The sequence below is a fragment of the Anopheles coluzzii genome, chromosome 2, assembly GCF_943734685.1.
Source record: "Anopheles coluzzii chromosome 2, AcolN3, whole genome shotgun sequence".
NCBI lineage: Eukaryota > Metazoa > Arthropoda > Insecta > Diptera > Culicidae > Anopheles > Anopheles coluzzii.
Window position 1 is genome coordinate 10373339 of NC_064670.1, and position 570406 is coordinate 10943744.

General features: G+C 47.3%; 20 protein-coding genes across 28 annotated transcripts; 8 read left to right on the forward strand and 12 right to left on the reverse strand.

The window, feature by feature from the left end:
- Positions 1 to 11690: 11690 nt before the first annotated feature.
- Positions 11691 to 120577, forward strand: LOC120947677 (uncharacterized). 3 transcript variants are annotated; one of them, XM_049605890.1, is made up of 5 exons: positions 11691 to 11961; positions 12947 to 13398; positions 84441 to 84507; positions 110846 to 111478; positions 116428 to 120577. In XM_049605890.1, exons 4-5 carry the CDS (start codon positions 111196 to 111198, stop codon positions 117888 to 117890), a joined length of 1746 nt encoding a protein of 581 aa, XP_049461847.1. In that variant the 5' UTR covers positions 11691 to 11961; positions 12947 to 13398; positions 84441 to 84507; positions 110846 to 111195; the 3' UTR covers positions 117891 to 120577. The 3 variants fall into 3 exon arrangements, with proteins under 3 accessions (XP_049461847.1, XP_049461848.1, XP_040219149.2); XM_049605891.1 differs by having other exon boundaries at positions 11691 to 11938; XM_040363215.2 differs by lacking the exons at positions 11691 to 11961; positions 12947 to 13398; positions 84441 to 84507 and adding an exon at positions 104725 to 105936.
- A 755-nt stretch (positions 120578 to 121332) lies between these two features.
- LOC120947676 (relaxin receptor 2-like) lies at positions 121333 to 151283 on the reverse strand. Its single transcript, XM_040363214.2, has 22 exons — positions 149301 to 151283; positions 145666 to 146060; positions 136969 to 137244; positions 136772 to 136858; positions 136561 to 136672; positions 136165 to 136236; positions 135422 to 135487; positions 133151 to 133222; positions 132993 to 133064; positions 132823 to 132894; positions 132522 to 132662; positions 132371 to 132442; positions 132203 to 132274; positions 132029 to 132100; positions 131841 to 131957; positions 131193 to 131378; positions 130634 to 131107; positions 130343 to 130416; positions 124067 to 124179; positions 123382 to 123449; positions 121996 to 122050; positions 121333 to 121876 (listed from the first exon to the last, which is right to left on the reverse strand). The coding sequence occupies exons 2-22, from the start codon at positions 145709 to 145711 to the stop codon at positions 121835 to 121837; spliced, it is 2361 nt and encodes a 786-aa protein (XP_040219148.2). The 5' UTR covers positions 145712 to 146060; positions 149301 to 151283; the 3' UTR covers positions 121333 to 121834.
- Positions 151284 to 168099: 16816 nt separating this feature from the next.
- LOC120952578 (intraflagellar transport protein 56) lies at positions 168100 to 172114 on the forward strand. The gene is made up of 3 exons (XM_040371974.2): positions 168100 to 168115; positions 168184 to 168324; positions 168387 to 172114. Exons 1-3 carry the CDS (start codon positions 168113 to 168115, stop codon positions 169899 to 169901), a joined length of 1659 nt encoding a protein of 552 aa, XP_040227908.2. The 5' UTR covers positions 168100 to 168112; the 3' UTR covers positions 169902 to 172114.
- A 292-nt stretch (positions 172115 to 172406) lies between these two features.
- On the reverse strand, positions 172407 to 174746 carry LOC120950011 (dnaJ homolog subfamily B member 12). The gene is made up of 7 exons (XM_040367717.2): positions 174446 to 174746; positions 174086 to 174253; positions 173780 to 173954; positions 173307 to 173703; positions 173107 to 173222; positions 172843 to 173006; positions 172407 to 172757 (listed from the first exon to the last, which is right to left on the reverse strand). Exons 2-7 carry the CDS (start codon positions 174210 to 174212, stop codon positions 172648 to 172650), a joined length of 1089 nt encoding a protein of 362 aa, XP_040223651.1. The 5' UTR covers positions 174213 to 174253; positions 174446 to 174746; the 3' UTR covers positions 172407 to 172647.
- A 925-nt stretch (positions 174747 to 175671) lies between these two features.
- LOC120950009 (cytosolic carboxypeptidase 6) lies at positions 175672 to 196259 on the forward strand. Its single transcript, XM_049605889.1, is given in 6 exon segments — positions 175672 to 176566; positions 190589 to 190654; positions 194140 to 194633; positions 194704 to 195131; positions 195133 to 195473; positions 195550 to 196259. Coding segments are annotated over 6 exon segments (1971 nt in total). The 5' UTR covers positions 175672 to 176547; the 3' UTR covers positions 196173 to 196259.
- LOC125906551 (uncharacterized) lies at positions 178402 to 179183 on the reverse strand. Its single transcript, XM_049605892.1, has 2 exons — positions 179020 to 179183; positions 178402 to 178941 (listed from the first exon to the last, which is right to left on the reverse strand). The coding sequence occupies exons 1-2, from the start codon at positions 179153 to 179155 to the stop codon at positions 178406 to 178408; spliced, it is 672 nt and encodes a 223-aa protein (XP_049461849.1). The 5' UTR covers positions 179156 to 179183; the 3' UTR covers positions 178402 to 178405.
- Positions 182924 to 185237, forward strand: LOC120948134 (ionotropic receptor 75a-like). The gene is made up of 4 exons (XM_040364141.2): positions 182924 to 182973; positions 183052 to 183231; positions 183297 to 183744; positions 183818 to 185237. Exons 1-4 carry the CDS (start codon positions 182957 to 182959, stop codon positions 184352 to 184354), a joined length of 1182 nt encoding a protein of 393 aa, XP_040220075.2. The 5' UTR covers positions 182924 to 182956; the 3' UTR covers positions 184355 to 185237.
- Positions 186275 to 189817, forward strand: LOC120950008 (ionotropic receptor 75a-like). The gene is made up of 6 exons (XM_040367711.2): positions 186275 to 187331; positions 187399 to 187526; positions 187605 to 187778; positions 187855 to 188296; positions 188367 to 188523; positions 188601 to 189817. The coding sequence occupies exons 1-6, from the start codon at positions 186690 to 186692 to the stop codon at positions 188978 to 188980; spliced, it is 1923 nt and encodes a 640-aa protein (XP_040223645.2). The 5' UTR covers positions 186275 to 186689; the 3' UTR covers positions 188981 to 189817.
- On the reverse strand, positions 190835 to 193819 carry LOC120950014 (histone H3.3A). Its single transcript, XM_040367722.2, has 3 exons — positions 193687 to 193819; positions 191991 to 192272; positions 190835 to 191871 (listed from the first exon to the last, which is right to left on the reverse strand). Exons 2-3 carry the CDS (start codon positions 192270 to 192272, stop codon positions 191743 to 191745), a joined length of 411 nt encoding a protein of 136 aa, XP_040223656.1. The 5' UTR covers positions 193687 to 193819; the 3' UTR covers positions 190835 to 191742.
- Positions 196146 to 197265, reverse strand: LOC120950012 (NADH-cytochrome b5 reductase-like). The gene has a single exon (XM_040367718.2). The coding sequence runs from the start codon at positions 197208 to 197210 to the stop codon at positions 196182 to 196184; it is 1029 nt and encodes a 342-aa protein (XP_040223652.2). The 5' UTR covers positions 197211 to 197265; the 3' UTR covers positions 196146 to 196181.
- A 100-nt stretch (positions 197266 to 197365) lies between these two features.
- Positions 197366 to 200936, reverse strand: LOC120950016 (uncharacterized). The gene is made up of 3 exons (XM_040367724.2): positions 199989 to 200936; positions 199237 to 199913; positions 197366 to 198182 (listed from the first exon to the last, which is right to left on the reverse strand). Exons 1-3 carry the CDS (start codon positions 200047 to 200049, stop codon positions 197466 to 197468), a joined length of 1455 nt encoding a protein of 484 aa, XP_040223658.2. The 5' UTR covers positions 200050 to 200936; the 3' UTR covers positions 197366 to 197465.
- LOC120950015 (uncharacterized) lies at positions 198710 to 199176 on the forward strand. Its single transcript, XM_040367723.2, has 2 exons — positions 198710 to 198973; positions 199047 to 199176. The coding sequence occupies exons 1-2, from the start codon at positions 198817 to 198819 to the stop codon at positions 199112 to 199114; spliced, it is 225 nt and encodes a 74-aa protein (XP_040223657.2). The 5' UTR covers positions 198710 to 198816; the 3' UTR covers positions 199115 to 199176.
- A 147-nt stretch (positions 200937 to 201083) lies between the features above and the next one.
- Positions 201084 to 202042, forward strand: LOC120950013 (uncharacterized). The gene is made up of 2 exons (XM_040367719.2): positions 201084 to 201728; positions 201811 to 202042. The coding sequence occupies exons 1-2, from the start codon at positions 201176 to 201178 to the stop codon at positions 201951 to 201953; spliced, it is 696 nt and encodes a 231-aa protein (XP_040223653.2). The 5' UTR covers positions 201084 to 201175; the 3' UTR covers positions 201954 to 202042.
- On the reverse strand, positions 201948 to 218684 carry LOC120950007 (TATA-binding protein-associated factor 172). Of its 2 annotated transcripts, none has more exons than XM_040367710.2 (6): positions 217936 to 218684; positions 210046 to 210157; positions 204690 to 209945; positions 204467 to 204607; positions 203396 to 203639; positions 201948 to 203238 (listed from the first exon to the last, which is right to left on the reverse strand). In XM_040367710.2, the coding sequence occupies exons 2-6, from the start codon at positions 210054 to 210056 to the stop codon at positions 202696 to 202698; spliced, it is 6195 nt and encodes a 2064-aa protein (XP_040223644.2). In that variant the 5' UTR covers positions 210057 to 210157; positions 217936 to 218684; the 3' UTR covers positions 201948 to 202695. The 2 variants fall into 2 exon arrangements, with proteins under 2 accessions (XP_040223644.2, XP_040223643.2); XM_040367709.2 differs by having other exon boundaries at positions 217000 to 218683.
- A 654-nt stretch (positions 218685 to 219338) lies between these two features.
- Positions 219339 to 221927, reverse strand: LOC120949570 (arrestin domain-containing protein 3-like). The gene is made up of 2 exons (XM_040366952.2): positions 220636 to 221927; positions 219339 to 220538 (listed from the first exon to the last, which is right to left on the reverse strand). Exons 1-2 carry the CDS (start codon positions 220769 to 220771, stop codon positions 219607 to 219609), a joined length of 1068 nt encoding a protein of 355 aa, XP_040222886.1. The 5' UTR covers positions 220772 to 221927; the 3' UTR covers positions 219339 to 219606.
- A 71-nt stretch (positions 221928 to 221998) lies between these two features.
- Positions 221999 to 223904, reverse strand: LOC120949569 (arrestin domain-containing protein 17-like). The gene is made up of 2 exons (XM_040366951.2): positions 223443 to 223904; positions 221999 to 223113 (listed from the first exon to the last, which is right to left on the reverse strand). Exons 1-2 carry the CDS (start codon positions 223585 to 223587, stop codon positions 222062 to 222064), a joined length of 1197 nt encoding a protein of 398 aa, XP_040222885.2. The 5' UTR covers positions 223588 to 223904; the 3' UTR covers positions 221999 to 222061.
- Positions 223905 to 224209: 305 nt separating this feature from the next.
- On the reverse strand, positions 224210 to 225442 carry LOC120949571 (V-type proton ATPase subunit G). The gene is made up of 3 exons (XM_040366953.2): positions 225216 to 225442; positions 224908 to 225008; positions 224210 to 224826 (listed from the first exon to the last, which is right to left on the reverse strand). Exons 1-3 carry the CDS (start codon positions 225295 to 225297, stop codon positions 224659 to 224661), a joined length of 351 nt encoding a protein of 116 aa, XP_040222887.1. The 5' UTR covers positions 225298 to 225442; the 3' UTR covers positions 224210 to 224658.
- Positions 225443 to 227105: 1663 nt separating this feature from the next.
- On the reverse strand, positions 227106 to 421133 carry LOC120948514 (hemicentin-1). 6 transcript variants are annotated; one of them, XR_005750957.2, is made up of 18 exons: positions 421068 to 421133; positions 408149 to 408804; positions 360813 to 360942; positions 354483 to 354612; positions 352307 to 352391; positions 347780 to 347890; positions 330560 to 330763; positions 330334 to 330485; positions 326895 to 327039; positions 310975 to 311105; positions 293136 to 293295; positions 274053 to 274261; positions 266249 to 266411; positions 260010 to 260231; positions 243457 to 243726; positions 242584 to 242711; positions 232545 to 233332; positions 227106 to 232467 (listed from the first exon to the last, which is right to left on the reverse strand). XR_005750957.2 is itself a non-coding variant. In XM_040364926.2 (18 exons), the coding sequence occupies exons 3-18, from the start codon at positions 408252 to 408254 to the stop codon at positions 232724 to 232726; spliced, it is 2955 nt and encodes a 984-aa protein (XP_040220860.2). In that variant the 5' UTR covers positions 408255 to 408804; positions 409921 to 409939; positions 421068 to 421120; the 3' UTR covers positions 227106 to 232723. The 6 variants fall into 6 exon arrangements, 5 of the variants coding, with proteins under 5 accessions (XP_040220860.2, XP_049461845.1, XP_040220859.2 ...); XM_040364926.2 differs by adding an exon at positions 409921 to 409939 and having other exon boundaries at positions 227106 to 233332; positions 421068 to 421120; XM_049605888.1 differs by adding an exon at positions 420167 to 420213 and having other exon boundaries at positions 227106 to 233332; positions 421068 to 421118.
- Positions 349137 to 350803, forward strand: LOC120948515 (phospholipase A1 member A-like). The gene is made up of 2 exons (XM_040364930.2): positions 349137 to 350172; positions 350265 to 350803. The coding sequence occupies exons 1-2, from the start codon at positions 349205 to 349207 to the stop codon at positions 350287 to 350289; spliced, it is 993 nt and encodes a 330-aa protein (XP_040220864.2). The 5' UTR covers positions 349137 to 349204; the 3' UTR covers positions 350290 to 350803.
- Positions 421134 to 446325: 25192 nt separating the features above from the next.
- LOC120953420 (apolipophorins) lies at positions 446326 to 458970 on the reverse strand. Its single transcript, XM_040373329.2, has 8 exons — positions 458640 to 458970; positions 456978 to 457004; positions 452900 to 456872; positions 452706 to 452835; positions 447322 to 452631; positions 447119 to 447251; positions 446717 to 447039; positions 446326 to 446627 (listed from the first exon to the last, which is right to left on the reverse strand). Exons 1-8 carry the CDS (start codon positions 458713 to 458715, stop codon positions 446601 to 446603), a joined length of 9999 nt encoding a protein of 3332 aa, XP_040229263.2. The 5' UTR covers positions 458716 to 458970; the 3' UTR covers positions 446326 to 446600.
- Between the last annotated feature and the right edge of the window lie 111436 nt (positions 458971 to 570406).

A 570406-nucleotide genomic window follows, 5' to 3' on the forward strand; every position in this document is an offset into this window, starting at 1 on the left:
ATTAGCTGGCGTCCTCGGCGTGGTACGTCTGGTGCAACTACTGCAACACAATCAAGCGGCAGCATGCTTTGCATACGCACTCGTGACGCAGCCACCGTTGCTTGTGCGTTGTGCTGCGTGTAGGGTGCGTTTTCTTGCACGACACGACACGACGTCCACGTACGCCAGCTAATGAGAAGGTTCTCGGGGGGTAGTCGCTTCCACGCAACGGTGAACTCGAGACCTGCCCCCGGTCGACCTTGGCCGGGGGTTAGTACCTTGGGCGAAATGTGCACCCATAATGCAAAGGGTGGAGCGGAGCGCAACGGTCGTTGCAATGCGCTGCACACACGTGCACACACAGCTGTGAGTCGAAATTTAATCACAACAGCCTCCAACGGCTCTCGGTGGCCGCGCCACGAAAGCGCCCAAGACATTCACCTCCCGCTCATCACTCACCTTCGCCACGAGTTAGATCGAGCGCGGCGTGTGCATTTGGGCTAGATTGGGCTGCAGGGCGCCCGAAATTATGACAGCTGAAGCTGCCATGCGCCCGCTGCGAAACGAATCGTGCGCCCTTGCTCACACCTACGCAGCGTGGCTCACAATTATTTTTCGGGGAGGCCTCGCGAGGTGCGGTACACTATGGTTTTGGTGGGCTGGTAGATTTCGCCATTGTGCCAGGCGAGCTACAATTTCGAAGACCTCCCTCCCCGGGTACATTTATACTGCTGGCAGGGCGCGAAAAGGTCATCGGCCATATTCGGTAAGGGTGTTCGTGTTAGAGAAAAAACTGTGAACAGCCAGAATTATAGACCGCCGGACCAGTTTGTAGTTTTGCGAAAGGTTAGCAAGGCGCCTTTAGTAAAGAATGCATGCTTCGGTAAACAATACGGCTTTGATCCGTTTTTTTAGTTTGTGGCAGTTCGATTAATTCGATGACAAATGGTCAATGCAGAATGAGATGGTGGGTAGTGTTGGGCGTTCACCCGTCCGCCTTGGCGGAAGTGCTGAAGCTGAAGAATCAAATTGTCGATCAAAACAAGAAACTGGACCTCACAAAACTCCCTATTCTGTCTCAGTGCTGCTCCACGCAATAAATGGTGTGGCGAGGTTGAAGCGAACTCGACCGCTCCATGTGCGTGGACGGTACCCGTGACGAGTTAAATTAATGCGCACAGAGTGTGGATTAAGTTGAATGCAAATTTATGAGCAAAACCTGTGGGTAGTGTGTGTGTGTGCGTGGTGTTGTTTCAGCAAAAGATTAAATTAAAATTAACACACGGCAGAGAGAACGAAGCAGAACGACGAATAACGGATAAAACAAATAAACAATATCTTCGTCCAGCGGGTACGAGCTTGCAATCGATTCTGCTAGATGGCGCTGTCCGTGTTAGTGTCCGATTGGTGAAAAGCTGAATAAATATAAATCAAACCAACGGAAGGGGTCTAGAAAATGACAAACTGGAGTTTGCTCTGTCGTCCAGGGGGTGGTTTTGTTTTACTTTCACATGAATCAGCAAAGCGGCTGGGGAGGATGAATGTTGCCTAGTGGCCGTACAACTCGTTATGCATTTACTAAAGTATCGTTCAATTGTGAGGAAATAATTGTGTTTAAACTAAAATAATAATAAGAAAAACAATCACATGACACTGACTGTTACATTCGAACCAGTTCGAGATGGTGTGACGGGGTTCGTCTAAGTAGTTTAGCATGGGCGGTCGGGATGAAGAAAGTCAAACAGTAGAGAAGAATGGCTCATAAAAACGCATCAAATTGTTACAATCACTACAATCGGCACAACAAAAAAGACAAATGCAGCCCGGCCACATTTGCCCGGCCCATTAACCGCAACTGAGGACGGTGCAGCAGTTTGGTCGTAACAAATGAACTGCCACTAACGCGTGATCGGCTAACGATTTTGTGAAGATCGCACCGGTGGTACTTTCCGAACTGTAGGCGACTCTATTGTTTGCCTCAATGTTGTGGGGTACGAGTTGTGGTGCGGTACACAATCGGTAATAATATTTACGATCGCATAAAAATAATAGTAAAACAGCATTTCAGCAAATGAAAAGCGAACCATTATGTTAAACGCGAGGTGTTTTGTTCGACGATGGGTGTAATGGTATTTACACAGAAGAAATTGTTGTCTGTGTGTTCGGTGGTGTTTTTTTGCTGACGTTAATGTTTAAAAAAAAATTGCTACAATTTATGGATTTCCATTTCCATAAATGCTCACGTGAGTCAACGACTACAGGACCTTTAAAACCCATTAACATCGGTTGGCGCAGTACCGGTGTAGATTTGGTAGTACCATTCATCATGCTTTCGGATGCTTTCGGTCGTAAATTATACTGCGACGTATATAAAATTCCAATAATCAACGAATTGTGCTGGCTGGCGGAATGTGTTAAAACAAAAGCAGCAAAGAACAATAGTGCAGTCGAACGACGATGAGAGATGAGCAGCAACAAAAAAAAACAAACCCTTAACGAACAGTAGTCAACTGTCAAACCAGCAGCGCAACGGATATGGCCGACGTTAGGTTGTCAAAAAGAAAGGGGTTTTTATTTATGTGCGCTACTACAGCAAAATGTCGAAAATGATACGCGCCATTCGTGGTAGAGAGAAAGGGAGAGAGATAGACACGAACACATTGTGAGTGAAAGAGAGATCTGAGACTGGCGAGAACCAGGCGCCACCATCATCAGTGTCGGTTCGGTTTGAGGACAAGGCGAACAATGACAAAAGTGTATCAATTACACTTTAATGGGAGGCTGTGGGCCACTGCAGAAGCAACGCAAATGGTGCGCAGAAGGGGCCAAGGAGACAAGGGCGGCGTGTCATTTGTGGCTCCGGTAATGATCGGCGTGTGTAATGCGTGGCCTCTCCGTCCCGTCTGGTGGGCCTTTGCGTAGCCATACGCGGCAGCCTGATGAATAAAATTGAACCTTTAATCTTGTCATTATCTCATTTTGAAGTCCACGTCGCCGTCCGGCATTCGACGCTGCAGGGCTTGTCCAACCCTGTCGCTACTTTGAGGGCATGGAGAGGGGGGAAGGACAAGGACGATGCGTAAATATTGATATGTCTGCACAGGACATTCTTTGTTCGATTGTTGAAGGGATGGTTTAACGTTGGATCACGTTGAAACGCTTTAAAAGCGGGAAGTGTTGTGTGTAGTACGGTTGTAGTATGGAATACAGCAAAAATGTAAATTCTACATCCTTCATCCCTGCAAGCCTCCCCTGGCTGGTTGGTTGAACAATGGTCAAGTAATGGTTTGTACAGTTGCCGCATTTTTTGTTGTTGTACCGACTCGGCGTCAACGAAAGGATGTGTGGTGTGTTGTTGTATTTTGCGACGACGCTGATTAACGCCATTGCGTGCTATTATTGCACCCATCGGTGAGAGATGATCGTTTACGGTGAGTCCTGCATATTTTTTGTGTGTCAGCTCACCCCACACCGATTGTTTTTTATCTTTCCACAGCATTAAATTCGATTGTTACCACACGCTATCATTACAGCAGGTGTTTTTTTTCTGTTCGTCCCTTCTTTTTATAAGCCCCGGTTGTACTCGAACAATTAAATCGGCGAGTTTATCCCATTACAGTGCGGGGCAATGCTTCGATAGCATTCCGGTGTGTGATTAAATATTTAACGCGTTTTGTTCACTTTCCGCACAGATTTATTGCACATTGTGTGCTTGTTTTTTGTTGTTGTTGTGCTATATACTGCCCTGCTATAATCCTATCTACCGTTGATGTGAATTATGATTTTTAGCCCTTTTGATTACGTTAAATAGATGCCGGTTTTGCTGCACGGTTTGTGTGATTCATGAATAGGAAATGTAATTAGTGCATATGATTATGACGGTTGCTTTAATTTATTAAATGGAGTAAAAAAACACGAGAGCAACATAAAATTGAAGTCATTTTGCTATTCAACCAATCGACTTTTATCCATCAGCAGCTCGCCCAACGCTCCGTAAAGGCAATCGTGCCAGGGAAGCAGAAGCTCTAGTAAAACCCTGCTGCAGAGTTTGATAAAAACTTTGTTCCAAAACTCGCTATCAGACGCGAAGCATAAAGGATTCTAACTTTCGGTTGGTTTTTGTCCAACGTGTCGCGTTGGAAGCTTTCTGGGAAAATGGGTTGCAGTTTCCCCAGCAATAAGCTGATGGCTGCAAATGGTGTTTTGCGAAACTGTGTATGTATGTATATTTTTTCAGCCACATTAGCTTTCGTGGCGATAAAATATTTTAGCGAGAGCCTGCTTCACACTGCAGTCGGGTGTGTGCACTTCGTGTGAGCATTAGTACGCCGTTTGGGAAACTTTGATGTGCTCTGATGAGAATTGTAATGTGCTGAGTTGGTTTCTGGGGAGCTTTTGTGGTGGAGTTTCAAACGAAAAATAATGCATAACATTGTTGTCTTTGATGTGCAGATTGTGGTGGAAATGCTGTGAATGGATGTGGATGTGACACACACACAATCCTTTTATTCTAGATTTAGCAGGTTGGAATTTGTGGTGGCAGTCTTTGGGCACATTGCAATCATGCCGATTGAAAGCTCTGAAATGGTTATTTAAAAAAGGGCAATGTTGTCAAAATAGTATCTTGTATGCGTCTTGATGTCCACGAAGTCAAAAAGGAAAAAGATGGCAGAGGTTCAAGTTTATTTATTTGTTTTGTGAAAAATCAGGTCGACAAGATCTGTCAGTGGATTGTCAATAAAAAAATCATTGAATGGGTTGCTGTCTTCGATTGATTTCCTTGCCTTTTCTTCTCCTAAAAGCATTGTTTTCTTAGAATCAAAACCATCGCACAGTGCTTACCGTGAACTGTAATTAATTGGTACGATTTCTCTCTAACGCCAATAGAAGAAAATGGGAGAAAAATCACAAAGTGAAATGATTCACGCGACCGAGCGATGCGCAACGGAAGTAGTAGAGATGTTTTTTCTTCTGCTCAACTCAGCCTTTCATTCGCTAGAACAATGTTGGACTTGACGTTTTACGTTTTCCATTTTCCTGCAGCGCAGGAATGGGACGATGGGCGAAGAAAGGTAGTAAAAAATCAGATTAATTTTGCACGCGAGTGCAGGTGGGATAGGGAATGGTATTTTTATTTCCAAAGCGAAGGATGGTTTATGTTCATAATGCTAATGCTTCTATAAGTATGGAAAGGTAAATAAAAAAAATAATTCGGTTCTAGGTTTAATCATTTTAAACTGTACTGAGCGCAGGATGGCAGGTCGGAGCGCGATGCCCGTTGTTTGCGTTCTGCGGTGAGGAAACTATTTTTCAAGAACCCAGCGCTACTTGAAGTGCAAATAAATTAGCTCCCTCTAGCTCTGGCAGAAGTGAAATCATTTAATCTTTTCCACCTTTTTCAATCTTTGCTGGGTGCTCCGAGCGAGAACGCTTTTTTGCTGAGCCGGTGCTGGTCCGCTAATGTCGGTAGCTTTCGCTTAATGGGAAGCAATTAGGATGTGAATGTTTTATTTCGTACGCTTTCAGTTCTGTTACTTTTGTGCGTAATTACAACTGTTCTTGGGTGGTGCATACTTGCCCCAGCCTCTTCAAGAGATGGGCGAGTAAAAAAAGCTCGCCCCACGTGCATAAGCGTATTCGTCGTAAAACAGCAACAAATGCGACAGCCTGCACGCGATCGCCATTTAATAATGGCGCTGACATTTACAGCGGACGAAGCTATTTGGCAAACAAAAGCATGTAAATCGGTACAAGTGTACGAAAACAAAGGCAGTGACAGCCTTACTCTGGTTTGCGCAGTGCCTTGAGGTGTTTTTTTGGGACAACAAAACCAAGCCAACGAAAAAGTACGCGTACACGTTTGAAGGATATCTGCGCGTCGAAGCTGAAAAGGAGCGCGAAAGCAGAACACGCAAAAGCAAGCTGTGATCCACTAGTGTGTGGCATTTATGCACCATCCTGCCGCGATGCGATTCGCTCAAGGTTGTTGCTACGGGTAACCACCGCCTTTAAAAAAAAAAACGATGGTACACGCGCTCGCTGGAAATGTCATCCAACGGTGGTGTGCATTGATGATCGTGCAGCAGGCAATTGATGGAAACGTGGAAGGCTGGAAGATTTCTTAAGGCGTCCACGTGTGCAACTGTCTTGGGATCAGTCTCTGCATCTGCTGTGTGAGCTCGGCTTGCTGTGTCCGTACGGAAAAGGGCACGAGCACCAGGTTGCGCAAAATACCTTCCCGCTGCTCCTGCTCGAGGCAAGGTTCGATCCGTCTGGGGACTTCGTCCAATGGCAAACGGTGATGGAGGCAATGGTTTTGTGGCAAAAGCGAAGGTCGTCCGGTTTGGATAGTTCCGACCGAGATGAGGTTTTCCGAGATGCCTTCCCAAGATCTGCACTTCGTGGGCAGGCGAAAGCGACGATGTTTCCACCACGCAGCTCGCCTGCCCGCACCGGTAAAAGGGCACTGCGGTGCGGCAACGATGATATTACGTTTGCCTCGGGAAGGCAACCACAATGGTTATTGTGGTTGCCCGGTCGTGCCGGCGGTCACGGAAGTAAAGGTTGATGATGCTGCAGCTCTTTTGCACCTTACGGCTCTCGATTCGTTCCACACAAACAAGAGCTCTCTATCTTGTTATGGCATCGTATCGTATCGATGTTCGTTTGAAAGATGATTACACTCTTCGGTACGGGCCCCCGTTTTTGGAGGGTTTTGGGATGGCATTTTCTCAGTCGGAAAACATATTGCATACGGGGCACGGTGGCTTTCCGAGACTCAATTACAACCCACTCCACGGCACAAGTACGTCTCAACGGACACCTTCGGCACGCCGGGAACAAATCTCGTCCCGGGAGTGGTCGTCCAAGTATTTCATGTCCATGTCCCGCGTGTGGAAGTGCTCGTTCAGAAGCAATTTTAGCGTCGGAACATCATCGCCCGTGGGATCGTGTTGCTGCTTGTATGTTGGGTTTGGGAAAATTGAATGTTTGAATTCAAAATTAAACAACAATCGATGCAGCATTCCTTTGTCCCGTGCGATGCTTGCTTAGCTTAGCCAAACGATTACAGCGTTTGCGTGCCAGGGCGGTACGTGCTGGCGGTGTACATTCCGGAGCGGACAAGTGCACAACCGGATCCGGAATCGGGATTGTTTGGAAACACGGAGAAGGCTGTACATTTTGACGGTGGCCATATTTTGCACTCAGATTCCATCCTTGAGCTTATCCTAACAACCAGATGCAATGCGATTCTATCACATCGTGCGTACTGCTTCAAAACAATGGAGCTCACGTGTCGTAAATAATAAGCACCAAAGGACGAATTTTGGAGCCTGGAATGTCTCCATCGCCAAACAGGAATTTGTAGGCACACGAGTGTGTGTGTGCGTGTGACATTTTTGATAGCCTGATTTCATGATTAAACATTCCACTCGATTGCATGGCGGGAATTTGGAGTTTTTGAGCTTTTTTCCGGCCACGGGACAACTTGATCGTTCTACCGAAACGGGTTTTCACCGAAAGTGGCCATTAATCATACAGCATAATTGGTAGATTCTAATTGTTACCAAATGTCGCGATTGAGCATGGTCGCGCACGGTGTTGCAAACGAGCATGCCGTGAAATGCCACGTGATGGAATTTATTACGAATGGATGGCGGCGCATCCCCGGTACGGTTACGGGTATACAGGGGTATCGCTCTCTTGTTTTTCCAATGAGCCAAACATTCAGCACCGATTCTGAGCCAGTTTGTGTGCCCTCTCTTCGGCCGTGCAGCGACAAAAGTGTAATTAAAGCGATATTCATCTCTGGTTGAGCAAAAAGAAAAAGGACGATGACGAGGCTCGATGACAGGAGCAAATATTTATATCTTCCCCTTACCCCGTGTTTCCTCCTAGTGATTCTTCCCCCTTGATTTGTGTGTTCTCCGGACGGTTGGTGTATAGCGTTTGTAGTGTTTTTTCCTCCATCTCTGTCACTCTTTCTGCTTCGCTGCTGCCATTTCCCTCTCAATCTGGTGAGTGAGGCTGAGTGGTTGAGATCCTTGTTGGATGTTTTTTTTCTTCCTTCTGCTGATTGCTCGTTCGCAAAAAGGTTTAACAATGGCAGGATTAACGATCACTGTAATTAACAGAAGCCTAGAGGCGGCCGAGGTTGTTAGCGGCGACAGCGGCACGGTGATCCTGACAGCAATTCTGCAAGGATGGCAGAGCATGGCTGGAGTTTTGCTGCTGGGTTGTGGTTGGCCAAACCGGAAGAAAGGGCAGGAAGGGGTCCAACAATAACGATCCAATTTCAAGGGCTTTATACAAAAGGGGCGTGAGTGTGTGTGTGTGTCCATAGCCGGCAGAAGGGTTTGATGGCAACCTGGTGATGACAGCGTCGCAGTAGGCGCGGAACCCTGGTCGCTGTTTGCTGCCTTGCACAGCAACGCAGCTGTCAAATCAACAGGTCGCGCGGTTGGCAGCGGGTCGTCGGGCACGTATCGTATGCTGTGGTGGAAGAATTTGGCCGGTTGTGATGTTTTGGGAACGCGATTCGATCAAACCGTGCAAGGCATAGTGGTGAGATTTTACATTGCAATGGAATATGTAATCAAATGGCAGGGGGCACAGTGTTTCATACGGTACATTTCCCCTGTGTGTGTGTGTTTGTTGGAGTTACCGTAGTGGCAGTGAGTTGGTAAAATATGAAGCCATCAAGATGGGAAATAAAAACAGAGGGCGAATTTTGATGTACGAAAGATTGGATGCTAACAAATGTTGGCGCTAGTGCAGCTACACCTCTTTTTAACCTTCGTCTAACTTTACTTTTATTTTCATTCTTCACAATCTCTATTTTTTTCGCCCTTGTTGTAGTTGGATGGTGTAAGAAGGTCGGAGATCGCTGTCGGAACCACCATGTCGAGGTGGGTTGAAAACACGGCTCGCGACATCATTTGAGCAATTAATCAACCCGTGGCCCCCGTGCCTGAACAAATAGGCGCGTCCTCCAGGTGAAACGAAAGGTAAGGGTTTTCCATTTTGATCTGCCACACAGCCGGCCTTTGTGTGTTTGTGACTGTGAGGCGAAGAAAATTTAGATGGACGGTCGTGGAGGACAAATACACAGCATCCAGCAACGGGCGGTTTGTTTTGAGTCTTGAAATTACCTCCACTCTACCCGGCGTATGCGTATGTTTTATTCAGCGTTGGCGGATTGGGTCCGCCAATTTGTGGTTTTGGGTCTGCTGGGTAAATACACTTTCCTTTACCCGATGGAATTTGGTGCTTTTGTGGCAGCGAAATGATGTTAAACATTTTCGGTAAAACAAAAGCGTGATGAAGCTATGTTTAGAGTCTTTTTTTTCTGTAGCACCTAAACATGATTATATATTTAGCGCAACAAAAGCTGAAATTGTCCCTTTGAGTTGAGTTTTATCATTACCCTTCGGATTGCCGGTATGATGGGTTCGATTCCTTCGATCAATTGGGTTATAATTTTCCCTAAATTTTCCCAAAAATCGGAGCTTCTTCTCCTCTCCCCAATAATAGCATCCTCGCTGTTTCCAATTAAGCAAATGAAATGAACCCAATCTTCACTGTTGGCCCCTCATTTACCACTCATAAATAGAAAATGCAAATAGGCATCATTTGGCATCACCGAATCATGCAAAATAAACACACAAAAAAAACCACCGCGAAGGACGCAGCTCCATTTCATTTCAAAACCGCCAGAGACGTGCTTTATCCCAAAGAAGAGAAAAGAACGAATAATACTCCGACATTCCATTAAGTATCGAAATGGGGGAAACCGAGGGCAGTCCCCGCCCCATCAGGCTGAATGGCCTCATCAATTCTGAAAGCTGCGTTTTGCAATTTCATTCATTCCTCACAGCTCATCGAATTAGTGCGTGATTTTTTCTCCTCACCACCAGCAACCCAAGCTTCCCCGACATATCGCTCCCTCTTTTTTTTTGGGGTCAACCAAACCGAACACACTTTCCGATACGATTCCGCTACCGTGGACGCGCGGTCGCGATCGATCAAAAATCGGTGATAGAATGTCAAAGTTTCTGGAGCACTTTTACGGTGGCGCGTTAACTTTCGCTCATCTTGCTGCAAACGGTGCTGCGCTGTCAATCAAAGTGCCGCCGATAATACCGCTGGGGGGGGGGGGGGGGGGAAGTTCAGGAGGAGAGAAGCTGAAGTTTCGTAATTCGTAAGAATGGTGCGGTTTGAAAGTTCGACTTCGGTCGGGAGGGAGGTCGGATGGGTTGCAGAGGAGGAATCCTTACCATGATTCGGTTTCACGCGTCCGTATTTTATTTCCATCCCTTCGATCGAAATGTTCCGCTGTCTAGCGCACCGCACCTCCTGCCCGTCACCACTGGCCCGTGTGTGCCGATATCGCCGGAGTGTCTTTCGAACGGTGGATCATTAACAGTGCGGCGTGCACGAGGCGTGAAGGCTGCAAGCTCTCACGAAGTTGCGCTTTGCTCGATCCGATATTCGTACCCACGAGGCCTATCAATTAATCTCGGTTCGTTGTCGATAGTGAGGCACTCGCCGAAAAAAAAAACAAGCGAAGAAGAAACAATATTGCTGTACGCTTATATACTGCAGTGATGCTTATTGCAGTAGAGGAAATGATACTCTTGTAGTAAAAATGAAACATCACTATTCAATTTCATCAAATCATGCAGTATAAAAGTTTTTCCTTTTGCGCCGCATTTGTTTAGTATGTTTAAAATGATCGAAATCAATCAAAACCCTCATTTTCAATCATCTATGCTTTACCTTTACCTTTACCAAAAACCATTATCTTATCTTAGATGTCGCTAAAAATACACAGTGAAACCCCGTTTATCGCATCTGTTCAAAGAGTTATGCTTTGATCGGGACCGCCGCGTTGTTGCAGCATTAACCCTTTTCTGCCTCGCCTGCTTTATGCTCACCGAGAAAGCATAACCCACCCTGCCTTCTGTGTGTTGGTGCGTATCGAGAGCCGGCGTATTTATGTGCCGATGCTGGCGGTCGGTCTCTGCACGTTCGGCTTCGGCGGTTCGGGCATGAACGCGTGTTCTCTCGCTCTCTGGCTTTGCGTGTGTTTTGTGACTCTCGCGTTCATTTTTGTTCATTTCGATTTCAAACCATGATTTTGATTCATTTGTATCCACTGTTTTCTGTTTTATTTTGTCGAGTACTTCTTTATATTAACTATTATATTAATGGTTTATACTTTAATTCATTTTTTAATTAATGTGTAATATAATTTATGTTGTTCTTCAGATGAAAGTAGACTTTGCTTTCCTCGTTCATTTAATGGAATATTGAAATGCTTGTTTGAAGTACGATGCTAATGCATTATTAAGCCAATGTTAATCTTTTACGAACGTAATATTTAGTTTAAACTTGTAAGGCATTTCAGATAGTTGCAATTTGCTACCTTCAAAGGATTTTTCCTGTGCAAAATAATTTACCATTTAAACAATATTAACATTAAAACGATTCAAATACGCTAACAAACGTGTTGGCCGGTGGTGCAGTCAGCGTTCGTTCACGCTTTCCAGCGTCGTGCAGCCCGAGTGCGCGTGCCTTGGCCGAACGGAACACGGTTCCGTTCATCGCGCGTTCATCGCGCTGCTCTCTCCGCGGGTCCAAAAGCGCGTGGTGCGGCCACGCCGGTGCATTCCGTTCGGCTTCTTGAGCCTTTCGCCAGTGCATGAAGAAATGCGCGTTCAGTCTACGTAAAACAACCGCCAGGGAAGGTTGCCGTCGGTCCGCCCGTTCGCAAGCGAAACAACGCGCTGTGTGTGTGTTTTTTTTTAAAGCAGCCGCACGAGTTTCGGAACTTGGTGGCGAACGTGTTTTGAGCGTGGGGCGCTTGTCGTTCGTCGTAGCGATTGAAAGCATGCTTTGTGTGATTGTGGTTTTGCAAGCGTGAACGAGAAAAATATGCATTTTTGTGTGGTGTAAGGTGTGCTTTGAGTGTATTGCTAGGTCTTCATGTTTTTAATAACCATTAAGAGAGTATCGAAAAAAACAACAAACAAACATATGTTGTTCTCTCACCACTTCTTCAGCACTGCTTCCAAAGTTTCCCCAAGTAAAGGAAACGATCGTGAAAGGGGAAACTCGAATCAGGGTGGCAGTTAAAAGCTTGCTTTCTTGCGCCAACGGGGTGGAGATCTCGATCGACGGGCGAAGGTAGCTAGTAATTTTTGTGTGGATCCGGTTTATCCCCGCCGCCGAAGAAGCTCACCTTGGTGAAGATCTTCCGTGAAGGTGTGTTTGTGGCGATGGTTCGATTTATGCTTTGCACGGTTCCCCATACCTATCGCGCTCCCAAGCAAACGTGTGTATTGGTGAGAGTTCCACGCCGGGGCACATAACGCTGCGATGCGTACACACGGTGAAGGAAGAAGCGCTAAAATCCTAACACAAACATCATAATCGCCCTTCGTCGCGAAGGGAAGGGCTGTTGCCTGATAACGATGATCGCATGTTAAACTCCCCGTTTCGTACGATGAAGTTTTGGAAAAATCTGCAACGCAAGCAACATCTCTGGCGGCTGCTGGCGCACACAGTGCAAGCGAGTGTGTAATGTGCAGTTTTGAACCGGAAACCGGATTGTAGCTGTGCTTCGTTTCGTAGGCGCATGGGGGAGTCGCGGCTTTTAGCCCGAGACAGTTCCAGTAGGGAAAACCGGTTTTTCTCGACCCAACCACTCGTTGGTTGGTTGTTGCTAATTTCCCCCTTCGCCGTCGATCGTCTCGCGGGGGGTGTTTTTCGTTGTTGCATTCCTGTGGGAGTTGATAAAGCATAAAAATTGCAAGCAAACGTGTAGCTCACCTTCGATCGAATTGCACTGATTCCACCCACCTTTCGTGCGGCAGGAGAAAGGCGTTCCATCCTGTGGCCCGAGCACCGAAAGAGTGCGCATAGTTTGGGTGTAGTTGTGTTTAATTGTTTCTCGTTTTTCCAGTTGCTGCAGTGTGCGTGGTTTCGTGAGCGTATGAAATGCTCCTTGTTTTGCTACCCGTGCAGGACACGATCGTCCATTGTCCTGTTAGTGTGTTTTCCCCCGTGTCATTATGGTTATGAGCTGTGTTGAAGGCTGATTGTTGAAAGAAACGAAGTGCTTAAAGGTGACGGGTGGGGCAAGTGAGAGTGTAAAGCGAGCAAAGCGAGCTCAGTGCCACGCCATAGTGTGCCGGGAAGCCTTGTGCCGGGTGGAAAACTGCATTTTTAGTAAACCTGATTCTGATCCGGCCGTCAACTACCGGCTGGAAGTGAACCAACCCCGTTCGAATCCGAAAGACCCTTTCCCCCCGGGGTGTGGAACGAACCCCGAACGTCACCATCGCAGCAGATCAAAAGGCGCAGACTACCAACAGGACAGCGCTGAGAAAGAGAGAGAGTGCTGGACATCACAAGGTACGGAAAAGTTGATCGTCCTGCCCGTGCTGGCGTACGTATGGAGTGAACAATTATCGCATTACATTTTTAATTAACCCTACTCCCCCCCTCCCCCCCACGGTAATGGAGCATAATGGCGCACGGCGTCGAGGTTGAGTGTGTGAGTTAACCGTTTCTTTCTCGTCGGCGGGTTCTTGTTGCCTCTCAGTGCAGCGGAAGGAAAGGACCTTTGCGCTGTTGTGCTCAACAAAATGAACCGACTGCGCTTGGACAATCTTATAAACTAACACACTTGCACTCAAACACACACAAGTAATGCTCAGGTGACAGGGTTTGGGTTATTTCTCTCTCATTTCCCGGAAAATACCTGTCCCTCCCAGTGAAAGCCCCGTGAGGAAAGAAAAGATTCCAATCACTACCACTAAAAGGGGTTTTCTTGGCAGATGAAAAGCAAAAACCAGTGGCAGCAGCACTCCATGACCACCCTCAACCAGCTGGTTTGGGTAGTACACTGCACCCCCGGCATTCTGGAACGTCTATCCAGCGCAGGGAGAAAAATCTGCCACGAGGTGAATCAACAAGTGGTTCCCGGGGATTGCTCGCATCACTGTGTTCGTTTGGAGCCCAAGGGCGGTAGCCTTCCTGCTAACGGTACGGTAGGGGTTGAACGGCAGACAGGGACGACTAGAATGGGAAAATCGAAGGAACAGGGGCGATTGCGGGAGAGTTTTGTTTGATGTGCTTCGCACGTTTTATCAGGTGTGAGGTGAAAGTAAAGCAGCCACTGGTGGCTGAAAGATTTGTTTGTTTTAGCGGGTTTAATTAGTATTTGAACTAAAATGTTGCAATATACGGTATAAAAATCATACTTTTTAGCACGATCTCTTTCATGAAGTGACCTTTTCTATTTGAATTACACTGCCTTGGGGATAATGAATATAGTATGAAAAACAGTTTCCTCTTATGCTGTTTGCCGAATGTAGTTATTTACGATTTTGCGTGCTGCTCTTTCTTTCCTTGCCTGTGAAAAATTATTTATTTCGTTCATTTGTTTTTGGTAAAACATGTTTTCGATCACGGTCTCCCCCGTCCCCCGCTGTTGCACTGTCCATTGATTCGTCCCTTTGCTTCCATTCCCATCGGTCATCCTGTCCACACGGTTGAATCTTCTCTGCTTTTTTCGCTCTCTTTGTACGGCGTTCTGTAGTGGTTGTGTTTCCTGCTCTGCTTTCGAACCTGCATCGAACGGCAAATTATGCTAGCACCACCATGTTTTTTCTGTGCGTGTGTTTGTGTTCAGTTCCGCAAAGCTCAGACGAACAAATTACGCGTGAAGAAGAGCCACAGTAGTTTTGGTGCGTTAGTCGAACTTTTATTTTTGGTTCGTTCGTTTTCTGCTGCTTTTGTTTCGGCCGGGCGGGTCAGATCGTTGAACCTTTTGGGGTGAGCATGTGCCAGCGGCCCGAGCAAACGCGCACATACAAGCATAATTGCGGTCCGCGGTGTGTGTGTTGTATTATTCGCAGGTACGCTTTGTTCGAAGTTTTCGGTGCCCTATCCGGTTCGGTGCTTTTCGCCCTGCGAGGGGCGGAAGTCGGCAAGACGCTCGATGTTGGTCGTTCGGTCCGATAAATTAGTGGTCATGCGTTGTGGGGCTGGTTGGATGGTTGAGTCCCGTAGGCCCAAAAACCGGTCCCCCACCCAGAACGATGGCACGCGGCTTCGGGTGGACAGCATAGACCGTGGCTCCGAAATGCGTGTTGGAAGGTGTGTATTGGACGCTTTGGACAAATGGTTTTCACCTTCCAGTTAACGGAAGTGGCCAGTGTCATTGCACTTCCATTTGGATTTAACAACTGGATGGGAAGGTAGCCGACAAGCCACTGAACATGTCACTTCCAAAAGATGCATTGGACAAGATTAACTAAACATCATCCCAAAGGTGTCAATATGTTTGGGATGTAAAATCCTATCTTCTTATAGGTTCTGGACGTGTGTACCAATGCAGGGGGAGTGTGTCTTAATGCACTGCACTTAAATGTGCCGATAAGTTAATGACCCTATAAATACGGCATCCGTACCTAGATGCCAGAGATAGATCGTCTGCTTTTGACCGCTTAGACATGGCGAGCATAGTTGCTGCTCCAAAATCGCTTTGATTTGATAAAATTGAACGTAGAATGTAAACAATGAAGTGCTGTTGCCCATATTCAACTCCAAAAACTTTCCCAAAGTTCAGCCCAGGTTAGGGAATGTTCAACGAAATAGATTATTCAGCACAGTACGGGTACATCCGACCCGCCTCTGCTGCCGACGGACGGTGTTGTGTACGGGCGCTCGGACCTGGCCCCGGCAATAGATCAAACTTTGCCATCCTACCGCCACAGTCACAGTCGTTTAGCTAGTCAAAAGCTTCGACTTTTGACTTTATTGAGTGAAGTGCGCTTCACAGACACGGTGCAGCACGTTACCGAAAAGCGCTCCGAAGGTCAACCTGTCCGATAAGACAAGCGTGAACTGGACGGGAGCTGCACGTGTCGCTCGAACGTCCAGTGTCCATCTCCGCCGAGCTTAATGGTAGAACCGCTCACGAACATGCTGCGCTAGAACGGTGCAGAAGTTTGTCCGTGTTTGCCTGTTCCCGTTCCCGGCGAGGAAATAATTGTATCCGATTTGTTGTCATATTGAATATTGCATTTCTTTCCGGCGCAGGTCCGAGAGACGAGGACTATCCTCCGTCCGAAGTTTTTCACTTCCGGCCACAGTGTCGGAAGTTTTCAATCAACTTTATGGAACTTTATCCTACCCGCGCTGGCCCGTGCAGCATGGCCTGTACTCTGCCGTCCGTCTGTACGAGCGCATTGGCACGGGACCCAAAATTGAGTAAAAAGCAACCAGGAAAGCTTTAAATATTTAGCCACGTCGGCTCTTGAGGGCAGAGCAGCACGTTCGGGTGCCATTTTCCTTTGCCGATTTAAGAGAGAGAGAGAGAGGGAAAGTACTGCAGCACTGTGCGCGCGGGCTGATGCCCGTGTTTGGTTGAATAAAAGTCCGATCCGGAGGAAACGTACACTCCAATTAAGACATCTTAAGTGAGCGCAATAAATGTTGCCCAAGAATGATGACTCCCGCGTAACGTCCGTGCAGCATCGTACTGGAATCCTGCAGCGCGAGTCAAGTCAAGTGAAGTCAAGAACCGAAGAAAAACTGAAAATGAAAAGCCATACCCGAAGATGGACGAAATGCTACTTGGCCCCAGCGTAGCTGCCGGTTCGAGTGCTGGTTGCAGATCTGTTGTTGAATATTTCATTGTGGCGCGCTGTTGGCGAAATGGATTTTTCACTTGCTTGTTCATCGAAGTTCCCGAAGCGTTCGCCAAGCGTCGTACTGTCCCTAGCCTCTTTCCGCACGGCAACGGGTGGTCCTTTGGTTGGGCCGTGCCAAGACGGGACAGTAAGCTTTGCAGCTGTTGTGAGTGGGAAGTGTTTGCCAGTGGACATACCTTTTCGGTTGTCGCGAGAGACTGCGTTGCTTTGTGGCTCCAAATCATTACTTCTTGTGACGGGACGCTGTGCCGTGTGGGCATCCTATGTCCCAAGATGAGCAGCCGACTCACACTGGGATGGAAAATCGACTTTACCAGTCAGCCAGTTTGTGTAACGAGAGGAAGGAGAAGTTTTTCAGAAAAATAAACTCGCCCGGTGGAAACGTTTTTGGGTGAAAAGAATTGCAAAATTGCATTTCCCGAACTCCCCTGGTGAGGCACGTTTCGTTCACCATTTTTGACGTTGCTGCGTTCCTGCCACGTGCCGGGTGTAAAAGCTACAACCTGCTGGCACGGGTTGCCATTTTTCTCTCTCTTCACTTTGGGGCTTTATTTTCTGCCCGTTCCCCAACCGGTGGAAAGTTAATTTCCCCATCAAATTGAGCGGGGACTGCCGGGGTAAAAAAAAAAAACACGGCGCATCAAATACGGGTAAAGTGATGTGTAAAGTTTTTGCACTTTCCTTCGTTAAGCTTGCAGCGTATTTCGTATTTCGTGCCGCGGGAGATTCCGGGAAGCAGCTCCATCGGCGATCATGATCGTTAGGTAATGAGAGTAATGACGATTTCCATCCCGGGAGAGTAGAATGGCTTCACACTGACACTGACATTCCACCATTCGCTCGATGTACGTTTTAAAGCGCAGCGAGTGGCAGTCTTTAATTTCTCTCCACCGCGGGTTAATTACTTCTGCACATTTCGCAGACCCCACGACTCGCGGTCGCGTCTAATTTGGTGCGATGTTGCAAACGAGTCGCTCGTTGATGAGTTCTTCTTGTGCCACAATCACTCTCCGCCACAGAGCAAGCACAGAACTTTGCTGCGCTGTGTCGCAAACTGTGTGACGACCCGAAATGAGATAATTTCCCGTTTGACGTGCCATCGAAACAACTTCTACCCCCCTTTTTTTTTGGCGTGGCGTGAACACCGAGGGCCGAAGAAACCGCCAACCGCCGGTCGGCTATTTCGGTGTTGCAGTTTTCTTCTCGTCTCGAATTTTAAGATGATTTTGAAACCACAAAACGAAAGAATCAAACCCAAATGAGGCCACGGCGGAGCGGTTTGTGAAGAACTGCAGCGTTTGTGCGACTGCTGCACGAGTCGCCAAACCGATGGGCCGATTCTGCGTTGCCGCACCGGTGAGCATGGCGAACTTAAAAGGTCCCTCTCCTCGTTACGGGCGCATATTCTTGAGTGCCCTTTGGTGGCAACAATTAATGCTGGATGCTCTGCGGAGTTGTGGATAAGTTGCTAGAACTTGGGAAAGGTGAAGCTGTGATGGTGCTTACGTTTGTATTGAGTTGGCCGTGAAGTTTCTTGCGCACAAACTTATCAACTAAACTGAAGGGGTTTGCCTCAGAACATCAGCGCATTCGAAGTATTGCTTCACTGCAAACCCAAACCGTGTATAGAGCGTTGATCACGACGCTTCAGTGTTTCAGCGCTCTTCAATTGCCGCTCGTCATTCTTAAGTGTTTGTGCTAAGAATTTTGCATAATTAAAACAGTCACCATCGTTTCTGCAAGTCTGCGAGCGTGTGAGCGAGCGAGAAATTTCATTACCATTTGTCACGACCGAAAACGAGGGGAGATGGGTGAAATCAAACACACTTTTATCGAGGTTTTGTTGCGGTTGATGTTGACTGTTCTCTTTGGGTTCGGGTAGGGTTTGAGGGTTATCTTTCCACCCCCCCTCGGAACGATGTACTCGAAAGGAGCATTCGCCAGAGAGGACTTTCAACAGTCGTTAAGAGCTGCGTTTTGTCTCTAACGAAGTCAACCGGTAAACGTGGTAGCATTCGTTCCGTTTCCACCTGATTGGAGATCTCTCCAAGAGCGCGACAAACTGGAACGTTAAAACTCGCTAGTTTTACTGCGCGCGTGCTCTATCACGGCATTCGGATGGTATTTTCCCCCTGGGCGGTAGGATGTGTTATGAAGTTAGTTTGAAAAGCAAAAAAAAAGAACCATTTGCGTAGTGTGTGTTTATTAAAACCGTTCAGGCTTAATTAATCGATCTGTGCTGGGGGAGGGAGAGGGAAAACAGTGCACCGCTAATCTCCGGTAGTCACTCCAGTTTCCCGTTTATGACGGGTGCTGTTGCCGTCTTCGTACGCTCCGGTTCGCCTCGCGTACGGGCCGCGTTAGGCCGAATGCAAACACAAGCATCCGGAGGAAGGCCACAGTGTATGTGCATTTCGCTCCATTCGCTCAATCAATCATGGCCGCAAGCATAGACACAGCCCGGGCTGTTGTGCTGGTCCACTGGTTGGAAGCGAGCGAAGTTCCGGTGTTTTCGACCGTTCCGCGAGTGGCCGGCCGGTTGTCAATTAGTGGATCGATTTCAGCAGCTTTCCAGTGAAAATTATTGGCTACTTTTATGCTGGTAGATTTTCTAGTGTTTCTGCTTGCTACGAGAGGTTTCGATGCGTGTTTGCCAGTGTTGTTTTACTGTTTGCTGGTTACTTGCAACGGGAGTCAGTTGTCAGATGTAACCGGTAGGGATGTATTTTGGACTGTTTTTTCCACAGTTCCAACACTTCACTGCCACCCGAATGACAGAACTAGACACAGTGTGTTGACTGTACCCAAATGAAAGAAAAATATGGTTCACTGGTTTACATTCATCTCCATCAAAGCGTACAGCAGCGCTTATTTAGCTTGTCCGGTTGTCCGACATTCCTTCGGAAGCTTGAAAAAATTTAACAATTTGACGGATTAGTGATATTTCTTTTTTTTAGCAACGGTTTAGGACAAAGCTTTGCAGCAAATTTCCTTAATTTCGGGGTAGCATTGAACAATCGGTAGTTTTTGTATGAGGCAAACCGACTTTGTAGTTCATAATTTCGCTGAATGTACATTAAACTATGCGCAACAACGTTATTAGGGGTGCATCTGACACCTTTTAAATTAAACAAAATAAAATATAGCTTGCGAATCATAGCCAAAATGTCGCTTTTTTCCATTCTGTAGATAACACACGCTAGATAAAGGGCCCCCCCGTGTACCCAAAAACACATACACGTCGTTATCGATGTTACGCACGAAACACTGACAGTGGTTTGCTGCTTCTGACGATGCAGTGTCCCAGTGGACAGCGACAGGAACCTGCTGACAGGACATAGTAGTACGAGCGGTGTTTGTCAATTTCCCGTCGCTTTCATGGTTGTAATGGCTGGGTGTACGGTGTACGTGGCACGTGGTTAGCATGGTTGACCTCTTTGGCGGTTGTCACCGCTTGGGGCGAGGGTACACTAGACACCGCAGACTAGCAGCGCTGGTTGGTTCGGCGTGTTTTTCATCGCCAGCCCATACCAATCCGGTTCCGGGGTGCTTTCATTTCATGGTTTAGATTGCTTTTCGTGCTGCTCTTTTGTCGGGGAGCTGGGAAATGGCTGGTATTTTTCTGCCCGATACTTTATGGGATGAACGAGTAGGGAAAATGAATTGTTGTGCACTTGGAATATTCGTTAGTGCATTTTTATATTTAAAAAAAGAAACATTGAGGAATGGTCTGAAAAAAAGGATTACATTTTTTGTTTACAAAATTTGATCGTGGCTTAAATATGTATACCAAACTTTGACTAGGATTAACCTGTAACATTCGCAAATAAAATAGTGACGATTTTTAAAATAAAAACCTTCTTTATCACTCGAGGAATCGTTTACATGTTGCATACTAATGATCCAATAACCGTGTGCCGTTCCAGCAATCCATTAACCCGACGCTGGAAGCTTATGTAACACGTTTGTTTTTAAGGAAGGAAGACCAGGAAGCGAACATCAACAACCTCTCCACCTCTTCCTTTTAGAAGTTGAATACATTTGAAGATTAATCTGCCGGCATCGGTGGCATCGTGTTTAGTAGACACTCCATTAGCGCCGATCATATCACATCGGCATTTCGCGTGGTGCCTTCACCTCACTCTGGTTCCCCCCGTTTCTTTTGGGGAAAGATCGAAGAGGAAGCGAAAAAACAAAGAGCACACAACAAAATCAATCTTCTCACTTGCGATGCGATGGGTGTGAGATCGAAAGTTGCTTCCCGCCCGTGTCCATTGATCCAACACGGGGGTAGACACACGATCATCGCGAAGGCTTGGTCGCGATCGCTTCGATGCACTTCACCGAACGAAAGAGAAATCCCGTTCCCGGGAATGCAAGTGAATCGATCCATTGACTGAACCATCCCAACTGTTTGGAAGAAAGCTGTTGCGCGGGGCAGGAAAGCAAAAGAAAGAAAAGTGACTAAAAGGGGTGTAAAAAAAACAGTAAGATTGACACTGTAGAAGCCAAACCTTACGTTTGTCTGGCTTGTTTTGAAGCGCAGTCGCTTGTAACGTCACAACAGCAAGGCTTTCGTTTGTTGGCGTGTCTCCCATACCCCTTTACACGGGACGGGATCGGGAAGGAAATGTTCCATCCCCCCGAAAACGTCCGGATCGGGTCGGGTGTGTGGGTGTGTTTTTGTGATCGCTGATGAAACCGGATGGCGGACAGTGACTGTTTGAAATGGTCGTGATCGCGAGAGCGCACTCGTGATTGCTCGTAAGTCATGGGAAACCGTGTGTTGGCGAGAGCCAGCCCTTCGGAGGTTCATTTCGATGCCGTAACGTGACATTCGATGTGTTTGCCGGTATGCCGGGCTCACCGGAGCGCAACATGAAGTGAAAGAACTCACACCTGAAGAGCGCGTGGATAGGGGCGGAAGCAAATGCAGCTCATACAATTTTTGTTCGCCGGGGAAAAGAATGCCGGAACGACCGTACGTAGCATGGGAAGCGCCCTTAAGAACTCATTCATTTTGAAGCGTTTCTTTTTTTTTCATTCTTTACGGTGTAACGACACGTGCTTCTTCCCATCAAACTGCGCCCGGTGCGTTGTTCGTGTTCCGTGGAGTGGAGTTCGTTCACGTGGCCACTGCTGCTCGTTCTCGATTGCGCCCTGCTTGTTGACGGGCTCGGCACGGTGATGATGATGATGTTGTTCTCGCTTAAAACCCCTCACCAGCCATGATATATTGGCAATTTATCTTCACTTTTATGTGCTCCGTACCGGTTCATAAACTTCGCCCGGAATGGGAACCTTGTACAAACGCAAGGGGGAGGGCAGTAAAACACAGTAAAACAACTGGTGCCAAATTCTCGGTTAAGATCGGGGCGGCCCCGGGTTTGAAAACAAAAACCCGTGTCGTTAAGCGCGTAGCACAATTTTAAGGTGCTGCCAATTTTTGGGGGATGAAATATGTGCCGATTAGAAGCCGTCGTCGAACGGTCGTAGGCGCATTGTGGATCGCTAGAAGTGTACCGCTGGAGCGGAGTGCGTATGCATGAGTCTTTATTAGCGGCGGCAGCTGCTACCATTGGTGCAACAACGTGAAGGAACCCCTTTGCATGTGGGCCGACCCGTTTCAGGCCCATGTTGTTGGTGCGTTGTTTGACAAGCATCGGCGCATTGGGTGGCTGCACGGGTAATGCCGGAAATGTATTCCCCGCGGATCAATTAAGCGTGTCGCGGGCAGGGTGACAAATCGGTGGGTGACGTTCACCTTTCAACAGCTGCGATACATTTATAATATTTTTTTTCGAAATGAAAATTCAACATGAACACACGCTACGAAAACGGGGTGTAGAAAACAACTCCAAATGCAACTGATTTTTTTTGTTTTGCTTCTGAACTTGATTTTGAGTGCAGCTCAACGGTCGTGTGGCGAAGCATTGGTTGTACAAATTGGCGGCAATTTGAGCTCATCTGTCTGCAAAGTATTAATAATTGCCACCTTCAAGGTCTCTTGCGGTGTGCGGTGTGCGCGTCTGCAGTTACGTACCTCCGGTGCGCGACCGTTGTGCTCTGCGCCTCGCTAATACTACATGCAGCATTGAACCACATTTCACTTTTGGTTCGTTCGTCGGTTCAGCTCACAGAGTTCACCGAAAAGCAGATGAAATGGGCGCGCGAAATGAGTTTTTGGCAATTGTGCAACGGACCCGACCGCCACCGATTGAAGCGAAGGCACACGGCACGGCCATTTTGGGGGGGGGGGGGGGGGGGGGGGGGGATTATAATTTCAATTTGCCGGTTCGACTTTTACCCACCATATCGGAGTGTCGGGGCTTTTTTGTTGTTGTTGCGCTGACTCAGGGCTGGGAAAGAAAATGGTTAAACGATCTCAACCGAGTCAGGCGCGTTGTGCCAATTGTCTTGCCGGCTGGTAGCGAAAATCCCTGCCGTGCGGGCAAATAACGGGCGAGCAAAATTGGCCACATCATTGGGGGATTTTAAGGGTCTGTGGTAGTTTCCCAGCCGACATGACCTCTTCAGGCCGGGTTCCTCTAGACGCGGTTGACCTTTTCCGGTTGGAGGGCGGACGGTTTGCCGAATCGTGTGTGGAGTGTGTGTGTGTGTGGGATCTTCTCATCCAGACAAGCACGCATCTTGGCGGCGTCCAGTTATTAAGTACCGTAAAGCGACCGCTAATGAAGCCACCGCCAAACGTGCCCGCTAATTATGCACACGAAGTAGTTGCAACGTTTTGACAGTTTGCTGAAGGTGCATCCGACGCAGCTGCTCCGTTCCAGACGGGGAGGATGTGAGTGAGTGCGTTTGGGAACAGTGCCACAGTGCACAGGCCCGCGCAGTCGCTTCCGCCATGTGAACGATTTCCCATTCGCACGCAATTAGGCACGACCCGTTGGTAATTTGCTGTCGAACGGCATGGGCCAACAGGCAGTGGTCGGCAACCGTACCCAACCAACAATCGCCCTGCTGGGCTGACGTTGCATCTTTTCAATGCCAATGCGTGTGTGTGTTGCTTAGTTTTATTTTGTTTTGTGTGGCGTTTATTTATTCCGCTACCAGCCGCACACCGGTTAGGGATTGCATGATTCGGTCGATTATTATTTCATATGTTTTGTGGGCGTGTGTGTGTGTGTGCATGTTTTTATGTTTTTGCCTCGCGGAAGTTTTCCTTCGGCACTGGCGGGGACGGCGTGGTGGAGCTGACAGTTGGCAGACAGGCGCTGTTGGCGGACTGTGGCTGACATTGCCGACGCCTTTTGGGACGAATTATTTATTTTGATGTTAATGACCGTGCCTGGCTGTGATGGGAGGATAGTGTAAAGAAAAGAGAAACAAACCGTTCACGGTTACTGTTGATCGACGAAATCCGAAATTCGGTGGAAAACTAAGGTTTTTTTTTCGTTGAGTTGATTGCTTAAGGGCATCAGGGACGATGAATGAACGCCAGAATGCTGAAAGAAACTGTTCATGCATCAATTTGCTGCCATCGAACTCCAACAGTGATGTGGACGTCTGAAAAGTGCGTGAAGAAGACGCTTTGGATTCGCAGACACGTTTAAAGTGAGCCGGAGCCGGGCAGGAGCTGCTTTACGATTATTTTTTACGAAACCTTGCATGTCCTAAATTGGCGCTGAACGTGGCAGTTTTTGTTTGCAGGATTTTACGGAGAAAGGTAATGTGCTTTCATTGTGAAAGTAGTTTTCATCAGTGCATGTCAGGGTGGACTGTCAGATTTGGTTGTTATTTTTTTGTGGAGCATTTTGGAGCTCTCTGGACCTGGCAAACGGTCCTAACGGAGACGCTCGGCACGTTAACAACAGGTAGCCATCAATCGCCACTCGATTGAGCCTATTATGAAAGGTATTGCAATCAGTGTTACATGATGCTCTCAAACCGGTGTTGAATGAGCTCTGGAAAGACAATGCTGTGATCGCACCACCAACAAAAAAGCAACCATCCCCAATTCCCTTGTGCTGTCAACAATGCACCATTCCAGCCTTGACTGGTTCGCCCGTTGTTTCCCCCCGGTTGAGCAACTGGGGTTTGTGCTGGAGCATTTTTGTTGCGGCTGTTTGACAAGTCGTTCGCTGCTGCTCTAAACCGATAGTAAGATTTATTAGCGAAATTTGTGCCAATTATCAACCACCAAGTTAGGCGGCAAAAGAGCTAGGGTAAGGCCCGCTCGCGTGAGCCAGTTTCGGTCGCCTGAGTATTAATGCGTGCAAGGAAAGGAGTTGTTCATGTGCTGTAAAAAAACAAACTTGCCCCAGCGAAAGGTACTCGCCGTTGGTTCAAATCGCGTTGGAAATGCAATGAAACGGAGAGAGAGAGAAAGAGAGATGGAACAACATTGAATGTGAAAAGTGGTAAGAATATGGCCAAGGTAGACGAAAAGTAGAAGCACTCGGCCCGTTGTAGATACCGGTCTTCCCAACTGCTCCACCGACCGACCAACGCCAATGGTCTGTGGCGCGACTGTCTGTCAAAAAATCCATTTTAGAAAGGAAATTACTCTCGTTACCAGCAAACTAGATCTTTGCCCCTCCACCAAACGCACAGTGTGTGCTGGGATTGATCCCGTCCGTCTTCCGCTCCAAGACTGGAGACCAAGACTCTGTTTACCTGCCGCGCTATGCTTTCGTCAGTGAACGGTTTCGGGCCGGGGTTTAGGAATTTCGGCAACGATTTGAGACTCGAGACGAGTAAACAGTCTGCTCCGTGGGCCGACCTTGCAGAGTACGGCGTGGTACGGCCGCCACGCAAGGGACGCAGAATGTTCGAATTAAAGAGGAACGATCTTAATGAAATTAGAGATGAAAAAAAAAAAATGTACCATCTCACGCACACCGAAAACGCGGAGATGCTTTTCGAGCGCTGTACATGTTCGAGTTTAATAGCGTGTAAAACAAATTAACTCTTCATGCCCGCGCCGGGTTGATTCGTCCCCGGCACGGCTCGGCAGTGTCCGTGAAATGCTGGCGGATCATGACGGGGTCGATGATCAAATTCGCTTTTTCTCCTCCAGCGAAGGCGCGTAGACTCGATTTCCTTCCGGAGCTAGAGGTGGAAAAAGTGTAATAATGCCCCCATTAACGCACCGGCTCGGCCTCGGTTCATTAATCATCGATTTCTTTCTCCCCTTCTCGCCGGGCTGCGTTGCGCGCGTGACGTTGGGTTCGTGGCTCTACACTCGTTATCCTATTTCGTCACCAGCACACGGGGCGTTCCCTGTCGCAGCTGAAGGACGTTGGCAAGGTAACGGTGAAGGTGCTCGCCTTAGCGCACAGGTCACCACAACAAACCGCGTTGCGTTGCGGCCATACCATACAGGAAGACGCGAACGATTCGTACAATCCATTCGCCACGACCTTGATCCGGCGTGTTTCACGGATTTCCAATATGGCAGCGTGCGCTGCATGAGCATTAGTAAACAGAGCGAGCTGTCAAGTTTGACAGCTTCGGTGACTGGAGGCGGAGGGTGCAATGGGCAATGTTTACTTAGACACCACGTGGAAGCAATTGATTATCATTACGGCGCACGGCTGACATAATGAACGATCTGAATAATGTGTGTCAATGTGTGCCGAAGGGGGGGGGGGGGTAAGATTGCCATCGGCCGTCAAAAATCGAGTCTTTATGAGTCATAAAACGCCGCTTGAAACGTGTGGTAAAAAGGGGGGCAAGCAAATAAGTGAGCGACCGTATCTGTCCGCCCGACTACGTCAGCCCCCTGCAGCCTGTGCTCAATTTCGATTTCCACTTCCATTTTTTTTCGCCTCATTTGCCAAAAAAAACGAAGTTTGATCTAGGCCGTTGAGATATTAGCGCTGCTATACAAATTGCGACGAAATTTAAGATACGCTGTGCTTTCGGGGCGCCATTTGCTGATTCGTAAGTATTTGTGAATGAGCTCAAACCTGCCGGAAACACCAATGGATTGTGTGCCAGTGGGCGATTTTATCTGGCGTGGCTGAAGGTAACGCTTGGGTAGAATTTCTGCAACGCACTCCGGCGGCTTGTTGCCTTTCCTTAGGCGAGACCTTACACCTCATTGAATTGCTTCCACGCCGCGAAGAAGTTTCGGTTTGGTGTGCTTGCTGGGTCCTTTTTTGTTTGTTTGGAGCTAGGTTGTGAGAAGCAGCTGAGAATTGTGTTCTAAGCCGGATCCGAAGTTCCGGCGATGCGTTACACCACCACCTCCAGCAGCATCAGCTACAAAACTGATGTCAATGTCGGCGTGTTAGGTTCGCTGTTCCCAAAAAAAAAACGACCCAAGACAAAGGGAGGAAATAGCGCGTTGAATACCATTTTAACATCAGCCTTTGCCACGGTTCCGTGAACAAGCTAGTGCGGAGATGTTGCTACTATCTTACCGGTGTAGCCACCGTCCCGCGATTTGCCGATCTACTACCGGGCTCGTGGCAACCCTTCTACAGTTGCTGGTGGGCAAGCTGCTACGGGCAAGAATTTATGAGCGCATGTGGGAGCATGAGAATCTCATCGTTTTGACAACGGCAGATAGGCAGCAGTATGCTTAAAAGTAGCCGCACCGAAGTTAGCGAAGGCAAAACTACGCAGCTGTTACATGCCGGCCGGAAAAGAGGGTAAACTTCCGAACGGAAACTTCCTGCCCCTGGTCAGGTGCGTTAGAAAAATTAGAACTTCGAGTAGATTTTTGTTGCGAGATAGATCCGTAATGCTATCTCCTCCGCTTCCATTGGCGGTTTCCGGATGCGTCGATTTATCTGCCGCGATCGCAAGCCGCATCTGTGGGGAAACGCGATAAGATCCGGCAAGCCTCGCGGGAAGTATTGTCTATTTGTTCGCAGCTGCGGCAGCAAGAACTACAAATGCTTCAACAGTTCTTTCGATCTCAGTGGAGATTTGGTGAATTGCTTCTGCGGCTGTATGCAGCCGCGCGCGGTGTGATGTGCTGGATCGAAAGCGAAATCCGCTAATCCGTTGAATAATTTAAGACATTCTAAGAGCTCACTCAACCGTGCGATAAAATGCGGTGGATGACGTACTGACGAGTCTTGGCTGTTCCGCTGGCCTTCCACGGGACGGCCAATGCCTTCAGTTCCCAAGCGTGGGATGTACGTACAAGAGTGTACCATGTGTAACAAGTGATTTTCCCATCCGCTCCCGACTACGGTGTTATGTAGCGCTGTCAGTCAGCCCACACCCTGCAATCGGTTGGGGAATTTTGTGCGTATGGGACTACCCGCGTGTATGATTCTTGTGCAGTGAAGTTTGTAGCATAATTTCTCCTAATCTCTGACCATTATCACCATCGTCGGGGGGGGAGGATACGAGGGAACCGACGGCAGTGGGAGCCACCGAATGTAAAGCTAAAGGTAATGATGATCCGACCGAATCGAGCCGGGACACCGTCACACGGGACTTCACGTGCGGATAACTAGAAGCGAGACTTCCCTCCCCCCCCCCTCAACTCGCTACCCAAATGTGCCAACTCAGAGCTAATTCCCGTTGCTGACTAACGGGAAACTTTGGGGCGTTGGAGTGTTTTCATTTGCACCTGTAAGAGCAACCATAGCAACACATACCGAGAACATTACATGGGAACGCTCCCACCGCCGCCCTGCTTTAGAATGGGTAGCGTCATAACAGAGCGATCCAGTCCAGAACTGAACGAACAACTGCCATGGAAGGGGGCACGTGGGAGCAGCATAGCAGCAAACCGGGACTGGAAGAGTGCTGTAAAGCTGGTGCGTGGCGTTGCTCGCTTGCACAAATATAACCCCGAGTGCTGGAACGGGTGATGATAGTGTAATGCGATTAAATGTGTGATCGTTTACTCGGAAAGCTTAGCCAGCACTGTGTCAGCAGGTGTGCCAGCACCGTGCGTCACCCATCCAGAAAGGGGGGTACATCACTCCCGGCCGGCCGTCATCTCTCACAATCGATTGGTCCGATCCATCGGTCCGCTGTCCATCGGCTGACGGGCTGAAAGTCGGCTGGCACTGAAACACTTACACTCAACGTCACCACGCGTGAACTGGACGGCGCACCTTCAGCGCCAAACCGTGTTGGAGTGTTTAGTGACATTCCACTCGCCGAGGGATTGCCGAAGAATGTGTGTTACTGGTCAGGGCAGGGAAGCGATGGCTGAGCGAACGTGTCATGTTCCGACGTGCTGGGTGCAGTTCGACGCAATTTCGCATATTGTTTTGCGGTTTGTCTGTTGGCGTCCGTCTTCAGTGGTGTAATAGCCAGGAGCGGTATTAGAAAGGCAGGCAACACTATACACATATACCTGAGCTGATGCTTCTGAAACCATCAAGGAGTCGGGATCATTGTTGCGCGAGGGAAGTATAATCGCGATAGAAACTGGTAATGCTTTTAACTTTATTGAGAGGAGCACATGGGGGATATTATTATAATGATGTTCCTCAGCCTTAAACTAGACGAAGATTGTAAGCATTTCATGTAATAATTACATATACCAGAAGCCTTATGGATATTCCATTTTTGGATGATCCAATTTGATGATAAAATGAAATACTTAACATCTCCCTACAATGTATGTTGAACGACCGTCGATTGCTCTCACGTGACATTGCTCGGTCGTGTGAAAGCATCGCTCGGTCCAACCACACCTCCAACACGGCCGACGTGAAGAGTACACAATTTGTCTCCAATAACGAAGCAGCAATCGACCGCTGTTTGCTCATGTTTCGATTGATACGCATCGTTTGTAGCGGGCATTTGCTAACGTAAACAGTGCGCGAGCTTATGCGGACGTGTACGGTATGGCCAAGCCCACAGCCGGCAATTGGGTACACTTGAAATCAACCACCGAAATTGTGCCCAGTTTTCTTTGTTTTTGTTTCGCTTCCATTCGAGTATCGTGTGACCACGTATCGTACCTCAAAACCCATCGAAACGTGTGTTGTGGAAAAAGTGCCTTTCGATGAGGGAGGATGAAACATATCCTATATTTTAGCGTGGTTGGATGGAGACTGGTCGGGTGCGCGGTAGTTTTTTTTTTACGAAGCACCACAAACAGGGTTTGGCTCTCCAATGGTGGCATAGTGCCAGACAACTGTGTGCATTCGACAACTGTGCATAAAAACGCGGGGCATCGTTTCGGTAAGCGAGCTAACATTACAGAGGGCAACAAGTGGCAATTTTTCACTCCATGATTTGGATGGTAAAACCACACAGTGTGGTAAAAAATACTGTTTTCCTCTCCCCTGATACAGATATCACTAAGCAAAGATTCTAAGCTCTTTGCAGGGTGTTAGTATTGAGCGATGGTAAAATAATTGCAATCGTTACAACAATCTCTCATAGCTTCGAATCATTTTACGATGAATTTTAAAACGCTTTATCATAACCCCCGCGCGAGTTTACAAGCACCACCGCCGTGTGCTCGGCGGACAATCAAAGCCAGCACGTGCGTTCAACACGCAGACAGAGCGATGTCCCTGCAGCGAGTGCAACGACACTGTGTTGCGTTCTGGCGCGCGCAGAGCGACCATATTACCGCCAGCATAGAATGTTCTATGTTTGTCCCCCCCCTTCTTGTCACACAAAGCATAATGTGACGCGATCGTACGGCAAACACGATGTCAGTGAGCGCTGTCGGTCGGATCGTTTGTAATTTTTTGTTGTTGTGTCATCCCGACACCTCATCCTGCGCTCCCCCGGGCCGGTCAACCGGTCGCACAAGCGAGATCGAAAGCGACGGCAAAGGGTGCGCTCGGTTGCAATCGAGTTAAACCCGATGCCGGTGGGTTTGTTTGTTTGCATGTTTGTTTGCCTCCGCGACTGTTCTTGAAGCGTTTGCTGTGAGCAAATCAAGCTGTGGAGCCAGCGGGGTAAATGGTTAAGCATTGAAAGGGCCCCGCGCAAACGGATGCGAGCAGAGGAGCATTTGCGTGCAATTGAGTGTTGGCAGCGTCGTTTGTTGGTTTGGACGGTACATCGGTAAGAGGGTGAATGGAATTGCAAAAGGAAGGGTTGAATAAAATGCATTAGTTTTGTTTACTTTAGTGCGTTCTTTGCTTATGTTAATCATATCCAAAGTTGAGCGAAAAACTGATTGTAGCTGTTATTTAAAAAATGAAATTAGCTAAGCAATTTTATTTGTATGTTCGTTCACGATGTTGTTACATTTTGTACAACTTACAGCATGAAAAACAAAGTAACAGAAATAAATTCCTTTTACATGTTGTCTTGTTCACTAACACGTTGGTTGTAGTTGTACGAACAATGCATGATTTAAAAACAATAATCATACAGCAGCAGCAATGCTATAGGCAGCAACGGCAACTCACACCATCCGCCTCAGTAATAACATAAATATGAACCACAAATGGGATGAATAAAAAAGGGCACAGCAGCAAACATCCCCCGTTGCCACAGCTACTTCATTGCAACATAGCTAATAAACCGTTGAAACAGCTAAGTGATCGACGGGCGGGAGGGTAGACTATCGAACCCCGATGGGGCAATGCAGTTTTCCATGTGAAGCGGCACTGCAGCTGAGCAGAGATGGTTGACAACAAGCGCAACCGACGTATCCGTATCCCCAATCAACCCACCCGCAGTCGGTGGGTGTCAAGTGCTGTTTTGAAAGCATTTTTGTGTAACGAAATCATACCCGATCGCACACACACAACACAGCACGCCGTATGTATGCCTTTTTTGTTGTTGTTGTTGTCGTTGTTGGCCTTCCCTTTGCTTTCCCGTGTGTGTGTGTCAATCGTCGATCTTGTTGATGGGGGGGCTGCACGCCGCTGAAAGGTTGGGCGCAGCATGAAACTATATGCTCAATCGATGACAGCGGCAGGGAGCATAATGGCTGGTGGGGTGTGGTGCCGCTCGAAAGCGTCACTCTAGAGCTCGGGGCTGCGATCGATCTCAGATTGAAAGAATGCACAAACGAATGACCCCGCACGGGTAGTGTGAGCTGGTCGGCATTGGTCGCCATTGGACGATGATGATGGGAAGATGGGGGGGTTAATGCTTCCGAGGCCCATTACGCCACATGTGTGCGATGGATGCGATTCGCTTCGGGATGGGTGGGTGCAGTTCTGGGCGGCGAGCGGTGCCGTTATTAAAGCCACTTTGTTCGCACAAGGCCGGATGCTGCAAGGATGGCGGGACGATGCGCTTGGCAGCAGTTTTCACACTTTCATCACATTCGAATGGTTGTTGGAAGAAGGTCCATTGGAAATACGCCAATTATAGATAGAAGGCATATTTGGGCAGATTGGGGGGGCTTCGTGTTCGACGTGCAACAATTATTGTGAAGTTTATGGACGATTAAGGGTAACAACACTCAAGAAATTATGGTAAAAAGGTTATTTTGAGATACATTTTAAAACTAAAAATAAAAAAGTGTAATAATTCCGTTCGTATCGAATGAGTTAAACTCTCAAACAGCTTGACGATTGCACCCGACTTACACACACACACACACACACACACACACACACACACACTGAACTGACTCACCCGCAGCTCAGCGTCTCAAGGCCTTTCTAAAAGCAGGAAATGCGCACGGCGACAAAATGCGCACGGGAGTACAGTCGCGCACGTGTGTCGGCGCACTCGCGCTCGCTTCGTTGCAGTTTCCCTTCGATCGGCGCTTTGGGGTGGGTTGTGGAACTGGTCCTTCCAACCCCGTCCAACCGAATGCACCTGAGCCAATTGCCCTGGGCGCGTTCACCACCAGTTCACCAAAAAAAAAAAAACGACGCCACCACCGCCAGCAGCAACGACGGAACGGAACCGGTTTCACCGTGTCGGTAGAAGGGTTTTTTCGTGTGTATTTGTGCCTAGTTTGTTGTTTTTTTTTTAACTTGCTCCCCTTCAACACAGTCTGCGTGGAGTTGCTTTCTATGTGGTTGAGGTTTTGGTTCGATCTAGCTGAAAAAAACAAACAACAAACACACAAACACATCAGCCTCCGCGTGGCAAAGCCCTTATCGCGGCGCAGTACAAACTTCTTCGCCCTTTGGAAAGCAAACCTTTGCGACCGTGTGTGTGTGTATGTGTGTCTTCCTCGGTAAGCTGTGGGCTTGTGTTGGGCACGTGTGCCACGGTGGTTGACGTGAGTCTGTACGTCCTGAGCATCTGTAAGCCGGTAACTTTCGCTGCTCTGAGCTAGTATTGCTTAGTCGACACGTGAATGCAACTGTTTTTACGCTTTTTATTTACAATAGTTTTTTTTTTTGCGGGAGATTCGTTACCATTTGGAAGCTTTAAGGTAAGTCTTTGGATACCAAATAAGCTAAGCTCTACTGGGGGTTCAGGTAGAATGTTTGCTTCTTGAAGGCAAGACATTAATTGAATATTTCAATTACAATCAAAAGCGTCCCCGGTGAGCTTAATTTTTCCCCCGCTTGCGAGATCATTTTCCCCGAAAGAGGCGACAATGCATGTTTTTCGCGCATTTTCCTTGCTTGCTTCGGAACGACATCAATTTCGCGTTTTTTTTTTGTGTGTGGGTGATGTCGGCTTCTTGCTCGCTTTAAAGTGCGGAAGCGTCGCAGACAAACCCCCGGACACAGCGCGAGCACAAGCGGGAGCGGGAGTCCCAACAATGTGAAATAATTTTATTAGCAAATTTATGATAATTACCCAGCCCACCCAAACGGCGGCACCCCTTGGCGGAGCAAAAAACGTCGTCCGTTTGCGATGGGGGGAACGTTGCTGGTGCTGCAGAAACCGTTCGAAGGTGTTTTCCCTGGTTTCACTTTTCACCGCTTTTCTGTTGAAGTTTGCCATGGGTTCCGTGATATGTTTGTTGGTTTATATTTGTGCTGGCTTGCTTTCCTTATTCTTTTGCCATTTGCGGATGTAAAAGGAATGGAGGAGATTGGAGCAGGTTGGTTTGGGGATGGTTTCGTGCAGCAAAAATGGCGAAAACATCGCACCGTTTTACAGGGTTTCCCACGATTTTTTGGTCGGTTCCCATTAATTTTTGGTGGGTTCCCATATGTTTTTGGTGCGTTCCCACGATTTTTTGGTCGTTTCCCAGAATTTGTTGGTCCAATTGTATCGATATCCAATCGGAAATTATCAATAAAGTATGGGAACGAACCAAAAATCTATGGGATACGACCAAAAAATCGTGGGAAAGCACCAAAAAATCATGGAAACTGACCAATAAATCGTGGGAAACCCTGTATGAGGTGTCCTACGAGACTCTTTAAAGGATGTAGCGAAAGGAAAAGTGCTATGAAAACTGGAGCATTTATTTATTATGAAACACGATTTAAACCTGCCTGAGCAAGGCTGGTGGGTAAGAATATATTAATCGAACGTTTGTCCTAGTATTTGCCTCATTTTCATCTCTAAGCAGCTTCATTGAATCGTTTTGTGGACAAAGTTCTTAATTGGCCTGTTATTAAATTAATGGAGATGTTGTTTTTCTCTCTCGGGGAAACAAAAAAACTGTCCCGATACTCCTGCTCAACACGCTTAATAGGCTAGAACGATGGCAATTTTTCAGCAAAAAAAACCTCATTTGTTTGGATTTTATTTAACCATGTTTGGCCGAATTCAAGCTTACGCTGCTAAAACATAATCCTCGCAATCAGTCTTCGTGGTGAACATTTTCACGGAAAACACAGCATCCATGGAAAATCCTAAAAAATTGTTCTCGGTTTTTCCAAGTAGGAGTGTGCTTTATATTGTAGTAGAGAGTCTGAAACATAATTTTGTTTCCACAGCGAATAAAAAGGGAAAATTGTCCCCCGCCGAACATGTAAAATGTATAATCCAAATTTTTAACAAATCACCCACACAACCCCACAAAATGCACACACACACACTCACAACCCCACACAATGTGAGCTCGGGAAGGGATAAAACACATGCTTTCTTTGAATGATGGCATACTACGCTGCAGGCAAGTTAGCAAACCATGTACCGTTCTATCGTAACGGTAGCATGTTATAGAAACCGATGGCGTCGTTTTCTTTTTTTTGGCGTCTACGTTCCACAGATTGCATATTTCAATAGTTCACTTTTAATTAATCGCCTCTCCCTCTCCCGTCACTTATCTCTCACGGTTTCTGTTTCGGGTGGTGATAGCAGTAAGTTACAATGCGTTGAGTAGAAGTAGAGAAAAATCCAAACCATCGCGACGTTTCCTCCCAAGCCATCGTTCCAGCTTCAGCGGGTTGCATTGTGTCGCATTTGCCTGGGGTGGGGTGTAGTTTCAGCTACAGAAAAGTATGACGAGACCTGCGTTAATTAAAACACGCCAAAAGCACAACGTTAGCATAACACAAATTCATGTCTGCACCTCGATGCACCAAGCATTGCGGACCAACAATTAAAACTTGATTCGGGAACTGAAAGCAAAGCACAAGAAGCCGGGTTGAAATGTTAGTTTCGAAAAGACACTCATTTTCCAACAACAAACACAAAAACAACCATAACGTAATGAGTTGCTGCGGGCTGGCTGAGCTTTTGACACTTCGGTGCGGCATGATCACCCTACCCTGCCAATCGGGCAGTGGTTCGATGGGAAACGCTTCTGGGTGGGAAAATAAACCCCACCTGCCAATGAATGACACCGGGACACGAGCGCAAAGACAAAAGACGACCTGTGCTGTTGCTCCCTGATGGTATCACGGCGCACGTTTCCAGGTCGGTCGGTTTATGTTGGTCACTGTGGTTGACTGATTTCGACATCGACTCCGGCCCAACGTTGGTCGTCTCAATTTGGGTCATTGGGCTGACCATTTGATAATGCCGCCGACGCCTGGCGGTGAGCATCTGGATGTTTACTACAATCGGCACTTTACGCTTTAAAAGGCAATGCCGAAGAAAGCTGAAATGATGAAAAGATCATAAAATTGGACCGAAAAGAAACAAGCAAGATGGGGGTCGATTCTGTGATGAGCGGACCATTTTCCCGCTTTTGCGGCCTTTGCTGCTTACCGTAATGAGTGTGTGTGTGTGTGTATGTGAGCTTGACCTTAATTGAGCCCTTTTTTCCGATCATACGGCCCCTTCCCGGGATGGTTTTCCACCCATCAATGGTGATTATCATTTTCGGCTGCGGAGGAAAAGTTACCGCAACTTCTTGGGGTTCCTATCACATTTTTCGGGGTTTCTCTCCCTATAAACTGCACCACACCTCAGCCGTGGACAGTGTGCAGTGTGAGAAAGTGGACTGAAAAACAAAAAAAAAAGCATCAGCCCAAACTTTGAACCGGTAGAACCCTAATTATTGTGGCCGTGTTTTGGAACAAACCGCCTCGTCCATTTTACCCCCAGGCCCTAAGACTTTTATGGTTCGTGCCGTGCTGGAAAAGATGACGGATACGGGACGCCACGGTGGACGCTAATTAGTGTGGTTAGTTCCGCTGCACCGTTCGCGGGTGGCTAATTGTAAACTAATTTGGTGCAGTTTTATTCGCCTTTCTCGACTCTTTTCTCTAACGCTTCAACGTCAATTATACAACGCTAGTGTTGTGGTTAGGTCGAATTTTCTTTGTACCTGCGGGCAAGTGGAAAGATCGCAAGACGCTGGCTACGCTTTGGAGTCCAATTTATTAAGGGTCTGCGCTAAACAATTATCCCATTCTCGGCTAATCAACCCTAGCACCGGGTTGACACAGTTTTAATTCAATTTTCAACCTCGCTCGAGCATTTGCTAGGTGTTTATTTGTTTGTGCGTCTTCACTCCACTCTTCTCGCTTAAGTCGATGTTGCTAAACGTTGCGCGCGTTTTCTCATTTTAATTTCACATTCATTCTACGCTATATTACCACTCTTACCACGCTTTCCTGCCTTCGACCCACTTGTTGGGATCGTTTCCGCTTTTATCTTAACACTTTTTCCAAAACATTTTCCATTCCGCTGCCTTGGTGTAAATTTTGCGAAACGATTAAGCCGTTCACGATTGCCCAAGCAGCTATTTTCCCGTGTTTGCTTTCGATGCTCTCGGTTCGTTGTTGTTGTTTGTCTGCCACGCCACGCCTTCGCGCCTCAATTTTCCACCTCATCCATTTGCCAATCAGCCAGCCAGATTTCACAACGTCGTTTTAAACGTATTAATGATTTTCGTTTTACCTGTTTCTTTTCCAATCTGCTTGCAGGTGAGTTCGATTTCCTCATTTCCAGTGCGACCAGGTTCCATCGTCAGATGTGTCCGCCGGTATCGGTCCAAACCGTCCAGCTGGATTTCCCAAGCGAAATCCCCATTGCGCGCTGGTTGCATCGTGCAAGCGGCAAATGCCGGTGCAGCGTCTCGTTCTCGTTTGTTTCGCCGTGATTCAATGCAATAGCGGCGCCCACACCGTACCGACAACCCCTCCTGCCTCCTTTCCACCCAACCTCTTTGGGTGCTCCTTGGGTCAATCGTGAGGTCAGGAAATGAACTGTCGAACGTCGTTAAGGTAAGGCCGTTCTGCGTGGTAGGAGGATGCGCCCGTGCGCTGGTTAAATTAGAAACTCGGAACGGTCAACCAGCTCACTGGGCCCGGCAAGCGGGCAGAAATCCTACGGCCCACACCGGTTGACCGGTTGAAGAAGATTTCCCAGGCACATCGCAACGGTGCAAAGTTGGGCATGCGGAAATCGGCTGAAATTCGTTTCGCCGCCATCGTGTCGGTCGGATTCCCGCAGACGACAAGTTGACGGACGGTTGGCTTCGAGAGCGATTTGATGCTATCCTCCCACGGGAAAGGTGTGTGTGAGAGGGAGAGAGAGAGGTGGTAGAAAAACAAACGCAGAGCAAGGTGGCAAGACTCAGAGATGCTCAGGGCATCGTCACCCGGCACCGTAAACTATCGTGACCGTTTCGCGAAAATCGAATGCCACGCTTAATGTTGCAAGGCTTTTGGCCCGTTTGTTTACCTAAACCCCTGAGAGCTGTTTGGGGTGCTGAGCTTGGAGCCTGGGGTTGGAAAATGCCAAAGGAACAGCATCACCCTCCCACATGATGCAATCATGGTGGCTTTCGGGTGAAACTTTGGCATCGTTGGTGGTGTGGGATCGCTTTGTGGGATAACTTTTTCGATCGACTTTGATGGATTGACTTTGGTGGGTTTGTTTAGGTAAAATACACCTTACTGTTGTACATTCTTCGAAAGGCAAACCCAACAATTTGCTCATATCTAATTAACTTTTATAAGAAATTTTCCAATTTTAACTCTTAAAAACCCACAATACTTAATGTAGCAGTTAATAAACGATTTGAAAGCGTTCCCTAATTGCGCCCAATGCGTTGGCACGCATAAGCGCGTCCAGCGGTTGCGCTTATTGACTTCGTTCCAGAAAGGAAGTCGTGAGAGTGCTGATAGCTGCGCAAGACCCTGCGCAGCGTTGAAGGGAAAAGCCTTGCCTCGGCACTCTCCGCCGAATCCACAATGCGTGATTTGCAACCGAACCGGAAACGCGGTCACTCGGCTGGTCACTTTCCTTGCTTCGTTCTGCAGCAGTGCGCTTCCGGCACATTCGCCACACATCTTTCCCGGGAAAACGAGCGCCCTCGCGGGAAAATCGGGTCACTTTTTTTCCCGCACATACGGCATCCACACACGGCAATGGGGTGTGTGCGTTGATATCAGGTGGAAAGTTTGAGCGAAGCAGTTTTGTGAAAGCGAATCGATGAACACGCTGCACGGCTATCGGTAATGGAGGATAAGCAGATGGAAAGGCGAGGATAAAGCGGTGCTATATTGGATGGGATGGGGAACGATGTGACGGAGGGAGAAATTCGAAAATATTAAGCGCAGAGCAATAACAACGAGGCCCTTGCTATAAGTGGGTGTTGTATTTAAAGCAAAATAAATAAATACGGCAGGGCGTCCCGATGCGTGCATCCCGTGGAAAGCGTCGGATGAAATTATCACCTGCATCCCTGGTGGACCGATGGCAGGAAGTATTGATCATTTTATAGAGGAAGAGTGAGAGAGAGAAAGAGACGAAAAAAAGCATCGAAAGGAAAGCCCAATCCACGATCACGATTTTAAACACTCTCACACAGAGGCAGTTGCCCGTTCTGTTCGGAGGGAAAATCGATCGCCCCCTCCCCGACATCGCGCGGAACTGTTCAAGTGTGGGTTAAGGGTCGGATGGGGTGGAATGTCCGGTGAAAGTTTTTGTTGTTGTTGTTGCTCCCACCTGTGTGTGCATTTTTCAGCAGCAGTGGGTGGGTTTTTGGTTTGGTTTTGGTTCGATCAAGCACACTCGCTCTCTTCCTGCCTGTCTCTCCTTCTCTCGTGAAGGGAAAGCCACCGTCGGCTGACCGGATCGAACCGGCAGGGTGGGAAATCTCCTCCTCGGGTGCGTTTATTCGCCACACTCACACACAAACACTCCGGTGCAGGTTAAAAAGCACAAACGTAAAACAAAAAAAGCCTCCCAAAACACAACACAGGTAAGCAAAACAAAATCATCAGCGAATTTAAGCGCTACGTGCTGCCGGTCAGCGATCAGCGATTTGCGAACGGGCTTTTCCCAACCGTTCTTTTCTCCCCCCACCGCAGTGAGCTTTCTTTGCCACGGGACGGAACTCTTTTATTGTTGCTGCTGCTGCTATGCAGTGAATTATGCGCCATTAAAGCGAAACACAACTAATTACCAGTGCGGGGGAGTGGAATGGCGCAAAAAATAGGGTGTATGTTTGTCTGCTGTGGCTTGCTGTAAGGGTAGGGGGGGACATTGGGATGCTGTTACGGTTGCTGCCCCCTTTCGGACCCGCTGGGGATGTTGCATTTAATGATTAATTGCATGTGCAAAATGTGAATTTCGTGTTTCAATAGCGTATTTGCTCGGGCTGCGAGAAACTGTTTGGTAAGGGAAAATCTTTATTCTTGCCCTTTTTTTGTTAAATTGTTAAGCTTTTTTTTTCATTGTATTATTAAGGAATATCTTTGAACTGTCCTGTTAAATGGCAGGAAATTATAATAATTACCAAACGATGCATGTTTGAATTGAAAGCATATGCTTGGTTAATGGTTTTGTATGCTTTTAACCGATGTAGTGCACGCTAAACAGGCTAAAATTTACATACTATACAGTTTCTTCAACACCCTTGTTTCTTCAATATTCAAAATAGAAACAAGCCATCATAACGCTCTCGTTAGTGCTCTGCCAATGTTCATCCTCTCTGTCTTATCTATGTATCTCATGCGCCAAAAAAGGGCTGCAACATTAAACAAGAACTCGCTAACAACGCCCGGTAATAACTGGGTTGACGGTAACTATACCCAGCAAGAACTTTGTCCAAATCCATCCTGAAAGATCCGTGAACGGGGTTGCTGATTGGTGTTGTTTTTGCACCGGTAGCTTCATCTTGATATCGTCTAGTTCGCTTCGCGAGCTTAACGCGCTGTACGGCGCTGATGGTCGATTGAGTTGTTCGGTTTCGGAAACACTTTCATTGCGAACAGCCTCACACACCGCTCCCCCGTTGCGCTGCGGTGGATAGTTTTCGCGCTTCATTCTTTAACGAGTCGCCTTTGAGATGGAAAACACAACGACTTATCGTTCGGACGAGAGTTTTGCAAACTCGAACAATCAGAGCGTGCAGACCGTGTTCGACGCCATCTGCAGGTTGTAGTAAGGGTGAAGGTGATCGTCTTCACAGGGAAGGCGAGCTCTTGTGGGCGAGTGAAGAAGTTCGGCGTGTTTTTCTTTCCAGCTGCAGCGAAACACATCTTCTCTCGGTTGGAGGAGCATCCACGTTTCGAAACAAGCGCCAGTTGAGGTGGAGGATAAGCAAACCATTTCACTGGGTTATTCGCTGGTTCCGTTTTTTTTTTGTCGGTTGTTGTAAAGTCTTCGTCTTCAAGCTCTCGTCCGCGTGTCTTTGGCTGTAACGCGTCATCGCCCAAGCGTAAGTGTCAGCATGGCACTTTTTGTTCGCGCTCCACGTGCGGCCGGGTGCTGCGCAAGCGTTTGCATTTTATCACCGACACATGTACAACGGCGGCAGCGTATTCTTGCGTGTACGGATGGGATCAAACGCAAACAACAGATTCATAAAAGAAAGTAAAAAAAAAAAACAAAATACAAACCGCCACTGAAACTATGCGACGTGCAGACGATGAAACAATTTATCTACATTTCTTTCTAAGAATTGTGAACGAGCGGGTCGGAAGAACGCGCGGTGCTTTCGATTGACGCGGGCGAAAGTTTCTTGGCCCGCAGCCAAACTCGACTTTCTTGCCGTGCTCGATGTGGCTGGGTAAGAATGCACCGATGCTTCTCTGCTTCTCGGGCCGTGCTCTTACGGTGGATTAGGATGTTTGTTTGGATATCCTTTCGTTTTATGGTTGGTTTTATTCGGGCGTGGAGCAAAAATTAGCACCCATTAGCTGCATTGCGATGGGAGGGTACGCGTTCGATACTGGTGGGATGGTGGGTGAGTGTCTTGTTGCTGTTGGGAACGATAGCCGTAAAATGGTATTCATATTGCACTACTGTTTCGAACAAGTGTAAGAGGGAGAATTAGTATAGGAGAAAGTAAGAGAATAAAGTTGACACTTTGAGACGATGTACTCACTGATGATTTTATGAGAGGGAATAAGTTACTAAGAACTGCAAACTGTTTATTCTTTGATTTTTTTTTTTAATTTTATAACAATTATCCTGAAGGCATTAGTGTATTATATTTATATTCAGATAGGTAACAGTGGAAGTTTTTTACTGTCTGCCGAATATTGTTTAAGGCATCTTGCAATTTTTTGACATCGTTACAAAAATCGTTTTTGAGCAATTGAAACAATCAAAATGTCGTGACTCATATCCAACATATTTGAAAATTACTAGATAAATGCTATGACGAAACCTTTTGGAAGCAGTGAAAACCTTGACAAGGTGTCAAAAATCCTTGCAAACCCGTAGAAAATGCCTAAAATAAACACTAATTGGTAATTTTGGGGTTTCCTCCGAGAAAGAAGTAAGCTTTTCTTCTGAATGCTAATTCCAGCCAAATAATATCTTTTGCTATTAAATTATTACTGAACAAAAGCTTTAATGCTTCAGGTTTTAATCTGACACAATTCTCGTCTGTGCAGCTCCTAATTTCCCCATTCTTTATCAGACAACTCTAAACATTTCCTTCAAATCATCCTACCACCACAACCGGATGAACATGGAACAGCCAAATGCCCGAGCGTGATTGAAAAAGGAAATACATATAGGCTGTCACGAAATATGACCATCGTTACCACCTACCCCAACGCCAGAGATGCTCCAATGTGTTTTTTTCACTTTTGATCTTTCCTAACACCTCTTCTGCTTTGTGTGTGTGTTTGTTGCCTGTACGCTGTTGCGATATTAAACACCTCGTACCCGTGCACTACACCATGCCTTCTCTGCCTTCCACCGGGCGATCCTAACCGCAAGCTGTACCGCAACATGCTCCCCGACCCACCGGACCGGACGGACACACGTTGTTACAAATGTGCGGGCGGGTTCTTGCCAAATCGCCCGCCGAACCCAAATTCGGACACGTCGGCACGATAAATTTACCCCCCTCCACCCCAAACCTCCGGGAATATGTGTGTTTTCACTGCCACAAAACGATGTTCCATCGCTTTGCGCGTTGTGCTAGGATTTTCCTTCGTCATTTCTTTATCTTTTTTTTTCTCGTTTCCCACTGCCCTGTGGCGACAATTATCGGTTATTCGATAACATTGTCGTTTTGAAGGCGTCCTCTGGCTAGTGACATTTTCGGGTTTCTTTTTTCCTCGCCACCGCGACGTTTACCTGCTCCCGCATCGCTGTGCCAGGCGCACGCTGGAGAGCAGCAAAACTGCTGACACGTACTGTGGTCATTTTTCTCGCAAATGTGCCCTCTTTTGGAATGTCTTTGCAGATGGCAGGAGCGCACAAAAGAAAGAAAAAATATCCCGAGATCCTGAAACGATTCCGAGCACACACTCACACACACACACACACACACACACACACACACACACACAGACACAAGTATGCAATGTGCAATGGGAAAATGGATGGGAGTACGGGCAGGAGACGGAAAAAGCTGCCAGGAAATGGCAAAAGAAATAGGAAAGAGTTACAACTTGTCGAGCTGGTTCCGCTTCCTATCAAGGCGACTTTTTTTATCGAGCGATCATTTGCATGTCGTTACGGATGTCGTGAACAACTAGCCAGTTCTTCCAAGCTGGTCCTTGCGTGCGTGTGTGTGTCCTTTGCGCCCTTATCGGCTATTCTGTTGCTCCTGGTCGGTCGGAGATCATTTCGGTACCATTTTGGATTGATTCATCCGGGAGACACGGCTGCAGCAGCAATGCTATTAGAGCTGCTTTTTCTGTCCACTGTTTCTCGTAGGAAAGGGTCCTACTTTTTCGGAGTTCCCTCTCTATGGAGTGCACTTAAGGACGGAACTTCTTCCGACCTATCTCAACCCGCGCCCTCCAGCTTTTCCGGCAGTGCACGATAACGGGGCCGCACCAGAACGACCGAACGAGGTTCAGAGAATGGTTCTTTCCACTGCCAAGGTGCTTGGGTTACTTGGGGGGCACTGTTGCCTTTTTTTATTCGTGGGCCCACTCCGGGTTTGTTGTATCAAGCATTTCCGTTGGAGGTTTTTCGATCCAGCAAAGGTTCTGGTGGAAGCTCTTTTTTTTTCGTTGTTGCTATTGCTGCTACTAGTGTTCCGTGTTCGTTCGTTTGGACCGGAAGTCCAGCTGATGGGCGTTAGTAATGGGTTTGACCAACTTCTTTTTTGTTGTTGTATGAACACTTTACCCCGTGCACCTCCGGGTTGGAAGGGAAAATGGTGCAGGAAGGAAGGCATAGAAAGGGACTAACGGGCTAAAGTTTTCCCGTCCATCGCCTTTTCTTTCCAACGCCAAATGAACTTCCCATCACTCGGATGTGGGTATGTGTATGTGTATGTGTGCGCGTGTGTGTGTGGAAGGTGTTTTTTGTTGTTACAATATTTTTTGTGCCATTTTTTTCGTTCATTTTTTGACCACCTCCACCACGCCACATCCTCATTCTTGAATGTTCACAGCCCTGGTGTGCTAGTCCGTTCGCATGTGCATTGAAAGGAACTGGAGCTGGTCGAACCGTTTCGGCAAAATGTCCGCTACAGCGGAGTGTGCACGTGTACGCCAAGCTTCAGCGGAGTGCTAGTGGGTGGAGTCGTTCGTCGGGAAACTTTTCTTACGACTATTTCAGCTATGAATGGTTGAAAGCTGTTAAAATTTATATTTATTCATAGTGTTGTGGGGGGACCCGGGAAGCAAAAGTTTGCTTATTTTTCAGCTCCGTGTGTGTGTGTGTGTACCGGTCGTGCCTTTTGCTGGATCGATGATGATGGTCACTTTGGACGGGGCAGCCAGCCAGTTTGAGCTCGAGTTTGAGCCACGGCTTGTTTGTAAATCAAGCTAGAACCACACACTCACACACAAAGGACACATTTTCTCACTGTGCAAAGTAAATTTGTTATTGTTGTTGTTGTTGTTAGGGCGCCCACGCACATTTACCGGCTCAAAAATTATTGAAAGAGACACGGAAAAAAGGCACAGCAAATAGAAAATGAAAACATTTTCCTTCCCGAGCCATAACACACCGCTATGTCGTGCAAGCAGGCAAAGAAGAAATAGCACCATCACCACTCAGGTTCACTTTCGGAGAAGCTTTCGGCAGTGCGAGAAAACAGCACCGCCCCGCCGATCTGCGTTCGGGTGGAAAATGGCCGGAAAAGTAAAAAACTTTCACATCAAACGCACGATTCGGCGAATTCTCTTCTTGTTTTTTTTTGTTGTTGTGTGCGGGTGCCAGGGGAATATACTAAACTAGAGAAGGGCTGGGGGGGGGGGGGGGGGGGGGAATGGGAAGACACACAAAATAAATGCAAGTGTGGAAAAACAGTATCGCTTGCTGTTGCTGGTGTTGTGCTTAGAAGTTTAGTTGTGGAATGAAAATTATTTAAATACAAACGCGCTTCGGACAACAACAACTTCGGTGGTTTCGGTTGGCTTTCTTATGAGCGTGTGTAGGAAGTTACATCGTTAGAACAACAAGACGGTCAGAGCTAAACAACATTAAATTCCTAATAACGCGCAACGGCCAAACGGTCCAAAGGTAGCGGGTAAGTTCTGCACCGGAGGGAGAACTGCTTGGAGCGAGAGTGTTGGTTTGTTGTTTAATGTTTGTTTTTACTTTTTTTTTCCTCCGGCACGCTACTCGGGGTCGGGTGGTCGGGGGGGATTTAATTCAATCATGTTTGCACCACGGTCCGACGGTCACTTTTCATTTGCGATCATGACTGTCGCAGTAGGCGCTGTGGTGCCGGTGCCAAGCGATGAAAATGGCAGCAAGGACGATCGGCGAAGGGAAAGTTTTTGCAAGGAAAGTCAAATTCAGAAAGGAAATGAGAGATGTTGAAAAAAAAAATCGTTCAGGTAATAAAACATTACCAAAAGAACTAGCATTAGGATTAGCAGGAAACGAAGATATTGTAAATTTGAATTGCTTTTAATTCATCAAATATCCAAGCTGCTTCTCAAGCTTAAAGTAAACAAAGAGATTACTATCCATAGCACTAAATCCAAGTAAATCAGTCGCTGGAATTTCTCTTAGCATTTGTTATGAAATTTTGATCCCAAAAGAATTCGTCCGTGCAGAAAGCTGGCTACCGCTTTCACGCTGATTAATTGTACAAAGGAAGCTTTAGCGCTTAGCGACACACACTGATCGAGCATCGAGCCGGCAGCCAGATTGAAATTGAAATCGATGCGGAAGGAAAAAGCAATGACCGATCCAGTCGGGCATAAATTAGTGCCAACGGTCGGATTGATGGGGCAGCATGCTTTTGTGTGATGCAATCGTCTGCCAGTGCTTGCCCCCAAAATGCAACGGGGCAGAGGGTGTTGTTCTTCTCCGCACCGGCGGCAAGTCTGGTTCGGGTTTTATGTTGCCTTTACAGTACATTGATTTCAATGAAACTTATCGCGGGATGAAAATCAGGGCGCCCGTTTTCCGTTCGGCGTCACCCGATAGCATCTTGCTAAACAGCGGACCTTCAGCGACGGAAAGTCACAAAAATTTGTTGTGAGTAAAGATGGGCTTCGCTTTTTTATGACTATTGTATGCCAATGAGGCAGAAGGCCCTTCCAGGGGGAAGGGAGTTTTATGTCTGCATACTACGCACTGCCGTTTGTTTTTCGTGCGTATACTTCGTCACAAAGAAAGCTTTTCCTTGCAACCCTTTTCTCCGCTGTGCATGGAAAACCGCTTTACCTTTTCGAGAGAGGGTGGGGTGATGATCCTGTTCAATACAATTTGGCGTAGCTTTTCCGCCAAAGGGACCGATTGTTCAAGCGCTCCGGTCGAAGGAAATAAACAAGCGCAAGAAAAACTTACCAACAAAAAAAAAGTACGACAACGAAACACAAGGATTAGCATAAACTATAATCACGGCTTTCCATTTGTGCCCACCTTCTGAGCGGAATACGAAATGAGCGGATCGGGTTGTTTCATTGACGAGGTTTTGTTTTTCCCTGTTTTATTCTAACCCTCGCTCTACTGTGTTACCCCCATCGCACAGTCAGCCAAACATGGAAAGCCAACAGAAAGCGGAAAGAAAAATCTAAAACGGACCCGGCTCGCCTGTCCCTTTCACATTTATTTTCGGCCGCACAAGCTGATAATGAATAGGATCAATGGAAGGAAAACGCATTCGACCACTTCAAGATCGGTTGTCTTTGTGTTTTTTCCCCTTCTTTCTTCTCTTTTCTAGGCTGTTGGCATGAAAAGCTCCATCCCGGTCCGTGTTCGAATGCCGTCAGGATGGAGATTGTGCGGGATTTGTTTTGACATTTTTCAATCGATTCCTGTCGAAACGGAAGTCGAGCGTATGGCAAAGCTCACCGTTTTAAGGGTTGGCGAGACGAGCGATTCGTGTCGAGGGAATGTCGGAATTGAATTATGGGTGTAGGTAATTTTCGAATCTACTCAAAGGATTGCCCGGAGTGTGTGTGTGTATGTGTGTGGGGCGGAGGTGTTGTTTGAATATCAAATTTTCATGCTTTTCATCGTGTTTTCCCTATCGCACACTCCATTTCCCGCGTTGCGCAAGCAATCATGACGCGGCGAGGCGCCAACGGCTTCCAATTCATGATGCAAATTTATCACGCTCACGGGGCTGTGCTGTTTTTTTCTCTTTCCTCTTTCCCTGGCTTCTATCTTCGGCCCGTCGTTTTCCACAGGTGCGATGTGGAGAGCGAGACAAACACAGCAAAAAAAAAAATCCAACTTCCAATTTTATGCTCCGGTGGGCCTAGTTTGCATCTTCGCGTCAGCTGTGCCACCCGTCGGTGAACGTCACGATTTTTGGGGCCCGCTTTTCTTGGCTTTGATTGAAGGGCTGTTGGAGAGGAAGAATTTTCTGTTGGAGTTGTTTTTCTCCCCCCCCTCCCTGGCCTGTTCATTCCCTTTCCCTACGCCTGAGATATCCACGCGATTCCGTAGGTCGAACGGACGGCAAAAAGAAAACACAGCACACGGAATAGGGAAAAATTGTTAGAAATTGTTCAATCGGAACGAACCCCGAACGAACGCCCGGGCGATATGGCTGTTGTCAGCCGGGCTGGGATGGAGTTCTCGAGCCCGAAAATAGTCTGTCACAATCAGGAATCGTTGCTCATTCCTTTAGGGCGCTCAGGCAGGGAGGGCAGCAGCGATGCGATGGTTATCGTACGAGTGGCTGTTTGCTTGCCGACTCGAGTGCGCCAAATTCTTATAGTTTCTCTGCCTTGCGAAAGATCGATGTGTTTGCTTAACGTTTCAATGGTAGGAAATACCGTGGAGGACATTAAGTAGGGGTGCAGGGCACCGTAAACGGTAACATTTCTCTACACATAAGTTGCATAGGAGATTTGGGCCAACTCGTTTACTGCAAGCGGGAAAGACTTATAACACACATTGATTGGTTTTTTCGTTAGTTCGTTCGTTTTGTGTGTGTGTATGTATGTCCCAATACCCAACATGCATCCATGGTGGGGCCGTCCAGCAAAGGACATACTCAACAGAGAACCAACCAAGCCTTGGGAGAAGAATGGAGGCTCTTCCAGACCAACCAACTGGAATGGTGATAGAAAAATATGCTCCCAGCTCTAATCCCAAGAGGAGTTTGTGTACTTGAAGCACTAGCTTTGCGTTTAACTTATTTTTTATCCACCACTCCTTCCATCTCGGTACACTTCCCCATTCCATTCGAGCAAATTTATCTGGATTTTCCACCACCTCTACAATATCGCAGGGCTGAGATATCCCGGAAGAACCGTTTAGTCGAGGCTGTCGAACAGGAAGACCTCTGCTTCCGATGAGCCTTGCCGAGATTCCCGTTTGCCTCGGGGGAGCGTTTCTAACCTTCTAAAAAAACCCGGACCACCGTGTACCCTCCGTCATGCCGAGACATTTCTTCTGTTCAACCTTTCCTCCGTACTCGAACAGCTAAAGAAGACGAACGCCTTACCCGGAACGGAAACTCACGGAAGTGGAATAATTTATACAAATTTATTGATTACGATCGGTAGTTCCCTTTGGAGCGCGTATGTGTGTGTGTGTGTGTGTGTGTGTGAGCGGGTATCGGTACAGCAGCACGACAACACAGTTGAGGCTGGCAACCGTGGGGCGGGCACATGTGATGAGTGTGTTCCCCGAACACAAAAGCGTCTCGAACTACATTGTAAGACGGAGGTCCTCGAGCGCCCACATCAGCCTGATCGGAAGAGCTTGCACTTCTGCTGGAATTTCTTCGCTTCCCGCTCCCCAATCGTCCATTGAATGCAGGGGGGGGGGAGGGTACAGGAGCGGGAGGTCACGTTCGGTCGTGTCCTTAGAACATACCACAGCAGTGGTACCACTTCCACCCCGGGAGTGTGTAATTTGAAAAGGAACAAGTCAACGATACGGATGCGAACAACAATGGTACCCTCTGCTCGAGCACTGGGACGGTTCGATTGGGAATCGGTTCTTGATTGAACGTTACAATGTTTTCGTTGCTGTTGTGCATAATTTATGAACATGCTGTTAAATGTCAATGCGCTATCAGGTTACCGGAGGTTGAAACTGGAAGCGGTGAATGGTGGTCGAAGGCGTACGGAGTCGTCGAAATACAAAAGCTTGTTCACATTGCTACCGGAGCGGAAGGCGCATGCGACGATGAGGGTGGTGAAACATTTCCAACAAAGCTTGATGGTTTCTAATCCTTTCGTCGAACAAAACTGGGGACCACCCGTGGGGCTCGGTAACGCAAAAGCCAAAACCCGTTTGCAGATGTATTTAATTCACTCCTACACTTGCATTTAACTGGGTACACACAAAAGCATGCCCTTCGCATTAGCTGCTCTGTGTTGGTTCATTCAGCCAAATACCGATGGTACATCGGTAGAAAGAAGCCGAACACCAGCAGTAGTCGTCGCACACGGTACAACAGCGGTGCTCCAGCGTGTTAGATAATAGATATCTCTGATGATGCGCGTAACAAACGCAAACACGGACAGAATAGCGCCGCCGATTCCCAAACTCCCATGGAACATCTGGTACAAACGCCAAAACGACAGCGGCGCGTGAGAGAAGGGAATGACTTATCCCCTTCCCAGTTGTTGTAACACAATTGTGAGAATTTACCGCCAGGTGTCGCTGGCGGGTTTTTGGTGCGGGTGAACTGTCAAAACAGTGCAGTGTGATCGGTTACATCTGACACTTTAGGCTGCTACTTGCGGCTGCTGCTAGTGAGGCAGATTACGATTTGATTTAATGTTACGAGTCATGTTTTCCATCGCTACCGTTTGATGGGAGGGAGAAAAGTGATGATGAACAATAAATGATATATCTTTAAAAACAGCGTTCAGTGTACTTGTGTAACCGATCACACCAAAACAGAGTGTAAGTCTCTCGGGACATATATTTGTCTGTGTCCGGATCGATATGGGCGATGTGGCTACCTTGATTATTTGAAGTAATGATTATCATCAGAGATAGATAAGCTTTGAAGGTTTGCAGCCCAACATTTTGACAAGGTGGTGGAGTAATTTAAAATCCATGTACCCTGTTAGACATCTCGTGAGATCTCTTTCAGTGCGTGTAAGTTCTCATCACCCGTATGACACGGCTAGACAGACCTGTAGCTTTCACGGCAACCTTCCGCGAGCGAATGAACCACAAGCCCAACATTGATGAATGTTAGATTGTATTTTATGGCACCACCGAAAAAGAGCATTCATAATTCATGATGTGTTCATAACGCCACTAACCAACGGTCATACACCCCTTTCCCCTTGGCTGGCAGCATTGCGCCTCGGTCGTGGAATGAGTTGTTTTCCCACTCTCCATTACTCGCTGGGGGTTTTCGCACTGTTTTACGTGTAACGCGACCACAATTCCACACAGTTCCCCGTCTGGGTCTGGACGGCAGTGAGTGTCCGGGTAGTGGTGAAAGGTAAAAGTAACTGAGTCCATTTCTCCACTCCAGAACATCCCGACCGGTGTAACGAACCACATTTCGGCCACGAACCGCCCGCCCGCGCCCCCATATGGATGATGAATGGAATTACTTATTCATAAATCTTTCACTTGCCCTGACATCTCGTCAGGTGGCGGCACGCGTTCAGCGAGACGAAACTGGATGTTGCGTGTTGCTGCAAACGCGGTCTAGCCGTTTTACGGAGTTGAGCTGGCTGTGCGCAATGTTAGATTTGTGTTTTTTTACTGCGCTTTCTTGCTGCTTATCACTTACAGAATACGTGTGAAGCTCACCAGACTTCACCTGAGTAGCGTCAGGTGCAATTTTCACCATGACGAATCATCCGGACATCGGGGAGGACGAGGGTACCGTTGAACGTGGGGCTGTACGGGATGCAGGATGCAACAGTGCATCCTCTCCTGCACAGGGTTTGCACAACGGAAAGGTGGCAAACGGTTGATGGGTTGAAATTTAATTTATTTGCACCGGTGCGAGTGCAAAAACCTTTCGGTTCTGTGGGCAAATAATAACCTGTCTGCTATTGCGTTACGGAATGCTACCCGTCGGCAGGCAGCCAGCAAGCACAGTTTGCAACACGGGCTCCGGACGGATGAGTCGGAATTGCGTAATAAAATTTCATCTACTTGAGCCGCTGTATCCCTTTGCCGGAATATCCACATGGGTGTGTATGTATGTACGTGTGTATGTATGTCTTATGATTTGCTCAGCCAGATTGTACACGGCCGAGGCATTGCAATTTCATTTGTCGCTCGGAATCATATTGCCGGCACACTTTCATTTGTGATAAGCATTTTTCTGATTGCGTACAAAATCAGTGAAATATTAAATCCAGCTTCTTGACTGATTCATTACATTTATTCTGCAATGGATCCAGGCCTTTTTGCAGGGTTTTTATACTTCCCTTACCTGGAATTACCCTTAGAGACCTTTCAAAGAATGGGTAGAACAGGTACCTTTTGCTTATCGATACGATTTCATTTGCTACATCATGCACCATGAAAGGATCAAACAGGGGAACTTCCAAGTTGGCTTGAATATTATGAGCACACAAACACACGCGATCCAGACATTGCTTCAGGGGATGCACATTAATATGAAGTCCGTTGGCATCAACATACTCTATATAGAGCATAGTGTTTGCCCTGCCGTAAGCGCTTGTCTAGTCAAGTCGCCTGCATTTCAGTGCGCTGCAAGACTTCAAAGGACACAGACACGTGTGACATAGGCTGTTTGGAAATTGAATACCCCGGTATCGTGCTGGGAGTTGCAAAGGCACAAAAAGTCCACACCAACGCGTTCCATACGTACTCCGCAATCTGTCTTCTGGGGTCTTCGGGGTTTGCTGAAAGTTGTCCTGCTAGCCGGTGGGTACAGTCGATGATATGAGGAGCATGTCACAGTTAGCTGCAATATTGATATGATGGATTGACAGCTAGTAGCCGGAAGTCTGTTTTGAATGCTGAATAGTTGAACCTTGTGCTGGACCATTCAATGCATTCTATGGAATGTATGTTACCTTGATTGGGCGAAAGAAGCCATGTTTAGACAGATGAGTTTGTTGATTATTGGTTTCTTTGAATTTACGGCATCTTTAACTTGGCTGAGCTCAAGCGTCTCTTGATTGAATGATATTATATTTCACACTACAAAGAAACAAACTAATTTACTTTCCAATGTTCTAATCTTGTTTTCTGCTATTGTTCCGTGGTAAGGTAGAAAACTCGATCCTGTTGATGCTCAATATTTTGCAACCATATCACAAGCAGCTTTGGTAACATCGGAAAAGACAGGGATTCCAGGCTCTCAACCCCAAAACTCATGACCGTTGTGACAGTACGGGAAATGCTGAGAAACGCTTTTCTATCGTATCCATCCTGGGTACTATTTTCGTATGAGTGTGTGTTTATGTTCTGACCATGTCAACTGCCCATGTCCTCGAGCACAACGTAACGATTGAAGTGCTCGTGTATGCCACAGGTCAAAGGCAATCGGCTTTTTCCGCTTATCCATTTTCAACAAGAATAGGGAACATTAGTTCAAGTTCGATGAAGCGCATGACGTAGAAGGAATGAAAAAAAGGCCGGCAAGAACCAATCGTTTTGCGTAGTTTTTCCTCCACCAGTGCTTAAAGGTGATCGTCGGCTACTGAAGGACACGAAAGGACACGGTGCACACGGTTATCCCACATTCCGGGAAAGTTCCAGACCGTTCGAGATGACTGTCAACGAAGCAGGCACAATACTGAATAAGAATAGAAGGAAAAGCAAGCGAGAAAGAGGAAGTGTGCATAGTGCGGAGTCAAAACATCCGGCTCATCGTTCTGCGAACGGTTCTACTAGTTTTGGGCTGAGCCCGGTGAAAATTGCTTTTCAATCGTGTACCACCTGCTCGGCGTCAGTCACAGGATGGGCAGGATGAAAGTCCTGCCCGGTGAGGAGAGGAAGATGCTCTTGTTTACGAGTTTTCCATTGCAAAGCAGACACTTTGCCTTGCGGGTCTGGGTAGGTTTGCGTACAGTCCAACTGGGCGATATTTTTTTATCAACTCGCTATCTTTGTTGTTCCGGTTGGACGAACGTGGTAGGTTGACTTTTTTCAGAAAGTGTATCACCTGCTAGAACAAAAGTGAACCAACGAAGAAAAAATTGTGTCATTGTTCTTTCAACGTTTATGGAGAGTTTTGCTATGTTGCACTATACGAGTAAAAAGAAGAAGAAAGAAAAACATGAGCTTGCAATAAAAGAGAGTTGTTTTAGCTCTTGCATCCTTTCACTGGAATATACAGCCATGAAACACATACACAATAAATCGATCTATAAAGGGTCTCCAACACAACCCTCATCTTCATTTGAGTGGAAAAACTTGATGGTAAACCCATACAGTACTGCTCTTATCAAAAGCTTCCTTTGAAGTTCGTTTACATTTTGTCTGCATCGCGAGCAAGGGACGAATTGACGATCGACAAAGAAATAAACTTACGCCTTTTTCTTGTACTAATGCGACGGTTTAACGATGGATGATCAAATTCCATCCCGGAAACCTATATCGTGCGGTCTTTACCTGGCTGCATTCAGCATGCTGTAGCTCCTCAAAAAAAGAAATGCAAACTGGAATAAAAGACCACCTTGATGGAAAATATGGTGTTCGTGCTAAAGAGCAAAAAAAACCCTTACTACTATGCACTTCCTACCTATTTCGCTTCCTAATGGCATGATCCATTAGTATTCCACTGGATACTGCTGCACCTGCAGTGCAAATGGCAGTCTGCCAAGTTTTGCTGTCTCCTTGCTGTCGCCTTACTTTCTTTTCGTGTTCTTCAAAAAAAAAAAAAAAAGATTATCTTCTTGCTTGGCCTTTAGCCGGAAATGGGTGTAAAAGAGGGCGGAAAATGTACGTGCTGACTAAGACCGTGCCGGAATGACCGAAACACGCGGTACAGGGAGCAAGTTTCCCACACTCTGGTACAGGTCAAGAAAAAGGGTAAATTTAATTGTAGAAAACAAAAATAGATGATGGCTTAATGTAACCATCTCATAGGGGAGATGTATGTTGAGATGCTTTTGTTGCGTTTCTTTTTATGCTGAAAGTCTCTAGAGAAGTTATGCAAAGTTATGCGATCCCGGTGACTCTCCCACTGTGGTCAACATGGCGAAATACTGCAAGAATTTACGCGATTTGAGCTATGCTGCAAATTGATGTTCCATTTGCATTTATCAGCTGTAGAGTCAGTGATGGATACATCAAAAGTTTTTGCAAGCACTTGCAATTAAGCTCTTAAACGTTGTGTTATAATATTACTTAAAACTTGACAAAGCGTTTATGGTGGCCGCTACGTTTAGTAATCTCTCCAAGAAACTATCATCTCTCGAATAGATCCACATACACACAAGATTGTAAAAAAAATCTTTTCCAACTCTCCCGGTAGCACTTAGAAAAGCTTGAAATATCGAGGCCAATCCGCTTATAGTTCCATATTCTCACGCCGCGCCATTTCCGCGATCTTACGACCTGACCATGCGGCGAACTTCCTGCATGCTACCATCGTCAAAAGCCAGAAGAAGCATCGGATGCACTACGTGCCTAATGGTGCCCAGTTTTTCTAATGTTCACGGCACCCTTCCACCGACCATTGTTATCGAATGTATCGATTACCATAAATGCGTATGCAGCCAAAGTAAGGGCACAAAACGAGCCAAACCGAAGGGTGTCTTTCTTTTCCCCTGCCCCCCCCACCCCCTGAGTATCGGGTGCAATCGAACTTCAGCTTCATTGTCGAACGATGTGCAACAATGCAACCGACCGATACGACCGGTTTTGCGATGCACAAACGTTGAATGCACAAACCCATCCGGCCGGTGAGCTAAGAGCAGTCCCGCGTACGGTTGCGAGCAGGCGGCTCTCGGTGAACTATGAACATTGTGGTCCCGTTTTTGGCTTTTATGCAATTAAAAGGACCATCTGCGGGTTATGCCTTGTTGTGGTTTCTTGGTTGGTGTTGGGGATTTTTGGAGTTGGGGCATTTTATCGAGAGGATTTATTTTAAGCAAGACCTTTGTTTAATGAACTTTAAAGACCACAGTAGTAGTGCTTAATATGTTTGAAGTTTCAACGGGGATTAATATTTCAAAAATATTTTCAAGAAACAGCATAACACGAGCTTCTCAAACAGGGAATGCCAACAACACGAAGGCAAATATCCCACAATTTTCATAATAGCAGCACAGCGGTCAGTAAAAACGAACAGAGAAAAATGATTGCATTTTCATTACTTGCAGAGGTCGCCCGGTCTTTCTCCCTGGGCAGAGTTGCATCGTAAACAGGAGCTACAAAGGATGAATTATTTTTACCGCCCGTTGTTTCACGGAAGGAATATCAATTTATGACTTCCGGCTGTACGAGGTGAACGTAAAATCGTTCCCTATTCGTCTCTGTTTCTGTGCATCGAAATGTTCCGAAACGGGGTTTAACGCCGCAAGGATACGCGGGCCGAAGGAAGCTATACAAAACGTTTTCATCCGTAGATTCGATTCGGGAGGGCTGGGAGTTTGTACCCCAGCCAATCCGGGGAGTGGGAGTAGGGTTGAGTTAGTCCAGGTGGCATTGAAGCTTCCGGCAATTGCCCAGGACTAGCATCTCTATCTTGCAATTTCGTTCCTCTGCTCTCTTTATCCATATACAGACACCCGAGGAGCACTGTTTTTACTTTCGGATGAAGGTTTGTTGCTCCCCGGGAGCTGTTTTTTTCAAAAGGCTGGCTAGTCGGTTGGTACAATCTACTTGGATGAGTCGGTTCGTACAATTGCTTCCCTTTAGCCACAGTAATGTAAGCATTGCTGCAGCACAGAATCGAGAAGCAGCTTACCTGCGCTGTGCTCCATTTATCACCACGTTTCGTTGAGTTTTGCATCCCAGCTTGTCCCAGCTGCAGGCCACAGTTAGCAGGGTGGCTTACAAAGTGGTAAAAAGGGAAATGTATTCTATGCTGTAAGAGCACTCCACTCTAAACGCCTGCACGGTAAGCAGAGTGAAGAAGATTCCTACTGCCAGATATCGACCGTGCCTCATAACGACGGTGCAAAGTCCCCGAGTTCCCCGTTGACTGCAGCTGCACCCCGTCGACGGTTGTCTGCCTGCTTTGTTCGCTTTGGTGTGCGATTCTTTGCAATTATTGGTAAATAGCAAATTTACACAATTAGCATGATTAATGGCTTCCTTTCGTTTTCAAACGCTCTCCGGTGCAGTCGTTCGCATCGGAATGCATTCGAGCGGCCCCTCTCGATGCATCATCATCATCATCATCATTCTTCTGTGGCCGTCCAGCGCAAGTGGAGTCCGAGGGGAGGATCGTAGAGTCGTTGCTCCCAAACGTTTATCGTCTGTTACGTTGCCCGTCTTTGCTCCGATCGGTGGCTCATGGCTTGGCAAGTCTTGCCAAAGGGGAGCTCACCGAGTGCCTCATGCCGAAGAAAGCATACCGTGCTATTGTTCTTTGTAACGTGCGCAAACACTGTGTCTGTGTGTGTATGTGTATGAGTGTGTGGGTGCAAAATGTAGAAAAGTTATGAGCTTTTCATTCATTCACGCGCAGTTGCCATCGATGGTTGACGAGCTAGTGACAAAACGTCCGCAGCATAATGATGCGATGTGCGGGCCATCACGGGCAAATGTGAGGTGTTGGTGGCAGATTCAACTCTTGTTTGGCATAATAAATGATGCGACATGATAGATGCTTCGCTGTCACTAATCGGCTGGTTTGAGTGCATGCACAAGGGAGAATATCCATGAAACTTTAATGCTTACTGGCATAGGGAATACTGTGCAATGTTGACGTCGTTCGTGTGCACCGCATTGATTGATCTTATTTTCCTTAGTTCTATCTTATTTTTATTAGTTTTTTTCTATTCTATTAGATTCCTAATAAGAAAAAAATACAAGACTACACTCGAATCATGCGACAATCGCTGCAACGAGCAGCTTTGCTATCAAATGAGCTTTTCCTTGAAATTGGCGGCCTGTCGTGAAAAGCTTGCAGTCGTCCCTGGATCGTGCAGATTGAGCTGCCACCCAGGGAACAAGCTGTCGCATTCATTCACTTTGGCACTGTTGGCACTGGCATGTGTATATGCGCATCTTCGTTTCATCCCCGTCCTCCTCGAAGGCTGAGCTAATATCGGTGAAAAATCTGTGCAGCATATATGTATATATGCACTACATAAACCTCACACCCTTTCCAATAACACATTCTACTGCAGCCTCAAACGTCAAACGAATTGTGTGCTTACGTTGGGAACTAAATCGTTTTCGTGTGTGCGGCGTTGTGTTTTTTGTCGTCTTGTTTTGTTTTTTTTCGCTACCACTGCCCGGCCCTATCATTCTGTGGCCCAAAAGTGTGTCCTTTGCCGGCGCTGTATTATGCAGGCAGGCTGCAGCAATCAGGTTTCACTTGCGACGGTACCTACATTATCCCACCGGGTGCCGTTGCAAGATCTAAATATTTATCCCTTCATCCTTTCTGCTTCATTCCCACCGTTTTGCACCGATACAGAGTGCCGGATTGCAGCACTGTGTGTGTGTTTTTTCTGTGCTCCTTTCGCTTAAAATTGTTGTTGAAGGCTTGGCTCCTGCTGCGATGCGAGTGTACATGAGCAAGTGGGGGCAGAACGATTCCCTGAACGAAGTAAGAAAGACCTCCTCACCAAATGGTTTCCGAAAGAAAAGCTTCCACAGCCCAACAACGGACCATTTTTGCACATTTTTAGCCGTGGTCTGTGTGTGTGTGTGTGTGCCGGAGAGCATAAAATACATCAAAAAGGATATAAACAAATCTGGAGCGCATGAATAGCGATAAATAACCGAAATAGCAAGCGATATGGTGGAGGAAGTTTGTCTGGGAAGGAACCGAAAGACGCGGTAGAAATGTGCACGAGTGCAACGAAGCGTAGACTGTTTGTTTGTGAAGCATCTGCAACCATGCCCCTCCGGACACAGACATTCACATACACACACACAGTCTTGTCCTACTGCCGCTTTCGGAGCCGAATGTCTTGGGCAAATGGAAGGAATGATTCCTTTAAGGATGTAGCAGAAGACGAAGGATTGCGTTTGAAAATTCGTTTGATTTATCTTATCTTATGCAAGAGGACAAAATCTCTGCCGGGTTGTTTGATGAGATTTTGAAGCCAAAGCATCCGTCTCCCCAGAGGATAGTTGAGCTAGTCGCAGGGAGCGGAGGTTAATTTAGTTTTGAAGCAGGGCAATACGCTGGGACGAAACATATCTGGGCTTGATTAAATCTTAAACGAAGAACGAATCATGAACGGGGTAAGATATGTCAGAATTGCAAATAGATTGAATATTGCGTATTGCAAATGATGAGCTGATGGAGATATGTGGAAGTTGTGATTGCACTGAACTTGGAGATGCTTGTGCAAGCTTTACCACGGCAAAGGAGTGCACTTGTGTTGCTTGTTCAAGTATTGCTACAGGACCATCCATACAAAAGAGTTTTTGAATGAATTTGTAATACTCTTTACATCTAGATGCGTATCGAATCGTTTCTGCTTTATAAATTTAATTGAAATAGTTCATGTTCTTCAGTTTGTATGATGTATTAAGCATACCTCCTGGTTTGAAAGAGCATCTCATTATAAACACAATATAAAAATCCTTCCGTCATCCATCATTTGCAGTTATACCTCCAAACAGTTGTACTGAACAGTTGAAACAAATCTGGAAACGATTCGTTGAAGCATCCAGCCATCAGTAACAAATGGTTTAAAAACAATGCAAAAAAAGTGTACCATACTAAAGTAACATTCTTGGGATTGTGCAAAGGCAAAGAAATGTCGGGTTTACCATTGCGCTCTGCCCAAGCTTTCCGCACTTTCCAGCAGCTGAAAGTGTGTCGTGTGCGTCCCCGCTGCATGGATGACAATTTATAAGGCACCCGGCACAGACGATCACCTTCTACACAGGACGGCCGCAGCTACACGCGGCTTGTGCTGTGTGACAGACAGCGAAGTTTATTTATTTACTGTCATGCCGTGTGTTTGCTAGCAGGCGAACGCGAAGCTTTTAGAGCCTTTCGCTGCTTTATTTTCCGGCTTGACTCGGCTTGACTGATGCGGCTGATTGGGAGCAAGTGAACAAGTAGTAATCCGTTTCACATGTACATTATTTAATAGTTTTGCAACACATTTTCTGTTACGGTACACCGGGGAAGTCTTGACAAAAACTTTCCATCTTCAAGCTAGTAGGTCGCTTACACGACGGAAGGCGAAGGAAAAACACAATATCGCAGAATTGTATTGAATTAAATTATCGTGAGGCTCCATTTGGATGGCTTTTCGCTTGTTCTTCAACTATATTCGTAAGCCTTTTTCCTTTTTGTCTTGATTGCGATTGTACCATCCCTTTGTTTTCATCCGTCAAAAGCAGTCGCTTTCCATCCAATCCAAGCCCCCGTTCCATCGCGGCGAAAAACGTTTGCGTGCTTTCATAAACAATATTTTTACAATTTCATCTGCTCTCACTTACGGCGAATCAAATTATGTCAAAAAGGGGCGGCCAACTGACCCGGCCCCATCCCGGCAGAACTCCTTGATTGATTGTGCCGTGCCGTGCGCTTGGCGCGGGTTGCAAAATTGCGTGTAGCGTCTGTCAAGGAAGCACAACGTCTTAACACAAACAGAAACCCTTGAATGGCGGTGCCTAGATGCCTGTGACAAATTGTGTCACATTGATGACGAGTTGGAGGGATTCTGGTTGTTGTACTTTCGTGTTTTTTTTCGTGTACTTTGCCGTTTGAAGGAGAAAAAAGGACATTGACCCCTTACCGGCTCGTTGGCGGCCAGCATCCAGCAGAGCGTATATTATGCTTTCATCGAGCTAATGCACTTACGATGGACCCGGGTTTGGGCTGAGGCCGTGGCCGTACCATACTGCTGACGTGACTATTTTTCACAAACACATGCACACACACACAAAGCCGTAGAAAAATATTGTTCCTTTCATAGCAGCGCTTCCCCAGACTAACTGGCTTTGTTGTTTCTTCCCATCCTATTTTCTTATCTTCTTTTCATTTCACTCGTTTGCAGGTAATTATCGTAGATGGATCTAATCGGAAGGACAACGTTTGAGGAGCCACCCAACCCAACTGGAAGTCTGCAGCCAACACATACATACATACACCCAAGTATGTGAGTGAATGGGCGCTGCTTAAGTGAATGGTTTTCCCTTCCGGTATGTCACACCCGGCCGTATCCGGCCGGGGAAATCGGAAGCCATTCCGATGAGCTCATGGATACTGGCTTCCGTGGTTCACAAGCTTATTGGGAGGTTTTGTGTGAGTTCTTGTGTGTATGCTTTTTTCCGTCCATTATATATATTTTTTCTGGTTTCTTGTCTTCACCATTCAAAGCTTTTCCTTGTTAGCGGCACGTCCCTGTCCTCGATGCTCTAGTGAATGTGAAGTGTTTGAACGACCACTCGAACCGGCGGGTACAGCGGCTTCAGCAAGGCGCACGAAAAATTGGACGCTAGTAAACGGGGAAGGCTTTCAGCCGGTTGGAACAGTGTAAACTGGGCCCGCTGGCAAAGCCCCGGACGGTTGCAGGCTGTGGGAAAATAACTCAGCTTAAAAATATGATACGCTTTCCCGCAAACGTGCCCTTGCGCAGGTTTGTTTTTGTCCTATTTCTGGTACGGACATTTTTTTATCCTTCTCGCAATTCAACCCTAACCTTAACCCCTCGGTTCTGGACTCGGTTGAATTCGTTGACCGTACCGTCCAACCTCGGGATGGATTTGATTAGAGAAGAGCCTTACCCTCTGTTCAAAGCTCCAGAGTCTATTCATTTCAAAACAGCAAAACAGAGAGTCGAAACAGCAAAAAAAAGGAGGGCCATGATGGACATAGGACACATTCCTCATAATGTCAGTCGATGGTGGGAGAGCGGTGAGCGGAAGCCAGTATAAACATGTAGTCCTCCCGGGGCAGCTCGAGCAGCCAGCCCCAGAACGGCAAGTCAATGAGTGGCAGAAGTTGAAGCATTTTTAACATCATCGTCATCACCGTACCCCGGGCACCGGTCGTCACTGGCGCATGTGGTTTATGCTTTGTGTCCGTCGCTCGCCAAGTCGGGCTTTTGTTGCTGGTCAAATTTGTTCAGCGTCCAATTTAATCACTCGTCTCGTGTCTGGATTCTGGAGCCACTGCGAAGGTTAGCACGGGATCGCTGCCGCGCGTTGCGAGTGGCGCACTGTTCAAAGCTAGGTGAAACATAAATATCCCGAAACCTTCTCGCAACTGTATTGACATGCTTTCATGGCTGCCTACCGCTTTAACTGCGACGTTTGGTAGGGTTGGTGCGCGAGGACCGAGTACGCTCTGCCAAGCGTCTCTGCTCGTCTTTTTGCACTGTTGAACGAGCTGGAAATTGTCACATCGCTGGACGCAGAGTCGAACAAAAGACTGACGCTCATTTTAGGGGCGCACGGCTTGTTTTCCTTTTTACTGTCTCTAGTGTCCGAGAATTCGCTGCCTCAAGACGGTTGGAATGTTTCTGGGCCACTGCCCAGGATGGCGTTTCGCTTTAAGCTCGTTGGGAAGTTGATGACTGGCCGCAGTTCACAGTGATATCAAAGCGATACACCCGAGGACTTTGATGTCTATGATGATGTGTAATGATTAGGAGACAAGTGGCTTGTCCTTCTGGAGCTCATTCAGGACTTTTGGAATGGACTTCATGGAAAGAAAGATGTGTACACGAATGTTGATGCCTTCCTTTTTGGGATATGAAACAAACATAAAAATGGCCAACCGTTCCACGGAGATACAAGAAGCTAAATGCTTTAATTTTGTATGCTTCCCTCTATCTGATATGGTCTAAACTGTTATCAAATTCTTTGCCTAGTTTAATTCAAATGCTTGGTGCAATTGGGTGCTCGATGTTCATCGACATTCAGGGCTTTTCAAGCAGTGTAAAGTATTGTCCTCGCACGATGCTACTTTTCATCTCATGCTCCAGCGAGCATACGATTTTCTCTCAAACTCCGTAATACAGCGGCAAAATTATGTCTGCACCAAGTCTGCACCAAGCATCAACAAAGGTTATCAGGAGCTAGAGTTTATTTTAGGAATTTATCAGTCCCGAGAAAGTGCTGTATTAGTTTGCACCGGTGGAAACCGGTCAAGAGTGTTCGGTTGTGTTTTTCTCGCTCATTGAAGTATTCCAACTGGAAAAGGTACTTGAGTAAATGGGAGAAATTTTCGTTTAACTCTAGTACAAAAAGGAAAGAAAGACGACATCAGTTCTCTCGCTTTGAATGAGGAGGTGCCAGCTAAACAGAGCATAATGCCCGGATTATTTTATGTGATTAAAATCGTTGTTGAAACACGGATAATTTTTATGGTCGTGAGTCAGACGTTTTCACCGCCATTCGTGTGAAGGTGCATTCAAAATGGTAGAATGCCGGTTCTCGCCGTCGTCGCCGTCGTTTTCTTCGTGTTCAACGCTACCGTGGCGTGGTTTGAGTGTGTCCATAATACAAGCTAATGGAAGGAATGGAAACAAATATCGTAAACCTAATGGGACCATTATCGTACCACCATACATTGTGATTATTGAATCGTTATTTTTCAGCATCACAATGATCTTTCCGGCTTTGTCCATGTGTATGTGTGTGGAATGTCCAAACGTACGTAGGTCCGAACAAGCCAGCTCCCTAGCGAGCAGGTCATGGGGCGAATGTTTTGAAATGTCAACGAGTACTTACACTTTGGAGAGGTTGTTCTGGCGCTCGAGCAGGTGCTAGCGTTGGCCCGAAGGTGTGATATTCATTTGCAGTGAAATGCTCCGAGTGCTCCGAGTTGTTGTTATGACAATGTCCACTTGGTGGGTCGTTCAAACGCAGCACTCCCCGACCGACGATGGAGGCGCCTGTTGTTGTACTTCTTCGTGGAATTGGGAGCTGGAGTGTGTAAACTATGAAGTTTCACTACCGAGAAGCGCTGGTATCTAACCATGAACGAAATTTGGCAAAGTTCGTTCTGGTGACAAATATTTTCGTCGTTATTTACTTTCGTCAAAATTTATTAAATTGTATATGAAAAGCAAACAATTTTCGAGGAAATTTGTATTGCTTTTTAAGTGAGGTATTTTATGCGTTTTTTAGAAAACAGAACTAATAAAGTTCCGCGAAAAAAATGGCACAATTTACCTAACAACCAACGGTTGCATTGCAAACCCCCGTGCACAATTGGCAAACGTTCGCGTTTTTCCCGCTGAATTATACTGCTTCTTCAACCATCCATTCCCATTTCCAGGCGACAAACGCAATTTAGTGCTGCACCGAAAGAGCAATATTCATCCCGAAAATTCATTTCAATTTATTGCCCCGCTTTCAATTAAACCTTTCCCCATTGCTGGGTTTCGCAATGGTGCACCCGTGTTAGTTCGTTTTTTCCTTCTCACGCGGCTACCCAAAACGCTACTGGAGCGCCAGCTTTCTAAACATTTTGCTACCACATTTTGCACACCAGCCGTGCGTTTCACCCGTGGCTCCAGTTGACGCGTTCTCGCTTGAACTGTCGCTCACGCCCTCGCCCGGAGGCTGTTAATAAACAAAAAACAAAAGCAGGAGCAATAGCACCAATATTACCTTCTATCAGTTGGGATAAATTTGCGAACGAATGCAGACGAATGTGTCGCACGAATTGGGGGAAAAAAGGTAAAGGAGAGCAAAACAAAAAAAAAACGGTTAAATTAATTCATCTGTCACGTCACGACAGCCGTCGCTCAGCACGTCCCGTGCTGGAAGCTGGAACCCTGGTGTTGGGTTGGAAAATTTGGCCCGCTTCCGCTCGGGCTGCAATTGTTTCGTTCGGTGCAGTTTCAACGGCACCCTTTGCTCGTTCTGCTTGCCGCCGGGATAATGCTTGGCTGTTCAGGGGTTTTTTTTCTATCGTCCAGTGCCATTTTGCATCGCTTCAATGTGTCGTCGTGTTCGTTTATAATGCACAATTCGGCAGCCAAGTGGGACTTTTTGTGGGTGTAGTAAAAAGAAACCAACTAACCATTCAATCCGTTTCTAGTCAAAATATTGTGAATAGTATCCAAAAATCTAACTTGCATAATGCACGGTCGTGCTGGGAGGGGCTTTGGGAGGTGAGCGTTAAGCGTTTTTCGCTTTTTCGTTCGTTACCAATTGTGTGCTGAAGTTTCCCCAATTCCAATGGTGATGGACACGAGCAGGAAATCAAATTTTCCCAGAAAAGTTGTTACCGTTTGTTTCATTAGAGCGTCGTGCTCTTTTTTTTTGGTCTATTTTGTATGAATTCGTTGGCATGGCTAACCAAAATGTGTGGCTGCTCCAACTACTGTACATGTGTGCATCGGTGGAGCAGGAAAGCATGTTATTCAATTAGGTTTAACAAACGGTGACAGGCATTTTAACAAAGTTTTAATGACGTTTTCTGCCATGGCTTGGAGCTTTTGCAGCGACCCGAAATCGATAAAACTAATACACAGAAGTAAATTGTCCATTAAAATTGCTGATCGTTTTCCACGCGAAAACACAAATCACAACAGTTTCGATTCAAATGTAACCTAGAAACGTATGGCGGAATTGAAAATTCAGTTTTCCACATCAAAGACAAGCCATTAGAATACTACAAAACAACGCACAGGTTGACACCCGGCAGCGGGTGCTTTTGTTTAGCCAACAAACACCGATCCTTCATGAATATGTAACATTGTAAAATCCAAGCGCAAGCCCATAAATCCTCCCACACGAGCATGTGAGCCTGAAAACCTCAAGCACACTGCAAGCCGCAAGTAATCACAAATTATCTAAACTCCACACACACACACACACACATACACAACTCTTTTTTTGTGTGAAAAAAACAGGAAAAGGTAAGAAAATGCATTGAACCGTTGCTTCACTTCGTCTCGCGTTGCTGTTTTTGTGTCGGGCAAAATTTGAACCACTTGCCCACCAAAGCCATACCGCGACACCAGTTTGGTGTAACTATGTTTGCCCCTCCGCATCGTGTTGATAGCGGAGGCGAAAAAGGTGAAGGAATTTCGTACCCATGCTTCTTTACCACATCGCACAACACGGCAGGATGGCTGCTTGTACGTGGGAAAAATGCCCTGCCCTTACGGTACACAGTGTGCAGCTTCAATCTTCAATTTAAATTTAAAATTTTATTTATGAATTTATTCATGATGAAAATTGTTTTTCATTCCGTCCAATCCGGATGTTCCTGTCGGTGCTCACTGCAGCCGGTAGTGGTGGAGTGTTGTGTGTCCTAGGGTGTTGGAACGGGATGTTGTTTTTTTTCGCTTATTCCCCGTCTACCGTTTTGTTTTCCCTCTCCCTGAGTAATATCCCTTGCGGGTGCTTTGACACTGGGTGAGCTTTGTGTTACTAAGGAAGCTCTTTACACGATTACACTAGTCTGTAGCAGGGACGTCCCAAAAGAATTGTTTGCAAAATTGGATAATAACAACAAAAAAAGCCCCACAGAAATTCACACACTACCAGGAGAAACGAGGTAGAGCCTTCTTCCCGTGGGAAGCAATGGTGTAGGTGGAAAATAAAATTCTCTCCTTTCCTTTCGCCTTCCTTGCTCGCACACTATTTTATTTTTCCGGCTTCGAAACAAAACTGCATCGTGTGAGGTTTCCAAAAATTGACGCCACAGGGAAACATAAAAATGAACCCGATGGCATCGCCCGGAAAAATGGCCCCTCGGGCGTACAACCGTCCAACACGGGCTGGCACCGCCACAATCCGGGTATGCAGTGGTACGGCCGTTGGAATGAAAAGCATCACCACGACCAACACAAAAAAGCGCTCTACCCTACGAACATTGTATTGTCGGGCAAATAAATTACCACAATGGAATTGCTGCACTGTCCGTGCGGCTGCCGCCGGTTGGTGTTATTACTGGCCGTTTTTGTTTTGCATCTCGTAAGCTGCCGTGCTTCGTCCGACCGGCACGGAATCATAACGGATAACAACATCCGGTCGGGGCTGAACTTTCCGCCCGCGGTGAGAGGCAAAGCCTCTTCAAAGGGAACAAAACCATCCGCTGTAAGCTCGAGTGGTACACTTGGAGGATTGCACCACTATCTTATCCCGCTGGGTGGCTTCCCGGGCAGGTCCTTTGTTTCCAATCTGGGTGTGCAAAAGAAGCTGCTCGTGATGGGCAGTGTCGTTATTTTTTTTGTTTTAATTCTAGCGTTCGCATTTCCTTCCTGGTACGACATTTTCAGTTATCTCGCGTGAACAAAAGCTGCTGAAACGGATGCAACTTTGCAATAATCGAATCATACGCCAAGCTATACGCCAGGAAGGGCGAAAGAAGTTGGTCAGTCAATTCAGATTATGGTGAGTTTTATTTTCTTGAATACATAGATTGAGCTGTCAGCTGATAGTGTCATAGTAGAGCGTGGAGCGAAATGTAATGAGAAAATGTAACAATAGGATTTTTTATTGGGTGACATGGTAGAAAGAACATATCCAATTGGAAAGGGTCTAGCCTTAAGCATTCAAATGGATTATTATATGACGATCCTTGGAAATGGAATCAGTCGTACTTTTTTAGTGGAATTTACTCTTTGTAACTCTCGTATTCCGCACAAAAAATCAATTTTATTTAAATGGAAAAATATGTGCCCTAGAAATCGTTTCACGCAATTCCGTACCACATCAATCAAAGGTGATAAACAATCCGATAATGCGTGCATTTGTGCCCTCCCTCGAACCAATGAATTAAGCATCGGACGCTGTTGTACAATTTAGCATATTTCTGTTGGATCGTGCCGGATTTAACCGAGCATTGCACGGTGACAGGATATCGATTGTAAATGTGTTTTGTACAGCTGTAGTACAGATTGCGCAATGTGAAAAGAAAAACCACAGATGAACACATGCAAAAATGGATGCAAAACAAGCAAATTTCATCGTCCGTTGTAATGCTCTTCGTGCTTCATTGTAACACAAGATTGGGATCAACCGATCCGTCCAACTACTGGGTATGGTGAGAACATTTCATGATTTTAATTTTATGGTTTGAATAAAAATACTTTTGTTGCAACTGCAGAACCGGATGGTAAAGAATTGTTCATAAAAAAGGAACAAATGTCTAATAGATAAGGACACTGCTGGGACTCATTCCTGTCGCGTGTGCGGCGTTATCAGTTAATAACAACAAAAATTGCCCCATTTTGATCCGACATGAAACGTATTTTAAAGTGGAATTTAACGAGCGATGGTATAAATATATTTTTGTTGATATTTAAATCCACTACTAAAGAGTATATAAGCTAAATTTTGTTTATAAAAAGTGGTTCAATTTTTTAAACAACTTTAAGGTCGTGTAATATATATTAAAAAAAAAGATGAAAAAAAACTTGGTTAATTTAAGATGAAATGAATCACAAGCCGCAATCTTAACATGCCGCGTCCGATTTCAATTTGTCATCCGATTTCCGCTGCTGGACCACTTTTGCGCCCCCCTTAACCTTAACCGTGACCGTCATATATAATCACCGGCTTACGCCCAACACGAGCTTGGTGACAAAAGCAAGCTCCCCCGTAAGAGGAACATAATGCTGCGGCATGGTGAAGCGGAAAGATTTCCGGTTCGTTTCGGCTCGTGATGGACGGATTCGGTGGCGTGTGGATGGAATAAAACTTAAGGCTGACGGTACGGTCAGGTGAGGTTAAAAATAACCCAATCCATGGCCATGGTCGACACGATACGATCGGTTTTGTTTTCATTCAATTAAAACGGAAACTAGTGCTAGTGCTGTCTGGCAAAATAGGATGTAACAGAACGTAGCACCTCGGTGCGGTTTGTACTGTAACCATGTACATCCGTTTGGTCGAAAGCGCATTGAGTGAGGTAAATATTTCTGCATGGAATTTTTAATTAATTCTGTTCCGGTACACCTTCTGTGGGTTTTACGGCATTCGGCTACCTGGCTATCCTTTGCTAGTATATTTTTTATTTCAACGAAAATAAGCCACATGAACCTTAACATCGGTTCACCTTTCGGTGGCACTAGCAGACCGGTTGTTAAAAGACTTCCCACAGACGGGCGTCCCTGAAACACAAGGAATGCGACCTATGCACATACTTTTTGACGAAAATGTACCGAGTGCATGAATGCATGTGTATCGTTTTGAGGTTTAAAATTCATTTGCAAAAGCATCGGAAGAGCGAATTCTCGGTGTGACCTGCTTTGCCGAAAATAAACCATTGTACAGTGTGCACCGCTGCTGAAGGATGGTTCGGAGCCGAACACGTCCTACTGCTTTGGTCCTTGCTGGTTCGTGTGCTCGTCCGCTCGTATGCAGCCGTATTTAGTCTGGAAAAATAAACGGACCAGAAATAATGGCTATGGTCACGGTGCAATCAAGCCGCTCTTGCTAGCTGGCAAGGAGGGCCGGGCTCAATGCTTGTTATCTGGTAAGGCAGAGCACAGCCACCCGCATCGGATCGTGTTACTCGCTCGTGTACGTTGATTAAAAGTCAACTGGACGGGAGACATCCTTTATGGGAAACGGGAATTTATGTTTATTTAAACGATTACTTTAGCTGAAAAAGTGGCCAGCTTCGGCAGTGGCAAGGGGTCACTCTTTTTTATCATCTCTGCTCATGCTTGGGTGCGGTGCAAGTTCAAACGAAAGCCTTAGAATGACACAGAATGCGAAGTCAAGTAAATGGAATCACTTCACAGGACCATAAAGAATGAAGCTTTATGCTATAGATCCTATTATATCCACCCTTACAACAAAAGAGATCCTAATCACCATAATGAATAGCCGTAATTGAATCCAGCCGACGGTGATTTCTTTATTCGCACCTTTATGCCTATTAGTGTACCAGTGCTGCGTGTGCACTAAATTAGATTTTCCACCCACGGCCCAAAACAAGCCCAAAAAACGGAACCCCCGGTAGGCTCCGCTACTGCCGCTGCATCATTAACCACGTGTCGATTGGCCCCCTGACTTTGAGGATTCGAGTGTTGCGGGCAAATAAGGCTAATTGTTGTTTACTGTTTACCTTTTATCCTTCCATCGCCGTGCTTCCGATTGTGCGCGGCTCCCGCGCACGCATTGTGGCGTAAATGGTGGCGAACGCTCCACCAGGTTCCGAGATTTCCTTTCGCAAGACAGAGTGTCTATTAATCCGCCCATTAATTTGCAATTATAATGGCCTCCGCAGTTTGGGAGAGGGGAGAGGGATTCCTTTGCTGGGGACGCATCATTACAGCCAGCGCACCAAATCGAACGAGCCCCCAGTGTTTCGTAGTGTTTGCTGATGGCCACACAAACCGGCAGTGGGCAAAACCGCATACCGGTGGATAATAGAAGCCCTCGCCAGACTGACGCGTTGAGCCTGGGGCACGATTCTTAATTCTTTGTTGTTTGGATTTTGTTTTTATACGTAGGATTTTTATTTTTGGAGGAGCGCAGGGTTTGGGAAAAACAACTCCCGGAAGCCAGGTGGCACTGAAGCAAAGTAATACTTACAGTTCAAATGGAAATTGCTTGTGTTTTGTTAAACTAGTAGAAATTACTACTACTAAAACTGGAACATGTCACAATTGTCTCATACATTTTAAAATTACAGCTTAATTCAAATTCCAATTGAATGCTCTTCGTTTGCATTTTCTACATAAGTAGGTTGTTTAGACAATATTTTCATTTTACAAAATTACATAACTGTTATATCCATTAAAATATTGATATGATTCCCGACATTTTCAATAACTTCATTAATTTCTACCGCTTTTCACGAATCGCAACATTTGCATATGTTTTATTAATTTGCTTTAAAATATTTGAAAACCGCCAAAAATGTGCAACCCTAGCCCGCCACATCACATAAGTGAACCTGCCTGCCAGTAATCTACCTCCAACTCGTCGGTCTAATTAGTATATTTACGACCGACTTTGTGCCATTTGGGCCAAACACCCATCCAGTGGCCAGTGAGGCCAGAGCGCACCGTACGCCTAACCGCAATCAGCTCGTTAGCTGCACGGTGCCGGGAAAACAGATTGACCCTTCTCATCCAACCGAACGTTGGTCACAAATCGTGCCAAACCACGCGCGAATCCACCGGAACCAACCGTGCACGCCGGGCAACCGTAAACCGAACGCTGCCAGGAAAATTGGGCCAGGAAAAGCCGGAAACGGAGCAAAACTAATTTAAATGCTCCCTCCCCGAATCCCCAGGAGCAATGCTGCGGTTCCGTTGAAAACTACCCCCGAAAAGTCGCCCCTCAAGCAAGGCTGCTGGTACCGCCGTTAAAATGCAGAACAAATTGTATTTGCTTTGGTTGTGTGTGTGTGTGTGTGTGTGTGTGTGTGTGTGTGTGTGTGTGTGTGTGTGTGTGTGTGTTTGAGTGTATGTGTGAGCCGGGCTAGGATTAACTTGCTTGCGGTCGGATACAATTGTCATCGCGCTGGCCAACTGGGCAAGCTGTGCGTAATTAGGCATTAGTGGCACGTTATGGTCGCTAATAATAATTGGCATCTGATCCTTTGGCGCGGCTTTATTTGGACACAAGTAGGAGGGAAACTGTACTTCCAGTCACGACAAACTACGTGGCGGATTTTGAGGGTTAGGATTACGATTGAATCTAGGTGGAATGAGGAAATGTAAATCAAATGTGTTCACCAATTGGAACTGGTCGTGCCGTTTTTCGAATTCTTATAGTAGTTTTTGAATCTTTTTGCCCAAAACCCCTTTGACATACGTTTCTTTAGATAGTGGGTTTGAATTGAAATGAAAATTCAAATTTGACAGATTGCACCAATTAAACTCAAATATATAATCAGATCGACAGTCAATTGAATCTCACACGTGCTAGCAGAACTCTGCTGCAAATATATTCTTAACAGCCTTCTATACACCCAAGCAATCCAACAAACCTAAAACAACAACAAAAAACTCATCATTGAACTCCTCCTACCCCCGTTTCCTACACCCCGACTAACGACCCAAAATGCATTTGGTTAGTGTTCGCGCTGGGGAGATTTATTCCTTTTTATCCGATCTCAATTTTCACAATCCCTCTGAGCGTGCCGACGGTACATTCGTTTATTTGGTACAATTTAGACCAATCCATTAGATGTGTGCAAACTACCACCGACTACATACACCAGCAAAGAGGACGATAAAAGGAAGGATTGAGCCGTAAGGTGGGAAAGAGGTTCCGCCTTGGGTGAAGGGTGTGCATCCCCAACCCGGGAAAAGATTAACGTTTCTGTGGTGCTTGATAAAGACATGACACGAGAGCAGGAAATTAAACACAAGTGTGAATGGAAAGCTCCCCTCTGCTGCTGCTGCTGCTGCTGCGGCCAATAAATTCAGGGAGCACACACCCACACACACCACCGCCAGTCGGCAAACGTTTCCGATTTAAACTGACGAAATGAATTCTTTCCAAAAAAAGGAGTGCAAAGCTTTCCGACACTTAAAAACGGATTCCATTTCCACTCCCTGTTTTATTCCAGCCCAAAATGACAGGGCGGCTTCCATGAGGTGTCGGAAGCTTTTGGCAGAGTTGAGAATGCTTATCTTAAGATCATAGTACTTTCTGGTCGCAAACTGCTCCCCCCGTGAACCAGGCGGGAGCAAATTTCCCGGAATGGGTAATTAACGTACTTTCGACGAAGTTGCACCCCGGCGAACCCCTGGGGAGAAGTGTACGGAAGCTTTTGTTTATTGTATCGAAAATTTTCCGAGAATTTTCACCAGTTAATCCGTGATCCAGAATGTCCTTCGTGCGGGAAACTTTTCTCCATTTCCAACCGTTTCAGAAGCAGCTCTTGTTTAGGACTTGTTTTGTAGAGGGGGGAGTATATCGGCCCGTAGGCTCTATAGGGGTAGAAATGCGACTGCCACCGCTCCTACTGCCCCGTGCAACTTCACCTTCCAAAGTGTCTAAAAACTGTCGTTTTTACAAAGATTTCCCCAAAAAAGATGTTTAATTTTAATTAATTCCCAACTTGAAGAAATTAGCAAAATCAACTTTATCCGACGCGGGCGCTGCGAACAGCGCGAAAGTTCACCCCCCATCCCTGGGTGATGGTGAGCAGTGCTATTGCCATTTAAACAATTTAATTTGCTAATCTCGGGTGTCGTTTTGTTTTATTTTATTCAGCGTCCGTGTACTTAGCCGCGTCCGCTTTATCGCCGGTAGAGCCGGGATTTTGCCCCACCCCGGGGGAGTTGTTTCGCAAAGTTTCGGTTCGACCAGACACGATCGGGACCCACCAGTATGCCGTATGGTTTCCGTGGATGCGAGTTCTAACAAAATCCGCCCGGCTCCACCGCCGCGCCACAACGCACAATAAAACGCTAAAGTTTTGCGCCCCGAAAATGTCAAACTTTGACAATGCGTGCAGTATGTGTGTGTGTGCGTGCGGCGTGTCCTGACAATAAGATGCTGCGGGAAATGCGGGACACATTGCATTGTTTCGATCGTTAAGCATCGCTCTAAACGAACGCCATTCGTTTGTGAGGAGTTGTGATTTCTTTCATCGTTAGTGGAAAACTTTTGCCCCTCGTTTGCTTTGCACACCCCCCCCCCCCCACCCTCCCTTCCCACCGTTTCCCGTGTGGGAAGGATTTGCATAGACGCTGGCTAATTGGGGGTACTGAGGTTGCTGTGTTCGAGAGGTTTAGATTTACGGTGCAGAAACGATCGACCAGAACACGCTTGGAAGCAAGTGCATCGCGCAACCGGCGAATGCTTCTTGTCGGTGAAGTTGACCGGGGAGCCTTGCGAAAGGACACTAAGAGCAATGTTATTTATTTAAAATTTGCATACCATTTCAAATCAACCGGGGGGGATTCTGCCCACCGTCCGCCCGTTCCAGTCCTGCCTGAAGCTTCGACCCACTTTTTTAGAGCATGCCAAAGGATTGCTTCTTTCGCCAGCAAGAAGCATGCTCCTTTTGCCGAAGCTGCGCTGTGCGCGCAGGCGGAAGCAAGCAATTGTTTTCCCAGCGCTTTTTGTTTAGTTTATGGTACAGCGCGCGCGACACAACGGTGACAAATGTTTCGCGCTCTCTGTACAGGAATATTTCGTAGCTGAACCCGAACGGCAAACTAATCCGCTGGGCAAATAAAGCTGAGCTGCGGAGGGTGGGGGGCGGGAGGGGGGTGGCAAGAAGGGGAATGTTAAATAAACACTTAGTAGCATAAATAAATGAAGTATTTTTCCTTCCGATGCAAGCACGCTGCTGCGTCTGCTGCAGCATGATTGGAGAGTGCATTGGAATTATTTGCGTACCGACGGTTGTTGCAGCTGGTGCAGGCGCTTTGTGGCGCTTGGTTTTGGTGCCTCCATTTATTATGCAGCTTTTGCGCGGTAAAACAAACCACTTATCATAAAAGGGAATGTTGAAGGGCAATTCACCATCGGAATAAAAGAGATGTGTCGTCGCAAAACTTCCATCGTTAGTAAAATAATTCTAACTTAAGAAAACAATATTTTTATTCCAAAGTCGGTTCATTTTGCTCTAGTCACAATAATTCTGGTTAAAAATAGTCGTGGAATGGTTTTCAAGCTCAGTTCCACAAAAATGGCTGTTACAATTTTGTAGATCCCAACCTGAAAAGCATTAACTGAAAGCATTCAATTTCTACTAATGTAATCTCATCTCGCAACCACAAAATATCATTCCAGCCACTGGTTCGGATTTGGCCAACCATGCCCATTCATTTATTATCGGATTACATCGCAGTAATTCTGTAAAACAACTCAAACTGCCGGAATGGCAACGACAACAAAAAAAAACTCCAACATCCAAAGCACTTCTGCTTGCGCGAGACCATCATAACGCTGAAGAATTATTACACCATAATCCAGCCGCCAGCCATTCACTTCGATGCGACTGGCTCGTCGATCGCGCGCACTTGCCTTACCGGCAACACGCCCCACCACGCCCGGGACACATTCCAGTCCATCTCGAACCAGAATTCCACCTCCAGAACTCGACTGCTGTAAGGGGATTTTATTCGCATTTTTCTTACCCCTTTTTTCCACCCCTCCCCGGACACTACAAAGCCTGGCCAACGACACGATTCGAACGAAGAAACAAATAGGAAGCCCGGCCCGCGAATGGAGTGTTTTTCTTGCGCCACCTCACCGCACCGGGAAGCGGCAAGTGGAAAATTAATTGATGTAATCCGTGAATTTATTGGCAATTGATAATTTCACATGTTTCATAACTTCCGCCCCATCGTCCGGGCCCATGGTAGTAACCTGAACGCTGAAAGGTAAGCGCCTTCGAAATGCCATTCGTTCGAGTTCGTTCTGTTCGTTGGGTGGTTTTTTACCGAGACGAACGACGGAGGCTTTCCATGTACGCAAGCAGTAGCAGCAGGCAAGCAACAACAACAACAACAATAAATATGGACGACAGGACAGAAGAATTTTAATTGGCGGCATTTTTCTCCTGACTACCGGACCGGATTCAGAACGAATGGAGTTTTTGCTTTTTTTGCTGTTCTTCTTCTTTTTGGCTTTCCTTTTTTTGTTGCACTTTGTTTCAACAGTCTCTCTCTCTCTCTCTCTCTATGTTGTGTTTCATCTTTTTGCTTGGTTGTAAAACACGACCCCACGACCCTGTTCAACCCTGGTTGCAGCCAGCGGCAGCGGGAGCTAAGCACAAAAGGCACAAGACGGCCGGAGCCGCCGCTACGAAACAACAGCGCCAGCCCAGAACGGAACTGTAATTTTCCGGCCCTGCGGGAAGGAAAAAAGCCTCATTCTAGTCCGCTTTCCCGAACAAACGGGTCGGCGGTACTTGGTACCGTGTACAAAAGGAACCAAAATCGGTAACGCTGGTGTACTGTAGTGCCATGTTTTTATTTTGCGCTAACTTCCCCCCCGGCGGGGCACACATTCTGTTTCACTAGACACAGGTGTGTTGTGTAGTTTGCGTTTGGTGGGAAGGATACTCCACGCTTTCAAAACCAAAGCCGATCGAAACTGAACTGAAAGCGAAACAAAGCAAAGGGAGAAACAACGGCAAGGACTACAATTAGAGCATGTTTCGCTCAATTCAAATCAGTGAATGGATGAGTTGCCTGTTGTTTTTTTTTCGTTGGGATATATTTTTAATTTGCTTTGTTCTTTGCTCACATAGACACTAGCAATAGCTTTTTGGGCGTGCCTGTTTTTTTGATACATTTGTCAGGCTCAATTTTCCGCTCGAAAAAGGACCACTTTTGCAGCAGGTAAACGAGGAAAAGTTGGCGTGTTTTTGTGGGATCTTTTTTAAAGCATCGAACCAATGGACAAATGCCCCACAACACGCACAACTAACCGATGGACAGCACCCCACAGCTCGTGGTATTCTTCAAACAACCCAACAAAACATAAAAATGGACTCTCCGAGGGAGGTCTTTTACGCGAAAAAAAAAAAAACGCGGGAAAAAACGAAACATAAATCTTCCACTCATTTAGGCTGCCACCGACAAAACCCATTAAGTGAAACATCGGATCTCCCGCTTTCGATGTGGATGTGGTTTTCCTCTTTTCGTGTTTCCGTTTTCTTGACACACACACACACCCCCGCATTGCCCTTCTCGGTGTGCTTTGGTTTTGTGCCGACACTTCGATCCGTGTGTGTGCAGCCCTTGCCGCCACACAGCATGAAATCGCTCTTAATCCTTGACACATGAAATTCGGAATGCCGGGGTTTCCATCCGGCGCCAACCGTGACTGCCCAGAGCCAGAGGGTGGTGTGCTTTTACCTGTAAGTGGGAAACATCCTTCGATCCCTTTCCACTACGCGATATCCAAAAGTATCGCTTCCCATTGGAAAACAGGGCTAGAGCTTGGGAGGAGATTTTCACACGATCCTTCTCATCCCTTTCCGTTTGAAGTGTGAAGGAGCTGTTCCGGGCATGATACCGCACGGTTGCGAGTGAGTAAGCTTATTTTAGACGAGGGCTAGCAAAGATGGCCACAAGAAAAGTAACCAAGTAATTGAATTGAAATGATTCATTATTTAAATGTTGTTCGTAATAGTTTGAATTAGTAGCATTTTCACTGTACCATATGAAAAGAAATTAGAGTAATCTCATTCAGCAAACTAGGTGTAACTACCTTGAACTACCCACAGAGCATCGCAACAATAATTCCCAGTACTTCTCAATCTCTGTCCAGCAGCTTGTTTTTCCTTCTCAAAAGTCACCCTTCATTCCTGCTAATACCTCAACCGGTGGCAAAACAAAACAGCGAGAACCTTTAAACGCTCCCCGAACCCCCGCAGCCACGCAGCCACCGCAAAATCTGGGCCAGCAGTGAAGTGTTTCGTTTTGTTTTTCGGAAAAACAACCCCCATTTCCATCACACCCACCCACACACACTCGCATTGGTGGTGGGGATACTGTCTGGCCCGATGAATCACGGGGGGGCCGCTCCGTTTGGAAGAAGGGATCAAGCTCGGCAGCCAAAACAAAGCACCGTCGGCGACGGGTGCCACAGACACAACAGCGCCCGGAAATAAAAACTCCATTCGATGCGGTTGGATGCTAAATTGAATGTATTTAAAAGGATTTATCGTCTGAGTGTTCGCGGGTGTGTTGTAAATGTTTTTCCGTTTTTTTTTTCTTCAGTGGGTAACAGTCGCCTCCATCCAGCTTTTCCCTTCATTGCCTCGCCTCAATTGCATTAAGCTGACTCACTTTCTCGCTCTTCTCCCTTTTCTCTCGCCCTTTCTTGCTGGGATACGACTTGCTCGTAAACCCTGCACTGTCGGGAAATCCTTTCACCGAACTTTTGCCTCCGTTCGTCATCATCCCAGCAACAAGCGCTTTTCCCATCGGTTTCAGTTTTTCAAAGTTTCCCGCCTGTGTTAATCCTGCCGCTCCTCGTACCCCACCAACTTTGGTTCTGCGGTATGTCCTTACATGAGCTGCGATGGAATGAAGACAGTGTAAAACCGAGGGTGAGAAACAAAAATGTCTCGATTAAGATTCACCCCCAGCACATTTTGAGCATAACGCGGGAGAGAGAAAAAAAGGAATCAAACCCATCCCAGTGTGCGCCTCTTAGCTTTCCATCCCCGTTTCGGGAAAAATGTGAATAGCGTCCCGATGTGTGTTGTGTGGTTTGCGTTGTACGAGGCTAGGGAGAGGAGCAATAAAGTTTTGATGCGAAATTTCGAGGAAAAACTTTTCACACACTCCCTTTTTACGCTGGCGCTGTCTTGCTTTCAAGGGAGAATGTTTGCTGGTTTGCGCCATTAGCTAGCGTGCTGGATGTGTAGATGAGAAGGAGCTTTGGACGGGCCGCGTAAACTTTCAGCGTAATGTATGAAAGTAAATAAAAAACAACGTCTTGGAAATGCACCGGATGAATTAAGGCATACTTTTTCGCCGCCGGAAATTGCTCGAATAAAGATGAGGATGGTGACATTTTTTGAAAACATTTTTTTTTTCATCGGAATTGTTTGGAATTTTAAGGACAGCATGATTTCCCCCACATGTAATGCACTCGTTGTAGGCGCGAAAGTTGAGCGCTTCAAGAGCTTTCAAGCCAGGTCTCAAAAGAATAAAGACACCACAGAAAGATCATTTCCATTTTCCTCGTCGGGCTGCCCGATCTTGATGAAACTTTTTTACACAATCCTAAACACAAAATTCCATCGCATGAAACGAAAATTCTTCCCCGGCTGGGGAAAATTGCTCACTAATTATCTGCCAGCGTTCATGGCACAACCAATGAACGGCAAACCAATCGCAAAACTTTTACATTGCTCCAGCCGAACTCGGGTGCGTAAAGAACGTGAAAGGAATCCTATTGTTGTTGTTCGTCCATTGACGTGCCTGCTGTAGACATTGTGATTGGAAATGGCTGGCACAACCATCGCCGGCTTAAAGCACAACCGGACAGGGACAGGGTGGTTGGGGTTTTCCAGTAGCAGCAACCACTGCCCGGTAGCTGGAAATGGAAATTCCATTAACACCTACGACCACAATGTACCGACCGACGCACGGCACACGGTGTACATATCATTGAACCCCGGGGCGCGTAAGGATTATCAATCAAAGCTGCCCGGTCCGGCGTGTCCCCTTACGATTGCTTGCCTAATTGAGATGTCACATTCTGCGGTCGGTTTGTGTAATGGTTTTTGGACAATTCCTGGTAATGTCCATCCATTAGCTTCGGTTGTTGGCTCGACTATAATTTAATGAAGCAAATTATTGGAAGCGTTCGAAACTGAGCTAAGGCACAAATGGGGTGCATTAATTAGCTAAAATGAGGTGACCAAAATTAAAGCACAATCATATCTATTTCCTATCCTTTGAAGCAATGTCAAGAACTGATTACGCAATGTTTTACTTCACATTCGCTTTATGGTTTCAAATTTAAAGTGCAATGTGTATCCTTGCGCTCTCTCGTATCGTTAATTATTTCATCAGTAAATAATAGCCACCAGCGAACGTGGTTCATCATACACTCACGGGTGACTGTGAATGTGATGTGCACCATTCCGAGAGGTCTTCCGCTCGATCAACCTTGTTGCACAGGTTGCAAAAGCAATTAATAACTAGCACAATCTCCCACCGGCCGCTCGCTTTAAAGGTCACGTTCCTGTCATAATGAGCAGTCACTCACACCACGGTTCAGTGTATTTCTTTTTTGCTATTTGACAGCTCAAGTGACAGGTGAAGAAGACACTAGGATAAGCGATAAAAATGTGGTGGGCTTTGCCCGACTTGCTCCATTTAAATTATTACATTACTTTTGCCATGTTCAACAAGCACTCTTCTGCCCCATTTCACATTCCCCCCCTGCATCTTGGCGAGTCTTCCAAGTGGACGGGTTGTTTCCGTTTTATAATCAAGATAATTGATACCACAAAACCACCAACACATGCTGGCACGGTAGCGACGGCAGTGTTCGTGCTACCATCGGTTGCGGTGCCTTAAAGTGCCGGTAATTGGTTGCAATTAATTTGCGCACCGCAAACACACAAAAAGAAGAATGAAACTATCTCCACGCAAACGGTTAGAATAATTCAAACCCCGAAAAAGCCAGTCCGCCTGTGTTGCCCCACCGTACAATTCACGTACAGCGGTTGGTTTGCGCAACAACGACTGTCTCCAACCACCGGGCACCAGCAGAGGCGAATATTAATGACATACAATTTGTGGTGCAATCGGTGTATCCGAAGCCAAAAACCACTTCTGACCCTTAGAAACACACGCACACACACACACACCATACCTTAGAACAGCAACAGGCCCGGTGTGTTTGTCGCGTGAAAGGCTGGTGCCGTGCCCGGCGGAAGAGTGCCATTTATTTATTAGAGCGCTCCGGTCTAATTTGAACCCGCGAAGGAAACGAATCGTTGAGTGGGGCAAGTGGCAAGATTTTTGGACGCTACACGCACACTTGAAGATGACGACCGCAGACGGCGGCACTTCCTTATTGTACCCGTTCGGTTGCGTCAGGTTAACAATCACGGGACTGATCACGATGGCAAACGATGGCAACGACCGTCGGTAAGCAGATGATTGACCAGCCAGAGAAGCCCGAAACCGGGCCCCGGACAATGGAGGTTTGGTTCTGTCTGGTCTCTGGCGGTACGATTCGAGGTGTTGTAGCTGGCTGGCGCAAAGCACACCCCTCGCCAGACACACACACACACTGCTTGGGCGACAGCTCCATGGGGCCAGTGCGCCACCGGACCGGGTAATAAATCGGACTAATTTCAGTGTGCGGTTAAGTGAAATGATAAATCATTCGGTGTGCGAGGAAAAAGACCAACGTACACCGTGCGCGCTTCTTGTTGGTTTTTTAAAGTTGTCACACCCGCTTCGTGTCCCGGGCAGTCGGTCCACACCGTGGTCTTTGCAATGGTCATCGTCGAGGCGGATAGTTGGTCGTTCGAGCGATAATGCTTTACTTTCATTCTCCGGTTGAGCTCACCCCACTAAAGCTAGTTCCAAACGAGAATAAGGGTGGAAGCTGATGGCCCAAACCTGGCTGAACAGCTGTTACTTCGTGCCGTGGCTAGGAGCTTGCTTGAAAGTTGAAAAAACAGGCCACAATGCAACATGAAACTAGCAAAGGCAGAACCAGACTGCACAATAACAGCTGATCGAGTTGTGTAGTTTGCGGTTTAGCGTAGGTTGACAATGGTGAGTTAGTCATCGTGTGAGCTAGTGGGTATGCTAGACAAGATGTTGGGGATAGAGCACGTTCGAGAAATGGGTGTCTTGAAGACAGCGATTGAGGTCCTCCGCCACTGCTTCTCGCTCTATTGCACAATCCCATATGGTCAGTTCGCTGAGTCACTTATACAATTGGCCAACAGCCCTTTGCCAAGCGAACCAACCAAGAAGCGGAAATAAACATCCAGTTGCCAAGCTCAATTACCGCGCGTCAATCATCAAGCGTCGGAGTCGACGGCTGAATAGCCTCCATGTGTGGGTTGTGTGCGGTAGAACTTTCTCTGTGGCACTTTCTATCGACTCGCTCCCGAGTGCGGCCTCCCGATGGTGATAGAATGAACGATGGGGACACATTTACGCGCTGACAGTTATTGATAAACCTATCTTCAACTCATCAACTGGTTTTCCCCCACCATTCCACGGCACATTGAAGCGCTCCGCGCGCGCTGTATCAATACTTATCTATCCTGCTATCTTTTGTCGGCTTCTTCTTCCGGCTGGTGTACTACCTCCCGGCATGGGCGGATGTGATTTATGATTTGATTATAGCACATGATTAGTTTCGATTTTCGATTCATCTGTCCCACTCCGCCACGGTCCGGTAAGTTGGCGAACCAGTCGGTGCTGTCAGCAGACAGATTAGTTTTGGGACTGTCACTTAATGTCACACCGTCACGCCGTTGGAAGGTGACAAGGTGGCGTTATGGCGTGACGCCGGATGGACGCGAATAAAGGCTGCTACCGCCTAGGAGCCGAGCCGAGTTCCACGAAAGCTATAAATGCTGCTAGCCAACGCCACTAACAGCGACTGACGGGGAAGTGTCTATTATGTCTGCAAGGGATGGCTTTTTTTGCCAACGGCAGCGATGTGCGTGGGCTATTGATGCTTGCAGCGAGAACAAGCTTGATAAGCTGCCCCTTGGTAGAACAATACATCCCTTCGCTGTTAGTGGGGCTGGATTCGAGGGGAGACATATTTACTCGCAGGCATCAAATTTCCTCCCCTCACCAAACAAGGCCTCGCCAAACAGGGCGACGTGAGACAGGCGGTGACAATGGCTGAAAGGTGCCTATCTTGTTTGTTCGTATCGCACCGAAAGCACCGTCCGACGTCAGACGTCAAAGGACGCCACACCGTCAGCGACTAAGCTTTCACCTCTAGCTGGGGGAGATTATGTCCTTCATAAGAAGATTTCCGATCTCAGGGACGTTTGATGGAAAGTTTGTACTTCAAAAAAAAAAAAACAGAAGCAGCGCACACAATGCTGCGCTGTGTTGGCGACCCATTCTTTGGACCTTTCCGTCTGCTCGTGCAGCTCTGGATGTCTCAGCAAAGGATGTTAGGTCGCATTGTACGAGTCCGGGAACGGCTTAGCTCAGTAATCTGAAAGCCTGCGCGTGTGTGTGTGTGGTCCAAGGAAATGACAATGCCAGCACGTGCCTGCAAAAAGAAAAACATATTAGTGCGTGCAAAACTGGTCTCGAAATAGTCGACGCTGCTGAACAACACGTTGTTGAAATCGTCCACAAATGCGTTACATGAGACTTCAAACTGTTCTAACTTTTATTGCTTCCGTGTGGCTTCTTGCATGCCAAACACAGCTTAATTAGGGTACTTTAAATGGTAAAAAAACTAATACAGACATAATTTTATGCAAAATGCCTCATATTACCTTCGTTTAACGTTCTGCCCCAAAACCCCCAAACTTTGCACCCCATCCCAAAAGCTCATTACATTCCACTCACCCAAAAATCCACGGATCGCCGCCGTATTGGGACGAAATTAGCTATTCACCCATGGTTGGTGGTGATAAATTTGCCATCCTTCTACCCTATTACCGGAGGAAAGACACCTTCGGAAAGGTGCTTAACGTCTGCTCTAGAGTAAAGGGAAATCTCTTGTACTCAAACGAGGTGCAAGATGAATCCAAGGATCCAAGGAAATACCATGGAGACAGGCTGCTATTTGCATAAATCTTCGCCTCTAATTACTTTTCGATTCAATGATCGTTTAAGCAAAGATATATATTGTACAAATAATGAAAAAAGGACGGTGCGACGGGAGGTGCTTCAAGTGGAAGGCTTCCACGGAAACGCAAATGAATTGAATAATATTTGCATTTATCGGCGCACAAAGCGGGATTGATAGTGAAGCGAAAACAAAAAGGGCAAAACGGATACATTGAGGAAAGGTTTCGGTCCTGATTGAAGCGAAATTCAATCAAACCTTTCAACCCGTTGAGCACACACACACATAATCTCTAATGGTGTGAAATCAAGCGTAGTGTGTTAAGCTGCCAGAAGCGCTTCGTTGCATAAAATGTACAATCTCAGAGGAAAGATAAAACAGCTAAACGAGATTTGAACGAGAAAAGGACGAACGACGTCCGGTTGAAGCGACGTACCGAAGAGACCGGGAACGGGTTTGTATGCTGTACCGTAAAAGGGTAAATAAAATCTGATTTAATGCTGGCAAACACAAATTATTCCACACAGGAGGTAAGCGGTAACGCACCAAGTTCGACCGAAGCGTAAAATGGGGGTTTATCCGGTTTAGTGTTCATACGATTTTCCGTGCGATCCGTGTTGCTTGGCGTCACCGGAACGGCTTCAGCGGCTGCTTGTCGAAGATTGTCGGTACCGCTGCCAAGCCCAACACCAACTTGCTGATTAGTGTTTATGTTTATGATCACCGAATCACCGCCAATTACTGGCAGGTGTTTGGTGAAAGTTTTGCTCCTTCTACCGCCCTCCGTACCACCACACAGAGCGTAGAAAACGTTCTGAAGATTTGCGAATGAGGGCAGGATCCGCATTCTACAATGCAGCGGGAGAAAGGGCAAGTAATGAAAACCACTCACCCACTTGCCAATCGTAAATAGAATCGTTTTATCGGTTCTGTTTCGTTTCACGGTTGAGTTGCTAATCGCCTGTCCGGGAGGGGGAAGAGAGGGCATTGTCGCTCGTGATTATTATTTTATTGCACAACAGCAACATTGACGTTCATTATCGGCTCGACACGGCTATGCCAGTTTTATTATCAAACATTTCGACCGTAGACAGCAAACGGTGTCAATCACGGTGGTTATAAAGCCGCACCAGCAGATAGTGCCAGGTGTCAGTGCTGTAAACTGTGGTTTCAATTACAGACAGCAGATATGTTAACCGTTTTATCGGCGTTTTCGATTTACTGCTATCTGGTGTGTGTGCGTGATTTAGTGCCCTTTAATGCTCCAATTCTCTACCGTGTTTTGCTGTCGAATGTTCGTCTCTTCTGCTGTCGAGTTTCATCCCCTAAAATTTGGTACAAAAATAAATCATTCATACAGTGCCAAGGGAAGCCGAATCGAAAATAGAAACTGCTCTACAAGTGTTAGATACAAACAAAATCTCTTTCAAAAAATGCCACACATATTCCATGACATGTTTCGTTATCTAATTCGACATTGGCACCGATCCGTGAAAAGGGCCATCCTACGCCCCCTAGCGAACGGATGGAGAATATGATTGAGGGTCCTTTAACACGCCAACCGTTTTGCCCGCTGCTTATCATACGTGCAGTTAGTGGCTTCCACCGGTCTGGACATAATTCTACCTTGTTGCTTCCGTCCATTTTCATTCCCCCAACAACAGCATAAAAAAGCGTACAGGCCAAGGAATTCGTTTCCACTATCAATAATTCACTGCAGGGTAGGCGGATGAAAAAGGGAAAGCCTCGCCACGTTTTTTTTTTCTCTTCTATACACCACCTGCAACTTTCCGTTGAAGCACAGTTGGAAAAACAAAATTCATAAAGTAAAGCGACGTCGTATTTTTCGGGTGCCTCCCTATCGGGAAATATTTCTGTACGTTCGGGTGGGTATGTGTTTTTATCCCCTCCCTACTCCCCTCCCTACTCCCCCCCCCCTCTCTCTCTCTCTCTCTCTCTCTCTCTCTCTCTCTCTCTCTCTCTCTCTCTCTCTTTTTGATAACGTTTAACACTCCATTTCCGTGTGGACTGTGTGGATTCCTTCGTTCGTTCCCACTTCAGACGGCATGACATCGAAACATAACCACAGAACGATACGTGTCCCCTCCCCCAAAGCAGGATATCTTTCCGCGCTTTTCCACCCGAAAAGCATCGGGAAATTAATTACCCCGTGAAAAGTTACTCCATAACACATAATTTTGCCCACCCAACGATTAAAGGAACGGGAAATGAAGCACAGCGAAGGGTGCGGAGGCGATTTTTCGTACTGGCCATATCGGAGTGTGTTTCTACCAGCAAATACACACACACGCGCAAACCCCTCCCCCGTTAGCAAATGTCTGTGTCGTTCCGGGTAACGGACGAGAGGGATGGGGAGGAATGTTTTACTTATCTTTTCCATCATCACGCCATCATACATGGGCGGTCTTTATTTTTTCGTAATATTGTATTTTTTCCATCATTTCCCCCAACTTCTTGCTATTCCGTTATTAAAGGTAAATACTTCTGCTTTAACAGGTTTGTTTTTTGTTATGTTTTGTTTAATTTCAGTCCCCTTCGACAGCAGCCGGTATACATTCGACGAGAAAATAAAAATGTCATAAGCCGATTAAGCGTGGTAAGTGCGCCTTGATTTATGCAAAACGCAATCCACAAACCCTTATTGTAGAGCATTTATTGGGGAAACTTTTCCCGTTTGCGTTTGCCGATTCCAACTACACTGTTGAACAAAAGAACAATTATAAAGTTGCTTCTTCAGCCGGCAGCTCATAAACCAAAAAAAAAAAAGGAAACCATTCCCACAAAGGACGATGAACGGAGTCTTATTGAAGAGGGAAATGAAATTATTTTCCTCCATAATGCCCAATATATTACGCGTTCGTCGGTTGCACCCGTCCGACAGCGGCAAAACGTTAAACAGTCGTTCCGCTCGTAAATTGCTCTCGATTTGTCCTTTATCGACTCGGAAGCCACCGTTTTACACGTAATCCACCGGCGTCGCGCCACTGAATGATTGGTCCATTTGTATGTCCTTTCTGCACAGCCAAACGGTAGTAACAACCTGTATAGGGGTTTCTGCTACAAGTTCGCCTTCCACTCTCCCATTCACACAGAATCGATTTGCACCGACATACGACAAGCCCGTTCTAGTTCTTGGGAAACTCTCATGAAATTCGCCGGAAAGAAGTCATTAAAAAGCTTTAAATATTAGAGCACTCAACTCACTGGCTCTGCCCAGCGTGTGTGTGTGTGCGGGAGTTTCTTTTTTGTATCGGGAAAAAATACACCCCTTCGCACACACTCGTGACAACATTTCACCAACCCGATGTCTTCTTTTTTTTGCAACTCTCCATTCGGGCAGGCGACTCCCGGTGGCATCGTCAAGTGGAACGCTCCATTTGCACCTTTTTCCTGTTTATTTTTCACCCCCCACTATCCAACACTGAAGCACGACGGTGCTTTCAGAGCTTTTCCAACCGCGGCAAAACCCGTGTCCGCCTCGCTCTTCATGTTCTGACACCGGCGAATTAAATTATTGCCTGTAAATATCGTTTTCTGTTTGCTTCCGGTGCTTACGACGGCAAGCAGGACGACCACGAACCGGGGAATCGACGATGTCTGCTGAAGAAGTCGCGCGTTTGTTTGTGCGATAAAATGCGAATCGATACGACACGAAGGTGGAAAACCGTTTAGAGACGAACAGAGGGTGAGCGTTGGATGGGACCGGCACCTCTCCAATGCCTCGGGCACGTTATACCCACGGGCGCTTCTGTTTATTTTATCACCTGTTTATTTTTTGTTGTTTTTTATTACACTGCCGTTCCGAGGTCCTGGAGGATTGTGCTTTTGTATGTTTGTGTGTGTGAGTTAAACCAATGAAGCCATGAATCGAATAACATCGGGCTGGGAAAATGCGCCGGAAATGGGGCTGCGTTCACGGACTATCTTGCCCGTACCGCACACATCCGATGCGTTAAAAGGCAACCCCTGGGCCGAGAAGTGATGATGGGTTTGCTGATCGTCCGCAACCACCTTTTACGCAAACGGTTATTGTAATGGGTCTTTGATATCCTTGCGTTAGGCGTGCCGAAGAAGGCGCTTGCTTCCTTGCTTTGGGAAAATGGAAGTAAAACATTGGCACGGAAGGGGAATGCGATAAAGCATCTGTGTGCTTGTGTGATTTAATTAACTGCGCTCGAAAGGTGGCCATTTCTTTCGATCGGTGGGGGGGAGGGGCATTGGAACATTTCTTAGGGCGTAGTTGCGGCTACAGGGCTCCTCGGTCGCATTCAGAGCGTTTATAAAGATGCTAGCTTATTGTGCTTGCTTCATCGTTTTGTTGAAGAAAATGGATTGTTACTTGGTTTTAATGTATCCCTAAATATCTTACCAACCTCGAGAGAGAAAGCAAAACTACCCCTAACACACCGAGAAACCCTACACGGTCTCGCACATCGGCGAGGACTATAGTGCGCAACCCCCACGGCGATACCTAATGAATTAAATGCCATTTCCGATTGCGAACGTCAACGTTTAATGGGAGTATTTATCAGAAAGAGAATTTGGAGCGGGGGTTTAATATTTCTTGCCTGCTCCTTGAAGCGCCGGCTTCCCTCCATTGCCTTAGTTCGCTGCTCCACTTGCGTGCGGAGCAAAATGAATTGTTCAATCGTGCGCAAATACTGCTGACTCTTACCCGTCCATCGGCACAATCGACGAAGCATCACGTACCAGCCAAGGCTCCTTAACCGTGTGTCCCACTTTATACACACACACACATAGAGGGAGTGAGGGTGAACCTACACCTTCATGCCATCTACCCCGGCTCCGGCTTCTCCCAAAAGGCGTCCTCAAAGCTCTGGTGCGCCCCGTCATCGTTTTCCTTCGGCCGTGAGATGATGATTTGCACCACTCCGTCTTTTTTTTGTTTGGCTCGTTGCCTTCGTCGTCGTTGTCGTCAGCAGCAATGCAGCTCCAGTAAAGTGCACGCTTTATATTCCTCTTCCGTAGGTGCCACGGCTGCAAAATATAAACTTGGAAGGGAAGCAAACAGACTCCCCGAAGCGGAGGAAGCAATGGGATGAAAAAAAAAACGGGCACGGTCAGTGGGCAAATAAAATTGTAACATTACGCCCGCGTGACAGTACACTCAAGGAATGTACTAATAATAAAATAAAAATCCCACCATTCACACACACACACACACACACACACACACACACACACACCCTGTCGTTGGATTTGCCCTACTTGCTGCTGGTTCCATTTTTGGGGGTGCTATGGGTTTGCATTCAGGTCCCCGCCCGCCAGTGCATTCCGCCGCGGCTGCTGCCTGTTGACTCATTGCAGCTTCGTTTCGGGAGGGAGGGGGGGGCTGCAAAAGGAGTTGCCACTGCATTCTTGTGCACCACTCCGGTGCGGTTCAAGACGTGCCGCACGGCCGCAATGAAGATTTAATAGCGACGTGCACCAGCCAGTGCAAATGTGCACCGAAATGTGCATTCCCCGCGAATGCTTTTACACTTTCCCCTGTTCTTGGCAGCTGGAGAGGCTGTGGCGTTTGGCTGCGGGATAAATAAATATTCTCTGGTGGGGTGGGCGAAATGGGTTAAGATGTTTGCTTAGAAGGCAAAGAGCTTCACAACACACAGCGAAAGCATTGGCCAGGCTTAATGGGAAAACTGCTACGGGATGATTAATAAATGAGCTAAACCCCAGGACGCGCTAAACCTTTTTTATATTCAATATAAAACTCCGTCGGCAACTGTTATAAAGCGGAAGTTTTATATGCTCCTCTGTTGTTGTGGTACGTTTGATTGAAATTTATTAGTGCAGATTGTGTCATTTTTCTTAGCCTAAACTAAACAACCCACATAACATCGCGCTTGTTTTGGTTGCATAAAAGAGTAATTACTTTTAAAGCTTTCGAGGGGGATGTTAAAAAGGGAGCCATAACACTCTGATGCTGTGATCAGTGGCTTTAAACATTTCACTAAGCCAAACCTGACCACGGATTACGGGTTATATGCATGTCCGAGTTCCAGAACACCAAAATGACCTGCCCTGAGAGTTTATGCTCCAGATGGTTCTGGGCGATAAACAAAAGGCAAAGTTTATGTCACAGCACGAACATAACGATTACGGAAGTATGGGATGAGACTAATATTGCACAGAAAGACTCGATGCAATGACTGGCCAACAAGGCTGGCAACAGTGACTTGTGCTAATCACAGAGTGCGATAGAAGTACAAAAAGCTCTTCAATCAGTTTCGAAAATTTCAAGCTCCGTGGTACTTCCTGCAATAGCAGGAGCTATCACAGTTTCCAGCAGTATCAAACGCTGTGAATCATGATTAAAAGACCCAACACTACCAAGGCTTGTTGTTGTTGTTGACTTATAAAGCACTATGAAATATGCCATTGCTCTACATTCGTGCTGTGTTGTACCCGGCCGCAAGACGCATGTTCCACATTTTTCTAGCATTGAGTGCATCGCTGCGATGGACACTCATGGTGGAAGAACGCAAACGCCGGCCGGCAGGGTGCCGGAAGCGGGGAGAGCATGAAAAGCCATAAAGTACACTTTCTTTGATCAAGTGAAAAACCGGTTCCGTGCCTTGCCACAGTGGCCACATCTACGTGACATTGATATTCGGTTCACTCCTCCGTTTCCCTTTCCTCCACCCCCAAAGGGAGCGCAGAAGCTGCTCGCGCGCGTTTGCCCGCCGGCAAGGCAAGGGCGAGTTATGACGGTACTGCTACCACAAAATGCTGCGGAACCGCATTCTTGCCGACCTGATGCAGCGGCAGCCCTTCCCTTCGGGTGTGTGTGTGTGTTGGGGTGGGATTAATTTACGACCTACCTTATGCCGGCAGGCAGCTACCTACTACATGCTTGAGTTTGTGCTGCTGCAACCACCGCCGGTGCCGGCGTTTGTGCGCACCAAATGATAGGTTAAGTTGTGCCATACTGCCGCCATTGCAACGGCCCAAGATGCGCACTGCGTGTCTGTCTGTCTGTGTGAGTGCTGCATCCCTTCTCCAAGGGGGGGGGAGGGGAGTTGTCCAACGGCTTACCAAGCTACTAGCCCCCCTTAGGTAGGTTGATGTAATCGAGTATCGACGATTGAGTCGTGCCGGAGCTGTGCTCGAGCTGTTGGGTGGGAAGCGCGAGGGAAGAAGATTACGTGTGTTTGGCGTCCCAATCGACGCGTATCACCCACAACAACAAGCGAAGGTTTTAGTGTGTCCATCTCGAGGCGGATGTAAACACTGTCTACCTGCGACAGTGACAGCTGTCATTGGAGTCGTCCCGGCCGTTGCACAATGCAAATGCTGCAAGCCACGTTTCCACGCTAATCTGACAATACTTTTGGGAGGAAAGTCGGTGTTTTTTTTCTTTAGCAGCCTCCAATGACGATCCACGTGGGAAGTACTCGGCGCGGGAAGAGCTTCATTATATGTGAACGATCATTTTCTTCTTATGCAACTCGGGTAGGGGCGAAAGAGAAAGGAAGAGCTTTGCGTTGTGGACGGTTCTGCTACAGTCTGCTGAAAATATATTCCATCGCGTTTCTTCAATTTTAATAAAGCTCCCTTTTGATAGTGATCACACTCTCCAAAACACATCCAAGCTGATCGATTGCATGAAGATAGATCACTCAAAATCCGAAAATAATGCCTTCACCCTTAATGCCTGTCAACCTGAGGTATCACAAATCTAGCATTCCCACTCGTTTATCCAGTGCCGTACTCGATTTTGCATACAATAGTTGATTTCAGCAGATTTCTCATCTCTCTTTTAGCTTCAACAGTGCTGTGTCAGTTTGCTCCAGCCGCGGGAGTGTGTGTGTTGGGCAGAGTGATGTGTTTTTATTCATTTCCTCCGCAATTTTTTGCGTCTCTTCCCATCTAACGACTTCATTTGCTTTGATAATTATCATTCTGATTGAATGATCAACGCGTCATCCGGTACCGGGGTTCGATCGCGGAAGGCCGTCATTCGGGAGATGATGCAGCGCGTCATCGCTCGCGTCGTCAGGGGTTTTTTTTTGTTGGGCTTGCACGGTGGTTTGCTTTGTTTATGGAGACGGTTCCAATCCGGACGTTTGGTTGGCTGTGCTGTAAATTAATTACCTCTGCTCGTCCGGTACAGCGAAGCCCTACGATCGTATGCCAGTCGGTTGCTGGCAGAATGATTTTATCAGAATCGCTGCGTCTAGCACTTTAGATGCCAATTATAGTTTTTAATAGCTTACATACAAGCCATCAAACCGGCACGATTGCTCAGTGTAAGACTGTACCTTCTAAGACTGTTGCGAGTGGGGTGTTCATCTGGAATGTGTTTTTTTTTTGTTTTTCCACCGGCTATCTTCACCCTTCGTATTTCGATTCCATTACGATGTCCATCGGATAAACGACTCGTGCTTCCTGTTTCGTCAACGTCGTGATGTTCCATTGTAACGCCGTGTCGCCATAATCGTCGGACAAGACTTTGGAACACATCTCGCTCGATTCGCTAGTCTGAACTATCTATCTCCAGGCGGCATTTAGTGGATCCATTGTTTAAGCGATTCTCGACCAACGTGGAAACTCCTCCCCTGGTGGCGCAAATGCACCATTCATTCGATTCATTGCTCTTTTTCTCCACCTCCACCGACACCGCGCAGGCTGTGTGGCACGGTTAGTGATGATCGCACGTGGTTGAAGGTTTTTCCGCGGTCACTTGTCATGGGGCCATGGGAGAGCGAGTGCACGAGACGCAACCCGGGGTTCAAATTTTGTCTGCACACCAAAAACTTGTTTATCGACTTCGACTAAACACGGCCAGAGCGGCCTGGAGCTAGCGAGAACAGCTCGCTCATGACACGCCAACTTTTGCCCCATTATTAAGGCCACATGCTGATGACAGTCTGGACTGTGCGCCGATATGGTGCCGCAGATGTACAGCTTCCCTCGGGCCCCCGTAGGCACCAATCAGGCGAAAGTTTGCAAGTTTTGCCCCGAATCGACTATGGCCCTACGCCTAATCAGCATCCAGGTTGGGAAGTCAGCCTTGGGCCTTTCCCCTGCCAGGATGTACACGGTGGGAGTCACACAGTCACTGCTCCAACACTGACTAACCGGCTGTAGGAAACAATGAGCCGGAACAGAAGCGCATCGCTGCCGGTGGTCCACGTCAAACAAAGTCTCGCTGCATCGCTAAGACCTCACGCTGACAGTGAGGCAAAAGGCTTCAGCAGCGAAGGTGACTTTAGCTGCTGCCGTTTCGTGATGATCAAGTCTAGCTCGCTGGGGATTTTGCTGCGTAGAGCGAAAGGGCCGGAACAACTGCTGACTCGTGTTTGCTGGCTCGCAGGGCAAACGTTTTCGCACTCCCGCACTGCTGTTTGGACGGTTCGCCAACTCGTTCGCTTCGATCGACCAGCCAAACAAGGTCGAATAGGTTACGTTACCATCCAGTGAGCCATAATGGAGCCATCACATTTGATTTTAGGCAAAGCTCATTTCAATTTTAACCCCTGCGTCCGGTACAACCAGCGAACACATCCATCTGGCCTCCATCTGCACAGGAGCGTCGGAGTTGGCTCGTGCCTACACACAGCGGAAGCCAACGGATGCCGTTTTATCTCAGTGAAATTGACTCTCGCTGGATGGATTGTGTGGCAAGTCACAGGAAGTTAGCCTGTGGCTTGGTGTGCGTGTGTGTTTGTGTCCTGGAGTGGTACCTTTTTGGAGCGGCCTGTTCCACACGCGCCTCACACAGCGAACGCGACCCAGCAAGTGTTGCGGTCAATGCGGTGTGGTTTTTGGAACATTTATCATCACATCCGTTTCACGCTTCCGCTGCACGATGAAAATGGCACGTTGGGATGGTGGTGGTGATGGTGGCGATGAAACTATTGTGTAAGAGAAAAGCCTTGCTGGCGTTAGATGGCGACACGCAGCGAACCGAACCATCAGAGAATGCTGTGTCGTTGGGGTCGCCGTGATTCTAGTCGCGGGTTGAGAAGTGATGAAGCGAATGTCAACTTTGCAATGGCGCCATAGGGCGAACAATACTTTAGAGCCCGGTGTGTGTGTTTACAATGCGTTACTGACATGGCATCGTGTGGCTGCAAGATCAGTTGTGATTTTTGCATGATGTTCATGCAAGAAGAGCAGTTAAATAATATTAAAAGCTAGGCCATTTTGCTCTTAAACATAGAAATAGACCCCTGAAATCGTCTTAGTCACGGAATATGTAATCTTCTCTCTATTTAACCTTTCGTGACATACTGCTGCTAAAGCATCCTGTAAGCAGCAGCTAGTTTATGACGCTCATCAAACACTGGCAAGCAAACAAGCGCTCTTTGCTGCTCCAGCCACAAAGCCAAATTTCAAACAAACACACTTCACTCCACCAAACACACCCATGTCCGCTTTATCCTACATGGGATTCAAATTTTCGAGACAACTCTATCCTTCCTGCCAGGCAGCATCCCATCTCTTCCCCATTTTAAAATAATAACTCGTCATTTAGCACCCATCATCATCGTTCCGTCGCCCCGACACCTTCCTTTGCACCAACCCCACAGCAAGCGTTCTATGGAGCTGCAACCAACAAAGCACCACTTCCGCCGACCCGGACACAATTTGGGATGGCAAAAGGGATCCCATCTTCAAATTACTCACACCCACACACACATATATATATACATGCTCGTGTACGTTGGGGAAGGTTTTCTCCTCTCAAGAGCGATTACGGTGTAGACCTTTCTTCAAAGCGACCAAACCGTCCGACCGAGTCCTTTTCACTAGCAGCACGGGGGATTCTTTTGGACGAAACAGGCGCAACGCCCCACACATCCTGACCGTCTCTATGTCTCTCTCTATCAATCTATCTCGCTCACTTTCTCTCTCTCGGATCCAAACGCTCTTCCCAAGAAACTCTTTAGCGCCACTTGGAGCACCAGACGATCCATTTCCGCCCGGTGTAGTGCGTCCGCTGGCAGCAACCATTTCCAACCAAGATGCAAAGGAACGCGTTATGTACGCCCGGGTGTGTATCGTTTTTCTTCCGATATGAGCAGCCTTTTTCCGACAACTGTTCGTTCTCTTTACGTTTCTGGATGTGTGTGTTTGTGCAGTTTTCTTTCAACCTCCACACTGCCAGAGAGTATGCAGTTTCACAAGTGCATGATGCACGATGCCATAAAGGAAGGGCACAGTGGGCAATAGTCTCCGGCTGTGATGAGCCAGTGGCAGTAAATCATGTGAGCTTTTCGTGTGTGGGGAGGATATAATTTATCTTTCACACTCGAGGACGGGTAAAGATGCGTTCTTTGCCAGCCATTTTTCACCGAGATATGCTGCACAATGCACGAGCAGCCGTCTGTCAGTGCCTAGGCATCAACACTGAAGGGAAGGAAGCCTTGTTTCACACGAGTGGTTGGGTAATTTTGCAAAATCAACTAAAAGCCCCGGTAAACGGTTCCGCTCTTCCGGCCCTGGGTCACACAAAACGCTCTTCCGTTTGGACAAGGCTTAAGCGAGCTTTACGTTCTTGAGGACGTTTGATCGTAGAGTGGGCTGCTTTTTCGGCAGCTTTTTTACGTACGTTGCTATCGTCTCAGTGGAAGTTGCTTTAAAGCAGCACATTAAAACGAGTGGGCAGAACCTCCCAGCAACGGTGTGTCTTATGAGAGCGTCTTGTTGTTGTCGGTACAGAAAAAAATCCGGCAAGATCGTTTAAAGTGAACATCTTCACAAAGCCAGCGATGTAAACCGCGGAAGTGAGCTTTAGGTGAGGCTCTTCTGTGCTAGCGATCTTGGTCCACACTTGAAGGTCAGTGGCTTTACAGTGGCTAACATTGCGTATCCATTCCACAAACACAGACACAGAGAGAGGCTCCAACGAGAAGTACGGTCTGTTGCAGAGGCACGTTAGTTACTTCAGCCTTCAACCCATCAATTATCAACACCTTTTTGCACTATCCGCTAACGGTGCTGCGCTCATCGGTTAGGCATGAGCTCATCCACTGGTTCTAGCTCGCAGCAACAGTTCTTGGACAGGATGTTTGCTTCCTCTTTGCGTTTGCTCATTCGAACCCTCCCCTCGGAAAGGTGGAAGGTAGCGTCTTCACTCGCACATCGGCGGGGTTCGTCCGATTATCGTCATCGTCTAATTAAGCCGTGTTTATGAGGCATCGCGATGGCTGACCGCCGTATTCCGTTGCGTCAGGGTACATTCCATCAGTGCGCTGCAACAGCCAACTACAAACACGATCTTGAACCTGAACTTGCCGCTTCGGTTCGCCAGCCTCCAAACAAACCTTGACCCGCACGGTTGCCCCCTAGCAGCCTGACGATCGGGTTCGATTTTAGATCTTCTCGAATCGTTCTCGGAGAGGATTGCAGGTTGTAGCTGCTGCTAATACGATGGTCTCGTTGATGTCGGCTGAAATCGTGAGTTCGCACAAATCATACACTCATCAATCTACGCCGCATGCTGTATCGGTCCAGGGATGAGTCATCGCTATTTTGTCTTCAAACATCCGACGATGACTCGCTCGCAAACTGTTCCGTTGCTCAAGCAAAGCCTTCCGAAAAAGATGGCCACATTATTAACGAACTCAGTGGTGTGCTCAGTTCCGTCACCACAAGGCTCGCTCCTGCTCCAGCTTCCCAGCCAAGGGACACACAGTCCTGCTGCATCTGAGCTCATAGGCTCAAGCGGAAGGCTGTCGCAGGCCTTCCATACAGTGCTGACTGTAACAATAGCAATTAGCACCTTTCGGGGTTTCGTCCCGCGACGTGCCCTGGCTAAAGATTGATGATCATTGGCGGCGTTGAAGGGGGGGGGGGGGGCGGGGTAGACGCACGTGGAATTGCGCCTTGCGATGCGATGATTAAACGGTTTGTGCTTCACGTTTGCGGAGGACTCACCAGACTGAGCCGTGGATTAAGAATCAATTTGTTGCGACGCGAACGGGCCTAATGCCCGGTAGCTGAGTTATGAAATCGTAATTTGATGGCTATCACGATATGGATGGTTTGTGTGTTGATCGGCTAATAACAAGGCTTACACGCGTGCTCTTAATTGGTGGGCCGGTTTTACCGAGGACAGGGCAATCAAATTTTGAATGATAAACGTTTATTATGTTCGGAGTCTAGGTTCCGGGAGGCTTGCGTTAATCGCTTCAAGGACGCTCATTCTCGCTTGGCTCAATGTCTATAACGTTGTTTGCTTTCCTTGAACAGATGGTTACCATTTAAGAACAAGGAAACAGCATTATTTAGTATAAAGATTCAGTTTGAAGCTGAAATACATATATTGCGGTTAATTTCTTTGATTTTAAACTCCGCTTTGAAGAAGATTAATATGATTTGCACGACATCAAAGCATGAATGTACCGCGTTTGCCTATAAACTATCACTAACCTAACAACCAATAAACATGTCAAGCCGTCCATAAACGTGTCACTGCAACAATGTTTTCATTGATTCGCCTACAATGTGCCGCATAATCTGTGTAGTGCGGGCAACGCGTTACCCAACCGATAATGATGTTTTAATTACCGGCTCCCCAATTCTCGTGACTTTCGGCGTTATGAATTTTGCTTCCCCGATATATTCTTCTTACGTTTTCCACCATCGGAAGCCACGTTTGAGTTTTCCTTAGCCGGGTTTGTTTTGCCGTCGTAAAGCGTTAGCATAAATGTTTACATTAACTGCCCGGGGGTGAGAAAGATGAAACACACATCGGCCACACATCAACAAAATCCAAAGGCTGCGTTTGTGAGCGTTCGTTTTACGCAGTGATGGGCGCCAGATGTTTTCCGAGCATTGATTTTTTGTTCATTTTTTGCCTTGTCGCTTTCAGTTTCTTCCATTCTACAAAAGCCGTTTCTCGTTCGGTTGAAGTTCGGAAGTTACTACGCTCGTTACTTAATTTATCAACAATTTGCCATCCCGCTGCACTACCGTCGCCGTTCCGTTTTACATACCCCACGAAGAGGGCCACAAAAAGTGACAAATAATTGACATTTCAACGCTACGGTACAGCTCCTGCCAGTGCTTCCGTAGGTGTTTTGGGAGATGAAAAATGGAACAGATTTCAGCCTCATTTTTCCAGCCCGCTGATATGATTATTGAAGTGGCAGGAAATGAGTGTGTTTCATGTGATGAATTTTTGGTACCCTACAGCAAGCGAACTGGTATGAAAGTGTTAGCGAAAACAGCTTCCCAACTGTGCCGGTGCCGCTTCGTAATCAATCGAATAAATGCTCCTTTTGATACGCGAAGGAAATTCCACGCGTAAATGCACCCTCCTCCCACACGCAGCGAAACATAACCGTTCACTTCAGTTGGTACAGTAATTTTCCACCATTTTCAATTTCCTCTGCTCACGTTTCCGTCCTTGCCACTCGTCGGTGCGTGGTGTGAGCCATTCTTTTAACCCGCACCTTCATCACTTGTCATCGCTACCGATACGGAGCGCCTACAGCCGATTTCCATCAAGGGGAAACAGCAGCAAAGGATAACACTCCTCCAGATGTAGCACCAAACGCAAAGAGGAAGTGTGAAGTCGTTTTTCTTCGGTTTCTTGTAGCCCGGGTGGTTTATTATCCCAGCCTCCCAACTGATTCTCCCCGGGTCTTGCGTCTTGAGCTGGAGCTGGAATTTCTTATCAACATCTTGAAAAACTCGATTGCTGCACGATTGCTCGTTGGGAGAAAAATCGAGAGTGCGACACTCGAGAAGTTGGAAGATCATTCGACGGGGCGCACTTAAACCGGTAAGCTTTTTTTATCGCACTTCGTTCTAAATTGTAAGAAAAATTCAGACATCGAATGTGGTTACATTTTTTGAAGCGAAATTATTGGAAAATAAAGGAATCCTAGTGTTCAGCAGTCTTTGTCCCAAGAGACTTTACTCTCTTTAAAGAGTGAGCAAAGAATACAACCTTTTCAATCCTCTCAATGTGACTTTGAGCTTAAACACCTCACTCGTTACCATCCACTCGTCCAGCTTAGTACACAGTGCTGCATACAAATTTAAGCCTTAACATCCTGTACCAAGCGAGATAGGACATGGCGCAGATTTTTTGTTTTGTGTATTCGTTACAGAAGCGGGAAAAGTTTCGTTGAGTTATGCGGCGAAGTAAATATTAAGTACCATCTGTTCCTTATCGGTGCGACTTCATCAAACAGCAGTTGAGCTTGTCATCCATCGAGGTCCATGGAGTCATCCATGGAGCAGAGGTACGGGCTGGTGAAAACTCAATAAAGCAATGCAACAACAAAAAAACACTCTCACACACCAAGCCATTTAAGTGGATTGTACTCCGGCTGTGCTCAGGTTGCGAGGAAAAGGGGGCAAACACCACCATCGTCGGAAGGCGGAAGTATGATTTATTCAAACTTCTTCATGCGATCGATTCGGCCCGGCAAACACTTGGGTGGGCAAATAAAACGAGACTTCAGCACATTCGCAAAAACCTCAAAAGGCTGCTAGTGGAAGTTGATCAGCGTGCGCCTGGCTGTGGGGACTGCCAGGACGGACAGGATAGGCTGACACTTGCCAGGATACTGCCTGCCCAAATGCTCGGTCAACCGAACCATCCGGTATGAAATTCGATCTTCATAATTGAGGAAGAAAACTATTATCCTTGCACGAAACTTGCTCGACGCAAAAACTCACTCCGGCAGGCGTATTCGTACCAGTGCAAGGACATTCCAGGCGGATGTTATCGCCATCGTCTTTCTCCTCCTCAACACTGGGCTTGTCTGACTGAAGGGTGCTTGCGGAAATGGAGATAGAACAACTTTTCTTGCACAATTTTCTAATTGATCAGGTTTTACTCCCTGCCCTGCACTGATGTGTCCGCCCACATGCTCACGGTCTTAAACGATTCTGTGCACTGCCGCCCAGTTGACACTTTGATGGGGTGAATCGATTCTTGCGGTTGTTTATCCATGAGTATGCGTGTGTTTAACTACCGGACGATGCCGAACGATGCCTTGCAAATCCGTACCAGCTGGTACATACGGATCGGTAGCAGCAGCATGAAGCGATTATTTATGGATAAAGTTGTCAGAAAAGTCAGATTGTTGAGTGGATGAGATTAATGGTGGATGAGATGCTTTGCAACTCGGCACTGCAGTGATGTCTCACCGTACAGTGTGGAAAGCCTTACTTTTGCAATGAAAAATGTCACAAATTTTAGAACGAGCTGAGGGGGTTTCGAACTTCTCCTCGCCTATCTCGAGACAATCTTGTCGTGCCGAAATTAAATCATCTTGCTCCGAAAAATTCCAACCGATTCTCGCCCCAGCGAATCACATTACGTGATTAATGCGGTCGTCGAGCAGCGCACGAATCGCACCAAGAAGCTCGCTAAGAGGAGGAGGGAAAGAAGGATAAACTTTCTAATTGATCCAAAAGCATTATCCTCTGCGGGTTCGTTAAATTAATCCCTTTCTCCATCTAATGTTTGCTCGCATTAGAAGGCGGCCATTGCACCAGCAGCAAGCCGTACTCTTCGGCTAGCCAATTTTATTGCGTGTCCTGAAGGAACAATGAAGAACGCCGGGGTCATAATTGAGTCGGGAAGGGGCGGAAAACTTATTATCCGCTTTCAAAAGGGAAGCACAACATAAAGCACAAAAGAAACAACCGTTCCACCAAGCCCAACCTCCTGGCCACCCAATTCGTCTCAGCTGCAAGAAGTTTCCGTGCTTCCGGGTTTTAAAAAGTAACGTACCCAGTGGGAGCTCCTTCTCAATGCTTCAATTGCGTCCGCTCTATTTGTTTGGCTTCGGACGGGCTGGGGATTGGTTAGAAGCTTCGACCTCGAATGCTTACTTAGCTGCATTTTGCACAAAGACCGAAACGCTTCTAATTAATTGAGTTGCTAAGAAGCTTCCCTTGCTGCTTCGCCGCGGTTACGATCGAGACTCTTTGTTGTGGGCCTTCGTCGTTCGTCGAAAGGGTGCGGCCGATCCGGGCCGGACTGCCACCGGGGCGAAAGCATTTTCGATTGAGTGGAAACTCATTTACGCGGCCGTAAGCGTCGGGTCCATAGCCCGACCGCACTGAACCCGTCCCACCTGCCCCGGTGCTGGCGGTGGGCATCTCGATTCCCCGGAATTCTGTGTACGGTGTGTAGTCGATTTGCCGGTTTGCAGCCTTGCTTCAGTGTTGGCCCCAACGAAGATGAAGCACTTTCTTCATGCCCGTAACACAAACCCGTAACGTAATGCGCCTGATAGTTATCCGATTATGCGACTGAAGGAAGCCTAGCATTGAAGCAGCCCCAGTAAACCTACACTACAGCTAGTTTTCCAGCATCTCCGTACCCCGGAAGCTGGCCAACTTTTTGGTGCGAGCACACGCCAGTATTCTTCGGCCCGGGCTTTCGCAAAGAGTGGAATGCATCATGCAAATGCTCTTATCTACAAAATACCTCGGGAGCCGGCACAGACATTCGTGCAAGGAATGAGGCTTTGCGTATCGCTCCAACTGCGGAGTCTCGGCTTCTCTCGCTTCCATGCAGCGCACAAACAGTCTCACCGGGGATGTCTGATAGAGCGAGATGTTTTATCGCATTCAGTTGCTAATGAAATTAGTTTCGTTATGACAGTGTGGCTTTGGTTTTGTGGCTCTGACTGCACACTGTACTTGCAGCTCGGGACTGGGGTAATCCGGATATGAAATGAAATCGACCGGCTTCTGCTCGTCATCCCCGAGCCTGGGCCGGAGGTTTGCTGTTTGAAGCTACTGCTGCTGCTGCTGCTCCTCGTTGCAGCTCGTTTCCAGGTAGCTCTCGTTTTGTGTCTGGGACTGTTCCTCCTTTACTGCCATCACACACGGAAGCGTGTGGCGTGAAATTCTGGACTAATTAGAAACAATATGCCAAACCTGGTCCTACCCGCCGTGCCTCCCGCAGGACGGTGCTAGTTAGTGCACGTAACGTGAGAAGTTTTCTGCTTTGCTCATATCGTACCGGATGCAGGAATATTTCAATTTCCACACCGAACACAAACCGTGGATAAATCTATTGCTGGCTTGTGCATCCTCACACACAATCCAACATCCTCCAGCTTCCGATTCGGGCCATCCGGACCAATGTTTGCTCATTTATAATGAGTTCCCTGGCTAATGTCATAGCCTTTTAATTACACACATTCCGTCGGCGTGCGAATCGGCAGGATGCGTATTGTTTCAGCTGCTCCGGTCCGATTGTCCGGTCCCAGTGTCGGTTTTGCTCCGGTCGCCAAACGCCGTCACCCAATTATTTTCCCGCGTAATTATGTATTTGCAACCGGGGAGCTAGCTAGAATAAATTCCGATTTTGCCACAAACTGCATCAGCGGTTGCGCGCAGTAATTGGAAGTGAAATTTAACCTGCTACCTAGGGGCTGATTAGAGTGCGTCTCGCGTAGATCTGACAGAAATAGTTGAGAGTTTCTAATTGGCTCGTCAGGCAGACGCTGTTGCTGCAAAAGTGACCGATAATCCGCGGAACACCTAATGAGTTCATCGAGTGGTTTAATTGGAGCTCTCGGTTCAATGGGACAAACTTCGGTTAGCTCACGGAATTGCGAAGGTCTGTCTTATCTGTCTTTTGTAATTCCAACATGCTGCCACTACCATCTGACATGCTTAATTGTCAATTCATACTTTTTAATATGCCTCTTCACACATCACAGTGAAGATATCCCAAATCCGGTAGCCACCGATCGAGCGCCCAATCCAGCAGATCCCCTCCGGCGCAAGGTCACATCGAGTGGGTACTTGCGAACAATGGTTCCCAAAAAAAAGCACAACCCGCAAGACGTCAGTAGCTTTATTGCCGTCAAATTAAGACTGAGAAGCCGTCAGTCGGTACTACCGTCGGTGGTGTCAAGTGGCTGCTTCCCCGAGGCGCTTGTGCAAAAGGCGCATCAAGTTAATGCCATCGCTGGGCCACAACAAGCCACCAACTGTAATTCTGTATCATTATGAATGCGTCGTCTTATCCGCCGCGTCAGACAGTTGCAATGCAACAGGAGAGTTATCTGCAAATCACACCGGATCCTCTCGTAATTTCGCAACCCTCCACCGGCGAGAAGAACGATAAAATGTACCACCAAGGTAGCAGCACTGACGAAGTGTGTGTGTACACAACGTGGCGAAGAAAAGTGAAAGAATTTCTTTCTCCCCGGTGGCCTCTTGCCCTCCGTTTGCACGAGGCAGCTGCCACTTGTTCACAAAGCGTCAAGTGTGATAATCACGGGGCTTGCTTGAGGGTGCCGTATTTTATTCCCACAGCCACACTTGAGCACTCATCGTTACGCCTGATGAGAGTGGCTCCGAGTCTCCGTACGGAGACGGAGATACGGATATAATGAGGCACACTGGATGCGCTCCCGCGCCAAGTCCCGCGCGATATGCAATCCACGTAAGAGGTATACAATCCTCTTGGCGGTTGAACACGTGCAGCAGGACGCTACAAAGGAACCATACCCGAAAGAGGGTTTCATATCTACCGGTCGCAAGGGCAAAGCTAGGTCCCGACTGTCAGGTGAGCTGAAGTTTATAATTTTTAATTTAATCCTGTCACGACCTTTTGAAATTCTTCCAGCACAGCGGTGGAATGAGCATTCTGTTGGAGTGAAGTAATCATTTCCTCTCTAATTGCATGGAAGATGATCATTTGCATACCCTGGTGACTCTTGTGTTTTATCTAATGAGGACGACCACACACACACACACACTTAATGGATGTGGGGAAGACTGAAAGTGGAATGTTTGAAATGTGCCAAATTGTGGACAGATCCACTTGTTTTTGTTCCTTTCTGAAGTATTCGTTCCATACTGATTAGTTTTTCTCCACGGCACGAAGAGGAACATGATGTTGATTACTAAACGGCTTGTTATTCTTGAATCGTTATCAGCAACCGTACTGTCACTCAACTCTGACAGGTGCTAAAACCATCCCTCTCCCATCATAACACTGTCTAAATCACTATCCCAGGCCACTGGTTGCTACACCGACTGTGTATAAGGCTTTATTTTGGAGGATTGGGAGTTCCGCAACAACAAACGGCAATGAAAAAGAGTCCACTCATCATGCTGAATGTTTTGAAAGAAGCACGAATACGCAATGAGAAGGCTTGTTTGTCTTGCGTCTTCAGCGAAGGAACACAAACAGCTCATTCGCTTTGTTGTTGTGGTTGCTCTTGCAGCGAGGTTTTGAAGAGCGCCTAATAAACGAAAACATAAGCAAGATGAAGAGCGATTAAGCAAATCTTATCTTTACCGAATGATATCATGTACATTTTAAGCCCGTAACATTGCGGCCCGCATCGGGGCTCGTTCTCTGCTTTTCCGCTAACCTCCTGCCACTTGGCTGTGTTCTACACCGTACTGTGGGGCTGTGAATAATGGTACGAGAATCTGCTTAACCTTCACCGGTTGGGTCAAGTTTAGTCGCACTCGTGGATTGGGTAGCCCTTTTTTGCCCTTTCGCGTGCCCACCTCGAGTAGGGCGAGCTGTTCGAACGCTGGGAGTAATGAGTCACGATCATAGGTAGTGCAGAGTGGAGAAGAGTCCAACGCTCACCACAGACCTGATCGTTCCTATGATTGATGATGTAAACGGAGATGATGGCCGGGAAGTGAGTAAGAATAATGGGCCTCAGTTGGCCGAGAACACGGCACGGCACACGGGTACAGCAAAAACTACATCCCCGGGGCAGCCCAAAGCACCCAGTCATGTCAGCGTGGTGTTCTTGGGATAGGCACCTCCTGCGGTGGTCACCGCATGGTCCAAACGATGGCACAACACAGTAAAAAGGTCTCGAGAACAAACTCACACATACACACACATACACCGAATGGTGGAAAGAAAAAGAAAAGAAGGGAAGCGATGAGAAAGACTCACAAAGAAAAGTTTGTATCAACAGGGTATAGAGTAATGTGATTTGATGTTGAAAATATCCCTATTGTGGGTTCGCTTCTCTTTCGGAATTTACGGCAGTGTATGCGTGTGTGTGTGTGTGTTTGTGAGAACGAGATGTGCTGACCGGTTTCTTGTAAAACTTCCCGTAAAGAAAAGTCATCTTGAAACAGATGCCGAAAGATGGTACATCGGACTGGGCCGTATTCTGGCTGTTGACCGGAGCATAAGAGTCAGGAACGCATTTTGAAACTGCAACCGAAGACTGTGTTGCCTGTGAGTGTTTAAATTGCGCTCTCATTAGCACTGTGTTGCACATTTTGACTTTTGGCATCGAGGTGCATTGAGCTCGCCTTTATCGGTTCTTTTGTGTTTGATTGCTTTCGGTCTGCTGTACGTACATAAGCCTATTGGAAGTGAATCTTCCAGAAGAAACTTTTATTTTCCTTCTTTTTTTATTTCTTATCAAAACAATTTTTGAAATGATCGGTATTTGTTCGGCTGCCATTCGACGTCTTCCCGCAAGGCGATAGAAAGCCAAACTTGCAAAGAAATGGAATAATTTGCATCCGATTATCTTTCACTCCGATCACTCCCGTCCTTCGCCCGCCTTGTCTGAACCGTTCCAACCAGATCCCAATTACAGCCGATATCATCCTCACCCGGGATGTGTGGGGCGTCGGAGTGGTGACGCGTTTATCGGCCGTTACATAACGTATAAACAAGCGCCTCCCCCGGGTCTCGGGACCAATCGCTGAAGTTCGATTATTCAACCGAAAGCTGTCGCGCTTTCGAATCGAACAACTCACCAACTAATACACACACACACACACACACATACAACTTCAGCAACATGTTTTTTCCACCCTTGTGTGTAACTATCGCTGGCCGATGCGACATCGTGGTTTTATTTGCCTAATATTTAACGCCCCTTCGATGACACTGAAATGGAAACGAAGCCACACAAAAATCTGCGGCTTAAACGGGGAAACGAACGAAAGATACGCTGATGCTAACGGCCCACTGACGACGAGAGTTTGCTGGACATTCCCGGCATCCATGGATCTGTGTCATTACGTGTTGGTTGAGTCAGTTGGTTGGCGTGATGTTAGTCATTTGCTGCTCAGTGAGATAAATTTGTGGAACTAGAGGTGTGGTAACCATGCGACATCAAGACTGTGAAGATAGAAATGCAAAACTTGCTTATCTAGATTCAGGTCCGATACGCGCTTATCAACGGTTTCCATGCGCACGGGTGCGCTATGCGCAGAGGCTAATTTCGTACCGCTGGACAAAATAATGCCGATAAGGTGTTGTGATTGTGAAGCGTTTTCAACTGCAACTACGTCACTGCGTCTAGACGTACGACTCGTGGCTATTGGACCGAAATAAAACAAAACACAAGCTTCAAACTGCACCAAAACCGTTGAAGCCTACAAAAACCAATTAATTCTTGATCGATTTGTAACGCATAGCGTAGGTCAGCCCTGTAAACATCGCCAAGGTGATGAACCAGAGTACTCATCACGGTGCGTATTTGCTGCTGCTCGCACGACCCTGGCACGAAAGACACAGCATACACAATCCACTCCACACGCTTTGCACCTGACGCGTCCGAGAGGTCGTCTCTGGGCTCCGCGTTTCCTTTTTGTGTCTGAACGCACTGCAGAGGTCGCACACACGATCGCGTCGATCGTTCGATCGGTTCGACTAAACGCGTCCCCGCGGGGTGCTGTCCGTGAGCGAAGCCCAAAATCAAAGCCGAGACCGCGGTCAGGTTAAGCCGGTTTTCTTCCGGGGACTGGCTGCAGGAGCGGACCAACCGAAGAGAGCGAGAAACTTTAAGCCACTCTCACACCGCACTGCGTGTTATAGTGCGGGGGTTTCGAACGTCATCGTCGACGTCATAACGCTGTATCGGGGAGGAGGTCAAAGACGAAGACCGTGTGATCTCCGTTGCCCGTTATCTCGCGCTTCTCTCGCACGATGCGTGATTTCTCCCTCTCGAATGCCTCTCGCAGTGTGTCTATGTGGAGGTCCCTTGTGCTGCAGCGTATACACGCGCCGCGCAGCAGTGCGTTGTCCCGAGCGTGTTCGAGAGATCGTCGATTCCCTTGCCGTGGCAGTTGTGTGCCGTCTGTCGGTAGGTTCTGTTCGTGCGGTTGACGCAGGGTACGGATTTGTGAACGTCGCGTTTTCTGTGCGCGCCCGACGGTGTAAGCAACAAAAAGCGAGATAGGAAAGAAGAATAAGCGAGTACCAAAACACGATTTCAGCTAGCTCTAAACGATGCGCCAATCTCACCGGGAGCACGTGAGATTTGTTTTGTTAGAATAAACCAAGAGCAGCAACACAAGATAAGCTCAGTGGATAAGTGGAAGAGTTTCTAGCGAAAATGTGTTCTTACTTACGAAGCGGGAAGCGGTGAAGAGGAGTGAAGAAGCTGCATGCACAGCAAATCAACCATTGATCACGTTCATCTTTGCTGCTAAAAGAAGAGCCGTTGAAGTGATTTGCTCGCAGCCGTGTGTGTGTGTGTGTGTGTGCGTGCGCGTGTTTGTGTGTAGCGAAACGAAGCAACGAAGAATTAGCGCGAGTGCTGGGTCTGTGTGAAGGGAAGAGACGGCAAAGGGAAAGATCTTAAGCATCGTAAGATTTTCTTCACCTTTGCCTGCGTCTCAAGTGTGGCCGCGAGCAGCATAGAAACGCGAAATTCTCCAAGCAAAGTCGAGTGATGAGTGGAAAATTGCAGCATCCAGCGGCGGTTGTGTGTGTGTGTTTCTGTACGGTTAAGGAAGATCGTTCTGATCGTCTGCCCATGGGCCATGCAAGCTAAGCATCGGAGTGTGCAAGTGTCCGTGTGTTTGCATTGCCATCTACGTGTTTGTGTTTGTTTTTTTTTGCTGCTAATGATTTTTTGCACCATTTTGAATGCTCCGTGTGAATGATGCGATAAGAGTGACGGGCCAAGTGTTGGAAAGAAGAATTTTGGGTTTTTTTTTAAGAAAAATTCCAAACACATACACACGCACACGCATCGTGTTTCGTGAGAGCGGCCTGCCGAAGGTCGAGCCAAGCCGTAAAGGATACGTCTATCCCATGTCAGCAGTGAACCTGTAGGTACGTCTCATGTTGCTAGGTAGAAAAGCGAGCTTTGCCGTCAATTTGGCTTTTGTGGCCCCCGAGGCGTAATCGATAGCCCATCATCCTTTCTACTACCCTTCGTAAGGTTTCCCTCACATCAACTCAATTGTTTCGTAACACACACACACACACATACACCAATAGAAATGGACAAAAGGAAAGGATCTCAAGGACAATAGTGGGATGTGGCGGTGAGGCAAGAAATGATCATGGAGCGAAGGATGGAATGAAAAAAGGGATCACCAAACCCCGGTTTATGAGTCCACAACAGCCGTTTGTTGGGAGCGCTTTGTTGCTGCAATGGCCACTCAACAGGCCGATGATGTATGGTGGTTCCGTTGTTCGGCGGGTTGATTGAATTGTTGTGGTGTTTTTGTGCCCGCCACCAAGCGGAGAGTGTTCAACCTAATCGTACAAGTGGAGAGCTGATAGCGAAAGGTCACTGCGGCTGATTAACAGCGGGCAGGATCGATTACACGTTACAGCTCGTCCATGGTCGAAAAAACGCACCCTTGGAATGCAGTGGAATGCAAAACGATTGTACCAAATGAACCACCGCACAGCCATTGGCCAGCCATTTGTTTGGGGAAACACGGTCAAGGGTTAACAACATTGAAACGGTTTTGTATTTCGGAAACCATTTAAACGATTAAATCAGTTTCACAACAATGTTGTTGTGCCGACCGGGCGGAAGAACTGTTCATCCCTGTAATAGAATTATCAGCTTAGGCTACTCTATTCCAAACTATCTACGTTTCCGGGGCGTTGGTAATCCGAGAGCCCGATCGGGACCAGGCGTTATCCTTCCGGGAAGGATGTTTCATTTAAAAGTTGCTCTTTGCTATCTCTGGGTTCAGTTCCGTTTCAATCTCTTTTTCTTTCACTCTGGCTCTCTCAGACTCTCTCTCTCTCCATCTCAGCAACGATCAATGATTCATTATAATTGTTTCAACAAGCAGCACAAAGAGGCAGGCATGTTTCCATTAAACAGTGAAGATCACTCTTTAATGCAAATCACACTGTATGATAAATCAGCACACATACACACACATACACGCCAACACATCTTCCCATTTGCATGAATCATTAAAATGCTTCCTGAGAGTGGCGGATGGAGGGGAATAAAATTCGTCAAAACCCTTCAGCGTGCGGGTATAAATAATTCCTCCTCTACCCCCTCCTCTCCCCACGAAAGGTGATGCTATAATTATCACGTGAATGGAATTGAATTGCGTGTGATAAATATGGCGCAAACACACACACACACACACACACACACACACACACACAAAACAGCTGAACATACGGGACTGTTCCGATTAAAGATTTTTTACACACAACCGACAACAACACTGATTTGTTCAGCCGGTAAAGCACCGACCGTGTGCCCTCAAAACATCATTTTGCGCTCGCGCTGGTACCACCGAAAAGTGGCCTCCTTCACAGCGAACTTGGGCCTGCAAAAGGGGCCGTGGGTGGATCGTCCGAGCCGATCTTCCACCTGTGTAAACCTGCGGCTGGACTACGCGCGAAACTAGCTCCATCGCTCCAGCGTTGTATGGATGTACACCAGCATGTATGTGTGTGTGTGTGTGTGTGTGTGAAGACGTGCCAGATCTTGTGCCGATCGGACAACTTTTTCGCCTACTTTTACGAATTAATAATTGGCTGTAAACACATCCGGACGAGAAAGCCCCGCCGACACCGGCACAGCAAAACCAAAAAGGTAGACAAGATGGGGGGGGGGGGGGGGGGGGGGTGTGACTTCTCCACCATTCCGTACTGGTCTTTTCCCCTTCCGCCAGTGCCATGCTTTTCGGGTGGGTTTGCCATAAACAAATAAATAAACAACGGGCAGAGTGAAATTTGAATTCAAACATGCCCCGCACGCGCATCAACCGGACCGATGTGTGACGCATGTTTGTAGAGCACGCAGTGACTAAGAAGAAGTTCACGGTGCACGGTTTGCAGCATTTTAGTTCAAATTGTGCAACTATTGAATCCAAATGCGTCACTATTTTATTACTTAGTGAATTTGTTTCAGCAAAAAAGACTGTCTGAAGCTTCTTTTAAGCAATTTTAGAATAATTTCTACATCCAAAAAGAACATGTACTTAAATGGAATTAATTAGCAAAAGTTTTAAGCAACCTTGAGCACGGTACACCAACTGCCACTGTCGCAAAAGAATCCGTGCAAATGTTTGCCATTCTCAACCATCCACTGCCCTTTGCGCTGCTGCTATCAGAAGGGAAAGGAAATGTGTGTGTGTTTTCGCTCGCAAAATCCACAACGCGAGCACGAGTTCCAAGGAAATTGTAAACCCCGTACCGTACCTTCAGCGAGGCCGAACGGCATTGGAACGTGGACAGGGCGGACAGGGGGAAGCTGTAGCCAATGTATCCTCCCGTGCCATCCTCCCACAGTGCCGCAACTGCAAACGGATGCAACCAGATGCAACCCGAACGAATGCAGCTAGGCGAGCAGGGGGGGGGGGTTTTCTTTCGCTCGACTCGAATTATGCTTCCTCTTCTTTGGGCGGGTTGTGCTGTCTGTTTGCTTTTAAAATTTGTACTGCCCCACGAGCGCGTCATACACATGTGCCTGTGTCTGTGTGTGTATCTGTGTATCGGCTTACATTCGGTCTCGGGCCACCTCGGTCCGCCCCGTCGGTTATGTCAGCGAAACGAGATATGGATGCAACGCTTCCCATGGCCAAAACCCGGTTTGATAGGTAAAGAAGAAGAGATGGTAAGCGAGATGGCCGTGTACAGGGGGAGGAGGATGCTTTGCTCTGCCGGTGCAGCAGTGTTACAGTTTGTCGTTTTTCGTCGACGTCGTGTGCTGCTTGCATGTGGGACGGGCAAGCTTGTAACTTCTTTCCCCCCCCCCCCCCTTTAACTTACATGTTTCATTTGCATCCAATCCAATGGCTTGTACATAGTTGCAACTGCACATTGCCAGAGGGAAAACATACAAAAAGAAATAAATCGGTAATGATACTTACACACACACACACACACACACACACACACACACACACACACACACACACACACACACACAAACACAAACGGAAGAGGAAAAGTTTCAGCCACTTTCCTTCTGGACGGGCGAGCTCCTACCGAAGGCCAATGCTAATATTTATGTAATTCCAATGCACTGCAAACGGCACCGATTGGCGGGACGAGATGCTGTGATTACGAAATATCGAGGATCAGATTGGGTGTGCAAGGAGGTGGGAAGGTACAAAAGGATTCCCACTGTGTGGGTATACTAGTAAAGGAGATTAAAACCTGAGCACGGCTAAAAACTGGGCCGTGCAAGGCCGCCTTCATTTCCCTATTTGGAGGAAGTCCGAGCCCGCGCTCCAGCAACCAGTTGAGCAATTTTTATTGGTATCGAAGCGCGCCGGGAGCTTTCAAGCTCGTCTCGATTCCCCTGAAATGTGTGAGGTAATCGACAGTTTTGCATACGGACACACTGGACTGGACTGGACACGGGTATCGTTTATCACCTGCCTGGTTCCACTTTCACTTTCGAGTGAAGTGCCAAGGGAAGCAAGCACACAGTTATTATTTGGACACATTTATGCCGGTCGCAAGAGAGCGTAATCCTTCAAAATCGGATGTATTAGTGGCGTGCAATTTAAGGTCCCCTATAAGCCATTGATTTATTTTTATTTGTAAGCTGACATTAACTGCAATCAATTTGTTAACAATCAGCGTGCAATTAATCATAAGTAAGTAGGCTTATCGTTGCACAGCATCGTTCAGACTTTACACCGATCAATGGGTCCCTGTAAGTGCTAAGAAATATGTCCCAAGAAGCTTCCCCAGACCGTCCCCCAGAGTGACCTCCGGGCGAGGTGAAACCATATGGCATTCGATGTGCAATGCGTTTCCAGCGTTACGCACTAACTCACCTGTTCCGTAAATCAATCGTTACCCTGAACTTGTCCGATTCGGACAATTTGGGGACTACCAAGCACGTACCACGTGTACAGCCGGACACGTTTTTCCACTACCACCTTAGGGGGTTCATTACGCATGCACCGATTGACGCCGTGCCAACGATAATATTGTATTGCACCTTCCGCCTTCAATTCCACCTATCCGCCCCCCGAAGGCTAATTACTATCAATCGCGTCCGATCGACGTCAAACAAATGGTTCGGGTCCGTTCTTGACATTGACATCGTTACGAGCGATAACCGTCCGGGCGACATGTGGCAACGCACCGGCACCGGTGTGATGCAACGCACTTATTCTGCCCTTCACATGGACGTTTGCGTTATGCAAATGGCTTACGGAATGATTGCAATCAAAGTAGGCGGTTTCGGCGGTGGTCCGTCGTTTCAACCCCGATCCTTGAAGCGCTGTTGTCAGCAGCACATGTCATCTAAGCCGGCCTTGGGTTCGGCACGAGATGCACTCTCCATGAAAGGACAGGTGTTTGGCGGGCGATAAGGTGGAATTTACCGTAAAGGTGACTGGCATCAAACTCGCCTTAGAAGGCGGACCTTCTGCCCCAGACCTTCTGCCTAGAAACGTCAACGCCAAATGTGAAGCGCACTCGCGAAATGGTAAGATACGGTGGCTTTGGCGTGGACGACGTGTACAGGCAGCGGGCCGCGGGAATGGGTTGAGTTTTAGTGACCAGCAACTACCTTCACCTGTCCATCAATCGGTTTCATTTACGTGCCCGTCACATAAACGGAAGCCAAATGCTACAGCCCTTCCCGCGAAACGCGTAGCGTCGCAAACACGTTGCATTTTAGTGTCTAATTATGTCCGCCGACTACGGGCTACGCCGATATGGCTATTAGTCGCCAAACAATGCCGCTAGAGATTGCCTATTAACGTGCTGTGTTCATTTCTCGTTGCAGAATTCTGCCGCTATTTGTCGTCGATGTTGCTGCTAGCGAAGAGCATCAACCCGCCAACAACCGAGCCGGTGCGATGAGCCAGCTGCCGCCTTCCGATGCTTCGTTCGAGAAACAGCAGCAGCAACGACCGCAGCCTCACGTCTGAAGGATTGCTTCAACCACAACCATAAGGCCGCACACGCACATACGCCGCGGAATTCGCTGCAGTGCAGCAGCAGCATTTCCCCCTTTTGCCGATTAGGTGTATCAATTTGGCGTTCAAGCCTCCCTCCCCCCCTCTAATTGTGTGATAATCACACACACACTTATATACACCGGTCAGCCATACAGGCACGCAAGCAGGCACCAGCATGTCGCACCGAATGTCACCCAAGACGCGGGTCGTGTTCAAGTTCATCTTCGGCCTCGGCATCTGGTCGTTTCTGGTGCTGGGCTTCTTCAAGCTGAACGGCGACCCGGTGATGCCGCACCAGTTCCAGCAGTCGCCCATCAACGGCCGGCTGCTGCTGAACAAGGACAACCGATGGACCGGAAATGAGGCCACCTCGACCACCACCGACCGCTACCTGTCGCCGGCCGGGCTCGCGGGCGCAATGGCCGGCGTGGACGAGGTGCTCGTCGATAATCGTGCTGGTAAGTCGCTGCTTCTTCTACACGCCGTGTTTGTGTCTCCCTCTTTCCCTCTGTCTATCTCTCTCTTTCCCCTATCCAATCTCCGTCGCATCGTGGAATTGCATGCATGATTAGCATTCTTTAGCCACATCGGGCGAGGTAATAAAATGCGAAACCTGTCCGGCCCATTATGGCGCTGCACGGTCCGGCCGAACTGTCCACACAGTGACGAAGAGTGAGACGAATCAGAAGACGGTAGCTAGCGCTCGTCAAGAACCCCTCAACCTCTTGATGTGCTGGAGTAGTCTTCTACAGTACCGCAGAGCTTCCTGTGGCAAGTGTAGCGCTTCTTCTTCCCTCCACTCCCGGGGGATGTTGTGCCCGGATGTTTGATTCGTGATCGTCGGTATGCAAATGGTCTGGCTGGGGCTTTTTTTACTGCCTTTAAAGTTTGCATTGCCGGGGAGCTCTTAGACCAATCAGCTATTCTGAGTTTTGTTGTGTTAATAATTGAGAGTTTAAACCATCTGCAGAACAGTGTTGCCTCCTCCACTGGAGGAGTGTGGAGTACACTTGCTCGAATGGCAAACCTGGGAAAACGTTTAACTGCGAGGCTAATAACTTCTTGCATTGCGTTATGGTGCTTCAGGTTTTGCTCGGAGAACACTGCACTAGGAATTCCCAGCAAAAACCAAGTTTGATCACACACATGCTCTATCGACTGGCCTAGCTCGCGCTACTTCAAACCAGCGAATCGTAACGTCTGTCGTGTGTTAATTGATCAACTGATCACACATCTGTTTCCTTATTGATGCTATCACACGACGCTGTAAACGTTCGCAGAAGAGTTGCAAGTTCAAAGAACCTCACCGCACATTGGCACATTTATCCACTCGATCTGGTTGACGGTGGGATGGTAGTGTGGTTTCCGTTCTTAAAAGGCCTAACCATTGAATTCGCTGCAAAGTTTGTTTACCCACGGTAAACATCAACTTCCCGTGACTTCAATCCAGTGTGTTATTTCTTCAGCAGTTCTGGGAAGCGTCGCGAAAAAGAGACGGCAAAAGAAGTGTCCTATCTTACCGTTTTCCTTACCGGAGGTGTGGTTGTACAGATTTCAAGCGCTTAGCAAACAATAAATAAAAAAAGGGATTTAAATCGAATCGTTCAATCCTACAGCGTTGGTAAACTTTCGGCCACTTTTGGAACTGTATCTTGAGCCTGTGTCATAAAGAAAAGAACGTAGCCGTACTCTCACACGCGCTGTGATTGTAGCAGTTTTGTTTGCTGGTGTGAAAACAAATCCCGATCCCCTGGTGTGGGGGGATACGTGTTGCTCTCATCTCTATCTCCGCGTCTGCCTTTGAGCATCGAAATTTATTGCGTCTGTCATCTCGGAGCAATTTAACGCCTACTTCGTCTCGCGACGCGGTTGTCGCTGTGTACCCACCACACAGCAACATGGTGTAGCCGTGCTCTCTTTGCCACCTAAACCACCGATTATCGAAGATGTCACCCAGCCGTTTTGGATTTTCGGGCAAACGGACCCAGCGGAACAACATCTCGACAACAGTCGTAAACTATGCCGACAAAAACATTATTTACATACACACGCTTCTTCCAATCACCGAAAACTTATGTCTTCTAGCAAGTACCAGCAACAGGACGTTCGTTCGTGTTTGGAAATCCCCCGGAGTAAAACCTAAACTCCCCACTCCGATGAGTCCATCCGAGCAATATCTGAGCGCAATACTTAAGCTTGAAAAGTTTAACAACCGATCGATCGTAAATGTTTAATGACACTGGCGAAGCCTATTTACGGTCTACGTTGGAGAATCGATGGAAAGGAAGACCAGTTTGAGCTGAGGCACGATTGCAGTTGGAAGAATTTCTCTATATTTTCTACTAACGGTGAAATTTCTTTTTTTTATTATTATCACACAAGAACATGTTTAAAACATTTCCTGTACGTCTCATGGAGGTCTTGAGATATTGACGGCTTGACCTATTTCTGCAATGGGGACAAAATCCCTCTCCTGATTTTTGTTTGGTCAGGTGTACCTTGTTTTCCATAAATACAAGATTTATAAGCTTTTTTTAATATATCCCTTGCATGGGAAGTAAGGCAATGAATACTCGCAGGAAATTAGCATACAAAATTTGCATAAACAAAAACAAAACATAAAGAACATAAATACTACCTTACATGGAACGCTTTTGGTTAAAAATGACGCGAAACCAACGGGTGAACACGATGGCTTGACCTCAACCACTGCAGCGAAGAACCTACCTTTTGATCTTTGCTCGTAAGATGTCTCTCGTACACCTGTGGCAGAGTAGTTTCTGAAGCGAAAGACCACACAAAACATCAGGAAACTAATCGGCAACTCGGGGATTGGGGAACTCAAAATACGAAGATAAACTACCGAACCGATCTCTCCCACGTCGGCCGACCACATACCAAACTGTGACATTCGGCACGTCGATGCCAAAGCATTCGACTCCACTACCAGTGGAATGCGTTCCTAACTCCCCCCCCCCCCCCCCGCTTCGACCCCCTGGAGCCCTGGAACCTTTGAATAGAGGCCATCATCTTTTGAGGCCGAAGCGATCAGGCTGGAGGATAGTGATCGTGTACCCATGGTCCATCAAACGATACGATTCGTTCCCGATTTTCGCCTATTTTTGTCCACCCGGGTCCAACACCGGCATCGTCATCGTCATCGGTGAGCTGGCCGCCGTGTGAGTGCTTTCGTCGTGTGCGTTTCGTCTATTGATTTATTGCCCGGTTTGCCTCTGTCGGAGGCAAAGGCAACGGGCGATCGCACGCTGGCCCCGGGCGGCCCGCGGCCACGAGAAGAAGCCAGGCTCGGAATGGGTTTGGGATTTAGATCAAGTAACTGTACATTGACTGCCGTGGACGTAGTGCGGACCGAGGACCGCGAGTCTCCACCCCCTTGCTATCGATTCTGATGGCATTCTGAAGGCGTTCGGCCCCCTGGATGCCCTTGGGCATGGGAATGTTCGGCGCCTAGCTGCTATTAGGCGAGGCAGAGTCCCGGGTCTTCGATTTCGTTTTCGATTCCCGATTCTCTTACGTTGAGACGAACGTGCTTCTGCTGCTGACCTGTGTAAAGAGGACGGCAAAGTGTGTTGCATTCGGACGGAATTGAGGCTAGAGATCGCGGTCGGGGTCGTCGTGCCTTTGTGGATACTTGAACACCTACAACACGTAGCTGAAATTCAACACGTTCCACATTCATTCAAATCACAGACACACACTCACACGCACACAACTCTTGCAGATATTCATACGCAGAAGCCATACCTTGACCGACGCAGTTTTTTGAAGAAGGAACAGAGCGATCTGCATCTAGATCTCGTTTGCCAATTCCAAGCGTCTTTGGTAAATAAAAAGTCCCGTTCTTCGATTTGCTCTTTATAATCTGTTCCATGTCGGTCAGCGTTCAGCGACGGTGAAGCGAATGGCTAATTAGCCGGCGACGGTTGTTTTGCGTTGGTTCAAACGTGTTGGTCGGTCGGGGATGGGCTAGCGGCAGCAGAAGTAGAACGGTTGACCGTATCGGATGCGCCATATGATCTTCGAAAGGGACAACACACACACACACACACACACATACACCAGAACGGCTAACGGTACAATGAAAAATGATAATTCCAGTGTCCGAAAAGCATCGGTATCCGGTCGTGTGCTTTTGCAAGGTTTGTTGCTTTCGCGCAAAGTGCACGGCGTTCCGCGGCGTATCATTTACACGCAGTTCAGAATTGGATGCTGCCCAGGTGACTCGGCACATTCGAGCGAACTACGTTTTCGTACGTTCTGATGCGACTTGACAAGCTCAATTAGGTCCTTAGCAATCAACTTTTTAGCGTCGTCGTATGCTTCTCATGTGCTTTGCTTGCTGGAACGCCGTATCAAGCACGCAGTGTTGACAAGGGTGTTATTAAAAGGGAATGTTTATTTAAAATTAAATGTACATTGTGACATTTATTTAATTTAGCTAACTGTTCATTTTGGTAGAAATGAAAGGAAATACTTGATAAGCGTATATTATGCGCATTTCTTATTTTGTTGGAAGAGAAACCCAGAACCATTCTCTTGTTGAACAGGTGAAAGCATTCTCTTTTTTGAAAGTAACTTTTTTTGTATGGAATGTGGAAATTTTTAACGCAGCTCATGTTTCAAGAAGCTGTTACGAACACGAACGTTTAATACTCGAAATAAGCAATTCTTTTCCATGCCGATCACTGATAACACCAGTAAGAATATACCAAATTGCACTCAAATTCTTTACATGCGTTTCATGACCTCTCCCTAAATTTAAACCTAAACTTCCAACCGAGACGGAAAATAGTTCACAAGTACGCCGCTTCCCCGTGCCATCCTACGGCGTACTGACCGGCTTATCGCGTAATACGTAGATGGGCACGTTTGGTCATGGTCACGGCGTTTGAGTTTGCTTTCCGTGCGTGCGGCCTAGACGGAGGCGTTTATTTGCCAAGCTTTATTTACTTGCATCAGCACGAACTATGTATGTACACACTTGAACATTTGAGTTGTAAAGTACAATTAAAGTAAGGATTATGTGCATTGTTTGTTTGTAAAGGAAGGAAGTTGATGGTGCAACTAAATATATTTTCAATCCCCAAACATTCACGAGTAGCTCAATGCCGTTTCTTGGCAATCACATCACATTGCTCAAATTCCTCACATTCTCCTTTCAACTTGACGTCACGCATCGCGGGCTACGGACAGTGTCGCGTACGTGACGGCACTCCAATCTTTACAATGTTGCATATGTTGCGCTTAATCCATGTTCTTGCGTATGTCGCCTTTCCGCGCAAAAGGCAATTAATATTCATATCGTTTGATGGTAAAATTAATTTGCTTTTCTTGACTTCTCCATCTCTCTCTCTCTCTCTCTCCCATTCTCCTACCGTTACAACAGTGATCGATGATGAGCAGCTGGTGCGGGACGTGGAATCACGGCTACCCTCCCTGCCGATTGCGTACTGGAGCAAGCACAAGAACGTGGTGCAGAAGAAGGCATCCTGTGCCCGCTACCCGTCCATCTTCGAGCTCGAGTTCAACAACATCTACTGGCAGACGCTGCGCAGCTCGAACGGCACGTTCCAGCTGTTCGGTGCGTACTACGACATCCGGAAGCGGTCGCGCATCGGGCCGGCGGTCCGCATCCTCGGCATGATCGACCGGATCGAGCCGCGGGTCAAAACGTTCTGCCAGCTGTGGTTCGACGGCCAGAAGGAACCGTTCATCGTGAAAACGTTCGAGTACAAGTACATCTGGTTCAACAAGTGGGGCAACTACAAGCAGGGCATCTACCAGCCGTACCTGATCGCCTGCCAGATCCCGAAACCGTTCCGCGGGCTGGTGCCGGCGTCGGTTTCGCTGGTGGAGAAGCAGTGCGACACGGCGACCAACAATCTGCGCGTGCTGTACAATCGGCCGCTGGACGACGAGAAGCGCGGCTTTGCCGTGTGCGTCAAAGGGCTGGACTTCCTGTACGACGATCTGTCCGTGCGGTTGGTCGAGTGGATCGAGCTGCTCGGCATGCTCGGTGCGGACAAGGTGTTCTTCTACGAGCTGCAGGTGCATCCCAACATTTCCAAGGTGCTGCGGTACTACGAGGAGCAGGACCGGGTGCACGTCACGCCGCTGACGCTGCCGGGCGGGCAGCCGAACGTGCCCGGCTTCCAGCATCTGTTTCTGTCGAAGAAAACGACCCACAAGCGGCAGAACGAGCTGATCCCGTACAACGACTGTCTGTACAAGAACATGTACAAGTACAACTTTATCGCGCTGCTCGACATTGACGAGGTGATCATGCCCCGCCGGCCGGAGGATCGCACCTGGCACGACCTGATGGAGCGGGTCGTCGCGAAGGGCATGAAGCTGAAGAACGACACCTACCCGAGCTACAACGTGCGGAACGTGTACTTCTTCGACCGGGGCGACCAGCACGAGCACGACTGGGCGAAGGATACGCCGCGCTACATGCACATGCTGCAGCACGTGACGCGCGCCAAGAACTACACCAAGCCGAACCAGTACGTCAAGTGTTTCCACAATCCGGAGCGCGTGCTGACGCTGCACAATCACTTCCCGATCGCCTGTCTCGGCGGCACCTGCCACTCCTACCCGGTGTCGACGGATGACGCCCAGCTGCAGCACTACCGGGCCGACTGTGTGCGCACGCTCAAGAAGAGCTGCGAGGAGTTCAAGGAGAACCAGGTCCGGGATACCACGATCTGGAAGTACAAGGACGAGCTGATACAGCGCACGCGCCGCACGCTCGATGTGCTCGGGTTCTTCAAGCCGTCCACGGCGGGGGGCGGTGGCGGGGGTGGGTCGCTGTTGCGCGGTGGCAAGGACTCGCTCTACAAGCGGTGACTGTTGGCACGGGTCCGCAGTCTGTTCAGTCTCTAGTAGCAGCGCGAACTGTGAGCGGTTTTGTGGCGCATACACACCACTGTTACTACTACTTTCCTAGTGTCACTACTATTACAATTACTACTACTACTACTTCGACTACTACCAGTACGAACGTAAGGCTTTTAGGTTAGGTAGGAACGAGATCGAGTTGGTGCGGAGAAGCAGGCGCAAATGTATAAAGTGAATACTCCATTCGAGGGAACGGTGGGTTCGTAGTGAGAGAGATAGTAACTATTGTAAGTGCTCTAGAAGAATCGTCGGGGCGTGTTCTGACAGTTCGAACCTGTTCAGAAACTAAACAGTAGCCAGAGACTGTTCGAAACGGGTTGAACCTATGAGGCCTTCCCGCTAAACCTGCCTGGCTCGGACTGTATGAGTGTATGTTTGTTGTGTGCGTTCGCGCGTGTGTGTGTGTATAACCTGTGTGATCACGTAGCTAAGTAGGTTTGTGATAGTCACACTGTCATCGTCTGTTCGATCGTCCGGGGGAATGAACGAGCTTGTATGGATGAGTATTGCGTGGTTGCGAACTGTACAAAGTAATATCAGTGTGGATGAGTGTAGCACAGTACCAGAGGACTACGAGTTAGCAAACGGACTGGAGTCTCATTTCAGGTTCCTCACCACTAGAGGAAGAAGCTCTCCTAGTTCATTTCGATGCGGCTCCCTTAAAAAATCAAACTTTCCCCGATTATTCACAGTAGGCTGGTGCTGGTTGTGACGAAGGAGATTTCCTTCTTCCCCGTACTATGGCACCGTCGAAGCCTGCTTTGCTCTACCCAGTAGCTTCGTTAAACGCGCCTATTGCCGGAGATACGATTTGGGCAGGCAGTAAACCCCATCCACAGCATCACCCAGTTCACTGAATCGATTCACTCACCCGCACTAGAGCGCGGTGCACGTTAAAGCATACACACACAGGAGCGCACTTTCGCTCGCGCTTCGTTAACTCCTTTTGCCTCGTTGTTCTATTTATAAAGCGATACATAAATAAATATACACATACGAAGTAAGTAAGTAAGTAAGAACAAGGTACAGGGACGCAGGGGAACGTGGTTCAGCGATCACCCGAAACGGGATGAAAGGCAAAGTTGGAGATACCGGCTGCTGTCTACTACACCACGCCGGCTAGAGTAATACACGGTGTGTACGGTGTCGGTGCTGTTTTCCGGGTTTATTGGGGTGTGAATAAGCGCTACCGAACCGTTGAGATTGTTGTATAAATAAAAAACTGCATACTAGGTAATACGGTAAAAATGGGGTGAAAAAAAACCGCCCAATAGTGGATTCGAGGCGCAAAATGTGACAATGTTACGCACGCACATATTAGCTAGGAATTTTGTTAATTAGGTACTACTATTGATGCTATTGAAAAACAAAGCAGCACACTAATGGCTCTGATCGAATACCTTTGTACATATGAAAGACTGAATTCGAGAGGTTAATCGGCACGCGGAGAAATGGGTGCGAAATCAAGGAACGGGCAAATATCCCCCTGGTTGTATGCAATCCGCAGCACATTAGGCTCCCAATACGGGGCAGTTCATTTTGATTTAGCGTGCTGTTAAATAATTGTTAAACCAGGAAAGTGGCAATGATTTCCGATAAAACAGCAAGAAAAGGAGAAGGCACACGAAAAAGAAAAAAGACAGATACGTATTTAAAAAAAACGAATCACGTTCAAGGCACGACGCTGATGGACGCTGTAGATGGAGTTTGTTATTTATTATGTGTATGTGGGAATGTACATTCTTCCAACTTAGCTGTTTATTTCTTTCATTTAAGTACGTGTAGCTGTCTCATTTACTACCGTCGTGGTGGTGGTGTCGTTTGCATGTGTAATAGAAGATCAAGGATTAAGCCGTTAGTCGCCCACACACCGATCCCGATCTGACATCACTAAATGGGCACTAAATGCGGCGTAACGTGAATCTCGTCGCTTCCGTTACCAGCCAGTCAGTCAGTCTGTCCTTACCAGTCCTTTCCTTTGTTTTCTTTTACGATTTCCCCCACAATGAGCTGTGCATAGTTGGAAAGAGGGAAGGGGGAAATGCAGCTAAGGAATAAAGCGAACTTTAAAAAGATTTCCTACCTAGAGAAGATTGTTAAGCATTGTTTGCGGAGTGGTACCGCCCGGGCGCACACCAGTAGACCTCCCGATTGGCGCCAGTAATGGGTGAGCTTATTGTTAGTGGAAGGTGTTACTAAACACACGGTTGAAGGGCGCATCGAATGCGACATATATAGTGTGACAACGCGTTGGGAAGAGAAGAGACAGAGACAGAGCAGCAGAAACTGCCCTACGGTTCGGACTGGAGTTCGTTGCGGGTCTAAAAGTTCCTCGCACGGAAGTCTCCGGGACAGGAGTATGATGGTAGCGGGGTATACCCGGGGTGTGAGGTACGTTTGTGAAGCATATCCTTAGGCGCGAAAGCAGTCATTTACTTGTAAAAGCTAACGTAAACAGTAATCTAGGCAATTGGGACCGAATCATCACCGGAGTTGAGTGGCCGGCAAATCCACCAAGTGTATTGTGAGTGATCTGAATCAATAGAAGAAGAAGAAGAAGAAGACGCGGGGGGAACAGATGGGCCGGGCATAGAACGGAATAAATTATGAAACGAAGAAATGTGTCGAAAACTTAACCCGTTTGTTTATGTGTTTTTGTGTTGCATTATTATGTGACAGATATCACCTCTTTTCCGAAAAGAAATCAAACAAACTAACAAACTTTGCCCTTGAACTTGTTTTAGTATTAACAACACCTGTTCGTTCCACTCGTTTCCGCTAGAGAGCGCTAGCGTATAGAGTAGACTAAATCGAACAAAAATCGAATCTGTTCGACGCGTATTTTACTTGTAATTCTAACAGTGAAGATAAGTTTCAATCCTGGACCTTCCTTACCATAACATGTTTATGTATGTTTAGCGAATTAAAAAAAAAAACAATCAAAACACATGAACATTTCATGCTCGATCACATCCGAAGTTCCACTTCGAGCTTTACTTCACAGTTTGGTGTACACAACAGTTTAACTTTTTTTTTGTATAAAATTAACTTTTCTTTCTATTCAACTATGCTCATTTTGTTGTAGTTCATTTCATCTGTAAAACGTACAGCACGTACAAAGTGTTGCGGGAGTGCAATTCTATCCGCAACCTTCGTATGGCGCCATCTATCGTTAAAATGTAAGCTCCTTGGAAGCGTTTGAGAAAATATGGAAATAGCATTCGACCCGAATGATCGACGTAACGACGTGTTTCGGTAGGCAAATAAGCTTCTCCTTGTTGGGTTGTTTTTCACCGCTCCTCCTCTTCCTCCCTCCCGCTCAGTTTCAACCATCGACCAACCAAAGCGGCTAGTTTCTTTTATCACAGTCATTTCTAGGCTTCACTTCGCTCCCCCCCCCCCCCCCCCGCGGCTCAAAAGTCAAACGTTTCCGTGCTCGAGTTCGAGCAACGTTCCATCAGCATCAGCACCGCGGTGGCCGATCGATGCTTCCGGTGGCCACAGCCGCCGGATCCTCCCTGTCCCTGCTGCGGGCGCTCGTAGCCAGCGGGCGGTCCGGCACACACAAACCGGTTCTGGTGTTGCGGTCCATGCTGCCCATCAAACACAACCAGTGCGGCCATCTCCATCGGTATGTCGCGTTCCGCCCGATCCTGCTCGATGTTGGTGATGATCGTCGAGGGGGAGGAGGGCAACGAGGAAGGCACACGCAGCATACCGGTCCCGCAGCCCGCCGCTGACCCCGGATGGCCCTGCTTCGATGGGTGGTGCACACTGTTGGGCAGGAAGCAGTGCCGATGGTTCCGGTGGTCGGAGGTATCGGACGCGTCGGAGGGCCGGTGCCGAACGCTGCGGATACTGCGCCGGTCTGGTGCACCCCCGATCGACAACTGCTATTTAAACTCGTACACCTTCGTGTTGGATGACATGCGTTCCTATTTGGTGGTGTGTGTGAGTGTGTGTTTGTGTGTGAAACAATTAGGGACAAAACAAATCACTTTAATCTTAATGGGTTCTTTTTTGTTATAGCAAAACTGTAAGGAACGCTACTTACCCTTCGGTTCATCATACGTTTGCTTCCGTTGTGCGAAAACTGTGCCATCGAGTTCCTAGAAGGAGCAAACCGGACCGAGTTCAACGGGGAGTGTGCCAAAAGGAAAGGACAAACATATTAAATGTATTAATCGAAGCGGGTATCGTGTAGCTAGGGGCTGGACGGAATTCTACGAAATTTGAGGAACAATTTAACCTACTTTGGCAGCGTTTTCAACTCAGTTGACATTGTACGGTAAGTAAAGGCTGAAAGCAAGTGCTCAAAACGGCAACCTTAGCAAGCGAGCTGCATACTTTCAGGCGCTTTAGTTCAGTGTGGCTGTAAAGTATGCAATCCGCACGTCATATAAAGCCGGTTTGTAACTTTTTATGCAATGCTAACCAGCTTTCAGTCCTTTCGTGCTTGAGTGCGTTTGGATGGAATAAATTTCTCCGAAAATATAGCACCCGTGTTATTGTGGGAATAAATTCAAGCTGGCCTCGGTGTAGCAGCTTGAAGAGTTTCACAGAAATATATCCCTTGAACAAGATAAATCGAAAATACAATTTCAAGAACAGGCTGGTCTCCAGTCAACCATTGTGGGAAGGACTCTCCTTCTAATGAAATACAATATGTTGCTCTATCTTGTTCCCAGAGGTAAGAACTCTTCACTGCCGAGAGTCGATCTCACCGGATATATGCCATTACGCTGCTCTGATCCATTATTACTTCCGCAGGTAGGAAATTGAAAGCGAAACACTGGTTGGTGGACATAAAAAAGGATTAAATACATCCGAACGCCGTACCCAATCTTTCCCGGCTGCTCTTGGGATAATGAACCGTCCGTAAAAAAACGAACTCATTGTTCACCTGCTGGATGCAGCTGAGCGGTAAAAGGCGAAAACGGAACAACCCCTGGTATCCTTTACACCTGCAACGAAGGTAAGGATTTTTTTTGCCGCTATCAAACGTTAATTATCCTTCGCCTTGAAGAAAAGGTGCTGCTTTCGCGCGCTTCCCATCCCGGGCCCGTGTACGAGTTCTGATCTTCATCCGGACCCTTGCAAATTGAGGCTCACTAAATCATTTTATTCGCGTTTCGGTTACGCTCCCATGCCGTGCGTTTACAATGTTTGCGTCGTCCCACCAGTCATTAAAACATCATTAGCCCGATATCCTTCCCCCGCGTGGTGGTCTTTTAAGGGGATGGAGGGAGGGGTGGGGAGAGGAGTGGCAGAACGATACCGAGCGCTTCGCACGCTACGGAACAGGAAAGCGAAGAATTGGTCACGCGAAATTTGTAAACTAACTATGGTGAGTGAAAGCAGACGTTTCGGGAAAGCTGGCCGGATGAACTAAATAGCAGCAAAGGAAGAACATTTCAAATTCATTTAATCCTCAACTTACCGCGAGTCGATTGCTGAATCATATTCAGGATGAGCGCCACATGGTAGCGAGTAGCAGAAGCGCGCTAGCTGTGAAATGAAATGGGAAACGATATAGTAGCGCCATCTAGCGGTGAATAGTTTAAGCCAGTGTATGACAGCTGTAGCACAGTTCGAACAGTTTTCTGAGCACTGTGGTATTAGTTTGGAGATTTTGTTTGTTTTTGTGATAAAATTATTAACTAAATATTGAAACGTTTACAGTTATTAAACGTTTTACAGGGTTTCCCACGATTTATTGGTTGGATCCAATAAATTTTGGCGGGTTCTCATATTTTTCTTGGTGCGTTCCCACGATTTTTTGACCGTTTGCCAAATTTTTTTTAATGCAATTGTATTGATATCCAATTGGAAAATACCAATAAATTATGGGAACGAATCAAAAATCGATGGGAACCCACCAAAAAATCATGGGAACTGACCAATTAATCGTGGAAAAGCCTGTATAAGCAACTAAATCGAAAAATTGCCATTCTTTGCGGGATGCCGAATTAGCTGAATCACATATCTTTCTAATTACGCATTAAACACAATATTTTTTTATCCCTGATAAAAGCTACCCTAAATAATTTTAAATGTTTAAATCTCTCAGGCAATACATTGCACAGAAATAATACTAACGTTACTCCAACGGCAACAAAACTTACCTGTTGCTTGAACTGTGCCGTCGTCAGTGTGTACAGTACCGGGTTGAGGGCGGAATTGATCGGCAGTACCAGCACCGCTAGCCACGCGTACAGGGACGGAGAAATTTCATACCCTAAAAAGGCAACAAAAAAAAAGAAAGGAAACAGTGTACAGGATCACGTATGGAGCGAAGCTCAGCGAACGCAAAAGCGAGCGTGACTGAACGGTTCGCTTATTTGCATTTCTTATTTGATGTATCCGCACAGCTGGTACAGCAACACATTTCCAGTAGGAGAAGGCGATACGACGCGACTGTCAATGGTGTAAAGGAAAAGTTTGCAGCTGATGAAGAAGGTTCCTAATGCAATTAATTCAATTTTGCAATTCATATGGAACACTACTTCGCGATGAATTTGCTCAACACTGCTCATCAACAATCGGTTTCGTGAACCGCAATGAATTTAATTAAAATCGAATAAAACCATACCAATCCTTACCGACTGCCGTGAGCATGATAAATGGTTCCGTCAGTTTTTCCCAGTGGCGCCCTCAAATGTCACTCGTTTCACACATATTCCTGCTTTTTTCACACACACACACACACACACATCCTGCTGTGATCCTTTCAACTGTCACTCAAAACTTATCGATGGAACAGAACTGCGGTCTATTACTGTGAGACCGCCCGCGCACAGCAGCCGTCAAAAACCATGGTTAAGCTTATTGCAATGCAAGACGATGCTGTCATGCAAACCTCTCCAGGGACACTGTCTACCACTGGGCGGTGGTGTGTTAAAAGCTCCGCAATAAACCTTATCCCTTCCCACGGAAACTATTCCCCCCGCTCAATGAAAGAGAGAGAGAGAGTGCGATGAGATTAAGAAGTGTGAACAAGGATAAACGCGACACACTCGCATTGGCAACCATTGCGTTGCGTTCATCATTAATCATTCGAAATGTTTCCGAGCGACTGGCCGGTGTAGATAACTGGCGCAATTTCGGTGCGTAATTGTGATGAATGCTCGCGTGCGGAGTTTGCGGAGGTTTCGGGTGCGAACAATTGCGTTCTTTATTGAGTGCTACTGTCTCACAATGTTTACTAGAATAAGGCAACTATGTGTCATAATTATGCAACCAAAGCTTTAATGTTATAGAATGCACTGTAATATCGCACGGAAATGAGTTCATAAATAATACGCAAAAAACAAAACAAACAAAACCCATAAAATACCATCAAAATGTGCACGGTGAACGGAAAATTCGCATTAAAAAGGCAAAGCTCAAAAACACGTAAACTATCCGATCAAACGAGCTAATGTGTAGGTGGTCTTGTAGAGCAACTAAAAATAATAAAAAATGGATAAAAAACTCTACCCAAAAAAAGAGACCGAGACCGTGAGGTTCCACTTTGGCGAACCGCCAAAAAATATGCCACCGGATACGTGACATATCTTGTTTTGCCTAACGAGATGCCGGTCACCCCCTCCTCACGGTAGCCATTGCCGGTTGAATGGAACAAGAAGGTTAAAATAACTTAAAAAAAAACACACATACACACTGCCCAAACTCTCAAATAAGCATGAAAAACAACCAACAAACCGATCGGTGGTTGATGATCAAAGGGCAGAACGTGAAGACGATCCTAGAGCCAGGGGCTGGGGGTATGCGGCAAGCATCAAAAAGTCAACTACACACTCGACCGGCAGACCAAGCGAGTTCCGTGGACCGGTCGAGTTTCGAGCAGCTCGGAGCAAAACCTCACATTACACGACACCAGGCGCCTCCATTCAACCTTTCCCATACACCTTCTACGGCGGGATAGGCGGGACGGCGGGCAGCTACGGCGGATTGATCGTGCCCGTGGCTGGTGGTGTAGGAAGAACAACAACAAAAAAAATGTTCCAAAACGATGCCAAACGGGGTAAACGGGGGAAAAACCACAGAAGCCGTGGGCCTTGGGGCACAAACCCGTCGTAACACGATAATAGGAGTAATGCCATTTTATTTATGGTTCGGGGTTTCGTCGTCCCGGCTATCCATGACATGGCTTTGCGTGGCGACTGCCCGAAAGGAGGACAAGTTTGATGAGCAAGTGAGAAGTGAAGAGAGGGATTGTGTGTGTGTGTGTGAGAGAGAGGCTGTGAAAGGAAATGAATGTGTTAGAAAGACACGGAAGGAAGGAAGGATCTGTTCCAGCTTCCGGTTCCAGCCCATTTTCTCTCACGCTCGCTTCCTATCACTTCCAATCCCTCTCACTATCGTCCCATTTGAACAGTAACGTGCATGCAGAGGTAATGGGACCATCGTCGTCGTTGGTGGTTATTTCCTTGTATCTTTTTTTGTTTTTGCTGCTCCACTGCTGGGAAATATTTCAAAATGCTTTATAGTAATAATGGTCTGATTTGTACTTTGCCACACGGTGCGGGGCGTGAAAGTGTAAGTGCAGCCAAAGCGCTAAAGCGACCGTAAGTATGACAAAATGTTTCATCAACATTTCACAAATGGCGTTTAATATGGGAAGTGGTTTGCCAGCGTTGCGCCATTGAGCATGGATGGTGTGCACTTGTACTGCGAGTGTGCCTGTTACAAATGGAGGTGGAAATGGGTGGAATGGAATTGGTTGGCGGCTTAATTTTATTTCTAATTTTAATAAGGTATATAACAAATCAGCCGAAAAGCTCTCCGTGGGCTGAAGCATAACAAGGCACCTGTAACCGACGGAATCGCAGCTGAACTGATAAAAAATGGAGATGCACACTAGCCAGGTGAAGGAGGATGGAAAACTCTCAGGGCCTTTTGCAACTACTAACGGTTTGAACCATGGGGCTTGCCTGTCTCCTATTCAACTTGGCACTAGAAAGGGCCATCAGAGACTCGAGGGTGGAGACTACGGGAACCCTCTTCTATAAGTCAACCCAGATCCTGGCATACGTCAGCCTACCAAGGGATCGAGCAGGCGGCAGAAAGCCTCGGACTTCAGATAAACCAAACTGATGGTGGCAACATCAGCTGCCCTTTCAATCCAACTAATCCAAACTTACGCAGGCGTGACGTACTGATAGGGGAACGCGCTTTTGAAGTCGTCATAGAATTTACCTATCTCAAAGGTCAAAGGTCAGCAGCGACAATAGTATGGTGGTTGAGTTGCGCCCAAGGTTGCTGGCTGCCAACGGGTCATTCTACAGCCTGAAAAATCAGGTCACCTCAAAGAACATGTCGCGACGGACGAAGCTGAGACTATATAGTACCTATATAGTACCGGTACTCACATACACCTCTGAGACATGGACACTGTTAAAATTTGACGGAACCCTCTTGGGCTCGTTCGAGATAACGATGCTCACAATGATTCGTGGCCCCGTGTGTATGGAAGGACAGTGATGGAGGTGATATACAGGGTTTCCCACGATTTATTGGTCAGCTCCCATAGATTTTTGGTTCGTTCCCACAATTTATTGGTATTTTCCGATTGGATATCAATACTATTGGACCAAAAAATTCTGCGAAACAGCCAAAAAATCGTGGGAACGCACTAAACAAATATGGGAACCTACCAAAAATTGATGGGAACCAATCAAAAGATCGTGGGAAACCCTGTAATGACGAGTTATACGAGATGTACGGCGAACTCACTGTCGTTCATCTAGCTTTCAGGCTCCGGTGAGCATGGAAACGGATGATCCAGCCCGTAAAGTTAGAAGTTTGAAATGTGGTAGGCCCATTCTGAGGTGACAAGATGGCGTGTAGGCGTTCACCCCTAAGGCCGGGATAACGGACTGGCAGACGTAGATGCGAGACCGTGAGCGGTTTCGGACATTCCTGAGACAGGCCAAGGCCACGAAACATTTTTAGTGCCGGATAAGTATGTAAGTAACATAACAAATATTGAGCTCAGAATGGATTACAGTAGGTCCCCGATGTACGATTTGGGTAGTTCGGAAATCTTCATGAATGTTTATGGAACGGCTATCGGAAAGAAATTTAAGAAAATCAATCAATTGTAGCTAGATGACAGCTGTCAAAATGAGAAAAAAAATGCGAATCGTCGTATCTCGTTGTAGCTCGAGCTAGATTAGCAATGAATGGAGACGCATGGTTGTTGATGTCACACTCCTCACTTTCAATGAAATGATGAAAATGCTAGCATATGCTAGCATTGCAGCTCACATCGCAAGCTGACTCGGTAAACCTTGTAACATATTGTGCTATGAACAGATTAAATGGAATAACACCGATTATAAACGACTGCAGAAAGCTTCTTGAACTATAATGTGTAATGGTTAAATTTAAACATTTGAACAAAAACCAACAATCGCATCAACGTCACTCCCAATTTCGGCTCCATTGAACCGCGAACAAACCACGAACTAGGTCGGTCCCCAGTTTGCCTCGATGATGCACATTTGTAGCCATTTGAAATGCATTCTGTCCTACTGCCGTGTTCCAGAAACCAAAGCTCATCCTCCAACGAACCACACCACACAGCGAGTACATGACCGCCAACCATTGCGATCGAAACGTTCGCGCTACTCCGGAATGGAGTTGGCCCGCCTGTTTCCCTGCCATTGTATCATTGTGACAGTGTGTGACCATCTTCAGCTTCAGCTGCAACTGTGTGCGACGGGATTGGTAGTGGTTTTTCCTCCAATTTTCCTCATACCAAACGCGTAACGACGAAATTCAATTAATTGTAACCTCATCAGTGAACCGGCGGTTGCGGCAAGCCACCCAGCGGAACGGTAGAGGCAGCGCAAATGCTTTAATTATTTCGACGCAACGAATCGGAAAAGTGAACGCCCGTGTAAGCCCCCGATCGATCCGATAAATCAAACTACACACAGCTAGTTCGCAGCTAAACACGGCGCCTTACCACCGAAAAGCTTTTCTCCACCGTTTTAATGAGACTGTTTGCATATGGAAACTCCAGCACTGGAGCTTGCGTTTGTGTGTTGTAACAAATCATAGCCTCGAGCAGACCACCACTGGCACAAACAGGGCACGATTGTTCGCGTCCCATGTGCCGAAAAGGTTGAGTGGCTGTTTCTAAGCGTACGTTCAGCCCAACTTTTCGATGACTTTCCGCGTGGAAATAAATTGGAATACCGTTCGTACTGCGATGCACAATCCAAACGACCCAAAACCACAACACCTCACACAAACAACAGTACGAGAGCGAGAGGAAATGTTTTTCTCGTCAATCGAACAAAAAGCCGCGCCCCGGTGGCACGTTGTTCTTGTCATGGTAAATAAATTGAAAAACAGTCTGCGCCCAAGCTTGTTGTTTCCCTTGGACCCTTCAATTAGCAGGCAGCGACCAGTGCTTCAGTTTGATACAGGCTGGTCCAATGTCCGTTTTGTCTGGCTTGATGATGATTAAATTGTTTCACGCCCAGCGCCAAATTTCGAAATTGTAAAGAAAAAAAAAACTGTATTTCTACACCCCCAGCGACTAACTTGGCATCGTCTTGGCACCAGACAGCCGAGGCAAGCGATCGAATAAAAGAGCCACATTTCTTGTGCGGTTTTTGTTTGCATTTTTTAATGTACACTTATTCTTCCAATCTGCTTAGAGCAGAGAAATAGCAGCTTCTTTGGTGCTGTGTGTGTGTGTTTTCCGCTAAGCTACTTTTTGCTAATGTGGGTGAGACGAAAATGAGATTTTCCATGACAGAAATTAGCTTCAAGTTGCCTTCCAAGGGGCGTCCTGCTTCGTTTAACTGTGGCTAATTCTTTCACCCACCCCTTGACACGATTCTTCCATCGGCTTATTTCCAGCGGTCAGCCGTAGGCTAATTGCTTCCGGATGAGGGTGCGCTGTGGACGCAGTGGATAAGGCAGCAGGCCTCGGGAAAGCCAAATCTTGTCGATTGGAAAATTGAATTAAATTACAGGTGCTGTAAAGTGAAGTTGACCCGATTTAGGGCGAACGGCGAAATTAGCAACACCGAGACGAAAATGGTGGCTTTCGGCTTAACGGGTTTTTTTAAACTTAAAGCTACAAGCTCTTAGCGCAACTAGTTGATTCATTCATCACCCTTTTCCAACAACTCGCTATAAAGGGCTTTTCGTTACAAAAGAGCTTCAAAATAGCGACGCAGGTACATTCTTTGATTACATCAACTCCAATTATCGTATGCATAAAGCAGCTCTCCCTTTGCGGCATCCCGGCTACACTATCAACATATGCAAAGTGGTCTGCCCATGCTGGAGATGTTATCTATTCCCCTAGAAACCAACAAATAACATTCACCCTCCCTACGCTACACCGAAGCAGCGTCCGGCTGTGAGTCTCTTACCTGCTAGCGCAACTAATTTCACTACAATCACCGGCATCCAGCAGACACAATCCGTTGCAACGATGATGGCGAACCTGTAGGACGGGGTAATAAAAGAGAACCAAGCAGTGAAGAGTGTACTGGTTAGAGAGAGAGAGAGAGAGAGAGAGAGAGAGAGAGAGAGAGCAAAACTCCACAGCACGATGCTTTGCATACTCCGAACGAGTGCTGCGTTGCGGAGTATCGGTAACACTGTACACAGGAGATTGACCATCCACCGACTGTCGAGGTGCAGGGGCTCGTACCACCTACCTTCTCGCGACCACCTTCTCCCGGCAGTTCAGCGTGTTGCGCGTTTCGTTCCGGGAGACGCGAATGGCCTGCAGCATCCGCAGGTACGAGATGCCGATGAACAGCAGCGACACCGTGTTCACCAGGATGAACAGCCCGGCCGAATACTCCCAGCCCATCGCGTACGGGTCGTGTATGTGCACCGACAGGCACACCCCGTTGCTGCCGTAAAAGTGTGGCCCAAAGTACTCGGTCGCGGACAGTGGGGCGATGGCGGCGGCCGTCGCCACGCCCCACAGCAGGGCCAGCCGCAGGATGACGCGCGTTTTGCTGCTGGACCGTTGGTAGAGCGGTCGCGTCACCGACACCAGCCGGTCCCAGGTGACGAGCGTCAGCAGCAGCGTGGACGACTGGCAGCTGAGCGTGCTGAGAAAGCCACTAAACGCACAGATCGAGCTCATGCGCCACTCTTCGTCGTGGGTAAGATATTCACCTCTGGGGAGAAAAAACCATGCGAAAAACCACCGTTAGCCACCGCAATGGAGCACCAAAGTTTGGTGCTTACAGGGCCCCGACCTACCTGAAGATAATGTCAGCGGTTGCTATGATGCCGAGGTACACGCCCATCAGCAGATCGCTAGCCGCTAGATGCCGCAGGTAGAGCGAATGTTCCGCGTGCGCTTGGCTGCTGCGCGACCCGACCACATAGCGCCCGAACAGGACTAGCAGATTGCCCACGATACCAATGGCCGCCATTATCCACACACTGTGAGGCGCGCGCGGGTGGTGGAGCAAAAATAAACAAGAAAAAAATAAATGCACGTGATGCACAGTGCAGTCGAAAATGAGAGATGTGCAACGAATGGAAAGAACGATATTAATATCTCGTTAAGAAAGCCACCGCAGCTCGCATTCGCGAACACATCACGCTTCGGGGTACGTGTCGGCGCACGAAAATGTACTGAACCGTGCCCCCCAATCAACTAGGCAACCTTAGCGCGAGAAGATAATTAAAATTTTAATTAAAGAACGTTCCACGTTTGAAAGCAATTTTCGTCCCACTCTATCCCCCAAATCTATGAGTAATTCGTATAAGATTCTAATAAGTACATTGCCAACAGCTTCTCTAGCCGCGCTTCTTCATTCACAAGCTTAACGCCAATTGGAAAACACTCATCGGTGTCGCGATGTGTCGCGACCGAACAGAGCTTTCGGCGGCCGTTCGTACCTTGCACGCAGCACAGGATTATCGAGCAGATGCCGGTTGCTGCTGATGCCGTCACCCTTTGGCTCGCAGACACGCACGTGCAGGGCCGCCTTGCAGTGATGGAACTCGGTGAAATGGCTGCCAAAAAGGGGGTTAGAAATGAGGGATGAGCATTTTAGCAGCACACGTCCCGTTAACGACATACGTACATGTGGTGCAGGTTGGTAAGGTTATCCAGCACGCGCCGATCGATCCGGTCAAATTTGTTCCCCTGCAGGTTGCTGTGGTTTGCGCAAAAAAGGAGGCGACAATGTGACAGCAGTGTGGCAATGATAATGGAAACCTATTTCCGCTCTCTCTCCCCTTCTATCAACCATACTTACAGTGTTGCCAGCTTGGCTAGGCCGCTAAATGCATCCAGCTCGAAATGGGTTATTTTGTTGCTATTTAAAAATCTGTTCACAGGGAGCAGAGAAGGAAGCAAAGTGTACGATTGGTTAGCAAAAGTGTTGATGCCGTTTCCGGGCGCGCACAGTGGAACTATTACGTACAATCCTACTAAATTCGTTAAGTTGCCGAACGTGTCGTTTCGGATCACTGTTAGCAGATTCTCCGACAGGTAGCTGAAACGAGCGGTAGGAAAACTTTGTATCCTTTTGCAAACGGTACGTGGGCGCGTCCGCGCCCAACCCAAATGCTTACAGATGCTCCAGCGACGGCAGATCCAGCGCACACACCTCGATCGTTTCGATTTGGTTCCGCGCGAGCGAGAGTGTTTGCAGCGTTACCAGCGCCGGTATCATGCCCGGGACGAGCTTCCGCAGTCGGTTGTTGTTTAAGTAGCTGCAGTGACACACACACACACACACACACACACACACACACACACACACACACACACACACACACACACACACACACACACAAACGCATACAGCGAATGTGAAAGCATAAACTTTAGCATCTTAACTACTCGCAGCGATTAGAAGTGGGGCTTACGTACAGTATGCGAAGATTCGTCAGCGGCATCAGCACATCCTCGGTGAGTGCATCGATCTGGTTGTCTTTCAAGTCACTGCGATGAGGGGGGAAACGAGGTGGAAATAAATCAACAGTGACAGATCGCACCGGTGGCTCCTCATCCATCATGGTTTGTTTGGGGCGTATACTTACAGCTCCTCGAGAAACTCCAGATTGACAAAGTTCGTCCTTCCCAGCTGGTTAATTCGGTTGCCACTCAGTACACTGCAGGAGGGGGTAAGCAAAACAGTGTCTCATCGATCATTGGAACAAATGGTTGTTGGGTTTTTTAATTTATAGAAATCACTTACAGTATACGCAGCACCGTCCCGGGTGGAAAAAAATCGTCCGGCAGCGTCGTCAGCCCGTTCTGGTCCAAATGTCTTGGAAGAGGGAAGGAAGTATTTACAAAGAAAGCTCATTTTGTATTGTATTTTTGGGATTTTTCTTAAAAATGTGCATTTTTGTAAACGATTGCACACATTTAGACGTTAAATACATTTTTAAAACACCTGAATGTATGCAATGCTTTTATACATTAGTGTTACCCGTATAGTCAAATAAAAAAACGCCTAAATCTATTCAATCTGCAATACAACTGACTCCCATTTACAGTTTGGTTTTATTATGCGCTCTTGAAATTATTCTCATAATCATGTATGCTATTGCATGAATCGTGGCATTTAAAGAAGACATACATTGAGGAAATTACGTGTGATGTCGTATGAAAAAACGCCTAAATCTATGCAATCTACGAATCAATTGGTACCTACTAACTAGTGATGTGCTCTCTACAGCGCACTCACGACTACGATCCGACTCAGACTATTGTTAGTCCGAATCCGACTCCGACAAAATGGGAACCACTAGTTCCACCCGGAATCAGAGTCGTTTGAAGTCGTACGCAGTCGTCCGGAGTCGACCGGAGTCGTCTGGCTACAGTTGACTCCGACCGACTCCGCTTTCGGTTGACTCCAGACGATTCAGACACTGGAGGACTCTGGACGTCTCCGGTCAGCTCCTAATTCGAACGACTCCGGGCGATTCCGGACGACTCCCAACAACTCTGGACGTCTCCGGACGTCTCCGACTACAGGAGATTCCGGATAACTTCAGGCAAATTCCCGACGGCTCCAGACGATTCCGAACGACTCCGAATAATGTTGGGTGGACCTAACTTCTGGAGTCGGTTCAGAAATTGTAAGAGTCGGATCGGTGTCGACTCTAGATTTTTGACCACTTTAACCATCACGTAGCGCTGGATAAGTAACCATCACTACTACTAACAGCAATCATGTATCTCACACGTTAGCTTTTGTATTCAATGACTCACAAGGCAATATTCAAAAGACCAAAAACGACCTAAGCTGTGACCGTGCTCCCGCATTCCTCAGTACTGAGCGAACCACAAATTACCACTGGAGAACATGTGTGCGGTTGCATCAGCTAACCAAACGTCCGGAGTAAGTGCAGCTGAAGCTACCTTTCCCCATTTACCGGCAATAAAAATTGCACCAACAAACTGCAACAATCCCCACATTTCCATTCCACCCGTGGCCGTCTTAAAACAACCCATCGAGAAACAAATAATCGCACCGGCTGGAGTGGGTTGCAATCGAATCAACGGGCAGTAACGATCACTACGACCCCATTGCAAACAGTACCTTTGCAACGAGTAAGCTGGTGAAGAAATATGGCACCAACACACCCCGCCTCAGCCTTAGACCATCTGCATCACTGGCAGAGGGGCTGGTTTGGCTGGCCAATAAAGTAGCACAATTTATTAGACACTTGCCACTGCGCCCTTGCGCAAGTCGGCTTTTTATTGTGCTGTTCAATAAGACACCCCAACTAATGGTGTGGAGCATTTGTGGTGAGCGAACGCGCGAAGGTAAAGATCGAGCGTATTAGCGCGCCGTAATGAGTGAAGCCAACGGTAATGGCAACAAACGGCAGCAGCGATAAAACGGTACTAGACAGCCGGAAGACTTCCTTCTTCCTTTCCTTATTTTTGCAAGGGAGCAAGGGTAACACGGAAACTATTACTAGCGCTTTAGGCGCTTAGTTTCTTCGTTTCCTTTTCCCCGAAAAACACATGTAAATGAAATGAACATACTGTCAGACCATTCCTACGAACGGTTCGAACGGTCGTTATCTTGCGCACTGCAGATAATTCGCTTAAGCTCTTGTGTGTGTTTGTTTTTGTTGGGTTTCGTAAGCTCTTTATTCTGGGTTTGATGGACACATCCAGACAAAACAACCAACTCCACACTCTCAGACGGACATTATCAGCATTTCTTGCTGCCAGTAACGCTACCCAGCTCTCCGGAGAACTTCACGCGCTCTACTTAGCCTCCCACTACCAGCTAATGGAACAGCGTTCCCTATCCTGGCGGTATTTCATCCCGCCCCTACACACATACGAGCGTTCTATTTGTAGGCAGCAATCCTATCAATTAACCCCACCCCAACAAAACGTTCATAAACTCAGCGTGGCGGAGCCTCATACTTGACGACGACTCTAGGGCAGACTCTGCTCAACTTGTATGCACATTCGAGGCCCCCTGCACACCCATACTTACAGTGCGTCGATGTTGCTGGCCAGCTTGACCGGTTCGATACGCTCGATCGAGCAGTGCCGCAGGACTCTGTATCCGGTGTTGATGGGGTGGGGGGCATAGCAAAGGAAGCAAACAGACATCAGAAGTAAGTCAAACAGTGGAAACAATCAAGCACACTTAACGGGAAAAAGTAATTTATCGGACGGAAGCGGCGGAACGGAAGCAAACGCGCGCGCGTTCTGGGTTTGCTGCAGATTTAATTAAGCTCTTTCTCGTGCTGCTAACGATAATGAACGTGGAAAAGTGGATAGGGTGAATGGGGCTGGATACGTTCTATTTGTGTCCGTAGTGTCTCTCTGGGAAGCAACAAACAAACCAAAAAAGAAACGGAACGCTTAGAGACACGTCCAAGCGACAATAATTGTACGTGATGTAATTTTTAACGTAATTGTTAGCCGTTCGGGATGAGCTGCAGAGCTTCGGCATAAGGATCGAAATGCATCCATGTGTGCATTTCCGGCTTCACTGATAATGTGGAAAGCAATGGATGAAATTGATTTCGGATTGACGGGCTTTTGCGGTGCCATTTCCCATACTTCCGCCACTCTTGCACACACGCGCTTTGGGTCAGTGCTTCAATTTGATTCCGACACAAGCTGGACACAAGTGGAGCAATGTTACTATGGATGACACATGACACATATTGGGACGGGGAATGGGCAAGCAGGAATGTGCCGTGGCACGTAGATCCGGTTCATACTTACAATGTGCTGAGCTTCGGGAAGCGCTGGAACACATTCATATTCAGCTCGATAAACACATTCCCAGTGAGATCGCTGCAACGACAAACACGAGAAAAGCATGAAACGAAGCGTAGCGTGGAGTGGTGATTTGTCATTTCTTTTTTGTTGCTAATCACAATGCATTCCTAACCCCCGTGCTAGCAAATGCACTCGGTGGCGCACGAGCTAGGACTATTACACCCGTACGTGGACCCGTGATCAAGCCACCGCGTGCTGTCAGTTCTTGCTGCTGCCCACACTCTGCGGAGCTCGAATGATGATATTATCACATTCGAAAACAACCACAAAAAAACTGATTGCAGCAGAGCTTTGATTCACGACCCCACGCTCCCGCTGTACAGTTCAACACCCACTTACAGCAGCGTGACGTTCTCCGAGGTCAGTACCGATGGCAGCCCGGTAAGGCCCTTGTACTCGCACAGCACGTCCGTTCCGCGACATTTGCACGTGTTGTTGGCGTCGTTCCAGTCTACACCCCGGAGGGCCCAAAAAGGTGTTGAAGGATTAGTGTGTGTGTGTGTGTTTTTTTTCCTTCCTGCTTGCAACAACGCTCCACTGGGCTACTTACTGCACGGTGTGTAAGGCAGCTGGTCGTTGATGGCCGCCGGTCGCTTGCGGAAGTAATGGTCATAATAATTCCGTCCCACGTCGTCATCTGATCGTGTTTTGTGGCGAAAGAAGGGGAGGAAAAAAAGCAAACAAACAAATCAAAATTGGGCTGATTGTAAACAGGCGGTGGTTTTCTCGGTGGCGAAGATTCCTTACCACACTCCAGCTCGTCCGAGCCGTCGTCACAGTCGGGAAATCCGTTGCAGTTTTTGCTCTGCTCGATGCACTGGAGCGTGTTGTTGCACCGGAAAAATCCATCCTCGCAGCGGAACGCCACCGTGCCGGGTGGGTACGGTTCCGCCCCGTCCACGGTTACGGTGTTCCGGTTGAACGGGCCGCCCAGCTGCTGCTGCTGCTCGAGAATTCTTTCGTACTCCGTCTCGGGCAGCACCAGTGCGCGGCGCAACGTGCCGGATGCTTGCGCCGGTGTGGCTTGAAGAGTGGGAAACAAAATTCAATCAGTACAAAACCCATGGCACGGCTGTCACGCGACGCGATGGATGTATATTTATGCGATTCTCGTTATGTATTGGCCACGGTGAGCCGCGGATGCTGCGACTACGCTCCCGAGTAAGCTCATTCAGCACGAGCTCGAGGACTGCGCGCTCTGTTTTCTTTTCTGTTCTTCAAAAGAATGACATTTTGTCGTGCTTTGTTGGGTGTGTCACTATAGTAGATGAAGTTACAATGAAGAAAAAAAAAAAGCGAAAAGTGCAGAAACAAAACTATGTTTCTTAGTAACAATGGAGGAAAATCAATACGACTGGGACAATTTGTACGACATCTGTACGACAAACGAAGCAAACTTGAACGGTGAACGCTTTGCCGAAAACATCGTTCTTAGAAGAATTCTTCAAAAAAAAAAAGAAAATTATAAATAATCGAAAAGTTATTCTGCTCAATTTTCCCGAATGTTTACACCTTGAGTGATTTATACCAATTGTTACTACAACGTCAATCAAAATAGTTATTTCCATTCGCGTCCTTCACATTACTATACCGCTTTATAGCGACTGCAGACACTTGAAGCACCTGCAGAACACACCTGCCTTGTTCTGATATAATAAAAAGCTTATTTTTTTACGACTCACGCACCGTCCCGCTGTACAATGTTATCAAAATATGATCCTTGGTTGCCACACACGTGTGTGTGTGTGTGTTTCATACCCAAATTCAGGTCAACAGCTGGTGCACGGATTTGCGAACGAACGTACGCTGCACTTGATATCTTCGCAGCAGACAGCAAACATGAAACACGAAAAAACGGAACCGAAACACCGCGATGCTTGCCAAAGACAAACACACACACACAGGTTTGATAAAACCAAACCGATCCAAACAGTACGATCCATCAGTAAACTTTACGAGCACGAGTATGGTAAATCGAAAATCGAATCGAAGCGAGTAAAAAATGGAAGAGAAAAACAGCACCAAAGAACAGCACGCAAACAGCCGGAAAAGTCACATGACTGGTTTTGGCAGTTAAGCTGCGTTTCAAGTCGGAATGTTTGTTCAGCCTCACACACGGAGGGGATGTAAAATATTACGTTCCGGTTGGGGTAAAGCTAAACGAAGCGAGATGTTTGTTTTTTTTTCTTTGCAAAACTTGTCGTCTCTTGCCGTAAGCGCTTAGAGCCCCTTAAGGTTCAATCAAATCATCCCAAAGAGTCAATTAGTTAAATCTACTGCCGCTTTTTTTGTTGTTGTTGGTAGTTGATGCTCATTTCTTAATCAACTTAAACATTCTCTTCCACTGCTTAATCTAATCAACGATCCAAACGAACCGTAACGCTGCTTTCTAAACACTCGTTTGCGTGTTTGTAATCCATCGCTTTTGGTGGCTGTGCCGAGAAGAACCAGAGAGGGCGCCCCCCTAAACTACTTAACCCAGAGACACACTCATCCTGGTTGACCCACTTTACTTCGCTGATGACAACAAAGCACCCCACGACACTTAATGACTTCCGAGGCCCGTGTTTCGAACGCATCCCTTTAAAATCTCATTTATTCACATGCGCTACATTAGCTCGCAGGCTTCACAATCGCTGTATCGTAATGCTGTTTATTTCTCAGGAGAATTGACACCGAAAAGAGCAACGTGAGATTAACTTTTTAGCCTCACGGAGTGGCCTTCCTCCTTGCAAAACGGAGGCAACATACGTTGCGTTGCTCGGGAGTGCTTTTAATCATGACCCATGCGTATTACCGGGCGGTCACCGCGGCCCTACACAACAACATTCCAATGAAGGAAAGTCAACTCGCAAACAGAAAGACCCATCCGCCTGGCTATGGGTGCAACACTGCATTCCGGTATTGCCATACCTAGATAATCAAACTCCTGTGACCCACCAACGTGGAAACACTGGGCAGACCTATCTAATGAACGAAAGAAGTTCGTCGCTGACTGCACGACGGAAGGAGAGCTACGTGCCACGTCCATGCTGGAAACGAAACGGAAGCGAAAACTATGCACCGCCCTGTGCTTATTAGGCAGCTGCCAACATCTTATCGGTGGGTCATCCATTTGCGGTCAAGGTTTGGGTTTGGGGTGTCCCTGTCGTCCGGCCGTGCCGTGCACCAAAAGCTCCAGGGCTCTGTTTTATTGCGCTCCGGGAAAGTTGCATCGTCGACTGCGTCTCCATTTCTCAGGCCCAAAAGGCGACAAAGTGACAACCACAATCAGTTGCTGCTTAACGTCCGGCATCCGGCTGCTGTGGAGTCTGCCGCACAGTGAAAACGTCTAATGTGAGTGATAAATCAGAATATCCATTTTATGCATGAGCATTTGCTTCCGATCGTCCTCCACCGGCAAGCACAAAGCGGACGGTAAATAATACACCAGCACTAGCGAATTGGCTAATACTCCTACGTTGAAAAATTGCTTCCGGGCAGTACGTTTTATTTTTCATAATACTTTGCACCCCCCCCCCCCCCCCACCTTACAATACAATACACCCAACAATTGACTCCTGAACTGGGAAAAACCCGTCCGAATTTACCACTTCCGTAGTGGATTTCATCTACCGATTTGGGAGTTGTTCTTTTTTGTTTTGAGCGGGCAAGCTGCAAGGCACAAAACAACAATTAACGACTAAAAGTCTCGCACACTATCTGGGGGGAAAATTTACGACCCCACGCACACCACACACGCTCCTTTGCTTTGCTTGCTCTAAGAGTCTAGGTTTTGCGTGCTTTAATTGCTGTTTTGCTGGACGCTGGCCTACGGCGCTGGAACCACCCCCGGGGGCCGGGCACGATAAACGAAGAAAAGGGCTCGAATTGGGCTCCTCGTTCGGTGCGGTCAGCGTAATTATGCTCGTAAAAACGCAACCTGGGACCAATTTCCGACTTCTTGGGGGGGCAAAGTGTGACAAACTGGTACACACGGTCGGCGTACGGTATTATGGTTGTTTGTTTGCGGTTTGTGATATTGTAGCGTGGGCAGCAGCCTCCCTCCCTCCTGCGCCGTGTGATGTACGAGCGTGGCAGATAATGGGCTAATTTATTGTTATGATCTTTCTTTCGAGGACAGTTTTGCATTTTTGTTTGAAAGATAACTGCGAAAGCGGGAAGCTGTACTGTTACTTCTAATAAGCTGGTTTTATGTATTTAGATTGGTTGCAATTAATTAACACGTTATGTTTTATGAATTACGTGAAGTTACTTTACGGACAGTGGCTTTATTAACAATAATATATAATAAATCTAATCTGATCCGATAAATGGGAAGGCAACCTGTTCAAAAAGCTTCTTATTAACACTTAGCAACGATCTAACATGGAACCATGGCTCCTTATTTACAAATCGTTTTCATGCTTTATTCCGTTAGGCACTATCAACCCACACCGAGCTTAAGAACAAGTAAGCGCCCATCCCCATCCAACAACCCATCCAATAAACTTCATCTTTTAAATACTGTTTCCACTCCCAGCGCACCTGCGAAAAAGGTGCACCGTCGTTTGGTATTAAAAATCATAAATATGCCCGCCACCCATATTTCCGATCGGCAACACAGCACCGCCTGTCAGCTACGGTACGAAGATAATTGAAATATAAAGGCAAATCGGTCGGCTACCGCGTGCACACAAATAAAAAGGGCAGTAAGACTCCCACCACGGACAATCCAAAGGAACGTGTGCGGCAAACGGTAATGCTTAATAATGCATCCATTACTAGTGCGGCCCGGCTACCCGGTCAAGGGACCGCAGGCGCCCAGGCTAAGAAAAGTTATCGCTGGCACGAACACTACCCCAACAGGTCGTTACAGTGACCGTGGTCATGGTCACGGGCGTAACTTGAACTCCGCCGTGCCACCGTCGGGCGAGCTGTCCACGTCCACGTGTCGTCCAAAAACCGGCCTGAAAACGATGCTCGCCGCCGCTGTGCGTCACACGCGTACCCGGAATGGTGATGAACGCGTTCATTCCCGGATCCCGGTGTTTACCTTCCTTCGGGTTACCCCGATGTGTTCAACAAGTTTCAAGTGCGTCGGCCTGCTGATGCTATTCTCCGCGTTTGACGCGTGTTTCAGATTACGCACCAAGCGAACGGAGATCCGCGGGAAACGGAATCGCAAAGATGGAATATATTACTTACACTTGTTTTACACCCTCATCACTGTAGCTGGTGGTGGTAAACAATGCTTGGCGACCGACGGCTGCAGGGATTATCATCTCATCCGCCATTGCGTCTGAATATGCAAAATGAGACACCGCCGACCGCACGGCACAAACACACCGCTTCACCGCGTACTGTCTGTACTGTAGTGGTAATTTGCAAGTCTCGGCTGATCAGGATTAGGTCAGATCATGCTGGCCGCTTAACTTTCTCGTTGACAAGGCGGTACCCGTGTTGATGGGTGGGATAATGACCAGGCGCTCAAGAGACGCGCAACACCCATTCTGCCTTCTGAGTTTCTTCCAGCAAGGATAAAGTGTTAGTTGAATCTGTTTCGCAATGCTTTGCTTCGTTTTAACCGTTTTTTTAAATGACTAACACTCGTGCCAATAAATCTTACGACAAAAACAGAATGCATGATGTGCCTTATTCGAGTAAAGCTCTTTCTAAAGCTTACACCATTTCCTTTCCAAGTACAGTATTTCCCTCTTTTCATATCATTATCATCACCGGAAATGCAAATAGCAACCAACTGTCGTAATGATTGGCAATCAAGATAATTGGAATGTTGCTTTTTTTGACAACGACGTTGCCACCCAACCTGCTTCAACCACCACCTCCTATCGCCACGCAACAATCATTATGGGGTTTATCAAACAGCGCTCAAAATACGCAACAGCACGCAGTACCTCTGTGCGGATGAAAACAAAACCCATCCATTACTGCAACCTGTTGTGGCAACCTGTTGGTGTGACCTGAATTTCCCTGACAAAGAAAAGCACCACCATTCCGGCGATGGCGATAAGATCAAACCGATCCGTTTCAATCCACCCGTCGTCGGCCACCCTGCTGTTGAAGGATGATAATTTGGCGAGGTTTACCCTTGTGGCGAGGTTTCCTCACTACACGGTTTTCCTTTCCGACCATTTATCCGAACGACCTCCAGGGAACGGAGGAGGGGAGGGGGGTCATGCAAATGGGTCGTATTTTAACCCCCATCGCACTATCATCGATTCGGGGGAGGTGAATCCCCACCCAACGCCGGATAAGCCAATAAATGATAATCCCACCGTTCGATTACGTGGATAAATATTTACATCCATTAGTCGGAAGGCCGTCCCTCTCACTCCCAACACACAAAAAAACCATCAAAGGGGGTTCCGCATCCATTTCATTCGCCCTTCCCATTTGGCGCTGCCCCCCCGAAATGAGGAAATGAATGATAAATTGCTGTGCAAATGACGGTCGAAGGAAAACTCCCTTTTTTTTTCTTCTTCTTCTTCTTCTTCTTCTTCTTCTTCTTCTACCAGACGGGCACAACCAAAGGTCGGCCAATGAAGAGTAAAAAAGCAGGGGGGATGCAATCCATCGTCGCTCTTTTGCCAGGTGTAAAACGGATTTCCAACTCAGAAAACGGAAGATCCCACTGGATTCTATCGTGTTGGAATTTCGAGGCCACGTGATTGGCTCCGATCGGTGGCGCGTTGTATATATCGTTGTGAAGTAAACCGCGTGCGGATCCACCGAACTGTTTATTATTTCGGTGCGGTATTTCGTTCCGGTTATCTCACCCCCTCATCCCCCCACGTCATGATCATGCCAACGTTTCATCATTGAACAAATACTCAAACGATAAATTTGGCGTGGTTAGGGAGGCACCACCAGCCGCTTATCTGCGCCACGCCATGCTGCGCCACTTGGCAACGGGAAAAACCCTTTCCATTTGCGCGGGTATTTTATGTCTCCACGGAAATGGCTCACGATGTGTGTTTTCTTTGATTTTTTCGAGCTCGTGTTGGCTTAGTAATCAGACGTTGTTGTGTATTTTCTGCTGAAAATCTTGAGAAGTTCTTAAGGTGGAATGAGATCAAAACAGACAATTTGGAGAGTAAAATATTACAATCACAATGTTGTACAAAAGACGCATTGATTGGTTTGAACGATAATTGATAGGAAAGGTAAATATTGCGTCGTTTAAAGTTCTAAACAAAAATCGGGAATACTTTCGTGATGTTTGCATTGATATTCTTTCGCTAATTAATCAAAATCAACAAAAGTGGTTAATTATTTAGTCATCAGCATTCCCAAGAGTATAAATATAACCCTTTTTAATTGTTTGAAAAGGTTCACTGCAAACGTAATGTCTGTTTTTAGCTTTTTACGCTACACCCTAGCGTAATTCTTCAACCGTTGTGCTATTTGTTTTCCATACAATGATATCCGAGAAGGAAATTCCCTTTTTTTCGAAGGTAAACCTTTCTCATTATGCCATTTCCGTCTGTCATTTTAGCAAGTGGTGCCTCCACCGCCACTCCACCACACTTTCCACATTCGCTCGTGCAATAATCATGCGATCGGTGCGCTATTACATACCCTGCCAAGTAGGTGAGCCCAAACCAGGTACCGCAAAAAACCCTTGTCACGTAGCATGGCAGACGATTGCAATGAAAGTGACAGTGCAATCAAACCACCGATGGGACGGGAAGGGTAGAATTAACTCCAAATTCCAAATCCATATCCAAGAAAGAGAGAAAAATGCGGATCAAATTTGTATGATCCAGTCCCATCGCTGAACACGTGACGTTCCGTGCAGATGAATAATTGAGGACGATGAAACAAACAAGTTCTGCCAGCAGAACTTGTTGATCGGGGCTAAACATGGGCAGGAGAAGTCGTTGTGAGAAATGTTGGAAAATAATTACACAGGGCGTTGTGTGTTGTTTCTCCTCCTTCTTTAGATAAAACAAAATTATACATTCGGCTCGGTATCGCCGTTGAGCCACCCACATCCGTCAATCATCTACAGCTAAAAGCTTACACTTTCTGTGTAGCTCTCTCTCTCTCTCACACACACATACACACACACCCGTACCGGAGTAACGGAACGCAAATTATGTTTGCTTGCTGCAAACACCGTCCTGTTAACGACAATGGAACCGGCAGCAGCAGCAGCTAACTCTGCGTTGGTGAAGAAATAAATCGATCTTCACAGCCAGCCAGGGGGAGTGCATGGAACATGAAATTCAAGGCCTACGCTCGTTTTTTTTTTCACACCCCTACGGCTGGGTGAAGCTGCTACCCCTGCTTCCCGTCCTGTCCAGTGCGGCTGCGACATGATTGAATGTCAAACAAAGGTATCGTTCGTCGTTTTAATGGAATATGACGCGATGCTGTCTGACGCTGACCAAACGCTGTTTGGCTTCTGCTTTTGTGTGTGTGTGTGGATGTGTTTGTATGTGCGTTCAACCAAATGGAGTTCATGTTCGGGAATAAATTGCATAGCCGGTAATGACCTCATCGTATCATCCGTTACACTGCCTAGGGCCAGCAAGTTCATGGTCAGCATGGGTTAAAATTATTACGCGCACTAGTCGTGAAGAATAAACAGCAGCGTGTGTAATGACATTCGTACTTTTGGAACAGTTTCCCACAAACCCAATCATTTCTTTATAAAACATTCAGCGTGCACTATGCCGCCACTATCTATCTCCAAATAGTTCAATGTACTATAATACTTCAAGGAGAATGAAACAGTTCACTAAAAATGAAAAAAAGAAAAGTTTATCTATTACTCTCCCTCAGCAAAAGACTTAACCAGTACTATCATTGGAAGGCAATTTAAAACAAAGCACAGAAAGCCGTAATAACTCCACCGGCCGTACTTGGCTGCAGTTGCAAAACAATGCCACAGATTTTGCCTTTTCCCCGCGAAAGCATTATTCAACCTCCGCGCACTGCTTCCTTCGCTTCACGACACACCCGAGCCGAACCTTTCGCTATTGTTTTAACCTAACCGAACTACCCGAACAGATCCATATCAGTGCAAACAGTTTCCCTCGATTTTCAAAAAACCTCATAAAGCTGCATCTGTTTATGAGCGTCTTGCCTTCCGTAGGCGCGTTGGCACGACCCGCAAACCGCGCGTACGCCGGAAATGAATTGCCACCGATATATACCGTCGCTTTTCGAACCCCAATTTCCCCAGTATTGTACAGATGTAGATGGTGAAGAGAGAGAGAGAGAGAGAGAGAGAGAGAGAGAGAGAGAGAGAGAGAAAGGGCAGGATTTGCCTTTAACGGCGGGTAAGCTTGTGTTTTACTTTCACCGACTTATTGAGCTTACGCGCAGTGTAGCGCCGGAGTAAGTAAAGCCTCAAAGCGGGCGAATGATCAATATTTTCCACAGATTGAATCTTTTGTTCTCCTGCTACTGGATGTGGTGGAACGGGGAACTTACCAAAGTTGACTGCAGAAAGGAACAAAAGTCCCACCAGTAGCTTCATGGCTGGAGTTACGATTATAACCAGCAAACACGCTGACTTACGCTGAGCCCCGTCTGTTACGCTAAGAACCCCGCACGAAGAACACACGCGCCTCTAAACACTTAATTGCGTTACTGCTGGCCGGGCGGAGCGAAGCGTGGAAGGATTAATTTTCTTTTTTCCGATCACTGACCGACCTTCCAGTAGGGCGTCAACGGGATTAGTCGTCCGGTCCACTTTCACACCAATTCGCTTTCCCTTCCCCCGGTGAGCTTAATCCTTCCCAGTGAGGCACAAAACAGTGACGTAGAGCGCTGGCCTTGGAAGTTCGTTGTTTAGCGTGAACACAAACACGGTCGTATCGAGTCCGCTGCAAAGAGATAGAGGGAGAGAAAGAAAGAAGAGACATAAAAGTGAATGAGTTTTTAACCATTAGAGAAACAGGGCAGCTTTTCAGCACTGATTTGATGCGCGCCACCTCAATGAGGTGGAAGAAAAGGCACCATTTTACTGCCACCAGCCGGAAACCGAGGGAGCCTCCATTCCCCATAAACAGTAATGAATGAATGAATGAATCAGCGCAACAAAACAATGTGGAACAAGCGCGACTGGAAGTGGAAAACGATTTCTTGTTTCTTGAGCGGCAGCCAAAACTCTTTCGCCCATCTCTGGAAAGGGGGAAAATGCATTTGCGCTTACTTTGATTGCTTTTCCGTCCGTCGGATTGGTTTAGCGGTAGGGACAATGAGTCGTGTTGTTGCCTTGCTGATGGGGACCGCGCGATGCGGGTAAAAGTTTTTGGTGATCGCGTCCCTTATCAGTGTTTCGTTATCGGTTGGCATAATCGTATTTTTTTTCTATTCGAAAAATCGATTTTTGCATTCACCAAAATACGCTTTTCGCTTCGGTGGGAGCGAGTACTTTTCCACCATTTAAACATAAAGATGCAAGATATGCTCCCGTTGTAGTCGACTGCCCAACAACATCAACCGCAACACAGCGCAGTGAACTGTTGTGTACGTTATCGTACCATCGCTTCGTAGTTCCAACAATAGGGGGAAGGTTAAATCATACGCTCTTCAAATATTTCCCCATCCACATCCTGCCCCATCCTGTGTGTTTGTGCGTTTAACCACCATCATCAACAAAAACTCCACCAAAGTAAGATTGGCTTTCTTTACGATTATTAGTGCAGTTTAGTAACCTCTTGCTGCGTACATGTGCCCCGGGAACTTATGCTGTAACAAGCGTGTTTACAGTGCTCGCGCAAACCCCGTGCCCGTACATACCCGGGCCAGCCTTTCCCGCGCGTGAGATATCGCCGAGCTGCAAACCACATACACACACAAGAACGCAACTTGTTCGCTCAACAACCATTGAACTTCTTATCTAAACACATTGCTTTCACTGTGTCCGATGACGCTGACGAAGCGATGCGCGTAGTGGTGCGTTACGATCGTATAAATATTTATCATGCTCGTCTAGACGGCCGCGTACTAGCGCGGACTGGCTACCTCCAGCGCCCAAGGAGGTGAAACATACATCGCTCGAATCACCGGCACACACACACACGCACTCCTCGCTCTCATTTTTCAAACCGCTAAAATCACATTTTTCATCCAATTAGTTTTCAGCGCGTTCTTATTGGTAACGGTCGGGCGGCAAAGGAAAACAAATGGCCACCGCCGGGCCAAACCGATTGGATTAATTTGATAACGTTCGCCCGCTTTCGGTTCGCTGTGTATCGCTAACACATTACACTGGCGCGTCATTTGCGATCCGCTGAAACGGTGCGGTTGTAACCAGGCATTATGTGCAAATGTACGATCACGAATTACACTGGTAAAGCTGGAAGAGTCGCATCACCTCCCGCCTTTAGCTCCCAAAACACCCAGATCAGTGCTGGGGAAAGGAATGTGCACTTGCGAGCGTTTTTGGCAGGTGTTCAATTTTTCGCGTAGCAAAATCGAATAATCGTAATCGGTTGTTTATTGGATAGTATGCGGCACGCGGGGGCTGTGTTGGGCGTATATTATTGAATATACGGCTGAAATTATGGATCGTTGTACTTGCTTAACGATGTGGCAGATGTTCCGACAGGGGTCACTGTTAAGGTGCCGATAGGAGGCGTGCAAGCAAGTTGGTAAGTATTGTTGCAGAACTGTTAATTCAAACAACCTCTTGAATGAGCTGTAAATCAATCTTAATCGAGTGATAAAGAAAGCATTAATAAAAAATCTCACTTACGCTTACAGATAGATTGAATCTGAACCAAATTCGGATTGGAAAGTTATCTGGTTCAAATGAGAATTGGATGCGTAAACATAATCCATTGAAATTAATTACAGCTCTGGTGATTTCAATTCCAATTAGAAGCAAAGCTATATGAACAGTATGTTAACGTTTATAAATTGCATGAGCTTTATAATATTCTAGGATCATTTCATATTGGTAAAGACCTCTTCAAACTGAAATTCAACTGATTAAACATGGCTACACAACTATTTTAGTCACCTTTAACGCTAATTTAAAATTCAATCAATTCATTTCCTCCAATGCGTAGTGCATTGAATGAATATAACGTTAATAAACTACACAAAAAGTACAGTTTATTAAGCTTTTCCACGAAAAGTTTTTTTCCCTTCCAACTCGAAGCAACAGTCAAGTGCAGACATATACGAATGCAATTGCAATCGGGAAAAATTGGACTGTGGATTGTAAATCAATTGCCGCTATAATCTTCTCAACAAAACTTCTCAAAGCAGGAAAGCCTTTCCGGAGCACAGCCCCACCAAACGGTCCTGTTCTAGAACCATCTCTATCGCACTAGGTCCGTGAGTTTGAAAGGTTCAAGTGTGGGGAAGAAATTTGCAAAGATTCATAACCGCGAGAGCTCTCTCACCAGCCCTCCTTTCCACTGGTCATCCGACGAAGTGATGCTTTACAGCTGGTGTGAAATAAGTTTGCCAGTGACTTGTGGGTTTTCTTATTCTTTTTTTTTTTTTTTGGTTGGTTTGGTTTGCTTTTGTCTGCATCTTAAAAGCCACGAAAAGACACAAGCAGCCAGCTAGCAACAGCAAGTCCAGCATCAGCACGAGTCGCTTTTACTGCATTCATCGCTGAACATCGAGACCGTGCCCAAGGGGGATGGGTAGTAAATTCATTGGAAAAGCTTTACATAACCGCAACCGTTGTTGGAAGTTTTCAGCCCAACTTCCACAACCACACAGCGTGGAGGCTTCCTGGCAGCCCCGGGGTCACCGAACAGGCAGTGTTGTTTAGTTACGGCTTTAAGCTCCAGAACACATCGCCCCGCTGTCTCGTGCGGTAAGGAAACATTGACCGAAAGTGCCACTAACAGGTGTTTACTGATAAGTTAAATGTCTCAGAGCACTGCATGATGGAGGACGTTTGTTTGTTTGTTTTTTTTTTTTTGCTTTACATGGCAGTTTTGCTATCACTTTGCTTCGGTCCCGAACATGATCGAGTTGCCGTTATCTAACAGCCAGGTGGGTCCAGGTTGAAACATTTTAACGGAGATAAAAGGTATCTGTAGTGCACACAATCGAAGTGAATGTAGCAAACGCTAGACGCAGACCATTTTACCTACCTTTTTTCTCGTATGGCTGGCGACGTTTGTTTTACGCTTAGCGCCAAACAATCAACAGCAGGTGCAGCTCGATGCAACCGAGACCGATTAGCTCATAAATTTACAAACAATCGGATTAGAATGGCACACTCTGGGTAATTAATTTATGACCCACTCGGCACGGTAACGGCCACGGCTTAATTTTTGACTCCAAAACGGGGATGAAGCTTCACACTAGTGCTTTTAGCATCAGATCGTTTCTTTTGTATATATTTTTGTATTTTCATCACACAAAATCGATTCCGTTGGTGGATTTATTTTAATGGAATGGAAGAGCTTTCGCTACAGTGCACACAGTGCGTGTTTATGTTACAACGAGACAACGGGTCATAAATCTATGCAAATGCTTTATCCTCCTGTCTGCCACAGCCGGATTTGATACTCTCAATTTTTGTTCAATCAGCATCAACAATAAACACACACACGCGCAGCTTATCGATCGTACTCAATATGCTTTTATTACACACTACAATTCGTTTTACGATTACAAACAATTCACACTCCATTTTGTACATTAAAACACGCTTTCGCACTTTACAAAAAAGGCTGCTGTATCACATTATAGCTCCTCGCAGGATGTAACACGCATTACCACGGGCACGGTAACGATCAACTTCAATACCGCACGCTCACCAGTTGCACCCATGCCAGACAGTAAAATGGCAATTTTACAGCACCAATTTTGACCATCTTTTATGCGTGCGCCGTTAAATTATGCTCACGAGTTATTGCTCCTGCATGTAGCGATAAATTCACACCAGGACCCACACACGCACACACATCCACTGATCACACTGAACAAGAATCGCATATACACACACACACGCACAGGTCGTATCGATACGAGATGCAGGATGGAATAAAATGGTACGATGAGCCGTGAGGAGAATGGTCGCCGAAAAACTCTCGACAGCGAAAGTTTGCGGTTAGTGGGATGAAATTGACATTAAGATTTGCGGCTTGCACGGTGACCACGCGGCACTGCGTGGACGGTCGTGGTAGGACAAAAGGAGAAAACACACGCACACACACACACACACGAGAGGGAAATGGCGAAGAAGGTTGGAGAGACGGAGAAACATTGGAACCGCTCTAGGGACTACATAGGTTTTAAAATCTTACGATCGTCTGTAGGTTACGATAAAAAATACAGCACATTCATATTTACACGCAACACGGCACTGTTTGCACGAAACTTTTGACAAGCACAGGTCGCGTTTTGGGCGTTGGTAGAGGTGTTAAAACTTGTAGCAGAATATTTACAGGCCATTTGTACTACTAGGTAAAAACTACGGCTACATTCACTACAGAAAACACGATGTTGAAGTTGGATAATAGTGCCAGAAAATGGCATGTATAAAACACACACGCACACTCACACACACACTAGCGAAGGACACGCAGCGAGTGAAGTAACGACAAATGTGCAGCGATGCACTTTCTACACTGCCATCCGGATCGGTGGTGTTGCACTGGTTTGTGACTGTTGGAACCGCTCGGTACCCTCCCGAACGTATCCATGGAAACGGTGAGTCACGCTTTGTGTGTAGTGTACGGGTAGTGTGTACAGCAAGCAAGGAAACTGCGCCACGGCCCAGTAGATGAGGGCGAAAAGCCGTGAATGCTAAACCACGGTCACGAACGCACTGAAACGATAGCCGCACCGCTTGAAGACGCCACGGTTGGACCGCGCTGGTTGGTTTGGCGCTCGTGTTTTTGGCCACCGTGCATTGAGTGTGTGCCGGCAGCACCAGCAGCAACAGCATCAGCACTCATGTCGTGGGTGAGTTTCGTGAGTTCCTTTCCAATGCGTGCGAGTGAGCGTAATCGGGTGGGGAGTGGTTTTGCTTCCAAGTGAGTGCAGGAATGTTTACAAATAATTGCTTCATTTTGGCCAATTGGATTTAATTTAGTAGAATTTGAAGATTGAATCTTTACAAAAATTAACAAAAAATATTACAAAGAATGAGAAATTCTAAAAATATTAACATGTTTCCTCTCTTGCATCAAAACATAAGGAATTCCAAAAAGTGATAGTGATGCTGTCCATTTGCTTAATTATTAAAACCTTAAAATTCAAAGCTTTTTGTAGATTTTATTCTTCACACAAAACTCTGCTATGATGATGTAATAAAAGCATATAATATTGTAAGCTATCAAGTATAACACAAATTCAATGTTAACAAATTTGAAGGATAGTCAAACCAACCTCAAACCTAACTATATACGCACCTTCAACATGTTTTTCATGTTTGTTTTTATTTACTTTCAACATACCATATCTTATCATCATGTTTAATTATTTTTACTCAAAAATTTACCATTTTTTAGGATTATATTAGATTTTGGATCAATCGTGAGGACCACTTCAGCTTTACCCAAAACTAGCTAAGTTTTTTGTGTTTGAAAAGCAGTCTTTTTTACGCTCAACAACGAAATCAATTTCCTATGCTTTCCGCCGCTCATATATCAAAAGGTAACTGTAGATTTTAAAACAACAACACGATAAAGAGGAAGCTCATATTAGCAAATTATCATTGCGGCCGGAATCATTTACCACACACCTCGCAAATGAGACCCCATTAAAATAACACACAATAATTAAGCCGCTTAGCAAAAAGACCTCACCTCCTGCACTTACACTCTACTGAGCCGTACCTTCGCCATAATCAACCAGCGCTGAATTATGGCGTAAAGTATTAACCATAATTTTCGCTACTAATCTGCGCACTAAAATCAGCACCGTGTACGATTAGTTTTGCGGAACCAAGCTGTGGAAAGGTTTTCCCCCCAATGACACCCCCCAGGTGCGATGGCCCCCGCTTAATGCACTCGACATAAACCAGACGATGATGCCCGTGATAATGATGATGACGGTAGTAATAAATTTCGCTCCGGCAGTAAAAGACTTCTGCTGGGAGATAAATTTTCTTCTCCCCTCCCCTCCTCGCCCCCTCAGTTTGGCCAACTTTCAGCACCCGGTTCCGGGCTGGTACTGCCTAATCCTGCCGACTTTTAACAGGTGGTAGTCAGTCGGGTGTTGAGCGGCCGAAATCTGTGCGCCTACCGGGATTGGACCTTTTGGCTGGAGATCTAAACGGGTACGGTTAGGTGCATTTGTTTGCATCACCCGTCAACTGGGTCATGGCAAAAATCAAGCACGTGTGCATGCTGCCCGCTCCGGAATGCATCCAGCCGAGCGGAGTATCATTTGGCATGGCATCCTCCGCCAGCGCCATCGCATCGTGATTAATGGCTACGAACAAACGGACCGTGTGCCTTCCGGGACTCATCTAATTTGTCGCATTTAATCATGGAAATAAAGAGAGAAAAAAACCACCTCACTCCCTTCGCCAAACCTCGATGTGGGCCAAACCAAATGCCAGCTGCTCACTGGGACGCTGGCTGTGCCGTTTGCGCTGATAATAAAACCATTTTCCAGCGATGGCGCGAGCCATCCGGTGGACGCCGTTCTCCCAGCGGTATTTAAATAAACGATTATAAACGATAATCGACGAGCGAGCCGAGCCGTTTTTTGCCGACCCTTTAACCGTTTTGTCATCCAATTGGAACATAATTTGATGGTAGCGTTTTGGTTTTTTTTGTTTGGGGCAGAGTGGATTTTGTGTCGCTTGCGTGGATTTAATTAATTGTGCTGTGCTGATTACTCGCATCACGCCAATGGTCGTGATGCGGTGACAAATGGTTGCGGTGAACGAGCTCTAGCGTAACAAATACGGTTCGGCACTTAAACGATGGGTTGCATTGGTTTGTGCCGCGTGGAATAAAGGCAGAGTTGTTTAGTGTCCCGATTAGTGCGTTACAAAATGGCTTTTTAATATTTTGAATTGTTTTTGCTGCAGCATCCATCATGACGAAGGGTTGTTTAGAGTAAAGGCAACATTTGTTTAGGAAGCTTGAAGAACCGCCCGCAGTTTCTCATCAAAGTGCGCCCAAAAGTATGCAATTTGCTGCACAAAATAGCTTCAATTTTAATTTTCCAAGTTAAACCACCACTTTCAAAACAGCTGGCCACAATTGCACTTTGTATTTATTAAATGACTGCAGAAACTTTTATCGCACTTTTCTCCTGTTCAATTACTACGATGAAAGTGGTTCTCTCTGTTTGCGGCATAGTTCCGTATCGGGCAGATTCTTCCTGTTTTTTCCCCCAACACCAGTGCCATTACACTCCATACATATGCATGAACCGGAAGCTTCACATACTGCCCCAATAAGCAGCCCGACACTGGTGTACTGTCTTACTAAGAGGCAGATTGGTGACTTTTGGCACCAACTACTAAGCTAGAACACGCTTCATATGGTAACACCGTCTCGCAATATACCGGCAGGGATATTCGCACCGTCGTGGAGAGTGGGGCAAATCGTACGCCCACTTCTAATCTATTTCCACTTACGCTTCTCCGCGGGTTTTACGAGCGACTAGCGTTGCGCGGGTGGAGCGATATGAAATATGGTCGCATATAAAAACGAACTGCTTCCCAAAAAAAAACCAACCTTCCCACCCGTACCGCACCAAACGCGTACAAAAACAGCTTGTCTCGCCGCGGTGCAAATGGTTCGGGCCGTCGGTCCCGGTGGCGCCAGCGACAGCACATGGTACTTGGCCCGTGCACTTGGCGGAAGAAAATACAGGAAGTAACACGCACATTGACAGCGAAATCAATCGAACCAATGTTCGCTTGCTTCTTACGTTTTTGGCGTAACCAGTCAAACACGTTACGCACGAAAATCGATGTGCCGTACGTGCCGGCTTTAACATGCCGGCAAGCAGGGAGTCACTTTAAACTTGATCTACTACCTCCGCATTTTGCGCCATTGCATACGAACCGCACCAAGCATCGTTTGTTTCTTCCGATACATAAAAATCTAACCGACCTGCCGGTGTCGGTGGCATCAGCAGCAACAAAAAGGCAGTTCCAGCGTGCGGTCGTCGGCTTATGGCGTCCAGCGTCTGCAGATCTCCTGACGATCCAGACAGAATACTTATACGCTACAGCTACAGCTCGCTAGCTAGCACATTCAAAGGGGCGAAAAAAAAGGGATACGATGATTTCGTTGCTTTCGTTTCGGGTTTTTTTTTCCTTGCTTTCCTTCGCTTCACTGGTGCGATCCGGAAAACAAAGTGCTTCATTCTAGTTGCCAGTGACCGTAAGCAGCTCGAGCCGGTATTATATCGTAATTTAAAGCTGTACGACTAGCACACCGCCCAGCCTGCATGTGGTCCGGAAGTGTAAGTAAAGCTACAGACGACTAGCTGCTTGGCTGCTGGCTGCACGAAAGGGTGTGGTTTATTTTGGTTTACGATCGTCTGAGTGAGGATGCTGCCACTGCTTGCCACGCACCCCCGGAAGAAAGAGGACCTCGCGTTGGCAAAAAATAGGGAGAGAGCTTTTTTTTTTTAAAGCTCACAGGAAGATTAACCATGTGGTAGCAGATGTGGCAAGTACGACAATCACGTCAGAGGCGGAAGATGTTCCTGGAAAATGTGGTGAATTTAGTACCTATTGGAACACGGGAGTACCACGGCAACAAGCAACGACAAATCGTAGATTGTACAGTTTTCGTAGAATTTATCAATGAAATTGTTTATAAAGCAGCATCGCAAGTCAACGTTCTTCTTGTTTCAAGGGCCAGCTTAATCAGCATAGCGTAGAAAATCATGAGTTTTTTTTCAGAAATCAACTCCTTCCGTGTACGGTTTTAATAACTATGCCGAGCTTTTGATGTCAAAAGAACAAAATGCTTCCAATTATAAAGCTTACAAGATGTTTCCAGTTACAAGATCATGCCATTTAATGAGCAAACATTTTTATCACATCTTTCACTGGAAAAGTACTTTTCATTGAAAAAAAGCCACACTGACGCTCAACCGTCCATCGCTGCTGTTCATTTCTGTTGAAAGAATTTCAATTAAAATTTTGCAAAAGCTGCCTTGTACTGATTTTTAAAACTATTTTTGTGCAAAAAAAAAAATGACCAAAACTGTAAGTAACCACCGAGCTTCGGCAAAACTTTCTGCCTCAAACGTCATCCCGTAAAGCTTACCGTAATGAACCTTTTACCGGTACCGGTAAATGGCCGAACGGAGCAGTTTGAAACCATGTTGGCACCCCGTTTGCCTGCTCCAGCTTAATGGAAAGGTAAGTCAATGGAATGAGTGCACTCTCTCTCTCTCTCTCTCTCCCTATTTGGCTTCTCCATGCTTGTTCCGAATTGCAGCAAAAATGTGATCGTTTTCGTCGTAAAAATTTAAATCTTCAAGCGCTACATCCGCAGCTAGCAAGCGTAAAAATCACTTACCCTCAATGTCCCTTTTAAAGCCAATTTCTCCATTAGCTGACACGGTGCAGTGAATGAGCTTTAAAATGCAGAGCATTGTGCCAGTGTGCCAGGATTTTTTTGACTTTTTGTACGGTATGTTTGCCCATTCCAGCGGATGGAGCAAAAACTCATCCCTCCGATCTGTTAGCGATAGTGAGACCGTAGCACACACGATGCGCGATGGGAAGGAAAATGCAAACGAAGCGTAAAATTGATTCTTTTACATTCATTCCTGCCGGCTAGTGTATGCTCCACGCCGTCATTCTTTAGAGCAGCATCATTTCTTTTCGCTGCTGCCATGAAACCCATTCAATAATTGAGTTTAAAAACCGATTTTCATAGCTTTATCGTAATGGATTGAGCGGTGCTGTGAATTCGCCTAGAATACTGGGCACACTCTGTACATGGGTTTAATCAACAATGACAATAAAGTGTAGCAATCGCTTTCAACGCGCCTGTAATGCCGCAGTAATACAATTATCTTCGCCCCCGGTTTTGCTGATCGTACAACCCGTCCGTGATTTATTATAACATCACACCCACCGCGCGTAGTAAAATTATTACATCTGTCACGCGGAGGAGTTCCAAGGCTGGATGTCCTTTTCGCACGACGTCCTTCTGCATCCTTTGCCCTATCTCGCGTGCACCCCGGGGACGGAAGGGACGAAACTTAATTTGATTTTAATTCCAGATTGCAATTGCAAGTCACATATCCCTTGCCTACTCGGTCCCTTTTATGGCTTTGGTAGGGCTCTTCCCGCAGAAAGTTCGCCTGCTTGTGATTGTGCATGTGTGTGTGTGTCTGAATGAGAGAGACAGAAAAGCCCATTTTCAGCTATGACGATCGGATCCAGCCGGCCCTACGGTCAATAATCTGTCAAGCAGTATGGATCCGTTTAATTACATTATCACTGGCGGGCACCAGCGTAACGCACGCCGCTTGCGTTCTGTTCGTGCTTCCCCGTAAGCTTCCCTTTCCGCTCGGACATTAAGGGGTTGTAAAGGCGTTCCGCAGCACGACTGTTACCTGACTGGCACCGATAACGAACAGTCAACTTTTGCAAACTGTCCGATAATTGACATCTGGCTCGAAAGGGCCTCGGACCGGAGCCGTTCCACAAGCGAATCTGGTAGCTGTAGTGTTTCGATGTGCCGAAACGTGAGAGCGTAAATTTGTGGGTGCAGAATGGTACATTAAATGTGTGTCAATGTTACCATGTTTGGCTTAGGGGAAATGGAACAAACCAAACGTTTTGACAATCTAAAAGAAAGGCATTATGAGATGGAGCTTGTAGTTCAGTTCTATTTTTGGAGACACTCTGTGAAACTGTGAAACACCCAACATACAATATTCCTCATATCGATTGAATGCATATTGCAATGGTTTGAGTTGAGCGTTCCTTTTCTATTTTACATTTTAATTGCATTTCTGAGCAGAAATGCGCAAGCTTTTCGAAACAATGCACCACAGTTTGTAGCTTCAGGAACAGGCACAGGAAGACATCCTCGCAGTCATCTTTCCGCTCCGAGACGAAATGCCAAATGCTCCGGTTCACCTAATGCTGGGACAAAATTTATCATTCATTCCATTTCATCCACTCAGAATATTCCCATTCGAAACTTTGCCCAGGCAACGGCAAACCGTCGAGCAAAACTTTCTCCCTAATGCCCGCTCCAGCATCATGGTGTGTGTCGTGTGCCGTGAAGCGAACCAGCCGTCTGGAACTGGAATCTAATCCTTTTGCCCTTGATTCTATTTTGCATGCTAAGTAGAAACAAGACAAGAACATCGTGACAGCTTCTGAAGCCTTGAAACAGTTTAGCAAAATATGCCCATGCACGGTCGTTTGTTTATGAGCAAACTTTTTTTGATTTTGTGACAGGCGCAGGAATTTCATCACGACGTGTGAGGCGACAGCCGAGAGCCGGGGGTTGGTTTTTATTTTTCCGCGACATAACTTTTCCAACCCTTGGCCACCCTGGTACGCTCTAGAGTTTGCTGGTTGCAAACTGTTCAATGAAGTGGTAAAACTATCCCCATTCTTAGACGCTCCTGTTGGCCCGGCTGGAGATGTCTATTCAATTTGAAACGCAGTCTGAAACGATGTAGTGTGCTGGATTTTCCAACTGTTTGCTTCGCGTCCGGCGTCCGGTAAGCTTGATACACATTGAAGCGATATGCACGTGCGATACAAACGTTCCGGACTGGTTTCGTGGGACGATTGCCAATAGACGCGCGTAATTGTGGGCGAGAAACAGCAATCGAAACGGACAGCTACTTGTGCAGTTGTTCGTGGCCGGACCGCATCGGGTGTGTTTGGAAGATATAGCTTGGCATGTTCCACCCGCTCTGCTGACTCGCTACACACTCTGTAACCAGGTTCGGTGGGAGCGCCTTGCCAACGGTAGCTACATTTAGAAACACAAGTGAAGTGAGGGAAACGGAACCGTTCCAAGAATGCGGTGCAGTGCTGACGTATTTGTTTAAAGCTGCTGGAACACGGACGAATTAGCGGAACAAAGTTGTAATACCATACCGCTCTGCTTTATAGGAGACATTGTACAACAGCAAAATAGGCGATATAAATGTTAAATATTTCTAAATTTAGCCCTTTTCTACTTGCTATAGATCTCTTGTTGATTCTATCCTTAGCTACCCCACCGACTGCTACACCTGGCGTTCATCGTCGTTCTTAAGTGGTTTCCCTTGAATGCTTCACCTTTACCGAGACACACCTAGACGATTGACTCCTCAGGCAAGTACTTGCAGCTTTGCTTTCTTCATGAATATTGGTATAATCCAAACATTCAACCAAAACTGCTCATATTCCCGCTGGCATGTTTTACCACGCTCTACAAAATAATAAACAATCCACGGTAAATCTTCTCCTCTCACGTGCTGGAGCGAACAGGTCGAATGAAACGAGTCTCACTCACACGATCGTCTTCCAAACTTCAAACCTCATCAGCACTGTCTCGACAAATGGGAGAGAAGAAGACGAAAGATGATTCACTCTGGTGTGAACGGAACCACTTCTTTAGGGGCTTACCCCGGGTGGAGGTCGTACTGGTGGTCATTTTATGTAAATATATCGTTCACTACTGGGCCATCATCACTCTGCCCACACTGTGACCGCGCGTCCGTTGATGTCGGGACCATGTCGTGCCTTTAATCAATCACTGGGGGAGAGCATTCTTGCTTTACATTACACCGAGCAAGCGAGCGACAGCACGCTGTAATCAACATTACAACGCGTTCGTGCAATTTTAAATTAATGTGACGCAAATAGGAATAATTACAGTGAATTTTGCGCTTCCTTTTGTGGTATGCAATTCGGGACCAAAAAATGTACGATAAATGGGTACCATTTTTCATGGCACAAATAAACATGACTGAAGCCTGTCCTTGAAATGTGGCGGTTACTAGCAAAATCCACCGCAAAGATCAACTTTATTTCAGTAACATTGACAAGAATAGCACAAACTTGGCAAACAAAACTTCTCTCTGCCACTCATCATCTACTCTATCATCGTAGCCATCAGCGTTGGAGGTATCGCAATCAAAGTTATCACCGCCATTAGGAGTCGTAATGCTTGCGCATCATTCATCAATTTACGTGGAATTTTTCTATACTTCCAGGTAATTCGTGGCAGAAGGTATTCAGCTACAACAAAACAAATCGTTCACAATCTTAGCAAGATGAGGCCCAGGACCGACGTAAAGAAGCAGAAAGTTTCGTTGTTTGCTTAAGACGTAATACATTCAACCATCCAAACGGTCGCGTTGATCCACAACACCAGCTACTACTTTATGTTGCACTTTAAAGCATTGTCCTTTGACCTGTGTTCACCGTGTTGGAGCTCAATTTCGAAAAGAATTTCGAATGCCTTAATAATAGTCAACAAGTTGCGTCACGCCGCTGGCGGTGAAGCGTTTCGTTGAATTTCTCGCTTCAGAAGCAATTGCAGAATACAGTTACTGTTTATGGTTTCATGTTTACTGATTCAACAAAACAACTACACACTCATTAACGCTCGTTTTCATGTTTGATCAACCCGCCAAAGTCCCATAAATAGGCTCAATCCATCACAGAACGCAGCATCATTGCGCTTCATTAAAGGAAACAATAATTTCATCTTATTATCATCGCCCCACTTAGCTTTGTAAACGGGAAAGCGTTCCGGAAACGCGGCAAAAACCATCTTTAACCTCGAACCCCCCGTACATTAAATTCCAATTTCTCGATGAATCAGCAGGACATTCTGACCAAAGCAGCGAGAAACGGCTGGCATAAAGCAAACCCGTGCGCCTAAGCCAGCGTGTAATAAATATCGGCCTAATGAGATATAGCTGCGCACAGTATAATTCATCTGTGATTCCACACAAGAATGTAGCTGTAAATCATGAGCCACCGGGCGTCTCCATGGAAAGCTTGCCTCTACCCGAAACCTTGCCGGAGACGTTCATTGGTTCATCAGATTAATCTGTCGGTTAGCGCCTTTTGACTTCTCCATATGCACACCGGGCACACAGGATGGGCCATCGAGTTGGGCAAGCAAACGGGTCCGTCCAAAGCGCTTTATCGCACGCAATTCTCCCGGGAGAGCAATTTTCTTCACTAATATGCGTTTGTTTTGATGAAAACTCTTAACGATAAAGCTAACGAGCCAGTTATGATTCGGAGCCTTCGATTGGTTTCATTTGGTCACAAGAATTGCGTTATTTTCTTATCTTGAAGGACTGGGAATTGGTATGGTCACGGAAGGTCCAATGGGAAAGAAACTTACTAAGAATATTAAGGAGTTGGATCGTTACGGTGTCCCTTAGTTATAATGGTTAGCCTACGAGAATTTTCAAACCACTACAATGTGGACAATACAACCCACTGCATGCCAAAACTATGCTCTCTGGTCATGAGTGACTTTTGAACAGAGTCAGCAGTTTACAGGATTCTCATTGAATTTTAAGTGGTAAAAAATGCTATCCCTTGAGGCAATCGCCAAGACTCAATTCAAAGGTGAACTAGCGTAACGGAGATAATGGAACTTTTAATTGAATTTCACCGTGTCCGGCTTAACGTGTCCTCAGTGTGTGTAATTTCTTTTTCTTTCGTATCGATTGACTTTCCAGTCCAATAATCCTATCTGAATCCTTCACGTCACGAATTCCCTTATATCTAAAGCAATCCACAAAGTGAACAATCATTGTAGACTCTGGAGCATTGCTTAGCCACTTGTAACTTACTCAGGAAGATAGGTATACAAAATAAATCACATCTTATGAAGCTTAATTATGTAAACCATTTTCGGAGATGTTTAATGCACAATCATTTCGATGTGGTTATTTGAAATGTTCAGATGCTTTAATAGCTTCATACTGCCCATGTTGCTCTCTGCTCTGTGAACGTTTCAGAAAGCTCTTCCGGAAGAGCATCTACATTGTACGAAAAACTAATAACCAAACCTGACGCAATCACACATTCAGGGTGAAACAATAATTCACCACCAGTGCCACCACAATGTACCCCGCCAGGCATCTTGACGGTGTGTTTGTGCAGCAGTTTTGATTTGTTCCAGTCGATGGTCCTACTTTATATGCTACATCATACACCCGTCGAGTGGCAATGCAACTGCAATTGCAATCGCTGCTCGGTGCTGCTGTGCATTTTCCTCATGTGCACGTCGCGCCCGGAGCAAAGGATTTCAACGACCCGAACGAACTTTTATTGACTCCCATTCACACACACACATTGCCGTTGCTGGAATCCCGTCCGATTCCATTACAAACTGTTGACCTTGTAAGCGTACCTTACCATTACCATTGCCAGGAGCTGGGAGGAGCTTCAGAGCGGCAAGGAAGAACCGAATGGGTCCGATTGGAAACTGTTGAACTAGAAATTCAATAGGTGGCAAAAGAAAATGTGAATGATTGATTAGTAGTTGATTAGTAGCATAAGCACTTCGAACACTATTTATTGAAAGCTACCATTATGCATGAGGAAATGAAATGGGAAAATTAGTTCCTTTCAAACAACCTATGCCGATTTAGGAAAAGCATTACTGTTTAAGCATGAGAATTGAAACATGAACCTCAACGGCCTAATAGCAAAAGAGAAACATTTTCTTTTCACCTTATCTCGGAGACTATCGCGCTATTGCCTGAGACTCTTCCGGCAAGGTCAGCACAACGACCCCAACCACACTGTGTGCTGCAACAGCAAAACCAGTCATGTCTAAGCAGACCGAACCGCAGAAACCGCACTGGTTATGAGATCTCGTTTACACTACCCCATAACAATGTCCTTCAACGAGTGCGATGACAAGAAATCTACAAAAGACTTCTTGCTTCCGATGCCATTACATAAATCAACAGTCGTGCCTGCATCGACGAAGCACGCTACACCGGCACAGGGAGACTTTCATTGTTAAGTATTATTACAAAACCCGTTCAAACCGAACTACACAGCAGCCCTGGAACGGACGAAAATGCCACCGTACTGGTGGAGCGACGTACATCATATCACGGCGTATTATACAATCATGCAATTTGCCAGCACTTCAAATGATGCCAATGATTAATTTCTCACCATCAAGTGAAACTTCAGGGTAAGGGGGTCACTGGAATATTTCATTCGGGCATTTCATTCAATTTTAATTGATCTTGTCTCACCCTTGAATTAATTACATTCAAATTAACTTCACTGACCGTTACCGTCGAGGATTCTTTTGTGAATGGGGATTGGTTTTTGCTATTCTGCGTAACAATTTATTATATAAATAATACAAACTTATTGCAATGCAGCAGGATGGGAAAAAACGATTCAAAAATAGGTACAAAATATAACAGAATTCAATAGTTCATGCACAGAAATGCATCTCATGCACGCCTTGCGGCGCTGCTGCTTTGTAATGCAAATGCGTTGTCAAAGCCCTCGGTACTGTACGATAAATCTTACGGCCCCATACGCCTCTCAATCTCAATGCGGAGCCGAAGTGAATGTGTTTGTGTACAGTGTGAATAAATCATTCTTCCAATTCGACGCCAGTTAAACCGACCTTACTGAAGTCCTAAAGAAAACCTTTTAAAGTCTGTTGCCATGGAGGTAGGCCGAGATCACGGTGCGGCTGGATGAAAATTCGTTGTGGCGGAGTAAATATTTTACCAATACCAACAATCAAACTAATTTCAAACATCAATCATGCAACCCCGAACCACAATAAACAAATGCGTGGAAACTAAAGCGAAGGTGCGCTATTTACTCCAAAGCCTAGTGTTTATTTCACATTTAACGGTTAAACTATGCCTCTCGTTTTTATGAGATGTTTATCGGATTTCGGAAAACCGTTAAACATGGTCGATAGCAACGCGTAATCGGCAACTAATTTGTTGCCCACCGTTGCTACCGTTATGTAAGTGTGCTTTTTTAAACTGTATTTATGTATTTATTTATTGTAAGCCTTTTAAGCACGACCGAAAGGGGAACAAACAGCTGTGTTGTCGTCATCGCAGGACGTAGGAGTCGCTGCTCCATCTCTGAGTGTTTCAGAGCAGCGCGTGCTCTCTCTCTCTCTCTCTCTCTCTCTGATTGAGTGCCTGGAAAGTGAGTGCCACAAATGTATGCCGTTCACATACGCGTGGCCCACTCACGTTTTCCCGCGTTTTGCAACAGAAACAACGTTCAAAAACAACACCTGACTCATCAAAAAACAGGCGAAAACGCACACGCATGTTTATGAATGCACAAAGTTCGGACAAATGTACTACACGGCACGTCACGGTCTTAAAATGGCTTGTAAAAAATGCCTCCCTGACTTACGTTCAGCGTAGAAAATCACAAATATTTCACACGAATTGTCTGCTGATGAATGAAACCGTCTATCAACTGGTTTCGAGCGTTACTTTTGAAATGTTTTGCACACAAGCAACGATGGTAGGCGGCACACGTGAACGAACGCACGCGTCCATTACGTCAAAGGCCGGTGTGCGGTATGGTGGCAAAGTTTAAAAACGATAACAGATCATAAATTGCAAACGTTGGCCATAATTTTGCACCTCACCGCCCCTGTGTTATTGCGCGTTCTCGCCCGACGAACGGTTGAACGTGGCCGTAAAGCGTTCGCAAAGTTTCATAGTCACTCATCACACTCTTTGCCAGTTTTTGACCTCGTTCGAATGCGGAGATGTGTTCTTTGCTTACTTTTACATGTAAAAAAAGGAAGCCACCACTTGCGATAGTGTTGTTTACCCACACGCACAAAGTTCATTCTCTTGCTTTGCCTTTGCCTTTCGCAACTAGAAAACTACTTTCTGCATCCAATCGAATCATTCGATGAAACATGAACCCTTTGAACCTTCATAAGAAATCATTGCTTTCCATCAGCGTGCAGGAATCATTGAAAATTTCCCTGCCAGCAGTGTTTCACTCTCGCAGCACTCTTTCGTCCTGTTTTAAAATTTGGGTTTAAAAAGCTTCAGTTTTTGAGACCAATGGGAACCAATGAACTTGCCTTTTGCTCGTGTACCGCACATACAAAAAAATCATATTTCACAACACACATTTATGGGGGCTTCCTGTTGGTGGTGTTGAAAAATGTGTCCAAAACTTTTACCCTTCCGTCCTACTCAACCGATTGCCCAATTGCGGAAATGCAAAGTTCGGCCTGTTGACCTGCTCTTGCAAGCTGTCGAAAACGGTCACCAGCACTCAAAGGCGTAAAAGTTTTATCGTTTAAGGTTAGCATACATACACGGTAGCTTAATGGTTGGGTGGACAACGTTGCTGGAAAGCATTACATGTTGCTAATTCATCTCTTGTGGCAGTGCATTTCGACGGAAGGGTAAGCGATGGTCCCCGGAAATGTATTTTCCGGTGCAAAAGAGGTATCAATTGTGAAAATAATGCTGTGGGTGCAATTGGTGTAAAATAACTAGAGTTTGGTTTTAGTTGTGCTCACAACCCCATACTTGATATAAGGATTTTGTGGTATTGTTTTAACGAACACATTGTAGCTACTTGTACAATATTTCAACTACTTGAACAAAACTACAGAATATAAGGGAATAAATATAGCAAACATTTCTCCCAAAACTAAACATCACAAACAAATAAAATAATATTATTTCCCTAAAATCACTCTATCCATTCCACACAGCTTTTTTTACAATTGATTTCAACCCCCCACAAATAATCCGCCGTAACAGCAGCCATTTTCCATCAATCTCCGCTGGAACACGCTGGTGATGCGTTGACCTGGATTATGCATCCCTCGCACAAAACCCGTTTTCTATTTGCATTCTCGTTCCGCGCATGAAAAATACGATCCGCATCAAAACCGGTCACCTGCAGCTGGCAGATGGGCCGGAAAACATGCAAAACGGATACACAAAATACTTCTGGACAGACACCGAAACAAAGCAGAAGCAAAGCAGAAGAACAAAAAACAACGAACCCCGTCACGGTGACTAATTGATGCTGTGCAAAGGGTGCATGTGCATGTGCGAAAGTAAACATTTAATTTGCAACGGTTCGATAGACGATTGGGGTACGGGGTTTGAGGGATGAAAGGGGCGAGATAGCCAGGCAATGGCACACACAATCAAAACTAAAACTCAACATGGCAATATGGGTCCCTCGGCTTATGGCATGGGCGTCGTATTTACATCACCTATTAGCAGTGGAAAGCAGCTTGACGCGTCGTGCACTAAACCCCCCTCTTAGTCGGCTTGCTTGTTCTCCCATCTCTTTGTTCTCTGTTTGTGGCTCACATTAGGGCCACCCAAAACATGAACTCCAGCTAAGCTCCCGTGTTAGTGCCGACGACACAAAACCCGAACCCGAAAACGGTACCTATCTAGCAGCTGGCTCCGGAAGTGTTCGGTTGAATTACACTCACTATCATTTATGCTGCCGGGCACCGAGAACACCGATGTAATGGGGGGGGGGGGGGAGGTTTGCTTCAAAGTTTCCAAAATAGTTCCTCCCTGCTTTTTTGTGTGCTGTGTCCTTTGTTTCCTAAGGGCTGGCCATGCTGTGGGCGACAGTCACTCTATCTGTGTGAGGAGACTGAAAGCCGAGCTTGTTTCATTGGCGACATGCCGATGAATCTCGAGCATGGTTGCCGGATCAATGTGAATCAACAGTGTTTGTGTGTGTGTGTGTGTGCGGCCCCCTTGGATGGTCCAACATTTTCTTTCAACCCGTACAAATTTTGTTGCCGAATGGTGCGAGACTTTCGGTGCCAAATTAAGGTAGAATCGTTCATGAGCGTACAGCACGCACCTAAACTAATCCTCCACAAAACCCCTTTTCCGCAGGAAGTTCGCACTAGAAGCCAATGTTCCACGGGAGAACAATCGGTTCCTGCTGGTCGGTCACCGGACATGAGCGTGTGAAAATTATTCCACCGGATGCATTTCACCGACCGGAGCTGCAACCATCGGCCGGTTTCGATGGAGGTAAAAATCAAGCTCAACCCTTGCCGACCCAACATGCTGTTTCCCCCTGTTCCGGTAGCCTTTATCACCTACCCCCACGGGAACATAATGACCACGGTGGGTTGCCCTGCTGCAAACAACGTTTAATGATTATAGCCCCATCGTTTAAAGCTGGTCGCACGAAATGAACAGGGGATTGAGTTGTTTATAATGCACATATCGTAAAGTCATGACTTTGTTTTTTCCGTTCTACCTATTATCAGAACGTGGGCACTGTAGCGTGGACAATATTTGGTGAAATAGTGTCTCCATCCACCGGGGAAAAAACCGGGTGATGGCTTTCAGGCTGGCATGTTAATCCTGCTTCTATAATCCCTAACAAGTTGCTGTTGTACCGGATTTTGGGGGGCATTAAAAAGCACGCCTGACACGGGATCAGGTGTCAGCTTGGGGTAAAGTTGATTCAATTGGCAAAATGATTTATTTTTCTATGCGTTTTTTTTTCGTTCAACAGTCACGTATTTGGAATCGCTTAAAAACAATACGAGAGTAGTATGAATATCGTCACGAAGGAAATTAATCAATCCGAACGTGGTAACTATTTGAGTTGAGTTTCTTGCAATTACGTTCATTAAATTGCCATTAATTATATATCAATTATTATTTTTGATTATTATAATTGATAAATTGTATTGAATTCACGCCTAGATTATTAAAGAACAACTGTCGGGCGTGGACCGGGACTGGTTCATGATTTATTCCTAGATCGGGTTTACATTGGGGTGTAATTTCAGGACCGAGATAAGTTCAAGGACGAATCCAGGAATTGTGTAATGTACGATATCAGTGCGATCAGGAGCGATAAGTCAGAATAAGCTCCAGAATCAGTATGGATTGTAGAATTTTATTTCCAGGACCGGTATGGGTTCAGGATTAGCCCCAGGGTAGCTTTGGGTACAGTATCTATCCCACTGGTAGGAGATTTGAATCAGTTCAACAATGGATAAAGGTCCAAAAGCAGTATCAGGGCCGGTATCAGTTCTGTATAACTTCTAAGTACGGTGTAGGTCCAGGATCAGCTCTGGGTTAGGTATTAGATTAGTATCTGTTACAGAACTGATAAGGGAGCAGGAATAATTCCAATACCGGTATGGATTCATGACCAGTTCCAGAGCCGGTATGGGTTTAGGTCCACGAAACAAAGATTCATGAATCTTCAAAGATTAATGAATCTTCAACGATTCATGAATCTCAAAACATACCTGAATATCAAAGAAGTAATTTCTTCCTATTATCGTACCACGCAGTCGGATAGTCAGTCCTAACTAGTATGAAGTGAATCTGATTCAGATTCATGAATCTTAATTGATGATTCAATGAAACTGTATCACAGTTGAAAAGATTCAAGAATCCAAAAGATTCGTGAATCTCAAAAGATTCAAGAATAACATAGGATTGATGAATCTCTTATGATTCTTGAATCTTAATTGATTCATGAACATTGAAAGATTTAAGAATCTTGAAAGAATCATGAATATTAATATTCAGATTCAAAATTGTACTAGTGATACGAATGAATCTTCATGAAAGATTCATATGAATGAATCTTGTCAAAAGATTCATGAAACACAACGCTAGTTCAGGATCAAATCTAGGACCGGTATGATTTGGAGATGAGTTCCAGAAATGGTATGAATCCAGGATGAATTCAAGAACTGATATGGGTTCAGGATCAAATATAGGACCGTTATAGGTTTGGGAACAGCTACGCGTTTGGTTATTACCCTGGATTTAATGTATTTTTCCATTTTTTTGCGTTTTCCCTTAAATTCACTAGTTATAATAAAAGCCAATGCAACCGTTAAATGTCAACCCTCACACCAAGCACGCTTGCGCCAGCATTCGGTTCCGTAACCATGGTAATAACCAATAAAGCAAACAAACCAGTTTCGCTGCTCTTGGTCATTACAGTAACGTTACCCGTAACGCAAACATGGTAAGATTCAAACTGCTCACAACTATTATATTTCCTTCAATTGTATCTAAAAATGCATACCCTTGCAGATACTTTCCCGCACAAAGTCCGAGTCGGCCAAGGGTAACCGCAATTCTGCCGGCTCCGGAACCGTGCGCACCGTCACCATCCCTTCGTTCGAGGAGTTCCTGCTGAAGCGAGACTACATCGGTGCGAAAACAGTCCTGCAGGTACGAAAAGCTCGAGGTTAAAATTGACTTCGTCTAGCTAAACCCCGTTCCCTCTCTTGTAGTGCTCCAAAGATTACGATGAAGTGCCGGAGCAGCTGAAGCAACTGTGGACGGGATTTTGTGACTTTCACGTCGGCGAGTACAAGCGAGCGCTGCAGCTGTACGAGAAGATCTACGCAGCGGACGGGTCGCTCAAGGACGTTGCGCTCAACATCTGCGTGTGCATGTTCTACCTCGGCATGTACGACGAGGCCCAGAAGCTGGTGGAAGAGCTGCCGCAAAGTCCGCTCAAGATACGGCTACTCTTCCACCTGGCCCACAAGCTAAGCGACGAGGACCGGCTGATGGAGCTGCACGGTTCGCTGCGGGACGTGGTGGAAGACCAGCTCAGCCTGGCCGGGATGCACTACCTGCGCTCGCACTACCAGGAAGCGATCGACATCTACAAGCGCGTCCTGCTCGACAACAAGGATCTGCTCGCGCTGAACGTGTACGTCGCGATCTGCTACTACAAGCTGGACTACTACGACATCTCCCAGGAGGTGCTCGATCTGTACCTGAACCAGTTCCCCGACAGCACGATCGCGATCAACCTGAAGGCGTGCAATCGCTTCCGGCTGTTCAATGGTCGCGCGGCCGAGCAGGAGATAAAGCATCTCGTCGAGAGCGGCACGTTCGGGGCGGACCTGATCCGCCACAATCTGGTCGTGTTTCGCAACGGGGAAGGGGCGCTGCAGGTCCTGCCGCAGCTGATCGACATCGTGCCGGAGGCGCGCCTCAACCTGGCCATCCACCATCTGCGGCGGGGCGAAATCCAGGAAGCGCACCATCTGATGAAGGAGGTGCAGCCGACCGTACCGCAGGAGTACATCCTGAAGGGTGTGGTGCACGCGGCGCTCGGCCAGGAGACGGGCTCGAAGGAGCACCTGAAGAATGCGCAACAGTGTCTGCATCTGGTCGGCGGTTCGGCGTCCGAGTGCGATACGATCCCGGGCCGGCAGAGCATGGCGTCCGCCTTCTTCCTGTACGGCCAGTTCGAGGAGGTGCTCGTCTACCTCAACTCGATCCGCAGCTACTTCGTGAACGACGACACGTTCAACTACAACTACGCCCAGGCGAAGGCGGCCACCGGGTACTACAAGGAGGCGGAGGAGCTGCTGCTGCAGATCCACGACATTACGATCAAAACGGACAGCACGTTCTCGATGGTGCTGGCCAAGTGTCACATCCATGCCGGCCATGCGGACCAGGCGTGGAACATCTTCCTGACGAAGGATTCCACGCCGGACGCGTTCGCGCTGCTGCAGCTGATTGCGAACGATAGCTACCGGGTGGGCGAGTTTTGGATAGCGGCCAAAGCGTTCGACACGCTGGAAAAGCTGGACCCCAATCCGGAGTACTGGGAGGGCAAGCGGGGCGCGTGTGCGGGCGCAGTGCAGGCCATTCTGGCGAAGCGTGGCAGTGGCGCACCGCCGGGCGGCGTGTCGGAGATTATTTCGCTGCTGCGGGACTCCACCAATGCGCAGGCGGAGGGGATGCTGCGCGTTGTTCGACGGTTCGCCAGCAGCATCAAGTAGGAAGGGGCGTTTTTTCGTGTTGATTTTACCTTGATATTGGGAGAGCAGCATGCAAACAAAATAATGTTTTCTTTGGCTTAACACACACCATTGCTGTGGAGTGTGTGCAGCATACAGCGCTCGATCGATTTATATGCAAATAAAATGGCACGCTGAATCGGAAGGTGTATATTGTGTGTGCATTTAACTCCCCAAACCACAGTGTAGCAATAGCTCTTCCGACTCGAATATGGATTTTAAACTCATCTTTTATCGCTTCGTTCGGTCGAAAACGCGTAAAGCATTACAGCACGTTTTTAACGACCGCTCGGGGCTCAATGAACTGGCTCAAATCTTGCACAGCCAGTGCAGCAACCATTTTTCACCCGGCAGGGATGCAATCGATTGCGACCATCCATTCAAAAAACCCCGTGTCCGTTTGGCCCTGCTCAAATTTTATCACATTTTTCGCGGTCGATTTATTGTCAAGTGTATCTACCATCTCCCAAGCGGGTCTGACCACTATGAGCGAAAGGGATTTGTTGCTTCTTATCGTGGAAGCCTTTGCATTTGACGCAACAACAAAAAAGAAGGAAAAAATTAGCATTTGTTGCGCAAAATTAATTAAAACTTTTACCTAATTAGGTTCGGTTGTAAGGCAAGAGAATATTTTACGATTCCGCTTTCAGGGATGTTGTGGGCAAAGAGTTTATCTGCGACATTTTATCATTTCTACAAACACTTTTGGGAAAACTCTCCCCTACTCACATTTTTTTTGTGCGTTGCTTTGCTGATTCTAAAGCGATACTGCATTAAATTTATTGCTTTTGTCCAGTTTGTGTCATAATTTGTTTAATTACCTGAACTTGAAAACAATTTACTCGATCGCGTTTGTTAATGTCACGATGAGGTGAGACGATACCTTAAATGGTGGTGACATCTACTTCCGGCACCGGTTTGCCAGTTACTTCACAATTCCGCACAAAACGAAAGGAACACTTTTCTCTATACACACGCACACACATTGGCAGGAAGGAAGCCAAAGCTCAACAATTTGTAAAGAACCAGAACCAGAAAGCTCTTTAACCAGGAGCAGGAGAAAAAACACTCACACGACAAAACCCATCTGCCACCGCTAGACGATGAATGGAGAGTAAACTTTTGCCCCACACAACCATATCGGCCAAAGGAAAGGGGAGGTGGACAGAGCATAAAGGAGCTAAGTAAGATGCAACCGGGTACAGTGCATCGAGTTGTGCATAACAAAGAAAGCAAATAAAACCACCGAAACGACCCGGTGAGCACTGTGAAATGGGGGGGCGAACTTTTCGAAAAGCGAACCGGCACGTGGTCGCTGCATGGCATGGTTTTGTGAAGGTTTACGAGGCGGAAGAAAACATGCTCGAGAGGAGCACATCGGTGCAGGCCAACTTGTAGATGTAATTTACGGTGTAATGTTTAGCAAAATTCAATAGAAACTGGTGCAAACACTCGGGTAAAGGGTACACCAATTTCATGCACTGAAGCAATAATTTTTCAAATTGTTTCATATAAATCATGCATTTCACAGGTGTTGTGCAGCAATGCAGCAAACTGGCAAAAGCGTAAATATTTAAAGTAAATAAATCAAAAAAACACTCAGCACTACATTTGGCCACTGCTCACTGTCATTGCAATTGCTTGACAAACACAATCGCAGACACATTCCATTAGGCAGATCGCGTAACCTAAAACGTTCTCGTTTTTCTTCTAATAGTCTTCCACAGCCCTTCAGAAGGTTAACAAGAAATTAGGGCGGCGCCAAACGGTTATAGACACATTTGCTTCCTTTCTTCCACGCCCCGGACAGGACAATTAGTCCGTTCGGTTAATTACGGTACAAATTGTGCTTTACGACAATCCCGCAAGGGGCAATAGGGGGATGTATTTCACAGCAGTGGATGGTCGTTTTTCCTCTTCTCTTTCTCTTTTGCGTTTGCCAAAATCAATAAGGTAAAACGACAAATAAACGTAAGATATGTAGGATTGGTTTTTTTGTTTTGTATTTATTTCAAAGAAGGAAGGTTTTGGTTTTTGCATAAATTAGACCGCACCCGTGCATTCGTAAGACGGGGCTGGTATGCGGCGGTTTTTGCTGATAGTTTACGCCCTTTTACGCGTGAAGTATTTCTATGTCTTTGCCACCGTGCGACCGGCTTGTGTTGTTAAAGAGTACCCTTCGTTTTTTTTTATTTGAGAATTGCTTCTGAATTTCCTACTACAAAAATGAAAACAACAAATTTGCCTATCACTCACCATTTTCATCCTAAAAGCCCCACTTGCGCCACGCGCCTTTCTACAATGAATTATCTAAGCTGCCGGTTGTAGCCGGCGTTATCGTCGTGATGAAGAAATGCCGTACCTAAAAACTGGGACGAGGAGAGGAGTCTTTAAGCACAATCTAAGCACGGTCAGGCACGTGCGTGCGTGTGTGTGTGTGTGTGTGTCTGTGTATGTCTTTCCTGCTGAACCAATGCAATCATCGATAAAAAAGGGGGGAGGGGGGAAACATAGAACAAACTACTGCATCACCGTAGAAAAACGCCGCCACTGCACGAACACACACACACACACACACACGCACCGCCGCTCTTTCCACGTGCTGCAGAATTAGAAAAAGGGATGGTGGTCCGCCCGTATGCACACACTCACACACACACACACGTACATTGCACACGTACATTGCTCAGCTGTCGTGGTCGAAAAACCACGATTTGGCTGCATTTGACTAGTTGTGTAAACTTTGTAATTTATCACAAGACGGTGTGTTGATGCTTTGCGCCTTATGGTAAAGCTCTCGGTCGCCAAAGTTCCGTGCCTTCATTAGCATCGTGTCTTCTGCGATGTGGGAAGCGTACAGGAAGAAAAAGGCATACGTTAATTAACAAACGGAACATCCCAAAACGTGGAAAAAGGCTCTTACTGTAGTTCCGCTCTCGGTAGCAGGAATGCTTTAGATTGTTCAAATATTCCTCCTCCACCGATGCTTCCAGCCGGCCGACCGACCCCTGGTACTCGGAGTGAAAGTTATCCTTCACGTAGTACGGTATCTTCAGCTGGTTCGTTTTGCGTGCGACGGAGAATTTTCTGCACGAGTTCGAAGAAGCAAGAGAAAAGAAAAAACAAACAGAGGTAAACGGACTGCACATGGCAAATTTGGCAGCTCGCAAAGCGTCCCGCTACTTACTGGCTCGGCGTAAGGCTGTAGATGGGATCCGAAATGAAGAACGACGACATCATCGACAACGCGATAAGCAGTATGATTGGCAGCAGGTTAATAAAGGCGGCAATCCCTGACTGGGGCTGAAAAGAGGGAGCAAAAGCAGAACCGCAATGAAAAGCGAGCACTTTCCAACGTGTACTTGTGGACAGCCCGCACCGCCGTACCTCCCTGTACTGCTGCTGTTCCGCCCGATGAAACCGTCTCTGGCGCGTGTACACGTGCTGGGTGTTAATTTCGGCCCCGAAGAACATGTTGAACAGCTCCTCCGCCGTAAATTCCGTCTCGAATCCACGCGAGTACGCGTAGTCGTGGTGGTAGCGCGCTTTGCGCGCCGTCGCCGGCTGATGGTGCTCCTCCGAGCCGTACAGATCGTACGAGCGCCGCTTCTCCGCGTCGGTCAGGATGGCGACCGCATTGCCGATCGCTTTAAATGCTTCCACCGCGCCGGGCGCATGGTTTTTGTCCGGGTGGAGCTGCAGCGCCAGCTTCTTGTACGCTTTCTTGATGTCCGAATCGGTCGCATCCTTCGCTACGCCCAGCACCTCGTAGTAATCTTTGCACCTGCACCAAAGAGGACACACAAAAAAAGGAGAACGATCAGCGTATGATCAATTACATGCTCGCCGGCACCACCTACTTCTTAATCCGCTTCACCGCCTCCAGCTGTTCCGGTGTGTATTCCGCCTCGTTGCCACTTTCCGCTTTCGGTGCTGCTCCCTTGGCCGTGGTCCGCTGCCGCACGCCGTCGTCCGACGTGTTGCCGGAGGTGGCACTTTCCGCGTACGCTCCACATTTGATTTTATTTAGCAGCTCTGCAAGAGTACAAATCGGATCAGCACTGCCCATTCAACGTGTCTGTCTGTGTTTGGGTGTGTGGGTGAGTGGGTGGGTAGGTACGGGTCAGGGTTGAACCATGCACGCAAAACCAAAACCCAATACTCACCTTCGGCCCGTTCCGTCCGATGCAGAGTAATCGATTTGTTTAGTAGTTTTTCCGCTTTCTCGATTTTCCCCTCGGCCAGGTACTTCACCGCTCGCTCCACACAGTCCTCGGCTGCTTCCTTGTTCATGGTTTATTTTTATCCACAATCCGGGTGCTATCCCGAACCACCTTTAATTGGGTGATTGGGAGGGGGTGAAGAGGGAAAGAAAAAAGCGCACACACACCACCACCACAGTCTGGTTAGTAAAGAATGGCCCTGTCAGCACACGCACTACGCAGCACGCACGGTTCTAATACGCCAACAAATTGCTGGCCCCGAGCGCCGACCAACGGGGACCAACCTCGGGTTTTGATACGTACCCCGCACAGAAAAGATGCCCTGTTACGACGACACGACGGCTGCAGACGGGGAACGGCGAAGGAGGTGTCTACGCAACGAAGCGGCAATACACACGACGGCGACGGCGGTGGCGGAGAAAAAAGGTGGAAATCAGCTCAAATCTAATGGACACAGTTCACAAACCGTGTCATTATCTTGCCACTGTTGTCTTTTTCTTGTTCTTCTTTTTTGGCAGGCAAATTCGAGGGCCTTCCACCGTGTATCCTAGTTGCTGCTGATAATCCATGGATTGCACTACCTTTCTCGTTTGCTCCTATAGGGTTCGGTCGGCTGTGTTTATGTCGTGGCGTCACTGTCTCGCACTGTTCGTTGTTGTTGAAAACGTCAAGCGACGTGTTTAGTGCGGCTGGTTGAGTACTTTCCCATTGCGAATGGACACACGCGCGTGCAAAGATAAACAGCGCCAAAGGGTACATTTACATTTCGTCTTAAATCTCAACAATTGTACATTTGCTGTAAATGGAAAGTAAAGCGATTCGCTCGAAATAGTTGTGGAATCAACAAGAAACTTGTGTTTTAATCGAACATAATCTTTTGTTATCTTTCATATGCTTCGTTCAGTGTGAAGTGTTCCTGCTTGAAGAATACAAACACTCCTTGGTAAAAGCCAGAGAACAGCCGCTATGATCGCCATGGTCACTATCCGCTTATGATTGTCTATTATTATGGAAATTAAAATTTTACAACACTAATTTTCTATCCATCTCACTATAAGCACGAAGGGCAAATGCCATTTTCTATTACGATCCCCTTGTTGCAACACGTACTCCACAGCGCACATATCCCATGCGCCGGCACCCGAGAAACAGCAGAAAATGATGTCAATGCTCACGAAAGGCTAAAGCACCTTAGGGCTCCCCCATATGCACAGCCTACACACGTTTCGATACACGCATTACTTCCGGAGGCATCGCGACAGTTCCGTGCTGTCCCGGTCGGTGCAACACGGGAGTGCCCGCTATCGATCAAACACGGACGGACGGACGGACCGGTTCGGTGCCGGTCGCAATGAATGAAGTTGCTCGAACACCCCCTGGCTGATAGTGACCTGAAGCACCCCTTTTCGATGGCGTGCCTGATTTCGGGGCCAGCTTCTGGCACACTTCCCCTTTTTTTTCGAGGTTTTGTGCCCTGTCTTGCGCCTGACGACTGAGCGTGCAACTCCCCCCTCCCCCCCGCCCAGAAAAGGCAATTTGTCATACCCGTGTTGCCGGCATCATCAGACGCAAACACACAAAAAACGGCATGCCCAAAACTTTGGCTCCACGGGGGCTGGGTGGAACTTTTTTATCACCGATTTCGTTCGTCCGATGCGAGCTAAGCCAGCAGACGGGCGTAGCTAACGCCATCAGTACCGTGATACCACTGATCGGATGTTGGTGGGCCGTATTAGAAGTTGGGCTGAATTATTTATGCAAAATTAGAATCTTCAAATAGAATCTTAAGGTTCAAGCAAACAACAGGACGGCAAGGATATTACCTTTCGTTGATTCTCTTCCAAGCTTTCTGTGCAACCCCGTTAAAGGCCATTCTCTCGTACAGTTTGTAGTATCCCAGTACACTAACCTTAGCGCGAAAGTGAAACACCTAGCAACGTGTACAAATCCTGCGAGTGCTCCGTGCTCAAAGCTCATAAATCATACAATTTTCTTTAAATTATCAGTTAAGCTATAAAGTGCGGGCAATTCGCGGCCTCAGATAATCTCGCGAAGACGGTCTACTACCCCGGGAGTGCTTTCCTAGTGTCAACTTCCGTTGCGAGCAAGTGTGTGACATTCGACAGTAGTGCGGTGGTGGAACGTGGCATTGATTTATGGAATGATGAGTAACGATTGACGGAAAACGATGTAAACGTCTGTTCCGTGTTACAACTGCGGTCAAATTGGAGTATCCGGCACCCCTGGGAACGCGACTAACAAAACGCAAAAAATCACTATGGTGTCGGTCGTTGTTCCCACTTCCTGTTCTAACCGTGCCCGGTGTATCGATTGCGTGTAAATCGGCATCGTAAGCTTTTGCGCACAAAAAGAGAAACCCACAAGCCAGCAAGCACTGCCACAGGATGGGTGACTTCGGATCAGGTGAGTAGCGCTTTGGCCGCCTTTTTATGACGTCTGCACGCGGTGTGCTTTTACAGCTTTCATCGACTAAACGGAGGTGGGGTGAAGCGTGAGCCATCGTGTCGTATTGCCTTTTTTAGCCTTTCCTGGATTACACACGCCAGGCAAGATTTTTTTTTTTTGGTTTTGTCTGTCTACTATTAAAAACGGTCTGCTGCCTTTTTCTGTGTGCATGTTAAGTAGCACAAACTGTGCAGCCATTTTTGCCAGCCGAAGAATGATTGATGTTTGCTATGAGGAGCAGGTGTTAAAGTTTCCGGTTCATGCCGCTGCTCGGCACGACTCTGTGTCGCCCTGGCCAAACCCGGCTGACAGTGAGCTCCAGCAGCAGCACGGCGATACTTCCGACAATCGCGCCCAGCAACAGCACCATCACCGAGGACACCTGATCTAGGTTAACCTCCGGCATTTTAACCTCATTTTCGGCACACCTTGGCTTGTCGGCGTAGCAACGGCTCCGCTCGTACTGCATCACACCGTTTCCGGCGATTCGGTGCACCGTGACGCGAAACAGCTCCCGCAACGGATTATCCTTCGCCAGGGCCAGATGGGTAGATTTTTTGCTGATCAGTACCACTTCCTGTAGTGCGCACCGCTGCTCGTCCGTGAAATGGGCTAGAGAGGGAGAAAAGTCGGTTCACGAGATAATCGACACGTTTTAAAGCTTCTACTCACTCTGCATCATTTGATAAGCATGGTGTGCATCGCACAGAAACGCAACCCTTCCGCGAAGAATGAGTTCAAGTCCTTCCGCCATGTCGTAGTACAGAGTGTCCGCCTGTGTGAGTTGCTTTTGTACCAGCGCTAGCAAATGCTCATCATCCGTGGCCTACTGGATCAGACAAGAAAAGAGGAGAAGAACGCGCTTCAATGTGTTGTCTTGTGTGGCGACAGCTAATAGCAAGCGATGCTCCCGAGTACGCTACATTTAAATATTCCACGTTTTTGGGCACGTTTTCCAGCGCTACGGCAAATCCATTTTCTACTAGCTGGTGAAGCGTGTGGATGCTTTTCGGTGGTACGACCAGCAGAAAGCTTACAATGTACGTCAGATAAAATTGATAAACCAGCATGCTAAAGAGTATCATGGCGAAGACCGTGATTCTGCTTGCGTACGAGTGGAACGTTTCGATGAAGCCTGCAAGACATTCGCGTAAATATGTTTTAAAAAATGAAGCATTTCTTCTATGCCAATTTCTTAACAAACCTTGCTGGCACAGTATTCCCAACACTAACACCAAAATACCATTTTCTCTATCCTGACCCTCCAGCCGATCGAGGTGTAGTATGCAGCACATTAGTAGTAGAAACGCAAGAAATAGCGCAGTGATTCCCAGCCACGAGAGAACAGTAAAGGGGCGCAGAAAAAAATTTCTCGTCCAGTCCACATTAGGATGCAGGAAAAGAAGAATTGTCCTGTGCAAATATGAGAAAGGAGAACACTTAAATATAGCTTGAATGTTAATTCAACCCTTCACATTGTAACATACTGGGTATCGTGAACAGCAGCAGTATAGTGGAGTTTGGAGATGTCTTGCTGTTTAATTTCGACAGGGTTGATAATTAAGTCAAACGGTTGTTGATTCCCTTCATTAACAAGATTCTCAGTGATGCTGTAGGAAAGGTTAGTTTAGGTTTAATACTCGCATTCACTTTTTTCGCTATAAGTTGAATACCTTAAGTTGTGCATCGTAGACAATACATTCCACAGACGCAATCCATAAGCTCGACCACTCTGCAGCTCACCAGTCACCGTGCTAGCACCTATTGCTGTTGCCTAAAAAGCGGAGTTAGTACATTCTAACTAATTCTAGCACTTGTCCAAACACTTGCCTTCGCTATTCCAGTCAGTTGCATTCCGAGCAGATTTTGTCGCCTCTCGTACACGCTCCGCTTATCCCACATCGTCAAACCGGCGGACGTACTCCAGGCTCCGATCTGAAGAAAGCTTAACTCCCACCGAGTACCCACACGATGTCCACACACGTCAAGAATTGCAAAGTTTGTGTCATTATTGCTAGTCCTCATAGGCAGCGTGAGAAGCACCATAGAGGACGCGGTAATATTGAGCTTCTCCAAAATCATCCTACTCTGCTGCAGCGTCTCCAAACCGCCCAACAACCACCTAAATCGTGCACCATTAAAGAAGCCCCTTACGGATAGCGCCTTCAGTACACCTGCCAGCCCGTCACAGTTTAAATCGGCCATCAAACCAACGCCAACATGCACCGACTGAAGTGAGGCCTCGAATTTCGACCCGCTGAAGCTGGCCACATTCAGGAAGGACATACTTGCTGGGTGATTTTTCCTCGCACTGTGCAGCTGGTGGATGAGCTCTGAAATTGCACAAAACACGAAGAGAAAGTTTTCGATTGCATCGCCAGTCGCAACTTTCCGTTCCGTTCCTCACGAACCATCCTGCAGGTGGAAGCAGTGGAAAACGTACACCACCTTCAGCTGTTGCCATTTCATTAAATCGAACAACACAAGGTCTTTTTGTACCGCGCTGGTAAGCGCAAGGCAAGTGAAGGAAAGGAGCAAGCACCTCATGTCTCAAAGCTTCTTTAACAACTGATCGTATTGCACAGGGTGAGCACAGAGTAGTGCTATCTAAAAGTGCAATCAACAGCAAACTATTTCCCATGCAAGTATGGCACACAATTATCCTGTCCGCCCAAGGATAATTAGACTAATCGAGACAAAAGCGAATGGTTGGAGGTTGCGTACGCCCTCTTGTGTTCGTATTCTCCGTTTCTAACTTTGTGCAAAATAATTCGTGTTTGTTTTCTGGTCTCTTTCGTCATTGTCATTGACAACAATCATCATTGAAAATAATCATCTATCAACTGCTTTAGCGTGATCGATTGCTCCTACGAAATGTACGTTGTGTACGGTAGCGTAAAGATACGCGGTGGCATGAGCAACGTTGACCTCCTTGGCCCCTCCGACCGACTGGTGGATGGTGAAAATCTTCAGCAAGTGGGGCTACGTGCTGTTGAATCGGTAATTGATATTAAACGGGATCGTTTGTCCGTGTTGAGATGTGCTCCAGTTCGAATTTCCTTCGAAATCTTGCTTCAACATCAACCCAACAGTATCGACACGTTCCTCACGACGATCCCTGCCAGGACTATTTAATGCACTCCAAACCCCGGACAACAGGACCGGACACGACCTTTACATTCTTTCACCATCCAAGGTATGCGTGGGACAGGCACATTTTCCTCCATCTGTTTGATACGATGAGCTGGATCGCAACTGGCCTACTGTAGGGCGATCACATACTAGTGGACTGACGATCGCTGTCCTTTTTACGCTCAGCATGCTGGACGTAACGGCACACCGTTGATCACTTATGGCCAGCGAGGAGCACTTATGCATTCTTCATCTTTAGCTATTAGCTGGTCGTACGATTCGCACTCTGGAGAAACTGATTGCTACCGGGACGAACGTTTCGATTGATGTACAGTACAATAGAATGATGACTTTTTGTCTGGTAACTGGTCGCTGGTGAAACTTCCCGACACAGTGTGGTATATTACATTTCGGCCTTCTCCACTCTCCGAACCATTTTCCAGCGAACGAAGAACCCAGTAGCGATCGGGCTCGCCTTTGTCCGACAGGGTAGGCATGCCTTCCAACTGTGACACGTCTTACGGAAACGCAGACGTGCTGGGTACGGGGTAACAGTAGCAATTGTGTAGAGCACCAACAAAACGCAATCCTTCCCCTTCTTGTTATTTCTAGAAACGTTTACCGAGAGACAAATTTGCGAGCTGCATAATGTCATGCGCAACCCACACCGCGTCTCCCAGCTTGATCAAGGGATGCCCGCTGAAGGACCTGTTCAAGTTGCAGCTACAGATCATGCGAGAATCCGGCATCTGTACCGGGGAGCAGAATTGTACCGGTAGGGTTTGTCTAAATGGATTGAGTTCTGTTACGTGGAGACGGGTTTTGGAAGTAGAAAGTTAAAATGAAATTAAATAGTATTACTTTGTATTTCACCTTTACTGGTTTAATTTCTTGGTTGCCGGTCTCGTGGTACATTCGTCAAATCGTACGACTTAACAACATGCCCTTCATGGGTTCAAGCCCCATATGGACCGTGCCGCCATACGTAGGACTGACTATCCTCCTATGGGTGGTAATCCATAAGTCACTGAAAGCTATGCCCACAAGTGGTACAGGCAGGCCTTTACCAACAACAGGCGAAAGAACTCCGTTGGAGCCAAAGCCTTGCCAAACTATTCGAACAAACAACTTCACCGACAACGGTTGCTGAGCCAAAGAAGAAGAAGAATTTATTGGTATCTTTTAGCGAGAGATACGTACACGTAGATCATGATTGTATTTGAACTCATGAGCACCATGTTTTCAACCAACTTGTGCCGGGAATTTCGTCGAATGTCGGGTTCTTTGATAGAGATCAATTCCAGGACATGTATGAGATTAGTATCAGTTCCACAAGCGGTGTGGGATCAGCTCTGTATGGGGTTGATATTAGTTCCTGGAGCGGTATGGGTTGTGTAAAAGTTTCAGAGTATGAAATGGGTTTAGGATCAGTTCTAGGATCTGTATGAGCTCTGAATCAGTTTTTGTTGACACACCCTTTGGAATTAAGAGTCACCAGGGAATTGGCTTAAAAAACCTTGAGTGACACGCACGCTAGAGTTACTACATAGTATATTCAAAAGTAGTATTCAAAATTTATTTGCGTAGCTCCGTAACCAGGCAAAATATCCAAAATGAAAAATATGCAAAAAGGCTAATAAATTCACCATATGAGCAGCGTTCTTTTGTAGACATATGTAAAGTAATTATTATATAACGCTGATAATATCTAAACATTTTCGTTGGAATTAAGTTGATTTAGTATGGTCAGTTAAGTGTTTTAATAGCATATTAGCTCGTTATTACGTAATTTTATTGAATACCCTACTCATCTATAATACCAAGGACACTGCGTGCTATTTACCTCTCACAGTCTTGTAAGATATAAATTGAGGTTCATTATCTACATTATCCACTTTACAGGGTTTCCCACGATTTATTGGTTGGATCTCATCAATTTTTGGTTGGTTCCCATATTTTTTTAGTGCGTTCCCACGATTTTTTGGCCGTTTCCCAGATTTTTTTGGTCCAATTGTATTGATATCCATTCGGAAAATACCAATAAATTATGGGAACGAACTAAAAATCCATGGGATACGACCAAAAATTCGTGGGAATTCACCAAAAAATCATGGGAACTGACCAATAAATCGTGGGAAACCCTGTAAGTTGGCCTAGAAAAAAGGACCTAAGTTAAAATACTGGTATTGTGGTACCATCATCAAGGATAACCATAGTCCCTGGAAGCTAATTATCGCATTATTATGCCCATCGTCATTTAAACCAAATCAAACAAGCATTTCTTATCCTAAAAATAACCATTTTATGTATTTTCTGTACCAGTAATTGAATTCCTCTTAAGTGAGGATTATTTCCCTGTAATGTGAATTATTATTTCAATTTGTTAGTTCTTGCGCTCAACATACCAAAGCACATGTGTTACCTCTCCTCTGACATGATAATTGTATCAGCAAAGGATTCATCACAGCGAATATTTAAAGTGCTTCAGTCCGAACATGTGTCTCAGTGACTCTGCAACATGAAGGTGTTTGTTTGTGCCCTGTTCCTGCTAGGACTTTTAACTCCAACTCGATGTTCGTCCCGAACTCAACTGATCGAAGAGTTTCTGGAGAAGCGTTCCATTACCAGCCTGATGTTACTCCACTGTGTCCAGGAGCCGGTTGATCAGGATGTGATCCGCATCGCCTCAGCCCTTCGCCAGTCATTCCATGGCAGCGTGTACTACCTCGACGTGACCGGCACCCACTTTCGACGGCACTTCCAATGGCACATGTTTTACGAGCGCTACAAAACGGCCATCACTCTCAACCTGGAATGCTCCGGAATAGAATCAGTTCTGAGTCACCTGTCCGATAATGCTTACTTCAATGATACCTTTCATTGGCTTATGTTTGGTGGACGCAACTTTGAGCAGGTGACCTGTTTGCTGTCGGCTCAGAACATTAACTACGATGCCTCCATCATGCTTGTGTTCGATCGTGGCGATCGTGCAGATGTTCCCAAGATTTTCGAAGTGTATGATGTACGGGGGACCGTTAAGCGCCGTGGAGGCCGGGTTAGTTTCGAGCTGTTGGGAACAGTTTCTTCGTTGAACCAGCTGCCCAAAAGTGCCCAAAACATCAGCCGCGACCATTAATCGAGTACCTCAACACTGTAAAGCGACAGACATCGTACACTGCAACCATACACAGCTATCAGCTGGTGAAGTTGCTTGAGATGAAGCTGAATTTCAAGTAGCTCACCTCACTTCCTGAAAGGCATACATTTGTCCTAATAGAAATATTTGTCCATGGTCCATCTCTCTCCAACAGGCTCATAGTGATATTAACCGAAGATTGGCGATTTGATCTGATCGGCAAAAACTCATCACGAGGTGTAGTGGGCCAGATACAAACCAAACAGGTCGATTTTGCGACCACTCCCTTCGCAATCACGCCGGAGCGTATCGCGATCTTCGAAACCACCATCGAAATAGCGCACGGAACGTATGAGTCTTACGGGGCACTAAACTGCGCACTGTTATCTCCATCTTTCAATCTCTCTGTCTTTCCCGCAGCTTCTACACCGTGTTCCGGCATCCGAAAAGTTTAAACAATAGCAACATCTTTATGCTTCCGTTCACGACCAATGTTTGGCTTGCTATTACCCTGATCTTTGGCGCGGTAGCACTACTGATCGCCCTGCTGATCGTCTGCTTCAACCGGACAGGTCGCAGTAGGTCGCAGTCAACCTTCGAATGGCTGGTAGAACAGTCGCTGCTCGGTACGCTGGGGATGGTGTGCCAGCAGGGCATCCACCATCGCATCATTTGGTGGAGCTCGAACCAAGTGCTGGTACTGGTCGCGATGTGCTCCTCGATGATCCTGTTCCAGTTTTACTGCTCCTTCATCGTGGGCTATCAGCTGATCACACCGCCAAAGACGATCAACACGCTGCAGAAGCTGGTGGACAGCGAGATACAGATGACGGTCGAGAATCTGAGCTACCAGCATGACTTTTTTCGCGTAACGCCTTGGGGGAGCGGGAGTGTGAAGGGCTGTTATGGTTTATACGACTGTTTACCTACCTTTTTTGCAGCGTACCAACAATCCGGCCGCCTTGAAGCTGTACGAAACGAAGATTCTGCCCAACAGGTATGGAGGATTCGTGAACCTGTCGTTCGGTATGCAGCTGGTCCGGCAGGGCGGGTATGCGTTTCACTGTGAAACTTCGTACGGCAATGCACTCATCATAGAAACGTTCACCGAGCGGGAAATCTGTGATCTGCAGCAGGTCCAGCTCTATCCCCAGCGTCCCGTCCATCTGCCCCTGATCAAGGGCAGCCCATTGCGGGAACTGTTCAAGGTGAACCTGCAGCTGATCAAGGAAAGAGGTCTGCTGGCGTACCATCACGCTCGATACTACACGCCCCGGCCCAAGTGTAACAAACAGAGCAGTACGCACACCGAGCAGATCTATCTGGCGGATGTGAGGTTCGCGTTTGTACTGCTGGCCGCTGGTATGGCCGCCAGCGCAGCATTACTCGGGTCGGAGCTTGTATTCTTGCACCTACGTACCTGGTGGCACGAGCGGCAGATACGAGCCATTCCGGCGGGGTTCCGTTGGCTTAATTAAACAGGCACAATGACGATGGGCGGAGTGCCCCTTCGATATGCGATGCTTAACACAACATGCAATTGTTCGCGAATTTCAAAATGGTGTAAAACTAGCGTAGATTCCAGCACCATATTTAACAAACTCCAGCGGGTAATCACAACACTATGAACTCGTCAGCACATGTGTTATCCTTAGAAACTACGGCACACAGCACTACTTCTTTATCAAAACCACTTAATCGTTGACTATCCCAAACTAGCCCGTCGGAACACGTTGCATATTAAACGCAAATACACGAGAACTAGTCGTCAACGCTGCCGCTTATTTCGCTATTTCCCCCGAGAAACAGAAGGTGAAACTTTCTCAAAATTTATTTCCTACAACACTTGCTGTACTTAGCCCGGCTGCAACGACGGACCGGTGGTAATTGTCACATTGTACCTTTTCTGTTGATAGTAATCATGCCGAGGGATTGGTTTCGTTTGTCGTCACACGGTGTAAAGGCTGGAACGTTTGGAAAACGTTAAGGCCGGGCTACATTGATCGTACTCGCAAGTGTAATTTCGATTTTCACTAGCGCATCTGGCGGCGGCTGGTGGAAGCTTTGTTTGGTCGTCGGGGGAATGGTCGTGTTGGATCTCAAAGTTAATTAGTTTTTTCACCGTTTTTTGATGCGAAAACGGCTGAAATACTTGCAAAACATATTCATCTATCAATTACAAAGCTTTTCCAATCCAGTTAAGGTAAAAAACATGGAAAAATAACATATTTTCTGAAGCGGCTCCAAATTGTTTGGAAAAATGCTTCGGTCAGCCGCCGCCAGATGCGCTAGTGAAAATCAAAATTACACCAGAGAGTACGATCAATGTAGCCCGGCCTTTACATCCGTTGCCACGCGGGATATGTTGCACGAAGGACGACGTACCTTGGAGGAGCTTCATTAACTTGACGCGTCGAGGCTTGGTTGTGTGCATCTGGGCGGTCGCCGCTCGGGCACCCCCAGGATGGTTCATGCATTTCCACCGTTGCTACTGTACTAGAAATGTGTGATCAGATCCGGATCCGCTCGGATGGCCCGGGTCTTTAAAATGAGCGAGTGAAACATGGATCACTTTTTGAAAGATCCGGTTCACCGCTTTGCTGAGGGAATTTGAGGCAAATAATCGAATGACCAAGTGAGCAAGAATCATTTTTCCCTCTTTCTAATTGCCCAATCAACTTGAATCAACATCAGCCCAACACCATCGACACGTTCCTCAGGACGGCCCCTGCCAAGCCGAGAACGTTTGATGCTACTACTCGGAGCTACTCCAAACCCAGGACAACAGGACCTACAGGTTCTTTACACGGTATCGGGTATCTTGGTTCGGTATCTTTTGGATACCGGTATGAGATCAGGATAAATTCCAGCATCTGTATGGATTTAGGATCTTTTCGATTCTGTTCATCCGTTCCAAAACCAATTCTCAGACCTGTATGAGGTTCATATAAGGTCCTGGAGCGGTATGGTTTGTTTAAAAGTTTCAGAGTATGAAATGAGTTTGAGATCAGTTCCAGGACCTGTTCTAAATCAGTTTCTGTTGATATACTCTTTAGAATTAAAAGCCTCGAAGAAATTGCCTTTAAAAAACCTTGAGTGACACGCACGCTGGAATTATTATGCATCATGATGCGTAGCTCTGTAACCGGGTCAAATAAACGAATTCTATGAAAAGCATGCAAAAAGTATTACAAATTCAACATATTAGCAGTGTTCTGTTATATCCATGTGTAAAGTAAATATTACATAAGGTTAATTATGCATTAGCATTTTCGTTGGAATTAAGTTCATTTTAACTATTTTAATAGCATATAAGCTCATTTCTACGTAATTCAATTAAATACCCTACTCATCTATAATACCAAGGACACCGCGTGCTATTTACCTCGCACAGTCTTGTAAGATATAAATTGACCTTCATTATCTACATTATCCACTTTAAGTTGACATATAAAAAAGGGCCTCAGTTACAATACGCGAATTGTGGTACCATCGTCAAGGATAACCATAGTCCCTGGAAGATAATTATCGCATTATTATGCCCATCGTCGTTTGAACCAAATTAAACAAGCGTTTCATATCCTAAAAATAACCTTTTGATACAATGTTGCTATCAGTAATTGAATTCCTCTTAAGTGGGGATTATTCCTCTTTAATGTGAATTATTATTGCAATTTGTTAGTTCTTGCGCTCACCATACCAAAGCACATGTGTTACCTCTCCTCTGACATGATAATTGTATCAGCAAAGGATTCATCACAGCGAATATTTAAAGTGCTTCAGTCCGAACATGTGTCTCAGTGACTCTGCAACATGAAGGTGTTTGTTTGTGCCCTGTTCCTGCTAGGACTTTTAACTCCAACTCGATGTTCGTCCCGAACTCAACTGATCGAAGAGTTTCTGGAGAAGCGTTCCATTACCAGCCTGATGTTACTCCACTGTGTCCAGGAGCCGGTTGATCAGGATGTGATCCGCATCGCATCAGCCCTTCGCCAGTCATTCCATGGCAGCGTGTACTACCTCGACGTGACCGGCGCCCACTTTCGACGGCATTTCCAATGGCACATGTTTTATGAGCGCTACAAAACGGCCATCACTCTCAACCTGGAATGCTCCGGAATGGAATCAGTTCTGAGTCACCTGTCCGATAATGCCTACTTCAATGATACCTTTCATTGGCTTATGTTTGGTGGACGCAACTTTGAGCAGGTGACCTGTTTGCTGTCGGCTCAGAACATTAACTACGATGCCTCCATCATGCTAGTGTTCGATCGTGGCGATCGTGCAGATGTTCCCAGGATTTTCGAAGTGTATGATGTACGGGGGACCGTTAAGCGCCGTGGGGGTCGAGTTAGTTTCGAGCTGTTGGGAACAGTTTCTTCGTTGAACCAGCTGCCCAAAAGTCGGGCTCGCAGCCACGACCTGGAGGGCATTGAGCTGTGGACAGCGCTAGCGGTGAGATGGAGTGTTCTTGGTTGGAAATTGTTTGGAGGATCTAAATGCTGCTTCCTCCTCTTTGTAGACCATTGACAAACTACAGTCGCAATCATTCATCGAGTACCTCAACCCTGTAAAGAGACAGACATCGTACACCGCAACCATACACAGCTATCAGCTGGTGAAGTTGCTTGAGATGAAGCTGAATTTCAAGTAGCTCACCTCACTTCCTGAAAGGCATACATTTGTCCTAATAGAAATATTTGTCCATGGTCCATCTCTCTCCAACAGGCTCATAGTGATATTAACCGAAGATTGGCGATTTGATCTGATCGGCAAAAACTCATCACGAGGTGTAGTGGGCCAGCTACAATCCAAACAGGTCGATTTTGTGACCACTCCCTTTGGACTCACGACGGAGCGTATTGCAATCTTCGAAACAACCATCGAAATAGCGCACGGAACGTACGAGTCTTATGGGGACACTACACTGCACACTGTTATCTCCATCTCTCACTCTCTCTTTCTGTCTTTCCCGCAGCTTCTACACCGTGTTCCGGCATCCGAAAAGTTTGAACAATAGCAACATCTTCATGCTTCCGTTCACGAATATTGTTTGGCTTGCTATTAGCCTGATCTTTGGCGCGGTAGCACTACTGATCGCGCTGCTGATCGTCTGCATTCACCGGACAGGTCGCAGTAGATCAACTCTCGACTGGCTGGTGGAACAGTCGCTGCTCGGTACGCTGGGAATGGTGTGCCAGCAGGGCATCCATCATCGCATCATTTGGTGGAGCTCGAACCAAGTGCTGGTACTGGTCGCGATGTGCTCCTCGATGATCCTGTTCCAGTTTTACTGCTCCTTCATCGTGGGCTATCAGCTGATCACACCGCCAAAGACGATCAACACGCTGCAGAAGCTGGTGGACAGCGAGATAAAGATGACGGTCGAGAATCTGAGCTACCACCGTGACTTTTTTCTCGTAACGCTGAGGGGAGCGAGAGTGTGAAGGGTTGTTTTCTTATACGACTGTTTGCCTGCCTTTTTTGCAGCGTACCAACAATCCGGCCGCTTTGAAGCTGTACGAAACGAAGGTTCTGCCCAACAGGTATGGAGGATTCGTGAACCTGTCGTTCGGTATGCAGCTGGTCCGGCAGGGCGGGTATGCGTTTCACTGTGAAACTTCGTACGGCAATGCACTCATCATAGGTGCGTGTCCGGACCTTAGGGGATCCGTCCACCTACAGAGCTTGACTAACCTTATACGGCCCAAAACGCCTTTACAGAAACGTTCACCGAACGGGAAATCTGTGATCTGCAGCAGGTCCAGCTCTATCCCCAGCGTCCCGTCCATCTGCCCCTGATCAAGGGCAGCCCGTTGCGGGAGCTGTTCAAGATTAACCTGCAGCTGATCAAGGAAAGCGGCCTGCTGGCGTACCATCACGCGCGATACTATACGCCCCGGCCCAAGTGCAACAAACAGAGCAGTACGCACACCGAGCAGATCCATCTGGCGGATGTGAGGTTCGCGTTTGTACTGCTGGCCGCTGGTATGGCCGCCAGCGCAGCATTACTCGCATCGGAGCTTTTGTTCTTGCGCCTTCGTACCTGGTGGCACGAGCGGCAGATACGAGCCATTCCGGCGGGGTTCCGTTGGCTTAATTAAACAGGCACAATGACGATGGGCGTAGAGGGGCGGCTTCCAGGTGCCCCTTCGATATGGGATGTTTGGCTCAACATGCAACTATCCACCCATCTCAAAACGGAAAGAAACTGGCATACATTCCAGCACCATATTTAACAAACTCCTGCGGGTAATCACAACACTATGAACTCGTCAGCACATGTGTTATCCTTAGAAACTACCGCACACAGCACTACTTCTTTATCAAAACCACTTAATCGTTGACTACCCCGAACAAGCCCGTTGGGCTACAAACAACACGTTGCATGTTAAACGCAAATACACGAGAACTAGTCTTCAACGCTGCCGTTTATTTCGCTACTTCCTCCGAGAAAAAGAAGGTGAAACTTTCTCAAAATTGATTTCCAACCAACACTTGCTCTACTCAGCCCGGCTGCAGCGACGGATCGGTGGTAACTGCCACATTCTACCTTTACTGTTTGATGGTAATCGTGCCGAGGCATCGGTTCGTTTATCGGCCACACGGTGTAAAGGTGCCGTTTGAAAACCGTTGCATCCGTTGCCACGCGGGAAATTTTGCACGAAGGACGACGTACCTTGGTGGAGCCTCATTAGCTTTGACGCGTCGAGGCTTGGTTGTGTGCATCTGGGCGGTCGCCGCTCGGGCCCCCCCAGAAAGGTTCATGCATTTCCACCGTTACTGCCCGTTCACACCGTGACATCACGCACCCTCGCTCTCTTTCTCCTCTTCGATAGGCGCAATAGAATATTGCACATTATGTTTGATAGACAGGCGAACGCAAACGAGGGAATTCCCGTAACCCATAACGTCCCCAAGTGGGCCTGGTTCACCACACCCAAGCCCACCCAAGTGTGGTTCCAAGCATAGAAACTCGCACGAGACCACGTGGCCAATGTACGCAGCCATTACCACCCCAATGATGGTGGTAATGGTGGTGTGTGCATGCATTATGGGCCTGCCACACTTCACACACACTGAGTGTGGCTGAGTCGCGTTTTGCACCCAACGTATGGGCTCCATCTCCCTGTAATGGCCCCATAAAGGAGGAGTGCGTATGTGCGGGTGTGTGTGTGTGCTGTGCGGCACACCTTTTGCACCAACATCTCCATCATTCCCATCTGTGGGGCTCCACACGGGTTAGAAGAGAAGGTCCTGCCTTCTTCAACTTCACCAAGAAAAATGGGGGCTTTGGCCGTTGGGGGTGGGGGTGTGCGGCTTTGAGATACCCCCGGGCTCGGCAAGACACATACACACACACGGTCGGTCGTCTTTGGTGTGATTTCGATCTGTTGGAGGGCTTCAGTAAGTTGCACCCATTCGATCCCGACGGACCTCCGGTGCAAACATTGGAGAGTGAAGGATCGTCGTCTCGCGAACAGGGGAATCGTTGTTTTTGGGTGGCTCCACGGACAGGCACACCTGCCCACCCCGCCCAGCATGAATCCGGATGCGTGTGATCCGCTCGCCCATACGAGCATGTATCAGCGGGCGGAAGAAGGTGTTGCCACTGCGCTAAATCCGAAAAGTTCTAAATGTAGTGTTTTCCCTTCGCTGGCAAACGCGCTAATACGTTTTGTGTTTGTGGTCTGTTTTTCATCCTTTTTCAGACAGTGACGACAGCGACGGTGAGGGAGGACTTGGAAATGTGAGCCGTGTTATCGTTCGACCTCCAGGTAAGTGGTGCAATGCTGTAGCAGTAGTAGTAGTAGTAGCAGCACTCACTCGAAGGAAACGCTTTGCACTCAGGCTGCAGTGAATTACTAATTACTATTACACCTTCATCTCTTTGCACCATCATTTTTCGGATTGGAATTAGCTGACCGTACTTCGGAGAAAAGAAAGTGCCACCGAAATTAACCATCTAGAAAATGTATTTTTCCATTAAGATTTTATTACGAATTACTGTGAAAATAGGGGGGCCTCAATTATATACGGTTGACGAACTGCTAATAATTGTGTGTTATAATTAAGCCATTGTTTGCCGGTACTATTTACTGGACACGCATTGGTTACGGTTAATTTGCTTCGGAAACGCATCTCGCCATCCCAGGCAACGACAAATCAAAAGCTTGCTTGCTCTGTCAGGTTTAGTGGTCTGTTGGACACAGCGAGAAAGGATGACTGTGCTCCCAGGGATGAAATACCGGGGTTTCCGAGAATGTAGAGTAATAGTGTTTGTGTTGTAAGATGAAGAGAAATGCAGAATATGTCTAGATAATTGTTGTATTCTTTTTTTTTTTTTTTGCTGTTTGCATTAATATTATCGATAATCGTATGTTATTGTAATTTGCAACATCGAACGTTGACCTATTTATTTTTCCAAATACTTATGAATGTACGGTTCAATCAATCCAATCAATCAATTGGCGACAGACAGAGCCTGTGCGCCACATATACGTGCAATCGCATCTACTACCCATCGCAACTCTTTCGTTTGCTGCCCATTTCAAGCTGATTTGGGAGATCGAATCTTGTTGGAAAATATGCAGCGCCAAATCGATCGAACGATCGGTTTTCGTTTTGCTGATTTCATTTTTTTTTTTCATGTTTTATTTTTCAATGTTATGTGTTTTTATCAAAGTTCTGGTTCATCAAAGTTTGTGTTCAATGTTTATCAAAGTTCTTGCTTTGCTCTCCTCCTTCTCCTGCTCCTCCATCCTTTCCTCCATCGCGCATTGTACGCATATGGTAGTTGCATCATTTTGTTTAAAATTATAATATAGTGTTTTAAGAAAATTTTATTACTAATCCAATATGCTTCTTAAGCACGTTCGCCGCGGATGCGGCGTGCCAGCTGAATGTCCTTCGGCATGATGGTGACACGCTTGGCGTGGATCGCGCACAAGTTGGTGTCCTCGAACAGACCGACCAAGTAAGCTTCGCTGGCCTCCTGCGGATGTGTGTGTGTGTGTGTTGTTGGTTGGGAAAAAAGGGTATTAAAGAAAGGTATTACACTACGGAAGAAAGAGTTTTTCCTCCCCCCCGACTGGCAAAAGAAACGTTTTTTACCTGAAGGGCGCCGATGGCGGCCGACTGGAAGCGCAGATCGGTCTTGAAATCTTGCGCAATCTCACGCACCAGCCGCTGGAACGGCAGCTTGCGGATCAGCAGCTCCGTCGACTTCTGGTACCGACGGATTTCACGCAGCGCGACCGTACCGGGACGGTAGCGATGCGGCTTCTTCACGCCACCGGTGGACGGGGCGCTCTTACGGGCGGCCTTGGTGGCCAGCTGCTTGCGCGGAGCCTTTCCTCCGGTCGACTTACGGGCGGTCTGCTTGGTACGTGCCATCTACATCATATTATTTACCGGGGGATTCGATGAAAAGAAAAAAAGAAAAGTTTCATTAGAACAAAACACCAAAATGCAGTAGTAGAAACGAGTGGTGGTGGACTCGATACAACCTAATCGCTCTCTTTTTCTTTCTCAAACACGCGCTGAAATTCTGCCTCCCTCTCGCTTGGCATGAAAAAGAAGGTGAAAAACCGGTTTCTGCTTCTTCGAAAGTCAGCCAGCCGCTTGTGAAACGGGGCGACATGCGCACTGACGCTCCCCGCCAAAAAGCTCGAGAAAATCAATAACCCAAGCCAACCAAACACATACTTTTCCTCCTTAAACCACAAGCGGTGGAATTAATTCCAGCCCTATTCTTGCACGGTGATGAAACCCCTAAATCCAAGATGTCGGCTGCCCTTTATCCCAGTAGGCCATAACATTCAATCAAAACAAAAACATAATTTCAATATAACGCGGTGGGGTGTAGAAATTAACAATAGAAAATGGGAAAATGTTTTAAATGATGTTAACACGCAAAAGTGCGAAAATCGCCGTTTTCAATTCGATTTAAATTTGATAAACTAAACAAAACAAACATTAAAAATTAATTAACGTTGTTTCAACAAAATTATCAAAACAATGCGAAAAGATAGCAAATTTATTAAACAATCATTCTTTTTCCATAATTCTGCACGTTGCGTGTGTTGTTTAAATTTCATTTCATCAAACTTCACACGCACACACACACACTCGAACATTCTCTCAAAACAACGATTGCGCACAATACCTTGAACCGCTTTCCCGTCAAGCAAATGCAGTTAAAATGACGCGAAATTCAATCACACGAACACAACATAATTTTGTGCTTCAAATTGTGAGAAAAACTCAACTCCACTTGGTGGGTTGGGGGAGAGGAGTTCGACAAAGCAGTCCACAATTGAAACGCATCAGCACCAGCGCCTCCCCAACCCCCTCCCCATCCATCAACTACTTCCAGCTTAGTATCGCTGCTCTCACAACAAAATGGCGTCGCTGGCGGTGGAACATCGCGCGCGCGATCGAGGCACATTCAAAAATTGCTGCCCAACATCATGTTCATTCATCGCCCCACCGTGTCAATGTTCAAGCGCGCGAGCCTTCACAACACATTGCGAAGCATATTACCAGCACACACACCTCGCTAGTGTCCCTTCTGCAGCCACACACATACACACACACACACACACACTAATGAAAGGGTGAACGATTGCCAATAGAGTTTTCACTTTTCGCTTCACTCGGGGGGACACGAAGCGCGTTCTTTTCTTCCCGGGAATAACGCGCCTTTGGTTGACCCTTGTGGAGCGCTAGCGCTACCGCTCGAAGGGGGAAGCGGACTGGCCCACCACTACCCTTCGGGAGTGAGTGGGATGGGGGGAACACTGCTTACCTCTCTCTTGCTCTACTTGCTTTGTTTAACGCACAACAATCGTAGCTCACACGGGCAAAAGTAGCTTCCGCTCGTCAAGAAGATCCAAGAAGTAATGACGTCTCTGTGTGTGGTGTGGCTTTTCCCGACCTGCAAGTGCGCACACCAACACACCAACGTGCGGGGTGGGTAGATGGTGCTGTTTCGCTTGCGCGCACGCGGCACTGCCGGCGAGTGGGAGCGCTATCGTGCTCGCTCGCACTCTCCCGCGCTAAAACACGCATGCGTTTAGCAGGTGCAGCTGTGTTCTCAGCCCGTGTGTCTTTGCATAGTTTTCGGCGTGTTTTTGAAATTCAAAAAAACAGGAAAATGTTAAAATTTCTATTTTACGTGATTTCTATTTCAAGTAAATTTTAAAAAATAATGCCATTTCGCTCCTTTTGCCCTCTCTATCTCTCTTCGCCCCCAAACCAGGACACAGTGGCAAAGCGAAACGGGGCCACCTGTGCTTCGATGCGGCGTTCGAAACGGGCAACCTCGGGCGGGTCGACCTAGTAGGCGAGTTCGAGTACGATCTGTTCCTGCGGCCGGACACGTGCAATCCGCGGTACCGCTTCTGGTTCAACTTCACCGTGGACAACGTGAAGCAGGACCAGCGCGTCATCTTCAACATCGTCAACATGAACAAGAGCCGCAACCTGTTCAAGGACGGCATGACGCCGCTGGTAAAGTCGACCAGCCGGCCCAAGTGGCAGCGGCTGCCCCGGTGCGAGGTGTTCTACTACAAGTCGCCGGTGCACCAGAACCACTACGTGCTGAGCTTCGCGTTCGGGTTCGACAAGGAGGACGAGGTGTACCAGTTCGCGCTTACCTTTCCCTACTCCTACTCCAAGATGCAGGCGTACCTGAACGCGGTCGAGCTGAAGTTTCCGGAAGCGTTCGAGCGGTCCTCGCTCGGCATGAGCATCGTAAGTGTGGTTTGGGACTTTGTTTGGGGAACATTTCTACTTAAACAGGGCGTTCGTGTGTTGTTTCTAGCAAAATCGCAAACTCGAGCTGATCACGTTCGACGACGTGAAGAAACCGGACAAGATGGACCCGAAGAACGTGATCCACATGGTCGTCATACTGGCGCGCATACATCCGGGCGAGTCGCCCGCCTCGTACGTGGTGCAGGGGCTGATCGAGTTTCTGGCCGCCGCCAACCAGCCCATCTCGAAGGCGCTGCGCGAGCACGTGGTGTTCAAGATCTTGCCGATGCTCAACCCGGACGGCGTGTTCCTCGGCAACAACCGGTGCAACGTGATCGGGCACGATCTGAACCGCTCGTGGAACCGGCTGTCCCAGTACACGCACCCAACCCTATCGGCTGTGATGAAGATGTTGAAGGAGTACGACAATTCCAGTGTAAGTCCGATGGGGGGGGAGGTTAGGACGAGGGGGTTGGGCAGACCAGTGGGTTTGATATTGTTGCGTTTCCCCTTCCGGGCAGTGCTATCAGGTGGACTTTGTGATCGATCTGCACGCCCACTCCAGCCTGACCGGGACGTTCATCTACGGCAGCACGTACGACAACGTGTACCGGTACGAGCGGCATCTCGTCTTCCCGAAGCTGTTTGCGACCAAGTGCGAGGACTTCTGCCAGGAGCACATGATGTTCAACGCGGACGACCGCAAGTCGGGCACGGCGCGGCGCTACTTTGTCGAGGCGCTCAGCGACAACGTCAACACGTACACGCTGGAGGTGTCGATGTGCGGCTACTTCCTGAACGGGACCAACATTCTCACCCAGTACACGGAGGATGGGTGTAGGTGTCGCGAGCAACACACTTTTTTCTTTTACTGACGCGCTGATTATCTCCATTCCATCTTTTCTGCTTACAGACATGCGAATCGGAAGAAACCTCGCCCGCACGTTTCTGGAGTATTACCGGTTTACCAACATTCTGCCCATCCCGCCCGTCGACGAGCTGCGGCCGCGCAAGGGCCGTCCACGGACGCACCGCCCGCGGGCACGGTCGAAAACGCGCAGCGAGGTGCGGGTGCGCCCCAAGACGACCCGCGCGTACGCCCCGATCAGCTACACAGACCTGTCCATCTGCTACGACAGTGCCACCTCGGAGGATGGGTCGCCGGTGCGGTACATGTACGGCCATCCGGGGCACGGCGGCGGTGGTGGTGGACTGCGGATGCGGCCCCACATCCACCAGGACCAGTTTTCGCTGTCCAACATACAGGCGGCCCGGTTCAGCAATCTCGACTTTTCCAGCGACTTCCGGCTGAAGGTGGGCAGCAGGGGCAAGGGCCAGGCGGGGTCGACCGCGACGGATCCGAAGATGCCACCGATCGAGATGCTGAGCGTGCCGCCGAAACCGCACCTCACGATCATCGACTTTAACCAGCTGACGCGCGGTGGCCTGGAGGAGGCCACGGCCGGCAAGACGCTCGAGCGGGAGAAGGAAAAGATCCGCCGGCACACGGTCAAATCGTCCTCGCGCAAGGCCTAGACCTCGGTGCTAAAACGTGTAGCAATTTTCTATTTCCAACTTCTCCACGGTAGACTTAATAAAGCTAGTGAACGATTCGGTACCGCAGAGTAGCACCAGCAGCGAAGGTTTGCCATCAGCTAGGGGTCGCTGGAGCAATCGTTCGATTTCCGCCGCTGCTAGCCGCCGGTCGTGGATGGGTTCGTTGTAGCGCAGGCGGGCGGCGAGACAATTGCATCGCTCCACCCCCGCAGCAGCACACGCGCAGGTACGCCGGGACAGGTAGATGGCATACGCGAAGTTCCAGTAGCCGGCCAGTGAGCGCAGTTCGTCCCGGAGCAGCACACCGGCAAGGTTGCGAAAGCATGCGCAAAGCGTCAGCCGGGTCTCGTCCCCTTCGTCGTCGAGAATCGATCGCAGTGTGCTGTACACCGGCGCTATGGCAACGCCCTGCACGAAAGCGACCACATGGCGATACCGATTGCGCGTCCACAGGAAATCTCCATACACACCCTTCCACTCGGTGCGCGATCCGGCCGACAGCGTTACGAGGTGGTTCGTCATTTGACCGCCCGGTTCCAGCTTTATCAGCACATCGAAGGTGCCGTGCTCCTGGTCGAACGCAATCGGTGTGTAGGGCCGGCTGAGGTACAGGTCGTCTTCACTTTTGTCGTACTTTTGATGCGTTTGTTTTGCATGCTCCTCTCCCCCGGGCTGGACGGGATTCGCTTCCCACCAACGTAGCAAGGGGTTATCTTCCGCACTCCTGACCGGTTTCCGGTCGGGCTGGTGGAGGGCGGATCGAAGCGCTCGCAGCATTAGATGACATCCGGGAGGTACGATCAGCTGCTCGCGCTCGTCACCGATGGCCGGAACGTAGCGAAAGCGAAACCGGAACACATTGTCCGCTGCCGGGGTAACGCACTCGCACCGGAATTGTTTGTACGTTCGATCGAACACGTTGACCACATCGGGTGGGAGCGTGTGTTTGGATGGTTTCACGTCCAGCACACAGTTGGTACAGCCGGAGCCACAGCAGGCCGGGTCTTCTTGGCTCATTTCGCAATGTCGGTCCGAAGGGATTGCAAAAAAAACTTTGTTCCATTTGACAGGAGATGGCTGTTTACATGCACACACACTTCAACAATGTGTGTGCTGACGCAACTCGACAACTCTACCAACACCCAAGGAGCTGGAAACGAACAACCATTCCATTAAATAGAAACAATGATTGACCGGAGTTTTATTAATTAATAACATAGTTTAAGTATGTACGCAGTTGTACGTATCACAAGTATTGCTTCCCGCTGCCCACTACACGCCCACCTTCCCCAGCGCCGAGTCCGTCTTCGGATCGGCGGTCACGTTCTGCACCGCCACGATCGTCTCGTTTATCGTCGTCTGCAGCGAGCGCATGTTCCGTATCTGCAGCAACCGCAGTATCTGGGCGGCCTTTTCCACCTCCCGTTCGGTGGGCGCGGGTGTCGGCGGTTTGCCAGCCGGCGTTCCATTGCTACCGACTGCGGCGGCCCCAACCCCAACGTACGGTTGCCCGGTGATGAGCGGCTCCTTCAGCGCTTCCCGGTTCAGACAGTCGTGAATGACGCGGCCGGCCGCCCGCAGCGACACCAGATGGTCCGGATGGTAGGCTATGCCGAGCCGGTCGGCCAGTTTGCGCGCACCCTCCTCGAACTGGGCGTTGGTGAAGTCGAGACTGTCGAACGGGTTGGTCGACTTCACCTCCGGCGCGGTCGCTTTCTGCTGCTCGGCCTCCGCCTTGCGCGCCCCGCTCAGCGGCCGGTACGTGTCCACGTTGTCCGAGTACTCGAGCCGAACGGCGTGCAGCAGCAGCCAGGTCAGCTGCTCCTGGCGCGTGGCCAGCTCGTACGGCAGACCGACATCGGTCTTGTACTTGTCGTACGCCGCGTCCCACACGTCAACCGAGCCGAGCTGCTTCAGCTGCTCCCGGTTTTCGATCGTGTAGTGGCGTATCTTCTGGTCCTCCAGCCACGAGATCAGCGAGCGAAATTCCTTCGGATCTGCAAAGAAGCAATGGAAGGAAGTTTTCCGGAGGAACGGAGCGGTTAACGGGCATGTCGATGTGTGCGTGTGGGGTTGTGGAGGCCAAGCAACGCGTTTCACCTACCATCGATATTGACGGGCTGGGTGCCGGTGTACTGCAGGGCAGCTAGATACCGTTCGAACATTTTCATTCGCCACGAACAATTGCGAAACAAATAAAACACCGTTGAGGGGAGTTGCTGTGTGTGTCTTTCTTCGTCGCGGGTCTTGTTTTGTATTGTCTGCGATACGTCAAATGGATGAATGACAGTTGGGAGTTGCGTTTAGAAGAGGGAGTTCAAGGGCGCACCTTCTTGCCAAGATGAATAGAGAAGAACAATGCCACAGTTGAAAAAGCAAAACAAGAGAAAATTGATCAAAATCAAATCGAATAATCGTTTTTTGATGTGCCAATTCAATAATTGTTTCTAAACAACGTTTTGGCTTGTGATGAGGACAATATATCACCCTAAAAAAAAGCAATCGCGAAGCCGGACTTGACAGAACGTGACTTGTGGCTCGGTGACAACACGAAGGAAAACAAACTCCTGCAGAGCAACATCTTCTAAAACCGGCCAGCAACCATCTCGCAGAAGGACTAAAAATGACCGATTCCGTTGTTTCCAACCGACACAAGGACTGTTTACCCTGTCGCCTAGTTAGCGGGTTCGGTGTAATCGGCATGGGCGTCTACATAGCAGTGCAAGCACAGAAAAGAACGAAACCTCTTGGCCGCTTCACCATGCTGGGCATTGCCGCCGGTATGTGTACTGAACGCAAACGCGTACGCTTTCCAGCAACGATTATAATAAACGAACATTTCTTTCCTTTCAGTCGCCGGCAGTATAGGCATTGCACGCCTAGCCGATGTGTACCCCTTTGGCGAAAGAGTGCACAAATAGCTTTTTCAGTTTAAGTTGAGTTGAGTTTAGTATTAAAATAAAAGATCCTCCTTCCACCCCGAGCCCCGTTGTGTCACAATAAAAAAATAAAGAAAATTGCCTACCAGTTACTTCATCCCCACCTTCCCCAGCTTCGTGTCGGTGCGCGGATCGGCTGTCACATTCTGCACCGCCACGATCGTTTCGTTGATCGTCGTCTGCAGCGTGCGAATGTTTTGTATCTGCAGCAGGCGCATTATCCTTGCGCACTGCTCCAGCTCCTCGTCGGCCTCCAGGCCCATCCCGCTGCCCTGCTCGATCGGGAACGGCTGCCCGGTGATGGGACGCTCCTTCAGCGCTTCCCTGTTGTACGCACCGCTGATAACTTTGGCGGCCGCCCGCAGCGACACGAGATGATCCGGATGGTAGGCGATTCCCAGCCGCTCGGCCAGCTTCCACGAGCCCTCCTCAAAGTCCGCGCTGGTAAAGTCAAAGCTGTCGAACGGGTTCGCCGACTGTACCTCCGGGACGGTCGTTTTCTGCGACTCTTGCTGCAGCTTGCGTGCACCGGTCAGCGCGCGGTACTGGTCCGCGTTGTCCGTGTACTCGAGTCGGATCGCGTACAGCAGCAGCCACGTTACCTGCTCCTGCTTCGACTTCAGGTGCTCCGGCACCTTGATGTCTTTCTTGTACTTTTCGTACGCCCGGTTCCATTCGTCCGGTGCGTTTACCTTCCGCAGCGGTTCCCGCTCTTCGATCGGCAGGAAGCGAATCTTCTGATCCTCCAGCCACATCATGAAGCAGCGGAAATCCTTGGGATCTGTGGGCATGTGATGGTTGTGAGAAGGGGAATGAATGTGAAAATGTCCAGGGCGAGGACTGTGGACCATCTTACCATCGATATTTAGCTGTCCTACGCGAGGATACTGCAGGGCTGTGAGATAACGTTCGAACATATCACTGGGGAGCGATTGATGTTTGTCCTTTTTTCTATTTCCTGATGGTATGGTGGAGATTGGCGTCCTCGCTTGTTTTGACAGTTCACCTTTTGTAAACAACTTTTTGTGAGTCAAGGTTTGTATGTGCAAAGGTTTCTGCACGAGATAACTACAATTTCAAATTCAAATTTCATTCACAATTCTAAATGTAAAGCGCGGCATAATTTCAGTGTTATGATTTACTGAACATGATTCAAAATTAAAAGCAAAATATATGCTCTTTTGGAAGATAAGTTATGTCTAAATACGCGTCACTAACTAAATGACCGTTTATTTTGTATTTGACCGTTGCAAAAATGGTTCATTTCTAGGAACTAGCCCTAATCCTGCTTCGTTTTACTGTTTTATGGACTACGTTTCTTCTCGATGTTTTCTGCAGATTATCACAAACACTCTTAGGCAAAAAAATATGAATGAATTCACTGGTCTTCCCCTCGGATCGAGTGGATGCATCATCCACGGCCCCTATCGCTCTCAAGTATATGGAGCAATTCTCTCTGTCCTCTAGCCAAACACCACCTCCTAACAATAAAACTAAAAATCATGCTCACGCGGTGCAGCACCGTTGGCCAAACGGTTCCTTTCGTTTTGCAAGGGCAGCGCGCCAACGTGCACAGTTTCCGCAATACTGATAACGATGATGTGCAAACAACGGGTAATAAACCCAATTTTCGGGCCTTATTAACATTACGCCATTGCCCCGTATTTCCCACTTAATCTGCAAAGCAAATTCCGGTTATCATCAAGCAACGAATTTCGTGAATTCACACTTTCTTCCTTCCGGCCCTGTGCTCGCAGTGTCTCGGAGTAATGCAAGGGAGGTAGTAGAGCACACACAGTCTCCAATCTGAGGCTCAATTCTGAAGTGCTGTTTAGTTGTGAACAACCATCGCCATAAAATCGATCGTTATCTCTCCAGACGCACATATTAAGCTAGCCGAGTTTGCCTTTCTCCTACAGTTGCAAAGATAACACGCTTGCAAGGCGCGCTTTAAAAACGTGTCACAGCGCGCGAATTCCTCTCAGTCAAACATTGAACACTTGCCGAGACATTGTGTACACACAAACAAAACAAAAAAACACCATGGCAGACCGATTAGCGGTTTCGGCTGCACTACTCTGGATCAGCTGTGCGCTTCTTGCCAGCGTCCATGGGCACGGTATGGCGCTGGATCCGATCGCACGAGGATCACGGTGGCGCTGCAACCCATCCGCCCTGCCCAACTACACCGACAACGAGCTGTTCTGCGGTGGCTTCCAGGTGCAGTGGGGCACGCACAACGGCAAGTGCGGCGTGTGCGGGGACAACTACGGGGATGCACGGCCCCGTCTGCACGAGCTGGGCGGACCGTTCGGCCCGGGTGACATCGTGCGGCAGTACGTGCGGGGAAGCGTGATCGAGGCGCGCATTCGGCTGACGGCAAACCACCGTGGCTACTTTTACTTCGACCTGTGCAATTTGGATGTTGGTGGGGCAGAGGATGAGGCGTGCTTCAGCCAGTACCCGCTGTCGTTGGCTGATGGCAGCAGGAACTGGGTTCTGCCCTCCACGGCGGTGGGCGAGTATCGGATCAATCTGAAGCTGCCCGATTCGCTCACCTGCAGCCATTGCATCTTCCGCTGGACGTATGTCGCGGGTAAGTGTGCTTTTCCAGCAGCCATGTGCACGGAGACACAGGAATAATCGGGGTGTGTTTGTGTTGTGCTTATCACTTGCAGGTAACAACTGGGGCTACTGTGAGGATGGAAGTGGCCGGCTTGGCTGCGGACCGCAGGAAACGTTCAAGACGTGCTCGGACGTGCGGATAGTCGCTTCGAACGATATCAATCCCAGCTTTGCATACTGCACGAAAGCGGTTTAAAACGGGATCTAACGCGAGCTTAAACTCTGTACAGCAATTATAAACAAGTATAAAGGAATAAAGGAACGTAGCTGATAGTTGCACTGTGATATTATCGATTGCTCTACTCTCTGGATTTTTGGGAAAAACAAAGTTTGATTTTAGCTCACGAAACTCACTCTTTATATATTCTAGGCATTTAAATACATACTTTCCAGTTCTTCCCATTGCGCGGGGAAACTTACAAATGTACGACATGTAGTGGCAACTAGTGTGTGTGTGTTTGTGTTGTTGTATGTTTTAGCATTAGGTAAAGGACAGGGGACAGATTGTACATTGTACGCTACAAAAATAAGAGTTGCTTCTTTTCACGAGACTAAAGAAAAGGCTTATAAAAGGATGGAATTCAAAAACACTAAATAGAAGAGGAAAAAATTGAATAGAAAGATAGCAAATTATCGATAGTGGAAACAAAAACGGTTTAAAGACGAAACGTACCTCGCTAGGCACATAGAAATGTAACGTAATAGATGAAAATGAGATAAGAAGCACTCGACTCTCGGATTTTTCTCTACTTACAGTAAGTTATTCTTCACCAGCTAAACAGCTCTTACCGCTTTCTCTCTCTCTCTCTCTCTCGCTAATGACTACATTATCGCCTGCTTTGCTATGACCAGATACACACATTCCATCATCCTAGGAGGCGCGGGGGACTCAATCTCGGCGCCTGTCCGTTTCTAGACTTGGTATTCCAATGCAACGGTTACGGTTGGCGGTTTTTCTTCAGCCCCTCGAGAAACTGGGACAGATCGTACTCTTCGTGGTACTGGCTGTCGTCCCACAGCTCCGGCAGGTTCTCGAGCACGGTCTTAATGGCCGCTCCGCCGTTGCTACCGTTCGCTTCGAGCTGGGCCGCGGCATTGCTGGCGGCGGCCGCCGACCGTAACGAGCCGCGCCGATCGGAGACGGCTGTGGTAGCACCACCACCACCACCACCAGTACGCTGTTGCTTACCGCTGTCATCCGCCAGCGTGAACAGATCGAGCAGCTGGTCCGTGCCCATCGTGTCCATCGAGGCGTTCTCGTCGCTCACCACCGTGTTGGCGGTCAGCAGTTTGAACTTTTGCAGGCCCATGATTTTCTCCTCGAGCGATTTGCGCGTTATCAGCCGGTACACGTTCACGACCTTCTTCTGGCCGATGCGGTGCGCCCGGTCCATCGCCTGCAGGTCCTTCATCGGGTTCCAGTCGTGCTCGACGAAGATGACCGTATCGGCCCCGGTTAGATTTAACCCCAGCCCGCCGACCTTTGGTCCAAGCGAGAGCGAGAGAGTGCGAGAGAGAGAGAGAGAGAGAGAGAGAGAGAGAGAGAGAGAGAGAGAGAGAGAGAGAGAGATATTGATTGGTTAGTGGGGCTCGGGAGCACTGTGCTTGTAACGCTGTCGCGGTTTGTGCGGGGCTTACCTGTGTCGTTAGGAGCAGCACATCGATGCTAGGATCGCCGTTGAACTTGGTGACGATGTGGTGCCGCGTGCTGGGCGGTACACTGCCATCCAGCCGCAGATACGATACGGCCGGCAGATGCTTCTTCAGGAGATCGTTTTCGACGATGTCGAGCATCGCCTTCAGCTGGCAAAAGATCAGCGCACGGTGCTGGTTCACCGACACATCCTCGTTGGTGCCGATGCCGCAGTCGAGCAGTAGTTGCCTGTTGGTTGTGAGAGAGAGGGAGAAAAAAACGAAGATTCAGGGTGAGCAAAAAGGTACTAAAAGGAAAACCAATAAGCTTACTTCTAGTGGTGGGAGCTCCGAATCGATCCTACCCGATTCAGATTCCGTGTTCGGAAACAATTCCGGAGTCGATTCCGATTCCGGAGCTGATTGCCGAGCCGATTCTGATTCCGGAGCTGATACCGATTTCTGAGCCGATTCCGGAATCGGAATTGGTTTCGGAATCAGAATCGGCTGGGAAGCAAAATCGACCTGGAAATCGCAATTGGCTCTGGTAACGGAATCAGAATTGACTCAAGAATTGAAATTAGCTCCGGAATGAGAATCAGTTATTGAATTGAAATAAGAAGTTTCAAAAGCGCAATCAGCCCGGGAATCTCCTTGAGAATAGATAGTTTACAAGTTTACAAGCAGTATTCGTATTGGACCCAAACGTCTATTCTTATAAGGATGCCGAAACCGATTCCGATCTCGGAGCCGATTCTGATTCCGGAGCCGATTCCTATTCCGGAGTCAATTCCGATTACGGAAGCTGAATTGATTCCGTATCCGGAGCCAGTTCAGGTTCTGATTCCGGTTCATATTCCGGTTCCGGTTCCGATTCCGATTTCGATTCCGATTCCGATTCCGATTCCGATTCCGATCCCGATTTCGATTACGGAGTCGATTTCGATTCCGGAGCTGATTCTGGAACCGATTCCGGAAACTGATTCCGAACCTACTATCCGGAATCGAATCCAGACAAGTTCAGAGCTATCCGGAATCGATTACGACGAAAACTTCATTTTTCCCATCACTACTTACTTCAAAACCGGAAGCTTTGCTGAATGCTCAATGTCGTCCATGGACGAGCCGTTGCGCGTAAACTCGCCCACAATCATCTGATACTCCGGATGGGACGGCGACAGTACCAGCTTTGGATGGTTGCATACATTTTGCAGATATCTGTAACGATAGAGAACCCAGTATCGAATGAGTATTACCAATAGTGGGTGGAAACAACAGCTTCCTTCCTTCCCACACCCACCTGAGTGCCTGGAACACGTGCGTCTTCTTGTTGGCCGGTCCGGCCATCTGCCCGTCGATGTTCTCCAGGCACTCCCGTATGTCGGACGAGTGCAGATGCATCCGACTAAAGTCCTCGTACAGCCGCTCCTGCAGCGGGCTCAGCTCGCACAGCAGGTCCTGCGTGATTTTGGGCGGCAGATCGGTCAGCACGTCCTCCTTGACGCGGCGCAACAGGAACGGCAGCACCTGCCGGTGCAGCGCTTCCATCGCGAGCGCACCGGCCTCCTGCTCCTTGGGGGAGCTTTTCGGATCCCGGCTGGCCAGGATCGGGCGGCTGAACCGCGTACTGAACTGCTTCTCCGTGCCGAGAAAGCCGGGCATCAGGAAGTCGAAGAGTGACCACAGCTCGAGCACGTTGTTCTGGATCGGCGTGCCGGAGAGAATGAGCCGATGGTTGGCCACCAGCTGCTTGATCGCTTTCGAGCTTTTCGTCCGCCCGTTCTTGATGATGTGACCCTCGTCCAGTATGCAGTAGTTCCAGTTGACCGAGCTGAAGAACTCGATATCCTTGCGCACGATGTCGTACGACGCGACGATCAGGTTGTAGGTGCCGAGCTTCTGGCGCAGCTGCTCCCGGTTGCCCGGCAGCCCGACGTAGTGCAGTGGCCGGAGGAACCGGCTCGGCAGGAACTTCTCCACCTCGTACACCCAGTGGCCGGTGAGGGTCGGCGGGCAGATGACGATGCTCGGCAGCTGGGCGCAGCCGCGATCGAGGCTGCGCTGGTGATGGTCGGCCGCCAGTATGCAGATCGCTTGCAGCGTCTTCCCGAGCCCCATGTCGTCGCACAGGATGCCGTGCAGCTTGTAGCGGTTGAGGAACCAGAGCCAGTTCACGCCCGACTGCTGGTAGCTGCGCAGATCCGCATTGATCTTGACCGGCAGCTCAACGTCCGGTATCGTTTTGGGCGAGAACAGATACTCCAGGAAGCGGCGGTCCTTCATCTTGCGCTGGCGCAGATCGTCGGACAGGTGGCGCCCGCTGGCCCCGCCGTCCCCGGACGTCCCGAGGCCGTCCAGCGGCATCAGCTGGATGAGCGTCGCGAAGCAGTGCGTCGACACGAGCCGCACCGACTGGTCCGGGTCGCTCATGCGCCCGAGCAGCGGCACGACCAGCAGTACCACGTACGGCACTATCTCGAACTGCAGCCGGTTGACGATGCAGGTGATCGCTTCCGCGGCGCCCTGCCGCTTGATCACGCTCTCGATGCAGGACAGCAGCGGCACGACCTCGTTGATCACCATCGTCATCACGCTGGCCGCGTCGACCGCGGCCAGCGTCGCCAGACACCGGCCCACCATGTGCCGGACGCCCTTGAGCGGGTGACGCAGCAGCAGGCACAGCTTGGGCAGCAGCTCGAACAGCTCCCGGTGCAGGGCAGCGTGCAGGTACGGTGCGGCCACCTCCAGCAGCTGCAGCGCGGTCATGAAATCGTTCGTCTCGTCCTGCGCGATCACGTCCTGCGCGAGCCGCTCGACGTACGGCTCGTCGACGCGCGACTGCAGCTTGTCCAGCAGCAGCTGCCACAGGATGGGCAGCTTTGCGGGCAGCTGCGCCCCGAACTGGGCACAGATCGTGGTGATGGCGGCCGTCGCACCGAGCCGCTGCGTCCGTGCGTGCTTCCGCTGCGTTTCCTCGCTTTCCGACGGTCCGCCCAGCAGCTCGTCCAGCGCTGCATTCGTCGTGGCCGTGGCGGCGCTGCTAGAGGACGCCGCTGACGACGACGATGCGGAAAGGTCCAGCGCGGCCGCTACGGTACTGCTAGCGGCGGGTCTGCCCGGTCCGCGAGACGAGCTTCCGCCACCACTCGTGCCACTGTTGGACGACGTACCACCACCACCACCACCGCCGCTCTCCTTGCAGCGCTGGTGCTGCTTCGCCAGCGTCAGTATGCCGTGGTACGGGTTCGAGTCGTCCGTGTTGGCCGGATCGAAGTGCTGCAGCTCCTGGTCCGGGCAGAGGACGCGCGGCGTAAACTCGGCGTCGCTTTTCAGCAGCGTGCACAGGTTCGTCACGATCTTGCTGTTCGGGCAGGGCGTGCGGACGGTGACCTGGTCGAGCAGATCGCTCAGATACTTCGCGGACAGGCGCTGCAGCAGCTCGCACTCCTCGCGCTTGATCGACTCCATCAGCGGCTTCACCACGGGATTCAACCGGTCGGGCAGGCAGCGCAGGCTGACGACCGCCCCGGACACGGACGACTGCGTGCTGACGTGCAGCGTCGTCTGCTCGAGCGCGGTGGCCGAATGCGACCCGAGCAGGCTGCGCCGGCGCTCCTCCAGCAGCTCCGCGACCTTCGCCTTCAGATTGTACCGGGTGCGCATCTCGTCGGCCGACCAGCCGCCCACGGCGGTCGCTATCTGGTAGATCTGGTCCAGCGTCAGCACCTTCAGCTGCTCGTACTCGGCCAGCTGCACCCGGTGCTGCTTGAGCGTGGCCAGATAGTCGCGGCACTCCTGCAGCAGGCGCGTGAACAGTATGCCCACCTCGTCGTAGTACACGTACTCGGTCAGGCAGGCGCGCAGGCGCTCCTGCAGCACCGGCGGCCCCGGCTGGATGGTGCCGTCGAACGAGCACCAGTACGCAATGACCAGGCTGCTGATCAGGCGCTGCAGCGCCGACCGGGACTGCAGGTAGCCAACCAGCACCTTGGTGTAGCAATCGATCGGGCTCTCCGTCTCGGGGGTGTAGGTGACGCCCGGTGCCGGCAGCACCAGGTACCGCGACAGCAGCCCAATCATGCGCGCTGCTTTGCAGCGCGCCCGCACCACGTTCTTCTCCCGCACGTCGAGCGGCACGGTTTCGGCGCCGCCGAGGAACAGCTTCTGGTGCAGCGCACCGGCGGAGGACGAGAGATGGCCACCACCGCACGCTGCCGTCCCACCACCCGTGTCGAACGAATCGAACTGACGCGGTCGGCGCTCGCGGTTCGGCCCGCCGCCCGGCTGGTTCGGCTTGGCGTAGATCAGCGAGCCCGGATCGAACGCCAGCCGGACCGGCTGCATCGCGAGACACAGCCAGCTGGACACGTACGGGCAGGAGGCGTGCAGCAGGGCGGACAGCTCCGCGTTCACCACCAGATTGTTCCACACGTCTTCCGCGAGCGCCTGTATGTCCTCCACATGCTCGACCAGCACGCGCTGGAAGATGTGCCGCAGAGCTTCCTGCAGCAGCGGCGGCGGCCAATCCTTCACGCCGAAGTTCAGCCCGAGCCGGGACTCTTCCGTGTCCGGCACGGTCAGTACGGCGACTCCGCTGTCGGTCGGTTCCGATTTGCCGTTCGAGGGCGGGGTCGGGGTCGCCGGGGTCGCCGGACTACCACCATTCGTGCCCCGTCCCTCCTCCTCCTCCTGTTTCTCCTCCTGCTCCTCGGTGCGGATGGCGGTGGTAAGCGTTTTCAGCGTCTGCAGCGTCGAGCGCCGGACGGAGGAGCTGCAGTGGCTGAGGAAGGGCCACAGCCGGGGCACCAGCATGGACATCGGCTCCATCTGGATCCAGCTCGAGGCGGACGGCAGGCTCAGGATGGAGGCGAGCAGCCCCATGAAGCTGTTGCAGGCGGACGCCAGCTCGTCCTGGTCGAGCAGCAGATCCCACAGCAGCTTCACGATGTGCGACACCTGCGCCCGGCTCAGCAGCTTCGGCAGCCAGGTCGCGATCGGGATGAGGGTGGAGGCGGCGACCGCCCCGACATCGTCCACCGCGTCGAACAGCCCCGTCAGCACGTCGTTGATGATCACCGGCAGAAACGTTTGGATCAGGTCCTCGCGCACCACCAGCATGTACTTGATGCCGAGCAGGCCGCCGTGCCGCACCTCCCACTCCTTCTGCTTCACGAACGTCAGCAGGATGGCGACGGTTTGGTGCACCTTGGCGAGCGGCAGCTGGCGCAGCACCGTCCCCAGCACCTGGGCGCACGTTTCGCGCACCGGCGCCACCACCTGGTCCGACACGAAGTCGCCGAAGCGGTCGAGGGCGAGCACGCACAGCAGCCGGAGCGTGGCGTCCTCCAGCCACAGCTGATGCTGCCGCTCCATCTCCGCCCGCGTCATGTACACGCTCTTGCCGCCGCCGTCCGCGTGCGACTTCAGCAGCTCGCGCAGTGCCGTCGCCGAGCCGTGGCGCGTCTCCCACCGCGGGCTGAACAGGTCGAGGAACAGCTTCGAGCAGAACGAGTCGAGCGGCCAGTCGACGGCATCGACCCAGGCGCCGGTCAGATCGGGCACGGCCTCGCCGGTCCACGTGCCGGCCGCCGGCACGCTGTTTGCCGCGCCCCCGGGCGTACCGGGCTCGCCGCCCTTTTCCGTCTTGATGCGCTTGCGGTCCGGTTCGAGCGGCTCGTTCGCCCCGATCGTCGCCGTGCCCGGCGCGGTCGCACCGTTCGAACCGTTGCCCGCAGCAGGTCCACCACCCACCGTCGTTGTGCCCCCGCCCCCAGCTCCTATTACCGCAGCGATCGGGTTCTGGAACGCTTGCTGCTGCTGGCGGGCCTTCCGGCGGGCGCGATTCTTCTCCCGGCAGCTCAGCCCCTCGACCGAATCGGCCCGGCTCAGCTTCAGTATCTCCTGCACCGGCACCAGCCGCTCCCCGGTCGCACCGGTCTGGTGGTGATCTCGGTTGCTTCCTCCACTACCACCACCCCCATTGTTACGCACATCGTCCAGAGTGACCAGCTCCTCCAGGTTGAGCCCGCTGCTCAGGCCCAGCTTTTCATTCAGCAGCGCTCGCTGGCGGGCCAACTTTTCCCGCAGATCGACCACCTCGCCCTCGTCCAGCGGATCAAACTCGGACCCTTCCGAGCCCATCAGCCGGGCGCCCTTGAACAGGACCGCGTTCAGGTCGAAACTATCGAACGACAACCGGTGGTGGTGGTGACCGTTCCGGCTGCCGCTCGCGTGCGCGCTGCTGGACGAGTCGCACGATTTGTCCTCTTCCTCGTCATCGGCCGCCGCCGCCGCTTCCTCTTTGGTTTCCATCTTCAGCAGGTTGGGCAGCGGTTTCGGCTCCCACTGTGGCACATTTTCCAGTATCGCCTGCACGGCCTGGGACGCGGCGATGCGCGTGTCCCAGCTGTTGCTGTGCAGGTAGGTGAGCAGCCGGCTGAGCAGGTTGTGCAGCTCGTGCGGGTGGAGCTTCTGCACCTCGCCGATCTGCTTGGCCGCCGCCTTGCGCGTCACCGCGGCCGAGCCCGACTCGAGCAGTATAAACAGCCGATCTAATCTGCAAATCAAATGAGTGGGGGAGGAAAGCAAGTTAGTGGCTATCGATTCTAATAAGAGCGTTTGGAGAGAGAGAGAGAGAGAAACGCGATCAAACTTACCTCGAAGTCATTTTTTAAATATATGTTTTCTAGCGTTTGTTAGCTGGCGAGGAGTCGTCTCATCAATTGTTCTCCTTCACTGCAAACGTACTAATCAAATACAGAGTGTAACCTGCAAAAAAAAAAGAAAGAATAAACATAAAATTATCGGTTTTTTTATGTGACGTTTTTCCATTGAAATAAAATCGATTTAAACGAAGACAGAAAAAAAACGGAAAACTTTATCTCCTAACCACTACACTTTGGCTTTGGAGCTTCTGCAAAAACAACCTCGAACCTTGGAGGGTGTACGGTCGTTCCAATGGCGCGGGTTCTACCGGGAAAAAGCGTCCAAACAACTCCAAGTGCAGATGCACACTGGCGAGCAGAAAATCTATCCCCAACGACCACCAACACACACACACACGCTCATCGTTGTATGGCACATCTCACACGTATGGGAGTGAAATAACAAAACAATAAAAAAATGCCCCATAATTTAACCATTTCCACTGGCGACGAGAACACACACAGAACTCCAAACCTTGCTGTGCGTGAGTGTATGTGTGCTGAAAAGCGCAAGTGCAGTCTGGCTGGCGTCTGGCGTTCTCGCTACTGCTGCTGCTGCTACTACTGTCCCGGAATGTTCCTCCCTGCCAACGAGAACGAGGCACACCAGAGCAGCCTCGGATTGGAGCTCGGATTCTAACACGGATCTTTGCCAAGGGAGTTCCAATGCGTACGAATGTGTGTTTGATAGAGAAAGAGAGAAGGAGAGAGAGAGAGAGAGAGAGAGAGAGAGAGAGATAGAGAGAGAGAGATAGAGAGAGAGAGAGAGAGAGAGAAATAGAGAACGGATGACTACATACCGAACCGAAAGCGCAATTCTCGGGATCTTCAAGATGCCGTCGCGCTTAATAGTGTGTTCTAACCCTGCTCCGGGTTCAGAACACTTCAGAGCTTACTATGCTTACACGAGGAGACGATACTGGGGAGGGATGGGGGGGGGGGGGAGGGGAATAAAACATTTATTCTGCGCAGAACGCGAACGTGCCCCACCTCCTCTGGCCCTGCACAGGAAGAAGCGGCGCTGGCTGCCGACCATGCATGGTTACCATGGTGCACTACGACCAACAAGCCACGACGACAGCAATAGTGACAAACATATATCACACACTATCGCGAGGCACCGATCCATTGACCTCGGGCGAGCTGGTGTGTGTGTGTGTGGGGACAAGAGCATAACTTATATGGGAGGATCGAAATGATGGATCTGTTGTGTGGTAAGGCACGTTTGTGTTTTTTTATTGCTTTTTAACCTATTTTCCAGGCAAACAAAACAAGTGCAATAAAACGCTGAGAAAACTTCCTTCCACCAGCCACGATGGCGTTTTGCTGCCGAAACCAATGGAACGTGCTTGTAAATCAATTAACTCCCCCCCCCCAATCCAGAGAGAAGGGGATGGGGGCGTGTGTGTGTGTGGTGGTTTGAGATTATCTCGGACACGTCATCATCATCGTTTCTTCCTCCGCTCGCTTCAACAATTTGATCAATTTACCCCGTTTCCCAGTCCGATGCCCTTCTGCTGCAGTTTTTCGCTTTCGTGCAGTCATCGCGACGGCGAGCGAGAGAGAGAGAGAGAGATAATTTAATAAAAATCGATTCAATTAGCGTTGATTTGGTGAAGGAAAGACAAGTTCAGCACTCGCCGGGTTGACGGAAGAGAAAGACGGAGGAAAGATGTGACACACCGCAAAACGTCCACATTAATCTCTTATTCAAAATTCAAAATAATCTTGGCACCGGAGGTCACAACACTGATCTTCGGCACGCGGTTTGGAGGGGGAGTAGGTAGTACGGGCTATCTATCATCTCGGAAAAAACCCGCTCGTTGCAAAACAATATAAAATAACAGTATCATAGACAATATAGAAGCCACACCGATTTTGTACATTATTTAAATTTTTTGCCATTGTTATACAGACAGCGAGAGAGAGAGGGAAAGAGAGGCAACTAATCACTTCCGGCCACATGTGCGTTGGCTCGTGACGCGCCCATATTCATCCCTCCTCCCCTTTGCGACGACAACAACCGGAAGTGATCCACATCTGGGGTCCACCGGGGCGGGAGGGAGCGGCACCACCACAGAGCGGTGTCGGTGATACCATTTAGAGCAGTGGTCTCCAACGTGTGGTCCGTGGTGGTAGCAGCAGTGGTCCACGCAAAAATTGATTAAAAAAAAAAACTTATTACAACATAAATTGTAGGATATATATTTCCCCCACAATCAAGATTAAATTTTCAAGAGGAATGTGTAGCATAAGATTTACACATATTTTTGATGAAACACTTTGAACTAAGTCAATACAATGTATGCCCTCAATAGATGTGGGCCCCGCGACAAATGTATTTTGAAAGCCAAGTGGTCCACGATCCTTAAACAGCTGGTTGGAGAGCACTGCATTAGAGAGATGCCTCACCGTTTCTTGCCACAGTGTGCGCGGACAAGGAGGATATATCATGCTCGAAAGGGGTGTTTTGGGGAAGCGGATTGAAACCATTCCGTATCACATATGCTATCATTGCCAGAACGGCCATTCTCGGTGCTACTGTGATGCATAGATGGATGATGGCTTCCTTTTTCTGGCCCGTAAAATCTCCATAACGATCGAAATACATAGAAACCGGGTAGAAATGAGAAGGATCCTGCGGCAGCACTGAACATTTATCGCGTTATATACAATTGTGGAGGCAACACATTGGAAGTGACATCGGTTTCCGGGGATGATGACTGGCCCCCAATTAAAGGGTGAAGAATTGCAATCGTTCACTGTGGAGACTAGTGATGGGTAAAGATCCCATAAAAAATCCGGAGTCGACTCCGATCTGAGTTCGAACATTTCGGAACCGATTCCGCCCATCATTATGCGGAAACGTTTGGAATCGTCTGGAGCCGTTCGGAATTGCCGGGAGTCGGAGTCATCCGGAGTTCCTGAGTCACCAGGAGTCGGAGTCATCCGGAGTTGTCCTAGTAGATGTCATCCGTAGTTGTTCTGAGTCGGAGTCATCTGGTGTTGTCCTGATTCGGAGTCATCCAGTCCTGAGTCGGAGTCATCCGGAGTTGTCCTGAGTCGGAGTCACTCGGAGTTGCCCAGAGTCGGAGTTATCTAGAGTCGCCGTGTGGAGCCGTTCGGAATTGCCGGGAGTCGGAGTCATCCGGAGTTGTCCTGAGTCACCAGGAGTCGGAGTCATCCGGAGTTGTCCTAGTAGATGTCATCCGTAGTTGTTCTGAGTCGGAGTCATCCGGAGTTGTCCTGAGTCGGAGTCATCCGGAGTTGTCCTGAGTCGGAGTCACTCGGAGTTGCCCAGAATCGGAGTCATCCGGAGTTGTCCTGAGTCGGAGTCATCCGGAGTTGTCCTGAGTCGGAGTCACTCGGAGTTGCCCAGAATCGGAGTCATCCAGAGTTGTCCTGAGTCGGAGTCATCCGGAGTTGTCCTGAGTCGGAGTCACTCGGAGTTGCCCAGAGTCGGAGTTATCTAGAGTCGCCGTGTGGAGCCGTTCGGAATTGCCGGGAGTCGGAGTCATCCGGAGTTGTCCTGAGTCGGTGTCATCCGTAGATGTTCTGAGTCGGAGTCATCCGGAGTTGTCCTGAGTCGGAGTCATCCGGAGTTGTCCTGAGTCGGAGTCACTCGGAGTTGCCCAGAGTCGGAGTTATCTAGAGTCGCCAGGAGTCGGAGTAATCTTTAGTTAGCCAGAGTAGGAGTCATCCGGAGTAGGTTTCGTGGGTTCCACACCACTAGTCGAGACACTGTAAAGAGCGCACCTATCCGACTCCGATCCGACTCCGATCCGACTCCGCCTCTGATAGAATCGAAACCACTCTTACCGAGCGGAGTCGGAGTCATGCGAAGTTGGCGGGAGTTGGCTTTAGTCGTTCAGTGTCGGAGTTTTGAGGAGTCGGCTGTAGTCGGCCGGAATCATTGAGAGTCGTCCGGAGCCTTCCGGAGTCGTCCGAAGTCCGCCGGAGTCGTTCGGAGTTGGTTGGAATTTTAGAAATGCGCGAACTAAGCGAAAGAGGAAAAAAACACCACGAAATGAAATGCCTGACCACACATACATTGCACCGGCCGTCTCCAGCTGATTCCAGGCGATTCCGAACGACTCCGACGCCGGTCGACCCCCAATCAAGGATATTCAAAACAACTCCCAACGATACCGAACGGCTCCCCGGGTAATCCGGGAACGCACCTACTTTCCGCAGTCGAATCGGAGTCGACTTCGGATTTTTGCCAACTTTCACCCATCACTAGTTACCATCCATTGCCTCGTGCCCAGTTTTATTATCTCATGAACGTTTTATAGTACGATTATTTTGATTATTTTAGCAATCTCATGCTGTCTATACTCCCAACAATCGCAGTACTACGTTGCAAATAGAGCTTCAATACAGCCACGAGCGAATTGTAAGGCTTAGGCCTCCGGGACAAATCGGACCAGCAAAGAGACCGGCTGAATAAATAAATCGTTACCAATTGATTAGACTCTCCCTGCTGCGGGTTCACGAGGGCGGGGAAGGAGATGGAGGCAATTGTTTCAATCCGGCACGGGCGGAGAACGATCATACTTCACATGCTTCCCAATCTGATCCAGACAGATCGTAGGTACGCACAGCATCAGCATCAGCATAGAATGTAATCTACTGCTGGCCATACAAAAACGGCACAGCTTCGTTGGTGTTGATCGTTCTGTTACGCAAAAAAAACGGCGATAGAATCATCCGGCAGCAACGACAGCCGGCACACGAACGGCGTTCGCAACCAATATGATGATGATGATGATGGTGGGCAATTCGCGTGCATCAACACCAGATCTCGTTTGTAAAAGGCCAGTAGATCAGACAGTGAGAGAGGCAGACATGCAGAGAGAGAGAGAGAGAGAGAGAGAGAGAGAGAGAGAGAGAAAGAGAGAGAGAGAGAGAGAGAGAGAGAGAGAGAGAATATGTTTCTAACCCCATTCTGCAATAGATCCACCATCCCAGCACAATAGTGTGTTTGTTTGTTTATTGTTATTGTGTCGCAACTGGTCAATGCGCTCCTGCTGCTGGTGATGTATCCGGTGGCGTAATATAGCTTTGGAGCAGGGACAGGGAAGCAGTGAGAGTGAAACAACATAGGGAAGGAATTTCCGTCGACAATCTGCACCCATCCATCGCGCAACACACCAGAAAATCGTTGCGAAAGACAACAAAACGGGGTTCGATTTGGTGCTAGAATGCGTTAATAGGAGTTGTTTTGAGTTAATAAAAAAAAGCATGCATTTAGAACAATTTCATATGTGCAATTGACAAATCCAGACAAAGAACGCGAATCATTAATACGATTTTAATAGTTTTTTTCCACTCCAGTTGTCGCAAAAGCGTTCTAAAAATATTTACCAATTACCTTCTAGCGAACCATTTAAAATGTTGTTAGGGTGCCATGGAAATGGTTTTCAAAACAACTTCTTCTACAACTGGAGAAGGGGGTGGTGGTGCAAAACTGTTTTTGCAGCAAAAGGAGCACAATTTAAAATAGGTTTGTTCTAAACCGCGCTGTACACGCGAAATCGGCACCGAGCTCTAACCCTCCCCCCATGACAGACGGCCGCGTTCTTAGCCGCCTTTGATTGCGCACACCAACACAGCAACACGCATACACAGAGACAGACAGGCACGGAGAGCACATGTTGCGATAGTAGCAGCAAGCGAAACGTGTGCCAACGAGAGGTGTGGAAGCTGGGGGTTGGAGTGCATGTTGGGGTCAGGTTTTTACAATCGAGGCAGGCTTTGCCACAGCAGACCGTTTGCCGCTGGTGAGTGAGTGTTGGTGAGGCTTCCCCATCGGCAACAGCAGCACCACCGACCTTCCCCTTATTGACCCAATCGAGACCGTTGTGCTCTCTCACTCACTCTCTCTCTCTCTCTCGATGCGAAAACAATAGAACATTTGCAAACGAAACAAGCAAGAATATACATCCTATGGTGGAACACTAACACTCAGCAACAGAAATCCGATGCCCTACACACACAATACACATTCAAAAAAGGGGGTCGACGTTGGGCAGGCAAAAAATAGCGCTGCGCGCGTTTAATCGATAGTTTTGCCTCCAGTCGCCCCACACAATTACACCCTTCCTTCAAAACCCTCCTTTCTACCGTTCGAACAGAATTACTCTTTTCTTTGAAATCGTCCCTTTCATCCGCATTACTACGGCATAGTAATTGAAACCATCGCCCGGGCCTTGGACGGTCGGTTATTCCCGGTGTGTGGCAGTGTATTGCGCGCGCGACCCTTCTTCGCTCTCCCCTTGGATCATCTCTCGCTCACTGGTTCTAATTATAGCTAGCCGTCATCTTGCCGGCGGCCTATCGGGCACCACAACCCACAAGAGACAACGCTCGAGGGGCGGAGGGGGACGGGGGAAGTACGAGCATTGGAAGCACAAAACAAACAAATGATTTTCGGGCGACTTTGAGGAGCAGGCGATGGACAAACCGATACGTTGGAAAGAAGGACATCACAGCTACAAACACACACAAACACACACAAACACACAAACACACATGAAACGATGCCCGAAAGGCAAGCAATTTTCCTTTCCCTCGCCGCAGCAGTAGGCTACGAATCCCCCATGGCTGTGGCGCGGTTTTAGAACCCTTTTTGATTGTACACGAGTACACAACTGTACGTGTCTCTCTATGTACATGTGTGTGTGTGCGCGTGTTTCCGTTCTAGCTGTCTCGCTCATACATTATTTTCACACTTCATCATCGAACGGGTGTGGGCACACAATCAAAAACGGTTCACTGCACGAGTATGAAGCGCTGGGCGAGGGGGAGGGGAAGAGAGGCTGCCACATACGCACCCAACAAAAGAAAGGAACACCAAAGAGAGAGAAAGAGAGAGAGATGAAGGTTAGGGAAAAACAGGCTTACCTTTCGCTTTCTGGCGCAGCATTCTTCGTCCTCCCCAAAAAGCCACACAGCGGAGATGATGGGGATTTAATGAGGAAAGCAAGTCTTTTTCTCTCTCTTTTGCACCTCTTCTTCTTTCACAAATTTTCCCACCGTACAAACACTACCCGTACACACCCATACAGGTACGCGGCACTACTATGCGTTCTAATTCTAACCGAAGCGCGCTGTGGTGGTGGTGTTGCTGCGGCTGCACTTTTCACGGTACGTGCCGATTTTCCACCACACACCAATACACCGCATCGTGCGGCACCGCGGCACCAACAACAACAGCACCGCAGCCAGCCATTCCAAAACCACACACACACACACACGTTTGTTTTCCCTGCTCAATGCGCACTTGATCCGATTTTCACGCACACTAATCACGCACTCGCTGAACACGGTTGTCCCAGGTGCAAGCTCACACACACACACTCACGCACACAGGTAAGCGTAAGATGAGAAAAAACACACAACGTAGCGCGTGTGTCTTCTTGGTTGCCGTTTCGCTTGCCCTCACACCACCGAAAGGGACTGATTTTCTCGCGATGGTGTCGCACGGTTCTGAAAATTAGCTGTCGCACACATTGGCTGTGTGAATGGTTGTGGTAAGAATTATTTGCTGGGTGCAACACGGCGGCAGTGTCGTCAGCTGCCTCCTCCCATTGGCTCCATTATCGGTTCTCGAGTGCCGAAAAAAGGGGGCAAATTCACTAGTACCGCTCCCCTTCCACACCTAGCCCGCGGACACCGTTGGTGGTGGTGGTGGTTCCACCTAACACGGTTACCAGCTGCTACTTCACCGCTCTCTTTCTTTCGTTCACACACATGCGCTCACTGCAGATGGTGATCGTTGGTGCGCACACTCTTTCTCTTTCACTCCGGCACGCACACAGCGCGAGAACAAGTCCTCACCTCCGCTCAGCCGCCATCGTCCGGTGGACGGCAGAGATAGTGGCGGGATGAGAGCGATACTGCCGACCGCGGATCCGGTGGCCACGGTGGCAGCGACGACGACGGCGACAAGGGCACCACGACGGCAGCACCCCGGGCGGACGGAGCGGTAGCGGCGGACGGCTGCTGCAGCTGCTTGACCGGAACAACACCAACACCACACCACCAGCGAGGGAACACTTTCACGACCGATTCACGAGCCCGGGGGCCAATTGAATTTTCAGAGAATTTGTGCATTGTTCGGAGATCAAATTTATACTGTTCGCCATTCCACAACGTCAACTGACTTTTCTTGCGTTTCGCTTGATGGTGTGCGTGCGATCCCGCGTACGGCTGTCGGGTCGGTACCGGTTGTGTCATCGCGCTGCCGTCTGACAGTGGGAAAACAAATGGCGGTGCGTTTTGAAAGGTGTGTTGCGTTGTTAAAAAGGAGAACAATTTGATGAGTTTCGAATCGGAGAACCGTCGTTTTTTTATGTTTTATGAGCAGTTTGTGAAACGGTAGATGTTTCTTTTCTTTCTATTGTTTTTGATGCTAAAATTAGGATATGTTTACATCGCTCAATTCCTATGCCATCACCTCTTGTACACATGTGCTAAAGCTAGCTAACTTTGACATATCTGTCACGGAGCATTCAATTTGGACAAGTGCGGAATTTGTGAGAACGTAATTATACAAACAAAAAAATAATCTAGATCGTAACATAATTTGAACAAAAATCAGTAATTAATAGCTAAGGCCACACCACGTGTAGAAGGTGAACATAGTTTTATCGATTTGGATAAAAAAAAATGGATGAAAAATAAAATGAAATAAAATGAAACCTGAATTCACGTTTCCTTGTGACTAAACTGACAGTCTACTATAAACCAAATTGGCCTTGAAAATTGAACAATTTGCTATCTATCAACTATAAACCATCAAAACGCCTCAAACTACTCCAAACTAAAAACCATTGACTGTTCCTCAAACTCCAGCAGTATTCTTATCTTCCTTGCCGATGGCCGATTCTAGGCCAGCGGCCGGCAAACTTTGCGACCGAATGAGTCAATTTCTACAAAACGGTTCGTGTAGCTCCATGTCAAGAGTCAAATAGATAAATCAACAGTATAAATAGTGTGAAATGTCTATGAAGTATTTGAACGTTTAAGAGCCGACATATCAAAATCAAAGAGCCGCAAGTGCCTCGTGAGCCGTACTTCGCCGATCGTTGTTCTAGACAGTTACGTGCTTATTCGCCTAAATGTATGCAACCGATATAGCAGTTTATCAATTTTACGTATTGATAATGGCATTTTATATCAATAATTAATGAATAATAATATTTACCACAAAGAAACACTACTACTTCGACAGAATCAAGTAAAAGTAAAGCAATGCGATTTATTTTGGTACTTGTTTCATGTAAATAAAATCAGTTTTTGTGTATTTATTGAAGAAGTTTTCATAAAATGCTCACTGCTGCTTAAATAGGTAGGATATAATCACTAGTACGTCACATGTTGCCCGCTCGATTGCTGCGCTTTTTTCGTTCCCTAAATCACTATCACAAGGTTGCCGCCAGGGGTGGCCCTCCGCAAATGTCCTCTCACTTTTTCGCCAGCCCTCTGCAACTGTCCTCCCACATTGCCCTAAGCTTCATATGCCGGCGGGGCACTGCTGTGCTCGTTCAGTGTGTCATTCAGCTTCTGCAGCCCGCCGGACATCGCGTACGGCATGGCGGATCCCGCCAGCGGAATCTGCCCGATCGTGATCGGGATGTTCAGCTTCATGCGCTTGGTAGAGGCCTGCGGTTTCACGACCAGTGCCAGCTCGTACTCGACCGCCACGATCCGGCTGTGCGTGGTTTCCGTCGATGGGACGGGCCCGACGACGAACGACTCCACAAACCGTGCATCGTTCTCGCCCTCGATCGACGGTATCTTGCGGACCTCCAGCACCTCGTACTGGACGTTCGACTCCTCCTTCGGTATCTGCGTCTGGCCGATGACGCGCGTCTGGCTCGTAAACTTCAGTATCTTCTGCCACCTGATCTCGATCACGCTCACCGTCACCTTGCTCGAGTTCTGCACGAACACCTCCAGCTCGATCGTTTCGCCCGGCGCATAGCCGGACTTGGGCGTGGTGGCCGACACCATCAGGGGCCGGGACCGGCACAGCCCACAGTAGAACGTCATCATGTTCTCTGCCCGCGTCGGTATGCACAGCACCTCGTTGCTTTGGTTCAGATCCGCCCGACAGACGACGGTGAACGGTTGCTGGAAGTTGTGGTCAAACTTCCAGGGCCGCTCGAGCGTCACCTGCAGCAGATAGCGCACGTGCCCGTACTTGCCCTCCATCGAGGTGGGCGCCGAGGGCGGTATGCTGAAGTCGAACTTGTACCGGACGAGGTTCGGCGGCAGCTGCATGCCGGCCCCATTCTCCGACCCGGCCAGATACTGCTTCTGCTTGATGAAGTCCTCCCGGCCCTTGAACTGTGCCTTCACTTTCTTGTTTTTCGGCCCATCCGGTACCTTGGCCTCCCAGAGCACGGCCGAATAGCCGGAGATAAGCAGACAGACACCTGAAAGGAGGGTCAGATTCATTCGGTCGGATTAGTGGGTAACGATAAGGATTTTCACACACGAGCTCGCCAAAAACACATCGAATTACGCACTAACCTCGCACTTTCTTGATCTTGGTGAGGTGCAGCTCAATCACGCCCGTGACACGATCGCCGGCCGTAAATATGCCGCTCGAATTGTCATCAAACAGTATGTCGCACTTCACATGCTTCGACGTCTTTTCTTTGGGCATTTTCGGTGCCTTGGCCCTGCCCGCAAGCTTGAACTTTCGCCCGTAAACGTTCAGGTGCGTGATTGTGGGTCCGGACGGTGGAACCAATGCACTACACCGTTGCCCGCCGAAAATTGCGCTCGATACCGTGAAGTGATAACGCTTCGGGTGGCAGCTCGGCGGGCTTTCGGCATTTATCTATGCCCGGAGGAGGGGGATAAAGATAGCTTAACGGGTTCAAGATAAACGGGGTCGGGGACGGTAGAAAGCGCGGCCGGAAGATGGAAGGGGTCACCGCAGGGGCACCAATCAATCGGTGTGGATCGATAAAACTACGAACCCATTGCCAGCACGCATTACTCACTCACGCTCGGTATGCTCGTTTACGGACGGAGATAACTAACTCCCCGGATGACATTACGCATCGGGACGGAACGGCAACGGAGATGAACACACAGGCGGCGATGATGACGACACTTTGCGGGCACGTTTGCTGCGCGTGTAGAAGCAGCACTTGCGCGGCACCAGCAACAAGACTTCAGGAATGTTTAGGTCCTCTAGTGCGATCAGTCACACACGCGCGAGATCATTAAACACACTGCGGTCAGACGGAGTTAATGAAACAAATTGCAATGTATAGCAAAGGCCTGGGGCAGGCAAACAAAGACATCCAGTTCTTCCCGATGGCCCCTCAGTACGCGCAGCAACAGATGAGCAAGCAGCGAACCTCGCGCTGGTGGGAGTTGACGCAGCGCACGGCACGGTACCCGACCCGACTAAAAATACTCACCGCCACGCAGCGTTGCTGAGAGAGGGCCGCTGAGATTGAGCGCTCTGCAGGGAGCTGGACGAAGGTTTTTGGTCCGTCTTCTACGCACACACACAGCAACACCCTGCGGCTGCCAGGTTTATTTGCGTGCTGTCGAATGCCGTCGAACGGTACAGTTTCCCACCGTTTCTTGGCCGTTTCTTTTCGGGGCCGTGCCGCCATGCTTACTATGCGCATTGGGCAACAGTCTCTCGTGGCGGCGCTGAGTACACGATCGAGCGTGCCTATGCGCGGTGAGAGCAACCTGGCAACCCTTCGCGTCGTTCCCCTTCGCTGCTTCCGTGGGGCGGGTTTTGTGTCAGGTCAGTTATCAAGGGCAAGTGGTTTTCGTTCCTTTGCGCTCTCTCGTTCTCTTTCCCTATCCAGAGCATTATCCCAGTACCGGGGCTTCGTGAGAAAAAGAAAAAAAACTCCAACAATTCCCTTCGAAACAACAATTTCTTTATACATATCACACATCTTAGCTGCTTAAGATCTTAAGGTTAGTCATTCTCGTCGAAATCGCGCGGCGTGTACGGTTCGGAACCCTTCTCAAACTCGTGCTCCTCGGTCGAGGTCGGTGCGGTCGGTCCGTCCGCCGCAAACGCCCGCGAGGTGGACGGTTGCGCATCGTCCGGGTAGGGCGGGGGTGATTCCAGCGGTATCGGCGTAAGCGGTGGCCGATCCAGCCCCAGCGCTTCCCGCTCCTTCTCGAGCAGCTGCATCGGGTAGAGCGTCTTCGGCAGCCCGACCGTGCCGACCACGATCGGTAGCGCGAGCAGCAGCTTCTTGCGCGACCGTACCGGCCGGATCATCACCTCCACCTCGTACCGGGTCATGATGATCCGGCAGCGCTCCTCGTCGGACGGTACGGTCGAGCCGATCAGTATGTTCTCCTCGAAGACGGCATCGTTCCGGCCGGCCACCCGGCCAATCGTTCGCTCCTCCAGCACCGTGTGCTCCAGGTGCTGCTGCACGACCGGCACCTGGCTCAGGAAGGTGTCGACGCGCTGGAACTTGACCGTGATGCTGCGCACGTCCACGCTGCTCTGGTTGTTCACGTGCACCGTTACCTCGATCACCTCGCCGGGGGCGTAGCCGGTGCGCGGGGTCGTCGCGGTCACGATCAGCGGATCGGTCAGGCCGAAGTAGAACGTCTGCACAATTTCGGCCCGGGCCGGCTGCAGCATCCGGTCCGGGGCGAGGGCAAGATCGGCATGGCTCTGCACGATGAACGGCACCTGGAAGACGTGATCGTACTTCCAGGGACGCTCGAGCGAAAGCTTCACGACGTACCGGATGTGGCCGTACTTACCCTCCTTCGACGAGGGTGCGTTCGGGGGGATTTCGCACGTGAACGGGTACCGGTACACGCCGGCCAGCACCTCGAGCGGGTTGCCCACGTCCGAGCCGACGAAGTACGTGATGCTGCCGAAGTAGTCCTCCCGCCCGTTGAAGTGTGCCTTTTTCTTGCTGGCTACATTTTTGGCATCCGTTCCTGTCAGTTTCGCGCTCCAGGACGTGGCCGCGAAACCGTTGATGCGTAGGGCGATTCCTGCGAGGAACGGGGGGGAAGATGTTGTTAGCGATGTGAATCATTCGGATCTTTTGACGAGATGTAGCGAGATACGGCCAATTACGCTCCCCTTGATTGTATTAATAACCACCATATCGATGTGTCATGCACAAGATAAGAGGACCAGATTGTGAAGGTGTGCTGGAATTTGCCGTTTTGTTGTAACTCCACCACAAACTAATCTCAACCGGTACACCAAAAACACTCCGCGAAACATTTCATTCAACACAGCGGTTTGAAATGTTTCACGATCCAGCCTTTCATTTACCCACTGCCCCGGCACATCTTCTAGAAGTTCGCCTATTTACCTCGAAATTTCTTGGGCTTGTCCAGCTGTATCTCTACCGTCCCGCTGACGGTATCGCCCGCCCGGAACACACCCTGCGGATTGCCGTCGAACTGGACGTCGCACCGGATGTGCTTGGACGCCTTACTCTTCTTGTCCTTGCCCATATCCTACCGCACCGGAGGATCCACCGTTTCAACGCAAATGCCCGCTCTACGCCCTACAGTGCCACACAATCCGATGCTCGACTTTGCTCCACCAGGCTCGGCGAACGAACTGATGAGTAAGAACAGCCGAAACCGAAGGGTTATAAGGCATTTGCTGATGCTTCTTGCCAGCACCCCGGGGACGCCGATAAGCAAGCCGAATATGATATGGTTCAGATATATGTAGGAGCCAGCCGAACGAAAAACCGATTACCGATAAGAAATTGGTAAAGATTAGTGTTATCAGATGGCCGGGGGAACTGTGTTACGTTTTGTGAGCGTTTTTTCCCCCTATACATCTGGACTAAACTGTGTGCTTGTGTGTAATAAAAGGACAATACACTGTAAATCGTATGAAATCAAAGCAGATTCGTTTCAATTTTTAAAATTAAACCGTTACGTCCTGCAACGTGTGCGCTCACGTGCGTCGTCATGGCAACGCTTTAACGATTTCTAGCGGTGGCTCCCTCTAGTGCCGCTTCGCTGCAATACAGCAATCATTTAGCTACCTGCGAGCACTATCTCAACAACAGGTAAAAGATAACAACCGTGACTGATAAGAGAAACAAGCGCTCTGGTGCCATTTGTTTTCCTAACACTTACTTTATTTAAGCATAACCTAAAGCGTTTCCTTTTTACATATTCTTACAGTTAGTGAATTACAGTACAGTACTTTGCTTGCACCCCGTCGCCATTCTAAGGCAGACGACAAATGGTACAAAACAAAAAACAAAATAATTTGCGAATAGATATCCGCCAGGAGAACATGCACAAGAGAAAAAAAAAATGAAAAGATGGTTCGTCCGTTTGGCGCGGAAACCAGGTGATCCAAAGGTCCAAAGCCGACTGTTCCTAATTAGCGAGCCAAACGTATGCCGCGTTGCCAGTTGCCGTGGCCCCGGCCATTAGCTCGGAAAGAAGGAACCGGCCATGAAGGGGTTGTCGTTTGTACGTTCGGAATGTTCGTGTGTGAAAATCAACCCATGCAAGATGACAGTGCGGGCGATGCGGATGACAGTCGTGTCGGCTGCTCTATTCGCGCTGGTTTTTGTGCACCTCCGTCTTGATGGCGTACACGAACGACAGCACGTCCTGGATGACCGGCTCCTTCTGGGTGGCCAGCGCACGGTTCATCTCGTCGATGCGGACGCGCGTGTCGGCGTCGATCTTGTTCGAAACACCCTCGCGGGAACCGACGTGCTGGGAGGAAGAGAAGCAACAGAGAGATAGTTGTAGCAAACGTTCTCGAGACACTGGTTTTTTTTGTCGTGTTTCCCTTACTTTGGCCTCGAATTCCTTGAAGGTACGCTCCCGCTCGGCACGGTACTTTTCGATCTCCTCCGTGGCCTCATCCTTGGCCTGCTTCAGACGACGTGCCTTGCCTGAAAACCAGAACAAATAGCAACAAAAAAACCGATCCAAATGTTAAAAACCCATCACTTGTGCGTTCGTTTCTTCCAATTTTCGGTGCACAAAACGCAACAGCACGCAAACAGGTGGGTCATGTGACCGGAGTGGTGTGTGTTACGTTGTTGCGTTTGCGTTGGTTGTCACTCGAAGTTGGGCTTCCTGCTTTCCCACACACTTACGTTTGCGCGCCTCGCCAACCTTATCGGCGGCCTTCTTTTCCGCGGCCAGCAGCTGCTGGATACCCTGGGTGTTGCTGGCCATCGTCAAAAGTCCACGGGCACGGGATCTTTCTCTCTAGTCGCGAAGCGAACCGAAACGTACCGACGAACTGAAGGGAAAACGAGTCGCGCGCAGTTCCGTCCGTGTCGAAGTCACAAGTTGATTTGGTCTGTCTGCCTTTTTTCTTCGCTGATCATATGACAACCCCCGGGTTTGGCACAGCCGTTCCTCTCGCCCCACGGTGGTTCACGTGATTGCAAGTGCGCGGGCCTATAGCATCGCACGTGCCAGAGCGAGAGCACGATATGGGGTCGAACCGGGAGGGAGGGTTAGCGTTTGTACTCGTGGGTTTAAGGGCGTCGAGTTATGGTTGGTGGCGTAGTTTATGAAGGTGCCATTACATGACAATGCTGCGCACAGGGGGGAAAGGAATGCGTGCGTGAGTCCAATGATGGTAAAAGAATAGCGAATGATATCTAGTACACCAATAGTCAATTGATACATGAACGAAATTAACATTACACAAAATGTAAGCAACAATTTATGTAATGTCATCGTCACATTCGTCGTGCCTGCGTACGAGCAATAGCGCTTTAGTATGCAAGTTCGCTTGCAAGCTGGGCGGTAGAAAGCTTTGTAAAAAGCTTCTTTGCTGCATGCAACTGCAATGCTGAAAAGCTTTTGACGTTACAAAACACGTGGGGTCGGTACATACAAAATCCAGAACATTAAACAAACATTTAATTGTGGATGCCCTGATGTGCGATACCACGATTCTGATGTCGACAGTTGACCGTTGTCGTCTGCATCAATCCCCTAGTTAATTTGGATAGGTTACAGGGCTACTCATACCGGTCCTCGAACCGATCACGAATCCATACCACTCATGGAACCGTTCTCAAACCGGGATTCAATCAAAAACCTACATCATTCCTGTAACGGATCATGAACCCATACCGGCTCCGGAACTAATCCAAACCTCTTACCGATGTTGGAACTGATTCTTCTTCTTATACTATAGCACAACAACCGTGGTCGGTCAAGGCCTGCCTGTACCGCTACTAGTGGGCTTGGCTTTCGGTGACTTATTGATTTACCCATAGCAGGATAGTCAGTACTACGTATGAAGCCTCGGTACATGTGGGGCTTGAACCCATGACGGACATGTTGTTAAGTCCGGCCATTGGAACTGATCAGAGTTGAGCGGTTCATTTTTATGAACTGTGAACATACTAGTTCTTTCATTTTGATGAACTGTACATGAATGGGATAAATGGGATTTAGATGAACTGTACATGGGAAATGGTAAATGGTTTATTACCTCTTGTACCTTATTTGGCATACCAGGACGATCTTTAGTTCTACAGCAAGGACATTCTTTGTATGAACAATTCTGTACATTACGATTGATAAAGATCCGATGACCGTTGATTAGATGAACGTAGGTTGTTCGTTCTTTATAGTGAACTGAATGAATCCTACGATTCTGCTTCTTGCGGCATACCTCTAGAACTGATCACGAATCATTATATACCAGTCCTAGAACTGAGATTGAACCCGTACCGTTGCTAAAACCGATTACGTACCCAAACCGGTCAAGGAATTAATACTGAACCCATGACAGTCCTGGAATCGCTCATAAACCTATAACGGCTCGTGAACCTGTTTGCGGGTTTGGAACCGATCCATTGCCTGCTTCGAACCAGTATCAGACAGATGTTTACACCTTGCAGTAAGACCTTTGTGTTCAGTCCCATATGCAGTCGAATGTCGAAGTTCTGCTGTATTTTTGTGAAACCAACATTTCTTTCAATTCCATTACATTCTACCATCCAAAGCGAAGCAATGGGTTCACAATTTAGAAAAAATGTTTTTATTTAAACCGACCGTTTTTCTCTGTTGTTGCTGTTATTTTCTTCTCCCTCAATATCCATAGCGTCAACAATTCACCTGTACGGCTGTACGACTTTCCATTTTTCAAAAAACCAAAAACGAATTTGCTGTATCGTTTCTGTAGGCGTTGCGTGCTGTGTGAGCGTCGCTTCACCCGCTGCTATAATAATTCCCCATTTCCTTTCGCACGCTCCTTCCCGACCGTTCGTCTCTTCTGTACAAATTAAACTAGTGTTGTTTTTGTTTTGTTTTACTTCCTTATTAAAAAGTTTCAAAGAAACTGGAATCCTTCACCACTTATCATTATCGCCGATTGGTTTTTTTTCCCCTAGATGCAGCGCACCCGTCCGCTGCAGCAGGTGGCAGCTGCTCGCTCAGGTAATGCGCCCCTGTCCCTGGAGTACTGGTGCGTTAGTTTTATAGAATTTCAAATAGTAAAACAAGTAATACGGCTGGCGGAGATTGCAGCAACCGAGCTGTGCTTCATCTGTTTGTAGGACTTTTACATTCCCTTCTTGCACAGTTTGCTGTTGAGTGTTTCCTTTGTTGAGTGGTTGCACTTACACGCTAGTATGTATAACTATGTACAGTATCGTGCCGACGCAGGTTTCGAGATCGAGATAGTGTTGTGTTGAGATTGTGTGTTACATTTACGTTTACCGTTTGCCGGACAGTGTGTGGTGTAAGAATGATTGCAAACCAGGAACCCGACCGCAGAGGGCGCAGCCCTTAAGGAGCCCTTAAGGATCTTAAGGAGTGCGAACGCGCCAACTCGATCGTTCGATCGTTTGCCACCGTATTTACAGTATAGATAATTGGATTAAATGCTACCCTAGTGTGAGTTGGAGTGTTTTGTTAACCTAAAACAGATGGCCCGCCCGTCTTAGCTGCGCTGCCATCCGATCGTGTGTATGTGCTCTGTTGTTTTTTGTTTGTTTGCTTAAAGTGATGCCTAGCAAATGGATGACATTGATGTGTACGATCGATTCATAATTCCCTCGTTTTTTTATTTTTCCATTTCTTATGCTACACGTAGAAAAACCGAAAACGAAACCAAAAAACAAACGGAAAAGCAAAAGTAAATCCCATATCCCATTTTCTAGTGCACGGTTCTGGTAAGAATAATTATTGTTACGTTTGCTCGTATGTACACAATTACCCTAATCCTAACAACGTGTTGACGAAGGTTGATTTTGCCTCTTTTGTTTTTTGAAGTATTAGATTTGTGTGAAAATGTTTTTATCTCGTTCTTTTTTTTTTGCTTTCGCTCGTTTTGGGTTTCCCTTTTTTATTCCATAAATTGATTTGGTTACTTCCACTGTTTACACTTTTGCGGATCATATCGGGTTTCCACCCACTGCCCGGAGGAGAGTTTGTGCACCTTTGTGTTGGTGTGGTTTGTTTGTTTGTTTGTTAGATTATTTAAAGAAATTAAAGGTCAGTTCTTTGCTCACTCAGTAGGTTTTTGGAGCGAGGTGATACTTAACGTACGCTTACGCTAATGCTTCGTTTCTTTTCCCTACCCCTCCCCCGATATTTGCGCTAATTTTCTCCACGACTAATACTTGTTGTTCGTTTCCCATTACAATTCGTTTGATTTTGAAATACTTTCCATGCGGTTTTGCTTCATTCACTTCCCGTTGTTTTGTTTGTTTGTATGATGCATCACTTTGCCTTTCCCCAGCTTTATTGTATAGCTTTAGATTTCATGTTGCGTTGCGCTCTCTGCCACCAGATCGATACAGCGTAATAAATGACAAAAGAAAATGGGAAATAACCCCCACGGGGTAAGTACCAGCGCAGCACATCCTTTTATTTGTGTGGGTGTGTTTATTTAATTTGATTTTATTGGAAGTACGGAAAAGAAAATATCTCGCTTTGTGTTTCGCTTGCAAACAGTTCCAAAAAAAACCCAAACAAAAACAAAAAAAGAACAAACGAAAGGTGTGTGCATTAAATGAATAATGCGATGTGTCGCATAAATAAACACGAATTGCATGGCCCCCGAAAAAAGGGGTGCTCCGGTCACGAAGCAGCAAAAAGAAGGCGAAAAACATGTTCCCTACCAAGCAGAGAACGAGACCCGGCAAAAGGGAGGGAATTAAAAGCAAAAAAAAAAAAACGTAAAACAAAACAAAACAGCACCGGCACCAACATTAAACATCACGCATATTGGGCACGTGTGGCACGGGCTCGCTAAAAGCAAAAGCGCATAACATTTTAGGTTGATGAAGAGAGCACTTCCGACACAATGGGAAAACAGTGGACGCAAACGCACCAGGGTGTCGGAGAGGTGCCGGTGCCCGCTGCCAGTAGCCGGTGCCGGTTTCGGACGCGCTATTTAAATTAATTATTAATTTTAATACTCGCCCGAAAGCTCTGCGGAAGTCGATAAAGTGAAGCAAAATATGAGTGTCCCACCGGAGGGGGAATTCGGTGCGTATCGTGTGTGTGTTAGACGATGCTGAATAGTTGGATGATGCTGCGAGAAGTTTTTCGTGCTGTTATTGCAGCGGATTGCGAAAACCTTTGCCTTCTGCATGCAGCGAGAAAATAGCAACAAATAGTGTACTTTTCACGAAACTTTGCGGTAACGTACCAGGGTGTGTATATGTCTATTTTTTTTTAATTTCCTGACCGTATTTTCCCGTGTGCCGGGTAACCGAGTTATGCTGCCCATTTTATTGCATCGTTCAAGCATCATTAAAGGAGTTTTTTTCTTCATCTGTATCCATAGCACAGTGTGAGCAAGCGAAGGGCCTTTATTATTCCGCGAATTGAGCCCACTCGCGATGATGGTAGGCGATGATGAAGATGATATTATGGGCGTTGTTGAGTTTGGACGTGGGGATAAAAGGGTTTGAAACCCAAATAAAAACAAAAACCAAAACAAAAAAAACACTCTCACTCAAAAGCAGCTAACGAGAGTGCATTTGTGTGTTTTTCGGGATGCGAGTTGGCCCCGTAAAAAAGGCCGGCTCAGTGGTGTAGTGTCGGTACGAGTTTCGGAGCGCTGCTGCGTTGCTTTCAATTAATTCGAAGTTAGTGAAGGACTCACCGGTTTCACCGGTTGCTCGCAAATTGGTGGTATGTTTTTTGGCAATTAAAAAAAACTCATAGAAAAGGCAAGGTTTTGCCTTCTCTGAATAGACTCTGTAGCTTTTGAAACTGATCAGCGGTGTTCTTTTGCATGTTGTGAAGTGTTGCTTGAACCTTCAGCCCACGAAAGCTGTATCGGGTTCTATCGGGCTCCATCGGTTATTCAAAAGAAAGAGAACAGTGGCTATCAGAATACAAAACTTGCCTCAAGGCATTGATATGGCCTCCCGTGGGACGTGGTTTGCGCTGTCGGCGTAAGAAAGCGAAATGATAAATTACGACCACACGACCATATCGATAGCAATCGTGGAGCTAGTTCGACTGCTCTGCCAGTGACTGGGATGACTTTGCGGTACGGGGCGTTGGTGAGTGGGCAGTTTTTGCTTGTGTGGTTCGTTTTGTGTGCAAAACAGTTTAGATCTGCAATTGGGAAATCGTTTCCGAAGCAGGTAAGTCATGTTACACTTTGTGCTAACAACCCGCGAAGAACTGTGCTGCCGAGCATTGTGCTGTCACTTGCTGGCTGGAGCAAGATGTGATGCGAAATAGTCGCCTTGGGCAACAATTGATTCCTTTTGCTTTCTGAATCCTAAAAATGTCTGTAGGTTCGTAAACTAAAATCTCGAGCCTTTCAACAGCTTTTCTCCAATGGACGACCGGTACGTAAATCTTACGCGTTGCGATAACTTATACCACCGCAATCAATTGGTCTGAAGCGTTTTCATTGCGAGGAACCAAATGCGCGCTGCACCCGTTAATCATGCAAGCAGAAAGTGAAACTTTCCATTCACCTACCTTCAGTCCTTCCCTATCGGTCGAAATACAACCAACGGATAAAGGGCATGAGGTGGCAGAAACTAGAATCACGCGAGCACCAAACCAGTATCAGCCCGGGGACTTCACCACTCTGGCAAAGCCGCACTGGTTCCAACCGGTACCGAGTGACACCGTGGCGCGTGGAGCAGGTGGTGTCACCGGTCGCCCGACTAGGGGGAAAATCTACATAAATTTTCCATTAAGCAGAAACATGATAATCTTAGGTTTGCTGCCATCATGCGAACCCATACACGGCACGAAAACACACACACACCATTGTAGTTAAACGCTGGAAATGGTCTCTGACCACCATGGCACCTCTCCCCTTTCCCGCGGCTGGTTACAATCGAGACAAGACAATCAGTACTATTATTGGCCGGGAATTATCGCGCCGGCCGAAAGCGAACTACAAATGGCACAACTGATTGCATGTCGATTGCGCTTTTCCAATACAAATAAGGGCGTCCCGCACAACGCGCGCATCCCCTCGCACCCAACAATTGAGGTAAGGTGGGAGTGTCGGAACGTAAGTCATCGTCTCTCCCGTAGCCTGGTTACTGTTCCTGTTAAACGAGAGAAAAAAAACTCAAGACGTTTGTGGTTCACTGGCGGCATCAAATACCAATCGGTGCATTGGAGTGTTTGGTTTTGCGGTTTCGCTGCGCTTGATTTGATGAATCGCTGTCAATTAATTATGAAGCGACCGCATCCGTACTGCGGAATGCTCGCTGACCATGCCGGAAATAATCGAGCAGGAGTACACACTCACACACACACACATCCGGGACCGGGCGGTGTGCGATTCGGGGGAGGAAGACGTTCTACCCCGGTTTTGGTTTGATAACAATCGATCAGTAGCGTGGAGATTGGTTAATTAAATTAAAGCAACTTTGGAGCTGATGGCAGGATGGATGTACAGGAAATGATGGCGGACACTGGGTGGAATATTGGGAACTCCTAACTATGAGACGGTGTACGTGGGGAAATCGAAAACAAATGCTTTAACACCTTGAAAGCCCTGACGTTCAGTTATGTTTCCTAGGGGACCATGGTTAGAATACAATGCTAGCCAGGGATTAGTGACTTTAAATCCAAATATCTTGTAACAGATAAGGCGTATTAGTGTGAAATTATGCAGCAAGATCAACAAAATGCTAAATTACTGTATAATGCATACGGGTTTTGCAAATTATTGTTTTTTCCTTTTTATAGAATTTTCCATAAATGAAATCTTTGGCAAAATTGAAATCTGTTTGCAGCAACCATACGTCGTGCCGATTGCATACCGTCTCTACTCGTTCAGTAACACTACGCCTAAAGGTATGCAAAGTCGCATTTGATCATCGGGCTTTTAAGGCTCATTTCGCCGTGCCGATCTGGGCAGGGGGGGGAGGAGGGAGATTTCTGAAACAACACCCAACGATAAGTATTTGAGAAACGAACACATTGGAAAAGTTTGCAACATCGGACATCTTGTTTACCGTGTAATTTGAGCAGTTGAGCGTCGGTGGAGCGCCCTTTCGAGCCATTCCATTCTCGCCCCTTCTTTCTATACTTCACTCTTGTTTTTCTTCTCATTTTTTCCACCACACACACGTTCTCCCTTCATTACCATTCATTCCCTAACCCCCCTTTTCCCCTTTCCCCGTGTGACGCAGCTTTAGACGCAGCTTTCCTGCTGGGAAAAGGCGAGCGGCGTCCGCACGGTGACGATCTCCCTCAGGTATTGCTTGCTGCCGCCACCACCGCCGTTGGCGCTCGGCAGGCTGGCGGAGGGTGACTGGGGCAGCGCGTGGGACAGCTGCAGTGGCGAGTGCGCCAGGACGGCACCGGGATGCTGCCCGAGCGGCTGCGATAGCTGCAGCAGCGAGGCAGTCGTCGGCGTGTGGGGCGTGTGAGGCGCGTGGTGCTGGTTGTGCGGGGGCGCCGGCTGCGTTGCGTCCTGCTGCAGCTGCAGCGTGAGCGGATGGTGATGGTGGTGGTGCTGCTGCTGCTGCGACACCGGTGATATTAGCGGGAAGGAGGAGCTGCCGGTCGACCCCACCCCGCCTATCGTGGACCCGGGATGGGATTGGGTGGGCGGTGGCGGCACCCCCTTCCCGAAGCTGCCGCCGTGGTCGATCTGGGCGTAGATCGTCGGCTCGTCGAAGTAGTTGTAGGCCGGCGGCGGCGGCAGCTTATTCAGATGGTTGTTGAGGTGCGTTTTGCCGCCGGTGTCGTCGTGCGGTATTGCCAGGGCCAGCTCCGCGTAATGCACTTCACTAGCTGACTGCTTGCGGCGATAGAGGGGAAGGGGGGGGGGGGGGGGGGGGGGGAGATGCGAGGAGATAAAAGAGAGAGAGAGAGCGGAAAATTAGATTATTTTTAGGTGCTTTGCTATTACATGGCCGCATGCAAACATCAACACGTGTATCTTCTATCCGGCCGGTTTGCAGAAAGTAAAGCACAACACAGTGAAAGCAAACGACCGCTGTGCCAGCGACATGAGTGATATAAAGTGTGTTTGGGTGTGTGTATGTTGACTGTAAAAGCATAATGGGTAATTTTGCTAGCGGGTTTGGAAGCTATTTACGCACGTGAAAGGTTTTTTTTTCAAATGAAAATGAAACTCCATGCCCCAGAAATTGCAACAGGGCGGCTCATGTGGATGATGGAAACTTTCCGCAACAAACAGCGCCATGTTTGCACTGCTCTCGCCTATCGAATTCGCTTCCAATGAAATTGCGAGCTTATTAAAAGTTTCCCGTAAACACTGGTTGGGGAGTTTGTTTTTTTCTGGTTTGGGACGCCTTCAGGCACGATATTTACTAGCATATGTTCAGTAGCTTGCGGGTGCTGGATGCTTTTAATTTGGAGATTAATTTATGTTCTGCCGGCCGCGCATCTGCGCAATGAAGCTCAACCCGTCAGTGCCATCGGCTCGCCCTGGCCCGAAACCCGTCAGTGCTCGTTTATAACAACTTTTGATTGGATTGATGACTTGCCCGTTTGTGCGGGCGGCGGACATTTATTGCAACCTACTCGGTCATCTTGGCGCTTCACCTGGTTTCAAATGCTCGCCAACCGAGGAAGTGGATAACCTTCCCCCGGGGTGCGATGCGTTACACGTTCGGCATGGCGCGGAAGGGAACGTTTTGGAACAAGTTGCGAGTGTCATTCGCTTTGATCGAACCACCATGAGTCGGCTGCTTTTCTGCAGTGGCCGTACCGATTGGGACACACGGGGGCAGCCACCAGCCAGGCGACAAAGTGAGTCAAAATGAACGTGAAGTACGGTACCGTTTTTGTCTGCTGGTTGCTGGGCTGCTTGCTTACAAAATATCACCAGCGCAACAAACTTTCTGCCCGCAAATCCCGGGAAACCCAGCCCCCAAACAGCGACGATAAGGCCAGAATGAACGACTGGCCGGCAGCGTCCCCTTGCACTGTAAAAGCAGGGGTTGCCCACCCGTCCCGAGGGGGGGGGGGGGGAGGGCATCCGTCACTACCGACCGCGCTCCTTCGCCGAGCCGAAACTTCATTGCAGAAGTGCATTACCGTGCATTGCTTTCCAACTGGGGCCCCCGGTTGGAATGTTGTTGTTCGCCAAAACCTTCTGCTGTCTAGCGTGCCGTTGCTTTTGATTTGCCGCATTCCGTCGCGGACGGGCGGGTGCGGCTTTGTTTTCGCCATGCATTAAGGGCCGGTGGCCGGTGCGTTCGTGCGTGCTGTCGCCGACCCGGGCCCCAGCCCGACATCGGCAATCGCAGCCAGAGTCACATTCCACGCCCTTAAGCGGACGCTGTCGGCGTTGCGCGACAGCTGCATACGAAATGGTGTCGTTTACAGTCGTATCGCATGCGATGGTATGTGCCTTTTGTGTGTGTGTGTGTGTGTCCGTGTGCGTGCTGATGTCCTTTGGGTGAATTGCGACTCGGGAAAGTCGGCAAGTCGCCATCAAACGTGCGCTTTATCTAGTGAACAACCCCTCACCCCATGTGCGGGTGCAGATGTGCATCATGATTTGTGATCCATCCACCGAACGTGGCCTCTGTGTGTGTGTGTGTGTGTGTGCGGCACGATCAACTGTAAGCAAGATGGCGCTCGTCCCGGTGGTACGAGCGCGCCTAAAAGTAGGCAAAGCGTGTACGCCTGTGCACGCGCTGTGCTTGTTAACTCGTTAACTCGGTAGATATGCCCGCCGAGCAAAGCGGACTGTTTCAGTGTGGGTCTTTGTGTGCCCTCTATACCCCCCCCTCTCCGCTACTACGATGGAAAGCAAAATGTTTTCGAATGCAACGGCGTACCCAAAAGGGGGGGGGGGGGGGCATTGCTAGCGATAGAGCAGATGGGGCAGGGGTGGAATTTGAAAACTTTTGAAGTGTGGTCCCGTCCCGTCGAGCCGCACACATCCGTTGGAATTCGGATGGAATGGATTTCCCGAGTGAACTTTGCCATTTTGGGCCACGGTTCGGGTGTCTGTGGTTGGAGCTGTCAGCAGGCTACCGGGGGAGGCAGAGGGGATGAGATGTGCTGTATGATGCACGGCGATAACGATTCTATCCAGAGACGTTTTGCTTTAAGTAAATATTTGGATGCGCATTAACTTTTGTGTCGCGGTTAAAACCCCTCCGTTTGCTGTCGTTTTTGTCTGCTCCCGAATCAAATTACAGGTGTGCGCTTAAGTCTTTGTGTATTCGTCATTTCATGTCGAGATGGTTTTCAGAGATAAAATGGTTACGCACCGTAGCACAGGAATTGAATAAAGAATTATGAAGTGCGAAAGGAGGCCATGGATTTAATATGCAGCTCCTGAGAGCATAACATGGGCCATATTGAGCAAATTAGCACAGTAAACGATTAGCGGAAGCATTGAAAGTTGAATTTAATACTGCAAACTGCATACTTTTGGGCGTTTAACTTAAAAATATCTACATTCGTTGAATCTTAAAGACGGTGGCTTTTTAAAGAGTGCTCTATACCATATTACATACATTTGCAGGTACGGAGAACAAATAGATTGCCTCTTTACGGTTCCGATTTACTATACCCAAATCTAAACAACGCTCTTCTTGCTGTCTTTAGGGAGAGACCTTTTTTCTATCATAATAGCTCTTCCATCCTCTGCGATAGTTGCTGCAACACCCGACGATAGTGAAAGGGTAGTACCAGGAGCGATTTTCTTTCGCTACGGCACGCCTTAATTCTATCGCACAACTGACCTGAGGCAAGATTTCACCTGCGCAGATGAGCACAGGTAATGGAGAAAACCCGTCACCATTTACACTGATTGCACCACGTGGATCGAGCTGGCCAGTTCTGCTGGTCACCTTGCGCCATTGTCCCATTGTGTCGACTTCCGGCAAAGTCGTTCTGTTAGCTTCCCCGGGCGCTCTTGCCATGGCTGGATGGGTTTGAGATCTCGTAAATGGATCTGGGCAGGAATGAAGTCCAACAGGACATGTCGTGCCGTCCGTGAAGGAGCTTTTCTTAGCGGATGATGCGAGCGAAGGAGAGACACGGCAACAAGCAATAAACGAAACCGGGACACATACAGTACACATACACTGATCTCCGCTGTCAGCTGCACACACAAACCCATATCGTTGTGTGTGTGTGTCTTTGGGATGCGCTCCGGGAGACAGTCTATTAATAGTGTCAGCCACTGGTTCTGTCTGCTCGTTACGCGGAAGATTCGTCCAAGCACAGAATGGAGGAAATTGTCTTGCGATACGGGAACGCTGCTAAAGCTGCAGCTTGCGAGCATTCATCGCGGTCGTCTTCGGTCCCGGTACGCAGCCCAGAGATACGACAGGGTCCTGCCAACCCACCAACGTGTCCATGCGTGATGGGCGATACACGGAAACAGTATAGGTGGAAAAGGATCTTACCGATAACGCCAAGCACAGTGGGATCAATAAAATTTAAGGATTTTTTTTAAATAGCCTGAACATCTCCTTTCTTCTGTAAATCATGTATTATTATTATATTGAAGCCAAAAGCGCCCGAAAAGGAAAATAATACAACCTCTCCAAGGTCTAACCCAAGTCAGCATAATTCTTCCAGTACAAATCTTGTTTTGGCACCACTAACCTTCCCCATCACACGGAGAACTATTGCCGGTGGTGGATTTTTTTGGACCCGTCCGGGTGGGAAAAAAGTCCAGGAGTTCTGGGTGACACATTCGAGCGATTTCATTAAAAAATATATATAACGTTATCCAACTAGGTCATCTTGTTATGTTCGTGCTCGCTTCTGGCGGGTACTGGATTGGAAGCTCTGCTTTCTTGCTCTTGTATCCGCTCCGAGTGACCTTCCTTTCTGATTGTGGGGGGAGAGGGGAGAGATGTTTGAAAAACTGCCAGCGGGGTCTTTTCCACCGGCAGTCCTGCCTTCACGATACAATGTTGCAATGAAGCAGCTGAGAGAGGAGGACGGAGGGATAATTCGCCCTGAGAATGACTCGCATACGGTACCGTGATCTTCGTGATCCTTGAGCTTCGCCTTTTCATCCTCTCGCTTTCCTTCTCTCTCTTATATGCTCCCTAACGTGGATGCGGGCTACCCGGATGTGGACACATCCTGTTGAGTGTCGTCTGTCTGCCTTCAGGTGGTAAAACTGTCCTGCTCCCGTGTCCTTACCGAACCAACCATTCGTTTCTTTATCTGTTTTATATACATTGCACATCCGTGAGTCACACGGATTCCTCTTTCCAGCGCAACGGGGTCCTTTGGACAGTAAAAACAGCCTCAACAACAAAAAAAAGTAAGCAGAAGAAGCAAAAAAATGGACACTAAAACACACCTCTCCCTTTCGGTCAAGCTGAGAAAGCAAACTGCAGCAGAACGTACTGGCACTACGGGCCAACAAATGCAGAAATGTTTGCATTTTTGCCAAGCACGCTGACGAATTTGCAGTGCGCTTGACCCGGTTTGACACGCGGCGGCCTGCGGGGTAATCGACGTAGTCGCCATCGTTCCCTGACAATTGCCTGCCGGCGTACTGCGGCAACCCAGCACGGTTAGTGTTTGTGTGAAACGAAAAAAAAAACGGACGGAAAAACTTAACTGAACCAAATCAACTGACCGAAGCGCGCCAGCAGATTAGGTTGAGTTGGTGTCGTTGGGAGGGTTTTTTTTGCTGCGTACGTTGTAGTTGTGCCACTGTCATCTAGTGGCAATCTGAAGTGGTCATTTCTTGCTGGAGCCGTAGAGCACAGAGCAGTAGAAATCATGTCACAAAGCTGAGCTGCTCTCGGGCTTAAGAAATAGGGGAATGGGGTTTTTTGCGCAAACAACAAAAAACAGGGCAACAGGGCTTTTTGTTTTATCTTCCACTCCTGATAGTACCGACCACTGGCAACCGCCGGCTAGCTTGATTGGCCGGTAGATGATGGAGCAAAACACAGCTTAAATTGCTTACGCCGTGGTAGTTTGTTGTGGTAGGATTGTGTTTTTTTATGCTGCAAACGGTGACATTTGCTTCAAATTGCAATCAACTCGTTGCAGTTGAGCTTTTGGCTAATGCGTGGTGCGCAACGGTCCCGCAACAGCGCATAATTGGGTTTTGGGGAAATGATTGGGTCCCGTAAATAGCTCATTAAAACGTAACGTAACTCACTAACGATTTCCTGACGCTTGTCTGCACTGGGCTATTGGCCAGTATTAGTGCACAGGTAGATGATTCGCATGTTCAATTGGCAACCATAACGTGGCGCCCCTCGTATTTGCTCGTATCGCGGCACATTACTCTCCAGAGGGCAATGAGATTGGCTTCTACCGGAACGCTACGCGTACCCCTAAGCGGAGATAAATATGTGCACTCAAGTACCCAGGAGAATTTGATGGTACTCATGTTGGTTCGGTTTTTGTGCATGACGTTTTTTTTTCTTGCTCCATCGATTGACGTTTCGGATGTTACCAGTATCTACTCCAAACCTTCGCCAGTGTTCGGCCGACCGAGCTATCTTTCCGGTTCGATACGCAGGCTCGGATGCCCATAATTGGGTGCCCGCATCGCACTGGACCGGTTGGGGCAGAGGGTCAGGTCTGTGTGGCAGCGAAGGTGCGCTTCGATGATGTGAGCTGGCACAGATCGCACTGCGCTTTTGAACGGACCATAGTGCCCGCCCTTTGCACTCTGTTCGTGTGCTTTGGTGCGTATCAGTACATGCGTTACGCGGTCGTGAATGGTTCCCGGGTGAAACATATCAATAATACAGAAAGTTGAATAAGAAAAAAGGGCGTGAGTGAGTGCGCCCCAGCATGAAGTGAACTTGGGCAAGAGTGCTGCCGCCGGCCACATCAGATACAGCCGCAATGGCACATACACACACACACACACATACATGTGGGGCTAACGATTATTGCCCAAAGTCGTGTATCGCGTTAGAGAGTTCGCGAGAAATCCAATGCTCAACACGCTCCATACGCCAATGGTGCCCGCTCGCCCGATGGGTCCCATTTTGAAAAAAACAGGGCAATATAATCAGAAGACTTGACCCCGGGAGGCGACAGGATGGGATCGTGTTTTTTTGTCCTGTTCGAGGGCGACCGATGTAATGGGTACGTTGAATAGGGTCGTGCCCACCGTCGCGTTCATAAAACGGGCTCCATAAAGCGCGATACGGTGCGCCCGGTCCGTGCTGGTCGACCCCGTGTTTGCAATTGTCGTCATTATGCGAATTGTTTGCTGCCTTTGCTGTTGCTGTGCCGTTTGCTCTCCATTCCGGAGGGATGGCTTCGAAAAGGGTATAGTACACTGCCATGACTGCAATTCTGCTGTAGGCTGCACGCTGGAGCCTACGAGGATCATTGAACAGCATGCAGATGAGCGGCGTTTGTATCGTGCACTACTTTATTTGATTCCACGCCGCTATTTGAGAGGAAGGCGCCTTTCTAAGGCAACATTAATTGCCATTTGCATGCTATATCTACATGACTTCTTACGATCAACCAGCATACCCTTGCAATGTCGTGTTATTCCGCTCCAGTGTTGCGCTCGTTGTAACGCGAACAAATTTATCAATATTTTCCGTTACTGCAGCCCGCGGAAAAAACTACTTCATGCTCCGATAGCTCAGTTGTGCTTCCCTAAAGCCATTCAAAAGCCATACAAAATAGATACGAAGTAGTATATAGTATCATAAAGAAACGAGAAGAACGGATCTGCGGTTGCGTACAAATGAACATTCACGCATCCCTCCCCAAGGGACAGGCGTGCAAAGGGGTGGAAGCGTGCTACCATGATTAATATCTGCTCGAATGGGCATGGGGTTTCTACTTGACTCACATTCAGGTGGCCGCTATTAAGTGGACGTTAAGGCCGGATTAGCCGACGCATACGGTTACGTCGGTCGGTCGGAGTCCGGTGCTATGCCATGTGTTTGCGATCAAGTCTCCGGTCGAGTGCGGATGGTCTGAGCTCCGGATGACTCTGACTCCAAACGATTCCGGACGACTCCGGATGACTCCAGACGACTCTAGACGACTGCAATTCCGAACAACTTTGGGCAATTCTGGACGATTCCGGACGACTCCGGATGACTCCGGGCGACTCTGGACGGCTCCAACACCGCTCAAATCGGGATGATTCTGAACGTCTCCGGTTAGTGCTTTGCGGGCCTAATTTCCATAGTTCGTTCCGAAATTTTCGGAGTTGGATCGAAGTATTCTTCGAATTTTTGCCAAATTTACCCATCACTGGTGTGAAACAATGGCTGATGACTTATCTGGTGGTACAGTCGTCAACTCGTACGACTTAACAACATGTCCGTCATGAGTTCTAGCCCCGAATATACCACGCCCCCATACGTAGGACTGACTATCCTGCAATGTTAACAATAAGTCACTGAGAGCCAAGCTCACTTCACTAGCGGGTATAGAGGCAGGCCTTGACCGACAACGATTGTTGTGCCAAAGAAGAAGAAGAAGAAGAAGAAGTGTGAAATATGAGTCGTCCGTTGTCGTCCAGAGTCGGGCGAACTCGAAGTCGGTCGGAGGTATTTCATTTATTGGTGTTTTCCTTTCTTTCGCTTTGCGCCTGCACCTCTTAAACAGACCTTACTTTCGAAGAGTAGCGGTTTGAGTCGACCGGAGTCAGCAAGAGTCGGAGTCGGATATTAAATGACAGACAAGCAAAAACATTGCACCTGGCGACTCCGCCCGGACTCCGCGTCCGGACGACTCTGGACGACTCCGAACGACTCCAGATGGCTCCGGCTCCGAACGACTCCGGACGACTCCAGGCGATGTCAAACCTACCTTTCGGAGTCAGAATTGGTATAGATTTCGGATTTTTGGCAACTTTACCCATCACTAGTACGGGCGATAGAGTTTGTAATTCGCGCCTGCGTGCCCCCTCCGGGAGAGCCGATCGGTTAGCAATGCACACCCGGTGCGCCGCAACATTCCACGGCACGGTGCTGCTAACGAACGTTCATCAGCGGTATGCTGTTGTACGCACAATTCTGCTCACACATGCAACACGGAAGCTGCCATTTCTGCACGAAGGGAATATGATGGCCAACATATGGGAAACGCATGAATTGAAAGGTGGGCTGCCCTATCAAACCCCCAGAATACCACATTCCTAGCTGACTTGACGAGAGAGAGTTATCGTCAGGTTCATGGCAGCAATGTCATCCCCGGGTTCCCTGCGGGCAGATAAACAGGTGAGGCCTGTGACAAACGAGATTGAATGTGCACCGGTGAGTGGATGGTGGAGGTCTGAGGTCTGAAGGCGAAACCGGTACCGCACAGCAACAGGGGTCGGCAACACACGCACGCACGCAGCTTGTGATTTCACCTTTGTTCGGTGGCACGGAGTGGAGCCAAAAGCCGCGGTGAAATGGCCTGGTCGGAACGGCGACCGGGAGATGACTTTGTGTCATCCGGAGTGTTTGCTCTACTCCCGTACTACTTTGCCGCAATGGAAGAAACCGGGCAGAAAGGATCGCTCGACACACGCACGCACCGCTAGCAGTATGTATTTCAGCAGCCCGAGCGCATTCATTCGTTGGCCCAGCCGGGGGATGAACCGACAGCATCTCGTTAGGCTGTAGAGCAGAGGTCGTTGATTTGAAAGTAAATATGATGCGCTTCAATCTGGGACCGATGTTTGCTTCCGATTTGCAGCTGGAACTCGGTACGATTGGTGAGTCGGCGTGTTTCAGCGCTCAAAAGTCGAGGTAATTAATTGAAACCCGTCCCACTTGGCTTGCTCATCCAACCAATACTAAGATGCAACATGCAATGCTTAGGCTTCGAAGGTAGTATTTTAAACATTTTAATTGAACTTAAACAAACAAAAGTAGCATATGGTGAACATCGAGCGGATCAGAAACTTATCATATTAAGTGTATTAATGTGTGTTTGTGTGTGTTTTGTGTAACTACAAAACGGCCTGTGTGCGTTGCAGATGAGAGCAGCAAAAAAGGGAACCCCCCTTCCAAAGCTCGCGCCCCCTTTCGTGCATGCGTGAGGCGTTGCGGTCGTTCTATATGCGCATGCAAAAAAAAGCTAGTGACATGAGGCACCTACCCCGGTTAGGTACGTTTTCCGGCTATCGTCTAGTATCGTCCTGCCGATAATGTCATGTTTGCTGTTGCATAATGAATTATGCAGCGCTGTGGGTGTCTGATTTGCTGATATTAATTTGTAATCGGGATCTGGAAAATGTTAAATGGAGAAAGAGTGAAATAGAGATAGAGAGAGAGATAGACAGAGAGAAGATAGCGAGATAGATAGTGTGATTGTGTGTTGGTGTGTGTGTGTGTGTGTTTGAACGATAGAGCGACAGCGCGTACGGCGTTCGAGATGGATGGATGGAAGGAAATAATGAAGCTAACTCGACTGAAAGATGAACCGAACGAAAGCCGCACTGTATTGCTCCTCCGCTTCGGGCGTAAAAGAAAGTCTGCTTCATTAATGCTTCCATGTGCGAGGGGAAATGGGAGAGGGACGGAAACCAATGAGCTATGCATACCGGTGCACAAGCGACACACATCGTACGCGGCTGAATGAGAGCGCGGAATAAAAAGAACAACAAACAAAACCTGAAACTGAAAGCGTAAGAAAAAGCGAAAAAAATATATATAAATGCAGACAGACAGGATCATGAAGGACCTCTTCTTGCGAGGGATCCTGTTTTGCTACATTCGAAGCAGCATGTAGTGCGAGTAAAACAAAAACATATAAATCGAACCAGTGGCGCTCAAGCAAGCGAACAGCAACGAAAGAACTAAAAAGCTGTACGGTACATTCCGAGAGGGAATGTTATCGATACAGGGATTGCACGAGGGCTTATGCACGTCGCGACTATGTCTGTGTGTGTCTGTGTGTGCCTGTGTGTTACGGATTGGTTTGTGGGCGGGCGATTCGGATTCGGAACCGGGTGGGGATGCAAACGCTTACCCTCGTTCGATGGGACAACGTCCGGGTTCTTCTCGTCGTACATGTCTTCCGACTGGCTGAGCGGTAATGAGATTTTCTCCTTAATTGGCAGATTACCGGGCCGCTTGCCGCCGGCCGTGGTGGTGGTCGCGGTGGTGTGCTGTTTCGCCTGCGTTGCCCGCAGCTTGAAGGCGGCCGCGACCGCGATTATAATGCAGATAAGCACCGTTAAAATGCCAATAAATATCCCGATCGATACGATCGGCGTCAGCTCGAACTCGGCATGCGGTCCTGTGCAGAAAGGAGAGAGAGAGAGAGAGAGGGAGAGGAAGAGAAAGAAAGAAAACGCACACATATATGAGAATCGGATGAACGCACTCGGTGTCTAGGAAGTAATGAGCTGCGATAGAAATGTGATTCGAGATTCGAGGCGGCTAGAGGGTGGACGATCTCTCACGTACATTGGGTGTGGGATTTTCAGTTACAGTTTAGCTTTTGTTCTGGAGCTGATTGTACTCTTGGATGTAAAGGATCAACAGAGTGAGAGAGATGCAGCATTGTAGAGGTGCAAAGGTGTATTACACTAATCCCTCGTTAAACGAGATCTTCGTCCGGTCATCGATTTAGTACAATAATAGCACAAACAATCCTTTTCCCTTTTAGTGAAAAACATGAAAAAAAAGGTTGTTACGCTCTCCCAGCGTTCGATGAAGCCACTAGCGGGCAAAGAAGCGGATCCACGCCAAACCGAGCTTCCAAGAAGTCAATAAAAAGTATGTACAAAAAAACCGAAACGCACCACCACCACGATAAATGGGCTGAGTAGATTCAATGTCAACATTTTCCACCCCTTTTTCCACCCCCTTTTCCATCCCTTTTTCCACCTTTGCCGCTTTCTGCTCGTCGGCTATGAACGATCGGTGCATCGAACATTCGCGCCTGCCGGGTATGCAATCGCATTTTTCACGAGCAGTGTTTGCTGCCCGTTTGGCCGATTCCGGTGTGGAAATTGGAGTAAATGGAGTAATTGCATTTACGTGGAAATTTATTTTGGGCTTTGCTGCATCAAGCCCTACCCCCTACTCCTCCCGTTTTGCACGGTGCGATGAGCTTTTACTTTTTTGTTGTTGTTGTTCGATCAGCGCCAATGAGGGGAACATTGCTGCATCGATATATTGCGTATCGTGTGTGTGTTGCTGCTGCTGAGCGGTCAGTCCTTTGTGCGCTTAATTGTTTATGTGTATTTATTTATTAAATAAATCTGTTAAATTAAATTACGACGATAAGGCCGCGAGCGTCCAATGCAGATCCCGTCCGAATGCCGGGGTTCGATGTGGAAGTGAGTGGGGGATTTTTTGTCGTTGTTGTTGTTGTTGCTTCCCTCCTTAACACGGTTGATTTCCTATTATCCTCTTCCAGGTTCGGTTTTGGCGTGTATTATGGTTCCAAAATTTATTTTTGAAGCCCCCCAGAGTGGATGTTTTTTTCTGTTTTCAAGCAAACGAAATCTCCATTCCTTTCGCGCAAATGCATTCATTACCCTGCCAACAGCACGCTTGTTTCGGATGCGTTTGTGCGTGTGCTCAATTGAGTGGAATAATTATATGGTGCAGTTTTTTCCCCCATCAGCATTGGTTGAAATTAATGAGGAAACAGACATCCAAAAGCATACATTGGTACCAAAACACACATTGGCGCTTGGATTGAATGCATCTTTTCGGCGAAGAGCGTTTGGTAAAAGCAATATTTTCTGCAACGAGCTCGAAAATGCAATCGTTGACATGTGAGAGAAAGCAGCGCTTCGAGCTTCTCCCGCGGTCAACGGCTGCACTCCATCCTGCTCGAGCCATTGTTACGGGCCGGATCAGTAAACGTAAGCTGCCGCTGAGCCGACATTGGTAAATAGGATTGGTTTGGCGATTATTGCAAGCGAACCAATCGCGTCCCCCGGCCCGGACCGGAGCTCCTAGACGCACAGGCAGTATTGTTGTTGATGAAAGAATGATATAAATATATTTCTACCCAAAAAAAAAGGACCAAAAAGCCGGCGAAGGGATCGACGGGTTGTCGACGACCACAAACGCTTGCGCTCGGCCATCGCTGCGCCGGGGGGGTAGCATCATGTAGGAAAATCGTCAATAAATCAATCAACTGGGGCAAAATTTATCGACATTATATGGTGTACACTGTGCATCCCATGCGCTGGAACCATGGGCTGGGGTGTACCTGGGGGGCGGAGCGAGTACGGGTGCCGATCGTTTGCCGCCTTTCGCGCAAAGGCGGGCGGTGACAGTCTTGCTGCGATGATGAGCTTTTCGAGAGCACGCCGAAATGAATGCTCGATTGATGTACTGCCGTTGGCAGGGACGCTTACCGAATGATGATGAGGGGAGGGGGGGGGGGAGGTGGGTGATGTCGGTTCCAGCATGGCGGTACGAGGCTATGAATGGCACCCGGGAGCAGTGCAACCGGGCTGGTTTGCTGTTATGAAAAAGGTTATGCGAGCGCCCAACCATGACCCAACAATGGATTATGTTGCATCCAACGTTTACAGCGGGTGAATCAGTTTTACCAGACAATTCCGGACAGGGTTAAATGTATCTTTCAAAACCCCCCTTTTCGCCCGACAATGAAGCTGGTGCTGCACGTATTGCATAGCTTGGGGCGTAGCGCGGTAAGCACTGCGCGTTGATTTCATTTAGCGCTTTATTTTACTTTATAGGTACCATCCTCACACTCACCCTTCCTTCCAACCCAACACGGACCGTCATCTTGTGCTCGGGTGGTCACCAACACCGAGGGTGCTATAAATTTGCACGATTTTCGATTTAAATCTCAACCCCATCGGCGCTGAGGTTGAACCAGTGCAGAGCAGCTTGAAGGAAGCTTCAGCAAGCTTCACGCTCCTGGTTGACGGCGCTCCAACTTCTCTTTTGAAGCTAGTTTTGAGCAGTAGGAGGATTACGCTTTTGTTCGGTTGCACTATCGAAAGTTAGATCAAATAAACCGAACCGAAGCACGGCGGTGATGGATCATCGATTGCATTTTGCAATCGCTTCTTACCACCCAGCCCGTTTCCGATTAACGTTCCCGTTCCGTGCGGAGAACGGGTTTCTGCAGCGAGCGGTAAAAAAGGAGGGAGTAAGTTCTCTAACGCTCGGATGAAATAAAGGGGGGGGGGAGGCTCCACACACACACACACACGCTCGCTGCACGTAGCCGGCTGGCGGCGGAGAGTTGGAAACAAAGTTCGTAAACTGCAACGCTGCACACTTCTGGCGAACGCTTTGTAGATGAAGTTTCCCAGTCCATATAACACCTGTTTCGGTTTATTAGAGATTAGAGGGATAGAGGCGAGTGCGAGCTGAGCAATAGATGTGTATGAATGTGCAGGGATGTGTGTGGGTGTGGGTAGTTCGTTCAAATCGAATTAAAATTTCAGATAGCACATAATTCATGAGCGGTATGTTTGTGGGGTTTTGGGTGCAGTGCGGAGCGGCAATGAAACACACACGACCAGCCACTCCGCCGTCTCCGGACGATATACACTTAATCTATACGATATGATACACTTGCATCGGGCCGAGCAGGTAATACCACCGGTAAATCCATTTCGATCAACAATTGAGCCATTGTTTTTAGTGAATAGCTTCGCAACAGAAGATGCTCCCACTGCCGCCGGGTGCAAGTGGGAGGCAGCTTTGCTCTGGCTTTTCTTTGCAACAAGCAAGCATTGGGAGGGTTTGTGCGCTCTGTCGTTTCAGAAGCTGCAGCTGCTAGCCGATACGATATGTTTACCATCCTGCCAGAAATCAACACTGCCAGCAGCATACCACACAGCCCTGACCGGGGAGTGTTTTAACGATCGTCCTGTGTGGCGCATCGCAGCAGCAGCAGCAGCGACGACATTGGTTGGGATGTTGTTTTTGCGTTGCCGGGTTCACCTGTACCCTTGGTGGATGAAGTGGATGGAAATTTTCATATCCTTACACTGCTTTACACATCGGTACTTCGGGGGTCTCAACCGTACTGCCACGTAATATCCGTTCGATGAGTGCTTTCCAGGGTTGCCGCTGCGGCTGGGAGTTTGAGGATGAGGATCGGAACGGGCGTGGAGCCGTGTCGTGTCGGATTCAGTCATAAATTCAAATATTTGCTGGATAAATTTAGAAAGCTCATGTACTGGTTGTAGCTCACGCTACGAACGGTACGCCCGCAGCTCTGGGACTAGCTACGGTGGTAGCATGCACACTGTCAGTGCTTCGGTGATGGTTGGGTGCCTTATTGCATTGCAAGGTTTTTGGGCAAAGTCGGATGTTAGAATTTGGTAACGTATTTGAGAGTTTATTGAATATTTGGTATTACTTAATTTTAATGTTTCTCTTGATTTCAATTTTCCACGAAACATTAATCATAAACTAAGGTTTATTGCCACTCCCAGGCAATTACCAAAAAAAGAAAAGTTAAACCATTAAAATCTCTTAAAACGCTTAGTTTGTGCAGCAATTTGCATACTTCACGGCGCATTTGCATACACCGCATTGCAGTAAAGCATTTGTACAAGCTTTTAAGTAACTCGGTGATTGAAGCTACAGCCCTATTAAAATCATCCAACAGAATTTGCTAGCTTCCAGTGTACGAACAGCAGCCGAAACATCAACACTTCAGAATCCACCAGAAGCTTACACAAACAGTCTTAAAAGCGATTAAGCTTCTATTAAGCTTGCTTGTTTACCGAACGTTGCTTTCGCCCCGTTTGCGTTGGGCGTTATTGAGGATGAGAAAGTTTCCCGCAGTAAGCAGGAGCGAGGGAAGGAGAGAGAGAGACGGAGAGACAAAGACAGATGCGTCTGATACGTGCCCCAAACTAGCAAACAAATTCGCTCGTCTCGTCTCGTCCCGGCAGCAAACGCCCGCATTTGGGGCCGATTGTGATTGTGCGAATGAAACTGTAATGAACACTGGATGCATGAGTTATCGCTGCTTAGGTATAAAGTAATTATAATGCACCACTGTTGACCTATGCTTCGGATGGCTGGGCGGGTGCGTTAGGGCCCCGGTGTTTGCACATCGAGATGTGCAGCGGGGCTCGTTTTCTGTTGCATCGTTCATGCTTCGGTGCAACAGAAGAATGTGTGTCTGTGGGTGAGAGTGTGGACGCAGGTGTGCGTGGAACCGGTCGAAGGAAAGCAACTCGTGCACAACTCATGAGTGGCCCGAAGCAGTAGCACCGGCCCAGAAGTGATAGTAGATAAATTACTGTAAATATTTTGCAACGAATGAGAAAGTTTTCCAACATTCAACATACACGCTGGCGTAACACCACCTGTTCATAGCTGGTGTGTTTGATCGCAGACCAAAGCTGCTGTTTCCCCCCCCGGCATATAATTGGTTCTTGTTTACACTGAGTGTCCGTGTGTCTGTGTGTATGAGTGCGCAGCCCGAAACCGCTTTCGGAGGAGCAATTTTCAGGCAACGTTCTTTGAATCGAGCGATGGCACCCACCGGGTGGCTGGTAGCAAACCTTCGCATGGATCGCAGGTGCCGGTACCATGTGTGAGCCGGTTAAAATGGTGCGGAATTATTTATAACTTTGTTTGACCCACAGACGCTCCGCCACTGCCGCTGGACAGCACGCCAAGAGCCTGCGAATGTAGTAAGGCTAAATTTAATTTCCAACTTGCAGCTAGCAGCGTTGATTGGCCCCGAGGCAAAGCGTTTGGATGGGAAGGTTTTACGGAGAAATTAAACCTGTTATCAGGTAATATTTTTTTTCTTTTGGGAAAAGCTAATTTAAGGTGTCAAAATTGGCCTGCGAGGAACAGTCTTGCTTGTACAAAAAAAAAGAAGGATCATGCTAAATTAATGTGAAGCGATGGTGGGTTATTATAGCAGGTGAAAAAAGCTTATTAAATACGGGTAAAGTGTGCCGGTGATTTAAATGACGTTTGATTATCTTTCCCCAACCCTTAGCAGCTCGGACACTTGACTGTGCCGCATGGTCGAGCCGCCCATCGAGTTCATTATAATCGAAGCTCGATCGTAGCGACACTATATTGTGTGAATAAACTGTGCGTGCTGATGTTGATGTGTGTGTGTGTGTGTATGTCAATGGCTCATTGATAGGCTCTATTCGAATAAATTACCCTGTACAGTGTACAGTGTACCAGCGGGGGTAAAAACATAAAAGAAGAGAAATGAAAGGCAAAACATGATGAAAAAAAACCACACGGAACCACCCTCGCCGGGCGTGATTCACGAGCTCGCGGTCAATTTACTCGTTGGCACCCATCACCGAATTGGTGGTCATTTCCTGTCCATCGTTTCCCCTTCTCATCCCTACCCTCTCCACTTGGAGTGGATGCGTGGCACGTAATCATCGATAGTCGTAATTTTTCTGCTAGTCGTGAAATGAATATTCATCATCGGTCAACGGGCGCGAACTGTTTCTCCGGTCTGTGTCTCTGTGTGTGTGTGTGTATGTATGAGTGTGTCTGTGACCGTTTGCTGGAACGATGAACCGCCGGAAATGGACCGACGATGATGATGAACCGAGGCGCGCATATCCTGCGGCTAGGATATTCAGATGATTGAGCCGGCACGGGCTCGGGGTTTCCCGGGCCACCGGGTACGGTTTGGATGGGCTGGACGATAAATTAGATTTTTATTCGATTACCTTTTCAAGAGGGCGACCGGGCCCGGGCTGGGTGTGGGTTTAAGATTCGGGGGAGTTTTTTTTTGTTTGTTTGTTCGGTTTGGTTCACTCTTCAGGACCACTCTACACAGGCACGTAATTTGCGGGAGTTGACGAGATCGTTTGCTTGTTGACATTTTGCCAAGGAAAAAAAAAAAACATAATAATAACGGCCTGATGTGATTTTCATTAAAGTGTGCACCGTGACGACTCATGTGACAGATTGGCCGGGTCGGGTAATTGGGGTGATTGGCCAACTGTCTAAAATAGCGCCACTGGGTATGGGGAATCATGCCGGGCGGGCTGTTTGTCAACCAGTGAAGTGTATGTATTTATTTAGCTTGATTGTATTGGCCCGGTGATGTTGGGACGAGATTCGCTTGGTGTAGCAATTTGGTACGATATAGCGTTCTTGTTCTTTCAATCTGTTTTGCTTTATTTTTGTTCTTGTACCAAATGACCAAACGTTCAGTGACCGATGGAGGCGCCTAGTACCTCACGTAGAAGCTTTGAGGAAGGCTTCCCATCGAATCACTTTCACAACCACCGATTTATTCAAACGGACCCATTAGAAACTTTCAGCTCACCAATGAAAGCCTGCTAATCAATTACGAGCAGTACATGACCGACCGGGTGGGCTCGTACGGGCGGCGGCACCGGTTAGCCGGGCCGAACCTCTGCGCTCATGATCACGGTTTAATGCGCACGCATCGTTATTATGAGCTAAATTACTTTACGACGGCTTGATGGGTCGGAGCCTGCGTGCGATGGGATTAAATTTTCCGCTCAACTGCATTAAATAATAAGCACGCTCAATCTCGATCCGACCAATTAGCTTTTAATCCCAGCAATTGCCGAACGGTTCATCCCGGCCCTGGGGCCGAGTAAGGGAGACGGGTAGCCCGGGTGGTCAGGTTTAATATGCAGCTATTTTTTTAACACCTTTTGCTTGTGTTCTCCACCTCACCCCCCCCCCCCCTCACTCGAGTACACTCCATTCTGGAGAGGAATTGGTTTTGGGCTCGGCAGTCTCGTGTCGTAAAAATGATGGCCGAAGGACCGAACAAAACCAAATCTTCTGCAAAAGTGGCGCAGGAAAAACAACGAGTACAAATGAAGTTGGTAGAGGCGTGAAAATGGCCTGAAGCTTTTTACGGGGCGGGGGAGCGGAGGTTTCCATTTCACTGCCCCGCTTTGGTGCTGCCGTTACTGGCGCTTCACACCGACCAATTATGCCATTAGTATTATCATCGGGCAAATGACGAGACATAAAGCAACATTCATTTGCCTTTGCCGGGTGGGAGGATTTTTGTTTTGCAATCCGTTTCGACGGCCCTGGTGGCCAGATTTTTATGCTCAACATTCCCCTAGACGACCCTTTTGCGATTGCACCGATCTTGTCCGGTGGCCGGGCGTCAGTGGCCTTGGCACCCCGTTGGCGCTACGCTCAATTTCGTTCGTCTGGTCGGCCACTGACACTGTCTGATTTCCATTTCGTGCTGGGAAATGGGTAGGAAAATTCATAGAACGGATAGGCCAGAAGAAAAAAAGAAACCAGATGGAATGATCCAATGTGCGGCTAAACAAAAACACACTTTCGGGCACGGGATGGCTCATCAGTGCGGCCCCTCGAGCGAGCTGCGGTGGCGAGGAAAATCGTAAAAATAAATTACTCCACTCGTAAACATAAAAACACACATTTGCACATTTGTAAGACTATAAAAGCTAATAATGCTGCTGGTGGTGGTGTTGAGGGCGGTGGTTCGGCAAGGCAACGCCGTGGGGTATTACCAATCGGGCGATCTGACTTACTCACGTCCCGCCGTCGGATTGGGAAGCGAGCGATCCCACCGCACGATCGGAAGGAAGTTGGCGCCAATATTTTACGCGTACCCAGCAGCGACAACCTTCTCCCGGTGTGTGTGTGTGTGTGTGTGTGTGTGTGTGTGTGTGTGTGTTTGCCACCTTAATGTATCATCATTTACGTACCATAGCTTACGAACCATCTCGAACCACGGAACCATCGAAACATTGACCGTGAATAGGGAAAATCTCGTGCCGCGTGCGAAAGTCTCTTTTCCGAATTCGAGGCGCAAAGGGGGAGAAAAATTGATTGCCGTTCCATTTGCTTTGGCTGTCTTTCCTGTGGGAAGCCATTATTTTCACGTGTCTGTTCGGGTGTCTATTTTTGTTGTTTGAGGGTATTGTTGTCGTCATTTTTGTTGGTGTCGTTGTTTGCCTGCGCTTGGGCTCCTTCGCAGGGCGTGCGGTCGTTTTTAAAATTGATCCATATTTCGCGGCCCGCGTAGAAGTGAGAACGATAAATGAAATAAAATTTTAACTTCCCCAATAACGGATCGTTATCCGTTTGTCGTTTTATCGTTTGTTTTCGCCCTGCCGCCTCTCCAGGGTGCGCCACCATTTGGCTTCGTTTCGTGCTTGGTTCGTTATCGGAACCGTGTCATCCGAAGCGTTTGTGGCGCGGGGGGTTTTTTTTTGCTGCTCTATATTGCCAACGGAAAAGCTTTATCTTTTGCGTTTCACCTTTTTTTTGTGTGTTCATTTCCTCGCTTACGCTCAATGGTTTCAAACGGCGCTGGTGAATGGTTTTATTCGGTTCATCGAGAAATGGCAGACGAAACGTATAAAATGGAGAATAAAAGTCCAAATTCAGTTGGGCCAGAGAACAAAAAAAAAGTAAAAAAAACACAACCCACCCATTCCCAGCAAACTTGTAGGTCGTTCAATGCGCTGCGGGTGAAGGTGTACTTGAGAAGCGCTGTGTGTGAACGCGCGCGCGCGTTTTTTTTGTACCGTTCGCCGATGCTCAAACGATCGGAAAAGCGGGCGGTCATTAAAAAAATAGTCCACTAAATTTGCACCTAATTCAGCGCGAGAGTGAATATAAATTTTATGGCAGGAGCTTATGGTAGAGTGTGTGCTTTTTTTGTGGGTTGTTGCCTGCCTGCCCTTTGCTAACAACTGCCGGGCGCATTTATGGCACCCAAATTCGATTGCCGCGAAACTGAAGTGCGATGTCCGTGTGGGGTGGGAATGGCTGCGATGGTGGATGTGGTGGGAGTGTTTTGTTCAAAAAGGGAGAGAAAAAAAAACTAAATGCAAAACAGTTGAATAAAAAGAGAGAATAATTTGCATCTCGAAACGAGCCCGAGTTCAATTGGTTTAACAAGTTTTTTGGATAGCGTCGCCCTTTGGCGACGATGTAACCGATCGTGAGTGGTTTCGGTTTAATGAAGAGGTTATCGAAAGTAAACTATGAAGCGATGGAGAAGGAGAGAGAGAGTGTGTGATATAGAGAGAAAATGGATTCAGTAGATGATTAGTTAATGTTAAATAGTAAAAAAGCCACATCAGCTTGAACGAAGCTCGGTGCAACGTGAAAACGTTGTAGGATTCTTATAAGAAAAAGACGCATCAGCTTAATTTTCTATTAAGGAACGAGCAACATTTCACCTTTCAAACAACCGATTTCCGGGAACGGAATCAAACGTCGCTGGAAGGCCAGAGGATAGGTCTCTCAAGCACCAAAAAGGATGGCGCTCCAAAAGCGCGTGTATTTCATTTCATTGTGCCTGTCTGCAGGGAACTTGTTCCCCGAATCGTATTTTCATGGAAGGAAGAATCCATGCTTAGCAACGATACACTCACGAGCGTGTACGGCAATTCAAAGAAACTTTCTACCTTTTGCTACACAAAAGAGTTACAAGTTGCTTTAGCAAATTGTTTATACACTTTTTTGTGTCATCTTTTTTTGAAAAAAAAAACACAAAATTTGCCACACCTTCGCGCGATATATAGAGCCAACGGAACACAAGGGCCTTCAATTGCGCGCGTTATCGAACTGTTGCGAGGTTGATAATTTGCCAACCATAGGCTAAAATCTCTTTCCACCAGCAAGGGCGACATTTATCGGTGCTTTGAGGTTTGAAATGTCGCAACATCGACGCTTATCAAAGCCACATTTTCCGAGCGCGGTATAATGAAATATTTTTTTTTTTTCAAAATTATATCTATTTCTGATGCCCCATGTGCTCCGGTGTGTGGGCTTTGCGGTCCACCCGTCATCCCGGTGGAGCTAGAGCCCATGCGTGTGCCAATAATGAACCCCACGTCAAATGGCCGTAAGCAGCGGTATCGGTTGCTGATCGGTTGATAAAAACCCCGGTTACCCACGGGGCCCCGGGACCAAGGCACAGGACGACGCATGCATAAATTTATTAAGCTGTACGTTTGTGCTGTTAAAATCGGGACGCGTGCAGTCCCAGGGTTTTCCCCGGCAACCAATTGACCCACCGTTATGAGTGCGTTTGTGTGGGGCCATTGTGATAAGGGATTTGCACACCGAAGCTTCCTCTCTTTTGCTCTTTCTTGTTGTTCGCGTACGGCGTTGAGTTATTTTTAGTGGCTCATTAAACTGACAGCGACTTTGCGTGACGCCGTCATGGGGAATGGGAGGGGGAAAAAACAAATCGATAAACAGCGAAACGCAATATTGGCGCATTACTCCGATTGCGGCGATGGAGGCGTAATCTGATTAAGTTTCAATAAATTTACAGGGCTTAGCGTGTACAGGGGGAGGGGAAGGAGGAGGAGGAGGAGGAGGAGGAGGTTGTCATGCGCTATCGTACTATTATTAGTACTATTAAAAGCGTCCCGTTTGTACGCGCCACTCTCGTCGACGGTTCGCTTCGATCATCATTTAACCCGATCGAAAGCTTAAGAACCGTTTCGATACCGTACATAAGCGAGTACCTACAATCCGTGATTGGGAGCCATGTTGCCTTTCCACTCCACTGTCCTGCCCTGTGAGGATGCCTTCGCAATCGCTCCGGGATCATAATTTACCCAGCACTGTGCCGGTGCCATTGTTCGTTCTTGTTATTATTATTTTTTTTGGTTTGTGTTTTGTTCTGTTTTCGGTGGCCACTAATGGGAGATGGAAATCGCGCTGCTGCTGCTGCTGCCCGGTACCTAGACGCGCGGATTCGTGTCAATAGTACGTTAAGGGTCGGGCTGGTTGGGAAATCATATTCCGCAGTACGCGGTCGAACGGATCGCAATATTGTAAATATGTCTGTATGTGTGTGTGTGTGTGTGTGGGGTAGGGTGAGTTGTGTATTATTTATGACCGAACGGTACCACTTTCCCCCGCTCCGGTTAGTGCTTAAGCTTCGGCCAACGGGTGGGATGAAAAATTGAGAAAGAAAAATAAAATCTTTGTAGGGTTTGTAGTTTCGACATGGAGCGCGAACAGAAAAGGTGTACTATAGGTTGCGCAAAAAAATTGATCCAGCACACACACGCACACACCTTCCTACAGTATGCCCTTACGCCATAAAAAAGAAAACATAACATAAACCAAAAAATCGACATGGCGTAATTAAACGGACGGAACAAAAACAAAGGAAAGAAATATAAAAAAAACACACTTTACCTGCGAATGTACTTTAGTAACGAAGTTAAATAATTTAACCCGCTCGAAACACGTCCGTGCTCCTACCGCACGCTGGCGGGGCTGGTGGCATGACGCAAGCGGTGCCGCACCCGAGACATTTTATTTTACCGAATTATTGAATAATTAATCACGCTGCTAATAATAAATAATTTGGATTATTCAACTATTTCAGTTCGGCCAAGTTGGCACCGGTGGGAAGCGAGAGAAAGAGAGAACTGGGAGAATTTGGGTGCGATGGTAGGTGCCAGCCAACAAACTGGCGGCTTATGGCGCCTACCACCCCACGCAATGGGGCCTGCGGAGGTCGCGTTTGAACCCACAATCCAGCGCACGGGCAGATTTGCGCACACATTTACGCTCTTAGTCAAACGGGTAAGCATGGAAACGGAATCGGCTATTGAATCGCGCTTTGGTGGGTGGTGGCAGGGCGGGAGGGTTGGTTCAAAGCGTACATACATATTTGGCGAATTATAATTATCCGTTTATTTGATTAGCAATCGATTCACCGCGCTTGCGAGCGTACCGGGTGAGATAATGTGATTTTTTGTTTATTTATCTGCAAGCAGTGTGTGTGTGTGTGTGTGTGTGTGTGTGTGTGTGTGTGTGTGTGTGCGGTCGTGACACGGGCGTGTGCGTGTGTGAAACCTCAGGTTGGTTGTTTGGTTTGGCAGAGTATATCGCTAGCTGCAGTGCGTTTGAAGTGGGCACCCAGCTGGCAGACGGGTTAGTCGGTGCGTGTGTGTGAGTGAGGATACATTTAATGATGTTCTAGATATGCTGAATGTGGCTAGGGTACAGCCGTGTACGTGTTTAATGAGCTACTCTGTCAAATGTGTAGTGTTTTTGTTTGGTTTTCTTTGCTTTCGCAATGGCACACATACACACTCTCCGCATGCGTTCGTTTGATCAACACGGGTTCAATGTTATTGCAAACATTGATTTCGGGATGGGGTAGCGGAGATGAGGGTTTTTAGGGTTAGGAGTTGGTGAGACGGGCTTCCTCCCTTTCGTTTGCTGCACCATCAGCGACAGTGTTTTGCACTGCAATGCAATAAAGGGTGTACAAGCAAAACAACTCTAGCGCTGATGAGTTGAGTTGAGACAATGATTGTGGCAGAGAGCGAGAGAGAGAGAGAGAGAGAGAGAGAGAGAGAGAGAAAGAGAGAGAAAGGGCAGTGTTTGGGGAATGGGTCACTTTGTTGCCCGAGTGTTTGTTGCGGCCCTTTGGTACACTAAAGCGTTGGAGCTGCGATTGCCCTTTGTTTGGACGGAGTTTTTACGCCTGCGGTTTTTGTAACTCCTGTAGGATAAAGTGTTTAAGCAGGACGATAGTGACGAGCCGCTTAGAAGAGAATTGTTTTCAAGGGCAGACATTGTGTGCCCGAAAGTATTGCCAGTTGAAGGTGCCCGTTATTATGCGATTAATATGGGCTCAATATTTTCCATGGTAGTGAAAGCATTTTAATTTGTTTGGAAATTGCAAGAACACTGTTATCGATTTGTGTTCAATCAATAGAAAACTGCGCAATTGCATTGGCCAATATAACTCATTCACGGAATAGTGATGCATCACTTTCCCTCCAGAGCTTAATTCATTAGGACTTTACCGTATCCTATACTGTACTATTCATTCAACTATATTTCGCCAAAGCTCGCCACAAACGCTGCCAGTTTACACACCCACCAGAAGCAGCCTTTGCTGGGTGTGGCCTAGAAACAATAGGGGCAGCTTATTTACCATGCCAGCTTAAGGTATAATCTACTTCTCAGCACCATTGTCCACGGCTAAGCGAACACCCCGCAGGAGGCGCTTTGAAGCTGTACAAACTAGAAAACCCGGGTCCGCGGCAAAATATTCTCTATGGAGTTTTCCGACCAGCACCTGGACGCATGGACGCAAAATCCTCCCAACGGCTCACCATTAAAACCTTTCCAAAGCTTCCCTCTAGGGATTAAATCTAATACAATATAATGGTATTAATTAAGATTAAACCACTCTTTACAACTACCCCGTCGCTGGGTAGTTGGCCAGCCGAGCGTTGTTGTCTAGAGCAAGTGCAAACCATCTGCATTGTCGCGCGCGGATGTGTGTGTGTGTGTGTGTGTGTGTGTGTGTGTGTGTGTGCCTGTGCTATCAATCCTCTTACTTTCTCGCGCTCTCAGCTTCATCCAGGAAAAAAAAACTCCAGTTTTCCCAGTGTATAATTTCTTCGCTGCTCAATCACAATACCCGGCAGCAACTACGCCTGTTGGCGGAAGTGTTAACGAGCTGCCTGTCCGAGCCGATACCATCCACTTACGCTGGCCCGTTTTGTGCTCCAGTGCTAGATGGAGCTCTCTTTTTTCTCTATGACGGCGCGAGGAAGAGAGATTGCGAGGGGAAACTTTTGTAAAATTTCATTACAGCTACACCGGTTCGTGCAATGCATCTTGGCCCTTGAATGCTAGTGGGTTTGTTTCCACTGCTGGCGATGCAGAAAGACAAAATAAGCCTCCCCGCGCGAAGTGGCATCAGAGATCTTGTTGGGAAAATTTGAAATTGTAGTTGAACAGCCGAGGTAAGAGATTCCTATGCCGCGAATGTTCTCAAGCTATGAAACCAGGTCGTGAACAACGTGCACTACTCCACATTTAACAGAAGAAAAAATCATATCTGCTGTCCGATACAATGCTATTGTGGGCATATGGTATGCCACACAAACCGAGTGAACAAAAATCCACAGCGTTTCAGTTGAACTCGACGACTGCAACCATCAGTCTGAATGGAACTCACCTGAGGTGCGATTTATTATTTTTATTGCATTGAAAAGCATGCGGCATGAACGTGCCAAAGCTTTTGTGGTGTGAAAGGGGTAGGTAAAATAGCGCGATGATGATGTAGAGTAGATATGTTGGCCCGGTGAGCGCCATCGTTAACTATCTAACTATCGCGGCATTACATCGCTAGGGGCCATTGCAAAAGTGCTTGAGCTGCTTGTTTATGAACCGTTACTGGCCTCTGCCCGCAATTACATCAGCCCGAATCAGCACGGATTTGTCCCTAACAGATCAACAACCACAAACCTTATGCAATTCGTCAGTAGCTGCCATAAATCCATTGATGCTTGCCTTCAAGTAGATGTCATTTACACCGATTTAAAAGCCGCCTTCGATAGGATATCTCACGTCATATTACTAGCAAAATTCGACAGACTTGGCCTCCCAGATCCCCTAGTTGCTTGGCTGAGATCATACCTAATGGGCCGCACTAATTCCGTTAGGATGGGGCTCCATTTATCTAGATCCCTCCGTGCTTCTTCTGGCGTCCCTCAAGGCAGCAATCTGGGACCTTTACTATTTGTTCTTTATATAAATGATGTCTCCACGATCTTTCCTGCGGATAATCACCTGCTCTATGCGGACGACACCAAAATCCAAAATACCAAAATACACGCTAAACGGGCAAACTTTCCAGAGAGTCGATTGTGTCAAGGACTTGGGTGTTTTCGTCGACGCGAGACTCACGTTTGAGCAACACCTTGATCACGTTGTGACAAGATGCAGTCAATTGTTAGGTTTAGTCGTTAACATGACTCGCGAGCTCTCTGATCCAATCTGCACCAAAACTCTTTATTGTGCTCTTATTCGATCAGTGCTGGAGTATGGCAGCGTTGTGTGGTGGCCCTCCTCTGCTCGGGGGCTTGCGCGCTTGCAGTCCATCCAGCGTAGGGCTACCCGTTTCGCGCTCCGTTCGTGGGGCAGCAACAACGACTACACAACAAGGTGTTTGTTCCAACTCGACGACCGAATACGAAATGCTGGGCTGGCTTTTATCGTTGGGCTTCTCAATGGTAGCATCGATTGTCCACAGCTCTCGTCGATACAGCTGTACGTGCCCGCAAGAACTCTCCGCCCTCGGGCGATGCTGGCCATCGCAGAGACAAGGACCGCCTTCGCCTCCCGAGACCCGTTTTTGCGTATATGTCTTGCTCTGAATGCGGAATCTGATGCGTATGAGCCCGGCATGACGATGGCAAATGTGTTGAGTCGCATTAATTTACTTCGCGCCTCTTGCCAGAATCTTTAGCGTGCTTGTAATTGTTATTGTTGTTATTATTGTGTTATTGTAAAGCGTGTGACTATTTATGTTATATTCTTATTGTACCCTTACATATATCGAGAGGGCTTTTGAGGTCCGTCGATCATTCAATAAATATACAAATATATGCCGCTGCATGTTACACAAGCAAGATGTAGTGTTTGTGTCTTGTTTTGTTCTAGCTAACTAACCGCATTGCTACGTTCTGATGCGCTTTTACTCAGCTAGTGAGGTACTTTCTTTGCTGTCAACGGCTGTAAACCGCTCAAGTGCCTGTGCTGCAATGTATGACGCCTTGAATCAACCATCAGAGCAGTCGCTCTTACCTGTCTGCTTTTCTGCCGCCTTGAGGGTGTACGCCTGCAGCAGGATAGGTTCGCTGCGGCCGCGCATGTTCGTGGCGTAGATGACGATCTTGAGCAGCAGCCCGGCGTCCAGCCCGTTCACGGTGAAGATTGGCAGCTTGGAGGACACGTTGGCGAGCAGGGCGTGCGACTGCAGGTCGTAGATTTCCATCACGAACCACTGCCGTTGGCCACCGTCGAAGCCTGGGGGGGAAGTGAGAAATGGAGAAATACAAAAAGGTGAGAATACAAAAAGAAGCTATATGAAGCATTGGTCCGGAAGGATGAAAGCCTCTTGAACAATTATCTGGTTCGGTTAAGCTACAAAATAAGCTCGCAAAATGTGTTTCGCACCTCTAAAACAAAGCTTGCCTTCATTGCAATAGAACCAGATGCATTCTGGCCGAGAGATGGTACGTCAGGCTTGTACGTAATCCCTGGAATAGGAGATTGTGCGTACCGAAAGAAAAAAAAAAAACACACACACACGCACAAGCTGCTGGTTGGAAATGAATTTAATGACCAAATGAAATGGTTCGTTTCACTCGGCTGCAAAAAGCTATTTTTCCTAGTTGTTTGTCGCCCCAAGGCCGTGCCGGCCATTCAATAAATCCGTTGCTTCTGGCACACCGCCTGCCGCATGAACAACCGCACTACGCGTGTGTTTTTGTGATGAGCTGTCATTTTGAGGTTCTGTTTTGTAACGTATCAATTTGCTCGCCCACGCAAGTGAACCAAAAAAGGGGCAAACGGTTGACTCGTGAGAGCAATGTTATTTTGCTTTCCCCTTGCTGCACTCCCATGTACGCCCATGGCCGCATGCAAACAGCCAGCTGCTTCGGGCGGACGGATTATTGTGACGGTATCTGTAACAATGTTGTTGTAGCCCGCATAATGGCTCGCGATTGAGTACGGGGTTTTGCAACAATGAACCGGAGCTAACTGTTTTTTCCTTTGAATCATACAAAAAGTGCAATGCAAATGCATTTAGATGCGGGAGTGTTTTTGAGCGTTTTTTGTTTGCTTTTGTTTTTCCACTCAACCATGTGATACAATGTTACCGTGCTGTTTTAAGTTTTTGTTCCATTTCGAATCCGTTTCCACGTCCCAATTGCGTGTACAGCTAGGGAGCTGATTCAATCTGTATGGAATTTACAGTGGATCAGCTGTACTGGATTTTGTTCACTGGTGTGATTTGAAAGTTAAAGTGTCTTTAATTTGGTTTTAGCATACAAAAAGGGCACAAAAAGCAATGATATTGATCATCATATTCAGAGGATTATGTAAATAAGTTACAGTCAATTCTAAAATTGAGTTACTACACCGATCACCATCAGTTGCTGATTGGTTGTTAAAGGTACGCAACCAACTGATAAGTCTTTGCAGGATAAAGAATATAACACAAATGAACAATTAATTAAAACAAAAATGAACAATTTTGTTGTCATGGGTGTACCTTCACCCGCACTGAAATGGTGAAACTGCGCTTCAAATATTAGTAATCCATAAATTAGCAGCTAAAATATTTGTGCTCGATCAGTTGAACACCGCGATAGCCAAAACATTGAAGCAACTTCGTTCAGAAGCGTCAAAGCGATCAAAGAACGACACTCCGTAGAGTCTAAAACGGACTTTGTGCGGCAGTTTGTGGACGTTTTGTAAGCCTGTTCCTTGCAGCTATAACATCTTGTCACTTTTAGAAAACAATCGGAGCATCGACAGCAAGCTCGGTTCCGAATGGCCTACGACCCTGTGCGATAACAAGCTCCAAAGGACGCTGAAGATGAAGACTAAGGAAAAATGCGGCTACATCGCCGCGTGCGCTTGGCTGGGAATTCGATGCAACCGGACAAACAGTGCAACAGTGTCTGCAAAAGATGTACTCCAACAATTTTCCATCAATCCAAAACTGAGGAGGAATTGATAACAATCGAAGATAGAACATTAAAACATGCCTGAAAAAAGTCCATTTGTTCAATGCGGTTCTTATTACCAAAATAATGTTTATGATGTTTATGTTTATTAAATATAGTTGTTTTGACTCTTGGGCTACGAAAATGGTATTTATGTTGGGGTAAATGTCTGAATAGACCGTGCTCCCATACGTAGGGCTGACTATCCTGCTATGGTAACAATAACTCACTGAAAGCCAAGCTCGTTTCACTAGTGGGTACAGAGGCAGGCCTTGACCGACAGCGGTTGTTGTGCCAAAGAAGAAGAAGAAATGTCTCTCATTTCATACACACGTAAAACACACACACACGTATACTCAACACAGTACTGTCCCCTTAATTAAAAAAAGAAAATATTCCGTTTTTCTCACCCTGCTCATTGCTTGTTTTGTTTCCCTTTTCTCGTTTCCTTTCTCTTGGTACGACATTAACTAAACCGTCCAGCAAGCGCACGGCTTACCACTGAGTCAGCTGAGCATCGTGCTTGGCTGCATTGGGTATCGTTACTCTAAACTCGTAACAAAATGGCTGCTGTGCAGCGAGGAAGGGTGAAGGTTCGACTTGGTGGCATTCTAGACGTTAATTTTATTTGTTGAATTCCAGCGCACAACAAACCCACCCCGCAAACAAGGGAACGAAGTAGGGGGCACCGTTGCATCCTTCAGCCATCCGCCAGTGGGTGGATGAGAGCGCTCTAAAGAGTTTGTGGTAATTCGATGACTTTACAGTAAATTAAAACTGTCATGAGATGCGACGTTTGAATGAGATATTCGCACAGTGCAGTGTGCGGCCCCGGGCACTTGTGGGGCGAGCCATAGTTTTTTTCCATACAGCAGCTCCGGGGCACTATCCCTGGGCTCCTTTCTTGTGCTGTGTGCCGCACTTGTGAATCCGCGCGACTAGGCATTGGTTTGGGGACTGAGGCGAAGCGAAGAAGCACCGGTGGAAGACAAACATCGTGTCTGGGATCGCTTAAGGATTCGTTCACTTCCTCGGAACGTATTTCGAGGTGGATGAAAAGTTCAGGTAGTTCACAGGTATGGCAACGTCAAGACCAGCAGCAGCAGCCAAGAACTTTGAACCACTTTAATGATGTGCCGCCATCATTTAGCTGGTTGAGGTTTCTGGCGCTGCTTTTCGGTGTTGGTTTGCTTTTTGCTTTTGGGTGGGTTGGGGTTTCTTCTTTACCTTCCTCCTGATCACATCTTCATCTTTTCCATGGATGCGGGGATGACAGTTTACGGTGGTTCTTGCGTGTGTGTGTGTGTGGACAACTTGGCTGGGCGTCGCCTGGGTACGGGGTAACAAGTCGGTAATGGTATTTGAGGAACGTTTGGAGCGAAGTTTATGTGGGTTGCTGTGCAGGAGCAGCAGGAGCAGGAGCAAGAGCTAGTGTAGCAGGAGCAGTGAACAGCGAGTGTTTCCCGTTTACGTGCACCCGTTTGCCCGTGAAGGGTTCGGGTTTTCGAGTGTTGCTTGCCCTGCAATGGACGCCGCCCATTTCCATGCCGGTGGCTGATAAGGAATGTGAAAATTTAATTTACCAAGCAATGAGTGTGTATGTATGTGAGAGCATATTTGGCTGCCGGTGCAGGAGGACGGATGTAACGAGACAAATACTTTAAACGTTAGTTGAAAGTTACGCTTAACGACCGATGAGTAGAAATCGTTTACGCCGCAAAAGAGCAATTTTTAATGGAAAATTGCATTGAACGTCGCATTGATTTTTTCCTGTTATATTGAATACTTCATTGCTTTCGGTGTGCATTTATAAAATACTGAGCCATAACCTGCTCAGTAGAAAACAACGCTCTAATGGGTGCCACATTGCTTCGGCGAACTGAATCACCGCTCGGGCGGTGGTCTGCGTGTTTCCAATATCAAGTGGAGCGTTTGGGCATTTATTCCCCTGCACATGTTTACACCCGGGCAACAACAATTACCAGGAAGCTAATGTGTGCCCCGACCAGCCTACCCTCCCCCTTCGCCGAAGGGGTATGTAAAAGTGTATACGAAGAAATTTTCCGCCAAACCCACGGAGACCATGGCAATCAATCGAGGGAATCGGTTTTATTGCACCATTAGGCACCTGCACCCCGTGCGGAGAAATTGTGTACGGCGTTCATTGCTGCCCTTTGCCAGCGCGGGCAGGAGGTGAAGAAGCAGGCTCGGTCAGCTATCGAGAAGGGAGAAGGCCACACTGCCCGTAATGGTGGACGCGTGCGCCATCCGAAAGGTTGAACCATAAAGAGAAAGAGTTGCCACCCTTGGGAGTAACGGGTGTTAATTCCTCGCCATCGACATTCGTCGTGATGGATGGCTTCGGTCGCTAATGGTACGCACCGAAGCTCAACACGTTTGCTTCCCTTCCCTCCTTGGTGAGTTTCATTGGTGACTGTAGGAATTGTACTGGTGTGCTTTCTGGTCCGTTCCTTCCCGACAGTCGGGGGAAACATTGGACTGGAGGTTCTAAAAATCTAATCGCAGGATCCAACATCCAACACAGCCATCCAAAAGTGAAAGAGCAAGAGAGACAGAGAGAGAGAGAGAAAGAGAGAAAGAGAAGCGGCCACATGTTAAGGACGAGTGTCGCACCATCCCACACCGTAGTTCGTTATCGCTCGTTCGTGGATCGGGCGACGCCTTCGGGAGTTTCGTTTTGGTTGCGTGCGCTCAACGTATCGTCTGCCGCGTTTCGTCGGGGCGCTCCCCGGGTTCTGCCTACCGCACTGCCAACAAGGATTCGAATGTACTCGGCCAGCGGGACACAATTCGTAGGTTCGGTGGCACTTCAACACCTCGGCCACTTCACCAAAGTCATTTGCTGCTGGATCCCCCAGCTCCCACTTCCAATGGTTCAAGCGACGGCACCATCATGCCACGGTCCACGGTCATGGTTTGCGATGGAAGTAATAAAAGTCCTTCTGGATCCATGGATAGCGTGTGTGTGTGTGTGCGTGTCGTACCTTTATTGGTTGAAGGTAGAGACGAGGCAGAGGTGGTTTGCCTTGCTTTTTTTTTGCGCGCGACCTCGGTTTAAGGTTGCTCCAGTCGGTGGTGACCTAAGCCGGGTTAATTATGTGCGTGCGTGAGCGTGTGTGTGTGTGTGTGTGGTACGAATGGAGGGGAGAGTCGTATTGATTAAAGTTAATTTCTCCTGTGACCTTGACAGCATAGCACGAGGATTTTTTTTCTTCATTTCGATGTAATGCCCACCAACAGAAGCCGGGTTATCGGTTGGTGCGGCAAAAACCTTAGTGTCCCACAGTGGAAGCCACTGTGCGATAGGTACGGGGCAACCCTTCAGCCATTCCCGTGCTCGCAGAACGCTTCGGCTGAGCCCGTTCAAGATTAACGCTCCGCGGCAAAGAAAGCATGTGTTTGACCTTTGCTCTCACCGCGAAGGGCAAAACATGTGTTAACGGGACGTGTTAATCGGGAAAATGGTAGGAATTTGGGAAGAACGTCGACAGGATGGCTTGTTTGATTGTGGGTAGGGAGCTACATGATTCGAGCGTGCCATTCCGGCTTAATGTCGTGTTCTATTTCTTTTACAACAAGCTACGTTGGAGCGAAAAGAAAATAAAAACCCGCAGAGCTCGTTAGTAATGAAAAGGACAACAATTTTTATTTGCAGTCGCACTCATCATACACACGATTGATGGAAACAAGTGAACATGCAAAACCGGGATGTACTTTTCAGTGTGTGTAGCTCTGCAGGCCAATGGACGTGTCCGCTCTGCCATGTCCAGTCATACATATCCATTGCAACTTAATTGAATGGCTTCCGCCCATACTGCCCATCTGGGTGGTGCAAAATAAATGAATCAATGTAAAACATCGAGCCATCAACCACCGGCACCGTCATCATCAACAACAACGACATCATCGTTTTCTGATTGATGCATTCCTGATGGTACCGCCTGATGGGGACGAATGGAGCAGTTCGCCTCAGGGCTTGACCACACCATTCAAGACATGGCGACCGAGCTGGGCTGTGAGGTGTGTCCAGTGGCCAGCACCATTCCGAATCGATGTATAGTCATTCCGGACCGGTCCATTTCACCAACCTAAACCACTTCCTCGCAAGGACCTCACACAGACCAGGGGTGCGCGCGTGTTCGGATGATGATGGTAAAGGTTCAGTTAATCCATTGTCCACACATAACTCGATTCGGAAGCGGGAGTGGCTCCGATAATGTGTGTGTGTGTGTGTGTGTGCAATAAACTGAAGCTGATGAGATAAACAAATGATGGTGAAATAATTACCTTCGGCACAGTCGACCTCCAGCGACTCGGACGTCTGGTTGACGAGCGAACAGTTGTACGGCATCTCGGGCTTGCCGGCCGCAATCAGATGAAACACGCACGGTTCCTTCTGCTGGCCGACCACATTGTCCGCCCAGCACATGATCGTACCGTAGTCGAGCTCCTAGAGTGTCGGTGGGGGAGAGAAAGCGAGAGAGAGAGAGAGAGTTAGAGAGAACGCGGGTGTGTGGGCACATTAGTGGGACGATGAGTTCGATGCGAGACTGTGGGAGATGAAATAATAAATGCGTGATTTATGGGCGTTTCATTATGCTGACTGCTTAATAAGGACTGTCGCTATTGCTGCCATTGTTTTTGGCGAGTGGCATTATCGAGTGACTGGGGAGGGGGGGTGGGGGGTGGGAAGAGGGATGGAACTAAAATGTCGGACGCAGTTTCGCAGTGCCGGTGCCAGCCATGTGGCTTGTTGCTGGCGAACGAGCGTGAACAATAATCGCTTGCTGGTTTGTTTGGCCACCGAGGCCGGCAAGCGCCTCCCCCCCGTAATTACTATCCTGCCCCAAATCCGGCAAAGCGTGTGCGGGCTGCGAGCTGGCTAGTGTGGTTATGATTTGCTGCCGCGAGGTCATGTTTACATGACAGAACTGTGCGCGCAGAGCTAGGCGGGAGTGGCGCTGGCCTATCTTAGGCGTAGCTCGCTTTCGATCGCTCCGGGAGCGTGTGTGTTTGCGTTCGCCTGCTCGCACCGGATGCACACGGTGCCGCACGTAAAGTAATGCTGCACCAGCAGCCAGCCGACGCGTTCCGTTACGACTGGCCAGACAAAATATTTGTGTTTTGTGCCTGTGCGCTGTGTCGTACGGTTTACGGTCGATGGGTTCAGCTCGCTTTTTGCAAACAGCACCCAGTCGGCGGGAGGGTTTACTTTCAGGTGAATCACATACACGCGCAGCACAAACAGCAACTCATCGGCAACAAGCTGATCAAACAATGCACAGTGTCCAGCGTCGGCAGTTAATGTAGCGCCCGTGGGGCATCCAGGGCACCGAGCGAAGTTTATTCAGCGCGCTCTACACGCAACGCTACTACGAGGTGTGTGTGTGTGCTTTGTTTTGGTATGCGTTTAGAAAACATTGCCTGTAGACAAACAAAAACGCGAAACCACCCAAACAGTTGGAGTACTGCTCCCACTGGAAGGACACTCATCGCCGGCACAACCATCAGTGCATCAGTAGGCGCGGGCATACTTGGAAAAGGGGCCAACGTATGCATGGGGAGAATTGAGCCTGGTAAATCTATTAGTTTGAAGGTTTGGTGTGTGGGCTTTTGAGTAAGTTGGCCATGCTTTGCACGAGTTAGAATAAGTGTTTTAGTGTACCGAATAGGGTAGGGCTGAGTTACAGACAGCAGCGATCAATTAAACCGATTAATGTTACTGTTTACTTGACCTGCCTGTATCCGTAGCGTAGCCGTGCGATGTTCAGTTTGGAACCTTCCCATCAGCATGGATTAAACTGTATTTATGCGAAAGAAGTAACGGCAGAACGGTAATATTATGATCAACCTGTTATTAAAAACAAAACCAAAAAAACATTGAGCTCACTGTTTCACCTCAGTGTGCCACAGTGTGAGTCATTACCACGTCCAATAAACAGACTTATTTTACGCGCTTGTTCATTTGACAGTTTTAATGCCCTCCACGCCACACGTGCGAAAGCCACGCGGGACCCAGTTCGTAACTGAATTATGCCTGTAACGTAATCCAATTTCGACACGAACCACACATAATAGATTTAATTGGAATAATTCAAAATAACCGCATTGGCAATCGGTACCGCTCGATCGAGCCGCGGACACTACTTTGACGAAGGTTTGCAAACAAATGGGTAAAACACGGACAGCATAGCCTCCAAAAACAAAACAAAAAAACACACAAAAACTCTACATCGAACCCACACCCGGATGGATGGATGCCGTTTCGATCAGCATGATAATAAATAACGAGCTTAATTGCATTAAGTGGTTGTGAGGCAACGTAAACCATCGAATCGAACGGACTATTAATCGCTGCAAATGCCACCGCAGCCCTCCGCATTGCTCTTTTGCTCCCCCCTCCCCCTCTCTTTCGTTCCCACGCTTCTTGCAGCCCCAAAAGTATGGACCCTGCGCCAAGCTTGATCTCATTTTAATTTTCCAATCCCTCCACAACCCCCCTTTCCCCCGGCGATTCATCAAAAGGGCGAGAGGACAAAAAAAAAGGGAGCAATCGACTGAACAGTGCCAAAGTGTTGTACACGTGATTTATGAGCACGATAATTGAATTCAGCACACAGTTTTTTTTTGTTTGTTTCCTCCGACCCAACCCAACACGAAACCGACCGACGGGTCTGACCGGGCCACTTATCGGCGCGCGCTCGTGTGTGTGTGTGTACATACAGAAGGGGTTTGTGAAGGTGTTACAGGGGCGCGCGCCGGGGCCGTGGCGTAAATCAAACAAACGCAAACCAATCTCGCAAACGGCACTCGGATTGCGGGAACGCTTCGACCGGGTCAATGTATTATGTGTTGCGCGGTACGGAATAACATGGACAACAATAAAAGCCCCCTCTAAAGAGCACAATAATGGGCAAAATACAGAGGAAAAAAAAAATAAGAAGGAACCGTTAAGACACCGCTCCAAAGGCAGGTTGGCAAAAGTGGAAATTATTTTTCAATTACAGCACCCAGCTGAAGCGGGCAAATTATCTTTTTTTTCCCCGCCGCCGTCGAACGTGTTGCCGTTGATTAATAAATTCTTCACGTGCCGAACTGGGAACTGTTGGCACGAACTGATCGTTGCTGGCCGTGTGCGGGTGTTTTGTTTGCAAACACAATAATTAATCAAGCGTCGGTGGTGAGAAATTATAAACTCACATTTGACTGCCGGCATGTCAGTGCTGATGGGAGCCGGAGCGTTTGTTGGCTGCTCGGGGTCACCCGTCTGACAGTGAAATGAGCGGTGAGCGATTTGTTTTGCTAAACGGTCAAACAGCGTCGTGATGGCAAGCGAACGGCAGGAACGCGATGCACCCGACACTGCGCTGACAGGACACGGGGCGGTGTACCGCGCGAACAAGAGACGGGCAGAGTGGGCCGGCTGGCGCCCCGTGTTTAATCTGACAGGCAAACAGCAGCATTATGTTCAGCAACCGATTGCGATTGCTTTCCGTTCGAAGGATGGAAGGGTTTAGAGTTTTTTTTTTGCAATTTGCCAACGTTACTCAGAACGTCAAGCAGTCTCTGTCGTCCCGTGTAGCTCCGGATGATGTAAGCCCTTCTTGAGGGCTTACAGGAGACAAATGATAGAACCACAAAACGATTCGACCTTTGACCCAACGGGGAGAAGTAGCACAGCAGTGGGCAGATGGCAGAGCGATGAACCGCAGCAGAACGCGATCCATCCAGCAACCGCTCTTCAATCACAGCACGAAACGGACGGCACACCTGGGCGCCAACTCGTGACTGGGCGCAGGAGAGAGAGAGAGCGGCCAAAGCCAGCCATAATGGTGGCCAAATTATGATTGATCGAGCAAAGGTGCTTGAGTGGGCGCCACTCTGTGCGCGCGGGCGCAGGGTTGGCTTACAATCCCCTTACGAGCTTGTTGCGTGCCCGATGTGCTGTGGTGGCCGCAGCCGGTTTCGGGAGAAATTTTCTAAAGAGCAATTAATATCGATAACGCCACTGGCACAGGAAGAAAATGACGAAGTAACGTCGCACTGTGACCTTGTTTGCTCCATTCGTCAAAAGTCGTTCTATTTGCGTGTTTGGCGGTCGGTCTTGCTGCTGATCACATCACGAGGGTTCCCTGCGGACGGAACGGCACGTTGGAGGCTGGTGTGGAGATTCGAGTGAGCAGGAATGAATGCTACCGTTGGTGGCTTCAGCAGTTGACGGGGTCTGTTTGAGCCTGGACCTGGATGATTAGTGTGCGTTAAAAGCTTTGACGAGAACCGCAGTACGCACGCTGTGTCAACTCATAATGAGCTGTAAAGCATCGTAGGAGATTAAAGCAAGTTCAAAAGCATCCTTTTGTAGCTCAAGCTACCAAGCTAGTGAAAATATAATAACACGAAAACACTTCAGGCCACTACACCACAACAACTTTCTTCTCTGAAAGATGAACAGTTGCTTTAAATACTGGGACAAAGTAATATTAAAATAATTTCAGCAATGTAGCATGAAATCTGAAGTTGTGACAAGACATTTGAGAACCATTTTTGGAATAATTACGGTCAAAATGGACAAGTTTGAGAGCAAAACAAATCATCGCGTGTGGATCTAGTTTGACTACAACGGATATAAAGCTTTAAAACGGACGGACTCTCTGTCATGGCGCAGGATGAAAATCGACAATCTTGAGATGTTTTGAGATATTTGAGTTACCAATTGTTGATTTGCAGATGGCAACAAATAACCTTAAGAGTACATAAGAGTAACAGGAAGCCAGATGGATAAACCAGCCATTAGAATGGAGAAAGCTTTATTCTGTTATTCTTACGACATGCTTAAGATGCACCTCACAAAACGTAAAAGTCTTGCCAAGTCTTGGACCATTTCTGTGTTCAATCAAATTAAAGAAGTGGAACTGATACGACCTCTTTCGGAAATAGATAAGTGAGCCTATAGCTCATCAAAGATTGATTTTTTTTAAATAATGGCCTTAAGCATCTATTAGCAACTCCACCTAACTGGCTGGAGTTGCGTACGTGAGTTATTTCCAAAGCTTAAATTCGACATGGTGGCTGTATTTATATTTGTTTAAAAGATTTTTACCATTTTTCTGAATGTGTCCGTCTTTACCTTCCCTCTCCTACAAGGATCCTTGTGCACACAGTTGAGTGTGAAAGAACCAAACGTAAAAAGCAATAACATTTGATTGTTTAACTCAGGGGTCTTTAAACTTTTCAGTTCGCGGGCTGCATTGCTTCGCAAATAACTTTGTAGAGGACTATTTCGCCGTTTCTTTTAGCTAATGGAACGTTAAAATTTTGCTTTAAAAAAATCTGAGTTTTGTCTTTAAAAAGCAAAAAATAATTTTAATCTTATTATATCTTAATCTTATTATAATCTTATTGTTTTAAACATTACCAAGTCTTCACGGGCCACACTAACGGCTATGGAGGAGCGCATGGGGCCCGCGGAGACCCCTAGTTAGCAGAGCCCTGGTTTAATTCATTTAACTATGTTTGAGTTGAATTCCGTTTCAACTATGTTTGCATTGCAAACTGTAGCCAGTGACTCGTACGTGCAGCTTAGCAACCGTTTTTTTACACAATGTTTCAGCTCGTCCATAAGCACCGAACCACACTTAATTCGTTTTAAATTACATGCCCGCTGGTCCAGACTTCCCGCAGGCAACGATCGCAACGCCAACGATGATGAGCATGATGTCGATGATGATGATGATGGGGGCAGTGGTGTTGGTGCAGTGTTATTTTAACACACTTTAGCCTCACGGCTTTTTCCAAAAGTTATTACGCTCGAAATTGGAACACAAAGTAGCCAACACAGCCCGGTGCAAAAAAAAAGGCTGCAACGACCCGTGCTGCGCCCGCAACGTATGCAATCTGCGTGAAGGTTAACATTTCGTACCATTCGCGGGGGCCCGCGAATGGTAATAATTTAATCCTTTTCCATATTTCACGTAATGTTCTTGCTCATTGCAGCTGCTGCTGCTCCTAGCAGCTCCTGGGTACGGTTTACGGCATGCGGCGGCAAAGTGCTGAAATTGGGCCATCAATACGTCATGCCATCACCGTCACCGGCTTGCCCTCATACCGTCTTTCGGGTAAGTGAGCGTAATGATACACTTTCATCATTTCCCATTTGGTCCCGTTTACGGTAAGAGCAATGGTAGAGTGAGGGGTAGAATAGCTGCCAAGCATCAGACCACAGAAACGGGGCTCAACTGCCCCAGCGAAAAGTGCATTGGTGTGCATCCGGTCGCGAATCGCGTTTCTGGCTGCCCGCTGAGGACCGTTTTCATTTTCCATGAATGAACGACGACCCCTGGGCGAGCTTGGCGTGCCGCTTGGCGGCGCCTCTCGTACGTGTACCCTTTTTTTGGCCGTACACGTTCGGTCGGATCGTATGGATTATGCTAATAGTATGTTAATAATGGCCCAGTGTTTATGAAAAATTATAGCCTGCCTGCCAATGTGGCCAAGTGAAAAGGGGTTTTCTGCGCCCATCGGGCAGCACTTTCGCCGATCGAAAGCGTTCCTGCACTCTACGCTTCTCTTTTAACTCCAGCAACGGAGCAATAAAGAGAGAAAGCGAAAAACACACATACAAACACGAACACACATTTCCCTGGCACACGGATGGAAAACAACTTCGGACGCTTCGCCATGGCAACATGCAACAAATTTGCCTTTAATGGTAAAATGCTTTTAAAAGTGATGAAAAATAAAGTATATTTTCCGCCACGTTTCCACCATGGTTTCCCGCGCCGTGTGCAAAAGGGCAGGGCATGGTGCTCACGCGATTCGGCGTCGGGTGTTTGGTTTGGTTCAGCCCTTTGGAGGCTTGGTGCGAAAACGGTGTGGTTGTGTGTGTGTGTGTGTGTGTGTGTGTGTGTGTGTGTGTGTGTGTGTGTGTGTGTGGAGCGATTGCAAACAAATAAACGAACGACAGTGCTTAGCGGACGCTGAACACTGGGTGTGCGCGGGCAATGGAGGCATGCAAACAGGCACGTTACGACTATCACACTAGTTTTTCTTCTTCGCTTACTTTCCTCTGCTGGTTGCCGCTCACACGTTCGCTTAGGGTTTTGTTTTTATTTCCTTTGCTTCCGTGGTGACATAAAATCCCGACCCAGGGCCGTACCGAGTCTTGCTCCTATTCAGCTCACCTGACTTCGGTTGCAGAGAAGGGGATTTGCACTGGCCCCTTCCTTCGTGCCCTCGCGTGCCCCCGTACTGTAATATTGACCAGAAAACACAACCCCAAAAACTCGGTGAAATTTTTGCTCCGAAGGAAATGTTTTAATGTGACGTTGGACGCTTTGGTGGTGTGCTCGTGTCGGAAAAGGTGGCCCTTTTGTCGCACCTTGCTGTGCGATCGGAGGGGGGCTTTTTTATAGGTCAGGTGATTTAAATATTTAATTAAATGTGGACAACCGTTTGCACATGTGGTTCTGGTGCCGGAGCTGGGGCTGCTTCGCCCGGTGACAACTGCAAGCATAGGCGAACCAAGTGGGAGGAGGCGATCAAGCAGACCCGAGCGGCAGATGAGCCTGCAAAGGTAAACCTCCCAAATCCTCCCATTGCGGTAGTGTTACCAAGCATCGAGCCTCGTCCGTTAGTGGCGTTAGCCAGATGGAAAGCGACAACGGCTAGCCCGCTGTACCCGCTCGTCCCGCTCAGTTCGGCTTCGGTTGATTATTTATGCACATCAACAATTTCCCACCCCTGAGCCCCCTACCTTCCCAAACCTTGTCCTGTGTCGGTGTGTGTGTGTGTGTTTGTGTGGTTTTGTGCACTGGAGTTTGTGCCTTCTAGCAGCTGCGCACCCTTAAAAAACCACATCTGTCAGCCAGAGCTTGCCCATGTGTGTGTGTGATTTTTGGGGGGAGTTTTTCCGACCGTCGTTAGGACATACACAAACACATTCGCTCATGCCGATTTGGCGTTCGAGTGGCATGGAGGGTTCGCGTAGGAAATGAAACTCTAGATAGTCGAATGTTTGTGGTTGCAGGTGAGAGCTGTGTGTGCGCGCGTGTATGTGTGATGGTCCCTTCAAGGGCCTGTTTGAAGCGTTTACCTTTACTGGGGTGTAGGTCAGTGACGAGGCCTGCTCGGCGTGCACGCGGTATCCGCTCTGCGGCATATCGATCGTTTCGGCGGTGTTGTTGAAGGACCACTTGAACGATTCCGGCGGTGGATAGGCATCGACCTGGCACAGGATCTCGGCCGCCTCGTTCCGGGCGACGCCGTAGATTTTCTTCTGATCCGGCCGGCAGATGGGCTTGTCTGTAATGATTCCAAGGGCAGGGAAGGGCGATGATTAGTGCACGTTAGAAATAGGTGAATTATTTGCGAAGATCAATTTGAATTTGCATGAACTAAACATCAGGAAACTTAGATTAGGGTATAATCTGCTTGGAGTGAAGAACTGCTCGAAAACGAATCATGAATTACAAACTGCATGAATTATTGTATACAAAAGGGAAGACGCGAGGAGCTGAAGAAATTCCTTTAAACCAAATACAAAATTAACCTAATCAAATTAAGTTGGACAGTTGGAATCAGTTTAAAAATTTCCAATGTAATGAATTTAAATAAAATCGATCTGAATCTATCACTTAATCATGCTTTAAACTATTGACTGCTCGTTTACTATATTGAGCATCAAGTCATGAAAAATGGGTCGTCTTCTATATTTGCAATGCGAAATTAAATTTACAGCGTCAAAAATCCTTAATTCTAAACCAAATCATGCACTCATTTACCTCAAATATAGATGGAAAGTTTATGTCTTTAAAATGGAAGTTTTTTTTTACTTATTCATGACGTTTTCTGCACTAAGTGGAATCCATTTACATGTAAAATTGTGTTTGATTTAGTTGACGGATAAAATAAAAAAAAGCAATCAATCCTTCGATCACAATTTCAATCAGCGGCTGTGGTGCAAAATAATACTTTTTGTTTCCATTACGCACTCTTGCAAAACACAATCCAACACATTACTGCAACAAAAGCTCGAGCATTCTAAATCCCCCCCGGCGGTACGTGTGCCCGGGCATATGATGGTGGTGCATTGTGGATAAATTACAGCTTCCCCGATACGACGCGGACTCGCCCAACCGCGTGCAGAAGGGAACGCAGTAACAAAGCAACAAGAACTGACGACCAATTCCATCCATTTCTTTTTTAGCTGTCGGCCTATCTACCGATCCGATGGTCGCACGTACGTAGTGATCCGCGAATGAATGAATTCCGCAAAGAAGGGAGCGCAACGGGAACTAGCGGGGAGCAATATACCATAAGTGTACTTTTGAATTGTGTGAAAGCCCATTTTAGTTGCCTTTGCTGAGCAAAGGGCAGAAGGTGCGGGATTTCAGTTTTGTTTTATGGGCGCTTTTAATCCTTCTAAATAGCGATATACCATGCGGGTGGAAGAGAGGGAACTGTAGAAGGGTTCATTAATAAAGGAAGTACAATCGGAAAAGCGCATGTAAACGGGGAGAAAATAAATCAAAAACGTATGTTCCATTTCTAACTCACTCCGGCTGTATCGATAAAGATAATAAATGGGTTTTATTTTCTACAACTTGTACAATCGTTTCGCGAGAATTATACCCTCACCCCTGTCGAAGAGTGCTGTTGTGATACAGGGGTTTTCAGGAGTTCTCATAGCAGTGGGCACTTTGTTGACTGCTTCTTACGTAAAATGAACTTAATGTAATAGGAATTGGACTCTATAGCACCCTTGCTGGACAAATCCAACAGGAATTTCCTAAGAGCCTGTGCAAAAAGGGTGCCAAGAGTCCAATTACCATCATATAAAGTTCATTTCCAATCAGAAAGAGTCAACGAAGTGTCCTACAACTATGAGGACCCCTGGAAAAACCTGTAAGATTGTTGTGGGAGCAAACATGAAGTTCAGCTACATTTGTTTGTACCAAACGCTATGAGGGGATGATCGTTACATTCCACAACATGGATAAAATATAAGTACATTTTGTTTCATAAATTGTCCAGGCTCTCTCTCTTTCTCTTTCGGTAGCACAATTTCCAATACATCATTGACTGAAGCGAACAGTCAAAAGGTGCTGGAAGAGCAGGAAAATCAGTGAAATAAAGCTTTTAAACAGAGCCGTACAACCCATTCATCAAAGCAGGCCACAGAGCCGACGCTTTGCTTGCTTTGACGGTTTATTGGAATGCGCAATGCGCAAGCACAATCCCATACAGGACAGTTTCCAATCACCGTCCTCCTCTGCTCTGTCTACTCCTTCCCCGTCTTACCTACTCTCTATCTCCGTGTGTGTGTATGCGGTGCAAAAGAATTACGAGCCGAAACCGCTCATCCACCCGGTGGCCTCGGCGTTCCAAAACTATGCTTTATGGTCATGCCCTGTTAGCAGTATCGTCGCAGTACCCCTCAGCGCTACACAGCCCAGTGGGGCGCGTCTTTTGCAATCCTTTACCTACCGGTTAAGAAATCGGGCTGTGCAACAATCCCGGCCCTTGCCGTAGCGTAGCCATCGGGCGGACGGATCGAATCTATAAATCAACCGAATGTGACGCAATTGTTCTTTATTACTTTTCCGAACGCGCGCGGGGGATGTTTCTCCAGCTCCGCCTTTGCTAGCTCGACGGCGAAGTAGGGTAACCTGTTCCGTACTTCCGTGATATGTTGCTTGCGCACCATCCTTCCGGCCCTTCCGTTCGACGAGGCAACACGTGCGCTTGGTGACCGGGGAAAGGCGGGTTAAAGTATCGAATTGCGGTCGCGAGACGACGACGACGGGCCGTCCCCGCGCTGTGCTTTGCGGGCTGCGCCGGATTCTTAATTGTGATCGCGTGGGCTGAGCGTTCGGCGTAGGGCATCGCATAGGGCATAAATTTTAATATCAGCCAATGTAAGTCACAGATCGCACCGGAGTGGAATATCAGGACAGGGAAAAGGAAAACGAGTAAAAAAACCCGCCAGTCCACACATCAATCCGTCCAAGGTTTGCGACACTACGGATCACAGGTAGGCGACACGGAGCGTGCCTATGCAATACTTTCTCTTTTGCACGAGAAACATCACCAAAAACATACACAGTCACAGTGGCTTAAAAAAAGTGTGTTTCATTTTGCGAAACCCTGCGGTACGCACGGGCGTAACCGGGTACGGTTTTGATGTATTGGAAACCCATTCGGCAGATGGATGGGACAATATTTGCATGCTCGTTTTGGGGCAACCACTACGGTCCGGACTAGCGGTCGTAGAATTACAAATGCAATGTCGTGCAATGACAGGGGCGCCCGTTGTGATGATTGATTTGTACGCAGGCCTAGCCGAAAGCTGGTGGAAATCAGTGGCGTAAGTACCTGTCAGTTGAGCTTTGGTGCTAGATTTTGGGCAAGGGTTGCCGCTTTTGATTGGAAAATGGTCGAATAGTCGGGTGTTCGAAATTGGGATTCAGGATTAGTAATTTCTCTTTTGCAGTAAACATGAGTCACCAAAGGCACCTGGCAACTGTCATACCGATTGCGTTTAAAAAGTCTTACAGTTAAAGTCTCTTTATTGGACAAATCCCATTCGAAAAACTTTTAATGCAAACTGTCTGCGCATCGACATCAATGTTGAAAAAATCCGTTTCAAGGAAATTTATTCATACGCAAAGGACGGTTTGCATATTGTACCTGTGTGTGCCGATTCGATGTTTCATTGTAGTGTTAAACTGAGAGTTAATAAGAGTTTCTTATATCCAGTTGTAACATATACTGTGCTGTTTAATACCTGGTAAGCTTTTGATTCCTCCAGTAGAACCTTTCAAACGGTAGTAATTCGTGGTAATGGAATGACAATCAATGAAAACGTTTATCAATGTTTTTGAAAACAGTTTGGACTCTAATAACTTCGCCTTTTGTCTTCAAGAGCGATTGGCCGCAAAATATGCAAGCATTAGAATCTTTCTTATAGTAAAATCATCTGCTTTTTCGATTTAGCTATTTCATGTTTGTTTGTAAACAGTTTTTCATGAAACTGTCCAAAAGCAAACTGAAAATGGCAACCTAGCAACAGGTTCGATATCGACCTGTTCTGTTTCAAAAACATAGGACGTTAATGGTTTGGATCCATAGTTTCCTAAACATAGTTACATGGATCATTTCAACAAATACATCATTGCGCTAAAAACAACGTGGAAAGAGAAAAGATAAACGGCAATATAGAGCGTAAGGTGCATTTGAGAGATTTGGCAGGAATAATGCTCTCAAAATGCGGCAATGCGACGAGCGTTACATTTTCATAGCCAAAACAAAAGCGACTGCATTAAAAAGATGTAATAATAAGAAAAAGGTTAATAAAAATAACATTTATAATAATTAATAATATCTTTAAATAACATAAATAGCTTTAAATAGCTTTAAATAATGCGCCCTGTGATGTTGTTGACATTGATGTACGCGATATTATTATCTCGGTAGATACTGTACTACGTGCTCTGCAGCAGGTCAAAACCTCATACAACCCTGGACCCGATGGTATTCCTACGGCAATCCTTGCCAAATGCCGCGAATTTTTAGCAAAGCCTCTATCTCAAATCTACCAACTCTCTTTTGCACAAAGTACTGTACCCACGGCCTGGAAATCCTCTGTGATGTTTCCGGTGTACAAAAAAGGGGATAAAAACTCTGCTGAGAACTACCGCGGTATAACCACCTTGCCTTCTTGTGCCAAGGTGTTTGAGATCGTCATACAAAACTCGCTAATGTATCACTGTCGTTCTTATATTTCTACACGCCAGCATGGTTTCTTTCCTCGACGCAGTGTTACCACAAACCTGGTGGAATTCGTCTCCAACTGCCACGCAGCCTTTACTTCCGGAGCTCAGATGGATGCAGTATACACTTAAGGCTTAAGGCTGCGTTTGATCGTGTGAACCATCGCTTGCTGTTGGCTAAGCTCGCCCGGATCGGTCTCTCTACTCCGCTGGTGAATTGGTTCAGGTCCTATATCTCTGAACGTAGCTACTACGTACAAATCGATGGTGTCTCCTCTAACGTTTTCGAGAGTTCATCTGGCGTCCCTCAGGGCGGCAACTTGGGACCACTGCTGTTCTCGCTTTTTATTAACGACGTCACACTGGCCATTACGGAAGCAGATTGTCTGCTTTATGCGGATGATGTTAGGCTGTTTCGTATCGTACGTAACACTTCCGACTCTCTTTCTCTGCAAAGATCGATTGATGTTTTCTCTGACTGGTGTATCAATAACGACCTGCTAATTTCTGTTGATAAGTGTACGTCAATGTCTTTCTTTAGAATAGCTAGTCCGATAAGGTATATCTATAGCATATCAGGGACACAACTACCGCGGTGCAATACGGTCAGGGATTTAGGAGTCACCCTGGATCGCAAACTAGATTTCCGACATCATTACTGTGATATTTTAGACAAAGCTAACAAAATGCTAGGATTTATTCGTCGACATTCGAGAGAACTCAATGACCCACACTGCCTGTTAACTCTGTATAAGTCCTATGTTCGTTCCATCCTCGAGTTTAGTTCTACAGTTTGGTGTCCATTCTCTAGTGTTTGGTCCAATAGAATAGAAGCTGTCCAAAAGAGAGTTACTCGTATTGTCCTACACTTCACTCCGTGGCGTAATGTAACCCCTCGTCCATCGTATCATACTCGTTGTTTGTTGTTTGGTCTGGACACACTTGCTAGGAGACGTGATAATGCCCAATGTACGTTTTTGTCCAAACTTATTGTCGGTGAGATAGATTCGCCAGAACTACTGGCTAGAGTCAACATAAATGTCCCTCCTAGAGTGTTCCGTAACTACAGACTAATAAGAACTGACCTTACAAGACGTGCATACAGCGAGAACGACCCAATGACTGCGATGGCCCGTAAGTTTAATCAGCGTTACATTTTATTTGACTGGCACCTACCTACGAGATTTTGTTGATCCGTTTTGTCATTGTACAGTGCGTTAGTTATTTAAGTTTTAGTTTTAATTCAGTGATAAGGCCGCTTGTTTGGCCAATCACTTAATACAATAAACAATACAATACAATAATACAATACAATACAATAATAATAATAATAATAATAATAATAATAATAATAATAATTATTATTATTATTATTATTATTATTATTTTAATAATAATAATAATAATAATAATAATAATAATAATAATAATAATAATAATAATAATAATTATTATTATTATTATAGTAATAATAATTCTAGTAAAAATAATATCGGGAATATAATAATCATGGCATTTGAATAGCCTGGGGTAGGTAAAAATGTCCCAGCAAATTGCTGAGAATTGACAAAAATCGGGAAATAATAATGATAAAAATAATAATAACAATATTAATAACAACAAAATAATAAAAACAATCCCATCGTGACGTATAAGGTATAGCATTTATTTTCTAATCTAACCCCGTGCCGTATTAAAAAAAACCATCGATTCTCTTGCACAACTGAGCGACAGAAAGCTCTAATGTATTTCCAAAGAGACCATAATTTAAACAACAAGTCCATCTACCGTGTAAGTTAGCTGGAATCCTTCATTACGGTGAATTCATTTGGCATCACCAACCACCACCACCTGCCGGGGCTAGAATTTATTTTGATAAATGAAAATTAAGAAATTTATGACCTTGTTATCGGCGGTGCCTCTGTGACACTCTCTCTCCCTCAATCTCTCGCTCTCTTTCTCTCTGGTTGTCCGTCGTCACACGTGGCGTACAACGTTGGGTCCTCTGTCCGGGCTAGTAGAAAAGTGATAAAAATCACACGCTGGGCCGTTGGACGCACCGGGACGTCTGCCATACGGGAAGCCTACGTGTAGCGTATCGTGTGGTTGTACGTGTGTGTACTATGTGTGTATGTGTGCCTGTGCACAAAGTCACGGACCAACCTCAACAAACACACGAGAACCATCGCAAAGGACAGAAACGCGCGGGCGCTGGAGGAAAGGGCAGGCTAATCAATCTCCTAAATGTCCTGCGGGGACACTCCTGCGAATGCTGTACCGCACACACACACATACACGCCTTGGGGGTCGTTTATCGTTACCACACAGCGAGGTGCGAGATGCACAGCGACAGCCACCCCGGGACCGGCTGACACGCATAAAACAGCCCACAAATTATGTCCCAACAGCAGCACCCACGTCGAGCAGTTTAGCCCGATCGATCCATTAGGGAGCGAGAAAGAGAGAGACGGAGCGGAAGAGTAACAGAGATAGGTGGTTCCGCTGGGAGTTGGACAGTTGTAACAGGGTGTTTGTTTTTATTTGACCTGACGCGAGCTACTAGCGGTGAGTTTTGTTGTGTTAGTCCGTTCGTTCGCGGCGAAAGGTTTGCGGACCCTCGAAATGCTTTTATTACGATGTCGTAATTCACCCTCGATGGGGTAAGAGATCTTGCGAGTTGAAATGAGGGTGATAAAGAGGGAAAAACAGCACACTTTTCCCTAACATCGAACATAGGTGCTAAATGCATCACCGAATCCGCCAAACCCGGATAATGATGCAGCACGCCGGTAGAGCGTTGAAATCCTTTTCTCATTTCATTTCATTTCATTTCCCTTGAATAAAAGCGACAAAAAAGGGTGACCACCACCACCCAGTCAGCACGTTTCCTTTATTTTTCACACCTAACCCTGTGCACGTCCCGTTTCGCAGCACTCCGCTTCAGGTCCGATAACGTTTCGTTCGTTGGGAAATCCATCAAAGCCGAAGGTCTATCTGGGATGGTGCCCGGTGTACTGGGCAGCTTTATTTGCGGCCCCCCTGTGGGAGGCGGTGAAGCGCTCGAGGCGGCGATGAAGCGTGGAAGTAAAAGCTTTCCCACAAAATTAGAACCATTAAATCATTTTTATTAGCTTTTGCCATGCAAATGGAGGTTCGGCCGGTCGATTGCAGTGGGATAACTGTGTCTCTTTCTTTCCTCCCCCTTTTCTGCTGGCGTGCGAGTGGTTTGTTTTCCTGGTGCGGGTTTTTGAGTTGTGCCTTTTTGTTTTCTCTTCCTTTTTTTCATTCCACGGTTGTGTTATTTTGTTGATGTCCTTGCCCATTTTGTCCCCTTCCGCAACCGGTGTCGTGCCTTCGGTTGTGCTTTGATTGATTTTCCGGTAAAGTGGGGAACATAATTATGGGGCTGTGTTTTGGATGCGTTTTTTGTTCTCCACCTCCCCCCTCTTGTTTCCGCTTGTTTGTTGCCGTTTGTTTGTGTGGAAAGTGTTGTATTCGCTTGCGAGGAAAGCATGTTTACGGTTTTATTTTCAATTATCACCGATGTTTTTGTAGGCGCGCGCGCCCTCTCTATCTCTCTCTCTCTCGCTCTCACACACACCATCATTATCAGCGTGGTGGCGGTGTCGGCACATTGTCACGTCATGGGGTGTGTTTTGTTGTGTGTACGTTGTTGATAGATGGAACCGTTTTGTTCGATGAAGTTGTATACTTTCCCACGAACTTCGGGGGTTCGCTGTTTACGTTGTGGTTGTTGCGGTGAACTGTTGTTGATGCGTTTTGCAGCTAGATAGATGTTTGTCGATTGCACAGAACGATACTTTGTGCCCAGAGCAGTATAAATAATTGTGTTACGATAATTAGACAAAACGACAAATGTGGCACACATCAACACAGTGGATAAAGCGTGTAGCTGGATGACCTTTAAACCGCTAGCAACTAATTGAATTTCCAAACAAAAATATCCCCTTTTTGAATCTCAATTTAAAAGCTCCCCCCATGAGCTTACCAAAGCTTATCATAGTAATAGGGTAAAAGTTCTAGCCGTATGCCCCCTCTCATAGATTACCTTTAAATATTGTTTGCTGCACATTTAATATTAATCACCTCACTCTAAATGTGCTCCCGAAGGCTCTCAGCGAACGAACCGTTTGCGTTTGAATGTTTTATGAGCAGTGTGTCCGGTGGAAAGTTTGTTTTGCCAGTGGATGGAAATTCGCTTCCAATTCCATCGCACCACCGCTCTAGGGACAATCGTTCGCTTCCCACGCCAGTGTCCATCGAAATTAAGTGTGTGTGTGTGTGTGTGTGTGTGTGTGTGTGTGTGTGTGTGTGTGTGTGTGTGTGTGCTTATTTAGAAAGTTCCCCCCCTTAGGGATCGGACCCGGTTTCTCACACTACAGCAACTGCTGAAACTGTAAAGCGAAGTGTAAACGAACCCGTTTGATTTGTAGCGCTCCGAACCAGAGATGGACTTGGTCTTTTACGGACGGACTGTTGTGTGTGTGTGAGTATGTGTGTGTGTGTGAAAGTAAATCACCGTGCCGAAAATGTTGCACTAGCTTAGCGGTGGCAGTGTTGCGATATCGAAACACTGTCCATCATGCCCTGTGCGCCCGCGTTTTGTTTAACATTTCATGCAAAAAGCTGTTGTTTATCGTGCTGTTGAAACGGTTCGCACATGTAACCGTTTCACCTTTTCCTCACCGGAGCCCGTCCAACGAGGGGGGTTGGCTGTGTGGCTAAATTTCGATTTCCGACGAACATCCTGCAGCCCTTATCGTGTGGGGAACAAACCCCTTTCGGTCGGTTTAGCGGGCGAGCGCCCGGGTTGTGATGATGTTTGGTGTTGCGCGAGAACCTCAACCAAATGTCATCTGTCCAGCAAATGCTGCCACGGTAACCCCGTTGGCCAACGCAGGGGTGTGTAGATGTGGTACGTAATGCGAGCTTTACGGACGGTTGTGATGCTTTTACTTTTCAAGCATGTGTTCCCCATAAATATGCTGTGCCCCGCACAGTTAGACGGGCACGGCGGTACCCTCCACACCTGCAGCACTGGGGAGAGGAAGGAAGGTGTGATTGTGGAAAATTTATTTGCCCCTTGTTCACACACACGCACACATAGACGGATGGAAGCTGCAGTGTTGTGGATGATGCTGTGCGATGGCGATGGTGCCAACGAACGTGTGGAACGCGCTGCGCCCATGAAACGTACCGGGCGCCTCCATCGGCTTTCCATCGGGGAAGCAGAACGAGAGCGACATGCGAATGTTTTATTACATCTGCATAAAGTGCTAACATATTCATATCAAAATCAAATAACATAAATATATTTGCAATAAAATATCTCGCTCGCTCTCCCGATGCCTCGGAATCGGCGCTTTTCGTATGTGTATGTGGCTAGGGTGATTTTTTTTTGTTGTAGCTTTGCTTCTGCTGCTGCTTGGCTTGGCCCTTGTGCATAACGGGCGACATGTGGTGCCGTTTGCCATTCGTCTCGGTACAATATCGCTCTAAGCAGCTGCTGATGCTGTGTGTGTAGATGTGTGTGTTTGGCTTGCAACCGATGGCACGATGTGGTGCGTTGGTACGGTAGGTTCGTTTGAGCTTTCTCATCGTCCCTAGCCCACGATGACGATGATGACGGGCAATGGTGATGATGTAGGTGATGGTTGTGTGTGATGGTTCGTTAGCGTTCGTTGACGAGCGCTCTCGTGCGCTTAGTTTATTCGTACCATACTGGTAACATTCCGTCCATCCCGTTTGGGTTGATGTGCGGTGCAGTGTGTGTGTGTGGTAGGACAGTTCGACTAGGCGACCCATTGCCTACTTTTGTGTGGTAGCCTTGGTTTTGAGCTTCAACTTTTGTGTGACGATTGCCGAAATTTGGTAACTTGTCGATCGTTGGACGGGTTGTAGAGAATGGTCTTTAGAAACAAAAATGTTCTTTTTTTGTTTTATCCAATTAACTTCAATGGACACTCACTCACTCTACTATAAATAATAATGAAATGCAGTTCAAACTGTTCTATTATTTCATCTCAAATGAAATGAAAATAAAAACTTCCAGTGGAACTGTTTTACATAAAAAAGATTGCTTTAGAACAGTTCCCATATTGAAATGGTGAAATCTTTGTCTTTAATGGCTTCCTTAATGGCAAAACGTTAATCGCTCTGGAATCGGTTCTAGAATTAGCGCTGGAATCAGAATCGGCTCTGGAATTGGAATCTGCTTCGGAAATGGAATCGGCTCTGGAATCGGAATCAGCGCTGGAATTGGAATCTCCATGAGAATGGATCGTTTTGGAGTGCGTTTGGAGCAAGTCGCAGTCGGGTTAAACATTAAAGGAATTAAACGTTCAATGCATGCTGCAATGAAACGATGAATCCTTTCTCATCTAACTGTCCAAATGATTCCACTGGATGCTTTGATGCCCTATTTAATAAGCTGCAAAGGATCCAAATGTACTTCAAACCGATTAATTCTTATGAAGATTTTGTTATTTGTTATTTATTTATTAAAATTCAACGGACCGCAAGTGGCCCACTTGAAGCGAATTCGATTACAGTCATTATATTATGGTCACGTTTCGGTCATCCATTTATCTTAGTCTTAAGTAAAATAATTAACACGTAAAAGGTCGCACGAAACGGATACTATTTAGCAATGCGGTGCGCGACATGTCAGGTTGATGACGATCACAAATGACATTAAACTCACGGCACATACGCATAAACGGATCAGAGGAGCCAAAGCAAGTGCGGCGTTCCTCCACGTCAAGTAGCGATCTAGCTCGAAGCGATCTCGGCGGGATTCCAGAGCCGAATCCGATTCCGTAGCCAATTCCGGAGCCAGTTATGGAATCGAGTAGTTCCGATTCCGAGCTCCCACCACTAGTAGCTGCAGCTCGTGTGGAAGCGTCTGCACCTCCATGGGTTACACGCAACTCGCCCTAATACGCCGACGGGTGACTGCACCGGCTTGACATTTCGTGCAAAACACATCAATGACAGGCCGTAAAACATCGGTCAGCTTTATTCACAGTCCACCGTTCGATGGATGGGCGTTGTTAGCAAAGCATTTCATTGGCCGCTTTTGCTTGTTGCATGCCCCCCCCCCCCTGGGTCGACAGCCGGGGATTGACGTTCAATTCTGCTCGCCACAATAAACTATAACAGCAAGTTGAAATGTTTTATTTAAACGAGTTGTGCCTTTAGTCCAGCACAGGGTGGCGCAGGGCTGTTGCAGCTGGAGTAAACCATTCCCCTCCCTCGCTCCATCAGTAAGTGCATGGAACTCCCTCTTCTCGCTGCTGGGAGGAAGGATGTTATGCACATTGTACATAAATTTCATTTGATGAATGCACAAACTCCTCCGCTTCGCTGTTATCTGATTGGGTGGTTTAGGCCCGGGGGAGGGAGGGGGGCCCTGGTTGGCTGAATCTTCGTCCAAGCACACCGTGATAGTTGCGATGGCAAAGGCAAGTCAGTAAGTAACTTTTTCTCGTTCGTTCTGTCGCCTCCTGCCGTCCCGCCCGTTCCGTTACAGAAAGCCACAGCGGGCACGTATTACGTACCGCAGTGGATGGAAAAGTTTTGCCAGTCAAATTTGCCTACCACCACGAGCGTCTGCAACACGGACCCGCTCGGCAGCAAATCCCGTTTGCGGTTGCGGAAATGTGTGTGTGTGTGCGGTACGCACAGGCCAGCAGGCCACCGGCAGACATATACATTCTAGCTTTGTACTCGCCAAATCTATGGCTGGCTGAGGCGTTCGCTTCGATCGAGCGGATGAAATATTAACATATTAGATGGAAAATAAGTTTCCGAACTCCTGCACCGTCCCGTGCCGGCAATGGTTGGTCGGGGGCCAAGGGGAGAAGTCAATTGAATTGTAAATAAAATTTCGTTTGAAGTAGCGCTGCCACATTCTGGAGCGTCCTCTCCTTCGGCTTACCGCTGGCAAGTGGGGTGTGGGCTGGTGCGTTTGGAACACTTCGGCGGTACGTATGCTTTGGAACAACTTTTCTGGGAGGGGGAGGGGGGTGGATGAACCCCATCCCCCCTACTCGAAGAGAGCACCTTCTCGCCCCCCCTTAGAACGACAAACAGACGGGCGGATTTGAAAGGGAAAACTTTCTCCAGCCCGTGTCTTTGCTGCTTCGGCTGCTTCTCACCTCTCACTCTGAGGGTGGGGGTAAAGTTGCTCCCTTTCGAGTTCGGTTCTGCTAGAAATGTGTCTGTGTGTGTGTGTGGCAGTGTGTTTGGGAGCAAACTGTAAAATCGTATTTGTCTTGCACAACATTTCATGCGTTTCATCGATGAATGTGTTTCGCTACGAGCAGAGCACCGCCGCACATGTTTCGGGCCAGATTTTGTGGCAGATGGGGGGGAGGGGGGGGGGGTTTCAACGATAAGAAAGTTTCCTTAAAATATGCTAATATTTTCCAAGCAGACACACCCACACACTTACTGCACACATTCTTACTTCTCCCGGTCGCCCCAAAAAAAAAAGTACAATTCAGTCCGGTGGAAAATGAGTTTTTATTGATGTTGGGTTCGTAATGGGCCGATGGGAAATTTGGGGAAAACATGGGGGTAAGGGTGCCCCCTGTGCGAATGCTTCAAAGGGCATAAAGTTGATCGTAACTTCATTTACACCGGTAACGGAATGTGAACCGGAATGCGGCGCGTCGGTTGCCTTTCGATGCCGGTTGCTTGAATATGTTTGATCTTGTCCATGTTGTCTCGATGTGGAATGATGGGGTAGAAGGAAAGATGTTTTCTTTTTTGGCTTTATTATTTGATAAATTAGAAAGCATTACGCTTGAAAGTACTTCAAAGGAGTAAATTATATTGAATATGATTTGTAAATGAGATCCACCGAATTGATGATGAGTGAGCTGAGTAACCTGTTCAGCCCTGTTCTTCATAATGAAGTTTGTGCAGTTAGCTTTTGCTGAATTTAAACAAGAACAAGTTTAAACCCCTTTCTTACGAAAGGGTAACCTTCTGCCTTCCGGGGCTGTTATTACAATGATGAAACTGCGCCACCCCCTGGGGCATTCTTGCCCGTAGCGCAGAATGCATAAAATTACCTCGACCGCAGCCGTTTGAGGCAAAACGTTTGACCAAAATTCAAATTCGGCAGCCTTGCAACGTGCGCCAAAACCAACCCCGAAATGCTGGTGGTAAGTAAGTTTGGTGCCGCTGCTTTTCTAGGGGACGGTCACACAAACACACCCACACAGTCACACATATACAGTCACAAAGAGGCAACAAAGTTTACGGCTTAACGCCACTGTTTACAAAACGGTGGTGGCTTGCGAACTGCTCGAGCCCCGGATTTGTAACCACTCGTGTGTAGCGCTTGTGCGATACGAAACAAGAAACAGGGCGACCGAAAAAGGAAACGTTAGCGGCAAAGTACACACAGCCAGAGCTGTACCGAATGCAGCCCCCGGCCCCAAAAGCACCACAGCACCAAGAGCAAGTTTTAGAGCGCAAGAAGCTCGCCGCATGCACGCTGCAACTTTCGCGGGGGTGAAGAGGGTGTGGGTGAGGAGCAGCGGGTAGAGACAGGGGAACGATGGAGAGTGTGTATGGTTGAAAAGAAAAGTCGGACACGTTTGGAAAATTTTAAAATAAACACAATAATTTACATGCAAAAGTGTTTGTGTGTACGTGTTTGTGTCTGTGTGTGTGAGTGTTTGTGTGGACGCGCGCGATTTCCTTAACCAACTAGGTGCTGCCGGGTGATACTGTGCTCGCAACCCGAGTCGTTTTTTTGATATTGAGTGATGGAGAGGGTGGGCGGGGGTGAAGTTGTGCTCCACCCTCATCGAGTGCACAACCGCACACAACCCGGCTGAATAGCATTGCTTGGAACCGCACGCGGTCGTGGAAGGAATGCTGCTGTCTGTGTCGAACCAGTGCTATGCGTGTGTGTGTGTGTGTTAGTGCACGGTACGTGAAATTTTACCCAATTTTGGCGAGCGAGCCCGTTGCGACCGGGTCGCCGTTTCGCACTCTGTCCCGGGCCCGGGTGCGACGTAAATATTTTGCAAGTGCAGCGAAAGTTTTGTGACTAATGAGTTTTCTCTGGTGAATTTTTAGTCGCTTTTTTTTTGTTCGTTGCTGCACGACCGCCCGAGTTGTTTGCGTCATTTGGCAATACGCTTTTCCGAAATTACGACCCGATCGGTTTGGTGGTGGTGGTGGTGGTCGTGGTGGTGAGACAGACAGAACAGGATAATGAAGAGCATTTGCTTGTTCGTTTGCACTGTCGACAACAGGGCCGGCTTTACTTGTGTCTCGCTAGCATTTGGCGCGACGAAACAGACACGATAGCGAACGAGAAGAGTGTTCGTGATGTCGCAAAAATTATGGTAAAAACAAAGAAAGGTAAATTTGACTCAAAAGTAAGTGATTAGAAGTTGCATGTCGGATCAATTTGAATGACCAGTTTGCACCGAGCACGATGAGGTGTTATTTTGTAAACTACTTGAGGGTGGTGATTACTTGATGAGGTGAGTGTATGGCTGAGCCGCACAAGCATTACATGCAAGCAACTCATTGGAGTCCATTTTGCTAGTGTAATGTATACATAAATTTGTAAAAATACTTTTTCAACGGAATTCTAATCAATGGGTCCTATCCATAAATTCCCTTCGCAGGAAGGAAAATTGTTCAAAAGATAGAACACTGGGTCAACATATGGGAAATGGTCAACAAGCGACGAACCCCGTTAGGTCACTTTTGAGAAGTACTCCTGCGGCATCGTTGAAAAAAATACTGAGAAACTCTGAAAATGGAGACTTTAACCCCATCCTCCCCTCCCCCTGTGTAATCTAGACATTGATCCTTGTGATTATTGTCTTTTGTAGTCACGGAAACTTGCTCTGGCAGACCAGCACGTCTCTAATTCCAATAAGATAAAACATAGACCGCTTGTTTTGCGATGAAAGCCGTTGTGTCCCAAAAAGATAGTAATGAGAAAATACTTCGAACATTGAATATGTTAGCAAATTGTGACAATTAAGCTTCCATTTTCGCAAAGAAAACCGCGTTTAGCTAATTTTACAAGCAAATGCGAACAAATAGGTAAACCTTAATAAGATGGTCTTTGATGTGTAATTATGTTCAATTTAGACCCTGTTTGAAAAGCTTTTTTCATACTTGTGTGACCAATAATGTAACTAATTTATAGAATAGAATATTTTCTAAAATTCCTTCATTTTGGTGTTGTTTTGTCTATTTTTTTAAAAACTATAAATAAAAACCAATGGTATTTGAACATCAATTTCCTGCCAAACTGCCCTCCCTGCGTATGATCTCATACACTGATTACAACAGGCAACATATTAAACCCCATCAACATTGCAAGCTTACCAAGATTTACACCAAGCAAGACTTGTGCAGTACGATGGCCGCTACGGTTGTGGGTCATAAATTGATCTGCTGAACATTTTCGCGATGTGCCGAGGGCAACCGGCGCCAACAAGATTGAACTTAGCACACGGCCGCGGGTCCGGATCGTACCGCTAGCTAGCACCTAAAGACGCCTTTCCTCCCCTCACATTATAGTGGCAGGAAAATGAAATTATCAACATTATGGTACCAAATATTGCAAAACAAACGACAGCATTTTATGGGCGCAAATGGGCAGCAAGAGGGTAGAAAAGCTGTGCTGAGTGGCGGAGACGAACAAAGCCGTGGGTGAAATCGTTTTATGTTTTGTTTTGCTACCAAGCTGCTTGAAGGTAGTGGTAGTACAATGAGATGCTACTGCAAGGAGGGAGAAGAGAGAGAGTGAGAGCGAGAGCGAGAGATATTTTCAATAAAAAAGTTTAATAAAATACCGGAACGAACGACCTGTGCTGTCTTGTGTACAGGAAAAAAGGTGTTAAGAAAAAGGGTGTCTTCCAAGGGTTTTGCTTCGAGCTTACCGGGGTGTACGGGTACAAGCTGCACAGGCAGGGGAAGATTGACGCATAAAAATCCATAACCTAGTACAGCATCCCGCGTTTTTTTTTGGCCACCATCCACCGTAACAACAGTGTGAAATGAAGTTTTGCTCACTTGGCTGAGGGGAAGGAAAAACAACGAACGAGAGAAGAACAACACAGACGTGGGAAACAAAATACAAATAAAGCGTAATCCGTTTCATAAATTGCCACCACTATAATCATCAATAATGGTTTGCCCAGGTTGTCCTCCCCGAGTGTCGCCTGGCATCAGTGACCTGGAGGGGATGACGTTTTGCTGTCATCGTTACCATCGTCATCATGCGAGCGTCGTCGTCGTCGTCGTCGCCCGTGTTTGATTGGATGGCAACGTCTCCTAGCGCGCGGCTCTAGCGCGTTGCCTTGGCGTAGGTAGCTTACCGTTGGAGAAAAGGATTCATTCCGCCGGCTGCTACAGCCTGAGCCGGGTGCGATGTCAGTGACGCAGAGGCGAAACGCGTGAAAAATCTTTCCCCCACACGTGCCAGCTTGCTGCAGTGACAGCCAATGAGCGTGTGCGCACTTTTACATCGTTCGTACATGGAGTTTTGTGTGTGGCGCAAGGGAAGGGAAGGGGTAGGGCAGGTGGATAACACTGGGTGGTAGCTTTGTACACAGCTTCTTCCGGTTGACGTCTTGCGGGTTGAGTTTGTTAGCGAGCGGTAGTGTGTTGTGTTGTACGCTGCTCGGTCTGCGTAGTTTGCGCTCGTCGTCACCTTTAGCTTATGGGCTGGCGTGTGCACGACGTACCCGACCTGGCAGGTGACAATGTGACGCAGCAGCTTGGTGCAGTAGAAGGTGGGAGGGAGGGAGGAAATGTTGCCGTCATATTCACGCCAGTGCAGATGAAGCCTTCCATATCTAGTGAGCTGAGTACGAAGCGAGGCACTGTTGGGTAAGAAGTTTAGCGTCACCAAGAGGACAAAAATGCTCGAAGGTAATTCGAGAGCTATACACAACTTTTCAGCTAATTGTGTGAGTGTGTGTGTATGGGTTAAGTAAATCAGAGAACAATCATTATGGCGCTGAGATGTTTACCAGCATCTTGGCTTACATCACTCATGCAAAGAGGAGATTTAGTTTTGCACAACACTACTAAAGACCGCAGCTAATATTGACGTTTATTCAGCATAACTAAGATAACAGATAAACAATTCATTAGAAATCAGAGGAAAACATTTGTGGTGCCCATTCTTTCCCTTTACGATGCTGATTTACGATTCAATTGATTTCATTTTATTTTATTTATTTATTAACAATATGTTAATAAATATCAGTGGGAATGATGGCCTTTACCAGCTTTCGATACATTTTTAGTACTACGTAGCCGAATAGTCAATCCTTTCTACGAAGGGACGGTCCATACGAGGCTTAAACCCATGACTGGCATGTGGGTCGTGCATGTTAACGTCTATACTACGGGATCGCATCTAGACTTAATCAGATATAGAGCTAATAAATCACGTAAAAAAAACACTTTTAACATAAACCTCGATTTCTTCAGTATCTCGCAGGAACGTACCAATAGAGTTGCCGGTAAAGAAATATCCCTGCCCACACATATTCAAAACATGAAGCGTGTTGGATTTTGTGATAGGCAGAACACACCCGCAAGTTAGGCAATCAATTAACAACGCCCATGCATAGGCAACACGCATTACATATATTTTACCATTAGACAGAAATCCCATTTAAACCAGTTCCAACAGAATCCATTTGGAATATTGTCAACTTAACAAGAATTAAACAAGAAAATGTATGTGTCGCTAACGGAGCACTTAGGCTCCTGATAAGAACACCCCAGAAATCACAAATAAATCGAGTTAGAATTCCAGTATAATTAACTTAATTCTTCCCCCAAGTTTTTTTTGTGAGCATTGCTCTTAATGAGAAATTCGATTCTTATTAAGAGTGGCAAGACCTCTTTGGCAAAATCCGTTGTTAGATAGGCGGAAGTTTGCATCGGGGTGCCAGCCTTTTCCAAAGCTTTTGCTCGGGAGTACTGCTCCCCTTTCTTAATACAGTCCACGAGACGGAGTAGGCCGAAGAAACCTACACAGCGTGTACACTTTTTTGCACTGCTTCTAGCCAATTATTCCATCCAATTCTGGAAGGAACATTATAATTCTGCTACGTACTTGAATATAGGATGTGCTAGAGAACAATAAAGAGATTTAAGACAACGTGCATTTGATTGGCCCTTCTAACGATTGATGCTAAGAGTGAATCCTAAAACATATCACTATCCAAAATGACTCCTAGATCACGAATACACAAAACGCGACTCAAATCGATATTCATTTACGGATTTATGTTTCAAAAATGAACCCATTTTGTGACCATTTCCACTTCAGCTTTGACTACAATCGAAAGTATTTTATACGCAAGAATACTTACACATCACTTTCAGGTCCACCGTATTGCTCTCGCCGTCACCCTCCACGTTCGAGGCGATGCAGGTGTAGTTGCCGGCCTGGTGACGCGTCACCGTTTGCAGTGCCAGCGCGGTGCTGCTCATGATCACGCCCGACTTGGAATTGTGCTGTACGACTTGATCCTGTAACGACAAAAAAAGGGGCGCGAAAAACCCAAACGGAGTGAAATTAGACATTTGATTTGCATCACTTTGCGCGGCAGCGCACACTTCAAACAGAAACCCTCGCTGTGCCCTTGGCGAAGGTGATCCGTCGCCCCGACAGTGCCCCCAAGGCAAGTTTAGCCCGGCCTGGTAAGTGGTAAGCGCCAAATGTTTGCGGTTTCGTGCGCTTCCGTTCTGTGTCACAGCGCTTCAAAGCGACCATCTCTACCTCCCGGCCACTCCACTCCCTAGACGGGAAGCACCAATGAAGCTTGTGATCTTTGGCACGAAGGTGTCGCCCGGTTGTTTGCCCAGGAGCCGCCGCCGCCGCCGCTTACCGCCACCGTTCGCTCACTGCGGGGATTCACTTTGAAGTTATTAGTCCGCGAAATGGTCCGCGAGCAGCAGTGGTGGTGGTGGCAGCAAATGACAGCCAGCTTCTGGGGAGGGTTGGTACATTAAGTGAAATAAAATTTTCGTTATGATCATAAAAATATGCTACGGTGAGCGAACGACGGAGTGGATGATGTCTCTCGGTACACGATGTTGCTTTTACACGGGCGCTCATGAACGTTTCAGCAAGGAGCAAACAATCTTCCCTCGCGCCCTGGCGCCTCAGCCTCCGACCGAGCGCGGCCGGGAGCGAACAAATTCGGTGAAAAAAAAAGGTAACGGCCTGTCTTCTTCTTCGGCCCGTCCCGGACGGCAGGCAGCCCACGGCACGGATGAGCAAAAGTCAAACGCGGGAAAGGAAAAACAAGTGCGTAGGCAGTAAATTTGAGCTTTATTATTATGATTATTTATTTAGAGTCTGCAGCGGGTGGTCGGCAGAATTTTGGCAGTTCTGCGTCGTCGCCTCCTGGCCGCTTGCTGCATGATGCTACGCCAAACCGCACCACGTGATGGCAGTGCTGCCACTTTGCGTTTTACAGGGGCGCGTCGTACGTTGCAGGTTTATCGTTTGCTTCCCGGCAACTTCCCGGTGCTGCCGTTCCGGTCGGACGGCATGAAGATCCACCGTTTAGTGTAGCCGCGCGTCTCAGCGTAATTTGGAAGCAAAGGTGGAATAAATGGCAAAGGAAGGCACAACACACGAGCACTTTAACGGGCAACAGGGCGGTTCCTTGCGTGGTTCCGCTGCAGCAGTGCCGCGGGCGCATGGCGAAGAGTCCGCGACCGACGCGCGGGTGTCGTAAAACGGGCATGAATGAAAACGGCCCCGGGCCCCGGGTTCGGGATCAAACATCGCCCCTCGCGCCCTCGGTTGCCATGCTAACACCGCACCAGGTGATGGTTTAGTTTATATTGTTTCCCTCCCCTATCTGTGCGACTCCCAACGAGCCCTCCCCCACCACGTTGGGCGGAAGGTGCGGTTTTGTGCGTTCGCGTCGGGTGAGATTATGAATGTTTCCAGCCAGCGTCACGCGTACATTGTGATCATGGCCGCCCGGAGCAACGCCCGGCGTTAAGCGCACAAATAACGCATCATAATGCGGCGTATGGGTGTGTATGTGTGTGTTTGTGCGATGGGTTCATAACATTGTAGGGTATGTTTCGGCACTGCAGCAGCAGCAGGTACCGCGTTGCCATGTTTCACTCGGGCAGTGGGATCGATTTTCGTTCAACGTTTGGATGCGGAACCGGCCCTGCCACGGGGTGAAGTATTTGCCACGTTGCGAAAGTAGTAATACTTTGGGTGAGCATTTCATTAAAATTGAGCCGCCAAAATTGGCGCGGCCACCGGCGCGTTATTGCAAATGCGCGCCGCGAACGGCAATGCCGATTGAAAGGGGTGGGTCTAGTGGGTCGGATGCGTGTGAGGTTACGATGAATATTTATGCGTGTGCGTGGTGCGCGTGCGAAAGCTTACAGGCTCGGAACAATATTCATGTTTCCAGGTGTTGAGCTGGTTGTAAGCGTTAGCTAGCAAGGTTAGTTGTTTTAAGCAATGATTTAACACGAGGCTTAGCGTCTGTTAGCCTTCAGATGTTGGAGCATTTGCTCGAAATTTCGACAATCTGCAGTCACGGCACGCGGTAACAGTGTTGAGCATATACCAATTTGTCTTAATTTCGATCTAAGCAACATCATATCATCATGCTATGCAAAAAATGTCATGTCTTTTGATACTTCAACAATTTTTCTGTGATTAAACGATGCTTGGAGGATAAATTCAAACACACAGAATTTGTTTCCGTTACCAGCCAAGCATTTTATTAGCAGTTGGTTGTGCGGCACAAAGCAGTGAAACTGAGCTAATTTTGTCCGAGCACTAGTTTATAGCAGTCCTCCATAAGGAAAACAAAAAAAAAACGCCACAAAAACGCTACTAAACTTTGTTGTGCTCGTACAAAGTTTGCAACCGAAGTTGAAAAAAAGGGCAAATACTTTTATGCTTCAATAAAACGAAAAAAAAAACCTTTTGCAAACAGCAAAAACGGTTTGAAAAGTTTGGAAGCAGAAAGCGAAAACAAGCTCCCTCCATTCGGTATGCACTGTATTTTGTTCGCTTTTTTTACGTTTCTACCGATAAATTGCAGCTGGATGAGTGAAACCGATGTCATTGACGTTCTCATCTCATCTCGCGGTGAAGCGCCTGAGTTAGCTTGGCCGAGAACTGGGCCAAACTGGGGCCGAATGTTTCGTGGCGCTTCGGAAAGCAACACACACGAACATGAGCAGGCGAGGAAGAGTGTAGAGCGCAGTGAAAACATCCATCGAGGCACTCTCCATTGACTTCCATACGGTGGCCTCCCCGGGTTTCGGGGAAAAGACAACACGAAGCTCAGGACCACTCAGGACGGTGACGGAAGCGGACATTTTGTGCCAATTTCACGTCATTCGCTCGAAACCCGTGGCAATGTATATTTATGCATCTCTCTCAGGCACACTTTCACACACACATACTTTGGCTCATGTTGTCCTACTTCTTCAAGGTGTTTTTTCGTGTGTTTTTTTTTATAGCAAAGACAGGTCGTTTAGGGAAAAGTACAGCAAAGAGCTCTAAAACGGTCCGGTGTTTTCCATCTCGCCATCTCGGTGTTTCCGCTCAATTCTCGCGGTAGCTATTACCGCCGGTAGGGCGCCCGGTCGTACACCGTCCCGCGACGCGCAATGATTACAAAAACAATAAAGTAATAAAAGAAAATTAAATTCTAGCGGGAAAATGTGTTCATTCAACGTTTATTTTGGACGCGCGGAAAAGCGCTTTTATGGTGCAGCATAAACAAGACAGTGCGAACGAGTCTAACGCTATCTACCCCCTCCCCGGTTGGGATTGGTTGTTTTTTCTTCTGTTGCTTTCGCTGCTATTGTGGCGGCTGTGGATCCTCACACCCACAGACACACACAAACACGCCTGGAGAAAATTCGGCAACTATTTGAAGGCCGTCGCATCCTGGGTAGAACGGGTGCAAATCCTATACCAGGAACGATTGTGCTGTTACCTACGTTCGATGTCGTTCGAGAAGTGTTTTCACAGTAGCGAAGTGACTGGAAGGAAACATTTTTTTGGTGAAATGTCGTTTTTCTTTAGCTCGCTTTTCCTTCCCTGAACGGGTTTGAGCTTGTTTTTCCTTCGTCTACGCTAACGGCAACAGAGGTAAGCGGACTAGCTGGCACTGCAGAAGGATCAGTACAGTGTTCGCTAGACCAGGACGGAGGGCTGCGTGTGTAGCAGTTTGAAATGCTGGCAAGGAAACGTTATCACTCGTTACTGGAAGCCATGTGTTTTTTTTTTGCGTGGCTGCTTCCTTCTCATCAAAATGGGGCTGCGTGTGGTTTTTGCTGCCGACGGTGTCAGCGTGGAGCAGCGCTGATAACGAACATGATAGTATCGTTCACGTCCTTGTGACGCTGTTAAACAATGCCGTTTAAAACATGCACCAAATTGGGGTGGAGCAGTAGATTTAATTATGATTGTCATTACACATTACACAGACCATCCCTCTCCCCTCTCCCCCGTCTACCCCCGAATCGCTCAGTTTGCTGTAGCCATTGCTATGATGCTTCGGTTGAAGGACGCTCCTGCTCGACGCTGATTCCCGTTTCCGGTGGAACAAAAGTAAACTGTTCGTGCAGCAAAACCAAAGTAGAAAAAAATAAAACGTTACAACAAATGTTTCTTTTCCTCTCCTTGCACACACGGTAGGACCGAGGCTGCTGATAGGAACGGCAAACGCGACCCAAACCGGAATGGAGTAATCAAGAGTGCAGTGAAAATGAAAATTACACTCCTTTCCGGCCCGTCCGGAACGGGTGGTGAGTGAGACTGGTGGGACTTTCTCCGCTCGGTCGTTCATTTTAAATGGCTGGCCATTACACGGAATGGCAGATTTTTCCTTTATTTTGCGATAGTATTTTTTTTTTCTGCCGATGCTGCTGTCTTGGTTACGGAAAGTGCACTTTAGTTTTTAATCGTTTCGAATCGTGGTACCGTCCAGTGGCGGGGAAGGTATTGGAGGGGTGCCAGGGGGGGGGTGGTGTCCGCGGAAAGGGTCCCTCTTTGTGTGGAAGGCGTTAATTGTGGCCGGAGCTTACGTCGCGTTGAAACAGAGGAAAGAACGAAAGGTTACCGGTCATTAAAATGACCATTAGCATCTTTAAGCGCCTTGTCCTGCTGCTGCTGCTGACGATAATGTATAGTACGTGTACGCAAATTAATTGTTGTCGATCGAAGGAAACAAGTGATAGGGGGTTTCTTTCAATTAATGGAAAGTTACTCCTAATAGATGATATTGTATCAAGCAAGTGTAAGCACACCGGGGATGAAAAAAAAAACACGAAAAAGGAGACGCATGGTTGTTGATACAGTGAAAACAACCATGCGTCTCCATATTTCCCTTTGTGTATGAAATTTACAATGATCCTAAATTTGTATACATAGTATCCGTTAGCGTCCAGTCCAACTATCAAATGTTGATACTATTTCAGTTCTTTATTCACTGAAAACAACCATGAAAACAATTCGATCGATTCGATAATGTTGATTAACAAACAGACCTTACCATAAAGAATAACCCACACAGACACAAAATTACCAAAGAGTCCATAGTCCATTTGTCTTTCAGCTTGAATCACATCAGATCCGAGATGCACGCTCTTTGCTTTACTTTGCGATTTTGTGGAGTTCTTGGTAAACAGTGCCAAAGTTTGGTTTGAAGCTGAACCTCTCCTACACTCACGCTGCATTGTTCTGGCCTAGTGAAACTGCTGAGAGGCTAGCCTGAGGACTACCGACTGAACTCGAATGCTGGTTTTGGGAGCAATAGCAGCAGCAGTAGCAGCTCCCGTTAGCTCCGGATAAGATACGGTCCCGAACCCATTCGGGGACGGAGTCAAGCAACTGTTCAAGAGCACTGCTCAACTTGCAATAAAACCGCGTTATGTGATGCGAGAAATATGGTGGCCGTGGAATGAATGCGCCGGGTGCGGGGGTTAGACAACGAGGGTTGAATTAAATTTAATTGAAAAACTACTCGACAATCGATGGTGTGGAACTTTTCCAATCAAATTGTTCGTTCATAGTTTTTTAATTGATTCCCGTCAGCCCGTTCGGTGGCCCGCGTTCGTTTCTAGCTGGCCCGAAATTGTCTTTGACCGCGTATGAGTGGCGGGCTTATTTTTCTAACTGGGGGGTGCTACATTTTACTGTCCTATCGCTGACAAGCGACCAATAGCTCATTTATTTAAGCAAAAAAAAAACGCTGTGATTAATTTCAAAAGCAGCTTATGGAAGCTCAAGCGATAAACCTGTTTGGAATCGGATTGGAAAAAACGTACAATAATCCATGCGATTATTAACCGAAGCTCGTAATAAATCCAGCAAAACATACTGATATAAAAATAGGATTTCTCTATGCCATCATTGCAAGAAAAAGAATAATTTAAAAGTAGCTTCTTTCGATGACTTTCCACCCACTCACTTGACCACGCAAGCAAACATCTCCACAGCGTTCGTTTCCTTTCGCTCGTGCTGCTGGAAAGTTCCTCTGTCCACCGGCGGCGAGAGCATTTTGGCTGCCCTGTTTCCAACTTTTCTGCTATTTACTTTCGTGTTGATTTGTTTGCTCATGTGGCCGTTACAGCTTGATGGTTTTAAATTTCCGTCCCCGTCCGTTTCTTTGTGTGCGAGCGCAAAACGTTTTCTTTGCGGAAGTGAATTCCAATAAGCAGTAAAATCGATGTAGGCAATAAAATGTTATCAAAAAGGTTTGGCCTTTCTTTTCCGTGTGTGGTGCGCTGCAAGTACGATTGATGCTGAACCGTAACGGTTTGGGAGGGTTTTTTTTGCGCTTTTTGTATCTGTTTTCTTCCGTATGTTTCCACCCCGAGCAAGAAATGTTCAAAAAATCAAAGCGACGATTATGGCCACCGGATGCACTGCACCATCCGGTCGGAAAATGGTGCAAACGTGGCGCTGAGCGCTCGTCCGGTTTCGCGCTTCGGACCGATTGAATTTTATCAACCATTTCCTTGCGCCTTCTCAATTTGGTCCCCTTGCCGTCTAGTGATCTAGTGCGCTGAAGTGTGCGAAAACGGGATGAAAAGATGCAGCGAGGAAGGGATGGGCTACGGAAACACGATGTTCGAATGGTTTTGCAAGCAATGTAAAATTTTATTGCCAAAACAGCTCCACTGTCACCACTGCTTGCTTCCCCGATCGGATCGCAGCTTGGATCGCATTTGTCGCATTTGTAAGGACAGCTTCCGGGCGGGGATAAAACCGCGCAAGCAAAGCACCGAGACCGAAACAATCTGTGCCTGCTGGTGGGATGGGAGGAAGTGCTTTACGGGCGAAGCGTACGGGCTGGAAGGCACGAATGGGCATCCAGTAGCAAAAGGGAAAGTATTAAAAGTTTGTCAAATGGAATAATGGAGCAACGTGGACACTGCGCTTCGCTTGCCCTAGTATCGCTAGCGGCCTGCGTTACACAAACATCGATGAAAAGCTCGTAAACTTAGCGCCATTGATCCATAAAAACGCAACGACAGCAATTGCCAGCCATTGGAGGACGGTCGTGTCCAAGCGCGAGTTGGAAGCGAGACACAGTGCAGGAAGTTGTGGGAGGGGGGGGGGGGGGAAAAAGAATCAGCTAATCTTTATCCAAAGAGCTGCGAATCAAAGAAATCAAACGGGTCATGGGTGTTGGCACGGAAATGTCTCAAAATAACACAGAAGATTGGTTTTGGGTGGATAGTTTTGTTTTTGGCACATTTTGATACTTTGGTATTGTACGGAACCTCTCCATATTGATATCATAGTTTTCTGTCAAGTAAGCACACAAATCATTAGACAAAATCGGAGAAAGACATGTCATGATGATTTATACCCCACTCAATTCAGCATAACAGTCCAGATACTGACAGTTTTTATTAAAAAATGCTTTGATTCTTGGAAATCTTGGATGTGACAAGGATTGACAGTACATATCAAACTTTGCATTAGCTGTCAAAATAAAGGCCAAAACATAACTCGACAGCAAACTGTAAACGACATAGCTAGGTGAATTCAAAATCGCATAAAAGTTTTCTTATTAAACTTGATTGAATTCATGGCATTGACATTGATGGAATACAGTCTATACTGTCAGCCAAAAAATAAGAAGAAAACTCAAGATTTCACGTGCTTTAGCCATATCATATCATTTTAATTTATTCTTTGTGTTATGCATACACTCGTTGCACTGCACATTGACTGCTCCGATTCGACGTTATTTCAGACATATATACTATAAAAGGCTAAACAATAATTGACGTTAGTGGAGAGATCTATCTCATTAAAGTTCTTCCATAGTTGGTCACTAGCGAACAAACCATCAATGAAAAAAAGTCCATATCAATGAAGAGAGTAAGTAAGTAAGTAAGAAACGAGCATTTTGACCGTTCAAGACAAGAGGAAGATAATAAATCCACTGTTTCATTTCATTACTTGTGTATGATTACACTCTGGTGAACTGACACTGTACGTAAACTATCGCTTGTGTAAGTGCAAGATGGCTCGGGTGAAAGGATGCACATTGAGTTGGAAGTACGCTTCATACATGGGGTAGCTATGCTAATGGGCTCCATTCGACGAACTTTTACAGTGTAGAAAATAGCAAACAGTCCTGTACATAATTCATCAAGTAGGAGTAGAATCAAGGGGAAGTGCGTATACATCCAACCTGAGGTCGAAGTTTGCCGTACGCAAAGAAGATTTTAAGTCGTCGCCAGTACTCAACTGATCAAATGCAGCAGGATACTGCTTTTTCGGATGGATGCGATTGAATGTTTCAAAAGAAATGGATAGAAATCTTGTTTGCGCTAAGCCAGGAAGCTGTTTGTACGAAGCAAGCAACTGTATACAACGTAAATTTATTGAAAATGAAACGTTTTATTGCATCAGAGATGGACTTAGAAGCTTTACCTTCTTTTGAGAAGGTTCTTTAGTAGGTAGAAAAAAAATACCAGAACAAATACTAACGCATTCAGCTGGAATGGTACCATTCCACTGGGGGCAGGCGATTTTCTAGAGAACTGTTTCAACTCTGCCTGACGGAAAATTCGTTCTTTGTGTGTGTGTGTGTGTGTGTGTGTGTGTGTGTGTGTGCGTCCTCCCGTATTTCCTCTCTACAACCGGATTTAACTCTCAGCGAGCGTAAGAATCGTTTTTCTTGCTGCTAGCCCCCCCCCCCCCCTGCACCCTCTGCCTGCCTGTTTCAACACGGTCACTGCGGTCGGTGTGTAAATTTATGCATTTATTATTATCCTTTTTTACGACCATTTTATGGACGCCCGGTTTTACATAGGAAAAGTGTTTGAGTTATTGACGTACCGATTCGAGATTGCGGGCAGCATCGGCATCATGAGCTACGAGGAACACACACACATTCTCTCTCTCTCACATATGCATTGTTCCCCACTTCACCATCAACGCCCTTCCTCCCCCAGAACCCTTCTGTGGACCCCTTCTTTGCACGGGCTGGGTGTGATGTAAGGGGTAGGGCAGGAAATAAAAAATTTACATAACATTTACGAGCTGTAGGGCAGCAAATCCCCAAACGGAACCACAGCACAATGGTAAGAGGAGTGTGTATGCTCGTGTGTGTGTGCATGGCTCACATTCGGAAAAGAACATAATCGTGGGCATGGGTTGGGTTGTGTGTGAAAAAGTTTTTCCCGTTTTTTTTATTATTGTTGTTCGCTCGATGCGATGACCACATAGTTACAGTAGTAACATGATGGATGGCAACAGCTGAGCATGGAAAGAGAGAAAAAAAGGGTTTCGCCGGTTCAAGCTCTCGGCCAGCTTTAGTGAACCAAAGGGGGAAAAAGCAAAGGGAACACATTTAAAGAGCCCTTTCCGGAGGGTGGAGTACGATGCAGATGAGCCACCGTTTATTAAAGTGAACTAATGGTAGGAAGTTTTCGGTTCCGGACTATTATGTCTGATTGTCCCAGAATAAGGGTTCCAAGAACAAGTTAAAGTTCGGTTTTTAATGTTTAATAAAGTGTTCAAATCAAGCAAAAATACAGAATTGATAAGATGAAAGATTGCTAAATGAAAGAGGTACTGAATGCAGTTGAGCCAGCTGGAAGCTCTGGTTATAGTTGGAATTAAGAGTCTCAAAACGCTTTACACTAGAATAATTACATTTATGGGATTCTTAAGCTTTGTTTTATTTGTGCTGTTTTAATCCAATTCCGCTTTGTTTTCTGCTTCAGACAGCATAAGCCAACAAACCGAACCATTTACCCTGTTGAGTGCACAAATTGCTGAAAGTTTTTTAATAATAAGTCCTTCACAAGCACATTCTTTCAGCGCGCAAAGGCTGGAATGCGCTCATCCCTCGAAACAAAATATAGGGGAAATCTAATAAAGATGTTTATTTAATTTAATTGCCGATTGACGCAAAGCTTCCGAAGTATGAAAGGAAGACATAACCTCCATTGCGGAATGGGGGGGGGGAAATGCTGCCCTCACTGCCTGAACGATGTCGATCATCACTGTCGATGACTTTTTATATTTGCAATGCAGTTCATTTGCAGCGGTACTGTCGTTTCCTGCTGCTGCTGCTGCTCCCTTTGGCAGCCGTTCGCAGTTCAATGGAGCGTTGAAAAGTGCGTCCCTCGGTTGGCTCGGTCTGCCGGCGGTTGGCGGTCGTGGCGACTGAAGGGCTCGAGGCGCTACGGGTCCGGGACAGCATGACGGACATGAAAGAGTTTTCAGCGCCGTCAAACCGAAGGACCGGCGACCGTTGAGTCGAAAATTTAATTTTACCCTCTAACCCTACTCAGCCATGCTTTTTTAGCTCTTTCTTTATCTCTCTCTCTCTTTCTCTCTCTTTCTCTCTCTTTCTCTCTCTCTCTCTCTCTCTCTCTCTCTCTCTCTCGTTTTCGGTCAGTAATAGCAGAACACGATACGCGAAGGCAAAACTTGTAAAGCGCGAAGGGGAAAAACTTTTGCACAGTTCTTTTGGCGGCTGCCTGTGTGTGTGTGTGTTTGTGTGTGTATATTTTGTGGACCCACCCACCCACACCCTCTCCCTTTCCTACCCCGCTGGATGGTGTTCTTTTGTGCTGTTGTGCTTTGAAACTGCCTGTCCGCCGGGCTGGCTGACGAAATGTCCGGCACATCGCGGAAGACGGCTGCACGCCGCGCCGGCTGAAGGTGTGCTAGCAAGGCGAGGGAAACAAACTTTTCCGCCAAGGGGACGGTGGCTCATTTTCGTTCGCTTTTGGGAATGAAGTTTTCCATTTTTCATGCTGCTGCTGGTGCTGCTGCTGCTACTGTTGGTGCACCATTGCGGATGCTACTGCTTTTGTATTCTGCTCATCGTTAGTGTCTTTATCTTTTTTCCTCCCCCCTCCCCCTCGGACCGAAATCCTTGGCCAGACGCTCAACTTGTTTTAAGTTAGGTGAAGGCGTCTCGTTTCGAAATATTTTTTTGCTTTTTTGTTTTGTTTTGCAGTTTGGGGTTTTTGCCTTTTTTTTTGTCGGGGTCTGGTTTTACTTCTTTCGAAGGGAATCCGGATCCGAATGGAACGGGTTTGGTAATGGTGCTGCGCAGGGAGCACGGAACGTTGAAATAGCCTTCATCATGTTTAAACTTTCTGGGACTGTAGTAAATTGTTAGCCACGTGTACACCGTGGTCAAACCGCTTCGAGCACGAGCACAGGGAGCAGTAAATGAAGCAGACGCCGAGCGGGCAGATAATTACTAGTGCAGACGGGTAAAAGCAACCGCGACAAAGATTTTCACTATCCCCGCTGGCTCGAACGATGGTTTACGTCGAACGCGGGGGCTTTCGGTGGGTTGACTGGGTCGATTAAATGGTTTATGACCTCGCGAGATGAGTCACAAGGCAGGGCAGAAAATAAAAGGAATAATCCAACCAGACAACTATCTTCTCATTTTAAGGATTTTTACAAAACATGTTTTGTGCGTCGTCAAATCTCGCCACACAATTTTCCACAACATTTTACCACTTGAAACAGACACAATTAAGTCTTGCTGAGAATTAAGCTTACATCTTGCCGCACAATGCGTACAGCGCTGGTCCGTTCGGGGCGTCATATAAAATAAGTAAATTATTATGCCAAAAGGTGACATTTCATCCTTTTGTTCGCCGCCCCGACTGAGCACTGAGCACTGAGTAATTTTTAATGAATGGTGCGCTCGGACGGTCTTTTGTCCGTTGATTGACCGCACAATACAGTACGGGGAAGGAGTTGGGGAGGGGGGCAGATAATTCCCCGAAATTACCTCATGACTGTGTAATGAACAAGGCTGACAAAAGGGGCGACACAAAAAAAAAACCGGTAAAGGACAGCCAAACCAAACTAAATAAAAAAAAACTCTGAAACACCATCTTTTGTTATTTCTACCAGCAACTTTACCCTCCTTCCTCTACTTCGGGCACCTTTAGATTGTGTTGGGTGATGTTGATCGTTTTAAAATTGGCATTCCCTCGAGCGATTCATTTTTTTTCCGTATGCAATTTATGCCCGTTCATGCGTAAAATGTTGTACAAAGGCTCAAATTGACGAAGGCCGCCCATGGACAGCGGGGGTTTTTTTTTTGTTATTGTGCGGGGCTGGCAAACCGCAAAAAGAGTAAGAAGAAGAAGAACGAGAAAAAGAAGGAAACAAAAAGCGGCTCAACCTGTCGGCCAGCGGGCACAAATGTAGAACCGATTTTCTGTGTCCTTGTGTCCGTGTTTGTGTGTGTGTGTGTGTTGGTGTAAGTGAAATCGTTCTTATTCTTTTGCTGCAAAACACGCTAGGTGTACCGAGCGGTACGCCCGGGTGGACAGGAAAGGTTAATAAAGTGAAAACAAGATAAGCAAGGAAAAGGAAAAAAAGTCGAGGGACTACTCGAGAAACCCAAAAACAGAAAACAAAAAATGAGACGGCGCAGAGTTTGAAGGTAACAAATGGAGCAAAAAACAAGGCAAAAAAGTATCCCTACCAGATCCATAAGCACAAAGAAATTACAGTGGACACAGGGGGGACACTTTTACGTAGGAAAGAGGCCAAAAATTGCCAGAAATTATGCCACAAGCAGGAGCGCAGCAAAACAAAAACAAAAAATAAACCTACACCAAAGCCAACCTCTGAAAAATACCACATTGTGGAAAATGGGAAAAATGCCAACCTTAATCAAGGCGGACAGGACAGCTGTTGCCACCGTGGGGCACCGTTACTGGCACAATGTCAGCCGGCCTACAACCGCAATCAAGTCAAACATGGTCGCAGGCTTTGACGGTGGGATTTTTGTTCTTCCTCTCTTTCTCGTGTGTCGTCGTGTGCTATCGTTTAGGTTTTGGGTGGTCCAGCTTTTTTTGTGTGTGTTTTTGTTTGGCTTTCTCGCTTCCGCGTGTGTGTGCATCACCCCCCTCTGGCACATTTGCTGCGGCGCGGTGTGTGTGTGTTTGGTGGCCTGTGGTTAATATTGTGAATGGTGCACAATCGACCCCGGGATGATTATCATTACGAAGGAGACGGTGACGCCCGGCACCCGGACTGGCAACATGGGCCGTACCATGTTTTTTTTTTAATGCTTTCTATCCGATGGTGAAGCGTCCCCTTCCCCCGCACTGCAGAGCTAAACGATTGACGGTCGTGGTGTTTTTTGCTATTGCAATGTTTCAAGTGTAAAAAAAGGTAACTTCGTGGACACAGCATGGGGCAGGCCGTGTTATATGGTGACCGCATGCTACAAAAGCGCAACGAGCGAAACGACACCATCATTACTATTATTATCGTGCTTGGTGTCATTTTTTTTTTACAATTTGTTTGATTCGGAAATGTTTTTGAGATGTTGTTGAAATTTGTATTTTGTTATATAGCTTCAGAGAGTGATTTAAAAAAGCAAGAAATTATCTTCAATTTCTGATGACAGCAGTGAAATGAATAATAATGAATACTTTTATTAAAATGGAACAATTAACAACACCGGTCATTTATTATAGATTGCTTTAAACAGTAAGATGATTTTTGTAAAATTCTATCAATTCTGTATAAACTTTAAGCTATTTTTCACTCTTACAGCTACATCATGATCTTTTTTTCAAATGAACTAGACAATTTGTTAAAAATGAATTCTCCAAAGTCATCCTAAACATCATCGCACGAAGGGCAGGGCTTATAACTAATATCCCATCTCATAGTGACATGGAAATCTTTGAACAAAAGTTTCTAAAACGATACTAAATACAGACCACCTAGCACACGAAACCCCTCAGTGTGTGTGGTGTTTAGAAGATTGTATAAAACATTTAGATAAAATCTGGATCACCTCGAGCAAGTAGAAAATGTTTGCGTGTGTGTGTGTGTGCTGGTCTGGAGTAGCGCCCAGTGTCCGGGCCAATGGTTGGACGATAGCCGAACAACCGCAGCACTGCGGACAGAAAGTGAAAAGGCAGCATTTTTCACCATCCTCGCCAGCACCACAGCATCGTCCCATTGCTCGCCGCGGCACACTCTCCACTGGACACTTCACGGTTCCATGGATGTCCAATGTAGGGTGACCTGATCGGACGCAATCAGGATCAGGATAAGATTTCGACACCGGTCGGTCCTGCCGCCGTGGCAGTGGTAGTCCCAAAAATTAGTGAGCAACTTTAAAAGCCAGCCCAACGAAGCGGGAACAGCAGCAGGAGCTGATCAGCGTGAAGTTGGAGCGGATGTGGCCAGCATCGAAATAACTTTATGACCATCCCAACCCCTCTCCCTGCTCGCCCGGAGAGCTTGTCTGTCGCTGAAGGAAACAGTTTGTGGCCCACATGCTTAACCTCCCCGATCCTTCCAGGCATTTCGCAATAAGGTTAACGCCGGTACGCGCGGTACGGGATGGCGCAGTGCGGTAAAGAATATCGAATATTGGATATTTTCTGGTCGATTCACATTGCCACATATTTTTGGGATGGAATTTTCGTTCGCACTCTTATGAGTTTTATTTTTTTTTGTGTGTGTTGGCAGTTCTTTTCCCTTCCTTTGCATTTTCCGGCTCGCACACGTGGCCTGACGCTTACATGGTAGGCCATTAAAGTCAATCCCTTTTTTGGGGGTTTTGGGAAGAGACAGTGGAACCGAATACAACAAAAATAAAGGCGAAGAACATACTCCCTTTCGACAACCATACAGAAAAAATGGAGAAGAAGACCACTAACTTCATCCGGCCCCAGGCCCAAGTGTGATCGTGTGAGAATGTGGCTGTGCACCAGAATGCCACAACCACAGACGACACCGCGTATATCAATCGCGCACCGAACACACACATACCTACACACCGTGTGATGGTGAATGGCCGGGAATTTGGACCGGATGACGACAACGACGACGAAGACGACCGGCAGTGGAATTTATTATTTTAACGTCTTCAATATGCATATCGCATGGGGCCGGACTTGATCCCTTTCGCTCGGACCGGGCACCGGGGATAGCGGACGGTTTGTGGCGGCTGGGCTGGGGTTTTTCGGACGTGACCGAAATGCCATACATGGCCGGAGTGTGCTTTCGCAGCGCTTTGGCCGGTGCGGAGTGAAGCAAAAGGAACAGCTAAAATAAAACATTCTAACATCATCTGCAGTGTCCAACGTGTGGTTGGGAGACGCAGAGGGTAGAAAATAAAGCTGAAAATGGCTTGGTTGGTCGGTCGGTTTTTTTTGTGTCGATTTCGTGGCAACATGTGTTGGAATCGTTCGTTTCTTGAGACGAGCGCATATCGGCGGATCAGTGTGAAGGAACTGTGAAGGGAAAGATACATCACGAAACATAACCAAAATGGTGCTCTTTGGTTCTTTGTGCGAACGGGCGATGAAGAGCTATATTTGTGAGGCTTCACAGTTTGGCCAGAGCTTTCGTATCGAAACATAAAGAAATAATAAATTCAATCAAAGCCCGTAATTGTACAGGCTTTGCTACACTAGCGTTGTGCTACGAGCAGCACGAAAGGTTTGCTGAAACGATACACAATCTTGTTGACACACACGAAACAGCACAGGGATTGCTTTGAAGAGTGTAAAAAATAAGGCTGTCGATGATTGTATTAGTAGAGAAATACGTTCTGAACGTTGGAAAATCGAATGAAGTCAGACGAAGAATGAGTATAAAATTGTGTTTAATTTGAGCAAACCATGTATTGAAAACTTTCATTAGACGTTTGGTTCAGGAAATCTAATCATTTGTACATCTCTTTACAATCAGCTGCAGGAGTTAGTGCTTTTGAAGTTTAAAAATTGATATCGGATGGTTTCATGAAAAAAGGATTTGAAAAGATCAATCCATGCATACCTTTTGGCAAAATAAAACATTCCGACAACTTTCGCATGAAATTCCAGATAATCTGAAACTCCGTAGAATGGACTGGTGTTTGAGAAAAAGAGCACGATAGCAGTGAGTCGGTTAAGAGCAAATTGAAATAAAGATGAGCTACAGGAATGGTTACTTTTTTCCACCTCAACGCATCACCATTGAACGGATTTCCTGCTGATCAGGCACACTTGCAGCGGGGTTTGCGTTATTCTTGCTCGTTTTTATTTAACATTATGCCACGAAAAACAAAATGCAGCGGAAATAAATCACCGCTCGGAAGTGACATTTTTCAAGCAAGCGCACGCAGACGACTGGAATATCAACTGCAGTTCCGTTGCCATGCCACTGCCATTATCAGCGACCTGACACGATGCTGCTAACGATGAGCATTCTCCACTTGTCTCCGAATAACCCAAGCTGTCAGCTGCTGCTGCTGCTGCTCGTGGTGCAGCGAATGTGCATCTCGTGCGCAAAACGCTATCGATTGACAGGCGGTGGTGGATTTTTTTTCTTTTATTGGAACAGGAACAACCAAATCGAACCCGAGAGGAAGACGGGCGGCGAATGGTAAGTCGAAATTGAGTCACAAACCAACTGCAACGGTAAAGTGAGCCTTCCGGCACGTGTTTCGGAGAAAGAACGGATACGCTTTTCGGCTGCCAACAGTGCAGCGAGTGGGTCGGAGTGGGTGAAGGGGATGAAAAAATCTATCCAAAAGAGTAGAAACAAAAGAGCGCTCGGGAGGCAGGGCGACGGGAAAAGCGGTGGGGTGGAAGTGTATAAGAAGACATATGTAAATAAGATATCACGAAATGGAAACCGCATTGCCAGGGCGCTGCCGGTACGCGATTGCCAGCGACCTGCCACGACGATGCAGATGCAGCCCGCCTGACAGTGCAATCCTTTAACTGGATTGGGGTGCGCGGCAAACCACCGTCTATATGGCCGGCCATTTTAAGCAGCTCCCCGGATGGACGGACGGGTTTCGTTGTGAGAAATTGGAAAGAACCGGGCGTGGGCGAAAGTGTTCTGTGCCACAGCCAGGAGACATTGGGATGTGTTTTTTTTCTCTATCGAAAAGCAGACTGCTCAATGCAGATTGCAGGCTAGCAATATGCAGCAGCGCCAGTGTCTTTGCAAGAAATCCTCCCCCATCTGGATACTTGAGCCGATGGGATCCGCTTCAACAGCGTTATCGTGTTACGGCTTCGCTTACACACAAAAGCAAAATCCTGCACCCGCTAAAAAGGAACCCGCTTGTTCGTCGTCACCGGAACCGATCTTGGTGCATGGTTTTTACATTTTGTTTTAGCGGGGGATCTTTTTTTTCTCTTCTCTCTTCTTGTGCTTGTCCCCTTCCGTAACCTTACGCTCGATGCGTTTCCGTTTTTGGAGGGTTTTCGCTTTATCTTGAAGCTGCGGCTCGATGCATATGTATGACGATGATGCAATGCGAGCGCGCGCAAGCAATTGCAGTGCCAACATGTGGTCACTAACCACGAGCGTGCAAAGTTCTGAGCACACCAGCTCCAACCCGAGCGCTGGACGGCAACTGCACGGTGCAATCTCAATTTCAACCGCACCAGCAATTGCACCGCCGCTTTCGCTTTTCCGCATTTTCGGAACGGCTGTTTGAGTTATTCTAGCTACCCCCCCTCCCAGTAACAGACCACACGGTCTAAGTGCACACAGAGTAGAGGGTGCAGAGGGAGGCACACATCCTTAATCCATCGTATCGTACGGCCACCGAAGAATAAATAAATGAGCGAATGAAAAGCGACGGCGCTGCGGTGAAGCGAGCGAGAGGAAAATGTTGAAAAAACAGGAACAAGAACAAGAATACCACAGCGAATACTCACATTATGCTTCCAGACCACTTTGTATGCAGACGGATTTGCATTCACTTTACATTCAAAGTACACGTCGTCTCCCTCCTCGATGTCCTCCGGGTTCATGTTGATGCCGAGCTCCAGCTTCAGGGTGGGTAGATCTGGAATGTTTAAAGCACGGGAACGATCAGTGTGCGATAGATGGTAGAGAAATGGGAGCTGCATTTTATGTGTGTGTGAAGAAGCCACCAACTTCGGTGTGTGGCCCTGGGAGGCTCTACTAACTGCTGTTCACTGTTCGTATTAGTTTCATCTGGTCATGTTGGTAGAACTTTATTGCAGTTGCTTATTTCATAAATGGAACAGATTTATGTCACACTGTTGGACAAACATCGGAGCCATACGTTATTCGGTTTCTTGAGCGACATGGACGTAACTTAACATAGACGTAAACGTTTCACACAAAATTGGGCAAACGAAATGCTTATTTAAGACCAAAATTCCCCTTAAAGCTGAAATATCTCAATGGTTATGTAGGAGAAGCCGATGTCAAAATATTTTACAATGCACTAGAAATACTGTAAACACACTGTTTTATAATACTCTTTAAATCGCAAGCAAAGATACGCTGTCAAAATCACTTTAGTGAGAATCTCCATTGCCCGCCGTGAAATGAAAAGAAAGTTTTCGACGCAAGGTTCTCTGCGAAGCTTCATTTCAAAAGAATTTGTCCGTGCAAAATCCATCCAACAAGCCAGACTTCTGCTTGCTTTGTTTCGTATCACAGTACACAGACACAAACTCCAGCATGACCCCGGAGGGGGGCGTTGGGATCGCTTCACTGTTCCGTTCCTCACGCTCGGATTATTTTGATCCAATCGCGTCCGAGAAACGGGCCAAGCCACCATGGCCAGAAGGCTATCAAAACAAATCGCAAGCGCGGTGTGATTCTTGCAAATCCGTTGTTCAAACAATTGTGACTCTCCTTTCCTCCCCATCCTGGATCCGTGGTCCCGCGCCTGTGCTGCTGTGTATGGCGTGGCTAATGCGCGAATATCCTTTCGCTACCGAGTGGCGGTTCAACTCACCCGCGAGATATGTTTATTCCGTCAGGCGGCGGCGGCGGCGCTGCAGAAAGTGTCAGCTGGCCCAGAAGTGTCTGAAGCGCTGTCACGGTTGTCACCTAATGCGGTGTGGGTTGCTAGAGGCCGACGCGGGTACGACGATCGTCGGGACTGGATCATTTGACTGGAGATGTGGTCTGGGTTTTTTGGGGGAGGAAACGACCTGCAACCAATCTTACGGTGCATATGACTTCGTGCCGCCGCGCTGGCGTACACGCGTCGTCAGCCCGGCCCGGCATTATTTATGGTTGTTTTGCATGATATTTGTCGCTTTTGTTGTCGCCATAAATATGATAAAATATTTTGCCCCACTTCCCTTCCGAAACCGGTGCCGTCCATCAGGCTTGCCCGGTACGCGGCCCAAACCTCAGCAAGCCAAAAACCTCAGGAAAAGGATTACAGCAGTCCATTTCTCACGCGTGCTTTAGCCCTTTTTATTGAGCTTTGCTCGGTGCTTCCGACCGGAATGACCGGAACCGTCATCCATTTCTCGGGATCTTGCTTTCATGCCCGTGCCCGTGGACCTTTGGGCTTACACATACAAATCTCTCTCTATTTTTTTTTTCTCTCTCTCTCTCTCTCTCTCTCTCTCTCGCTGCATCACGCCCCTTTTGCATAGACTTAGTCAAGAGCGGTAACGCAATGCCGTGGCATTTGGGCAGAGCAATTTGAGGTTTTGATTTCGGTAAGGCAACATTTTTCGGGAATTTCCCCTGCCAAGCTTCTCGGAAAAGGGGATCGCACTTTGATATGGCGGGCAAATGGGACAGAATGATAAATACTTTTACGGTCAGCGCGGATGGAGCGCGCTCCGTTCGAAGCGATCGCTTAGGCGTAGAAAATGGGACAAACCGTATAATCAAATTTTTTTGATGGACCCTTGCCAATGTTGGAGAGGAGAAAAAAGGCACACACGCTCGCTAGTAATGGAATGTGATTGGAATATGAAATGACCAAGTTGCGCACATTGTTGTGCAATATTGTTCGCCTTTGATGTGTGTGCTTGTTTTATGTTGCAATTTAATTTGATGTTTAAATCGTAGATAAAATCTCCAAATGTTCGTAGCATTGATTTGTTTCTTTTAACCGAGGTTGTTGAATGGAAATATTGGTCTGACAGTTTCTCGAAAAATGAATACACAAAACATAAAAATAAAGAACCTGTACAAAATGCTTCAGGCCAAAGACTTTGCACGACATCTCTACCACGTGTGATTAAAAGGCATTTTTACTCAAAGCATCGTTTTTCCTGTCACTCGTGTCCATTGCTCAACACGTGGTATAAATCTTTTCGCTCGCTAATTACCTTGATTACTTGTACCACTTCCACATCGTAAACCACAAAGCTTCTAAGACAGCGAAAATCTGTTGCTAATGTTCGGTTGAGTGGAAAGACCGAGAGCAAGCAGGTTTTTTTTGTTTGGTTTATTTTTGCTTTCCTTCGGCACCTTCGGCACGAAATGACATCACGCTTTGCAGTCGTGGGGAGGACCCAAAACCCTCCTCCCGCTTTCCATCAGCGAGCATCATCGCTTCCAGCTGTTCACCACTTCGGCAGACAAAATACATCGCCATGTCACATCAAAACCGCATAAACGTCGCCATCGTCGACGGCATCGTCAGACGTCAATGGCGATTTAGCGTTCGCTTTGCCTCCTGCCGTCACCGTAAATCGAACCGAAAGAGAACCAAGCCGCCCCGCAAAGGCAAGCCGTCAATCTGCATTCCGCTCACGGGCCACAAGTTAACGATCGTGGATGCAGGCTGGCGCTGGGATTATGTGCCGTGTGGGTGCCCGTGTTCCCCCCCCCCCTCGTTTGCCACTCCTTTTGAGTTTTCTTGTGCATTTCACCACCACAACCGGTGCGTGCGTGTGTTTGTGTGTGTGTTTTTCTCGTGTCGATCTGAGCAGTTTTCTTTTATTTTACCCAGCAGAAGAAGTAGCTTACCCCCACTAGAAGGACGGCCGATGTCAGACAGGCTGACGGTAAATTGCGGATGATCGTGTCAGCTTTTCCTGGGCCAGCCGGGGTACGCTGCACAGTTTTCTGGTCCTGTGCTATTTTTTCTTTGTTGTTGCTACTTTTCTTTCCTTCTTCTTAACGCCCCTGCCACACCCCTCCCAGCTAAGCTAGGTTGGTTCAGGTTGAGTGGCACTCAGTAAAAAGTCACTTTCTTGTCAAATACTGTGACACAAACTCGGGATGGTATGGCTCGGGAAAACACAACACTTGCCTGCGTCAAAGCCGTGAAGCGGAACACGTTTTCCATGTTTCCTATTTCCGTATGTGTGTTTGAATGGTTCTACTTGTTTTTTTTTAATCTGAGGGTAGCTTTTGGTACACTTTAGCCACCACCGCCCAGGGCTGCAGGGTGCAAATGTGTGCGACAGGTGAGTAGCGGGAAACTTCTGCCGCTGCTACGGTACGGCGTGTGCGCTGTCAACTTTGTCATTAGCAACTTTCGGACGCACTTTTTTTCCCGACGAGGCTTGTCGGATTTTCGGAGTAAGAATTTCGGAGGCGTGCCGGTCGCCTTTTACAGCTTTTGGTTTGCTCTCGTAGAAGAAGTCGTCCCTTCGCCGAAACAAAACTCCAGCTCAGTGTGGAAGCAGGGAAAGGTTGCGCATCACAAAGCGCCACAATCACAGCTGTTTCGTACGTCGTCGTTGTGGAACAAATGTTCCCGAATGCCAGCAAACACTCAGGTGTGGAAAATGTGCCAAAGAAACCCCCTGCGATAAGCGACTGGATTAGTGAAGCAAGTTCCCCTTGTTTGCCTTGTGTTGCTGCCTCCCTGCCATCGCAGCGGGGAACAATAAATCCAGCTCGATCGATCGATTGCCGGCATCGTTTCCATGGGATGCAGGAGAGTGATTTTCGTAACAGCGAACGCATTCACCGCAAGACGCTGTCACGCTTGTAAAGTGGGTGGAAAATTGTCCTTCCTTTCAAGGTGCGGGACGCGGGAACAGTAGTGAAGCAGACAGGCCAAGAGTTATGGGACCAATAACGATACCGAGCGGCACTGTCGGACGACTCGTACGCGAACTGTGAGTGCAGTGTGCACGAGTGGCAAGATTAATTTCAATTTTCCACAACACGATTCTCAACGACTCGTGACATGATGCGCTTTCGGTGTCATCATCATTATCTACGGTGTGCGGTTCTGCTCGTCCGATCGAGGGAAAATGAACCGCGTACCGAGATTGCGCCCGAGCGGGAAGGTTCGTTCGGTGGTGGATTTTGTCTTGCGTGACGCTATTTATCTTTCCCAGCTCTTCTGCTGCAACCGGGGCAAGGATGCTTTTTAAACGAAATGGTTCAGGGACAAACACTACAACAGCCACAAAAAAAAATAACCAACAGCTACTCGTTTCCGGCTAAAGCAAAGCCAGAAAACAGCGAGAAGGAGCGTACGGCAAGAGGCAACATAAATCGTGGACAATGTTTTCGTGTTGTGCTAGGAAGTGACGCTCAACTATGGCTGCTTTTAACTTTTGCACAAGTTTGAGCAGCTCCAAGCGAGCAAAAAATCGACAGAAGCAAAATGTCAAGCACCGCACAAAATGGTTTGATTCGGTGTCGATTAGGCGATTTGATTACGATCCATTTGAGACGTCCTTAAAGTTAAGTTAGTCGGTCGCATGGTGGTTGGGGGCTGGTGAGGTAGTAAGACGAGGCGGAAATCAGCGTCCAGTTTGTTTGATGAGTGATGTTCAAAGTTTTTTGGCGTGAAACTGAGGGACGCAAAATCAACACCAGTGCCGAGGGGATGGGAATCCGTGGACCGAATTTAAGTGTATTCGTTAGGGATCGAAACTTGATGCGCAAAGTTTTGCTCGAGTAGTTCGAGTTAGGACTCGTGGAGAACATGCTGCCCAGGAGAATATTTGGCTTGGATGGCAACCGATGTTGATGCAACATGGAAATATCGCTTTGGTTGATAAAAAAAACTCCCGAACAATATGTTGCGTGTTAAGTACGATCTAGATTTTTACAGATAGTTTAGGAAGCTTGGTTCACTGTCAATGCCCTCCAAATCATTTTATTTAGATAGCAAGCTTGTGTCATGGCCAGGGATGTACCATGTTGGGTGTGTTAAACTTCGGGAAATGACTATGTCAGTGTAACTTTGCAAAACTGATCACAATGGAAAAAAAGTCATGACATAGGCTGACTGACCAAGCGTTGGTCGCAAAAATGTCACGATGCATGTATTGGTAACACCAATCGTATTGTGTACCACCTCTGTTTATCAATATTGAGTATGTGATGCTTCTTCTTCTTCTTCTTCTTCTTCTTCTTCTTCTTCTTCTTCTTCTTCTTCTTCTTCTTCTTCTTCTTCTTCTTCTTCTTCTTTTTCTCCTTCGTCTTATTCTTTCATCTTCTTCTTCTTCTTCTTCTTCTTCTTCTTCTTCTTCTCCTTCTTCTTCTTCTTCTTCTTCTTCTTCTTCTTCTTCTTCTTCTTCTTCTTCTTCTTCTTCTTCTTCTTCTTCTTCTTCTTCTTCTTCTTCTCCTTCTTCTTCTTCTTCTTCTTCTTCTTCTTCTTCTTCTTCTTCTTCTTCTTCTTCTTCTTCTATATATATATGCGAGCAATGGAATATGTCCTCCTATGAATAGACCCACCGAGCCGCGTTCATATTCAGAGGCTTACCAGGCTCTTTTAAACCCTTTCGACTACTCGTAGTTAAATAGGTGCTTAGGTTAAAGAATTCGTCCTTAGGCTGGTTGACTGCCTTTAGCTATGGACTTAAAATTCCAACTTATTTTTTTATAAAAATTGCATGACTTGTTTTATGTTTTTTTCGTCCCCGTCTTTCGAATGTTGTTCGAAATATTCTATTGATATATTTTGTGGTGGGTTGTATATTTGGCATTCGAAGATCATAGTCTGGCCGTGTCTGGCACGTTACAGTTACCGTCGTCTACCTATTTTCATTTAATGCAACCAACATTTTAAAGGGTCGTGACCTGCTGCTATTCGGTTAGTTGTGGCGATTGCTTTTGCTGTAAGGTTTACATCGTGATGCCAAGGCTGAGTACGTGACGCTGACGTGGATTTTGTTTCAGTCAGATTTTTAATGGCATTGACTATAATATTTTGCAGCGCTACTAGCAGTGATTGAAACATTCTTTATGTGATTATTGATAATGATTGAAACATCTCATTATCATCCTTTGGTGAGGTATCGAAGCAAAACGAAGAGACAATTTTATTTCTTTTAAAGAACATTTATACACATATAAAAAACTCAATCATTAATGACACACGATGACCTCTTTGCACCCCAAAAAATAATAAAAGTATTCGTTCTGTGCTGTGGAAAACAGTTTGCTAAATTTGCCCTTGCGCGACACCAAAGCATCCCTGTCAACGCTCGCAACACAATTGACGTTCGAACCTATCAACACCTTATAAAGAGTGTCATCTTGAACAGGTTCCACCTATAATCAGACCACCAGCATAGTATGGGTAGTACCAGCAGCTTTTCTCAGTACGACTCCCAATAAGGGGGGGGGAAACAACTATTCCACACTGGCACGGTTGGTTCGGTTGTGATGTGGTTGAAGCTCCCAAAACCATTCCTGTCAACTCGCGTGTTCATCTAAACACTCACACAGACACACACACACACACACACGTGCCATCAGCTCTGCGGGATGTGGGTGTGAAATAGGAAAAGTTTTGTGGGGAGAAAAACTTTCCCGGCATCTTCCTGCCAATGTGCCGTCGCCAGCGGATGCTCCTCGGGTTACGCTCGGCTCCCACCAGGGGGTGTGCTTGGCGGAACGCTTCGGTGCGCCCGTGAAGTGAGACTGAGATTTCTAATCGTACGGTTGACTTCCCTTACGCTATTTTTCCGGTACCTTTTGCGAAGGGAAAACATGAACCGGCTCTTAGCGTTCACATGTCAACTTTTGTCCAACGACGCACGGCTCCAAGCGACGAGACCGGGGCGGATTGGTTCGCAAAAAATTGAAGACGAATAAAGTCCCAAACTATTTGCTATCAACAAGCACTCTCCCAGGCTGGGCTGTGGCGCTGGGCAAACCTTTACGCTAGCAGGAGAAAGTTCAAACCAATGCCGGCCGCTCGGTACCGGCGCACATCAGCCGTGGTAGCAGCATCAGTTTCGCAAACCATGAATGGTAAGTAGATAGCTCGAACGAAGCAGGCTACAGCAACGAACAAACAAACAAAAAATCATCTCCACCAAGCAAAGGGAAAGCAAAGCGCCACAAAGCTGAGAAGAAAAAATAGCTCCTTTTTATTTCTTCTACACAGCAAAAAAAAAACATGACACCGGATGAGGCAGTATGTAGGTTTGCCTAGTTTCCAGTTCGCTGCACGGCACAACTCGGACCAGAAACATACTTTAACGAATGCTTGATGCGGGCTCGAAAGCGAAACGGGAATAGAATGTACAGCCAAGTATACACACACACACACACACACCACAAAAAAGCATACAGTGTAAAAGAGACAAAAAGTGTCCGAAAAAAACGAAGTTCTAAAATACCTCGCCATGATACGGGAATGATATGGAACGGGAATTAGATTAGAAGTGAAATGGGTCCTTCCCAAACCAGCGAGCGAACCGTGGCGGTACGAGGTTACACATATGGTGGTGTGTGATTCTTTTTTCTCCCCTTCAAGTTTACTGTTCCACTGCGCAAAGGTTTAAGCAAAAAACAGCAAAATCGCACACACATACTCAAAAACATCCTCTCTGTTGCACGAGTCAAGTTTCCGGCTTCTTGACCCCAATGCTACAGCGGTGACCGGAAAGAGGACGGAAACAGCCCCAAGAAATGGAATTAGGATTTTTCTACGCTCCGGAGTAGCAAACGGACGCGGAGACTTTTCCAACTTTCTCCCTTCCTGGACACTCGGTTCACTGTCATCTTGCATAAGTGGATGACTGCTTGCCTGTCAGGGCGGTCAACAGTATCTCTCTCTCTCTCTCTGGACATGGTGTCCCGTTTGCTTTGGTTTTGAACATAGAGAAAGCGTTTTGTTTGGATTTCATCATCATTAGGAGCTAGCGCTAGCGGACGGTCTGACGTGCGCTGTAATCAAATAGAAATTAAATGCCATTCGGCTGGAAATTCGGCAATTCGGAAATGGCTAGCAAGAGGACAGCTTCATCTTCTGACATGTTTCGATTTAAAATCGGGGCTTGTGGCTTTCAACGCAGGTGCTGGGGGGACTGGAGTTTACGTCGATGCTGGGACTTTCACCGCACAACCAAAGCGTCCGTAAAAGGGTCTGATGGAATGCTTCTGAATGATTGTGGATGCTGTCTTTCCGTTTAAAAAAAAAAAACAGGTCTTTTGGAGCAACGGTAGACGGTAGAAAAGTTTGACGGATGAAAGAAGTGGAACATATTTTTGTCGAAAATTGGATTGAATTTCGAACGAATTCGAGTGGCGTCATCGGATGAGCACGATAAAAGACGTCTCCGTGCGGGAATGATCTGTCTCCGGTGCTCTGTGATTCAGGCCCCAAGCTTGGCGCACATGCTGGGCGCACAAAGTGCCCGGTCCAGCAACCGAACCGGATATTGGACCGGGGGTGGCAGATTTCAAGTGGTCTCGGGATCCAACCCGAACACGCGACCATACTACACCGGACTCTGCTTCGGTCGCGTTAGCAGAGAGGGTGGTGTTTGAAAGTTTAACGCACATACCGTCACGGTAGGCACGTGCACGGGACCGGGGAACGGTTTGGTTCAAAATTAACACACTCACTCCGCTGGTCGAACCTTGATCCCGTCCCGCAACCGGGCCCCGCTCGCGGCAGGATCATCCGGCGGTTCCACGGTCAGCCGTGTTCCGTGCGGTGGCTTTTCGTGAGTGGACACGATCGGATGACGTCGCTGTAGCTGACAAAATCAATTAACCTGCTGGTGCGGTGGATCCGACGCCAGTCGAGATGCTTAGGCAATTTTGGGCTACCCGGTGGCCTTGGCGTAGTGGCACAAATTTACCACTAATTGAACAAACTGTATCCGGTTACCTCTGGGGGGAAAGGGGAAGCGAGAAGAAATGGTCGGTCGTGGTCACTCTGCTCCCCCCTGCTTCACTCACGATGAGTCCGGCGATGGTGGAAGCCATTTCCCGTTGCATTGCTCATTATGTCGCCAATGTTGTCGCTCGCCCGAGTGGCCAGGCGCCGGTGCCCGGCTGTGATAGAAGAGGGGTGGATGAAACCGTAATCAAATTCATGTTTGCGGTTGCATCGGCATGCGGTAGCAATCAGGCGCAGTTGCAAACCTCGGTGCGGAGAGAGAGAGAGATAGAGAACGAGCAAGCCGATGCCCGTGCTCTTCCGGTGCTTTGTTCGATACTGGCCAGGTTGGAGCAGGAGGGAGCAAATGCTGGAATCGATTGTGACATGCCGGAAAATTAAGCTAGCTCTACCGGTTCCTGATGCCGGATTGATGGTCCGGCCACTCGGTACGAATGAACAGGATACCGACGCACACACACACACACACACACACACACACACACACACACACATACACACACACACACACACACACACAAACACACACATTCATCTTCGAGCCGTATTTCGATGCACAGCGAACCGGGCACGATGGAACAATACACTCTTTTTGGGGCATTTTCCCGTCGATCCGAAACCCGCCGCTCAGCGCAGGAGGGTGGATGAACTTTCGGGAGGGTAACAAGGTCGAAGCTAATTAAATAGCGTCGTTACGTTCCGAGTTGGAGCAACACTGTTGACCGAAGGGAAAATGTAACTGTATCGTGTGTGGTGCAACAGAATGGGAAATTATTTTTTTTTAATCTCTTTCATGATCAAACTGCAAAAGTAGCAAAAGCAAAAGTAGCTAAGGCATGAACATAATATTATGCAAATTTTTATTCAGTTGAGCTTAAAGTTTTGAAGGACGCTTTTTAAATGTTAACTGTCATTAAGCTAAGACAATTTTTTAAGCATTTTGCAATGCCACATTTCCCTTTTGGCATTTTTTAAATGATTCAGATGAAATCCAGTTGCAAGAGTAGAGCTGTAGGTCTAATGCAAGCACTTAAAACATTACAATATTTACCGAAATCCCATTTTTCGCACTCCGGAAACCTGCCCACCAGTGTCGGCAAAGCACCACCGTGAATAATGCAAAGTAAAGAGCAGCTTTTTGACTTCCATCCCCAAAAACTATCTTATCTATTGCGCCGTGTTTCATTTGCAAAACCACTGGAATGTGGCGGGAAAAGGTCGGGTTTGGGCTTTTCGCTCCATCCCGTGTTGGTCCTTTTCTCCGCCAGCGGCAGCAATATTCGACACAGCGAATCCCAGCTCCTCCACCCCGCATGATGCTACACATTCCCTTCAGTAATAAAAAAAAGCCACCGTGTCGTGCCGTAATGAAACCGGCAAAAGCCATCTGCGTAGACGAACCCCTGTGCGGAAGAGTTATGAAATATGCTCCAGTGTCCCGTGGTGACCATCCCCCCTCCCAAAGGGATCGTTTCGGGCGGGGGGATACGGGTCCATCAAGGGCGTTCGTTTCATCTTCCTACCACCACACACACGGGAGCACGAAGCGAATGTGGCAGCCGACGGGAACCACTTCCAGCGCATAAATTAATGTAAAATGTATGTACGGTTGCGAGAGTTGTTCCACTCTTTTCCATCCCCGGTGCGGGTGGGACGACTACGACGACAACGACGACGACACTGGCGGTGGTTCGCACATTAGCTTGCACGAGCAAACGGTACAGCAGTAGATGTGGAGAGTGATGATATGATTTTTGGTCTTTCTTCACACCTCGTTGGTCGCTGGGTGGAACGGTGCATGAGGGCCAAGATGTGTGGAGGCTACCTTCCACACACCAGGAGCCGCACCTTATTCAACGGGAGCTTCCGTATGAGCCACAGACACAGAACCAGAAGTTTCGCTTTTAAGAGTTAATGTAAATTAGTAACAGTAACATCATCATCGCTACCAAGGGGCCACCCGCACCGGAGCCTCGCTTAATGACAGCTGGGACAACACTGACAACCCACTCATACACACACACCCACGTCCCAAAAACCTTTTTGGCCGTCCGGGCACGAGTGGGACTGCAATTCGAGAAAGCCACTTCATGCCAAAAAGGGGTGTGCAAACGCTACCAGTGAATTATGTTGGTCGAGTTTGTACCGTCGAGTGGGTTAAACAGCACGGATGAAAGGGTTCCGTGCTGCTGCGTGGTGAAATGGGCTTTCGAACGAGTAGAAATAGAATAGGGCAAGTGTTCTGGGGCAAGGTTAGGTTAGGTGTAGAGGATAATCCTTGAATTCGCCTCACAATGTTCAGATCATTTCCACTAAGTGTTGAGTGAATAATCAATCAACTCCAAGAAATACGCCTAAACTTATGCAATTCGTTACACATAAGTCCTTTAACTTTGGAATCGGATGCGTCTTTTTGTCTCTATGAAATTTTCTACAATTTTAGAACTATCATTATTGAATTTCTACAAAATAATTTTGTAAATTCCTACTTCTAAACAAACCGTACGGTACGTAGATGTTTTAATTGTTTTGCTAATTAAGGGTCCAATAATAAGGGTCAACAAACATTCCCTAAACATTGTTGTCCCGTATTAGGAGCGATTATTACAGCAGCTCCTTCGTACAAAAATTTGCCTATCGACTATCAGTTCCTGTCTCGTGCTAAGTGCTGTTCCTGGCACACTTAAGACAAATTCATTTGCATATTTAGCTGAGCGAGTGAAACAAAAAGAAACACAAACAAAAGAACATGCTGGCAAGTGGGGGAAAAAAAACCCCAACTATTTCTACAAAATATGCAGACAGCTCATTGCAACCACGGTAAAGTGTTCTCTAAAGACTCTACCCGACTGTAAATGGGACACTCTCGTCGACGATAAAGCCATGTCGCGGTGATGGTGTTTTGGGAGCGGACGTTTCATGTTTTTCCTTCAGCCTCGCCCATTTTACACACACACACACACACACACACACACACACGCACTGACAAACACACTCATTTTCGGTGTAGCGAAAAAAGAAAACAACTTTACTGCCGAAGCATATTCCCCGATGCGACAATTTGTGCACGAAACAGGTTCCTCGCTCCATTCCTGTGGCGGTACCGGCGCACTGTCCCTGCAAAGGGCGCCGAGAATGAAAACAACATTTTACGGCAGTTTTGCATAGGCGCATGGAGCAAAAAAACAAAAAACAAAAAACAAAAAAGTGGAAACCAGCACAGAAACGCACACAAACAGCTTCACAGCGCCCTTATGGTCGCCCCGCGTACACGGGCCACTGCGTTGTCCACGCGTTCCGCGGTCCCAGATACAAATCATTTTTAAATAAACCATTTAGAAGCTGTAACGCTATCTTAATTTCCCCAGATGCAAATGATTTGCCCGTAAAATATGTGTGCGCGAGTGGCAAGAGGTAAGGCGAGCGCTGTATGTGCTGTCCCACATACACAAAACGTAATAACAAATGGGAGGAACAAAGAGAAAAAAGAAAGCTTCACCGTAACGTTCACCAGAGGAAGTTGTACTCGTGGTAGCGTTTTTCTTGTTTGAAAAAAACTGGGGCGATGTGAGAAAAGTGCCATGAGCAGAATACACGTCGCCCCATTCCACCCCGGGGTGTGAACGAGTGGACAGTTACAGGTTGACCGGAGCGGCTTCGGTGCAAAGTGGTGGCACGGGGATGAGGCGCGTTCGCCTTTCATCACAGCCGGTTGATGTGATTCGGTATGGGAGCTCGTTCCGTAGGATTCCAGCTAAACTGCCACGCTCATACACATTCATAATGAGCCCGGGATCGTATAAATCTAATGAAATCCGATTTAATTTTAATGACTGTCAGCATGCGAGGTGCGCCAACCGTCACACACACTCGATGACGGCATAAGACCGGAGCAAAGCTTCCCTGTTTTTCAATCCTTTGCGACGCCTGGTGTGTTTGGTAGGCGTACGTGCAGCATGATGAAATGATGGATCAACGTCAATTGGTAGCTTTTCGAGTGAACGTCGAGCCGCACTTATAAGCGAACGGGAGTATAGAATATCTCGCTGGTCGCTGGTAAATAAATGCTACCGCAGTCGAGCGTTCGACTGAATTTCGGGAACGCAGGAAAGCTTCCCCTCCCTGGTGGGATAATTGTAATTCCCTCACGGTCGCAACCTTTCGGACACTTATCGTGTTGGCACGTAATTTATTCCGTACGCTGTCCTAGCGTGTGCTGCGAGAAAGGATATTAGGGGCCCGCTCCAATTTTGTTCTAACAACGCAAATGACAAATTTATCATGTTTCCCGGAAGTAATTTAATGTGGTTTTGTAAATTATACAATAAGGTAACCTCAGTGAAGGGGTGCGAGGAATTGTGAAGAATGTATATATCTGTACGTGGTTCGCAGCCAGCGAAAGCGTTCGGAACGGTGGGTCTTATGAGGTAGTCATTTGGTAAATATCAAATATTTTCTATTAACTGTTAAAAAAAATATGTTCTATTCACAAAACTGTAGCAAAACTGTCCATTCAACAAACCAAGCAAAATCCAGCTAAGGAACAAATACTGTCAAGCTACAAACATCCAGTCCCAGATGCTCCACGGCAGAACTTCGCCGGAAGTTCGTTGATTTCCGGACGACTTTTTCGATCAAACTTTGTGTCAAAACTCTCGACCCATCTAGCGCATTACGAACAGAAAAAAAACGACTGCTTCGCTGAACGCTTTCGTTCGACGACGCCTTCATTGCGGCTAAGTAAAAGCACGACCAGGCCGTGATTGTGTTTGCGAGAAAAAGGTAAGATTGATTAAACGATTTCCAGAGATTGTAGATACACTTTACCGCGTTGTGTACCGCGCGATACCAGGGTGCGGGATATCCAATTCCCTTTCCACACTCCGAGGCAGAAAAATACGGCCTGTGTCGCGCTGTGCCAAAACAGCGCTCAAGTATACTCGATTACCACGGCCCGGGCAACCGAGCCTCACGCCTGCCGAAGGTGATGGATTCATTGTCATCGCAAACCGCTCTCCCTAATCAATGCCCTTTCCAGTCGGTTCGGGTTCCAGGAACGCGCGGTTCGATCTGTTCTAGGTTTGGTTTCGTGTGGAAAACTTTCTCCGAAAAGGCATTGGTCCGCTCCTCCGACCTCGTACTAGGTGGCTCTAGGGTTCGGTCGGTTTAGTTTGGTTAAGTTTGTGGTTTTGGTCGTCTTTTTATCGCCAGAGCTGGCAACGATGCGCTGCGAAGCAATCAGGACGGGCGAGCGATGGGTAGTAATTTACCACAAACACAAGGGACGAGCGGTTTGTTTGGATGAGTTGTGCAGGGAAACAGAACAGCAGTGGGTTGAGTTTTCCCAACCTGTAAACGAGCCATTTCAAGCCCCTTAAAAACAAGTCAACCGTTGCAGTTTTCACTACGACCCGCCCGGTGCCGAGTGTTCCCGGTGTCAGTTCAACCCGTTGATGGTTGGAGTTTGTGTGTGTGTGTGTAGGTATGTGTGTGAGTGTGTGTGTGTGGGTGTCAGCCAACTGCCGTTGGTTGCCTTTTTGTTTCTGGTCCCCCGACTATTTACCTATTCGGAAAACCCTTTTAATTTATTCGATAGCAACCGTACCTTACCGGTTGTGTCACTTTCCTTTCTTCTCTCTCGCGCATGCCTTCTATTTTCTCACGCCCTCCCTTCCAACCCCTTGCTTGCCTTCCCGGTGCTCCAAGGTGCGCGTACGAACCGTTTGGGGTAACCATGGGCTGGTAAAAAACTGGGAACCTTCTGGTGTTCCTTTTGATGATCCTGGTGACCAATGTAAATAAGTGAAGTGAGCGAATGTTTGCCTAGCACGAAAAGAACAATACGGGTGTCCGTGGACGAATGTCAAACGGTCTGGCGTCAGGGTTCCCCGTTTTGCTGCCACTACTGGAAAGCCTTTTTTCCCTTGTTTCGGTAACGATTTGACTGGAAATGTTCACCGCGGAGGGAGAAAAAGCGTTCCTTCCAGAAGCGTTCCTCAAAAGAAAATTCGACTCCTAGACGTTCGTAATGGAGAGTTTCCCTCTTTTCTCTGCTCTACCGTTTTATCAATGCGAAAAAAGCCCTTTTCGGCCTGCGGATGACATTGGCGTGCCCGTAAATGGATCCTTCCCACACGGTGGCACCATCGGGCAGGTGACAATTGTCCAGAATAAATTGTCCGTTTAGCGCATTTGCGTTCGTTCGCCTTGGTTCTCAATCGTCCCGATTTCATTTTGCCCCGGCCGGACATGATAGTGACTGCCTGGGGTGGGGGGGGGGATTTTCTGCTGCCACATTGCTTGCTCATCGCTTTATCGTTTAAAGGCTTTCCAGTTTCCGAGCCGAGATCGGGGGCACAAGATTTGCCCTTAATCTCATTTTACCGTATGGCCCAGCGCTCTGCGAGTTCCGACTAGTGTGTGTGTGTGTGTATGTGTTTTGTGTTCGTTGTCGCTTCCCTTTGCTGAAGAAACCCGAAAATTAGACGCAAATGAAAAGTCCGTAAAAGTGCAAAGGTCAGGCGGTGAACGGTGAGCGTTTGCGTTGATAAAACATTAAATTAAATGACTCATTTGCATTTGCAAAGGCTCAACTGCCCCGCCGGCTACGCTCCTGCCCGTACAAACGTTTGCCGCGGTATGAAAAGCAGTCAGGGCAGAACCCGGTTCCGCGACACAATCTTGACAGTGTTTGCTGTCCGCCCGCGTGAGTGATAAGGATGCCCAACGGTTCGCACGATGGTTTTGGCACGGTTTGCGATTAAATGCTCCTTTTTGCGGGAGCTTACTTACAGAAGACGTTTAATTTCATCGAAGTTTCCTTGGTCCCCCGCTTCACCAGCTCGTTCGTCGCCCGGCAGATTAACGTTTTGCCGTGGTCCTCCCGGGTCGGCGTGAAGCTGAGCGATGCCAGTGTGCTGTTACCATCCTCGGACGTCTGGACGATTGAGCGACGAAAAGGGAGAGAGAAAGAGAGAGAGAGAGAGAGAGAGAGAGAGAGAGAGAGAGAAGAAACGTACAAACAAAACGGTAGGTTTACTTTCAAATAGATCGTAATGGTGTCGGAGAAGCAAAAAAAAAGCACATTTTGCCTGCGAATGGGAAAAGATTAGTGAATGAAAATGCAAATGAAGGTATTTCGTGTGTGGGTGTTTTCTTCTTCTTCTTCTTCTTCTTTTATATTGAATCTCACCGAAAACGAACAAGCAAAACAACACCTCTGTGTATATTCCCTAAAAGGGCAAAGAGAAGAAAGGCAGCTCGTTATTTGTGTCCCGTGAAGACCCAAAAACAGCAAAAAAGAAGAAGAGTGCGAACGAGCCGCTTCTTTTTATCACTCCCAGTATAGCATAAAATTCCACTCCAGTTATGATGAAGCAATACAGGTGAGTAATTATCCCTTCCAGACAATAAGGGAGCGGTTGCGTTGCGGCAACAAGAAATAAGACCCGCGGCGACCATGCTTAATGGGGATGAATTTCTGAAGCTGCAGTGTGGGAGTTATTTTGCTGGACGAAATCATAAGAAGCAGGAATCTTGGGCGCGATGAAGACGGAAAACAGAAGATAAATTGAGACTCGTGTGTAAAGGGTGTAGTGCAAAGACGGAACAAACAAAAAAAAATGGCATGAGTTTCATTTTTTAATTCCATTTCTGTCGTTGTCTGTCGATGGGTTGGGAGCGTTTGATAAATAACATCTCTTTATCGTACCGTCGATAGGAGAAGCTCACGTTTCAGATTTTTTTTACGCTTTACGTTTCTTTATCTGGATTTACTATTTCAAAATTTAAAAAAAATAAAGCTTTTCCACAAGCACAAATTAAACATACTGCTGCTCTCCTTGTGCGAAAACTCAGTTCTACTAGCAACTAGAAATGAGAACATATTACACCGCTACAGCATGTCAGCTGCTTGCGGTGCTTGAAGCGTGCCGCATTTGTTCTCCATGGGAAACATTCGGCATGGTTACGGGGTTCCTTTTTTCAGACACAGCTACCCCTAACCAGAGCAAAGCAAAGCCAAGCGACTGTCTACATAATAGCACCACCACCCCAGAGCCCGGAGAAAGATGATGCAAATTTCGTCACAATCTACATGACAGTGACTTTGTGTAGGGATAATTTTAATAATCCTTTCATTTTTCCTCGTAATGAATATCGCCTACATTATGCTGCGGTGTCCGGTGTGTTCGCCACGGCTGTTGAGCTGATTTTGTAGCTGTGTTCATTTTTTTTGTCTTGTGCTTTCTTGCTGAAACCCAACGTTTTGCTGTTTTGCTTGCAACTATGAAAAAAACGAACGAAACAAACAACAACAAAAAAGCACCCGAGCGGTCAGTTCGCTCGCTCGTGCTCGGGGTGGTCCACGGCAGGCGCAACCCATCATCGGGTTGTAAAAATGGACGCCATAAATTAAATTCTCCTAAAAGGATTCGGGCGAAGCGCTGAAGAATGATAGCAATGCTGACCAAATCCGGCTCCCATTGTTGGGATGCTTGGGGCGGGCGAGACAGCAGCACAAAACGGCAGTAAGGAAGAAGGACGAAAAATGCTTCGTGAAACAAAAATGAAGATTTTTCACGGCTTATCCGTTGAGATGAGATGTATGTTGAGGTAAGGGTTTTTTTTGCGGCTCCTGCTTCTATCATTTATGCCTAAGGGGTTTCCTTCCCTTTTTGCGTGGTTAGAAAGGGTGTGTGAGGGAGTGGAAGGTACAGTCCTGTCCCCGTCGAGAGGCAGCACAGACTGACACAGGCTTATGAATGATGTAACAAGTGATTTATTCATGGTAAAAGAATGCTTTTCCCCTTTTTACACCATGCAGCGTAAAAAATGGTCTCCATGAAGGTTGTTTTTTTTTGGACTCGGTGTCTTCTTTTCATGTCATTACTTTACGAAACAAAGCAAAAAAAAAAACATTTTGTGTCCATTTTGGATCGTTCACAAACTCGATTTCAAAATGAGATACTCGTTGCTGATGCTTTTCCAGTAAGTGCCGTACCCAAACCCGTTGGCCAAATTAAAAGCAAACCAACGAAACGGCTCAATCAACCGATTACGGCGCTTACTTTCAGCGGACAATTCGAAAAAGTGTTCACTCAGTGTTCGGCCACCCACCCAAAACATATGGCACCAGTCGGGATGCCGTTCCGGGTTGCGAGGAGGACGCAATAATCGTTAAAGAAATGGGCGCCAAAATAAGGCGATGCAATTTTTAAAGGTTAAGCTAGGCAACGGGCCCAAATCGAGGGTTTTTTTTTTGGGGCGAAATCGCGTTCGGTTAGCTTCTCGTTAGCCATCAATTGGGTACAAATCGCTTCCCTAATGGATCGGCGCACCAAGCACGGGAAGCACTCGAACGGACCGATGCGGCGCAGTGTTCTTCAGTGTTCTTCTTTTTTTTTGTTTGCTGCTGCTACTGTAAGGAGCCTATCTCCTGTGCCCGGCAGCGCAGCAGAAAATCCCTATTTACCACCGTTTTCCCTAGCGGTACCTACTGCACTTACACCGCACCATCGGGCAGGGGGGGGGGGGGGGGTGTAGCCGGGTGTCTAAATGGTGAGGCCCAATTCACTCACGGCTCCATTAGCAGTCGTTTTTTGTGTGTGTGTGGATATGTGCTGTTGTTGCTCGGTGCCCAACGAAATTGGGCTCTTCAACCCATTATGGCTTCGGGTATGGATAAGGGATCGTGTGTTGTGAGTGAACCAAAAGGAGAGCAGTTAGAGAGAGAGAAAAAAAGGGTAAACCCCCCGCATCGACGCTGCTGCTGTAACATGTACGGAAGTGTGAAATCGTTGGAGGCAAGGTAAAATTAGCACACCAGCTGGCATGTGTGAGTGCGAATAACAATAACAGTACCATTACGGCGCACCCAGCTGGGAGGGATTTGGGTTGAAAAGTTAAATTTGACGAAGGTGTACAGGCTGCACCGAGCGTGATAAGGTGATGGAGGTGGCAGCAATTGGAGTCGAGGGTTGAGACGATGAGGCGTTTTAAAAAAAAAACGAACGAGCAAGCTATTTAGCATCAACGATGATGAAGGTTTCGTGGATTTTCTTTTTTGCAATGGAAACGATATGACGGGGCCTCGAGGAAGAGTCGTTCGGTGTGTGGGTAGCGTGTGCATTTTATGATGAAACAACGTTTTGTTTTTTGAAGGTGTGAAACGAATGATGGAACATGTTGGGTGTATTATGCAGCCAATAGAATACATATTTTCCACGCTTACCGTTTGGTTGGTCGCTGTCAGCTGTACGCCACCCATCCACCAAGTAATCTTGGCCGGAGGTCGCGAACCCACCGACTGACACTGCACAATGTAGCGCCGATCAGCCGACAGTGGGCTGCTGCCGTTAACGATTTCTACCGCCAGAGGGCGTACTGCAAGTAAAAGCAAAAGTGAAATAATAGTGAAATGAAACAGCTTTGCGCAACTGGTTGTGACAAACACTTACATCGCAGCTCTATCGTCACGTTGGCCGTCACGTTTCTCCGGTAGAAGTTGCTCGCCTGACAGCTGTACACGTTGTGCTGGTGGGCGCGGGACAGATTTCTCACCACGAGCCGGCTGCTGAGCGTGGATTCGTGTGCATAATCGATCATCGCACTCGGTAGCGTCTTGCCGTTGCTGGACCAGGTAATCTTCGGCGTAGGATTGCCTGCAACAGAGCGAAAGGGAGCAGAAAATCGTAACGTTAATTGTGTGCGGACAGGATCAGAAACTGGCAACCACCACGGTGTGGTGGAATTTGGATTACGGTACTGATTTGTACGGTTCTGTACACTTTTTCTTAGAAATTGTTCTTCTCAAAACCAAGAAACTCACCAGGGCTCGCTCAGCAGTGACGAAATAGTGTAAATATTGACCGAAATGTTATCATTAAATCAATTACAGCCGTCCGCCCGGAACGACCCACCGACCCCGTCGGTACGGTGGATAGACGTAACGGCGCTAATGATACCGCAATTTGTTCCACTTCGGCGACGAGATGTCGAGCGGACAGTACGATGGTACGGCCGAGGCGCTTTAGGGCCAGCTCCTGCAGGGCGGCGTGGACAACAAATGGTTGCTCGTAAAATCGGAACCAATTAGATTATCCCAGCTCGACGCAACAGCATCAGGCAGATAATTCATAACAACTGTTTAATTTGGCGAAATTTAGATTTATTTAGCTTTGGTTTAGCTTGAGCTTTGGTCCCTATGGGACGGCATTTTCGAACTGCTTCTTGAGTGGTGCGTTACGTCCGACCACATTTTTGTGCGTTTATTATGTGGTTCGAATTTCGAGAACATGTTTGTAAGAATCAAAGAATTTCGCCAAAAATACTAGCTGGATCCCCTGTGAAACTTGTCACTCAAATTAAAAGCCGTTGGCAATGGTTTCTTTTGTAAACGTGGTTATCATCGGAAGCAAAATAAACCATACACAACCTCCAAATTTTCCACCTTTTAGAGTGCGCGTATGAACCACAGTTCCGGGGCGGAAATTTTCCAACCTTTCTCGGGAATGGCAGACACGCTTCGCACCGTTGTGCGCACAGCTTGCACCGGAAAAAGCAGGGCGTTCCTTACAACGAAAATCGCGCCCGTTGTTATGGGAGATAGAATGCGGAAATTCTAGACAACGCACCGTTCGCGCAACGGTGCGCCTGAATGGTAGGCAACCCCGCACGTACCGATAGAAACGTGTGCTGCGGGATGGTGAACTAGGAATATGAAGGCAACCGTTCTTCTGCCTTCCCTTCTGTGGGTCTGCAGTGGCACGCGACGAATCTCAAGAGGTCGAGAGGCTTATTTATTCGATCATGTTTATTGAAATGTATATTTCCACGAAAAGTCACGAGAGTGCGGGCGGTCGGAATAGGTGAAACAGGTGTCACGAAGTCTTGGTAGAACGTCTAGGTTTACACGAGGGAGCTACCACATCCTAGCTAAACTGGGAACGGCAGATAGACTTCCGTGCCCAGTGCTTTGCACCGTTGATGAACTTTGGCTGATGAGAATAGGGAATTGGAAACACACACACACAAACACACGCTCGAGTCGCAGTGTTGAGGTTAGAACGAACTAGGTTGCTCCAGCATGAGGGTTCTGGAGGTGAGTGTAGTGTTTCTCGACGACGAATTGCTATAAAGGTGCATGTCATGGCTCGGAACATTCCACGGGGACTTTCATGTTCTGCACTTTTGTGGCGTATCGTTTGATAAATGGGATAATTTACAGACGATCCGTAGGCTGATGTGCAGGCTAGAGCTACTACGCTCAAGAAGGATGTGCTCAAGGTGTTTGCTGCAAGCAACGGGGTAAACCATGCTGCAACGTTCACGGTATCAGACAATGGAAGGAGAGATTTCATGCATTTTTGGGTACAGTTGGGAGATGAATTTCACAATGTTTTTGTGACTTTCATTAAGTTCAGCAGGTATAAAACAATACATACTAGAACATTGATTCTTGTTGAAGAAACCATTGTTCGTAAAGTTTTTGAAAGTTATACATAATATCCTTGTGTTCTAATAAATTTCTTTTTATCAGAAATCAGAACTATAACATAAATAGTTAAGTTCTTGCCAGAGCTCTTGTTATGTTTCTAATAAAAAGAAATTTCAACCTTTGAAGTTCCTCTGCATTAAATCATTCATCAATCTGTTAATGTACTATCGGACTTCCCTAGGGCACTGCAGAATCATTCATTGTGTTGGACGTTTGTCTGTGTAGATAGGATTTCTTCTGCGCTATGTGCGTGTGTGTTACCAGTTAAAAGGCAGAAACTGTGAAACAAACGTTTCCATTCTACTCGGCAACAATCCGGCCGCTGGCCACCGTTGGTAATTGAATGAAGAAATATTGTAAACAAAATTGATTGCGTGTTAAAGTTCACGGGTTTATGTATCGGACCGTACAGTTATCGGGCTTCCTTTGGGAGGGTGCGGTTCGGTAAAGCTGTGCTTCCGGTTGTGCATGTCGAACCGGCGCTGGTCAGCCTCGGCCGTGCAGGTGTTGGTCGGAATTGCTACCGTGAGGTGAAAAGCAGGAAACAAAGGAAAGAAAGTACCCGTAAGAACCCACCGGTCGGAAGCGAGAGCGGCTTCCAGCGGGAAAGCGAAAACGAAACGCGCCAAGTGAGAAGTAATGTAAAGCTGACCTCATCTTACCTCACCGGGCGGGCAGGGTAATGGGACAGGAAAAGCCGACACAGTCGGGGCTTCGGTGCTAGGTTGTTGTTGTGGAGGTTAGGTTTCTATTTCATCCGTTTTAATGCTCCCCGAGGAGTGTAAGAAGTTTTTTGAGGTTTTCTCTGGGAGGAGCCGTGGCCATGGAAGAGCGACCACAGCGGCCAGTAAAGGAACTTAATAACAAAAGTAAAAAGAAAGGAAGGAGGCCAATTTTTATTGATCACCTAAGGGTAGCACCACAAAATGGATAGACAGTATTGAATGTTTGCCCCGTTCTCTCTCTCTCTCTCGCTTGCTTCGGGTGAGGATCTTTGGGGAATTTACCTTTCTCTTCCCCGGCGCTATTTTGCTGGCAAACTGGAAGGTGGTAGGAAAGTCGAGTTTATTCGCCCATAGCCATTCGCAGCACACGACGTATCGAGCATTCAGGCTGACCTTTCACACGGCACACGTTCTTCGGCCCGGTTGCGGCGTGTTCTCGAGCTCCTATTTTTCCAACTGGTGAAGAGTACAGCTTAAGGCTTTTGGCTTGACTTCTTTTAGCTGCTGCCTTTACAGTATTTTATGGCAATGGTGCTTTTGCCTTCCAGTTCCCGCTCAATCATCATGCGGTCGGTTCTTGGGAGGGCGGGTTCTTACCCGAAGGGTGAAACATCCACCCAACCGTGCCGACCGGAGCGAATGAGCGGAGGAAAGTCGAACGTACGGAACGGTACGGTCTAGGCGCACATATTCCACACCATCATAAACAGGCAGATGGTATGTGTGTGTGCCGGGCTGTGACCTTACGGCCTCCAAACCATTTGCTGGCTGGTTTGTGGGAAGGCATGGAAAATCGATAGAAATTGTTGCGAAAAGCCTTCGCGCCCAAAACCCCTGTTTGCGATGGTTTGCGAGAGTGCGGAATTTTATTCACTTCAATCGATGTCGATTGCTATTGGCGAGAGGGGTGCTCCGATTTTTTTTCTTATGCAAATAATCCGGAAAAATATGTTAAGCGGTAGGTTTCGGTCGGCACGTACGCATACGGTTAGCGCATACACTTGCTGCAGTAAGACGCACGATAAATTCCACAGCCCGGAAGTATTTATGTCACAATAAGAAAATAATATCCTGATCAACTTCCAGCCCATCCCGTTTGCTGATGCCCGGGCTGCGGTGGAAGTTCTATACAAATATAGGGTAGACCGTGTAATAAAAAAAACCCTAAGAAAAACTTGCAAACCTGTAGCAAATTAATCTCTTCATTTTCGATTATTATCATCCTGGTATGGCTATGGCTGTCTGCTAATAAAAAAAAGATCACTCAATTCTTGGTTGATTTCCAACGCTCAAGCAAACAGAACGATGCGGACAGAGGAACAGATACTTCCTTTCAATATTTAGGGTCGAGACGCAGCGGGTGGAAAGTTTCCATTAGACATCCGTTCAGGCACTTAACTTCCGCAAACAGTTCCAATCTTCAATTAAGATCTTCTTATTGGCGTGAAATCTGATGCTTACGATGAGGTGATGGTTGGAGCAAGTGAACCGACGCCAGGACGGGTCCGGGTCCATTCGGAACGTTTGCGGAAATACTTTCAAAGTTCATCTTTCTCTCCCCTCGGAGACTGAAATGAAAATTCCCATCCCCATTACAACAAAAAAGGGACCGATTTCTCAAGAAACACCGACATACAGGAAACATTTTCCTAACACAAACACACACACAACGTCCTGAAACCGTGACAGCAGGACAGGAAATCTTTTCCACATCGTATCCTCTAATGATTTCCATTCCCTAGAATGCTCTTCACTGTCTTGCCAATGTCCACTGTTCCAACCATCTACGGGATCGCTCCCTCCCCACCAGGGAATCAAATCGTCAAACGAACGGTGTTCGGCATCGGAGCGAAAATGAATGAGGCGAAATTAATTAAATCGTAAAATGACTGCCAGTCGCTTTTTCCAGAGAGGCCGGCCGCTGCGTCCTTTTGTGTGCCGGCGCCTTTCAGCATAATCTTTTCCACTCACGATCCATTCATTCATTCAACGGCCTCTCTTCTTTTTATGCCATCTTCATGCGGAACGGGGATGCGTGTTTCCGGTGAGCCCGTCCGTGCGGGTCTTGCCTAATCGACCTCCCAGCATCCGAACCTCATCATGCATCATTTAATCTTAATTATCGTGGTGACATTACACCGTCCCGTACGCATCCGTTCCATTCGCCGTGCTTTATTTTCCTGCCCTGCTGCAGCTTCAACCTTTTCGCAGTCTTATGGCCGTCGGTTTTGTGTGCGTGTAGTTGTGTGAGTTGCTTTTTTGTATGTGGATCGGAGATTGTGTCATCCACATGGTCAAACGGTGAATGGCAATGGTCTTGATGATGAAGAGTAACGATTTGCTACGACCGTGTGTTCTGTTTCCGTTTGCCCTTAGTTCGTATGAGCAATGTCTTGCTTCTGTAGCGAGCATGTGAGGTTACAGGATGGATTGGAAGCAAAAAAAAAAATGGAATGACTGTGGTCGTATAAGAAGATTAGAGGGAAAATTTCTTTTTTTTGTTGATTTTGTGCCACCGTGCATGTTGAGGAAAGCAAACAATAAAACAAGTGCCCGATAGCAACATGATAGTTGTAGGATGGCATACTTTGTGATAGCATTGCATGAGTATTGCAGTATTACGAAACAATGACAGTTATTTAACAATCATCGTATTCCATAAATATACCTAAAGTGTTACGTCTGTTTTAGCTGACCAAGACTTGTATAATTGACCAAATTAAACAAAACGAATCGCAATGACGTTGTGGTACGTGGTGATGACCTTCCTGTACTTCATTTAGGTACTTTGTCTGCCCTTCAACGAACTCATTGATGCTAGCACAATCAAGCAGAACGGAGTGTACAGACTCGGACCGAAATAGTTAGACCGTTTGGCTTCGAGAGGGCTGATTACTGGAAGGACTGATTGCTAGCGGTTTCCGTTGGTTTATTTACCATTCTAACAGTGCAGGCAACTGCTCACTTGATCTGTCGAATGTTACTACTCATACTGACGCATTGAACCTACGCTGCTAGTAGATCGATAGGGCATAGTAGCACTATTGGCGCTAGAAAATAAGCTATTTTTGGACACTGTAGTTCCTTTGCTGTTAGTTTTTTTTTCTTCTATAATGAAGCTCCTTCTTCTTGCATGCCAACCAACTTTGACAGATCGTACACCGTCTATTGATTGGAAGGCATGACCCATCACAAGTGTGAAAGACACGTGGGTTAACCCTTTACTCAAACAAATAGTAACAAAATTATTATGTTAAGCAACCAGCAACAGCACCAAACATATGTTTGATTTTTAGACGAAACTGCAACAATGTTCATGCTCTCTAGTGCTTTGCTTTAAATGTTTAAACGCACTGCAAACATTGCTCCAATTAGCAGTTTGCAGCCAAAGAATGGTCTTTAAAAAAATGGTAACCTTTTATCAAGCCCACTCCACAGGTCATTGGGTTAAAGTTTCATCCATGCACGGTACACCCCCAGGGAGGAACCTTACATTGCACCACCGGCTCCCGGTGGTCACCTTTCTCCTGCGCTCCCCAAATGTTTACGCTCTGCTGCTGTGCTATAAAAATTCATATTTTATAACACAACAACGGCAGTGGCAAAAGCAGTAACGGCAACACACAAAAAAACACAAGCTCCCCTTTCCGATAGCATTCTCTCCCCGCGAGCTCGGTGTGTTTATTGTGGCAACCGGTAGAAGGCTGACCTGTTTTAACCGTACCTAGCGTACCTTTCGGTGCCCTCTGGGTGGTGGGATATATTTGCCTCACCGCTTAAAACGGACTTGCCGTGTAATATTATACACTCCTCTGGCCAGGGTCAGTGTTGGTGGAGCCCCGGGGGGCGAGAAGTACCGAGAGTAGCAACAAAGTAGCAACGTACACCGTTACACTGCACTGGAGCGTAGGGTTGGGTTAGTGGAGATGATTGTTGGTGGGTAAGAAACACGCAAAAAAAAAGTTTCTCATTCAAGTACCGTGAAATAGGAGGAATTCTTTATTCACGGAAAAGCGAAAGCGAACGATGGAGAGAGGGAGTGCGGAAAGTGTAGTGCTGTGTTTACCTCCATGCAGTTGTTCTATTCAGCAGCTCGGTAGTTTTGCTCCCTCGATCCTTTCGAAGGTGTTGGGACATTTGATCGCATTTTAAGTTCGCACAATGACGAAACTGTTACAGCCCGAGTGTTTGATTGGTTGAAAGTCCCGTTTTTTTCTTCTGTTAGCGCAATCTCCTAACTTTCCCTTTTACGCAATTTTCTTAATCGAACGCTAACCCTTCCTTAGCCTCTCACTGATCACTTTCTTCCCCCCCCCCCCCCATCGTCGCGACCCCATCATTCAAGTGAACCGAATAATTCGTTCAATTTTCTTCCACTTCAGGAAATGTTCCAACCCCAGCAAAAGGGTAAATCAAAAATCGATTTCCTCCTGCCAATGCGTCCCTGCTCGGTAATGGGTTTATCCGCAGTGTGACTACCGTTAGCAAACGGGCTACCGGCTCCCCTCGCGTCGTAACCCTTGCTTGATGGCGCAACGATCGAATGAAAAGGCCCGTCGGCAAAAAAAAAGGGGAGGGTCTCCATGGACAGACAATTCAATTTTTACATTCACCCAAAAACCCTCGTAGCTCGTTGCGAAAATCCTAATCGAAACGCGACACAGAGAAGGTAACAAACCGATACGGTACCGGACGGCAAGAATCGATTCGATTTAACCGGCCCAAAAAGCCAAAGTGGCACTAAAATCGTGCGCTGCAGCGATTCTTAACATCGACGGGCGAACCCTCACCGAGGGGCCCACCTCACACCTCGAGAAGGCGCAGCGGCAGCATCGCTTACCCGAACTAATCGCTTAATTAATCAGCCATTAAAGATGTAAGCCGTCATTAGATACTAATTGAATTCGTTTTCATGAGCTCCTCGTGCGGCTGCTGGTTTGCTGGGTTTTTCCACCTTACTTTTTGTTGGGCCTGCATCGGCATCGGTTGGCACATTCTTTCGGCCCACGAAAGCGGCCTAACCGTGTGCCTTCCGGTGCCTTCGTGTTCGTTTTGTTTTATGTGACGGGGTTTAATGCGTTCAGGCGCTTGTACGCGAAGCACCGGTCTGACTTCATCATGCCAGAGAATGGCGCCATTTTAGCGCGAAACGCATACTGATGGCGACGGTGGCAACGGTGTCGGGAGCTAATGGTGATGCTCGCGATGCTTTGGCACGGTTAACAGTAGCATGCTAAGGAAAAGTGCCAACAGCATCCTGTTTGCCAGCCGTTAGGCCACGAAGGTGAGAGTGTGGGTAAGTGTGATAACAAAAGGTGTGAAGTTATTTGGCGCTCTTTTACATCTGCAGAAAATTGAACTCACGGGCACACCGGCATTGCCGTGTTTGCTGGAGCAGAAAGCGTGTGCTGCGAATGAAGTGAGGCGTTGAGCGTTGTTACGGCGTCAGCAGGTTGTTCTTGTCGCTGCTGACAGTTATTACGATCTAATGCAGATATGGGAATATTTGTCCACCGAGCCAGCGATAAGCTTTAATCAATGGAAGTTACTTACAATGGAGTCATAACAGAGAGTGCTATTATAAAGGGCAAATTATTGGCCAATGTTTTCAATGTGTTACGTTAAAGCAGTTATGTTTTGTATGTTGTAGAATAACGAGAATGGAACCTTTTCATAACCTGTTCACCTTCATTACGTTACGGTAACACACACACACAAAGTAGCACCCCTTACCTCGATGGGCAAATTAATTGAAACAGAACGCAAATGAAGATGTAATTATGTGTTCTTCTCACTTCCCACCATCCACAGCCAGCGAAACGCCATCCGGCAAACAGCGCAAACGTGATCGAAAGCAACGTGTCGCAAAAACTCCCCGAAGTGTTGCAAAGCAGTTCTTAAGCACTGGGGCACAACTCAACCCAACCCACCCCACGGGCACTGACATAATGCTAATGACCGACAGGCCTAACAGGGTGCTACAGTGGTGCTTTCCCAGCGCTCATCTGAGAGTTAGCGAACGGAGGGCCCTGCTCGTGCGGCACGAGGACCATTCACTGCAGTGCGTTTTCTTTTCGTTTTTTCGTCCCTTTCCCATCAGCCCATCGGGTCGCGAGGCATCAAGGTCGCGCGGAAAACTGGGACAGCAAACATGGAAATTCTTGCGCACTGGCGCATTCCAACTGGATGGCGAGCGGGCGGTGCAAAAATTAATTAACTATCTTTGCGCGTTAAACCGACGAGCAAACACTCCAACACCACTGGGGACGGTGGGGACCGCCGGGGGCATGACAGACGGTTACCGTTACCAAAGTGTCCACAGGAGACTTTGGATCACTGGCTCGCTCGTCTATCGGAAATGAGGTGCTGGTGCAGGTACTGGCCTCTTTTTCGGGGTGATTTAATCCCGTTTAAATGGTGCTTGAAAGGTTCTCACGATCGTTTTCGCGAACGTGAGAAATGGGGACCAAGGTAGCGTCAATTAGCTTGAAATCGTTCAGGTTTATGAGTGAGAATGGGCAGGCAAGCCGAGCGGTAGTTTAGTTTTATGAGTTCTGTTTAAACGAAGATTGGCACTTCTTGCCTGTTATCCTTGTTCCTTGTGATTTGAATCATAATTCGATTGCCCTGAAATCTTAGTTGAAACTGATGTTTAACAATTCAATTTCGTCTACAATTTTTTTTCCAAATAAAATGAAAAATAATCTATAAATTAATGGAAGCAAATTCATCAGCAGGTCTACAACAAATAGTTTGATGTTCATGAAGTGAATCTCACTACAGGGCCAATGAACACAAACCGAATGTAACATATTTTCTTCTACAGCTGAAATTTGCACCCACCCAGAAATGGACAAACACAGGCCACTGTGTGCCAAAGGTCGGAAAAAGTTCGGACATGCACTGCTCAGAATGAAATGTAAATGTATTCCAACCATACCCTGGAGAGGAAACTCGTGCCCGCAAAAATCAGTACATCCCATCTCGAGCTGGCACACAGTAAAAAAACAACAACAAAAAGCTTATGCCGTTTGAGCCAAATGCAAAAAATAAACAAGGAAGAGAAGGACTACATATCCAGGAGCGAATAGAATGGAAAAAAAGTTCACGCTCAGGCAAAAACATTTCCAGCAGCCAAACATTCCAGTAAACATTGTGTACATATTTTAAGTGAAAATAACAACAAATTCCACCATTACCCTCACGTCAACGGCTCCTCTAGCTGCCAGTTGGTTCGCCGTTTCGCTCTCACTCTTTCTCCTTTCGTCGGTCCAAAAACCTCCCCAACGAGTGGCCGTGTGCCGTTCCGTTGACGGAGAGACGACAAGCACAAAAGCAAAATAAAATATGCTACCAAGAATTAAAATTCGTTGAATGATAAGGGTTAAGGTTGTTATGCTTAGTGTTACGAACCGAGCTTCTCCGGCAGGCCACGCGAAGGTTTGGCCCTCAGCAAGAGTTGCAGGGTTGTAACGGAGGAGAAACAAACAGCAGCAGAGTGGACAGAGTATTTGATACTTTGCCTACTAACCAGTCCTTCCCGCTAGTTGCTTCTGATCCAAGGTTGGGAAGCCTATGCAGACGGAAGGGGGTGTTTGGCTCGGAAATCCAGGGGCTCTGTCCTATTTCGGATGTTTAGAATTAAACCTCTTTACTCCAAGAGCTTCTGCGTTTGAATCCTGCTTTATTCAAAATATGGCCTACTTTTATACTAAAATTTTCCTCCCAAGTTTACCCGAACATCCGTTCGGACGGGATAATTCGTGTTTCCAGAAACATCTTATTTTGACTTGGAAGGATAAACAATGGTTACTACGATTAGATTGGTAAAAAAAGAAATTTAGAATCGCGTGCGTAACATTCTCCCCACCATAATTCATCCCAATGGATTATGCTATATTGGCCGCGATTCATACATCATCTTCGTTTTTCAACTGTTGTACAAGTTTCGGAGCCCAATTGCATGGAGCTATCATACGTTTCTTTGGCGGGACTTTCTGCAAATTTTCTTCGGATAGCACTTTTCTTTTTGTTGGTGAATGCGGAGGCTTCTTCACAAACAGCAAATGCTCTTTCTGCTTCACGTCTATGACTGCAACTTTCACTGCTGGTCGTTTTATTACACCTTGGACTGTTTTGACCGACACTGATCTAACTTGTCCATCTGGTGCTGTTGCAGTCTCTACTATTCTTCCTTTAAGCCATTGTCCAGGTGGAGCGTTATCATTCGTGATGATCACTATATCATTAACCTTGATGGGTTCTACCTTGCACGTCCACTTATTTCGTTTGATCAAAGTAGGCAGGTATTCCTTTTTCCATCGATCCCAGAATGTTTTGGCATTGTGCTGTGCCAATCTAAATTGTTGCCGATCCACTTGCGATGTTTCAGTAGGTGCTGGTAAGGAATCTACACCTCTACCAATTAAGAAATGGAATGGTGTAAGAACCTCTTCTTCTTCTGACGTTAGCGGCAAATGTGTTAAAGGTCGCGAATTTAAAATGGATTCGATCTGAATTAAAGTCGCTCTTAAAGTTTCTGGTGTTGGGTGCCGCGTCTTCCATTCAGTAACCATATGTCGCAATGCTTTCTTTATGTTTTGAATCAGACGTTCCCAGGAACCTCCGAAGTGCGGTGCTGCAGGCGGGTTGAACTTCCATTCTATTTTATATTTTAGTGCAGCCTCACGTCCCATTCTTAGATCGATATCTTCGACAATTTTCTTTAATTCTTTTTCTGCGCCAACAAAATTTGTACCGTTGTCACTGTACAGATGTGTTATCTTTCCGCGGCGATGAAGGAAGTTATTCAAACACACCATGAAACTATCGGTGTCCAGTTTCTCTGCTAATTCCAGGTGTACAGCTCTTGTGCTCATACAGGTAAATATCGCTCCCCACCGTTTCTCAGTAGAGCGCTTAACGGTCACATCTAGAGGACCAAAGTAATCTACTCCTGTATGTAGAAATGGAGGATTGTATGGATGCGTTCTATATGTTGGAAGCGGTGCCATGAGAGGTGCTTTAGGAGCAGCGGTGTTCAAAATACATCTTTGGCAGCAACTTTTCACATTTTTTAAGACTGTTCGTAGATTGATAATCCAGTAATTTTGTCTTAAAACTCCTATTACAACATTATCTGCCTGGTGCATATATTTCTCGTGGTAGTCTCGAACGAGAAGTTTCACAACACGTGACCTTTGGGGTAAGATAATTGGCAAACGCGCGCTGTATGGCAAGCATGATGCATTTTCTAGACGGCCTCTTGATCTTAATATTCCTTTTTCATCTAGAAACGGTACTAGTGTTCGAATGCTGCTTTTGTTCGAAATCTCCTTTCCTTTTTCGAGAGCTTCCATCTCTTCAGGAAAACCTTCCCACTGAGCTTTTCGCAGTAATGAGAGTTTAGCCGTTTCCATGTCCCTGTACGATATGGTTCGAGAAAAATTGCTCCGGTTCTTCAAGAAATCGACGTATTTTTTCATAACTGTTTGGTGCTTCAGCAATTTGTCCCACGATGAAAAATAGTATTCTGGAGCAATTGTTTCTTTGTGCACGGTAACGAGGTGCTGTTCCACAGCTACTTCATGTACTCCAGGCCAGTCACGTTCATGCTCTTGTAAAAACTGTGGGCCATTGTACCATGTCCACGAATTGCTGGTGATTTTCGTGGCAATATCGGCTGGATTATCCTTTGTGGATACCCATCTCCACTGGTTGGCACTGGTTGTGTCCAATATTTCACTTACACGATGCGATACGAAAACTTCATACTTTCTATGTTCGCTGTTAATCCACGCAAGAACAGTTTTCGAATCACTCCAGAATATTGTACGACTAATCTTTAATCGAAGCTCTTTAATTACACTAGCAGTCAATCTGGCTCCTAAAACTGCTGCTTGTAGCTCGAGTTTTGGTATTGACAAAGCCTTCGTTGGAGCCACTCTAGACTTTGCTGCAACTAGTCGTACGACAAAGCAACCATTGAAATTGCTTCTTGCATATACGGCTGCAGCAAATGCTTCCTGTGAAGCGTCTACAAATGTGTGGATTTCAACTGGATTCATAATTGAAGCAACAATTGGTCTTGGGATGGCTAAATCTTTAACGCTGGTGATCATTTTAAGCCATTCGATCCATTTTCCATGCAAACTATCAGGAATCTGCGTATCCCAATCATTTGTTGCGGCGTTGATAGATTGCATTAGAATACGTCCCTGGATGGTTATGTGACTAATGAGGCCAAGTGGATCATATGCACTCATTACGAAGCTCAAAGCTTCTCTTTTGGTTGGCTTCTTTTCCAGATTTATCCGTCCAACATCTACCTTGTACCCGAAGCAATCTAATTGTGTGTTCCACTGGACACCCAGGATCTTCTCGACACACGAATCTTTTTCCTTTATATCGACGATAGCCTTCACCTGATGTCGTTCTTGAGGAATAGCTTCCATCAACTCTCGCTTATTCGAGATGAAGTTTCTTATATGGAATCCACCATTTTCGTGAACCTGAATCACCTCAGTCACCGTTTTAATCGCCTTTTCCATGGAAAAGAAACTATCGAGGTAATCATCCACGTAATGCTGGTTTCGAATTGGTTCAAGTGCTAACGGGTACATTTCACTATTCGCTTCCGCATTGCGATTTTTCACTACCTGCGCACATGCCGGTGAGCAAGTTGCTCCGAATGTCATAACCTGCATGACGTAAGTATCTGGTGTTCTGGTACTATCGCCGTCACGCCATAAAATTCGCTGCGCATCTTGATCTTCCTTCCGAATTTTCACTTGGTGAAACATCTCCTTGATGTCACCACACACACAGATGGGTCCTTCACGGAATCGAAGAAGCACTCCAAATAAAGATGCCATCTCGTCTGGACCAGTTAATAATAGTGAATTTAGTGAAACGCCGTTGACTTTTGCTGCTGCGTCAAATACTAACCTCGGCTTTGGTATCGGCTTATTTTTGTTTACTACCACAAAGTGAGGAATGTAAAATATTTTTTGTGAATGCCGTTTAAATTCTTCTTTCGTAAGCTTGCGTATGTATCCTTTCTGCTGGTACTCTTCAAATGTTTTGCACAGCCAATTTTTCAAACCAGGGTCCTTTGCTAGCTGTCTCTCTTGCGTTGCTAGGCGACGGAGCGCGTTGCTATAGCTGTTCGGCAATATGACGTCATCATCTCTCCATAGCAAGCCTACTTCGTATCTACCATCCGTTTTCTTCAGTGTTTTCTCGATGATGGTCTCCGCTCTCTCTAATGCTTGAGATTTTACTGTTTTCACCGGTTTAACGCCAAACTCTTCGGTGGAAAAATATCGTCGCATCATTTCAGTCATCAAATCCTCGCTCTTGTGAATCATTAAGTGATTTGTTTCTGATAGACATATTTTGTCGATGCCAAAAATCAACCATCCAAGTTTGGTTTTAATCGCCATTGGTTCTTCCGGTCGTCCCATCTTTCGACCAAGCGGCATTAAAAGATGACTGTGGTTTAATCCAATCAGCACAGTTGGACGAGCTTTCTGGTAGTCGGATAGCTTGATGCCTTTAAGATGCGGATAACGTGCTGCTAATATGCTGCCAGATAGCGTTTGACTTGGCAGTTGTAGATTTTTCACAGTCCGTATACCATTAAGTAAATGTTCTTTTTTCTCGTTCACTCCTTTGATCATGCAGCTCACTCTTCTGCTACAGTTTTCCTGCACCGATAGGTTTTGTGTCCATGTTAGGGTTAATGGATCGGTTACACCGTTTAAGTGCAATTTATTTGCCGTATTCTCTTCGATGAGTGTTAAAGATGACCCGGCATCTAAAAATGCGTACGTTTCTAATGTGTGATTATTGTTTCGCAACACCACTGGAACAATCTGGTAGTAGACATTTTGAATTGTTTGATGGTAATTCATCCGAACTGTGTCTCCAGTGTGCAGTAACTGATGATGGGTTTCTCTGCATCCTTGAATACCGCATTCTCTAGCCGCATTGCAATTGTTCTGGCTATGATTATTCGATGTCAAACATGCTTGACACTGCTGGCTGTTTACCACTATTTCTAGCCTTTCATGTACCGGAATATTCTTAAAACGTTCACATCGATATAGTGCGTGAGAACCCTGACAACATGGACATGGCTGGAAAAATCGTTGAACGTTCCGCACACGTGTATTGAATGGTCTTGTTTGTGTGTTCGTCGGGCGAGAATTATGAGGTTGTGGTGGACGATTCATCGGACGATTGTTGTTTATTTCCGCTGGACGTTGTTGATTTGGCGAAAATTGAGGACGATGAAAGTTTAAAGGTTGTCGAAATCTTTCATTCCTTTTCGGCAATTTTCTGATATTTTCTGCTATCGGATAAAGCCATTCACTAAAATGTTCAAGTGTTGGTATTTTGTTCTTTTTCTCAAGGCTAGACTTAAATTCGATCCATTTCAATTGTTTATCGGTCGAAAATTTAAAAATTAATTCATCCACTAAACGATGGTCTTGAAGGTATCCCTCTTTTTTAATGGCTTTGAGGTTGATGATCATGTCTTCCAAAGCATCTGACAGATCCGGTATCTTCATCTGGTTCTCGACTCTAACCTTCAATACTTCTCCAAGTAAATCTTGATACACTTGTTCTGGTCTCCCGAACTGTTCTTCTAATTTCTTCATAATGATTGGAACGTTGTCTGGTTCGAGAAACAATCGACGAACACATCTTTCTGCTTCTCCTTTCAAAGCATGTTGTAAACGATTTAAGTTTTCTACATTGCTGAAACTTCCTTCCTCAGTGGTTTCTTCAAAGGCACGTTTGAACTTCGGCCAATCTTTTGAAGTACCATTAAAATTTGGCAAACTATTGAGGGTCATGCGCTTGATATGAGTTGATGAGGTCAAACCACTCATTTTCAACGCTTCAATTAGTGCCTTTAGGGTTGTATCCTGATTTGTTGATTGCGAAATTTCCATATACTCCGCCCTATCGTTTCTGCATTTCACGCAAACAAATTCTTCATCTTCATCGGGCAATCGTATCACCTTTACGCATGAAGCGTGAAACCAACGGTCGCATTCATCGCAGCGTACCATATCATCAATGTCATCTGGCTTGGTGCACAAGCGACAAGCACCTTGCTCATTTTCAACAAAATATAATCTTCTGCTCGCCATTGTTGAAAGTTAGTATATCTGTGCAGCAAAGAATACACAGATCCCTTTCGACAAGCAGAAAAAATTATGTCTCCGACACAACAGACTTCTAGATCGAATGCTTCGTAGAGAAAATTCTCACAGGAACCGATAGCTTCGAAAAAGAAATTTTCTGTTAAATCTTCTTCCGTCTTTCAAGAACCGATAGTTTCGAAATCGTAATTTTCCGCGAAATCTTCTTCCTCTCTGGAGCCACCAAATGTTACGAACCGAGCTTCTCCGGCAGGCCACGCGAAGGTTTGGCCCTCAGCAAGAGTTGCAGGGTTGTAACGGAGGAGAAACAAACAGCAGCAGAGTGGACAGAGTATTTGATACTTTGCCTACTAACCAGTCCTTCCCGCTAGTTGCTTCTGATCCAAGGTTGGGAAGCCTATGCAGACGGAAGGGGGTGTTTGGCTCGGAAATCCAGGGGCTCTGTCCTATTTCGGATGTTTAGAATTAAACCTCTTTACTCCAAGAGCTTCTGCGTTTGAATCCTGCTTTATTCAAAATATGGCCTACTTTTATACTAAAATTTTCCTCCCAAGTTTACCCGAACATCCGTTCGGACGGGATAATTCGTGTTTCCAGAAACATCTTATTTTGACTTGGAAGGATAAACAATGGTTACTACGATTAGATTGGTAAAAAAAGAAATTTAGAATCGCGTGCGTAACACTTAGGTTGCTGTACTACCATCATTGTCCACGCTTTTCACACGGCGTCCAACGGTGCACACCTCAACACCGTTCCGGAGCAGCTCGGCACAGGCAGCCGAGGAAAGATGAAACCTATTTACATTTCGTTCTACAAACAGCTGGAAACTATGTTACATACACACACAGTCCAGCGACGTGTGGCGGTCCCCGGTGGACACCAAATTCAAACAAACAAACAAAACTCAAATAAATGGAAAACGGGGGAGGGAAAAATAACAAGCCCAGAAGGGGAACGATTGCAATTTTCAGTTCTTTTCTCTTCGCCTTAGAAACGTTCACAGCAAAGTGAGTGGCAATTTCCTTGCGCGAGAGCCAGCTGTGTGATTTTTTCTTTACACTGTACCCAGCATAGAGGTTTCCCTTTTTTTTGCCATTCTGGGAAAATGGTTGCAAATCCTTCGAAAAAAAGTTTTTCTTTTCTCACCAATAGCGTACAAATTCCTACAGCAAGCGGTTGGGTTTGGAAGAAGGTATAAAGTCAGACGCATACACACGAAAACGTACGCTACACACTCACTCACACACACACATACACACACATACAGGCGATACATACCTCCAGTGACGACGCATATCAGCACCAGATCGCCACCCTCCTCGTAGGGTCCGGCGTGGGATGGAAGCACGACTCCAGCCTCATTATGAATTTTCGGTACATCGGGCGGTACTGCGGCGGGGGAAAGGAAACGAAAAGATCCGAAAGAGAGAATCATTAGAGTAAGCGTAAACGAGATAAAAGTGGACAGTAAAACGTTTAGGTAATTGGTTGCAGGGTTAGTCAGCGTCGGCGTCTTTTTTTTTTTTGCCTGTTAAGCTAGACGAATACATAAGCTACGGTGTCAGTTGGTCGGGCAATGGGCAGTGGAATGGCATGAATAGGATCGAACCGTGCCTTACGCACGCCAGACAGTGGGTAGGATGAACGATGTAAATATATCCGCCCGGCTTTGCCGACCGGTAAGCGTATGTCAATCGTCCCTTATCACCGACGTACGCCACGTGTGATCCCGTTTCGATCCGACACGTTGTTAAGGGCCGGATTAAGGATGATGGTAGTAAAAATAGTTACAATGTTGTCTGTATTTCAGCTCCTTCAGCCGCTAGATGGCCACGTGAGCAGTATAACACAAGTATCCAAGTGCTATTATTATCCACATAATGATTGACGAAGGTTGTGTTGTGTTACGAGATAAATGATTAAATACAGTGCTGAAGGTTAAGCTATCTTGCATCTTTTTTATCAATTTAATTCAAACAAAGCAGTGGAGGTTGGTTTGCAAACACGATTAAAGGTTATTTCGCAACGCACTGCCTTAAACACCAAGCGATTGATCGATTACAAGTTATTTTGATAATCAAAGCTGAAGAACTTTTAAGACAATTTCCTTCTAAGTATCTACTAAAAGTATTAAACAGAGATTTACAGTTCTAGAAAAATCGGGTTGCTGATTCATTTTACTAGCAATATGCTCACTTTGGCACTCTGTGTTGATCACATTTGTCAGCACAGCTGCACCCTATTCAAACACTCATTTTGATATAGCACACGGTTCAGGTTTTGGTAATAAAAGTGTGTTTGTTTGCAAAATCTTCGAATAGAAGTCCGAAAACGTTACAAAGATTGGTCTTTGAACATGTGTACCACATGTCCCAAATGTCAAAATAACCCTTCAACTCGTGCTGCGCCCAAGGTTATTTAGAATGTCACGAAACACACCAAGTTACTTGCTGCTTTGAGACGGCTTTCCTCGGCTCTGTTTTTCGGCTCTCAACATGTTTAAACAACTGGCAAAACCCCTTAGTCAAACGCCTCCACGTAGTCGTCCCAATTGCGCCGGTTTCCTTGTTTGCGAACAAAATCGCAGCACATTTTTACCATTCAAATGCGAAGTGAGCGCGCGTACGCTAACTGCTTAAAACGTGTCGCAAAGTCGCTGGCACCATTACACGTCTGCTCGCTGCGTAACGCAGACACGCCAGTATGGCTAAGCTCGTTGCGTTTCTCGCTGTGCTGCTGTGCGGCAACCTGGCTGCTGCCGCGAGCGCAGATCTTATATCCGTTCTGGAGCAGCTGGCGGAAGGTCCGCTGGCACGGCTGCTGGATTTGAACATCGACCCACCGCCCCGAACCGCCGGCTTCTCTACGCTGCTGCCCCAGAGAAGCATCCGATTGACCTGCACCAAGACGAGGGAGCCCCGTTTCCAGGAAATATTGTACGGCGATGTGAACCTGCAGAACAAGCTGAACTTTTCGCTGCCGCTGACGATCGCCATCCATGGCTGGCAGGAGAGGAACCTCAGCACGTACAGCGCGCTGACGATGCCGTACCTGCGCTTCGCCAACAACACCAACTACTGCCTGCTGGACTGGAGAGCGTACTCCGAGTTTGGGTATCAGATCGCGGCCCGCCAGAGCGTCCCGCTGGTGGCGCAGTATTTGTTCGGATTTTTGCAGAACCTCAGCCTGCTGTACTTCCCGCTCGAGAGTGTGACCCTGATTGGGTTCAGCATGGGCGGACACATTGCCGGACTGACGGGTAAGCTGCTGCCGGGCCGGATCGGTACGATCTATGCGCTCGATCCGGCCGGTCCGCTGTTCTCGCACCCGGTCGACATTGGGCCCAAGCGCCGGCTGGATGCGTCGGACGCACAGTACGTGCAGGTGATCTACACCTCCCGCTACACGGCTGGCTTCGGAAAGGTGCTTGACGGTGCGCAGAACTTCCTGCTCAACAAGGGCTACCATCCGCAGCAGCCCTGCACCGCAAAGGGTGACGGTTTGAGCGAACTAGCCGGGGCGCTACAGTGCAGTCACAGGTACGCGGTGAGTCTGTTCGTGAGCAGCCTCGACCCGAACAACCCCATCATCGGCAAGAAGTGTCCGACGATCTTCGGGGCACGCGTGTGCCTAATGCCGACGAAGGATCGCCTCGGTATATATGCGCAAAGGTAAGCAAGTGCTCGAGCTTGAGCGGTTAGACGGTTCGATCAAATGATTGGGTGCTTAATGTGTAATGCTATTTTTGTTTTGTTTTTCACAGAATTCGTGGCGACTTTTACTTGTAAGCGGAGTTGTAAACGCGCAAGCGAATTGAAAATGCGGATAAATCTTCCTGAAACATCGTATTTTTACTTGTAGTAACAAGTGCGGCCATAAAATAGACCTTCCGTACGATCGTCCTCTTCCTACATTCATCCGAAAAGTGGGAGCGGGTGGAAAATATGCCCGAAAGTAAGGGCACTAAAAGTATGGAATTTAAGGCTTAAGGAGCGCACTTAAAAGCACCACCATAAAACACAACGTGTGCTTCAGCAAACCCAACAGGTGAATAATGATGATTATGCGGCAAGGGAGGAGAGCGCGTAGCGCGGACGAGCGTGGGGTTTATTGTTCGCAATCACCGAAAGTGTACTGCATGCTTTGCATTTGCATAATTTAAATGTTGAGCTGTCGAATCGACGCATCGGCGCCTGGTGGTGGCGGTGTGAGCAACAGGGATGGATGGGTGGTACGCTTTTTATGCTCCTTTCCCGTGTACAGCGCATCTCGCGGAATTAAAGAACGCTGCCTCCATCTTGATATATGCATCGCTCTGCATCTCTTTCCTCATTCATTTCCCATATACTAAGTCAAAGAGAGAGAGAGAGAGATAGACAGTGTGAGAGAAAGAGAGCGAGCAAGTCCTTACGGTGGCATGAAAAGCAATTTCGTTGATGATAGCCACACACTGATGATTATATGCAGTAAAAACCGGCGACGCACTCACGGAAGCTCCACACGGGAGATTGCCAAGCCATCGTTTGATGTTGGTTAGCACCCTCATACACACAGACACACACACACAAGGTACGGTATGTGATGCAAAAAACGGGCTTAACTAGCAAACGTGTGTCCGGGTGTCTTTTTCATTGCCATTATATTGGCGACGTTTGTGCGGTTCTGCTGCCACGTGGTGCACTGGGCATGATGATGATGGTGGTGGTGGTGCATCATTTTAATGCGAACATGGCAAAAGCGGCTCAACAGATGAGCTTAAAACATATCGTTTAATGGCTTGGCATCGCTGGTGGAAGGATTTGGATGCGGTTCTGCTGAGTCATTGCAACTATTTTACAAACGCTTTTTGTCTGATTGCGTTGGACATTGCGATGAAAGCCCAGACACACTGTGGATTAAAAATAATTCATTTCCAGCACGGCGAAAAGAAAGTGTTTGCTTCCCTGTTTGACTGTGGCTTCCTCGTCGTAAGAATGCACACACACACATGCAGACTCACACGTACACAATGCAAACACCCGCCACGAGAAGCCACAGCTGTGCACACAAAGCATCCTGGAACACAATTAAGCACCACACAGCGGATACGCATTGTGGTCAGCGCTCGTTTGGGGAATGGAAGTCACCTCTTCTAATAATCATTTTCCGGACCCTGGGGTGCATTGTTGCGCACGCTTGAATTGCAGCCCTGCATATCCCCCCTGCCCGGAACTACGGTTGCGGTGGTGCATTGTTCCAGTGCAATTGTTTTCCTCCGAAACCGGGGGCTTCCCAATTAAAATTCTTCCCCCCCTACCCGAGTGAAAGGTGCAATGAACCTGTGACTCGTGTATCAAACAGAATGGCTCGTCGAGCGGCTGTGAGTGAAAAGCACCCATTTCATTCATTTTAGCACCCAGTGCTTCCCAGTGCTGTTGTGCGATGCTTAGCGGCGAGTAGTGTTGGTGCTTTCCGGACTTGAGCCAAACCCGTTCCTCCGTTCGGCCGGAACCATTGACGGCAAACAATGCGCACAGTGTACAAACCGAACCACCGAAGCTGCGAAAGAAAGGAAGAGCGTCGCATATAGAGAGCTAGAAACATAACTCCCCAGCGGTGATTGCAATTGTCAGGCGTTCTTTTCTGTAGTTCCGCACGTGTTTGGTAAAAATAATAAGAGAAAGAAACACACCGACCGGGACGGCTAACAATGGAAGGTTGTGCACTCTGGCAGGGCGAGGGGATAAAAGCCGGAAAAAGTGGAGCAGTTGAAGATGTATATTTCCGGATTGGCGAGTGTGTCGTAGTTTCGGTGCGATTACTTACCCACAATTTCTAGATTTACGTTACTATTTTTCGTAGGTGATAGCAAAAAGTCGACACGGCAACGAAAGATTCCGGCGTCCTTTTTCTGTAACGAGGTGAAAAGAGGGAAGGGAAGAATTAGAATGAGGGTAGTATTTCCGTGAGCAGTCCGTCGGAAACGGATTTAGCGGCACGGCAAGCTGTTTCTTTGCATCTTGTGCACTTATTCTTCCGGCTGTGACGATATAAAAAAACACATCTGATGCTTGTGTTGGGTTTGGAAAGTATTGGAAATGATTATAAATATGCCTTAATAGAGTTGTTGAAAAAGTAAGATTAAATTAAATGATGCAGATTGTTTCAATGTTCAATGTGAGGTTTGTAAAGTTCATTGATTCTAGTCCATTTGCTGAAGTTCTACTGAAATTTGCTTATTAATTCAAATAACTGACATTGACCCAAGTTCCCAAAAAAATTGAACCCATCTCCAGCTTGAGGATTTGGGCCCGGCTAGTCAACAGACAGGCTGCCTTCGTCGTCCTTAAGCTCCGCATTAGTCAATCCTTCGGCTGCCGAAACCCAAATCCTCAAGCTCATCATCGCCTTGCCCACGGCGGTGCAAATGGGTGCAAAATTGGACCGAAATAAATGACCAATCTCCCCGGACAGCAGCAATTGAAATCTCGTTTCGCCGAAGCTAATCCACACTGAATCGAACTCGCTGCAGCAGCATTTCTTGCATGGTTGAGTGGAATTCCCTAATGATCGCAATATATTTTCTTTCCCCCTAGTCCCGTCGACACTCTCTCGCCAATGAGTCGAACGTCTCGGCACACGGAACGCTGGCGCTGGTTTGCCAAAGAAATAATCTTTCCATCCCCGTTGCAATACTTGCCTGCGTTTGCAATGGATTGGTCCTGAGACAGAATGGAATGGAAGCTAAAATCTGTTTTGCGTGTGTATCTGTGTGTGTGTGTGTATGTTGAATGGGGGCTCGTATCGATTTGTGAATCTAATCGACAGCAGTCGTGCTTTATCACGATGCTGTGTGTGCTTTCGCGCAGTAGCAGCAGCAAGCAAGAGGGACCGAAATGGGTCCGAGCCAGTCAACCGTGGGATGCACCAATTAATCGTCGATGAGATGAGCAGCAATTGATTTCGATTAAAATGCGAAATAATGCTCCCACGAACGTGCCGCCTACTCACGGAACGGAACCATCAAAGTCTTAGACCGCTCGTTTGGATTGGTGTATTGTTGGTACTGGAGTGCTTTTTTTGTGAAACGTATGCAATATTACTTATTTCCTTTGACACGCAAATGCTCGGGTGAGAAGAAAGGCGTCCAGAGCTATAAAAATACCAACGATGCAATGAGGGAGAAAGCATTTAAACTGCTGCTACAGTGAACGCTACCCTTCGAAAGGAAATGGGCTAACCGGCCGAATAGGAGCATTGCTGTGCGGAGCTGAGGGGGAAAAAATGCGACAGAAAGCAGGGTGCAAAAAATGGCTACTATTGAAGCGAAATGCAAATTTGTGCTCCCAGTGTCTTGTCCATCTTCTCGCGAATTTAATTCCAATCGTTTTTCAATGTATTTTTCTCGCGTGGTCCATTCTTTGCCCTCAGCTGTACAGACATTTTCTAGCAGGGCGCATGGGATGGATGGCCCTACAGAGTGGGTGTGCCGCGGGTGGAAGGTCGGTGGGAAGTGATGGTGTGTAAAAATGGAATTTCAATTCAACAGTCCGGCGCGGGGACAGAATCATGTGATGGCGTAATACCGAGATGAATGGAAATCACTGACGCTTGAAGTGATTGAGTGGCAGGTTTCGTTGGGAAGTAATTGGAAATGGCAGCGGTGCCGAATGGCACGCGAAGGATAGGATCGCAAATGGGATGGACAAATATTGGGGCGCTGTTTCTTTACGTCAACGTTATCATCTGTGATTGGATCTTTGGCCAGAGCAAAGCGGTAATGATGCGTAATTGAATTTGAGATGGAGAAATTTCTCCACGAGTTTGTTATTTTTTGGTTAGATTTGTGCAATTTTAAGATATTAGCCATTGAAATGGTGATTGAGAAAGCTCCATTAACAGTCAAATAATTAGAGTGGCTTTATCTGTCCGGCGTTGTGATCCGCTCCAACTGATTCTGCTTATTAGTTTTTGCTTTGCGACGAGATAAAACTGAACGTACCTGTACAGGACTGATGACCAGCACCGCCCGGCTTTGCTCGCGTGTCGTTTTGAAGTTGGCACGATCTTCCAGGATGGCGACATCCTTCCAATGAGACGGCGAGTTGACGTGCGGTCCACGTGTATCGTAGCTGCCAGGAAGAGAGAAAAGTAAAGGTACGTGAGCATGTTTTTTTTTCTTCCCCTGCAAGCAACTTAGGTGATGAACTTCCCGATAACATGTCGGCAAATTGAAATCGTTAAAAGTTACGGGCACACCATTGGGGATGGGAACCTGTCGGTCTGGGGCTCGCAACAGAGAAAAAGAAATAGCCCTATTCAACGCCCCGGAAAGCAAGAACTCCCTGTACTGCACATCCCAAAATCTGTTCCCAAGGATTTGGCACGGAAATGGGACTCGTTATGATCCGGGACGAATCGATGCTTACGGCTATCGGGACCCGTATACCCGCACCCGTGAAGTGTAGGAAAAGTCGTATAACTTTATGTACGTCCCTGGTGCGCAGTGCTCTATGTGTGCATGGAAATCGATTCAATATCCTCCCAGTAGCTGCTGCCCAGTACCTGGCAACATACATTTTATTTCCGCTTGCCAAAAGCAAATACCTTCCTTCTGTAGGGTGGGCGAGTCTTTTGGGTCAGGAGACTTTTGACATTTCATTCTATTGCGCTGACATGTCGTAGCAACTTCCATGGGATCGGATGGGAGTCCCGTCCCAGGGAGTTGTCACATGAAAGTGGATAGTGATTTGCATCGAGCAGGAGCTGGAGTCCCGTACCGTTTCAATGCTGCCCGGGTACCATTCTCAGGTAGCTATTACCTTCCTATCTATCTGGAGCAGGGTTTTTCTTTTCACCGAAAATAGTACGATGACGATGAAGTTCCTGCTGTCATCCTGTGCCTTGCCAATGCGCCCGGTGGGTTCTACGGTTTACCAACCAAACACCGAAACTCGTTAAGCACGGTTCATGCAATGGAAAAGCAGCAAAACAACTCCGAAAAAAAGGCACCAAGATTCAATAATCTGATTTCTTCCGGGCTGATTCAAACGAACGGGACAAAAGTAATATCCCCTCGAAAGGCTGGTGGGACAAATGAAGACGTTTTTTTGACAAATAGCTCGACTTTCAATCCGGCTAGTGGTCCCTGTAGGCCCCAGCAAGCTTCTTTTTTTATGCCTCATTTTGTCCTAATTGTGTGCTCGATGAAAAACGACGCATGGAAGAGAGTTGGCTGAGGTGGAGTCCCCAACACACAGGTCGTAGCAAATTAGAACGATGCAAAAAATAAATAAAATTGTATTGAGTTTCATCGGCCCATCAATTGCGCTGTCTACCAGCTTCTCGTCCGGACAGTTCGTTTTCAACTTCTCAAAGCCCCTCGGCTAAGCATAGCGCACGGCCCGTTTCGGTTTGTCCTTGCTTGAGCGAAGAAAAACTTTGTTTTCACTCCACCCGCCTGGAAGCAACGGTGGTATGTGGTATTGAGTTTTGTCGATAAATTGAAGTGGTTTTGCAGGATTTACGTACCGTTTGTTGGCCGCCGCATTCAATGTGGAACAGTAAAGGCTTCCAGCCTGTATGGTGTACCTTTGCCTATTCCCAGCTCTGCTTGACTTGGCGCCAAGCTTTCCCTCCGAAGGCCTTGACCTTATTTGAATAATCTTGCTATCGGGAGGGATCAGTGTCGATATCGGATTAGCAAACTACCCGGCCGTGGACCTGTAGCACGTACATCAAGCGCACTAGCCTTCGAATCCGGTCGCTACCAATCGGGCCGCCGTTCGCTTCACCCTAGCCGAATGTCTCGAGCCCCATCCATGTGTGTGACCGGTGTGGAGTAGTGTAGCGTACGGTTTCGTGCTTCATGCTCCGTATTGAATTTCCTGCCCCCTGCCCTGTTTGAAGTGTCTAGGCAATGGCAAGCTGGCTTTCGAAATCAAGAATTCATACCACCGCATGGTCCACCTTGCGCGCCACCTCCCTCGCACACTTAAACAATCGAACATGAGATCCTCCAACAAGGACGGAGTGGTTTGACAGCTTCTCAGCATCATCTTGAGAAGATGTTGCGTCTCAAGTGGGTTTGGAACCGTTGGAAAATGTATCGATACCGTACGTCGATGAGCACTCCAAGTGCGAAGTGGCACTGTTGCAGGATGTCGGGTAGCCTTGCGGGCCTGCCGCCTGTACGAGGTATCAATTTCGAGAGGGCATCGGCTCATTGCCAACTGTGTGTTCATTAAGAAATTCGAGCTACCGGAGGGAAATGGTTCGAATTAGGGGATGGGAATGGTTCGCTCTCTGTTTGGTGCGGCAGAATCTGTTACGTCTGAAGGAGTGTTTGTGGCTGCGCAATAGTAATAACAGGAAATAATTGTAATCGAATCGAGTGTGATGGGAAGCGTGTGTTACAATCCATCGAGCATGGAAACAAACGCGTTTCAAGGTTTGTGGGTTGAATTTCATTTTGCGCTGTAACTGTTAATAGAAATATTTTCCTTGGAAGAATTTTATTTACTGATCTACAAATAGATTTCACGGGAATGCATTAGAGTTAGCTTTGAACGTGTCCCCTCCGAGAGCCGGAGATGTGAGGAAACCTTAAAATTGCTCTGCTAACCTGCAGCTCGCCGACTTTTCCTATTAATCACCTTGATTGACAGCGTGCTCGACCATTATTCCGGAACATTATGCGGAATCGATGATCTGTTCCCCGTCAGCGACGTTCTGGGAAAGTGGGTTCCCGGGATGAAGTTCATTGTTATAATCAAGATCGTCGTTGTGTCGTTGGCTGCGTTGGGACGTTGGAGATGGCAGCCCGCAAACTTCCATTAGTGTGACCCGTACCGTTTCCGCCAGCCACGGTACCCCACAACAGGGCACGGTGCTTGCTTCTGTACACATGCTCAAAAAATCCACTTCGTCACTTTTTTGTCTTCCCGGACCCGTCGCCGTGCTGTCTTTGCGGAAACCGTCTGTGCCTTCCGCACGATAAACATATTCAAATCCATCCGCTTCGCACTCCGGCCCGATGAGCTTCCTTTTGCCATGCGTTTGTGTACCTTTGTATCTGTATGTCTGTGTGTGTGTGTGTGTGTGTGTGCAAGATGTGTGTATGTGTGTATGTTTGACTTATATGTGGTAGCGAAAGATCTTCCCGCACGCCCACAAACCGAGGGCGAACAAATCCATTTATTTAGAAGCTCGTCGTGTTTTCGTCATCGATCACAAAAAAAAAGGAGCGAGGAACAAGCAAGGTGGAGTGAAGCACTTTCAGCCGAGCTTCCGTGGCAGCTAAGAGCATTTCCCTTATTGCATGTGGAAAACGGTACAGCAAGGTAGAGTGGAGGGAACCTATTCTGTATGAGTGTGTGCGTGTGTGTGTGTGTGAAAGCCACTCAATATCACTATCACTTACTTTGCGTTTTACTTTTGGGCAGGGGGGGGGGGGGGGAGCGTTTGAAAAGCCTTCGAAAAACGAATCCATCGAAAACGAGGCAGCACGGGACGCTTTGCAAAGATAGTCCGACATGTAGACGATCGATCAGACGACGGCAGACGATGGCGAGTGAGAGGGGAAAGGCTCGAACGAAAAAACAAATTCCTTGCTGCCATTGCTTCCCCTCAATGGATTGTAACAAACGACGCACGACGACCTGTGTTATTTTTCTTCACCCGTCGCGACGGTGGCGGCGTGCAACGGGATGAAAATTTATATCCAGGATGTTCCAGGGAGATTACGATGTACGCCATAGCCATGTATTTGTTCGTGCTGGCTTTGACGTTGCTCCCAACCGCTTGCGTGCTTGCGCTTTTTTTCTCCCTCACGTCAAGGAGCGTGTTATAAGATACTCTTTAAAGCTCTGAAATGTGTGTCATTTTAAGGGTGCACGGAATCCTGGTCACGGCACCAAACATTGCTGATTAAAGACGAACGGACTAGCAATGATTTTGGTGGTGCCGGGAAACTCCACTTTGAAACTTGCATACACTTTAATTTTCGTGGCAGGAATTACTTTAATCGAATTACCATTCTATCTTATTTCGATAATTAGATGCATAGACAAAAATGGTTCAAATTAGGCAAATGCAACGCAGTTTAATAGTTCTCAATGGCTACTCCAATTACATTTTCAATTAGTAGTTATAAATGTAAGAAAAAATATCACAAGAGAGCTTAGTAAATCCATATAAATAACATTACGCCTACAGAAGCTGCTCCAGAAGCTGTCTAGATAACACCCAGTTGCAGGTTGAACAAAATGCTTTATATTGCTATGCTAAATATTAGATATGCATACATCTACCCTTACACCAGAAGCATCTTTTCAGCTCCATTTTCACCGCCTAAAACGAACAGGCTTACACATTAGATTGACGAAACAACCAAGTCAGTTCCTCACGGGCAAGCGAAGTAGAACGATGGAAACGATCGGCAACATATAGGTAGCAACACAAATTTTACGCAAAGCCATCACTTATGAATACACAAGTATCACACCCTCAGCCCACCAACCACTCTCCCATTCCTTTCCCTCTACTCCTTGTACACCATGTCACACGTGAAGTCGATACCAACCAAAGGCAACCAGTGCGTATTTCACCACGCATGGCGGAGAGCAGAATCTTGTTTGCGATCCTCATCACATATCCAATCCAATTTGCGTTTCAGTGAGGAGAGAGAGAGAGAGAGAGAGAGAGAGAGAAAGAGCGAAAGAGAGGGCGCATATTGTGCGCACTGGGAAGGAAACCCCGTTGGGCGTTGTGCTAAAAATCTGAACGCTCCGCTCCGGGTGGGAACGTTCGTTTACCAGGTGCGTACATGAGCGTTTCCTAGCTACGGGTACGTGTTAGATGCTATTCTTACTCAATATTATTATGAAAATAGACGATATGTTTATGCTAAGGAAGCTGCCTACTGGCAATGGCCCACGCAAAGCATGTGCATCCGTGGATCCGTGTGTGAGTAAGTGTACCGGTGGCGCTGTGGGAACCGTTTTTCCCCGTTCTCACAGACTGTTAGCTTCTCGGTGTGGGCTGATGCATGGATGTATTTTTATGTGAGATTTTTATGCAAAAAAAAACACACACACACACATGTTCATCTTCACTTTCCTACAAAAACAACGCTTAGACATGGCACGGGGCAACGGTGCGAAGGAAAGATGGCCCGGCGGGGTGAAATATGGTAGTTAGATTGAAAATTGTTTTTCACCCCGGCGCTGGGTGATGGTAAAGTGGCTGTGATAGCTTTGTGAATAGCTTTCTGCTTTTTTTTCCTTTCTCTCACCCTCTCTCTTCTCTTCGGCTGCTATGAGCTGCGCCCTTGAATGTGTTGATCTTGTCATCAGTCCCAAGCTGCCGAACCAGTTTGCTACCGACTTTGTAAATGGTTTTGTAGGTGATGGAACATAAAAAAATCCGGAATTTTCCTCTCTCAGCACGACGAACGGAACGATGCGCTGGATAAAGTTATCGATATGTAAATTATTTTTACCCATGCTTGTCCCCCTGCCCCGAATATCGAGACTGTCATCCCAACCAGCAGTGTACGATGGTGCTCCGCGCATGTGAGTGTGTGTGTGTTTGTGTAGGAGTTTAACCTCCCTTTTTCTGGTTCCAGTCTCACTTCAAGTATGGCGTTTCCTGCGATACGCGCGCCCGTACGCAAGCAGGAACGTAATTGGCGATTCGGGTTTATCGGCCCGATTGCCTGGCACCCCAAACGCTGACGCTTTCCATTCGACACGGCCACCGGGTTGGCTCGTTCGGTCGTGTAAAACGAGAAGATTGATGGTTTGAATATTTTACGATCATTTCGTCACCATCGTCAACGGAAGCAGCGGGGAAGGGGGAAAAAATGGCAAGCGCAAAATGAACGGCAGCCAGAGATCAGCGTGATAAGAAGGCTTCAAGCAAGACATTGCCACCGGTGCCTTTGTGTGTGTGTGTGTGTGTGCCACCCAACGGCAAGGCCACGAATTGGCCAAAGACAAACCAGCCACACCGTAATAGCGTCGGTAGCGGGCAAAAGCGCATGAATATATTTACTCACGGTGAAACGGTTTGCAAAGTCACGGGAAAATACACGGAGAGCCATGGAGTAGAACGATCGTCAATACGTTTCCGCTGCGATGAATCAAGTCAAAGGTACCACCCTTGAAGTGTGCAACGAAATTGGTTGCGCCATTTCGTGGCGGGTTGGAAATGTTGTTTCTGCTGCATTCCGATACCGATCAGTGAAAATGTTGGCAAAATTGCTTCGTCTTTTGATGTGGAACCGCTTGCGTGTGCGTTCAGATCGTTTAATATCGCATTGTAAGCTTACCTGTAGATCGGCACATTGTCCTTGTACCACACCACTAGCAGGATGCGATCGTTCGTGAGATTGGACGAGACGTCGCATTTGATTTGGGCCGTCTCGTTGACCAGCACCTTCTCCAGGTGAGTCGGCACATCTGAAACGATGGACAGGGAATGCGAAAGGAAATGATTAAATAACCGGGTCAGTGAGCATGGTCGTTTGCGGGAGGGAAAGCTTCCACCTCCGTCCTAGTCTCTGCATCATTTTATTGCTCCTCTGTTTCTCTCTCTTACACACACACACACACATACACAAACACAACTCCAACCTCAATTTACGTGCTTTATAAATATAACCATTGACATGCTCGAAACCCATCCATCACGACTGGTCCGCTATTAATTAGGTCGAATTAAAGGTGATTGTTCTCGCAAAACAAAGCGTGGGCCACGTGGACAGCGTAAGCCTAAATTCCCTTCACTTTTTACCCGTCCTTGTGTATGTGTGTGTGGCTGTGTGGGTGTGTGTTTGCGTCACCATGGTTGGTTGATTGAATGATAAGCACCGAGAAAGGTTTTCCATTCTCTGCTCGGTCTTTCATACGCCCGTACGCTTTGGCACGGAAGTATCAATGCGAGGTCAAACTAACTGCTCATTACATGGGGCAGATAAAACGAACTGCCTGACCGCGAAAGTCCCTTTTCCGAGCAACGATTGATGAATGGCACCGCACGGGGATGTCCATTTGGCTGTCGTGCCTAATGATGATAATAATGTTTTCTCTCGATGTTCGTAGCAATCATAGCGATACTTATCATTAGGCTTTTGAGGTTGGGTCCATTATCGTACTATTTTTGCTACACAAAATTTTGCCCCAAATTTGCCATTTTATTGATTGTTATGATGATATGGTGTGAAAGCTGAGGCAGTTGGAAGGTCTATTAATTGTAATATTTCGAATGACATTTCTGTTTCATCCTCAGCATGGTAAAGCAACGCTTTTTAAACCAATTTGTAGCTAAAATTCAATTTAAAATAATTTGTCCTTCGATTGCAATCCTTTTTTATCAATTGTCCATTTACGATGTTTACAATCAGTCTACCTCAAAACATTTTCAAAAGGTTACAAAACCGTGCTTTTTGGAAGACCTACAGACCTATCTAAACCTCGCATTGAAATGTGTATATGTTGTTTTAACACAACTAATGTTTCTTTTCGTTAATCTTTCAATTTTCAATTGTCATAAGAGGAACCAAAACAGGAACACCAAAACACGGACACTGTTTTCACCTGGTATTCTACTCTGCAATTTCCGCAGCTGTTTTCAAATTGGGAAACAAAAACAATTACAGCAGCGTCCACGTCAACAACAATTACTCCTTCAATACATTGCGCCACAACTCCCCCCACAACTTTTCCATCTTCTGAAAGGTAAAATTGGAGAACCAACTGGCCAACAAATTTCCTATCGGCAAACCTAAACGATCAAAACGTCTGCGGTCTTTCAACTACGGTCCAACTTTCCCCGCGGAGGGTGTATGTTTCACGACAGGCTCGTTAAGTGAAAATGATGTTTTAAAAGTTGCTTTTGCGGTAAACCATTCACAGCGGGCAGGAGACCGAAAGCCGGTAGAACGGTAAATGTGTAGACGCAAAATGTAACAAATTTATCATCAGCGAACGAATGAACCTCCCCTCCAGGCCAGGCTGATCCGGCCGCCGGTTCTGGCATCTAAATCTTGATCCACAATACGGAGGAAATATTCTGCTAGGGAGTGGGTCGCTTTCATCCTCTCTCTCCCTCTCTCTCTCTCTCTCTTGGCAAAACATACTCCCGTACACGAACCAACTCCGAAAAGCCACAGTTGCGAAGGCCTAGCTACACGCCCTCCCGCTGTGGATGGGTAGATTACAATGTCAGCCTGTTAATTCTTGCTGCAGTATGATGTTGGCGATGAAATATGAGTGCCGTGCCGTCTGTTTGTCCGATCGATGGGGTGGGTGGGTGGAGAAAAAAAGGGAGGCTGGGTGTGTGCGAAGGCTCCACCCACCTGCCAGTTACACGGAAACAAGTTCACCCACCGGGGGACAAGCTACAAAATAACACAGCACAGCACAAAGCAGATAGGAAAGTACAGGCAAGAGGCTTTACCTCCCTCTTCGAGCGCCAATGGGCAACAGCTACAAACCACCAGCCAGCAAAATGAGCATAGGATGGACACGCTGGCGCACTGTGCCGTGGGCGGGATGGATAAACGACGGTAAAGCCAACGGGCAGCTGGTACCAGCTGTCACCTGATCCACCTGGCCCACCTGGAAGTGACTTATATTTAATCACAATAAATATTATTGCACAAAAGGTGTCCGAGTGTCCCCATGAGCCCCTAATCCGATGGACGGTAGGCAATGAATGCCGTCGCTTGATTGAGCATGCCCGTGGAGGTGTAAGGTGTGGTTGGGCGGGCGCTATTGGAATGGCGAACGATGGGCAAGGGGTGGAAGGTTTGTCCTGTCATCTTGGACAATAGCATAAAGCCATCTCCTGCAGGCCATCTCCGAGCGAGCGTAAGCGATCGGCTGAAGTGGACCTTGTTCGAAGGGAGAGGTTGGCTGCTATCGGTAGCTAAAACAAAACAACAAAAAAAGGTTAAATCTGACACGGAAGGTATCGACCGAGCACGGCTGGTAATCGGTTTCATCCATCTGGTTGTATTGGATTAGCAAAAGCAACAATTGCCAGTGCTGGCGGCAGAAACGGTGGACCAATAATCCTCCCATTCTAGGAAGGTGTCGATTTGTGGGCGGGGGAGAAATTTCATCATCCGAGCCATGGTGGAAGGGATGGAAATAGAAATCCTCGATTGACAGGGTAAATTGTATGTGGCTTCTGTTTATTTCAGGCTACGAGAAATAATGCTTGTATAGGAAAGATAAAATCTGTCGTTGAAACAGTTTAAGTAGTATGGAATCAATCGTTTCCAAGAAGATAATGCATGCTTCATTGATTGGTTGGAATTTATATTGGGATTAATAGTGCAACCACGATCTCCAAGATAATGAAAAAGTATGATAAAATTAACATATTTAATTTTCATCCATCAATCAACAGTGATTCAAGAAAGTATTCACTCACCGTGTTTTTCTCAGCACAAAAGAAAGGATTGCAATGCTCTTGTCCCATGCTCGCGTGATTATTTGTCTTTGTCAGAGGCTTCTTCCATTTACCACAAATATGCAGAAAGCGTTTGATATACCCCAAACCCCTCCCCCGACTTATCTTTGAAATCCTTGCCTACTGAACCATGTATTAATACGAATGTTTGCATTTGCCAAAAAGCAATGGTTAGATTCACACGATTAATTGCCACATTGGCACACGCAACCACCTGACGGCATCAAAAGCAATGTTGACAAAAAGACAAAAAGAAAACAAACCCCGATACAGAAAGCTTTACGCTATCTCTAAGAGTACGGGAGTTTAGATTGAAACACCAAATTAAATGCCTAATTGCCATTCATTAGCTGTGCGGCGCTTCCTGTTTTTAGGCAAGCGAAATAGTTTATCGCCCGCTGGGATGGTAGCGCCCACGTGGCAGGGGGTAAAGGTATTTTACCGTGTAAACATAATTCAAATAGATTGCTAATATTTGTCATTCGGTTAGTTTTCTGTCATCAATCCCAACAGTGCCTTCGTCTGCCCGCTCCAACTCCAACATCTCCCCACAGTTAGCACAGATTTTGCTTCGGGCGGTAAGGTGAGTTGTGTCCCGCTGATGTTGAGTGTTTGGTCGGTTGGAATCTGTCATCCGTTGCGGGGCACGGGCACGAAACACTGCGTGCGCACACTGTGCGGAGGCTCCGTCACGGTAAACTCGTCGCCCGTCAGCACCGTGGGCCACCGCGGGCGTATTATGATAAATAGCTTTGAATAAATTAAATGTCAACAGTGCAAACCGGAAGTGGCTTGTGACTTGAACCGGTGCGTCTCATCGGCTGCTTCCCGGGCAATGGAATCGTTGCGTTTGCTTAATCCTTAATCCTTTCTCCAGCGGGTGTGGTTCGGTTTTTTTTTTTGGCCTTGGTTCCATTTTTCTTTCTGTCTCCGCTAGTCCCGTGCAACCGTCGTGTCGTGCCATCGTGCTGAAAGTGCGACGCTGCTGTTTGCCAACCGATCGATGGATGTGCGTCATTCGTCGACCTGGTTTTTTTTTGCTGCTGTCGTTGTTGTTGTGCTTACTATTGGTAGCTCAACGGCGAACGTTCCACCATCAGCGCTGCTGACAGTCTGTGATGTCTGTGTCAATTTCAACGCACAACGCAGACCGCGCACAGCGCACGCCCTGCCCCTTCTTTGCCGAACCCAACCGATGGTGATAAATTGATCCCAATTTAATTTTGCGCATCAAATTGTCAAAAAATACGACCGGAATCGCCGCAAACGAGCGCGAACGGGCTGCTGATTACACTGATAGCATTTCCCGGTGCTTCCCTTTTCGTTGTCCCTACCTCCCCTGTGTACCTGTGTGTTTATTTCGCTTCCATCGAACACGGAAAGGACAGTGCAAAGAATACGTTTCGCACAACAGTTTGGCGCCGCTAGGAGGGGCGGCCATCAACACGCGGCCCGCTGTGTTTGCCTTCAATTAGTGAAGTAATTATGTTTGATCTTTTAAAGCGATCCTCGGCGCCGGAACGCCACGCAGGCCTGATTGCGCCGTGCGGTGTACGAATCCGTTGGAAGGTTTCTTTCGGGGCGGAGGACGCCGACGCAGACGCCAGATCCGGGAAGCTGGGATGCCTGGGGACAGCTTTGTTTGCGCTTGCAGGCATCGTTCGCACGGACTCGGATTTGTGGCCAACGCTCTCACGCCTTGATTGGTGTGATTGGTTGGCAAATGAAATCAAGCAATCAAGCGCCAAAGAAGCCCGGAGTTTGGTATTGAAAAACAAAAAATAGTTTCAAATTGCCGATAGGAATGATTAGATATGAGAAAGATGTTTCTGAAGCGCTTAAAATGTATTGCTGCCGTTGCAAATTGAGGCAAACAGTAAACCACACACACCAGCGATAAACCATTTGAATGTGGAAAGCCACTACGAGCACTTTGGAACGACACAACTCCTGTTTGGTTTGGAGCTCAACGCCAGAATCTACTTTACGGCACAGTACATGGAATGAATTTTAAGTTGATTCCTCTTGGTCACACCACAATTCATGCCACCCCAAACACAAAAACGCGTCCTTGCTCGCTTTAAACAAAAATAATGCAAAGTTTCCCTCGGGCGTGCTCGCGAAGGTGTGCTAATTTGAAATTCTCGCAATGTCACAGCGTTCCCCAACATTGCCGAGCCCGATCACGATCGGAAAAGCGAGCCATCCATCATTGTGTAATGAATTCATTTTCTCATTTGAAAAATTATGAGACACACTTCCGAACCGAGCAATGGAGGGTCTCCCACCGTTGCGAGTTTCAATTTTGTGCACATTTTCTTCCACGCGCACGTTTTGGCATTCCATTTCCGGGGCCTTAGAACGGGAGACGCCATCGATGATCACTCGAGAGGGACGGAAAGGTGGACCAAAACACGACGAGAGAGAGAGAGAGGGACTGTAAAGGAGCTGCAGGATTGATGAGGTGGAAAGTTGGCACATTATTATGCTGCCCGCGGGGACCGGCGCTCGCGCACAGTTTGCTGGTCATTATTTCTTCCGGCTCATCGGCCACGTCCGAAAGCTGATTGGGATGGATGTGTTTTGAGCTTTGTTGCTTGGTCTCGTTTGCTCTACAAAGGGAGTTTTCTGTTGGGTGGTTTCTGATGACTAAAGAACCTGAAGCGCTGGAGAATGTTTCATCCTAAATAATCCTACTATTACCGCGGTTTTAACATCAGTATAAATATGCTCTTCTTTCGCTACGATGATAGCATTTTAAACTTTGTGTTATATCTCCATAAAATGTGGATTTTATAACATGATTCGAAAGGTAACACATCTTATGTCGAAAGGCGAGGGAACTGATCGACAGCATCCAATCGTGCTAGTAAGCACTCCCTAGCACCAGACACAGCTCAAGCACTGCTACATTCAATTAATTTTGCTCAACGATGTGTTAAATAATGTATTTCCAGGCAGAAAATAAAACCCCTTCACTGTGGTGGTGCAGGAAGCCGTACTCATCTGCCCGTTACGAAGGAGAGCGCCACGGCATATGCTCGGTCTGGTGGGAAAGCAGCACTCATCGAAAGATGGAAAACTCACAAAGCACATACGATTGGCATGTGGCTGCCGCATTACAAGCACCGTAGCAGCAGCACAGTAACAAAACACGTACACAGAAAGAAGGCCATCAACAGTATCGGTTCGAGCAGAGTGAAACAGCTAACAGAGAAGGTACTATGGCAACATCTACCATAGCACACAGACACACACACACACTGTGCTGTCTTTAATTGCATCATATTTTATTGTTGTGCTCTGCGGCACACAACAGCTTGACGATGAAACGTGCAGCAACGTGTAGCGCCGGTGGATGAAAGGATGATGGTTTTTATTGCCACTCGTGAGAAAGATTGCTTCAATTTACTTGTACTAACGCTATCCTAATCGGTGCCGTTGGAAAAGCACAAACCACAGCACTGTAACACACAGCACAGAGGCAGTTGGAAGTTGTTGCCCGGGATTAGTTTTCTCACCCCTCCTGTTGCTGGTAGTTTTCCACCCATTGACTGCAGCCAACGTTCCAATGGTACCAACTGTCTGGATGGATTTTAGTTTGATGTTTTGAATAATTATTTATCAATTATTCAACATACTTTGTGTGTGTGTGTGTGTGTCTAGGGTAGCACATGAACGAGATCATCTCAATGTTCTCCACCGCTGTAATGGGGGATCGTAAAATATAATCCTGAAATACTGGCACTAATTACGGTGCCAAAATAGAGAGGGATATAAGATGTGTTTGAGCTCCAGCAAGGGAGCGTTGTGGAGCAGTACGTAATCCAGATTTTAAAATCATCAGTGTTTGATTTGATTTGTGAGGTTTTGCTTTCATCTTTTAATGTTTGGTTTCATGTATGCTGCCTTCTATAACCATGCCACTCTTCATTGGATTGATTGGGAGTCAGTTCAGCGCTGCATCATGGTTGACGGCTGATGGTGGTAGCATGTTCAAGTAGAATATGCACAAATTATCAAAACTTGCTGCACACGAATGGAATGCGATACTCTGCAATTAATCTTTTCTAAATTTGTGGGAGGGTGGGTCAATCAATTTAAGCACCTCTAATGAAGTAGTGATGCTGTCTCGTATACCCAACCATGCTTTTATTCTTTCAAATGTTTGTGAACTGTCTTCATTATAGATGGAAAAGGTGCAGATCAATGCTATGAATGAGTTACGAATCCTTCCATGTAATTCAATCAATTTTTTTGGGCTGAAATAATTTAAGTTGAAAATCGAAGGCAAGTTTTGCGTATGCTTTTGTAAAGAGTGTTGACATCAAATTGGATTAAAGAGATCAGGTGGTGGAATCTAAAACATTTGTACAATGTGTCTTTTGACATAGGGTCCCTAGGATTCAAATGGTTGATTATGTTTTTTTCAACTTGTTCAGACATTTTATCTGAAACATTTTTCAATTAAACATCTGTGAAAACATATTTTGGGCTTTACGAGCTCTTATTTATTATAAAAATATGTATTGAACACAGGTAATGAAGTAAAAAATAGTAATTCGAATGCTGTTTCATCAATTTAGCATATCATTCATTGTGTTATCGACATATTTAAGGATACATACAACTAAGATCTTTTTATTGTATATATTTTTATATTTATTACTCATTTTATGTGAGACATTTGAACGATTTGAGTGAAATTGATACTCTTGCTTACTTCATTTTAACTACAAAAATAATCAACTCTCTCGATAATATGACTCATTTTTCCTACAAATTGAATAAACATACAACAATAACATAAACCAATTAATATGTTCTATTTGCTATGTTTTGTTTGCGGAAACCAATGGTTAACGGGTTTAGAATGATGTAAGGTGTCTCACATATGACCTGATTTCTTTTATCCACCTTTGTTTACATGATTTTAGCCGCCAAGTGTCAAACTTCATTTAAAACTGCGGACTGATATATGATAAAAACCTCTCTTTTTAGATTGTGCAATAGCATTGTGTAAAACATTAAAACTTTAACTTGAACATTTTAATTTTACATCCAAACATGAATGGTTTTAAGTGTAGCAATGAATTCGAATTTATACAGTCTTTCAATCTATCTAACTGCTGTTTACGGCACCACCCCTATAGGCAGAGTGCATTTCCTCACCCACCCGAAACTCAAACACACCCTGGTCGCCCGCTCCCACGCGAGTGAAAATAAATCTAATACTGTAAAATGTTGCCCCTGCGTGTGTGTGTGTGTGTGTGTGTGTGTGTGTGTGTTTTCTCCCCTCACAAATCCCACCGGGCGCGACGCATACGGTGGTGAGCACTACGGTCCCGGAAATACTTCCTTCCAACCCGTCGGGACGCTCGGCAGCCAGGGCTAATCATTCCGGACAGCGTCTTACAAGATAATGGTAAGTAATCACTCGGGCCAAAACGGAGACCGATGTGCTGCTGCTGCTGAACCTGAGCAGAAACGTATCCGTGTCACCTTACGTCGCACCTTGCTCCCTTGTTCAACCGGGCAACTGAGGGGGTCTGCCTTTCAACGACACGTTGGTGTACGGGGGTGCCACATTCCAGACATTCATTAGATCCAATTCCTGTTTGTTCGGTACGGGTTTGCACCTTGTCGCCGTTTCAGCCCCACCCGTAGCTGCTGTCTTGCGGACGACGAAGCAGACCATCGTTTTGGTCGAGACACTGCCGTTCCCTACGGTCGATGCTTGTTCCTGCTAAACCGTTAGCAATCACCTTGGTAAGGATTATTTATACAATCAGCCTCACCGCGCCGCACGGCTCGAGCCTGGACGTGCCGAGCTCGTTCATTTGGTTTCCATTTTCTAAAAGGACAACGAGCTTCCAATCTAACGACGCCGAGTTACCTTCTTCGCCCTGCTCCGCCGCTGCTTTCGGTGCGGTTGGTTGCCATGTCGTTGGTGGACGGAGCTTGGTGGTCTATTATTGAAATGTCTTAAATATTTCCCGCTCGGTTTCGGTCCTGTTTGTTACATGGTCGTTCGATAGTGTGTGTGTGTGTTGCTTACCCTGGAGAGCGCCGGAGCAGCGTGATGGAGCGAGCTCACAGCTGGATCGACCGGCCTGGCAAATGGGTCGATTGCTCCATCGGTGGATGGGAAATTATTCCAACCACATTCTTATGTACGGTCCGCACGTCCGCAAGTGCGTCGACAGCTTCGTCCTCCGCATACAGCTTGCTGACGAGCAGTACGGCAGCATGCCTAGATGCGTGTGCGGACATTTGTGTAACGGGTAAAGCCGTACTATTTTGCCCACTGCTCACTCGACGCTTTGTGTACCCTCACTCACCCCGGTGTGACAGTTCGATGCTCCAATGGTTTGTGTGTTGGTGCTGCCAACGGGAAACGATCCCGCAGCATAATCCGGCTACGGGGCGCATTATTGTGGCAATAAGATTATATGCTAATTCGAAATAATTAAATTTGAATCTTATTTGTTTTCCTTCGGCGTGCGTACGTGGTGGTGCGGTAATGGGCGCAGGGAAACCTCAGCGACCGTAGTAATTATGCGCACCGACAATGGCCACAGGGCGGCTTCGTTTCGGGCACGGCAGCAGTGCTAAGGAGCCACCGAGCTCGTCTACCCTGTGCTGGTGTGTGTGTGTGTGTGTGTGTGTGAGTGTGTGCGTACGTGTGAGTAAATTTAGTAGCAAAGACTTCGAGTTCGGCAAAACAGCGCCTAGCACACGATGATCACGGTGTGGCGACTCGTACTGCAGGTAAGCGTAGGCGGTGTTTGCTTCCGGGGCTAATTAAAACTCCCTAAAAAGTGGGCTCCAGCAACGATCTATCCGCACGGCTTTGCCCGGTACAGGTGCTAATCCAGCTTGAAATATGTGTCCAAGGCAAAGCGAACGCTGAGAAACTCACGTACCGTGTGGGCGAAATTCTGGGTACGCTTGGCCGGTACATGATGACTATCTGGATCTAGAAAGGCGTCCCAGTTTTAATGGGGCGGACAATTTTTACCCAAACTAAACGCCGGCTCCTTACCAGGGGGAAAATAAACAATTTGTTTGTTTGCTTTTTTCGTATTGTTCGGTTGTATGTGAAAAGTGAAACCTCCTCGAGCATAAATAAAGTCGAAAAATATTTGCTGCCTTCAATAATGGGTTTGCAAAAGTGCTCCCATGAACAAAACACCGAACGAGCTATCCCTTGCATGCCCTCCTACCCCGGTTATTAGGCAGTATTTTTGCAAAACATCCTTTTCAAGGACAAGTACCGAACGATCATGGCCTACTAAACGGTTTGCTCCCAGCCTTAATATCCCCCACCAGGGCCATTACCGGTTTTGCAGTAATATCTAATTAAAGAGCGACAGCGCCTAAAAGGCCGGCCGGACGGTAAAAATGGCCAGCTAAAGTGAAACAAACTAAAAGTTTTCCTCCCGCCCGGTCTAGGAGAGGGTGGAGGGTGAATTCCCTGGACCAGAAAACCCCGGAAGCTGCTTTACCACTACCATCCTCCATCCTTATATTAACAACAACAACAACAACACCAACAATATCCTTTAAATAACGAGCTCTAATGTTTCGGTTTCAATTTGCTAATGGGCCCGCAGAAAATTCGCCTTTTCCATTAGTTGGTTTTCCGACGGCGGCGCAAACAGTGGCGCAAATCGTAATTTTAGGACCTTGTTTTGGTGCGCTCATGGTGATGCTTTAAATTGTGCTCAAGAGCGAGACCCTCGTTGGGAATGAAATTCTTTAATAAATGTTTGCCCATTTACTCGCCCTCGCTTTCAGCCGGCACCTCCTGCTGGAGTTGCCATGACTAAACTGTTGTTGTGACTTTGTGCTGGGCGCTTTGAAGCCATACTTTTTGCGCGCTTGGCTGTCTGGAGGAAGCGTGAGTTTTGTTATTTGAAAGACAGGAAGAGCGAGAGAGAGAAAAAGAGAGAACAAAAGAGGCGCAGAGCTGCGAAACAATTGTTTGGCTTTCGTTTGCTGCACGAGAGTGCAAATCATGGTTCGTTTCTTCCTGGCAGCCTTTGGTTTGGCGCTTAAAACTATCAACAACAGTCTGCCGTGATAAATATGCAACTGTTTTTTTCCTTTATTTGGTGCAAACTTTGTTTTCAAAATGAAAAACATGTGTGTTTCTTTCTCCTAGCTATACATTTGATGTTTCTTGGAGCGAACCGTTCTTGAAAGGGCATTTTTTTCTGTTTCTTAAGCACGAACATGCAACACTCAATAAGATGTGAAAGCTGCATGATTTTCTATTACGGTTCCCTTTTTTCTACCGAAGATTCATCTGGGAAAAGATTATTTTCTGCGCAGTTCCCTGCTGACTGCCTGACTGCTTTTCCCTTCGGGAGCTTTTTTGCCGGTATGCTTTAAACGATTTATTTGCTTGTTGTGTAGGAGTTTGTATTCATAGGGTTATTGTTTTTTTAAGCGGTTTGTTTGTTTGTATGTTAGGAGAAATTGTGAGTTTGGTTGCAGTTTACGTTAGTTTTTTTTTGTTTTTATAATACGACTGTAATGGACAAGATTGTCAGTTAGATTTCGAAACCTTGTTAATACATACATCTTTATGTATCATTAAGATTATCTTGATCGATAATCTGATACATTTCAAAAACATACATCCCTCTCATAGACCATTTCACAAAATACTTGTTTATTAACATTTAATCAAGAAATTTATGATTGCATGTTCAAAATGCATTAAATAAAACTCGTTTAAACTCAGCTCGAAAAACTATAGCACACACAGAAATGGATGCAAACCTACCAATATACCCAATACCTTACTTATTCTGCACCAATCGTACAGCAGTTGCTTGTTTATCGCTCTTGTTATTTAAGGTGAACGGTTTTCTTACCTCCCATGGGGCTATCTCGACAAAAAATATGTTTCAAGACAAAAACAAACAAAACAAAAAACTGCCCCGGTTAAGATACTGCCAACCGGCATGGCAATGGCCGGGAGCAAAAATAATAGTCCCGAATTACTCTCGCAGGACTTGGAGCACGTGGAGAAAATACATCGCAACGTAAAACAGAAGGTTGGTTTCTGTTCGGGTTTACCGCGCAGGGTGTTTTCCCCGTTGCCTCCCACCCGGGCCGAAATCGTCACAAGCGCTTTTCACCCAAATCCGGACCTCACAATCTCACCGCAGCCGAAGGATTAGCTAGCCTTGCCGGAAGCGCCGGAGGAACGGTAAAAGGCGCCGAGCATATATCGAACTTTTTTATCGCTTCACTCGCCTGACCTCTTCCCGCCTTCAACAGCAAGAAAATCCAGCACAAATGTCCCGAGTGCCGGACTGTCGATTCCCCCGGGCGCGTATAAAGTGAGTGCAAAAGTTTATCCATTTCTCATTCGGAATTTCAACCCCCAATTTTGAGTTGGGAGAGAAGGGTTGGGGTTGCAGTGTGTGTTTCTTTTTTTAAAGCTCTTTTTTGTGACGTCCAACCGAGCGGTTTTGGTGGTTCCAAGTGTGGTTCCTTTTTCCCAACATTGAACCGACGAAGGAACTGTTGGGAATGCGGTCGGGACGCTTTTTACTGGGTCACCGTAATCTAGGTCCGAAGTGGACCAGACCATTTCCCGGATCATCAGCACAGGTGTTGCTGCGTATAAAAAATGGGATGAAGAAAACGAAAAAAATAACTGGACGGATACCGAAAGTGAACCGGAATGCAGGAATTTAGATGGAAATCAATTGGGAATTTTACGAGTGAATGGTCTGTGTGCGCGCGGAGGGGATACAACTCTACATTTACTTGTGTATGGCAAAGAGAGAGAAAGAGAGAGAGAGTGTGTGTGTGTTTGAGAGAGAGAAAGAGATCGTGGGACTTGGTACAGCTGCGCGTGGTAGCAGGATGGGCAAAAACCGCAACATCCCCTCGGGTTTGGCAAAATGCACCAGCGGTACTGGCTCCATTTCGCTGGCTGCCGCATTGGTGTGAATCGATTGTGTGGCGGAAAGGTGTGTGGCTTCACTGCTCAGGGAAACTTGTTGCTTTCATCTTTGCAGCAGGCAGCTCCAGCACCGCCACCGCCTGGGTATGTAAAGGGCCAGATGGGATGGGAAGAAGTTTATTCGACTATTAAAGTGATTCAGTCGGTTGTAAAATGGGGGGGTTGTCAGATATTTCGAGCTCGGACAGCTATCCGCAGCTGTAACTGGCAGCTGGGTGGACAGCCCGTTTTTGCCCGGACGACCCGGAATTGCGCAAATCAACAGCATGGTTGGATGTTAGGTTTTGCGGTATTGGCTACACTGCACTGCACGAGTGAGTTAATCAATTCACCGAGCAAATGGGGCGTGGTGCTAGTAAAAAACAGACACACACACGCGCGCTAAGCAATAGTTGAACCATTAGCCAAGTTGAATTAAAAAGTAACCGTTCAAATACTGGCGAAATTGATGCCGATTTCAATGGCATGCATTTCCGATGAGATTAGAAGCGTGTTGAATTTCATAGCGTGCTTTTGATTTCGCTTATCAGCGCTTGCTTTTGTGGTACGATCAAAGCATTTGTTTTGATAATTTTGCCCTTTGTTTCAATGCGATTGGTGTTTGAATACGGTGCAAGTGAATTTTAATTGTGTTTCATTCCGGCGAACCGACTTTACAGTGAGATCCGGCGAACTGAGATAACGAGAATGCAGGCGTGGCGTTAATTATACATTTCTGTGAATAAGCTACATTTGGGTGGACCTAATCCCCTCGTGCACCATATTTAATGTGTACAAATTCTAGAAGCAGTATTACAAACGGTGCATTCCACATCGACAAGCTTGTGAAATTTAAACAACTATTTACATTACGGCCTACAGTGACATTCTCGAACCGTTTAATACATTTCAATATCATCGCAATAAGCGTCTAGCTGCGAGCAACATTCAACCATCATCGAATACATTGCTACCTTGTAACACTTTGCGCGGCGTAGTATTTGTAGGCACGATATCAAGTGTGTAATCGGCGTACGTAACGCAACACCGCTCACCGTTTTATCGTACCCCCTGACACACTGGTAGCCGGCGGCAGAGAAGACAATGTAAATATCATGTGCCGGTGCGACTGGTTCCGCGTCGTGCGGAGAAGTAACTGTACCGACTTTTCCTAGGAAACAGGCACTCCAGCATACATCAACGCAGCAACGCACCAAGCTACGACCGTTCTCAAGTGCTGCGGCGCTCTGCCATCAAAGCGCCGTCGCCGTAAGTGCCGTACCGTTTCCTGCGAAGCACACGCGGTGCCGTTGGAGTTCAATCTGTTCGACCTTTTTGGTCCGTTCGTTCGAAAACAATACCAATATACCCTGGCCTAAGTCAACACGGTACGGTGTGTGTGTGTGTTGCCTGACGGCTATCGAAAAGGAAAATCGTCATCGCCAGTCAGTGCGCTGCGAAACCGGGCGCCCGGCACTTGCCTCCCAAATGGTGCAGGCCTATTGATTCCTTTGACTTGTTAAATGCCCTTTCCCAAAGCACTGCTGATTTGCTGCTCGGCAAAAGGGGATGGTGGGTAGCCCGGGTAGGCGGGCGCTGGGAATAAGAAATAAGAAACCGAATGTTGACCAAATGTAACCGGCTTAACGCTTGGCAAAGCGACCTCAAAGGCAGGCCAGACAGCGCAGCCGATGGGCCGATGGGAGGATTACTTACGCCCCGGTCGGTCGGCATCGAACGCGCCAAAGGTGCGGCAGTTTTTCCAGCTCGTTGGTCGGTTCGTTCGAGCGGCAAGTGCGTTCCGCAACCGTCCTCTGTTCCCTTGGGGCACCGTTTCGGGGAAGCACGGGCGCTTTCGCCGCGTGGAGTGCTGGGCGTCCCGAGAGGTATGGTACGGCGTTGGCCCGAAGCATCGGTTGCAGGTGGACCGAGGGATGAAAGTTCGATCGAATTTCCATACTGCTTTCGAATCGAACCCTTCAAAAGCTACTCCTTTGCCCCGGAGTCGGGGTTTCGGGGAAATCGCTCCTCACACACACACACACACACACCCGCTTCACGAGCGTCTTCAAATTGTTTTCCTGTTTTTTTCGCTCTCCGTTGTTTCGTTACACTTTCGAACAGAAGACCGGCGCCGGAAAGAAAAGATCGAGGAGAGTGCGGAACCGGAGCGTTTTCTCTGGCCTGTTTTCTCCTTCCCACCTCCCGTCGAAAGAACTTTTCGGTCCGGGAACGGGGTACAGGGACTTGCCGTAATCGTCAATGGGATGCAAAAGGAAAAAGTAAATCCCAAGAGATTTGCGGGTAACAAATTTTGCAGCTTCATTAGCATGATTGTGCAGGGGGGTGATGGCTGGTTAGATGGGATCGCACGGTGTTGTGCGATTGGTGAGAAAAAAAGTTCGTTCGAAAGTGAAGGAACCAAATGGGACAAACGAGTGTTTTATTTTATTTCCCCATTTCGTTTCAATGTGCTCGTGTGGTTAGCGTGCCCATTTTGCAAATTGTGTTCCATGTTTCTCACACTCTCATTACCGTTCACATCTGTTTATCGTGGGAAATGCTTATTTAATGGAGCGTTGTTGAAGAGTTTCATGTTCGTACATGATCCAGCATTCATTCGCCTTTATCAATCAAATTTATTATTTTACACCAGTTTTTATGATTTGTATGTATTTGTATGTGCCATTATGTATTTTTTTTAATTTGTTTAATTTAAGGAGTTGGATAGATTTAATAGTATCTGTTTGAAACTTGTTATTATTCAGAAGGAATGGCGTCGGCCGTATTGATGTTTAAAACATTAAGCCTTTAACAAAAGCCTTCACAATTTTTGTTAAAATTATTTACATCCCAAATATCCAAATAAAATCAAAGGAAAAATAGTATTGTTTGCTTTTCTATCGAACACAAAATGTTATGTTCTTGAGACATAAAAGCGTTCCGAACATACTCTTGCGTCACACAACCCAAACATCAGCATAAGAGATCGGACATGATGGGATGGGTTGGGACTAGAGTTGTGCCTCAAGTACCAGAACTGTACGATTCATTCAATTCATCCTAAAGAACGAACGATCTACGTTCATCTAATCAACGTTCATCGATTCTTTAAAAATCATAATGCACTGAGTTGGTCACCAAAATAACGTCCTAAATAACGCCGCCAAAATAACGAACGTTATAGTACGCCAGGTCGTTCATTTTCCCCATACAAATATGAACGTGAACCGTATGACCAGGACGTTCACGAAAAGAACGACCTATCCGTCGAAATAAAGATCGTCCTAGTACGCGAGGTCGTTCATTCTCGCCATACAAATATGAATGTGAACCGTAATACCAGTACGTTCATGAAAAGAACGTCCTACCAATCGTAATAAGGATCTTCCTGGTCTGCCTAATAATTTTGAAGATGCAAAACAATTTACAATTTGCAATACAATAAAACAATTTACCATATTTTCTTCAACTGAAATGAACGAATGAATCGCGATTCACTTTCAGTTCATCTGAATGAAAGAACTAGTACGTTCACGTTCATGGAAATGAACCGAATTGCCCAAGCCTAGTTGGGACATGGGTTGCTTGCCGTGCAATTAAAGTCTGTAACAAAACTCATTTCCTCTGCAATGTTCAATGCCGGTACTGCAAATCAACTTCAAATCAAGTGCCAATGGCTGCAGAGAAAATTTCAAATCAAACCGAACATAAAAAGGAAACACTCGATCGTCTGAAACTTGACTCAGCGCCGAATGCCACCCACGTCCAGTGCTTGCCCTGCTGAAGCTGATACACGACCGTATCCGGAGATTGATGTCCAGTCGGCTTCATAAATAATCAATGAAACCGAATGCCAAAGGTTTCGATGTCGGGTGTCTTGTTTCGATTCTCTCGATTTTGGGGGAATAAGAATGAGGTCCATTTCCCCGGAGGTCCTTTCCCCACCGGATCGCTTCAAAGTGGCTTGGGTGGTTGTCTTAAAAACTGATTCCATCCGGAAGATATCACACTTGCTCCCGGGCCCGGGAATACCGAACAATAGAGGAGCAACCTTTCCACCACGCAAACCGAGACATCGTTCAGAATGCGTGAAGGCATCCATGCGAAAGCTCGGATCCATTTCCTTAGCATTGGGTGTGGAAAAAGGGATTCATTTTCCCAGCCCGGCCCAAGTGTGCCGTCCCGATGGCCGTCGTCCAGGTCTGGTGAGCTGAGCATTCATTCATATTGAAACAAATTGATTGTCCGTCGACGGACCGGACAGGGGAAAAAGGGATCGAAATCAATCAATCCTGCCCTGGTCGTCGGACCGGTAGCACCTTGCCCTGGCAATGAGCCTGGGGATTGATTACATATTGTTTCACCGGCACTGGAACAGCTTGGAGAGGGCCGGTGCGGACGATAGTGGCGAGATGACGAGCTGGCAGCGGGGAGCTTTTAAGGGAACTTTCTTTGATTTCGTTTGTGGGTACCGAATCAAGTCAGTCGTCGACCGACCAAACCCCTTCTGGGGTTTCCGTCACGATGAAGTACAGGTGATGGATCTTGGCACTCTGGCACAGGCGCTGGGTCCCTTCCCACCGAGGGATGGGTCAGTTTTTGTGATGAATATTGAAATTTACTCACCAAAAACCTTTCGCACCCTTGAGAAGCCATGGGAGGGAATTCTGCTGCGAGGACGCCCCTCGTACCGAGTCTGCTTTGCGAATTGTCCAATCGGGCATGGAAGGACGTAGTTAAGATTCCGTTCGTTGTCGGTTCGGTTTCGGTCGGTCAGTTGTGATTTGATTGCAACCAATTCGATTAAACGTGCCCGGTGTTTGTGTCCGTTTGTGCTCATCCCCTTGGTGAAGGTGATGAGTTCCGTCGGTCCTGTTTCGAAGCTCCAAAGGCTCCCAAGGATACCGAAATACCTTTCGGTGCTGATTTGGATCGGGTTTTGCGGGTCGTAAATTGTCGTGAATTCAATTAAGCGGGACATGTTGCTGAATTTCATTGCGGCAGGTTGTTTGATTGATGAGCCGAGATGTGTCTGTGATACGTTTTTCCATTCGAATGGAAATTAAAACGACCTGACGAACAGTGACAGTATCGAACAAGGGAGAAAATGTAATTTAAAATGGCACTCCCTACTGCCCTCCCATTGTTCATAGCAACGGTGAATTAACTCGATCATGCTTATGCGATTGTGGGAAAGCGCAAACTGTTGATTGTACTATGCTAAAGGATCGATTAAAACTTTCTCCGGCTTTTGTGGAAGTGAGTGGAAGTGAGAAATTGCCCTCAAACTCTCGCAATAATGCATTGAACTTTGGGTTGGCGCAAGAGCCAGAAAGGCAGCATTGAAACTATAGGAGAGCATAGTTTCTTGCGGTTCACTAGGAAGTTGAAACCGCAATATGCAATGGGGCAGTAAGAAACCAAAAAAAAAACTCATTTTTATCCAGTTAATAGCTGGTAAAGGTAAGCGCAACTCGACTTTGCTGCAATAAGGATTACGTATACCAATGCTAGTGACCGTACCGTGCCAGCTCGACCTTGTGGAGCGATTTTTTTCCAGCATTTGGAGTACGTAGGAGGCACCGTTTGCTTATCTTGCACTTTTACCTAACGCTGACAATTTCCAGTTTCCCGCAAAGCGTACAATGGCCTTCCAGGCCATTCTTACAAGTTTCTACAAGCTCTTTTTTTCTATTTAAAATTGACCCTTTCCGTTTTTGTTTTCTTTCTAGGTAATGCTCATTGTTGCCGGCTGACGATGTGAAAGTCGCATGGAACCACATTAAAACTTATCCTCGATAACTCATACCAGGAAAGGAGCTGCAGCACGGAAGTTGCTCTATCGCCGGTCAGGCTCATCAGGTTACTGGCGAGCGATGGTAGAAAGAGGAAAAAAGGCTTTCACCTCAAAAAAATGACGACAGCAATAAAAAAGTAACCCCTTGGACATGAAGTACCTTTTGACGAAAAGGAAAAGATTATTATTCTTTCATTGGGCAGCTGAGAGAAAATGAGTATTATGGACGAGAGAAAAAAAATAGCAAAAAAAAACATTGGAAGGTTTCCGTAAACGGCTGAGGGAGGCAAACAAATGGTCGAAAAGAAAGAACACTATACGTAAGACGAAAGTGCAAGGCTTAGTTTGAAAAAATAGTTTCTTTGGCAAGAGTTGGAGCAAGAGAAGGGACTAAAGAGCACAAATTAAAAGTGAAAGATGGACACCTGCTTCTCTAACAGGTGACAAAGTAACAGGTTCACAAAAGGTGGTTAGTTGAGAAAGTTTCCGTTCCTTTGGCGTGCGTCATGATAGTTTGTTCAAACGCTGTTTCATTGCCCTGTGGATTAATTAAAAGTAAAAGCAAGTGTTGCTGCAAAATACAACGCCACAAGCTAGGTTGGTGAAGTTGTTTGTGCAATTTTTGATCGAATAACTTTGCGCAATAGTAGCAAGAAGCGACATTTAAAGTAAAATAACTTTTGTGAAATGCATAAATTAAGCAAATAAGAATACCGTATATTGCACCATTCCGCAAGCGACACTACTTTCCTAACCTCTGCCCACTGTGCCGTTTATGCAACGATGAAGCCACTCAACGGCGAAACAATGGCTGCTGCACCACGGCGCACTGTCACCTCGCAGACAGCAACATGACGGTGAAGGGTGAAAAATTAATTAAAAAATTAAATTACTTCCATTATTTCCGTACCGTCCGTCCCGAAAGCCCGCCCCGTGGCAGGCGGGATGCAGGATGCTGCGCGATGAGTGGCCAGCTGCGAATGCGACAATGCAGAGCATGGGTGCAGCGGGCTAATGCTGACAATGCACGCCCGTGCTATCTCGAAACAACGGACAGCCCGGAGTCATTCGCACGGTGAACGTGTCGGAGGATGCACGCTGCTGCGACACCGAAAGCAGAAACGAAAGAAGAAGAAGAAGCCTCGAAGCAAGGTGCGATAGACGTGATGCAGAACAAAGGACACCAACCATTTTGCCAAGCCCGTGGGGTAGAGGGTACAGGCACAAGACGGTGTCCGGGGTGTGCGTTGGCCGGAAGGGAAAACTTCATTACACAAACTTGCTCCGTCGATTATGATGCTTATTTATTTGCCTCGAAGGGCACAGTTTGGGTGGGACAGGGTTCAGTGTGCGAAAAAAAAGGAAAAGAAAAAGTAATGGTAACATGCTCAAGGCCCGACTGCAGGGGTTGTATTTGCTCCCTTTACTCAGGCACCACTATGACCAGCATCCAGTCCTGTCGGAGTACCTTTCCGCTGGCAGGTGAGCGTCTAAATTGAAAATAATAAAGATGAACGGAATTTAATTATAATATAAATTGAGGTATTATTATCCCTTAATCATTAGCCCCCGAGGAACGGCCTCGGCTGTGATGATGCTGTACAAGCGAACGTTGACAAGTTGCTTTCAAATGGCAACCTTTACTCGAAGCATTCAGGATGAGAGGAAGAAAAAAACACACCAGGCGCCTCCTTTAAGGGAGGAGTTTAGAGACAGGCGCGGCGGCAGGCTGCCAGCACGCGTGCAAACGGAGATGATAATAAAAATAATAAAGAGTCATAAATTATGGTTTTTATGCGCCAAACCGAGGAGGTACAGGATCGTGCGGGCGAGGTCGCGGCATCATCCAACGATGTGCTTAGGCTTATGACGCACCGTGAGGGCTGAGATTTAATGCCGATGTAATGCCGCTATCGTAAAGCCGAAACTCCACTCTACGGAGCTCGTGGGTGGATTAAGGGCTGCGAAGGGTAATCTGTCGAACGGGACCGTATGGAGGAAATCCCACAAAAATAAGCCAACCTAGCGCAAGGGGAAAGGAGAGAGGTAGAAAGAGAAAGAGATACAGCGACAGAAAGAAGGTGAAATAGCACGAGACTGACAACAGTTTTGGGCCTTTGGGAAGCTCCCCCGTTTCCGTTTCGCATTGAGCAACTGAAACCGTTTGAGTAATGCTGGCTGGTGGCTTGATTTGTGTGTTCGTGCGAGCGACAGATGATGGTGGTTATGATCCGCAAAAGAGGGCACACATAAATTAAGACGCAACAGTGCGCGTGGTGAACGTGCGATGCAAATGGTGCGATACTGCCACACGAGACGAGCCATGAAATTAAGCCATTTCGCTGCGGATGTGCCGTGTGATTGTGCTGGCAAGAAGTGTTGGTAATTAAAACTGCTATCCTAATCAGTGCGGTTATTTTCACTACAAGCTGAGTTGAGTTTATGGGTGCAAGAACAATTGAAGAGCCACTTGGCTCCTGCCCTATGCATCAATTGGCTGTGTGGGATATTTCAAACCAGGAGGAGTAAGAAAGCAAAAGTATGAAACATTCGTTTTTCAAACGGATTTTTCATTTTTAATATAACAAACAGCCTCAAAGTATGCAAATTTCCGTTACAGAAATTATTGAGACTTTTTTGAAGCAAATTATTGCACCGAAAGGTATTCAAAACCCATAGTCAGCTATACCTTCCCTAAACCAACTATGTTTTATAGTGCTAATGATAGCACTAACTCGTCCTTTGGCAATAAAATCCCCATCCAAAGAATGTATGAACCGCTATCCACAACTCAACCTTTACAATTCGTCGAATCAAAGCAAAATTGAAGCCCTCAAGGGTATAAGCCTTCACATTCCGGTTGCTTGTTTTTTCCGACCCAACTACCCGGTGCCGATCCGCACTAACGAGCAGAAATCCACAGTGGCCGTGCAGTGTAGTCGTCCTGCCGAGTCCTAGTCGTACCTGTAAATAGAGGGAAAAGAGAAACTGCTGTCAGTTTTGCGAAATGATCGCCAAGAGCAGCATGCACCTGCGCTCTTCCAGCCGTCCCTTGGTGGATGGAAATCATAATCAATCTTCACTCGGTCCCCTCCCCTGCAAACCCTCCTTTGAGCGCAACCCCATCGTGGACAACGTGGCATTAAAAATTTAGCAACCGAAAATTTGTTCCACCATTTGAGCGCGACACGAATGGCTGGTGGGAAGCTGTGTGACCGACGGCCAATTGGCCGGCAGCGTCAGTGAAATCCCAGCGCCAATCAATCTGAACTAAGCTGGACGTCCGAAAGGAAGCTAGAAAAAAAAAGCGAGAAGCTCTACCCGTGAAAGGGTGGCAAAAAAAAAGGATGCCACCGCAGCGAAAGGACATAAGCCGCTAAAACCATGCCCAGAGCCCGGTTGCAGGCTATAGCAGCCGACATGCCGGAGGTGGTCCATCCTTTCCGGTTCGCTTCGGCGGAATGTGGAACGCGTTACAACATGCGCGCGCGCGTAAAGCCCCTTGTGCTCCGGAGCGTTTCATCTGCCCCGCTGGCATTGAAGAAGCTTTGCCGACCAACTGGGGAGCGAAAAGTGAACGGCGCAGGGCAGCGAGCAGGATACTGAGGGAAGCGTAAATGAAAGGTGAAACATGACGCCGCACGATGTTCATCATCCGCTGCGGTGGACGAAAAAACCGCATTCTTTTAGTACGGCTACGGGTATTAATATTTCATCTCCATTATCAGCTACCGCTCGGTGCCGGCGCTGTAAACGGGTATCCATTTTCTTGTACCTTCCATCAGTAGCGGCCCCGGTTTCGTCTCGCAAACCGGGCGGGCACAGCGTGCACCGTGCTTGGGAGAAACGGTTTCTATTTTTTCCCTGCCATCTAACAACTGTGCGGGCAAAAAAAAGGGGCCCACCATCCCATATCCGTCAGTGTCCGGTTCGATGAAGTCCGAAACGTGGTAGCGCTTCTTGTACTGCGTTCTTGTTGTTTTTTTTTTTTGTATACACTTTTTCCCCATAATCTTCTCGGGAACGGGTGGCCGGCAAAGGGATGAGATTTCACTGCCAGCCTGGAATGGCTTAAAAATGAAGCGGGAAGACCGACAGCTTTGCTGTAACCGTTGGGTGGATCTCGTGGTGGTCGCATTGCACTTTAGGTTCACGTTGCTGGTGTTTGAGGCCAAAACCTCGTTCCGATGTGGAGTGCAAGTGGTGGATGGTATCGTTCCAAAACCGGGAAGTGGTCAGGAAATAAGTCCCCGTTCTACGTTTGTACACCAAAAGCGAGCAACAGAAAGCTGCGAAATTTAGATTGATTTTGCTCTCAATTTTCAACCAGCCGCTGTGCCTCACAGGACCCAATTCCCAGTGTGCAGCGTGGAGCAACAACAAAACCCATCGGTAGAACAATTCTGCAGGGCTACAAATCAGACGGAGCTGAGGAGGTGGTTACTTCACACAACGAAGTACAAATTTCAGCCAAAAAAAAAACCAGGCATCCAAGGAGAAAACGAAAATGAAAAAAAAAACTCCCGAAAAAGGATAACTTCCTCCATCGTGGCCCAGATTGTGGCTGGAGCCGGTTGGAGCAAAACAAAACACAAAAATCTGCTTTTATTTTTGGGCCCGCTCGCGCTGGAAAGGGAATGAAATGATTTATAAACAAAAGGATTTCCACCAGCGATCGCGATGGTGGGGCGGTGGTCGCAACGTCACGACGAAGCGGCATTCTATCTGGCCTTGGATCTCGGTCTCGTCGGTTTTGATGTTTCAAAACGCGATGGGATGTGTCGTTGGAGGGGGGAATGAAACGGAAAACAAGCCAGAAGGAAGGAAAGAGAGCATTTTTTCCAAACGGATTAAGGTAATGGAAGGCAAGAGAAAACACTCTCCCAGCAGGCGGCAGAAGCCTCGCTTGAGCGAGGTCTGGGTAGATCCAGCCCAGCCCCGGGGCCGATGGCCTATTTCGCGCGTTCGATCGGAAAAGCTGCCCGGAAGGGATACGGAATAGCGTCATTGATTCGTTAACTTTACTGCTGACGGTGGTGCTGGCACTGGTGGGCATGCGAGGTGGGCGAGATTAAGCGGCAAAGATAACAAGCAGAAAGGAAATGAGTTCTCGGCACCGCTCGGTTTTGCTGCGGGATGAGCTTCCTGTTCCTGGCGAGCTGGAGTGTGGGCCGACAAGCGCCGAAGCGAACGGCGAACGACCGAGCCCAAGGTAATTGATTTTATCTGTGAAAGGTATCGGGAATTTAAAAACTTTATTTCAATAATCCTTTTTTGGTAGTTTGGTACTGTTTTTTTTGTCTCCATTTGCTGGAAACACTCCATCAAATTTCAGTAATGGATCAAATTCAGTTGCTGTTAGAAAGAGCATGACATAAGTTGGTTGTTTGTTGGAATTGGTATTAGTCTGTTTAGGCTAGTACAATATTTGTTTTCCAAATATGAATGAACAAAGGATTAAAGCATGAATATTTATAAGAATGAATAAAAATATTGATTATAAATATTATTTTCACCAATTCTTAGTAGGTCACCCTCTTACAGGAAATACTTGTTCCGCCTTAACACAAAAAAGGCAAAGGGTAAATCATTTCGTTTTGCTCAAAGGAAGCTTTTCCTTGAAATATCAAATGGATTCACAAGATTTCTTTTACATGTTTTGTTGGCATAAAGCGTCAATCCCGGATATAAAAGGAAGCAGAGAAATAAATGCTGAGAGCTTCCCTTTTTCGTCAAAAAGATGAGAAAAAATGTTGCAGCTTGAAATATCTTTAAAGCATTGCTTTTCCCCCCATGCTCAAATCTGCGTCCCCAATTGTGTTGCCCCAGAATTATAGCTGTGCAAAGCGGGAACAGATAAGCGGGAAGCCATGCTTTCGATGTCAAAATCAGAACCGTTAACGTTCCGATTAAGACCGTCTTTAAACGGCACGTTAAGCAAAGGGAAGCAAAACACGAGCGGCACAGCAGTCAGTGGCGGACCTGCACGGGCCGGAAGATAAAATTTGCTGACAAAGAATATGATTAAATATTTGTGCGGCGGGTAATATTTTCATTCCACAAAGGGAAGTCGTCCTCGACGTCCGTTAAGGCACTCCGCGCCACAGTTTTGCTTCAGTCAGCTTACAACCTCCCCGGCTAGAAGGCCGATGCCAAGGCGACGATAGTACGGTACGGTGGATCCTGCAAAAGCATGGCTCGGGCTTATACGTGGGAGGAAATTATCTAATTCCTCTTGCTATTATTTTTTTTTGTTCTCCCTTCTCACTGTTGGTACGTAAAATTTGCCCGTTTTGTCTTGCTTCTTCGTTCTATTCTAGCCCCTGATCTGCCGCTGCTCGGGCTACGTTTTGAGATAGCAATCGCGATTCGTTCGCTATCTATCGGAGCGAAGCACGCAGGATCTCGCGTGCCACGGGACCTCGGTCGAGCTGGAAAGAGCAGGACGAAGACGGCACAATTCAAGCGTAACTTCCTTGATTCAAAATTTATCTTCAATTTCCTTTACCATCCATGTCGTGACGTTTCCGGGCCGCCTCTTGAGACGGTTTCCACGTCCCGCCGAAGAGCGTTTCTTTTCGGGGGAACATGTTTTTCTCGTTCTCTCTCTCTCTCTCTCTCTCTCTCTCTCTCTCTCTCTCTCTCTCTCTCTATCCATCTCTCACTACCCTACATTTGTGTGAAGCGTGCAATTTGCTTTAAATACAGCGCGGGTGAAGGTGGTTGGTTTTGAAATGAAATTATTTCCGTTCGAGAAAAGAAAACGACACGGAAATATGAGTAAAGTGCACTCCATCAGTATTTTCCATCGAGTTGAAAGTTAAAGAACTGGTTTAAGAACACATTTTAAAAGCTTTAATGCTGCTGTTTACAGGACCTACTTTTACAAATGTGTACAAACAAAATGAAGGGTAACAACGGGTTTTACATTTGTCATAAATTTAAAATATGTTAAAGCATCGCTTCATGCACCCATTGAACGAGCATCCTTAACAGTCGTTTCTGTGTTGAACGATGCCGAGCGAAGCCAGAGCCAGAGCGATGGTTGCACAGCGACACTTTTTGCGGTCACCCGACACGAAGCCGGTGCGTTTTTAAAACTCCCTTCCACTGTGCACAGCACCAGCACAATACAGACGAGGCAAGCCAGACCGTTTCAGCACAATGCGCCATGACAGAGTGCCGCTCGTAGCAATGGAGAAGAATAATCGTTCCATTTCTTTTGCAGACGCCTTGACTGGTTGCTCGTTTGTGGGTGTGTGTGTGTGTTTGTGCGTCTGCAAAATGGTTAACGGCACCAACAATCGCTGCAATTGTACTGTTTGGCTTTGTCCTTATTTCTTGTTTGCCCGCAGCTCTTAGCAGACGCCTCATTGTACACAACAGCAAGCCACAAACCCATGGGCGCGCGCCGTTCGGGTCGAGAGTTTCTGCGGTTGCTCATGGCCTGAGTCAGGCCTGGTCAGGTCAGGCCGCATTGTGCTGCTGATTGTGCTGATCCACTGCCGCTCCACTTCACCCGGTTCACCCGGTTGGAGAGTCAAAGCGGTGAAAAATATGAAGCATGCTGCGCCACACTCACACACACATACACACACACACACCCTATCTCGCAGCACGTCCACAACAGATAGCGACCCCAAACGGTGGCGAGAAGAAAAATGTCCCCCAAAGCAAACAAACGGACAAACGGCCGAAAAAACAGGACAAAGGGCGAGCAGAACAGAAAGCGCTGGCAAAAACCGCAAGTCACTCGCAGGGAGAAAGGGGAAATGGCCCTACCGACTGTGGCATAGGTATTGTAGAGCGTATATTTAAAGCACAGGATTGCATGGAGCCGGTTTTGCGTTACTGGTTCGCTCGTGATGATGTCACGTTGGCTTGAAACGGAAATGATTGAAATGAAAAGATTGCTTGAACTTTCTACGAAATAAGTATTATAGTTTTCGCCATAAACGTTTTAAGGGATCGAAATGTGATTCAAACGATACACAACTTCGTACAATACATTTTTCTGCCATTCCCGGAACAATTACTAATGCCAGCTTATGCGATTGATGTTTGCCATGAAGATGCGTCTGACTAATCGTATTTTTGTGAGTAATAAAACCCATTAGTTTCTCCTTTTTTTGGTATAAAACAATAATGAGTATGTTTTCTGCAGTTCAACGGTACTTTTACAGTTAAACATTTATGTGCTCCATGGAACAAATGAATGGCACAGAGACATTACACTAGTTACTCTAGACTCGCCTAGAGAGGAACGATTGTGGAGAAAGTTTTATTTCTCATTTATCATTTTCATTCCACCGGCAATGTCGCACAAGTTTCTTGCATCTTCAAAACACAAACAAAACACAATCACCTACAGACTCCATCACACACCCAATCGGCAATGCAACTGGAGCCCGGTGCAAAGGCAAAGATTAATGCATTTTTAAAGCATGTCCATCAACCCGGTACAACCCGGTACGACACAACCGATTGCAACCAACTGTGTGCTGTGATGCTCCCTCAACCACACATCTAACCTAAGCCACATACCCACACACACACACACACACACACACACACACACACACACGAACGGACATGCTGAAACTGCAGTTGCAATCATTCTTCTTCGTTTCCCAAATTTGATTTACAGTCAGCTTGATTGCGGCGAATGTTAACCGACGAGTTCCGGTGTTCCGCCCGGTCTCGCCCCCACTTTGGTGCAGCGGAAGTGCACCGACCTTCCCCGATCCACCATTCGCAAGGATGCGGAATCAAAATCAAAAGCAATCTACTATCCGGCATCCGGCTGCACCGGCTCGCTGCACTGCACAGTCTCCGGTGTTCGTTCGAGCGGGAATTAAAATACAAAAGACACTGACGAGGCGAACGACACCGTGGGGAGCAAAAACAAAACAAAACAAAAAAAAAAGGTAACACAGTTTTGCAAAACGCCCAGAAACAACAAAAAGCAAGCAACAAGGAAAGACGACTCCCTTGCCTCGGTGTGCATTTATTCGCTCGTATTTCAGGGCAAAGCGAAGCATGAAACGATTGCTGACTTCGTCCATCCTTAATCGTGCCTTCCGTGCTGAGACAAGAGCCGCAAAGCAGGGAGCAGCAATGGAAAGGTGAATGCCGGGCGGGGAGGCAAATCCGGATTCCATTTTTCCGCCAGTTTTCCCCGGGGGGCACGGGACGCGGGGCATAGCGGTCGTGACCGCCGTGTTGAACGTCAAGCGAAATTGAAATGTACTTTATAGTTTGCCGTGAGGTTTTCGTCTGGCAAATCGCTCAGTTGACTGCCTCTGATGCACTTCCACACGCACACACACACACATACACAGCCACATAGACCGACTCACATGCACGCTGACAGAGACTTTGCTGCAGTCGTTTATTTATGCATCAGCAACATCATTTCCACCTAGTGACGTTTTGTCCTTACCGTCTAGGGCGCTTCCAGGGCGTGGAGCACCGTCATGCGATGCGAAGATGTGCAGCCGGTGGTGTGGCGTCGGTGGTGGCATGCTGATTTCTTTTTTTTTCTGTTTCCTTTGCGTGCTGCAGCAACTACTTTGCTACTTCGCTACCTACAGCGCGCGGGAAAGGTGATCCGCTAAAAGGGAGTGCAATCCGGCCCGCGGTGCTCCAGCCAGGGCCGGCGTTTGAAGAGGAGCAAAACGATTTTCCACTCTCGTGCCCCATCAACCGAGGCGGGGCCACTGAAGTGTAGCTAAAGTGGCCGTGCAATGGAGCACTCATTGTTTTGTTTGCTTGCACACCCCAAAGCCCAGGAGGGAGGGGAGGGGGGCTTCCAAGTGTCGGGAAAAAGGGTGTAGCATAGCGCCCATCAATAGACGCTTTGGCAAACGGTTTGGCAGACGTTCGCTTGTTTTTAATGCTTTTATCCTGAGCCTAGCAAAAAACGCCGTGCGCCGTGAATGAACGCCTGCGGAAAGGTGGTCCTGTTTCGTGACGGCGATTTAAAAGCTGCTAACAATCCACCACGCGATGCCACGTGGGAAGCGTGAGTGGCTAGAATCGTTCGTTTTTGAGTCCGGAGGACGGTTTGATGCCTCCGCTACGCACATCATTGCAGGCTTGTTAGCGGATTTGAATGGCGCAAATTGGAAGCAATGCCGCTAAAAGCTGGGCTGGTGGTGGGAAAGAGCCTTCACTTCACGATGATCTGTGAGAACACACGACCAAAGTGCACCAGCCTTATTCAACACAACACTTACGTCAATTCATATGAAACCTGACTCCTTCACGAAAGAGCGTGCTAGGGGCGCGCAAAACTATTCATTACACATTGCACCGCACTCATTATTCCGCACAGCGATAGCGTTGGAGACCGGAGCTGAGAGGGCTGCCATAACGTAATTAGCTCGACAGTTTTAACTTACCGTGGCTGAAAATGGTTCTACATGACTTCATTGTGGCCAGGCGAGAGCGCTTAGCACTAGTTATTAGACGAACAAGGGCGACATCGTCACTGCAATCTCAACCGAAGAAAGGTATACATAGCTCAGGGCAGTGAATCCTAGCAGTGGATGCGACTCATGCATTTGGGCATTAATTTCAACTGTAGAAAAAGTTGCCGTTTTCTCTCAGCTGTTACGAACTCCACGGTACATTTGAATTAATGAATGATGTTGGTCTATCAAAGCTGCCCATCATATTCAAAAGCAAAGAGCTATGGCTTTGCCAGAATAGGCATTGAAACGCCTACAAGTATGCAGCAGGCAACAAGAGAAACGATAGTGTTTCAGAAAGGAAACTTGAGTTTACCTTTAGAAAGAATGTTTTTATTGTATGTTGAGCTAGAGTAATCCCTTGACGATTCACACATAAAGCACATACACATACTTCCAGTTACAGCAATATTTAACAGATAAACAAGCACTCTCCTTTGCCATTACGGGTCATAGCACACCCCCAAACAGGTGCATTGGACTTATTTGTGTGCCCCTAATCGAATGCTTGCCGATCCTCTCAATAAAGTTGGGCCACTTTGGGTGCTAATCGACTGTCCGAAATAGGTGTGATTGTTAGAGCCGATGCGTTTGTCAGTTAAACTATCGAATAAACGAACGATAACTTATTGCTGGAAGTTTAGTAATCGTTTCAGTTAAAGTATTTTTTACTAAACCATTCAGTAATCTTGCATGCTGACCAAAATGACAGCTCGATTACTGAAATTATGGTGTAACTTTTCGGATATAGGGGCCTTTCACGATACTATCCAGCGTTTTAAATATGTAGTTTTACAGTCGGCGGCTGAAATCATGTCAAAACTTCATACAAAACCACGATTTTCAGTCTAAATTATTTCAGCCTCAAAGTTAGCGCTAGATTCGAGTACTTGCTCGAAAAAAGTCCAAATAAGGTCGTGTTTTTATTTATCCCAAGGTGCATCAAAGAGATCAGGTTATGGAATCCAGAATCAAAGTGTATTTAGTCTAGGTATTCTCATAGCCTGTGTTTTATCATCGAATTTGAATATTGACAGGTCGGGTTAAAACATTTGCTCAAACAGGCTTTTTGATAACCACTTTGATAGCTGCTCGAAAACTGCTGTACAATGCAAACAGCTGGTAGGCTGAAATTTTAGCCAACGATATTAAAAGGGAAAAGGGCCGATTGTGCAGTAATTAATACGGATTTAAAAAGTGACGACAAAGTTCATTCAAATTAGGGTTATTATTTTAATTAAGACGGTTCCTTCAGCTCATCTTCATTCGTGTTTCATCTTGTTTTCCGTAATCAGTTTGATGATTCGGTAAACAAACACGGTCACTACAAAACTTCAGCTAGCACAGTGAATTGTAGCAAAGATTTTACACACCAACAACACGGCTGCCAATTCTTTCAACTCAAAACCAGCAAGCCGAAATCTCACCTGAAATTTCTTCGGGATGCATGTAAGCGCCTTCAAAAAGCAATGCTATCTATTACTGAAGAGTTTTTGGTATAAACATAAAATACTGAAGCGAAATTAACTATGTACATATTAACAGTTCTTTGCTTGGGATTGTCCATAAACAAGATTTCAATATGTCAATACATAAAGTTATTAAAGGATTAAATTGTCATTAAAGAAAAGTTATTAAAGAAAAATATTAAAGAAAATAAAAAAAACAGCAATTAACATAATAGAAGCGATGTAAAGAGACTGCCATCGTCATACCGGTGCCAAAACAATGCCACTGTGCAACAGAAACATTATTCTTGCAGCATATTGTTGGGCAAAGTTTGACCGGGATCCAGTTGTGATTCCCGTACACTCGCATCAAATCACCAGGTCCAGCCCATCGTTTGCAACCGGGCCGTACACACAGCATTAAAACTTAACTGAAGCAACTTTTCGCTCCCCACCGAAACTGTACCAACAACTTCCCCAGGAAGCACTGCATTGCCAAAAGGGCTTTGTGCAACAGCTGAAGGTAGCCTGCCATTACTTTAAAACCCTGCCCAGGTAGCTGCATTAAAGCTACGACCGCCCGGACGTACCCGGCGTGTACGGTGCGAGCAACGTGCGAGGTGGTTCCGCACATATGGGTGGTGTGTATTTATTTGCTGCCGTTTCTTGAGTTAATACTTCACATCCACCCCGTTCCTTGAAGACATTTCGCTTTTCAACGTGTGCAGTAAGGGGCACCCCACCCGGGGGAAGAAGGCGCAAGGAGGAGCGAAACAACAAAATGGTTCCCGGACCCTGCGGGCCATTATTAATATAAACTATAATTGCTTACCGGGCCGGTGCCTGACGCGTGGAAAAGAAAAGTGTAGTAACATAATTGCAATCGTTTCTTCTTCTTTTTTGGCCTTCCACCAGCCTGCACAGCCACATTCGACAATATGTTGCCACTACGACCGAGTGAGTGCTGGACTGGCGGACTCTCTTACACCCGCTCCTGCCGTTCGGTTCGGTTCGCTGCAAGGTCGGTCGGAGTAGGTGCTTTACGCGCAAATGCAGCCAACTTGTACCAAGTGTACAGGCAGTGTTGGCTGTAAGTGGAAAGAAGTGTAATAGTAAGAAACAAAAAAAACCAGAACCATAAGAAAACTCCCCCTGCACCCGTGCGAGGGCGAGGTAATGTTTCCGCGGGACACAGCCAAGGCAAAGCCAGCTTGCGCGAGGTTGCGATAATTTATTGCATGTCAGAAACGGTTAGCGGTGCAACTTTTACTGCAAGAACTTTGTTCGGCCCGCTCGGTAGAAGGCCCCCCGTTTTGGGGCGTAAAAGTGCAGCAAATTGCTGCTGCTAGTGCTAAAACGGTAAGGGAATGGGATGGGAGTGTGGATGGGAAAGTTGGGATCCAACCAGTGCTCCGGCCAGGGCCAAGAACCGGACCCACACAGCCGATACGGTACGGTAGCTGGCACAGGCAAGGTAACGGAGTGGAAAATAAGTGTTTCTAATTGCCACCAGCGAACAGAGCGGCGAGTGTGAAAAGAAAAACGCTACCGTACCTTACCCATGGCATCGATGCAGGCAAGCCGAGCGGTGTTGCGTTCTTGTCAGTCGTTTTGGTTGTTTTCGTTTTTCTTGTTGTGTGCTCGGCTGGCTTCAGTAGCAAGTGTGCCAAGTGCTTTCAGGGCACATCCTTTCGGCAAACCATTCCATCACGGTACGGCGAGGGAGAGAACGGATTCACTGACAGGATGGCTACAAAAACAGATCCAGCGCAACAGACACACACACACACAGCGGCTGGCTGGTTGGAGGCGATGTTGCCACTTGCAGGAATCGAACCGCATCGGTGCAACGGAACTTCATCCGTTGAGTGATGATTGTTTAGTTTTTTTTTTGTTTTGTTTCAAACCTCCCGCTTTAGCTATCGTGCCACTGTGCCGTTTTCTCCGGAACGATCGATCTTTGAGCTCAATCAACTCAATCCCGTCCGCATCTACACTTCAGGGAGGGCACAAAAAAAATGCCGAAAGCTCATCTTTCCCGTCCCGGGAAAGCGGAATTGAGTCGTGCGGAATTCTTCGGAAGCAGATTGAGTGCAACCCCGCAACCGGATGCTTTGCTGAAACGCTTCCGTATGTGTGTGTGTGTTGAGGAGCTAAGGTGTATGAAATTTAGAAAGAGCACAAAAAAAAAAAAAAAAAACTCAAACACCATCCTCGACGCATCAACGGCAATGATTCACGATCGACGATGCATGGGGCTGTGAGGTTCGGCGCATGTTTTCTCATTTGTGGAAAAGCCTCACTCGAAACCGGCTACCGGCTGAGTGATGGGGTGGTGTGGCCGTATAATACCGACGTATCAGATCGAAATATCTCGGTAATGGATGTGTGTGTGTGTGTGTGTGCTGGTGAGAAGTGTTTTTGTTGCCTCCGATCGATCCGTTCGACGTACGTTGGGATGGGCGCTTTTTTGTGTGTGCCATCATTTGGCCTTGCTTGTAGCCTTTTTCTGACTTTTCCCTTCTATCGGAACCATCTGCTGCCCCCGTATTTCCATCCTGCTTCCCTGTGTGTTCGTGTGCTGGGAGTAATTTTTACTATTTTCCACTTCAACCAGCCCCCTCAACTCGGAATGAGTTTTCGCTGTGCTCTCCGTCTACGTACATGCGAGCGGGAAACTAATCAAGGCCTGCTGGCAAGGTCGAACGTCATTACTTCTACAGGCACGTTCCGGTTTTCCTACCATTCCTTGCCATCTTTCTCCAACGACGCACGAGTTGCTGGCGAAAGTCATCGAAAAGGTCCGTGGCGGGTGTTTGGGCCTTTGCACCGCTGCACATGAGTGCTTGGTGCTTTGCTTCTGGGCCAACAGTCGGTTCGAGCGGTGGGTGTAAAGGCTTGTCGTTCATTAATGCGATAATTGTTGCAATTTTCTACCCCAGCCCGCGTGGAACACAGTGAGCTGATTGGAGGAACGTTTGAGAGGTTATAAAAACGCGACCGTCGATTGGGCGCCAGGGAACGCGAAAGGGAACACGCAACGCGCTGTTTTGATGCGCATTGCTAAAGCAACAATCGTAAACCGCATGTTGATAGCAACCAATTATTGCGTCTGTAAGTGGTTTTTGCGTGTTCGGAATCAATTGCTAAACAGTTTGCGAGGGGGAGATAATGAGGGAGCTGAAGTGTGCTAAGCGCTGTCATAAAGCTTGTTGAGTGTGTTGCCAGCTCCGAGGCAGTAGCAGGCACAAACGAGGAAGATTATTCAACATAGAAAAGGGTAGCCGCACCTTTCATGCGAAATGGTGCGGGTGGTGTCTTTTATGGATCTTCTTCCATTCGATGTGTGCCTGATTGCAATTGCATGACTTATTATTGCTTACTAATCGAGAGCATTGACGTGTTATTGTCGTAAGACTACACTCCCACGGTCAGCTTGGTAGGAATCGGCCTGCATGATGTTCGCATTACGAGATTTTAATATTCATGCTGTGCCACCGTACTGCCAACATGTGTTTCATGGATGATGCACAGCAGCCACGTATGCAAAACAGCTGGCAGTCGCATAAGAAAGTGTTTCGAAACACACAACAGACAAGGCTGGTGGGCGATTGTGTGTGGAGTGGAAAAGAACTCCGTCGTCCGCCTGCTGTCGTAGTGGAGTAATTTACCCCGCCCTAATTGGGCTTGGCGGTACCCAGTGCGTTCATCATATATGCTCAGCCTCTAACCCCGCTGATGACACCCACCCAACCCAGCGATTGTGTGCAGATTGGATTGGGACGGGCGGAACGCTAGAGGCACTTTATTGCTGCGGACATTCTTCTTCTCACCATCTGTCAGCTGTCGACCGGAGATTGGACTAATAATACGAGCATCACGCCCTCCCTTGGCTACCTTTCGGGCTCGCATTCGTGGCGGTCGTTGCGGTCGTAAAAAAGTTAATTATTTTATATGAGCTACGTGACAAATCTGTTCCTCTCGCCCGGGCGGCTCCGGGCCGCCGGTATCTCTTATCGTCCGGGGGCGCGCTTATCCGATCCCTGCGCGCGGTAGGAAGTGTAATTTGTGTGACCTTTCCGCAACCTCAGCTGCGCAAAGCCCTGTTGATACGGTGCAGCCCTTTTGCCATTGTGCCAGCGACGGGTCACGAAGGCCTTAAATCTCTAACCGTCGACCCGGTTTCGGTGTAATTACAAACGAGACACTTCCCACCAGGGGAGCTTTTGCAGTAGTTAAAGGCAGAGGAAATCGAGAAACGAACTAATCGTTCACAAGGTTCTCGTGGGAGATAGTCTCGTTTTTTTTGTTGGTTCATGCCATTCCTAGAATAACGTCCCATTCATTGATCCTACGCCACGGCCACGGTTTCGTATGTGCGGCTGAGCCGATAAAAATAGTTCCCTCCAGTGTCTACACCAAAAGACCAAAAGAGATAATGGGCCATTCCGTTGTCTTGCTCTGACCGGTCGGTCAGTGGACAGTAGTTACTCGAACGGGCCCACACAGAAGCATGGTTCAGGTTGTAAAAATCGGAACCTAACCTTTTTTTTCATCCCCGACCTTCACATGGGTGTCCCCATTTCCAGAGGCAGCGGTGCTTCACCGTATCGTCCGACCGAATGGGGTGAGAAAAAGTCCCTGCAGATAAATTTATCTCACATGAAGGACCGTTTTTTTCTACCGACCGATGCACTTTTCACCCGTGTAACAACCGTGTGTGGCAGCGGGCAGTAGGCGGGCAGTGTCAGTTCAGGGTTATGGGTTATCTTTAGCTCCCAGGGATAGTTTCCACATTGGGTGGGAATGGTTTCGCTCCTCTTGGACCTACACTGTGTACAGGAATGTGGGAGAGAGTGGGAAATGACACACACACACACACACGTGGTGCAACTGTAACCGGTCAGCAGCTACAGTCCTTCATATCGGACAACCACCGATTGCCGAGCATAAGGTCGCATAGCTCCGGAAGGGATTTTGGCCAGCTAAAAGGATCACCTCCTGCCCGCCCCGGCTCACCGCGCTAAGCGGAAGCGGGAAACTAATCCACTAAAGCGGAGATGATGTGGTTTGTTTCTCGTTTCACACTACAGGTACGGGTCGATCGGTGGGCGGGTGACCTACCGCCCGGAAGCCACCGCTATAGCCGGACGCGCGCCGGGTGAACGTCGTAACGGTGGAAGCGAAAACAGTACCCCCACGTCCACCATTAACAATGCATGGCGGAATTGTATGAAGAAGCGTTCGCGGCGAAGGCTACGAACGAAACAGCGGTCTGTAGTACGGCATTTTGGAATTTGTTTTTTACTAAAGAATGTGGTGCCTCTTGCCTGCTTGAAGGGCAGCAAAAATTGTCCATTCGCGGGCAAAGTGAAGTGCAAAGTTTGCGCAAAGCGTTCCCTTTAAAAACGATGCTTTAAAACGGTAACAAAAACACTGCTTTTTGGAGCTTTTTTGGTGCAAAAAAAGCGATCGCACACCTGCCTGTTGGTAAGGGGCATGGTTGACACACAGGGGGGGTTAAACTTTGATGGGGACGCACATTTTCCCAAACCACGATACAGACACATACACACAGAGGCACCACTTTGAAATGGTAACAGCCTTACTTTAGCGGAACAAGGAGTGTTGTAGGATAGGGAAAAGTTTTTTTTTATTTCGTTTATTCGACAACCAGCGACATTTTGCATTGTAAATCGATTTCACCGGCTACTGCCAACAACAGGAGCGGTACAGTGCGATCGATATGGTGTGAATGTGTGAAAACATTCGATAGTACATTGGAAAGCTATGCTGCTAAATCTGCTGTAATTTTTGACTGCGTTTTTGAATTTCGATTTTGGGAAATGGTTCATTTTTACAGGATTTAAATGATCCACTTCGAGCAAGGCAGTTCTTCTGTTCATCCAACCATTAGTTAATGCTTCAACCATTAGGTCGTTCGTTTGCTCTATCATCCGTAGCGATTAGCAATTTGCATTAATTTATTAAGATGAACTGCTGTCAAACGTATTATTAACCGAAGCTCGTTAACATACCTCAACAAACTGAGCTTCCATTTCTTTCGTTCCATTTCTAGAATCTATGTCATCTCACACTTCAAGAGACTCGTTGGAAAAGAGAATAACGCTCTATCTCTCTACTAGTGCGATTGACTTAAATTTCGGTACGAGTGTGCCGTGATTAACCATTCCCCTTGATGAGATTCACATTTGCCGGATGATTCGAAATCATGCCGAGCATGCCTACTAAACCTCATCAGACATTCCAGCCTTCCGAACATCTAGCTAACTCGCCGCTGTACCAGGGTGGGTCGTACCTATTCCCGTACCCTAAATGTCAGAAGTTTTTGAGTTTTGTTTTCATTTGGGAAAACTATCCTTCTCCTAAGGCAGCCAACCCGGTTTGCTCCACATCCTTTTCTACTCCCCAAACTTGTTAACGTGATGAAGGGACGGAACCAAAAACTCCTCATCCCTGTCACCCTCCAAGCCCGCTCTCGTAGCAACATTCCACCGCCCGACGCATAACAAGCAAGTCCACATTCTGCAAGACTCTCCAAACACTCCAGGTAGCCTGCGCTAGCCGTGGCAAAAACGGCTCAACAATCTTTGCGCCAAAAATCTTGTGATGAGATTAAGCAGCAAACTTCGCAGCAGACAATGGGTGCAACCCTACCCATCCCCATCCATCACCACTGTGCGGGCTCGTCAGTCCAAGGCAAATGCCCCGTACATTCCTTACGGCTGTGCTAGTTGGCGCAAAAGTGTAGTGTATCAAAAGTTTTTGATTTATTTTCCACTCCTCGGGCTTTTCGTCGTCGTCGGCGTCGTCCTTTCCGCTGCTCGTGAGTGGCTGAAAAAGGTGTAGGCTTCAGCTAGTGGAATCTTCTCGTTTGCGTCGGGTAAATGTCGGCCACGGGGGCCCAGGGGGGAAGCCAAGGAAGCGGACTGGAACCCCGGGACAGGCTGATAATGAAGATACGATGTTCGTTGAATTGTTAAAGACTTTCGTCTTCGGGGGCTTTGGGCGCGCGCGCACGCTTGTGTGTGAGTGTGTTTGTACGGTTCACTGTTCGTTTGCTTGCTGTGAGGTTTGCGCTAGTTTCAGTTAGGCCTGCAGTTTCGTCAGCCTTTTGCCAACTTCTCGGTTGAGGCTCTCGTGGGAAAACCCTCGTATCCACCACTCCTTAAAACATTCCGTTCGCAGTCCATCGCACATCTTCATCATGACCCTTGTTGGGCGTAGTAGTTGTTATTTGGGGAGGTTCCGGCACCAAACATCAACCGGAATAAAGCTTCAGCGGAGCCGTCCCATCGTCCCTCGTTCCTATCAACCGAGACGAGGTTAAGGTTGCGAGGATTGTTTCGCATCGCCCGGCTGTGGTGTTGCGTTTCGCTGTGCCGGTTCACCGTGTGACGTTGCAGTTTAAGTGGAATTTTAAATGTATTAGAAATTAAATATTAACCAACAACGCTTGATGTGATCCCCGCGCGCCAGCCGCGATCCTTTGCGTCAGGGCAAACCATTATCGATTTGTTTCACGCAGCAGCCCTGTTTTTGAACCACCAGTCAGCTTTCAGACGCGGTAAAAACACGTCACAATACATTCTGGCGAACGAGAGGCGCCCGAGACGGTGACAGCAAGGCTGGAGATCAGCAAAAGGCGTCAGGTGTAGCTCTCATTATGTGCGACGCGTACGGCGAGCTTAAGCTTTGATCACCGCTGGTACCGTCCTTGGCCGCACTTGAGCGGGTGAACCTGCCTGTGATTGTGGAAATCCCTTTCGCAGGTACCGGATGCACTGGCACGCCACGAAGTGGAAATTAGAATGCTCCTTGAAGTGAATGAAAATAATGAGCTGCAATTTAGCACCAGCTGCCGGTAAACTCACGCTCTGCCAAGCCGGAACCGCTGTTTGTCGGCGATAAACCGCACTTTGATGCTCGGTCTATGTGTTTGTGTGTGTGTGTGTGTGTGTGAGAGAGAGAGAGAGGGAGGGTTCCAGAAAGGCAGCTGCTGGATCACATTCGGCGCTAGGCAGCGGTTAAATAATTATACAACCACAGCGACAGACACAGCATGCACAACGGTCGCCACAGGGCTGTCGCGCAACCTTTCTGGATATGAAATTGTGATGTTTTAAAGATTTTAGCTGCCAAGCAAAGTCCTACTGCTGCTTTGCCGAGACGTTTGAGCGTAAAGTAGAAGAGGAAAAAAGCGAGTTCGGCTATTCAGGAGATAGTGTGTCAGATTCTTTCAAGACTCAAGAGGTTGCACTAACGTGCGTGTGGCGTTGATAACGAACCTGCAGCTGCGAATCACTTGTATGCATTTAAAGGGGAGCGCAACACATTTCACGCGTATCTCGCGCCCTCGCGGGAGGTGTGAAAATGCTCCTTGGTACCAGGATACCGGCAGGTGGCACGGCAGGTTTCTCTTAATTTATTCTGATCTGTCGCCTCGGATGTTTAATCTGCGCTTATGGCGGAAGCAGTGAGCAAACCCCTAATGTGATTTCATCCGGAAGCGAGTCCGATGTGCCTGGAAAGCGGGGTACGCTAAACGAGGAAATCGGCAGACGATCGTTGTGGGAGCGGGAAACTCCGGAAGCACTAATGAGCGCTTTTGTTGTATTTTCCCTTTGCATTTATGCATGCGAATTTGTGCTGCCTATGGGTAAGGCAAGTAAAGGTGTGTTAAAAGTCATGAAACAGTTATATAAGGCGACACAAAACAGTACAGCACAGTTGGGTTGCGTGATATTTACGATATCTTTGGAAGTTCTGGTCAAACAAACCGTAAATCGAGCAGGGATGCTAGCGCCGATGAGTTAATCGCAAAATCAGCACATTTTGCTTGAGTTGTCTTGCTTGAGCTTCTCGCATTAAAGATGCGTACAGTTTTCGTCACCATAAAGCTCCGATTGAATCGGGTCTTCTGGTGCTTCGGAGCAATGGCAGGATATTGAATGTTTCAGTTCTCCAATTTTTAGCCCGTACTTGGTAGCGTTTGGTAAAATTCATTCCCCAATTGGCCACCCGGTAGGTTCTAATTTTGGAAAAGCGTGTCAAAATGGCTGATGCCGGAAATTGCGTCTGCGTCTGTGTGGTTGCGGGCGAACAGGGCAAACGGTGACCTCGGTGGAAGTGAGTGTGCGTGTGTGAGTGCAAATGGGATGCCGGGCGAAACGTAGACATAAAGAGCATCTTTACTCTCCCTCCCTTCCCCCCCTGTGGCAGCAAGGTTGCGCTTGTCTCGTCTTCGTTTGTTTCCCTTGCCTCTCGACCTCGACCTGATCAATTCCTGCCTGCCCGGGGTTCAGTTTGCACCCGGGATCAACATTTAGCTAGCCCGGGAGACACACACTGGCAGCATTTTGGCCAGGTGGAAAAACGCTGTTTGCTTTCAATTTCCACCTGAGTGCGGATAGAGCGTAGGAAAATATGCGTACACTTGTACAGCGCTGTTTTTGTCCCGGTCCCTTCGCCGGGAACCCCCCCCCCCCCACCGGGAACGTGCGGAGAGGCAGGAAAGGCAGGATGCACGGTTCGCAAAGGTTCAATCATCGATCAGCGTTTGGCAGCGCACGGGAGCGCTGAAGCGAGCGGAAGCTACCGCGCCGATCCGAACAGCGCTCGAATAAATTATTCCGCCGGTTTCAACTGCGCCGACCCAAATCGTGCCTTTTTTGTCCTTCTTTCGCTCTTTCTTTGCTGTGCCGGGAGTGTTTGTGTGTGTGTGTGTGTTTGTTGACTGATGTGCAGGTGAAAAGTGATTTAAATAGAATAAGCAAAATGATGCTTTGCGGCTCGAATTTTGTGCCCGAACGGATAAAACCGGCAGCTACTTCAATCAATACTTGGTTTTTAATATTTTTTTTTTGCTTTCTGCTCCTGTTGTACATACAACACCGCCAAAACTCGCCCTCACATTGGGCACACGTTTTGCAGCCTGCCACAAACTGGGGTAGGTTTATTTAACAGTGCATATCGATAGAAAAGCAAACCGATTGTTCGAATAACATAAAATCAAATGTTTTCCAACTTCGTAGTTGCAAATAAACAGTGCTAAATGAAAGGCAAATAATGCTATTGAGATGAATTTTTAAGACCGAATCTTTCGTTAAAAGTTTTGAATTGCAAGCTTTATTGAAACATCCAGTGAAATCTCCCTAAAATGAAGTCTTGGTACCGTCATTTTCCATACATCTTATGTCTCTTTGAGAATAATATCTGCCTAATGCGAATATTCTCTAAGTTCAGATTCGAAAGCCTAGATACCACGGCCTTGTTGAATATTCACCTTAGGCTATATCTAAGATGATTTTTTGGATGATAGTTCACAAAAATATTGGCCAAAGGATGGCAGGCATTTCCCGTGGTTTCTTCAATACTTGTAATGTGTAATGGAAATTGGGAAAACGAATCATACTAAAGTAATGAACAATCAATTACATATTCGTTTCATCTTTTAAAGTAAAATATCGTTGCTGCTATGTTCTGCCACCCTAATGCTTACATTTACTCCAATAAAAACAAGCATAATATTTGGAAACGTTGAATAATAAGACACGAATGTCGCCTAATAGCTATCCGATCACGAATACCACTTAGCCATCGGTCAACGGTTGGTAGACTGAGTCCTTTCCCTATTCGTACACCCTTTTCTCCTTGGTTCCATTTCCATTCCCCCCTATCACCCGCTGTCACCAACCACTTAGCCCCCATTAGTGACATTTGTTATCGTAGCGGCACAGCTGGCGCGTGGAAAGTTTATGCGAATATCATTGCTTTCCAATAAGCCCGCGTCAGCCCCGGCACTCATAAATGTATAACAAATTCGATATTAATCTTTCACCCATCGGCCGGCCCTCGGCAAGCATCGGATGTCTTCCGCGAGTGTGTGTGTGTTGGTGGATGTGGTGTGCGCCCCCCCCCCCCCCCCCCCCCCCCCCCGAGATGCTAGACCACCGAACCGAACCAACCAACGAAACATCAAATGTCACGTGCAGGAAAACGTGTGAAAAATTCATGTACGAAAGCCATCCACCGCTGCTCTAACCTGCCGGGGGGAAAAAGGAGGCACAAATAAATAAATAAAAAGCGCTCGGAACGTTTTGAAGGGTACGTCGTCGCGGACGTAACGGGTGTAAAGCCCCCGAGGGGGGAAACGCAAAGCACACTTCCACCGACTGGTAGGTGACCCTCGGTAGGTGCCTCCGCTTTCGACAAGGGTCACCGAAAGTAAAAACAACAACACGATAAGCCGTCACCAAATGTTGCCACCGCCACCGTACCTGGGTTTGGGCTGGGTGTGGGGTGGATGGGCCCGCAGGCCTCCAGCGCGTACTCTGCCTGCAACATCAAAGGATAACAGTTTGTGGGGAGCGGGAAGGATGGGTAGCAGCGTCGAGTGATACATAAACATTGCTTATGGGAGTCATTTTTTGTGTGTTGCTGCTGTCGTTGTCTCTCATCACCCTCGCTCGGTCGTTTTTTTTTTCTAGTTTTCTTAGACATTAGATGTGTGTGTGTGTGTTTTTTTTGTTTTCTTCATGTCCAAGGTACAGATATTTCATCCTTTTTCGTTGCTGTATGCATGGCTACACGATAGCTCAGCTTGTTTTTTTTCTATGCAGCTCAAGTGGCCATTCAATGACATGTGCGGGAAAAAAGCTGCGACAACAGCTCGCATCGAGCTCTATAAAATGTTTATCTTGAAATGGTGGCATCCGTCGAAAGCCTCTTACCCGTACGGCGGGACAGATTGTGAAGTGAGGAAAAAGGTGCGACGCACATAAAATCGACAAAACACTACCCAAGCCACCATTGCTCGGAATATGATAACGCAGCTCAAAAGGCGTCCTCCAGCTCCTTGGGCAGCGTACTCCGTGATGCATGAACGGCACGATGAGTCAACAGTTTCGGGACCTGCTGAGTGCCTTTCAGTCTTTTTTTAACACGCACACACAAGCACACACACACACACAAGCACACAACACACACAGTCTATTCATTTGTGAACAAAGCAGCGATGTGTTGCATTTACGGTACATTTCTAGCGCCAGCTTGTCAGCCACTACCCGACCCCACTGGTTTGGTACGACAACAAAAATGACAAAAGCTACTTTGCTTCAGTGGAAAAAAGCATCTCTTGGCCGTTGTTTCTGCAGCGGAACCAGTGCCAGCGCACCTGCACCTGCCGGTACTAAGCTTCATCTACTGTCGGGTTTACTTAAGTGAAAGCTTACCCTTCCATTGCAGCGGCTGGCACTAGTGAGGGTGCGGGCACGACCCAACGCCTCCACGACCCTCGGAGGAGGACGTGTTTATGATGGTAATAAAGTGACATTGACCCTAAGTGCATGACTTGTTCGGTTTGCTGGTTTCGCTTTCTTTGCCTGCCTGTTACACGGTACTAAGCTGGTGGCAACGTTTTGCTCGTCTCACGTTGCATTGCGCCCCGGTTAGGGTAGGGGTTTGCAGATTTTCACACCCACACAGCCGGGGGAACGGGTGGGTGGGGAGGGAATAAGTGAATGAATATGGTCGTGAACACTGCACGTACCATTATTTCGAGCGGCTAGTGAGCTTAAGTATGGACGCTCAAGCAATGGACGTGATATAATGTCCCGTTCAAACAGTGGGCACCATTGATTCGAGGAGCTGCAGCAATTCTATGAAAAAAGTAGATACTGGAGGATTTAATTGGGACAATTCAACTAAAGTAAGTATGTGTCGACAAACAAATGCGAAATAATATCTTGCAGAAATGTTCCGAGCTTTTGTACTGACATGTTACGGCAAGAGCTTTTATAATTAGCAAACGCGCCATTTAGCAAGTTTAGAAAATTGTTTGTTAATCTGTCTTTTCTTCTTCTATTTTTCAGTTTTTCTGTTTATCAGCGATTCAAGCTGTCATTTGAAGTATATGCTGCAAGCATTCCTGTTACGAAAATTGCCTTTAAATTAGCACAATAAGCAAAAGTAAATACAATAGATCTGTGAGCAACAACTTAATAGCAAATGTCTTTCGATAATCCCCTTCATTCGTGTTGTGCGAGTTGCGCATTGCGTTTGCTGCTTGGGCAAACTGACATATGTCACAGGGATTGGGTTTGTCGCTTGGGTTTGCATTTTTTTGTGACAGTAGAATTCGGAGTGCGACACGCACACATTTAAGTGATAATAAATGAACTTTAGTCTTGCATGCGACATCAACGAAGAAAGATCGTCTTGTCCGTGAGGGCTCCCGATTTATGGTGAAAGAAAACCTACTACCCCACCCCCTCAAGTTACAGTCCACCGCTAGAGACACAACAATTCGAAACACTCACAATACAACACACACGACCAGAAAGCAAATCAATCAGAAATTCTTCCCCCAGTTGATTCACCGCGGAATCGCTGCGCTCAACCAACGCCCATGGGGCTTTTTTATCTGTTGCTGGAATGAACCCTCCCTCAGGGAAGTGCACTCGTTACCAATTTCCCAGTAACAAGGTATGGTTTGTGCTCGCTTGCTCACTGAGCAGTACGACAGTACCGAAGAACAAATGGCAGCGAATTACAAAGCACAAGCAAAGTCCAAGACGTTTAGACAAACACGTCCCTAGGCGTATCGCTAATGCGAAGCCGATAAAACCATTTCGACAACAACAAGTTCGTTCCCCTCAGGAGTGCGAACAGCGGTAGAACACACACACACACACACACACACACACACACACACACACACACACACACACACACACACACACACACACACAACAAAACGAAAAACAGGAAAACCATGAAGCACTGTCCATTCCAATGGCCATTTTTACCGGCCCCAGAAAAACAAATGCTTAAAATCCTGGAAGTAAAAGCACTATCCGAACGAGCTTTGAAGGTTTGCGTTTTTTTTGTTTTGATCGCTAACGGCAATCAGATAGACACACACACACACACACACACATGCACCGTTAGTGAGGGTGTAAAGTACGCTCTGGGAGCATTTGCTTTGATGTGGCGTTATTTATTCGAGCGAATCTGCCAGCTACTAGACCGAGAGGTGCAAAATGCATTAGCTTCGCAGCGCGAATTTGAGTCCGACCGACCGCTCGAATGCTACCTTGCTGTGCGTTTGCTCTGTAAAGTTCCCGGCATGGTATGCCCGATGGGCTTGGTGTTACAAAAACACGAACCAATAAAGCTTAGAGGTAAGCAAAAACACACAGACGCAAACCAAGCCGTCATGGGAGAAATATTGCCCAAACGACCAGGCGCCTCCATCGGTGCGGGATTGTTTTTTTGTTTCGAACACTTAATGCTTCGCTCCCATCCTTCACTGTGCTGAAGCTTGCATAAACAACAACAAGAGTGTGTCGGTGGGAGAGGAAAAAACCATTCCCGAATTCGACAGTCCAGCGCTCAATTTGTACGCCCACAAACAGCTTCATCGCCCGATCGGAGGTCGTTCAATTGTGTGGCTTCACCGTTGGGTGCTTTCCACAGCGTCACATCAGCCCTGCGACGAAAGAAACCACCCGTCAAAACCGGTCGCTTTCGATACAACAAATATAAATACCATCATCATCATCATCGCCATCATCTTTGGCTAGTCAACAATCGTCTCGCCCTCAACCACCTTTGCGCGCGAAGCGCAAACAAACAAACAGCACAATATCCGCAAGCCGCCGCTGTGCAACAAAAATATCCATTTCGCTTATCGAAATCAATTATCGACCCGGTGTGGGATGGAAAATCCAGCGCGCAAGAAAAGGGATTTGTACGTCGTTGAAAATATATAACGATATTCATGAGGCGATGGCCTTTTGGCATTCGTTTGCCTGGCGCGCCTCGAGTCGGACGTCGTGGGGTGTTTGACGTAGGAAAAAAAAAAAGTTTTGTTTATAGAATTCCAAAGTTGTTTGCACTGGATTTGCTGGCAGAGTGAATAACGGCTGACACGTGTCTGCTGGGGGGGGGGGGGGGGGGGGAGGCTGCAAATGGAAGAGGAATGTAGGAGTAAAACGGAAGGGAAGTAACATAAATCCACTGGCAGTGGCAGTTTGCCCTCGCCGCAATCGATGCTGATTTTGCTGTCCGTTTTTCTTCGCCACCTTCTTTCGCATTCTTTCGGTGACTGCGAATGGCAACCGATCTGCTGAGGCAAAGTGGGATACATTCCGGGAAGGGGGGTTGGGGAGGCGATGAAAGATTTGTCATTTTCATTCATTCCTTTCGAACTCACGAGCTCCGCGCTCATCGGTCTGCGGCTTCATTGGATTTCGGAAGGTTTTAATATTCATAACGACATTATTACGGCGGGCAATGACGTGCCCGATCGACTCAACTCCAGCTGGCAAGCAAAAAGGCAGCAAAAAAACACTTTGAAAAATGTCCCCCCCCCCCCAATAGTGATATAAAATCAACATGAGAGAGAGATAGAGAGAGCAAAAAAAACAAAAAAGCAAAAACTCAACCGAGTTTGAAGAACAATTTGACCATTCGGGCAACAGTCGCACAGCTTGTGTATTTTGTTAGTCCATCTATCAATACCAATTCGAGCTCTGCGTCCTTCCTACGCCGCCCGACCGGGGTGCCAGCAGGGAGCGTTTGAACGATTACGTCGATTCCACCACTAGGACTGCCACCCACTAGGTGCTCGGCACGGGTGGGTGCAAGAAAAATGGCCAACAAATGGGTGCCCATTAGGCAAATTGTAGCTCCGGTTGCAAATTTGCTTCCATTTCGCACAAACTGGCTCGTGGTGATGAAATATTCATTCCTGGGGTTGAGTGCAAAATGCAACATTGACATAAATGTATAAATCAGCGTTTTACACAGGTGCGTGGTGCCTCAGTCCCGACACAGGGCAAGGGATAAGAAGAATCGCATCAAGAGGGGTGGGCTGAAAGAGTTGCACTTACTTTCGCGCGGGCTATCGGACCACGATTGCACACATTGCACGTTGCATAAAATATGGATGGGAGGTGTGCAACTGCACATTAAAATGTTTACAGTAAATTGTACGGCTTACTGCAGGTGGGGCATGTCCCGCTGCCCCATAAGTGATTGGAAAGTTGTTTAAAAATCGGTCCACTTTTCCTGCCATTAATTGAGGCTGATTGAGAGGCCTGAATTACGATAATGCCAGTAAGTGAAAAACAAAACAGGTTCAATAAGGATTTCCGCCTGCTTACCGCAAGGTAAATGCTGCATTCATAATTGAATGCAATTGCAATGACAGTGCATCAATAAACGATGCCCTTATGCTGGGATTCTGAGCACACTCTAATATTGCACTACAACATGCATTAGTAAACGACGGTTTAATTCATTTGAGTTGTACAGTCAATTGAAAAGTCATTTAACCTTCACCAATACACCATTACGTTCGCCAAGTGCGTGACAATGCAAATCATCGGAAGAATAGTCCTCTACCCTTCGGTTTTGCCACTATGGAACTAAGCAATGCGTCGGAATTCCCAGCCCCAAACGGTGGAAGCCTACCTGCTTTGAATCCTTCACAGTTGACGTGCGCCCACTTGCCGCCGCCAACCATCAGCAGCAGCAGCATCAGCCGAACAACCGACACGGGCCGGTACCGCAATTCCATCGTAGCAATTGTTGGGAAATTCCCCCTTTCTATCACACCATCCAGTGCACTGACACCTCCGTGGCCTCCCCGAGTACCGAACTCACACACCACCACCACCACCACCGGGGAATGGGTAACAGCCGGCGCGACACTACGAGCTCACTAACTTTTCACCTTACGAGCACATGCAAACACACCCGCACACATACACGCGCACACACACGCACCAACACTAGTTACAATCACAAACACAGCACGCACCGGAACGAAGCCACACGCACAATATTACACCGGCTGTCGTCGGGCACCGGCAGCACAGAAATCTCCCGACCGATCTTCACGCACACGGCGAACTGACGCGAGCACCGCGCGGCACGCCCAAATGCACTGAACGATCGGCCATGGTGCCACCATTGCTGGCCGAAATTCAATCCTCAGGTGTCGGCGGCTCGGTTCACGCCTGCGTTTCAACAAAACGACCACTTGCACCAATCGGAACTTTGTTGCTTGTTGCACGTTTTACGTTGAGTTAGGAAACACTGCTAAATAACGATCTGCACTACACGATCTGAAATGGAAAGTCGAATGGTGGTCGTCGTAGAAATGATATGCTTCTATGCCAAAAGAAGGAAGCGGCAAGTTAGACAACAGATGATTTTGTGGACAATAAGGTTCAGCAAACATAAGTAAAAAGATAAATCTAATAGATAATACTTTGAAAACTGTTTGCTCAACTCACGTTACAAATGTGATCAGTAAATGTTTGCAATCTAGCAAAGCTACAAGCTAGGAAATAGATAAGGTTCTAAAATACATAAATATTCCTTACAAAAAAGAAATCATGATTACGGGTACGAACAATGGGCTTGCTTTCCAGCAGACGAAACGCAGCCTATGACTATTTTTGCCATTCAGCAACACGTCAACAGTGTGCACCTGAAAGTGTGTCAATTTATCGTTAAGCGAAGGCCAGTTATCATTCACGAAACGATTTGTGTCCAGAAAAAAAACGATAAAACAAAACCTAACACAAAAATCGAGCCTTTTTTCAATCCCCTACCCTAGCCGTCCGGGCGATGCCCAGGATGTGCCACGAGTGCATTCGTTACTCCAGTTCATTACGCTTCCCGGTTTTGCACACCACTGGTGCTGTGCCCGTGCATGCGTACGCGTCTATCCTTGCGCCTTTCAATGGTACCCAATTAGTGAAAGAATAGAGGGAATGAACGTGTATGTGCGGTCCGTTAAAAAATGGAGAACGCTTCAGGGTTTGTAGTCTTTTTTTCACTCTACACGCGAGCAGAACAGTTGCACTCCTCCCGAATGGCGTTGCACTGTTCACGAATGCATCGCATCACGCAGCCTAGCTGCTGTCATCAAGCGGCACAAGTGCTATCGTTCATGTCGTTAGCAAGTTGTCGATTCGAACGCTTTGCTTTCTATGTGTGTGGGTGTGTTGAGGCCGCCACATTCACACTAACGCCTCTGTCAATAGGATTATTTCTGCTGGCACTTAACGAAGCGGCCCGTCCGTACAAACGGGCTTCGTTTGTAAAATGCACCCGTGTGTTTGTTTGTGTGTGTGTCCTTTTTGTGCTGCTGTCCTTCGGGTTCGATTGCGTTCTGAGGCTGAGCTGAGGGTTATTGCGTTGATTGCAGACAGTTCATTGAGAAAGCGCAAAACCTCGATGGCAAGCTCCGAGCTGGAAAGAGAGAGTGGGAAAGAAAATGAAGAACAGGTTGATTAGATCATCATCGTCCAAGCAAGCACAGTGAATGAAAGTGAAAGTTTTAATTGCTTGCAAGCAGACGAAAGCAAAATTAAAAACAACGTTCATAAAGAAGCAGAATGTGATGCTTGGAAGCATACGGAACCGTGGGGCAGTAAATACGAGTGTGTTTCGTTTTTGTCCACCCAGCGTTGCTATAATCATTCCGCTCACGTGTCTGGCGTGATCGGTTGTAATTTTTGTGTTTCACCTCGCACAAAAAAACTCACCCCGAAATGGGAAAGTCGAAGATTTATGTAGTAGTTGCTGCGGAGAAACAACGCTGCAATGCTGCTCACACTGAGCAAAAACTGGAAGAAATAACCTTCGCACACTGGAGCAACACGATGAAAGCGCCACGAGTGTAGCTGTGTGAGTTGTCGGTGGCACAGTGATCAGAATGATATTGTTGTAGTTTATTTCCTCGCTACATGCATGCAAACGCCACTGTGTGCGGATCCGCCCCGCAGTGGATCACGTGTAAGTTGCGCGAAGCGGTAGAAAGAAAAAAATTGAGCAAATGGCGGGAAGGGCAAGCGGTTAAAACACCATGCAGAATGTAGTAATTGAATACACACTGCCACACCAAGCGCAGAGGGTGCGAAACAAAGCAAAAAAGACATATCTCGAGCCCTGCAGAACTCATAATGTACCCGGTTCGGGGCTGATCCGCTCTCGGCTCAGCGGCATCACATTACGAAGCACGTACACGCTTTCTGTGTTTATATGCGAAGGTGTATACGCGGGGCTGTTGTGTAGCTGCTACCGAGCAAAGCTTCACATCAATTGATAAAGCGGCGAAAATGAGGGCAAGCAACATTGGCAACGGCAAAGAAAACATCCAGAAACCTAATTACTGGCGGATACAATCTGACCACTCATAAATAATCATGAACGCTTTATTAAATGTAGCAACACCAGCCACCCTGGCTAAACGAAGAGAGAGAGAGAGAGAGAGAGAGAGAGAGAGAGAGAGAGAGAGAGAGTGAGACGCAACGTATGGCAAAAGAAACCACGTACATTGTGCGCAATGGCGGGATGGTTGAAAAGAATACCCTCCAACGGAAAAGCTAAAATGTCTCCTAAAACCGGCAAGAAAATGGACCGTTCTTGTGGGGGAAAAGTTTGCTAGGCTAGTCTTTGTTTGTTTCTTTACTTTTATTTCAATGTTTCTTTTTTCGCTTCGTCGGATGTTCAATTGGCACGGATGGTATGCCGTGTTTGGTGCAACATAACCGAGGACAACACTGGCGAAGTCAATTAAGAGTGCTGGTAAAATCGCTGTTTTCGGTGGGACTTTTCTATTTGTGTTTTTTGTTTCCTGTCATTTCATGCGTTCAAACGGTGCTGTGCCATTGAAAGTGTATTTTTACCATAGAAAAATATTTTCAAAGCCAAATAACTGGACAAGTTAATACAAAAAACGGAAAACACATATTTGCTACAACGCAGCAGCAGATAATGTAAAAATGGTTGCATACCTTTAGGCGTTTAAAATAAAAGAGCTTTGGTATTATTGTTTTTTCAGTTTTTTGTTTATTTTTTTATTTCCCCTCTAACACTTTGATATTGTTTTACAGCCCACAACCCTTGAGCACGAACACTCCGATTACTGTAGTCTGCAGTTACTGTTGATTCGAAGAGTGCAGACAATAAAAACTCTCCAAATGCAGCGCACGAAAAACATGCCCGAAAATGCTGCCAGAGGGTTCGAGGTTCCAGGGTTCAAGGTTGCCCCAAAAAAAAAAACAGCCGTCCAGAAGTGATTGGAATAAATTATCCATCATCTTCCCACCGCACGGGCAGACGGGGCTGGAAAGAAAAATGGCTCAACCTATTTACAGGCAAATGAGCTTGTAATGATTTTGCAAGCGCGCAGAGGGGAACAAAAAGTGTATGAAAGATTATTGTTACAATATTGTGCCAGCAAGGCTACGCGTACTGAAATAAAACAGAAAAAGAAGGAATGACTAGCGTGAAGCAAAAACGAACAACAGCGCTCATTGCTGGAGTAAATTCTACAATTTCTTCGAAAGCTTCGCTACATCACCCCACCGGAGGCGACAACGGTCCGTTTCGGCACGTGTACCGATTGCGTCAGCGCGTTTGCACGAGTGAATTTTGAGCCACGGCCGGGACGGGACGGTTCCCTTGCTTGGCTGGGAGTCGCGCAGGGGGTTTTGGAATTAATTTGTATAATTTATTAGATTTTAGTAGAAATTTATTCGTGACCATGGTCACGGTGGCGGCTGGGCTCGACCATGCCGTTGGGAGAAAAGTTCACGGTTATGGTCGACAGCGATTGAGGGGGGCCCGTTTGGGAAAAGCCCCCTGCTAGTAGGTATGTGACGTCCCCGCAGTCGTTCGGTTGGTGCGCAAATCAAATGCGTTTCATTTCTATTTAATATCCGCGTTTAGAAGCTGCTTTGGCGCGCGCTTGACGCTCAGCGAAAGCCAATTTCTATCGACCCTTCAGCATCGTTCGTACAAGTGGTGGCCAGCTTGGCGTAATCTTCAATGTTTCTTCCAACTCAAGTGCGTTGGATTGTTCTCTCGTTCAGCCGACATTGTTTCGCTCTGGCTCCTGGGGCGATTGTTGAGATTGGACCTGCTTGTTGTTGGTGCTGCTGTGCAGCTTTCGAGGCGTTTGGCATTTTGGCTGACTAAGAAACATGTTGGTCGCTCTGTTTTTGCAATTCTGCCTTTGCCCTCAAGCTATCGAGCGACAGCAAAAAAAAAAAAAACATTCTATTGCCCGGTGGAATTTTGTTTTGTTCGCTCACAAACAAGAAAAAAAAACAACCTTTCGCACATTCTTTTCCCGGTTTCGTTTTGTACAGGAATGTGTTTGTTTCACATAATGACCTAAGGCACGATTTTTCCTCTTCGCTGATCCTTCTGCTCGGCCCGCACACCGAACCCGATTATTCATCGGCCCTAGCACGGGCGGGACTTCAATTTTCCGCTCCCAGTGCGCTGCATTTGCTCGCCGCGGAGATTGCTCGCCATTTTCCGCACCATTTTCCAACACCCGGGAGGAGCTTCTTTCGCCGCTGCTGCTGCTGCTGCTGCTGCTGGTAGGAAGACTCACTCCGCGCAGCTAGCAGCCGGTTCCGCTGGCACGATTTACACTCACACTGACAAACCGGCATAAATCAGGGGCAAAATTAATGGTTGCAAAGCGCGTCCCGTGCAGCATCGGGCCACGCCATGGATGAGGGCGGCATGCGGGTGCGGTGAAATAAATTTTCATTTCAAGATGAAAGTGCTATTTTTCAAGCTCACGCGCATCCGTCGACCGTCGAATGCCGGTGGGACAGAGGGTTGCTGAGGGGGGAAAAACAACATGTTTATTCAAATATGTTGCTCACCGTGCGCTAACGGGCAATTCCCCCAGCCGCACAGTTCCTGTTGGTGAATCGAAATGCTAGATGGACCTCATACGCAGACCCGGACGTGATCTGACATGGCGAGGGCAAGAGGCAGTCGTCACTCCAGACGCCACTCTAGACAGAGGCAGAGCAGAGTAGGAAAGTAAACGCTTTTCCACCGGCCTGGGAGTGTATGTACACCGGTGGTCCCGGAGCGTTTCCTACCTTCCAGTGGCTGCAGTGAAGCGGTGGAGAAAACAAAATAGATTTCCTCCCAGCGCACCGGAGCCGACCTTTCACTCCGAGCGCGATGTAAAATAAAGCTGCCCGTGCCTTGCGGAGGACAAGAGTGGCACAAAGGCGAAAAAATAAAACTACCGTCGGAAGCAAATCCACGGCACTTAATAGCTTTTTATCGCTCGGCGACTGGCGGGCGGACCAATCCGACCGGTCAGTGGATGTTGAGGATGCTTGCTCCCTTCCCCAACTCCCCTCCCCACCATTCCCCTCCCACACGATGGATTACTTTCGGGAGAGTTTGTAATTTTTGCTTTTTGTTTCATTCGTTTACAATTTTTGCACGCGTTTGGTTGTACTTGACTTGGTACCATTATTTTTGCAAATATGTTCAAAAGCAGACAAAACCCAGTAACAAATATGCTGAGTAATTGAAGTTGAGAAGAACAGAGTGGAAATAGAAGCAAAGATATTTTACTGAGGGATAACAAGACGATACAATTGATTTGCAGTGCGGAGGCGCCTTAATGAAATGAGTTTGTTATTGGTATTTTTACTGCGATGCTTGGTGTATAAAATACACCAAAAACTCATTGCTTTAGTCAGTGGTATTAGCAATCAGGTTAAATAATAAAGATTACAGCAAAGGAAATGTGCCATATGGTATTTATACAATTTTTTTTTTGAATTTAATTGAATCTACGTTTATAAATATGACTGATAACAACAGCATTTGCAAAAGCCTATGTTTGTCGTCTTGCATATTTATATTTAGCATCTTTGAAGCTAAAAGAAGATGCATTTCAGTATAAATGACTTTTACGGTAGACTATTACAACTACAAACACAAAGTCTTGCCTTTCACTTCTTAAGTCTTATATTCTTGAAAGGCAGTTAGCTGCAATTACTGCCTTGAATCGTATCAATCTCTGAAGCTTTTCCCTTTCCGAGAAAAGAATGTATTAAATCTCATTGTGCCCCATGTTGTTTTTCACAACCTTTTAATTCCACCTTTCGCTTGCCTTGTTACGCCGTTCCTACCCAACCCACTCCCTCACCTCCATAATCCATTGCAACCATTAGCGAACAATTCATAACGAGTCGCTGGACAATCGGAACTGCGTTCAGTGTGCTTGCGGGCGTGAAACGAGCGGTTCACGGTCCGGCTTAATAAAACAGCCCTCGGCGCTTCTCGTCCGTTCAGCGCAAAATATCTGCCCCGATCCGGCTCGGGAAAATAACGGCACAGATAGATAGTAAACGACCGTTGTCCGACTTCAAACGCTTGCACTCAGCGGCGGTTCTCGGGAATTTGTAATCGGATCTTAACATTTCTGTTCGGTGGCTGGCAGACTGGTCGCCGCCCCCGGGATGACGCGAACTTCAAACAAGATGCACTTTGAAACGCCGGAGTCGGAGCTTCGGTTGAGGTAAATAACTGCTGCAAGAAGGGTGTCGATGCAAGCGGTGCTTAGTAAAAACTTTCGCACCGTCCCGTACCGTCAGCAGGGAAACCAGGTGGACTGGTTGACTGTGGACAAATTGAAGCAATTATTGTACCGGTTAGGAGGGGCGGTTGGTAGCTGGTTGAACCTTTGGCAAAGTAAAGCAGAGCATGATTTACCTGTGTTCAGCATCCATTTCTTCGGTCGTTCTTAGCAAAGGCGTTGGCAAGCGATGAAAGCTTTGGCTTTCGAGGTTAGGATTGGTTCAAGTTTTCCCACATTTTCAACACCGTTGCCGTCCAGGCGTTGGAGCGGCAAGACCGACTCTGTGCGCTCTTATCTCATTATCCTGTCTCGATAGCAGACCATTCCGCTACCATCTCTCCATCAACCCGCCGCATACCGCTCTAGCGCACACCCGATTGGGCAATCCCGGCAATCGGCCCCCCGTTAGCAAATGTCACTTGGAATTCTCTCTTTAATTGGGCACTTGCGATGCGATAAATTAATTCCCTGCTTCTTCGCTACTGCTGTCGGCACGCGGTGTTGTCGCCAACAGGCCCGACTAAAACAGCATTGGACGGAAGGGGCAGGGGGTTAACCATTCGAAGTGAAGTGGTGAAGTTTAGTCGTTTGGCTGGAGATAACTCATGTTGCTGAATTGTTTTACAGCAGCGAACCATCCGTGCGCGGCGCTTTGCCGTCGACACTGCATTTTGTGCTGCGGCACTCGGCAGTCTTCGCATGGTTGGCATTCCAAGTGCCACCGCCCGTTTGGATGGTACAGTTTAAATAAACACACTCACACACACACACACACACTCACTCACGCACAATGCCAGCCGATCCCTGGCTGCAGAACGAGGATCGGTCGGTGGTTTCGTACTCGTTTCGCCGCACTTGAGGCATGACATTAATTGACATGCAAGAGCTGATTGCGGTGGGTAGATAAGGAAACTTTCGGCAATACAGCCGTACCCGCCGCACCGGCTCACCCCTTTTACCTCCATCCTCGCCTCCTCCGCTGAGGGGTGAACCCCGACCCGGGGCTTTGAAATTAATTCAAACTACCAATTAAGATAGAAACTTTGCTCCAGAAACAGGGTCGGTTGCGTTTTTTTGCCAACCTCGCTACTTGCCAAACCGAGCGCCGGCTCAGGGTTCATTGGAAGAGGGGGGTTTTCACCCACCCCGCTTCCCCATCGAACGAGCCGAAGAATTTGTCCCGGGTACACCCTGCCACTCGGCTTTGCCCAATACAATTTAGCCCGGTTCACGCTCGATACGTTTCAAACGAGACGCATCGGCAGTGAACCCGTTCGAAGAAAAGGTGGCAAATGGTACGCAAGCATTTTCAGCCCCTGCATGCGGATGGACTGAGGCAGGTGGGGTGCGGTTAGTTGTCAACCGATTTTCCCGTTCTCGTTTGTCTTTGATGTGTTTGCCTGGTGTGGTGTACGGGTTTGCCTACAACTATGCATATGGACCGGTCGCTGAGCAAACTGAGTTGATGTGTTGAGCAGTTTAGCAAAAAAAATTAACACAACTTGAGCATTTTGCGCCGATAAACACTTGACTGTTGGAAGTGAGTTTTGTGAATCAGTAAGCGTACGCAGCATAAAATATTCCAGCATTATCAAAGCGGTGTTTGTTAACTATTCAAATTTATTTTATTGATTTTTTCCTTTAAACTACATCTTATTCAACTCTATTTAGTTGAAGAACTACATCTTCTGGAATTCGTGTATCAACCACTCTGTTCGGCCGACCTCTAAATGAGCCTTAATCATTTAAATGAAATTTGTTACACGAGAAGACACCCGAGCCGCTGAAATGATAAGCAACCACTTCCACTTTAATGCTCCTATCACGTGTGTTGATATGTGTTGGTGTGTATGTGTGTCTCGAATTAGTTCCGTAGGTGAGCGTTCTACTTTACCAAGGCACTTCTTCCGGTTCGTTAAAGCACACCTTTGCTCTCTGCCTTACCGTACCTCTGCAGCAATGCAGACGAAAGGAAGTTCAAGTGCTCGGCTAGTGGAAAGCAATTTTCAAGCAATTTTCCGTCAACAAGCGGGAAAATGGGGACACAAATACACGCACACACAGACATCCACTCCCAGCCAGCCACTCCAACTCACGCTGTTTGTGATATGTCGGGGGGTTTTGGAGCGTTCTGGAGACTTCCCGAGGCTTGCGTTCGATAAGCCCAGAAACGTGCCCTGCTCCGGCCGTGGTTGGATGATGTTCATGTAGTGAAATTTAAATTTTCATAAACAGTGCCCATCATTCTCGGGTGCGGTGCACGTTTGGTAACACGGGGTAACGCAACGTTTCCATGGAGGCAAAACGCTTCTCGCCATTTTTAAGCTTTCCACACTTTGAGCTTTGAAAAAAAATACACAGCAACTCGGAGCGTAAAGTGTAGCTTAATGTACCAGCATCGAGCGCGAGTACGCACTGAACCATTACGCGGCGGATGGATGGGGCGTTTGAGATGTAAAAAAAAAAACCCCCGGCGCCTACCGAGGTGCTGGGAAAGTGGAACTTCGCTTAACCTTCTCCCCTTGGTTCACGGGGGGTTTTTATTTATTCCACTCACACACGTCACTCAACTTCAGCCAACCTGTAACAGCAATGTTTCGCCTCACTTCGACATCGACACCTCTCCCGAAAGTATCCGCTGTCGGAAAATCCGGGTGTCGGGGGTGAGAGAATGCGTGTGTACAAGCAAAACAGCGCAAAACTCCCCATCGCTGGCTTAATGCAATCGGTTCTCACGGAGCAGTACGTGCGGGTGCAGATGGGGAAATAAAAAAAAATAAAATAAATAGGAAGCTTATGCTTCCGTGTGGAAAATTTGTGCACCATCCGCTCCGAACCCACCCCGCACGAAACGGAAGCGGAAGTTGATAACAAAATTATCAAAATGCGTAACAAAATTAATGCACACACGCCCCGCTCTTTCCGGCCTGCTTCGCTCGCTCACTCTCGCTCGCATTTTTTGGGACCGCTGGTTTTTCCGCTTTTCTGAGCGAAACGTTTTCGGTAGCGCAGTGTAATGGAGAACCGTACATAAATTATTCACGAGCATACACTTTACATTCCCATCACTCTCACGGTGGTGGGCAAGTATGTGTGCGTTTCGTTAGAAAAGGAGGGAACATTTTCCCAAGCTCACAGTTACAGTAGCACTTTAACAAAAAAAAACCGGAATCATCAAACAACAACATCATGGCGGCGGGTGCAGAACCGTAACATGATTTGGATATAATCCAATTAAAGCCCGCGGTTAATATACTGTTAATGTACGGGACCGAAAATCGCCCACGTGTCGATGTGTCGGCCTCGTGGAGCGACAACAGTTTAGCGCCGTAAGCGGTGGATGGGTTGAGAGAGAGAGAGAGAAAAAAAAGCTAAAAATAAAGCTTTTGAAAATTGTCGCAAAAACTCTCATCAAAAGTGTGTTGGAGAATATAAAATTTAAGCCCCCTTTATTTTGAGCCGAGCAAAATGTGTTCTGTTTGCTTGTATTGAGCACTGTTGAGGGATTTAGTGAGGATCGTTAAATACGCTTTGGTTAAAATCCAGTGGTGCAAAACAATTCACAACCTTTTCTCGAAAAACAAAAATTGTTGTAGTATTTGTATATTTTAAGAGATATGTGCGTAGTAGAAACATGCGAATGGATTCAAATGTACTATCGTATCCTGGTCGCCCGAACCAACCAGGGCGCAGGTTGCGAAGCAGGCGTAACGCGTTCCAGCACGCCACCGACCCGACCAGCGGCAAGACGGTGAACGGTAATTTCAACTGTTAGCTCTGCTAATGCTGCTGGTGGCGAGCAAACACCGGCGAGCACCCGCCAACCAGTATAAATACAAATCTGTGTGCGTTTTCATTCCCTAATGAATTAAACAATGTCACGGTAAACAGACGGCCTGTCTGTCTTTGCCGTTGCTGCTGCTGACGCTGCTGCTGCTGCTGCTGACATTGGCGTTTTTGGTCACGGACTAGCAAGAAGAAGGAAGCGCAACGTGTTACAGGACCAGTTGGCGTTTGGGTGTTAATAACGCAAGCGAAAAATACACAATGCGAGCCCGCAGTAAGTGTTTGTTGCTGTCTTTTTTGCAACACGAAATGGCCACAAAACTTTGTCGTTGCTGAACGCACTGACGGCTGTCATAAGCTGTTCTTTTTTTATATACTTTTCTTTTGTACTTCTTTTTTGTTTCTCTGAGTAACAGTGGTGAGTGACCTTTTTGACAAAGTATGCCCACAAACCAAGGTAAGCAAGGTGCATCAAAATACACTGTGCCTGTTTAATTATTTTCTAACTGGAAAGTAGCTCCCACTGGATTTTCGTAAAACATTTTATACGCCCTGCCCGGTATGCAATTTTCAACACACGATTGTTGAAATGCAGTGATTTTTTTTATAAAAAAAGGCCAATGAAACAGCAGAGTAAACATTTGAGAGTATTGAATTATTAAAATTAATCCAACCGGCATGAGTGGATGGCATGTTAGTGGGCGGATATAAGCCTACATTTCGATCCCAAAAAGGAAAAGCACAATAGACTCGAAAATCAAAAGCGCGACGCGTTTAAAATCAATCCATTCCATTTTCACACACATCATGCACAATCATGAGGGGTGGGGCAATCGATTGCGAAAGCGATGCATCCATGCAGTAACGTACGTAACGCAAAGTGGACCAGGTCAACATGAAGTTTAATTAAAATTGGGTTCATTCAGCAAACAGGGAAGCAGGTGCATAGCGGAAATTGTATTTCATTTTCGAAAATTGTTTAAATTTATCAGTTTAAAGTTGTGTTTTGAAATAGTGTTCTGTAAAATCATTTCAAGCTAGATGGATTTATTAAAATGTTTACTTTTTTTTGCGGGACGGTTGTTGCTGTTTCACGCTGGTAGGGATGCTATCTGGAACAGTTGTAGCAGTTTTCTGGCAATGCACACACACACACATACACAAACACCTGCATTCAGGTTACGTTGGCCAAAAAATCACCATCAAGAGAACTCCATCCATTCACACTGGAAGAAATTTCCATTTTTCAACCGCGTCAAACTATATGTATTACTCACATTAATCATTCACAAACACATGCACACACACAAACAGATAATTGAAACTGTTAAAACAACACTGGTTAAATCAATCGGGCTCATCAGAAACTACTCCAGCGTGCGTGGAAGTTTCCCGCAACACTGCACCTGTCACGTGTGGTAACGATAATGGCAACACAGGACCGCAGGGAAATGGATACACTCTTCTCCCACCCTCGATAACGGGGTAAGCCTACCAGGTAGTGCAGTCGAATCCCATTCCAAACTGCGGCCGATGCTCCACCCAGTCGGTAATTGGAATGGACGCTTTCGTTGTTTTTTTTTGCTACTGAACTACACTTTGCATTTTGTAATGCAACCCGCGGCGAAATTCTGGACATCGCTTCATCGTAGCCTAGCGGCATACACATTCACGAGCGGAAGTCACATCACACCAACAGGCACTGGAATCGAAACGTTAGAAATAGGCACAAGCACGCGGATAGGCAAGTGGTTGAACACATCATTCGGGATCAGTTAAAAGGAGCCCTTTTGTAGCACGTGTGTAGCTTGTTTCGCATGCTGCGATCATTGTCGATCGAGGGTGCATTACTGTTTTGCTACCAATTGAACACCCCACCACTCCTGCAGCAGATCCTGAACTATGTTTTAATCCATTGGAAACCGTTTCCCTGCCATGCGTTACGATCGATGGCACGGAGCACGGGCGAGTGTATGGGGTGCAATAGTGATTAAATAAGTAACCACATCCTGCAAGCTCTGACCCACCCCCTCCTCGCTGGAGCGAGTAGTGGAGCACATACACCTCTCACACACACACACACCAACACACACACACACACGCCTGCAGAGGAAGAAGCGGAAGCAAGGGAAAAAAAAGGCCGCCTCTAGGCACACACGGCGATACCCACAAACGTACCCTGGGCTTCACATTGTTTCCACGACGATAATCGAAACACTACTGCGTCGGAAAAGTCGGCCACCCGTTCGGCAAAAATTTGTCATTCGCGAACCGCGCACACTTCGGGACGGGGTGTGTGTGTGTGTGTGCGTGCTTGCCGAATGGGTGGGCTGTTCCGTTCGGGATTCGGGCGTTTCGCATTCGCGCGCGAGCGTTCCGACATCAGGGCTGCTTCGAAAGGCTTCCCCAGCAGAGGGGAAGAACCGGTTCGGTTGTGAGCGGAAACTGCTCGAAACGGTTCGAAAGCTTCCGCAGGGTGCCGTTTCGAGCAGTTGGCCACTTGAGCGGAACGGCAGGGTGTGGCAAAGGGGTGGGGAGGAGCTGTTTGTGCGCATACGCTGTGCGCGCATTTGCCGAACGTTTGCCGGTGTTGTTCTTTTTAGTTTTGTTTTTTTTTCTTCTGGTTGTTATTTTTATGCCACTAGCGTAGTGGTAGAGGTGTGTAATAGTTTTGATGCTTAATGATGTACTGAAGCTGTTGCCTTTCGGCAGGACGGGTCGGCAAACATCGATGGTTGGTGGGCACGTTATTGCTGTGGGTGGAATTAATGAAAAAAAAAAAAACGATTCAACTCACGAACATGTGAGCGACGTTTTTGAGAAGAAATAAATTGAAAAAAAAACAACATTTTAGCTAATTAAATGTTATTATCTACCCATTAATTGACTTGATTGAGATGAGATTGCTCATTTGTGTATGCTTTGAACTCAAATATTTACCTTTAAGCGAATACTTGCTCATTTTTGTTACTTTTGCAAACCCTGCCGAATGAGATAAAAAACCCAATGCTTTGTAAGGTTCGTGTGCAACCTTCATGTTTGTCCTTTTCAAAACCACTCTTGATGCATCACAATGCTTTGGCTGATCTTGTGTCCGTTAAATTTGGTTCCTGTTTTGCTGATTCATTTATTCTGCTCTTTTCTTTGTCCAAACAAACAAAGTTTTCTGCAAGCGTTTTTTAGCATATTTGAGTCTATTCCGCGAGTTGAGATGTTCACAACAACAACAACAAAAGAAAACATTAAGCCCCAAGAGCTTAGAACTCCCTTCCACCAGCCCACCACCATCCAGGGCACGCACAAATCTGGGAAGTGAATTATTTGCCCTTTGCTAATAATGTGATGCACGCCGGCCTGCCTAATTCGCTCCTAAGCCACTCTAAATTAACATTCAAGCACAGACACACACCCACGGTGGTTCTGTCGCGCGGAAAAAAAAACCAACGAACGCGAATCGGATACCCCGTCCCCCTTTTTCCCTTTTCGCTTTTTATTTGCTCGTTTCCCGGCTAGGCAAGTCCCCGGCAGTGCTGAAGAGGCTTAATCAGGGCGTCCCTCGTTACATATGCATGTATGACAATTTTTAGACCGACCCAGGGGAGGTGGTTTCCCCCTTTCCTACAGCATCCACTTCCCGTTTGCCTGTGCGCTTTGCCGGTGCGCCGTAACGCTCCCTTCTGTTCCCGCTCTGCAGCCGCCCAGAAGTTAATCCTCATTAACCCTGCGAGACCCGAGACCCGTGCGGGGCAATGATAAATGAATGAAATTAAAAAGTTTGCTTTCTAGCGACATAACGAGTGCGCAAAAAAAATCAAGCAACGCGCTCGCCCAAATTCGCCCACGAGCAAAACCGCCCGTTTTCAATTCATCGAAATACAGCGCGTTAATGTGCACGTGTGTGTGTGTGTGTGTGCGTGTGAATAATTATGTGATGCTTTTGAAGGGCGAGCAAAACACCATGCCAGGGAATAAAGAGAGCGCAAAAGGCTGGTAAAAGTACCGAGAAAAGTTGTGCCACCCACAAGCAGCCCCCAACGCTGCGTACTGCACAGCGATGGTATGGAACATTCCAGATTGGAACCACAATCACCAACGGGCTGGAATGGAAAGGGTGCTGCTGTTGGTCCCCCTGGTGCCGATCCGGTGATGTGAGCGCTATTAGCCGAACCGTCTGGTAAAGATCACTCGTCCCAGCACCATCACATCACCCTTTGCGTGCGACCAACGTGTGAGAAAAATGAACAGTTTGCCGGGGGCAGAGGGAGGACAGAGCTTAAACGGGCGTACTGGGAAAGAAACAAAACACTCACACCGCAAGCGACAGAGACAAAAGATGAAGTTAAAAATCACACCCTCCGTTGCTGGTGCCTAACGATGAGAGATTCATTAATTCCACGCATACGCATGCTTCGCTCGCGCGTTAATGCCCTTTTTAGCATACACGGGCACGAGATTGCAGCTCCGTTTCCAATTCCCAACCCCCCCTTGCGGCAGCATACATGTAGCGTGGGCGGGAAATTTGCACTTCTCATTATTTGCGTAATAAATTAAAAACATCTTTTTGCGAAAACGGAAAGGGAAGATCAGAGCGTCTCATAGCGATGGCAGGGCAGTGTTAACTCTTTAAGCAACTGGAACTGGTGAAAGATAATTGAGCTGGCTTAGGTCGATGTTAAATTTCTATATTTATTTTCTTTTTAAGATTTAAGTTTTTTTGTTCACAGTTCAGTAAATTCACCAAAATATACTGCTCTAAACTATCTTAATTTACCTATACTCATCTTCACCCTAACTGTATCTTATATTTAATTATTTGTGTTTTACTTTCGCTCGGTTTTAATTTCCACTCATAACCGTATTGCTGTTTGTACATTTCTGCGCTCTATATCCCAGCCTATCTGTTCTATCTGCCTGTTATGGTTCTAGTTAATTTTGACTGCAATGGCAGTGTCATCCGCAAAGAGGAACAGATGGCAGATTTATAGGAGAGATAATAAGTCTAAAAGCTAAATAGTGGATATAATGGGAGCAAAAATGCTCCCTTGGAAGACTGGAATGCTGTTGATGCCGTAAAATTGTTCCCTTAAGGTTACTCGGTAAATCCTTTGCGACTGATAACTCCGAATAGACTAGATAATGTAGGATGTAGCCTGATGTTGCGCATTTTAAAGATTATATCAATAGAACTAAATGAGCAACTGACGATTTTGTGCGATGATACATGTCTTCATGTTATGCTTGACTTTATTGGAATTTAATATGAATTCATGTTATTTGCTAAAATATTAATGTTACAGAAAGGTGCATATAATATAAATAATAATATTATGCAAAACAGTTTCCTTTACAGTAAGCCATGTTTTTTATTACTAGGCTGTACACGTTTTTCCGTCCCAAGTCCTCCCTTTCAAAGTGAAATCAACACAACCAATGCTCCGATCCAAAGCAAATTGTGCTTATGAATCACGGAAATCGTCATGATTAATTTCATCAGCAAACGCATCGTTAATTATATCCACTTTGCACAACAGTCGGGCCCAGCAGCGCCACACGCCAACCAAAGCAACACTGTCTTGCAACTAGTGCACGACAAAAAGCCGGACGTCCACTTGAAGATTTGGAAAGTTTTCGATTGAAAGTTAAATCCGATACTCAAACAACTTCTCCGCAGCGTTGTCGGCAAGTGCGAGAGATTGCGAAATCGATTCCGGTTCGTTTCGGCCCGCCTCAATCGTTCGCCGTGAAGTGGTTATCACAGATGAAATGATGGAAATGTTTCAACCTTCACCCACACAGGCGACTGACTCGGGGCGCTGGTCTGTAGGTGGTGTGTGCGTCAGAAAGAGAGCTAGAGAGCGAACGAACGCTTGAAAAAGAGAAAGGGGGAGAGAGAGAGAGTGGGAAAGAGGACAGGTATTAATTATGAAGCATTTCGAATCGACTAACTTTGACGTGTATTTACATTTCTCGTTTATTGAGCATTCCCCTCGCCGTGTAGCGTCGGTGCTGACCGGACGAGAGCAGCGCCGGGACGGAAAGGAGAAGCAAGGGGGCCAGCAACGACAAGCCGTCGATCGTGTCGTACCGGTGGCACAAACAAGCGAGCATTCCAACCTGCTGGAATGCGATGACGGCTGCCAGCGTTCCCTCCGCTTCGGGGTGCCAACGTGGTAAGGTGTTTCGTCTAACAAGCGATTGGTACGTCCGGCCCGGGACGAGCCAGCGACATGACGAAATGACAGTGGAATTAAGTAGTGGCCGGGGGAAGGGCGACGAGGTAGGGAAACATTCCCAAATAGCTCTCCTTCGCATCACCCACTCACACCGACGCTTTTCCTTTCCCCGCAGCTCCTGGAAACCTTCCCGGGTTTGAGGCATTATTTATTATTCATCTCGATGATCAAGCCAATTTAGAAGGAAGCAAGGGGTCCTCCGGTTCATTCATTCTCACTCTCTCACACTATCTCTCTCCGACTCTCTCTCTATCTTACCAGTATCAGAATGCTAAGCCGGGATGAGAGTCACTCCTTAAAGGTGGCATCAAATTTTAAAGGCGAGACCACTTCCAATTGCAGCACGCCGGTGTAGCTCATCTTTAATTTAGCACCAACTACCAGCCGGACGGTTTGCGGGGTCGAATTTCTCAGCTCGTTACAAGCACTGGCTGGAAGTATGAGCGCAAACGAGTGAAAGAAACGTTAAGAATGTGTGTCAAACTCTTAACTGCTTTAGCCTCATCGTTTGCTCACCTGCCCTTGGGGGGAAGCAAGAAGGTGATGCGAATCTGCACCGAACGAGTTGACGTAGTACGTGTTGTAAAGCCGTTCTTGTGCGCTAGCGGAAAGGTGCAGAATGTTGTGCGCGTACGGCTGAGGGAAGGTGGGTTATGGTGCCAATCCAAGTGACGAAGCGCCATACGGTTTGTGAATTGAAGTTTTGATTCGCACGGCTTACTGTGAAGCGCTCGAGCTGAATGGTTAAACTAGCATCGCAGTCAAAGTAGCTGGCACGGTACGATACTGACCACGCGTGAGCTCTGCAGGAGTCTATTTACACATCAATGAGTTGTAAAGTAGAGCGCGAAAAAGAAACCCCAGATTGCCCTTTTTTTGGGGAGAAAAGAGAGAATAGAGAAAAGAGAAAATATATTCGCAATGTAAGATAGCTAGCAAAACGAAATTAGTGCCAATTAGAGCAAAAGTTTGAGTAAAGGTCGACAAAGGTCGCTAAACGAGAATAGGCGCCATCGAGAAAGTTAGAAAATTGAAAGGGGCAAGACTACTTTTTAAACTTTTCGTATTAACTCTTAATACTTAAGTAACACGTTGAAACGCGGTCTAATAAAATCTAGACCAATATATTGTCTATGAAGAGCTAGAAGAACATCAATGATTGGTGCTGTCTTTCATGTATGCAATGGTGTACGGAACCAAATATTTAACATAGTCTTCAGGCGGCACAGAAATGCATACACAGCTACATAATGCCATTCATATTTAATGATATCAAACATCCTGCTTATCTTAGAAGATCAACAGATCGATCGTATGTTTGTATAAAGCAAATACACGTTTTATACATCTGTAAAGCAACTCCATCAAGTGCGGCTTTGTAAGGCAATGCAAATAATGTGCTGCTGCAAACAAATCCCTTAAACATCAGCCTGCTAATAGTACCGCATTGATTCATCTTCATTCCGGCACTCCACTATCAGTGTGTCAGTGACAATTCGGTCGCTGTACGCTGCCGAGCACAACAGCCGGAAGTAAATAGTATCGCTATCATCACCGGTCCAGCCCTGCTGGCGAGACAACGACACCCAGCACCGGTGCACCGCCACTGCACTGTTCCGCGGGCGTTGCAAAGCACGCCGTCCATACCACCGAAGCCATTCAACTTAACCTGGGCAGCCTTTGCAATCTGCGGCGTGCCCTTGGTGGCCCTTCCCCATTGCATTGCCGCTGCGTGACGTGTCGCCCCGCTGACGGAAGACCTATAAATTATTCCAGCCAAACACACGCAATTAACGTAATGTTTGAGTTTTAGTGCTTAGTGTAATTTGAGGTAATTAATTTATACGGCTTACAGCGGCGGCCGGTATGCAGCGACGGTCCCTCGAGGCGCTCTGGCGAGCGTCCAACCGCTCGTACGCCGTGGAACTTTATCGCTTCCTTTGCAGCGGCTTGCCTCGAGACTGGCATAGGACGGGGCGGCTCGGGCAAAAGGGCACGCCCGGCATCGCTGGTGGCGGTATCTTTTTACCCGTCCGTGTGCTCATGTGCTCGGGCGGCGAGCGTGTACACGCACAGACGACAACACATGCGTTCGTGTTCGTGGGTTGAAGTGCTGCTGGTAGTGCAAAACATCCTTCCATTGTGCGCGTTTACGCTCGCAATGGTGGCGGTCTGGGTGAAAGTGCACAGAGCGCAAAGGAAAGAGGGAGAGAGAAAGGGAAAGGGAGGTATGCAAGAGGCTCAACATAAGACGTCGAGCTCCGAAACCACTCACAGCCGCATCGTCCACATTTCCGGCGTGAAGCCACTTACAATGGGTGGATTGGTTAAAGAAGCTTACTGGCGAGACGACAGCTGGTTTAGCGGACAGATTTGTCTGAGTACATTTCGAAACGGATTATGGTCTGCCAGTGTGTGACATTGCCCGCCTGGAGGTCAGCTAAAGCATTGAACCAGCAAACCAGCTTGAGAATGCACGTGTCGTTTGTGTCGGATGTGTTTTCATTTCAGACGGATGGGTTTTTATGAATACCTGAAAAACGCATTAGCTTAAACATATATTGTTGCTAGATCTAGTCTATTCGTTGTTCTCGCTTATTAATAGTGTTCATTTATATTTATTATGTAAAAAAGCAAAGCATTCTCTTATCTGACAAAGCTCTTAACAAATCGCCCATTTAAATAAATCTGTTCCCAAACGATACACAGCTCTACATTGCAAAGCAATTGAGCGAGCTTAAAGTTTGCCGAAGTAACTCCAAAATGGCCAAAGATAAAGTTCACGAACCTGCATAAATCAGCATTTACGCTGAAATCGTATGCATACAGGCTGCCCTGCGTGGAATCGGCTCGGCTCTAAAACAAGTAACAGCAAAAGCACACCACAACGGCATCCCACCCATTCGGTGGCCCAAGCTCGGGCAACAAATTTCCAAATGGCAGCAGAAATTTGCTTCGGAAACTGCTGTCTATTAAACATTTAAAAAAGTGCCATAAAATTATGATAACGATTTTTCGGGCAGCACTAAACGCCGCGGCTCGGCGTTCCATTCTACGTCCTCTTTGCATATACCCACATCCAACCCACGGCCTTGCTCACACACGCACACTGGCAAGCGTATCTTTTGTGTTTGCTTTATTTGTATCGGAGCGCATACGGGATGGAGGCGCCTGGTTAGTTGCGCCATGCAATGGAGGCGCCCGGTAGATTGTGCAGTTGTCGCTTGCATTGCGTTGTCTCTTATCGGTCTCGTCCCATCATTGCAGACCGTGAGCGTGCGAGTGTGTGGGTTGTGTTCGTAGCCAACATACCGCGCCAACATTTGCGATGTACATTTGCACTCACGTTTGATGCATATTTTTTCCGTGCCGTACCGTATGCAGCCACAGTGGAAAAGGTTATGGTCATACGGATGCATTTTTTGTGTATTGTGAAATATTGGGACTACTTGTTTCGCTCGAATGCGTACTAAGATAAGCTGTAACGAAGTGAACTTAGTGTTGAAAAGAAATTATTATTATTATTCTTAAGAAAGATTATTCGAATACTTTAGTGACTAATTTCGTTCCCTTAAAATGCTCATTGCTTTAAATGTGCATTATTCAAATCGTTGAGATATCAGCAAATGACCGATTTTTTTTCCTTATTAATTTAGTTTTTCAAATAATGTTGTATTAATTTTGTTGATTTTTTACCGACCAAACGATAATATTTTACCATATTGCTCCCTATCATTCCCACTGTTAGTCAGTGCTTCCACCGGGAACTGAACGATGAAACTTTCCCTTTATATTCCTCAGCTTCTGTTTCAGGACAAAGCACAACCACGCTTTCGACTGTGAACGTAGCACTCATACTGACCGCGGCCCAGAGCCGACCACCTCAATGTTCAGCATAAGGCACTGACATATAAATATAATATAAAAAAAATAGACCGCTTGTATTGCTATCAGAAGCAGGAAGCAAAACAAATGTAAAAGAAAGCGTGATGCAAGGCGCGTGAAACGTTTTGTTCGCGGAAACGGAACCCCCAAATGGCCACTCGAACTTATGCTGTGGCAGTGAACGAACGGGGAGGCACATCGCGCCATTTCCACTTATATTGTCGTTTTTCTCCATCTCTATCTGTGTACTTTGAGGGAGAGCCATCGAATGAGAATGAGAAAGAAAGATAGAGATAAAGAGAAAGCAAGAGAGGGAAGGAACCAGCGAGCGAATGTTGCGTTGCTGCTGTTGCACACTCCCTTGCTTTCGCCAGCTTCTTTTCAACGCGCTCAGCTTAGCCCGTTTCCTTCGGGTGTCTTCCGAAAGTTGACTGTTATCAATAAAAGTGATACACATAAAATTTGCATAATTGATCAATAAATTTTTTGTAAATTTTCGGTACACGCGTTCCATTGACCAAAAAAGCAAAAAAAAAGCCCGAATGTGAGAGGAAAATACAAAATGCCACCAAAGCGGGGGATAGATGACAGGGGAATAGAGGAGGCAAGAGAAGGAGCGGTCGCTGGATGCTGGGAGTGAATATTTTCATCTGAATCATTGCCCGCGCCGACATGCCGGTTCCCGTTCCGCCCATCGAACATCGGTTGACATCTGCGGAAGTTGTCGGAATCGTCTTCGGACCACCGTCCTCTGCCAGGCGGCTGTGGTCGTAGCCGTGAGAAAAGCGGGTTTGCAGATCGCAGCCCAGACCGCCGTGCGGTGAGCGATTGGAAAAGTTTTTCCAACCATTGCCTTTCCTTCTTCTCGTTTCGCTTCCATTCGTGCCGCAGCGAGAAAGTTCGTCCGCCCAGTTTACTCATCTGTGACAAATATCGTCCATGCGGAACCGGGTCACCGGACTGGCAGAGTCAGTGGGCGGTGTGTGTGTGTGTGTGTGTGTGTGTGTCGTTTTGTACCTACGCACTCATCTACCGGTGCAGATGGCCGTGCCAAGTCGTCACCGGTGTCGGGACTGCACAAGTACGTCTTGATGGAAGGTAATTGTTTTGGGAATTGTTAGGCTTCCTTCAGGGTTTCTGTCTTCTCCCCTTCGCCTGCCGGGCAGGAAATTATGTCTTAAAAAGTTTCAACCACAGCCCTAACAAACAGTCGGCCCCCGCCTCTCGCCCCGGAAACGATGGTAATTTGTAAATAATCCGAGATTTTCTTGTTGTGCTACTCTTGAACGACCGCGTACAGGTGGCGATGAGCTGTAGGAGGGCATGTACATGCCGAGGTTTGACCGGTTTTTACCGTAGAAAATGAGTGCTTTTTCCTTATTGTAGTGTGTTTCGCGTGACAAAAAAAATGTCATAATGTTGAATTTATGTTGAATATGAAAGTTACCGGTGTTAATTAATCGTAATGTGTTTCATAAAGGGCTTTTTGTTCGTGATGTATCGTAACGATTGTATTCCAAACAGAGCTAAACGTAGTTTTCATTGAAATTCAATATTCAAATAAAAACATTAGAATACAGTGAAGGTTTATAAAGCTGCATTAACCTCAGGATTTAACTAGATTGCCTTTCGAACTTAAAATTTAGAGGACAATTAACGGATTTGCTGCAGTGCCGAAACGCAATATTTACTATAGTGTAGATACTTTTCCCTCTAAGGAACGAACCGGTCTACTAAACCTGCTAATTAAAATGGACAAATGGATCTCTTCCCACATCATATCAAGTAAATTTATTTCCAAGATTGTATCTACGGTTCACCTGTTCACGAGCACCCGTTTCTGTAATGAATTTTTACCATAGCGAAATCGTGCACCCTCCACAAATTGCAGTTCCTTTGACTGCGTGTACTTGTTTTCCTTTCTTTCCAACATTGCAGCCTAACACAAAACAATACTAACAAGGGAAAAGACGAGCAACAACTATCCGGAAAGAATTAAGGAAGCAGGAAATAGAACATGACATTTCAAGAACAGACTTTCCTGCAGCACCAGGCGAATTCTAACAAAAAAAAGGAAATTATCCTTAAAACAGTACTTCAGCTAACGTTACGCAATATGTTTCATCAGAAAGAGCGTTTCTAAATCTTTTAAACACTTAAAGAGATGATTGTGTCATTCTTTTGATTCTGTAAAAATGGCTTCTTCACTTCCTGCAGCTACCAAGTCTTAAAGAAAGCAAAAAAACGGAAGCAACGAACGTTCCCTATTAGGCTGTTATGTTCGGTTTAGCTTTTCATTCGCATTCTGCCCGCACCCAGCAGCTCGGCTCGGGAACTCGATACGGATCCGGAAGTGTTTGCACGGATCGGTCATTCAGGCCATAGATTTCCGGCACATCACATCTGGTCTGGGTGGCAGCGAAGGGTCAGCTCTTCGGTACGGTATCGGAATCAATCGAACGGAAGGCATTCGTTTGTGAGACGAAATTCTATTATTCGCTCATCATTCATCCAGAACGGGATGAACGGAGCAGTGAGTGAGTGGAAAGAAAATTTCTACGGAAAGGCTCACAGAAAGAAGCAAAAGCAAATTGGGTACTTAAAAGCTTTAAAGCAGAGGAGACGGTCGGTGTCGTTGTTGTGCATTCTGTATGCGTTTTATAGAGGTCAATCGTTATCAATCGTAGTATAGCTTGCATTCTGTTTCATTATCATAAAGCTGACCAATCAGATGCTTGCAGTTAAAAAAGATGGTAAAATAATGTTTCCACTTTCGAGCCAGCCTTCAGCAGGTTAAAGTGTTTTATATTATACCATTTTGTCAATCAACTGTGACACATTGTGCCAACCTTGGCATCGAACACTTTTCCCCTTTAGACGGGCGTAACGAATCGACACGCAGCGTCAACTTTCACCACGAAGTCACAGTCACTCCGGCTGCTGCCGGAAGAAACGAAAGACACATAAAACATTAACCCACAAGCACACGGGCTCGAAGTACACTCTTTCTCCTCCCGCACCATTGCATATGTCTCTCACGGATGGCACGGGGGTCTGATGTTTGCTGGCATAAGTTTTTCCCCCATTGCCCCGTTTCGGTAACCGGTGTGTTTATATAGATTTTAAATGATTGATTGAACGTTATGACATTTTTCAACACATTCAATAGAGAGACGGTAAATAAATCATCAATTATTGGTGTGTACACTTTCCGGGCGGTGCGAGCGGTGGTGCTGCCGTGCACACAGCCCCACTAGCACAGGTCCGTTTCAACCCTTCCTGCAACGTTTCGGAGTGTGCTGATGCTGATTTTGCTCCGGCGGACTGCTCCGGTGACTACTACCTAGCCCGAGTCCGAGCTGGTGTAGCTGGATACCGTCCAACCTAGCTCGACAAGTTGCGCACACACACACACACAACCCTTCCTCCCATCAGGGAAGCATGCACCGCTCCATCATCCTGGGCCAATTGATGGATCCGTTCATCCGCTCACGCTCGCTTCACGGGCTTCCCTCGTGTACGGTTTCGGGTTATTGTCGATCGAAACCGATCGAAATCGCTATTAATGAATTTATGTTACGCTGGTGGCAGCGTGCCCCATCCACCCCATTGCCTCCCGTATGATAGAGCGCGGGAACGGAGGGGAAAAAGTTTTACCCCTTCTGCCCGAAAGTCGTGCCCGATGAAAGCTGCCAAACGAGAAGGTTGGCGGGTATCGGTGTTAGTAGTGTTTGTGTTTTAGTTTGCGTCTCTGTTTCTTCCTCTTCCTTTCGCTCTCTCTCTCTCACGCGCTTTTACCCTCCGTTTCTCACCTTAACTTCGTGCACAGCAATAATGAAGCATTTATCAGCCGTCAGTTTGGTGTGGATAGTGCTTTCAGTTGTTTTATTTTGCTTCTTCCCCAGCTGCACACGCCGTTTGCGAGCGCTCGCTGCACAACCGGCCACGTGCCACGGATGGTGCCTTTCGCTTCACACAGTCCAGCGGCCAGCGCTTCGACCTGTCAATGCATCATTTAGATTCGGTGTCACGTGCAGTGCCCGGTGCGGCACACAAATGTTGCTTCCTTTGCGTCATCGCAGCGTAGGTAAAGGCTGCTAAGGCAGCTGATTTGGTGGACGAAAATAGAATTTGCAACAGAAAACAACTTACTTGAAGTTCGGCAGATGTGTGAGTGTATGTTAAATATGTTACAGACAAGTTTGTTTGCTTGGCATTACTTTCTTCTAGGAAGCATATCGAACTTCAGAATTCTTTATTCTAAAGAAATTGTTAATGTATTACGATCTTACACATATTTTGTTGAAATGCTGATGTTAAACTAAAGTAAACAAAAACGGTTTAAAGATTTCTTTTGAGCACATGCACATCTTTTTACTATCACTCATAGCAATAGATGTTTTAGGTTAACGGGTAAACATCACGAGCGTTTGATTATTTCAACCCAAAATGTATTGCATCCAATACCCATCAAACGATAAACACTAATTACCCGTCACTTCCAAAACCCCTTCGAATTGTTCTGACCTTACCCTGTGCAGCACACACACATCAACCCACCTCTTCGGCATGGCCCGGGCGTAGCATAAAAGGTTCGCGCAAAACATAATTGAATTCACACGGGAGCACGCTCAACATCACCTACGCCATCCCGCCTCACAAACATCTCCCCTAAACCACAAGCCAGGCCAGTGCCATTTGCGCTGGCAGCTGCTTTCCAAGCTTTCCAGGCATGCCGACGGGCCCCAGCAACCATCCATCGGACCCGGGCGCCACAAATCTTTCGACAATCCACCGCCAAAAGCTGCTGTCTTTAAATTGTCATTTATTTTACTTTCTTCCCTTCCCTCCGCGGCAGGAACAAATCGAGTGCACAGTCGCCCGGCCCCGCGACCACCGTATCAGCCAAGCGAGCCGCCCGCAAGCCGCACACACGGAAGCGGCTAATGGGCGGTAAATTTATTTTAATTTAATTTTATTACGGCCCCTTTTCATGTTTTCCGTCGCCACCCGTGGGGTCCGCCTACATGCCCCCTCCCCCCCTCACCACCATAACGGAACCGTTCCGTTCGACGAACTGGTGGTTTGTGCTGTGCCAAAAATGGGCAACATACTTCCCTCGTTGTCTTGGCTTACCTGCCTGATCAAGCGAAGTGAGGAAAGGAGAGAAAAAGAGAGGAATAGATATAGAGAGAGAAAGAGAGCGCTCATACTCGACACAATGTCCACCGATTGTTGGCAGTGGAGCAGGCGGCTCGAAAGCAGCTGTCCTTGCCGGAACTGGTAAACTTCTCCGATGCACGTAGAACAATAAATTTCTCCTTCCTGTCTGGGGCCGTTGTTCCGTTTTGCCCGCAGCTTCGATTTCAACCGAAAAGCGAGGAAAGTGTTTTTTGCTTTCCGCGCGTGTGTGTGAGTGTATGTATGTGTGGGCCGTTTCGTTCGGATTGGTGTACAGTGGACGAAAGCTGTGAGCCTTATTAAGAGCGTATGGTGTTTGGTAAGTGTAGTAAGTGAGGCGCGTGACAGAGCTATTGGTTTCGAGTTGACGGTGCAATCCTATCGGGTGCTAGCTTCTTATTTACTGCATCAAACTTGTTGACTTTAAAAAGATACATTATTCAGAATTCAACGAATTTACACAACATGTAAAATATCATTCTGAGCAGCTATCATTGAGCAATTCACTACCAAACAAAGACACTATTCGTCCGTTTAAAGCTGTGGCATCTTACTCGAAGTTACTCAAACATCTTAAAAGAAATACACCCACCATGCGACGGACTGTCGGGGAGGGATAATTAATGATATCATGTTTAATTAATACGTTCCGGATTTATTTATTCTTCCGTTACAAACCTTCCGGTTTCGGTAGCATGCCGGGTTGTTGTCGCGGGTAGCCCAAAAATGCGCCCGATCGCGATGATGAACGCCCGAAGACACCGAAAAGGAGACCGAATTGACAGAGAGAGAGAGAGAGAGAGAGAGAGAGAGAATAATGAAGAGGGAACACAGATCGCAATCCACTTCGCACATTTCGCAGCGGCAAACGAAACCGAACTCAAACTAATAAACTGGCAACTCGCCAGCGCGCCCACAAAAGCGCTCGAACCTTGCCGGCGGCCATTTAAAACGATAGCACCATCTCACGCTGATGTCATTATTAATGCGATTGTGATTGCCCGGTGAGAACAGGGGGTGAGTTTGGTGCACGCAAACTTTAAACCCCTCTGCAAGTGCTACACCGCGGCTGAGTTGCAAATGTAGCCTTTTTCGCCGAGAGGGTTTGCCAGCAGAATGTTTCTCAGTATTGGTGGTTATTTTTAAAAAGGATTGCTTAATTAATAGGAAACCTACGAGCACGAGACAGCAGGAAAGAGGGTGTATTGAGATAGGGTTGAGATAGGACGACTTCGGCATAAGGAGACAAACAGAAGGGTCAATGATTTTGTCGACGTTATTGACGCTAGGGCAGCAGTCCATGACAATGTTGGCGGTAGGTTAAATATTCAAACAAATCTGACCGTGTTTGACTGTTGCGAAATGAGTTTGAAATAGCAAATGATACTTTTAGCGCACCGCTTCAAGCTACTGGAAAGCGTTTTCATTAATGTTGATCGAATGGAAAATAAGCGAACTTCTACATTATTTCAGATAGCCATAACGCAGTCGAAGCTCGCAAAACACGTCCAAGCATTACAGAGCAAATAATATTTTAAAGACTTGTTCGTTTAGAATCTGATCACTTAGTGCAGAGCGTTTATTTGTATGATGTCAATACTGATATCGACCTATGTTTCTCTACATACTCTCATCTACATCGCATAAACTTGACAACAGCAAAGATGTGTAGATGTGGAGTTGCTTTTCATGTTTTGGATCACATCATCTGAGGCATCTAGATAGAAGTAAGGCCTACTCTCTTAGTGGCAGTGAAAACGAGTGATGGGTAAAGTTGGCATAAATCCGGAGTAGACTCCGATCCAACTCCGATAAATTCGATATCGAGTCCAGAAGATAGGTCCACCCGGCATCATCCGAAGTTGTTTGGAGTCGTTCGGAGTCATCCGGAGTCGTTCGGAGTCGGAGTCGTCCGGAGTCGTCCGGAGTCGTTCAGTGTCGCCTGGAGTCGTTCGAAGTCATTCGGAGTCCTTCGGAGTCGTCTGGATTCATCCGAAACCTGCTATAGCCGGAGTCATCCGGAGTTGTCTGGAGTCAGCCGAGGTCGACCTTCGAAACAAAGGTCTGTATAAGAAGTGCACGCGCTGTAAGTTTGCGTCTGTTTAAGTAGTGCACCAACTCCGATTCCGGTCGACTACGGACGACTCCGACTCCGATCGACTCCGGACGACTGCGACGACCCCAGACGACTCCGACTCCGAACGACTCCGAACGATGACTCCGACGACTCCGGACAACTCCGATCGACTCCGAACGACTCCAGACAACTTCGAACGACTCCGGACGACTCCAGACGACTCCGACGACTCCGGACGACTGCGACTCTGAACAACTCCGACGACTCCGGACGACTGCGACTCTGAACAACTCCGAACGACTCCGACTCCGAACAACTCCGGACGACTCCGAGCGACTCCGGACGACTCCAGACGACTCCGAACGACTCCGAATGACTCCGGAAGGTTCCGGGCGGATCTAGTGATTCCATTTTGCCGGAGTCGGAATCGGACTATCAATAGTTGGAGTCGGATCGGAGTCGTGAGTGCGCTCCAGAGAGCACATCACTAGTGTAAAATTACGAAAAACCAAGAGATATGCTCATGAGGGATACTGTAGGTAGCAAAGACCACGCATACATGAGGATTATTTAAGTATTCGCCAGAGATTTTCGTTTAGATCTGTAAATTTAGATCCTTTTATTACATTCTTACCTTACATTATTGGTAGGATTTTTACCCTACCCTTTATTTTTAACATTCCTGTACCAGCAGTGGGTTCGACAGGGGATCTGGAGTGTCACGGTATTGAATGTTGTTCTCACGTCTTAAAATGTATGTATACAAATCACTCCAAAAGCTGAGACAGAAAACCTTCCCTGGAACAAAGTTATTGCGAAGTAAGATTCAGCTATTTGGTCGTACATGTCCAGCAAAACAACCCGAGGAAGTAACAACAGCAGATTTAAGACAGGAACACATCCCTGCTCCATAAAAAAACACCCGAAAATTTGATACCATCCTTCACGGCGGTCAAACAACTGCAGTTTAAACATTTAAGGGAGTCCGGGATAATGCTGAAACGTTGGGGGAAACTCCTTTGAGTAACACAACTTCGTCGACATAACGAAATCTAAATTAATAAACACGATGATATGTTTTAGATAATATGTCTACACAAAAGGATGCATAAAAGAGTGACCTTTCTGAATCAGCTTTACTGCAACTATGGTCAGCAGAAGCACCGGAAAATGCCACCATCTTAAACACAACACAACTCCCCCAGCACATGCATTATTCAATGGATAAAATTACCAAACAACTCCACTCTTCATTGAAGCTGTTCATCCATCACGACCCACGAACTAGACCAATCTGCTTTGTACGTCGAAAGAAATGATTCCTCAATCATGGGTTTAAAACCATAATCCGACAGCAGCGCACTGCATCGATCTTTTCCCCCCGTGGGTGATGATGTGGGTCATGCCAATTGCATGCGGCATGCCGGGTACGGGCGAGGGCTTATCTCCTTGAACTGAGCGTTCGCACCGAACAGCCAAGCGAGCGATGCAGTTGGCGTGTAGCGAGGAAAGAGGGAAAGACGAAACGGACCAAAAAAATACATACAACCCAAAACACTTAAACTGCCGTGGACCTTAAGAACGGACGCGCCGGATTAGTTTGATGAATGGTTTATTCCCCATTATCCATTTTCTAGCGTGCCGAGTAGATTCGGTTTCTTCGGTCCAGCCCCCATCCCGCGCCCGTTCGCTGCCCGCTCACCCACCCAAACGCACTTCGAAGCGAAGAGAAAAGAATGCTTTTTAAATCAATCCATTCGACTCTGCCCCGCACGGGGTAGCCCACCGGGACGCGATGAACGAGTGACCAAAACAGTACGGATCGGATTCGCATGCGATCGTTCCAGCCAAAAGACACTCGATAAAAACCACCAATCCATCTCGCTGGTGTGTGTGATTCGAAACGGTTGCAAACACGCCACACCACTCGCTCCAAGCGCGGCTACCACTCGCTCGCTGTCGACCGCAAAACGGCGAAGCAAGCATGCCGAGCACGGAGCCACCACCACCAACCAAGCTCAGGTTCTAATAACCGGTGATGGATTATGGATAATCTTCCGCCGGCATCGTGCGCACGTTTTCTATTTTCCCCTTAACAACCCGATAAGCACACGCCGAACACGTCGCAGTCGTCATCGGTTTCTCTGCTCGTCAACTTTGGCGTGGCTGTGCGGTTGAAACAATCCGGCGAAGCAGCCGAACCAGCCGCCAGGGGAAAGATTTTGCACCTCCATCCGTTCGATTCCTTCTTCCGATTTTTGGTTTTGCTGTTTGAGTCCATGGCCAGGCAGACACTGTTTGGGTGCTCGGCAGCGAAACGTGAGCCATGCCGAGCGAGCCAAACAGCAGTACAATCCAGAAGCGTGAAAAAAACATACACAACCGGCAGCGAATTGCGCCACGAAAGAAGATAAATGGATGCACGCTGGTGGGGCGCGCTTCAGTAGATAAAGAGATAGATTACAAGTCACCGCTACCTGGTGCAAAATTCGCAAACTGGTCTCCGTACATGCCTTCCATTCGTGGGCTGTTCCTCTATTCACTCACGGGGCTGGGGTAGTAGCTGTATTGTATTGAGCTCTTGGTTACTTTGGGCATGCTTCTTTTTTACCTGTTTTTGGTTAAAGCTCGCTTTGCCGAAAATTCTTCGGGCCATTTTTCACGCAGCCTTTCCGTGGCTCAACCGAACCGGACGAGCGGTCGCGTTCGTGTTGAATCATCGTCAAACATCGGCGAACACAACACATTCTACCAACGCTGGTGCTGTGAGTTGTGTAGCCATATTTTAACCATTGCTCTCTAATTCTTGGATCTTGGATAGAGAGGACGCGCAGGGAAAGATGTGTCCCACCCATACCACAAACCAAAAGTGCCGGAAATTCGGTGACGCCGGGACGCGGTCTCGGGGTAAAAATTCAATTACCAAACCTGGCCGGCCCGGTCACTGGACTTGATCGAAGGAAGAGCCAAACCACGTGCACGGTAACGCGGTTCAACTAGCAAGGGCACCGCTTCCGAGCATCATGGATTGGTATAAGTAGCGCACATCTGCGCTTAAGTAAAGGGAAAGTGGTGCGGTCAGCCGTGTCCGGCAAGCACTCCGGATGCACCCCGGGAAAAATGCTTGACCGGGAAAACCGCAGTAGCATCGGAATGCGGGGAGTGAAAGTTCAGCCACCGTGAGTCCCAGTCTGGATGCCTTTTTTTTTTTTTTGCTGCGGCCTGAGAAGCGCTGGAGTATCAATTTCAATCATTACGCTCGATCGAAAAGCGCCGTTCTGCCCCGTTCCAGCGACATGTTGCCGGCTCGAGAGCGATAGTCCCCTGCAAGCTCCAGGTCGCCTGCTGGATACAAGCACGGCAGGCACAAAATTTGATTCCAATTTTGCGGGCCAGCCCGCTCCATGCTTCGCCGGCCGCAGCGGCGGCGAATGACCGAGCTCGGTCACGACGGTTCGATACCGCATTTGGTAAACATTTTGGAAGCTTAATTAAATTAGCACAGCGTGTAGTTCGAGCGCTGCCGGAGCGGGAGTATTTACTCGTGGGGTCAGTTTTTTGTTTTTTGTTTTTTTTTTGGGGGTATAGAATTTGCATCCAGTGATCGGGAAGGAGTCAATGATACGATTCAGTCAACCGTGGCCGTAACCGTGTGTGTTGGTATGGAACGGTTTCGATTGCATGGCAAATATAATTAACGGTGAAGACACGAGTGCATCCGTTGATGAAACTAGTTAGCAGATGATGTGGAGCTTGTTTACTTGTAGAAATGTTTTACATCTTGCCAGTTGGACATACAAAACGGGCTTCGAAACCATGCACCGAGCGGTATATTGGATATTCCTGTGCCCAAAACAGCTTCGCATACACACTGTGAAGGGTTTCAGTGGGTTGAACAATTATCCTACATCGTTATCTGTTGTTCGTGCTACCCTTCGTGCTAATTAAAGACAGTCCTTCCCCCCCCCCCCCCCCCGGCATTGGTTTCTTCAACATTCTTTGACAGTCTTCCTATTAACCTCTGTGCGGATAGGAACAATCTTATCCCCTATTATCATTACGACACGGTACGGTACAGTTCATCGTATGCATACGGGTGCGGACAAATTGGCGTTACAAACTATCCCTTCCATCGGCGCCATGCTGGTCTTGCTTGCGCTTGTGTCATTTGCCCGCCTCTCCGTTCCTCAGCACGTCCTGTTACCGTGTGACAACCTCCGCAACATACTACAACGTGCTACTCCCATCGGGACTTTTTGGAAGATTCCGGGAGCCGGTTCGGTCGCCATTGCCAGCCTACGGGAAATGAAATACAAACAGGTGCACCAGCATGAGAGAGAGCGAGAGAGAGAGAGAGAGAGAGAGAGAGAGAGAGAGAGAGAGAGAAAGAGAGGCAGAGTGTGTAAGAGACAACATAAAAATTAATTAAGTGTGTAATGCCCCGAAAGCCACAATTGCATGTTAGCATTTGCATGAATATTTATAAAATTTAATTTTTGATTGGCACTGTAGTACCATGGTCGACCAGTCCGGGAAGCTCCGAAGGGTTCCATGTTTGTGTGTTGTGGCTGTGAGTGTGTGTGTACGTTAGTGTGAATGTGGCAAAGGGATATCTCACCAAACAAACCACCCGGAGGGTGTATGGTGTTTCGAGCGAATCCGTGTGTGTGGTGGTTGGGACAACCGTCTCGCTCTGCGGCCGCACACACACACACAAACGCGGCAGCAACATCGGAACATAACTGCCCGAGAGATTTTATAATCGATTCTCGCTACGTGTCCGATGTGTTCGCACCGTTCTTATTCACCGTCGGAGATGAGCGCACCCGGGGCACCGTTACCCTTTCGAGCTGGCCCTCTAGCCGAAGTCCCAGGAGGGGACTCCTGTTTTCTCCCCACAGTTCATGTTTCCTGAATTTTCTTCCATTCCTTGCGTTTATCTTGCCGTCCGTCGGCTGGATGGAGAGTGTACAGTCAACAGTCCAGTGCTGGTGCGTGTATCGCGATGAGAGGGTTAAAGGATGTGCTTAAGAGTTTCCATAGAAATGATCTAAAAAAAACCAACACACACACATACACACCCAGCACACCCATTCTACAACGTCTACCAAAGTCATCGAGTGTAGCAAAACGTACAGTACAGCGCAAACGAACAGCACAAAAAGGAATACTTACTTTACAAATGAAAACCCATTTCACGGCGAGCGAGCTGCGGGGAGGTCGGTACGCTACTAATTGAAGTGAACTATCCAACTTGCACTCTCATCATCGCCCGAGCCACCCGAGGTGGGACCGCGGGCATGGCGGTGCGGACGCGGTAGCTGGCAAGGGACCACCGGGAGCCGGGCGCCCGGTCCGCGAGCGCTTTGGGAAATGAAGTGACTGTGAAAATAACATTCACTGCTGCAATCAAGTGACTTGATTAGTCATTTGGCCTGACTGGGTGGCTGCCACCGGATTCCCGTGCCTTTAGGGTCAGGAGTAAGCGACCGAGCAAACGATACTGTCACCGTTCGTTTGCCCACCGATGCTCCGCCAAAGCGTTAAGGGTTGATGCTGATGCGACTCATAACTGAAAAAGTGAGGATTTAGAACGTTTCGCTTGGGACGGATCGAGGAGCCAGTGCTACAGGGCTATGGGAAAAGCAAAAAAATGCCAGACGTTTTCGGGGTGAGTGCAAACGTGGAAAAGGGTCGCAAACGAATGAGCAGAGAAAGCATTGCTACTGAGCAGTGAATTATTTCTTTTTCCTTTCTTGTGGTAAATTGATGTTTATAAATGTAGCTTGTATGACTAACATAACGATGCTTTGTTTAAAAAAAACACCGGACCAAACTAAACGTGCTAGCGTACGGCTGATTCCCTCACCTCGCAGTCCGATCGATGGGCCACTTTGCCCAAGTCCAGCACCATCGGAAGCTTTGCAATAAATAAAAACAGCACGAAGGAAATCGATAATTAAGAACGTTAATTATGCTCCATTAACGCAATCATTACATGGCAATACATCGCACCGGAAGACATACGGCCGGAGCGTGTGTGTGTGTCTGTCTGTATCGTGAACCGGTTCTTCCTGCCATTATATAGCCAGTCCGGCCGTAGGATCGGCCCATCCGGCAGCACATCCATTACAAAACTGGCCGCCAGAAATTAAACGACTAATGGTGCGAAGAATAAAACGGTTACGCCGTCGATGGCAACGGTGCCCGGCTAATGGAAACATAACTTTCAAAACGCCAGGCGTGTTGCAAATGTCGGCAACATGTATTTTAATGGTGTTGAATGCGTTCAGCTGCTTCACTGAAACTATGTGCGTCTGTGGGACTGTTGCAAGTGATTCCGCGAAAGGTTTGTGTTTGCCCTAAAAGTGTTTAATTTTACATGGAAATCGCTCAACTGTTCGTTGCACCTGATGTGATGAAAAGCCTCCAATGAAACAATTCATGGGTATCGGCTTTTCACTATAACATTTACTGTTACAGGAAAAATTTGTAACCATTTTAGCTGTTGTTCCTAGAAAACCAAGGGAACGATTCAGTCAGTCTTGCGGTAAAAACTCCCTACAATCTTACCTCGTTAAAGCAACTTGTTATCAATTCCCGCGAATACAACGTGTTCGTTATTCGCTTTTAATCCATCAAACAGGCTCATCAAACCCCGTCAAGAACGTGGCCCAAGTGTGTGTGTGTGTGTGTGTGTGTGCGTTAAATTTTATAGATATCTCTTTACCAACAGCCGGGCTGCAGCTTCTTATAATACGTCCGTTGAGCATAAAACAGCCAAACAAAACGAACACAAATGCCAAGAAATTGTTCCCGATAGTCCGGCAATCACGCGGGACGAGCGCACTTAAGTTTTATGTCACTTATGCGTCCGTTAATGCACCCGGCCCACCCGAAGTATCTTCTCTAGGTCAACAAAAAAACGGGCCCGTTTGAGTGCCGTGACTCACTCCGTACCTTCGACACGCAAAGGCGCAACAATTCGCAACAAATCGGAGAAGGGGAGCGCAAACGTTCACGCTTTAAATTAGCTTCTGGCCGTTTGATGAGCTTGATCGTAAACTGTTTGAAGTCTGTCGTTAAACCTGTCATGACTTTGTGTGCCCAAAAAGAGAAAAAAAACACGCACACATACACAGATACAGAAAACAGGTTTCTCAATAACGCTAGAAAAATAGTCCAAATCCTACACAGGCACGGTGTCGCCCAACCATTCAATTAAGGCGCACGCTAGCATATTTTAGCTTTTACGATCCACCCTCAGGAGGTAAATCAGTTTTTATGCATTTTCGTATGTGACTATCAGCTCAACAACCTCCGGCAAAAGTCACACAAGTGTGAGCGTTTGTGTGTGTGCTGTTTGATGGGTGGCAACGAGTCACTACTGAGTGGCAGAGTGCATCGTAACCGTAACCGTAACCCGAGCCGTGGGACTCATTTCATCTCAAGCTGTGGCTTCAGATCGCGATATCGCGTCGAATGAGGCTGGCACACGACACAAGAAACGACAAGAGCGTTCCGCTGCTCAGCCCCCAATTGCATGTATGACAACCGGGCTCCGTGTGGTCGGAGGTTCTTCTAATACCCAATTAGGTTTGATTAGCGCAAAGAGCGTACCACTTTCTTGCCCCCCGGGAGCCATCCTTTGGAGAGCCGGAGTCAAAGTGTCCACGTGCGGAGTCGGTGTACGGAATTATCCGTACAGTCTCCGTCACACGGTGGCCCGGCCTGTCCAGTGGATTGCACGAAAAATGGACATCCCGAATTCAATTGGAAATCAACCATCCGTGCCGTTAGCTAGCTACCCAGGCTGCAACACAAACCAATGTAGCGTTGTTCAGAATTTCAATTAGAAAACAAGCACTTGTCCCAGTGACGGGGCTTGCGCGGTTTGTGAGGAAGCGGGTGGAAAGGATTTATGAAAATTAATTTAAAATTGTGTACAATCCAGCACGATTCGATGAGCCCGATAAAACCCACGCACAACGGGGTCACCCATTGTGCATGTACTCCTAAATTACACCGATCTGCTCGTTTCGGTCAGCCGACCGACAGCTGCTTCAGTGTTGTTCAATCTACGCTTCCGGATCGCTTTCCGATGCTAGCTACAGCTGCAACCCTGTTTGTCGGCTATCGGATTCGAATCAAGCAGCCTGGGCAGCACTGGTAACCGATGCGCATTACATTCCATCATGAGGTTGAGGGTACGGCTGGAAGCGTACGCCGAAATATTTCTCCTGCATCTCCACTACACGGACCGTGCTTGGATACAAGATGGAGCCGCACTATCTGGGCTATAGAGAGTTCGGAGAAAATCTCCCCCCCAACCTAACAATAGCGCTCGGTGATCCTTTACGGTCATTGCTTTTTACGAACCAACTCTTGCTCCTGCTCGTATTTACCCGATCGCCCCGCACTGTCCGAAATACTTTCAAAATCCCTTCCGCAAACGATATCTGAGATGCAGTTGGTCGAAATCGTTGCATCCGGCCGTACAGCGGGAGGTTTCATGCTGATCAAACCGTATGTGTGTGTGGAAGGTGGCTAAACAATCGCCTAAACAATCGGCTAAAAAAGGAGCTCTAGCGGCGTGAAGTTGTTTAGGTACTTCCCCATTCATCGAAGGCAACCCACTCACGGGAAGGATTGGGGGACTTATCTCGGATTTGGGTGGACCGGGTTTTTTGTTTTGGTAATTTAACATTGCCGTGCCACCCATCCCAGGTTAGCAAGGTGAGATCAGCCCGTCCAGCGTGTGTAGTACGGAGAACCGTAAAGGAAGCTGGTTGCGTTCCCGGGGTCACACGCGCCTACCAAGTGGCACCACCGGCACCAGCAGAAGCGATGCATATAATCGATTTAATCCCATCCATAATGCATTAAACCATTTGCAATCTGATCAATTATGCAGCTATAGCTACGGCTTCAGGTTTGTACACTTTCTTTCGCCCGCTTTCCGGGAAGGTGAGCCGGCTTCACGTGCGTGCTGTGCCGGGCCGGGCGGGCGAAGTTCATTAGCAGAAAAGGTTTTAAAGCACTGGGAGCCGCTGATGGTGTTGCTGCGGTGATCTGCAGCTCGCGAGGGAAGAAAAAGCATTCGGAGCGATTTTCGGAAGCACATACCACACTTTCTTGCAGCGGGGGGAGAGTAAAGTAATAATAAACGATTTAATTATAATAACATTCACCTCCGGTTTGAGGCAGGAAAGTAAACTACTGGAATGGAAACTATTGTAGTTTTCGTATTGTAATTCGAATTTGTAATTCCCTTTAACATCAACAGAAAAGGGCCCTGGTGGAAAACAAATCGCAATCATAGAAACAGAAATAGCCTTTGATTCGTTACGGGTGAACTTGCCATTCTAGTGAATCATTAACACACACACACACGAACAACAAATAATCATTAAAATGTGTATTAAATAAATTAGCAGGCTTCAGCATCAATAATTTACACGCGTCAACAACAATGACGTTGACCTGCGATGTGGACTTGTGTGTGTGTATGTGTGTGTGTGTGTGTGTGTGTGGGTGTGTGTGTATGGCGTGTGTTAACGACGAGGGGTGGAAATCGATTTTCATTTCACTTTAATGTGCGATGATTGAGCGAGCCTTGCGGCTGAAAAGTGGCACCGGCCACAAACAAACATTCATCATTTGCAATTTCAATGCCCTTCAAGTCAATTGCATGCCTGCTGTGTGTGTGTGTGTGTGTGTGTGTGTGTGTGTGATTGTGGTTGGTTCAACAAGTGATTGAGTGGGAAAATTAACAGTATAAATAAAGTTGCCATGCATCTTCCCCTATTTTTCGGACAGGAGACGAAGAGAATCGCAGCCACTGAACAGCTTTTAGCTGAAAAGAAAAATCATTCAATTATACGATTAGTGATGCATTCGCCGATCCGGCTTTTTGGTGGCTGCGCTGAATCCGATTTGCAGCTTGTGGTGTATTCAATCACAGTGCTCGATGGCGTGTTGTGTTACGAAGCTCGTGTCTCATTTCTTTCCCTGTCCGTTGGCCACAGTAACCAAATGATACTTTCCATTCCAATGACGGTTATTGTTTGTAAAGTCACATTACTTTATTAAATCAGACACAATACGATCTTAACAATAGAAACAGTGCGTTGGTAGAAGATACATTGCCTTGTTGTACGTCTATTTCGTATCCAGCTTCCGCTGCTAGCAGGACCTTTGACTCTATGGACCGTCCGCCTGCGACTGCACTCCTTCGCTGCCCTGTGTTGGTGTTGGTTGGTGCGATGAGTGCACACTGTTTCGCTTTCTTACCGCAATAAATAACCTCTACGGATGTTGGTCGAGGACTAGGTCTTATCCCTTGGCACCACCGGCTTTTTTCTGTGGATGGAAGAGCAACGAAAAGAATGAGCATCAAGCACTGTTACGACTACCCTCTGGGGAACTCTAGTGCCCATTCGCATACGTACCGCTGGCGGCAGCACCTGCATGTCGGAGGCGGTGCAGAGCGATTCGGGATGCAGCCCACCGCGCAGATAGCAGACGCAATCGTTCGTCGTCTCCGTGCGGGACAGCTGGTCGGCCAGCACGGCCGCCACGATCGAGATGTACTGCTTCTTGTCCTTGGGCGTCTTCTGCTGGGCGTAGTTCTGCAGCACGAAGAAGTTGCCGCCGAACCGCTCGACGGCGGACACGGCGACCACATCGTCGTACTTGAGCGACTTCTTCATCTCGGCCGAACCCAGGGTGCGCTTCTTGTCGTTCATGTGGTACACGACGCGCTCGTTAAAGCCTGCAAACACAATGGCGTTATGAGGCGTTATGCGTGAGTGCTGTTGTGCGATTTTGAGTGGCTCGTGACCCAAACTTACCAACAATCGATTTGACCTTCGACTGGTCCTTGGTGTTCGTGAGTCCGACGCTCTTGAGCGGAGCGACCATGTTGAACATGATGCCGCGCGCCTTAACGTTCGCCATGCCCAGTGCGGCGCTCATTGCGCTTCCCTGCAGGTGGCACACAAGTTTGGATTAGTAAGGAGATTCGCAACGGAGATTCGCAGCAGGTCACACTTACCGGTTGAGCGATTTCGAACGAATCGGAACGGAAGACCAGCACCGACTTGCTGGCGGAGGCACGGAACGGATAGCTGAAGGCACGACGCAGCGCGTACACCTCGGTCGTAGCGCCCAAGTTCTCGCGCGACTGTTCGCCCATCTTCTGCAGCAGCTGCAGGAACGCGTCCACCGACTCGATGCCCGTCACCAGCCCGCGGCACTGCTTCGGTCCGCTGCTGACGTCGGCCTGGCCGAGCTTGCCCGTGTAGTCCAGCTTGCCGCCGTTCGAGAACAGGCTCGTGTACTTGTCCGTCTTGCTGTAGCCGATCACCGCAACGTTCACGTCGCTGATGCCGGTCGCCTTCAGCTCCTTGCGCAGATCGTTGATCGTGGACTGCACCAGCTCGCCGAGCAGCGTGCCGAGCGACGTGTCGACCACCACCACCACGTCGGCCTTCTTCTGCGGCGCCTTCACCGAGTACCAGTCGCCCAGGTCGACCGAGCGGCCCTCGTCGGTGGAGCACTTCTCGCACTGGCTGGGCAGCACGGTCGGGATGCCGTACAGCGTGCAGGCGGACACGTACAGCCGGGCAATGCCGCAAGCGGCCTCGTCCGCCTTCTCGCCCGCATCGTGCGCCGCATGGTTGCACGCCTCCTTGTAGCCGGTCTGGTCGCGCAGGTACGAGCACAGCTTCAGGGACGACTCCGAGCCGAAGAACTTGGCACAGGTCGGGCTGGAGTGGTCGTGCGAATCGTGACCGTGGTCGGCGACTGCCGCACACGCCTGGCTCGTCTTGTAGCTGTTCGCAAAGTCCGTCGACACCTCGGTGATCTTGCCGTTCGGCACCGCCAGATCGTCGTACGGCTCGTAGTTGCCGTTGCCGAGCAGACCGCGCAGCCGCCCGAAGTAGAACCCGGACACGAAGAAGTGACAGATCTTCAGGTCGGTCGTACACATGACCTGCGCACCGTACTTGGTGCCGACCGTGACCGTGTAGTACTTGCGGAACACGTACACATCCTTCTGGTGGATGGGCAGATCCGTCTCCTTGCCGTTGTACTTCACCACCGCCTTCGCGGTCAGCTCGACCGTCGAGTCCTTGTCCACCAGCGTCACCGACTTCAGGCGTCCGCCGTCCATGTCCGCCACGATGCTGAAGTTACCGTCGACCAGGTCGGACGCGAGCAGGTACGAGCAGCTGCCCGCGAACGTAAAGTGCTTGTCGTCGAACGTGAAGAAGTGGCCACCGTCGCCGAGCTGGGCGTGCATGTGGAACATCGGCACGCGCGCAAACGGATTGAACGCGTACAGGCGCAGCTGGTGGATCAGGTCGCGCACCGAGTAGAACTTCTCGTTGCGCACAAAGTTCCACGGGCTGAACTGGATGCTCGACACGTACGGCAGGAACTTGAAGGTGACGAACGAGGTGAAGCTGTCGCTGCCGAACGTCGGCTCGGACAGCTGCACGTTCACGCCCGCGATGAGGCGCTCCACCGCCTGGTTCAGCACCTTGACGAGGCTCACGAACAGCGTCTTCAGCTCCTCCACATCGTTGACCGGCTTGTTGTCCAGCTTGCTGGTGATGTACTTGTTGATTGCGGTGGTCAGCTCGGTCACCTCCGGCATCGGGTAGACCGCCTCGACCAGCGACAGCAGCTCCTTCAGCAGCTGGTACGCGTACCGGTCGAACCCGTCGAAGTACTCCTTGAACGTTTCCTTCACCGCCTTGAACTCGTCGAACGTGTCGAAGTACTCCTGCACCAGCTTGTACAGCTCCTTCAGCTCCTTCTCCAGCACCTGGACGGCCTTGCTGAACGTTTGCGCGAACGTGCGGAACAGCTCCGACACGCTCGTGGCGATCTTGTTGAAGTCCTCCTCGAACACCTTCAGCGCCTTGACGGTGCGCTCGAACACGGCCACCACCAGCTTGACCGTCTCCTCGTACACGTTGAAGAAGATCGCCTCCACCTTGGTGGACAGCTCCTTCAGCGCCGGCAGCACCTTCGTGTTGAACGTTTCCATCAGCTGGGCGACGACGTCGTTCACCAGGGCGGACATCTTGCGGAAGCTTTCCACGTACACCTGCGACAGCTGGCCGAACACTTCGCTCACCTGCTGGAAGATCTTGGTGGCGGCCTTCACGAACTCGGCCAGGGCCGGATCGCTCATGATGTCCTCCTGCAGCTTCTGCAGCTGCTTGGCGTAGCTTTCCTGGAACTTGCCGAACTCGGGCAGCGCGCTCACCAGGTTCGTCGACAGCTTGTTCAGCTCCTCGGCCAGCTTGGCGTAGCGTTGGCTGACGTCCGCCCGCGTCACCTCGAAGTCGGCGTTCAGCTGGTTCTTGAGCGACACCAGGAAGGCCTTCGCGTTCGCCTCGTCCACATTGTACTCGGTCGAAAGGAAGTGGCTGGCGTCCAGCGTTACCTTCGCGTTCAGCAGTGGCTTACCCTCGCCCATCACCTTCAGCACCATCGCCTTGTCCACGCCGAACGTACCGTCCGCGCTGAAGAACTGGTCCTGCTTGAAGGCAAACTTGGCCGACGACAGACCGTTCAGCTGCGACTCGAACACCACCGGCCGGTTGGGCAGGAACTTGAAGGTGGAGGTGAGGTCGCCGCGGTACTTCTTCGCATCGTACGTGCCGTGCGCGCGCACAAAGTCGTCCCCGAAGCGGGTCAGCAGGAAGTCGAACGATTCCGGACTGCCGAAGAAGTACGAGCCAAACGTGTAGCCCTCGAACGGCAGCGTGAGCGAACCGGCCGCACTGGCCTGGCGGGTTGCGAGCGACATAGCCGAGTGACCGCTGAAGCCACACTTCAGCCCCAGGCCCTTGCTTGACACGCTTGCCTCGGTCGTGATGTTGAAGCCCTTGAACGACTGGTCGCTGTTGGCGTAGCGCACCTTGGCCACGATCTTGTCGCCGGCCTTCTTGAACACGTCAAACTCAACCGATCCGTCCGCCGTCTGCTTGTCCCCATCGAGCGTACCCTTGGCCCGGATGGCCAGCGCCTTGATCGTCGGATGCGAGAACGTCAGCGCACCGTTCGCACTGACGCCGGTCGAGCCGAGCATCTTCGTTTCGCCGCGCACCGCAAACGTGGCCTTGTTGTCCGGCTCGTTCTTCTTGTCCAGATAGAACGACACGCTGCCGTCGAACGGTCCGAACTTGTCCTTGGGCAGGTTCAGCACACCCTCCACGGCGACCGTGCGCGTCGGCAGTATTAGGCTCGCTCCGGCCGAGGTCGGATGCACGTAGAACAGGTACTGGTACTTCGGCTGGTTCTTCTCCTTCAGCTGCACGTCCGTGGTGTGGTCGAACTTCAGCCCGTTGGCGCTCGTCTTGGCCGACAGGCCGAACTCGTGCTCGTAGCCCATCTGCTGCACCTCCACCGACACCAGCGCCTCGTGCTTGAACGCACCGGCCGCGCGCTCCAGCTTCGAGAGCAGCTCCAGCTTGGTGCACTTCTTCTTCTCGTCGCACACGCTCGTCTTGACGCGGAAATCGTTCGGCTGGACGCGGGACTCGTGCAGCACGGTGAACTTGCCCACCGAGGCCGTCAGCGTGGCCGACATGCCCGACTCGGACAGCTTCTCGCGGATCAGCTTGAAGGTGGCGGTCTGCTGCTTGTCGTACAGCTTCACATTGCCCTGGCCCTCGATGACCATCGCCTTGCCCTGCTCCTTCACCGAGTAGTCGGCAAAGCCGCTCAGTATGTCCTTACCGCCCTCGGACGCGCGGAAGTTAACGCCCTTGCCGTTCGAGCCCGGCTTCGCGTTCACCTCCACCGAGAACTTGTTCGTGTTCAGCATCGGCGCATCGCCGTACAGCTTCACGTAGAACGTCTGGTAGCTGTCAAAGTTGGCCTCCACGTTCGCTTCCATGTCGAAGTTGGCCAGGTTCTGCACCTTGGCGTCCGCCTTGAATGCGCTGTGGCCGAGCGCCTTGTAGCTGCCCGACACCTTCACCGTCTTGCCCGGATAGCCGAGCGTAAAGTCAACGGACGGGTTCGTCTCCGACACGACCACCGCGTTCTCCACGCTGAACTTCTTGTCGTCGGCCGTCAGCTGCAGCTTCGTGTTGTACGCACTGTCGCTCGACTTGGCGTGCTTGAAGGTCAGGTCGACGCTGCGCACGTTCTCGAACTCCGACTTGAGCGTCGCGTGCACCTGAATATCGTCCATCGACGGAGCCTTGGCGGTGCCGGTGAACTCAAAGTTCTTGCCCGCACCGTACGACACCTTCAGGGCGCCGTTCGTCTGGAACGATCCCTCCTCCTTCGCGTCGTACGTGTACGAACCTTCGGCCGCGATCGGGTCCACGTTCGGGAGGTTCAGGTTCAGCTTTCCATTGCCACGGTTGTAGTTGCCCTTGGCCTGCGTCGACACCGACGCACTCTTGCCGTTGAAGTCGACCGATCCGCTGTAGTCGAGCTCGTACACACCGTCGTCCGACTCTGGCTGCAGGTACTTGCCGCTGGACGATACGCCCACCTTGTACGATGGCGCACCCACGTCAACCTTCAGCTCGTGGGTGGCCGGCTTGCCGTGCCCACCGGTGTGGTAGCCACCGACCAGTGCAGCCGTAAAGTCTGCCCCGTACTTGCCGTTGACGTGGTACTTGGCGTGATGCTCACAGTACTCATCGACGACCACGCTCAGTTCCGTCACCTGGGGAAGCAAGCTGCCCGAAACCTTCAAGCTACCGGCGGCCGACTTGTAGCTACCAGCCGGCGCATGCTTTAGCGTCACGTCCAGCACCACATCCTTGCCTTCGAGATCGGAGTACTTGACATTGTGCACCGCGTCGAAGAACTTCGTCTTCACGTCCATATCCTTCAGCTCGCCGGCCCACTCGACCGAGCGCTTCTTGCCACCGGGCTGCTTGTCGTACACGCTGGCCGCCATCTTGCCGGAGCGCTTCTCGTCCTTGGTCGAGGCATCGCGCTGGAACTCGCCGCCGAACTGGCGTCCGGTCGGGAGCAGCAGGCTGACCTTGACGTTGAACTTGCCATCGACCGGTTTCGGGTTGCCCTGGCTCTGTACGTTCAGCTCGTACTTCTCCGAGAACACCTCCACCTTGTTCTTGCTGTCGAAGCTGGTCTGGGTGACCTTGTTCTTGGTTTCGAAGCGTACCTTCTTGCTGTTGTCCTTCTCAAAGTCGTAGTAGAAATCGGCAGCCACATCGTACACCGGTGCGTTCACCTTGAACTTGCTGTCCAGCTTCACCTTGCGGTCCTGCTTGACGAACGTGACCAGGGCGAACAGCTCACCCTGACCCTTGGTCGACTTTAGTTCACCATTTCCGTTGAAGAAGTCCTTCACCACAAACTGTTGGGAGAGTCAATGAAATGTGTGACGTAAGAAAAGCTGAAACACGTTGGAGGTTGTTTGCGAAGACTTACCGTGAATTTGCCGTTCGGATCCTGTCCCCGCTCTAGCTTGAAGTCGTACGTAGCGAACTCTTCCTTATCCACCAGCACCTTGGCGTTGGAGAGGACGTTCGCGGCCGAGAACTGAACTGTCAAAGAAAGCCTGAACAACACAACCCATTAGTGATATCATTGCCCTGCCAATAATCATTGCGTTTCCTACTCACTTGTAAGGAGAAGCCTTCTCGACAGCGATGAGAGATCCCTCGAGGTTAAGCTCACCATCCTGGCTGGTGAAGCGGTTCGTGACGGCACCGTTCAGCTCAAACTTGGTACCGGTGCTGGCCGTCAGCTTGTTGCTGAAGCGGCTCTTGTTGGCCTCCACGATGCGCTTGGAGAAGAACTTGAAGAAGTGCTTGTTGAGCGAACCGCCCAGCTGCACATCGTAATCCCCGGGCGTCTTCTCGTTGTACTTCGCATCCACGTTCGCCGCAATCTTGTACTTGTCGTACCCGTACTCACCGTCCAGGTAGAACTTGTTCTTGTTCGTGGCAAAGTCCAGTCGGATCAGCTGCTTCGGCAGCTGCAGCTTGTTCTCCAGCTTCAGCGACTCCAGTCCCTGCGCCTCGGGCTTGAGCTCAAACTCAGCGTATTGGCTCAGCTCGTACTTGTTCGAGGGATTGTTGAAGTCCTTGCCGCTGGCAAACGAGAACAGGTTCTTGAACGAGTTGTCCGTGTACGCCACCTCCAGGTTGACCTTGAAGTTTTTGTTCGCATCGCTCGGCGTCTTCTTCTCCAGGTCGAGCTTGACGTGCTTCAGATCAAAGTCCAGATGGCCCACCACGTTGTTCTTCACGTCACCGACGTTCACGTCCACGTTGGCATCGAAGCTACGCTCGCCGTTCGACACGACGTGCCCGTTGATGGTCGTCTTCGGGGCGTACGGGCTGGTCCACTCGATGTTCTCCAGTTTGTACTTGCGCTTGTCGCCATCCAGGCTCTCCACCACGATCTTGCCGGTCGTCTGCACAAACTTGGACACCTGGGCGTCGCCGTTCGGCGAGCGGATGGTGAAGATCGGCACGTACTCATCGCGCCCACCGGACGCACCCTTCTGGAAGCCAATCTTGGCCAGGTACTCCTCCACGCCATTGTGCGCAACGGCGTACAGGGCCACCTCCTTGTCGTTGTTGTTTACTCCCAGCTTGAAGTCGACGTTGCGGATCGGTGACTCGAGCGTCGCCTTCACGTACAGCTCGCCGGCGGTCACACCCTCCAGTCGCAGGTTCGTCAGGCGCTTCGTCTGCGACCCGGGGGTATCGAAGCTGAGGGACAGCTGCAGGTGCTGCGGGTTCGAGTTGTCGAACTTGCCCGAGAAGTGGAACTTCGGCTCCACCTCCAGGTACACCTCGAACAGCTCCTCCTGGTCGACCTTGTGTGCGGCGCACACCGTCACACCGATCACGCTGTACAGATTGTCGAAGCACTCGCTGAACTTTGAGCCAAAGTCCTGGCGTTTGGCGGGCAGCGTAATCAGCTGGTTGCCCCGTTCGCGCGTAATGATCACCTCGCGGAAGTTGACCGACACGAGCTCCTGCTTGCCCTGGAGCGCGTCGACCGTCAGATCGTAGGCGGTGGCATCGTGCAGCGCAAACTTGACGGCCGCACCGCCCGAAGAGTGGCCCGACACGGCCACCTGCATGCCCGTCATCACGTTGAACGCGTCCACGCTCATCGTTCCGGTCACCTCGAAGCTACCGCTTGGCTGGAACTTCGTGTTGAACTTGGCGTTGCTGTAGTCCTTCACCAGGCTCTTGACGTCCAGCTCGAGAGCGGCATCGACACGCGCCACACCGGCACCCTGCGCCGAAAGCTTCAGTGGCAGACCGAGAGCGGTAGTGTACACCAGATCCGTGTCCAGGAACAGGGCATGGTGCTCGAACGTGTGCTCGAACTTCTTGGCCCCTTCGATCATCTTGTCGAAGCATTCAAGCGCTTTGTCGAGGAACAGCTCCGGATCGGTCGGCACGTTCTCGCCCGTGCTCAGGAAGAACAGCTCCGAGCCGAACACCTTCATCGTAACGTCCAGGTTGAAGTCCTTCAGCGCGTCATTGTGCAGATCGACGGTGCGGGCCAGCGCACGGATGTCCTCGCGGATGCCGCGGCGGAAGCGCTCCTTCGCCTTGCCGGACAGCTTCTGGTACTGTTCGGCCAGGAGATCGTACGCCGCCTGCATATCCATGCCGGAGAAGAAGCCCTTCGGTCCGAAGTAATGCTCCACCAGCCGTTCCAGATTGTCCTGGCGTCCCTCGAGCTCGAACACGTTCAGCCCATTGCCAAACAGCTCGGCCGTAAAGTTCAGTCCGACCGACTTCGGCAGGAAGCTCTTCTGCGAGTAGATCACGCTCGTCTCGGCACTGGCGCCGACACCGAGCGACTCGACCGCGTACGAGAACTCCCGGTTGAACGAGTAGCGGCGCACATCGAACGGGAACTTGTTGGAGGTGCGGATCTTGCCAAAGTGCTGCCGGGCCGCGTCCCGCGTCGGATCGACCGACGCCCGCAGGCTGGCCAGATGCGACGTGATGAACGAACCGACCTGGTAAACCTTCTCCGCGTCCAGCAGTGCCTTCAGCTCGTTGGCAACGTTCGCCGACGGGCACTCGACCAGCGACAGGTACGCGTGGATGCGAATTTCCGAGTCTTCGTTCGTGTCCTTCAGCGTGCTGAGCGCCGCGTTGACGATCTTCTTGTTGCAGGAAGCGGCCGGGTAGGCTTGCAGGGCAGCCACGCGCACACGGGACGAAGCATCGGGACCGGCGCATTGGATCACCTTATCGAGCAGCGGGGCGACCAGATTGTCCGAGTTGCGGACACCCTTCAGCACCGCCACGATCACGTCCTCCTGGGCGCGCGACGTCGACTGGCATTTGCCCAGCTTGGCGCCGAACTTGTTCGAGATTTCCTTCACATCCGACGACTGGCAGCCGTGCTTCTGGCAGTACTTGCTGACCAGCGAACCCACGCTCAGGTACGCCTCGCGGGGCGGATTGCCGTCCAGCAGCTTGTTGACCGCCTTCAGCGCATCCTGCGTCATCGACTGTACCAGCGTGAGCGAAACGAAGGCGAGCTTCTGCTCCTGCGCACCGGTCAGCTCCTTGTTCTTGTACAGCTGCGTGATGGCTTCGACCGCATCGCCCGTGCCCACGCGGAACAGCGCGTCCAGGTAGACCTTGCGCGCGAGCGACTTGTTCGAGTGTACGCTGCCCGCCTTCACCTGGTTGTACAGCGTCAGCAGGTCCTCCTTCTTCGAGTAGCGCATCAGCTGGATCAGCTCCACGAACAGGTTGGCCGTCTTCTTGCCCACGTTGCCGTTCGTGTACGATTCGACGGTCGACTTCAGCTCCTGCTTGATGACGGCCAGATTGCCGGCCGGCTGCTGGTCGGGATTTTCGAAGATGATCGTGCGCGGCTCGCTCGCACCGCCGAGGGCCGGCGCAGCACCCGCCTTGTTGCCAGTGAGCGTCAGCTTCGTCGTTACCTTCGCGGTCACGCCAACCTTGTCCTTCAGGTAGGGCAGATACTGGTACTCCTCCGACAGCTTGACCGCCGACAGCAGACCACCCTTGATCGTTTGCTGGGCATTGTACGAGCTTTGCAGCAGCGGCGTCGACTTGATGCCGGCCTTGCTGTTGACGATGCGGGTCACGAAGCTGTTCGAGAGCGATTCGCGGTAGGCACAGTTGCCCAGGTCGCGCACCTTCTCCACGACGGTCGCATCGCCGGACGGGTAGCTCGAGAAGGACGTCTGGCACACGCCGAACACGTCCGTCTCGGTGCTCTTCTCCTGCGCGACCTGGAACAGCGAAATCAAACCACGCTTCACGTTCAGCGAAAAGTCCGTATCGTCCGCTTCGGTACAGATCTCGGGCAGCAGCTCATCGTTCGACAGCGTGAACTGGACCGGCTTGCTGATGTCGGCCCCGAACGCCGTCTTCTTGCCGTCCGGTGCGTACGAGGTCAGCGAGACCACCTTCAGCGTGTACTGGCAGTTGTCGCCGGCGTACACCTCCACCTTGCCGTCGACCTTCAGCGTGGTCTGCTTGTTCTCCTTGTCCGACTGCTGTAGCTGCACATAGCTGTCCACATCATACTGATATACGAAACCGGGCTTGAACGTGTACTTGCTGGATTTGTTAGCTGTAGTGAGCAGGAGCAGGAAGCAGGAGAAACATTGCTGTTAGTAATTTTCCGTAACCCAGTCAGCCATATATCGGTATCATCCGCGGCGTGCTAAATACTTACGTGCTGGGCATCCCGACTTGCACGATGCTGTTGTCCGAGGGGGTAGGCGTAGAAAAGAAGCAAGCATAGAAGCAAATGATTAGTACGAGCGTAACCGTCCACATGTTGCATAATCTGCTGGCAGTCTGTTGACCTATTCCGGCTGATAGCGAGTGACGGAGGACTTGCGGCTGCTTACTATCAGTTTTATTTTTCGTACTGACCCACGTGAACCCCGGGGTGTCGGGAGGGCATCTACAAGCGACAGCTTCGATTATCGTGAAAGTGCACGCTCAGTGTTGTTGATAAGGGAAGTGGCAAAGCCGCATGCTAAACGCGGCACCGCGGACACTAGAACCGCCCATGCCCGCTGCACACATTGTACGTCGGCTTTGAAGCCTTGCTCCTGAACTTGACATTGATCGAGAATGGTGGCCTACCAAGACTGCCAACTAGGCATCTGCTTATCAGTCATTCACCGGTGAAAAGGCATTGGCTTCAATGCATCCACGAGTTTCTAGAATCGTGTGCGATCATGTGTGAGATGAAGCATTAGTAGAGTATGACATCTTGGAACTTTCCTTTTTGTATTTAGTTAAAACTATTTTGCAAATTTACTCGGAGTTGAGACCTCCTTCTTTTTGTCTACTAATATTCCAGAAAAATCTTCAACATTCCAGATGGTTCCGGTGGCTAGAACGATTCACTCTCTAGCTTCTCAAATTGTTTTTGGTAAATCATCACAACATGTCAATTCTACATTCTTTCTAGAAAAGACCACCAAGTAGGGACACCTGCCAGCTGAAAGCTCTCTCAGTTTGTAGTTAGCTGCAGTATCTAAATATTTACATTCCTGACACACGGCTCTATCAGAATGCTTCAATCTTTCGAAAACACATTGCCACACGAAATGCGTCATTCTGTACAGCCCAGCAATAGACACAGCCCTTCAGTCATTTGCTCTGTTTCAACGATTCAGCGTTCTAGAACGCTCGGTGTGCTGGGTGTACACTGCCAGAATGCTGCCGAACTGCGACTTACCCTACACGCCCGTCGGAGCTTCTCCTGACTTCCGTGAGAACATCAACAACAACCTCGTTGGTTAAGCTAATTGAATTCATTGAAAAGTATGAAAACAAAGGCCAGTGCGTTGGTTGCTACCACCGCCGCCGCCGCCGCCATTGTCAATCTTCATTAGAAAGACACAGGCACTGACTAAGGGATTATCCCAAAATTTGTATGCCGTGCTGACTTGTTTGCTTCGCCCCGAAATGATCTAAGAAAGACCAGTATCGGTGCGGGTAAAGTGATAAAAAGGTTCTTTTTTCTCAGATTCTATCTTGTTTTCGTGATACCAAAACAACACGATCACCACCTGCGCTGTCCAACAAACGGGCAGCACTTCTCACCCTATTCCCGAGCGTGCAGCGTTGACGATCCGTACATGCGGGACGTCATCAAATTGCCTATTACAATTTATTGTCTAAATTATCTCAACTGGTTTATGGGTACCGCCGGCCACAGCAGCCACTTGTTTCTCGCGCTTTGCTGTACTAATCGACACCCTCGGCAGCAATACATTGCTCGGAAGCAATGTTAGCATCACCAACAACTTGTGGATGAGAACCTTCGCCATCTCTTCCATCCCTGACGATATTTCACGCGTAATGTATAGGAACATACCTGCAGACACACTTTGAATCAGCACTAGCGACACCAGGAAGCTCCAGAGCAGCCTCCTTCCACCGAGGACCCACATCGTTCCGTGTCGTGTCCGTGCACTCTCACGCACTAAACCACACTTTCCACACTCAGGAAATGTTCACTAGACCTTACAGTTCAACATGGAATGTAACCGGGGGGGTGTGGGCGAAAAAGATGAAACCGTTCTCTCCTACACTGCAGAGAAGACGGTTCACTCTTTACCGATCGGGCACTACGTACGTCACACAGCGGCTCGTCTGTCGTCACCAGCGATCCCGGGCGGGCCTCAGGACGGGAATAACGGATCCCGGCCACGGGTGCCTACTTTTATAGAATTTCCACACACACGCACGTACACATACACACAGCAATACAAACACTGCATTTGGGGTTTGAACGGGGGTTCACATCAGCGAACGGTGCTGATAAGGGGTTTGGAGAGCGTTTTTGTGACTGATCGGTGGACGGTGCTGGAAGCGGCCGGGATCGCGATCACCGAAATGGACACCAACACACCGGCGCGCGGGAAGCGATACCACAGTTGGTCACCTCTGTTCTGCTCTGCTCTCTCTCTCTTTCGCTGATGATCCAGTGGCTGCCGGATTGCCGGTTGAGGGCTGGGGGTGGAAAGGACCTCAATTGAAGTTCTCTGTAGATCTGCGGTAAACATGCTGCCGAGCACAGAGATGCCTCCGCAAGGGGAATTGGTTGGTGTTGGTGTATAATCAATGGGGTGCAATGTTTGCACTTGCACGTTTGATTGTTGGCACAGCGAGATCGAGGGATTTGAGGGAAGAAGCTCACATACACACACACACAGACATACACATGAGCAGAGAGACAGCCAAGCGGAGGTCGTAGATCCACATGGTTATCGGTGCGAAGATTCGTCCAGATCCGGCCGAGCGATGACGAACAGATAAGGTAAGTTGCTATTCAGCTCTGTGTGTATGTGAGTGTGTGTGTGTAAAAGGGGAAGTTTTCTACCCGGACACGGATATCGCAGCCAACCCGATCGGGAAAGGGAACGGTAAACGATCGATCGTACCGGTGCTGTGACGAGTCTGCGGGCGAGTTTGTTGCTAGCGCACGCTAGCATTACGCTAAGTTGTGAAAATAATGCACGCTTAGCATGATGCCGGCAATGATGATGACGAGCTAGGGATTACAGTGGGGTTCGGAGCAAGGTCCGAAGTGTATGTTTGACCGGGTGCGAGAACAAAGGCAATTAAACGTCCCCACCGCGGTTAGACTGGGGAGGCTAGCAGTTCGGTGTCGATGAAAGCAGATTGATATGTTTGTGAATGTTTTCTTGTTTTTTTTTTAATTTTATTGTTTTTCGAATATTGTGAACGCCACTGTTGTATTTCACTCTCATAGCAATTGTTCTTTTTTAAATAAATTTATCTTATTTATTTCATCATACTGAGCTTCGTAATCTCTTATCAGACGGAGGTGTAAGATGACAATTACACCATTACAGTAAACTAACCTGAAAGAAAAAATACTATTAATTGCTTATATTAAGCCGTTTGAAAAGGCCCCCGGGGAATAAAATCCCTCAATCGGGAATGAACTGCTCATTGCAGGAAGATGGATGATTATTCTCACAGCTGAACGTATGTTTTGCTAGATCGTAATCGCTCAATCACTTAGCGTATCTCGAATGTGTCTTCCCCGGAACGTTCCCAGGCAGTAAACTATACTGTGTTGGGACAGAACGTACCAAAAAAAAAGAAGAAGTAAGGCCGCAAGCAATCGAAGCTTGTTAATATCGTATTATTTTACACCGAGCATTGCTTTGCTTGCTTCTTTTCGCTCCTCCTTACTACGCTCACAAGAGGAGAATCCATTTAAATTAATTACTATCCTAGCCTAGGTTTGGTAAGCGCCCAGCACACATCCCGCTGCTGGTGACTCCCAGCGCTTTAAGCCAGATTAACGGAAGGGATATACCGCCCGCCGGGCTCTACCAGGCCAAGCGCAGGGGTTTGACTAAGGATTGAGTGATTGAAATTAAATCCCGTATTAAATTACAACCGATTCATTAATCAATCCCGCTATGGTGCGGGGCTGGGTGGGAAACACATCGAGAAACCATTTATTTTGTCGTCTAGCGCAAGTAAAAGTCTGACCGATCTGGGCGTAGCGGATGGGAAGAAAATAACAGCGCCAGTGCTAGCGTGAGGGTGCAACTAGATCCACTAGAGCACCAGGGAAGGCTGGGAAGGCTGTCCACTTGCTTGATTGATTGAGTGGAAAATCTCTGTAGGTGAAGTTTGATTTCCATAATGAGCGAATGCAATTTCTTTCCGTGCAAGACGGTCCCCGGTACCGGAGCGGTATTGAAAGGCCAGTTTTTAATCTTCCTGATTGAATGGTTACTTCGTGCTTTTAATCTTTCGTTTCTTCCCCTTGCTCTCTCTCTCTCTCTCTCTCTGTCTGTCTCTCTTTCTTTATCTCTCTCTCTCTCTCCGCTATAACATTTTGTATTCACCCCTAATCCTCAGTACGTTCGCATCCGATCGTTCGGACGAGTTCGGCGATAAGAGCAGAACTATAGGGCGAGACAGTTTTAATTTCCACTAGATGGCTTATGTTGTTAGTTTCGGACAGTTGAAAATGGGTGGAGGAAAGCACGGTCCAGTTTGTATTTCATCACACAGCGACAGACGGACAGCGGTACTGATTTGTTTGCATTTGGCCTGCGGTCATTGCTCTTTTGTGAGGAGGGTTGTGAAGCTTTCGAGCATACTTAGAACGGTGGAATATGGTCGGCATGTGATTGCTATGCTGTATGGTGAAGCCAAACCTTACGAACTCGCACTGGTTCGTACAAAATAATTAAAATTGTTTCTTCGTTTGCATCTATTTTTATCACAAAGAGAGCACTTTCAACTGACCCAATTTTTAATGAGGAAAATATCTGACAAGATTCTAGCTAGAAATTGAACTAAGCTTTTTACTTGGTCATCATGAATCCAACACACATTTAATCGATAATCCAATCCAATATCTTCTCACTTAATATTAGGTAATATTATTTTTACAACATCATTAAAATTGTAATATTCGGATGAATCGTCACAGAACAGCGTCATTCCCACCACAATCGACCGATTGTGAATGATAGAGTATTTCTCCTAATGTGTGCTGATCAGCTCTTAAAAATAGATTTGAACAATATTGAGCGGTAATTTCGCTTATTTCATCAATCATCCGTTCCAGATGCTTGGCTGCGGGTCTTGGCAGAACAAACAGCTCCCTCTTGATTCCATCTCCCGAAAGCATCCACCATCGTACGGAAAGGTCATGCTGCTATCGTTTGAGTTATGTTGCTATTTTCTTCCAAGAGAAATGCGCTCGTTGACCATCGCCTTTTGACACACGCTACGGCCGAGCGATGAGCAACGCTGTACCGGGCCCGGAACGCCCAAATCAGTCGTACCGATAAGCGAAATTGCTCTCAAAGCAGGACGGCTCGGTTTCTGCTGCGTTCGAACGACATTTTTATCGGATGTTTACTTTTGCGATGCTGATTATGTGGTCAACACACCAGCACAGCACAGCATGTAAGTAAGCCGGCCCCGATTTCACCTCCGCGGGTGCACTTTCATCAATTTCGGTTCCATCTCACCCCGTGTGTGCCAGATTCTAGGAAACACGGTGTACGAAGTGCCGTTGGGTGGCGGGACAGAGCAATCACTAGCGTCATTTGAACCTGTATTCCTTGCTTACGGAAAAGATTTATTTCCACCTACTCAACAGTTTGTTGGAGACGGCTGATGAATAATCGATCGGCAGACGGATGATTACGGTAGTCGATGAACTGTTATTGATTTCGTAGATAAGAGCAACATTTATACTATTTCTTATAATTTTCTGATAGTGCTTTGCTTACCTTTGCACTAATACTACCTCAAGCATTTCGTTATTGCATTAATCAGAAGCAATAGCTGAGCTTCCATTGAGATTATTCTGCTCAAGTGTGCTTTTTGAATAAAACAAAAATGGAATGTTAATTTCTAAAGTTGTTTCCACAAGGCACTTTCTCGAATTGATCATCCAATCAAACCGAAGCAAATCTCCAAATCCAACAGCGCAGCATACACTTCTCAACAAAGTATGTAGCTTGATTAAACCACTAGAGAATTCTTCCCTTTTCCGGCTCGCCACAAGAAGAAGCAACATATAGCACTCTGGGTCAACAAAACCTATGCTGCTAGCGGTTTGCATCGCACCCCGTCGACAGCTTCTCCGCTGATAGCACTGATAGCCGAGCCAATTTTCTCCGTACTGCGATAACCTATTATTCCGCTGCTCATATCAATCCGCAAACGGCAATATCAATCAAGCTGGTACGCTTCTGCTCCCGTTCTGTAAGTGTAGTACCTTTCTGATTGGCCAAACACAAAAGCAAGCAAGTAAAAGACGGCGCTGGTAGAATCACACACAGAAACGGCCACAGCTGATAGCGGGGCAAACTTTTTAATTCATGCACACACTACCCGCCGCGAGCAGTGAGAGGCAAGAACAGTGTTAAGGTCAAGCATTCGAGCGATAATTATGGTGACTGGTCTGGAGCGGGCTTTTACAACTTTTTCTGAGCTGCTGCTGCTGCTGCTAAGCCATCGCGAAACCCGTCGGACGCCCAGGAAGACCCACGCGCCCGAAGAGCAAGAAGAAATATTATCAAATTTGGCAAACAACCTCTCAAGTGGAGCGATTATTTTAGCCGACCAACCGATCCCACCAAGGACTCGACGGTGCGCCAAACGGTGCTCGAAGGGCACACGGAGCATCACGATTGTCGTGTGCTGCATGTCCTACAACGGCTCGGCAATGGGCAATGGCTTTGTCTTTCGGATGAACTTTTCAACCGACATCAATTATTTAGACTACAGGCTTCATGGTTTCCATAATTTAGGCTTCCCGCAGGCCTCCTCCGACCATCACCGCCGCTAGCGGGGTCATCTCGTGATGTGCAGATCGTCGAGATGGTACTGGAATTTCGTGACAGTCTAATCAATTATGCAACGACTCGGTTCTTCCTCGGTAAAGTTTGGGTACGTAACACGACGGTCAATCTTGAACTGGGTGGCCCTGGAGGGTATCTAGGTGCATGTGTGTGTGTGCTTGTACGTGTTTAAGTTTGAAGTATGCTAACAAGATCTTGAAACACTCACCTTTGTTCGATTAAATGATGGCTGGGTTTAGACCATGATCAGTTCCATTCACCTCCCCAGGAGTGGAGAAATACCAGTTGACGATCGATTCCCGTACTATGTCGAAGAATAAACTAATCCCACGACAGCTTAGCCCGGTTGCTCACAAAAGCCATAGTGTCTAAGTTGCTAGTAGCTGTCATTAAAGACGCCATCCAGGTAGGGAGCAATGGAGAAACTTTGCGCCACTGTTGGGCTTGCTGGAGTCAGCCAGTGGAACACTAGAAGCCTTCCGTATGGAGAATAGTTTCACCTGACTACACCGCATCAAAGTTTCGTTGGCCCCGGGGCGAACGGAAGCGTGCCAATTGAAGAGACCCGAGCAAGCACCAAATAGATTGGAATGTCTGGTGCTCCTATTCAAGATCCTGTGTCTCCATTCTGCATCCTGTACCTGAACCGGATCGTTGAGAAAGGCTCGTTTTCTAAAAGATTAATTTCCATAAAAGAAACTCCGCCCTTTCACGGGAGACATTCCCGGAACGCCAACAGCGTACAGCGGGTAGCATTTGACGTTAATCTCTAGTCTGGCCCGGTTGGCTGAATGCATCGCCGACTCAGCTGCCGTGCCATTTTCTTAGGATCAATCACTTACGCTTCGAGCCATCGATATCAGTCGTGCCTTTGCAGCGTGACACGGTGGCACCATCCAACATCCCCCTCCCGCCGGGGTGGCATAAACCGAGGCCGGTTGTTGAAATTAATTTGCCGCTACCGCGTGCGCTACCCAAAACCCAGCCCACCGTTCGCGCTTAAATGGCCGCTTTCAACGCATCGACAAGACGTTTTCCAATTATGCTTCCAATCAATGAAAGTCAGCACCAATTTGTGCCCGAATCCTTCCGGCATTTTCATCAGCCCGGCGCTTCCGTCGTCCGTTTTAATAACCCCGGTGTCGGTGGAAATTTCCCCGAAGGCTTTTCCTCTCCCTTCCCCCCCTCCCTCTCCCTCCTGTTTACCTCGTTAACGTTGAGAAGCGCGTAACTATCCGCCCCGAGTCTTTGTCGCGCTGTAACCGGGAGCTCGCCTGAAGCAAACAGGAACACAACATCACACACCCTTCGGGCAGGCTCGGCCCCCTTGCTTAAGGCACTAAAACCGTACACCCACGATTTCGGGCTCGTTTTCGATCCGAACAATGGCACGTCACCCACACGCTTGACACTTTTCTGCCAGCGCGCCTTTGACAGTAATTATGAAACCGGCCAAGCTTGACCGGAGTGCGCAAAGAAAGGCCGAGGGCGGCAAACGGCGCCCCGAACGGAGAACCTTTTCGGGATCGTCGGGATAATTCCCCCCGGGAAATGGGTGTAGCGAAAATGGTTGTCCGTATTCCCCGCGCGCACACGGGATGGTTCGTAATTATGGTTTGCCCTGCTGCCCCTATGTGTCGATCTGTAGCCGTGTGGTTTAATCGGAATGGCATTGTTTTCCGTGCTGGTTTAGTGCTGTAGCTTGATGTTGCCTTATTTCTTTCCTTCTTTCCTTTTTTTGCTAAACTCATTCCCTTCGGATCAAAGTCATCCCAACGAATGCGTGCGTTCGTATTGTGCTACTCAGGTTTAGCGAACTGCCGGTTTCTAACTTTCGGCAATACGAAGTGACAAGTATGTCCATCGGTCCAAGGTGGACAAGGTCCCGTCTAGCAGAGCAGGGTTTTGCCTTGGGGAAATGAAAGTGAGGCGTTTCTCGTGTAGCCATCCTGCACAGTGGCTTTGTTTCGTAGAATATAATAGCAGAACAAGTCAAACTAAACAATAAACAAGTTACACAAAAAATAAGCATTTTAAAGGCTTAATTGTGTTTCCATAAGTGTCCGGAACATTTTTTTATCAGGCAATCAATTTTAATTTATATCAAAAAGACTGCTTTAGTTTAGTGGACAAAAAAGCACTAAAAAATCGAAACAACCCCATCTGATGTCTCTTGACTGTGGAAATCCTCGACAGTGTTATGTTTGTTCACAATTGCATAAACCACACCGCCGAAGGAGCACCAAAGCCGAACATCCCGAAATACCTACATAACAACGCTTTCAAAAACAGCAAATAAGCTGAAATCGACAGGTCCGGTTTTTACTTTATGTTGCCTGTAGTTTGCCCAATTCGCTTATCGGTTCCCGGTTCTTTCCGTTTGGCCGTTCTTTTGAGCCTGCGTTCGGGGGCTGCGATGTCCAATAATTTCCAAGGCAAGGTTTTACGCCTGCCAGCCACACAGGCCGCTGATAAGAACTTCGGCTTTGCTGTGACTGCTGCCAGCCAGCGGTCATGGCGACAGTGCTTAATGTTTGCTTTACGATGCTAGCACTTTCTCCCTATCTTTGGTGTTTGCTTTCTCCTCTCTTTCTCGCGCTTGCTGGTCCGGGGCCGTTGTACCTTCCGGGCGGGCCGGATCTGGTCCGGAATGGAAAACTTTTTTCACCACCAACACCAACCACAACGGCAGCCGCTCAACGGAAAAAGTGCGAAACTTTTACCGCACGATCGACCGATGTGCCGTAAGCAGCACGCGAATTGCACGCGTTCCTTTTTTGCGTTGTATTGGACCTTCGAGGGCCGGGCAGGTAGTGCGTGGTTGGATACGAGCCATGAAATTAATACGATTACGAAGACGGTGAATTGTGACCAAGTTTGTTGTTGATTGCCTGGCATGATTTGCAGCTTTTGAGAGAAATATTGACCGACTGTTATCTCACGATCGAGTGTTTCGGTAGCAGTTTTACGAAACGAATCGAAGCACATTATTAGCATGCTTTGGCGGGAAGAACAGTGAGCTATGGTTTAGGAAGCACACTTTTCTCGCACGCAAGCTCCAACCTGCAGCTGCTTATTTGGCTGCAGTGCCGCTCGTCACGATAATTCACACATTACCGGGAAAAGCCACCCGAACCCCCGGGAAGGACACTCGAAAGTCAACTAATTTCGAGCTGTCCGATGCACGCCCGCACATCCGACGATCAAATGCTAATTACTTCCCGTCCGCGCGGGAATATGTCGCTGTATCGCCTCCCCCATCCGCCTGTCAGATTCGCTTGCCAAGCAATGCATTCCGGCCCGGGACTGTTTGCGGCGACGGCAGCAGCAGCAGGCAGCAACGACATTCAGAACACGTAACGCATTTCGGCAGTTTGACAGTGACGATCAGCCTTCCCTCTCCCAGGGCAGAGTCAGACTCAGTCGGCACGGTTCTTGGATTTGGGCACCCGTTTGCCACCGGTAGACATGCCGCTTGACATGCAGCATCTCTCGGGTCGCTGACATTCACCTTGCGCGACACACACACACACACATGCGAACGCAGTACCTCACAAACATGTTGTTATCGTGTTACACGTCGATATTGCGCTCCTCAGCCCGCGTCGTGCCTGGGCCTTGTCATCGGTGTCGAACTATTAACCATGCATGAGACAACCTGGGCGGAGGAGCATAATAACCCCATCCGCTTTGCCTCCACATTGCACCGACAAGGGACGGGCTCCCGGACCGGTGCAGCTGTACATGCTGTGGGTGCCAGCCACCGTGTAGGACAATGGAACTAAATTAAACAACTGTTCCCCGGTGTACACTTGTTTGCGTCACTGTAAAACTGCATTAAATTGACACTTTGACTGTGGCGCCTGTAGTGCAGGGTAAAAAGGGCGAGCTTGAAATAAATTTCCATTACCAACTGTAAGCATTTTAAACAGCGTCGTACTTCGGGTTGCATTGTAGCACAAAAACCGAATTTAAACCATTGCCCCAAATCTGTGGCAACAAAAATGCAATCGTCAAACTGTTTTCAGGTGGGCACAGTACAACCGCTGCTCCTGCATCCTTGCCACCCACGGTCGTTCGTCTGACGATTTCCAATAAAGTGTACAAGTTGTTAAATAATTCCACCCGGTGGTGGGTTTTTCGGCTGGCTCGCCGGCCGGTTTCGCAGTGCAGTTGCCGCCTATTGTAACATTATTATGTTTGCGTTCCCGGTTCCTGCCGCGCCGGGCTGGTTTAATATGTTTTTGCCCTTTGGCTTACCGTGCGCTGTGTGTATGCCCGTCGGTCTGGTTGCCTCTCACCCCAAAACTGGTAATATTGTAAAATTTTCATGCACACTTTGACACAAACTGGCAGCAACAGCGCAGCGTGGGAGCAGCGTTGTTAACAGCGTAATTAACATGCTTAACGTAGCGCGGGATGAATGCGGTGGTATGGTTTGCTTCTTTAATTTCCTGTGTTTTTTGGTGTGTGTGTTTGTTTTTTTTTTTTTTTGGGCGTTTGCCTTCGTTTCGTTGATCGTTTTTATGGCGATGAATTTCCGCGAAACATGCCAATTAATGTGTGCTGACGAGTTGAAACGACGAAGCGCGGTGCGCTTTTATCTGTCATTATTTATATACAACGAAAAAAAAAATATTCACGTGTTTTTTTACCGGACTATGTTTTCTCCCTTGTTTTCGTGGACAGTTTCTTATCAAAACTGTCGTCAGCAGCCAACGGCAGGACGGGCCGGATAGCGAAAGATCAAACCTGTCAGTCGGTCGGTCCTGGCTGCCTCCACACAGCCTCCGAGGGCCAGCCGTCGAGTCGGTGCCGGTTTTTTTCCCTCCGCGAAATTAAGATATATTGCTTCAGTTTTATTCTTGATAACACGCTTCGCTTCGGCAGACCGGGGGCCGTCTTTTTCACTTTTCCATCCGTGTCAGGAGCTCGTCCTCCACCGAGAGATAAGAAACAATTTGTCTTTGCTCAATTTTGGTGTTTAGTTTAACGGGTTTTTCTCTGCGCCCTCCCTTGCGCTGCACTGTGCGGCATCTCTTGCGACAGCAGCCCATGGCGTGGGTTCAATTTAGCCACCGGAAACGATATCGAGCCAGGTAGCTTGGGTTCGGCGCACCTTCCACCCGGAAGTAGTGTCTCCTGCCGCATCATGCAAAATAGATGACTAGTGCTTCTTCTTGCCCGCTGCCGATTCTGAGAACACGTGAATGGTGTAGCATCGGGGGTTTTCCCACCTTCTTTCCGTGCCATACCTTCGCTGGGTGAAATTTATATTGAAACATAAATAAAGGATGAATGAGCGGTGGCAATAGATGCTGGAAGCTCGCGAGGAACGGTAAAACACCATCCTTTCACTACCCACTGCCCGCATCGTTCGGTTTGGTTGAGGTAAAAATGGAAATAAAGAGAAGGAAGAAAAAAAAAAGCTCCGTGAAAGGTGAAAAATGGATCTCGTTCGAAAGGTCCGCGATGGATAACGCGCCACCACCGATGGTGCGTGGATCAGGGACATCACCGACCGGGCCAGGTAGAAGGGCGTGTAAAGGGATGGCAAAAAGCGTAAGAACACGTTACCGTTCGGGGCACTCGTTTCGCTTCTTTTAATGTGCCGTCTCACGCGTCTTCCTGAACGGAGCTGTACGTTCTGCATGGTCTTATCTCGCCTTACGGCGTTCACCAACCAATTCCTCACTATCGCACCGTATCGCCCGTATGCTGTGCTGGAAGCGATGGCCCGCCTTGAATGAAGATAGCCGGCCCCTTTTCTAATGAAATTGTTTGATGAAGGATATTTATCTTGCCGGATACAAATGGCTACATTCGAGGAATGAGCGAGCGTTCTGTTTGTGCTAAATGATGTATCCTGCCCCGCTGTTCGGGGAGCTGGGTCTGGTCGGGGTCGTCTCGTAGAGGACAAGGAGAGGCAGGACATCGCTTTGCTGGCTGCCGGCACGTTATAATGAACATGCAATTTTGTACACGCGTGACAAAACCACACATCACGTCCGAAGCTTGATGCGAAATAGTAGTAACAAGCCGAAATATAACAAAAAACACAAACTAGGCATAATCACACACACACGCACACACTGTCAAATTCTCTAATAATAACCCCATCAATGAGGAAAACCACAATGCCGTGCACGCTTGGCCGCTTGCCATTGTGAATGAATGAATGTACGTCCCGGGCGCCCGCATCTAGCTGCATCAATCACACGGTTCACTGGTCGACCGGGGCTGGGTTACGTGGTTTTGGGGCATCACCGTGCATCACCTCAAACATCCGGAAAGGAGAGGAGGAGGAAGATATTCTGGGTACCGAGCTCCTTCAGGAATAGGTAGCTCGGTTGTTGGGTTTACTTTATTTTATTTTATTTTTTCGACACGATTGACGTGATAAATTTGCACCGAATGCAATAATGGCTTATCGAAACGTGCCGGAATCCTATGCTCAATTATTCAAGCGCATGTTAGTTTCGGCATAAACAGTTTTCCGGCCAGCTCGTGAGCCTTTTCTGGTGAATGATAGTTTCGATAGAAGCGATACGTGCATTCCTTGCCCAAGCAGATCATTTAACAGTTCTAGAAAATGGAAAATGTATCAGTTCATTATCGCACAAAGCGATGTACATTATTTAATATTTTGATACAGTCACGATTTCTAAAGAGTTTGGTACGCCAAATCGTTTAAAATTTAATAAATTCTTTATAACAAATTATAACGTATTTCTCCACAGTTTTTTTTGCAACACTGGGGCCTTTTCCGTTTTAAGTTCGTAGGCTGAAATTTCAACCTGTCAGCTGTTTGCATTGTATAGCAGTTTTCGAGCAGCTATCAAAGTGGATATAGGATACAAGTGGGCTTACCCCAAGGTGTTTGTATTTAGAAGGCTAATTTGTATCACCTCTGTTTCTGAATGACGATTTTAAGAGTGTTTCGTGTATTCGTCAAGCCTCAGGAAAGCTTGTTTGAGCAAAAGCTTTCATCGGTCCTGTCAAAAGTGATGTTCAAAATTAATTATAAAAAATGCTATGAAACCACCTGTACAGTCTGTTCCCGAGTTACACGGTTCTCGACTTACGCGGATTCGGAGATACGCGGTTTTTGAATTTTTACAGATTAAATGTCAAATTAGTACAATTTGCTTCAAGTTCGCTAGAAATTGCCTTTTTGCTAACAAATTGAAACCGCTTAAAAGCCTGAAATATTAGAATTTTCTGTACGAATCATATCAAATAAATGATAAAGTGTATAAAAGTACTAAATTAAATAAAAAAAAACTCCGAGCAATCAATAGTATTTTACTCAAAAAAAAACACTTACACTTTGATTCTGGATTCCATAACCTGATCTCTTTAATGCACCTTGGGATAAACGCAAACATCACAAATTTTACAAATTTTTCGAGCAGGTACTCGAATCTTATTCTAACTTTGAGGCTTGAATAATCTAGACTGAAAATTTCAGGCTAGTTTTGTGTGTGGTTTTGTATGAAGTGTTTACATGATTTCAGCCTCCAACTGTTAAACTCCATACAAAAAACTAACAAGAATCGTGAAGTGCCCTAGTAATAGAAATAATTGAATGTTTAATTTCCTTGATTAACTGAAAAGCAAATAGCACAATCCTACACAACCATTATAAACTAAATGGTGGTAAATGTTATCGAAAAGTGGATTTTAATGATACGTGATACACACACACACACCACTTAACCGAGCGGTTAGTTTTGCAATAAATGCGAAATTACCGTGCGACAATTATGTGCAACCTCACCCGAACAGACTTTGGATCTCTTTCCATGCTCTCTAAAATGGCACAAACCATCTCACTGCCACCCCTCCGTATTTATGGACATTTTAAAAACTACTCATGATCTTTTCCACACCTTATTAAACCAGTCATTCAATAGCCGCTTGCTGCTGCATCGTTTTGGGGGGGGGGACAACAACTTCATTAATGCTTACCGGCACTGCACCTCATTTGGCAGCTCAGCATTAGGGACACGGCACAACCGCCATCAGCCCTTCAAACCGCCGAAACAACGGTTGCCCGACGAAACCAACATGACGGCGTACCCGTGGTCGCCTCCACCCGACAGCTGCATGGCAGTTGCTTGCAAAATGACTTCCCACAAACCGCTGGCCCATTATCGAAAACGATATCATCAACAGCGTGTGCGCTTCAAGGCGCACGCTAGCCGAAAATTACATTCTGGCTGTTTGGCTTCACTTGCTTGGGCGCTTGCCTAGCGCCTTACGCTAGAAGCTCCGGCTCGCACATCGAGAAGACAATGTATTTTGCACCGCATGCATTAGACACACACACACACACACAAACACACGGGCGGCAGCACATTGTCTTCGAGGTGTATCAGTCGCTGTGCAACCGACGCAGTGAGAGCCGTGGCGCCTCCATCGACGGCCTATCAAACATCGACCGAAACAGAAAAGATAAATCTGCGGTCGCTTCTAATGCGCGCTGCGGCAAATGCTTCCCCGTACGCTAGAAGCTGAAAACTTTTCACCACCATCTCAAACGATCACAGCCCAGCTATCTGCAAGCGGGTGCAAGCGGTTTATGATGATGGTGTTAGAGCGAGGGAAGAAAATTGTGGCGCTATTTTTCATGCTTGCTTTTTGCACCGGAGCGAAAACTCATCACTATACCGCCCTATCATGTATGTGCTGACAGCAGATGAACGCGTTTACGCGTTGGCTTGATCAAATGTGTTTTTTTTTCTCTAAGATATGTGGAAAAGATTATAGTTTAAGAAGCATTTGTTTGAATCATGCGACAGTATTTTGATCATTGTTGCAATTTTTGATACAGAATCTTAAAATGAGTGTTACAGTGAAGCTCTTTGATGCGTGCACCTATGATAGCTGTATAAGAAATGCTTTGTGCGAGCATCTCTTGCCGGTTCGATCGAGTTTACTGCAAGAAAAAAATTACTTTAAAATATGACCGTTTGCTCATTTTCTGCTCCACACAACAGGCGAAACTAAAGCACAATGAAACATATGCTTCCCTTCTTTTTCACTACGTCATTTGACTCTCCTTAACACGCCCTAATGGCCTAATGCCAATCCTAATGATTAAACCATACATCCCGACCCTTTCGACACATTCGGTTGCAATAATAATCATTCTTAATTCATCTACCGACACACTGGCCAATAAATTTAGCCCACCAGCGCCCGTATGGTTTTGCCCTGCTCCCTCCCGCTCATCTATTGGCTGCTGCAGAAACCGAAAAGTGTCCCAAATCATGCTTTTAAAACCCACCATAAATCTCTTCAACACTTCGTGTCCTCGCCCTTTCTTGACAATTCCAGTGGGTGGGTCCGGCGACCACTAAAGTGGAGAAAATGGGCTACACTTTACCATGGAAAGCTGGTTTTTACACATACACACACTCACACGCACCCAGAAGCCACACACATACATAAGTTTATTCCCTTACAACTACTGTGCCCTTGCCTGGTGGGTTTCTTATCTCAATCGAAAGAGCGGTTTCCTGATCTTTTCATAAGAAGAATAGGGAGAAAAGCGTAAAAACAACATCCCCCCCCCCTCATACACACACACACACACACACACACACACAACCCAACCAAACAGAGATATAAATTACCTCTTGCCCCACTTGCCGAACAAATCCGTTGTCCACGCCCGGTTGTAGATTGAATCGGCCTTCCGATATCGAGGCTGACCAGCTGCTGCTGGATGTTGCCCGCCCTGCAGGAGCACTATTTATGAGCCTGAAAAATGTTTGCAACATTTAATTTCTCACCCATTACCCGCAACCCCCAACTCTCTCCCCCCGCAATACCCGTCCAGCGAGCGTGAAGGAAGCTGATGCTGCTATCTTATTAAAAACCAGCGTGCCCAGTTCAAGCAAAGTGCCTTCTCCTAGCGATGCAAAAGAAGCTTCATTTGCTGGTGCTGGGCGTGGACTCCCTTTGGCACTGCAAGCAGCCACGATTCTTAATGTTTAGCACTACTAAAAGCTAGCATTAACATCGTCCCCGAGCGGCTGGTAGTCTCGTGTTTGCTACGAGCTGAACGGGCACCATTTCCCCTAGATATACGCCTCCCCCCCCCCCGAAAAGTTGTTCGTTCGAAAGGAATGAAAAAAAAGAAGAAGAACAAACACGAACTCACAGCGGCGCATAAGTGGCGCAACTCAAGAGGGTAAAGTCGTCTTGTCTTCCAATGAGTGGGAACACTTTCGAACGACAAAACCACAACACGAGAAAGTTCGTCTCCTGCGGGCGTGCACTTCCTGCTCGAGGGGTTTCGGTTTTGGACGGTGGAAAGGTAGTGGTGGCTCTGGGAGCCCCGCCGGCCTGGTACAATGCCTGTGCATTGTTCAGGCATTCAGGCCCACCCTGCTCGCCTACGGTGACGCTTTCTCTAAGGATGCTCAAAAATGGCTAACGACAATTTTAAGCAAATGACACACCAAACCCCCATAACGTCTACACTTTTACGACCATTTTCAAACGTGTTTGCGTTTTACTCCCTCTCTCTCTCCCTTCCTCTCTCTTTCTCTCTCCCACACACAAACACACACACACACACACACACACACACACACACACACACAGACACTTGGAATCTGTTCAAGTACTGCTGCAGTTGCATTTACGAGCAGTAGTTGTAGCGCACCACTCGCCAAGCAGCCCTGCGACTTTGCGGGCTTGATTATTCGTTTTGCCCCGAAAATTCCCATCCACCATATTGAAATGAAGTGCCAGATATGGCCCGTGTGTCTGCGAACGATCTTCGAGATCAGCGAGCAGCCGTCATCATCATCGGTTGGGTTGGTTTTACGTGCTATCTTTAGTCTAACGAGATGCTCGCCGGTTTTACTCCACGCTCGAGACTAGTGCGCCCCCTGCAGCAGAGGATGAACGCTTGAGTCGGGCAAACCGGTTCGCCATAAATATTATTCCACTCGCTGCGGGAAGAGCCTTCGCACAGGAGCCGGCACCAAGCGCTGTGCACCTTTTGCCCCGGCCTGCCACCGGCCGCTTTTGCGCATCGAAAAAAAAAAAAACAACCGAGTGAACCGTGCGGCAATTTATTCTTTTAGTATGTTAATTTTGGTGCTGCACGCGAAAGAGGTGACGCGCGCTGGTGCTACGCTGGTGGTTTGGCGGGACTGGGGGAGCAAGGGCTGCGGTTACATGGTGCGAAAATTATTCCAATATGCCGACATTAATTTCTCCGTGCTGCTGCTGCTGCTGCTGCCTTAGCGCCCAAATGGAAATGGTCGTTCATTGGGGGATGAGGCTGCAACGTTGCAATTGACGGCGGGTAGGACAGCCAAGTGATTCTTTCCAGTGGCTGGTGTATGATTTAATTGGACGATAGATGGTACGCTATTAGCTAGATAGTTATCAAAGAAATTAAACAAAAATACATACCAAAAACTATTTTGTGTATCAGTGAACAATTAGTATGCTAGTATCGTTCAGGTAATTTTTTATAAATATTTGAGAGAGATACTGCTTTATTTTTACTTCACATCTTATAAAAAAACACTGTCACGTGATCGTACTGAAATATGATACTCTGTCATACAGAAATCATATGTGATCATACTGAAATATGATACATAAATAAAACTCAAACAATCCTAGCATATATCAATCTTGTAGTGGACGAAATATCTAATTTTCTTCTGTTTCTGTTTATAAAAGTCATTATTTTGGTTTCGTACTTTACTATGATAAGTAGCAAACCATTTCAATGCTTTGGTCTAGCTCTAAAGTTGTCAATCAACGTTGCAATGGATGAAAAATTACTAATAAATCCCTTCCTAATGTAACACTTCATATCTCATTAGAGATACCCATAACTGTAACGCAAACGCTTTCCACACTGTGCCTGCATTCCAATAGCTTTAGCAAATCAAATCCACAATCAACAATAAATCGAAGTAAAATTAACATGCCCATTAAATTAAAGTGTTTGCAAATCAATGCACTGGAACGAACAGTGGGGGAAAAATAAAGAGGATAAAGAAGCGACGACCCTGCCTGCTCTGGGGCAAATTTGTTCATCATCAGAGCATTAGCACGCTCCGTCACGCTTTGTCACGGCGGGCTCTGCGCTGTATCATGGCGCCCAGTGCCAGCTAGTTCCTCCCGTTTTTGCGTGATGCCACACAATTACTAACTAAATTAACTGCGTCCTGCGGCCCACTGGACACAAAGCTGCACCTGGGACACGTGCGCAATAAATTTTAAAGCATGTACCGGTTGGGCCGCCCGCCCCTCCCAAAGCTTTGTAACGAGCCACGGGGTGGCAGCATGGTCGCGAACAAAGCAAACGCCTGTTTAGTGGGCAAAATAAAAGTGAGTCCATAACACAACCCAAAATGATCATGTCGAGCGACACGTGATTGGGCCGCTGGGTGGAACACCAGGGCAGGTGTTAACCCCCCCCCCCTCCCCTCCCCCCAGACAGGTGTTCTTCGCAAACTGCAACGCTTCCGCTACTATTTGTATGCAAATGTGTGCGCCTGAATCGGGTGAGGAGCAAAAAAATTAATTTAAAATTTAATTTATTTAATTGATTTGCACCAAACCGTGCCACAGCGTGTGGGATAAGGAATGAATTGTCGACAAAAAAACAAACCACACACACACACACACGCACGTATAACAATGACCCACCTAACGCGCCGTTTGGACGGTTTTGCTGCATTGAGTGTGTGCCCGTGGCACTGCATCAAATTTATTCTCTGTCTGCTGCATCTATTCTATTATAATGTGTGTGTGTGTGTGTGTACGGGCCACATGCAGTGGCCAGATGGTAGGTATTGTAGGATCAGAACCCATTGTCAACCCTTCTGTCGATCCGTCATCGTGCATGTTTTACCCAAAGTGACGTGCTGTTGTACGCAGATTAGATGTACAGAAACAAGTAATGAAAAACCTTTAAGCTTTTAAGCCGCTTCACATCACTTCAGTAGGTTCCTCCTTTTTTGTAAGGATCTTTTTTTGGTACAGTTGAATGCTATATTAGTTCCAAACGATCTGTAGCTTCTATAAGATGCTCTAAATATTCATTTTGTTACCGTATTGGGTTTCCATTCATTTGATGTGTTGAAAAATCTGTCAATCGGTTTTTTTCGCATCAGTTCTCGATTCTTAGAATAATTATATACAAATGATTGAAATTTTGCGGTTAGTTAACTCACAATTTTCTAGAACTATTTTCAGACTCGTTTCAATTTGAAATGAGTACCTCTTACACTTGTCAAGAAAACTATCATCACAAAAAGACTTTTCGTGCAGCTTAGATGATTCGAAACACAATTCTTCGAAAAAGTCTGACAAATCTTGCAGCATCTCGGAAAGCTCGGCTTATAGCAAATGGAAATGCCACATTTAATCCATTCCACGTGATTCGTGCAATCATGCTACAGCTTTCGATTCTCATACTTGCGCTCAATCGCTCTAACTGGCAATCGTCTGATGCCAGTTACTGAACTGTTGCATAGTATAAGTGGATGCTTAAAAAAGTAAGCTTTCCTCGAATCGATCAATTGCGCTAAACGCACAGACGAGGATTTTCTCCCGCTCAATGGCAATTACGCCCATTTAGAAGTTCACATCAACCGATCTTTAATACGTGCGCCTTGTGGACCCTCACACGAACGCACCTAAGCCTCGATATTTACCTCTTCTAAAACGTCTCACCCTGGGAAAATCTCCCGAGCTTATGTTGGGCAGTTGCGTTGAATCGTTGAATAAATCAGAAAAAAGGCCTAAAAAACGCTCGCAAACAAATCGATTCACCAACCCCTTGCCTCAACGCACCGCGTTCTTGTTAAAGGTTGTCGGACTAGGCGGATGAGAGATGGTAGTTGTCCTTTCTTTTTTTTTTTTTGTTGCTTTCTCCCCATTCATCCCCTAACACGTGTGGATTTCGGTGTGTGCGTGTGCAGCCGGCAATGCATAAAACTTTTGGCACCCCGCTTTCCCGTTTATCAAACCAGCGCCAGGAAGCCAGGAGTTTGTTTGAGTGCGCTCGTTACCGATCGTTCGGTTGCCGCTGCAATGGCCCGACCAATTGGCATCGAATGCACCGAAAGTGTGTACGGTACAAGTTTCTCCATACGTTACCGTTCCGGGGCTATATGCCCCATTTTTCATATGTGTTGTTCATTGTCGTCCACCCACTCGCGGAAGGCAACGAAGTGGTGGCGGCTAAAACAAGCATAAAGCACCGAACAAGGCATGCACTCCTCGGCAGCTCCACTGCTGCTACTCCCAACGTTCTATTTATGGTTGGGATTAACGGTTCGACTGCTTTCGAAGTGGCTGTAAACCTTGAGCTTCGGCCCGAAAAAGCCCACCAAATGACCTTCCTCACTGCACGAACGTATGGTGGATTTAGTGATAATACTAAAATCGCACCATTTCATTGGTGCTGGAAGCTGGAACACTACTAGCGCCACTAGACGAAATTGGCCGCTCGAAGGCCAAAAGCAGCCGGGATAGAATAACGCGAGAACGCAAAAGTTTGACCACGTGAGCAAAGGTTCGGGAGCGGTAAGGACCATACATTCAAAGCTCTTTTGCATTCGTTGTTCGTTATTATTCTCCCCGTTTGTGCAAGTAGTTTTCCTTATCATGTGTGTGTGCGGTCTAGTGTCGCTAGGTGTGTGAAATGAAAAATATTGCCCTCATGTTATTCATATTAAACGAAATTATTTTAAGGATTTGTTAGCCTTTTCTACATTGCTAGACATCAATTTTTTAATCATCTATATAAAAAGGGCACATCACACTCGCGTGACGTGACGATGCTCTTTAACACTGTTAAACAATCATCTTTACTGCGAGAAAAGCCTCAAACTTGATAGTGGGTATGAATTATTATAATTTTTATGATATAGTTTCTAGCAACAAAGTAATAAAAACCATGGCGCTATCATACATCAAATCATCAAAGACTACTTGCCAGGGGATGTTGAATGTTGGAGCTTCGACGAAAGCATAAACCAGTACAGTATGTTTTTTTTTGCGCGCGTATGCTAATGAAGAAGAAAAGTTATTACCCCACACCAACACATGGCTGGCGGATTTGTTTCACCTTCTCCCATGCATCTGCAGCAGCAACTAATTTCGCCCATGTCAAAGTGGCTAGGTTTTTGATAATAATAATAAAGCTTCAGCAAAAGCAACGAAAAAAAAACCAACCCTCCCCCCTCCCAAAGCTCATCCAAAGCTTTGGGCGCGTTTGCCGCAAACCAAAACCTTATACTGTCAGAGCGACAAAGGACAAAGTTTTTCCAGCACTCGCATCTCGTACAAAACGCTCTCGGGAAATCAAATTTCAGAGACCACACCCACAGCAGCACAGCGGAGTCTAAAATATCTGGCACCGTCAGAGCTTCCGTCGCGCTCGCCACCCGCCCAACCAATTGCGAGGACAAATGGCACGAAGATTGATTGTGAAATTAAAAATTAATAATCCCACCAAAGGGAACCACCGTACTGGCCGTACCAGTGCATGTGTGTACAGTGTTGTTCATTTTCAGAGATAAAATATTATCGGCATGCCCGATACCGTTCACCGGGAGGCAGCGTGGTTGGAGTACGTGGCGTTCGACCGGCGAACGGCGCGTCAACTCGTGGTCAAAAACAAGCCCTAATTCTATCAAAACGTGTTTTGCGCTCGTTCCCAAGCGTTGTTTTGGAGGAAGCGTACACGTTGTAGTATAAACACTGTTTCACGATGTTACTTTCTTTTTTTACCTCCTACTCTAGCACACAGCATGACCGAAACATAGCTGCATAGAGTACTTTTGCAATTAAATTATCACGTCACAGCAATTACCGCCACGTTTGAAATGCAAAAAAGCAGCGTTCAAGGACAGCGAGCGCTATGTGAAGAGAAATCAAATATCAAATAGCTTCCTTTTTTTTGGCAAAAAAATGTTTTAATCAAGTGTTTTACGGTTGTAGAAGTAATGAGCAAAAATAATTGCTAATGCTTTGGAAACAAAAATAATCCATCAAAAGCCTTTGCAGATTCAAGACCCATGGTAGTTTAACGGAATAGAACCTCAACGGATAGTATGAAAACAGCAAATTCAAATTAATGCGATTGACAGAGGTTTTTGATAAGCATTTGGGTTTAGTCGTTTAGTAAATTACATTATAATTTGTAGATGTGTGATATTAGGTTCTCGTATAGCTCTTTTTCTTACATTTTCAATAATGCTGAAATAAAACCCGTCTCACGGCGATCGAATGCTTTTATCCCTCCATACTGTGCTGAACATTCGCATGCTATAACATTCCCTATTTTTGACGCTAACTCACTATTTATTCTATTACAGTTACCCTTTTAGTCGCCGTTTACCGATACTCGATTCAACAGCGCTTCGATATCAACCACGACCTCTGTGCAGCAAAGCAGACACATTTTGTTCCCCACAGAAATTAAATTATAGCGATCGCACGGTACACCAACTTTGAACATATTTTATTCGCACCCAAAACAACAGCAGCAAAAAAGTTCGATCGTTGCTGTGATGCACGGATGGAATGGTGAAAAATTAGAGAAAAACAACAACAACAGCAACAGTATTAACAAGAACAAACCCCAGCAAGTGACAACGGGGCCTGCCGAAAGGCCATTAAGTCAAGCATCAATCAGGATTAGGTCGCCCTTTCTGCGGTTGCTAGAGGGCTAAGCTACCCGGATCGGAACCCACTTAAGGACAACCCGCCATGATTAGCCTTTGAACTCCCAATCATTGACTCGTCGGTGCAAACCGAACCACCCCGCCTAGCCGCCCAAGCCCCCCCCTCCTGTTCGTACAGGAAGTGGATCAATTGCAAAAGCTGGAGGGCAAATTTTGCGTCCATTTTTCCACGAAGAATAATGCTCCGGGGTGTGGGAAAAGAAGAAACTCTGTCTTACTCTCTTTCTCTCGCGCTCGGTATGTTTGATAAGAATAAAAATCCATTGTGCAGGCACTAAATAGCAATAGATGGGTGCGGATAAAGTTTGAGCCCTAATCCGGAGACTCTTCCCGTACCGTCGATGCCACGCCATCAACACTATCTACAGCAGCAGCAGCAGCAGCATGCACGAACAATGGATGCGTAGGCCTAAAGCCCGGCCTGACTAGAGGCCACCATCCGGGGGGGTGATGAAAAAAGTGTGATGAAAAATTTCAACCAATAATCCTTACCCGGGCTCACTTGCTGCCGGGACGGATGTGGCGATCAGCAACCTTGAGGCCGGATTTGCGCTCTAATCGTCTTGTGAACTTTTGCCGGCATGATCGTCATCGCCGGCCTGCACGCCGGTTTCCATCAGCCTGCCGAAAGACGGACAATGATTTGCACCATTTGCCGTGATGCTCCGACCCGAAATGGGAAGATTGGTCGTTTCCTAGCACTGGCAGCGGACGATGACGCTACGATAATTGTGAAAGACATCTGCCAAAAACACTCTTCCGGTGTTCAATTTATTGAAATCATTAGAGGCTAGAGTTGATCTACTTGGAGTGGAGTGGATGTGCAAATAGAAGCCTTTTTTTGCTGCAGTTCCGAAGGTCACAAACTTGTGTGACATTAGGCATCGGCGAAACTCTTTCGTTTTAAATATGTCATACACTTCGTCGTTTGCTAAAAATACTGATTTAGGGAGTTGAAATCTATAAATAGAAACATTGAATAACACATAAATATAGTTTCAATGGTCACTTGGTATCATTAAATTCATGCTTTCAAAGCTCTCAACTTAGTAGTGCAAGCGTTTTGGGGGTAAAATAACACAAATAGAAAGTTGTTTCCTTTTTTATGTTTTATTTATGCATGTGCCTGTTTATGTTGTATCTGTTATTTTTTACTGCATAACATCACAAGTGTTGTATCATTTACACAAAAACATAAACTTTTCCGCTTAACATGTGCACTTCTCAACTAGCACCACTAGCGCAAAAAGCCAAATCACAATCAAGCTTAGTAGATAGTGGCGAAGTAGATCGCACAGCCCAGTGCTGCAAAGTGCACCGAACACGATAAACCCGAAACAACATGCACGCACCGCCACTGCCATCCGACCACACCGCGACCGCCCCCTGGCCGGGCCCGCCCACAGCACGGTTCATGTTTGTTCGACCGTTTTGTTATCATTTCGTTTGTAGGTTTGTTTGTGCTGTTTTGATTTCTCCTTTTTGTCCCTTTTCGTCCGGTTTCGTACAGGCCCTGCTCCGTGTACCATTCGCTGCGCTGTTTTTGCTCGCGTGTCGTATTTGAGTGTCTCGTTTATTTGTTATCGCTGTACATCTACATCTCGGTGGTTTATTTTTTTTTTTGATAGAATTCCCCGACTGGGTGCTGGGCGTTTTCTGGCCCTTTCTTTTTGTTTTTGCTTCCAGTTTGCAGCGTTTTTGGTCAGCAATGTCACACAATTTGCACAATCCATCATCCCGGCCAAATGTGCCATCATCGGCTCGGTAGGCACGGCGACCGGCTCGCAGCGAATCGCAGTGACAAAACCAAAATCACATCGGACAGCCCCATAGAGCGCGATGTGCAGTGACAGCAATCTGTGGGTAGACGCATACACACATACACACAGACAGCCAGTCAACTGAAACGAGGAAAGAGGGTTAACAGCAAAGGCAATAAGAGGGGGAGATTTCAATTAAAAAACTTTCCCGCTCTATCCCTATCGCACTCCGACCCGAATCCGATTCGGGAGTACATTTGGCATTTGGGGTTGTGTGAAAACAAAAAGGCCAAAAAAGAGGAACCAACTCCACACACAAAAAAACACACAACCACACACCAGCTAGGCCCCGAAATTTGCATCACCCGTCAGAGTGAAATCAAATTAAAATGCGCAAACCGGTGATTGCTGGAGCCGAGTGGAGCAGGGAAGAGTGAAAACTGGCCCCAAGGACGACGGGGTGCTCTAGCCTGCCGGGCACAGCAGCGTTTCTAGGTGACGGTGCCACACGGCATGAACGGAACCTCAGGTTTCCAGCAGAGCTGACCTGATTTTGACACTAACTTTTGCCTGTCCGTACCTGCTGCCACCACCTTCCGTACGGGGCTGCCAGATTTCGGTGCAAACTCTGCCACATCGCACCATGCCATCATGTTTTCCTGTCTCACGGTTCCGGCATTATTTGTTCTGCGTTTTTTTTTTTATGTTAGCAGTTGACCGATAAAGCGATCGTAATGGGTGCTTATGAAAAATGTCACCTACCGAAAAAGGGGGAAAACTTCTGCTTCGAACACTAAGCACGACTACCTTCGAGATAGTGCCGAGTTAGCTGACTGGCGTGGTAGTCGTCAGTCAATTAGCAACCTGTTAACATTAGAAAATTGCCGAACGTCATTTCCTTGACTCAACCAATAAACCAACCAAGAATTTAAAACAGTCAGTAACGATCCATCAATTGTAGTTTATTAGGTTTTTATCTTCAGTGTTAGATGTGTATGAATTGTCACAAATAATATGATGATGATGATGGTTATTATTATTATTATTATTATTATTATTATTATTGTTATTGTTATTATTATTATTATTATTATTATTATTATTATTATTATTATTATTATTATTATTATTATTATTATTGTTTTAATTATTATTATTATTGTTATTATTATTATTATTATTATTATTATTATTATTATTATTATTATTATTATTATTATTATTATTATTATTATTATTATTATTATTATAATTATTATTATTATTATTATTATTATTATTATTATTATTATTATTATTATTATTATTATTATTATTATTATTATTATTATTATTATTATTATTATTATTATTATTATTGTTATTATAATTATTATTATTTTATATTATTATTATTATTATTATTATTTTTATTATTATTATTATTATTATTGTTATTATTATTATTATTATTATTATTATTATTATGATTATTATTATTATTCGTTTTTTTATTATGATTATTATTTTTATTATTATTATTATTATTATTATTATTATTATTGTTATTATTATTATTATTATTATTATTATTATTATTATTATTATTATTATTATTATTATTATTATTATTATTATTATTATTATTATTATTATTATTATTATTATTATTATTATTATTATTATTATTATTATTATTATTATTATTATTATTATTATTATTATTATTATTATTATTATTATTATTATTATTATTCTAATAATAATAATAATAATTATTATTATTATTCAATCTTTATTCAATAGACAGTTATAGTCCTGATGTTGATGTAGATCCTTAATGTTGACTAAAACTTGTTCTAAAACCCAGCCAGCGTCAAGCGCGCGGTACCGCAAAGAAGCGCTCAGCCACTGTAACACAATTACAACATTTCCATCCACGACGTGATGCACAGCAACTTTCCAATTAATAACGCTCTTCTTTCAGTTACTTATCAATCTTCCACTGTATCTCCATTTGCAAGAACCCAGAAGAGAAGACCCTGACACCTCACCCACCCTGCGCCCGACCGTAGGTGGCCGGGTTATTCTTCCGCTCAATCCCTAGATTAATGCATCTCACCCGCTGAAGCGAGCACAAGAAAACCAGACCACTGGCAGAGTTCGAGGAGTAATTGAAAAACTTCGCCTTGCTTTCTGGCGAACGATCCGACCACCACCACCACCACCATCGCACCGCTTAAAACTCCTGCTCGCTTCCCTAAAGTGAACCCGTGGTCTAGTGTGCAGCCTGCCGTCCGGCACCGTCAGTGTTGCGCCCGTCCGAAAACACAAGAAACCTCAAAACACCATCAACCTAGTACGGGTGGCCAGTAGTTGGCCGGTGGAAAAACGCCTGCAGAAAACATTGGCGACTGGAACCAATTTAGCAATCTGCCGTGGGGTGCCTCAGCCCGTTCATCATCACTCGTCATGGCCGGTGTAAAGGTTGGCCGATGGACCGGCTAGCAGAGAGCGTAATCTTTAACCACTGTCTGCGTCTGCAACGGAGGAGTTGCGCCACGCCAAACAAGATGGAAATGGGCCACAGTACGAAGAAAAGCCACTGCTACTCGTTGATGGTTGTGGTTCCCCGGAAGTATCGACCAAATGCACCGCAAGCGAAAGAATTGTTCTAGTAATCTGGTTCGGTTGGAGGTTAGTTGCATTGCAATTTTCAATCTATTGCCGTTAGCTGTTAGCAGAGCGTATTTTGTAGCTGAAATGAAAAAAAAATGCAAGCCTGGATTTTGTTACAAGCTGTGGTCTACACTTTTAACAACAATTCGGCAAAACTTTACTTTAATCAAACGGAAACGGATACACGTTTAACGCTTACTCATGGAGTCGTTCTCTGTTTCAGCTCATGCTTCGCAGCTTTCTCTCTCTTTCTCTCCTTCTCTCTCTCTCTCTCTCTCTCTTTTTCTCTCTCTCTCTCTTTCTCTCTCTCTCTCTCTATCACATCAGCTCACACAAAAAAGTAATAACATTTTCAATAACAAAATCGGTGCCAAAGTTTCGATCACTCGGTTCGCCTTTTTTGAGGGGGTGGAATGCTTACCGGTTACGCCTGCATGCAGGGAACGAAATATTGCCAACCCACTGTAGTATGAGCGCGTTCAATAAACGACGTCAAAAGTTGGACCAATATTGGGCCACCCTCAACACGTTCGTTTTGCGCGTCAGCGAAGGAGGACGTAAGAATTGCGACGCAAGGATCGGAAACGCGCCGAAAACAATGAAAAACGGGCGTCCGAGCGGAAGATTATCGCTAATGTTCTGTAGATGTTTACCGCTTCGTGTGTTTTTTTGTTGTTTTGTTCCGTTTTCTTCTGTTTTTGTTCGCCCCCGGTCATGGCCGTGTGTTGTAATATTGTTTCACCAAATGTATCATCGTTTACTGCTGGGGCAAATTTGTGAAGGGAAAGTGGAGGTTTTCTATTTCAGCTTTTTTTTCTGCGGATTGTGAGGATGCCGGGAGAGTCAGCAAAAACACGCGTCCTTATGAAGAAGCTCATTTGTGCGTTGTTGTTTCACAATATCAAAAGCTTTACTTTATACGAGATTTTTTGCATTTGATTTGCGTTAGACGCGTGATATAATATATTAAAGTAAATCAAACCAACAAATGTGACAGTTCACAATCGTTATCATACTGCAGAAATGAAAGTCGACCATTTTTTCTTTCAATTTTATTTATTGTATTTGTATTTTAAAACTGATAGTTAGATCTAAACAAAAACCTAACAAGATCCTAATGCTAGTGTGTTTCAATTACATCAAATTCTAAGGTACATCTAAATGGAAGCCATTTTTAATTGTTGAATAGCGCCTTTTTATTAGCCACTGTTTTCGAACAGCGCAAAGATCATACTACTTTAGTGACCTGTGCACGAACTGTGCAATTTTAATGTCCCAACCATTGTGACAGCTATTTGTCTGACACGATCCATTATGAACGAGTTTACTGCCGAAAAATAGCAATCACCTCTCGCCCTACCGCATGTTTTTTGTTTGCCGAAACGGGAACGAACGTTCCACTAGCAATTGAAGTACTCCCGTTTTCGAGTCCATGGGCCACCGGCACCTGGCGATAATGTGTCCATTTTATTAAACACATCGCATGCAGTTGGAACATTAAATGGGAAAATCCAGATAATAATCAAACCAATAACCGACACCATTTACACCCACCGTCCAATAGTTTCTGCCGCATGTACATGCACTCATGTTTCGGTGGATTCGCGCGGCTCATGTGTGTGTGTGTTTGTGTGTGTGTGTGTGTGTGTGTGTGAGAGTACACATGTTTTTCCTTCCTACGAATACGGACTGGGACATTTGGTCTGTTCCTTTTTTGTTTTTTGTTTCTTTTTTTGCTCCCCGTTTTCCCGCAGCACCATTCGCTCGATCCAATGTCATCGATAATGGTTTAGCCGACACGAATAACACGTTGCATGTTGGCTTAATGTTTCTTTTTTGTTGGTTTGCGTTTTTCTTTTGTTGCCGGTTTTGTTCCCCACGCTTTGCTTTTCTTTGCGAGCCACTGCTTCGGTGGTTCTACGGTGCGAGTTTCCTTCTCGGTTTTTGTTGCCCTGGCGCCTCTTGCCTCGCTGTACTGCAGATGGATCATGCTGTTACGAACATGATGGTCATGTTCATTTCAAGATACGCCTGTCTGACGGCTGCCACCTTCCGCCGAAGTGGCAATAGACTGTGGAATAGAAGAAGCACAAAAAAAGTGGTGCACATTTGGTGCCCAAAACTCGAAGTACGTGGACATGGCCAACGCTCGATAACGATCCCCAGTAGGAGCGTCACACCGCCCAGCCGTTACGACATGGTGGCGTTAGTGCCGTTCTTCACAAGAAAGTGGACAGCGGTTTTTGGATATTGAGGTTGTTTTTTTGCTTGCTTCTACTTACTTGCTCATATGAACGTCGGTTTGGAAATAAAAATGTATCATAAATCGATCGTCAGTTTTACACGAGTACGGGTACGAGTGGGTTTGATGTAAAATACATGTCCGGTAGTTTTTTCGTTATTAATACACGTACATGGAATCAAACCAATGGTCGAATGTCGCACATAAAAACGAAAAACTGACGGCACAAAAGACGTTTTATATTTTGCGGTGGGTAGCTTCCGTGGAAGAAATTGCCTTTGCAAACTAGCATTAATTGCATAAGGTCTACGAATAACTTTTGAAGACCACAAGAAGGACGTGCTCAAATCGCGTGCATTTAACATAACATTAATACAACCTGCTCTCCAACATTTCTGCTATCTGGTGCCCCTAGCATACCGGTAGCTGAACCATTGCCACTAATTAGAACCCAAGGGAACCGTCGTTCTGTCTTTCCCGCTTTCAAGCCGGGTACAAGTACTCGCCCGAACGCACGCTCACACGAACATAAATAAACGTGCAGGCAAACGCATTGTACCGACACCGATGTTTACTTTAATTGCTTGCCTTTTACGCTATCATTCGAAGCCTCCCGGCGGATCTGTGCACACCCAGCTCGACTAGAATCGTCTTGTCCGTCCCTGATTATTCAGTGAAATAATTTCCCAAGTCCGATAAGGCCCGTTCGCTAGCCCAACTAAAGCCATCGCTTAACCATCGTTTGGGTTTAACCAGGCCCGCGTGCGTACCCGTCCGTTTCCACCGTCCTGCAGCGTCACGCCCTTTTGCTGAACCGAACCGTTGTCATCGCCCGAAAGCTTTCCGAGGCCACCGTGCGGTTGCGGTAAGGCAATCGCTCTTTCCGCAATGGCGACAACGACGGACCGCGTCGGAGAGCAATCGATGCAAAAGGATGAAGTTGAACCGTCCTGTGGTCAACCGAGGCCGACGGACATGCAATATGGCTGAAGCTTCGGCTACAGAGGGGAGTCAAAAAAGCAAAAGCACCAGCAATACCATCCATCAACGTCCTCGGTCCCCGGTGGGGACGATGGGGATTTTGGTGGGCGGTGTGGGTGTTTGTGTTACACCTGTTCGCCACGGGAGCTCGCCCGGCGAGCGTTTCTGCACCTTCTAGCGTGGTGGTCCAACGGTCGACCGGGAGACACGGCACTGTGAGCGGTTTGGACACGTAAACAAATGAAAGTTGGGTTCGTTCGGGTCACCTGCCTGTAGTGTGGTGCAGGAAAAGAGCGAGATAATGTAACCTAGGTCATAAATAACTGCAAAAATGGATCGCTTTTTGTGCTTACGATGTTCTACCTTGAGCAAAGTACAGGGGGATGTAGTATCATCGAAGGGAATGAATGTTTTCTAAACAAAACAAGTGCAAAAAATTACGAAATGTAAAAACTAAATAAATTAAGTTTATGTTAGCAATCAAGGGAAGGCAACATGCAATACATAATACTAAAAACATTCAATTTATTCATAGAAAAATACTTCTAATTAACAAAATAGTCGTGTCACAGGGTGAAAGAAACATTTCATAAACCCTTTTTCCGAAAAAAGCTGTTAAATTGTTCTATTTTTTATCGCAACAGAGAACAAAACAATGTGCATCTTGTCCCACGTCACCGACCGGCAGGAGAAAAGGTTGCAAAAGTGGTTTCAAAAAAGCGGTCTCAAAAAAGTGGTTAAAACAAGGAGGTCCTGAACCAACCACTCCACGCTCCTGCAGACGCCCAGGAAGGTATGCTTATTTGTGGCTAGCCTGTGTCTAATTTCTTCCTTCCTGTTGCTGCGTTACGACACCGCTCCTGTGTCCCCGTGTGCGGCCAATGCTGCCGCGACGATCTTTCAACTGGACTGTACTGGATGCATCTTTTCAGCATCCAGCCAGCCCGGAGTGAAATTGAATTAATTACAAACCGCCACTTTAACGCAATTTCTTCCTCATCGGAAGCACGCCAGGATGTGTGTTGTTGCGATAATACGCCCGGATACGCCCGTGGGCCAGTCCACTCGCCCCCGGTTGCACGCGGTCCGCGCGTCATGGTGCCCATTAATTCAATCAGCGGAAAAAGGCTCCCACTGCACAGCACTGCTCGCTCAGGAGAGGTTTCGAGGCTTCCACTGCGTTTCGGGGTGATCTAATTTGGATTCACTTTCCGCAGCACAGCAAGTGAGTGGCGAGTGGCGTGTGCATGTGGTGGTTTCAGCCGCCGGCCTTACCGTGCTACGCTCTGCAGCACCCTTTTTCGATGCACCGATTTGGCTACGGTTCAGCATCTAATCCCCTTAAATGGCGGCTCACTCGGGGTCGCCGGGTACTGCCGTGTGACCGCAGGGCCGACCGCTTCCGGTACACGGTGGTGGAAAAATGTTCGCTTCAATTAGCTTTGATGCAATGGTCGAACCGGGAAGGACGTACGTACCCGATCGAGCGAGCCCAGCCGCCGAGCACGATGAACGAAGCTGCCATAGAGCTACCGAAACGGATGGTATAGCATCATTAAGTGCATTTGCAATATGGTTTCGCTCGTTTTCTCTCTCTCGTGCATGAGGCTGAAGCGCAGCGGTGAGCGTGGCTGATTCAACTTAAGTTAAGTGATATTACTATTTTACTATGCTGCTAGCCATTCCATCGACATGAATAAAAAAATGAGAAAAAGTGAATAATTACAATCAAACTTCTTCACATTGCTTTTCGACTCTTGGCAGTTTCTATCATGAGAATATAGAAAAAAAACTCTTTTTTATAATTATTCTTTTTAATTTGCATATTTTTTTGTTTTAATTTTTATCTGGAAAACATATGAATTGAAAAGTAAAAACAAACATTTATCTCGTTCGTTGAGTTGTGTTCCCAACATCAGATTTAATCATGGCAGTTATTTGTTATCCAGCTACACACACACACACACACACACACACACACACACACACACACACACACACACACACACACACACACACACAAACGCACATGAGAGGCGATGGAGCCGGCGATGTAAATACACCAGTAAAGCACCGGGCAGCACATCAATCGCTCCGTTCCACGCCGTGCCCACTGCACCGCACAATTGATGCAAAGTTCGTAAATATCAATTACCTGCCCCGCGAGGAAGTTTGCAAACTCAACGTTTCAGCCCACAACCGCCCACTAGGTAAGCAGCGAACGAACAAATAGTAAAGCGAGTTGTGCACACGGTACAAAACGGGGTTGCAAAACGGTCCTTCTCCTTCGGTATGCGAGCGGGGCCGGGCAAAATGGATGTTTTCGTTACGGCACCAGGCCCCAATCGAACAAACAAATAAATTCAATTAAAAAAACCCACACCGTTCACCTGCCTCCCAGTGGCGGTCCTTCTGGGTGGACTTCTGGCCAGTTTCGCCTGCAGGTTCCAAGAAAAGCGAAACCCGGGGGCCGTAAGCCCTTTCTGCTCCGCCGTTACGCCGTGTGTCAGCTAGTTTGATGTTCGCAAGATGAAAAATATGGCCCCCGTTCGGTTGCTGCTCATTATCGTAGCTCTCGGGGAGGGCGCCCGCACCGGCGACCCAACACCCCAAACCGCTCGCTGCCGGTTTTCCATTTTTCATCGATTCGTCCAAGTTTTACGGGGCGGAGGGAGTTTCCGCTAATTGTTTATTTGTACGGCTGGGGAATTTATTTAATTAGGTCTCGTTATTTACGAGTTGCGCAACCGACTCTGCTGCCCGCAACTGCTTGCGGCAGGGGAAGGCGGCAGTGTACACTCGGTGGGCCAAATCCGTTCCGGTTCCGCTTACACCGGGGTACTGTAGCTAAGTAAGCGGGGGGGGGGGGGGGGGGGAAACATAAAACTGAAAAAGAAACGAGCTTCAGCAACGGACGAAACCGGCAAACGCTTCTGTTATTAATCCCCGTGAACCAGGATCCATCCAGGACGGCCATCCGTTTTTCGATGGGCCACCATAATTCCATCAAAAAGTCCCCCTCCCCCCAACCTAGCTTCCTCACACTAGCCTGATGTCGGAAGTTCTGCTGTAAGGAAACAATTATTCCCGTTTTCTAGTTTCTGGCGTTTTATTTTTATACACACACACAGAGGGTATTCGTTGGAGCAGCTTTGAAAGTACGACAAATGTATGAAGATGGGTTTTTTTGTTCGATCTGCTTGCCAGCTTGACTCGACGGTACCGGAAAGGGCGCCACGGAACCACAACCACATGCTAGCAATCACACATTCTCGTGCCACTACACACACCCTCCCATCCGCCCACCTCATTTGTGGGTTCACCGTGGGTGGGGCTGGAAGAGAGAGAGAGAGAGAGAAAGGGGAAGCCAACTTTTCGGTACGAAAGGCAAGACTACTTACAGCGAATCCATTAAACTTTGCTATCTACCCTTTTCTCAGCGACTCGGGACTTGCCTGCTAGCTCGAGCTAGCCGGGCTCACCAACGCATCCTTGGCAAAAGGGACATGGTAACGCCCCGTTTTCTTCGGTCTTCGGCAGCCCAAGCATGCTGGTGGCAACGGCACAGTGCCCGTACTATTATTGGTATCCCGGGCACACAATCTTCTGCACCGCCTTCTTCCTCCCTGCGGGGAAAAGGTTTTGAGCTTTTGGAGTGCTTTCACATCCCGAAAGGGAAGGAAACCCCGGTGCAAGCTCACCGCTTGGCACCAAAACCCATCCCATTGCCCATATTCGCCTACACAAACACACACGCGCGCGCGCTCACCCCCTTTTTTGGGAGGGGTATAGTGGAAGGGCGGGTAACTTTTGTCGAACAATTTCTCATTAAGATATTTCACTTTTATGGTTTTTGTCTAAAACTTAAACATTGTGGATGAAAATTAGTTTTACACATAGTTCCGACCCTGCCCGCAGGCGAAACTTACACCGCCATCTGTCCGGGGCGCTGCTGCGCGGGAGAACGGGGGGGGGGGGGGGGGGGGGGGGGCGTGGTCGGGCCCAGCAACCGTCGCACGGAAGAGGGTGGCAAGAGATATTATTCCACAAAATTTCCCACTTCGATTTGCCGGTGCTTTCTGCTGCTGCTGCTACTGCTTCTGTGCTGCACGGGAAAGTTCCACGTTCCATGGTAACGGTGCGTTACCTTTTTTTTTGGAGAGTCAAAATTTGGGACAAAGATTACACGGCAAAAGCTACGCTACGGCCCCGGCATCCTGAGCTGCAAAAACGGCGCAATCATTTGTAAAGCTTTGATGCAATGGAAAGGGGGGGGGGGGGGGATTGGGTCTTAGATTTTAGGGAAGAGGCAGATTATGAGGCTTTGTGGAATAGAGTAAACAACAGCAACAGCGAACAAGATTCAATTAGGTGAAAGAGTGTAGCATCGTTTAACGGTGTTTTGTTGGTCCTGTTTGAAGTACTGAGCAAAATTGAAATGATGATGTTGTTGTGTGAGTAATTGTACTTCAAGATGGCTTTCAACGACTGCATCATACAGTAAAGGGGGCTCCTGATCACTATATAAATAAAATTTCTTTTACTTTGTGCATTAAAATACATACCATCTGACATGCTGCAAACGCAGCTACGCTCCAACACTCTAAATTTTCAAAGAAGTTTGACGCACTGAGAATAACGCATTCAACCAGCCACATTTCAATGAACAAGCTCTTTGCCAACCTTTGCTGGTATCGACCACAGCGTTGAACACCTTCAAAAAGTTTGGATTGGAAATGCTTTCGTTTGCTACACCTCCATAGCTCTCACCCGTACAGCACATCAACAGCTGCAATCGGTAGACCACTACATGCTGTTTGAGCATGCAATTGAATTCCCCAGTTCAACTCCCGTATTTGCACAAAATTTCACACATTTTCGGAAGGGTGGCAGAAGACGTTTCTTCGCTTCCCCGTACCTTTTTAATTTCAAAGACGGATTGCACCAAACAATCGCAAACAATCGCAATCGCACTGCGATGTTATGCCACCTTTTAAGTGCATTCTTTTCCGTCCCGGGAAGGGGGTACACCGGCAGTGGGTAGGAAATCAGCTTTCTCGATTTTTGCAAGCACTAACGCATCGTTACGAGTACCCCATTTCGTATCGTTTTCTTCGGCGATAGCTGGCGGTTGAATGGATACTGCACAGCGGTTGCTAAAGTTGTTCCACTTTTCGCTTCACCCGTTTGCTATCCCGGTTTAATCCTCCCTCGTCCGCTCATTGTCACTGGCGAATGCAGTCGATGTGAAAGGATTTGAAAGTGGTCCCGCCGGGCGCCCCCTGCTCCATTTTCTACCCATCAAAGCAAACAAAAACGCAATTCACGACCCATTTTCCGCACTGCTTGCCAGCAGTCGAGAGGGTGGCCGAACCGAAATTGAAGCATCCCCCACTCACATACCGAACTATGTGCTATTATGTATGTGAAACTTCTTCCCTGCAAGTGCACTTTTCTATCGCTTGTTTTCAAATTCGCGCCGGCACGCAAAAGAAAAGGGTACAGATGCGCTGCTGCGGTGGTGACTGCGGCACGGCACTGGGCGCTTGGAATTTCGCCCGTCGACCGAAACGACAGCAAAGCGCTTCCGCAAGCGCTGTGTCGCCCGTTCCAACCACCAACCAGGCGGTGCCGTGTGCGGAGTGTTCGATAAGATTTACACGTCTCAAGCTTGAGTGTTTTCCCTTGAGGATATTTTGCTATTTTTTCAACCCCACCGTCGCACACGGTAAACATTCCTGTGTGCTGTGCGAGTTAGCTTGCTTCACACACCTTTCCTTTTGATTGTCTCGCGCGCTGTGTATTTTCGAATGAATTTTGCGTGTGAGTGTGTGTGTGTATGTGTGTGTGTGTGTGTGTGTGTGTGTGTGTGTGTGTGTGTGTGTGTGTGTGTGTGTGTGTGTGTGTGTGTGTGTGTGTGTGTGTGTGTGTGTGTGTGTGTGTGTGTGTGTATGTGTGTGTATAGCACACAAGTGCGATTAAGCTTGAGCGTGCCTTTGAAGAAGGAAAATTCGTTTGCAAGCTAGGGCAGCTCAAGTGAAAGCTGTTCAAGACGACGAAACGCGTTGCTTCTATTCACTTGTTCAACTTACAGCAATTCGTAAGCAGAAAACCTTTGCACAACAGCCAAATGATAGTGTTCATTGGTATAATACCTAGTTAGCTTGGTTGTGAGAAGGTAAGAAGTATTGCAATTAAATGGTTTTAGCGAAACTGACTAAGGTTGATGATATGTGCATAATTAATATTGCACTTTGTGAATTACTGACACAAATGAAGTAGCTTTTCAATTACAATGTTACTCTTCTACCACAGCAAAAGTGATATCGTGTGATTTATAATTACATTGATTAATTACTGAAAATGTTCCTCTTCCTTTTGTTGCTTGTCTGGTATTCGTAATTCAGACAAGAGAGACACATTGGCGAGATGTTAATGCCTGTTTACTTCTTATTACATGATCTTATTATATGATCAGGTCGAAAAGACACCGTTCAAGGGGTTGCGAAATTAATTCCATTAATATCTGCTTCTGCATAGATTCGTTGTTAGTGTATTTCAATTACAAATTATCCTAAAAATTATGTTTTCCTATAACAAATTTTACAAAAAGGTTCTCATTTTCAATCTCTCACTATAGAGCGTTACTTTTTCACTCTATAGTGAGACGATTTTGGTTAGTGAGTTGATGTTAGGTACGGATAACTTGGATAATTTTTGTACCGGTTTTCTCGGACACTTTACACCAATATAGCGATTCATCGATGTAGGCGTTGGACGAAAGACGACAAGGATGTTTTCGTCAAACGAACAGACAGAATATCGCCCTCACGTATGTGAAATTGTGTAATATTTATGAAGTGATCTAAACAGCATAAAGATTCAAAAATTACAGTTAAGCTTAAAATTAATTGCAGCAGCTTCCGTGGTATGTTGGTACGGATAACCAGTGGATCGCGGGCCACCGCCAGACTGATTGGCTGATCCTTATTGGCCGCATAGTGTACTGTTGATGTCTGGATTGCTGCAGGACGACACCAAAATATTCAGGACTCTACAGGCATCAATCTCATTTCAAATGTTTAATCATCTGCGTCACCTGTTTGCCCTCATATTGGTGGAGGAAATGTCGCATTATCCTCTCTTATTGTGAACGTGAAACGTGAACCACTTTCGTGAAGATTTACACTCGCAAAATCAAGATCAGTACACCGTCGAAGACTCCGAACAGAATCAGATACTGCGAGCTTTCGAGAACCTCAAAGCGCTGGGAATCATTGATTAGTATCTGTGAGAAATGACGCCGCGGAAGGCGCTAACGATATTTCCGACCATGCTGCATTTAGACGACTTTGTGCAGATACTGCCAGACTTTCTACAATGCGCCTTATCCGCAGCCGAAATATTTTCCCTGGTGGATGCGGAACACTCTTATGCTATCGATGAGCTGGACAACATATTAGTAAACGTGAACCGATTGAACAACGAACAATGAACGGTGTGCGATGAAATTATCGCAGCAGTGGACAGCTACGATTTGACAGAACAATCCAGAGGAGACACACAATGGACAGGTTTTTTCCTTGATTGACCTGGTGGCATCGGAAATCCGTTTATGCCCGAAACTATTCTTGCATTTAATCGAAAATTACAATCGCAGTGGCTTCGAGTGGAATTGCTACTCTGCTGCTGACCATGGAAAGCACGCTACACTCTACATTCAAGCTATCGCTCATCCTGGACGCTCACAGTTCCTATAATATCCGTGTACAGTAAAGGTCTGAAGCAGTGTATTCGGTGGAGCATGATTTGGGGCAAATTTAGGGTATTGCATTTGCGGGAAAACATGCGTGTGCAGAAAGCTAGACTATTCGAGATGCTGAAGAGCGGAAAGAGTTCGTAGAATTTCTGCTCTGCATCGGCGAAAGTCATACGACATACGGCATGAGACATTCCCGGGGTTCGGTAAGGCATATGCCAAGATACCACGGAACTTTATATTACCTGGAACATCTGATCCAAAAGGTTACGTAAATTTATCGCAAACAATGTGAATTTTGATACATAAATTATGTATTTCAAGGGGTACACGATCCACAATTTATTAGTTAATAAAATATTAAGTGTTAAAAAATATTTAGAAGTGTGGGCCACAAACCTAGGTATCGAGTTTTCTCCAGAGAAAACGGAAATGCTGATATTCTCTTTCTTTTACAACACTGAGAGTAATAGACGCTTGAATTTGGTTGACCCAAAGGTCGATATCTTTTTATATGGTAAAAAGATATCCATTGCCAGATCTTTTCGATACTTAGGGGTTTGGTTTGATAGCAAAAATGTATGGAGGACACATATTGACTATCTGGTACAGAAATGTACAAGAAGAATCAATTTTCTCAGAACGATTACCGGACTCTGGTGGGGTGCACACCCCAAAGACGTCCTTAACCTATATAAGACTACGATACTGTCCGTCTTGGAGTATGGTTGCATATGCTTCCACTGGGCAGCCAAGTCGCATTTAATCCGACTTGAGAGGATTCAGTATCGCTGTCTTAGAATCGCGCTAGGTAGCATGAAGTCGACTCATAACATGTCACTCGAAGTGATGTCCGGAGTGATGCCGCTAAAGCTACGTTTTGAGCTACTATCGCTTCGCCTTTTCGTCCGCTCTACAGTATCAAATCCCTTGATAATCGAGAACTTTGAAACACTGCAAGAGATAGGTTCTAAATGCAAAATCATGAAGGTCTATCATGATTTTGTTTCCTTACAGGTGCACCCTAGTACTTCTCAAAGTATAACTAGTGCCAGCTTACCAGAGTCCTGCAGTTCCATTTTAAGTGTAGATACCTCATTGAAGGAGGAAATTAAAGGTATCCCCGATAACCTTCGCCGGATGACAATTCCCAGCAAATTTGTGGAGAAACATGGCCATGCTAACAGTAACCATTTTTATACTGACGGATCCTCATCAGAGCAGGGCATTGGATTTGGTGTATACAACACGTGCTCCGAAGCATTCTTTAAATTACGCCAACCATGCTCAGTATATGTAGCGGAGCTCGCCGCAATCTTTTATGCCTTATTATTGATAAGTGCATGCCCAGCGGATCAATATGTAATTTTTTCAGACAGCTTAAGCGCTATTGAAGCATTAAAATCCGTAAAGGCTGTTAAGAGCCCAGACCATTTTGTGAAAGAAATTGTAAAGGTTTTAAGCTCACTGTTTGAAAAGTCGTTTCGCATATCGTTAGTATGGTTACCTGCTCATTGTGGTATACCAGGAAATGAACAGGCAGACCATTTGGCCAAAAGGGGAGCTGCAGAAGGGTCTTTCTTTGATAGGCCTATACTTCCTCATGAGTTCTTGCAGGCCCCACAGGCGTTTTGCATGGCACGTTGGCAAAATCTGTGGGACTCGGATGAACTCGGAAGGTTTCTGTATACAATCACTCCTCGTGTAAGCTTGAAGCCTTGGTTCCATAACACCCCTGGCGATCGTGCGTTCATTCGAATGATGTCTAGACTTAGGTCTAATCATTTCGCATTAGGCGCACATCTCCAGCGTATAGGACTGGTCGACTCCAAGGTATGTGGCTGCGGGCTTGGATTCCACGACATGGATCATCTTTTGTGGTCCTGCGTGGAATACGAGTCTGCTCGACCTGCTTTGCTGGACGCGGTCGAAAGACTAGGAAAATGTACTGATATTCCGATTCGGGATATATTAGCGGCATCGGACTGGGAATACCTGAAGGCAATATTCGATTTCTGTAGAGAGAACGGCTTAACTGTGTGACTTTCCTTAAGCAAAATGTCTGTGAACCAACCAACATTGTTGGCAACAGCAATCTTGCATCCTATATTATTTCCTCTTGTTTGTCTATGTGTTACATGTTGTACATCGCTTGTATGTTTGTGATGGATGAATGTATGCATGAATGTAAGAATGAATGAGTGCAATGCGTATGGCTGAGTAATCGGCATTGACGGCAGACAGAAGATCCTTGCTCGAACGATGTTCTTGCAAGGATTTACTAGATAACTGGAACGATACAGACCCCCGCCATGTCACTCGGACCACTGAAGGAAAGGACTACAACGATACAGACCCTCGCAATGTCATTTGAGCCACTAAATGGAAATATACTCGGACCGCTTCTGATGGATGGATCCGACGAAATGCTTGGAATCCACACGATACAGACCCCCGCAATGCCATTTGGAACACTGAACTGGAATAGACAACCTCGAAACCCGAATGATGTAGACCTTCGCCACGCTTATAGGACCGCAAAATCATGGACTGGATTAATTAAAACCAAACCGTCCGAGTACACCCGGGATAAGGTGCCCTTCCATGGCTCAGAGAAGGAAATGTCTCCCTGCCAATATGGATTGTAGCGCCATGAATTACATTTGTATTTTCTACTCTTAAGCAATACGGCCTTTTTGGACCGTTACTCCTGAATAAAAAAAAAAAAAAAATATTAAGTAAAATAAAATTAAAAAAATCATGCATTAATATACTGCATTATATGTTATAAATAATATAAGCACACAGAAAAAAAAATCTTTCACAAAGGATCCAAAAACAAAATGGTTAATTGAAGTGCAATTTTTATATGCCCTCCGATAAACGTTGCGTAGCCCTGTAACCGGGCCATTTTAACTAGTATATAATAAATTTCAAATATGTACTTACATTGTACTTGTATTCATTTACCACTGCCTCAAATGCGTAGATGCGTTCACAAACGATGCAAAGACACAATATGCTTCCATGAGTAAGATTTCCCTTCCAGCACTTCCACTGCCACAGCAGGAACAGCAAATGGCGTACGATCGCTATACTTGCCTTTTCTCGCTTGAAAACCTTCCGGTACGCTTCCTTCGCTAGCCGTGAAAGCAGAGAAAACATGCAATGGAAAAAACAGACACCCAGAGAATGCGCGGCTGTTAAAAGTTGAAGCGGGGAGATTTTTTTTATTTCTCAACGCCCCCCCCCCCTCCCAACAGCGGTGGAAATATTTAAACGTGAATAATTTTCACATCATTCATAGATCAAACGCAGCGAACCGGGTTGCCTCCTTGCCTTTCGCAGCATTGCTGAAAGTCCGGGACAGGGAAGGTCCAGATTCCGGAAATGACACGCTGGTATGTGCTCGTTTCGCGAGCAGACTGAGCGGTGTGTGTGTGTGTGTGCGTGGAAAGGAGAGGCATGGCTTTCCAGCGGAGTTGTGAGAGATACAGGAAAGCACAATTACCCTTCCCGTTGGTTCTGGTTCTGGTTTATCTCCGTTCTTTCTGCCTTACTAGCCACACGGTAGCTACGTCATGTAATTTGCAGCTCTAAGTGCTCATGCTAGTCGCGCTGCCTCGTTTGTAATAAATACTCAGAAGCTGTAGCAACATTTGTGTCGAACCTAAGGCAAACTGGCAGTGGAAGGCCATCGTGTAAAATTGCACATAATTGTGCTCAAGCTATGCCGCGTGGTAGCCTAGGAGCAGGAGGTCAAAAAAGTTTATCACAACTAATTCGACGTTTATATGTAGCCTTCCGCGCTGCAGCCCTTGACGAGTTCGAGTTTGTTTTTCCTCCTTTTCTTGCTTAGCTGTATCATAGAACTCGTCGTTGTTTTTAGATACTGCAACTATAGAAAAACACACACACACACACACACAACCTCAGCGACTGTCAAAGTGAAATGAACACCTTCAACACCGTATACGTGACGTTGGGTCGGCTGTAGTTGCACACGTGCAATACCTTTTCCTAGTGTCGTCGGGTAGGAGAGAAAAGTGAGCAGCAAGGCAACCACAGATGGGTATCATCGATGCGACTAATCATCAACCCTCAAGCCCTACAGCTTCAGCTCTCCATTTTTCCTCGGTTTCAGAACGAAACCGAAAGCAAAGATCTTTATCGCTCCCGCTCGGGTCACCTCGAGTGTTTGGGGAAAGATACACAACTTTACCATCGTTGGGGGCAGTGTGCACGCGGGGAAGGTTCGGGTAGGGCAGGGTTTTAAAATATTCATAAATCTTCGACTGCAACTGCACTGCGGATAACCACTATCGGCAGAAATCTTGGGGCGGCAATTGGATGGCAAAGGAAATTGTGGTTGAACATGCTGCCCATTTCGTCAGGGTCCAATAATTGCACCGGTCACCCTTTTGTGTGTGTGTGTGTGTGTGTGTGTGTGTGTGTGTGTGTGTGTGTGTGAAACGTTATCAGGCACTATCGGCACACCATTGCAACCGAACCAACTGAGCTTGCTGACTTCGGGCTGTAGCTTCACGCTTAGCTTCAGGGCAGGGCTGATGAACTGGACCAGCCTGTGGTCACCGTGCCTGATGCTACTTCATGCAGATCATCACTTGGCATACTGTGTGGTGCTACTATCACAGTGCTCTTCGAACGGAGTGCAACCACTAGCCACTCCTAACGCAATGACACTAACATACAGCCTAACTTACACAGGATAATATTAAAACAATCAGTTTATTAGTAGGAACAATGAGACAACTCACAACAAAGCACACCGTTTAGCTAAACAATAAACGGAAGCGTTGGATCAAGATGTCACAATGGCTTATCTACAACTCAACAGCCCGAATCGAACAGAATTACAACTCGTCGGCTACTGTAATCAGGCTAATAATTGTTTCTAGCTTCCTCGGTACGATTTCACTTGCCCGCCTTGGTGCAAAAGCCCCACGGTAGAAAGGCAAACGAGATATGTTATTTCAGAAAATATGTCGGTTTCGACAACGATTTCTTCCCCCCCCCCCACCTGCACCATACACTAGTACACTGGGCGGCGTTTTTGAACCAGCAAGCAGCAAGCACATTCGGTATGGCAAAGTTAGGTCTCTGTGGTTTTGTGTGAGTGTTTCTGGGAAAGGGCGCCCACACTGCTTCACGGCGAGCCTTTGGAGCGCTTTTCGACATTGGCTTCCATTCTGCCATACCGTTGAATGCACACCCCATGCCCGGCAGGCATCTATAGAGAATGCCAAAACGAAACTTTTGGCCCCCGTTGCCGTCTCGCTGCTTTCAGCTCCGGAGCGCCACAGGCTGGAAACTAATCTCAACAAGCTGCCTGTCTCTGGTTTGACGCTACTTTGGTTGAGAACGGCCGGCCACTGCTCATCGCACAGCACAGATCAAAGCCATCGGGTAAAACGCTCTCCGCCAGCGTACATCGATGAAAAAGCGATTAAAGTCATCTCTCTGGCCTAATGCGGGTTGCTGCGGAATGACAACATTTCTACTATTTCCACTGGCTTAGGTAAGGGTTTTATGACTTTTCTACGAGCAATGGGATGAGAAGCAATCCTAAGGCAAGCATATTTCAATCAATTTCACACACCGTTTATAGGGGATTTTTGTTATTCAAAAGAAATGACCCGGTCTTTGATTTGCCCAAGAAAAAATAGAAACAGAAACCATAAATCAGTCGGCACGCCTACGTTACCACGCACACACAAAAAGGCATATGGCACACGGAGATTTTCTACGAACGGACCAAAGTTTGCCGAGTAACTGGTTGTCAACAGGTCACTTAAAATCATTGAAGGTAATTAAATTGTTTACGATGTTACAGGAAAACTCCAACACTCGGTATTTTGCGTGGAAAATAGTCACTTTTCCACGCAACAAATTAAACAACCACGCAGCAGCCACAGTTGCTCGATGGCGTACCGGTTTACCATTCAACGCTTTCCATTTCATTGCGCTTTCACAGTGAGATACTGTTGCTTCCACTGAGCGTAGGTGGGCTCGAACAAGCTTCACCAATGGTAAATATACATGTTAAAGCGTTTCGGAGAACTACCACTGGCATAGCTGCTTCTATTTTTAGATTCTAGCTGGTTAACTAGCAGCATTACACGGATTCGCGTTGACTTTACTCTTTAACATTAATTTACAGCTAATTCCTAGAAAGGCTTGAAAAGCTAACGTACCTCTTGTCCATGTAGTATTAACGACCGATGAATCCTTGTATTCGTTTTTATTCCGACTATAATACACTGTAATGCAACGCTGTACGTGCGCTGTAGTGAACAGCTAACATCCACTAGCATTCCGGTTATGCACCTGCTTACCATGAAACGCAAGCAATTTTAATAAATACGTCTCCCCCACCCCCGGCCCTCTCCCCCTCTTTGCGTGTAGGCATAGTGCTTGTCAAGCGCAGCAGCATCCATTGTTTATGTACCTACAGCTCTGATGCGTGATGCATTCGTGTGGCTTTGAGAGTCAGCGGTTCATGCTAACATTTAGCGAGCGTTTCCCACCGTGATGGAAATAGTCCCGGTCCCGGTGCGAAAATGATGCACCATTTCATGCCTCAACGCATCGGCACGGACGATGCGCAGCGCTGGTGAGCGAAGCGCATACATTACGGGCATAATTATCGTTCAATGCTAACTGCGGCTTCAATTACCGTGAAGCTCAACAATTGAAGCGAAATGTATTGCAGGCACAGGTACGTTAAACAAATCCATTGCCATTGATAGATTCATGCTGGTCATTCATTGGGTAAGGCTGGTGAAAGGACACTTAGTGATAAGCCGATCAACTCATTTCTTCCATACATTGGAAGCATAATTTGTTAATGTTTTCATCGAAACAGCTATTATGAAATGTTTACATTGTTTTTTTTTTTTGCTATGGCTTTTCAATCTGATTCGATAAACAACGTTAATTACAGCAGAATGCGACAGTGAAGTAACAACAAAGTAAGGAAACCAGTCATAATGCCAGTACACTTTATGCAACACCTATCAAAAAGGTTAGCGGATGCAATTCCCAAAGAACATTCACTTCAATATCATCTCGATGGTTGAAAAGCAAACAAAAATATTGTTTATTGTCTTCTACTTCCATTCCCCGTTACATTATTACACATAATCGTGTCACAGAAATAGCCTCCGACTAATGTTTCAAACTTGTGGAGCAGCTCACCATTATGGAAACCGTACTGAATCATTCATTTTCCCTCAAAGCTTGCACTGTATCATTTTCCAACCGTTTCCCATACCAACAGCTTCTCAGGCGCAAACTGTCCGGCAACGCGGCGGTCGGTGCGGAGACGCGGTTCGCTTTCGATCTGATTTACGTTCAATCTTTCAAAATGATGCCAGCCGGAAAACAACGGCACACACACACACACACACACACGGCATCATCCGGCAACACACGCGTATGCATATTTTATTTGTCGATTTCGTGCAATATTGAATCCCATCAGCATTCGGAGTTGGAGTTTGCACCAAACACCGTCCATGTGCCGCCCCAAAACGAACGGGGGAAAAAGAGCTTTCAATACTGCGCCGGTTGTTAGTTTGATATTCTTTTCGGTTCATTTTGTCAGCCCCAAAGGTGGTGTATGTGCAGGCGTGCGAGCATTTGTGCGTCTGTGAGCACATTCATATTCGGTACGAATGGAGGGATTTTTCCATTTCGAAGCAGCTGTAATATTTCGTGCAGATACATTTTTCATCCAATCCGGGGGACTGTCGCTCGTTTGACGGGTGCTGAAATTGGATGGTATGGATTTCAGTTTTGTGCAAAACTAAGCGGTCGTCTCAGGAGGTAAACGATGCATTGAGTGTTGCAATGATATGGCGTTGTTGGGTCATAAATAGAGAGCATCGGCCGAAACATGTATTCGTCTTTATATAGTTGACTTTTTTTGTTTTCGTCCAATAAAACCCCGGGTTTCAAAGCCATTCATATTAATTGTAATTTACCAAACAAAACAAAAAACTAAAAATAAAAACCAACTTTTCCGAAAATAAACTTCAGTTTCAACTCCGCCAATATTACTATCAAACTGGTTTTAATTACACGCCTCAAAACGAGGGTTTTCAAAAACTTGTTCCCCAAAAACCATTGCATCGGTGCAGCTACGAAAGCAAAGCAATGTATCTTCTAGCAAGGCAAGAGAGAAGGATTAAAATTTTATCGTCTCTATTCAATCCCCACTCGTCACTCATGCAGAAATGTCGTCTTTTGGGGGAACGGCTTACCTCTCGCACAAACACTCCATTGATCGCTGGAGGTGGTAGGGCTCGAGGAATATAGGGCGCGGCGCGGAAAACATACCGAGTGAAGCTACCCTTTCAAGCACGCAAATCGACACACCGATTCGGGGAAGCTCATGATATGTGTTGATAGCATCGGCAAACAGTGGCATGTTTGGGCCCGGTTTTCTATTCTACTCAAACAGAGCGCTCAGTGAAAGCGACGGCGCAACCGGCACCTACAACCCTTCTGTCCAGAGATAGAGAGAGAAGGAGAGAGATTTAAAGGTAAGAAGTGAGGATGAAATATTTCCACTACCAACGGTTTCCAAAAAGCTGGTTCGAGAATCTTTTGAATTGCTGGGCGACGAATATATTTGAAGCTTTTTGACAGCAGCGCAGTTCCGCATTTCTTGTACGAACGTACGAATCCGTCCAACGTGTAGCAACGGACAGGCAAGCAACACATATACACATTCCCGGAAGAAAGGCTTTCCTTCAGCTCTATGTGAGCCGGTGTGTGTGTGTGTTTATACAGCGTGTATGTGTTTCATCCTTTGCCTGCTTGCATGCCGGGCAAATGCAATCCCATTTCAGGTTGGCTTCTTTGCTTTGATAATTTCGACTTCTTCGTGTTGCTAGCGGAATAGTGGAAAATCGGGACGAAGCTTCATTTCAATTCCCGGCTTGCGAACCGGTTGCCAGTCAGCCAATGGCATCGAGGACAGGATGTTCTTCAGCCTTAGCCACAGCAGCAACGGAGAAGCAACACGAGAGAAAGAAAATGAGAGAACACGGGAAAGAGCAATGAAATCTTCAAATACGCAAACACGTGTGTCGCGGCCCGAAGCTGTGTCCATCGAGGCATGGTTTGTGTTGCGGAGCGTTGCTGCAACCCGACCGCTCTACCCTATGCATCGAAAACCAAATTTTGGATTGCCGTGTAGAACACTCACACCGTAACCGGAAAGATTTGCCATGGTGACCAATGCAATTTTCCAGTGCAAAACGCGGAGTAGATGATGCGATCAAAGCCTTATTGCACAAAGCTTTCATTCCTTCACCCAGTGTGCACTGCTATTGCTTCTGGTTCGGTGCGCACCGGAGGAAGTTTAGATTTTGTATACCTTTTTTTCCAAATCTTTTGCACACCTTCAAAGCAAAACATTTTGCACACGACGGTGCCGAGCTTCCTGCTCATTAAAGCAGCGCCTTAAATCGGACCAATTGCAATAGGTACCGGTAGGTGCGAGGTGCCACAACGGTCTTTTGAAACACTAAATTTTGCTGGAACGAGAGAGAGAGAGAGAGAGAGAGAGAGAGAGAGAGAGAGAGAAAGAGAGTTCTAAACTATTCCTGCCTTCTAAGCAAACCACCGTTTAGCACATGCTTCCAACGCACAGTAACAAACCGCGCTAAAAAATCATTTTACTCGTCCAGTGGTTTGGATTGGAAAAGATTAAAGCTTCAACTGTTTTTCCTTACCCTATCCTCCTCCCACTGATATGTTTCCCACCCTCTGAAGTGGAACCGCTCCTAAATGCCACCTATAGAACTTACACCAAAGTGCTGGTCGCAGCAAAAACACCAAGCACGTGTCCCTTTTTTCCTCCCTTTTGTTCAACATCATACGCAATCAGCGAACGATGCTGCTGATCAGTGCAGCAAATGGTGGCAGCTGGATTGCCGCACTCCTTCGTTTGGGGAAATGCAAAAAAAGTGCCGGAAACGCCCCAAAAATTTAAGACTCTGCTTCCCCGCCAGACGCGCGCGTGCAAAGTTGTTTTCGATTCTATGCTCTCCGTACTGTTTTGGGAGGATTTTTGTATTTTTATTTTGGCTTTGCACACCACAATTCCCACCACCCGCTGCACACGTTACACGGTTGTTGCCAAGCGTTTGGTAGCCGGTTGGACTCGGAAAGCCGACGGCTGCGGGCCGACACCCGTTAGTGGCAGCCGGCGTGACTGCGAAAAGGTGTCAAAATGGCTACGGGCTGGAATGTTATTTCCACGCTTCACAAATGCTCGTTTCCGGTACGATTGGCTAAACCCCATCAGCCATCAGCGCGGGAGCCGCCGAATGGGGACGCACGCGGGAAACGAAGGGAACGTACGCGGCCGACAACATCAACATCCAGCCTGACCAACTCCCGCCATGGGGTTCGGTGGGACAAACAGCGTGCAAGAGAGGGATGCAAAAACCCTAGCGCCGAGACGTACGTAAGGCTCTCTCTCTCTCTCTCGTCGGGCCGTGTTCCGGACGAGTTGTACAACTACACGCGGCACCATATGCAGATTATTCGGTCGTTGTCGATTTTTCATGTCACGCCAGCGGTGGAGGGCGTTCGATGCGGCTGCCGAATCGAATTGGCGATCGCCGGAAATCAACTGTCGGCGTACCTACCGAACCGCGCAGGGGTCTTTTGCATCTTGCCTGCTCCGGAAGGCCAGTGCGCCCGGCAAGTGCGGTTTGCTTTTTGTGCCACTTTTGCACCACACTCCACCACGGGAATAGCACCGGTCTCTTTGCAGATTTTTTTTTTTATTTTTTTGGTTTCTATCCACAGCAGCGTGTTGCGCGATCGGTGCGGCAAGAAGCTTCCATCTCCTCTGGCGGAAGCCAATGAAATCACCTCTCGGAAGTTCGCCTCGGTGCGATTGTGAGATGGGATTTGTTTTTTTTTTTCTTTCCTTCTTTTCTGCCAACCAGCCGACAGCCATTAAAAAGCAGCGAGCAACGTGTAGTGTAAAAATCGAGCATTGCAAACGGGCGAACACGGGCACACAGTGATGAAGCCGAAGGAACAAGGCAAGCAAAAAAACATACCTGCTACTGGCCATGTCGCAAATCCCGCAACCGATACATTCCGTCAAAATGCACCAAATGCTAGCTGGCTGATCGGAAGCTACTAGCTGTGCTTTGGTGCCGATTCCGAAACTATCGCTTTCTCTTTCCGATCCCCCAGTCGCCCTTTTTCTCCGGCGAGCATATGTTCCTCCCTCTGCCAACTTTGGCCCACGCGGGCCAGTAGTGTGTCGATGTGTGTCGGAGGCAAACATTTCACTCAGTGATTGAATTTACGTGGAACCGAGTGTGCACCCGAGCGGCCCACTCACCCATTCAACCGTCCAGACCATCTGTCCACCGGCGTGCGTTCTGGCGATGGTGCAATTGAATTCCTAGTCCACATCGGGCTCAACAATTCGATTTACAGACGCGCCAAAACATGGCTGCTTAGAGGCGCATGCCACTGCGCGGTGCGATGCTTTTGCCAGGGGTTGTATTTTTGCTGCTGCTGCTGGAAATCCCTATTGAAATTACACACATCCAGTGACGCACTGGTGGTAGCATCAAACAGACAAATCAAACATTAATCACCATCGAACGAGCAGAAAGCCTTTTATGCTCGTGGCACGCTGAATTTGTTTGATCTTTAAAGCATTTTTCTGGTGAATCAGACACACACACAGGGCAGAGGTGGGTGGACGCGTCTAAACGCTTAATGACCAATGCGAGCAATGCAGCGAGTCGTGTTAGTATTGCCGGTTCAACATGTCAATTCAACATATGCTAAACTAAACAATCTTGTTTTACATGGAATTGTGAAAATTGAAGTTGACAGTATGCAAAATCACTTAACAGTGTAAAATACAACTTAAATCTTTTTGCTGTATTTGTGCGAAAACTTGCGCAAAATAAATTGATTCAAAATACATATTCAAACGCGCAGCACCACCTTTGCATACTTTCAGGCGCACCAAGCTTTCCGAACGATGGTGCATTTGTTTTTAATCCCAAAGCAATGTCAATTGCGGCGTCATTGCCGAGCAAACGTCCTTTCAAAGCTATTTATGCTGTCTAAATAATTGTGATCTTACAGCTTTGTCCACGCCTCCAGCGCCCGCCCCGCACTAAGCAATTAAAATTAATCCCTTACTGCAGCGTAAAATCTTTTAATTAAATATCTGCTGCACTCTCCCGCCAGTAATCTAATCCGTTGCCACTACAGCTTAATTGAATTGTGACATACTAACCGAAGCCGAACCGGCCAAATCGATCTCGCTCGCCCTCTACCAGCTCGGCCGGAGAGTTCCAGTTCGCCTCTTCCGGTTTCCGCCCATGCCAATGCAATTATTTTTCGATCAATATCCTTTTCTTATCCTTGCGCAACCTTGCCTTTTCACATCGTCGGTCAACCGAACGATCCACTAACCGCAGCTCAGTTAATCTCACAAACAGTGCACAAACGTCTTTATCCGCCGGCTTTGCTACCCGCAACCGGGCACGCCACCCACCCACCCACCCAGGAAGCTCGTAGCGCGTTGCGAGCGGATCCGCTCGCCGTAGAATTGATTTAAAGGAACAAAACACTACATTTCCGCAATCCGGCCAAGGTTCATCGTTCCTTGTCTCTTGCCTCTACCCAAAAGGGCTGGGACATTAGCTTCGACTTTCGATAAATTGATTGAGACCACTTGACCCTGAAGCGGCAGGAAATGTAAAACAAATGCCCGGGTGCCCCTTAGGAAGTAGCGGGAGGGGGGGGGGGGGGGCAAGGGGAGAGAAAACTTTTCTCACCGTACCGGAAACCGGAACCTGGAGGTACGACGGACACAAACTCACACACACACACACACACACACACACTCTTTTCGTTCGCAGTTCGAAGGGCTACACGAAGGAGAGAGCGAAAAAACGGTTCCGGATCGGTGCGATAAACTGGCTGAAGAACGAGCCAAAACTTTCCAGAATTTGTGCGGCGACGATGGGTTGGAAAAGTCTGCCAGAAAAGTATCTTACGAATTGCGGGTTGGCCGGGCAGGTCTCTTAGGAAGATAGCAGAATTTATGATTAGCACCGGCAGCACACGGTTGGGCGAGTGCCCCGAGCTGCTTTAAAAACGAGCAAATCACCCCGTTCTTGCTGGATTATCGCGACGCAACGGCTCGCAGCAAAAACGCAGCAATGAGCGAGCCAAACCCGCCGCAACTCATGATCCCAACTGTCGAACCAATCATTATAATTTCACTGTACAAATGACCGTACCTGATCGGGCCAGGTTCCTTTGCCTGCCTGAAACGTGTCTCATTTGCATTTGCGCTGCGAATGTATGCAAAGTAAGCAGCAAAGTAGGCAGCGAGACCATACCCGCGGCCCGGGCGTACCCATACGGCCGGGGCTGTTAAAGTGCTGATAAATTGCACCAGATAAATGCATAAATTCTAGCCGCTTTTCTAGCGCCCCCATACCCCGCGCCGGCCGTACTCGTGTTCGCGAGCAAACTGAGGGAACCCCCTGCTCGGGCTCGAACGCATCTCGAACGGACGCGCGCACGTTTCGCGTACCGCACTGAACGAGTTTATGATTCCCTCGTGCTGTGAAATGGGCTTGCCGTACTCGCCCGCTAATGGATCTGTTTCGTGACGGGCGTGTTTTTAGGTGCCTTTCTTCTGCACCACTGCCTGCCCATTGTTGATGGTGGTAAAAGTGCGTGCCGTAGGGAAGTGTTGCTGTTTCTTTTGCCGTTTTCCAGCAACGAGAAAGGTACGGGCGACGTGTTGATGTACATAAAGTATACATTAATCGTACAGAAACATATCTCGATCGGCGGTAAAACATAGGCACCGACGCTTTTCCCTTTGGTCTGACATTAACTTCGAAACATTTACATCAAGCGATACTATAGTTTTACCTCCATTGCGCCGTCGGTAAGTGTTACGCAAAACAGCTCAATGTCATCGTCCATCGTTTCTGCCTTACTAATACTGCCTTACTTTTTTTGCATACCATCAGCCCGATGCCGAGGTTCGTTAAACACTCTGCTACTGTCGAGTGGAAAGGTCAATAGGACACACGTACGGAGCTAAAGGAACATTCTGTCCTCACTCCTTCCTTCCATCACCAGAATAGGAAATCAAAGAGAATCTCATCAACTCCTTCCAAACGGCTGTCGCTTTGCCCCTCCACTACGACGAAACCTGGGCCCGGCCCACTGACGGTGCAATTGATGCCAATCAGCATCGCACCACCCCGGAGCTATCGGAAGCCCTGCCTCTTCAGCTGTGCAGGAATGAGATCCCATTTAAATGCCATTGATCTACGACTGGTTGGAGTTTAATACGTGAGCTATTTACGGGCGAGAAAAAGTCTTTCCCACCCCTGAACCCGGGGGCAGTGCAGAGAGTGTGAAGCTTTCCGACTAACATTCGACCACGACATCTCAACACGCAGAAGGATTGAGGTGGAAGGATAGTGAGGCTGGACAGCTCCACGGGAGCGACATGGGCATGGGAAAGAAAGGGGTTGCTCACGAATGCTCCTGTGGGTACTGCCGAGCGGGCCGGGCGAAAAACTCGACCACTTACCCGCAGTCAGTCACGCGCGGCTCCATTAGAGAAATCAAAGAAACATTATTAGCTGGCAGTATTGGGCTTGGGACGCCACGGAATTGCAGGGCACACGAAGCATCAGCTAGTTCGTCCCCGCCGGCTCTCTAGGGACTCGCCGGGACTGGCACAGCACACTGGCGCGGTGGACGTGTGTGAACTCGAGATTCGCTAAGCCTCACCGGGATTGAGTTGGGCCGGCACGAGGGACGGAACCGTTCCAGGAAGCAAACCTTGTTCAACCTCGATGGGAGTGAAAGTGGTTGAGCTCACAGTGACTCCCCCAACGTCCACTTCGATCCCGGGGTCCCCGGTGCGCGCACGCTCTGGAGCGTTCGATGGGAAATGTTTTATTCCGAGCGCGTAACACGATCCTTATAAATCAATGAATCTGAATAGTTTTACACCACCACCACCACCACCACCACCAGTTACAGCAGCAGGCGGCAGTAGCCACTGGCCAGAGGTGGACGCGATATCAAGCGGTAGGGCGGAGCCTTTTGTGCACTTTGTCGATGCGTGTCCGCGTGTGCTGGCTAGTCCGCTGGGGTAAGGCAGGTAGGGCAGACCCGGGCATGGCCTCGTTTTTTTTACGAGCTTCGAAATGTCAATACGTGACTGTCCGCCGAAAATTGGCGTAGGCATCGGCGAGGAAACTGCAGAGCTGCCGCTTACGGTTCGCACGTGCTCAACTCCGGCATCCGGTTCGTGTCGTGACGCCCCTCCATTTCCATCGCAGATCCCCCAAGGAATGACGCGTACCAGAAGTCATCCACACCCCCAGACACCAAGTGATGAGCAAGTGTTTTATATCGCTTTCACTGTGAGCGGTCTGTGAGCACACCCGACCCGAGCAGATTCGCATGTATTTCATGGGGTTTCACTTTTAGACCTGTGTGCACTTACTCTATCTGAAGTGGAGCTACGAGCATGGGCGCCTTCAGCCATCCGAACGTGTGGAAACGGACCGGGAGAGTTCATTAAAGCGAATCCACCAACTGATCCACCAACGGGTTCAACGGGTGTCATCCGTTTGATTTTATGTACCATTCTGGAATGAATGCTTCGAAGCAGCGAATCAATATATGGCAGCGAATCCGGTGCGAACGAGGGGAGGGAAAGCACATTGCGTTTTCACGTGCAGCTTGCCAAGCGCACTACACGCTTCTTCAATGAATTATTCATTAACGAACGGTTCGATTTAATGGAAACATCATCACGGTGTGGATGCCAACCCTCCACTTCCGCGCTCCATTCCGTACCGCCGTATTGCACGGCTACAAGATGCCGGAAGTAGAGCATAAAGGGCGCAAAGAATGAGCCAATCGCTTCCATGCGGAATGGTTGATTAGCTCTTTTTACGCCATTCATGTACGTGCGTGCGTGTGTGTGTGTGTGTGAATGAACGGAAGCTTGTGTGCGTGCTTTCCACAAACCGGAACTAGTCAACATATCCTTGTGGGGAATCGTTTTTTTTTTTGTTATATTTTCGTTAACCGACTACTCGCATACGAAGCGTCCGGCTGTGCGTGTTCACGTCCTTGAGCGCGGCCCATGCCCATGTGCTGGTCATTATCGATAGCACATATCTAATTAGTCCGTAATTATAACCGTTCTGCTTTTAGCTTGTGTTGGGTAGGGCAGGGAAAGGTTAGGCATTGCTCTATTGTTTCTTTTACCCTTTGCTGCTAGCAAGTCGTGGCAGTTTATTCTTCCATCAAAAGCAAATTGTACGTGACCGGCAAAACCCCACGCCTGTGCGATCGATCGAGCGTGACAGATGGTTGTAAGTGTGTGCTTCAGTTTGTTTGCACTCAATATTTACTCTACATGAATGTAACATAGATGAGATTCTAGTCATCTTTAGTAAGGATGTAATTCGCTTAACTTCTCCAGCCCGTCGCAGTTGTCGTCGCACAACCAATAAGCTACTTTCGAACCATTCAATTACAGCGTCCCCATTGTCGGTGCGATGAACCAATGGAGCGTTCAAAATGGGCACGCTTTAAGCTTGCGGGCGCATAATTTAGCTTCCAAAACAAACAACCACATTGACGTCTAATTATGCACAAACGCAACCGAATCGATCGGGGCCGATATTGTCCGACATAAAACAGCACAAAAGCGCCGCACCGAACAGCAGCGGCCCAAGTGAAGCTTTTCATTGCTACCATTCATATCAGCTTTGTATCCTGTTTCCTGTACGTTGACATACACAGAAACCCCAACCCTCTTGCACGAACCGACACAACGGTGGTTCCGTGGTTTAGTACAAAAACCATCGCTTTTCATTTCAAGCGGGTTGGCTGCTTGTCCCACGAACAAACAGCGGCTGTCGGTTGCCCGAAAGGACGCTTTAATAGTGAGCCGTTACATCCTGCAAACACACACACACACACACCCATGGACAGACCCGTGCCCCACAACCCACACTCGGGGCTGCGGTAGCCCCAAAATGAGACCCTAAAGTGTACCTCCCCTGCCATGATGCTCCCTTTTGCCGGGCTCGCTCCGCCCTGTGCCGAGAGCAGTTCTACCGTTTCTAGTCAAATGTTTTAGGTTTAATATAATTTTAATTAAAATTTCCACTGCTTCGCTTGTTCCAGTAGTGCCTGCGTGTCCAAGCCACCGCCAGGTTTCACCGAAACGAAAACCTCGAAACTGTTGTAGCCTGTCCTGCCCTCCGAAGGGGATATGCACCCCTAGTACCATTATTGTTACGATTATATGCCAACTATTATTTTGTTATCGACGGAAACGATCCCGTGACCCCGGCACCGAATCTGAAAGCTGGATCCGAAAGGATTGTTTTTGTGAGGGCGTCTACTTCACGGGGAAGGATGCTACAAAATTATTCTTCGCCCCAAACGCTAAACGGCAACGGAATGTGTTCGATTGCATCAATCTAGCCGGAGCCGGAGAGTGGAACGCGAGCCAAAATTCCCAGTGGCATGGAACGAACCTTACCAGTCCAGTGGCACGGACGCATGTATTAATGGCCACTGTCGAGCAAGCGAGGCGCTTCAACCTGTTATGGTATCTAAACTCTTTCATTTATGAATGACAATTTAAATAATTACACTCACTCTCTTGCCCACGGCACCACGACCATGGGCAGATGGTTCAGAGCTGTTTTATTCGAAGCGTTTCTGGAATTCGGGCTCAAAGGCTACGGCCAGCAGAGCTAAACCTAATAACGTCCGCTTCGTTGTGATTAAAGCAGGACCGTGAACATAGTTGAAGAGCAAATAAGTTAATTACATAATTATTGCGTTTTAGCATAGCTTTAGAGTCGTCCAAGTATGGATGAGCTGATATGATAATAGCATTAGTTGAATTTATATTATCCAAAGCTATTTTGCTCTCATTTCCTCGCGGTTCAAATAGTTGTAAGGGGGTGCAAAAGTTTCCAATGATTGCCATTCCCGACTAGAAGCTTACTAGAATACAAACTATGAAAGGCATGTTGTACCAATTTCTAATAATAAACGTTTAACAAACCTAGCCATTTTGAAAAATCTGTAAATTTGTTGCACAATTTCCTATTTTCACAATGCCAATTTCAAACATCAAACAGAGCGCCCAGCCACCAGCAAGTAGTGGCGGAGAATAAACATTCCCCAAGCAGATTTGTTTTCGCACATTCACCACACCCCACATAAGTCAAAGAGGGGAAAGGGAGTAGCTTTCTTGCGTCACTCAGCCTCTCCCACACACAAACACATCGGACCAGCCTTAACAACTCTTTCAACAACGCTCGACAATTATTGATTGGGCCAGCGATCCGGACCGCGTTTCGCGTTTACTGGCCAAATTATAGCCGCTCAGCACGAGAGCAATTATTAGCGTGTTGCGTGCGAGCAATGCTACTCACTACGCTACGGTCCCATCAATAATGTCGACCGATCGACTAAGCACGAGAAAAGGAGCCGACCACCTTACGGGAGGGTTACGGTAACACCGACAGCCAAAACAAACAACATAATTTGCCAGCTCACCGTTGCCGTTCGCCAGCTCGCAGTGGATTCGCAAAGCTGGCCAATTTTTCGAACGCAAATAATTTAGCATGCTCTGTTGAGCTTTTAGTTTATTAGCGAGATGATAATCTTGCCAAACAATGGGTGATCTTACAAAAAAAAAAGGAAAATTGAAGATATTGTCTTGAATAGCTTTGAAAACGGCAAAAAAAATCCATTCAAGCTCCGTGATGTGGTACGAATAATTCAAACCATTTCTCGAACAAAAGCTTGTCATTTTTTATACGAACACATATGCGCACAAGTGAAAGTTTGGAACATATTATCACAGTTATTCTTTGGTACTTTCCGTCTTTTGTCTCTGCTTAAGTTACTTAGTTGTAAAATAATGCGAACAAAGAATGCACACCGGTTAATGAAAGAGCAGTGCCGTGTGTACCTCAGCCATGTACGCATTGATCAAGTTTCATTCTACCTCTCTTGTTAACCATCATTACTGGCCAACCATTCGCAGCCCTTCCCTCTCTATTAGTTCTTTTTTTTTCTTTTTCTCTCTCTCTCTTTGATTGATAAAAGATTGCTGACGTGATGGTTTCGATTTTGTGTTGAGGATTTCTTCTGTGTAGCCATGTGTGGGTGTGTGTGTATGTAAGTAGACGCTGATCGCGTAAGCCATCGTTTCGTAATTGAATATTCCGTATTACCACGCTTGATTGAATTTCCAATCAATCGCACACGCACGTTTGACTTTCATTCTTTCTCGTCCTGTTCCTTTAATTTTCCCATTTTTTGGCTCTCTCTCTCTCACACACATACACACACACGCACAGACATCCACACACTCACTCCTTTCTACTGCGTGCCAGCGCTCTATCAACAATCAATCAGGCTTTTGCCGCATGTGCGCCTGACTTCCGATATCCCTCCGACCGGGGGTAATTAATGACTAACGTGACATTTACACAACCGTACCGATGTCATTACATTGATTACGATTGCGCTGGAAACAAAAGCATGCGGCTTACGCGAACATTCACACGCGTCTCCCCGTCTCTCTTTCTGTGTGTGTGTGTGGGCATTTCCGGGTAAAACAATGCCGCTGCGTTCAACAGGAGCAACACACCTGCACGGCATGCCGCCCTTCCCATTGTGCTTTTGTTTTTCCGTTTCGATCGACCTCGTCCTTCCGTGTTTGTTCGTACCACCGTTTTGCCGGAACGATTGCTGCAGCAGCGTGAGTTTCTTTTACAGAAATTGGTGGTCGCTTAAAGGGCCCCGTTAAATAGGGCCGCTGCCGGTTGCTTCCGTAGCCGTGTCGCCGGTACGCGAGATTCGTTTCTGCTTCGGCAGAACAATGCTTAAAATTGTTCTTCTTTCTCCGGCCCGATTTCACCTTGCTCCCACCATCTGCCACCGTTTTGTTCAACGGCATCGCACCGCTAATGCTCGCCGTTTGGTTGGGGGTGTAGCAAAATAAAGGAATTTCGCTTTCTCACACTACCGGCAGCATCCCACATTCTCACGCCGCATTCGTGGGTGGATTTTTCTCAATTTCCTTTCAGCAGCGAACCACCTCCCACACCCAAGCGCGTAAGACAAACATCTTGCCAGCCTTTGCCAGGGAGAGTTGAGAAGCATAACGCGCGAAAGTATTAATGGGAAAATTTGAAAGAAAAGCCACACATTCATTCGTGCTTTGCCGCCGTAGCCCACCGGGGTGGCATGAGTGCTGCTGCCCTCGCTGTGCTGCTTTCATGCCGCACCACAACAACCGGAACCGCGGCACGCTGTGTGCATTTTCGCTGTGTGCTGCTTTTTTTTTTTGCTGCTTCCCATTTCTTGTGGCCCATCCTTGCTCCAGTAGGAGCTGGTGCCTAGGGAAGGATAGGGAAAAATCCCGTCACACTGCCACCTTGCACGCGAAACGCTCGTAATCCCACACCGTGTATGGGTGTATGAGTCGGAGAGGATGGTGTTGGACTTTGCTTGGGTTGGGAAAATCTGAATCTGTTTCTCTATGCGATTCCTCGCGTGTGTGCGTGTGTGTAGCGTGCGCTGTGTTGCATTCCGCTCGCTTAAAATGGTTTCACCGTACTCGGATGTCTCACGCCGACCAGCTTTGCCACCGGTACACGTCTACGCTTTCGGGGCTTCATTTTCTATCTCGTTTGTGCCGAAGGACATCAGACACCCACACGCACCCTACTTCTAGAAACACACACACAGACAATAGGCGGTATGTAAATTTATTAACCGCCAGCGAAGCAAACTAACTACGAAACAATGGAACCGTCCCCAACTCCCCCGAGGAATGGTGGTCGCAAACGTACTACGAAGCAAACACAAAAGCGTCTCACTCGGAGGGACGAAGCTGTGGAATTGTTTTATGCTGTGCTTTTGGGATATGAAGTGAGAAACATTTCTTCTACGAAACAGTTCCCCACGCTAGCTGGAACGATCGGGCGAAAAAATCTTTTATACAGTTTCATTTAACAGCTTGCCGATGGTGGTATGTCTTTTAATTATTAATAGAGAGATTTGTAATTGCACAAGCAGCTCGAAAGAAACCAATTTTTATAACTAAATTTTGGTAGTAAGGGGCCTATGCAATTGAAACTGCTCTTTATCTAAAATTACTTCCATTGGCTCTTCAACAGTCTCATTATTTCCTTTGGTTAGAAAAGTAAGCTTTTCCCCTATTGTAAGATAATCGTTGAATTTTAACTAATTACTTGATTTGTCTTTGGTAATTTTGTCTTTCGCACTAGCTGGTTTGCTTTCCGTACGCCAAAACACGCGTAACAATTCGCTAAGAAAAGCGGAAAGCCATTTGAAATAACTCACATAATGGTACCGACGAAGCACGAAGGTACAGAGATTGAAATCTTGAACCGAAACGTAAAACACATTCGAAAGAATACTCCCTGGCAAGAACGGCGGAAAGAAAACAACGCTTCTGTCATTGTACGAACACATCGTCAAAGGTTGTTTCGCGTTGTTTTATTGAAATGTTGGTAGAGCAAGTTCGTTACACCATCATTAGGATATAAACCCAACCGTGACCAGCATGGGGTACACTGTGATTGTATAAGTTGCGTATTTGCAAGTGTGTGTGTTTGCTTGTAAAGTATATCTGTACATAGCTTCCCTGCGTTGTGGTTTTCTGAGCTATATTTCTACTGCTTTTTTCGTCGCCCTTTTTTTAGACATTCCGCCAACCAACCAACCATGTTGCTCGCATGCAAGATGTTTTGAGACGCCGTCCACGCTGGCTTGTAACACTTCCGAGGCGGCTGGATTTTTGTTTCACCCGGCAGCCGGCGGTTTGCACGGGACCGCGGAAGTGGTGTGTGGCGTGTGGGTTTTCCACGAGTCTACCATATTCCCACCGAAAAATGCTTGCCTTCCCAGGGCGTTGTGGCTTTGGAAGCATTCGACTTTGGCTCTGCCAAACACGGCACCCCGGTCAACCCCACAGCGTTAGCTCCACCAGCGCTATCAATATCTTGCGTTTCCACATAACGTGTGCTTAGTGCTACCGTCCCGCGGCATGCGCGACACTCAGCATTGGAATGAAAATCCCCGGGAAAGAATGCAAATTGGATATGTTTTGATGATGTCGGATGTTATTGGCGTGTGAAGAAAGGCGTAGGAAACTTCCGCATCCGGGCGGCGCTGAAACCACACACGGTCAAAGCGGAAAAGCTTTCAATCCCCTTTCCATTGACATGTGTTGAAGGTTGTGCAGAAGCTAAAGCCACTGCTTGCGCTGCTCTCAGCAGGCAGCAGGCTGAGGGAGGAATTCCGTACGCATCACTGTCTACAGCGTGTGGCGTTAAGATTTATACCCTTTTACGACGGTGATAGAAATCGAATCGGATTTCTCTTCCGATTTGTGGAGCGTGCGATACATGTGTGTGTGTGCGTGTGTATGTGTTTGTGAGAAAGATGTTTGATAGTGTGTAACCTTAATGGAGATACTACGAGCTCGTGTAGCAGCAAATATGCGTATCCGGTCTTTGAGCGGTAATTTGCTGAAAATGTTGGCACAGACAGTATTTCTACTAATTTAAGAAAGACCAATGCAAGATTGGTATATAATGCAATTAATTCAAAAAACGCCTTTCAATATTAACTACTAAACATATTGAACACTAAAACTCGATTTGTTCACAAAACTCATCGTATCCGATGAATTGATTGAAAAGGGCAGCTCATTTAGCTGGAGACTATGTAGCTTGCACGTAGCTTGCATTATTTAGCTCAAACTCGCTCGTTAACCGTCCTTACAGCAACCACACCCAGGCAGAAACCATGAAGAGCAGCATCACTAGCTAACCAGTTACAAGTAGATCGATCTATCTGTGCATTACGCTCGGTGATTCACTTGCCGCAATGTATGCAGTGCACTCGTACGGGAAGCACATTCGAGCGCACATTGGTTTGTCATGCTGAAGACATTGAACCCTCTAATGGGTTACAGGACATTTCCAACAATAAAGTTTAATTAAACCTTTTAAGGGTGAGCGATTTTATATCCGCTCACAGAAGTGCCTTGACGCACATTGCAACTTAATCGTTGTGAGCTGCAATCTATAATTTAGCCGATATCCTTACAATGCGCATACAATTACATTGAAAACGGTATTACAATCACATTCCGGCTAGTAGAAAAGGTGGTAAAACAATTCTTTAGAAGTGTAGTTCGATATTCAATGGATGGACTTTGATGTTTTCTAAATATTGTTGGTCCTGCGAATTGACTGGACTGGTCCGAAGAATTGATCTTACGTTCCTCGTTACCTCTATCACTTCACAGAGCTGATTTAACCGAAGCTTACCCATACATAATTCAACAAGATTGAGAACGATTTCCCGCTAGATTATATTTATCAATTCAATCAAACAGTGTTTCACAGGAAACGATACCAAAATGATCAATTGAATTCTCAAAAAAAAAAAACTTCTATCCAAGTGATATAAATTCCCAGAAAAGGCTCTACGAACGGATTGAAATGTTCATCGGAAAACTTGTTTCCTTTACACAATCGTCAAACCACCGGAAAGTTCTACGAACCTGCCTGTACCTTCCGGCCCCCTCTCCAAACCCGAAGACTCACGAACGGTCGATCTAATTGATGGTAAGGATTATTCCGTTCCGTAACAAGATAGCACGGCATGTTTTCTAAAGCTTTTGCACAGAGACCCATGTTTGCTCATTTCTCAAGCCATTGCACTGGAAGCGCAGTAGAGGCGGCACCGAGCGATGGCAGACATTGGCAGCCAAACGTTACAAAGTTACACCCTGCCGAAGAATCAACGTACAGCGTTCGAGGTTTTTCGTGAAGAATAGCAACCTCCAATGGCAATTCCCACCCACCCTTTGCACACCGCCATCAGTGGGGAAGAAAAACAGACGACTAGAATCTCCGAAACTTGTCTGTGCCGCAAACGGGGAGCGGTTGTTTTCCTACGAGACTATCGACGAACAATGTAGCCGAGCTTTCGGATAGACATTTTACTGGTGCTGTCTTCCCCGTCACAGGGGTCACCAGTTAACCTAAAAAGGCACTGCCACGACAAGAACGCCACCGAGTAACGCTCGACGCTCACGGGAAGGCTAAAGTAAATGTTGGAAAGGCGTGGTTTGGCTGTGGATGCTGAATTACTTTACAAGATTGTCGCGAACAATGCCGCTGTTTTCGCAGCAATTCGTAGCCGATGTCATGTAGACATTACATTAGGCTGTCGAGCTAATTCGTGTTTAGGAGCTGCTCATGGATGGCGAAAGCTAGCTTATTCACTGAAGTGCTTCTCACCCAGCGACAAAAATAAGCTGCATGAACGTTCAGCAGACTATTCTTGTTCTGTTTGAAACTTTGCTCATGGTGAACCGGTTTCATCCTACTGAGTAGCACTGCAAACTTAGGGTCAAAATAACGACCAATCAGCAGTATTCTAAATTTTTGCAATAATTTCGGACCCAAAAACCCACAGCTCAGCATTGTACGAAATGGTTTACCAAAGGAGATAATCTCCCGTTCAGTATCGAAACCATTCAAGCAGATGCTTATACGATGTTAATGTGTATGTACGTATCTAGGTGTGTATGCGTGCGTGTGTGTATGTGTGTGTGTGAACTCGATGATAAATTGTCTCCTGACAGTAATCACTTATTCATACCCGACATTGTAGCCGTATAAAATATACGAATAAAATATGTCCCTCCTGGGGTGCCCCAATGTGTTTGTGCATGTGTGTGGGAAAGGGTTTCGGGGACGGCAACTGCGACGATTTGAAGACCCGAGAATGAGGATCAGTGCTAAAGCAGTAGTGGGTGTGTGTGTGTGTGTAGCTGCATGCTTACGGGATGCCCTGGTTGCATGCGGGATGCAAAGGCGAAAGTTTTCGGAACAGCTTCCTGCGATTGAGCCGGAGTAGATTACAGTTGACTATCGTTTTGGGAAGCAGCACATGCATCGAAAAAGCTCCCCTCACCCGGCTCGTGCCGAGGATTGCAATACAGGGGTACCAGTTGTGTGACATGAGGTCCCGTCCCGTACGCTTCCGCTCCGTGCTCCCCATGAAACAGCCGGTCGCTATAAAATGACATAAATCTTTTGGGGCTTAATAAAGGAAGTTTTAAAAACCGAAGCATATTTGCGCTGGTATTCACGCCCTGCTGTTTCCCTTTACCCCATTTTACGACCACGGTACACACCACGGCAGTGCATCCGGCTCTGATGAGCATAAAGCATACTATCACACATAGAGGGGGAGGGAGAGAACGAGAAATGGTGGTGTTGGGGGCGGTTTAAACCAAGCGTCAAGTTTAGTTTGGAACACATAACATCGGTTCAGCTACGGGCTTCTGTTCATTAATTCATTCCCCGCGCGTACTGCCTGGGGAAACTGCCAACCCCACTCCCAACCCGCGATGGCTTCCTTCAAGGATGCAACGGATTTGCGGGCGGGGTTTGGCGCGCTGCAAGCAGGGTGTCAAACTTTGCGCAAATGCATACGGAACGGAATCCCATGTTGTACTGGTGACATTGATTAGGGCGTCCGACTTAATGCGAATCTTGCCGGATGTGGGATGTCAGTTCTTCTATCATTCCAGTAGTAATGATGATATTCACGGAGGGATAATGATGTTACACGAGGTATAATTTGAACGAGATCGTTTTAATAAGGAATACTAGTGGATATAGATTGAATTTTATGAATTGAGCTAAATTGTGGATATCTAAAACTATTGACGAATAGCAATCTTCCTATATGGTACTTTAAATTCAATAGTTGATATATTTAAATTTGTTTTAATGAATAATTAGGAACACATGAACCAAGTAGCTATTACTTGCACTGCATTAATGTTTTATCATATTTTTGTAATCCCTTACAGAGCATAGATACAACCTCTTCATTCGAATCAGCCAAGAATAAAATCAATCTTCAACGGATAAATATCAATAATCGACAGCTGAAACATCTCACGTGTATCGTATGATTTCGCAGATCTAACCTAATATACTCGCACCTACCCTAACAGTCAAGTCAAGTTTTCCATTCACTCCTTCCCGTGCATCGAAATGATAACACGCTATAACACCAGCACCTACCCCCAAGCGACCAACGTCGCATACCCACCGGGTCGCCGTCGGGCACTGTTAATTGACTTTTATTCAACGGCACCACGTACCAGCCAAATACCTCACGTATCACTACTAGGATGATCTTTAGCTCCCTGTTTTATCTTATTTTCCCCTTTTCCCCAGGCGCGGCGGTCTGCTATTTTAGCTGATTGACCAGCCCAATAGTCCAGGGAGAGGTGAGCGAGCTGCTAGCCGGCCTGCACGTACGAGCAGCTCGCTTATCATCGGCCAATTTAATTATCAAAGTGAGCGGTAGCACGCAACACGCTCCGGCTGTCGCTACCGTACGCCGGCGGGCAAGTAGAATGCTGACGAAAGAGCGCACCAGCTCGACCGAGCAGCCTAGGAGTACAACTCCCCACGCTCGCTCGCTCGCTCGCACGGATATCAATCTCTGCGTTGGTGTGATGTATTTCCTTGCCGTTCATAAAACGCGGTCCCAATTAATCTATTTAATTTCGGAGGCGATTTCCGTCCACCGGAGCGCCGCTCAAACTTCGACGGTTCGCCGATAGCGTCCACCACCGTTTCGATAACACCTTCATCATACTGTAACGATAATAACAATAACACCGCGCCCACCGTGCCAAAACTTTCAAATTGCTCAAACTAATCACGATTGATCTACGGCCGGTAATTAATCAAGATGTTTCGCTGCCTCTATAATCAGCTAAATTAAATTACATATAAATTTCCCCCTCCCCACACCATTCCCGCCGTGCTGGCAAGAGTCCCCGCCCCATGAGCGATACAGCGGGAGTCAAGAGCACTGCTTGTTGTTCGCAAACAGGTTAGTATGCCTCACCACTTCATCCCGCCTGCCTGCTGACAGAAACGTGCAAACCTTCGGCACGGTGGGGAGCGAAGGTGCCAAACATAAAACCTCAAAACTCCTCACCCACCTAGCCGAGGTGCCCTTGCCGTGTCGGAAGTATCGATTAGCAATTTATTGTGTGTTGCCTCCATCGCACACCAGTTTGCCTTGCCCGTACCCAGCTCATCATCGAATCGGCACCGACCATCTTTCATCCTGAATGGGCTCACACATTCTGTGCCAAACATTTGGCACCGCCGTGTTGCTGATGGGAGGCGCACAGTGGAGGCAGAGGAGCACAATGATGGCAATGCAGCATCAGTAGTCCACAGCTCCCTCCCATATCAAAGCCTGACCAGACGCAAATCCGGCGTGGTTAGCGCACAAAGCATACGATAACGTTCATTATCCCGCGTATGATGATTAGTGACAGAAGCGATTGATTTGTTGCACGTTCGAATTATCCTTCATCTCTTAAACCTTCCGCATCACCACACAGACAGAGGGCTTTCCCCTCGACCCCGACCCACCCGAACTGGTCAGCTGATGATGTGCCGATAGATGCTTTCCCGTGCCGGTAATTTCTGTGCCAAACATTAAACCGTGCGCCACTCGGACCGATTAGGCGTGGCAGGCGTGAGCGGGTGTTTGTTTGCACTCTGCAACGATTTATGTCACTTCCACCCCTTTATCACACGATGCCATTCTGGGAAGCTCTTATCATCGGATCGGTTCATCGGATAGTTCTGTTTATTGGCCAAAATAGGCTACTTTCACGCCGGTACGTGAGGAGCGCCGATTCCCGGTTTCCTTCGGAGGCCGATATCGGGACGGCTTGATCAAGTGGGACGGTTGCAATTGTAAACGGGATCAACTTCCGCAACTGCTGACGAGCCAGGCACATTAATTGAGGAATTGTTATGGTAGTGCTAAACCGATCAGAATGTTAATCAGCTTGCTGTGTGTGCTATTATCGACTTACGATTACGCGCCCATGCTGCAGGGGAGGTTTACTGTAATCCAGTACAGATTGTGCTGTTTGTTCAAGTTACCACGCAACAGCGCAACACCACCGTTTATTGGACCGATTATAGCGATCATAGTGTAGCGATTGCTGTCATTCATTGTTTCAATTTCAATCAATCGTAATAACAATAAATTAATCCATCAATGCTCGCTAATTACTCACTAAGAGCAATCGATAACAGTGCAATAATGTCGAAACAATTCCGATGTCGATAGAACTTTCAACAGTGAATCCGAGGGGTCTGTTGGTTGTGCAAACTTTGCAGGCTTAGTAAAAGCCAAATAAGACAAGAAAACTATCTGTATAAGAGAATCACAGCCTGATGTAAGGGCTTATTATAATTACTAGTTAAGGCCCGGTAAAATCTACCGGATGTCCTCAAATTTGGAATTATTTTCAAACTCTACACGTTCAGTGGCAACAACCATAACTCAAACACCTATTTGTTCTTATGCGTTACACCACAAATGCGTTAACCTTGTAACTTCCTGGACAGTTCTTACTGTACTTTGCAGAACCGTTAAATATCGATGAGGCTACTTTTGAGCCAAGTCACGCAATTTTGCAATTTTCGAACTGATACATTCCATGCCTCTGTTGACACAAATGTAGAATTTTTTGATTATTATTTTTTAGTTATCGGCGTGATTTTTTGGAAAGTATAGCTAAGTAGTAACCTCAACAACGTGTGCATTGAATAACGTGCAGTGGATTAAAAAATAGGGTGCCGCTAATACATATACAACATGTTTGGATCCAATCCCAATAGTGTACTTAAAAACATACAATTTTTGAAATGCTCACTTCTGCTTTAATCCATTTTGTGTTTTTTGTGCCCATAAATGTAAGATTGAACTATAAAAATATGATATCGCACATGGTTCGAATTCCATTTCTACTCTTTTTTTTTGACTTATGTTTCATACGTTAGATAATAAGTAATAGATGCTTAGAACATTTTCAATGTAAATTTTCCCGGTCTTAAATTTCATAAAGTTCATTTTCAAAAACACCGTCAAAATTTTATTTTATTATCCTGAAGCTGGTTTTGAAGTAAAGAATGCAATTGGTATTTGTGTATGAAACAAATGTTATTGTTGCGCCAAATATAAAATTTCAACCGTGAACATATATACCATATAACCCTGATATAACCATTCCAAAGGTGTAGTTCTAATATTCCAATCTATACTGTTAGAGAAAAGAATGGTTCAACACTGTTATAGCCTTTCTAGACCAATTAACTACTTCATTTACTCTTGCCGCCCCACATTTTTCAGATTTTGCTTCTAATTTGACGTGTCCTTAATTATAACGTGGTTGTTCTTGATCAACACCATAGTACGGTGATAGCATCACATGGTAGATATGACTCTTAATCGAACTCGCCATCACTCTTGATAGAAACAGTCAGAATCTTTTCAGCTCTCTTGAGCACGTTACAGTAAGCATAGTTTCATTGTGGATCATTCTGCAGTTGATGCTGATCCGGCTGAATGCAGTGCGCACGGTTGTCTCACCTAACGCGCAGTATGTTGCAGTTATGTTGCACAATGAACCATCTCTCCCTTTAGTGCTTTGTTCCGGACGGACTTCCTGAAATAGGTAGTTTTCCCGCCCGCGAGCAAATCGTTACATATCGAATTTTAACTTTCAAGCCATCAACATCCGCCGCTTTCTTGCTCGGAATTTCAGCAAGGCTTTTTAGCATATGGCCGCTTAGGGTCTCTCGGCTACAGCTGCCTCTTATTGTCATGCGTTGTCCTTGTCCCGACTCAGCCAATATTGCGGAGTAGTAGATTTGAGGGAGTAGTAGATTTGGGGTGGTCCCTTGGTACGTGGTCATCAACTCGAACGACTCAATAACATGCCCGTCATGGGTTCAAACCCAGAATGGACCGTCCGCCCGTAGCTAGGATTGAATATTCGGCTACGTGGTAATGAATTAAGTCTCGAAAGCCTGTACAGGCGGAGATACACGGTACCTCTTATACGCGGATTCGGAGATACGCGGTTTTCTAAATTTGACAATTCTTTGAGCAAATTGTACTGATTTGACACATCAATTTTAAATTGCCAAATAATTTCCGTTTTGATCGAATGTTAAAAACTATTTCAAATGGTTTAAAACTGTTATATTCAGTAAGAATCATATCAACTAATTCATAAAGTAACTATAACCTCCCCCTACTTGCAAAATTACACGAACATTACTGATATTTTAGCTGGAAACCACGAGATTCGACTTACGCGGAAATTCGAGATACGCGGTATTTTGTTGCCGTTTTCGGTCCCCATTAACCGTGTATCTCGGGGACCGCCTGTATAGGCCGGCATGTCCGCGTAGGACGTTACGACAAAAAGAAGAAGATTTGAGGGAGTGTACATGTTCGACGTCCTGGGTATAGCAACCCGTTTTACAGGATATTATGTACCACACTTATCTGCCGATGACGACGGTGTATGTAGTATTCGAGGTGCTTAAGCACCAATAATGAGTATGGTTGGCTTTATTAATGATTCAATGAAATGGACTATCAACCATTTCACAATTAAGCTATTTTGCATAGTTTTCAAACATGTTTTTTTTAATATTGCCTTGAATATCTTGATTTATAATGGGAAGGGGTATGAGATGGGACACTTTATCATCAGGTGGCTAATTTGCAACTTTAATTATTGAAAAAAATCATTATATCCAATACCATGTGTTTTCAAATCGGTTTGTGTAAACAAAAAATCTAAGTAACCATTGCTCTCATTACCCGCGGGCTGGCAGTGTGGCATGGAGCAAGTCCTTTCGCAGCAACGCGCGTTGCTAAGAGAGCTCTGCTCTCACCGCTTTCTCTCTCTCACTGAATGGTTACTCTCACGTCATTGTGGCGATTTTCGATTTTATATATAGTGAGATATTGCTCCAAGTCGCCTCACTAGCGATAAAAATCATTTCAATCAATATCAATCAGATACATTTACACAGCTATTCTTCGTAAATGAACTTCTATTAGATACATTACCAAAACGTTCATCGTTCATCTATTGCCTACGCCTTTATTCTCTACTTTTCTACTGAATTAACGGAGCATACTGCTGCTTTGATGCATCATACAAAGTGTAATAATGGAAAATCAGCCTCATGGTAGCCTTTTCTGCCTACTAAATCAACGGTACAATCCATTCCAGCGACGCTGGAACCACGCAAAGACGGAGCGAGTAAAAACAAAGACCCCTCACCAAACATGTGCACCATGTAGCGAAAGTACCACAAACACATGCACCTTCATCCATTCTTGTACGATCATTTGTCGATTGAGGGTTTTCTTCTGTTCGGTGCCCCCCTTTCCCGCCTACTTACCGTATTCGCACCCTGTTCGATGGTCGTTCATTACTGCTGTCTTGCCTCGTTCATTAAGCGTTGTCTTCCTGGACGTGTAGAAGCAAACGATCCCTTGCTAGGTGAAGCATGAAATAAAGTAACCAGCAAAAAAATAACAGAATCTCTCACACTCACACACACACGCTCTACCACAGATGGGAGCCGTTCCGGCAGCTCGGCATTGTACAGAGAGGGAGCTTTTTTCAATGCTACTAACATGTGCTACCTTTCTTTCCACCCTCCACCCCGAGCCAACCAAATGCTTGAAGGTGCCCTATCGTGTGTTACACATTAGCTGGTTTCCCCCCGGAACGGTTGGCTCCGCGTTGGGCAGCCGCTGTGCAGTGTCTATATTAGCGGTCTACTTATAAGCGTTTTGCGGTTGAGTTTTAACCTACTGCGCCCGGTACCGGTGGATGCCGAGTGGGTGCCGAGCTACCGAGATGATGACAGGATAATAATGAAACTTGTGATGTTTTCATTTGTTTTAGTTGCTCAACTGTGTGCGGTACCGTCTTTGCCTACGGCTACGGGGCCGCTGCTAAATGAGCCTCGGTAAAGCACCGCTCCTCGCAAGCATCATACGCAAGGTATTACCCATCATGACCATCATCATCATCATCATCATCATCACCATCGCCAGCATTATTGCAAAGTTCATTACGACTACTCATCGTTTCGCACCCCGGGGCCGCTAATGTGGGCTATTCCTCACACGTTCCCCGACCGCGTGTATTCGTCAAAAGCGGCAGCAGAGATGGGTTTATAAAAATACGAAAATTATATATTCTACCAAGAGGCGAACGACACAGTACAGTGCAAAACCGGCCAAAAGCACAGAGAAAACCACTCAAACACGGTTAACCGGAGCTGGCATTGGTGGTATGCTAGTCCAGGCGAAAGTATCACTTATATCCTCCACTATCACCAACGTCTCCTGGGTACCTTCCCAGCTACCGACAACAGCTCACCGCCACCAGGATCAAGGCGTGTATGTCGTCAATGCTTTTGTCGTAAATTTATGCCGCAACGACTTTATGCCATCCCGGGTTGCTTTAATGCAAATATGCGAACTTTATCTCGCACGGAGACATTCGGGATTACAGGTGAACCTATTCCTCATCCGACTGCTACCCTCCCAGTCCCAGCAGCCACTAAAAGCAGCCACCCCAAGGAGCCCAAACCGGATAAGCTTGTTATTTTTATGCTCACCCTGTGTGTCCAATGTTGTGGGCGATCTTTTGTGCACTGTCAACCGAGTGCTTCCGAGTTTCAAGTCATATTTTCTCTGCCATCTTCCACCCTATCACCAGCACCATAGCACCATTCCTCTGCCGCCAGTCCTTTTTTTCTGTTCCGGCATGGCTGGTGCCACCAACACGGAACTATCGCTTTTCCTTCCACGTATTTTCCTCACCAGCCGGCCAGGGAAGGTAAAAGTAGCATGCGGCGGCGGCTCACCAGCCAACACAAACACAAATCTCTTCTGCCGGCTTGAGAACGATAATACTCCGCCGTGCAGTGTGCGCTTCGTGTGTGTGTGCTTCGAGCAACTTCGAGCTGAATGCTTCCCAGGCTCACGGATGCATGAAAAGGCATGGCACTGCATCGCCCATGGTGCAGGGCAAAGAAGCTCGCTCCCACAAAAAATACACTTCTTCACACACAAACACACACACACACATACACACAAATCCAAAAACATCCCAACAAAATCGTTCCCAAAAGCCCCTGAGAGCCCCCGCACTACACTTTAAAGCGATGGGCGATACTGCAACCCCTTTCTCAAAGTGGTTCCATTCGAGTCTGTTTGGTGTTATTTATAGCATGTGTTATGATAGCACTCTTTGGTGCTGGGAGGACTCCCACTCCTTCCTACTAGCTGCTAGTGTACAGCAGATTCGAAACATTTCGACTGCTTTCACTGTTTCGATAAATTATGCCAAAAAGTTAACCGGCTCCAGTTCGCTTATAAATATTGATATTTTTATCTTCCGGAGTCCGAGCAATGTGAAGAACGGATCGTACCCGTGGTATTTGTTGTGCATGCAAATGTAATAATGGCTCACAGTGTGGGACGGGCAACGCAAACCATGCTGGGTGATTAAATGAACAAAGGTACATAACAATCATTGTTCGATTATGAGGCTTGAGGTGGTGCTTTACAGCAACATTCGGTTGCATGCGGATTGGTTTTACATTGGTTTACGAAGCAGCAGCATGTACAGGTTTCTTTTTCATTGAAACTTATGGATTATTCATCAACTCGGTCAATAAATGAAATGAAAAGTATTCTGTGCAAAACACACCTATGTGCAGTGAGCAATGTAATGTGCAATAATGAAATAATACAAACATCAAGCAAATATTTACATATTAAATGGGACTTATTGATTCATTCAAATAATAGCTTTATTGCAAACTTACGTTACAGTTTGAGAGGATTTTGTTAGAGTGTTGTTTGTGTGTAATTTGAAAATGGAAATAGCTGCTATCACTGGTGCGCCTAGCTGCTACGTCCTCTTAAAGATAGTACACAGCGTAAACCAACCTTTCCTTAAGAACCGGTAATTGATTGTCGTGAGCTACTTGACAGCAGGCGAGGGAGGTGGTTTGCAAAGAAAAAACAAGTCATTTGTCATTCAACCTGCTGCAGCATTTCCCTTCTATCCTTTTACCTTTTCTCCAAATGAAACTTCATCCATCTAATCCGTTTCGTAACCACACCCAAGAATACAACGCTATCACCTACTCTCGTAACAACCGCTCGCTACTGCCACTGCAGCCGAACAAACAATTACTCTTAATTTACCACAGATGTACACGATGCAAAAATAATACACTTGTGGTGTGCTGGCCTTCCCTCGACAAGGCTTGCCGCTGCCCAGCCGCTGGTGCAACCGAGTGCAACCTTTTGCCGGGTCTTACTTTCCAATCAGCCCGCGTACCCTGTTACTATCCCAAACCGGGGCTAAATGCTAAATGGCAAACAACAAACAAATTATTTGCAATAAACCATCGTACCAGACGCAAGAAATCATGCAGCCCGAAAGCATACGGGACAAACAACCCCCAAAACAAGAGCTGCGGCGCACAAAAACATCAACCAGCTGCAAGAGTAGCTCGTGCAGCCGTGTGCAAGTACTTGTCCCACTTCAGCATGTAGCGCTGTGAGCAACGAGTACGAGCAAAGAAGCCTGTCTCGGTGTCTCCTGCAAAAGCAAACTGAAGCGAAATGGAGACGGGCTAGGAGAAAAAAAGAAGCATAGATAGCTACACTACATGGCTTGTTCAAACTAGCAAATACACCTTCCCAACTCCAGTGTCATTTGAACTAGCTCATTTCCACCGCCTGAGAGCAGCTCCTAGCAGTGGGATGCAAGGATGCCGTGCTCTTGCTTCGTAGCCGTATCCCAAGTGCGCACAGCGCCCAATGACAGAACGGACTCCATTTAAATTCATTACACAAACCCAAAATAATGATATATAAATACCGAAGAAAATATAATTATTTAATCACCATGGGGAAGTGCAAAGGCACGAAGCGTCTGAGGTAGCGCGGAATGCGTCGGCAACGGAGTGCATGAGAGTGAAGTTCCTATCCGAGGTGCATGTGCACCCTCACCAGCAACCGGAAGGCGGCGGGCAGCGACAAACGATCGACAAGAGCCTGTGATACCTTCCAGGCTAGCTAGCTAGCAGACGCACGCATACAGATATACGCTACAATAAGAGATACACACATATAGACATTGAAGTACCTTGAAGCTGGATCGGGAAGTAAAGCATGCAAGTAAATCATTAAAATGCTACAACATAAATATTTTCACAGATGATAAAATACCTTACAGCAGGAAGTAAAATCAACGAAGTGTGTGTGTGTGTGTGGGTGTGTGTATATGTGGGCACCAATGTTATCACTTGTTCAGTTGTTTCCTTTCGCAACGCTGCTCTTCCAGTACAGTCGGTTACACTTTCTGCAACCGTGTTCTCATTGCTAGTTGACAGTGGTTAGCGTCCATGAACTACATCAAAAATTTCAAGATGAATATTCATATTGTTTGACGCAACCAATCATTTGGTTCATTTTGTTATTCGAATTATATTTCTTTATCAGTAATGTTGGTTAGTTACATGCAATGAATTGATTGTAATATAAATACTATCAGCAAAACACTTCACCACGTCGTGCTCAATCCGTCAGGTACTGTTTGAACCTACTTTACGAGAAAAGTAGCTGCAGAGTGGGAAAGTTGCAAGAATGATGCGGTAAAAAGTTTATTTTCTACCTCTGGTTGTGATCCTGGCGCTGTTTATTACACTCATAACACACGTAATCTTAAACTCAATTTATATTAAAATAGCTTGTTGGGATTGTTTCAATCCTGCAAGAATTTTATTACAGATTTGCTTTATTATGTATGCCTAAAAACCTTGCCTAATGTGCCGCTGTGTCTAGCTTACTGAATAAGACACTCGCTTTGGGGTTGGTTACCGCTACGAGCCGATATGCCAGTGCATTTCCCATATTCCAGCAAGAAAGATGAAATACCTAAACAACAACACTCCAGTTTGCTCTACCCCAAACAGCTCGACGAGCGACTGATAATATTAGAAGCGTAAAAACAATTGATGGTTCCGTACCTTCCAGGCTCGGTTGAAGGTGCAACAGCTTTGCTCGTGCTTCGAGTTCCGAGAAAGGACGCCCGATGTACGGAAATGCGATGCCAAACAGAAAAGCAAACGGCTACAAACGGAGAGCGCAAACCTACCAAGGGCCCTGCTGCACTGGATAGTCAAAGACAATATTGAGCAAACGGGGGTTTCGCTTGTTTTGGTTGCCAAGCGCAAGAGCAACGGGGATCGGAAGCTGTTGCAGCGTTGCATACTGCACCGGGCTGCAAAAGGGTTGGTTACGTTGTCGTGCTATCGTCTCGAATTCGGAGAACGTTCTACCTTGGCATATATTTTCCTAGAAGCATAAAAAAACATCATTTCCCCGCACAGTAATGTATGATGCAAAACGATGCTGGTGTGTGCACCCGGTATGGTGTAGGGATTTCGTAAAGGATCTAAAGTAATATCGCCTGCAATGGGGAATGCTGGGCAAAAGTGAAACGAGTAAATTAATTTCAGAACCGTTTGCAAACACACGCCCACAGTATGGAATGCACAAACAGTACGAGCTGGAAGCAAATCTTCGATGCTTACAAGCTGTATCGGAAGAGAGAGAGAGAGAGAGAGAGAGAGAGAGAGAGTGGGGGGGAGAGAGAACGCACTAGCTATAAGTGGAGCATCCGAGCAACCGGAAGCAAACGTAAACGAATGCATATTCACTGGCACCAAATCCAGGAGCAGCGATTTACAGCGATTCTTTCTGCTGTTATTCCTCGGCCCGGTATTGCAACCGCTCAGCCGGTAGCATTTATTTAATCGGCTTATCACGTCTGTTATTAATTACTGCTAGTGGATTATGCAGAATTGAAACGATTAGGTTATGATTTTTTGTTCCACTCCACTACGGTACATCGCTGCCTTATCCCTCCCGTATCAGATACAGCGTAGGGGAGCGTATTTGCATCCTTCGTACTTGATTCATGCTCGCCTGGTTATGTCTTTATTCCCGGCACGTTTGTCTCTGCTCCCCATGAACAACTCTTTTAACCTCTTCAAAAACGTACTATCGATCAAGCAACATCGAATGAATTTTCCTCTAGCTCAACACGCTGTACACGCTGTCCGTGGATTGGACGCTTGCCATAATTCATGCTCATAAAGCGATGCTACTACACCTTGGCTAAACTCTGGCTGCTCTACTTAACCTTTACCCGGACGGCGAATGAATGAGGCTGATAGGGGGAAGATAGGTAACCTCCCTATCTTGTGCAACTCAGTTGACCAATTATCTTCGCTAAAATATGTTCCCCACCTACAGCAAGCCACCTACAGCAGGCGAAAGCATGCTGCCCTTACGCCAGCGTTGAGGTTGCACAGTCAGCAGCCGCTAATTCTTGGAACTGGCTAATTTTTAACCTGCAAACCCATCAATCTTCCGCCCAACTAGCTTCCCTGCCTTCGCGCACAAGCACGAGCGACGATTTGCCCATTGCCCGCGGCGGTGTGCTTGCACGCGACGAATGAGGGCGAAGAATTAATAATCAACATTAGCATCTCTTTCCGCGTTTCACTTTTTATTACCACAGTTTGCAGCCAGCGAAGCGTGCGGTGACATTTGAGGAACGATTTTTCTTGCCTTCACGTTTCGCAGTTAATGAGCGATGGGGAGTGATAATTCTTTCAATTTTAATGCGGAAGTACGGTCGTGAGGTGTGCTCGGAATGCTAAGGCAAGCAAATTGAGCTATAGTTTTAAGCTATTTATGTATGAAATTAATGGCTAATGGCGCTTTATGTTTGGCAAAAGAAACCAATGTATCGTTATGCTTCGAATTACGGACTGCCTCAAATGCCGGCCATTTGGCATGTTTTTATTGAATATCTTCATATCTAGCCACTGGTCATACTGGTTTTTTTTTTTTAATTTGCTGTGCCCAATGCCTTAATGGCCGTACAGGAAAGATCTTCGAATCGCGCAGCAGTTCTTCGGTTCAATGCATGAGGAAAACCGCACGCAAACCCCATTATCAGCAAGATCGTCGTCCTGTCGATTCAGGAGAACAATGATCCTCAGAATTTGTTGTCCGGACGTAAATATAAGTTAAAAACAACAAAAAAAGGTGTAGTTTGTGTGTTAATATGAAGGTTATTAATTAAATTTTGAGGCTGTCTGCAATATTAATCAAAACGTTCGTAAATTGAAACTTGAAATTGTTCGAAATATGAATAAAAATACCGTTGCAGTTTCATGAGTTTTTGCAGTGTTTCGAGTAAAATTGTTGCAAATCTTAATTTTTTCTCAACTTTAGAAGGTTTGCTTCAGTTAAAAGAGTTATGCTCGGGTATGACGAATTAAATATGAATTAGTGAGAAATTATTACATGCCAAAAATGCCTTAAGTGTTCGTAATTCGAAACAGTACGATATATGCTTCAATAAAGGTATGCCATAATAAACATAAAGCAACACTTACCATCGAGTAACAGAGCTCATCATGTTTTGATGCTTTTAAAAATAACTTTTCATAGCAGGTTTTAAATAATGCTACTTATACAAATATTGTGCTGAAAAAGTATTCAACTAGTTCCACGATTATATTGGTTTGATCAGGATAGGATGAACTTTTCTCATTAGGTCGATAATAATATATTTGGACAGAACGCTTCTAGAAGCAAAGGAATATCCATCGTTAGCTAGCAACTCAAAACTTAGCGACACGGTCCGGCAGTTTCTGCTTGATAAAAAAAAGAATCAGAACACAACGATTTTTCAAACTTGCGGATACGCGCAAGGAGGGCGCAGAATCCATTCATCATCCTTTCCCATTACTCACGCAAGCGGAACTCATCACCCTCAGTCATCGTGTCTATCAGTCAGCACACCATGGGTTCCAGCGTTTCGTTCAGCGACACTTTCCCATTGCTCTCGCTTCCCGGGTGCAATCACGTGCAGCAGATGTCGGCGCTCGATAGAAGACGTTCCGGCAAGAATGTCAGAATGTAAATGTCAATTTGGAGATGAAAAATGTGTGCATAAATTTTCCCGAATATTGTAATTTTTAAACCATTGAGCTGCCGAGTGCTTACGATGGAGGACACCGGAGCGAGAGTGGAAGCATCACTTGGGATATAAGTTTAGTACTTCCTTTTTAGTCGTCCCGTTCACATTGTAACACTCATGACTGCACGAGTAGTGCACGAATAGCGTTTGTCTGCAGCTGGCTGCTACCGCTCGGCGATTCGCTGACACTCTCGCATGCTGCAGGATAGAACGCACGATGGGATCAGAGCAGCGACAGTCACTTCACCTCCCAACGTACACGCTTGTCGAAGCAGTTATTCGAAAACATTCATATTGAACGGTACAATTCCTGCTATCTACTTTACCAACAGTAAAATGAAAACCATCAAACGATTCCATCATCGCTCACAAAAGCGGTTAATACGGTCCCTATTACCTTCTAAGCGCACAAACACCAGGCGCCTCCATTGAGGTGGTGTAATTTTTTCACCACCTCGCTTCATTTACACAATCCATCCGTTCACAGAAAATGTCACCTGCCGATTGATCTTTCCATTCGAAGGGATAATTTTGCACACAGCTTGGATTCATATTTCCCCTTTGTGAGCACGCGGCAGCATTTCTGCTTTGATCATTACGCTATCGTGCATTAACGACTTCAATGAATCGTATTACGCTTTGGCCTTGGTGCCGCTGCTAACGCTGGTAATGTGAAGCTATGCGCATGGTACAGTCGGCAAACATATGTCACACGACTAAACATTCCGCTTCTGGATGGCACTTCGGTGATTCATTCCGTTCCCGCCACGATAATAATCATGATGAAATCAAAGCGCTTTGCAAGGATTGATTTGCTTCGCATCGTGTCAATTTCAGTAATCTTTACGGATGAGCTAGCAGAAATATTTACGCTTGGCTCAGATATTCGTTTATGCAAAGTAATTATTATGTTTCCACGTTTTTCTCTTTAAAATTATAATTTTTATTTGAATAGTGTCTTGATCATACTCAGAACTAAATAGGTAATATCAGTGACTGAATCAAAGGCACACTGTTTGCTGAGGAAAGGAATAACGTAAATCGTTATCAAATTGTAGAACAGTATCTCTATCGGAGGATCGGTTACATACCTCCCTTAAAATCAACATTCAATTTAAGCTCCCTATCATGCTTACCCCTGCACCATAGTTCTGGGAGCAGTTAATTCAATTAAACTCTTTCATTCTAATCAACCATCCTGCATGGTCGCTTGCCTTTGAAATCAATCACAAATAAATCAATCAGGCACGGTTCGGTTTGGTTAATTTAACACCACAAATTAATTTACCATCCCATCCTTCGAGCCCTTCCTGGGAGGAAAGCTAGCATCTTCGAAGCTAACCGATACTACTGCGACCCTAAATTCCAATCCTTTGCGCGTGGGAGTTTCAATCATTTTCCTTTTTTTCTTCCTCTCTACCCCTAACCATCAACTGGGCTTCCCTTAGTGCTTCCGTTTTGTCTCCGATTAAGCTGTCTCCACAGTGCTGTACAGCTTAATTGACTTCCTGTATCCAATTTCACTGCGTAACAAACGATTCCGCTTGTTGTGAAACACGAGCAACCAACCAATAAATCTAGCCCAACCAAATCGAGGACGGGAACCAGCCAAGGCAATCGCAGGCGCCGTGGAAATTAAAACTTTCTTACCGCGAAGAAAACTCCCGGCCGGCCGAAAGCACTGCCCGGTCTATTCCGACATGTTCGAGAAGCTAATCTTTTCCTCGCTCAATACCGTCCGCGCACCGCTGCTCGAAGGGAAATTTGAGTCTACCATGTCTAACGCCAGTTAGAGGCGGGCGGTATTATAATTTGATCGCAATCTATGCTGATTTAGCGACCTTCGTTCTCCCACCGCCACTCAACGATCTAGATGCTGTCTTTCCTGATGGCGTTGTTTTGCAAATTTTACTCCTGCCTTTGATTTTTCGACGCCTTTGCTGTTCAGTCAGCACTGAAGAGGACAGAAGTCAATCTTTCGTCTGTGCTTTATTTGCAAAAAGTGCTGTCTTTTGATGTAGTTAAGTAGTCTGGCGAATTTATGCTGAACGGAATTTAATCACTGATGTTCAGCAACAAGCTTTTGTAGATTTTCTGTTGGATGCGTCTTTAATAATGAGCAAAAATTGATGCGAAATAATTTGTCCCTTAATTTTTACCAAAATAATAATTTTCCACAGAAATGTATAAAGAACGGAACATAACATTCTATAGTTAAAAAAATCACATGCAAACGTTGATGATTTGTTGTCGTTGCATTTTTTCCATATTTGTGTGGCCTTCACGAAATCGTAGAACGAGTAAATGAGATCAAAACTCTTGGGTAAACTCACTCAAAAACAAGTGAACAAAAAAATCAGCCTAAACCACATATCAAACGCTGCGAGTCTGCTCTGTTTGTGAGCACACCCGTCAGTACAAGCACAACTACACAGTAATGGCACAACAAATCTAAAAAAAGCACCAATCCACACAACGCTTGTGGTACAAATTGCTGCCAAAGCAACAGTAAACACGATTTTAATGATCGGACGTACGAAACCCGTTACCTCCCAGTGCCACCCGTCCAATGCCAACCCATCAGCCAGCGTTGGCCGCATTTGCACTTTGAGCGGAGCGCTTTGAAACGTTCTTTTCAATTTCTTCCTTGCGTGAATGCAGTTTCCAGCAGCAGCGCACGAGCTCCAGCCCCTAGCATTAGGCCAAAATTTATCATACGGCAAAAGCGATCATTAGGCAGCGGTGCAAAGAGCGAAACCGGAAAGAAATGGTAAAATGTATTTCAGCCCATTCGCCCCGCCGTTTTCTCGTGGCCGTTTCGTGGCCCATCCAACCCAGAAACACAATTTGGTCATTTCCACGCCTACCGCAGCCACCATTTCCATTCGCATGTTGCGTGCGCCTTTTTTGGTTCCCCGTGTTTTCTCTAACTCTCGAAAGCGAGCTCGCTGTACAACGACCACTTTTCCTGCATGCAACCAGCAACATCGCGATATCAGCCACCGCGGGAAAGGAACACGAGGTTAACTTCCCTCCGCCGCGTCCACTGTGCATTTGCTGTGTGGGTAGGCGATGAAATCATTTGATGCAAAACGTCCCACCCTCTTTGAGGGGGGTGCTTTAGTGCAAATGCCCCGAAAAAAACGGAAATCGTTTTTTTTTTTTCCTCTCTCCCGTATCACAACAAGAACCACGGCATGGGAAAGGTGCGAGACGTGGACCATGAAGGAAGAGGAGCAAAACGATTTTCTTTCGGTTTCTGTGCTCTTGTTTGCTGTTTTTCAATGTTTATCCCCAATAAAAAAAAAAAACGATGCATCGTAGGGAGAGGTTAGGCTGGCGATGGGCGGAGTGAAGTCATTTGAAGAAACGGGCCCATTTAAGTGCCACTTGGACATGAAAAGAGCAGCAGCAGCAGCAGCGAATGCAGAGTTGCTGATGCTGCCACTCGGGAGAGAGAGGCTGATCGCGGGTACACGGACGTTGAGTTGCCGCAGTAATTGTCGTAATGTCGACGTAAGCCTCGAACAAGTGAAATCATAAAAGAAAACGAACCGGCAGCGCCGCCCCAAACCACCTCAACGTGAGTGGACCAACTTTATCGTCCGCCTTTAAAATGTAATTAAATGTGCTTTTCTCGCCCCGGCAATATCCGGGCAAATGGGAGCACCGACGTAAACCGGCAGCGAGTGAGTGCGAACGGGCTGGTGTGAACACAGCGCACAGCCAGTATAATTAAGTATTGCTGCGGAACACACGGCCGAACCACTGCAGGAGCATCACTGCAACATGTTTAAAGTTGTAGTTAAACGAACCCGAGACATTTGTTTTACAAGAAGTATTTTGTCTTATCCTCGGCACAATCATACATCATTGCGGAGGTGCAACATTTAAAAGCCTTATTGATCTTACACTCTAAATCAAACGGTCATTAAGCTCGCAAGTGCTCATGGTTGCACCGCACTCTGATGCCCTCGGGGTAAAAGCTTGCGCTGCAGTCATTTACACATGTCATCGTTGAACAAAGTGCGCTCGTTGTTTGTTCTGCTCACTAACGAACCGGGCACTAACTACTTACCGCAACCAGCAGCACTTCAGTAGTAGCGATGCGAGCGTTTGTCATTTCGATTGCTACTCACTTCTTGGGGCACGAGCATTAGCAAAGGCGTAAATTGGTAAGGCAACACATATGGTGAAAGTGTTCGGTCAACGTTTGAAAAGTAGTTGTAATTAAACACAGTCTATAGCCACAATAGTTTAGCATTCGGAGGAAGTGGAATGCCGCAGACCACTGAGTCGAGGGTTTAGTGGTGCTTTTTTGGATTATTTTCTAACAATACTTTTCCCTTTCAATTGATCGATTGTGTGGCCTATTTAACAACACTGCCATTTGCGTAACATTCAAATTGTTATTACTATACTTTTTTCCCTTCACAAACCTAACACAAAACCTTGCACACACATTCATTACATTGGCTAACGTGCACTAACAAATCAGCTAAAAACCTCCTGTGTACTTACCCTCACCAGAATGTTGTAGAAATGAATGAAATGAATGAGGTTTTTAGAGCACCCTTACATACCCTGGAACCCCCATCTCTCTTGCATTACACTCTGTTGCATTCAAACATTCCCATAATGTATGGAATATCTTCCCCGCCCAAAACAGTTGCACATTCTGCTAGATAAAAGATTCATTCGAAAGTGGAATGTTTGAAGCAAAAGCAACAAACAGCCCCGAAACAAAGCCAACAACAAGACCATGAACAAAAGATAGCAACAACAAAAAAAGAAAAAACCCCAACACAAACCGGACCCACAACATAACCTAGCACCATGCTGGAAGACGATGCTTACAACCTATCCCTCCAACGCTACACGGCCGGGTCCGGCTGCTGACGAACGGGGATGAAGCGAGGGAAACTGTGTACGGGGCGAGATCGGTGGAAGGTGAGGAAAACATGAAAAACGCACCAGAACAAAAATGCACCACGAATGGATATAAATGTGTATTAAATTCAAACAGCAATGATTGTGCAGTGAAAGTGCACATTCATGTTTTCCGAGCGCACATTGAAAAAATGAGTATCCCGTACGCCCCGTGCTGCTTTGCATAATGCATTCCCGGGGCGAATGATTTGGCGCCGCGGCTAGCAACAGCACGGCACTGGCAGAGAGCATTTCATCCCGGGCAGGCAGCAGCTGCCTCTATCAAAACCGCGCTCGCCTGATTGTTACCGAGATAAAGAATATCCGACAGATTCCATCGCATAGCATCCATCTGCTTGCTGCTGTGCAGTGTTTCGTCTGCCGTCTTATCTTGCTCACCATCTTTCCGCTGCTCGGGCTCTTGAAGCTTTCTTCACCGCAAACTCACCTTCGATCGACACGCAAATTTATTCGTGAAATACTTTTTCCATGTTGCTCGCTTCATCCCCATTTCATTTGCACCGTCTTGCTGGCAAAATGCTGCCAATGGTAAGCGATTCGTGTCCTGCCATTTGCACAGGCGATGGGAAACATGCGACAACACCACAGAAGCAGATCTTAATTTTTGGGAGAAAAAAGATACCCTTCTTCCCATTCGTATCACTTTCCATCGCCGGCACAACGCACGGCAGCCACTGTCCCTTGGGGAACACGGGGCGAAGGCCACGTACTTGAGGGCAATGGAGCTGCCCATACTCCCCAGGCATACTCCCAGGCCATTTCCCCTTTTGGATGTTAATATCATCAGCATCATCATTATCATCAACGTCTCAGCTTCATCAACAAGAACTTTTCTGCTCATCGTTGCGTTCGCTACATCAGCATAATCATCATACTACGGGCGTACTACGTCGCTGCGACCCAAGGGCACCGCGCTGTGCCCTATTTATGCGTGCCCGGTTTATTTTCAGTTTACCTGCCAGCATCGTCTCTATTTACAGGTGCACGAGGTTTGGTTTCGCGTACCCGCAAGCCAACCTGCAACATTTGCGTAGTGTTTATCGGCAAGAGAGAGAGAGAGAGCGAGAGAGAGAGAGAGAGAGAGAGAGAGAGAAAGAGAGAGAGTAAACGTAGAGTCAGCTAGCGATGTGCATAGAAATTAAGGTTGTGTACAGCTTAAATAATTTGTCCGTCATGATTTTCAATCGCCAGAGCAGGTTCAAAATGTACCACTAGGATGTTGAAAAAATCTTTCCTATTGCGTAGTTCTGGGGACCTATTGGCTCGAATGGGCTTATTGGTTGTTAAAATGAGTACACCACACAACCGACACTAAGCAACGTTAAATGGAAAAAGGATGACGCCTCATTCGATCGCTCTTTATGCACTCAATATATCATTTCAAGTCAAGCTTCCACATTGGGTGAAGTGAATTTACCATTTACCTTGAAATTTGCTTGATCCCCACACTAACACATTGATGACTCACCCACCAACCTACACACACACACACATACACATCTTACTGTCCGAGCGAGCGAGCGATCAAGCGTGGTGAAAGTGGCAGTAATTAAAAATTTATTGCAATAAATTATTGCACACCAGGTACCCGGGCGCGCGGAAGATCATGCTGAATAATATATTTAAAACATGAACTCCTACCGTAATTGCAATGTATTTTGTGGGAATAATTTATGCGGTCGCATCGTCGCAAATGCTGCAGCTGCTGCCTCGCCGTGGCTGCTCGTTTCTGCATCGCTGCAGACCACCATTCCTCGCTTGATGGGACGGCCCTCTCTGCACACCCGCACAACGCCCACGTGGACAACGTATGTCGACCTCCTGCCCTGCCAAGCCGGACACCGGAAACAACCGGCGTGCGGGAGGTAACTTAAAGCGGAAGCTTCGCTGGGCCGAAGGTGCGTGTTTGGAGAAAATTAATGGACCCATTGCAACCGCATGTTCGCTTCCAGCCCGTGGCCTCGCCGGTTGTGGCCAGTACGCCGGCTGTCTCTAACGGGCAATCTTGGCAAACATGAACATGCATATGCCTTCCGCAGCATGTTCTGCCGATGTAGCGATGTGACCTGCCCCAGTTGCCGCCACTTTTCTGCGCAAACGGGTGGTCGGTCTGCTTCCCGAGCGCCACCGCTCGGGGGGGGGGGGGGGGGTGCCCATATCGGGCGCCAGCATCGACAACACTTTCCGGCTGAATCGTACGCATCACGCGCTGCCTCGTGCCGACCATTCCAAGCGGAAGAAAAGATTTCATCCAAAGACGATTTGGAAGACGCAAAGAGTAAGTAAACTGCTACCTTCAGGTATGTCACCACAAAGTATTGGAGACGAGTACTGTACAGAAATAAGAACAGCCTTAGACAGGCTGAGGAAACCTTATATTGTTCAGAATTCGTACTAAAACAAATCAAGCGTTCATTTGTAGGAATGTACCTTTAAGGTTACTTAGAGAGCTGTTGCCTTTCTAAACTCCCTTCAATTTTATAAAATGGTTTGTGTATCGATGAAACAATCCTACCAATTTCCATACCATCGCACCAAAACTCAATCAAAACAGCTTGTGGGATAAATCCTTTAAGTGATATTAAATGAAATTTAACTTACATTAGTTCTTTTACATTTACCACAATTTATTATCTGGTTCTATCACAAACTAAAGCTTTTCGCAAGCAAACGGACAGGTATAGCGGTGAAAATGTATACTGATTACTGCTTTTAAACTATCCACCAATCGATCCCGAGTCAAGTCAATGAACGACAACATAGTGCTCTTCACAGCATACAACCCTGTCGTTACACGTGTGTGAGTGTGCATGCGTTTACAAAGTCTTTATTGATTGATGGAAATACATGTTTTGCCTTTGATTTTTTAAATTAATTTCCTCTACAACAAACCCTTTCCTCCGGCGTTCCCCAAACCAACCAACCAATGCGGACGCGCTGTGATGGTGTAACTCCCCCGGTACAAAAAGCCGGCACATGGAGCTGGCTACGCAACTTGTGCAAGCGAGAGAGCCTACTTTGCATTTGTGTAGCCTACACATACTGTGCCTGTGTACAGTACACACATTGCTGTGATATCTTTGCATAGTGACTGGTTGTGGTCGTTCCCGTCTTCTTCCCATGTAGAAACCCTTCCGAAGAGTTGGAAAATTAATTCCTCGAAATGGAATCTATCTTACAAGAAATTTTGTCTTTTACGGAAAGCAGTGAGTAGATGAGCGAGGGAAGCTCCGGTGTATTGAGTGATGTGGTCGGATTGATTAACAAACCAAACGTGGAGAGTGAATCAAAACAGGGCAACACAAATAGAAATGTTTTCCTTTTTCTTGTTACTGCTTATACATTCAGTTTCTGTAGAATCTCGAGGCAACGAATCAAAATCACTGGTTGCAGAATCGGGAATAAAACGTTCAGAAAGCGCCGAAAGTTTTCCTCTGCTTCTTACAAGATACCTTCCATAATTAATCACCCAACCCGTGACCTCTCAAATTGATACTTTGACTGTATCCGTCCACCTTAAACCCTTGCCGTGCCTTTTCCAAACAGCGCTCGACCCGCAACCTCCGACCCTCTGTGCCCTTTCAAAGGAGCGGAAAAACATTTTTCACGATAAAAATCCGCACCAATCCCGTTGACGGATTGATCGGTGTCCTACTCGTCTCGGGACGCGCTTCGTAAACCATCCTGCGCCTGCTATGCCGGCTTTAATTAAAGCGACGCCGGGACAAATGATAACTTGATTACGGTGAGCGAGGTTGCGACCGTTGTTTGACGCGTCGTGGCAGTAAATACGTCATAAATCAACCCGTTCCGGCACTGGGACGGAAACATCAGCTTCCTTGGCGTCGTTTTTCTTGCCTCCCCCACATCGGGCAAGCGGAGCCGTACGGAAGCCGTGCACAAAGAATTGTACCATGGTCATCCGAAATTCTTTCACAACCGCTACACAGCACGGTTTCATTATTCATTCGAACGTCTGCCGTTTGTGTTGGTACACTGTGAAGAGGTATGTTGCTTCGGTGGTGCCTCGAAGCAACCAGGTGGACCAGTTTCGCAAACGATCCAAGATGTCCTTGAACCAAGCTTTGCAAGCCATTGTAGAAAGCAGCAGAAGCAGCGGGTATGCTCGGTTTTTCACACGTTGTCGTCACATGAAGCCACAGTTCCGTTTCAAGTTCCGGCGTGGTGAAAGATTCGTTCAAGGCAGGAATATCGAACGACGAACATAAATCAAATTATTTCATATCGGGCAAGTGTTTGCCTTACGAATGAGTGAGTGCTTTTTCAACATTGTCCTCGTTCATACGCAACGGTTGTTTGTTGTGTTGTGTGTAGAGATGTTCAAAAGTGTGCCAGATGATATGCAATAGCGCGATAGTTGTTCGTGGTGCATTGAATGTATGGAGCTCATTTCCATCCTTTGTCGACTTTTATTTCAGCACAATAAAGGGCATTCTATTCTTACAAAATATGACAATCCAGCAATAAGTTACTGCAATTTTACTCTATCTATCAGAAAGACCCTTTATACTTTATATATATTCATGCCAATCGGTCTGCCCAAAAGGTCACTTCTTTATGAAGCTCAAATGAAACGATACTAAACCGCTGCCGTCGTTTAGTGCCGCTTGCTAAACAAGTTGAGTGCAGTATCTTCACCTTTCCCTCGCCAGTCATTAAAATGCCGTGCCACTTTAACTTGCCTTTGTGGTACAATTTACTTTGCCGGCAGCCCATCCTATGCTATGCACGACCGCGACAAGAAACAAGACAAAACAAACCTACCAACAATAGAGAGAGAGAAGAAACAAAACAAAAAACAACAACAACGACAACGCTCCACTGCTTCCGCTGCTCTTGCGGACGAAATTCCTTGTTCCTTTAGCCAAGATTTGCTGTCCGCCGTGCCAACGTGACACCAGCATGCTGCTCCCACCTCCCATACCCAGCGCACATACACGGCAGCATATTTTCAGCATCAAAAGCTTTTTCGCCTGCCAGTAGCGGAGGGCGCGCTGATGCACGCGTTGGCCGGGAGAACCATTACCATCCTCACTTCTGACGCGCACAGTATGGGAATGCGAAAAATGCCATAAATCATAAGTCGCCCGTAGGGTGGTGCCGTTCATCGTTGTTGTCATCACACACACACACACATACATACACGTCCACCGAGCACCACCTTCCTGGTGGCGCCACAGGGCAGCCCAAAGCGCTAAACCCGCAAGGGCAATCAACGGCAACACGACGATGTTGCCTCGGGCAAGTCGGGCGCTACATCGCGCGGTTTGGGGCGTAGCAGCACTCGTGGAAAATTATCCCCTTCTCGGCCGCCAACCAGCTTTGCCTCCCCTTCCCCACCTCTACCCATCGGTAAGCGTTCAAGAAGTGTCCTGTCATCTAAAAACGAACGCCATCCTGCCATCACATGCGCGACAACCGACCTCCTAGGTGAAGTTCGCCTGCAATCATTTCTTCGCCATTTTGCGCCCGGTGTTTCAACACTTTATCATTTGGCGCGTTCCGTCATGCCGTCGTCCCTGGGAAATAATTCATCATGCTAGAAGGTGATGGAGCCTAGAGAGCGAGAGAGAGCGAGAGAGAGCGAGAGAGAGAGAAAAAAAAGGAAGAGAGAGATTAAAGAGAGGCAACCAACTCTTACTAGCTGCTCAATTACTTGTTCCGGTATTTTTGGCGCGTACATTTCCAACGAAAACGAGACTCCCCTCGGGCACAAGCAGATAAACAAGAGCTCGCAGTAGTTTAATACCGTTAGTGCATTCAGCTGAACTAAATTAATTAAGTAATGCGAAGCAAGCTACCAGTACGCTACGAAAAGTGCGGTATCTTTCCATCACTTTGTAGTTCATACCACGAATATCAGTCACAGCGATGGCCAGTGTAAATAATAAACTAAAAATAAATTAAGATACCTTCGAGCACAAAACAGTAGGTTCAAATAGTATTTTATTAAGAAACCGTTCGAATGGCACGTCCCTCGGGTCCGGACCACACCGAAAATGCACCACGATGAAGCAAAACAAGACTCATCCATTGCTGTAACGCCATTTTCAAAATTGAACCATTTTACAAATCGATAGCTTTACAAACACTGGAAAGCTTTTCGGGCAAAATATTAGTTCGGTTGATGGTTTTGTTTTGTTTCTGCTGGCATGCCAAATTTAACTGGGTGTCTTGCGGCACGACGCTTACAGAACCTTCCCAATCAATACCACTGAGCGAACGGTGTCGGGGTGCCAAAAAAAAATGCCAGCGTTAAAAGCATTCCACCATTAATAATCATTCCAACATTATTTACGTGATTTGCGAAGCATGTGCTGTGGCTGCGATGGTGCAGCAATTGTGAAATGACAGGAGTAGGAGTATCATATGTTCTTTCAATACTGCGATGTGTTTATTAGCGAAAAAAAACACTAACTTCACAATCTTTACTTTAGCAACCCTGGATCCTCATCGTAGCCACGTACGAAAGTAGCATCCCAAGCAGGCTGCATCACACACAACTAGCCAGCTAGTTTCCAATTTCTGCCCATTGCCCCCGTACGGATGACAATTCTGTTAATTCTATTTCATCAAACATTCGCCAACGCGGCAGTCTTCAAACCTTTCTGGATCGGTACAACGATATACAAACACGCACCTTCCACACACACACACACTGACACTGTCATCTCCGATTACTTCACCGAACGGTGGACGGTGAACTACAAATTTCATTACCACCATTGATTGACACATTCCATTTTCGGCACCCGTTAGAGTCCCGGAGACCAGCAGAAGACAAAGCCCACCCAGTCCCGAAACTCACTCTGCGGGCGCGATGAAGGCTTCCAGTAACTGTTCGGACATTTTCGTTCGGGACGGCTCAAAGTAAATCCAGGTGCGAAAGGGGGGGGGGACGGGAGAGGTTGACATTGACGTGAGCCTGATTACGTCCGACAATTGTGCTGCGCGCCAGGTTCTCACCCAGCTCACCCGCTGATTACTCATTAATTCAATCACCACTCCGAAACTTTCGTTGACATCGACACCGCGCCCGGCCTGTGTACCTGTGCTCGCTGCGGTTTCTTACACCACCACCAGCAGCATCAGAAACGCCCGGACGGAATAGGGACGGACCCGTACCCGGGAGCAGCCGCGAATGGATGCAGCAGGATGCCTGCACCGGAGTGCCTGTCAGGACAATAAATCATGTCCAATATAGACATAAACGGAAAATATTATCCTCCCTAGCTCGGTGCCGGTTCGATACGCTTGCTGTAAAAAAAAAACTCCCCCCATTCATCCCATTCATCCTTTCCGTGCATCCAACCGGCACTGGGGAAAAAGGGCAGCATATAAATAAAAATTGCCCCCGACACGCCTCGCTGATACCGCCCCGGGGATCATCAGCGCTGCTTCGGTCGTGGCTGGGCGGAGATTTTCTTTTTCTATTTTTTTTTATTACTTTGATTTGTCTCTCGCCCGTACTCTCATGATCACGGAAGCAGAGAACATACACACATACATATATACACACACACTTAGATGACTTTTCTTCGCTCACTGCGCGCTCGTATCCGGTTCTCGGACAATATGTCCGCCTGGATGTCGTACTAGCACGCCAGTTGCTTTTTCGCTTGCTTCCATTGCACGATGGCTTCTGGCCTCGGCCGACAGGAAATGAATCATCGTACCATCCTGAGTCCGAATTTCGACTCCAGTCACTTCCGGACCGATCGTTGAGATGGAAAAGTGAATTATTGGGTGCACAGACAAACGGGCACAAACACACACTTTCATTTTAAGTTTCCTTTGCGACGTATGTGTTTCTGGGAGCAAAGCTTATTTTAGTTTTTATTTTAGTTACAAAATTCCATTTAAATGTTTGTTCTTATTTTGATATATTTTTGATATAATTGAATTAAAACATGAAAAAAAGAATACAACCTTAAACGATTAAGTACTATACAAATTAGTGCAATGATAAACGTTACCAGTTGCTTTGCTTTGCTATGCTGTACTGTACTAAGGAGTTTCATAGCAACGTTATTTAATTACATTACCAACGAAACACGCCACATTTTTACTCATTTTGTTCAACAAAAGTCTGCCCCATTTCCTTGCCCGGACGAATGAACAATGCTTTCCAATGTAAAATAAAACATTACGCAAAAGCTTTTCCACTGACTTTCATGCATGATCGGGCGCGGCGATGTGTTAGCATACGGAGCACGCAGCTAACGCATGATGCCGACGCTCGTTTTATCGAATTCTTCTACAGTTTCCCACGCTACACCAGTTCATGAAATCGATTTTATTCTTCGAAACATGCACAACACCAACACGTATTCACTCAGCTCAAAATATATTCATCCAATACTGAGAATTTTTTAGCTCACTGATCAAGATCGCCCGCATCTACCGGTAGATGCGGGAGCGAGATGTAATACACCATTTTCCATCCTAAACTGCACCAGCGCCACCCACTTCCAGGGCGCACGCATATGTTTCGCTTGCTATCAACTCAAGCGAACGCGCAACACTCTTACACGGATAAAAATAATATCCCCTTTGCAGTACAGGGCCGCCGCCGGGTTTGGTCCAAGGGCATTGCCGGGGCCGGGGCCAGTACCTTTGCCTACGAGCAAATGTCAAGATTTTCTTGCTATGAATTTTCTACCAAGAAGCTTTCGGTAATAGGAACGGTGTGGGTAAGAGGAAGCAAGAAAAAACACATCCAAGCCGAACGAATACGTTCTTGCCCGTAAGCTTATGAAATATGTATTTGCCACTGCCACTGCCTTGCCGATACGCATGATGGGTGGACCGAGTGATCGGTGGCGTTTAATACATTTATCTGAATTTTTATGTTTATAGATTGGGTTATTTTATTCATGGGTGAGCATTGATTTATGAAGAAATAACCCTATCGTACAGCTTACCGTGCCAGGCGGCACGAAGCAACGAAATGTATTCTATCTTACGTTTCCTTACGTTGCCTGTGTAAAGACAGTCGTTTTTATTTTTGCAATTTCGTTAGCAGGAAAAACAAGCAAGCTACGAGTCGGGGGCCTTGTTAAAGAAGAGCAAATAAAGCTGTGTAAGGTTTGTGTATGTTTATACCAACTGTCCTGTATAAATCATAATAGACAGTGTAAAACTCTCCAAACTTTAGCTATTTGCGTTCTTTATTCCGCTAGATCGGCTATCTTTTTCAACGTGTTAGAATACGTATTTCAAAAAGGTAATAATAATACAAGTAGTGGAAGCAACGCACTACATCAATTGTTACGTTGGTTAAAGATTGATAAAACTCGAAACATAATTTACCATAATACTTTAACAAGATAAGCATTTATCCGTTTCACATATGATGTGTATACCTGTTCGATGCCGCCGGCCACATTTGTAACACAATTTTCTTGATGGTCCACTAGACCAGTGCTCGCCTACCTTTGTCGGAGCACGGACACCTTGGCATTGAAAATACATTTAACGTGACCCACATAAATTTCGTTAACTTAGGTCAACGCTTTTTGATCAAAAATATGTTGAACTTTTATGCTAGTCATTCCTGTTGAAAATTTAATCTTAATTGTGGGAAAAAAAATGCACAATATGTATTGCAATAAGCTTTTCTTTAGAAAATATCAATTCTTTTACGGACCACTTCTGTACACGCTACGGAAAATAAGTCCGTACACTAGACATTTATTCTCAACACGAAATAATAAAGAACTTTAAACATACGATATGATTAGTAAGCGCGGACGCTGAAGGCATTGAGGTAGAAGACATCAATGCTGCATCGTCTATGTTCTGCCTGTACTATTATTTATTCTAGTAATGCTTAACCACTGTTTCATACATGCACATTTACTAACAAGCTTGATAACACGCCCAACTTCAGTTCAAATCTATTTTGTCTTTAGCTTAGCTGTTCGCTGTAGCTTAGTATTAAACTCCACATGGACTCAATTATCTATATGGACCATTGAGCCAGTTCTGTGATACAGTCGACTTCTCTTAAGACCTAACAACATGTGCGTCGTGGGCTCAACTAAAAGTCACTGAGAGTCAGCGAGTACCGAGGTCTCCAGTAAATTTGCTTATCAACCCTTCTCCAGTTTAGAATTCTCCCTAAAACTTCTCTGTCGTCACTTCAGAAAGGCCTACATTCGTGTGCCCGCTTAGCGCCTCCACCCGTGTTAATCTGCCACTTGATGGTCAAGCGCAATAGTGTTCAGGGCAGGCTTGTATTTGCCACTGCTTCCTTAAACCTTAAGCTTACCTGCTTCTTAAGAAAAAATATTTCTCGATAAACACTATGTGTAATAAAATTTCCATGATCGTGCATCTAGCTATACATCTGTTTTGGATGTTTAACTCCGACGATGAAGAAAACCTCAAAACTTTCCCGCAGGTCGTCATAGACATCAACACACAATCAACCCCTTTTATAAAAAAAACAAGATGTATCACTAACCACGACGAACCTATCAGAACACAACATTGTTTATTTCAGGCGTATTTGTTTCTCTCCTTCGACTCGATAAGTCACTTATCTCGGTAAACGGCTAAGTTGGCACAAAGCAGCATCATTAATTTCAAAGCAGCCACTCGACAAACAAGCACGCTCTCTTACATCGTGCCGCTCGCTGCAACGTGGGTAATCTTTCCCACTGCGAATGCTACAGCTGTTTATCTGCCCGTCTTGTAGGAAAATCATTACACACCCAGGCGCTAGAGGATGTAGTTATGTGTCCGCGTTCGTCTGAGTACATTTTGTTTCTTTGCAGTTGCATCATTCGGGCACTCGAATGCACAACCATCATCGAGCACGGCAACTGTAGCGCAAACAATTTATCACAGCTCGAAACCAATATCGAACATTTCTTTCTTCCCTTCCCTTTTGCTAACCGATATTGGCAACGGTCCTATACACACACACACACACACTTGCCTTGGGCACTGAAAAGGAATGTGCCATACCCGTACAAAAGCTGTCACCGATGTACTTTGACGTTTAACCATTGTCAAATGCCATCCTGCCATACAGTCTAGTACGGTGTAGGTATCTCTTGGTGTGCCCTCCCTCACACACGAGCTCCTGGGAAATGCAAAACATCTTCCACCAGTACAGATAAGAGTGGAACTGTTGTTATCGTTCACTATTGCATTCGCCCCTCCCATCCTCATGCCGACGCACTCATGCATCGGGAGACCACGGGGAAACTTATTTTTCAATTCCACTTTTTAGTCTCGAATGCTGGGACCCTCACCCAAGGAATGTTTCAGCTTTCCGAGCGCACTCGAACTTGTATTTATCTTCTTCCGAGCATCAAAGTCGGCCGGACTGGATAGGGTGTACCGCGGGGTTGGGAGGGGCAGCTCCGTTGCGCAATAGTGCATCGCGATGGAGGACGTCCGTCCCAATGGAGACGCCCAGTGATCCGTACAGCGTTGCAGCAACGGGCTCTGTCGCCAACCTCGTCACCTGGCTGTGTGTGTGTGTATGTGAATGTGCGGCACGAAAAACAACTTCATATCATCATCAGCATTGACATCATCATTGCGAATGTCTTCGGCAACGTTCGGTGCCGTTAACCAGTGTGGAAATAGTACACCAGCACACGATCGATCGTCAGCATCAAAAGAACAATATGTTGCACGCCGGTGTGTAATGCGGCGAAGCGCATTCTGCCGATTTTGTAACGTTAGTTATGTAGTTTGTTTCCTTCCCTGGTACCTTTGCCCGACCATTCCACGTCACACATTGCTTTGACGGGTTACGGAATCGCACCAAACACATGTGTTTCGCATGTTTTACTCGCTTGACATCAGCGAGCTGCATGCCCGCGGCGAGGTGAGTTGGGTGTAGTTTTTGCCATTTGGAGTGCTTACATTTACGAATGGTTGCATTTACAGCTGTGCAGAGCACAGCCGTTTCCTAACAAACTTACCGTGCCGGTGTGGTATGCGCTGGATGTAAAGCATTTTATAAACAAAAAAACAATGCACCGTACATCGATTGACGTCGATGCATTGCAATCCAGCAGATGAACTTTGCCGTTTACTTATGTTTCTTAATAAGACCTACCATTCTTGGTTGGTAGAACCACACTGTATGCAAAAGTGTCGTAGTGCTATTTTGGCAAGCGTTGACTTGCATTTGGAACTGGCTGTTGGAGACTCCTATACTGTACCGTTACCTATACTTCACTGACATACTGTACAAGAGCTGAATGAATGGGTGTAAGGTCATGGTGTGTTTGCTCCACAGTGAGAGTACAAATTTTTGTGTAAAAGTCGTTTAGAGAGACTCGAACTGGACTGTAAATCGTTGATAAGAGTGCAGTTGGGCAATACGAGTAGGAACCGCGTGAAAATCGGTGCGATAACGCAAAAAAAAGGGGATAAATAGGTCTTTCGCAACGCGGTTTGTGGTGAAAACTATTATTTAGTTCTTGGTGACATCTGAGTGACAACCACTACCCAGGTGACAAATTTTTTGTTCGGGGAGCAGGTCCCAAGGGACAAAAATTTGAAGTGACCGTTTCTACTCGAAAACTGCTCGATTAAAAAAAAAAAAAAAAAAAAAAAAAAAAAAAAAAAAAAAAATCCTAAAATTCGGGAAACTGTGCAGAAAATTCGGGGAAGCTGAGGAGTGTTGTCGGCAGCCCGAATCTGGTCGATTCGACGAGTTCGAGCAGCTCAAAAATGCTCGAATTTCCGGTTTTTAGTTGAGGTACGTGGAAAAAAAAAAATCGGAAACGCCAAGTGGAACAACGAAAAGGCTTCCACCATGTCCACGAATCGTATCCTGCGCCCGAGGTCGGGATCAATCGACGCCAGACCACCGGTGATTGCGAAGCCGATCGTAGTGCGGACCAAGCCGACGGAGGGGCAGACCACGGTCACGAGTGGTGCTGCTGGTACAAGTGGTATTGGTATGGCCACAGCAGCGATGGCGCCACAACAGTCCATGGAAAGACTCGTCGAGCGTTTGGAGAATGAGTTGTCTCTTATCCGAGCTCAACTCATGGATCAGGCGGAACAGTTTAGGAAAGACATCGCGACGATGCAGGAGCACCATCGTAAGGAGGTGATGCACCTGCGAGAGGAGAACCGTAAGGAGCGCCTGGAGCGAGAGAAGGTCTCCGGGCTGCTGGAGCAACTGGTTGATACGCAATCGCAGCGGCAACAGCAGCAGCAGCCGCTGCCACAACAACGAGCAGGTACGACGACGGCTACGGTGGTGACGTCTCCGGATCAGGACCAGGAAGGTGGCTCCTGGGCCGAGGTGGTGCGCCGTAAACCGGCTCGCCAGCAGGCGACGCAGCGGCAACAGCAACGTCCGCAAGAGGTGCAGCCGCGGACGAATCAGCCAAGTTACAGAGGGGCTGGGCAGCACCAGCAGCAGTGGCAGCTGAGGGGTCAGCTGTTGCGCAACCAGAGACAGCAACAGCCACGCACGACGACGACAGCAGCGGCAAAGAAGGCACGGAAGCGGCCTGACACCATTGTGGTGACGCCAGCGGAGGGTGTCAGTTTTTCTGACATGTACAGGACAATCCGTAGAAGCCCTCTGCTTGACGGTTTGCAGGAAAAAATTGGCGTTGGAAAGCGGACGCCAAAGGACACCATGCGACTTCCGATCAGCCGCGACGTGGACAGCGCGGAACTGTGCCAACGCATCCGCGTTGCCATAGGAGAAAAGGGAGTTGCGATCGTTCGCACAGAGATGGCCCAGGTGATGGTCACTAACATCGACTCACTGGCGGACGAGGATCAGCTGCGTCAGGCAATGCTGACGGCGCTGGGCAAAGAGCATGTTGAGGCCACCATCGACATGTGGGAGCGGCGAGACGGCACGAAACGTGCCCGCGTCACTCTGCCTCGATCGGAAGCGGAGTATCTGACCGGGAAGCGCCTAATCCTAGGGTACACCTCATGCTGCGTGTGGGAGGTCCCTAAAGCGTCGCTGGCGGAGAAGCGGTGCTTCCGGTGCCTGGAACGTGGCCACTTCGCCGGGCAATGCTCGGGGGAGGACCGCAGCAAGGTCTGCATCCGGTGTGGCGTGGAAGGCCACAGAGCAGCAACCTGCATCGGTAAAGTTCGTTGTCTGAAGTGTGGCGGCCCGCACCCGATTGCCTCCGCCTCGTGCAATGCTACAGCCCAACAATGATTGAAGTGCTGCAGATTAACATTGGGAAAAGCAGGAGCGCCCAAGATCTTGCGCTCCAGCGTATGAGAGAGGAAGGTGTCGACGTGATGCTTGTGACGGAGATCTACTCAGTGCCGGTCAATAACGGCAATTGGGCGTCTGATGAGGAACTTAAGGTGGCGATTGTCACCAGCGGCCAACGGTTCCCCATCCAGCGGGTGCGAAGCGTCCAGCATCCCGGAATTGTGGCGGCCGAGGTAGCTGGTATCGTGTTTATCTGCTGCTACATTCCGCCATCGGTTGGCCTACCGGACTTCGAGCGGCAGATGGACCGGGTGGAGGTGCTAGCGAGGGGTCACCCTTGTGTCGTCTTAGCCGGAGACTTTAACGCATGGCATGGGGCCTGGGGGAGCGAGCGGGCCAACCTTAAAGGTGAGGCACTCCTACAGACGGCGACGGGCCTCGGATTGGAGGTCCTGAATAGCGGTACTGAGCCGACGTTCCTGGGTAAGGGCGTGGCTCGGCCCAGCAGGGTGGACGTTGCCTTCGCAAGTCCATCGCTCTGCCGACCGGATAGAACAGCGGAGGTCATCAGCTCCTGGAGGACCCTTGCCTGCTACTCCTACAGCGACCACTGCTATATACGGTTTGCGGTCGGGCAGCAGTCTCGTGTTGGCCAGCGGCCCGGACGGGGCACTCAGGGGCTGGAAGGCGTCGAAGCACGGGAGGCGGGTACTCGCTGGCGAACTCGCCAGTTTTGCCCCCATACTTTCGAGCTAGCGCTTGAGGCAACCCGCTTTGCAGATCGAGTATTTGATGCGGCAAGCCTGGGAAGGGCGCTTACACAGGCCTGCGATGCTACCATGGCGAGGATCGGGCACTCCCAGCGGAAGAAATGCAACGTCTATTGGTGGACCCCAGCCATTGGGGAGCTGACCGAGCGCTGTCGGTTGGCACGAGAAAGGCAGAGCATGGCCTCGGACGAGACATCAGTCGAGCTGGCTTCGGAGGAGCACCAGGAGGCGCGTGCTGCCTTAAAGGCGGCAATTAAGGCCAGCAAAGCGCAGCAGTTCGACGAGTGGCTGCGGGCCTTAGCTGCGGACGAGACGGGACATTGGTTCCGGCAGGTCCTTCTGCGGTTTCGGGGCAGCTGGACGGCGCGAGAACGTGACCCAGCGGTGCTGCAGCGGATCGTGGAGGAGCTGTTTCCGGAGCATCCACCGGTAGAGTGGCCGGACGTCGAGCCTTCGGAAGGGGACACTTCAGTCCGTCCGATCAGTCGCCCGGAGTTACAGGCGATAGCGAGCGAGCTGCATCCGCGGAAAGCGCCTGGCCTGGATGGTGTGCCAAACGCTGCTGTGACGGCTGCCATCCTCAAGTATCCAGAGTCCTTCGTCGGGATCTTCCAGAGATGCCTGGACACGGGCGTTATTCCACGCGAGTGGAAAAAGCAAAAGTTGGTGCTGCTGCCTAAACCAGGGAAGCCACCGGGTGACGCGTCATCTTGTCGCCCGATCTGCCTGATCAACAATTTAGCGAAGGTTTTCGAGCGGACGATACTCGACAGGCTGAACAAGCATCTCGAGAATCCGGAGTCGCCTCAGCTAGCGGAGAATCAGTTCGGCTTCCGGAGAAATCGAAGCACCTTGCAGGCGATTCAGATGGTGGTGGAAGCAGGCGAACGCGCGATGTCCTTCGGCAGGACGAACCAGCGGGATAAACGCTGCTTGATGGTTGTGGCGTTGGACGTAAAAAACGCCTTTAACTCTGCCAGTTGGCAGGCGATGGCGATGGCCCTGCGCGAGAAAGGGGTCCCAGCGCAGTTGCAACGCCTTCTCCGCGACTATTTTACCGACAGGGAGTTGGTGTATGATACCCATGATGGCCCGGTGTCACGTCGGGTAACGGCAGGCGTTCCACAGGGGTCAATCCTTGGCCCGACTCTGTGGAACGTCATGTACGACGGCGTGCTGCGTATCCAGCTCCCCGAAGGGGCCAGTGTAGTCGGCTTTGCGGACGACATCGCCATCCTGGCCGAGGGCTGCACACCAGAGGAGGCGACGACGGTTGCCGAGACATCGATCGACGCGGTGATGGGGTGGCTCGAGGAACGTCATCTTAGTCTCGCTCCCCACAAGACCGAGGCGGTCTTAATCTCGAGCCTGCGACGAGGACGAATGGAGGTTCCGGTACGCGTCGGCGAGGTCACCTGCATGACTAGGAGGTCGATCCGCTACCTGGGTGTCCAGCTTCAAGCGAAGCTATCGTGGAGACCGCATGTGGAAGCGGCCGCGGACAAGGCCCTCCGTGCGGTGGCGGCTGTCACCTCGGTGATGAGGAATCACAGCGGCCCCCAGATGGCCAAGCGGCGATTGCTGGCTGGAGTGGCTGAGTCCGTCATCCGCTACGCCTCGCCCATCTGGGCAAAGGCAACGGACCTGCAGTGGTGTCGGAGGAAACTCGCCCAAGTCCAGAGGCCGTTGGCTCGTAGAGTGACGAGTTCTTTCCGCTCAGTATCCTACGAGGTGGCAGTGGTGATGGCCGGTCTGGTACCCTACCGCCTTATCATCCAAGAAGACGCAAAGTGCCACCGTAGGCTGTTGGCCGAACCTGACACCAGCAGGAAGGAGGCACGAGCGACGGAGCGAGCGGCCACGATGACCGAGTGGCAGGACGAGTGGGACCGTGCGGCGGCAACACCATCGGCCAGCCGCTACTTGACGTGGGCGCACAGGATGATTCCCGACGTGCATCGGTGGATGGGGCGGAGGCATGGAGAGGTGGACTTCCATCTCTCGCAGGTGCTCAGCGGACATGGATTCTTCCGCGAGTACCTGAGCGTCTGCGGGTTTGCCTCGTCCCCGGAGTGTCCACGATGTGCAGGGTCGGTCGAGTCAGTGGCCCACGTCATGTTCGAGTGCCCAGTCTTCGACGATACGCGACGAGAGCTGTTGGGCTGGGGGACACCCGAGGCAGTCCGTCAAGACAACATCGCTGAGAAGCTGCTGGAGAGTGCGGAGTCTTGGGACCGTATTCAAAGAGCAGCGAGGACCATCACTACAGTGCTGCAGCAGCTGTGGCGCGACGAGGAAGCGCTCGCCAACGGGCGAACGGAGGCGGCTATCGCGGAAGACGATGAGGTCGCACTCGAAAGTGTGGCCTCACTCTTCGGCGAGGAGATGGAGGACGACGCGATAAGGGACGTCACGCGGCGCGTAAACGAGATTCGTGCTTCGCGACAGCGGTCTGCCCGCAACAGACGGCGTCGTGGCAGAGCCGACGACCGGGCACGAGTGCGTCTGGCGGCAGACGTTAGAGCAGCGCTGGAAGCCCGCGACGATGAGATACTGCGGGCGGCAGCAGAGGCGGAGCGCGAAGGCCGGGCTCCCCCTCCAATTCCTCGGAGAAGCAGGGGAAGACCACCTTCACCGGAGACGGTGAGGGCTCGGCATGAACGTCGCCTGTTTATGCAGCGAGCGTGGAGAGCTCGAGTACAAGAGATGGGTCCGTCTACAACGCGTCGTCGTCGGTCCACTCGAACAGAGGCGGATATAATTCGGGCGCGACGGAACCGACGCGAAAATGAGAGACGCCGTCGTGCATTGGCTGCAGGTCGGCGTTGGACGCCCGCGGAGGAGGCTTCCGCTAGTGAAGCGGAACTGTCGGGCCGTTGAGAAGAGGGGAATTTACAACGACTGAGGTGAGGGAAGAGGGAGTCATGCGGACTCAGGAAGCGTTCCTTGAAAAAGAAAAAAAAAAAAGGTTGAAGAATACGCAATGAACTAATAAATAATTGGGATAGCGACATCCAAACGGACGGAAATACGTACGGCAAATCCCTGGCGGGCGACGCCCTACGTCAAGAGTGTAGGTTTGACGTCGTTGTTTTTATATGAAATAAAACCTGCAATTGTTAAAAAAAAAAAAAAAAAAAAACTGACATACTGTACATGCTTCTCTAGCCTCATCGACCGGCACGCTAACGAGAATTAATGTTTCCCCCCATTAACTCGCATTCTTTCCAGGGGGGTTCAGGCCAATTCCAGTTTGGTGGCACGACGCGACGGTCTTACGAAAAACGATTCCCGTGTCACGCTTCCATCATCGTAGCCGTATACCACCGTCATTCCAAACTGTGGGCGCTTTAAAAAACGCAACACTTTCCACTGACCTTATCAATAGACCACGACCACTGCTGCGTGACGCAAAACATGAGCCTCCGCCATATCGACCCATCAACACTGGCGCGTTCCATCAAATTTCATCATTATTGGAATTAATTTGCACATCGCTTACACGCGCATTACCATAATTGATTGTCATTTTAATTACCCAGCACGGTCGCGAAAAGCTGCACTACAAAGCTGCCAACTGGTGCCAGGACAAGCGTTCTTCTTTGTCAGAGGAAATGCCCCGGCTGGCATACAATACCGAACGGAAATGGCACCCACTAGTGGAATCAGTACACGCGCATCGATACAGCCATCGGTCGTGCCCGATCGTTTCGGATGGATGATACACCAGCGTCACGTTTTTTCTTTGCACACAGACATACGCATAGCAAAGAAAAAACAGCAAAGTGACACGAGGTTAATAGAGTTGAGCGGTCGGGCACCGGCACACACCGTTCGTTGTTCGTGTACACGTGTTAAGGTAATAATGGAGCGCCGCAAATGGGGGTGGGCTTGCATAACGAGCTTTCGTTGGAGTGGCAAGCCGTGGCAACTGACCGGTCACGCAACATAGCTGAGCACATGTTCCATGTGTACAATCGATCATGGACGGGTAAAGATATTTGTCGGTGGTGGTCGCTTCAGTCCTGGGACCCGCTATGGGCAGCTATTATGCACCGAGGCGTTTTGCATTCTAAATCGTTGCAGTCCTGTTCATTCTTAATCGTGAGATTAATGCTAACAGGTTCCGTTTAGGCCAAAGCCACTGGTAGTCGCTACTATTGGTTGTTTTGAATCATTTTAATATTAGCTTTATTTGAAACAATTTTAATCAAATCTAGCAGGCATCTGTTCAATCAGCTGTTCTTTTTTGTAAATTCCGTTTATTCCCCCTACCGGGATTAAAGCTATTTAAAATAGTAATATTTTCTCAGCAAATATCACACTCTCAACTGCAACTGTTTGCGTCAATCATCCTTCCTAACAACGCTTCAAACTAACACCTTCGTTAGCTCCTTTACCTGCTTCACCTGCGAACCATCGACCATCCGGTTTCAATTCTAATCCCTTTCCTTCGCAAACGAGCTGCTGCATAATTCAGCAGCTCAGCAGCGAAACGATTCCGGCCACACCCCCTTTTTTCGCACAACTCACCGTTAATCCCTTCCTTCCGCCATACTTTCACTCTTGATGCAGCGGGCCACCAACCAACCAACCGCCCAGCTCGCGCTCCCGTAATGAGATTGAGCGTCAACGGAGAACCGTACGGACCAAACGGGCGATGCCGTGCGGGCTCGCTGCCTGATCCCTTTCACAAAGCCCACTCATTTGAATGTCACTTGACCGTGACCGCGGACCGTTAGCGAATGATCGGGATCGGTGGCCGTTCGCTATCCGGTGGCCAATTGTCGTACCGTCGTACCGTGCCGTTTAGTGTTCCCGTACCGTAGCGGGCGCGCCTGCCAGGGAAGCGAATGTTTGAACCGAAGCGCAAACGGAACCGGAGTTTTCCGAGGGATCAAAAAGGTCACCGTAAAATCGTGTGGATAAAAATAAATTAAAGCTCCGGTAAGGGAAGGGAATGTTCGCAGCAAGATTATGTTTGCTGAACCATTCTTAATGGATCCTCCCTTGACCAGCCGTTCAGTGGTTGGGGGATTTTTTTTTTTTTACCGGGAAAAGGTAAATCATATCCTACTTAAAATCTTACCTCAATGGTCGATGTATCGCTATCGCAGTCGTTTTTTTTTTTGTCGTGCCATTCTTTTTGCTTCGTGTTTGGGTGGGTCTGTACGATGTTTGTTGAATTCTTATTGCTTCACTCACGTATTGAGATCGGGTTTTGGACAAAACAATTGCTGCACAGTGGACACATTTATAGTTCTGTCTTTTGATGCTTTTTTGCTACTCTTCAAATGTCCTTTAACGCTGCAAAAAATATGATTTTATAGTATACTATATGAACACAATATAAATATTGCGTTAAATATAAATACATGAAACCATGTTTCGTCCAACAACATCTCCCACTATCATTTGGTTCCAATCTCCCTAGCAACTTATTGCTTTCTTCGCCACTCTTCCACTTTCGGTTCGTACGCGCCCAAGCTCTTTGACAAACACAATTTAAAAATAATTCCCACTACAAACAGGATTAGTCCACCGTTCGGCCACGAACCTCACGAAGGGCGAACGCCTCAACCCACCCAGCTGTGGTGTTGCAGATGGTCAGCACCGCGGCAGCGAACACAGGCAATGGGACAAAACAAAACACTACCACACAACTCGCACGTCATACATAATGCTAAACGCAAAGAAGAAATGTAAATACTGTTTTCGAAATCGAATGTGAAACAGCACACTCAAAGTCCTGCTCAAAGTTCCAGGTGCGACACACAACAACAACAACAACAACAGCTACCGCCCAGAGAGCTGTTTTGTTTCTTCCCTTTTCGGCTCACAGAACACATCTTCTACAAAACCCTCCCGTTTGGTATGTTTCACCTCCACTTTGACACAGTAGTTTTGTGTTTCGGCTGCAGGCAGGCGATGGAAAAAGGGACACAATTGAAACACAATCACATACACACAAAGAAAAAAACCCCTCACAGCATTGCACGCACCAGAGGATGGGATAGTACAGTGTGGATCTATTCCTTCCACAGACATCGCCTCGGTGTTACGACATCCGTAACAACCGCACGACATGCGATTTGCCAATACTCATAAAGCAAACTGATTTAGGTCTAGAAGAAGAAGAAAAAACAAATGGAAATCCGACTAAGATTTTCCACCCGTTTCTTTTCTTTTTTCGCATCACTTGTGTGCGTTTCTTTTGGTGCGCCAGGCTCGTGGCAAAGATTTCGCCTTGCTACCGTGCCCGCATTTGCCCTACTCGCTGGCTTGCTTGGAGTGCAAAAGTTTTACACCAAACCGCACCGCCACCCAGGGTTTTAGCTACGGCTTTTCTACACACGCATCCCATTTTTAAGAATCATCCCATCCTGCACGAACCGATGGCTCCATTTGGATCCGGGGAAACCAACGGTTTGTGGGGGTGGGAGGGGGGGGGAAGGAAAAGTTTCACCAAAAGAAACTAGCGTCTCTCCGTTCGCCTCGAAAAGCATCCAGCGCGTTGTTTGCCAACGGCTCTGGCACTGGTTAATATTTAACGATTAAACTTTGGTGTATGATTTTGTGTTTATGCATTTTTGTTTCGCTCTGCTTTTCATTCCCGCCCCTAACGAAATGGTGATTTGCGAGCCGCCAGGAGTTTGGCGGGATTTTGTTTAATTACTTTTTCCCCGCTTTGTTCTATCGCAACCTTGAACTTTACGCAGCCAGCCAGTGGCAATGCCATTTCATTTATTTTTCAAACTTTTACAACTTACCGATTTGCGGAACGACAGCTCAAACCAGCTTAACCAGCAGCCGAATGAACGATGAAGTTCAAATGAGTATCCGTTTTCCTTTGGCCGTTTACGTTTTACGACCGTCTCCAGTGGGTTTGTCTGTGTGTGTGTGTGTGTGTGTGTGTGTGTGTGTGTCTCGCTGGTTGGGCAACAATTTTTATTTATTTATTTTTCTCTACGGAGCTGTAAGTTATGCATTCTTGCAAGCAGAAGTCAAACTCCGGACAACAACTCCATGCGCTTAAAAGTCGAATGTCGAACATGAACACATTTTTATCGCCTATCATTCTTCATTTGTGTGGAAAAATCGTTTCGCTTACCAAACATTAGCCCGATGCAAAAGCATTCCAAATATTATGGATGCCACAAAGTTGATACTGTTTGCAGAAGACTGATTTGTAGTGCTGGGATTTGTTTTTTTCCCCTCGTTTAGCAGGCAATTCTTACTACCAATTTTACTAACAAAGATAGTCTTGTGCACGGGTATCCACAAACGTAATGGAGGCTTTTACGGCACTAGTCAGCTATTTTATATGGAGCTGGACACTTGACAGCTGAAAACATGTCATGTATGATTTTTTTAAGTTTAATTATAGTACCAGTGCTGCAAAATGTCATGAGTATCACGAGATTTTCACCAACGAAAACAATGAACATACCCGTGGTAGCTTGATGCTCATTGCTGATAGTCAATAAAAGTGCGCCATGACATACTGAACACGACATGTGAATTCTTGAGTCCAACGCGATACTCTGACAAGCTTAGCTTAATGCCGGCGCAAGCATTATCATGATTTTTTTCTGGCTGTGAACAGTGCTGCCAAATGCCACTGTTTCAATCATCAACACTCAAGATTGAAACGAAGCTCAAATCAGATCACGTACACAACTGAGATGATCAGTGACTATACTCAAACAGTTGGAAAATCAATCACATGCTTGGTGACATTTAGTTTAGCACCCAACTTTTGATCACTCACTTGGTCACGACATTGTTGTCGGTGATAATCGCGACATTCTTGGAATATACTTGGCGCGTAGGCTCTAGTAACAAAATGAGCATGCTTTCTCCCTCTATCTGTTTTGATTATCTGTCGGATCAAACAGAGCGAGAAAACATGCTCATTTGGTTTCTTGGAACCACTCGCACTCGCAATGCATATCTCCCGTGACCATCGCGATGATCACCGACTGCAAATGTCGCGACCAAGTGATTGAACACGAGTTGGTTGCACACAATGTCACCAAGCATGCGATGGTCGCACCAACTGTTTGAGGCTCGCCTCTGATCTTCGCAGTAGAGCTCGTGACGCTGAGATGATTTTGTTTCAGCCAGAATTTGTCATGACTATGTCAGTGACATTTTGCAACATTGATCACAGCGTGATATAGTGACTGACCAAGCGATGGTCGCAAACATGTCATGTGCGTGTATTAGTCACACCAATCGTTCTGAGTATCACCTCCGATTATCACAATTGAGTACGTGACGCTGATATGGATTTTGTTTCAGTCAGATTTTTTTATGACATTGATAGTGACAGTTTGCAGCACTGTATAGTACTATAATTCATTTCCAAGAGACAAATAGCAACGAAAATATTTGTAACTGCTTCTTTTTTGTATACACTGGATACAACCCGGATTATGAATACTTTTCCATTGACAGGCTGAAATGTAAGGTTTTTGGCTAGAAAAAGAAAAGGCCTGAACACTAGAAAAAAACAAAGAGTGTGGCCAAGGAAATGCATAAGGAAAAAGTAAGAGGCAGTTTGAAACTGAGGAAATAGTTGATCTTACGATTTATTTAATTTGATGATTGAAATTCATACAAAAGAAACCACTTAAGCATAAGGTCAAAACCGAAAGCCCAGAAAATACCAAACAAAAAATCCGAAGATCAACTGATGCCCTTCCACTTGTACTAGAATCACGAAAAATAGCAAATGTGATCGGAATCTAATTAGTAAAATGGATAAAGCTGTTTTGTTATTTTTAAATCTTGTAAAATTGATAGTACAAAAGATGTTTTCCAGAAATATGCTATAATTTATCAGGCGGGGTCGTTATATACAAGGGTTCGTTTTACACGCTAAAATACGGTATGTATAAACATTGAACTGAGTGAATTTAAATAAAAGAAATTAAACTTGCGTTAAAAACGTGGACCTGAACACATAATATTTCAAAAATCTTTCGTAATTTCCCATTAAGTCAAAATAAAAACAATCTCATCCTCGCTGAAATATAGTTAAATCTACGCTAAACAAATACAACCGTCATTTGCAACCGGTACACATACTGGATTCCAGGTGCATACTGATTCCACCCTAATGGTACGGAAAAATAACAAAACATTCATTTAATTAAACAATCTATGCTTTCCATTTCCAGCTACCCCTTCCTACACCCACGAACAAAGCACAAACGATCCAATTATTGCAATCCACTTTCCACCAACGATCGCAGCTTGGTGGCCCGAGCTCCCGATTCCGTACAGTAAAAAAACAAAAACGTTCACCCCACTGCCATTACTTTTCTCCGCTTGACTAATCCTATTTTTCTTCAATTACCATCCCTGGCAATCCCCTGCCCGTGTTGTGCCGGATCGAACGAACCATTCCGAAGGGTGACATATTTGTAAACACTTTTCCTCGGTGCTGCTTATCAGATGGCACAAAGCACCGACTGCCCCAGCCAGCGAAGATGCCAAGTGGAGTATAATCGCAAAATAACCACAAACATTGAATAATTCGATTCGGTTTCATCTTTGCAATTGTCCCACAAATTGCCGAACCGTCTTGCACCCTTCCCACCCGGCTCATAATCAGCTTTTGAGCTGGAATAGGGCAGCGAAGCAGCACAATAAAAGGGGGGAAACAAACACAGAGAACAAATACCACCATTTCCGAATCGAATTTCGTTCCCCGTCTTTGACCGAGCGGAAGGAAAAGAAAGCCGATGCCACCACGGCCAAGGCATATAAACCAAAGGATTAAGCACTGCAGGATTGAAATTAAGCTGACACTTTATGCCAACCGCGCATGCAGGCGATGCCGATTCCAATCGCAACCCTAAAACTGGGACGTATTTTTTCAAGCCCCCCATCCCACCCCAAACACGGTTTCCATCCGGATTGAGCAGAACGGCTAAGCGCAATACTAATCCACCCAATAATCCGATGGTAAGCGAAGAAAAGTACCAGCACGGAATAGCACCGCGTCCCGAAAGCGCAGCTTACGTACAGACGGGAGACACTACCTGTACCATTGTGCACATTGTCCACATTGTTCCAGCGGCACCGCACGGTACGGTTCGTTTATTTCGTCGCGCTTTCGGCCCGACCAATGGCAATGCTTTGTTGTTGCTCGTTGTGCACGTAAGCGAAGCAAGCGTCTCGCAAAGCACATAAATTGCGAAGCACCTTAGCACCCATTTACAATGCAATAGGCGTCAGGTCGTGCTCAACCTCTTGCGTTTCTGAACGCCGAGTGAAGTGAGTGTGAAGCCAGAATGTGCGCTCAGGCGAAGGATGCAATGGCCCTCACACCCCTCCACACGGTACAAAGATGAATGACGGATGAACGTGGGCAGTGCTTTCTTTTTTGCTCTTCTATTTGTTTGCTTCGTTTGCTGTCACTTCAAACCTTCATTTTAGGATGCTGTACACCTTCTTTTTTGTACGCGTGCTGAACACCCATTCAACCCGTTTTTGTCGGGTTGGATTCGTTTTTTTTTTTTTTTTGTACTCCTCTGTTCGCTCTGCTTTCGTGCGATCGTCACAGGACTCACCCCGGCCGTGCTGGACCGTGCGACCGTCCCCCCCAAAGGACAACTTAATGAGCACGACGCTCTAAGATTGAATAATTCATACCTTCATTCCCGCAGATTTCCATTTGAGATTAAATTGCGATGAAGATAAAATATTTAAATTCATCTAAATTTATTCCAACCGAAACCGCTACCCACTACACCTCCTCGTTCCGTGCCTGCAGTCACGGTTTTCTCCTGCCGCAAGTTCGTCGGGCACGTGTTGGTGAAATTGAAGAAAAGCAACACTCCGAAGCGCTCGCGTTGTCGGTGAACGAATAGAGCGAAGGAAGGATAATAGCGATGAGCCTCGGCGACTCTTCCGTGTCTTTCCAACACACACACACACACACGCATGCACACACCCGCTCAGTAGATCATCATCAACGCCATTCATCCATTCAAAAGATGGATTCACCGTGGTTCCCAGCACTGCGCCAACGGTCAGAAAGCTCTCGGCTTAAATCTTTTTTGGCATGCAAACACACCGACACACAATCCCGCCTGCCGCAGCCATCGTCCCTGGCAGATCAGGTAGCTCGCCCGGTGTGTCCCGGAACATGCAATCGCCTCGAGTCAACTTTCTTCCTGGCCCAGTTGCTCCGCTATCTTCCGTAGTCTTCCCACTGTGTAACGAAGCGCTGCTGACACTAAAATGAAGGTGTGTTGCCGGGACGGCTGATGGCTTGTGGGAGCGTAGGGTTCATTTGAAATTCCTGCCAACCCTGTCCACCTGGGAAAAGAATCCTTCGTTTTTTTTTTCTGCGGTGTGTGTGAACGTTTAATATGGGCGCTTTGCGACGACTGGAATATTTTACACACTTTTAAAACTGTGCGACTCCCTGTGGAGAAGTAGCACGCGGAAAGAAAATGCTGCTGAGAGCCTGTGTGATGAAAAATAAATAAAACAAACGATCTTCAGGTTTGCCCGTTAGTTCTTATTATACTCTTTTCTCATTGTACGTTAAACGACAGATGGATTTGGTTTATTGTCTTATACCTCATCTACCATACATGGCCAAATCAGTTAATAAGAAGTTCTATTACTATTAATCATGATAAAGATGATCTTCTCCCACTGTTTCACTGTCTATTTTCTATTTCTATCATTTTGTGGATTGTCGTCATTTAGTGAGCTAAATGACGCGTCATTTGAATGTAACTACAGTGTCGAAACAACAGCCCACCTTCATCCGGTACGACTCCCCGTGCACTTTTAAATGGTTGCAACCACACACCAGCAACCTTTGTTTTAAAAATGCAATTCCACTTATAAAACCAGTTTGCTGTGCAGTCTCGATTACCTTCGAAACTTTTCCATTACACGGCAGACACACGGCGTTCAAACAGTGCCGACCTCGTGCACGGTTGGAGCAATATAATTTCCTTGGTCAGTTGCCGTTTCGATCATATTCCTTCCCTGGAACCGGCGCACCGGCGTGCCGTGGTTTGAGAAATGGAAACCAAACCAAATGCACAAAAAACCGGACAAAGTTAAAACACTTTTTAATTAGTTGCTAAGTTGTTCAACCACTTCACTTCCTATCGTCTATTATCTATTCGCAGCAGCGGCAGCCCGACACGCTCGAGATGTAGCGCTAGCGAATGGTGGGAGGGGGGGGGGCAAAAAATGCAATACATTTGAAAAAAAACCAATGAGGATGAGGAGCAGAACAAAAAAAAACACGCAATCTGGTGAGCTGGTGAGAAAACTCCGGTACGTAAGGATATTTTACATAATCAGTTTGTGTGAAAGTGCTCGCTCATTGTGGTAATTAAATATTCCTAATGGTTGTTTTCATTCCGTCCCGAGCTTACGGTCCCGATCTAAATTCATCATTTCCGTCTGTCCACGGTGACTAGTGACTAGTATTCTGGGGGCACTTTTTTTTATTTTTTCCTCTACAAATCTAAACAAACTTTTACCGATTATGTGTGAACGGTGATGAGAATGGTGGAATTCGCATAATTTATTCCAGTTAAGCAATCGCTACTGCAGCAAAGTAAGTGCCAGTAAATAAGTCACGGGAGCAGCAGTTTTGAAGAAAAACGTTACATTCCCATTGTTGAGACTTTCGGGCGAAGAATCGGGGGAATAATACCATTCGGAATGATAACTTTATAGCCGCTGCTGCAATTGGCTAGTTAATGTAATTGAAAACCTTCGCTAAAGTGGTTCGCAACTTTCACAACAGCCATCACTGTAATCATCTCCATTTTCCGATTCACCCAACCGCAGTTGATGCTTCATATCTTACGCTTCTAGCCTAACCAGCTTCAAATGAAGCAAAATTGCCTGATGAAAGTGTTGACAAGAGAGAGAGAAAAAAACCACACACACACACACACACACACACACACACAAATCCAAGAGCGCAACTCAGAAGGGAATGAAACGAATTTGCATTGTCACTGTGACGGTTCCTACCCAACCATTTGGAAATTTGAAAAGTCCCCCTTGCCCCGCTCCCTTTGAGCCGATCTCGCGGTTCGACGCGAACGCCTATACGCCATTGCCATAATGAGTAAAGTTTTATGAACGCAAACTCATCGCCGAATTGGGAGTTGCAGTTTTTCATTCGCCTTCGCTCATGCCGGTTTGTTTCCCCCATCACTCACCCGTACGCACACGATCGGCACCGCACACGATCGGCCGATAGGATTTGAGAGCAAGCGAAAATAGCGCTGGCCTTTTTTGGTCTTGCTTGGGCAGACCGGGCAAGCCTCACCGCAAAAAGTCCATTACGCATCATCTAGCAGCTAACGAGTTTTTGCGGTATGTCCAGAGCAAACTATTTTTTTCCGACATAAAGAGAGAGAGAGCAATAGGGTGAGAGAGATAGAGCAAACAAAAAAGCGAGAATTCCGATCATTTCCATTCGTGTTTCCGTGTCGCTTCCGGGCGCAGAGAAAAAGACGCGCCCGGCACACACACACACACACACACACACACAAAACCGAAAAGGCAAATCCACCATCAAATTGTCACCTTGTAAAGGATTTGATTCGCCGCCCGCGGTACCGATGGGCAGAAAGTGTGTAGCAACAGAACGGAGAAGGTTTCCCGAGCAAAACCACACTTTAATCTGACGGCTAACAACCAACTCAACACAACTCGTTGTCGTAGGGCCCGTGAGACACGGACTGCGTAGGGTCTTAGGGCGCACGGTGTCGCCTAACGCCTAAATCGCGGCAAACCCCAGGCGTCACAGCTCAGCTGCGCGTGGCAGCAACAGCTCCTACACGCTCCTTCTCCTTCGCCCGAAACCATGTCGCCGGACGGCACCCGGACGGACGGGAAGTCAGTCGAAGCAAAATGGCAACCATAAATCCCTGTCCCGCCCGCCCGGCACTGCCAAAACAGACAGACAGAGGCGAATAGCGTTGTCCGTAGGAAAGCTTTTTCGGCACCAGCACTAACGCCCCCCATGGTCGGTCAACAGGGTGGGCGGCGCTGCTGCTGTCACCCCTTTCGAGGGCCTACCTCTATACCGTGGGAATTAGCTTCAGTCCATCGTCCAGGGGAAAGGCCGACGCAAACGGACGCAAAAATCCATTTCCCATCGTGGGCTAATGTAACGAACATGTACTTTCCCCGCCGGGACCGCTAGACCGCGGACCATCGCTGCCGCCATCCAAACCCTCTAGGCTAGCGTTTCTCGCTCTCTTTCTCTCTCACACACTTTAATGAACACGCACATAGAAGAAATAGTGCTTTACTTTATCTAACCCGACATCCCTTTTTTGCCGGACAACCGGAGCACGTTAAATTGCAAAAACATATCCACGCTGGGTCTGGCGTGGGAGCTTTAACCTGGTTTAAGGATTCTTCACTTTTCACCACCCACCCAAGGATGGGATGAAAAACGGTGTTGGCAATGGTACACGCTGTGGTCATTTTCCCTTCACGGTGGTGTCCGTTCACTCGTTCACCTTGTGTTGTTCTGTATCTCCACCAGCCTGTCTCTCTCTCTCTTTCTCTCTCTCTCTCTCTCTCTTTCTCTCTCTCTCTCTCTCTCTTTCATTTACTTTCAATCTCTAGAGCACTAGAGCCAGTCAAGCGTAAGCCGTAATGAAAGCAGCTTCCTGCCGTTTCTTATGAGAGCAGAAATCTTTTACCACCTTGCGTCCCATTTGTTACCACACATACACAAGCACACACACATACACATCTAAACCACGAGCAGGGAGATAAGTTTTACGGGCACGGTCGTAAATAAAATTAACACTTCATACACATTTATTATTAACGAATGCTGGTCTCGTAAAACTTTACGAGAAGTGCGACCAAGATTCACGAAGCCACCACCACCACACTACGGGTGCTGCTGCTGCTGCTGCTGCTGCTATGCGCCTTTCACACCTTCTCGCTGTTGCCTTTTTACTTTACGCGTGACATTTTGACGTTGACCATTTTGGGTGGATTAAAGAATTGCTCTCACGACAAAAGCGAACAGCGTTGTTTGGTGGGTTTTTGTTTTCATTATTTTTGCTTTCGCCCGGAGCTTGCCGAGCTGGTGGTGCGCCTTCGCAGAGGTGCCACTGGTGGTTGATATATTGTGCATTATTGTGCTTATCATGATGCGTTATCCCTAATCGTGCACTGCTTTAGTTGTGGTTATGTTTGCGTATGATTTTTCGTTTAAAACCTTCTCAAAAATTAAACAGCATCATCAACTAAATACGTCCAACAAAGCATACTAGTTCAACAAACCAGAACGAAACAAACCCTTTATTCATTGTGGTGTGGCATTGTGTTGCTTCTGCTCATTGTCATTCTCGTGTCCTGCATGATGTGAACTGTAAGCCTTTTAATTTTACCTGCTAGTATTCACCACTACACGAACCAGCATCAATCAACAGTAGAGCATATGTGTGCCTTCGTACGCGCGTACAATAAACAAATGGAACAATCTAT

Excerpts from the sequence above, each read along its gene's own strand:
- LOC120947677 (XM_049605890.1), top strand. The coding sequence starts at position 111,196 with ATGTCGCACCGAATGTCACCCAAGACGCGGGTCGTGTTCAAGTTCATC. Across the intron at positions 111,479-116,427 it reads GCTCGTCGATAATCGTGCTG|TGATCGATGATGAGCAGCTG; the intron begins GTAAGTCGCTGC and ends CCGTTACAACAG.
- LOC120947676 (XM_040363214.2), bottom strand. The coding sequence starts at position 145,711 with ATGAAGCTACTGGTGGGACTTTTGTTCCTTTCTGCAGTCAACTTTG. Across the intron at positions 133,223-135,421 it reads GCCAGCAACATCGACGCACT|ACATTTGGACCAGAACGGGC; the intron begins GTAAGTATGGGT and ends CCCTCTTCCAAG. Across the intron at positions 121,877-121,995 it reads AACGTATGATGAACCGAAGG|GAACGCATGTCATCCAACAC; the intron begins GTAAGTAGCGTT and ends ACCACCAAATAG.
- LOC120952578 (XM_040371974.2), top strand. Across the intron at positions 168,325-168,386 it reads GTGCGAAAACAGTCCTGCAG|TGCTCCAAAGATTACGATGA; the intron begins GTACGAAAAGCT and ends CCTCTCTTGTAG.
- LOC120950011 (XM_040367717.2), bottom strand. The coding sequence starts at position 174,212 with ATGAACAAGGAAGCAGCCGAGGACTGTGTGGAGCGAGCGGTGAAGTAC. Across the intron at positions 173,955-174,085 it reads TCGGACGGAACGGGCCGAAG|AGCTGCTAAATAAAATCAAA; the intron begins GTGAGTATTGGG and ends GTACTCTTGCAG. Across the intron at positions 173,223-173,306 it reads AACAGCAGCAGTACAGGGAG|CCCCAGTCAGGGATTGCCGC; the intron begins GTACGGCGGTGC and ends CCCTCTTTTCAG.
- LOC125906551 (XM_049605892.1), bottom strand. The coding sequence starts at position 179,155 with ATGAGGTGCTTGCTCCTTTCCTTCACTTGCCTTGCGCTTACCAGCGCG. Across the intron at positions 178,942-179,019 it reads CTGCTTCCACCTGCAGGATG|AGCTCATCCACCAGCTGCAC; the intron begins GTTCGTGAGGAA and ends GTGCAATTTCAG.
- LOC120948134 (XM_040364141.2), top strand. Across the intron at positions 183,232-183,296 it reads ATAGCGCACGGAACGTATGA|CTTCTACACCGTGTTCCGGC; the intron begins GTCTTACGGGGC and ends TCTTTCCCGCAG. Across the intron at positions 183,745-183,817 it reads ACCAGCATGACTTTTTTCGC|CGTACCAACAATCCGGCCGC; the intron begins GTAACGCCTTGG and ends CCTTTTTTGCAG.
- LOC120950008 (XM_040367711.2), top strand. The coding sequence starts at position 186,690 with ATGAAGGTGTTTGTTTGTGCCCTGTTCCTGCTAGGACTTTTAACTCCA. Across the intron at positions 187,527-187,604 it reads GAGATGAAGCTGAATTTCAA|GCTCATAGTGATATTAACCG; the intron begins GTAGCTCACCTC and ends TCTCTCCAACAG. Across the intron at positions 187,779-187,854 it reads ATCGAAATAGCGCACGGAAC|CTTCTACACCGTGTTCCGGC; the intron begins GTACGAGTCTTA and ends TCTTTCCCGCAG.
- LOC120950014 (XM_040367722.2), bottom strand. The coding sequence starts at position 192,272 with ATGGCACGTACCAAGCAGACCGCCCGTAAGTCGACCGGAGGAAAGGCT. Across the intron at positions 191,872-191,990 it reads CCGCCATCGGCGCCCTTCAG|GAGGCCAGCGAAGCTTACTT; the intron begins GTAAAAAACGTT and ends ACACATCCGCAG.
- LOC120950012 (XM_040367718.2), bottom strand. The coding sequence starts at position 197,210 with ATGAGCCAAGAAGACCCGGCCTGCTGTGGCTCCGGCTGTACCAACTGT.
- LOC120950015 (XM_040367723.2), top strand. The coding sequence starts at position 198,817 with ATGACCGATTCCGTTGTTTCCAACCGACACAAGGACTGTTTACCCTGT. Across the intron at positions 198,974-199,046 it reads CATGCTGGGCATTGCCGCCG|TCGCCGGCAGTATAGGCATT; the intron begins GTATGTGTACTG and ends CTTTCCTTTCAG.
- LOC120950016 (XM_040367724.2), bottom strand. The coding sequence starts at position 200,049 with ATGTTCGAACGTTATCTCACAGCCCTGCAGTATCCTCGCGTAGGACAG. Across the intron at positions 199,914-199,988 it reads AGGACAGCTAAATATCGATG|ATCCCAAGGATTTCCGCTGC; the intron begins GTAAGATGGTCC and ends ACATGCCCACAG. Across the intron at positions 198,183-199,236 it reads CCGACACGAAGCTGGGGAAG|GAATTTCGCTCGCTGATCTC; the intron begins GTGGGGATGAAG and ends GCAGATCCGAAG.
- LOC120950013 (XM_040367719.2), top strand. The coding sequence starts at position 201,176 with ATGGCAGACCGATTAGCGGTTTCGGCTGCACTACTCTGGATCAGCTGT. Across the intron at positions 201,729-201,810 it reads CCGCTGGACGTATGTCGCGG|GTAACAACTGGGGCTACTGT; the intron begins GTAAGTGTGCTT and ends TATCACTTGCAG.
- LOC120950007 (XM_040367710.2), bottom strand. Across the intron at positions 203,640-204,466 it reads GCAAAGCTTCCGGTTTTGAA|GCAACTACTGCTCGACTGCG; the intron begins GTAAGTAGTGAT and ends CACAACCAACAG. Across the intron at positions 203,239-203,395 it reads TGCTGCTCCTAACGACACAG|GTCGGCGGGCTGGGGTTAAA; the intron begins GTAAGCCCCGCA and ends CTTGGACCAAAG.
- LOC120949570 (XM_040366952.2), bottom strand. The coding sequence starts at position 220,771 with ATGCCCAAAGAAAAGACGTCGAAGCATGTGAAGTGCGACATACTGTTT. Across the intron at positions 220,539-220,635 it reads CAAGATCAAGAAAGTGCGAG|GTGTCTGTCTGCTTATCTCC; the intron begins GTTAGTGCGTAA and ends CCCTCCTTTCAG.
- LOC120949569 (XM_040366951.2), bottom strand. The coding sequence starts at position 223,587 with ATGGGCAAGGACAAGAAGAGTAAGGCGTCCAAGCACATCCGGTGCGAC. Across the intron at positions 223,114-223,442 it reads CAAGCCCAAGAAATTTCGAG|GAATCGCCCTACGCATCAAC; the intron begins GTAAATAGGCGA and ends CGTTCCTCGCAG.
- LOC120949571 (XM_040366953.2), bottom strand. The coding sequence starts at position 225,297 with ATGGCCAGCAACACCCAGGGTATCCAGCAGCTGCTGGCCGCGGAAAAG. Across the intron at positions 225,009-225,215 it reads GGTTGGCGAGGCGCGCAAAC|GCAAGGCACGTCGTCTGAAG; the intron begins GTAAGTGTGTGG and ends TCTGGTTTTCAG. Across the intron at positions 224,827-224,907 it reads TCAAGGAATTCGAGGCCAAA|CACGTCGGTTCCCGCGAGGG; the intron begins GTAAGGGAAACA and ends TCTTCCTCCCAG.
- LOC120948515 (XM_040364930.2), top strand. The coding sequence starts at position 349,205 with ATGGCTAAGCTCGTTGCGTTTCTCGCTGTGCTGCTGTGCGGCAACCTG. Across the intron at positions 350,173-350,264 it reads CTCGGTATATATGCGCAAAG|AATTCGTGGCGACTTTTACT; the intron begins GTAAGCAAGTGC and ends TGTTTTTCACAG.
- LOC120948514 (XM_040364925.2), bottom strand. The coding sequence starts at position 408,254 with ATGGAATTGCGGTACCGGCCCGTGTCGGTTGTTCGGCTGATGCTGCTG. Across the intron at positions 354,613-360,812 it reads GACAATGTGCCGATCTACAG|CTACGATACACGTGGACCGC; the intron begins GTAAGCTTACAA and ends TCTTCCTGGCAG. Across the intron at positions 347,891-352,306 it reads CGTAAATCTAGAAATTGTGG|TACCGCCCGATGTACCGAAA; the intron begins GTAAGTAATCGC and ends CCCCCGCCGCAG.
- LOC120953420 (XM_040373329.2), bottom strand. The coding sequence starts at position 458,715 with ATGTGGGTCCTCGGTGGAAGGAGGCTGCTCTGGAGCTTCCTGGTGTCG. Across the intron at positions 457,005-458,639 it reads GATTCAAAGTGTGTCTGCAG|CATCGTGCAAGTCGGGATGC; the intron begins GTATGTTCCTAT and ends CTCGGACAACAG. Across the intron at positions 452,836-452,899 it reads GAGAAGGCTTCTCCTTACAA|GCTTTCTTTGACAGTTCAGT; the intron begins GTGAGTAGGAAA and ends TGTGTTGTTCAG.